General features: G+C 42.8%; 6 protein-coding genes across 6 annotated transcripts; 2 read left to right on the top strand and 4 right to left on the bottom strand.

Annotated features, from left to right (window-relative positions):
• Positions 1-32,041: 32,041 nt before the first annotated feature.
• Positions 32,042-55,439, bottom strand: LOC142217008 (growth/differentiation factor 8-like). The gene is made up of 3 exons (XM_075285162.1): positions 54,967-55,439; positions 46,266-46,630; positions 32,042-33,684 (listed from the first exon to the last, which is right to left on the bottom strand). Exons 1-3 carry the CDS (start codon positions 55,328-55,330, stop codon positions 33,304-33,306), a joined length of 1,110 nt encoding a protein of 369 aa, XP_075141263.1. The 5' UTR covers positions 55,331-55,439; the 3' UTR covers positions 32,042-33,303.
• A 24,693-nt stretch (positions 55,440-80,132) lies between these two features.
• On the bottom strand, positions 80,133-91,917 carry MSTN (myostatin). Its single transcript, XM_075286104.1, has 3 exons — positions 91,553-91,917; positions 83,469-83,836; positions 80,133-81,970 (listed from the first exon to the last, which is right to left on the bottom strand). The coding sequence occupies exons 1-3, from the start codon at positions 91,914-91,916 to the stop codon at positions 81,590-81,592; spliced, it is 1,113 nt and encodes a 370-aa protein (XP_075142205.1). The 5' UTR covers position 91,917; the 3' UTR covers positions 80,133-81,589.
• Positions 91,918-151,683: 59,766 nt separating this feature from the next.
• On the bottom strand, positions 151,684-437,024 carry HIBCH (3-hydroxyisobutyryl-CoA hydrolase). Its single transcript, XM_075285159.1, has 15 exons — positions 437,016-437,024; positions 264,298-264,358; positions 249,847-249,889; positions 231,797-231,937; positions 223,149-223,233; positions 219,982-220,062; positions 218,174-218,226; positions 200,237-200,315; positions 189,706-189,851; positions 186,444-186,530; positions 175,168-175,223; positions 172,104-172,185; positions 169,992-170,111; positions 165,008-165,041; positions 151,684-151,826 (listed from the first exon to the last, which is right to left on the bottom strand). The coding sequence occupies exons 2-15, from the start codon at positions 264,315-264,317 to the stop codon at positions 151,711-151,713; spliced, it is 1,143 nt and encodes a 380-aa protein (XP_075141260.1). The 5' UTR covers positions 264,318-264,358; positions 437,016-437,024; the 3' UTR covers positions 151,684-151,710.
• Positions 283,164-305,274, top strand: INPP1 (inositol polyphosphate-1-phosphatase). The gene is made up of 6 exons (XM_075285158.1): positions 283,164-283,358; positions 291,902-292,126; positions 294,274-294,334; positions 295,368-295,568; positions 303,069-303,243; positions 303,929-305,274. The coding sequence occupies exons 2-6, from the start codon at positions 291,923-291,925 to the stop codon at positions 304,485-304,487; spliced, it is 1,200 nt and encodes a 399-aa protein (XP_075141259.1). The 5' UTR covers positions 283,164-283,358; positions 291,902-291,922; the 3' UTR covers positions 304,488-305,274.
• Positions 317,931-378,970, top strand: MFSD6 (major facilitator superfamily domain containing 6). Its single transcript, XM_075285129.1, has 7 exons — positions 317,931-318,157; positions 327,580-329,151; positions 348,473-348,570; positions 362,874-363,035; positions 374,694-374,792; positions 376,030-376,310; positions 378,156-378,970. Exons 2-7 carry the CDS (start codon positions 327,632-327,634, stop codon positions 378,354-378,356), a joined length of 2,361 nt encoding a protein of 786 aa, XP_075141230.1. The 5' UTR covers positions 317,931-318,157; positions 327,580-327,631; the 3' UTR covers positions 378,357-378,970.
• Positions 400,162-436,253, bottom strand: NEMP2 (nuclear envelope integral membrane protein 2). Its single transcript, XM_075285157.1, has 9 exons — positions 436,049-436,253; positions 430,308-430,417; positions 428,579-428,801; positions 424,601-424,670; positions 420,428-420,521; positions 412,883-412,997; positions 411,410-411,635; positions 401,079-401,243; positions 400,162-400,464 (listed from the first exon to the last, which is right to left on the bottom strand). The coding sequence occupies exons 1-9, from the start codon at positions 436,137-436,139 to the stop codon at positions 400,257-400,259; spliced, it is 1,302 nt and encodes a 433-aa protein (XP_075141258.1). The 5' UTR covers positions 436,140-436,253; the 3' UTR covers positions 400,162-400,256.
• Positions 437,025-499,550: the final 62,526 nt, after the last annotated feature.

Raw genomic sequence — 499,550 nt, 5'->3', positions numbered from 1 at the left:
CCTTAATACTGTAATAAAGGTGCTTCAAACTTCAGTAGAATATTAAATACAGGATCTATTTATCTAGAGAGAAAATCTACACTACGAAACTTCACACAGATTTCTGGCTATTTAAAAGTAAATAGCCAATCCAATCTTTATTATGTAGATTGTGAGCCCCACATAGAGCACACAATGTACATTTTGTCCCTATCAGTATGTCAATTTTTAGAATACGGGATGGAAATCCATGCAAACACGGAGAGAACATACAAACTCCTTGCAGATGTTTTTTGCCATTGGCGGGATTTGAACACCAGGACTCCAGTGCTGCAAGGCTGAGCCAATCTTAACCCTGCCCAGAAGACAAAGAAAAAAAAAATCTCAAACTATGGGAGGAAGCAGAAGAAGAAAGACACCGTGTCTCTAAAGAGATGCCTCAGAAAAATACCACCCCACACATGCCCACAAAGCTGGTCCATCAACACAGCTGGCACAGGAGCACCGAAAGAGAGAGTCCCTCCCACTTCTGACTCACCTAATGCACTGAAAGTATGGTAAATCCCTTATCCCAAGTGACACGCTGAAAGCATAATATTGGTGTGTGCACATGTGTGAGACTCTACAACAAAGAAGACTGACCCTGAACAGCCAAGACAAACACCTTTGCAAGATAAAGAGGGATGCAAGCCTCTGGGCTGTGAACCCACTGTGCTTGAAGGGGTTAACTCCCCCTCCCTACCCCTGGCAGTTCCCTATCCTGTTGGAATGGGTCCGAAGGGGCGGACATGGGGGATATACACTTGGTGATATCTTTTTTCTCTTGGATACAACCCAGCACCAAGGCAACATGGAATCTTCATCATGGAGAACTCGAGGTTGCTCTCCCTACTCCAGGGAAAAAATGCTGGTTTGGTGACATATCTTCTTCCTGAAGCGGAACGTCAACTGTGGTGCCTTCTTTCCCACAGCTTCCGGCTGCCTTTTCCCACCCAACCCACTGGCTAGGCTGTCCCCATCAATGTCAGAGCACGCTTGGAGGACATTTCCGGTGTGCATCCATTCTAGTTTGGGTGCCTGTGGCCCAATGGTAGCGAGCACATTCTTTTTTTTCTTTTTTTTTTTTTAAATGTAGATTGTGTGCCCCACATAGAGCTCACAATGTACTTTTTTCCCTATCAGTATATCTTTGGTATGTGGGATGCAAATCCATGCAAACACGGGGAGAACATACAGATAGTTTTATGCCCTTGGTGGGATTTGAACCCCAGGATTCCAGCGCTGCAAGGCTGCAGTGCTAACCACTGAGCCACCGTGTGGCCCCCTAGCGGTGGTAGGGGTGGTGACTATTGCTTTGGCACCCCCACCTCCCTACTTCCTGGCCCTTCAGTGGTTTTCTTGTCCTCCCCTTCCAGCATAGCAGCTGGTAGCACAGTGATAAGTGCACCTGCTGCACCAGATGTGATGAACCCTCTCGATCTAGTGCATCGGATCAGGTTCCTGTGTAGGCCCTGGCCTCTGGCAAGTATTCCAAATGATTCAGCCAGTCTGTGGTGAGACCCCTTGCTGGCCATCAGACTCCGCTGGGTCTGCAGTGGTCGCTACGATCACAGAATGTAGTTAAGGAGAGCATTGAGGATTTTTTAAAATTAGATTATGTTGGTGGCATGGTCACAGTAATTGTTTGTCCTTGTGACAGCGGTGTTCATGCAATTGCCCTGGCGCCAGGAGTAACCGCAGCCATAGTTCACATTTGGGGTTACCTCTAGAGATGAGAGTTGATGCCGATGTCGCGCACCCCCTCCACTTTGTCTGGTCCATATTATCGATGCAATGGGATGTCACATGAGGATAGTCATCTCGGAGGCGGAGCAACAGAAGTCCACCCGAGGTCACACAGGAAGTCTCAGCGTGCCTGGACCAGCGCCACTGCCTCCACCCACATCTGCATCCATGCAACCTGTCCTTATATCTTCGACGAGTTGACTTGTGTATAAGCTTGGTCTTTTACTCTGGCTAACATTGGTGGTGATGTTTTGAATGTGTTAAATGCCATGTTGGAGAGGATAGAAGGTAGAGTTCATCCTCCTAATCCCTCCAGGGTGGTCTACAGACCAAGCAGGTGGGCACAAACCCTTGTGGATTTATGGTTCTTAAAGAGGACCTTTCATCAGATTGGGCACAGGCAGTTCTATATACTGCTGGAAAGCTTTCCCGATCTGTGCCTCGGGTAAAGCGCTATTGGTCCCAGTACCGTAGCGCTTTATAGTCAGAAGGGCGTTTCTGACAGTTAGCCAGGGACGCCCTTCTGCCCAGCAGCGCCTATCGCGCTGTACTGTGGAGCGGGGAGGAACGCCCCCTCCCTCTGCTCACAGTTCTCGTCCATACATGAGTATTATCAGGAGGGGAGGGGGCGTTCCTCCCCGCTCCACAGTACAGCGCGATAGGCCTGCTGGACAGAAGGGTGTCCATGGCTAACTGTCAAAAACGCCCTTCTGACTGTAAAGCGCTACGGGACCGGGACCGATAGCGCTTTACCCAGGGCACAGATCGGGAAAGCCGATAGTGCGCTGAATTCAGCGCACTGTCAGCTTTCCAGCAGTATATAGAACTGCCTGTGCCCAATCTGATGAAAGGTCCTCTTTAATATCAGTGGACCATGTCACTGTGGATAAGGAGTGGCCTTTTGAAAAAGCAGATGATAAAAAACCTAAGATGAAGACCTTTGCAAATTAGCTTCAGTTCTTTGCCGCTATGGCTTGCATCATTTGCCAACAGAAACTGGATAAATCATCTGAACTTTTCATTTATCTTGAGACTATTTTTATGCACACAAATTGTATGGCAGTTCTGCTTGGTGAAGCTATGAGGAAAAGTTTAGACATGGGCCAGCGCTTAGGCCCAAAGTGTGTTTGTCCTCCAAAACCACAGATTAGAGTCGTAGAGTAAGGTCACAGACCAGGAGCCTATTAGTTGTTTAACGAAGGGCATTGTTGCTTTTTTGCCTCATGTCATTTTAAATACTAGTGCTCTGTCAGTGAGGGATCCCATTCCGAACTCTGGTGTTCTAAAAGGAGAAGACTTCCAAAACAAGTATCTGGTAAGCCTGAGGACACCATTGTGTATGCAAACAATGCCACCATGACTAGTCTGCTAATTGCTGGGTTTTGAAACGGTTTTGACATTCCCCATGGTGGCATTTCAGAAGTTACCTTTGTTTGGAATTTGTGGTAATTCATGTTTGGTTCAGGAGAAGGTCAAGATATGGGACGTACGGGGTCTTCTGGAAGGCAGAAGGGGAAGCAGAGACGACTGTGAACAGGAGGGGGGTTCGGTGAGTATGTCCACGGGTCTGTGGCAAGGTTATTTGTTTACTTGGTGGACCGAATATGTCTTAACTGATATCATTATACTCAGGAGTCTCTTCAGAAGAGGAGTCATGCTGGATCCCAGGATAGGTGAGTAACACTGGTTTTTAAGCTTGTCACCTTCCCTGGGCCTCCGATCATTATACTCTGTGGTCTGAAAGGAATAATAGTTGGTGTGGGGTGTAAAAACATGACATTTTTGCAATATCTATAACAAGCACAGTAGAGGCCACTATGGGACATTATACTGTGTGGAGGGGCTGCAATGGTACATTATACTTCATGGAGGGGCCATTATGGGACATTATACTGTGTGGAGAGCCACTATGGGACATTATACTCTGTGGAGGGGCTGCTATGGAACATCATACAGTGTGGAGGGGCCACTATTTGGACATTATACTGTGTGAAGAAGCCGCTATGGGACGTTATATTTTGTGGAGGGGCCCCTATGGGATACTATTTGTAATAGTATGAGTCAATGTGGTTTGATACCATGTGGAGGCTGGTAGGCTGTGTGGAGGCTGGGGAAAGGGGGGCGCTAAATTGTGTGTGTGGGCACTGTTTAATATGGGGCCCAATCTTTGCAAGTTACACCCCTGGCTGCAACAAACCTTGTGTGGCTTACATCAGCCGCATCCAGAGGCTGATATTCTTGTGGTCCCTATTCAAGTTCGTATGTACCACTTTTCTCTGATGAAACTGTTCGTTGTACCACAAACAATTCCACCATAATCCTGTGATGCCTTGGCAATCAAATCCAGGTAACAAAAGAGAGCAAAATAATGCTCCATCCCCTTTTCCACAATAATAGCAAAAACTTTCAACCAGTTAGCAAAAGTGGGGGGAATAAGGCAAGACCGCCATCTCTCCTCCTCCTTTTTAAACTCATGCCAATACTCATGGTTCAAGTTAAACCATTCTAGAGAGAGCATGGAAAATACCTTGACATACTACTCATCACACCAGATCTTTTCCTGTATCTCTGCTTTAAATGCAAGCCGAGCTGACCCCCAAAACGCACATACATCTCTCCCCATGCAGTGTTCGATAGATGAACACCATCACCTTCCTTGTCACACTGTGCCCCATGGCATTTACCACAGGGCCCATTTATTCCAGGGCCTGTCTCTCCTACAACCAACAATTCATGTATACAGAGCAAACTGGGTAACCAGTAAATTCATACATTCAGGTGCACTAATGCTAAACACAACAGGGATAGAGGAGACAGGTAGAAATGCATTGAACATAGAGGCACACTCACCAGGGGGACCCTGAACAGCCGCTAGTCCTGTGACTCGTAGGTGCACTTGTGGAAGTGGCACTGCAGCTGAGGCTCTGCCCACCAAAATGCCACTCAGGACCACAGGTGAGGAAAAAGTCAGGCCTCCAGGTCTCCAAGCAGCTCCTCGTCTATTGGGTTTAGCCTCCCTGCTGGTGCTGCCAATGCCAAGAGTAGGCACAGCTGCCACAGCCAAATTTTCCTCAGCCTTGGGCATGCAGAGCTGTCTCCCAGTGAGCTGCCCAATGAGCTGGAGCATCACCAAGCAAGGCAGTTGAATATCTCTGTCCCATGGATGCAGCAAGAGGAGCGGTGCAGCCTGTTGTACTACAATCATTGTTACAATTCCTCCTAGACCAAGAGGCAGGAGCAGAAGGCTTACCTGACCCTGGCAGCAGGCCCCTGCTGGGCCCTGCACAGGGGTGGGGGTCCTTCCTCTTTCAGCATGACCTTCCACACTTACTTTAAATCTTTATATACGGACGGAACAAACCATGATGATCAAAATCTAGGACTATTATGACAATAACAAACAGAAGGGATAGAGGGAGGGAGAGGGAAAAGAAGGAGAAAGAGAGAGGGGAGGATCTCAGAACTCCAGCCCCCGCAGTTGACCCACCGTCCATCAGAAAACCTCAACCAACCACGTCTCTGTATGACTGGGTACCCTGAAAAGGAGCCAAGGCATCCAGGCATCCATATAGGCCACATGTGCGTCAAGAAGAGAAGTGGTGAGTAGAGATGAGCGAACAGTGTTCTATCGAACTCATGTTCGATCGAATATTAGGCTGTTCGGCATGTTCGAATCGAATTGAACACCGCGTGGTAAAGTGCGCCATTACTCGATTCCCCTCCCACCTTCCCTGGCGCCTTTTTTGCTCCAATAACAGCGCAGGGTAGGTGGGACAGGAACTACGACACAGGTGACGTTGAAAAAAGTAGGAAAAACCCATTGGCTGCCGAAAACATGTGACCTCTAATTTAAAAGAACAGCGCCGCCCAGGTTCGCGTCATTCTGAGCTTGCAATTCACCGGGGACGGAGGTTTCCGTCCAGTTAGCTCAGGCTTAGATTCTGGGTAGGCAGGGACAGGCTAGGATAGGAAAGAGAAGACAACCAACAGCTCTTGTAAGAGCTAAATTCCAGGAAGAAGCTTGTCAGTGTAACGTGGCACTGACGGGCTCAATCGCCGCAACCCAGCTTTCCGCGGATCCTGAATGGAATACACTGACAGTGTATTCCCATATACCCTATATATACACCCCCGATCCCCGTTCCAACGGTGTGCCCCCCCACCTTCACCCCAGAAATACCCAGCAAGTCCCCTAGCAATAGAATTGGGGCTATATACACCCACTATTTTTGCTACTGCCATATAGTGCCATTGTCTGACTGGGAATTCAAAGAATATATTGGGGTTACATATAACTTCAATTCCAGGGAGAAGCTTGTCAGTGTAACGTGGCACTGACGGGCTCAATCGCCGCAACCCAGCTTTCCCAGGATCCTGAATGGAATACACTGACAGTGTATTCCCGTATACCCTATATATACACCCCCGATCCCCGTTCCAACGGTGTGCCCCCCCACCTTCACCCCAGAAATACCCAGCAAGTCCCCTAGCAATAGAATTGGGGCTATATACACCCACTATTTTTGCTACTGCCATATAGTGCCATTGTCTGACTGGGAATTCAAAGAATATATTGGGGTTACAAATACCTTCAAGTCCTGCCACTGCCATATAGTGCCATTGTCTGACTGGGAATGCAAAGAATATATTGGGGTTACAAATACCTTCAAGTCCTGCCACTGCCATATAGTGCCATTGTCTGACTGGGAATGCAAAGAATATATTGGGGTTACAAATACCTTCAAGTCCTGCCACTGCCATATAGTGCCATTGTCTGACTGGGAATGCAAAGAATATATTGGGGTTACAAATACCTTCAAGTCCTGCCACTGCCATATAGTGCCATTGTCTGACTGGGAATTCAAAGAATATATTGGGGTTACAAATACCTTCAAGTCCTGCCACTGCCATATAGTGCCATTGTCTGACTGGGAATGCAAAGAATATATTGGGGTTACAAATACCTTCAAGTCCTGCCACTGCCATATAGTGCCATTGTCTGACTGGGAATGCAAAGAATATATTGGGGTTACAAATACCTTCAAGTCCTGCCACTGCCATATAGTGCCATTGTCTGACTGGGAATGCAAAGAATATATTGGGGTTACAAATACCTTCAAGTCCTGCCACTGCCATATAGTGCCAGTTTCTCACTGGGAATTCAAAGAATATATTGGGGTTACAAATACCTTCAAGTCCTGCCACTGCCATATAGTGCCAGTTTCTCACTGGGAATTCAAAGAATATATTGGGGTTACAAATACCTTCAAGTCCTGCCACTGCCATATAGTGCCATTGTCTGACTGGGAATGCAAAGAATATATTGGGGTTACAAATACCTTCAAGTCCTGCCACTGCCATATAGTGCCAGTTTCTCACTGGGAATTCAAAGAATATATTGGGGTTACAAATACCTTCAAGTCCTGCCACTGCCATATAGTGCCATTGTCTGACTGGGAATGCAAAGAATATATTGGGGTTACAAATACCTTCAAGTCCTGCCACTGCCATATAGTGCCATTGTCTGACTGGGAATGCAAAGAATATATTGGGGTTACAAATACCTTCAAGTCCTGCCACTGCCATATAGTGCCAGTTTCTCACTGGGAATGCAAAGAATATATTGGGGTTACAAATACCTTCAAGTCCTGCCACTGCCATATAGTGCCATTGTCTGACTGGGAATGCAAAGAATATATTGGGGTTACAAATACCTTCAAGTCCTGCCACTGCCATATAGTGCCAGTTTCTCACTGGGAATTCAAAGAATATATTGAGGTTACAAATACACTCAAGTCCTGCCACTGACATATAGTGCCAGTTTCTGACTGGGAATACCTGGCCGACACCAGCTCTGCCCTCTCCGATCCCTCTGTGCTCTACAGCCTACACTTATTTTCTCATCTTTTTTTCTGCACTGCACATCTCTTGCCTACTTCCTTTGGGATCTCAGAAGTGGTGGTCTCAGTGCTGAGAAACACATCTGAGTCCCCCATGCAATATGCATTAAGAGAACCCTGGAGCCTACCATAGCATCGAGCCTGGCTAAATGCAGAGAAAGATTTTGGACCACTTCCAGAGATGGTAATTTCAGCGCTGCAGTTGGCAATGGATGGTGTAATGGGATTAGCTGAGGGATTGCTGTCTTGACCACTTTTTGGCACAAAATGAAAGTCCAATCCAGCCAAGTATGGTGCAAGGATATGATGCAAGGACACCTACATATCCGTCTGTGACACATTGGGGAGTTCACCCTCATCCGCCCTTTTGGCCTGCACCATAATGCGCCTCTTCCCAGCTAAGCTAAGCACTGAATTTAGGGACCGCCTCATGTTTGGGGGAAAGTGCTGGTGTGGATGGCACAGTGAGGTGGCGCAGTAGACACTCTGCCCAAAAAGGGCAGAGTGTCCCCCAGCCGGGACTCCAACATCTCCTGGGCCAGATTTTTGGAGATGAGGCCGTTGAAGCCTTGGGCATGTGGGTGGGTTGCGCTGTACTTTAGCATGAAATGAAAGGCCTGGGAGATGGGGAGTTGCTGGGAAGAGGCGCATGATGGCTCGGGCAAAAGGAGAAGTGGCAGGAAAAGGGGAGGATGAGGGAGAATTCAACAAAGTGGCGGAGGCAGATGAAGTGATGTCCTGGCTCGTCCTCTGGAGTGCATCGCCAGCACTGTGAGCAGAGGCAGTGGCATGAACGGCAGGCGACGTTTGTCCTGCCGTTGCTGCCTGCCACTGATTCCAGTGCTTGGATTCCAAATGACGGTGCATTGAAGTAGTGGACAGGTTGCTCTTCTCAGGGCCCCTACTCGATTTCGAGAGGCAAATTGTGTAGACGACACTATATCTGTCCTCGGCGCATTCCTTGTAAAAACTCTACACCTTCGAGAAACGTGCCCTCGATGGGGGAGTTTTTCTGGGCTGGGTACAAAAGGGAACATCTTCGGACATTCCGGGTCTGGCCTGGCTTCGGCAAAGCAGCTGACCTCTGCCTCTGGACATGTCTCTGCCTCTAGCTACCCTTTTTGGTGCTGCATCTGCCTCAACATCCACACTACTTTCCCAGCTTGATATCCGCCTTGTCCAGGTGGGGTCGGTGTCCTCGTCGTCCACCACCTCCTCTTCCAACTCCTGTCTCGCCTCCTCCTCCTGCACAATGCGCATGTCAACTGGCTGCCCTGACAGCAACTGCGTCTCATCGTCGTCGATGAGGGTGGGTTGCTGGTCATCCGCCACCAAATCGACCGGAGATGGAGGAGACTCTAGTGTTTGAGCATCTGGACACAGATACTCGTCTGTTAGGTCCGTGGAATCGCGAAATGGAGGGGCAGGTTGCGGTACAGTCAAAGGAAGGGAGAACAGCTCTGGGGAGCAGGGACAGTTGGGGTTATTGTTTTGGGAATTTTGGGTGGAAGGAGGACAAGACTGTTGGGTAAGAGGAGGTAGAGGCTGACTGGCTGGTGGACAATGTGCTTTAAGCGTTATCCGACAGCCATTGCAAGACCTGTTCCTGGTTCTCGGGCCTACTAAGGTTTGTACCATTCAGCCTAGTTAATGTGGAACTTTTGTGCAAAGCGCAGAACTTAGGGCCCGCCTGATGTTAAGGGACACACGCTGGTACAAGGCTCAACTCACCCTAAGTGCCAAAAACACTGCTGGTGCAAGGCTCTACTCATGCCAAGGGCCTCAATCTCTGCTGGTAGCTCAGCTTAAGGTCCTGTAACTTTGTTTGGAAGGGCTCATGTTAAGGGCTAGAAAAGTGAATTTTGGAAGGTCTTACCACATCACAAACACACACACACACACACACACACACTCAAAATGACAGTTAAGGGTGAGGGCTTTTGGATTTCCCATTGTCTATTCCATCCGTGGTTGTCATGGGGAACGTCATTTAAAGGGGTGGTTGTTACTGTTTGTTGAGCTTAAATTGGGGTTTGTGTCCATCCATTTGGGGAGTAAAGAAGGTTTCCAGGTATTTTCCCACTTTGATAGAGGTTTTTTTGAATGTGTAAAGTGTGTAGTTGTTAGGCTGTGATGTTGGGGTAATAGAGGGTCTTTGGTGTGTTAGATGCCCCCAGACATGCTTCCCCTGCTGTCCCAGTGTCATTCCAGAGGTGTTGGCATCATTTCCTGGGGTGTCATAGTGGACTTGGTGACCCTCCAGACACGGATTTGGGTTTCCCCCTTAACGAGTATATGTTCCCCATAGACTATAATGGGGTTCGAAACCCGTTCGAACACGCGAACAGTGAGCGGCTGTTCGATTCGAATTTCGAACCTCGAACATTTTAGTGTTCGCTCATCTCTAGTGGTGAGGTCTTCCATGGCCTTACTATCCTCCACTATAGGAATATATTTATATCCTGTTTTTGTTTCCCCAGTTATGTCTCCCTCTGGCTTCCAGTGCCCGACAATCGCCCCTTTATTATTATTATTATTATTATTGTTTATTTATATAGCACCATTAATTCCATGGTGCTTTACATTTGGGGGTTACATACAATACACAAAATATACAGGTAGATGACTAACAATGACCGACTGGCACAGTGGGGTAGAGGGCCCTGCCCGCGAGGGCTTACAATCTATGACAATACAATATGATAATGATATTAAAAGACATGCAGTGACATATTTGCTCCTCTTTATGCTCCTCTGAATTTCATGCTCCTGGTTCCCCAACATCCCCGTCCTCTGCTTCATGTGTGTACAAATAAATGACACATATATGTGTGTTTGTGTTCTAGCAAACCTAAGCTTCTCAGCATCTCCTCCACAACCTCCTCTTGTAGTGTTGCTGCCTAAAAGATGCTTCACTGGTCTTTCATGGTTGAGGGGATATCGTCACTCCATAGGGAGAGAACCACCATTTATGTGAGTGGAGTCTTATTAAGCCATGAGTGCTCCACTGTACAAAGGAACATGGGAAGAATATGCAAATCTGACTTCCATGATGGGAAGCCCCCTCTATTGGTTTGCTTGACCGATACTCTGTCTTCCTAATTACATCATGGAAGATAGACTTGCACATAATCAGTGAGCGCCCTCTATTGGTGTGGATTCTTGAGGCACTGGCTTCCTAATTACATCATGGAAGTCAGATTTGCATATTCTTCCCATGGTCTTTCATGTTGACTCAGTGTTGGGTCAGATACTGGCTTATCCTGGAAGTGTTGTCGTCTTGTTTTTCCACAAGGTAAATACATTGTCTACAAGTCTATAAAGAATAACCTGCAGGACTGCAGATAAGAAAATATTAATAAACTTGTTATGGCTCTTCTCAGCCTCTACAGACTGCCCCACTCCCAATTTTCAGGTCTGGCCACCCATCCGTATTTGTCTTTTGGCATGAACACACCAATTTTATAGTGCATACTTCTGATTACCTTGTCTAAAATACACTTTTTCTTGCTGTAGAATGAGGATAAGGTCCATGGTGCCATCATAGTTATATTTCTCTAAAATGTGCTGCATTTCCTTCATTTTCACTTTTTAGCTCTCCTATATGTAAGGTGCAGTCTTACGAGGGATTTATAGAGGGGCAAGATTACATTGGAATATCAAGTTTTTATCTCTCTATTTATACAGCTTAAGATCTTATTTGCTTTTGCAGCTGCTGCTTGACATTGAATACTAATGCTTAGCTTACATGTAACCATAATACCAAAGTCCTTTTCTTGTTCTGTTATATCCAGTGTTATTTCATCTAATGTATAGAAATATAGTCATATTAGAGAACAGTCATACTATTACAGTGCCCTAGGTGCATTACTTTATACTTGTCAACCTTAAAAGTCATTGGGTATGGTCTTGCCCATGCTGATGGCTTATTAAGATGTTTCTGGTAATATTGTACAGTCCAGCTGAGTTTTAAGTTTCACAAAATTCTGCATTAGCAAAGACTGACACTTTACTTTTTATTTAATCCACACCACAAGATCATTAACCCCTTTCTGACATGTGCCGTACTGTTACGCAGAATGTCATGTGTTTAAATATGATGGCCTCTCAGGAGCTTTGTGGCCACCATAGTTGCCGGGTCTCTGCTGTACAGTTTTGAACATAACATGTAGCTTATGAGTAGAGATGAGCAAATTGATTCTGTAGAAATGGAATTCGATCCGAATTTCAGGAGATCTTCGATCCGCCAACAATCCAGATTTCTTCACGCTTTGATGTATTGAATTACATTTTTAATTAAAATGTCCACTGCACATGTTAGAAGAAAGGGCAGGGAACTCTGGAGAACGCGGGATAAGCCACAAAATAAGTTTTTCTGCAGCTAATCAATCAGCAGCCAGCCTGTTCTGACCTGGTCTTCGCTATCTCAGCCTGCTAGGTTAAAGGGGTTGTCCCATTACAAGGATCCTATCTATACTGCTTGTTAATGTGGATTTAAGACTTTTCCTAAATACACTGCTTCAGTAAAACTGCTTTGTTTGTCCACTATCTTAATTTCTTCACTTCATTGTTGACACTGCGTTTCTATGGCCCTTGGGGTTATCTGCTCAAATGTCAAGTGACGTAGCTGCTTGCTCTCAGGGGGGAGGGAAGGGGGGCTAAGTGCACAGGAGCGAGTCTGTGTCTATAGCTGTTCCTGTGTCTGTGTCCTATGACCTAGCTTCCTGCTCTCAGATAAAAGAGGGGGGAAATGAGTGCTGCTTTCTTATATAGAGCAGGCTAAAAGCTAGTGAGCAGAAGGACCTGGTCCATTAGCCCACTAGGATTTAGCCAACTCTATATAGAACAAGCTAAATCCAAGTGTTATAGGACCTTTGATGACAACTTTAGCAGAGAGTTTGTGGTCCAGATGGACGCATCAGATGTAGGGCTGGGAGCTGTCCTGTCTCAGGAGGTGAATGGAGAAGAGCATCCAGTCACCTACCTGACTAAGTGGTTCTTGTCACTTCAGAACTTTAGGTTCACAGTGGAGCACAGAGCCGGGAAACTGCAAGGCAATGTGGCTGCCTTGTCCCGGGCTTATTGTTTGGTGTCTGGTGTTCGCCCCGAGGGGTCAGAACTGAGTAGGGCGGGTATGGGAGAGAGTGAAGGGTGGGGTCTGGGAAGACAGGTATGTCCCAGCCAAGCAGCTAAAGGGTGTTTGGTAAAGGCCTACACCAGGGAGGTCAGCTGACTAATCAAGGCCTGATATTAGTCTATGTGAGGACTAGGAGTGTGGTACCACACTGACAGAGCTGATCTGTCCAGACCAAATCTACAGAGCAGGTACAGTGCCACCTGTTGTTGTTGTCAAGGTGGGAGACTGGTAGCCAGTCTCCTGTATAGTCACGGAAAATTTTCCTTATGTTTAAGTTAGTTCTCAGCCGAGAAGGATTTTGTTTTGGTTATTTGTGCCTTTGCATAGGAAGTGAATGCACTACAAGTGAATAAAGCCTGAACTTGTGTGCAATCCAGTGTCTGTGTCCCTTTTTCCTGCACTGCTACAAGCATCTACCTGAGCGATTCCCCACAACGCATAAAAGGTCCAATCACTTGAAATTCACAACTACATAAAATATGCAGAAAAATATTCACAGTAATATTAAAAACATTTTTGTATCACATCAAATTAACAATAAAACATCAATGAGAGGCTATATCGAACACATCTATCAATTCCCAAAAAACTATTTGCAGTCATCATAATTAAGGACAGCTTCATCCCATAGCACACCAAAAACATAAATTCATATGAATTTCATATGAAAATATGAATTTATGTTTTTGGTGTGCTATGGGATGAAGTTATCCTTAATTATTATGTCTGCAAATAGTTTTTTGGGCATTGATAGATGTGTTCGATATAGCCTCTCATTGATGTTTTATTGTTAATTTGATGTGATACAAAAAAATTTTTAATATTACTGTGCATATTTTTGTGCATATTTTTATGTAGTTGTGAATTTCTGCTCACAGTACTCGTCCATAGACGAGTATTATCAGGAGAGGGAGGGGGAGTTCCTCCCCGCTCCACAGTACAGCGCAATAGGCGCTGCTGGGCAGAAGGGCGTCCCTGGCTAACTGTCAGAAATGCCCTTCTGACTGTAAAGCGCTACAGTACCGGGACCGCTTTAGCACTTTACCCGCGGCATAGATCGGGAAAGTCGACAGTGCGCTGAATTCAGCACACAGTCAGCTTTCCAGCAGTATATAGAACTTCCTGTGCCCAATCTGATGAAAGGTCCTCTTTAAGGTCTAATCGTGTTCTACATTGTGCATCACTTGAAAAAGGGGATATCAACCCCGAAACGCTTGAACAAGTGTCGTGCGTTTTAAACCAGTCTCCAATAAAGTGTTTTATAACTGGAGTTTTATGGGTTAAGCGCGTTTTTTTTTAGTTTGGGTTCACTTTTACATTTAAGGAGACCCTATTGGTCTGATATAAGCCGTATACCTCCCAGTTGGGGTGAGAGAAGATCTGCTAGTGCTGCAGTCACTCCCTTTCCAATTGGTGGACTCTGCATCTTTCAGAGAACTGATGGCTTGTGCCGGGCCGAGGTGGAAAGTCCCAAACAGTTATTTCTTTGCCAAGAAGGCAGTACCAGCCCTGCACGAATATGTAGAACAGCAGGTGGGCCAGTCCTTGAGCCTGTCTGTGTCTGCCAAAGTGCACGGCAGCTCCGACTTGTGTAGCTGTAACTTTGGTCAAGGACAAGATATATCATTTACGGCCCTTAGGATTAATATGACACACCAGCAACTTGGACAGGTGACAAAGCTTCTGCCTCCACGTTCTCACATTGTTGATTCTTACACACACATTGTGTGTGTAAGGCTAGCTGTTCCTGAAATCTAGCAGCAGCTCAGCCAAAGCTAATGCTGAGATCCTGATACAAATTAAAGATACGGACTCTAGCAGACTTAAAACAACTCAAATACATAGCTCATGGGATCTGAGCTTTACAATTAGCTTTGGCTGAACTGCTGCTAGATTTTAGGAACAGCTAGACTTACACACACACAATGGGTTTGAGCTAACCAGTACTGCTACATTACAGTGACAGCTATCCCATATACACCTATGAGCTGTAGATTGGAGCTCTTTTCTGCTTTTTTTCATTACGCCACTGCGCCCCATGTGTCCGCTGGGGCCTGCTCACAGGCCTCAGGCCTCATGACAGAAGATCGCCTGAGAGATGAGCATGTCTATTTATTATTTTAATTCACCTCCCCGGGCTAGAATCTATTGAAAAGGGGCCCAGCGACATACCGGGGCCCCTTTTTATTTACAATATGTATAGTGGTCGGGGAACCAGGCTTTCCCCAACCACTGTCACAGTGGTATCGGGGCCTGGCCATCTCCCTTTGACCACGATTGTTACGTCCCTGTTTGTGCACTTTCTAGTGGTGCAGGGAATATCAAGACTGGCATTGAAATCTCCTTTCTTCATAAATCTGCCCCATTAGGTTTTATGCAATACTGTGAACGCCGCTGCCACTCAACAGTTAAAATGAATCAATAAAGCTACAAAAGCTTCAGTTTAGCGTCAAATAGGAGTGCTGGTGGCTGTGGTAACCGGACGCTGGTCCAGAGGGAAGCGGTAGAGCAACATAAGGGGAGAAAAGTGAGCGGGTGTAGGAGCTAGAAGAGGTGAGTAGCACTTTCATTCAGTTTCACAGCTGACTTCTTCTCCATGACACATTAACTTGCTCAATATCTGTTTCTAAAATTACTCCCATGAACTCTACTTGACTTTAGGTCTAAATAGAACATAACAAACAACTTCACAGAGTACTCAGTGCTTGGAATTAAAACTCAAAGTGACACATGGGCACTTATTAAAACAAATCCTTTCCTATTGAAGAAGCATTTATTCCATTTAAATTGCTAAATTGGTTAAAAAGGTTGTCAGAGAATGGTAAAATTACACCATGTCATGTGATCAGAGGCAGGGCACTCCCCAAGTTATTCTTACCCATCCTCCCTTGATCTCACAGGCTGGCTTTACTACTAGCTTTAAGTAATTAATTACCTGTGAGATCAAGGAAGGAGGGGCTGAATAGATTTTGAAGACTGAATGCTGACTCAGATCACAAAATGCCGCCAGAGCCCCTGTGGCCATCATCTGCTAATCCCAGGACCAGGTAAGTATTTACTACTCCCCAGATGACCCCTTTAATTTGCTTTCAAGGTTGAGTGAACTTTCATCTTAACCTCTTCACCAAGATCTGCCATAATAGTATGGTGGATGTTAGCTTTCTATATATGGTGCCCACTCAGAAACTGGTCAGACACTATAACTATCTCCTCTGAGTAAAACTTTATTGTTCACAGGAATTAAACCTTTATGTGTGGCTTGTTTCCTCCCTTCCCCCTAAAATTGTCTTAGTTGCCCATATCAACCAATCACAATGCGGCTTTCATTTTTGAATAACTAAGACAGTTTTGGTTTTAGAACATTTTAATAAATGTACTTTACAGCAATTTTGCCATAGACTCCAACAGTTGTACACTACCGTTCAAAAGTTTGGGGTCACCCAGACAATTTTGTGTTTTCCATGGAAACTCACACTTTTATTTATCAAATGAGTTGCAAAATAAATAGAAAATATAGTCAAGACATTGACAAGGTTAGAAATAATGAATTTTATTTGAAATAATAATTTTCTCCTTCCAAACTTTGCTTTCGTCACAGAATGCTTCTTTTGCAGCAATTCCAGCCTTGCAGACCTTTGGCATTCTAGCTGTTAATTTGTGAGGTAATCTGAAGAAATTTCACCCCATGCTTCCAGAAGCCCCTTCCACATGTTGGATTGGCTTGATGGGCACTTTTTTCGTACCATACGGGCAAGCTGCTCCCATAACAGCTCAATGGGGTTGAAATCTGGTGACTGCGCTGGCCACTCCATTACAGATAGAATACCAGCTGCCTGCTTCCTCCCTAAATAGTTCTTGCATAATGTGGAGGTGTGTTTTGGGTCAGTGTCCTGTTACAGGATGAAACTGGCTCCAATCAAGCACTGTCCACAGGGTATGGCATGGCAAAATGGAGTGATAGCCTTCTTTATTCAAAATCCCTTTTACTTTGTACAAATCAAACCAAAGCCACCCCAGACCATCACATTACCTCCACCATGCTTGATAGATGGCGTCAGGCTCTTCCAGCATCTTTTCAGTTGTTCTGCGTCTCACAAATGTTCTTCTGTTTGATCCAAACACCTCAAACTTCGATTCGTCTGTACATAACACTTTTTTCCAATCTTCCTCTGTAGAATGTCTGTGTTCTTTTGCTCATATTAATCTTTTCCTTTTATTAGCCAATCTCAGATATGGCTTTTTCTTTGTCACTTTGCCCTGAAGGCCAGCATCCCGGAGTCGCCTCTTCACTGTAGACATTGCACTGGTATTTTGCGGGTACTATTTAATGAAGCTGCCAGTTAAGGACCTGTGAGGCGTCGATTTCTCAAACTAGAGACGCTAATGTACTTGTCTTGTTGCTCAGTTGTGCAGCGGAGACTCCCACTTCTCTTTCTACTCTGGTTAGAGTCTATTTGTGCTGTCCTCTGAAGGGAGTAGTACTCACCATTGTAGGAAATCTTCAGTTTCTTGTCAATTTCTCGCCTGAATGGCTTTCATTTCTAAGAACAAGAATAGATTGTCGAGTTTCAAATGAAAGTTCTCTTTTTCTGACCATTTTGAGAATTTAACCCCATAGCGACCGCTGACGTAGACGTACTATTACGTCATGGGCGCAATGTAGTTCGCGTACCATGAAGTAATACTACGTCATGGCCCGCCAGTTTCCAAAATGGGGTCAAATTTTGGAGGTTTCCACTGTTTCGGCACCTTGGGGGCTCTGCAAACGGGACATGGTGCCTACAGTCTATTTTAGCAAAATCTGGCCTACAAAATCCAATTAGCGCTCCATCCGTTCTGAGAGCAACCGTGTGCCCATATATTAGGGTACCAGAACATATGGGGTATTGTCATGTTCGGGAGAAATTGTGTAACAAAATGTGGGGTGCAGTTTCTCATTTAACCCTTAGTAAATGTGTAAATTCTAGGGCTAAATGAATATATTAGTGACAGAAATTGAAAAATGTAAATTTGACCTCCATTTTGTTTTAATTGCTGTGAAATGCTGAAAGGGTTAAGAGTCTTTCTAACTGCTGTTTTGGATTCTTTCAGGAGTGCCGTTTTTAGAATTGGGTGACTTATGGGGAGTTTTATTAGAGAGGCCTTTCAAGTTCCCTTCAGAACTGAACTGGTCCCTTGAAAAATGTGTTTTGGAAATTTTCTTGAAAATTTGGAAAATTACTGCTTGATTTGTAAGCCTTATAATATCTGAAAAAAAAAGGATGATAAAATTTGACTTCTACATAAATCAGAGACATTTGTCACAGAGTAAATTTAAAACATAACTTTTAATGTTATAAGATAAAACAACAAAGAAAAAAGCCCCAATGTGCGCTAAAAATTGAGAAATATTACACACTATACGGAATGATGGTGTCCGTGTGCGTTAATAAATTCCTCAATACATAACTGCAGTCACTGTATAGAAGGATAGTGACCCAATTAGGAGAATGTAGATAGGAGAGCAATGAACAACTGCCCCTCAGTCATCCATATATACAGTCCTATGAAAAAGTTTGGGCACCCCTATTAATCTTAATCATTTTTTGTTCTAAATATTTTGGTGTTTGCAACAGCCATTTCAGTTTGATATATCTAATAACTGATGGATACAGTAATATTTCAGGATTGAAATGAGGTTTATTGTACTAACAGAAAATGTGCAATATGCATTAAACCAAAATTTGACCGGTGCAAAAGTATGGGCACCCTTATCATTTTATTGATTTGAATTCCCCTAACTACTTTTTACTGACTTACTGAAGCACAAAATTGGTTTTGTAACCTCAGTGAGCTTTGAACTTCATAGCCAGATGTATCCAATCATAAGAAAAGGTATTTAAGGTGGCCAATTGCAAGTTGATCTCCTATTTGAATCTCCTCTGAAGAGTGGCATCATGGGCTACTCAAAACAACTCTCAAATGATCTGAAAACAAAGATTGTTCAACATAGTTGTTCAGGGGAAGGATACAAAAAGTTGTCTCAGAGATTTAACCTGTCAGTTTCCACTGTGAGGAACATAGTAAGGAAATGGAAGACCACAGGGACAGTTCTTGTTAAGCCCAGAAGTGGCAGGCCAAGAAAAATATCAGAAAGGCAGAGAAGAAGAATGGTGAGAACAGTCAAGGACAATCCACAGACCACCTCCAAAGAGCTGCAGCATCATCTTGCTGCAGATGGTGTCACTGTGCATCGGTCAACTATACAGCGCACTTTGCACAAATAGAAGCTGTATGAGAGAGTGATGAGAAAGAAGCCGTTTCTGCACGTACGCCACAAATAGAGTTGCCTGAGGTATGAAAAAGCACATTTGGACAAGGCAGCTTCATTTTGGAAACAAAAATTGAGTTGTTTGGTTATAAAAAAAGGCGTTATGCATGGCGTCCAAAAAGAAACAACATTCCAAGAAAAACACATGCTACCCACTGTAAAATTTGGTGGAGGTTCCATCATGCTTTGGGGCTGTGTGGCCAATGCCGGCATCGGGAATCTTGTTAAAGTTGAGAGTCGCATGGATTCCACTCAGTATCAGCAGATTCTTGAGAATAATGTTCAAGAATCAGTGACGAAGTTGAAGTTACGCCGGGGATGGATATTTCAGCAAGACAATGATCCAAAACACCGCTCCAAACCCTCAGGCATTCATGCAGAGGAACAATTACAATGTTCTGGAATGGCCATCCCAGTCCCCAGACCTGAATATCATTGAACATCTGTGGGATGATTTGAAGCGGGCTGTCCATGCTCGGCGACCATCTAACTTAACTGAACTTGAATTGTTTGTCCAAAATACCTTTATCCAGGATCCAGGAACTGATTAAAAGCTACAGGAAGCGACTAGAGGCTGTTATCTTTGCAAAAGGAGGATCTACTAAATATTAATGTCACTTTTCTGTTGAGGTGCCCATACTTTTGCACCGGTCAAATTTTGGTTTAATGCATATTGCACATTTTCTGTTAGTACAATAAACCTCATTTCAATCCTGAAATATTACTGTGTCCATCAGTTATTAGATATATCAAACTGAAATGGCTGTTATAAACACCAAAATATTTAGAACTAAAAATGATTAAGATTAATAGGGGTGCCCAAACTTTTTCATAGGACTGTATATATATATATATATATATATATATATATATATATATATATATATATATAGTACCCTAACCTGTACTGGTTATAACAGTCACTCTAAACCCCTGTTATTATATTAAACACTTGGGGAAGGAAAGGGTATATGGATTTGGCATAAAATAGATATTACTGCTCTCCTATTCTGACCTAATGTGGGCTATGTACTCCTCAACTGTCATTGTGGATGTGTGTGTGATGTGGTAAGACCTTCCAAAATTCACTTTTCTTGCCCTTAACGTGAGCCCTTCCAAATTAAGTTAGAGGCCCTTAAGCTGAGCTACCAGCAGAGTTTTAGGCCCTTTAACTTAGTTCAGCCTTGCACCAGCTGAGTTTTTTGCCCTTCGGATGAGTTGAGCCTTGTACCAGCAGAGTGTTAGCCCCATTAAAATTGTTAGCCCCTAAAACGGTGGTTCCAAAACCATCACTCTCATTGCGTGGGATTGATGCAGTGGATTGGACTGAGGACCCAGACATTGACCTTGATTTTGATTGGGAAACTGATAACATTTTGGCATCAAGTCCTGGGTTAACTTTTATTTAGAGGACCGCAAAGGTGGAGAATTGGCTGCAACCTCTACTACCGGTAATGGTCCTCTAATATCGGACTCTACATTACCTATACAGGGTTCTGATCAGGTGTTAATAGTCCAAACAACATGCTCCAGTACTTTAGATGTAGATCAGAAACCACTTTCCCTTCTGACACCAAATTTAACCAAGCTTCATCATCATCATCATCATCATTATCATCATCATCCTGCTGAGATGGAGCCAATAAAGGAAACCTTGCCTTCCAAGGCATGTTCTGGAGCTGTGACAGAGCCAAATCAAAACACAGAGTCCTTTGGAACTGAATAAAATTCACCAGCTGTGTTTTTGGCCCTTGGGAGCGAATCACATTGAAAGCAATAGGGAAAAAAGCCTCCCATTGATTTCAATGGGTAGCACACGTATGCCGGCACCCATAGAAATCAATGGGAGCTGGTTTTTACGTGCTCATTCTGAACGAATTTTACATTCAGTATGAGCGGAGCGTAACTCCGTGTGCAGGCTCCCTAAATCCTCTGTCACTCCCACCCAGGTGGAAATGGTTTACCAGATTAATTGCTCTTTTTTTTTAATGGAAAAGCTACCTCAATTACAGCCCATTCACATGGAGAAAAATGGTGAGGAATTTGCTGTGGAATTTTCCACGCTGAAAAAAAAAAAGCCTCCCATTTTTTTTCCGCTAGCGGGTAGCCGCGACTGAAAGCCGATGCACTGCACTGGCATCCAAAAAAATGCCTTGGGAAACACCTCAGAAAAAACGCTAGCAGTTTTTCTGCCTCCCATTGACTTGCATTGAATTTTTCAGGCGTAAAGCGCCTGAAGAATGGACATGTTGCTTCCTTTTTCTGCTTTTGCTTTCTTGCTTCCTTTTTCTGCTTCTGCTTTTTTCCACTAGCGGAAGGTATGTAGTCTTTGCATCTCCAAAATTGGTGGGGTGAAGGGCTGGAGCCAATGGGCTAGTAAACATCTCATGCCAAAAATATAAAACACCTATATAAATTTAGGGAACTCTATGGGTCAAGTCTATATGGGGTTGTCCAATTTAAGGACAGGCTACCAAATGATCTAGGAGAATTTGTTTGTTAAAACCATAGATAGCTCTGCTCAAGATCTTGTAATTAGTTTCCCTACAGCCGTACTAATGATCAGACAGTGAATACAGTTCCAGCACTGCACAATGAGCAAAGGCAACCCAGTGTCCTGAAACTTCACGCAACCACCTAATAACCTAATAAAGATATTTTTCCTTTTCTTGCAATGAAAATGATTTGTGCTGTACTTCTACATGCCAGAAAAGCTGTTGCAGGGGGTCCTAGGATTCACACCTTCACCCATCATACATTTATGACCACCTATTCTAAGTGTTTGCTAAACTTCTGTACAATGTTACGTGAACATTATTCATATTTTATTCATATGCAATCTAAATGTGCTATTTAAACTAGAAGAGTAAATATGTCATCAATGGATTCAGAAGCATTAGTTTACATATGTTTCCATTGACACCCTCTACAATTCTGCTTATGTTAGACTTTTCCAAACATATGTATTTTAACCATCTGCAAATATTAGTATCCTGTCTTCTGAGAATGCTAACAGTAATTTAAACCTAAGGCATGCAGATCCTGTAGGATCCCAGCTGCGTAGCTCATTTCCATCTACAGTAGAAGTTAATAGTATTGAGCTTCTTATTCTGTATTTGATCCTATGCTTTCCACACTTTCTATATAGATAGTTTATTCCAATTATAGGTGTTAACCGAGCAACACATAGACCCCAAGTGCCCCCTACCACTTTAATGAATCACATAAAATATAATCTATATACAAACATTTAATTAGAAAATATTTTGTTGATTTTTCTAATCTCAGAATTGTAATAAGGAAAGGGTGATAGTAGTTTTAATATTTTTTTCACAGTTTTTTTCTTGCATTTATTAGACCCCCTAGGTCTGATCATTATTGTAATGCTTTACAATGCTGATGCTTTGCAATGCATTGCAAAATATCTGCATTTGTAGGACAGGTTGCATAAAGCAGTCTGTCATACAAATGAATCGCAGACAAGCCTGGGAGCCTTCAATAGGCTCTCGGCTGTCATGCCAATGGGACGCCAGGCCCGGATCTTGCTCCGGATGCCAGCAATCCCCAGCAAAATGGTGCCTTAGAAGTTAATGCTCGCGAACAGGCACTGACTGTGGACATTAGCACCAGGTCTCTGCAGTATAATGGAGGCTATTCAGCTTCAGACATATGTTAGCTTTTCTGGTGGACGATTTTACATGTCCATCAAAAAATGGACAAGCTCTGTCTTTGATAGATAAAAAAATAGACATGTGAATACACCCATAGACTTCATGGGCCATCACATGGCATTCCTTGTGAACGTCATGTGAATGAGGCCAAAAATGGACATTGGATATGATACTTAGCTTATGTTTGGCGATGTATGGGTTGCAAGCATTTAGTCGGCCATGTTATCCCATATCAATAATCTCCTGGCACTTAGGAATATGTGTGGAACTCTGCAGTTGCAGAGACATCAATCTGGGAGAGCCCTTCACAGGGCGATTGGCAAACGCCAGATCCCCACAAAGGTGAAAATGACACTTAAAGGGATGTTGCTATTATTAAAGTGGATAGCTACATATTTGAATTCCATATACAAATAGTAGACCCCAAATAAATTAAACAATCGCTCCAGTTTTATTTATGCCATTTAGTGATCATGTTAAAAATAGTTTTAATTTTATTGTATTTATTATGTAGCATGTCTTTAGTTTTTGGATTAAATAAATGCATTTTTAATATGAAACTGTTGTCCTGATGCTGGAATGCCGCTACATTTTTTTTTTATTTCAGTACCAGCACTAAATTAGGGCTGGGCAATTAAAGGTAAAATAACTGAAAATCAGCTCACTTCATGGATTAATGGTCAGTACGGTGGCTCAGTGGTTAGCACTGCAGCCTTGCAGAGCTGGAGTCTTGAGTTCAACTCTTGCCAAGGACAAAACCTACAAGGCGTTTGTATATTCTCCCTGTGTGTGTGTGTGTTTCCTTCCACACTACAAAGGTGTTCTTAAAGGGAATTTAGATTGTGAGCCTTATATGGGACAGTGACTGACTGTCTGTAAGGCGCTGCAGAATATGATGGTGCTATATAAGTAAGAAAATAACTAAAATGCATGTAAATCAATTATTTAAAGTATTTTGCGTCCATGTAAACCTGTCTCAATTGGTTAAAGCATATGCTACAAACTGTACAGGATACCACACTGTATAACTGATACCAGAATTCACTGGTATGATGTGGCATATAAATAAAGATTGTGGCATGTAAAATGGGGAATATCCTAAACTAATGCACCAAGATGGAGTTATTGGAATTGTAACTTTATGTGTGTATATATATATATATATATATATATATATATATATATATATATATTATGTAGATTGTGGGCCCCATATAGGGCTCACAGTCTACATTTTTTCCCTATCAGTATGTCTTTGGAGTATGGGAAGAAATCCACACAAACATGGAGAAAACATACAAACTCTTTGCAGATGTTATCCTTGGCAGGATTCTAGTGCTGTAGTGCTGCATGCTGACCACTGAGCCACCTTTTTCCCCCATTCACACTTTATATGAAAGTAATGATGATCGATGTAAGTAACAGGAATAATTTAAATGGGGAAAAGTGCGCAATTCAAAAGAGACTCTAGTATTCTATTTAACCAACTGGGCCTATAGAACTTTCACAGTCATAGGTTGGTGAACCTGGTGTACCTACTGGTATCATAAATGCTGAATGGACAATAAATCTGGTGACTAAGTAAGCCAAAGAACTGTTGACAGGTCCATAATAAATGGTGTCATGTGTGTCTAGATGGTGGACAAGGAAATTGTCGGAGCTGCTCCTGCTTGTTGGCAGATCAAACTCTCTGCTGGTGGTCTGTTTGGGTCATCCAAAAACTCTTTGCCATGTGTGTGTGCCCTCACGTAACCACTGCTCCCAATACTTTCTATTAATTCAAATTCTGAATGGCCTAGAAAGTGGGCAGTTCATTGAAACAATCTTCCTGCTTCTCCCAGTTCAGTAATGCACACCCTCTCAAAATCTGTCAACTGGGTACAATGTCTTTGAGTATAGTGAAAGCTCTCTACCTGAAATTAGCCTGTGAGAGCATTTTTAAGGGAAGCACTTTCACGCTCTCTTGTGGCAAGACACAGGGTCCAAGCAGTCCACACCTGGAATCATGTATATAACTGCAAGCTGAGTTTTGCAGCAATTCAACATTTCTATCTGGATCTGTTATTTTTTGGGGCATACATAAGATAGCAGATGTCAGTATTAGTATACTCTGCACTGTTATAGTGCTTCTGCTTCTGGGTCTGTACACTGATCGATGAGAATAGCTGATCAATACAGTGGCCCCCTGTATCAATAGGTCATCATTAAAAGTTATGATTTCTGAGGGAATTATGCATGGTGATAAGACAAACTCTTATACCTAATATTTAAGGATTCTGTAATGACTCGGTTTGTTCCACATGACTAGCACATAGCAAATGTGGTGCAAATATTCCAAACGGGGTATAAAAGTGAGCCTGGAAACTACAGGTGAGTAAGTTTGACTTCTTTGGTGGGTTAGCTATTTGAAGACTTTCTAAAAGATACTATCCTGGAGTATCTCAATGTAAGTACCGTATTTTTCGGACTATAAGACGCACTTTTTTTCCCCAAAATTTTGGGGGAAAAGAAGGGTGCGTCTTATAGTCTGAAGGTGGCGCCTGGCATCCGCTGTAATAGAGAGGCGGAAGCCGGCAAGTGATAGACGCCATTACAGGTGCCGGGGCCTGCGACATCGCTGCGCTCCTCTGCCATGCATGAAGCCAGCAGCGGCAGGGGCTCCTCCGTGCCCCCGCCGCTGGCTTCATGCAGGGCAGAGGATCGTAGCGATGTCTCAGGCCCCGGCGTCTATCCCTCCCCGGCATCCGCCTCTCTAGTACAGCGGATGCCGGGTCAGTATCCGTGGCCCCTTCTCCCCCGGGGCCGGTCCCCACCGGCCCCGTACCTGTAAAGTTGCAGGCCGGCTCCTGCGCGGCGATATCGCAGGAGCCGACCTGTTCGGGTGACAGCCGGGAGCCTAATGAGGCTCCCCGGCCTGTCACGGCTATATTAGTATTGCGGCTGGTCTCTATGACCAGCCGTAATACTAATAGACAGAATGTCCCATAGACGGCAATACAGTTGTATTGCCGTCTATGGGACTTGCGATCAAGTGACCGCAGGTTCAAGCCCCCGGGGGGGAATAAAATAGTAAAAAAAAAAAAAAAAGCTTTAAAAATATGAAATAAATAAAAGTTCTAAATCACCTCCTGTTTTTTTTTCAATACAAGGTGATCTAAGCAATAGATATCCCCCAAAATGGTATAACTAAAAATTACAGCTGGCCCCGCAAAAAAAACGCTCTATGCATCCCCGTACAGCTGCAGGGTCACCTGTCAATGTGGCCTTGCAGCTGTTGCAAAACTACAACTCCCATATATTAAATATTTTACCAGTTTTTGCTTCAAATTTTTTTTTCCCTATTTTCCCTATCTTATAACACCCAATCAGCATGGTTTTTCATTTTTTGTTTTTGACTCCCCCTGCTCCTTCCAAAGTCCATAACTTGTTATTTCTCCGCTCTCAGAGGCATATGAGCTTAATGTTTGCTTGACAATTTTTTCTTCATGATGCTACAATTTATTATTCTGTATAATGTACTAGAAAGATGGAAAAAAATTCAGAATGGGGTGAATTTGAAGAAAAAGTGCATTTGTACAACTTTCTTACGGGCTTCATTTTTATAGTGTCCAAAATGACATGTCATCTGTATTCTATGTTTTGGTATGATTCTGTGGATATGGTTTTATTTATATTTTACATATTATATGGTTTTATTTATATTTTAACCCCTTAACAAAAATCCAAAACTGTGGCAATTTTTTTTTCTAAAAGTCCCCATATTCTGATACCTGCAACTTTTTTACACTTCTGTGTACAGGGATGTATAGGGCGACCTTTTTTGCAAAAATCCAGCATTTCTATTACAGGCTACATAGAGTAGCCTGCACTAGAAAATATAGAATGACAGGCCTGGGAACCTTTACAAAGCTCCCGGTTGCCATAGCAACCGGAAGCCAGCCCTGGAGTTTGCTCTCGTTGCTGACGATTACCGATAAAATGCTGCCTCATTCAGTTTTGGTGGGCACCAATTGTGGGCATTAGAACCGGGTGTCTGCTGCATAAAACAGCAGACAACCGACAGCTACAGTGGCCGCCATCTTTAAACACCCAGCTTCCCAGGAAGACGGGGAAGGGTTAAGTTAGTGGGTAATTCCGGGTGGCATTAAAAGAAGAAAATTAATGCAGCTAATTTCTATATAAATATAAATTGCTGATTTTCTCAGCTTCAAGATTGCACTTTGACATAAAAAGGTACATTCACTATAACACTTAAAGGGGTTTTCTGAGCAAAAATGACTGTTAGTGCTATTAATGGGTTAATAAATGCACCCAAATACCTTTAGCAGTATTTTCAGTGATTTCTGGGTGTCTCTGGGAGCTCTTGGTATGTTCTGCATTTGTTTACCTGGTACAGCTTCCTGCTATTTAGCTTCCACACTAGCTCCCTCTCATCTCACTCTTCCCTTCCTTTCTCCCTCCCTCCCACACAGTCCCTTCCTGTCTCTCTAGCTATCTCACCCACTATTAGCTCTTCCCAGCTAACTCAGCCCAACCCCCGACCACGTTATACTTAACTGTCTTCCTTCCAGTCTCCCTCCTGCAGGTTGGCCCCTCCTCTTTTCTGATTCTGCTGGCGCGCGCAGTAGTCCCATTGCTGCTCTGATCCATCTCTACTGTGCATATGGGTAAATATACATTTATGATAAATTATATTATTTAGAAAGTAGGTGGGGGGAGGGTGTTTAAATTAGTGTAGGGATTTAATTTTAATCGGTCTTCTGAAACTATATGTGGTTTAAAACTGATTTTGGCATCTGGGGCAAATGCCCAGGATTTCTGTGAAGTGTCCTGCGAGTGACACTTTCATTAGGAGGTGGATACGGTTGAAATCTGTGATATGACATTTTATGTCTCTCTACTACAGGATACCAAGTCGTGGCGCAGGACAGCAGCAACCTCAAGCCAAGTGTGTGATGATATCACAGCATTGCACTGCCAGCTTTCTTTACAGGCTATAAAAGAATTTAGCCACCCTGTTTAACGTGGGATCAGAGTAAGATGAATTTTGTGTTATTACGTATCAGGGTTATTGTGTATAGTGATGTTTGTATTCATTTACAGTCCTATGAAAAAGTTTGGGCACCCCTATTAATCTTAATCATTTTTAGTTCTAAATATTTTGGTATTTGCAACAGCCATTTCAGTTTGATATATCTAATAACTGATGGACACAGTAATATTTCAGGATTGAAATTAGGTTTATTGTACTAACAGAAAATGTGCAATATGCATTAAACCAAAATTTGACCGGTGCAAAAGTATGGGCACCTCAACAGAAAAGTGACATTAATATTTAGTACATCCTCCTTTTGCAAAGATAACAGCCTCTAGTCGCTTCCTGTAGCTTTTAATCAGTTCCTGGATCCTGGATAAAGGTATTTTGGACAAACAATTCAAGTTCAGTTAAGTTAGATGGTCGCCGAGCATGGACAGCCCGCTTCAAATCATCCCACAGATGTTCAATGATATTCAGGTCTGGGGACTGGGATGGCCATTCCAGAACATTGTAATTGTTCCTCTGCATGAATGCCTGAGGATTTGGAGCGGTGTTTTGGATCATTGTCTTGCTGAAATATCCATCCCCGGCGTAACTTCAACTTTGTCACTGATTCTTGAACATTATTCTCAAGAATCTGCTGATACTGAGTGGAATCCATGCGACTCTCAACTTTAACAAGATTCCCGATGCCGGCATTGGCCACACAGCCCCAAAGCGTGATGGAACCTCCACCAAATTTTACAGTGGGTAGCATGTGTTTTTCTTGGAATGCTGTTTCTTTTTGGACGCCATGCATAACGCCTTTTTTTATAACCAAACAACTCAATTTTTGTTTCCAAAATGAAGCTGCCTTGTCCAAATGTGCTTTTTCATACCTCAGGCAACTCTATTTGTGGCGTACGTGCAGAAACGGCTTCTTTCTCATCACTCTCCCATACAGCTTCTCCTTGTGCAAAGTGCGCTGTATAGTTGACCGATGCACAGTGACACCATCTGCAGCAAGATGATGCTGCAGCTCTTTGGAGGTGGTCTGTGGATTGTCCTTGACTGTTCTCACCATTCTTCTTCTCTGCCTTTCTGATATTTTTCTTGGCCTGTCACTTCTGGGCTTAACAAGAACTGTCCCTGTGGTCTTCCATTTCCTTACTATGTTCCTCACAGTGGAAACTGACAGGTTAAATCTCTGAGACGTTTTGCATCCTTCCCCTGAACAACTATGTTGAACAATCTTTGTTTTCAGATCATTTGAGAGCGGGCTGTCCATGTTCGGTGACCATCAAACTTAACTGAACTTGAATTGTTTTGTAGAAAGAAATGGTCCAAAATACCTTCATCCAGGATCCAGGAACTGATTAAAAGCTACAGGAAGCGACTAGAGGCTGTTATCTTTGCAAAAGGAGGATGTACTAAATATTAATGTCACTTTTCTGTTGAGCTGCCCATATTTTTGCACCGGTCAAATTTTGGTTTAATGCATATTGCGCATTTTCTGTTAGTACAATAAACCTCATTTCAATCCTGAAATATTACTGTGTCCATCAGTTATTAGATATATCAAACTGAAATGGCTGTTGCAAACACCAAAATATTTAGAACTAAAAATGATTAAGATTAATAGGGGTGCCCAAACTTTTTCATAGGACTGTATATGGCATTTTTATGTCCATTGTTCTGAGGCTCAGAACAACAAACCTAAAGTTTGAAAGATAGTTGTGTTAAGCAGTCTATGAGTAATGACCACATGCAGTGCCCATATAAACATGATAAAGACATGGTACTGTTCAGTGTCCATATACACAGAATCAGATGCTATCATAAAATGCTTCATGAATTTCTTATATGTACCCACAACGGTCAACCACCTTTCCCAGGATTTTACCCCGAATAACTTGCCGATGTCAAAAGTAGGGGAGGGTCATAATAATGCGCACTGGAGGCTTGAAAAAGCACTCAGAGGAGCGCAAAACAGCTGTTTAGAGATGAGCGAACAGTAAAATGTTCGAGATTCGATATTCGTTTTGAGTAGCCCCTCAATATTTGACTACTCGAATCGAATATCGAATCCTATTATAGTCTGTGGGGGGAAAATGCTCATTTCAGGGGTAGGCAACATTCGATCAAATTATACTTACCAAGTCCACGAGTGAGGGTCGGGCTGGATCCTCCGAGAAGTCTTCTCCGTACAGCGTCCCCACGGCGTCTTCCGGCTCTGAATGCACTCTGTCAGGCATCGGGCCTGGGTATAGCCGACTGCGCATGCCCACACTACAAGCGGGCATGCGCAGTCGGCTCTGCCCAGGCCCGATGCCTGGCAGAGTGAATTCAGAGCCGGAAGACGCCGTGGGGACGCTGCACGGAGAAGACTTCTAAAGGTAGGAGAAGAACCAGCGTTGATTGGCCAACTGTATAGCATTCGGCCAATCAATGCTGGTTCTGCATCGTACTTTTCCATTCAAATAGCGAGTGGTACTCAATCGAGTATGAGTATTTCGAATACCGTAGTATTCGATCGAATACCTACTCGATCGAATACTATTCGCTCATCTCTACAGCTGTTGCCTTTTCCTGCCGCCACACATGCTGTCTTTCCCTCCCAGAAGGTTGCTTTTTATTGTACTTGTTTACCCTAATAAAGGATGTTTTTTAGGAGAAAATCTTCAACGGGTGAGTGCCCTTCCTATTTGCTCCTCATTTTTGTTCATTCTTCACAAAATTCTTTTGGGTGTTGAGCACCCCCAGGACTTCTAAATTTAGTCATCTCTTCATGGACTCGTTTTCTAACATAACCGCATAAATATATTATTATGCAAATAGAATCAGCAGTGCCATCCTAATCTCTTCTTCTATTACATATTTTTCGGTCATAATAATGTGACTTTACTGTGTGGATAGATAGATAGATAGATAGATAGATAGATAGATAGATAGATAGATAGATAGATAGATAGATAGATGCACACAGTAGACATGTAATACTCCTGTCTGAAAAGGGTACCTTTCTTGTAGTCCAGTGGACAGAGGAAGGGTATCAATTAAAATGGAAGATGCTTTAAATTACTGTCAGTGATTGACAACAGTACAGAGCATGGAAACTGCACAGATCAATTGCAGTACTGATATTAGGAGAGACTAGCAAAAGAAAGGAACAAGTATCTGCTGCTAGGCCTGTAGGAGCTTTAAAAGATAAGCTGACTTTTTCTTATTCCGTACTACTACCAGTATTTACATCAAATTGGAAACATTTTAAATTGTTTATGCAAAACTTTTCCATTGTTGAACAATACTTGATCCTGGGCATCGCCTATTGTGCAATAGGTCTCTCCCCATGCTCATTTAGGCTTTTCATGTAATTAAAGATGCCAAACACCAATGTTGAACAAAAGGACCGGCACAGAGATTAGTTCGTGAGTCCGGTTTGAAGGAACTGCGCTCCCACCATGACCCAGCGGCGGAGAACTATTACACAGGAAGGGCGATTTATAACGCCCAAAATGCGTTGTGTTCAAGTTTTTCTGCTAATGAAGCCGTTAACTCAACTTTCATGGTGGGAGCGCAGTTCCTTCAAAGCAGACTCACGAACTAATCTCTGTGCCGGTCCTTTTGTTCATGCTGTCTACATCCGAGAGGTGTTTGAAGCTCTGCAGCTTGACCCCATCCAAGGAAAGGGACCCTCTGACCAATTTGGTCCCCATTTCTAGTGAGGAGTTGTGACCATTTTCACAACCCCACAAGTTGAGAGCCTCTCTTTTTTTTTTCTTCAGCATTTTTTCTATCCTACCCTATGGGACGCTCGGTGACCTCTTTTTGTTTTTGAGCATACACTAATGTTGGTAAGATGAGTCACAATGCGACCCCACAAAGATGTGGTCAAAGTTTTTATAGTTTTTGTGTGCGCACATGGTGTGCTTGTAACTTTCTATTGTTCAGCTTAGGCAGCAGAGATGCTAGATTCAACCATAGTCCCAATCTGTTACAAGATTTATGCAGGAAACTATAAAAAAAAATAGATGCAATACTAACACTCCCTTGGTAACTCGGTTGAGCCTCTGGTTGACAGCTTCTCTTCATCTACGTTGATTTTATTTGCATTGGAAATTTTTATAGGCTACTTTACCCATGTGCTGTTCACTTACTTTTTACCACTTGATATGCAATAAATGCCACACACTACTGATTTGAAGAAAACATATTTTTTTAAGTTTCCAAGCACATTTATTACTTATTACATACACATATATAAACTGCAGTGAAAAAAAGATAGAAAACAGAAAACATTTATTTACAAAATTTTGAGAAGTATATGCATGCAGCATGTTGGTAATTTTGCTCTTACAGTACAAAACAGAGACAAAATATTGCTTTATATTAAATGAATGATGTCATAATGAATGATGTCATAATGTTAACATAACGCAGTGAGTTCTTGATTTCTGATTCAGTAAACATAAAGATAAAAATCAGAAAATTCAGAAATAAATACATCTACATTTTTATATTGCTATACAAATAAAATTTGCAACATCAATAATGGTGCCAGCTCATGAGCTTATGCTGATCTAATCTTCTGCCATGTCTAGTTGCCATAACTGCAGACTTTTAATGCCACTACTGGAATTCTGTCCTCATGAAATTGGTTACTATAAATCTTCATATTGTATTAACAATGAATAATGAGGAATGACCACCCGGCCTAATTAATGTCTGGTTATCCTGGCTGAGCATTTCTATTTGACCTTTAGTTTAGCATACCATAGAAGAAGAAGAAAAATGTCAATGTAACATTGGTATGACTAATGCAAAATAGAGGATGATGAATAAATGATGCCATCCCTTGAAGGAAATATAATGATACATGTACAAGCATAAAAAAAACAAGTTCCACCAAATGTAAACATCCATAAACTACGCAACTTGATTAATACACACAAAGAACTTACACAAAGAACATACACTACATGACTATATAGAGTCAGAGCAGAATTTATCTTTAATATTTTGATGGCATGTGATTTATTCATTATATTGAATCTCCTCCAAATTTTATTCTATTTATTGCCAATGTCTATTTCTATTTCTCAGCACCATCTGATAAAAAAATTATACCACTCTATAAGCATCTGTATGCCCATCTTTCCAAATGATTTATGTTAAATATTCAAGTTTTGTATCGTTTCACTTTATTTTCTATGAATGAATTCATTTTTTCTAACATGAAAATTCTAACAAACCTTCCTTTGCTTATAAGATTAAACCAATTAACTATTGCTCATGAATGTTTTTTCACAAACTGTTGAAATTATTTCACATTTTAGGTTACAATCTATTGCTTACTTGCATTTCAATCGAGCATCATTGAACTTTTGTGTCAATATTGCTTTTATTATATGAGACCAGTTGTGTTTTACTGTATATGGACAATATAACCTTAGCTATAGCTGTCCAGTTGCCAAGATGCTATCATAAAATGCTTCATGAATTTCTTATATGCACCCACAACGGTCAACCACCATTCCCGGAATTTTACCCTGAATAACTTCTGCCTCTTCATTAAAATAAAGCATATTAATAGAAGACAGTTTAGTTGGGGCACAACATGGTCCCGTATTACCCTTTTGGTTTGCCTGATTAACAACATGGCTGTGGGGATATTTTTGCAGAAATTCTAGTCCACATTCTCCAATACAGTGGTTTGCTTTATATTTCTTGGGTGCAATAACCCAGTCCCATCCAAAGGCATCAAAGTCTACTATTAATGGGTAACGGCAGCACATAGTTGCAGTTGAATGCTCGTCACAGTCAATGCCAGCTTCTCTTCTCAACCGTTTGGGTGTGTCTATCACCTTCACTTCAATAAATGGTGTCTGTTGAAAAAAGGGAATGCAAAACAGATGAGGCAATATATTTTGTTAGTTGCATAAAAAACACATTACCTATAATTAGAATATAGTGTTTTCTGTGGCTTTGACGTTATTTAAGCACAGTTTTGTTCAGTTGCATTTATTATTTTCCTTGCCTTAAATCTGGTGATTTTAATGAAAAACAAACTATTTGATACAATCCTCTCTTTTAGTTTTACTTTGTAGTCAAACATTTTATACACTGCTACAAGTAAACTAGGAAAGATGGAAGTTTCTGAAAACAGCTGAAGGGGACAATGTACTATACAACCAAAAAATATTTATGACAAGAATACTATATGAGACAACTCATGTAGCAAATATATATTGATTTTATTTGTATAAAATACATAGATTATCAATAAATAATACAATACATACCAAAATCATCACAAGAGAGTATACATACAAAAACACTGCAATAGACAGCATCCATGATGCCAATAACTCACTCCTCCTGAAGAGAAATGCACAAAAACCCACTCCAAAAATCACTAGCTATAGCATATATAGTAAAGTAAATGCGTATAATGCAATAAAACAGTCCGATATAACAGTCCAATAAGAAAATGGTATATAGATGAACAGATATCAAGTGTGTATGATGGCAATAGACCTCAAAACAGCAATATGAAATTACACAAGCCCCATAAGAAAGAATCAAAAATAGTTATTCCAATTACAAATGAGTGACTTAAAGCAGAAATAAGCAAATGCTGTAGAGCCCATATCAGTCAGTCATATTCATTGCTAAGGGCAATGATCACATAAGATCATCTAAGTTCCTAAAAATAGCCGGAGGTCAAATATATGGCCAAATGAAAAGTATCGCCAACACAATTATATACCTGATACCATGATGGTCTAAAGCAGTTGTTCTCAACCTTACTAATTCCGCGACCCTTTATACAGTTCCTCATACAGATCCCCAGCCATAAAATTATTTTTGTTGCTACGTCGTTTCTCCATTATAAATAATATCCCCCTTATATATGTTTACCCCTTATAACAGCCCCATTATATATAATTCCCCCCCTTATATATGTTTCCCCCTTATATATGTCTCCCCATTATAACAGCCCACTTATATATAATTGTTCCCCCTTATGACAGCCCAGATCTATTTAATAGCCACCCTTATATATACCATAAATAAATATATAAATAATTCCACTCTTATAATAGTGCCACTTATGTATAAGGGCTAGTGTGGCAATGAGGCAGATTTTGACAGCAGATTTCGCCTCAAAATCTGCCTCCATATAATGGTGGTCTATGGAGACTGCTAGCTTTTTTTTTTCTGCTAGCAATTTTTTTGCTGATAGCAGAAAAAAGAAGCAACATGACCTTTCTTCAGGTGGATTCCACCTGAGGAAAGCAATAGAAGTGAATGGGAGCGAAAAATAGAAATATGTCCTTCATGGAAGAGGCATCAGACGAAAACCTCTCCTGGATACTCACCATAAAATTCAGCATCAGGAGTTTGCATAAGAACATATAAACAAGCCTAATGCATTCTGGAAACAAGTTCTGTGGACTGAGGAGGTTAAATAGACCCCTTTGGCCACAATGATCAAAGGTATGTTTGGAGAAAAAAGGGCACAGAATTTCAAGAAAAGAACATATACCCAACCATAAAGATTGGGCGTGGATCAAACATGCTTTGGGGTTGTGTTGCAACCAATGGCATGGGCCAGTCCACTCTGAAGGTCAAGGGCATGCAGCAGAGAAGCAGAGTCAAAAGAAACCAAGGGTCATACATGGAAGAACAGCAGATAAGAAATCAAAAACGGAGTCAAGTATGAAACTGAAGTAAAAAAAAAAAAAAAAAGAGATCAAACAAGAATAAACAGGAAACCGCCACAGGAACTGGAATCCAAGGAACTTGTTGTTCTGGCACAGTCCAGAGTGCTGAGCAGGTTTAAATACACATGAACTGCTTAGGATTGGTTAGGCAGGGCTCACATGTGTATTCATTAACTCTTAGGTTGCTGAGAGGAAGAGAGTGCCTGCCTTATGGGCTGAACTAGAAGCAGCAACAGGAGAGTTAGGAATCACACAATATAAACTGCAGCTGGTTGAGTATGCTGAAAGAGATGGTATAATGGGCAGCACAGAGCACAGGAGTCACCTAAACATCTACCAAACTGCAGACTGGCACAAAGTAATGGGCAACCCTGGCTAGGAAGGTGGAGAAAAGGAAGTCAGAAGAGCATGTCTAGTTGTACTGTACAGAGCTAGTAGATTGAATGTCATTAATGACTAGCTCTGTGGTCAGTCATGTATGTCTGTGTGTATGCATTTAAGCATATTATATCTACATGCATGTGTCTAATGTAAGGAGGGGTTTGATATCTTGGGAAAAAAGGTTAATGAGGGGCCTCCCTCTCTGTCACGCAGTGTCAAAATAATACCATCATAAAAAGCACTTAAAGGGGCTCTATCAGCAAAATCATGCTGATAGAGCCCCACATATGCGTGCATAGCCTTTAAAAAGGCTATTCAGGCACCAGTAAAGTTATATTAAACTACCCCCCCCCCCCGTTTTAAAATAATAACCTAAAAAAGAATGTGCTCTACTTACGGATCGTGCACGCTGGGCGGGCATTCAGGGTGTGTCTTCATCAGCCTCTAATTCCTCCGATGTCCTCCGGTCCCGTCCTCCTCCGGCGCCTGCTCGCGGACACTGATATAAAAAAACGGCCTGGGCGCATGCGCAGTAGCATGTGGCTTCTACTACAGCTACTGCGCATGCGCCCAGGCTATCACTGTCCGTTCGCGAGCGCTGGAGGTAGACGGGACCGGAGGACATCGGAGGAAGAAGAGGCATGGAAGAAGATGAAGACACACGCAGAATGCCCGCCCAGCGTGCACGATCCGTAAGTAGAGCACATTCTTTTTTAGGTTATTATTTTAAAACGGGGGGGTAGTTCAATATAACATTTACGGTGCCTGAGGTTTTCATCTATGCGATTGAAATAGGTAAAAATTGCAAAAAGAATTGTCCTGCTCTGAAATATGTACCATAGTGCCCAGGCGTTAGTAGTTTCAATGTAACGTCTTAGCACTCAACCTGACTTGTGAATTTCATTTTTTACAGTACTTATCTATTCTGGATATTACAGATGATGTGCACATTGACAGATGTATACATAAATCATCCATCCCATGTTATCTACAATGTGGTTGTATAGAGGAGGCCAACTATGCTACCAACAACCTAGCTAAATGACTGCTAAATAGACACATCAGTTGTAAGAAGTGTGTGGAAAGTAGCTCGGTAACAGGAAAGACAGGGACACGAAATATGCAGCAAAAAGGATTATTTAGAAAAAAAACCCAGGAAAATAAATAAACCTTAACTTTAGGCACAAAAATGAGAAAAACAAAATATAGCCTTAACTTTAAAACAAAAACAAAACAAAATTCTGCTCGCTTGAGCGAGTAATTCAAGAGAAATGATAGCCTAACTATATGTGTGGCTTACTACCAGCCACACGAACAAAACAAGCACAATATTGTCTCACCAGACTCAGGGTTACAGGACAGACCCAGATGCCTCCTCTCACTCCCTGGATCTGCACTGGAATGCAGGATCTGCAGCTTTTTTCTGGTCCAGTAATGAGCCAAGGACTCACACCTGTAGCTGAGGCCTACTCAAGACCTGGTGGAAGATATAGTGTGATTCCAGCACTCTGTCTGTCACCTTCTCACATACCCCCCTCTTTGGGGTAGACATAGGGGTGGACACTTTTGAACCACATACAATAGGTCCTGGATAGGGCATCAGCATTCCCCTGCAGCTTTCCTGCCCTTTGTTCCTCAGTGAATTTAAAATTTTGTAGAGTCAGAAACCACCTTATGACTCTGGCGTTTCTCTCCTTGGCATGGCATATCCATGTCAAAGGAGAGTGATCAGTGTCAGATGTGACCAAAACTGGCTGTTTGACTGATTGACTTTAACTCCTGGAATGCCCCCTCAGCATCTTCACTCATTTAACCATGACAGAATTAGTGCCCTTAGTTAGGTCCGTCAGCGGGGATGTAATAGTTGCAAAATTGGGGTTAATCCTGCGATAGCAGTCAACAATTCACAGGAAAGCTGTTACTTGCTTTTTTATTTAAAGGCCGGGGCCAAGTTTGAATGACTTCCACTTTATTAACCTGGAGTTTTATCACCCCTCTTCCTATTACATACCCCAAGTATCGCAGGCTTCTTCAAGACCCAAAGCACACTTTTTTGGGTTGGCCTAAACCGGGTGGCCAGAAGGAACTTTTGGTAAGTGACTTTCCCAGTCCGTACTAAAGATGTCAATGTCATCAAAATAAGCTGAGCGTACCATTGATGGGACTTAAGGACTCTGTCCATCAATCGCTGAAATGTTGCTGGAACTCCATATAAGATAAGATAAGATAATCCTTTAATAGTCCCACAGTGGGGAAATTTCAGCATGTTACAGCAGCATAGTAATACAGATACAGGATAATACACAGTAATATATTACAGACATAGGCACACATGTGTTGAGAAGAGAAGATATACTAGGAGTCCATAGCAGCTAAGGAACAGAAGAAGAAAGAAGGAAGACTTTTTTAATCACTACACAGTGTGGAGTCCAAAAATTGAAGCACATGAGCCTCAGTCATATGAGTGACCTCTCCCCAAGGAAGCATAGGCCTTAAAATAAGCTTTTTTCAGTAGCGTGGAGTCCAAAAATTGAAGCATATAAGCCTCATAAAAATTGTAACCTATACAAAAAAAGAAAAAATTATGTGCAGGAGGAACTACAGAAAATCGTTCAGACATTTTGTAACAACATCGTTATCTTTATAATGCTTTTTCTGCCAACCTTGTAGGAAAACTCTCTGGCGCTACGGCGGCTGACTAGGCCCTGCCTGAGGGTGTTGGTCAGCTATATCCAAGCTAAGCTTGGCCCAAACAACTTCTGACTCTCTAAACGCGAAGACCTAAGAGACAGGTGGGGAGAGAACTGTAAGAGGTTAGGGAATGGGATGCTAAAGGCGGTCACCCCTAATGAAAGCATAGGTCCAGCTACAAACAGAAACAATCAGGATGGGACGTGCTGGAAAACAAACAGATGCAGCACAGCCATAAACACACAACAGGAGTTTGAGGAAAGGAACAGTGGAGTAGTGAGGAAAGGTTATCACAGGACCGGGGCAAAATAAACCTGAAGCCCTAAACAAAATCTCACTAATACCAAGACAGTGTCAGGCAACAGAAAATCAGGACGGGGTTGAGTAGAAATGTTGAGGGTTAAACAGACTCTCACACAAGGCAACACTCACACCACTTTCAAATCAGCTCCCGAGACCGTGCAACTTCCATAAAACTCTCCTCCTAAACTGGGCCAAGAATCCTAGTTGGTAGCAACTGAAGCCAGCCGTGAGTCTTTTACAGACCCCAGAACTACTTGATTGGTTGATGACAATGTCAAACACCTGAAGCTCGCATCTACTGAGACACCCAGCCAGCTCAAGTATATACTAAGGCAGATACCCAAACCCTGACTCCACAGCTCAATGGCAAAGAAAACGACCAGAGCACCACAGGACACCAGCTCAAATCCCCAGACAAACACCACCAGCAAACACACAACAATTTTACTAACAACTCAGGTCCTGACAAAGTCGTTCTGAAAAGAACTTATTACTTCATATTTAGAAGCATCTTATTCTGGAATTCCTCCTCATATTCCACTGAGCAAAGCTTTGGGTCATTTACTGTGCAAAATGTTCAATGGGGATCCAGTTCACCCCCTTCTAAATTAAACTGTCACACAAATTTGAAGGAAGCTGAGGAATCTGCTGCATTATTCATTGTTCAGAAGAGCCAGTGGATGATGCCTATGTTGACAAAACTTGGTCTCCACGTCAAGAGGATCAGGGAACTACTTCTGATGATGAGGTTCATGTTGTTTGCCAGTGCCACCAAAACGTCATCCAATTAATGCACAAATCCCAGTTATAACACACAGACCAGTAAACACTACTCCCGCCAGTATTGTGCAACCCAATGTGCCTAAAAGTGCTAATACAAAAAAGAAAGGCTCCAAACAAACTGTGTGGTTATATTTCACAAAAGATAAAAATGACCCAATGAGGGTGATATGTAAGACTTGCAAGCAGTCACTTAGCCAAGGCGAGGACACTAGGCACCTCAATACAAATGCTATGCCTAGGCAGTTGAAATCTGTACACCCAGCACTTAAAATATTTAAACAAGAAGAAAGTAAAGACAGGGATGTGCCTGTGAACGTTGATCCACCATGAGCTTTGGCTAGTTCTTCCACCTACTTTTCCAATGCCAGTGCCACGTACACACCAACTTCATGTGTGCTAGGCAGCAGTGCTGGACAGCAGTCAAGTAATTGGCATAAAAGAATTACAGGAACCACTGGCCACAAAGCCACTTCTGAATTTCACATGCCAATTGCTTCAACATGTTCCTCTGTTTCTGGCTCTAGTATTCAGCCCACCTTCCAGCAAGTAATGGAAAGGAAAAAATCCTATCCAGCCACACATGAGCGTGCTAAGCTGCTTACCTCCAGCATTTCAAAACTACTGGCCTTGGAAATGGTCCCTTTCCTCTTTGTGGAACCAAAGGCTTTTCGCTCCCTGATAACCCATATTGTGCCCCAATATGTTGTACCCAGCCGCCATTACTTTTCATGAAAGGCGGTCCCTGACTTGCAGGAGCATGTCAAGCAACAGATCAATCTTGTAGTGGATGTGTGCATTTAACAACGGACACATGGACTAGCCAGCATGGGCACTGCCACTACCTATCTCTGACCAACATTTTTGACCATTGTCAGAATGTGAACAGCAGTTTGTTGTCTGTTCTTCCAACAGCAAAGAGGGTCGTTCATAAGTTATTGGGGGTTCCAACTTCCCCTTCAACAAATTCGGAAACTTCATTTCCTGAGAGGTCCGGGGACGGAATGAGTTCCACACCAGAACCTCCACCAAATCATGGGGCTGGAAATGCACCTCATTTATATCAGCGTGCTAGTGGGCGAAGGCAGCAAGCAGTACTCAAATTAATTAGTTTTGGGGAACTGAGTCACAGTGCCGAAAACATTAACCCTAGAATGCGTGACGTCAGAAATATACACCTTTACGTAACAAAGCAAATCATATGGAGAAACTCTCATAAATAACTTTTACAAGTATACTTCAAAATTGCTAACTAAAATATGAATAATACACAACCTTTTAATTATAAGTTTTTATAGAAGACATTAAAAACCATTTTGTTTCCAAATTAAAAACAAAGATATGAAAAACACACAAAGGTAAATAAATCAAAAGTAAACTAGCTGCAGCTACTTTTCTTTTCTAATTTTTTCTTTTCAATGTTGTTGGTCTTCCACCAATAATCGATCTTTTGATGACAAGAGGGGCCCAACGTACAAAAGTTTCCCCGGTAAACCTCCATCCATGGCTGTGGAGTGGACACAGCTGCATGACGTCTGGTTGTTCAGTGTCTGGAATACTGCGCAAAAGTGGACACTGGGCATCTTTAAGTTTTGATACCTTTTACAACTAAACTGTCTGATAATGATAAAAGCCGAGTGTCATAAGGAAAAATAGTTTTAGTTGCCCATAGCATCCAATCCCAGCACAGCTTCCATTTTTCAGAGGCACTATAAAATAGAGGCCGTGCTGTAATTGGTTGCTATGGGCAACTAAAACCAATTTTCTTTATGACAGTTTTCATAAATTAGTCATAGTGAGTCTGTGCAAACTGGCTGATGATCGGTCAAAAGCAACTGATCATGACAAGTAGTGATATTTATGGTCAATTGTTGACCAAAAATTCCCAATTGTTTTTTAGGCAAAATCTGCTATTGCTCATTATGACTCATGAACGAAGATTAATAATATTTTAATGGTTGATTGACTGCTGAAATTAGCCATTTCATCTGATCATCTAATGTGAATAACCAGCTTTAGGCTGAGGCCCCATGTTGCAGAAATTCAGCGTTTTTTTGTTACAGATTTCGCTGCGGGTTTTTTTTTTAACCAAATTTAGGAGTGGCATGAAAAGGATTGGAAAACATAAAGGATGTTTTTAGACGTTTTCCTTCTGTTTAATCCACTCCTGACTTTGGCTCATAAAAATTCAAGAAAATCTTCAACAAAACAATGTGGCACCTTAGGAATATGGTAAAGTGGCTCTCCAGGACCTGAAGAAAATGGTTACTAATGTCCCACTCAGATCAACTGTTTCAGCTGCCTGAAGCTGTATATGAGGTATATGGTTGGAGGCAGCTTGACTCTCATTAAAGTTATCGGGAGCTGCAGTTCTCCAGTGCTATCATTACAATGTACGGAGTCGTAAGATGTGTACAGGTTGCGGGTCCATACCCAGTATTGATGGCTACTTGGAACTGCAGCTTTGCTCCCATTCACTTGACTAGGAGCCTAGTTACTACTTAGATGTATACCTTGTATCCAGCTTCAGGCAGCTGAAACAGCCAATCGGTGTGGGGTCCCGATGTCAGACACCCACTGATAAGATACTGATGACCTATCCTGTGGATAGATCATCAGTATCCATTACCTTCAGGTACCCTTTAAGATGTTTTAAGTGCAGGGGACATAACATTGCAATTATTATTTAAAGAGAATCTTTCACCATCTGGGGCACATGCAGTTTAATACACTGCTAGAAAGCCGACAGTACACTGAATTCAGTGCACTATCGGCTTTCCCTTTCTGTGCCCCCGGTGAAGAGCTATCGGTGCCAGTACCGTAGCTCTACATTGTCAGAAGGGCATTTCTGACAGTCAGTCATGAACGCTCTTCCTCACAGTAGCGTCTATTGCGCTGTACTGTGAGAGGGGGCGATGCTTACCGCCCAGCGATGATGCTGAGCAGTGGGGAACGTCACCTCCAGTAGACGTCTATGGACTCTACTATCAGAAGAGGAGGGAGGCATGCCTCACTGCTCTCACAGTACAACGCTATAGTGTAATAGTATAGCGCTGAACCCTTCTGACAGTGAAGAGCTACAGTACTGGAACCGATAGCTCTTCACTGGGGGCACAGAAAGGGAAAGCTTTCTAGCAGAATATAACTCTGCATGTGCCCTAGGAGGTGAAAGGTCCTTTTTAAAGGGTTTTTAGTCATCTTCTATACATAGTATAGGGGATAACTTGCAGGTCAGTGGGGATCTGACCCTCACTGATCAGGAGAATGCTGCATGGAGTGATGGTAGCATGTTCACCGCTCCATTCACTTCAATGAGAGTGCTGGCAAAAGCTGAAGTACAGTGCTATCTTTGGCACTCCCATTAAAATGAATGAAGCTGCATGTGCTGCCCAGAATCATTGCTCCATTCAGTGATCCCCACTGACCTGCAAGTTATCCCCTATTCTATGTATAAAGGATAACTTGCTTTAGGGGGAAAACCCCTTTATCTGTTACTGACAACACCTAGCTGCAGTAAACTGACCTGTATTCGCTGGCTGTACACCTTGTAGCTGCCATTTCAAGTTGTTCACTTGTTACACTGCACAAGAAGAGAGCACACAGCCAGTGTCTCCTGTCTCAGTATAAGTACGTAATCTGCAGGTCCGGACTGCTCCTGCGCCCCCTGCTGGGCTGGAGGCGGGGCTACAAATAACACAGCCAGGAAGCCCCTCCCCCGAGTCTCTGCCCGGCAACTGAGCTGCTATCCTCAAACTAAAAGTAAATAAAGGCTTATCAGTACTCCATAGCTGCCGGCCTAGCTCTGTGACCGTCTGTTCTGATTGTCAATCTGACAGTCCGGACCATGCCTGGCTCAGCTAATGGTGATGACGTGCTGAAGACTGGGGTCCCCTTAAGCTATCGGGGCCCTGGGCAATTGCCCAGTTTGCCCCCCCCCCAACCCCAGCCCTGCTTACAGGACAGACCCAGATGCCTCATCTCACTCCCTGGATCTGCACTGGAATGCAGGATCTGTAGCGTTTTTCTGGCCTAGTAATGATCCTAAGACCCACACCTGGAGCTGAGGTCTACTCAAGACCTGCCCTGGACCACACATAAGTTAAAAACCTAGGGTAGATATAACGTGATTCCAGCACTCTGCCTGTCACCTTCTCACAGTAACAACAACCAAAAACACCAGTGAACAAGAATGAAGACAATAAAATGGTACACTTCTGGGACCTCAGAAGCAAAATTGCCCTGTTATTGTTGAATGATGAAAACAGCCATTCTTGCAAATCAATTATGGCATTGCATGTTACCATATATACTCGAGTATAAGCCGAATTTTTCAGCACAGTTTTTGTGCTGAAAAAGCCTCCATCGGCTTATACTCAAGTCAAGCAAAAAAAAAAATATATATTTTTTTTTTTGGGAGGAGGGTCTATGACCAGCCGCAATAGGCATGTATAGAATCTCCCATAAAATAGTGGGGGAAAAAAAAGAAGCTTTAAAAAAAATATAATAAAAAATAAAGTAAATAAAAGTTCTACATAACTCCTTTCCCTAGAATACATATAAATGTAGAAGACTACTGTGAAACACATACATGTTAGGTATCCCTGTGTCTGAAAGTGCCTGGTCTACTGAATATAGGGTATCTGCAGTGCTTCTGTTTTGTCGGGAAGGGGTTAATAGGAGCACTGCAGATACCCTATATTCAGCCAGCCTGAATTCCAAGTGAGGGAAAAAAACCTCAGTCCTTAAGCTCAGGGAAGGGGCAGAGAGAGAATCAAAACACCCCCTCCCCTTCCCCAGCAACTACTGCACCTCAAAACTCTGACCATTTTCATTTTTGACATTTTTCAGTAGCTGCTGCATTCCCCCCTGGCTTATACTCGAGTCAATAAGTTTTCCCAGTTTTTTTGTGGTAAAATTAGGGGCCTCGGCTTATATAGCATATAAGATTATGTCATTACAGCCACTTATAAATTTTAGATTGCCCCCAAGTGATAAGGGGAATAAAGTGTTCAGTGGTTTCACATCCCCGTTGTGATTTTTTTGGCCTCCTTCTTCTCATCCCTGCATGTTAAAGGGTTTTCAAGTTTAACAGCAATTTTCCAAATTTATAGTAAAATTTCCTATGCACATTTTTGAGACCACTTCAGCTCTGAATGAAATGTTAAAAGCCTATATATTAGAAACCCTCAAGATCTCCCAATTTCCAAAACTGTGCACATCAAATAATTCAAAACCATATTTGGGTCTTTTAACCCTTTAAACATTTCATGGGAATTAAAACAAAAAGGAGATTGTACACTTAGCCCTAAAATTGACACATTCACATGAAGTTAAAGGAGAACATGTATCCCACAATTTGTTATTCAAATTTTTTAAAGAGTACGCCTAACGTGCGGTGTTTCAGCAGTGCCAAGGGGAAGGAGTGCCACTGGGTTTTTGAAGGGCAGAATTTGCTGGAATAACTTTCAAGCACCATGATGCATTGGTAAAGCTGCTGACATACCAGAACAGTGGGAACCCCCATTAAATAAGCCAATTTTAGACACTAAACCCATCAAGGAATGAATAGTGAGGCCTCCGCCTCAGAATCCAGTTAAAAAAAACTCCCGTGTGAACCCAGCCTTGCTGTTGGCATGACATAGGACTTGGTGGTGGTGGTGGGTGGTCATTCAGCACTATGTAGTGTTTAAAGATGAAGACAAAAATGGCAGTAAACCACTTCTATCCACTCCCCATGGTCTCTGGCTGTCTCCAACAGCTGGAAACTCAATCTTCTTCTGCTATATTGCAGGAACAGGTAAGTTCCTGCAGATTTAGGACCTCATGACATGTAAAGTCAGCAGACTAAACAGTTTAATTACTGGCATCAACAAATATCTAGCACTACAATTGCTTGTAGTCTGCACTTCCACCAGAACCACACTGCTGCCACATTGATGCTGTGCCACGCAATAAAAAAAAATGTAATTGTCATGAAGTGAAAATATTCAATATTAATTATACTTCCTGATTTCATCACAGATAAGAGAAGTAGTGAAATAATTTGCTCATCTTGAGAGTAGGGGAGCTTAAATTAAAGAAGCATATTTAGTTAAAGAGAAGGTTGCTCTTGGACAACTCTGGAACTGGACCTGGTTTGTCCAATGTACATGACGCCATATACAGGAGCACTGGAATCTAGAAATTTCATTTTATTATAGTTATATATGAAGCAAAATAATTTTGCTTGGATAAATAAGATCATCTAACTTTCACTAATATAACATTGCACAAGAACACAAAGATACTATGCTTACGCTTTGGCTACACAAATTTGATGATATAGAGACACACAAATACATATTGTTATTCTGGTTGCCTAGTTGTCCGAGCATAATGATTACAAATGAACAGAATTTACAATTTGGAATGAATAAATGTACCTTTCTTGCAGAATAGAATACTCTCTGTGCATATTAATAAAGTTTATCATTGGCTATTCAGTAAATATTATGCAATTACTAATCAAATTTGTATAAGTAAATTAAGATAATATCAATTATTAGTACATATTTAAAATCAACTAATTGAAATTCCACACTTACCAGCCCATTTTCATTGTTGGTTACTGCAAGGTCTTCTCCATTTTCATCAAATGCTTTAATTTCAATGCCTAGATTGGATTCAGGATGTCTCAGCCAATTTTGAAGGACAGTTTTCACATCTATACTTTGCCAAGATCCAGGTCCTGGATTCATCTCAAGTTTTAATGCTCGGATTCCAATGTGTCTTGAACCATCTTTCAAAGGCTTAATGAGTCGTAAGATTTGCACCATAACAGTTGTAGGCCTTTGGACAGGTTTTAGATGAAGCCATAATTGTGCCTTTGATATTTTATTTAGCTGAATTTTGGAGCTCACTTTAAAATAACAACATTTTGGGTTTTCAGTCAAATCAGAGGCAAATTCATCTGTAAAGCAAAGAGAATAAAAATCACATTTATGCCTCATGCTATGTTTTCAGGATGGGGATTATTATATTTTTTATTATTTTTATTAAAATTTATACTTTATACTATGACCTTAAAGAGAGTCTACCACCACCAAATCACTTCTAAACCACTTATAGGCTGTTTATAGACAGCAACTGACAGAGCACCCATTTTTTTTAAAGTGGTTATCACCCAGCTCCCACTTCCTCCCATGATACAGACTGAGAAGTCCTAATTTTCAATGAGCCAAAAATAAAATGAGTGCTCCAGTGGACATGGTCAAGAAGTGATTTAATCTATTCCCTATATACCATAATTTACATTATTTATAATATTGGATTGAACATTGAAGATTGGTAAAGATTTTGTAATGACATAAATAAATGCAACAAATAGCGTTCAGCTTTAAACCCAAGAAGGCCTCTAAGTGCTTGGAACCAGAGACAGTATTCACTTGAGACATTGTTTGGGGATTTAAACATAATTTACAAAGTATCTTTAGGTCGAGGTTATACTCGTCAAGTTATATAAAGTTTTAACATGCATTTGCTAAAAACAAGAGTGAAACCTAAAGAAATTACTGATTTCTTTTCTGAGTCTATTCTTGGCATTGGGTAATAAAAATATCATGTAAAAATTTAAAAGTCCACATTGTTAGAAATATCTAAAATTGCGCTATAATAAGTTATAATGATTTCTGAACTATTTATTTATTTATTTAATTAAATGTAGATTGTGAGCCCCATATAGAAATCACAATGTACATTTTTTTTTGCCTATCAGTATGTCTTTGTAGAATGGGAGGAAATCCAGGCAAACATGGGGAGAACATGCAAACTCCTTGCAAATGTTGTTCCTGGCGAGATTTGAACCCAGGACTCCAGGGCTGCAAGGCTGCAGTGCTAACCACTGAGCCACTGTCTTGCCCCCGATTTCTGAACTATTTATGGTATGGTTGCTTGATACATGTTACCAGAATTTAATTATAAGGTTATTAAAAATTATTATAATATTATAAATAATAATTAAAACAATAGCAATGGTGCACAAGTAATGCACAAATGCATAAACAGATCTTCCATAGGCCAACATAATAAGAATGATCACTTCTAGAGATGAGCGAACAGTGTTCTATCGAACACATGTTCGATCGGATATCAGGGTGTTCGCCATGTTCGAATCGAATCGAACACCACGTGGTAAAGTGCGCCAAAATTCGATTCCCCTCCCACCTTCCCTGGCGCCTTTTTTGCACCAATAACAGCGCAGGGGAGGTGGGACAGGAACTACGACACCGGGGGCATTGAAAAAAATTGGAAAAAGTCATTGGCTGCCGAAATCAGGTGACCTCCATTTTAGACGAATAGTGGATTTCAAATCCGGGTCATATGAGAATGTGAACTTTGTGACTATGAGACAGGGATAGCTGTACAGGCAGGGATAGCTAGGGATAACCTTTATTTAGGGGGGAATGTTATTAAAAATAACTTTTTGGGGCTCTATCGGGTGTGTAATTGTGATTTTTGTGAGATAAACTTTTTCCCATAGGGATGCATTGGCCAGCGCTGATTGGCCGAATTCCGTACTCTGGCCAATCAGTGCTGGCCAATGCATTCTATTAGCTTGATGAAGCAGAGTGTGCACAAGGGTTCAAGCGCACCCTCGGCTCTGATGTAGCAGAGCCGAGGCTGCACAAGGGTTCAAGCGCACCCTCGGCTCTGATGTAGGAGAGCCGAGGGTGCACTTGAACCCTTGTGCACCATCAGCTCTGCTACATCAGAGCCGAGGGTGCGCTTAAACCCTTGTGCACACTCTGCTTCATCAAGCTAATAGAATGCATTGGCCAGCGCTGATTGGCCAGAGTACGGAATTCGGCCAATCAGCGCTGGCTCTGCTGGAGGAGGCGGAGTCTAAGATCGCTCCACACCAGTCTCCATTCAGGTCCGACCTTAGACTCCGCCTCCTCCGGCAGAGCCAGCGCTGATTGGCCGAAGGCTGGCCAATGCATTCCTATGCGAATGCAGACTTAGCAGTGCTGAGTCAGTTTTGCTCAACTACACATCTGATGCACACTCGGCACTGCTACATCAGATGTAGCAATCTGATGTAGCAGAGCCGAGGGTGCACTAGAACCCCTGTGCAAACTCAGTTCACGCTAATAGAATGCATTGGCCAGCGCTGATTGGCCAATGCATTCTATTAGCCCGATGAAGTAGAGCTGAATGTGTGTGCTAAGCACACACATTCAGCACTGCTTCATCACGCCAATACAATGCATTAGCCAGTGCTGATTGGCCAGAGTACGGAATTCGGCCAATCAGCGCTGGCTCTGCTGGAGGAGGCGGAGTCTAATGTCGGACCTGAATGGAGACTGGTGTGGAGCGATCTTAGACTCCGCCTCCTCCAGCAGAGCCAGCGCTGATTGGTCGAGTTCCGTACTCTGGCCAATCAGCGCTGGCCAATGCATTCTATTAGCCCGATGAAGTAGAGCTGAATGTGTGTGCTTAGCACACACATTCAGCTCTACTTCATCAGGCTAATAGAATACATTGGCCAATCAGCGCTGGCCAATGCATTCTATTAGCTTGATGAAGCAGAGTGTGCACAAGGGTTCAAGCGCACCCTCGGCTCTGATGTAGCAGAGCTGAGGGTGCACAAGGGTTCAAGTGCACCCTCGGCTCTCCTACATCAGAGCCGAGGGTGCGCTTGAACCCTTGTGCAGCCTCAGCTCTGCTACATCAGAGCCGAGGGTGCGCTTGAACCCTTGTGCACACTCTGCTTCATCAAGCTAATAGAATGCATTGGCCAGCGCTGATTGGCCAGAGTACGGAATTCGGCCAATCAGCGCTGGCTCTGCTGGAGGAGGCGGAGTCTAAGATCGCTCCACACCAGTCTCCATTCAGGTCCGACCTTAGACTCCGCCTCCTCCAGCAGAGCCAGCGCTGATTGGCCGAATTCCGTACTCTGGCCAATCAGCACTGGCTAATGCATTGTATTGGCGTGATGAAGCAGTGCTGAATGTGTGTGCTTAGCACACACATTCAGCTCTACTTCATCGGGCTAATAGAATGCATTGGCCAATCAGCGCTGGCCAATGCATTCTATTAGCGTGAACTGAGTTTGCACAGGGGTTCTAGTGCACCCTCGGCTCTGCTACATCAGATTGCTACATCTGATGTAGCAGTGCCGAGTGTGCATCAGATGTGTAGTTGAGCAAAACTGACTCAGCACTGCTAAGTCTGCATTCGCATAGGAATGCATTGGCCAGCCTTCGGCCAATCAGCGCTGGCTCTGCCGGAGGAGGCGGAGTCTAAGGTCGGACCTGAATGGAGACTGGTGTGGAGCGATCTTAGACTCCGCCTCCTCCAGCAGAGCCAGCGCTGATTGGCCGAATTCCGTACTCTGGCCAATCAGCGCTGGCCAATGCATTCTATTAGCTTGATGAAGCAGAGTGTGCACAAGGGTTCAAGCGCACCCTCGGCTCTGATGTAGCAGAGCTGAGGCTGCACAAGGGTTCAAGCGCACCCTCGGCTCTGATGTAGGAGAGCCGAGGGTGCACTTGAACCCTTGTGCACCCTCAGCTCTGCTACATCAGAGCCGAGGGTGCGCTTGAACCCTTGTGCACACTCTGCTTCATCAAGCTAATAGAATGCATTGGCCAGCGCTGATTGGCCAATGTATTCTATTAGCCTGATGAAGTAGAGCTGAATGTGTGTGCTAAGCACACACATTCAGCTCTACTTCATCGGGCTAATAGAATGCATTGGCCAATCAGCGCTGGCCAATGCATTCTATTAGCGTGAACTGAGTTTGCACAGGGGTTCTAGTGCACCCTCGGCTCTGCTACATCAGATTGCTACATCTGATGTAGCAGTGCCGAGTGTGCATCAGATGTGTAGTTGAGCAAAACTGACTCAGCACTGCTAAGTCTGCATTCGCATAGGAATGCATTGGCCAGCCTTCGGCCAATCAGCGCTGGCTCTGCCGGAGGAGGCGGAGTCTAAGGTCGGACCTGAATGGAGACTGGTGTGGAGCGATCTTAGACTCCGCCTCCTCCAGCAGAGCCAGCGCTGATTGGCCGAATTCCGTACTCTGGCCAATCAGCACTGGCTAATGCATTGTATTGGCGTGATGAAGCAGTGCTGAATGTGTGTGCTTAGCACACACATTCAGCTCTACTTCATCGGGCTAATAGAATGCATTGGCCAGCGCTGATTGGCCGAATTCCGTACTCTGGCCAATCAGCACTGGCTAATGCATTGTATTGGCGTGATGAAGCAGTGCTGAATGAGTGTGCTTAGCACACACATTCAGCTCTACTTCATCGGGCTAATAGAATGCATTGGCCAATCAGCGCTGGCCAATGCATTCTATTAGCGTGAACTGAGTTTGCACAGGGGTTCTAGTGCACCCTCGGCTCTGCTACATCAGATTGCTACATCTGATGTAGCAGTGCCGAGTGTGCATCAGATGTGTAGTTGAGCAAAACTGACTCAGCACTGCTAAGTCTGCATTCGCATAGGAATGCATTGGCCAGCCTTCGGCCAATCAGCGCTGGCTCTGCCGGAGGAGGCGGAGTCTAAGGTCGGACCTGAATGGAGACTGGTGTGGAGCTATCTTAGACTCCGCCTCCTCCAGCAGAGCCAGCGCTGATTGGTCGAGTTCCGTACTCTGGCCAATCAGCACTGGCCAATGCATTTCTATGGGGAAAAGTTAGCTTGCGAAAATCGCAAACTGACAGGGATTTCCATGAAATAAAGTGACTTTTATGCCCCCAGACATGCTTCCCCTGCTGTCCCAGTGTCATTCCAGGGTGTTGGTATCATTTCCTGGGGTGTCATAGTGGACTTGGTGACCCTCCAGACACGAATTTGGGTTTCCCCCTTAACGAGTTTATGTTCCCCATAGACTATAATGGGGTTCGAAACCCATTCGAACACTCGAACAGTGAGCGGCTGTTCGAATCGAATTTCGAACCTCGAACATTTTAGTGTTCGCTCATCTCTAATCACTTCATAATAATACAGTTTTTTCCTTCAAATTTACGTATCTTCATTTTTTTCATCCCATGTATATGTTGCATTCTACAAACATAAAAGCATATTATGTTATGCAGCATTCTCAAGAATGAATTTGTGGGACTTCTTAGATACTCCTGTGCAATAATGACCACCAAAAATAAATCATCTATGTACTTATCTACATATTGGCATGCGTCTTTCTGTCACAACTTTCATAAAATATTTTCTCAGGTCTATAATTGGTAGTGAAATTGAGAAGGCACGGAGCACTGGATCACTTACATTGCTGGCTCGTACATCTAGTTACCTGTTTCTAAGAACCACACATAGTTCTGTTCGCTAAGAACCAGAGTTTGAGCACACACATTCTTTTTATAGCCCCTGCCACTGCCTATCCTATCTGCAAAATCATAAAAAGAATTACGACCATAAAGTTATGCAAATTAAAAATTGCTGAAGCATACTCTGCTACAGGATTACTATGTTTTAGATGCTTTGGATGGAAAAGCATTATCACTTACACTTGTATTATATATAAGCAGCTACTTCTCCTGCCAAGATAACAGTTACATTCCATTTGTAAGACTGTTACCTAACAAGACATGATTTAAGGCTACTTCCCTTTTAACATTTCTTAAGGCTCTGATAGCATAGTCAGATGTTCAAATAATCTGCACCAAGACAGACAGGTAATACATTTATAATATTCGTATTTATTATTTCATTTTTCTGTTGCACCGTACATTTGTCTATATCATCATGCATTTTGTGTTCCTTAGTGTATTGAATATAGTAAAAAGCATTTTCACCAAAAATATAGAAATAGGCATATGTTAGTAGAGGTCACAGTGCTTTTTTCTTTTACAGATTTAATTGTTACTCAGCAACTAAAGATCAGTGGTCACTTTCTTCAAAATGTATTCTCAGCACCTTATTTCTGGTTTAAAAAAGTGCAGATATTAGTAGTAGGGATAATGTGACTACAACTTTACAGTATCTGCAAAGTGGTGGATGGGATTCTGACTAATTCCATCCACAGATTGCAAAAAAAAAAAAAAAACTTCAGTGGAAATACTGCAATTTCAACAACCGTCGCGTTTTTGTAAATCGCACCATGTCAATTATACCTATGGAAACACTAGCACTTTCTGTATAGGTATAATAGAGGCGAAACTCTGCAGGAAAATGCATTTCAGCCTCATTTTTTCCACAACACTTTTTGCTACATGGGGCTTTAGCCTAAATTGGAACTATATAAGACCCAATAAGATTCTTTATTGTAGAACAACAAAGTCATCATATATATTCTTATTGACCAACAAACTAAATATTTAAAGGTGTTATCCAGGGAGTTAAATTTACCTGACTACCTGACTTCCTCCTTTGGTTTCTTAATTCTCGACCTGGGGGTTTTAGGCTGATTCTGACCCCGGGTTACATTATCAGAACTGTCCCTCAACTCCGGGTCTCTCCACCCCTTCCTCCTGATTTTCCAGGTAATTACTTGTACTATGGGTGCTGGTGGCCTATAGTAAGGGCAGCTAAGTTTAATTCCCTGAACATACCCTTTAGGGTCCATTCACAAAGAGTTTTTTGGTGAGGATTTTAGCGCTAAATCTGTGTCAGAATCCACGTGGAAAAAACTCCTCCCCATAGGTATTTATATGTTTCGCTAGCTTAATTCTTCCGCTAGTGGAAAAAAAAGCTTCCTTCAGGCGGATTCTGCCTGCAAAAACCAACTCAGTCATTGGGAGGTGGAAAATCCATGTGGTATTGGCAAAAACCAAAGGAAAAAAACATTTCCTAATTCCTGAAGCGGATTTTTTCCTCACCAAAATCCTCGCCAAAAAACTCAGTGTGAATGGACCCTTACAGCTAAATCGCAGCTTTTTTTGTTGCAGATTTTCCTGTGATTTTTAGCCAAAGCCAGATGTGGATTGCGCAAAAGACAGACATGTAAGTACTTCCTATATATTTCCCATTCCTTTTACAACGGTATTGGAAATCGCAGTATGTCTGCTTTGTGTATTTTACTGCAATGTGTGCAAGTCTGCAAGTGCAAAGTCCCACTTTGCAGGGACTGTACAACGCTGCATTTACTCCATGTGAGGCCACGGCCAAAAAGTGTATAAATAAAATAATTTCAACAATTAGTCTTTCTAGTAAGCATTGACTACAGTCAGTCAAACAAAGAAGTGGATCCAAAAGGAAAGGAAATAGAAGCTTATTCTGTAGTTTTCTTTCCTTTTCATGAACTTTTGTTTGGCACTATGGACAAAACCTGCAATTCTGAATCACACTTAGGCTAAGGTCCCACGTTGCAGAAAAGCTGTTTTTTGTGGTGCAGATATTTTCTGCAAAAGGTAGAAGTATAAGTGCGTTCTATATATTTCCCATTTCAGTTAAGGCCAGTCTTGGCTTTGGCTCAAAAAAACACAGCAAACAAGCATCTTTTCCACAACATGAGGCTTCAGTCTAAGACTCATTTTACAGATAGTCTCTTTGGAGTGTTTTTGCAATATTTAATGGTTTCTATTATTTATTTTTCATCTTACTATATGTCAGATGTTGCTTTGTACTACAGACAAGGTTTTTTTTCTTACTTGCAGCATGGTCTAGATTTGGAATTTTTCCTTTTGCTTTTCCCATATGATTCTCTGTAGAACTTGAACAACCCATGACATGGCATACTTATAGTGTTACATCACAAAAATGTTGTTAAACATGCAGCGTTCCACAAAATGCAGTGAAAACATTCAGTAGAAGGACACAAGTTAAGGGTTTTTTTATGAAGTTTTTGAAACCAAAACCAGGAGTGGATTGTAAAAAGAGGCGTAGCACATGTTCTCTCCCTTTACGATCAGGACTTTATTACTTCAAAAGCTGCATCAGAAACCCTTACAAAACTGTAAAAATCGCATGGTGTTTATAACTAGCAAATAAGTGCAAAAAAATTCCATGTCATAAAAAGCCTTAAAAGTTTTATACAGTGTGTTTAAACAATTTATTGTTTGAAAAGTGTATGAGTAATAAAAATTGTATATACACATTTTATAACATATTGGAGAATGGAAAAGAATAATCCCAATATGTTCAGGGATATCCTTCTATTTAGAACAGTATAGTGTAGTATATTGTAAATTTGTATCAAAATGGAAATCATGATAATATTACTACATATTTATTTTTATAAATGTTGGTGCTTTATTATATTTTTTAGGTCAGGAGCTGTGTTATATATAGTATAGATATAATGAAATAACAGGTCATAATTCAAAAGAATATTTTACTTACATTCAGTTGGCATAATGATGACTGTTTCAGTGGTGGCATGGTAATCATCATCTTCTAGTGAGCCATCGCTGCTAGAATCTCTTTGAATATCATATTGGTCTATTATATCTTGCAATGGCGGAGCTTTTGGCAAAATGTATTTTATGGCATTCTTGCTGATGTTAGGTGCCTGCTCAAGTCGAAGTTTACTAAGTATCTGAAGTTTTATCGCTTCTAATCTTGACAGTTTGGTGCTTTCCCTCCAGGAACATGCAGTGCATGAAGTGTCCTTATTGTCTGCATGGTTGCTGTTGCTCAGATCCACCAAGGGAAATGCTACTAAAATACACAGGTAAATATAAATGCAGACACATACCTTTGTCATCTTCTCATTTAGTTACACTGAAATATTTTGTCTATATGTCTCAAGGTGTAAAACAGAAATAAAATCTTAGGCCCTCTCAACTGAAATTTATCTCAAGAGGAGTTGAGGAAGCTGTCATACTAATACAACACATTAAGGCAACCAGTACTTTTATACTGCAACTTAAGTTTCACTTGCATCATCACAACCAATGATTGCTTGCCACATAAACAATGAATTCAGCTGGCAGAGAAATTCAAGTTGTGTTAATATGATGGCAGTTTGTTGGAAGCTACAAATTAGTTATTTTTTCTTGTACTCTGACAGATTATTACCCTTATATAAGGTATTAGTAGTGGTCATAGTCAAGCTTTCATGCTTTCATAGAACCAAATAGTTAAAATTAATATAATATCCATTGTCTATTCCACATTGCAGTAGATAGTACAATTTAATAATATTTCTAAGAAGTGTAAGAAACATAATTGTAATATCCAAAAATGATCGACTTTTCAGTTTGTAAAGTGAAGCTACAGACCCCTCATTATTATGTCTTTTCATAAATCAATGCATACCTTGAATTACACGGTTGTAAAAGTCACCCTTATGCCTCATGCACAAGGTCATATTCAGGATCCATATCACATAGGACTGAAATACTCATAACCTGCTATTGACACTGTTTCATCATGAGCCTTTTTTTTGTGGATGTATGCTGTGAGAAAAAATATAGTGGCATGCAAACACATACCACATTATAGAGATGTTCTCCCTTTCAGGAATACAGTGCCTTGGGGAGATACCACCTGGTACGCAGCGGCACACTATATATCAAAACATGACACTATTTTGACACTTTCACCAATAAATAAGCTCTTTGCGTATCTTTTTTCCAAAAAGATTTATTTAAATTGTAAATATTCTAAATATCCTCTATTATAATACTATTTTCTTAAAAAAAAAAAAAACAAACATTACAGCAAACCAAAATATTATACTAGTACATTTTTAGTGTTTTATGCAAAAGCTAATATTATTAAAAGGAGGGGAATAATATTGTACATTTGGTTGACTTTTCGATTTTTCATTATTTAGTGTGTATTCTTTACTTTCATGTTTATATCTGTCTTCATTGTACAGCGGATACTTCCTTAATAGAGTACATCTAAGACCTGCTAAAACCCAAGTCGAGAACAGATAGGATATTTTGGGATAATAATTTGTAACTATATACTGCAACTATTTTTTGCAACCATAACTAAAGTAAGTAACCCAGTGACTCTGAGAAGAGGGAAGCACATTTGGCAGGAGCTACGGTGAGAAATACTGTTGACATTGCAAAAATGTGTATAGCACTTAGAGTAAAGCTATCAACAGCTAGGAAATACCAAAATCAACTGTGGATGAAACACACATTCTGTAAGGGGAGCTGAAGCACAGTTTGAAATAATATAAAAACCCATAAGAAACTTTAGAAAAATTAATTTCTTTATTGTTTTTCATGCAACTAAAAATAATAATCAGAAAAATGACAATAATAATTATTTAGAAGTAATAATAATATTAATTAGCCAATTTGAATAGCACCAACATTCTACTAGGCGCTATACAGTTCAAAGCCTAAATGTGCAAAGACAATCAGGCAGTATATAGTGAAATTACATTTCATATTATGAAATCAAAGAAAAGTAGTACTCTTGTAACTGCAGAGGAAATAGTGGTGGCATAAGTGTTCCATGTACTTTGCACAAATCTGGGGAAGACATATAGTGCACCATGAACTAGTCACCCACACAGTACATGTATAGAAACAGTGAGAGGGTGTAGCTAAAAGCTCAAGGACCCTGGTGTAAAAGTATAGCTTGGACACATTCTCTTCACCAGTATCTGACAAATGTGTTGACATTAAGCAAAAATATATATTGGAAATAACATATCTATAACCCCTTATTCACATTTGCATTTGTATTCCATTCGGGGGAGTCCGCATGGGGACCCCCCCCCCCCAAACGGACTACCAAACACATTTGCAAGCGGTGTGCAGTGAAAGCACACGAATCCCAATAGACTGTAATGGGGTCCGTGTGCTTACCGCCACATCTCCGCAGGGAACATGCGGACAGGAAAGTAGTTCACTATCTACTTTTCTGTCTGCATGATTCATGCGGGCAGCGTGCGGCAAGCACACGGACCCCATTATAGTCTATGGGGTCCATGTTCTTTCACTGCACACTGCTTGCAAAAGCATTTGGTAGTCTGTTCAGGGGGTCCGCATGCGGACTCCCTGAACGAATTACCAAACACAGATGTGAACGAGGGGTAAGAAATGTTTTGTAGCTCTATAATGCTATGGAGATGTCTCTCGGTTGCAACTTTTCTTTGCACATTAATTTCCCATCATTCCCATCCCCTCTCAGTTCCTCCACCCTATAAATTGGGCTCACTTTTTGCCTTAGCCTCCTTTCACAATCTCTTTAAAGATCCAGGAGAAACTTTTTTGTTATGTTAGGGAAGATGAAAATAATTGCTTGCAGTGATATAACTAGCACAGACACCCCCCCCCCAGCAAACTTTTGACTTGGGCCCCCTCCCACGGCATAGCACTCCCCCTCTGACTTCATATATGCCACATACCTTATACCTTATACACGTCTGTAACTAAGGACGAATTAGATATGCCCATTGATGTTCTTAAGAAAGGTTAAGCCTTGGCCCTGATGGCTGATGATCTACTATATAAAAAAAAAAAAGCTTAAATCCTTTTTTCCACCACACCTCCTGCAAATGTTTAATCATATTTTTAAAGGCAGTAAATTCCCCCAAGATATGCTCAGTGCATCCATAACGGTGATCCCCAAACCAGGCAGAGATACTACTATCCCTGCTAACTATAGACTTATTTCACTTTTAAATTTGGATATTAAGCTTTCTTCCTCTATTGTAGCCTCCAGGTTAAATGGTCTGCTCCCATTCTTGACACACTCCCTGTGTTTAACAATCCCCTCTTCTAACCTGGCCTATTTTCTGCTGTGCACACTTGGTGGAGGCACACTAGGTTCAGGCTCTTCAACAGCTTCCTCTGTGACCAACAGGTGCTCACCAAGGAATACTTCATTCGTATACACGCCGCGCCTCTTTCAGAGCCCTTTAGCGCTAATCTGGTCTTCCACTTTTTACATTTACTCACTATACATCACCCTACAATCACTTATACTAGCTTTGAAAGACTGTGCCTCTATAGGACAACTGATAGATGTTCCCTTTCTTGTATATATGATTTATTTAATGCCCCACTCTTTGACCTCAAGATTGATTTTATGGCGGCCAGGGAATAGCACTTGGAGACCACCCCAACCCCAGCTCAATGAACCAAGTGAGGTACTTCATTAGTATTCGTTAGCGGAAGCAACATGCAAGGCACGCTTCTGGAGCCTTCCTTATGTTTTTACCCCCTTAGGGTATTTTCACGCAACAGAAAATGAAGAGGAATTCCTCTTCATTATCCGCCCCCAAATCCACAGCAAATTCCTCTGTGTGAACACAGCCTTACCAGGGACAACTCCATCCTCTCATCCCTGACCCTTGTGATTTAGCACAGTTCATTTCTTTCTTTTTTTTTCTCCCCTTTATATTTTATTTATATCCTCCTATTGAATCTCTTAATTTTTATAAAAAGTTAACATTTATATGCAATGCTTTGTATGCAGTATTCTCACCTTAGGCGGTTTGGCATATAACTGTTCTGAATTGCTGTCTTTCTGTTGTTGTCATTCAATAAATACTTTTGAAACTAAAGGTAGTCTGTCACCACCATAACCCAGCATATCAACCCAGCCTGCAGATATATAGGTTAGGGTCCCCTTGTAACTTGGTGCCTCCGTTGCTGATGCAACACTGGTTTTGTGATTATGCAAATTATCACTTTTGAGCCACAAGGGCATTGCCATTGCTCAAAATATCAACATCTGTGACGGCTCCTGCTGACTGTAGGGATCTTTCTAGACCTTTTCCACTCCACCATGAACAAAAGGAAGCAGCCATATTATCATTGACCTAGTGTATACAACATTCTGTCAGCACCTGACATACATAGTGACACATACTGTAGGATTAAATATTTATGTAGCACACAGTACATAGTTACACATACAGTATTGTACATATGCATTGCTTTACTTTTACTTTTTGGTAGAGTTGGGAGGGACCTCAAGGGCCATCGGGTCCAACCCCCTGCGAGTGCAGGTTTTCCTAAATCATCCCAGCTATATGTTTATCCAGATTCCGCTTGAAGATTTCCATTGATGGAGCGCCCACCACCTCCCATGGCAGCCTATTCCACTCTCTCACTACCCTCACTGTCAGAAAGTTTTTCCTAATGTCTAATCTGTATCTCTTTCCCTTTAGTTTCATCCCATTGCTTCTTGTACTTCCTTGTGCTAATGAGAATAGGGTAGATCCCTCTGCACTGTGACTACCTTTCAGATATTTGTAGACTGCTAGAGATTGGGTGAACCAATTTGGCAAAAACTGGGTTTGACCTGAAAATTCTGAATTGTTCAGTTTTTATTTATTTATTTTGCTTATTTTTATAGTGCCATCACATTTTGCAGTGCTTTACAGATATTGTTAGTCACTGTCCCATATGAAACTCACAATTTACATTCTCTATTAGTATACCATTAGAGTGTGGGAGGAAACCAGGGTACCCGGAGAAAACCCTTGCAAACACTCAGGAGAGCATACACATTCGTTGCAGATGTTGTCCTTTGCAAAATTCAAATCCAAGATTTCTGCACTGCAAGGCTGTAGTGAAAACCACTCAACTACCGTGCTGAAATCAATGCCATTTTACCTAAAATGGATGCCACTACGACACTTGTCTTGTGACTCACTGTAACTTTCTGACGTCATTCTGATGCCTTTCAGCCAATAGTCAGTGGTAGGTGTTGCATTGTTGATGTGATATACACTATAAGGTTGTGTGGGCTGGAACACGAGGCATATCAGTGATGATGGAAGTTGGAGATGGATGTGTTATTCATCATTTCATAATTCAGAGTAGTGAGTGCCTGGTGTTAGGAGTATTTTGTGTTGTGGGTATTGGTGCACACCTTCTGACTTGCACGCGCGCACTGCTGGTAGGCAGCTTGATTTCCTGGTTGATTAGTCTGTCCTCCCATTTGCACCTGGGAGGAGTGGTCTCTACTCTGTATTTAAACCCATGCCTCCCATGGTTCTGTGCTGAGTGTCGCTTTTACAGAGCTAGGCCTTAGCAGGAGGAGTAGGTGGTTATCTTGGATAGAGGAAGTTACGTGGTTGGTTTTTGGGAGGTTTGGGTGAACAAGTTGGTGTGTGTGTTTTCCCTTCTGTGTTCACCAATCCTCCCTCTGTGTATAATTGACTGTGTGAGTGAATTGCCTTATCCTTTGATTTCTACTCAGTTTCCCTGTGTTTGTTTCCTAGTGTAAGGTTCCTTCCCATATTGGTTTGGGGAATCCTTTCCCACATTTTTCCTGTGTGCTGCTTGTGTTGTTAGTCAGCGCACACCCTTGTCAGTCCCTGTCAGTAGCAGCTTCACTTGTCCGTTAGGAGTGACCCCTTTTAGTCTCCAGTCCCTAGAGATCTTATAGGGCATTCCTTCTCCCACTTCCCTCTAGGCCTACGGTGTCAGTGAGAGAGGAGCTGTCGGGGTCAGGCTTAGCCTGAGAACAGCCGACCTACACCCGTGAGGCAGGGACCGGGATAGCTAGTGGGAGTAGTGCAGGGCGAGATTTCCTACTGCTATTCCTTAGCCCCGTTGCAGCTACCTGGACTGACATAACAGTACACTCAGCCGAAAAAAAAAAAAAAAAAAAAAAAAAAAGGAAAGGTTCGTTTGCATTATGACGGACCTGAAACAGTTGTACCAGGCGGTGCAGCAGATCTCCACTGAGATGGAGGGGATCAAGCTACGAATGGATGCCATCCAAGCTTCTGACGTATCTCAGTTACAGCAGTTGGCTCAACACACAGCCTCTCAAGTGGAGGGCATACAGAGGCAGGTGAGTAGCGCCCCTGTGGGTCGGCCTCTGGAGCCAAAAGTCAGCTTACCTGAACCCTTCCGAGGTAAGAGGTCAGATTTTTTCCGATTTCAAAAGGACTGTCTTTTGTATTTCCGGCTACGGCCGTTTTCCTCCGGTTCTGAGGTACAGAGAGTTGGGATTATTATTACTTTATTGAGAGATGATCCCCTCATCTGGGCACATTCGTTACCAGCCGATTCAGCTTGCTTACTAACTGTAGAGGCGTTTTTCTCCACAATGGGGTTACTGTATGACGACCCAGACAGGGTATGCACGGCTGAGTATAACCTACGACGTTTGGTGCAAGGGGATCACGCTATAGAGAAGTATTGCACAGAGTTTCGTAGGTGGGCAGCAGAAGTACACTGGAATGACCCCGCTCTACTTAGTCAGTTTGAGACAGGGCTCTCAGACCAGGTTAAAGACCATCTAGTTTCTCACCCTGTTCCGGGAGATCTAGATGAGGCCATGCAGCTGGCAATTAGAGTTGGACGGCGCCTCCGGGAGCGTGGAGACAAGAGTCCTGGGGGAGTTAGCCCTCCTCAATTCTCTGTTTTTGGAGAGGACCCGGGGGACCAACCCATGCAGATTGGGGCCACTGTGCGAAGTGCTAGACCCAAGAGTGAAGGGTCCCGCACAGTATGCTGTTTTGTGTGTGGAGGGATGGGACATGTAGCAAGGGTATGCCCCTCCAGAGAATGGTTCGCCAAGGAGGGTAATAACCCCAGGTCTATTGAGGGTAAAGGGAGAAAACCTACTAAGGAGGGAGGTGTGTATGTTTCCTGTACTCAGACTGCCGGGTTGACCCTTGATGGATGGGTAAATGGGCAGAAGTGCCGGATTTTGGTTGATTGTGGTTTGGCAGTCAACCTTATTGACTCAGAGTTTTGCGAGCAACTAAGGGTGAGTCCTTTGGTCTTGAAGTCTCAGATACCAGTGTGGGCTATTGATAAGACCCCTCTACAGCAATCTGTCATCTCCAAACAGGTGGAGGGTCTGGAGTTTATTGTGGGTGGCCACAGGGAAGAGATTAACTTGTTCTTGTTGTCTAAGTTACCAGCACAAGTAGTGTTGGGGTGGCCCTGGCTGAAGCAGCATAACCCTATTATCAACTGGGAGACCAAGACAGTAGTTTCTTGGGGGCAGGGGTGTAATGGTCGATGTCTGCCCATATCCGTTATGTCTTTGTCTATAGACAATTTGCCTCAAGAAATATGTGAGTTCAGGGAGGTCTTTGAGGAAAAGGCAGCCAAGACATTACCACCACATCGCACCTATGATTGCTCAATTAAATTTATACCAAATGCAGTGTTACCCAAGACAAGGTTGTACAATCTCACTATTCCGGAGAGGGAGGCGCTCAAAGAGTATATTGAGGGGAGTCTAGAGGTGGGGCATATTCGCCCATCTAAGTCCCCAGTAGCAGTGGGGTTTTTCTTTGTAAAGAAGAAAGATGGAGGGTTGCGCCCTTGTTTGGATTTTAGGGAGATTAATAAAATCACTGTGCGGAATCCCTATCCCATCCCGTTGATCTCGGATCTATTCAGCCAGATTACGGGAGCTCGCTGGTTTAGTAAAATAGATTTACGTGGGGCGTATAACTTGCTGAGAATCAAGAAGGGGGATGAGTGAAAAACAGCGTTTAACACACCCCTAGGACACTTTGAGAGTCTGGTGATGCCTTTTGGTCTAACCAATGCGCCCGCGTTTTTTCAGAATTTTATTAATGATGTACTAAGTGCCGTCATAGGGAGGGGGGTTGTGGTCTATCTGGACGATATACTCATTTACACCCCGGATTTGGAGACTCATTGGGAGAGAGTCAGAGAGGTTTTAGATCTCCTGAGGGTTAACCAATTAAGTGCTAAGCTGGAGAAATGTGTGTTCGCGGTCAATAAATTATGTTTCCTTGGCTATATCCTATCGGACAAGGGGTTCGAGATGGACCCTGAGAAGGTCAGGGCAGTCTTGGAGTGGCCGTGACCTGAGAACCTAAAGGCGGTCCAACGGTTCTTGGGATTCTCCAACTATTATCGCCAGTTTATTAAGGGATTTTCTGAGGTTGTGAAACCCATCTCGGACTTGACTAAGAAGGGGGCTGACTGTGCTAAGTGGTCGCCAGAGGTGCTAGCCGCGTTTGAAGAATTGAAGAAGCGATTCTCGTCCGCTCCCATTTTGAGACAGCCGGATGAGAGGTTGGCCTTCCGAGTGGAGGTGGATGCCTCCTCGGTGGGGGTGGGAGCAGTACTTTCTCAGGAGTTCGAGGAGGGTACGCATCCCTGTGCCTTCTTTTCTAAGAAATTCTCTGCTTCTGAACGGAATTATGACATCGGAGATAGGGAACTACTGGCAATAAAACTAGCGTTCGAACATTGGCGTCATTTCCTGGAGGGGGCCAGAAGGCCAGTCCAGGTATTTACTGATCACAAGAATTTGGTTTATCTTGGGTCGGCGAAGAGATTAAATGCACGGCAGGCCAGATGGACTCTATTTTTTGCGCGGTTCCACTTTACCGTGACTTATGTGCCGGGTTCGAAGAATGTTAAGGCTGATGCTTTATCCCGGTATATGTCGACCGAGGAGGAACGAGAGGCGCCTGCCACTATTCTTGGGGATGGAGTGGTGGTAGCAGTATTGGGCGCGAAATTGGAGAAGGCCTTGATCGAAGCGCAACACGCTGCACCTTGCAAGATACCTAGAAACAAGCTGTTTGTCCCAACTACTCTCCGACAAAGTCTCCTGAGGGAGTGTCACGAGTCGGTTCTTGCTGGTCACCTGGGGGTTTCAGAGACCATGAGATTGGTGTCTAGGAATTTTTGGTGGCCAGGGTGGAGTAAGGATGTCTTGCAGTTTGTTCAAAATTGTTCGGTCTGTGCAAGAGCCAAGGCGTCGCATACCCGTCCCCACGGTCTTCTACATCCATTGGAACCTCCTAGGGCACCTTGGACTCATCTGTCTATGGATTTCATCACGGGCCTTCCAGTGTCTAAGGGTTTCACGGTCATTTGGGTAGTCGTTGACCGCTTCACGAAAATGTGCCATTTGATCCCGTTTTCCAGGCTGCCATGTGCCAAGACACTATCAGAGGCATTTATTAAAGAAATTGTAAGGTTGCATGGTCTTCCTGAGGAGATCGTTTCGGACAGGGGTCCGCAATTTGTGGCTAAATTCTGGCGGGCTTTTTGCAGCAGGTTGGGAGTTACACTGTCGTTTTCCTCCGGGTTTCACCCGGAGTCTAACGGGCAAACAGAGAGGAAGAATCAGGATGTGGAACAGTTTTTGAGGTGTTTTGTTCGAGAGAATCAGAATAATTGGGTTGACTTTCTTCCCCTGGCAGAATTTTCCTAAACAACCATGATTCCAACGCCACAGGTACCACACCTTTTTTTTGCTCCGGTGGTAGACATCCTGTTTTTGGAGTATTTTCTTCCATTTCTTCCCCAGTTCCGGAGGAGGAGCTATTTTCTAAAAAGCTGCAAGGGGTATGGTCCCGTATCCGAGAGAATCTGGTGCGGGCGTCGCACCAGGCTAAGGTCCAGGCGGATAGGAAGAGAGGAGAGTTGCAGTTCTTCCCTGGTGAGATGGTTTGGTTGTCCACCAAGAATATCAGGTTGAAGGTTCCTAGCAAGAAGCTGGGTCCCAGGTTTGTGGGTACTTTTAAGATCATCAAGATGGTAAATGAAGTGGCGGCGCAGCTGCAACTACCTAAAAGGTGGAAGATAAACCGGGTGTTCCATGTCTCCTTGTTAAAGAAGGCCAAGAAGGGAACGTCTCCAGTTAAGGTTCCACCAGTTTCTGAGTCCGGGGAGTATGAGATATCCCGAGTTCTGGATAGCAAATATGTTCGGGGGAAGCTACGGTATCTGGTGGCATGGAAGGGATACGGTCCTGAGGATAATTCTTGGGTTCTGGAGTCGGATATGTCAGCCCCCAGACTCGTGGAGAAATTCCACAAGGAGTTCCCGAAGAAGGATGCTCCTAGAGAATCCGGAGTCTTCTCCTTGAGGGGAGGATCCTGTTAGGAGTATTTTGTGTCGTGGGTATTGGTGCACACCTTCTGACTTGCACGCGCGCACTGCTGGTAGGCAGCTTGATTTCCTGGTTGATTAGTCTGTCCTCCCATTTGCACCTGGGAGGAGTGGTCTCTACTCTGTATTTAAACCCATGCCTCCCATGGTTCTGTGCTGAGTGTCGCTTTTACAGAGCTAGGCCTTAGCAGGAGGAGTAGGTGGTTATCTTGGATAGAGGAAGTTCCGTGGTTGGTTTTTGGGAGGTTTGGGTGAACAAGTTGGTGTGTGTGTTTTCCCTTCTGTGTTCACCAATCCTCCCTCTGTGTATAATTGACTGTGTGAGTGAATTGCCTTATCCTTTGATTTCTACTCAGTTTCCCTGTGTTTGTTTCCTAGTGTAAGGTTCCTTCCCATATTGGTTTGGGGAATCCTTTCCCACATTTTTCCTGTGTGCTGCTTGTGTTGTTAGTCAGCACACACCCTTGTCAGTCCCTGTCAGTAGCAGCTTCACTTGTCCGTTAGGGGTGACCCCCTTTTAGTCTCCAGTCCCTAGAGATCTTATAGGGCATTCCTTCTCCCACTTCCCTCTAGGCCTACGGTGTCAGTGAGAGAGGAGCTGTCGGGGTCAGGCTTAGCCTGAGAACAGCCGACCTACACCCGTGAGGCAGGGACCGGGATAGTTAGTGGGAGTAGTGCAGGGCGAGATTTCCTACTGCTATTCCTTAGCCCCGTTGCAGCTACCTGGACTGACATAACACCTGGTGTATCATCCCACCACAGGCATTTTTCGATTTTCGTTTTCATTTGACTCCCCCCCTTCTTCCAAAGCCTATATCTTTTAAAATTTTCCGCTCTCAAAGCCATATGAGGTCTTAGGCTAAGGCCCCACACATCGATACGCTACGATATGATAGTGCTATAGTGCTGTGGGAAACACTGCAGCGGGAACGCATCACGGTTCTTCCTGCAGCGCTTTGAGCAGAAAGTTCACAGAGTTTTCTTTCTCTTACCATTATATCTACAAGAAAGCTGACATTTCCATGGTTTGAAGCGCAAAGTGGGCATGGGATTCGCCTGAATCCCATCCACTTTGCAGATACTGTAAAATGCTGCAATTTTTCCCGCAGCGTTTCCGCCGTGGGCAAATTGCAGCAATTCTGGCCCGTGGGGACCCGACCTTAACATTTTTAAAATAAAACTCATGAAATAGGCCTGGACAGAAGTGATGGTTCCCTGAAAATAATGTGACCAAAGGGCCTTGTTACATCTAGGTGTGTCCACTAATTAGCATCACAGGTGTCTACAATCTTGTAATCAATCAGTGGGCCTGTATATAGGGGTACAGATACTCTCTGTGCTGTTTGATGACATGGTGTGTACCACATTCAACATGAACCATAGGAAGCGAAGGAAAGAGTTGTCTCAGGAGCTTAGAAAGAAAATTATAGACAAACATGTTAAAGGTAAAGGCTATAAGATGATCTCCAAGCAGTTTGATGTTCCTGTGACTACAGTTGCACATATTATTCAGAAATTTAAGATCCATGGGACTGTAGCCAACCTCGCTGGATGTGGCAGCAGGAGGAAAATTGATGACAAATTAAAGAGCCGGATAATACGAATGGTAACAAAAGAACTCGGAAAAACTTCTAAAGAGATTAAAGGTGAACTTCGTTGTTTGAACCAAAGTGGACTTCATGGGAGACGACCAAGGAGGACACCATTGTTGAAAACAAATCATAAAAAAGCCAGACTGGAATTTGCCAAACTACATGTTGACAAGCCACAAAGTTTCTGGGAGAATGTCCTATGGACAGATGAGACAAAAATGGAACTTTTTGGCAAGGCACATCGGCTCTATGTGCACAGATGGAAAAATGCAGCATATCTTAAAAAGAACACTGTCTCTACTGTGAAACATGGAGGAGGTTCTGTTATGTTCTGGGGATGCTCTGCTGCATCTGGCACAGGGTGTCTTGAATCTGTGCAGGGTACAAAGAAATTTCAAGACTATCAAGAGAGAAATGTGCTGCCTAGTGTCAGAAAGCTTGGTCTCTGTCGCAGGTCATGGGTCTTCCAACAGAATAATGACCCAAAACACACAGTTAAAAACACTCAAGAATAGCTAAGAGGAAAACATTGGACTATTCAAAAGTGGCCTTCTATGAGCCCTGCCCTAAATCCTATTGAGCATCTTTGGAAGGAACTGAAACATGCCGTCTGAAAAAGACACACTTCAAACCCGAGACATCTGGAGCAGTATGCTCATGAGGCGTGCGCCAAAATACCTCTTGAGAGGTGGAGAAGTCTCATTGACAGTTACAGGAATCATTTGATTGCAGAGATTGCCTCAAAAGATGAAAAAAGGTCCACATCACGCCGAATCTTCTAAAATGTAATTCTTTAATTCATCCTCATTAAAAGATAGTTTCTAAACAAAAACGTGACAGTAGGAAAAAACACACATAATAAGTGAGGAGAAAACTTTTGTGAAACTAAATATTAAGTTAAGGGAACCATCATTTCTGTTGAAACCAAAAGCAATGTCTGATTTTTATTTCTTCATTTTCCTATCATTTTTATTATTACTTTTGTAAGATTCAAGTTATTTCGATGACCATTGTGAGGTTTTCTTTCATTAAATGAGGGGTACCAGCAATTTTGTCCACATGTGTATCCACTGCTTATCATCCGTTTTCCATACACATACATGTCACTTCACTTTGACATAAGATTGTCTGTTTTTGCCTCTAAGCAGCAAGAATTTGGATAAATAAGTTCCTAAGAGTCCTGACAGTAAACCAATTTAAGCTGTGGTTTGCTCCAAAATTGTTCGATCCGAAACAAATCTTGTTCCCAAACCACCTGAACGCGAAATTAATATTGAGAAGTTCGTCCATCTCTAACATTGACATATTCCTACATGATAATTGTGTCTGCAATCCTAGACATTTTGGGGACGTGGAGGAGAGGTAAAAGTGGTCAGTCCTTGGGACATTTCCTTTATGAAGGTGGAGTTTATGTCTGTTTGAATTGCCACGGAGAAACCTGTCAGGCCACCTTCACAGCAGCAGCCATTACCTCGAAGAAGTAAGGGAATGGAAGAGAAAAGAAATCTGGTGACAACTGTTGTAAGGGCCTCATTGACTTTAAAAGAATACTGCTCGCTGTGTTTCTGGAAACCTGGTACGGCCACACATATTGTGCACAATTTTGGGCCCCAACACACAAGAAAGACATAAGTGAACTTGATAAAGTGCAAAGACGGGAGACCAAAATGATTGAGGGAATGGGTGGACTGGAGTACAATGATAGATTAACAAACTAGGGGTTATTCAGTTTAGAGAAAAGACGTCTACGGGGAGATCTAATAACAATGTACAAATACATGAAGGGACAATACAAAGAACTTTCTAACGATCTTTTTACTCCTAGGCCAGTGACAAGGGGACATCCTCTACATCTTGACGAGAGAAAGTTTCACCAACAACATAGAAGGGGATTCTTCACAGTAAGAACAGCAAGGCTCTGGAACTCTCTGCCCCAGGAAGTGGTAATGGTAGATTCATTAAATAAGTTCAAAGAGGGCCTGGATGCCTTTCTTGAAAATAAAAATATTACAGGTTAAGGACTCGAGATTTTAAGGACACATTGATCCAGGGTTTTATACTGACTGCCAGATTTGGAGTCGGGAAGGAATTTTTTCCCATGAAATAGGGCAATTGGCATGAGCCTCATGGGGTTTTTGCCTTCCCCTGGTAGGGTATTTTAGGGTTATAGGTTGGACTGATGTCTTCATCCAACGTCATCTGCTATCTAACATGTAAACCTAACTGCTGGGGAAGAGGATAATAGTCCACTGTGGACACCAGCCCATCTCACATTTGCCAGGTCCTGTACTCATCTATAATGCTGCTCAACTATTGTGAAAATAATTTTATTATTTTCTCATTTTTCATTTAATACCAGTATGTCTATCAGGTATTACTGTTGTCCTGACCTTCATAAATATTATTATATACTACAGTGGTAGAGAGTATGGTATGAACACTCTTCTAGCCTCAACACACGAACATACTTGACAGCTAGCATACTAGCATCATAACCCATATATTGTAATGACTCCATACACCCTCTTGTATATTATCATAGAGCCATGTGCTCAGGGTACAACTCAGGACAGACTCCATACAGGAACGGATATCATTCATGTGCTTTCCCTGCTATTTCACCATAGACATGGTACATGGCATGTCACCTAAAAGAAAGCTGCCTGTTGTCTATAGCACTCTTACAAATTAAAGATGGGCTACAAATGGCTGCTATTGGCAACAAAGACAACTTTTATTTTAGACGTACTCCTGCATCAAACACTGTCTTGTATCCCAAGTTTTGTAAGATACAAAATATTTTTTTCAATTTTCTTACCAGGGATGAGTGAGACATTTTTGATTTGACTGCAGAACCGATCCTTTTCAGGGCATCAGTAGAAAGGCACCTGTGTGACAACTTGTCAATTTGAATTGTCAGTCAATAGTCGTCCTTTAAATCATATGACACTTGGCACAGGCTCAAGCAAATAGTCAGTGCATAGCTATTCAGGAGTCATTTTCACCCTGAGCCGAGCTACCAGTGTGTTAATGTTACTGTAACATTAGTTAGTTTGCTATACCTTACTGATACTTGTTTTTGGTTTGGAATTTGGGTATCAACTTAACAGTATTCAAAGGAGGAAAGCAACAACTATTATATCATTCTCTTTCCTTCTTTCCTCCTCTATTTCTTTTTTATGTCCCACATGTAATGGTGATGGTATACTTGGCACTACTGGAGAAACGCAGCATTTTTTTGTTGCAGATTTTGCAACAAAAGATTTTTTAACCTGTTTTTTTTTTTTTTTTACTTTTAGACTTTTACACATACAGTGTGTATGGAAAGTATCTAGACCCCTTTAAATTTTTCACTCTGTGTTTCATTGCAGCCATTTTCTAAAATCAAAAAAGTTCATTTGATTTCTCATTAATGTACACTCAGCACCTTATCTTGACAGAACCCCCCACCCCAGAAATGTATATATTTTTGGGAAAAAACACATGAAGGACTCCCAGACTATAAGAAATAAGATTCTCTGGTCTGGTGAGAGGTGGATTGAACTTTTTGACGTTAATTCTAAGCAGAGAAATGTGGAGAAAACCAGGCACTGCTCATCATCTGCCCAATACAATCCCAACAATGAAACATGGTGGTAGCAGAATCATGCTATGGGGTGTTTTTCAGTTGCAGGGACAGGAGGACTGGTTGCAATTGAAGGAAAGATAAGTGTGGCCAAGTACAGAGATATCCTTGAGGAAAACGTCTTTGCTCTGGACCTCAGACTGGGCCGAAGGTTCACTTTCCAACAAGACAATGACCCTAAGAACAAAGGAGTGGCTTCAGAACAACTGTGACCATTCTTGACTGGTCCAGCCAGAGCCCTGAACTAAACCTAATTGAGCATATCTGGAGAGACCTGAAAATGGCTGTCCACCAACATTCACCTTCCAACCTGACGGAACTGGAGAGGATCTGCAAGGAAGAATGGCAAAGGATCCCCAAATCCAGATGTGAAAAACTGTTGCATCATTCCCAAGAAGACTCAAGGCTGTACTAGCTCAGAAGGGTGCTTCTACTCAATACTGCGCAAAGGGTCTGAATACTTATGACCATGTGATATTTCAGTTTTTCTTTTTGTAATAAATTTGCAAAAATATCTACATTTCGGGGGGGGGGGGGTCCATCAAGATGAGGTGCTGAGTATACATTAAGGAGAAATAAAATAAACTTTTTTGATTTTAGGAAATGGCTGCAATTAAACAAAGAGTGAAAAATTTAAAGGGGTCTGAATACTTTCCGTACCCACTGCATATTGCACAGGAAAAGTACAGAAGAGACTTGTGCCTTGTGAGTCACTGTGATGTTCAGCTGACAGCCTCTCAACCAATAGTCAGTTGTGGATGGACACCTTCCAGTGCTGATGTCATATACACAGTGCTATAATCATGAACATAAAGGATTTGTAGTGATGGTGCATGTAGTGATGGATCTGTGATTAATCTCACTGCATGATACAGTGCTAGAGAATCTTTGGAATCTTTGGAATTTGGAATAGGAGAGTTTAGTCAAGTACATGCAAATCAGTGGTAGAAATCAGATGGAACAAGGGAGAATATCGGTGCTGCTGTTGTGAGTCTGATAGCAGCAGTCTGCACTTGTAAATACAGTTAACTAGAGATGAGCGAACAGTGTTCTATCGAACACATGTTCGATCGGATATCAGGGTGTTCGCCATGTTCGAATCGAATCGAACACCACGTGGTAAAGTGCGCCAAAATTCGATTCCCCTCCCACCTTCCCTGGCGCCTTTTTTGCACCAATAACAACGCAGGGGAGGTGGGACAGGAACTACGACACTGGGGGCATTGAAAAAAATTGGAAAAAGTCATTGGCTGCCGAAATCAGGTGACCTCCATTTTAGACGAATAGTGGATTTCAAATCCGGGTCATATGAGAATGTGAACTTTGTGACTATGAGACAGGGATAGCTGTACAGGCAGGGATAGCTAGGGATAACCTTTATTTAGGGGGGAATGTTATTAAAAATAACTTTTTGGGGCTCTATCGGGTGTGTAATTGTGATTTTTGTGAGATAAACTTTTTCCCATAGGGATGCATTGGCCAGCGCTGATTGGCCGAATTCCGTACTCTGGCCAATCAGTGCTGGCCAATGCATTCTATTAGCTTGATGAAGCAGAGTGTGCACAAGGGTTCAAGCGCACCCTCGGCTCTGATGTAGCAGAGCCGAGGCTGCACAAGGGTTCAAGCGCACCCTCGGCTCTGATGTAGGAGAGCCGAGGGTGCACTTGAACCCTTGTGCACCCTCAGCTCTGCTACATCAGAGCCGAGGGTGCGCTTGAACCCTTGTGCACACTCTGCTTCATCAAGCTAATAGAATGCATTGGCCAGCGCTGATTGGCCAATGTATTCTATTAGCCTGATGAAGTAGAGCTGAATGTGTGTGCTAAGCACACACATTCAGCTCTACTTCATCGGGCTAATAGAATGCATTGGCCAGCGCTGATTGGCCAGAGTACGGAACTCGACCAATCAGCGCTGGCTCTGCTGGAGGAGGCGGAGTCTAAGATCGCTCCACACCAGTCTCCATTCAGGTCCGACCTTAGACTCCGCCTCCTCCGGCAGAGCCAGCGCTGATTGGCCGAAGGCTGGCCAATGCATTCCTATGCGAATGCAGAGACTTAGCAGTGCTGAGTCAGTTTTGCTCAACTACACATCTGATGCACACTCGGCACTGCTACATCAGATGTAGCAATCTGATGTAGCAGAGCCGAGGGTGCACTAGAACCCCTGTGCAAACTCAGTTCACGCTAATAGAATGCATTGGCCAGCGCTGATTGGCCAATGCATTCTATTAGCCCGATGAAGTAGAGCTGAATGTGTGTGCTAAGCACACACATTCAGCACTGCTTCATCACGCCAATACAATGCATTAGCCAGTGCTGATTGGCCAGAGTACGGAATTCGGCCAATCAGCGCTGGCTCTGCTGGAGGAGGCGGAGTCTAAGGTCGGACCTGAATGGAGACTGGTGTGGAGCGATCTTAGACTCCGCCTCCTCCAGCAGAGCCAGCGCTGATTGGTCGAGTTCCGTACTCTGGCCAATCAGCGCTGGCCAATGCATTCTATTAGCCCGATGAAGTAGAGCTGAATGTGTGTGCTTAGCACACACATTCAGCTCTACTTCATCAGGCTAATAGAATACATTGGCCAATCAGCGCTGGCCAATGCATTCTATTAGCTTGATGAAGCAGAGTGTGCACAAGGGTTCAAGCGCACCCTCGGCTCTGATGTAGCAGAGCCGAGGCTGCACAAGGGTTCAAGTGCACCCTCGGCTCTCCTACATCAGAGCCGAGGGTGCGCTTGAACCCTTGTGCAGCCTCGGCTCTGCTACATCAGAGCCGAGGGTGCGCTTGAACCCTTGTGCACACTCTGCTTCATCAAGCTAATAGAATGCATTGGCCAGCACTGATTGGCCAGAGTACGGAATTCGGCCAATCAGCGCTGGCCAATGCATTCTATTAGCCCGATGAAGTAGAGCTGAATGTGTGTGCTAAGCACACACATTCAGCACTGCTTCATCACGCCAATACAATGCATTAGCCAGTGCTGATTGGCCAGAGTACGGAATTCGGCCAATCAGCGCTGGCTCTGCTGGAGGAGGCGGAGTCTAAGATCGCTCCACACCAGTCTCCATTCAGGTCCGACCTTAGACTCCGCCTCCTCCAGCAGAGCCAGCGCTGATTGGCCGAATTCCGTACTCTGGCCAATCAGCACTGGCTAATGCATTGTATTGGCTTGATGAAGCAGTGCTGAATGTGTGTGCTTAGCACACACATTCAGCTCTACTTCATCGGGCTAATAGAATGCATTGGCCAGCGCTGATTGGCCGAATTCCGTACTCTGGCCAATCAGCACTGGCTAATGCATTGTATTGGCTTGATGAAGCAGTGCTGAATGTGTGTGCTTAGCACACACATTCAGCTCTACTTCATCGGGCTAATAGAATGCATTGGCCAATCAGCGCTGGCCAATGCATTCTATTAGCGTGAACTGAGTTTGCACAGGGGTTCTAGTGCACCCTCGGCTCTGCTACATCAGATTGCTACATCTGATGTAGCAGTGCCGAGTGTGCATCAGATGTGTAGTTGAGCAAAACTGACTCAGCACTGCTAAGTCTGCATTCGCATAGGAATGCATTGGCCAGCCTTCGGCCAATCAGCGCTGGCTCTGCCGGAGGAGGCGGAGTCTAAGGTCGGACCTGAATGGAGACTGGTGTGGAGCGATCTTAGACTCCGCCTCCTCCAGCAGAGCCAGCGCTGATTGGCCGAATTCCGTACTCTGGCCAATCAGCACTGGCTAATGCATTGTATTGGCTTGATGAAGCAGTGCTGAATGTGTGTGCTTAGCACACACATTCAGCTCTACTTCATCGGGCTAATAGAATGCATTGGCCAGCGCTGATTGGCCGAATTCCGTACTCTGGCCAATCAGCACTGGCTAATGCATTGTATTGGCTTGATGAAGCAGTGCTGAATGTGTGTGCTTAGCACACACATTCAGCTCTACTTCATCGGGCTAATAGAATGCATTGGCCAATAAGCGCTGGCCAATGCATTCTATTAGCGTGAACTGAGTTTGCACAGGGGTTCTAGTGCACCCTCGGCTCTGCTACATCAGATTGCTACATCTGATGTAGCAGTGCCGAGTGTGCATCAGATGTGTAGTTGAGCAAAACTGACTCAGCACTGCTAAGTCTGCATTCGCATAGGAATGCATTGGCCAGCCTTCGGCCAATCAGCGCTGGCTCTGCCGGAGGAGGCGGAGTCTAAGGTCGGACCTGAATGGAGACTGGTGTGGAGCTATCTTAGACTCCGCCTCCTCCAGCAGAGCCAGCGCTGATTGGTCGAGTTCCGTACTCTGGCCAATCAGCACTGGCCAATGCATTTCTATGGGGAAAAGTTAGCTTGCGAAAATCGCAAACTGACAGGGATTTCCATGAAATAAAGTGACTTTTATGCCCCCAGACATGCTTCCCCTGCTGTCCCAGTGTCATTCCAGGGTGTTGGTATCATTTCCTGGGGTGTCATAGTGGACTTGGTGACCCTCCAGACACGAATTTGGGTTTCCCCCTTAACGAGTTTATGTTCCCCATAGACTATAATGGGGTTCGAAACCCATTCGAACACTCGAACAGTGAGCGGCTGTTCGAATCGAATTTCGAACCTCGAACATTTTAGTGTTCGCTCATCTCTACAGTTAACCCCTTCATTATCAATAATCTACAGCAGTTTCATCTGTTTACAAAGTGTTTTTTTTTCTCATTAAATACACAGAAACTGCAAATGTGCCAGAAAAACGATGATTCTGTCTTCAGTAATCTTAAAAACAATATCCTAATGGGGGGTTGTGCTCAATAAACAAATAATGTGACAGAGCTTGCTGTTGCTTGTTGTGCCAGTAAATTCTGGTTCTCTAACTTCTCTCTGTCTGCTCTGTATGCACTCTGGATGGCCCTGTCAGTCCTATGGTACAACAGGGTCTCTTCTCTAAAGCCTTGTGGACAACCCCTGACTCTCTCCACAAATAGCACTAGTATCTTCAAAATAGTGCTAGTTTTTTTTAGATGGCAGAGGGACCTTCAAATATCCAATGAGTTCCATAGCCTGAACTCAACTACTACTGCTGCACCCTCTATAACTACTCCCCTGGTTACATATAAAAAAAAATAAATACAAAATTATGTACAAGTAACACTTAACACAGTAAATGCAAATGGCATATCACAGCAAGTGTTTAGTAGTCTCCTCTGGGATACTGCACAATTACTGCACACATAACCCTGTATTGTGGGTTTTTAACAAGCTACATGTGAATTATTGCTTCACGTTCCCTCCCACCTATCAGCCCTTGCAATATAAAGATTGTGAAGACTCCAACACAGTGAGGGATATTTATAAAAATTTTTGAAAGAAAAACAGTCTGTCATAGCAGCTTAAAAAAACAGCTGTAAAGTGGGTAGGCAACTTTTAGATAAGTATAGATATGTTAGACATTTGTAGAACATGGTCTAACACTCCCTTTACATTCCCATCCACAGTATAACATCCCATTTACTGGCCCCACATGGTATAATGCAAATGAGATTCTGGGTAATACCATCCATACATTGCAGAAAAAAAAACATAGCATGTCAATGTTACCTGCGGAAACACAAGCATTTTTCCTACATATTTAATAAGGGTAGAAAATCCACAGAGAAAAAATGCTGCAAAAAATCAAATGAAAAACTCTGCAGGGAAAAAAAATGCAATTGTGTTTATGCTGTGTTTGTTATAGGTGCAGTTTGCTACATCTTTACATTAGTGTGCCTTTTTACAAAAGTGACTTGCGATGTGGGAGTGGTTTAGATGGCGCTTCTATGCTCAGCTAATATATATATATATATATATATATATATATATATATATATATATATATATATATATATTTGGAAGTACATTATATTTCTGACTTAGTTTAAAATATACCAAAAATATCTATTGAACTCTGGTGCCCTACCCCTAGAGAATTACATCAAATTTATGAGGCAGAATGAAACATTTTGATCAATTTGTCAGAAAGAAGAATTAAAAATGGTCCCAAGATAAATCAACCCCAAAATGCTTTCCACTGTCACTGATTGTTTCATGTTATACTTGTGATAACAGGCATGAAAATGTGCCAAAATACTGTACATCCAAGATACAAGATTGAATTGAAATTGCAAATACAATACAATAATACTATTGTAGCATTACTTATTTTATTTACAAAAGTAAGCAAACAATAAGATGAGTTTTGCAGTGTGAGATCAGTAACATTGTACGTTTGCCATTTTTATATCTGGTTTTATTTCTATTCTCTATACATTGCTTAATAGTCTCCATGTTTAGGCTCCTTGTGGCGTAAACACTGTAATTTGCCCAAGGTGGAAACAGCGCAAAAAAATCTATGTATTTTACAGTCAGATCAAAGTGGATGAGATTCTAGTGAATCCCATGCCCACTTCGTGGTAAAAAATCACGGTTTTGGAAATTGCAACATGTCAATTATACTAGTATCGAGGGAAGGGGAAAGGGGAAAAGTATGTCAATTATACGCCAGCGGTTTCCCCATAAGTATAATTGCAACAGAAAGTCCACAGAGGAAACCTATACGAACTTTCTATCTAAAGCGCTGTGGCAAGAACCATGATGCAATGCTGCCATGTTTCTTCCCACAGCCCTTTTTTGCTGCGAGACACCATGTGGGGCCTTAGCCTTAAGGTATATGTTAGAAAGACTTTCAAGTTATTGGACTTCATTTTATGTGACAGTCACTTATAGATGTCAGTAGAGACACAGATTTTCTTTTTTGCATATTTTGCCAAGGAAGCATTACTGAATTTTGCTAAATCTTTACAAATAAGATTTAAATTCCCTGTAAGGCCTGGTTCACATCTGCGTTCAGTATTCCATTTAGGGAGTTTGCTTGGGGATCCCCGAACGGAATACTGAACGCATTGACAAGCGGTGAGCTTATGAAAGCACATGGACCCCATAGACTATAATGGGGTCCGTGTGCTTTCCATGCGGTGTCCGCACGAATCATGCAGAGAAGAAAGTAGTTCATGAACTACTTTTCTGTCGGCATGTTCTGTGTGGTGTCCGTGGGGTCCATGGGCTTTCATAAGCTCACCGCTTGTCAATACATTTGGTATTCCGTTCGGGGGTTCCCAAGCGGACTCCCCGAATGGAATACCAAACGCAGATGTGAACCAGGCCTAAGGCTGACAACATAAATATACATCTCTTAAACACAAATGTCATCTTGCATGTGAGATCTTAGGTGCACTACCAACTATCTGTTCAGCTCACTCTATATTCACCAATTTTCTCCTTCGTTTTTAACTTTTTCATCTAGAAATTTCTACCTACAGAACAAATAGGATATGGAATTTGTTACCAAGAAGGATGGCTTCTTCATGACGGAAACCACGATAAGGGAAGTTTTAGCTACTTTTAATATTTGCAGTTTGCCAAATATCCAACTCCACTGAAAAAGACACTTTTTTCTATCCATGCACCCATTGTCAGATTGTCTGTCATATTCCAGGCTTTTTTTTTCATGTATATTGCACTCCTATCCTTTCATCCAGATTCTCGTTATTTTCTGATCACCATCTTGGCTTTTACACTAAGTTGACGCCAAGGGCTAGTTCACACATCATAATCCGCCCCCCTCACAATGGTGATCTATGGAGACCGCTAGCGTTCTTTTTTTCGCTAGCGTCATGTTACCGCTAGCAGAAAAAAGATGCCAGCAGAAGAAACTGCCCTTTCTTCAGGTGGAACCCGCGACTCAACCTCCAACAACTTCCAGCAACCTCTGGCAACCTCGGTGGCGCAGCCTCGCGGCAGCAACCTCCGGAGTCGGCCCATTCATTTGAGCCTACTCGCAGCGACTGTCGTGGCAGGCGGATTTTGGCTTGAGAGTGACGTGGCTCCCCACATCACTCTCGGTGCCAAAATCCACCATTACGCTCCCCATGTGAACTAACCCTAACATTTCAGTCTCTGTACAAGACTCCATCCTGAATTCCACTTAAAATTGTTGGAGAGAAAAAATCCTACAAAGAGGACTTTTCTCTCCTCCTTTTTCAGCGGAAACTGGTGGGCCCAATTATAGTCTATGGGGTCCAAGTGTACATCTCAGGTATATAGCAGAGTTCAGCGCACAATGGGAGCTGACTTTTTCCCATAGAAATGCATTGACCGTACTCTTGCATGTATCTCGGGCTAGCAAGGAAGGTATATAGAGCCCCAAAGAGCTGTTTGAGTAAGATTCCTACCTAAGTAAAGCTAATTCCTAGCTAACCCTGCCAGTACATCTATCCCTGTCTAGTTCACAGTCTCATAGGAACCAAATCTGAAAAACACTATTCATATAAAGTGGAGGTCACCTGATTTAGTCAGCCAATTACTTTTTCCGATTTTTTTTTATGCCTACGTTTTCCTACTTCCTATCCCACCTGCCCTGCACAGTTATTGGTGCAAAAAAGCACCAGGAAAGGTGGGATGGGATACAAATTTTTACTGCGTTTTCCGCATGGTATTCGATTGGAATCGAATACCTCGAACAGCCTGATATTCGATCGAATACCAATTTGATCGAACGCCGTTCACTCATCTCTAGTCACATTCCTTAGGATAGGTGGCATGTGCACACATCACATTTTATCATAATCTCCTTTAGGCTGGGGCCCCACGGAAACACTGCAGGAAAAATTGCGGTGTTATACAGCAACAGCAAAGTGGATGGGATTCATGCGAATCCCATGCCCACTTTGCAGTAAAATCCACAGCGCGAACACACTGCAATTTCCAAAAATGGCACGGTTTGGGAAATCGCAACATGTCAATTATATCTATGGAAACGCCGGTGGCTTTTTCCATAGGTATAATTGTAACAGTAATTCGGCGGAGGAAAACTCTTTGAAATTTCTATTTAAAGTGTTCCAGCTGTGGCTTTCCCGCAGCGCTTTAGTGCTGTGGATCGTCTCGTGGGGCCTTAGCCTTAAAGGGGTTATCTGAGATAAGAAAAAGTGCACCTAAAACCACTGAGAATAACAACAGTCCAGTCCGAATTAACAAAACTTGCTAAAACCAGGTCATTATTTAATGTAAAGACAGAGGTAAATTAAAGAAAACAAAGGCTATCTCTATGGATTTTTTAAAAAAATTTAAATTCAAGAGTTATATATTTTAGGCTATGTACACAGGCCTTGGAGTAGTACAACTATGTGTCTAGAAAGCATAAAACAACTCCATGTACAGTGTTCACATCACACTATTGTGCATGAACACATTCATCATGTATTCAATGGAGGCGTCCCTTTGGCCTAAGATGGGGTGGAATTCACCAGCCTACCTTTATTTTACTCTATGGGATGTGAAGCAGAGTGTGCTTTGCTATACAGGGGTACTGCATAAAATATTCTTTTAATATTGTGGCCAATGACCAACAATTACAACTACAGGGCTTTTCACCAAACATAAGTTGTGACATATAGGCATAATATTATGTGAACAAAACTCGTAGAAAGTATACTAATAGAAAAAAATGTATCTCTGCAAGGCAAGTCATTTATCATTCTGAAAACATTGTTAGCAACAGTCTATGTATGTGAGAATGAATTTTATTTTTATATTTTGTACATTTTTGTATTTTATATTTTGTAATCTATAGAGAGTCCTCCATATGACATTAGCATCCAATGAACCATAGATTGCTCTGACCAAAGATGGATCGGTAGTGCACGTTTCCTACCAGAATTTGATCGCTACTGTACCAGCTGACTGCTCAGAAGGTCATACAACTGGTTATGATGCAATGAGTCCTATGCACACTGCCAAGTTCCGTCTGGGACATACAGCTCACACACAGACTGTTTTCCATGGATGGGACTAGTGTGCATGGGGCCTTAATTTTGAATAACTGTGTTGTCTTGTAATTCACCACACATTTACAGATAGAAGAGATTTATCACAGACTGCTAAATAAAGTGGAATGCTATTTTTCCAATGATCTCTGATATCTAGCAGAAGAAATCATGAGCAAATACACAAGGGGGTATTTTCATGGTTAAAACCGCTCTCTTGCTGACGTTGGCAGCCGTCATTCTGCTAAATGATGATTATCAGGAGAGTGGTGGCACATTGGTTAATGGCGGGGTCTAGGGGATGAGTGTTGAGTATGCTTCTCGGTACGCTTAGGTTGCCTTGCTTCTTTTCTGTGTCAGGCATTGCTGTTATGTAGTATGTGCTAATGCCATGAGAAGAGAAAGAACAGGGAGTTTTCATAGTGGTGAGTGCTGAGGGCAAACTCTTTGCTAACTCCCAAGGCCACGTACTGAGTGGAGGATAGGGAATTATGCATGGGGACTAGGGGCATTACAGTGTATGGAAACTGGGGGAATGATACTGTATGAGGGCTGAACTGGAATATTATATTATTCAAGTCCACTGAGGGGGCAATATAATGTGTCGGGACATCAAGGGAACACAAAACGGTGTTAAGGAGAATATTATACTGTGTGTGAGCACATATGGGGTATTATATTGTATATGGGTGGATTCCACCCCCCAGCTCATGCTCCACATGTAATCTTCTGTTTCACACTAAATGCAGAGCACTATCTGGATAAACTGTATGGACACCATTGCTGATACAATGATGTGAATATAATGTCTCAAACAGTTTGATTGCCCATATTATCCTAACAGCCACTAGTATGAGTACTATAGATGAAAATACATTAATATGGCTGGTACTATTATATGGTCACTATGTTACAGTACTATCATACAGTATATCACTGCTGATATATATATAATTGAGATGATTTTAGTCAATGGATTCAGAAAGGTATAATTATGATGGGGTAAAGACTCCCCCCACCCCCACCTATAGTCTGAATCCTTTACTGTCCCTGACTTAATTTACAAATTGCTTAAAAAATTATGGAATTTTAACAAATATAAAATAGGCCCCTTCATGTAATAGATCAATAAAATACTCATGAACAACCACATCGATCTACCACCATTGCAGGAATTTTCCCATAGATAATTTGCTCATTTTCATTGAAATACAACATGTTGATTGGGGACATTTTTGTTGGCGTACAGCAGGGGCCTGCAGAACCCCTAGGGTTTGCTTGCTGGACCAGATGAGTATGAGGATATTTTTGCAAAAACACAACTCCACATTCCCCAGAGCAGTAATTAGCTTTATATCTTTTCGGTGCAATAATCCAGTCCCATCCAAATGCTTCAAAATCTACAGTCAGGGGATATCGACAGCACCGAGACTCTGTAGAGTGCTCATCACAGTCTAGGCCAAAATCTCTCCGGGATCTTTTTGGAGTGTCCATAACCTTCACTTCTATGAATGGATTCTGATGGCAAAAAAAAAAAAATTGTTAAAAATAGTATACACCATCAAAATTATTTTATATATATATCTATAGCTATATCTATATATATATGTTGTAAAAAAAAAACTACATAGAAATCATGCTTGATTAGGTCACACATACATTACAATATACATTACAATACACTTATAAATAAAATGTATAAATATATATTGTGTTGTATAACATGTAAAATAACTCTCTGAAATTCTTCGATGTTTTACCACTGTTTTACATCATGGGCCTTGCTATTTCGTAAATGTAAAGACCACCATAATTTTAGCTTTCTTTTATCCTTCTCCTTCTTTGGGATACGTTCCATTTTCAACTACTGCCTATTAGGCACTAGGTCAGGGGTAGGGAACGTACGGCTCTCCAGCTGTTGCAAAACTACAACTCCCAGCATGCATACCTGCTCTGCTGTTCTTGGAACTCCCATGGAAGTGAATGGAGCATGTTGGGAGTTGTAGTTTCACAGCAGCTGGAGAGCCGAAGGTTCCCTACCCCTGCACTAGGTGAATTATTCAATTACTCCACACAACTTTGCCAAGGCAAAAACATTTACTCTATTCCATCCTAATACTCATTAAAAGTTAACTTTTATTAAGTAGACAATTATAGATACACAAATGAAATGACTTATTATGCTGATTCATTATATGTCTGTTCGTAGTAGTGCATTCTTCGTCATGCATATTAGAACATTACTATGCTGTCAAGTGAATATACGCTACTGCAAAAAGAAGAATATCTACATCTTCAGAAATGTCTATATGCCACACTTACTGAATCCCATTGGTATGACTGCAGTTTTCACCAATGCAGTAGTGTAGCTATGTACTCTGTGGTTGTATTATATTCACCAATTAAAAATCAAATAGGTTGCCCCTCTGATCTGTTTTGCCGATACAACAGTATTGTTAGGGGCAATGTCTGATTACCTAGGAGTACAACTTTTGTGCTAGATTATTGTGTTATCAAGTAATATTTTATTGTGAACAAACACATAATGAAGAATGGACTACTATGTATACATGTGCAATGAATCGGTGCAATTGATAATTGTGGGTTCAAGGGAGTCTGTCGGCAGGAAAATCTGTATCAAACTAAGGACAGTACCTTGTAAGGCAGCTTCTACACATTTCATTTCTGCATTGCAGTTTAATTTTCATAGCAAATCAGCATTTTATTCTTATGCAAATTAAATGAAAAGGGCAATAGGGGCATTTATTTTCCTGCTGGGGCTTTGGTCTCTGCTCTAGATAACCAACCTAACCAGCTCTACCGCCCATTGCTTGAGTGATCTTTTTCACTTTGTCTGCAATTAAGGGCACTTTTTAGAGGGATCATTTCATAGCACATGAACCTGAACAAGGCCCTATGCTTATCTGTTTGGCTTTATCTACTTCTATGTTAAAATTATACTATTATATATTCTGGTTTCCATACATTACACAAATTTTATTTCACTTTAACCTACCAGCCCATCTTCATTAGAACCACGATGCCCAACTGGGATATCTCTTCCATTTTCATCAGTAGCTTTGATTTCAATGCCAATATTGGATTCAAGTTGCTTAAGCCAATTTTGAAGAGCAGTTTTCACATCAATGCTTTTCCAAATTCCAGGCCCAGGGTTCATTTCAAGCTTTAGTGGTCTGATTCCGGTAGACCGTATATTATCATTCAAATATCTGGGTAACCTGAAGGTCTGTAGAAAAACTGTTGTACGTTTTTGGACAGGTTTCAAATATAGCCATAGCTGAGCCTTTGCTATTTTATTGTATTGAATGATAGAACTGAACTTGAAGTAGCAGCATTTTTGCTTTTCATGTGTCAAAAAATCAGCTGTAAAACACGAAAGAAACAAATGTTCACCAAAACCCATCCACTATAGTATAAAAGCATGTAGTTATTACCAGTAATATATCAGCTCCCTTGTTCTTACATTACAGGTTTATATACGTACACAATATAGATTCAAAAAAGTATGCATATGCAAGTAAAAGAGACGTATTTGAAAAAAAAAAAAATTAACATTGGCCATTAAAATACAATAGTATGCTGCAAACTAAGAATGCTTTCAAAAAGAGAAGTGTTAATTCAAAACAAGCATCAATCCTTCTATGTACACCTGAACACAATTTGTTATAGGAATACAGCAGAATGTTCCGAATATCTTTGAGTACTAAGCACAGATCTTCTGTTTATGTAGGCTGGCTCAGTTTATTCTGTCTGTTCATGTAATCTCAGGCAGACTCGATGATGTTGAGATCAGGGCTCTGTAGAAACCTCATCATCACTTTTAGGATTTTTCCTCAAAAAGGGTGATCGCACCCAATACTGATTTGATTTAGATTTCGCTTTTGCTCATTCACTTAAATTTGTTTACAGACAAAAATAAACTATTAACACTTTTATTTTTGAAAGCATAAAAGTCTTGCATAGTGCTGTGCATTAAACTTATAACATTTTTCTTATATCTTAATATAACTTCACAGGTACAAAGAGAGATTGTGTTGACAAGATGGACTTTTCTGTAAGGCCCGGCTCACATCTGCACATGGGGTTTCCATTCAGGGAGTCCACTTGGGGACCCCCGAATGGAAATCTAATCTGTATAAAAAAGTGGTTACCTAAGGAAACTCGCGGACCCCATAGACTATAATCAGTCCGTGTAGTTTCCGCACAAAAAATGTGGAGAGAAAAATGCTGCTTGCAGCGGAGAAGGGAACAGAATGGCCCGAACACAGATGTGAACCGTTCCTAAGGTGTAGTTTTGTCGCAGACTTTGTGCGATATCTTCTTATTTTTTATCTTCAGGACTACTAGTTGTCTGTGTAAATATTATGGCAATTTAGATCCACGCATAATTTTCATTACAACACTGCACCTAACAGGAATCATAATAAGAAAAGTTATCACTGATGCTTTGCAGCCCTGGAATCCTGGGTTCGAATCCAGTAAAGGACAACATCTACAAGGAGTTTGTATGTTCTCCCAATGTTTCCTCTGAGCATTCCAAAGACGTACTAATAGGGAATTTAGATTGTGAGCCCTGCTTAAGACAGTGTTGACAAAAACATTTATTAAAGCCAGGTTGTGAAATATATCACATTTTTCTAAGCAGTTTTTATTTTTAATCATGTGGGCAGCCATCTCTGAAATATGGCCCTAGCTATTCCTCTGCTAGTTTCAGCTATGATTAACACTGCGCTGTCAGAGTAGCTGGGCTCACAGATCAGTGTCACAACTCGGCGGTGAGGAACGCCCCTAACGGTATACTTCTATGGACTTTGTACTGTGAAGGAGGGCATTCTGATGTAGCGATATTGGTAGCCAACAAATTTTAGACAAAAAAAATAAAACCTGTATAAAACCCAAGTATTCCAAACTTCTCGCCATGTCAGGTAGTACTTAGTACTTTAGCATTAATGTTGGCCTTCCAACCCCTACCCATGGCTTTTTTCTTAGTTCTTGAGGTGTCATAATATGAAGTCACTATTGTTTTATTGCTTCTGTGGTTTATTCTTTCATACAAATCTCTTTAATAAGCTCAATGTTGCTCTACGTTTGGAGAGTCCATCTCCAAAATCCGCTTGAAAAATCCGAGCAGGACATTTCTTTCTATATTTTTTAGGCGGAAACCGGACGTAAACTTGGTGGACCCCATTATAGTCAATGGGGTCCATGAGTTTCCTGGGTAACTGCTTTTTAAGCAGTTAGGGCTTCTGTTTTTTGGGTCTCCAAGCAGACCCAAAGAACAGAAACCGAGCACAGGTATGAACCTAGAGTAAGATTATCTTGATATTACTTTTTACACACAGCAGCAACATAACATTGAATCCTGTTGAAATGTAAAAGTTGATTTTGGAAAAGATTTCTTGGCATTTACAGTCAATCACATAAAAAAGACACACGTAGCTGTCCTCCCTTTGAGTTGTGTCAATGGAAGAAGCAGTTGTAAGGCTGGGTTCACCCAGGGATTCTTGGACCAGATTTTGACACAGAATCCGCCTCAGAATCTGGTCAAAAAAAATGCCTCACATTGACTTCAATGGGAGCCATTCACTTATTTCTCCGCTAGCGATTTTGTGCCACTTGTGGAAAAAATACCGACCTGCCCTTTCTTGCTGTGGATTCCATGGCGCGACACCTCCTTATCGACTAGGCCCATTCATTTGGGCCTAATCCAGAGCGGAATGCACTGCACCGGTATCCAGTCATGGCTAGCCGTTTTCTAGACCAGATTCTGAGGTGGCTTCCGTGTCAAAATCTGGTCCAAAAATCCCTATGTGAACCCAGCCTTAGACTCCTCAGATGGAAGAAACTTCAGGCATTCGGCTTGTAGCAATTGGAATACCATGCCAGACAAAAGACCAGTTGGTAGCCTCTATTGGTGAGGTTCTCTCTGATTTTTCTTCCTATATCATTAGAAGTGCAGTTCATGTAAAATTACTATTTTACATAGCTTCCTATGGGACCGATTAGCCCTTCTCACTTTTTCATTTTACTAAGTTCTACAAGCCCACCACACAGAGGAAAATAACGAAAAGTAACCAATGTGATGACCATCACTTTCCTGCCAAGTAAATCTGGTTCATATCAATATTTGTGCTTCTTTATTTAGCTGCAACTTTGAACACTCTACTTGAATGAGTCTACATTGATTTATGGTATTATTACAAAAACACTGCTGTTATGAGTCATTAGACATAAAAAATCTACTTTTTTCAAAACATTTCCACCATTTTGGCTACTAATGTATATAGCAAAGGGTTCTATACATTTAGAGTAATGAAACTATGGAATTCCCTACCCCAAGAAATGGTAATAAATACCATATCAGCATTACAGTACACCACCCACTCAGCAACTCAGTATTCAGCATTTATGGCACGTGCTCAGCTGCTGAGTGAGTGGTGTACTATAATGGTGAATGATGGGAAGGGGTTAAAATGCTGATATGGTATTTGCTATTACCATTTCTTGGGGTAGGGCATTCCATAGTTTCATGGCATGTGCTCAGCTGCTGAGTAGACGGTGTACTATAATGGTTCATTGCTCCCTCCGATTGTGGGCATTAAGAAGTGCTATGGCCTCTGATTTCTCTTTTGACCCCCCCCCCCCTTTCTCATGTGCCATCCCCATCCCTCTGCTTGCTTTGAGATTCATTTGGTTGTTGTAGGATCTCAGAAGCCATCTTTTTTCTATAACAGTCAGGAAGGTTTGCAGGCCTGTCATAGGAATATACTGTAACTGCTGAACCTTACCTCTGGCAAGCTTCAATAGCGATACAGTGATTTTCTCTTAGATTGCAATACAGTTGTATTTCAGTCTATGGTACAAGCAATCCAACTAGGGGGGGGCTAAAAAAAAAGTTTGAGGCTAAAGCCCCACGTTGCGGAAACGCAGCTTTTTTTTGTTGCAGATTTTGCTGTGATTTTTTGAGCCAAAGCCAGGAGTGGATTGAGCAATAAGGAAGAAGAAGAATAACTTCTTATATATTCCCCATTTCCTTTTTAGCCATTCTTGGCTTTTGCTAAAAAAAAACCCCAAAAAACAGCAAAATCTGCAACAACAAAAAACTGTGTTTCTGCAATGTGGGGCCTCAGCCTAAAAAAAGTTTCACTTTTATATTTTTTTAAATAATAAGTTCAAATCACGCTTCTTTTCCTGAAACACATACAGATCATCCACATGTTGCAAATAAAAGCAGCACCGAGTTCAGTGCAGATTTTCAGCTTCACACATTTCACACTTATACTATAAAGTCATAATATTGCAGAGTTAACCCACATTCACACAACTGAGTTTAACCCATGTGTTGGCCGGATCTACTGGTCTGAATAATATGCAGGGAGAGAGAGTCCTGGCATTACAGTATCCCACTGACATACTGTCCTGTACTTTAGTTAGTATGGAACAGTATGTCGCTGGAGGCAGTAACTCCGAGCAGCATAGATAACTAGAATGATAGAAGGATCTCTCCCAGAATAATGTTCAAGCTGGTAAATCTGGCCAACAGACGGGCCAAGCTCACAGGTCATGTGAATGGGGAATTAGAAGCTGTCACATATCTACAGCACCTGAGTTGATCATGTCTGTTTTCATACAGTATGCCACCAATATAACACACAAAGACATGTCAACATAGGCTGTAGGACAACTTTAGCTATCCCGAATAAGACAGGATGCTTTTACTTCTTGTATAGTAGAAACAGTATTTCAGTGCTAAAGTTACACTGTAAGAAAGTATTTTACTTTAAGTTTATCTTACAAAGGTTTATAAATGCCCTAAATATACTACAGACTGTTTCCATATCTTTCTGTTGAAAATGAATTAGAAATGGATAAGAAACTAATTGCTATATGTGGCATAATCTCTTTCCCATCTGCTCCAGTGCAATTCAATAGGGCCCATTAAATGATGGCTGGGCTAAACTGGATCAGAAAGTGAATCGTTTTGAGACCCATCCCCCAATGGAAAAAGGATCCGTATGTCATTTTTGCGGACATTATTTTAACACAGAAGTATAATTGTATATACATAGTATATACATAGAAGTAAAATGACCCCAAATTTGTTAGTATGTTATGAAAAAGCCTTTGATAAATATATTTTTTATCGAATTATATAAAAAAATGTATTTTACATGAATTTGTAAGCAACATTTTGCAACTTCATTCATGACTTTCCTTTGCTGCTTTATACAATGGACAAGTTAAAACACAAGTACAGAAAATATGATGGGAAATTAAGACAATAGCAAAAGCCATTCCAAATACATACTGTATCTTTTTTTTAGTGTTTTTTTTTTATAGTACAGGTATATAACAGTGGGAATGCTACTGAAATTATAACGAGTAGGAGGGCCTGGATAAACGTTTAGGGTTAGCAAACTTCTGCACCCAAGCTATTGTGAAGCTACAACTCCCAGCATGCATACTCGCTATACTTGGTCTGCTGTTCTTGAAACTCTCACAGAAGTGAATGCAGCATGCTGGGACATGTAGTTTGACAGTTGGATTGTGTAAGGCTGCTGCCCCGTTCTACAAGGTATCTTAAAAACATTAGTATATTAAAGCAATTTCTAAAAATATGTCATATGAAGTAAACCATGAAAATTGTTGGATAGAAAAGTCTACAGTTGAAAATAGGACAAAAAGGGTTATATGAATGGGCAAATACATAATAGAGTGCCAGAAAGTAACAGGTCACTCTGTTAATTTTTCCATTAAGTCATGTATACTGCACTTGGAATCCGCATTGCATTGTAAACAGGGCATTCTAAAATACAGTGGCCATACATACATTCAGTGCTCATAGATACATACAGTGGTCATACATATATACAGTGGTCATACATATATACAGTGCCCATACATACATTCAGTGGTCATAGATACATACAGTGGTCATACATACATTCAGTGGTCATAGATACATACAGTGGTCATACATATATACAGTGGCCATACATACATTCAGTGGTCATAGATACATACAGTGGTCATACATACATTCAGTGGTCATAGATACATACAGTGGTCATTCATGCATACAGTGGTCATACATACATTCAGTGGTCATTCATGCATACAGAGGTCATACATACATACAGAGGTCATACATACATACATACATACATACAGTGGTCATAGATACATACAGTGGTCATTCATGCATACAGTGATCATAGATACATGCAGTGGTCATACACACATACATACAGTGGTCATACATACATACATACACCGGCCATACATACATACATACACTGGTCATACATACTTTCAGTGGTCATACATACATACAGTGGTCATACATACATGCAGTGTTCATGGATGCTATCTAAAAATACTGCAAAATAAGTGTTACAGCTCATTTTAGGCTCTTATATTAGCTTCAGTACAGTATGTGTAGACATTGAACATACAAATTGATTCACTATTGATCTGATACTAATTTTGCTTTTCAATACAACTAAAAAAGACACTCCAAGGTATACAGCACAAACTGCTTACATCTGGCCGATAGAATCCATTGACACTATGGGCTCCTACATCAGGACATTTTCTTGTGTAGTCACTGCACATAGAGACCAGCAGTGTTGTGAATCATTGTCGGTTTTATAGGACAAACAATGTTTACACTGAAAGGAGTTTTCCCATGAACATAACTATATTTACATTTTTAAACAATTAAAAGTTACACACATTGCAAATATAATTAGAAATTTTGCCTGGTTTTAAAGATTTTCTCTAACCAAGGTGGTTTGCCAATGGATATGGTCGATAAGGATAAGGTCGGTTACCAATGGGTATGGTCATGAATGCAGGAACATTCTATGGTCTGGCACTTGTCAGAAACCCAACCATGATATGCAAGAAGCTAACCAGGCCACAATAAGGAAATCGTCTGAGGGTTTCAGAGTATAGTTCCTGTATTCATGCTCCATTAGCAATCAATCAAGGCAATAAATTATTAAAACTTTCATTTTCTATTATTTATAATTTCAAAAATGTATAACTTTTAATTGTCAACAAATCTAAATGTTACTTTGTTCGTGGGAATACCCCTTTAAGTACTACAGCTAATATTTAACAATACATATCCGAGCAATGAGCACCACACACACCACTATATATCAGCAGTGTGACTAAATACAGTGACAGTGATCATTGAATAGCATAGTTAATATTTTCTATCAAAATATTCTACGTGATCTATGTCAAAATAAACATTACATTAGGTGTCCAATTTCCCCCCAAACATGTAGGGAAAATTATTTTTACCTACAATTATTAAATGATGTTTTTTTTCCACCATTGCCTGTTTTCTGAAGAAACAGATTATTTCTTTAAGAAGGCATTTTCTTTTTAACAAATTTACATATATATATATATATATATATATATATATATATACAGAACTGTCACTTTAGTATATTTCCATTTAAAATAATTTTATTTTTACTGGCATTAGGCCAAGAGGAGCTGTCATTTAGTGCTATCTATGGTGAATCATTGTACAATATAGTGTATTGAGCACCCATCTGAAATAAATGCTATTGTGGTATTTCCAGTAGTCTATTTGCATTCATAACACAATCCATGAATACTAACACATTAATTTCACAAGCTAAACAGAATTCAGGCTGTACTTGAAAATAAATGTCATTAATCTAAGTCTGGAAATGTGTCATTAGAAGGCTTGGAAGCCTGTAATACCAACAACTTATAGGAGGATAACGGTACAAGATAGTCTTTTCTCCTAAAAGAGCCAGCTGCTCCAACTCCTGTAACTAGAAATAGTCTGCTGCTTGTGTATCACATCCTCTGACTACTAAACATTTTCCCATGTGATTTCAGTGATTTCACATGGGCATTTAGAGCATGTTGCACATATGTAATACAATCCACAAAAATGTATTGCTTTCTTAACACTGTGAAGTATTAGGAAAGATGTGTATACATTACAGAAAAGACAGCATTTCCCTGGTCTAATGAATGAAAGAACTGAACATTTTCTTGTAAGAGTTACTGGCATTCTTTACTTACGCTCTGTGGGCATGGTGATAATGGTCTCAGTGGTGGCATGATAATCATCTTCTTCCAAAGATCCTTCACTGCTGTCATCACTTTGGACATCATACTGATCAATAAGCTCTTCTAATGGTGGAGCTTTAGGCAAAAGATGTTTTATTGCATCCTTACTGATATTAGGTGCTTGCTCCAGTCGCAGTTTGCTTAGTATCTGTATTTTTATAGCTTCTATTCTTGAAGATTTGCTGTTCTGCCTCCAGTTACAAGAACTACAAATGGTGTCCTTTTCTGTTGCTTGATTGATGCTGCTCAGATCCACTGGAGTAAGTACTACCAGAATACAGAAGTAGATAGAACTACAAGCACGTGCCTTTAACATGTTTCCTTTAAACCAAATGTTATTTTATTATTCTTCTGTATGTATAGTTAATAAGTATATATAGAAAGAGCGAGATTTAAAAAAAAAAAACTGAAAAAAACAAAAACAAGGTCCTTAGAAAATCAATTCAGCAAAATAAAAAAAAAAATCTGCAAAGTTAAATCATGTATTTCTTAGGTGTACTTTTATACTCCAAGTTGGGCTATGATTTTGCCATCACAGTCAGTGATTGGTTGCTCCCCACACAATGAATCTCACTGGCAGGAGTTAGATTCTTGCTGTCAGAGGATGGATATTCAATACAGCATAAAATGATTTCATCATACTGAATGTAAAACACAGAGCTTTTCATGGAAGGTTATATGCTTTTATATGAGCTAAGAATGCAAAGGATTATTGAAATAAACTCTCTTTACTCTGTCTTATTATAGCAACGCTATATTTACATTTTACTAGGCTTAATTTTTTTTAATCTTGAGTAATCATTTATTATTATCATGTAAATGACTAAGAAAACCTTTCACATGCTGCAGATCTTATTATAGAAACTATATCAGGTCCTTTAGAAACAAAAAATGATCTATTAAACCCTTAAATTATAAATCCCTTGATATATGATACAGGGAAAACGCTAATGCCAAATGCCCATCTCTTTTATTAATAAAAATGTGTTCGAATAAACAGTTCAAAAAACATACAAAGGACACTTTCACACAACAGTACTTTGGTTGGTATTTGGCGTCAGTTTTTGCCAGACAAATCACAGAGTGGATTCAGAAGACAAATCTTTCCATGATATTTTTTCTCTGGGATTAGGTTTTAAAATACTGATGGAAAATACTGACCAAATACTGTGAATGTATGAATGAAATTGTCCCTAGATTGTGAGCCCCATTGGGGACAGGGACTGGTGTGTAACTAATGTCTAATAGATCCATATATTTATGGATTCAGTGATAGTGCAGGTAATGCTGGAAGCATTTTTTTTAAACTTCAGTTGTGATACATTAACTCTGAAACTTCAGGTTTATGGATAGATTTTAACTAGCTGTTCTATATAAGACTTGCATATGTTGGATGTCTCTTCCATGTCAATATTAACTATTATTATTATTATCTATATAGCACCATTAATTCCATGATGCTTTACATTTGAGGGTTTGCATACAGTGTACAAAATAATTACAATATTAACAATGACTGACTGGCACTGTGCAATAGAGGGCCCTGCCCACAAGAGCTTACAGTCTATGAGGGAAGAGGGATAGAGACAGAAGGTGAGGGGCAAGGCTGTTCAGATGGTGGTGTGATGGCAGTAATTTATGGCACAATTATGCTTTCTTTATCATCCACTAACACTTTTTACATGTTCTCATGAAGAAAAGCCCTTTGGATATGCCTTCTTAAGGCAAATGGATATTTTTGAAATTTTGGTAGCAAGCTTTTATTATATCATTGTCCCTGGTTTGGTTAAAGACTCCAATTACTTATCAGAATAAAACCAAATCTCCAAAAATCAAGCTTGTAGATTATTAGATCTAGCCCTTTATTAAATGATGATCTGGTATCTGCCAGTATTAGCTCATGGGTTTGGGCATTCCATAGTTAGATCACTGACTTTAAAGAACCTAAACCACCTCTCCTCAACATATAAAGAATATCTCCTTCAGTATACTTCTTGGAGAGAATAAATCAGAGGTCAGTCCTTTGTACTGACCAGGTGTATATTTATACAATCAGTTCACAACTACATGATAATCCTAATGATTTCATCTCTAGAAGTATACCTTCTAAAATATTATTCAATATATTATTCAAGAAGACTACCAGATCTGTACAAACAAGAATAGTAGTGTAGTGTAATATTTCAAATGGGTATCCTTTGGGGCCATTCACATGGAGGAATTTGCAACTGATTTTGATAAAGATTCAGCATCAAAAGCAACTTCAAATTCCAGAAGGAATCTGCCTCCTATTCTTTTCCATGGCAGGCATTGATGGACTTTTTTTCCCCAAACATTGAAAAAAGAAGCATCCTACTTGCTCTTTTCATGGATTCTGCCGCTAATTCAGGTGCAGAACCCACAATGTAAGACCACGGATTGTCCCCACTGTTTGTGAACAAAGCCATGATCGATAGCTGAATCTCTGGTTTGATTTTGCTCCATGGGATACACAGAGCTGGAATTTGGAGAGCCATGCAAAATGAAATACCATCTTTAATTTCTCTCCATATTCCATCATATGAACATACCATTAGTGTCAGTCTGCTGTAACTAAGAATTTCTGTGAAAAAAGAATTACTTTATACAATAAATCTCACATAATCTTGTTGCCACAACACCCAAGGATTAGAGGTGGACAAAGTGAGTCGTTACAAGTGGCATTTGTCCTGAATATTTTAACTTGTTCCTTTTATCACAAAACCAAATACTTTGCGATTCATCTCGGGCAAACTAAAATGGCACTGCAACACTGCAATAGAAGTACATAATAAGAGGAGAAGGACAAGTGCAAGAAAGTTTAGTTAGATTTAATTAATTATAGGCAGATAATCAGAGAAATCATAGGAGTGGAGGCAGGAAAAATTTCTGCACTGTGCTATGAGCCTGACTGCTGCAGTATGAATAGAATCCTACAGACACTGGAAAATTAACCATTACATTGCCAATAATCTAATTTTGTTGGGTCTTTACAGCAGATTGTACATCTGCTCTCATGAAGGGATAATTTTTGACAGCTTTATGTTTTGAAAAGCCACTTCTTCATCTTTTTTCAACTAGGCACACAACCACAAACATTTGTCTAAAATAACTAGCCACTAACACTTACAAATCATTAAAACGGGCTAATTTTCTATAGTACCATTGCTTTTTGTTGTGTAACCTACATGTGCATATGAAAGAACCACAGACAAGAACTCCCCCGCCCCAAATTGTTTTTTTTTAAGAGCATTTTAAATGTTATAATGCATATATGCAAGTGACAATGTAAGGTATGGTTAAACTAGGATTTTGTATCCACTACTTACAATCCATTTTCCCATAGAGATACATGTCACTTTCATTCTGACATAAATTTGGCCGTGTTTGTCTTAGAGATCTAGAAATTGGCTAGATAGAGTCCATAGGGCCCTGACAGCATCACACAAGTTTTAAGCCAATTAAAGCTCTGGTTTTTGCCACACTTATTCAACCCAGAACAAATCTTTGTACTAAACTATCCAAATCTAAAAGTAATCTTTGCCCAACTCTACCTAGGTTGAGGAATAGTTGTTGATAATGCCAATGCCATTGGAAAATAACTACAACGCGTTCTCTACAGGTAAGCTAAAATCAGCCAAATGAACTTCAGTTTCTAATCCAAATAAACATTCTTACTGGATACAGACATGTAAAGTATCATATAACATATGTACTGTATATATACTGTATGTCTATCCAACCGATGTATTCTATCAGCAATGAACACCACTGTATCCTTTTTTTCAGCAGAAAACCAATTCTTCTTTTTACAATGTTACATTGCATTGATGGACACTTGTGTGCTCTACAAACTATTTTTTTTAAAACCATATCTAATCATTAAAAGTGACTTTTATTTGATTTTTATGTAACAATGTCTACATGACCACTAGGTCCGGACTTCTGATCAGATATCGCACAAAATACCTCTACACCATGCTTTATCCAATATTTCAATTCTCTAGGCACTGTAGTCAACAAAGACTGACAATGAAGAAGAATATGATACATTTCTCTGTTATCTATAAAAAAAAACAATGGGGAGAATTTTTGAAGACTGTTTTTTCCAGTCTTAGTAAAGTCCCTGATCAGCATGAGATGTACCTTAAGGTTTCATCCTCTTAATAAATTAGGTGCACTGGAGATTTCATGTATAGCTCAATCCAGTAATAATAAATTTGTCAGGCCGAGACATCTCTGGCCCTCCTTGCCCTCTCTCCGCCTTTGTTAATCATTGCACATGGGAGAATTTTGCTGTACATATAATGGGTGGAGGGGGCTCTAATACTTTGATATCATTTTTGGAACAGTTTTATATATGAACATTGCCACCACTAGAATGAGATCATCCTAAACTGAAGTATTATTGAGTTTAATGGTAGCTGTATATATTTTTACACAGTGAATGCCCTCTAGTGGTAGCTGCAGGCAAAGAGAATTTTAATGTGTCACTCTATGGCTCTGTGAAGGGAAGCTGCTGATTTAAAGGGATTCTATCATTAAAACTCAATTTTTTGTCCAACACGTAGGTTTAAATCCCGATTTTCGTCGGTATGCAAATGTGTTCTCTTGCAGCACTAGGGTGGGTCTCAGCGCTCAAACAGCACTGGGGGCGTCCCCAATGCTGCGAGAGAACTCTCCAGTGCCGCCTCCATCTTCTTCAGGAACGGGCTCTCTTCGCGTCTTCAGTACTGTGTAAGAAGCTATTTTGTGCAGTCGGCTTTTCCCTAGGTCTGAGACCTAGAAGTTTAAAGCCAGCCTCCGGAAGAAGACGCGAAGAGAGCCCCTTCCTGAAGAAGATGGAGGCGTCGCTGGAGAGTTCTCTCGCAGCACTGGGGACGCCCCAGTGCTGCGAGAGAACTCATTTGCATACCGATGAAAACTGGTATTTCTACCGAACAGAGAAGACATCTAAAGGTAGGAGAAGAATAGCCTTTGTTAAGGCTATTCTATGTGTTAGGGACAAAAAATTGAGTTTTAATGATAGGTTCCCTTTAAAGTATGCCTCAACCTAAAAAACATTTTTTTTCATGAAGAAATATAATTTATTATTATATTATAATGTGAATATAAGTAAGATTGTAATTTATTTTTTTTTGTTAAGATATGAGATTAAGCTGCTCCCTTATGCTGCTCTGCTTATCTTCATTCAAACTGTTTGTTTACATGGAGTCTGAACCCAATCCAGTATACAAAGAGAACTCTATGGAGAGGGAGGGGGGAAAAGGAGGCTGATAACTGATTTATTGCTTTATTCTATGCAGTGGTCTTATCTTTAAGATACATCACTGTCAGAAGAGTATAACAGCTGCAAATATTAGTGTACTTATATCAGCATCCTCCACCTCCACCCTGGTCTATATATACTAATATGTAAAAAGTCACTCAGCTTGATAAATAGAGAAGGAAACATATATCTTAAAGATGACCTTTCATACAAACAGCAGTTCTTTGCAACCCTCAATAGATGAGGTGGTCTCTGCTCCAGCCAAGGCCCATCCACCTAACCGTATACAACTTACTTGGCAAATTTGGTGCTGAAAATAACAGCAACAAATGTTCATGAAATTCCAATTGCACTGAAATAAATGGAGTCTATTGGAAAATGTAAAGAGTTGGATTTAGTAGAATTTCCTTTTTATATTCACTTGTACTATTCATTCTTAAAAAGCTGTTTTATATTGGAGGTGTGCTTTAAAGGTCATCACCAATAAAGAAATTTGGATCTATTTAGAATGAATAAAATTTTACTGTATTGTTACTAATCTGCCGGAGGCAACCACCATTTACTTCTTCATTGTTTTAAGCAATACAATAACCAAATACGGTAGTTATTTTATGATATAATTGAAATAAGAAGATTGTACCAAGCAGACAAGATGATCAGCTTCAATAGTAAATGCATGTCCATGTTACACCCTTTGACTGAGGATCACATGGTCAATAACAGTGTCAATGAACTGAGGTACTAAAATGTATGGTCATTTAATTTTAGCACCATAGACTTTTATGGCATGCTATCTGGATATGCCATAGAGCTTTAATAAGTGTGGATTCCTCCTCTGGGCTTCTTAGTTGTCTTGTAGATATGCAGTTAATGGGATTTTCCAGGTTCCCCTTCCTGCAAAGGCTTAAAGTTAAAGCATTAGCATACTCATCTCTCTATTCAGATGGAGAATGTGTAGAGAGTCCCCATTTGATCCCTAATGTTTGTTGCTCTTCAGTCCAAAACTTTCACAGACAGCATTACTGCTCAGCCGATTGACTACATCAGGGGTAGGCAACCTTTTTTGTTCAGCGTGCCGATTTAAATTAAAAAATCAAAGATGAGGTCCTTGGAATGCCGCGCAATAATTGTAAGGCTGATGTCCCATATACTAAAGTCATACAGCACAAACCGTAACATAGAGGTGGTGCTGCCATACTGCGCTCCCAGCCACATGTGTTTACCACTGTTTGCCTGGATACACCTGTACTTTTCCATTAGAAGCAATGTAAGTACATATGTAATCCGCAGTTAGTAATAATGTATGTGACTGGTAGCAGAGTGAGGTAACATCTGTAGGGGGTCACACCCTATGTACCCGGATGCTGCATTTAGTCCCTGGACGCCAGTACCTTCACTTTTCTGTAAGTGAAACACAGATTAATTTCAGCCACATTTAATTCCTTGCAGTACGGTAACAGGAATTAATGGGTTTTACACTTATACCAAGGTGTCAGCACTGTTGCCTGGGGACTAGATTTGGCTATAGTCGCATCTGGGTACACAGTGTGTCACTTCCTGAAAAGAAACACCCTAAAGCTGAGGCCCCACATTGCGGAAACGCAGCTTCCTTTGCTGCAGATTTTGTTGCGGTTTTTTGAGCCAAAACCAGGAGTGGACTAAGCAGAAGGGAGAAGTATAAGAACGTCTTGTATATTTCCCATTACTTGTGTGGCCTAAGGCTGACGCCCCACATTGCAGAAATGCAGCTTTTTTTGTTGCAGATTTTGCTGTGTTTTTTTTGTGCCAAAGGTGGTTCCTAAATGTTTCCCATTCCTTTTGTAGCCATTCTTGGCTTTGGCTCAAAAAATTGCAGCAAAATCTGCAAGAAAACGCTCCCCTTAGGGGAGCAGCACATGACCAGTGACATACTGTCCCATATTGTAAATTATAGAAGAATGTCACTGGGAGGCAGGGACTTCTAGTATCATGACTATACTGCTAGGAGTCCAGCACGTTCAAGCCAGTAAATCTGGCTGACATACGGACCAGATTTCACATGTGAAACACGGTCATGTGCTGCTCCCCTTAGGCCTCCCGCACACAAACGGCCCGGATGTGGTTTTCACTGACCTATACATTAAAAATGAATTGACAGCGCTGCAAATGGTAACACATATAGGACCTGCTCCATAATGTCCAGCTCTTCAATTTTGGCTCAGGCACACAGCCGTAAAAACAACGGCTGTGTGTACAGGACCATTAAAATATAATAGTCCATAATCTTATCCCTAATTGTGAATAAAAGATCTGGTCATGTGCATTACAAGTTAGTAATTCCATGTTGCCTCATATTAATAGCAGTTAACCCCATTATCCCCAGTAACTTCATTATTAGTCCTTCCATATATCTCACATATTAGCAACCCTTATATGAGGCACACAGGGGTTAATATGAGGGACATGATGGGGTTAACTGCTATTAATGTGAGGCACATTGGTGGACAGAGGGCAGCCAAAGAAGGGGGAGCGTCCTGAGAGCAGTGAAGGGACGCTGCCTCACAATTCATGCAGGTTTTGTCGTACCAGCGAGATATGCCACGCGTGCCAAGTGTGGCATGCGTGCCATGGGTTGCCGACCCCTGGACTACATCATATATGGGAGAGCCAATAGTCATACAGACTGGGGACCCACACAAAGATTCTGCACTGGATCCCCAGCTAAACAAGATTAATTGGAATGCCCCTTTAAGATACGATAAGATAATCCTTTAACAGTCCCACCATGGGAAAATTCAATGTGTTACAGCAGCATAGATAGTACAGTAATAATACAAAATACAAATGCTCCTCAGTAGACGCATTACAGTGACACTAGGTAGATAAAGATAGAGGTAAAAAAATAGTAAAAGGGATATTACAACCTCAGGATCTTTCAGTTCTCTGTATGGAATGATCTCCACTTAGCTTGGTGTTGGTTGTACAGCCTAACCGCAGCGGGGAGGAAAGACTTCCGATAGCGCTTCTTCTCACACAGGGTGAAGCAGTTGGTCATTGACAGTACTGCCCAGTGCTGTCACCGTGTCATACATGGGATGGGAGGGGGCTCCTCAGGACAGGGCTGGCCCTTCTAATCAGCCTGACTACTCTATTTCTATCCCTGGCTGGAATGCTACTTCCCCAGCAGGCCACTCCGAAGAAGTTGAAAAGGGCCCTAAGAAGTGTCCCCTGGATTGCAAAGGCCCTCAGCCTCCTGAGCAGGTAGAGCCTACTGTGGCCCTTTCCGTAACGGTTTGAGGTGCCTTTTCCAGAGCAATAGTTATGTAGTGTGTCATTAAACAAAACAAAATGTAAAATTTATATGTCCTATGCGCAAAGAGTGTAGCGAGAGAGGCAAATACAAAAAAAATTCAGCAGGGTATGTAAAGATAGCTTTTACCTACGACAGTGGTCGCTACGAAACATTTAACTATTACTACTTTAGCCATACCTCCCAACTTTTGAAGAACCGAAAAAGGGACAAAACGTGCGGCGCGCTACGCGCGCCGCGGCAAATTTAGCCCCACCCACTTTTGTGTTGACTCCGCCCACTCGTTAATTTTTCATGTGCCCGCACACAGTATAATCCTCCTACAGTCACCCGTAAATTATATGTCCCCCCTCTATCTCTCCCTCAGTTTCATATACACCCTTCATCTGCCCCCAGTTTCATGTCCCTCTTCCATCTCTGCCCCCAGATTCATGTCCTCTCCATCCCTGCCCCCAGATTCATGTCCCCTCCATCTCTGCCCTCAGTTTCATGTCCCCTCCATTTCTGCCCCCAGATTCATGTCCCCTCCATCTCTGCCCCCAGATTCATGTCCCTCCATCTCTGCCCCCAGATTCATGTCCCTCCATCTCTGCCCCCAGATTCATGTCCCTCCATCTCTGCCCCCAGATTCATGTCCCCTCCATCTCTGCCCCCAGATTCATGTCCCCCATCTCTGCCCCCAGATTCATGTCCCTCCATCTCTGCCCCCCCATTCAAATCCCCTCCATCTCTGCCCCCAGATTCATGTCCTCTCCATCTATGCCCTCAGATTCATGTCCCCCCATCTCTGCCCCCAGATTCATGTCCCACATCTCTGCCCCCAGATTCATGTCCCTCCATCTCTGCCCCCAGATTCATGTCACCTCCATCTCTGCCCCCAGATTCATGTCCTCTCCATCTCTGCCCCCAGATTCATGTCCCCCCATCTCTGCCCCCAGATTCATGTCCCACATCTCTGCCCCCAGATTCATGTCCCACATCTCTGCCCCCAGATTCCTGTCCCTCCATCTCTGCCCCCAGATTCATGTCCCCCATCTCTGCCCCCAGATTCATGTTCCTCCATCTCTGCCCCCAGATTCATGTCCCCACATCTCTGCCCCCAGATTCATGTCCCACATCTCTGCCCCCAGATTCCTGTCCCTCCATCTCTGCCCCCAGATTCATGTCCCCACATCTCTGCCCCCAGATTCATGTCCCACATCTCTGCCCCCAGATTCCTGTCCCTCCATCTCTGCCCCCAGATTCATGTCCCTCCATCTCTGCCCCCAGATTCATGTCCTCTCCATCTCTGCCCCCAAATTCATGTCCCCACATCTCTGCCCCCCAGATTCATGTCCCACATCTCTGCCCCCAGATTCATGTCCCACATCTCTGCCCCCAGATTAATGTCCCTCCATCTCTGCCCCCAAATTCATGTCCCCTCCATCTCTGCCCTCAGTTTCATGTCCCCTCCATTTCTGCCCCCAGATTCATGTCCCCTCCATCTCTGCCCCCAGATTCATGTCCCTCCATCTCTGCCCCCAGATTCATGTCCCTCCATCTCTGCCCCCAGATTCATGTCCCTCCATCTCTGCCCCCAGATTCATGTCCCCTCCATCTCTGTCCCCAGATTCATGTCCCCCATCTCTGCCCCCAGATTCATGTCCCTCCATCTCTGCCCCCAGATTCATGTCCCCTCCATCTCTGCCCCCAGATTCATGTCCTCTCCATCTATGCCCTCAGATTCATGTCCCCCCATCTCTGCCCCCAGATTCATGTCCCACATCTCTGCCCCCAGATTCATGTCCCTCCATCTCTGCCCCCAGATTCATGTCCCCTCCATCTCTGCCCCCAGATTCATGTCCTCTCCATCTCTGCCCCCAGATTCATGTCCCCCCATCTCTGCCCCCAGATTCATGTCCCACATCTCTGCCCCCAGATTCATGTCCCACATCTCTGCCCCAGATTCATGTCCCTCCATCTCTGCCCCCAGATTCATGTCCCTCCATCTCTGCCCCCAGATTCATGTCCCCTCCATCTCTGCCCCCAGATTCATGTCCCCCATCTCTGCCCCCAGATTCATGTCCCTCCATCTCTGCCCCCAGATTCATGTCCCCTCCATCTCTGCCCCCAGATTCATGTCCTCTCCATCTATGCCCTCAGATTCATGTTCCCCCATCTCTGCCCCCAGATTCATGTCCCACATCTCTGCCCCCAGATTCATGTCCCTCCATCTCTGCCCCCAGATTCATGTCCCCTCCATCTCTGCCCCCAGATTCATGTCCTCTCCATCTCTGCCCCCAGATTCATGTCCCCCCATCTCTGCCCCCAGATTCATGTCCCACATCTCTGCCCCCAGATTCATGTCCCACATCTCTGCCCCCAGATTCCTGTCCCTCCATCTCTGCCCCCAGATTCATGTCCCTCCATCTCTGCCCCCAGATTCATGTCCTCTCCATCTCTGCCCCCAAATTCATGTCCCCACATCTCTGCCCCCCAGATTCATGTCCCACATCTCTGCCCCCAGATTCATGTCCCACATCTCTGCCCCCAGATTAATGTCCCTCCATCTCTGCCCCCAAATTCATGTCCCCTCCATCTCTGCCCTCAGTTTCATGTCCCCTCCATTTCTGCCCCCAGATTCATGTCCCCTCCATCTCTGCCCCCAGATTCATGTCCTCTCCATCTATGCCCTCAGATTCATGTCCCCCCATCTCTGCCCCCAGATTCATGTCCCACATCTCTGCCCCCAGATTCATGTCCCTCCATCTCTGCCCCCAGATTCATGTCCCCTCCATCTCTGCCCCCAGATTCATGTCCTCTCCATCTCTGCCCCCAGATTCATGTCCCCCCATCTCTGCCCCCAGATTCATGTCCCACATCTCTGCCCCCAGATTCATGTCCCACATCTCTGCCCCAGATTCATGTCCCTCCATCTCTGCCCCCAGATTCATGTCCCTCCATCTCTGCCCCCAGATTCATGTCCCCTCCATCTCTGCCCCCAGATTCATGTCCCCCATCTCTGCCCCCAGATTCATGTCCCTCCATCTCTGCCCCCAGATTCATGTCCCCTCCATCTCTGCCCCCAGATTCATGTCCTCTCCATCTATGCCCTCAGATTCATGTCCCCCCATCTCTGCCCCCAGATTCATGTCCCACATCTCTGCCCCCAGATTCATGTCCCTCCATCTCTGCCCCCAGATTCATGTCCCCTCCATCTCTGCCCCAGATTCATGTCCTCTCCATCTCTGCCCCCAGATTCATGTCCCCCCATCTCTGCCCCCAGATTCATGTCCCACATCTCTGCCCCCAGATTCATGTCCCACATCTCTGCCCCCAGATTCCTGTCCCTCCATCTCTGCCCCCAGATTCATGTCCCCCATCTCTGCCCCCAGATTCATGTTCCTCCATCTCTGCCCCCAGATTCATGTCCCCACATCTCTGCCCCCAGATTCATGTCCCACATCTCTGCCCCCAGATTCCTGTCCCTCCATCTCTGCCCCCAGATTCATGTCCCCACATCTCTGCCCCCAGATTCATGTCCCACATCTCTGCCCCCAGATTCCTGTCCCTCCATCTCTGCCCCCAGATTCATGTCCCTCCATCTCTGCCCCCAGATTCATGTCCTCTCCATCTCTGCCCCCAAATTCATGTCCCCACATCTCTGCCCCCCAGATTCATGTCCCACATCTCTGCCCCCAGATTCATGTCCCACATCTCTGCCCCCAGATTAATGTCCCTCCATCTCTGCCCCCAAATTCATGTCCCCTCCATCTCTGCCCTCAGTTTCATGTCCCCTCCATTTCTGCCCCCAGATTCATGTCCCCTCCATCTCTGCCCCCAGATTCATGTCCCTCCATCTCTGCCCCCAGATTCATGTCCCTCCATCTCTGCCCCCAGATTCATGTCCCTCCATCTCTGCCCCCAGATTCATGTCCCCTCCATCTCTGCCCCCAGATTCATGTCCCCTCCATCTCTGCCCCCAGATTCATGTCCCCCATCTCTGCCCCCAGATTCATGTCCCTCCATCTCTGCCCCCAGATTCATGTCCTCTCCATCTATGCCCTCAGATTCATGTCCCCCCATCTCTGCCCCCAGATTCATGTCCCACATCTCTGCCCCCAGATTCATGTCCCTCCATCTCTGCCCCCAGATTCATGTCCCCTCCATCTCTGCCCCCAGATTCATGTCCTCTCCATCTCTGCCCCCAGATTCATGTCCCCCCATCTCTGCCCCCAGATTCATGTCCCACATCTCTGCCCCCAGATTCATGTCCCACATCTCTGCCCCCAGATTCATGTCCCTCCATCTCTGCCCCCAGATTCATGTCCCTCCATCTCTGCCCCCAGATTCATGTCCCCTCCATCTCTGCCCCCAGATTCATGTCCCCCATCTCTGCCCCCAGATTCATGTCCCCTCCATCTCTGCCCCCAGCTTCATGTCCTCTCCATCTATGCCCTCAGATTCATGTCCCCCCATCTCTGCCCCCAGATTCATGTCCCACATCTCTGCCCCCAGATTCATATCCCTCCATCTCTGCCCCCAGATTCATGTCCCCTCCATCTCTGCCCCCAGATTCATGTCCTCTCCATCTCTGCCCCCAGATTCATGTCCCCCCATCTCTGCCCCCAGATTCATGTCCCACATCTCTGCCCCCAGATTCATGTCCCACATCTCTGCCCCCAGATTCCTGTCCCTCCATCTCTGCCCCCAGATTCATGTCCCCCATCTCTGCCCCCAGATTCATGTTCCTCCATCTCTGCCCCCAGATTCATGTCCCCACATCTCTGCCCCCAGATTCATGTCCCACATCTCTGCCCCCAGATTCCTGTCCCTCCATCTCTGCCCCCAGATTCATGTCCCCACATCTCTGCCCCCAGATTCATGTCCCACATCTCTGCCCCCAGATTCCTGTCCCTCCATCTCTGCCCCCAGATTCATGTCCCTCCATCTCTGCCCCCAGATTCATGTCCTCTCCATCTCTGCCCCCAAATTCATGTCCCCACATCTCTGCCCCCCAGATTCATGTCCCACATCTCTGCCCCCAGATTCATGTCCCACATCTCTGCCCCCAGATTAATGTCCCTCCATCTCTGCCCCCAAATTCATGTCCCCTCCATCTCTGCCCTCAGTTTCATGTCCCCTCCATTTCTGCCCCCAGATTCATGTCCCCTCCATCTCTGCCCCCAGATTCATGTCCCTCCATCTCTGCCCCCAGATTCATGTCCCTCCATCTCTGCCCCCAGATTCATGTCCCTCCATCTCTGCCCCCAGATTCATGTCCCCTCCATCTCTGCCCCCAGATTCATGTCCCCCATCTCTGCCCCCAGATTCATGTCCCCCCATCTCTGCCCCCAGATTCATGTCCCACATCTCTGCCCCCAGATTCATGTCCCTCCATCTCTGCCCCCAGATTCATGTCCCCTCCATCTCTGCCCCCAGATTCATGTCCTCTCCATCTCTGCCCCCAGATTCATGTCCCCCCATCTCTGCCCCCAGATTCATGTCCCACATCTCTGCCCCCAGATTCCTGTCCCTCCATCTCTGCCCCCAGATTCATGTCCCCACATCTCTGCCCCCAGATTCATGTCCCACATCTCTGCCCCCAGATTCCTGTCCCTCCATCTCTGCCCCCAGATTCATGTCCCTCCATCTCTGCCCCCAGATTCATGTCCTCTCCATCTCTGCCCCCAAATTCATGTCCCCACATCTCTGCCCCCAGATTCATGTCCCACATCTCTGCCCCCAGATTCATGTCCCACATCTCTGCCCCCAGATTAATGTCCCTCCATCTCTGCCCCCAAATTCATGTCCTCTCCATCTCTGCCCCCAGATTCATGTCCCCCATCTCTGCCCTCAGATTCATGTCCTCTCCATCTCTGCCCCCAGATTCATGTCCCCCATCTCTGCCCCAATGTCATGCCGTCCTCTCCTTCATCTGCCCCCAGATTCACGTTCCACCTCCACATTAAACTTACCTTCTCCTCCGCTCCCTCGCCGCCTCTCTCGCTGACACATGCGGCTGAAGGAAGGAGCTGACACAGGTCAGCTCCTCGCTTCGCCGCTGCCCGCCTCTCTCCCTGACAGACGCGGCTGAAGCTGCTCGCGTGCTCGCTTCGCCGCTGCGTCTCTCTCTCTCGCTGACACATGCGGCTGAAGCGAGGAGCTGACCTGTGTCAGCTCCTCGCTTCGCTGCTGCCGCCGGCTCCTGGCGTGTACATCGCGTCTACAAGCCAGGAAATCGGGACATACCTCCCTCCAACCGGGACCGCGGGACATGTCACCCAAATCGGGACTGTCCCGCGGAAATCGGGACGGTTGGGAGGTATGCTTTAGCTACTGTGACAAAAATGTAGACTTTTATAATGTGATGAATCTTTTTATACTGTATTTAAGTATGTTTAAAATGTCAGTGTACTTTAGTTAAAAAACAATTGCTAAATTTTATTTTCTTTCCTAACATCATGGTTTGTAAGTATTCCCTCACTGTTTCTTCCCAAACCTGTATGACGTTTTAAAGAAATGTTTAGCGTAGTCTACATGCCCTCTGCTGACATGTGTTAGAACTGCAACTGCAAAAATATCATGTATTTTACTGTACACACTGCAAACACATTATCATAATTCACTGCATGTTTTAGGTGGAAGTGGCATGCCATGAAGTTCTATTCTGTATTTCTGTTTCTGCTTTCATTCAACTATAAGTGAAAAGTAAAAATAATCCAGAATATTTTTCAACTACATAAAATGAAAATGTGGCCCTCTCAAAAGTCAACTATAAGGTTCACCAACCAGGGAAAAGGAAGCCTTTTCAAATCTACCATGTGAATTTGATTAAGCCCTGGAACCAGAGGGAAACCTTGGTGGCCTCAAATACAGAGGTGGGTAATTCGTTGCCACCAATCCCTCCAGTCTGTGTTAATGAGACCCTCTCAGTGCCCCAGCAACAGAAGGCAAGAGAGTTCCTGCAGAAGAATAGACGCAAGTTCTCCGATCTACCAGGGCATACACACCTAATAGAGCACCATGTAGAGACAGAACCTGGGAGGAAAGTAAACCTCAAACCCTACAGAATACCAGAGGCATGTAGGGAGGTAGTGTCAGCTGAGGTTAAACGTATGCTGGAGTTAGGTGTAATTGAGGAATCCAAAAGTGAGTGGTCTATCTCAATTGTATTGATACCAAAGCCCAATGGTACTTGGAGGTTTTGCAATGATTTTAGAAAATTGAATGAGATTTCAAAGTTTGACGCTTATCCCATGCCCAGGTTTGATGAACTTATTGAAAAGTTGGGTAATGCCAGGTACATAACTACACTGGATCTTACAAAAGGTTACTGGCAAATTCCTTTGTCTAAGGAAGCCAAAAGAGAAAACTGCCTTTGTTGTTCCAGGAGGGCTGTTCCAGTACACGGTTATGCCATTTGGACTGCATGGAGCTTCTGCTACCTTTCAGAGGTTGATGGACCAGATCTTGCGGCCACATCATGACTACGCAGCGGCTTACCTGGACGATGTGGTCATTCATAGCCCAGACTCGGGAAGTCACCTCTGTAAGGTGCAGGCAGTAATGGACTCCATAAGTGAGGCAACCCTGAGAAATGTGCTTTAGGGCTGGAGGAAGCCAAGTACCTGAGCTATGTCATTGGCAAAGGGGTAATAAAGCCCCAAATGAATAAAGTGGAGGCAATACAGAACTGGCCAAGACCGCTAACCAAGAAGCAAGTCAGGGCATTTCTTGGCATTGTGGGCTACTATCAGAGGTTTGTGCTAAACTTTGCCTCTATTGCAGCTCCTCTCAGTGACCTGACGAAAGGTGGGAAGTCAGTGATGATCCACTGGACACCAGAGGCAGAGGAGGCGTTCCAGAAGCTCTTTGCCAGCAGCCAGTGCTGATAGCCCCTGACTTTAAGAAAGAGTTCTTGGTGCAGACAAATGCAGGTTTAGGAGCGGTGCTGTCCCAGGTGGTAAATGGTGAGGAGTATCCAGTAATGTACCTGAGTAGGAAGCTGTCCCCTGCAGAGAAAGGGTCCCATTGTGGAAAGGGAATGTTTGGCCATTAAGTGGGCACTGGATGCCCTGAGGTGTATATATATATATATATATATATATATATATATATATACTGTAATAATCTATATGTGTGAGTATATATGGTATACGTATAAGGCCTGGTTCACATCTGTAATCCGAACTACCGAAAGCATTACCAAGCAATGAGCAGTGAATGCATGCGGTCTCCACACGAGTCATGCGGACAGGAAAGTAGATCATGAAGTACTTTTCTGTCCACATGGACACATGGCACACGGACCCCATTATAGTCTATAGCTTTCACTGCACACCGCTTGCTAATGCGTTCAGTAGTTCGTATTACTGAACGCAGATGCGAACCAGACCTGAGTGTGTAGGTATATAATTTGTGCAATCCCATCCACACATGGCAGAAAAATACACACTGTAGACACACTGCAATTTCCAAAATTGTTGTGGTTTTGGAAATCGCAGCATGTCACTTATACCTACAGACACACTGGTTTCCCTATGGGTATAAATGAAGCAGAAAGTCCTCAGAGGAAACCTCTGTGGAGTTTCAGCAATAAGCGCTGTGGGAAAAACTGATGTGTTGCCGCCGGGGGTTTTCCTGCAGCGCTTTTTGCTGGGGCTTGCTACATGGGGCCTCAGCCTTATATTGTGATGCTGTTAGAATGGGGTCCCGCAGGTTTTCCTTCTGGCGCACAGCGCCACCTGCGGGTCGATCCAGCTCTCACCCTCGGCGTCAGATGGTGAGGTTTGTGAAGTCTAAGTCCAGCGTTTGGCCTATTGAGCATGCTCGGACTTTTTGGAGACGCTCTGAGGCTAAGTCCCATTCTCTCCCAACTGAGCATGCTCAGACATTTAGGAGGCGCTCAGAGGCTAAGTCCCATTCGGCTCATACTGAGCATGCCCAGTGAGGTTATGGCCACTGCCCTGTGGGCAGGGACTTGCCTTTATATGGCGCCCGCCGGGTGCTCACACTTTGACTATTAACTTTGAGACAGGAGGTCAGGGCTAGGTTCCTGTGAAAGGCAGGTTGTCAGTTCAGGGATTCTACAGTCATGGCCAAAAGTTTTGAGAATAATACAAATATTAATTTTTACAAAGTCTACTGCTTCAGTTTTTCTAATGGCAATTTGCATATACTCCAGAATGTTGTAAAGGGTCCGACCCTGATCATCTCTACCAGTAAGGAAAAGGTTGGAGGATTTATGGATGATTATGTAGATAATCTGTTTTCCCTTAATCCCAACAGCGGCACAATACGGGGTATTTTCTGCCCCTGTGTGCTGGTAGGACAGGCAGAATTTTTAATTAGCCAAATAAATTACACATGACTGGCCCCTATAAGAGGGCACCGAGACCCTCCCCCCGTGTGTTAGTACAAGAGTATAATATATAGACAATTTTATATACAAATATACATATTTGTTAAAAAAGTTTTTTTTTTTTTTCACAATAGTCATTGAAAAAATAGGGTGGGAAGCCTTGTGCCACTGTTGGGACTAAGGGAAAACAGATTATCTACATAATCATCCATTCCCTGTCGTCCCACCAGCGGCACAATACGGGGAGATATCAAGTAATCCTCTAGGGTTTTGTCGCTCAACCGAGCTTAGTACCGCATGCCCGAAGGCGGAGGCTTCTGCAGAAGTGTAAAACATCCAGCACATCCCAATAAGTTAAAATATAACTTTTACTTCACATATTTAAAAAAGCAAAAAAAGCAAAAAGTCTTTTTCTTACAGCATGGATCCAAGAATAAAAGCACGGAAGCGGCTTCCGTGCTTTTATTCTTGGATCCATGCTGTAAGAAAAAGACTTTTTGCTTTTTTTTCTTTTTTAAATATGTGAAGTAAAAGTTATATTTTAACTTATTGGGATGTGCTGGATGTTTTACAATCTTTCACTATCGTATTCACCTCTTGGTCGGAGGTTCCGTGCACCCAGCTATTACAATACCATTCAGACTGCATTGTAGGGTTGAGCGTTTTTTTTTTTTGTTTTTTTTTCTGCTTCTGCAGAACGGCTACATAATCTGTAGTGTTTGGTGAAAGTGGAGTCTGAGGACCATGCAGCAGCGGCACAGATTTGCTCTAGAGGCAAAGCCCGCTTCGCGGCCCATGAGTTCGCCACCGACTTTGTAGAATGTGCTCTCAGGAAGGCAGGTGGAGGCAGATACCTGAGCTAAAAGAGCAGTTTTAATAGCCTCCTTCACCCACCTGGATATGGTGGGTTTAGACGCCGTGAGGCCCCTCTATCTTCCTACGAAGTTGACAAGGAGGTTTTCCGCTTTCCTGAAGGGGTGAGTGCGCTCTATATAAATCCTCAGATATCTGGATAAATCCAAGGTATGGTATCTGATTTCATCCGCTGAAGACGGAGACAGGTGGAATACCGGTAACGTAACCAACTGCTCCATGTTGGAAATAGAAGGTACCTTAGCCCTAAATCCAGGGAAGTACCTGAGCTGGACTCTATCCTCGAAGAAGATGGTGTAAAGTTCTTCAGAGGAGAATGCCTGCAACTCACCTACCCTCTTGGCCGATGTTATGGCCAGGAGGAAAGCTGTTTTAAAGGTGAGGAACTTCAGCTCTGCGTCTTCTAGAGGCTCAAAAGGGTCTTCACATAGTGCTGTCTGGACCGTACTGAGGTCCCATTTGTGGACGGGAGCAGTGACCGCTGATCTCAACCTTCCAGCACCCTTTAAAAAGGTGCTTATTAGAGAGTATTGAGATAGACATCTCCCCAGATAGGCGGACAAAGCGGCTATGTGTACCTTCAGGGTGGCATCAGAGAGCCATTTGTCTAGCCCGTCCTGAAGGAAGTCCAGGATCGCCTCGACTGGGAGATCCAAGGAGTCCACCTCACGTTCCCGGCACCAGGAATTAAATATATTACTGATCCTGCAGTAATTTTTGTTAGTTGATTCCGCCCGGGCACATGTAAGAGTCATCAGGATGGCTCTCAAGAGTCTGCTATTCCTTAATAGGGACTGGTCAACCTCCAGGCTGTCAGGTTGAATCTCCTTAGATCCTGGCAGGTCAGCTCTCCTTAAGTTACCAGGTCTGGGAGGGGGGGAAGCCTCCAGTAAATGCCATGACTCATCCTCATGAGCTGGGCAAACCAAGTCCTTTTCGGCCAGAATGGGATTATGGCGATTCCCGAGACTTATCTTCATCAATACCCTGGGTATGATGGGAACTGGAGGGAAAATATATACCAGCCTGAACCTCCATGGGATGGACAGGGCATCCACTGCCAAGGGATTGTCCTCCTGGTACAGAGAGCAGAAGGTTTCCACCTTGGCGTTGAATAGGGTCGCCATAAGATCGACCTCTGGGAGACCCCATCTTTGGACGATCTGTTGAAACAAGTCTGGATGTAGAGACCATTCTCGGGATACGGTAATACCCTGACTCAACTGATCCGCTACTACGTTCAGGGAGCCCTTGATGTGAACAGCGGATAGATGGGACAGGTTTTTTCTCTGTCCAAGAGAAGATTAAGTTTGTGGTTCTCAAGAGGGGTGGAGATCTGGTGCCCCCTTGCTTGTTGATGTATATCACCATGGTCATATTGTCCGACCGGACTTTGACCACCCTTCCCTGAGGAGAGGGGCGAAGTGACACAAGGCAAGGTACACTGCTTGTAGCTCCTTCAGATTGGAGGTTCCTTCTTCTGGTCATTTTCTACGTCCCTGTATGGTCTTGTCATACAAATGGGCTCCCCATCCCCACTGGGATGCATCTGTAATCAGCAGGATCCATTCTGGTGGAACCGTGGACCTTCCGTCTTTCAGGTGTATCCACCATCTGAGGGAAAGATGGGTACTAGGAGAAAGGCAGATCTTCTCTTGCAATCCCCATGGAGACCTGTTCCAGGCGCTCAACACTTCCATCTGGAGGGGACACAAATGCCATAAAGCCCAAGGAACCGCCCTGACCGAGGATGACATCAGGCCAAGAACCCTCATGGCGGACTGGATGGTAACGCGCCGAGTTTTGAGGAGGAAACGGGTGGCAGCCTCTATCTTCAATCTCCTTCACTCTATTACAGTGGTTCAACTACAGAAAAGATATTTCAACACCCTTTTATTAATGGGAGAGTTCAATCATGTTTGCAAATCGGTCTTACTCCTTAAGTTCTACCAATATGTTAAGTGCAAAACTAGAGATGACAAAACAATTAAATTTCTATCCTAAATCTCCCTCTCTCACTAGCTTTGCTTGCTGTCTCTTCCTCGCTAACTGTATTCTTCAATAATCTGGTGGGCAGGCTTTGACTGATGGACAGGAGACTATGAAGTATCTCAATAGATATAGACATTACCTTTAAAGGGATTCTACCATTAAAACCCTTTTTTTGTAGATAAGACGTCAGAATAGCCTTTAGAAAGGCTATTCGTCTCTTACCTTTAGATGTGATCTCCGCCGCGCCGTTCCTTAGAAATACCGTTTTTTACCGGTATGCAAATTAGTTCTCTTGCAGCGAAGGGGGTGAGCTCCAGCGTTGGAAATGCGATGGGGACGTCCCCACTACTGCTCGAAAACAGGCTCCAGCGACGCCTCTATCTTCTGCTGGATCCTCCCCTTCTTTCTTCGTCTTTCTTTGGCGTTAGGAAAGTATTGGCGAAGGTGAGAGTTGGCTGCGTTTTCACTTTAATCACTGTTGTTCTCCCAATCCTTTTAAAAACACTTTTCCACCCTCCAATCTCCAACTGGCTGTTATATATATATATATATATATATATATATATATATATATATGGCAGTATAACAGAGGTACTGTCTCCCTATTTACATCTTGGGAGAAAGATTTGCATATTCCTCCCATGATCCCTTACATTAGAGCAACTATGGCTGTATAAGTCTCCACACACCTAATAGGTGATCTCTCCTTAAGGATTGACATTATCCCCATAATCTGGTCTCTCATCCTCTCACTTCTACCAAGTCAGTTCTCTGCGCTGACGAGGTCCAATCAGACCGAAACGGCCATCCGTAGCTGAGAAACTGACTTGGTAAAAATCCCACATTATGCAGTAAAGGCTTCTGGGAAATTCGGGCACAATGTTCAGGGTGCTTCCTATGCATAACATTTGCATATTCCTCCCTGTTTCTCCACCATCACTGATGAAAAACTTTCCTCCCTAAACTCCAAATCCCACGTCATCTCCTGCGCGCTTGATCAGATACAGTCACATCTCATCCCCAAACTCACTAAAGTCATTACTCCGGCCCTAACCCATCTCTTCAACCTATCCCTAGCCAATGGATCCTTCCCCTATGCCTTCAAACACGCCACCGTCACACCCATACTTAAGAAACCATCCCTTGACCCGTGCTCTCCAGCCAACTACCATCCCATCTCCCTACTCCCGTACGCCTCAAAACTGCTCGAGCAACACGTCCACTGTTAAATATCTTGTATTTGCCGGTGAGACTTGTGTCCACTGTTAAATATCCGGACCTGGCCTTGTCCACAATAGGAAGAAGTCAGCTTGTTATAAATCAGTGTAGAGGTTTATTAATATCTTGAAGGAAAACACAGGAACAGGGAAAATGTCCAAATAACACAAATATCAGTCAATTGTCAATAGCTTACATCTTCAGAGAAGTTAAATCATCTGGATATCTTGTAGTTACAGCTTTGTTCATGCTTGTCATCTGGTTGGTGGACTTGGGTTGGTTACGACGTCCATGGATGTCCATCTGCCTGGACCACCCACCCTGGTGTTCCCAAAGACAGACCTCCTGGTCTTCCCCTGGTCTTCCCAAAGACAGACCCAGACATGTGTATTTCTTACTCATTTATATTCATGAGAGTGGGTGTTACCTTCCATCTTGTAGCTATGTAAGGAGATTTCTAAAATGGTCTACTCTAACCGCACCCATGTTCCCAGAATATAAGTGTATGATGTCAGTAGAGTGTTAACCCCATGTCTGCTAGAGAATATTGTAAATATATAATATTTAACATCCACTCAGAACTCTCCTCCTATCTCTCGTCCAACCTGCTCTTTGACAGACTACAGTCAGGCTTCAGACCCCGTCACTCCACTGAAACTGCCCTAACCAAAGTCGCTAATGACCTTCTAACCGCCAAAGCCAAGCACCATTACTTTGTCCTCCTCCTCCTTGACCTCTCCTCTGCCTTTGACACAGTCGACCACTCCCTATTGTTAGAAATTCTCTCATCCCTTGGTATCTCAGACCTGGCCCTTTCCTGGATCTCCTCATACCTCACCAACCGCACATTCAGCGTCTCCCACTCGCACACCACCTCCTCACCACGCCCTCTCTATGTAGGTGTCCCCCAAGGCTCCGTCCTAGGAACCCTCCTGTTCTCCATCTACACCCTTGGCCTGGGCCAACTCATAGAATCTCATGGTTTTCAGTACCATTGCTATGCCGATGACACCCAAATATACATCTCTGGACCAGACATTACCTCCCTGCTGGCCAGAGTTCCAGATTGTTTAGCAGCTGTAGCCTCCTTCCTCTCCTCCCGCTTTCTCAAACTCAACATGGAGAAAACGGAGGTCATCATCTTCGTACCCACCCCATATGGCCCCTCCACCTGACCCATCTATCAAAGTTAATGGAACCACACTTACCCCTGTCCTATGGGCCCGTTGCCTTGGGATAACACTGGACCCCGACCTATCCTTCAAGTCACACATTCAAACCCTCAGCATTTCCTGCCGCCTCCAATTCAAGAACAACCATTGAATCCGCTCCTTCCTCACCCTTGAAGCCACTAAGATGCTCGTCCAGGCCCTCATAATCTCCCACTTAGACTACTGCAATAACCTTCTCCATAGACTCCCAGCAAACACCCTCGTCCCCCTCCAGTTCACCTTAAACTGCACTGCTCGCTTAATTCACCTCACCCCCGATCTTCATCGGCTGCTCCCCTCTGCCAGTCCCTCCACTGGCTACCCATAGCCCAGCGAATTGAGTTCAAGCTACTAGTGTTAACATACAAAGCAATCCACAACCTGTCCCCTCCATAAATCTCCGAACTAATCTCCCGTTACCGGCCTACACGTAACCTCAGATCCTCCAATGACCTCTACTCCGCTCTGCTCTCATCCGTTCCTCACACAACTGTCTCCAAGATTTCTCCCGTGCATCCCCCATACTCTGGAACTCCTTACTGACCCACACAATCACAGGCTTCAAGAAGGCCCTGAAGACTCACCTATTCAGGAAAGCCTAAAACCTCCAATAACACTATCACCACTGAACAGTCTCCCCCTCTCCTTCTATCTCTACCCCCTTCCCCCATAGATTGTAAGCCCTCGTGGGCAGGGCCCTCTATCCCACTGTGCCAGTCGGTCACTGTTAGTATTATATCTACCTGTATATTTTAAGTATTGTATGTAAACCCCCAAATGTAAAGCACCATGGAATTAATGCTGCTATATAAATAAACAATAATAATAATAATAATAATAATAATAATAATAATAAAATAGCGAAAATCCAGTGATAGAGCCCCTTTAAGGGAATGTAGCCTCATTCCTCATTTGCTTGCTTTTTGGATACTGAAATTGGAGTTGAGGATGCTCTCATTCAGTAATTGCACAGAGTGTATTCGCACCCAAAGAGTCAAGGGTCTAGTATTCTGATTGTCTTCTTTAATATTAGCTTAATTTTTAACACTATTAGGCCTGGGCTACTAACAGAGAAACTATGTAAGGGTATGTTCACACTGTGGAAAAGATCACAGAAACCTTTTCCACCATGTGAACAATTCGCACGGCTAGCCGTGACAGGATACCAATGCAGCATCGGCATTATGTCACGGGATACTGCTCTGATTAGGCCCAAATGAATGGGCCTAAAGGGGGGAGTAGACTGGTATTTCTCCATAAATTGTGGTGCATAAGGAGCTACTAGAAATCTTCTACCAATTGGTGGTTGCGGGGGCCTGTTCCATGCAGCTCTTGCATGGGGGGTAATTCTAGGCCAAGAGAAAAATTGTTACGTTGATCAAGAGGGCTGGAGCAGTGGCTGGGCAGCAGCTTGATAAGTGGGAGCCTAAGGGAACTAAAGATAATCAAGGGGAACTCCAAACCTCCATCAGGTCCTCCTGGGACAACAAAGAACCTCTATTGGAAGGCTCATTTAACTCCACTGTGGCAAGATAGTTTTCCAAGGTCCTTCATTCCCTGTGCAATCTCTTTCTTCTACATTGTCAACAACTTGGCAACTGTGTAATTCATGAGGGCTGTTCAATTTGACACTAAGCAACCGGCACCCTCATGATGGTTCTCTACAATGCTGTATGGGCTCTTTATATCTTCTGTTCTCTTCTTGTAGGATGTTGGATCATATTGACATTGCATGCAGGGCTGCATTAACCACAGGGCCAACGGTCCACTTCCACTGGGGCTTATGGTAGTGGAGGCCCCTTGGGACAGCAGGACAGTCTAGGCTGCCCCAGCTTCAACTCCTCTGGATGTTAATGAGTTACAGACAATGATGAAGCAGGGAGCTGTTCGCTGGCTGCTGTCTCCGCTCCTTGTGTCACTGACATCTTTTACATTGAAGAGAACAGAGGAATGGGGAAAGGAGAGTATTATGCTTTTTTTTTTCTTTTGTTTGAAATATGCAGTGGGTGGCATAAAACTGTGGGGGCAACCAAGTGGGTGTATGAAACTGTGGAAGCAACCTGGATGGTGACAAGAATCTATGGGGGCAACCTGGGGGGGGGGGGCATGAAACTATGGGGGACAACCTGGAGGGGCAGCATGAAACTGTGGGGACAACCTGTAGGGGGACATGAAACTGTGGGGGCAACCTGGAAGGGGAAATGAAAATGTAGGGGCAAGTGGAGGAGGACATCAAAATGTAGGGGCAAGTGGAGGAGGACATCAAAATGTATGGGGCAAGTGGAGGAGGACATCAAAATGTAGGGGCAAGTGGAGGAGGACATCAAAATGTAGGGGCAAGTGGAGGGGGACATTATAATTTAATGTCTGAGGGGCCACTTGGGGTGACATGTTAATGTCTAAAGGGCCACGTGGGGGACACTTAAAATTTAATGCATACCGAGGTACTGTGTGATGGGCTACTGAGGGGCATTATATTGTATGGGGCTACTAGGAAGGCTGTATACTATGTGAGGTACAATAGGGGGCAATATACTATGTGAGGGGGCCATCAAGGGGATATTATATTTGGTGAGGGGGGGGGATCTTATGAAATCTTTGCACTAGGCGACCAATATGTTAATCTGTGCTAAATAGAGTTATTGGAAATATTAATTTCCTCAAGGGGATTGATTAATTATGTTTATTCTATTCCTTACAGGACTATTTCTCCTCTTTTGTCTTTGAAGCAAATTACTACTAGTCACATCTATATTTTCTTTTACAACTCTCAAAGGTCTTCTCTTGCTCCATGTTAGATTTTACCTTTTGGCATATAGATTTTTATGGTAATCTTTAGTGACTAAATCTAGAAATATTTCAACAAAATTGGATGTGTGACAGATTTCTACTTTCTACTTCACTTAGACAGTACGTAGATTGACAAGTGGCAACTCAGAGGAGGTAAACTGCTGAAACAGGGAGATGGGAAACCCCTTTAATGGTGGCCACTTATCCCCTGGAATCAGCCGGAGTCTCTAGGGAAATAAGGTCTCGATTTCCATTACCATGTAGCATTTCATTCTGGTAATTTCAAGTTAATTCTAGTCCTTATACAGTAATGTTTAAATGTTCTATGAAGTATCTATAGCCTCATAGGGTATAAGTATTTGAAACACACATTTCAGGGATGTTCATTATGTATTCTATGTTAAATACAATGTCATGTTAAATACATCAAACATATTTCAGAAAGTTAAAAAGCTGAAGTCAGTAACTGGTAAACTGCATTAACTGCTGTGTCCAGGAGGTGGCCCCATTATGTCATGTATAACCACAACATAGCACAACCCTGACAGTTTGTATTTTTTTTTATACTGTGCCTTGCTTACAAGATGCAGCTTTTCAGTCAAAATAAATCAGTCAGCTGACTCAGTTTTCGCCAGGGAGCCGGCCAGAAGCATTGGGTTATTGTTCTAGAGGTAAGCTAGTAGGCACAAGTATTGTTTGCTAGCCATGCCGAACTGAATTTCTATGAAAACAATAAACAAGGCACAGGTGCAGAAACAGGAAGAAGTCTTGCAGAAAGCCAAACACCTGGCTCCTCAGCTTCACCCCTAACACTCCACCTCTTCTGCTCCGCCATAAAGATAACTGGACATGTGCAGCTTTAACTTGAATAACTGAACCACTAGTATTCCTGACACTCCTCTGTTTCACTGGAATATGCATACCGGTTTGGATGGCATTATGGTCACTCAATCTACAGTAATCCTAAAAAATTAGGTGCCTTGGCTTGGACCGTGTACAGTGAACTCAACCGAATTATTTCTTCAGGTAAGATTTTTCCATTGACTGGAGAGGATTGTTTTGTTCTCTAGTAAAATCTCCTGTATGTGTATTATTAACTATGCCTTAACCAAATAGTGTAAAGTATCGTATGCTCTTCCCTGGCTGAAATTGCAAGATTATATATTATATATGAGATGAGATTTACAGGTTTTTATACTCCTAACAGCTGTATAGGCAGTGTCTATGCCTCCTATATATAGCAAGGCTAGATTCACAAGAAAGCAGGCCCAATACCTCTCACTTTAGGGATACAAGATGTCTAATAACTCAGTATACTTTAAAATCTCTTCTTGTGCTGCATGAAATAGATCTGTTAAATATTATAAAATCCTCAGCACCCCTTAACCAGGGTTAGTGCTCGCTCTGGAATTCCATCAGAACAAGGCGCATCATTAAACAAATTGCAAAGAAATGAGGAATGAGTTAAAAGTCTGGAAAGAGAGCTCAGAAACTATATTTAGGATCTTCAGGGACTTTATCACATACGGCTTTAAAAAAAAAGACAATTTGGAGCTGAAATATTACCTTTAATTTCAATTTCCCTAAATTTTTTTTTTTTTTTTTAAATGTAGATTGTGTGCCCCATATAGGGATCACAATGCACATTGGTTTTTTTTTTTCCTATCAGTATGTCTTTTTGTAGAATGGGAGGAAAGCCATGCAAACACGGGGAGAACATACAAACTCCTTGCAGATGTTGTTCCTGGCGGGATTCGACTCCAGGACTCCAGCACTGCAGGGCTACAGTGCTAACCACTGAGCCACCGTGTTGCCCCCAATTTCCCTAAAATTAATATCTGTATCGTACTCCACTTTCTGATACATATGTAAAAACCACACTGTCTCTTCTGGGATTTGTTAGGTGTATGGGTTCCTAGGAACATGTTCACCATATACACTGGAAGTTTTCACTTTCATAAGTCAAAAGTACACTGCAAACTCAGTGTGATATACACATATATATATATATATATATATATATATATATATATATATACTGTATATATATATCATGGTCTAATCTGGCTCAAAATTTCTAGGCCCAAATACTTGTTTCAACATCTTGAAGTGTCTTTGGAGTTAGAATTCACTATCCTCAGGGAAGAATATGCAAATGTATTTCCCAGGATGTAAATAGGGAAACAGTGGAGCGATAATGGCTTTATAAGACTCCACACACCTCTAAGGAGTGACAATATCCCCATAATCTAGCCTCAGGGAGTCTACCTCCTTCCGGATATTGGTTTTAGGTGGATGACTTTTTTACGTCTTTACCCAGGATTATCCTGTGTAACTCTTGTGTATATTTATCTCTGTTTTGTGTGTCCTGTTTTGTATGATCTGCATTGTATTGTAGCTTGCGAGTCTCCCTGTTTGATAATATATTAATTAAAAAAAACTTATTGAAGAAAATATATGCAAACACATTTTAATCTTAAAGTACATTCAGTGACCTGTAAATGTCTTTCTTAAAGAGAGTCTGTCAGCAGGAAAATTGGTATCAAACTAATGACAGTACCTTGAAGGGCAGATTCTACACTTTCCAAAAGATACCTTTCTTATTGCAGCTCCATTTTCATGATAATCAGCATTTCATTATTATGCAAATCAGCTGAAGGACTTAATTAGTGTTTCTTCACCTGTCAGGGCTTCACTCTCCGCTCCACATAACCGCCTCTAACTGCTGACAAAGTGTGACAAATTCAATGATATCACTTAAAGAGGACCTTTCATCAGATCGGGCACATGCAGTTTTATATACTGCTGGAAAGCTGACAGTGCGCTGAATTCAGCGCACTATCGGCTTTCCCGATCTGTGCCCCGGGTAAAGCGCTATCGGTCCCGGTACCGTAGCACTTTACAGTCAGAAGGGCGTTTCTGATACTTAGCCAGGGACGCCCTTTTGCCCAGCAGCACCTATCACGCTGTGCTGTGTGAGCAGGGAGGAACTCCCCCCTCCTGCTTCTGATAATACTCATCTATGGACGAGCACTGTGAGCAGAGGGAGGGGGTGTTCCTCCCCGCTTCACAGCACAGCGCGATAGGCGCCGCGAGGCAGAAGGGCATCCCTGGCTAAGTGTCAGAAGGGCGTTTCTGACACTAAAGCGCTACGGTCCCGGGACTGATAGCGCTTTACACCGGGCACAGATCGGGAAAGCCGACAGTGTGCTAAATTCAGCGCACTGTCAGCTTTCCAGCAGTATATAAAACTGCATGTGCCCGATCTGATGAAAGGTCCTCTTTAAGCAATGGAGAGTGAATTTGGCGGCAGTTAGGAGGTCATCTGGAGAAGAGAGTAAAGCTTGGTGATAGACTCTCTTTAGACAGCCCAAAAAGTTGTAAAATATATATAGTATATGCGGGTGTCCTTTTTACAGCGGTCGACATACCCACGCAGTAGTCTAACGACTTGTAATCACTCCAGGCAGGGAAACTCTCATATAAATGGGAGGTTTTCCTGCACCTTTGGGTCGTGAATGCTTCCACTCCACAAATCATATGATCTTCATCCTGATGATAAACTTCCTTAAGGATGGTTATATAATCCTTTTGTTCCAGAAAGACTGGCCTTGAAGGATTATATTAAGAGAGCCTTCACAAAGGCCATATACACTCTTCTACATCTCCAATGGGAATCGGATTTTTCTTTGTAAAAAAAAATAGAGACTTGAGACCTTGTATTAATTATTGTAATTTAAATAAAATGTTGGTTAAAAACCACTCTTCCACTCATCTCACCATGTGGGGAGCATGGTGGCTCAGTGGCACTGCAGCCTTGCAGCACTGAAGTCCTGGGTTCAAATCCTGGCAAAGGACAACACCTGCAAGGAGTTTGTATGTTCTCGCCGTGTTTGTGTGGGTTTCCTCTGGGTACTCCGCTTTCCTCCCATACTCCAAAAACATACTGATAGGGAATGTAGATTGTGAGCCCTATATGGGACAGTGACTGTCAATGTCTGTAAATTGCTGCAGAATATGATATATAATAAATAAATTATAATAAATCCCCAACTTACTAAATCATAGATTTTAACCCCTTAAGCATTTTTCGGTTTCGCATTTTCATTTTTTCCTCCTCACATTTCAAGAGCCATAACTCTTTAATTTTTCACTTCACAGAGTCACATGATGGCTTATTCTTTGTGGGACAAATTGTATTTTGTAATGGCACCATTCAATATGCTGCACAATATACTGGGAGGCTGGAAAAAAATTCAGAATAAGGAGCTATTGGAGAAAAATTGCATTTGCGCCAATTTCATATGCGTTTAATTTTTACAACGTTCACTGTTTGATAAAAATGACATGGTACCTGTATTCTGAGTGTCAATACAAACACGGTGATACCAAATTTATTTAGTATTTGTAATGTTTTGATACCTTTTAAAAAATTAAAAACTTTGCAAAATAGAAAAAAAAATTTGTGTTGCCATGTTGTGACACCTGTAACTTTTTTGTAGTTAGATGTATGGAACTGGGTATGGTGTCTTTATGCGGGACAAGATAATTTTTTTAGTTATACCATTTGGGGAAAGATCTGATGGTTTGATCACTCTTTATAAAAATTTTATAGATGGCAAAGTGTTGTAAAAAATGTTATTTGGCTATTCTATTTTTTTTTTTTTTTTGCCGCTACACCGTTCACAGTATGGGATAAATATTTTAATATTTCAGGCATTTTGGAGCACGGGGGCACCTAATACGTTTACTTTTCTTTATTTACTTTTATATCTGATCTAGGGAAAGGGGGGGATTTGAACTATTGCATTTTTTATTTTATACTTTTAAAAACTTTTTTTTCCCCTTCTTTTACATTTATGATCAGACCCCCTAGTTACCTTGAAACCTAGGGAGTCTGATCGCTCATACTATTCACTTCAATACTACTTTATTGCAATGAGTAGCAAAATGACAGCAGTTCTATTATACGCTGCCTCTGGCAGCTTTCAATAGAACTAATGCAATGACAAGCTTGGGAGTCTTCAATAGGCTTCTGGCTGTCATAGCAACCAATCGCCACCCTCTAGTGACGTTCAGGAGGGCAACGGCATCGGCGAAAAATGGCGGCGCCCATGCCGCCTGCACAATCTAGATGCTACGGTCCTGTTTGACTGCAGCATCTAAAGGGTTAACAGCCGCAATCAGTGCGGGAACCAACCACTGCTCTTAGCGGCGGGTGCTTGCTGTATTATACAGCTGGCATCCGCCCTGTATGGAGAGAGCTCAGCTCCTGAGCTCTCTCCATACATCCCCATGCAACCCAGGATGTAGTATTACGTTTTGGGTCGCTAAGGGGTTAATAACACAAAATGTTATTATGAATATTTGGTCATGCCATTTGTAGTGCTCCTGCTGTTTTTCAAAATTTAGTTAATGATATTTTTCAAAATTTTATAGGGCGTTTTGTGAGTGTCTTTCTTGACAACATACTTGTATTCCGATTAGTCCTCTCATGTTGAACACATAAGATCGGTTTTCTTGGAACTCAGAGAAAACTACCCATATGCTAAGACTGAAAAGTTTATTTTTGTTGTATAAGAGCTTTGTTGAGCATATCCTGTCTCCTTGTGCGGACCACATGGATCCTGTCAGGTTTGAAGCTATTGTAAATTGGTATGCCCTACCTCTCTTAAAGCCAAGCAGAGATTTTTTTTTTCTTCATTATAGGAAATTTATTCATAATTTTTCTAACATAGCAAACTTTTTACAAACAGGGGGCTGACTTAATTTATTGGAACCCAGATGCTACCTTGTCCTTTGAGTCTTTTAAGCCTAGTTTTATGGAAGCTTCTTCATTCTTGCTTTAACCTGACCTTTCACAGCCCTTTGTAGTTAACGTTGAAGCCTCAGAATTAGGAATAGGGGCAGTATTATCTCAGGTTCCGTCTCTATGTCCAACTTGAATCTTTGTGCCTTTTTTTTCTTGCAAATTCTCTCCTGCTGAGAAGAATTATGATATAGACAATTGGGAACTTCTAGCTATTAAATGGATCTTTGAAGAATGGCATCACTTTTAGAGGGAGCTAGACTTAGAAACCAGTTCTTATTCATCATAAAGAACCTCACTTTTTTTTAGAATCCCCCAAGACTATCATTCCCAGACAGGCTAGGTGAACATTATTTCTTTTTTACAGGTTTGATTTTGTGGTAACCTATAAACCCAGGTCTAAAAATGTAAAGGCGGATGTCTTCAGCGTTTTATTCCTCCTAAAACTGCTAATACTGAGCCTGTATCAGTTCTCTCTGAGGGGAACAGAATTTCTACCCTTTGTTCTGATCTCGCTTCTAAAATGTCGGGGAATCAGCAAATAGCCCATTAGATTTTCCTTGTTGGTAAATTAACTCTACTTCTTCAATTAAGACTGAAGCTGGGTTCACATCGGCGGAGACTCTGACGAAAATTGGCAGAGAAAAAAGAACTATACAGAGGCCAGTTTCAGTATAAAATTTGCAGAAACCCAACAAATATTGGTGCACCCCGTAATAGTGTATGGGGTCCACAGGTAACTGCTGTTTTAGCGGATGGTATACCCAAACAACGTAGAGCCTGGAACAAGTGCGAACCTAGCCTTAGATTACTGATAGAATTACATGTGGTCATTTGGGAATTTCTGATAGTAAAAGACCTATCTCTCATCTCTACTTTAGGCAAACTGTGTCTTGTGATAAAGCCTATATCACCACGTGTGATACTTATGCCTGGAACAAGACCCCTTGGGTCCATGGGCAAACTTCTTCCATAGCCAAGACCATGGATCCATCTGAGGGGAAATTTGTTATCTGGGTAGTTGTTGACTGTTTCAGTTAAATGTGTTATTTTATTGTATTAGCTCAACTGAATGCCAAAATTCAGTCCAGTGTATTTATTAATTATATTGCTCATTGCATGATATTCCTCATAATATAGTCTCTGATAGAGGTGCTCAGTTTGTCCCTAAATTTTTGAAAGTCTTTTGCACTAAATTTGGGATACAAACTTTTTCCTCTGCATTTCTTCCTGAGACCAATGGTCTGAACATTTTAACCAAACACTTGAACAATTCCTTAGGTGTTATATTTCTGATAATCAGATTGAGTGGGTAACCTATCTTTCTCATGTTTCAACCTTTCTTTTTCATGTTTCTCTGAATACTTTGCCATTTTTCTGTAATTATGGGTTTCAGCCTCAATTCAGTTTGTTTTCCTCTAGTACAGAGAGTCCTAAAATAGAAGTATAGTCAGATAAACAGAGCACAGTATGAACTCAGGTTCTATTAATTTCTAAGAGACATGCTGATAAAAGACAATTCAGCTGGTCTTGTATTAATGTAGGGAAAAGCTGTGGCTCTCTACTGAAAAGTTATGTCTTCAGATTCTGTCTCATAAGTTGAGTCAGAGGTTTATTGGTCTTTACGAAATTCTTGAAGTTATCAATCCTGTGTTTTTTCATTTATGTCTTCTTCTGTCCTATACATAATGTATAATACACAATACGCTGACGAGAAAAAGGGTAATAATTTTTTAACTTTTGACTAGTATGACTGGTATTATTTTATCTGTCATGACACTCACATGATGCAGTTTGGCAAATTTCTTGGCCGAGAGACCACAATCGATGAGCTGGATGATGCTGGTTTTTTTTGTTTTTTTTTTGGGGGGGGGGAATCTTCTTCATCGCTGATCCTCAACTTCATGATTTTAAGTCTCTCCTAAAGAAATATTTGCCACCGGTTACCACGCCCAATTATCCCCCTTCCCCTGTGCAAGAAGAAGATCTAGAGTTTGAATTTCAAAAAATTGTTGACTTGTGTAGGGGTAGAAATGAACTCCAATATTTAGTAGATTGGAAGAGTTATGGACCAGAAAAACAAACTTGAGTACCAACTCGTTTAGCTCGGCCGCTCATAACGGGGAGGTACTGTTACAAATCTCAGTGTGCAGCACTGTTCACTGTTTTCACCTTAAAGGGGTTGGCCACTTTCAGACCAATATTGACAAACAAATGTACAATAAAAAGATATACAATTTTCCAATATACCTTCTGTATCAATTCCTCACGGTTTTCTAGATCTCTGCTTGCTGTTATTCATTCTGTTACTTCTAGAGGATAAAACTCTGACCATGGTCATGTGATTTACGGTCCATGGTCATGTGATGAGCACACAGGTGCTGCTTGTTACAGTCACAGCACAGTAATCAGACATCTGCCTGGTAATCAGTTGTACTCCTGTGCGCTCATCACATGACCATGGACCGTAAATCACATGACCATGGTCAGAGTTTTATCCTCTAGAAGTAACAGAATGAATGACAGCAAGCCAAAATATAGAAAACCGTGAGGAATTGATATAGGAAGTATATTGGAAAATTGTATATCTTTTTATTGTACATTTGTTTGTCAATATTGGTCTGAAAGTGGCCAACCCCTTTAAGGTTGTCATCCTGACATAAGAAGCATTCTGCAGCTCTTGGAGATTTGAGTCACTGAACCTAATAGCAGATGAGGAGAAATATTTAAAGACTGTTTTAATTCCCCATGTGCCTGTTATTAGTTGTCACTTACTAGTGAGACTCCTGTGCTTTGATTGTTTCTGTTGGCTCGCTGTATTTCTGACTTCAGCTTGTGCACTTGATATTAAATTGATTGCTGATTTGGCTTTGACAGTTCTATCAGATTTGACCTCGGTTTGGACATTGTTTATTCCTTTGATTCCACTCTCCTGGTTTAGCTCATTAACAGTTGACTCCTGTGTTACTAGGGAAGCAAGTGCCTACCAATGTGGACAGAGATGAGTGGGAGGGGGGTTTCTCTCATACTGCACATGCTCTCTTTGTCAGAGTCCATCTAGAAGCGCCACACTCCAGCTTCAGGAGTGTAATAGTTCTGGGTGGTCTCTGACGTATACGTGCATGTGCAGTACTCTTAATACTACACTTGCCAAACCCCAAAAGATACTCCTGAAACTGGAGTGTGGCTCTTCCAGGTGGAAACTGATGTATTGAGCATGTTCATTGTGCTGGGACAGACCTCATCCGCAGTAAGGGGTGGTAATCTGCAGCACTGACAAAAGCCCAAGCTGCAGGTTACATGCCCCTAAAGCCCTTTTCACTCAATTTGCATTGAACGATTTTATCAGCAATGGAGCAGCAGTCAGAAATAAGAAAAGCATATTTGCAAACTATGCCAGAAACCTTACAAGGTACAGTGATTAGATGAAAATCATATTTCATGCTGACAGACACCCTTTAACTAGTTTTTCCCATAATTAACATCACTGTAAGTATAAGTCTGGTCCTTCTATTAAATTATTCCCTTCCTTGGTTGTAGCAAATCTATTTAAAAGTTCTTTTTGGTTGTGCCATCGATATGAATATATTCAAGATATATGATAATGAAGTTATTGATATATGCAGATATACCATAATACATAATTATACTGTTGCTGGTTATAACTGCTTAACCAGCTTCTGCCTAATAATATTCCAATTGCCTCTTCTGTTTTTCTTGCAAATTGATCTAATTATATGAACGGTTTATTTATTGTTACAGGCATTTTGATGCTGTTGTCATGATCCTTTACTTACATAGCTGCTGGGAAGGGTTTTCCTGTGTTCTTAAAGAAAGGCTGTTGCTGCTATGTATTTTAGAATTGACAAAGAACTTTCTACAGTTCAAAATGAGTCACTGCCACAGAGGTGCACATGCTGCTATGCTCTATGTAACAGCTTGCAATATTGGAATTTAAGAACTTACATAAAGATTTCATAGTTTCAATATGCAGTGCCAGATCCCTATTTTAATGAGGATTTGGGTGAGCACTTCACTTTGTGGTTTCTTGTCTTAATAAAATGTAGACAATATGTTAAAGCGAACCCAATATTATGACAATGAAAGTGCATCTCATCTGGCAAAAACAAAACAAAAAAAAATTCAGCTCAACCGTAAATTTGTCACATCCTTCAGGACAAAACTATATACATCAGAAGGTATAATCTGTTGAGAGAGTAAATTAGAGTACACCCCGTGATCTAGTAAATAAATGGCTTAACAAATGGCTATAATAGCTTATGCGAAAGAACCCCACGGACCACCCTGGGCGTTCCTCAGAGCCTCCGAACACCCCCTCATGTCATACCTTTCATCCTGCCTCGCTACTACTCGTGCTCCATCTGCCCTCCACCTCCCCGGATATTCTGCCGCCCACATTGCGCTCTTGCTGTTCAAATCTTGTGCATGCGCAATTCTGTTCTGTTCAGAGTGGTACTGCGCATATAAGAGTGCCATTTTAGTGTAGTTCGCCGGAGAACTGAGCAGATATTTTTTTTCTGTTTGGCAGAAAGAAATCCATCACAGAAGTAAGCAAGAAGATGGTTACTATAGTGTTAAAGGGTCATAGCAACAGTTTAATAGGTCAAAATTTACTGACCTGTTCCACTTAAACTGCATGAGCTTAGCCTTTAATGGGTAAATCTTTCATCTTACAGCACGATATTAGTAGGTCCTTTGCATCCACATAATATAGTGCCCCGTGGAATATATACTGCTCTAATTAAATTTCAACTCCATTTAGACCCTTTCAACCATCTTGACAAAGGTAACTCCAGTGAAATATTGTGCAAAAGGAGTTGTCATAATCGACTGTAATTTTAAACTAGAGAAAAGGGGAGCTGAAGATAGAAGACCAGTAATGTTCTCAAGGACCTGTATGGCTTTCGCTTTATGAACATGCAAAACTCTATAATCTCTCTTGCTTTTCAAATAGTGTTTAAATGCAAGTTTCAAAGCACACAAATTAATTTGGATCAAATTGTATAGGAAAATTCGGTGAAGCTGCAAATCAAATTTTTTCAAAATTTGCTTATCTCTAAGTCGTAACTTGCACCATAAATCCAGTGGTCTTCTATCTTCATCTTTACTCCCACACGATTTCTTTGGAGTCAGGAAGCTGTATGTACTGTCATTAGCTGATATGTAATAGTACAAACTATGCCGCCTCATGTACATAATAAACTCATTGTTTTGTTTTGTTTTCTATTGAAGGTAAATCAAATAAAAGAAGTCTTGAAAAGCAACTCTTTTGAAGAGCGCACATTAATCTAATCGGTATGAAACTCAACTGGGTCTGCATTGTATTTTTTCATTTAGTGTGCTATTATGGGGTGCATGAAGTCCAAAACTGATTACAATGTACAGAACACCAGCCACCTGAAAAAAAATCATGGCAATGAAGTGAAGTATGGTGAAGAAAACATAGCTTTAGTCAAAGATGTTCAGGAAAGTAAAGAAGAATTCATGCCGGCTAATCCAATTCTTTTGGAATATGCTCATCGACTGTCAGAAGAAATTGTGAATAAAGCAGTAAAACAATGGGCAGAAGTGGACAGTAAATACAGTGACATCCCATATATTGAGAGCGATATTCCTTAACATTAGACGACTCTGCATGCTGTTCTCGATGTAACAGCTTTGTAGCACTCTTACTATGGTAACAATGCATAATCAAGTATATTTTTCTAATATAAATCCAAAGATGTTTGCTTCCCATTACTGTAAGAATCAAAGATTACTTAGAATTTTTGTCTCAGTCTTCTATTTCTACTGAAGTCCAAAAGAGAATATTTACACTCATTGACAAAAAATACAACGTACCTAGGAGTTGTTAGAATCAAATGAAACGTGATATGTGTGAATGTAAGGATATATGTAAGTGATTACAATACAAGGATACATTTACTTAGGGAAACCTGTACAAGTGGGCTCAGGTACCCTGTTGCTTGATTATGATACCTCTGCAAATGAAGGCGATGGTAGCTGACTGTCAATGGCTGGAAACTATTGGAAACTGCGACACCAAATTTTCTTCTGCCATGCACCTAGAAATGGTGTATAATGAATGAGCCATCTTTATCTGGATGGCGAACAAGGAAACTGTGGGAGCTGCTCATGCTTGTTGGTGAATCAAATAATCCTCTCTACTGCTGGTCTGTGTGACCTAGCTGACTGGCAAATCATTTAGATAAGATAATCCTTTAATAGTCCCACAATGGGGAAATTTCAGTGATACAGTTTCATAGATGGTACAGTAGTATATAAAAACAGAGAAAAACACATACAAGCTCATGGCAGATAGAGAAATCCTAGGAATCATAGCAACTAAAAAGAAAGAAACACAGACACACTGCAGGATCATTTAGTTCTCTGTGTGAAGTGATGTTAATAATACAGCCTGACCGTGGTTGGAGGACATGAGGAGGGGGGTCACAGCATGTAGATATAACAGGCAAAAAACGTTTTTTTTTTTTTGCAGAGGTGGGGGACATATGCAGCTATCATGATAACATGTGGTAGTTCCTTTGGTAGGTGGTGAGATCTCCTGCTCACAGCTGATAGTTCGGTATGTTGCATCAGCACTATTGTCCATTAACCACAAAAAATGCCCCAAATATCCTTCATCACAAGCCCTCCTCTTCCTTTCTTCTTACCACTGTGTTCTACTGCACAGAGAGGTCTGAAGCCATCCAGGTAGACAGGGTGCTGCTCTCTTGCCAAGCTTCCATAAACACATGGGTAAGTGGGTGGTGGTAGTTTCCCAGGTTGTAACAGAGTCCCACGTGTCCACAGTAAAAGAAAGAAATACCAGTCAGCCGAGGGCATCTTCACACATCAGCAATAGACTCCAAAAATCATCTCCTTGAAAAGAAGATGTCCACACTTCCATGTAGGTTTCTCCTCCATGCCATATGGTGTCCATGCTGTCCTTAGCTCCTGGGGAGATGGTAACAAGCACATGTGCACAGGAAAAACTCCGGGTCTTGAGTCATTGTCCATGCTTGACAACAGAAACAAAAGGAACAAAATACTCCACAGGATCTTCCATTCGATTTATAGTTGCTAATTCATAGTGCTAGTTTGCTTGGTTACAGGATTCTTGAAGATACAGAGAAAAAAAGTGAAAAAGGAAAGATAAATGTTGCTCCCAGCTTGGAGCACTGTATCAGGCAGCCACACACAAGGCGGCGCCAGGAAGTAAATAATAAGGAAGTAAAATTTAAATAACTATCTTGCTTCTCTCGGTCCAGTTATGTATCCCCTCTCAACGCCTGTCAGCTGATCAAAATATTTTTGAGTAGATCTAGCAATCAATAAGGTACACTACCCAAAAGTTGCCTCTTGAGAGCTTTTTTTCTATTTATTTTTTTTTTATTTATAGGGCAGAGGGGGAAGTAATTTTACACCCTCTCATGCCATGACCCAGTATATAATCAAACAACATCTATAAACTTTAATATGTCTGTCTGAGACATAACTGAATGCTGAGTTTTGCAGCACATTTCTATCTGGCTGCGGGTTTTTTTTGTCAATGGGTGTATATGTCAGAATCAACAGAAAAAAATAGTCTCTGCGCTTGTAAGCACAGACACAGCTTATGTGTGCATCTGAATTAATAATGTGTCACAATTATATTTGTCAATGGCAACTTTACTTTATATCCCATTTCCAATAATTTTCATGTCTTTATCCAACCTCATCTACTATGTAACTATGTACTACACTGTATTTTGTACTTATTTGACAAAAATGATGCTGCACAGTCTTCAAGGGCAGAAAATAAACCTATATTAATTATATAAGAAACATACATTTTATCAATCCAACCAAACAAATTTTACAGCAGTATTCTCATCTTAAACATGTAAGGCATATTCTCTTTTATGGGAGTTGCAAAAAGAGTTGAGCATGCTTTCTCGACCAACTTCCTTAGACGTGAATGGCGAGAGCAAAGCCATCTTTCATTCTCCATCTGGAGACAGGGTACAGTATTTGCATCATCAAGTGGGAAGGTGGATATTGATCTTCATTCTGGTCATACATGTAGTCTTAGAGTTGGCACCAGCATATCAGAAATGTGTGGCAAATGCCACATATGTTCTTGCTGGGGTCATGACTTTCCAGGCTGGTTACAGAATCTAATATGATGCAACATTACCTGTAATGACTATTGTCAGGTACATTGCCAGTCCTATGGCATCTTTTTTTTTCCCCTCATTTTCTTATAAGGTTGTCTTCACCAAAGTAAGTTTTTGTGTCACACGTGAAGGAGGTTATCTGTGCATCAGATGCACTGTAGTCATGTGATGCCTATGGTTATATCATGGCAGACAGGGCTTCCCAAAGGCCAGAAGCATGGTCTAATAGATTATCAGTTTTTGATTGACAATAATGCTACCAAGTACTGTATATACTCGAGTATAAGTCGACCTGAATATAAGCCGAGACCCCTAATTTTACCACAAAAAACTGGGAAAACTTATTGATTCGAGTATAAGCCGAGGGGGGGAAATCCACCATTACAGATAAAAAGTCTGGTCATGTGCATTACAGCTTAGTAACTCCATTGGGATCATAGTAATAGCAGGTAACCCCATCATGTCCCTCACATTAACCCCCTGTGTGCCTCACATAAGAGTTACTGATATGTGGGACAGTTTTCTGTGCTCAGTGGACCCTGACTCGTGTATAAGCCGAGGAGAGCTCTTTCAGCATGAAAAATGTGCTGAATAAGTCGGCTTATACTCAAGCATATACGGTATATCAAAGTATTGTATTAGTGATTAAATAATAGCACTTTGTTCCTTAGAGGACCTGAATTTTTTTTTTTACATAAAGTGAAATCAATTTCCTTTAAAAAAAAATAAAATAAATTATATATATATATTGCAATGACAAAAATGAAGCCATTTTTATCCATAATGAAATGCTAATTGTTCAGAAATTTATATAATATACAACACCCCAAACAATATAGTTAACATGAAACTTGTTCAACAAAAACCCCAACCTTCACACACTACTAGAAAAAAATAAGTTATGGGTCTTGGAAGGGAATGATCAAAATGATGAAAAAAATGCTTATAGGTTATAAAAATTCTGGTCCTACACAGGTTAAGAGGTTTACCAAATTTTAACAAAAAAAAGTCTAATCACTGTAAATGAGACATTTGCATTCCACATAATTCTTAAGACATGTAGTTGTTATAGATGAATAAAAACTGTTTACATTTTAGCTTACAAGAGTCTAAAAGAAAACGGGCGCTCTCTTGTTCAGGGCCTCACTATAGGTAATTATTGATAAACCAAATGAGCCATACCCCGGATATAATCAGGGTTATGCAGTCAAAGCTGGGCCGGTATGATTCCATTTATTCATATACTGTAGCGGTATTCTGCTCAGTATTATTAATATACCCCTACGATCCACTCCATTGTTACAGGTTTGCTGCATCTCAATATAAGCAATGTACACCACTGATTGTGAAGCAATCCCAAAAAACATCAAGGTATCCACAATCCCTTAATGCATCTTGAGATATCTAAAGAAGCGATTCTTGGAGTTTGCTTCAAAACCTTTATTTGTTAGATCAATGGTAACATGTTACAGAGTAAACAGTCCTTCATCAGCCGATATTGACATCAGTATGACCTGTTTTACACTGAAATGCATCACCATTGATCTGACAAATCAAGGTTTGAAAGCTTACCCCAAGACTAGCTCCTTTATATATCTCAAGATCCACCAAGGGAGCACAGATGCCTTGATGTTTTTTTGGGATTGCTTCTCAACCTGTGGTGTATATTGTTTTTATTCAAATGCTGTAAACCTGGAGTGGGCACAATGGGTAGGTTAATATACTGTAACAGTATTCTGTAGGTTAATATACTGTTACAGTATTCTGCACAGTATTATGAATAAATATTTTTAGGCCAAATCCAGGAATGGAATTTACAGAAAGTATAGTGGAAAGGGTTGTGCAACTGTGCTTTGACTTTATTTGACTCTCTACTCTTGGTTTTCTTTACAAATACTGATGCTATTGTATTCGTATATGTATTTTTCCACCATAAAGAAGTATAGCAGAAAGCAACTGAAATAAATGCCACACCTTCAGTATACTGCAATGTTGGAAAAAAGTCAAGGAAGAAAGAAAAAAAAAAAAAAAAGCAGGACTACAAGATCCACAAGGTTTTGGGTGTTGTATTAAATCTTACTGACTATCTAGATATAATGTAGTTTACCTTTTGTAGTGTGCACTTCTTCCTCACTGCACCTATACACTGTAAGGGGGCATTCACACGGAGTAACGCCGGGCGTGTATTACAGCCGTACACGCCAGCGTTACGGCAGACTGCCGAACACTTCCCATTCACTTCAAGGGAGTGCTCGTAACAGCGGCGTTTACGAACGCTCCCATTGAAGTGAATGGGAAGTGTACGGCAGTCTGCCGTAGCGCCTGCGTGTACGGCTGTAATACACGCCCGGCGTTACTCCGTGTGAATGCCCCCTAAGATCTTCCCCTCTGTTTTTGCTAGCATTCATCTCAGGGTTCTCTCAGCCACAGCAACTCCAAGAATGCTGCTACCTCTCCTTACTCCCAGCTGTACACTAAGTGTCTGTGCTCTGGAAGACCTGTAACCAAATGGTCACGCTCAAGCTCCAGTCACAATAAGTGGTCCATGCACACAGAGTTTTCTAGCGTGGATTCTGACACGGAATCTTCATCAGAATCCACGTGGGGAAAAAAAGCTTCCCATTGGCTTCAATGGTTTCTGTGAGGAACCCATTGAAGTCAATGGGAGGCTTTTTTTTCTGTGTGGATTCTGACGCGGATTCCGCGTCAGAAAACTCCATGTGCATGGACCCTTAGTGTCCATATTTATCTTTTATTTACTTTTTTCAATTTGTTTAAGAGACTTGACCATGTATTAGTTTTATTGCTCATGTAAGACGCTGTGATCCTGCACTTATGTGTTTAAAGGGATTCTATTATTGGGAAAACTCATTTGTAACTAAGCATATATTTGCATAGCCTTTAGAAAGGCTTTGAATTAGCCCGCTTTTATTGATATGCTATTTAGCCATCTTGGAGCACTGGAAGTTCACTGAGCATTGTGTGATATGTGTACACAGGGGGAGGTGAGAGCAGGGAGGCTGCTGCTGACGACTCATCAGCCTTCCGTGCTCTCACCTCCCCCTGTTTACACACAGCACAGAAGCAGTGCTCAGTTAACTTCCGGTGCTCCGTGCTGGTTAATTAGCATATCAATAAAAGTGGGCTAATTCAAAAATGGCTGAGAGGATTAATAAATTAAAGGTATGTCTGGAATAGCCTTTCTAAAGGCTATGCAAATATATGCTTAATTAAAGTTTTCCCAATGATAGACTCCCTTAAATATTTGGCTACAATAATAGCCCTAATTCCCTCCAATACAATTGTGCATTATAATATATGAACTCAACCTTGAAAATTAAAAGTAAACTAAAATATGACCTTTATTAAATAAATAGATGAAATTATATTATATATTATAATATATGAGTAATAAAGCTTACGTGTCCTATGGCAGACTGGGAGCCATTGGAAGCCCCTCCCTCTGTCTAATCACTTGGATGCCACAGTCACTATTGACAGATTGTCAGCTGTAACATACCCACTGTACATGTATGGCAGGTTATGGGAGCCCCTTGACAGTATCCATATATATTTATGGCACATATCATTCCGGGGGTTAAAGAGGTTGCCCCATAATGGTCATTTTTGTTTTTTTCTCCCCTCCTTTCAAAAGCCATAATTAGTTTTATTCTTCCATTCCCAGAGCTACATGATGGCTTATTTTTTTGCTGAACAATTGGCAGCTAGAATAAAAATCAGAAAGCAGTGAAATTAGGAAAAATGTGCCAATTTTTATGGACTTTGTTTCTTTAGCTTTCCCCGTGAAGTAAAAAATTCATGGTAGTTGTATTCTGAGGGTCAGTATGATCATGGTGATACCAAACTTATATCCATTTTTTATTTTTTATTTTAATGTTTTAATAAAAAAATAAAAAAAATGCAAAAAATGTTTGCTGTGCCCTACTGTGACACTTTTTTTGCCATGTTGTGGAATATGTAATGTATAGATCACTTTTTATTACAATACTATTGTATTGCAGTCTATGGTAAAATCTCTGTATTGCCATTGAAGACTGCCATAGTCTTCAGAACAACTGCCGTAATGTTTTTATCTCACAATTGGCATTTGATAAGCAAAACTAAAGTACTCTGAACCCTTCGAATGCAGTGGTGGAATCTGGCATATGAGGGATTGGGCCCACTCTGAGGGTAAGTTCACACAGAGTTTTTTGGTCAGGATTTTGAGGCTGTATCCGCCTTAAAATCCTGACCAAAAAGACGGCTCCCATTGATTTCAATGGTTTGTGACTTGCCTTGCAAATCGGCCTGAAGACACTCCTGACTAGGCCCATTCATTGGGCCTAATCTGGGCAGAGTGTCGCGGCTACCTGGTTTTTGGTCCAAAAAACCCCATCTGAACTTACCATTAGTGGGCACAATATTTAAATACCCCACATCCAGCATACATGTATGTGCCCTGCCACTTCATGTGGAGTCTATGGGGCTGATGGAAATATATTTGAAGAGATAATAAACTTGCCTGAATATTTTGATAAAGCAAATATTTGCTACCACAGCTCCAGTTATGTTATCTCAAAGAAGAGCACTGAGGTATATAACAGCTGCTTTACAGAAAGTGGAAGTTACATACAAGAGGGGATTTCTATTCTAATTATCTTTCCAAATAGGAGATCACAAATATGTCACAGTCTAGTGAGGTGGAATAAACCTTTGTGAGAAACAAGTGTAAGAAGATCGGGAAAACAAGAGGCAATCCGGTCATTTTCTTTTATTTTATTATGTACCTATCCACTAATAAATATAATACCTTTTGCCTTAGTTGTTGCTTTCCATAGAAAAATTCATGGAATACTTCCGTTCATCTGGGTTATGTTATGACAAGATAACTCCCTGAGAATAACATGCTTCTCTGTTCTGTTAAGGAGGTCAAGCAGTAAGCACCGATCATCTTGTATGACACAGGCTCTCCATAGGGAGTACACAAATTTCTGTCACTCACTAGTTCTAAGAAGACATCTTAGAACAGATTGACACACAGATATAATGAAGATGACAGCTCAGCCTCCCTGACTGTATATTTATGAATAGTCATTAGAGAGACGTATAATCACAGTGTCCCCCCAGCAAGCAAAGATGGCACCGTCTCTACCTGGTCATGTGATGCTGAGCGAAGACATTATGGGATTTAAAGCATAACATAGAGAATTTGACATGTAAAATTTGCAATCTGATGATTTTTTTTTATTCATTGTGTACCTATTACCCCTACGTACATAATGCAGTCAGTATTTCCAGATTTAGTTACTCCTTTCTATCAGAGTGCTTCTCTTCCGTAATATCATGTAACACTCACTTCGACCAGATAAAATGTAAAGGAGTTAAAAAAGCAATGCCTTGTTTCCTGTATGATCGACTGTACCACAGAGGAAGACAGAAACTTCTATCACTACCTACTAATAAGTAGGCACTTCCAGTCACACAATGAGCTCCCAGGTCAGCCTCCCCACCTATAGTTATGGACAGAAAGCGGATCTCATCTCTGCCCATCTTCTTTACCTCCCTTGGATACCCTACCATTTCTGCCCAGCATCGGTGCGTCTTTCTCCACTGGCTTCACATTTTTTGTCCATGTGGGATGGGGTCTGCAATTCTTCCTCATTGGCCAGAGTCCCTAGTCCCCTGAGCCCCCTCTTTGGGAATCCCATGTTTCCTCTAGGCCTCTCCGCACAACGTTTCCTGGGGTGGTCTGCCTCTGATATTAGACTGGGTTCTTTGTCTGGCTCCTCATCTTCTATCCCCTCTTTCAGTCAGCTGATTGCTGCCAGCCCTGGCTCCCCCCTTTCCTGGCTGGAGTATCATCAGCTAACTGCTTTCTGGCACAAGTTTTCCTTACAGTCCCTTCTTTCTTCCTCCTCTTTTTTTGTAGAGACCATTCTACTACAGCCCAAAACCCCTCCTCATGTCCACTCCCTCCTCTAGGATACCCTGTTGGATGCTGCTACCCTGAGACTCCCCCCCCCCCCTACACCAGATCCTGGGAGGCTGACCTAGGTGTTCATCTTTCTTCTGTTGATTGGGCCCGCTGCTTTCTCCTGTCTCACAAGCTGTCACTACCCTGTAGTTCTCAGGAGAAACATTTTAAAATACTGACCCGCTGGTATCACTGCCCAACCCTCCTTCATATGTTCTACCCTACGGTTTTGGATCTCTACTGGCGCTGTGGTTCTGTGGAAGGCTCCTTCTTTCACATTTGGTGGGACTGTGGGCGGGATCCAGTCCTTCTGGATCTCTGTGTTTGTTCTTTACAGGAGGGTCAGTGACCGCTCCTTAGCTCCATCTCCCTAGGTAGCTCTTCTATCCCTTATTCCGGGCAAGCTCTCGAAGATAAAGGGGGGATCTCCTGCGTCATTTCCTTACGGCCACCAGGACGGTTATTCCCCGGCACTGGTGGAGCTCTACAACCCCCTCATTGCTGGAGTGGCTCCAAGAATTCCTCCTTATTAGAAGGATGGAAGCTCTGCTCGTGGAGGATTCCCCCGACCTGACTAAGTTTGAAGCTCTCTGGCGTCTGTGGGTTGTGTTTCAGGAGTCTTTGGAGTTTTCTTCCCTGTTTAATTGAGCCCTTACTCTCCTGGCTGCTTTGCCCTTGCAGCTCGGGGGTTCTGTTTTTCCTCTCCCTCCTTGCCAGCAAACCCTTCTTCCCCCTTAGTGACTTGTTTGTTGTGTCTTCCCCCGCCTGTCGTGTCTTATGTGCTCTCTGCGTTTTTGCCCTTCCTTCTTCCCCTTTTGTTTTTGTCTGCTGTCCTGTCCTCAATCACGGTTCTTCTTCTTTGCTTTATTTGCCTCAATCTCTGTCCAGGGGCTCCCCCCTGGCGTATGTTATATCTATTGGCCCTGCATGGCCCTGATGTATGAGGTTTGGGCATATTGCCTCTTTATTCGTTATTAGAGATGAGCGAACACTAAAATGTTCGAGGTTCGAAATTCGATTCGAACAGCCGCTCACTGTTCGAGTGTTCGAATGGGTTTCGAACCCCATTATAGTCTATGGGGAACATAAACTCGTTAAGGGGGAAACCCAAATTCGTGTCTGGAGGGTCACCAAGTCCACTATGACACCCCAGGAAATGATACCAACACCCTGGAATGACACTGGGACAGCAGGGGAAGCATGTCTGGGGGCATAAAAGTCACTTTATTTCATGGAAATCCCTGTCAGTTTGCGATTTTCGCAAGCTAACTTTTCCCCATAGAAATGCATTGGCCAGTGCTGATTGGCCAGAGTACGGAACTCGACCAATCAGCGCTGGCTCTGCTGGAGGAGGCGGAGTCTAAGATAGCTCCACACCAGTCTCCACTCAGGTCCGACCTTAGACTCCGCCTCCTCCGGCAGAGCCAGCGCTGATTGGCCGAAGGCTGGCCAATGCATTCCTATGCGAATGCAGACTTAGCAGTGCTGAGTCAGTTTTGCTCAACTACACATCTGATGCACACTCGGCACTGCTACATCAGATGTAGCAATCTGATGTAGCAGAGCCGAGGGTGCACTAGAACCCCTGTGCAAACTCAGTTCACGCTAATAGAATGCATTGGCCAGCGCTGATTGGCCAATGCATTCTATTAGCCCGATGAAGTAGAGCTGAATGTGTGTGCTAAGCACACACATTCAGCACTGCTTCATCAAGCCAATACAATGCATTAGCCAGTGCTGATTGGCCAGAGTACGGAATTCGGCCAATCAGCGCTGGCTCTGCTGGAGGAGGCGGAGTCTAAGATCGCTCCACACCAGTCTCCATTCAGGTCCGACCTTAGACTCCGCCTCCTCCGGCAGAGCCAGCGCTGATTGGCCGAAGGCTGGCCAATGCATTCCTATGCGAATGCAGACTTAGCAGTGCTGAGTCAGTTTTGCTCAACTACACATCTGATGCACACTCGGCACTGCTACATCAGATGTAGCAATCTGATGTAGCAGAGCCGAGGGTGCACTAGAACCCCTGTGCAAACTCAGTTCACGCTAATAGAATGCATTGGCCAGCGCTGATTGGCCAATGCATTCTATTAGCCCGATGAAGTAGAGCTGAATGTGTGTGCTAAGCACACACATTCAGCACTGCTTCATCAAGCCAATACAATGCATTAGCCAGTGCTGATTGGCCAGAGTACGGAATTCGGCCAATCAGCGCTGGCCAATGCATTCTATTAGCCCGATGAAGTAGAGCTGAATGTGTGTGCTAAGCACACACATTCAGCACTGCTTCATCAAGCCAATACAATGCATTAGCCAGTGCTGATTGGCCAGAGTACGGAATTCGGCCAATCAGCGCTGGCTCTGCTGGAGGAGGCGGAGTCTAAGGTCGGACCTGAATGGAGACTGGTGTGGAGCGATCTTAGACTCCGCCTCCTCCAGCAGAGCCAGCGCTGATTGGCCGAATTCCGTACTCTGGCCAATCAGCACTGGCTAATGCATTGTATTGGCGTGATGAAGCAGTGCTGAATGTGTGTGCTTAGCACACACATTCAGCTCTACTTCATCGGGCTAATAGAATGCATTGGCCAATCAGCGCTGGCCAATGCATTCTATTAGCGTGAACTGAGTTTGCACAGGGGTTCTAGTGCACCCTCGGCTCTGCTACATCAGATTGCTACATCTGATGTAGCAGTGCCGAGTGTGCATCAGATGTGTAGTTGAGCAAAACTGACTCAGCACTGCTAAGTCTCTGCATTCGCATAGGAATGCATTGGCCAGCCTTCGGCCAATCAGCGCTGGCTCTGCCGGAGGAGGCGGAGTCTAAGGTCGGACCTGAATGGAGACTGGTGTGGAGCGATCTTAGACTCCGCCTCCTCCAGCAGAGCCAGCGCTGATTGGTCGAGTTCCGTACTCTGGCCAATCAGCGCTGGCCAATGCATTCTATTAGCCCGATGAAGTAGAGCTGAATGTGTGTGCTTAGCACACACATTCAGCTCTACTTCATCAGGCTAATAGAATACATTGGCCAATCAGCGCTGGCCAATGCATTCTATTAGCTTGATGAAGCAGAGTGTGCACAAGGGTTCAAGCGCACCCTCGGCTCTGATGTAGCAGAGCTGAGGGTGCACAAGGGTTCAAGTGCACCCTCGGCTCTCCTACATCAGAGCCGAGGGTGCGCTTGAACCCTTGTGCACACTCTGCTTCATCAAGCTAATAGAATGCATTGGCCAGCACTGATTGGCCAGAGTACGGAATTCGGCCAATCAGCGCTGGCCAATGCATCCCTATGGGAAAAAGTTTATCTCACAAAAATCACAATTACACACCCGATAGAGCCCCAAAAAGTTATTTTTAATAACATTCCCCCCTAAATAAAGGTTATCCCTAGCTATCCCTGCCTGTACAGCTATCCCTGTCTCATAGTCACAAAGTTCACATTCTCATATGACCCGGATTTGAAATCCACTATTCGTCTAAAATGGAGGTCACCTGATTTCGGCAGCCAATGACTTTTTCCAATTTTTTTCAATGCCCCCAGTGTCGTAGTTCCTGTCCCACCTCCCCTGCGCTGTTATTGGTGCAAAAAAGGCGCCAGGGAAGGTGGGAGGGGAATCGAATTTTGGCGCACTTTACCACGTGGTGTTCGATTCGATTCGAACATGGCGAACACCCTGATATCCGATCGAACATGTGTTCGATAGAACACTGTTCGCTCATCTCTATTCGTTATGTTTTGTTCTCTTTTCTTGTAGTCCTATAAAAACTCATTAGACCTATAGTTATGGAGATTACAGTCATGGCCTGCTTAACCACTGGTTGTTACCACAAGAAGGCATGAAGTGCTTCATCTGCTATTAAAGGATATTATTGGATAGTGTAGTACTTGGTTAAAGATCTTTTCAATTCATTTGCCCACCATCTATGTCATTCTGATCTAGCTGTTAAGAGTTGTTGGGGACAGTGCTTTTGTGTGTACCCACACATAAGCAGGAACCACAATTTGCCTTGTGCACCATCTAGATAAAGAGGTAATTTCATTACACACCACTGTCTCTGCACTGACCATTTCCAGGAGCTTAGCAGAAGGAAATTCGGTGCCATGTGTGCAGCTATTGACAGTCAGGGATTGAGAAACTTAGACTACTACGGACTGCAACTAAAAATTTATTTAGTGATTAATCAAGGTTCAGTTTGGGATATTAAGATGATCTGATTGAAGTATAGAGGCCTTGTGGTAAGCACTTCACTACTACCTTTGCTCTGGAACAATGCACTGCCCTAACTGAAGATTTGAGAAACCATGGCATATGCCAGTTGGTTACCCTTTGTAGTGAGAACGTAGCTTGCAAAAGTATTCATACCCCTTGAACTTTTTTACATTTTGCACCTCACAACCACAAACTTAAATGCATTTTGTTGAGATTTTTAAGTGATAGATCAACACAAAGCAGCAGATTATTGTGAAGTGGAATGAAAATGATACATGGTTATCAAAATTTTAAATCAAATAAAAATCAGAAAATTACAGCTGTAATTCTTTTTGGGGAATGTCTCTACCAGCTTTGCGCATATAGAGACTAAGATTTTTGCTAAATATCTGAAGCTCAGCCAGATTGGATGATCTGTGAACAGCAATTTTCATGTCTTGCCCCAGATGCTCAATGAGGTCTGGACTTTGACTGGACCATTTTTACACATGAATATTCTTCGATCTAAACCGCTTCTGCTTGATGCCAAAGAATAGTTTTGCCATTGCTGACAGGAAAGAGTGACAGCCAGCTAGAAAGCCACATCACAAATTTAAGGTAAAACACACAAATTATATTTTCTCCCCCATTAGAAAGGCAAATGATGTAAAGTAGTGCAGGCAATCCTCTTGCCACTGACTGTTTGTGACTTATCCACTCTTTTCTGGTCCATCTATGTCATGTGACCAGCAATAAGACTCTCCAACTGACTGACAGCTTCTTATGTGTGGACAGTAGATCTGCTTTTCCATTAAATCCCATGAGAGCCTTGATGTACAACTAATAGGAATGAATGGAGAAACAGTCTTCTTGTCCACACATGTTACGTTGTTGGAGAATCTCATTGCTGGTCACATAACACAAAAAAAGGATAGCTAACATTCAGCCATCATTAAGAAGATTACCTCCACTACAATTTACATCATGGTCCTGGGGATTTCTACTTTCATATCTGGGCATGCTAGTATGTCTTCTTACATCGGGAGGAGCCAATACCTCAAACTGTTTGCAACCAGACACAAAGATATAGATATCTGGATTACGGCAGCTCCTATATAAGGCATTATTGAGTTGCTGAATTTGACACCTGAACCATCTTCAGTGCACAACATCTTCCTTTATAATTCAGTTATAGTACATCCACTTTGGAATGAACCTCCACACATGAACATTTCCTTTTGTCAATGAAAGCAATAGCCTTGAATCTTGTAATATGGAAACTTTTGTCATGTTTTCAGTGTTTTTTTTTTATTGCAAACGAATGGAATATGAGCAATAGCTCAGATATGCATTCCATACCATAAGAATGCAATTGTGGGTCCTTATGCAGATATAGCAGCACAAATTCAATACTGTATTAAAACAAGTCAACATGGCAAAAGGAAAAAAAATAGGAGGCATTATCAAAATGGTTTTTAAAGGGATCCTATCATTAAAACACAATTTTTTCTGGTTGACAGATAGGAATAGCCTTAAGAAAGGCTATTCTTTTCCTACCTTTAGGCTGGAAGCTGTGGTTCAGAGGCCACTAGGCTGGAAGCTGTAGTGAAGAGGCCACTAGGCTGGAAGCTGCGGTGAACAGGCCACTAGGCTGGAAGCTGTAGTGCAGAGGCCACTAGGCTGGAAGCTGTAGTGAAGAGGCCACTAAGATGGAAGCTGTAGTGAAGAGGCCACTAGGCTGGAAGCTGTAGTGAAGAGGCCACTAAGATGGAAGCTGTAGTGAAGAGGTCACTAGGCTGGAAGCTGTAGTGCAGAAGCTACTAGGCTGGAAGCTGCAGTGAACAGGCCACTAGGCTGGAAGCTGTAGTGCAGAGGCCACGAAGCTGGAAGCTGTAGTGCAGAGGCCACTAGGCTCGAAGATGTGGTTCAGAGGCCACTAGGCTGGAAGCTGTAGTGAAGAGGCCACTAGGCTGGAAGGTATAGCGTGAAGGCCACTTGATTCATTTGTAATAGTAAAGTACCAGGACAAAAACCAGACTTGAACTGACTTGCCTTGACAACTTGAAATAGCAGTAGACATGCAGGACTAAACATGGCAAACATTGACAAACAGGCACAGAGTGAATACTTATATCAGAATTGGATTAATACTTCAACAGCAGCCTGGCAGCTTAAACACAAACACAGGAAAGAGATTAACCATTGTATTCACATCATCTCAGTAAAAATGATATGAAGAAGGCAGACTGGAGTAAGCCAAATATGGCAGTTGATTTTATCCTCATGTTGGTCATGGTGGGTTTAACACATAAACTTCCTGCTGGTCCTAGTATGGCACAGTGATAAGAATGAAGCACCAATGCAGATCCTGATGGAGATAGTTCAGTTACAGCACTCCCTAGCGTGGGTCTCCTGCCATAGCAATCAATGCACATAGGTATTAAAGTGCAGACCCAGTCCCACCCTACAGTGCCCTGGAAACACTCTTATGAAGGTTTTTTTTTCCCCCCATTTAGTAATTTTTTCTCAAAACCAGTCATACATCTTTATTTAGCACCAGAAATTTTTTATACTGTATTTTATCTGCCATGTATCTACTGGTATGACTACTACTACTACTATCTATCTACTTCGTCCAAACTACACTCACCGGCCACTTTATTAGGTACACCATGCTAGTAACGGGTTGGACCCCCTTTTGCCTTCAGAACTGCCTCAATTCTTCGTGGAATAGATTCAACAAGGTGCTGGAAGCATTCCTCAGAGATTTTGGTCCATATTGACATGATGGCATCACACAGTTGCCGCAGATTTGTCGGCTGCACATCCATGATGCGAATCTCCCGTTCCACCACATCCCAAAGATGCTCTATTGGATTGAGATCTGGTGACTGTGGAGGCCATTGGAGTACAGTGAACTCATTGTCATGTTCAAGAAACCAGTCTGAGATGATTCCAGTTTTATGACATGGCGCATTATCCTGCTGAAAGTAGCCATCAGATGTTGGGTACATTGTGGTCATAAAGGGATGGACATGGTCAGCAACAATACTCAGGTAGGCTTTGGCGTTGCAACGATGCTCAATTGGTACCAAGGGGCCCAAAGAGTGCCAAGAAAATATTCCCCACACCATGACACCACCACCACCAGCCTGAACCGTTGATACAAGGCAGGATGGATCCATGCTTTCATGTTGTTGACGCCAAATTCTGACCCTACCATCCGAATGTCGCAGCAGAAATCGAGACTTATCAGACCAGGCAACGTTTTTCCAATCTTCAATTGTCCAATTTCGATGAGCTTGTGCAAATTGTAGCCTCAATTTCCTGTTCTTAGCTGAAAGGAGTGGCACCCGGTGTGGTCTTCTGCTGCTGTAGCCCATCTGCCTCAAAGTTCGACGTACTGTGCGTTCAGAGATGCTCTTCTGGCTACCTTGGTTGTAACGGGTGGCTATTTGAGTCACTGTTGCCTTTCTATCAGCTGGAACCAGTCTGGCCATTCTCCTCTGACCTCTGGCATCAACAACGCATTTTCGCCCACAGAACTGCCGCTCACTGGATGTTTTTTCTTTTTCGGACCATTCTCTGTAAACCCTAGAGATGGTTGTGCGTGAAAATCCCAGTAGATCAGCAGTTTCTGAAATACTCAGACCAGCCCTTCTGGCACCAACAACCATGCCACGTTCAAAGGCACTCAAATCACCTTTCTTCCCCATACTGATGCTCGGTTTGAACTGCAGGAGATTGTCTTGACCATGTCTACATGCCTAAATGCACTGAGTTGCCGCCATGTGATTGGCTGATTAGAAATTAAGTGTTAACGAGCAGTTGGACAGGTGTACCTAATAAAGTGGCTGGTGAGTGTACATGCCAGTCCTTTTGCATGGCCATATAGACATCTTATTTTCACTTACTGTGTACATGTCAGAATGCTATAGTGCAGACAGATATGCACACATAATTCACATTTTATTTAAAATGAGTATTTAAGCTAGGTTCAAATCTGCACCGGTGTCTCAGTTGGAAACTCCCCCACAGTAACCTCTGAAAATCGTTGGAGAGAAAAGTACTGCACAGAAGATTTTTTTCTATGCCGGTTCCAGTATAAAAAACGGTAGACCCCCGACGGACCCCATTACATTCTATAGGGTCCACTAAGTAACTGCTGATTTTGTAGTCTGAATGCACGTTGCTCGGGTCCCCTTGGCAAACCCACCTAAACCACAGAGACCTGTGCGCAGATATGAACCTAAACTTAATATAACATGACCTACAAATGAAAAGTTTGACTAAGTTATTTTTATATACTGAAAACCAATAATAAATATTCTCTCCATTGGAAATTATGGTTGCCACTGTGTTTTGATACAATACAAAATTGCTCTTTGTAAATTGATGTGCCTGGCAAACTTGAACAAATGGCCACTGGCATTCCCACGAGACAATAATTTAGTGTTTTGAAGTCATTAAATCTAACTGCAATATTTTCACTTCCTCTTTTCCCAGCTACTTTCTTATCATGCAGTAATATAACAGATGAAATACAAGCAATAGATAAATGTATGTATGCCAAATATGACAGTTTCACAGCACCTGCCGCTATACTGTATGTCATAAATGTAGTCAATAACTAACAGAATATAAAGCTAGTACAAATTGTACCTTTGAAATAGAACTATAAAAGGGAAAGATGTATTGTTGACTGAAGGACACAAGGCCAATAGTGAGCTGTGGTTCTAAGCATTCATGTAAACATTGTAGCACCACATGGACAAAGTGTATTATTAATGGAATCCTTACAATTACATGTTGCTAACAGCTTTTTACTTACAAGGACTGCCGAGATATCACTTAATCTGAAGTATATTGGTTTCATCTTTTGTTACATTTTCTTAGTTCTTAGATCACTTTTCTTCATGGCTTCCCATCTTCATATCCCGTGAAATTCCTACTCGCATTATGGTTGACAAACATTCCCATTAACACCTCTATCTCCCCTTCTGCCTCTCGCTTTCTATCACTAACCGTCTCTCTTGTTCTCTCACAGCTTAGGGCGGGTTCACACCTGGGTCCGAACTCCGTTATGCAGGTTTCCATTTCCTGCCCGAGAAACATTTGAATGGGTTTGAAAAGTGTCCGATTGTGAGCGCCGGTGGGTGAACGTTTTGCGCTCTCCACGGCGAAACGTTTTTTTTTTGTTTTTTTTGTTGTTTTTTTCTTTTTTTTTAATGTAGATTGTGAGCCCCACACAGAGCTCACAATGTACATTTTTCCCTATCAGTATGTCTTTTGGAATATGGGATGGAAACCCATGCAAACACGGGGAGAACATACAAACTCCTTGCAGATGGTTTTATGCCCTTGGCGGGATTTGAACACCAGGACTCCAGCGCTGCAAGGCTGCAGTGCTAGCCACTGAGCCACCGTGTGGCCCCTGTTTTTTTTTTTTTTTTTTAACTGGACACAAAGTCGGACATGCAGGACTTTGTGTCCGATTAAAAACAAACTGGTGTCGCTGTGGAGAGCACAAAACGCTCACGGGCGCGCAGTGAATGCAGGTTTCCGTCTTCTGCTGGCAGAAAACGGAAACCTGAATAATGGAGTTCGGGTACAGGTGTGAACCCGCCCTTACTTCTTCTACCACCCACACACAGATGGTAATATCCTTGATCTGGTCTTCTCACGGCTCTGTTTTTTTTCTGACTTTACTAACGCTCGCCTACCAATTTCTGATGATAACCTTCTTTCTTTACCATTAAAGGCTCTTTTCTTTGCAAAACACTCTTGTACTATGGTACTGCTGCAGATCATCCCAGGCCTCAGTGGTGACCTCTTCACAAACAGCCTGTAACTGCTGTGATGAACTGTTTGTGAGGAGATCACTGAGGCCTGGGATTGGCTGGAGCAGTCACACACAGCTGGGGCATTTTATATACTGGAGTGGACCCATGGCTGCCGGAAATGGTGGCCCAGAAAGGTAAGTGTAAAGGTTTCTTATGTTTATGGGATCCTCCTAAATAATAAAAATATAAGTCAAAACATCCCTTTAAGATCGGCAAAATCTGAAATATTTTTATTTGTAAACATGTTTAATTTGTGGTGGTGACTGGGAGTGAACAGTGCTGCCATTTACTCTAAAGCAGCATAACAAGCCCAACTAACCACCCCTCCAGGACTCTTCTCAGTTGGTATGAGGTATATTTGTGCTGATATATAGTACAAAAGGTAGAAAAATGCTCCTAAGAAAGAATACTTTTAAAAATACTAGTGTTAGTAGATTATAATGAAATGCAACGTGAATGACATAAAAGAGACATCTTAATCAAATCAGTGTTTGGTGTGATCACTAGAGATGAGCGAACACCAAAATGTTCGAAGTTCGAAATCCGATTCGAACAGTAGCTCACTGTTCGACTGTTCGAACGGGTTTCGAACCCCATTATAGTCTATGGGGAACATATACTCGTTAAGGGGGAAACCCAAATCCGTGTCTGGAGGGTCACCAAGTCCACTATGACACCCCAGGAAATGATGCCAAAACCCTGGAATGACGCTGGGACAGCAGGGGAAGCATGTCTGGGGGCATATAAGTCACTTTATTACATGGAAATCCCTGTCAGCTTGCGATTTTCGCAAGCTAACTTTTTCCAATAGGAATGCATTGGCCAGCGCTGATTGGCCAGTTTACAGAATTCGGCCAATCAGCGCTGGCTCTGCCGAAGGAGGCGGAGTCTAAGATCGCTCCACACCAGTCTCCATTCAGGTCCGACCTTAGACTCCGCCTCCTCCGACAGAGCCAGCGTTGATTGGCCGAATTCTGTAAACTGGCCAATCAGCGCTGGCCAATGCATTCTATTGGCGTGATGAAGTAGAGCTGAATGTGTGTGCTGAGCTCAACTACGCCGGTGGTGTAGCCGGGAGTTCAGTGCACGGCCAGCTCTGCTATGCCGGAGATTGAACTCTCAACTACACCGGTGGTGTAGCCAAGAGTTCAGTGCACGGCCAGCTCTGCTATGCCGGAGATTGAGCAGAGTTGGCCGTGAGCTCCGGTGGTGTAGCAGAGCCGAGGGTGCAGAAGGGTTTAAGTGCACTGTCGGCTCTGATGTAGCAGAGCTGTGTGTGCACAAGGGTTAGAGCGCACACTCCGTCCGGAGATGTAGCCGTGCTGATGCTGTCAACACTGCTACATCTGATATCAGAACACAATGGAGACTGCTGCTACATCAGAGCCGAGGGTGCGCTTGAATCCTTCTGCACCCTCGGCTCTGCTACATCAGAGCCGAGGGTGCGCTTGAATCCTTCTGCACCCTTGGCTCTGCTACATCAGAGCCGAGGGTGCGCTTGAATCCTTCTGCACCCTCGCGCTGCTACATCAGAGCCGAGGGTGCGCTTGAATCCTTCTGCACCCTCGGCGCTGCTACATCAGAGCCGAGGGTGCGCTTGAATCCTTCTGCACCCTCGGCTCTGCTACATCAGAGCCGAGTGTGCGCTTGAATCCTTCTGCACCCTCGGCTCTGCTACACCACCGGAGCGCACGGCCATCTCTGCTCAATCTCCGGCATAGCAGAACTGGCCGTGCACTGAACTCTCGGCTACGCCAGGCGTAGTTGAGAGTTCAATCTCCGGCATAGCAGAGCTGGCTGTGCACTGAACTCTTGGCTACGCCACCGGCGTAGTTGAGCTCAGCACACACATTCAGCTCTGCTTTATCACGCCAATAGAATGCATTGGCCAGCACTGATTGGCCAGAGTACATAATTCGGCCAATCAGCGCTGGCTCTGCTGGAGGAGGAGGAGTCTAAGGTCGGACCAGAATGGAGACTGGTGTGGAGCGATCTTAGACTCCGCCTCCTCCAGCAGAGCCAGCGCTGATTGGCCGAATTATGAACTCTGGCCAATCAGCGCTGGCCAATGCATTCCTAAGGGAAAAAGTTTAATCTCACAAAAATCACAATTACACACCCGATAGAGCCCCAAAAAGTTATTTTTAATAACATTCCCACATAAATAAAGGTTATCCCTAGCTATCCCTGCCTGTACAGCTATCCCTGTCTCATAGTCACAAAGTTCACAGTCTCATATGACCCGGATCTGAAATCCACTATTCGTCTAAAATGGAGGTCACCTGATTTCGGCAGCCAATGACTTTTTTCCGATTTTTTTCAATGCCTCTGGTGTCGTAGTTCCTGTCCCACCTCCCCTGCGCTGTTATTGGTGCAAAAAAAGCGCCAGGGAAGGTGGGAGGGGAATCAAATTTTTTTGGAGTTTGCCACGTGATGTTCGATTCGAATCGAACACCGAACAGCGTGATATCCGATCGAACATGTGTTCGATAGAACACTGTTCGCTCATCTCTAGTGATCACCTTTTGCCTTCAAAGCAGTATCAATTCTTCTAGGTACACTTGCATGCAGTTTTTGAAGAAACTTGATGTAGAGATATTTGGATCTTAGAGAACTAACCTCAGATTTTGTGTGGATGTAGGCTTGCTGAAACCCTGATTCTTCAAGTAATTCCAGACAGACTCAGACTATAGAAAAAAATCTGAAGCCAATTAGATGCCTCCCTGATGATACTGCAAGTTGGATAACTGTCTGCCTGTATTGCTGGGCATTCAGGAGACATTTATCCTGCCCAAATTTCTTGTTTTTTCTTCAAATTTGACTTCAAATTGGCTCCATATTCATTCTGCAGCAGGCCAATCATCAGAGGGCAATGAAGAAATAGTCCTGGAAGCAATTATATGGCACCCACAGACCCCAGATCTTAAAATCATCAAGTATGTCTGGGATTACATGAAGAGACAGAAGGTGGTGAACAAACCTACATCCTCACAAAACTTGCGGTTAGTTCTCCAACATGGAGTTGGAGTTTGGAGTTACCTTTCTGCCGAGTTCCTTCAAAATCCATGTTTAACCCCTTCTTGCCATGAGCATTTTTCAATTTTCATTTTTGACTGCCCTCCCCCCTCCCTTCCGAGGCCCATAACTTTCCTATTTTCCTTCTCTTAGATCCATATGAGGTCTTAATGTTTGTGGGACAATTTTTTCTTCATGATGCTATCATTTACTATTCTGTACAAGGAAAATGTTTGTTTTGGTACCGTGTTAGCCAGTGGTTATGAAATATGAAAGAAAACAAAAAAACTTTTTAAGTCTTCAGTAGGTGATACCTTTTTTTTAATGGCTAACTCATAATGATGACAGAATATGACGTTTCGAAGCTTCCTCTGAGCTTCTTCTTCAGTCATATCTGAAGAAGCTCAGAGGAAGCTTCGAAACGTCATATTCTGTCATCATTATGAGTTAGCCATTAAAAAAAAGGTATCACCTACTGAAGACTTAAAAAGTTTTTTTGTTTTTTTTTCATATTCTGTACAATGCACTGGGAAGCTGGGAAAAATACAGAATGGGGTGGATTTTAAAAAAATTGCATGTGTGCGACTTTCTTTTGGGCTTTGTTTTTACGGTGTTCACTGTGCAGCCAAAATGACTTGTCACCTGTATTCTATATTTTGGTATGATTCTGCGGATATCAAATTTATATGTTTTTATTTACATTTTAACCCCTTAACAATAATCCAAAACCGTGACAAGATTTTTTTTTCTCTAAAAGTCGCCATTCTGACACCCGTAACTTTTTTATACTTATAGGGCATAGGCATCTTTTTTTGCAGGGCCGGGTGTACTTTTCAGTTATACCATTTTAGGGAATTGCTACTGCTTTGATCACATTTTAATAAATTTTTTATCCAGTATCTAGTACACCTAGTATTAATGGCCATCAATATTATCAAGTGGATACTTTAAGGGTCTGAGACTTTTCCCATATCTTACATCTTCGCCTTCCAAAATGTATAACTCAGATTTTTTTCTTATGACAGTCTGTGTAATGCAGAACAAAAATAACAATAGTCTTGTTATAATATTGTATTATTAAAAGTTTATTGTCTTATTTACATTACAATGTTAGGTCACTGTTGCCAAGTGATGAAAAGCAGCTGTCCAGGTATTCATCGGTCACATCTTCTAACCGTTCTGGCTTCCATTTTGGATTTTGATCTCTGTCAATCAGCACTGTCAAGTTAAACACAACAAATAGAATTTTACATGATTAAAATGTTATAGTATTATTAGAACTTCTATACTTCGATTCGCTTTATTTAATATTAAAAATGATAATGGTGTCAAACTGTATTTCTACCTTTTCTTTACATTTTATGAAACATTTCCATTCCATTTATGATGGTTTGTATAACATGTAAGAATAGAATTCATAAAATAGTGAACGGTCAACAACAGTTTGTAATTGCATACAGAAAATAACAGTAGAGTAAATGGGATTTGTTGAACAGTCTGTCAGAGACTGACTGGACTATTGACAATCAGTCAATCAAACAGCCTCAAACAGAAAAACAAAAATTCTCATCTTCTCATAAAAAAAAAAGAAAACAATTTGAATCAAATGAGATTCAGGTACTGCTCAACCAAATCTTCAATGAGGATCAGGCGTCCATATATCTCCCAAAATGAGAGCTTCAAGATCCTAGTGTGTGGGGATTCATGTTTTTATCTTAGTTTTTTTTTTTAATCCATTTATTTTCCTTTTTTCATTTGTGTTGCTTTATTGTTTTATGGCCTCTGACTCCAGTGAATTTCTGGTCCCTGCTCTCAATCACATTTAGCAGATATATCCCTCTGAGGATTGAGAGAATTATCAAGAAATATTAGGTGTCTAGACTCAAGAGGTGTCAGTTTTCCATTTTATCCTATATGCCTTCAGTAAACAGTTAAGAATTAGAGATGAGCGAACACTGTTCGGATCAGCCGATCCGAACAGCACGCACCCATAGAAATGAATGGAAGCACCTGTGCCGCCGGCCGGCCGCCGGCAAAGTCAGCGTCACAGGTACTTCCATTCATTTCTATGGGTGCGTGCTGTTCGGATCGGCTGATCCGAACAGTGTTCGCTCATCTCTATTAAGAATCAACATGTGGAGAGGAAACTGTTAAAATATGCATTTTTCTCATTTTAACTTTACACTCCAGGGGGCTTTTAATGCCTAAAAAATTTAAAGGGGATTTTCCATAACCATATTTAGATTTGTAGACAAGTAAAAGTTAAACATTTTTGAAAATATAAATAATTAAAAATTTTGCAGAGTTTTGAAGATTTTCTCACTCTGTTGACTTGATTGCCAATGAATGGGATTCACACTACCATTATTTAATGTCCGTTGTTCTTAACCATCAAGTGTCTGCATTCACCTCAATGTAAAGAATATGATGAACGCTTCTTTATGCCGAAAGCTTTTTTACTTTTCTGCTGGAAGACAAGCCATGAATGCAGGAATTTTTCTTCCGTTACAAAAGTAAAGAAACGTGACTGATGACAGTGGGGACAGTCTGTGGTTCCTTACTCTGCAACAGCTAATGTCCATTGTTATCATACTATGACAGATGACAGCAAAAGAAATTAACAACGGTAATGTGAACATAGCCTTGCTTCTACACCTTTACACAGAGGAGAATTGGTTGAAACAAAGAGTTACTGTTTTTTTTTCATGTATAACTATATCACAAAGCAATTACAGAAAACTATAAATGTTAAAGGCATTGTCCAGTACTTTTTACTGAACATTGGGTCGTCAATAAAAGATCAATGGAGCCTAGGGACCTCATGTTGATCAGCTGTAGAATAGACCACGGCTCTCATGTGTCTGCCACGGCCCCTTCACTGTTTACATCACATCATTCACTACTATGAGATGAGACTGTTCATTGCACAGCAACCATTAAACAGATGGTGCGTCATGTAAACCGTGAAAGTGTTACAATGCTCACATGAGCACCGTGGCCCCCTTCAAATAGCTGATCAGCGGAACTCCCAGGTGTGGGTCCCCCAATGATGTTTTATTGATGACCTATACTGATATAGATCATAAAAACAAAGAACTAGAAAAGCCCTTTCAATATGAAACAGTCACTTTCAACCATTAGTGAATGACTGAAACCTATAAAGGAGCACCAAGAAATTCTGGGCAAAATCCCCAGAATCTCTCCATACCCAGGTACCAAGGTGACATTGATGCTTCTATCAGTGTCCCACTGCAGGGCTTGCAAATTGCTGTTGACTGCAGACCCTCACCGGTTGGACCTCTGAGGAGGTCACAGTGTGTAAATTGTGCTTTTTTTTTTTTTTTTTTTTTAACTCTTACACCACTGAGTGTCATTTTAGAGTTGACAGTGCTGTCCAGAGTTGTATTAAAGTGGTTTTCCCATCTGGGGAAGTTATGGGAATGTCAGAGAGAGCCATAGTACAGTGCTTAGTTATCTGTTGTGCTCCTATAGAAATGAATGGAGTAGTGCATGTGTTTCCGATAGGGGGAAAAATTCCCTATTATTTTGAATGATGGGGACTGATTGGTCAGATGGGAAAACCATTTTAGGCTAAGGCCCCATGTAGGTGCCTGCAGTAAAAAAAAAAGTGCTGCGGGGAAAACTGCGGCAACACATTGCAGTTTTTCCTGCATTGCTTTATACAGATAGATCACAAAGGTTTCCTCTGTGGACTTTCTGCTTCAATTAAACCTTTAGCGAAATTGCTGGCGTTTCTGTAGGTATAATTAACATGCTGCAATTTACAAAACTGCGACGGCTTTGGTAATTGCAGCCCGCCCGATATGCATATTTCACTGTGTTGAATCTGATCCACTTTGCAGGGATTGTAAAACTCAGTGGTTTTTGCCTAAATGGAGAGGTAAAGTTTTCATGTTTTGGTTTACAACGCCAGGGCTACACACCTTTCTGGGAGGATTGCTCAATGGTAGCTTAATCATAAAACCTTGCTGGTTATTGGTCCCAGCATATGATGCCTACGCTATTTTGCTTTCCCTCTCTACTTTCTCAAACAGACAATAAATACATGAAATAGATGCTCAAAAAGATACCAGTTACTACAACAAAACCTGGCACCAGATGGTGTGCAGTGAGAATAGTAGAGTGAGGGGGCATTCACACGAAATAAAGTGGTGCCGATTATGCCACAATAACTCGCAGCAGATTCAACGCTGATAAAAAAAGACTCCCATTGACTTCAATGGGTTCCACGCGTTAAACGGAACCCATTGAAGTCAATAGGAGTCTTTTAATCAGCGCTGATTCTGCCACGATAACGTGGCAGAATCAGTGCAACTTTGTTTTTTGGTTTTTTTACCTCGTTTTATTGAAAATGATATAACAAAGCAAATAATGCATTCAGGAAAAGTACATTCACAAAAGAGCATAAAGTAAAGTAAAGTAAAAATCTCAAACAAACAAAGATATGCCACATCGCCATCCCATCTCGGCCCAAACACACCCACCACATCAAAAAGCGCAATAATGAACAAAGTATCACAGCGTCAGTAATCACATGTTATATTGATACAAGGGGCCATTGATCTATCCAGTAGATGTCCCTTCTCAAGACGTAAAGGCGTCCAGCGCTGAACACATTGAGGAGGCAGAGTATTGGGTTGCGGGGGCATCACACCATGCTCCCCATACCATATTAAATTTCTGGGGACAGCCCCTCCCTTTATATATAATTTGGTTAAATGGAAGAATCGAATTAACCAGCTTCCGCCATTGAGATACCGATGGAGACTGTGGGGCCATCCACTGTAAAGCAATAGCCTTATTGGTGTAAAATAAACACTCCCAAAGAGAAATTCGGGTATGATGCTGCCACACCTCCTCCTCCAGCACGCCAAACAGGCAGACTTCAGGAGAAAATGGAACAGGGCGATTCAGGACGCCTGCCAAGAGGTCTACCACCCCCCTCCAGAAGGTTTGTATAATTGGACAACTCCACACCATGTGCCAGAAATCCGCGCGAGGACATGGACACCTAAGTCAATTCGGCCAGGCAAACGACCCATCTTGTGTAAACGGGCCGGGGTTAAGTAGCACTGATGCAAGATAAAAATTTGAATTAGTTTATTATTGGCCGAGGGTGAAACGTATAGAGGAGATTCTAAAATATCCTGGAACGTCTCATCCTCCAACTCCGGAATATTGGTGCGCCAGTGCGTCAGAGCCGGGGCTGAATCAGAGCAACTTTACTCTGTGTAAATGCCCCAAGTGAGTCTTTTTCTACAATCCCACCACATCACTATGTAGGATAGGCTGGAAGATCAAATTGGAAAAGCCAATGTTGACAACATCATTCAAGAGCCACCACATAAGGGTTAGAAGATTAGAGAGATACCTCAAAGATCATGATTCAACATAAGATACTAATGATGATGATGATAAGAGAGGATAAATGAAAAATCCAGCACTCTGAGATCCATCACCGATGGGGAATAAAACTTGACTTTTATTTCAGGGGAGTTATACTCCAAATAAAATCCCTAATGGTCCAAGTGCAGAGGTGGATTAACAACTATCCTACATGTTTCAAGGCATAAAGCCTCTTAACCATGGCCACTGAAAAAAAATAAAGATCATGAAACCTTATTTAATGAACACCTTTCAGCAAGAAAAGAAGAAAAATAGAACTCCAAAAATAAGGAAGAAATGTGAAGCAGGACTTTTTGACCTCTTGGCCAGTCACCCCTTGGATGTAAACTCACTGTTGCAAAGTCAAAGACAAAATTGAGTGATCCTTAGTACATGGCTGTAGAAAGCTCATCAGGCAGGCAGGAGCTTCTGAAGGAGTATTGAGAAGACAGTAAAATATATACCAAAGAAAGAGAAGGAACTGGAAAGAAAAGATGGAAGGCCAGCTTACATGAGCTAGAGTGAGACGTTTGTAAGTTGCGACCTGAGCAAACTAACAGGGAACTGGAATAGAACAAGCATGAGGAAGTAATTCAGTGTATGGAGTGTCCCATCCACATAGAAACCAGTAATTCACAGAGGAGATGAGAAAAAAAAAAAAAAAAATATTAACTTTTATTAATATCTAGCAAAAGCCAAAAATGGGCCCAAGGCTCAATCATAAGAGGTCATCAGTGAAAAGATGATAAGCACAGATCACAGCATGTAAAAGAATGCACATATAAGCCTTTGGAAGGTCTCAGAACCTACTGCCAGCATCACTCTAAACACCACTATGCAAACCACATAGGAGGCTCTGATATTTGGTGTATTTAGAGAAACCTGTGTTGCTAAATATAAGTATCCCCCATTGATATCTTTATGGGAGAACCACTAAGCAGTGAAAATGGAGGACCAGTACTTACTAATTACCCATTTGTTTGTAGGGCAAATATAAAACAGAGGCGTTGGCGTAGTAGTGCGATTCCCCAATGTGTCCATAAATAGGACAAAAACAGCTGATTTGTGTCTCTTCTCATCAAATTAACCCCCTAGTCAGCGCTTTACAAGTACTGGAGCTCACCAACAGGGCTCCAGGAACTGCGGTTGTTACTGCAATATCGGAGCCATAGATAGATAGACCATCTATCTACCTGTATTTAGGCTTATCAATCTCTCTGAGGAACCAATTCATTTGGGGGAAACATGCTGAGGAATAATTGAGCTTATATTTGTTTCAGAGTAGGTAACATATAGGAATACATTGGTCTGTTTATTTGAACAAATTTTATTACCAGTGGATTTGGGTTTATTGACTTACTATATACTATTGATTGCCTCCGTACTATCTTGAAGGGGTTAATCTGATAGTGAATGGACATACACTGTTTTTATTCATTGGCAGTATGATATTCCCTTGCTGATGAACAGAATTGCTTCCTTGGATTGACAACATATTCCATAGCACTTTACAGACCAGAGGAGACATAACTATAGCAGACATTATAGTGTAAGAAATTATTAAGTCTTAGAAAAGATCATCGATGGGAGTCTGGTTCCCTGCTGGAAAGGGAAATAAAAGGAAAAAAAAAAAAAATTGTGAAGATTTCGGAAAACTGCAGGATGAATCATATTCTATCACTTTGACATTAACATGAAAAGAGGTAAAGAACATAATTAAAGATGATCCTCGCTTCATGACAGAATATAACATTTCGAAGCTCTCGGCTTCTTCTTCAGATATATATCTAAAAACACTTTCTAAAGGCTGCATATTTATATACAACAGGACACATAGGGATAGGATTTCAGAAGGGAGGGGGAAGAGGTTTATTACTAGATAAAGGTGCAAAACCTGCCCTCACATACTGATCAATGACAGGATAGAGATACCAAACTCTAACAGGGAATATAAAATCCCAGGTACGTTCACCTGTAACACACCTAAGGTAGTGTATTTAATAATTTGCGCCAAATGTTCCAACGAAAATCTGTATGTTGGAGAGACTGGCCAGAAGCTCAGAATGAGAATTAATTCACATCGCCATACAATTAAACAACAAAGAATGGACCTTCCCGCGCCAAAACATTTCTGCCAGAAAGATCATAATATCACCGATGACATGAAAATTTAGATTTTGAGAGGGAATTTTAAATCCAGGAAACAGGGATGGATTTATGAATACAGGTGCATGAGTTTTAATGATAGGATCCCTTTAAAGCCTCTTTTTTCAAAACTGACATGTGTCACTTTAAATGGCAATAACTTTGAGACACTAACTTACACAAGTCATTTTGAGATTGTTTTTTCGTAACACATTATACTTCATGTTAGTGGTAAACACTAATCAATATTTTTGTATTTATTTATAAAAAAATAGGAAATTTGATGGAAATTTGGAAAAAATTGCAATTTTCAAAATGTAAAATTCTCTGCTTTTCAGGCAGATAGTCATGCCACCCAAATACATGACTAAATATTATCTACCATATCTCTGCTTTGTATTGGCCTCATTACAAGGCTTACAAGTGTAAGGGTGCATGCACACTACGTAACGCCGGGCGTGTATGAGAGCCGTACACGCCGGCGTTACAGCAGGGCTGCCGAACACTTCCCATTCACTTCAATGGGAGCGCTCGTAAACGCCGCTGTTACGAGCGCTCCCATTGAAGTGAATGGGAAGTGTTCGGCAGTCTGCTGTAATGCCGGCGTGTACGGCTCTCATACACGCCCGGCGTTACGTAGTGTGCATGCACCCTAACAGCGATTTACAAGAAAATTCCCCAAACCAATTTTTTAGGGACCGCTTCAGTTCTGAAAGGAATTATAAAGGCCTATATAATAGAAACCCCCATAAATCACCCCATTTTCAAAACTGCACCCCTCAAATAATTCAAAACAGCATTTGGGATGTTTGTTAACCCTTTAAGCATTTCATAAGAATAAAAAAAATATGGAGGTGAAATTTAGGCTTTTTTTTTTCTCCAATACATTCATTTAGACCACAAATTAACACGTTCACAAAGGGTTAAAGGAGAAAATGCAGACAGTTTATCATGCAATTTCTTCCAAAGAAATATCCCATATGTGGGTGTAAACTGATTATTGGGCACACGGCACCGCATGGAAGGGAATGAGCGACACTGGGCTTTTGAACAGCAGATTTTGTAGGGATAATTTTCAGGTGCCAAGTCTCATTTGCAGAGCCCCTAAAAGTACCAAAACAATGGAAACCCCCTAAAAGTGACCCCATTTTAGAAACTACACCCCTCACAGAATTCATCAAGGAGCATACTGAGCATTTTGACCCTACAGCTGTTTCACAGACTTTACTAACATTGGGATGTGTAAATTAAAAATGACTAAAATGTCACTTTATCCCAAAAGTTTTCATTTTCACAAGGGGTTAAAGGAGAAAAAGCCCCCCAAAGTTTGTTAAACAATTTCTCCTGAACACGGCGATACCCCATATGTGGTCATAATCTGCTGTATGGGAACATGGTGGGGCTCAGAATGAAGAGTGCTATTTGGCTTTTGGAGGGAAGATGTGGCTGGAATAGTTTTCAGGTGCCATGTCGCATTTGCTGAGCCCCTAAAGTATCTATACAATGGAAACAAAAGTGACCCCATTTTAGAAACTACACCCAACAAGGAATGTATCAAGAGGTATTATCATTTTAAGACTAAAACTGCTTCCCAAAAATTAACATACAAAATGAAAATTTAAATTTTTAAAGAAATCTGCCATTTCAGTGCCCAATACATTGTACCCACTTTGTATGGTCAGAGACCTGCACTCCTAAAACAATTAAGTGGGCCATCCTGGGGGTCAAAAAATTATATATGTGATTATAAACTGCTGCTTGGGCACACAGCAGGGCTCAGAAGGGAAGGAACACTTCACTTTTTAGCTTTTAGGGTACAGATTTAGAGGTACTTTCTGGGCGCCATGTTGTTTTTGCAGAGCCCTGAAGGTGACAGTAAACTGGAATTCCCCAAGAAGTGACTTCATTTTGTAGGAGCAATTTTAAGGTCTCTGCAAAAGTGTGATGGTATCCAAAAACCAAACCATCAAGTCTGTGCTCCAAAAACGAAATGACCCTTCTTCCCATCTGTGTACAGCTATACCATAATATCAGTTTATACCCACATATGACATTATGTACGTTATCCTGGTATATTAGTGTCATACATGTGGCATAAACTGCAGTTTGGGCACACAGCAGGGCGCAGAAGGGAAGGAGCGCTATGCGGCTTTTGGAGTACAGATTCAGATGTTTGGTATCTGGACGCCATGTCATGTTTGTAGAGCCTGTAAAGTAACAGAAAAGTGGATTCCCCAAAGGAGTGACCTCATTTTGAAAACTGCACCCCTCAAAGAATATATCAGGGGGTGTAGTGAGTATTAGTATGACATGACTGCACTGTGGATGGTGAAGAGGGAATATGTACGCGGTGCAGAGTACATTACAAACAACAAACTCCCTACTATGTCCCAGTAGCTCCTATGATTGGGGGAGTCACTCTGGGGGTCACTTCTGGTGTATTTTCCCTCATAAGCTCTAAATCTGGGGTGTGCCCTCATATACGCTCACACAGTTTATATATTCCTTTCCTGCTGCAGTCAGTTGTGTTCTAATGATTTGGTGATTTTTTTGGGTTTTTGTCGTCACATTGTTAGATGCTATTTTTTCTTTATTTTTCCGGTGACGTGGCCATATAATTTTGCGGGATTAGATGCATTTTGTAATGACACCATTTTTGGGTGGCTACTACTTATTGAATACATTTTATTAACTCTTTTTTTTGCTAGATTTAAAAAAAAAAAAAAAAAAATCAATACTGGCATTGCATTTTACCTTTTAATTTTTTTACATTTACAGTATAAGTAACATGTTTCCTTTATTCTGAGGGTCGGTACGATTATGGTGATACCTCATTTATATTATTTTTTTCTGAGATACTAATTCTGCAGAATAAAAAGACATTTGGGGACATAAAATCAATAATTTTGAATTTACTATTGAAAAGAATGTTTTTGATTTTTCTATTGAAAAGAATGGAGAGGTGCACGTACTGCCTGACTACCATTTCATTGAGAACGAGGGACAAAAGTTTACGGTTTTCCTGATCAGTTGGGGACCACTGTAGCTAAATATGAAAAAAATTTACATTTACATTAAGTTACAAATAATGTCATCTATATAATAAGTCCATAGTCCCAAGCACTCAATATGAGGAAAATAATTTTTCACTGAACACTAGTTTCTCCTTCCAATAACCCAGGAGCAAGTTAACAGAAGAAGACATATAAAGATTGCGCATGGCATTGCCCAAGCTTTGTAGAACTTTCCATTTAAGTGAAACACAAATCCTTGTGAGAGAATATATGTGCAGTGACCAGCTAGGTGGCATTATTACGCACATGTACAATATGAGTATAAAGCTGGGAGTGGTACCTTGACTGTGGAAAACATCTTGCGTGGTACCAGTCCCAAAGAAACCCAACCCGATGGGCTACAATGACTACCGACCTGTAGCACTGACATCCCACCTGATGAAGGTCCTAGAGAGACTGGTCCTGACACATCTACGCTCCCTAGTGAGCTCCGCTCTGGACCCCCTCCAGTTTGCCTACTGGCCGGGCATTGGGGTAGATGACGCCATCATCCACCTTCTTCATAGAGCTGTTTCTCACCTAGAGAAACCCGGGAACACTGTGAGAATAATGTTCTTTGATTTCTCCAGTGCGTTCAACACCATTCAGCCAGGGCTACTGAGGGAGAAGCTGAACCTTGGTGGTGTGGACCACCACCTGTCCAACTGGATACTAGACTACCTGACAAACCGCCCTCAGTATGTGAGAGCCCAAGACGGTGTGTCTGACACTGTGATCTGTAGTACGGGGGCACCACAAGTTACAGTTCTTGCCCCATTTCTCTTCACACTGTACACTGCTGACTTTAGGCACAACTCATCCAGCTGATACTTACAGAAGTACTCCGATGACTCTGCTATAGTAGGCCTTATCACTGATGGCGACGATAGGGAATACAGAAACTTAAACTGGGATTTTGTTGGATGGTGCCAGCAGAACCACCTCAGGATTAATGCTGGGAAGACCAAGGAGATGGTGGTGGACTTTAGTAAATGGAGAGGTGCTCCGACCCCAGTGGAGATCCAAGGAACATGTATTGAGATAGTCAGGACCTATAAGTACCTGGGCGTGATCCTCAACAATAAACTAGACTGGGCTGATCACCTGGAGGCGCTGCACAGAAAGGGCCACAGCAGACTCTACCTGCTCAGGAGGCTGAGGGCCTTCGGAGTCCAGGGGACACTTCTTAGGGCCTTCTTCAACTCTGTGGTTGCCTCAGCCATCTTTTTCAGTGTGGCCTGCTGGGGGAGCAGTATATCAACCAGGGACAGAAATAGACTTGACAGGCTGATCAGGAGGGCCAGCTCTGTCCTGGGGAGCCCCTTGGACCCAGTACAGGTGGTGGGTGACAGAAGGATACTGTCTGTGGTGACCTACATGCGGGAGAACAAATCCCACCCCATGTATGGGACCCTGATGGGACTTGGCAGCACTGTAAGTGACCGTCTGCTTCACCCCAAGTGTGAGAAGGAGCGCTATCGCAGGTCCTTCCTTCCAACCACGACCAGGCTGTATAACCTACATCAAACCAAGCGAAGATCATTCCGCACAGAGAACTAATGATTAGGACGATGACCATGAGGTCTTCCTTCTTTCTCTTCCGTTTTTCCTTAGCTGCTATGGACTCTTCTCAGCTTATGTGTGTCTACGTCTGTAATATATTACTGTGTATTATCCTGTACCTGTATTACTATGCTGCTGTAACATGCTGAAATTTCCCCAATGTGGGACTATTAAAGGATTATCTTATCTTATCTCTTATCTTATAAGTATTTATGTTCTTTATTCACAAGCTCACATTCTTCAACTGTCCCACTGCCCGCATCCCACTACAGCAGTGATTTCCAACTGCGGTGCTGATAGGAATATGGCTGCATGACTTAGGATGCCAAATCAATTGAATAGAAAAGAGCAGCAAGACTTTAGCTTCCTGCATGACTGCTCAGACGAAGACCTGCTGCATCAATCTGCAGAGGACGATGATCACAGAGCTTTGGGGACAGAGGGTGGGCAAGTAGTGTTTTTTTATTTTTATTTATATAGCACAACTACAGTGTGGGTCCACTGGGGGACATGGTTAGGTGTCAGGGGGCCACTGGCGGACATTATGACTTGCCTGAGGGCCTCTAGGGAGTTTTACTACTTGCCTGGGGTCCACTGGTGAGCATTATGAGGACCACTGAGGACATTATTACTTGTCTGAGGGTCACATGGGACATTACCACTCGCCTGGGGGGTAATGAAGAACATTACTACGTGCCTTGGAGCCACTGGGGAATATTACTACTTGTCTAAGAGCCACTGTGGAGCATTATTAGTCGTCTGCGTACCAGTGGGGAGCATCATTAGGTTCTGGGAACCACTGGGGAGCATTATTTGGTGTCTGGGATCATGTACTGCATGGTGTTGGAGAGAAAGATACTATGCGGGGCCATGACGGGAGCCTGTTGATAGTAAAAGGTGAATTTTTGTATGTACTGGGTGGAATGTATAGGATGATGTACCTCTGAAGATGCAGTCCCATGGTGCACTTGTGATGCAGTTATAATTGCATCAAAACTACAACCGAAAAACGCATGCAGTTTTGATATGGTACAGCTGGAATTTCAAAAACTGTGCTAAAAAAACCCAGAATAGTTTGAATCCTGCCAGGAACATCATCTGCAAGGAGTTTGTATGTTCTCCCCATGTTTGCGTTGATTTCCTCCCTTTCTACAAATACATACTGATAGGAAAATAAAAAATGTACGCTGTGATCCCTATATGGGGCGCACAATCTACATAAAAAAAAAAAGAACAGATTAAAGTTGTAGGTTTTTTTTTTGTTTTGTTTTTTTTTTTTTTTATCTTTTGGTAAAATAATTTGGTAAGGGTGCCTTGAGGATTTTTTTTTCCCAGGAATGCCCATGGTTCGAAAAAGTTGGGAACCACTACAGTAGAATGTGAAGTTGTTTACTAGTATGCATAAACATTAATTCTCAACTAGTAAGGTCTCCTGATATGGTCACCCCCCGTCAGTTTTATCTCTGACATAAGGTAAGCAAGGTCTAAAATGGTTTAAAGACTTTGTTCAGACATATTCCTATATTCTACATTTAGAAGAAAAAAAAGCTATACTCGTATTGCCATATCTGCTATGACCCAAAGGATAAAATTAACGTATCAGTAATCCCACAAGGTGAAGAATGTTAATATAAGTAATGCAAAAATTGTAACCTGAAAATGTTAAATAAAACGTGATGATAATCTAGTATATTACCCTGAAATTGTACTGTAGACAATTCAGAATTGTTGTGCAAAATAAATATATAAGCTATTTTACTGTTTATTATTTTTTTCTGCCAGAAACATAATAATATTATGGGTCCTGAGATGCAACTACACAAAGTTTTTTTAAAAAAGTTTTACTGTGCAACAGACAGAAAGATATTATCATGGTGAATGCTATAAAAAGCAAAAATACAATGTGAAATTACTATTGTTTTCCTCTACAATATTGTTATTCTGAACAATTTTCAGTATCCAATGATGATCATTTTGGCTATGGTACAAAAAAAACAGTCAGTGCTGACTGATCTTCAGTAATGGCTGGAACACTTACTATTGAAAAAGTTATTACCGTCTCAAAGTAATTGCATACAGCTTTAATATGGGCAATATGCCATTACATTATCACATTTAATACTGTCAACTTTTCTTGTTGATTAATGGCAAGCAAAACAATAGACAAACAAAAAACACAACACAAATTCTTTACATCTACAGTTAGCTTTATTTGGTAAACTAGCAACTTACCTGCTCTTACACCTTCATAAAAATCATGTCCTCTCTGAAAAAAACAACAACACTTTTTTTGTTTTATTTGAAACACTGTGACTGCCATAAGAATGCTTTTTCGCGGTTTTCATTTTCATTTTAAAAATTTTCTACAGGCCCTGGAATATATTATGAAAGCTTCACAATGGATCTTTTTGGCATCTTTTTAGTACTTCTCTGGATTATTTTCACAATCCAAACCCATACTTATACTTTAGTCCTTATGCAAACATGAAAGATACAGAAATTTGATACCAAGATGATAAAAGTAAATACAATTTCTTTATTTTAATTTCTCTGTTTATTAAAGTGTAAGGCCCAATTCACATCTGTGTTCGAGCCATTCCGTTCCCTTATCTGCATGAAATATTCGGAGAGAAAAGTCCTGGAAGCAGCACTTTTTTCTCCGTATTTCTCGTGTGGAAACTGAGCCTAAACACACGGACCCCATTATAGTCTATGGGGTTCACGAGTTTCCTTACGTAACCACTTTTGTATGTGGATAGATTTCCGTTCAGGGGGGTCCCCAGCGGACACCCCGAACGTAGATGTGAACCGGACCTAACAGTAATATAAACAAGAATATAATATGCTTTCAGATAAAGCCAAAAACAGTTCGACACATGAAAATATAAGTTCAGTATATGCTCAATGAACTGAGCAAAATCTCAAGACTGATGGGTATCTTATATGTAAAAGGTCAACTTTGTTGTGCAAATGGCTGTAAGCAAGTTGGAAATTCAAACTCCATCATAACTACACAATGTGAATTAAAGGGCAAAGGAACATGAACTTGTGCCTGCAGCCTGTTAGTTTACATGGTGAATGTGATGGTTTATGCATGCTCAAGTACAATCCTGTACTATGAAAAGAAGCTCGGATGATCAGCTCCCTTTTACAAAAATAAAACTGTACACTGCTCTCATATTAAAGGGAGTCTTCCAACTCCACTATGACCATTCAACTACCATGAATAGTCTACCATATACATAACAAAGGTGTGTTGTTTACCAATGTAATGTGCTCTGTAACATGGTGGAATGCTTAGTAGAGGTGGTAGACTCCCTTTAAGTGTTGTGCTCCTCAATGCAAAAGTGCTGCTTCTGTTGCACAGGTTATCCATGGTGTTTATTTAACCCCTCGTAACACATGACAGGATAGTTATGCTTGGCAATGCACTGCCACAACTTGATGTACTATCAGGTCATGCATTTTTCTTAAAACGCGGTGACGGATCAGAGATGGCTGCTGTCTATGAAAACAGATCATCTCGGCACACAACCCCCCTCCTAAATTCACGATACTGTGATTGTTCGGTCAATTATGACCAAACAATCACGGCTTAACAAGGCCAAAAAACGTTCATGGCACAGTGGAGGGTAATGATTGGTGTTCAAATCGTTTGAAATAGTACCAGCGCAGCCTCACGGAAAGTAAAAACTCCTCTTTATTGTATCCACAACTGTAAATCTTCACACGCAGGTTACAAACATGGAAACTGCGCGAGACTGACGCGTTTCGGATAAAATAGCTTCCTTTCTCAAAGTCTTTGAGAAAGGAAGCTATTTTATCCGAAACGCGTCAGTCTGGCGCAGTTTCCATGTTTGTAACCTGCGTGTGAAGATTTACAGTTGTGGATACAATAAAGAGGAGTTTTTACTTTCCGTGAGGCTGCGCTGGTACTATTTCAAACGATTTGCATGCTACACAGCTCCGAGCCGAGGGAGACAGTTCCGTGCGACGGCTGTTTATATAGGAAAGTGAAGGTGGTGAAAGGATATCGTGGAACATTTAACACTGCTACTGGTGGCTGAGTATTCCTCCCTTTTCTTCCCCGATTGATTGTAATGATTGGTGTTGCCCAAGATAACACTGATCATCATTTTGCCTACAGTATGACATTTGATATGGTCCAACCCTTTCCATGGTTGTAACTGGTTGATCTGACCAATCACAGCCATGTTTCCCAGTTTAAAGTAACAATCGCCACTCTGTTTGCGTCATTCTGTTCAAGAAGTGCAACAGATATGTGGTAAATGCTGTCCCTCTGATCAGGAAATTGTATCTGTTATTGCCATGCTCGGGAGAAATTGCAGTACAGACAACTTTGATGACTTTTTGGTCAATTGTTTTTTTGTGAGGCAAGATGACCATAAATCAATTCTGTGCAGGTTAAATAATTTTATAATGCTATAATGGTTATTGCTTTACATGAGGAACAGAAAAATGTTTGAGAAAGCAGGGTGGAATAGAAAAGTCTCTGGAAAATGGGTTGTTAATGAGATTATTTAGCAGCAAGGTTGCTATAAGTAAGGTGTCAACCCTTCCCATAATGGCTGCTGTCTGGCTGTGCCAGGGCCTGGGGTGCCAGAACTATGCAAGTTGGTGACAACATCTGCGTTTGTGTAGATACTGGATAGTATGCCCAGGGTCTCATAGGGCAGCTGAGGATTTAATATTTATTTTACATATCTTTGAACTTTCTACTTTTTTTTCTTTACTTAAACAAGCAATCACCTAATTACTTGTTCATATACACTGCAACACACATTTATAACAGCTGTCAACCCTGACTAATTAATGCAGGGATGAAGAAGGCAGACCTGGGATCACTAATCAGAAACTAGGCTGCCATAGGAACAACATGGACCCCTGAGGTTATCGCGGGGTCTCAATCAAATTAGACTGACTGTAGCATCTAAGTACAAACTAAAATATCTGATCACAAGGTAATACATGAGTATTACAGCTATATGTTGCAGCTAATACCCACTGTCAGCTGTGGATGCTGATTCTGTACTTTTATGGCATGGTACAGCAAGTATACAAACAAAAAGATTGTTCAATGCAAGCTGTATACTCTGAGAAAAGGTTGAAAAAACACAAACGTAATCTGAAAGATAAACCTACAGAAGGTTTACTAAAAAATAAGATTTAGAGAATGCATTGCAAAATAAACTGGTATATTAGAAATAAAGTACTTTGATACATTTCATAGCAGTCCAACTTGAGAAAGAAAAGTTGTAGAAGAACCAACTAACAGTCTCCCTCCGACAGATAACCTAACTTTTAACGAGGACCTTTCATCAGATTGGGCACATGCAGTTCTATATACTGATGGAAAGCTGACAGTGCGCTGAATTGAGCACACCGTCGGCTTTCCCGATCTGTGCCCCAGGTAAAGCGCTATCGGTCCCGGTACCGTATCGCTTTACAGTCAGAAGGCCGTATCTGACAATTAGCCGGGGACACCCTTCTGCCCAGCAGCGTCTATCGCGCTGTACAGTGTGAGCGGGGAGGAACGCCCCTCCCTCTGCTCACACAGTTTGTCCATAGATGAGTATTATCAGGAGAGGGAGGAGGTGTTCCTCCCCGCTCCACAGTACAGCGCGATAGGCCTGCTGGACAGAAGGGTGTCCATGGCTAACTGTCAGAAACGCCCTTCTGACTATAAAGCAATACGGTACCGGGACCGATAGCGCTTTACCCAGGGCACAGATCGGGAAAGCCGACAGTGCGCTGAATTCAGCGCACTGTCAGCTTTCCAGCAGTATATAGAACTGCCTGTGCCCCAAACCATGAAAGGTCTTCTTTAAGGATCTCTCTCAAATTTATATTCTTATTCTACTTGAAATGGATTTGAAATTTCCCATTTAATATTAACCCCTTCCCGTCATGCGCCGTAATAGTACGGCGCATGTCGGGTCTGTAACTATGGCGACCGCCCGGGAGCCGGGCGGCCGCCATAGCCGCCGGGTGTCTACTGCTTTAAGCAGTAGACAACCGGCTCTCATGCCTCCGTTCGGTCCCCGGACCGATCGGAGTCATTAAACCCTCCGGCGCCGCGGTCAAAGGCGCCGGAGGCGCCATTTTCCCAGCGGCGCATAGGCGCCGCCATTTTGGCCGGGATCGCCGGCTCCTGGAGCATGCTCCAGGGCTGACGTCCCGTTGCCATGACAGCCGGGAGCCTTGTACAGGCTCCCAGGCTTGTCTGCAAATCCTCTATGTCTGCAAATCCTCTATGCAGCCTGCAAAAGAAAGGATGCTTTTTTGCAATGCATTAGCATTGTAATGCATTGCATTAGTGATCAGACCCCCTGGGGTTCAACACCCCTAGGGTGTCTAATAAATGCAAAAAAAAATTTAAAAAAAAAAGTTAAAAAAAATATAAAAAAATATAAAAAGAATTAAAAGTTCAAATCACCCCCCTTTCCCTAGAACACATATAAAAGTAGTTAAAAACTGTGAAACATATACATGTTAGGTATCTCCGCGTCCGAAATCGCCCGCTCTACAAATCTATAAAAATATTTTTCCTGTTTGGTGAACGCCATAGCGGGAAAAATAGTCGAAAGTGCCAAACCGCCGTTTTTTCACTGTTTTGATTCTGATAAAAATTTGAATAAAAAGTGATCAAAGCAATAACATTTCCCGAAAATGGTAGAACTAAAAAGTGCACCCGGCCCCGCAAAAAAAGACGCCCTATGCATCCCCGTACACTTACGTATAAAAAAGTTACGGCCGTCGGAATATGGCGACTTTTAGAAAAAAAATTTTTTAACACAGTTTTGGAATTTTTTTTAGGGGTCAAAATGTAAATAAAACCATATAAATTTGGTATCCCTGGAACCGTACCGAAACACAGAATACAGGGGACATGTCATTTTGGCTGCACAGTGAACGCTGTAAAACCAAAGCCCGTAAGAAAGTCGCAGAAATGCATTTTTTCTTCAAATCCACCCCATTCTGAATTTTTTTCCTGCTTCCCAGTACATTATATAGAATAATTAATGGTAGCATCATGAAGAAAAATTTGTCCCGCAAAAATTAAGACCTCATATGGCTCTGGGAGCGGAGAAATAAAAAAGTTATGGGGTTTAGAAGGAGGGGAGTCAAAAACGAAAATCAAAAAATGCCATCGGCGGGAAGGGGTTAATGTTTGTTCCAATATGTACTTTCTTACCATGCATGCCTGGCTTAATCTGTATTCCATAGTTAGAACCTCTTGTAGTGTTAATGAAGATCCATTATGCAGCTGTCTAAATGTGATTTTCAGAGATGTAGGAGACATTTTTGAAAGTATCTGTTAGAATAAAAATACCATGAAATATGTAAATGTATATTAAATGCAATACTGATTTCATGACAACACAAAACATTGAATATTTGAGAATAAACATCAAAATCCAAACAACAGAAAAGCTCTTAAAAAATGAATCTCTAATGAACATGTTTTTCAGCAATGCCTTTTTATCCCATGGGAGAAAATGGGATGAAGACATAAATGAACTAGCCTTTGTATTGCACAAAATCATCATCTGTAATGACAAACCACAAAATTTATGTTCAGAACAAATCACTATGTTTTATCCACTAGAGTGTACCTCAAATAAAACCCAAATAAAAATAAAAAAAATACACAAAACTTCAGAATAAAAAAAATAGTACTAAGAGCTAAAGATGAGCGAATATACTCGATTGAAAACCTCGGCCGCATAGCTCCTGCTGCAAAAACACTTCCGGGGCTTGGAATTTTTACTGCCCCTCCCACCTTCCCTGCTGCCGGGAGCTATGCGGCCGAGGTATTCGATCGAGTATATTCGTTCATCTCTACTAAGAGCTTAAACAGGACCTTTCACCACTCCCACCAATTCAAGTTCTTAACTCCTTCCTGACACAGGCACTTTCAATTTTCGTTTTTGGCAAAATATTTTTATATGTTTGTAGACTGGGCATTTTCAGGCATGGGGATGTATAATATGTTTATGGTTTTTTTATTTACTTTTATTTCAAAACTTTTTTTAATTTTTAATTTTAAAAACCTTTTTACTTATTTATTTTTTTAACTAATTTCATTAGCCGCTTCTAGAGGTTTTGAGCTTGTAATCGTTTGATTGCATGCCCCATAGACTGCAATACAATACAATACAATACAATACAATTTCTGTGTCCCTACCATTTCTTTTTAAACTGCTTTATTTCTTTATGCTAATTAAACCCATGGAGCACCCTGGGCATTCCCAAAGGCCTCAGAGGACCCCACCAGGTCATACCTTTAATAACGCCCTTCCACTATTTGTGCTCCATCTGCCCCGCTCCTCCCCGGATACTACTCCTCCTCCCTAGGTCACGGCTATATTAGTATTGCGGCTGGGTCTATGACCCAGCCGGTTTTTGGAGTCGTTTTTAGTTTTGGTTTTTTTCCTCCAGCACAGTGTATGGACCTTTAAAAAACTGCTAGCTGTTTTGGAAGCATTTCTTTTTTTTGCCAAAAACCGCATCCAAAACCGTTAGGGCTAGTTCACACGTGAACTGCCCGCGCGGGTTTTGACACAGAGAGAGACGCGGCGAGCCGCGTCTCTCTCTTGTCAAAACCCGCCCGCCGCGACCATCGCTGTCGCGGCTTAACCCTCTGCTGTCGGCTCAAATGAATGAGCCGACATAGGAGGGAGCTGCGGGGGGCGGAAGCCGCGCGACTGAGACAGCGCGGCTTCCGCCTGAAGAAAGGACATGTCCTTTCTTTTCTCCGCTAGCAGCAGCTCGCCGCTAGCGGAGAACAGAAGCCCGGCGGTCTCCATAGACCACCATTATAAGGGGAGGTTTTGGACGCGAAATCCGCTGTCAAAAACCTCCCCTATTACTCACGTGTGAACTAGCCCTTAGCGGTTTTTCCGCCTCCCATTAACTCCCGTTGCTTTTTGCAGTCGGAATCCGCCTCAAGAAAGGTCATGTTGCTTCTTTTTTTGCTAGTGGAAAAAACGCTAATGGATAAAAGGACGCTATTGGTTTACATAGGACTTTATTGTGAGGAAGTGGATTTTGAGGCGAATTCCACATCAAATTCCGTGCCATTTTGCTCCGTGTGAACTAGCCCTAAGAAAATATGATCCAAAAGGAGCACAATGAACAGATATCAGTGATAGATCAAGACAAATACAATGGTTCATACAAAAGGTGTTCAATTAAAAAAAAAATTTTTCTTTCCTAAACACAAAGACTTATCTGAGTGATGAAGTTTGTTTTCATTTAACACTCTTCTTTTAGGTGTGAATATTCATTTACTTCACAGATTTACCTTGAGCTGGTTATGTGCAAATGATGAATCATCTTGTTTTAAGTTCTCTATGATTTCTTCCACACTGTTTCCTGAAAACAAACTGTTGAAATATGGAATAGAAATAGATCATTTCCACATAAGTCTGTAAAAGTACATTATACAATTACAATTAACAGCACGGAAGTCCAAGTTGAGTTCAGTAGACAAACAAATTGTGGGTTGGTCATACAGATCACTGCACAGCAGGATAACCCTGATTTATGACAAGGTCTAGGCTTCGTCATAAATAAGGCGCTGTGCACCTAACTCAAATCTCTTCAGTTCCCAGCTGGTGGAAATTTTAGGCATGATTTATGGCAGAAATCTGGCTGCACCCACAGAACATCCATTTGCATACATGCCATAAATTTATCATGTTCCATGTTGATGGTAGTATTTGCCAAAACATCAGACTATTACTATACTTATTATATTGTCAAAAAGCATTAGAGTCCTTCAATGGTATGAGATGTTTTGAAAACAAAGGGGGTCATTCTCTTTAAAGAGGACATTTCATGGGTTTGGGCACAGGCAGTTCTATATACTGCTGGAAAGCAGACAGTACGCTGAATTCAGCGCACTGTCAGCTTTCCCGATCGATCTGTGCCCCGGATAAAGAGCTATTGGTCCCAGTACCGTAGCTCTTTACAGTCAGAAGGGCGTTCCTGACACTCTGTCAGGAAAGTTCCCCACAGCAGCGCCTATCGCGCTGTACAGTGTGAGCAGGGAGGAACGCCCCCTCCCTCTGCTCACAGTGCGGTATCCTCGCCAAAAGAAGGGACCTTACATATGGTGCCTGCTTACTGCACACAATACATTTACTTTCAATGATTCCCTAATGTGCTTAATAAAGGGACTTGCTTTTCCTGCATCACAAAGAAGAATATGTAACCTGTATGACTTACACAAAAATACATTTTTGTAAAATACGCCATACTGTGGTCTACAGTACATGTAGTTACACACTAACCAGCTTGGTCAATTTTCTAGAACAAGGTTCGCACACCGCTCTAACCCTGTTTACTGTCTCTTGTGAAGTCTTTAGGCAGCCTGGACCCATTACATAAGCACCTAGTGGGTTCCAATTGCTTAACCAAATGCAAAATGCAATTTCTAGGTGAAACTCATTTACCAAATTTATTCTTAAAGTTTCACTGTATTGTCACAACAGATCCCATTACAAACCCCAGTTGATCCAGGTGAAGGGTAAAACAATCAATTACCAATCATCATTAAGTGGAAAAACATTCTTCCTGAACCCTGTTGGCAAACGGATGGATACCTGGATCAACATTCTGCAGTAATACCATCAGCCCTGTGTGCTGGGGTTTGCAAGGAAAATAATTAGGGTTTTTTTTTTTTTTTTTTTTTAGCTTGCCAAACTCTTATCATTACCAAATTGTGTGGGGTTACATTCAGTAATGCTACCACTTGGACAGGCATACATCCAAACTTTGTGGAGAAACTTTACTACTTTTACCCAATAAGTACTGACCCTGTTTTATGGCTGGTCCACAGAACAGAATTTATTGTACTGAGTTTTATCAGGTAGAGTTTCATGTGGACGAGTTATCTCCTATCCCATAGGGTAACAAGTCCTTGGTCAGTGGGACTCCAGACAATAAGGAAAATAAGCAATTATAATACTATAAACGCTTTAACCCTTGAGGCGAACACATGCTATGTTCTCTTCTCTTTGTAATGTGCATCTTTTGCTTGTTCACATCCCATATAAAACGGATTAAAGGGATTCTACCATTAAAATACTTTTTTTTTTCTAGTTAACACGTCAGAATAGTCTTAAGAAAGGCTATTCGTCTCCTACCTTTATCAGTTGACTCTGGGCCGCCGTTCGGTAGAAATTCCGGTGTGCAAATGAGTTCTCTTGCAGCACTGGGGGCGGGCCCCAGCGCTCAAACAGCACTGGGGGAGTCCCCAATGCTGCCAGAGGACTCTCACCAGCGAAATACATTGCACGGCTGATATGAATCAGATACAAAGCAATAAAAACAATTCCCGGATGTTGTACCCCCACTGATCCTAAGGGTAGGTCATCAATACAAATCAATTAGACAATCCCTTTAAGTAAACTGATTTGATTTGATTAAGTGATTGGTTTTAATGTAGTGGTAAGAACATGAAAGTGGAATTTATATCACTACATATCATAACCTTCAGCTAAAATATGTTTACAGCATTTATTAGAGATTGATTTTTTATGCTTTTAAGGGAGAGGGTAGCTGTAAAGCAGAAACCAACAGAAAAATTTGATATTTGTTATCCCCAGTAGACATTTTGTTATCAAAAGAGTCATCTCTGCACACATGCTTCACAAAGCAGAACATTTAGTTACAATGCAAAACATCTCGTTCAATATATTCTGCTGTGCATGGCTGCTGAGTTTGTTATCTTGCAACCTTTTATTTTTAAACATTCAAGTTTTATTTTTATATATATATATATATATATATATATATATATATATATATATATTTTTTTTCTTTTTTTTTTCTTTAATCCTATTAAAAATACCATAAGTTGAGCACCTGCGCTCAGCATATGACTAGGACAGCATTTTATTCCCTTGAAACTAACACTGAAGATTTTCTTATCACATTTCTCCAAACAGAAGTCTTGCATGGAATTGAGAAAAAATATATATTGAAAAGTTATCTTTGCATTACACTATACAAAGAATAACCTTTATTTGCTAAAGAAGGAATAACCATTTAATAGCCAAAGGATAAACTCTGATAATGAAAATTGGTTCGTAGGTTTCTACATTTTACTGTGTACAGTGTAATGTCTGTGTTTAGCTCCTAATCTGAGCTCTATGCACAGACTATATACAATAGTTATTGCAACAGTAAAAACTAACTGCCAAAGCTGAGGTTGGCATGAATAGATCTGAAGTACTTGGTTTTCATAACCAACAAAGTTTTCATATCATGAAATCATATTTTTATATATTATATTTTTACTATCTATCTATCTATCTATCTATCTATCTATCTATCTATCTATCTATCTATCTATGTGTTACCTGTTTATTTTATCCAAATGCTCATCAAGAATAAATGGATGATCATCAGCAGCAGTCTGTGAAAAAACAGATATGTTAGATTTATACAAAGATAATTTCTTAAAAGTTCAACAATTTTTATAGTTCATCGTCTAAGTGGCGTACTAAACTAAACCTAATAAATGTATGTGCTATAAACTGCATGTGCTGAATGTATTTTTCACTATCTACCAAATAATACTAAACAAATAAACCAAATTGGCTTTTAATTTTTAAAACATGAGCCTCAGGTATCAAAACCCCAAAATATGAGTAGACCTTTTCAGAGATCTCTTGTCATCTTTTGTACTGGAAAACTGAAATCTGCACCATGATTGGTGCTATGAGCAACAAGGCCAGTATCTACAGCCAGGGATGCCATCAGAAATTTTGGGTCCCCATACAAGCAAATTTTGTGGGTGCCCTATCAACTGTACATTTATTTATGGACGCAGATGTTTCTAAAAGATCCCCTAGCCCAATGGCTCTCAACATTTTCAAGTAAAGTAATGAGAGAACATTCCAATCACTTATAAATGTTAATAATATAAGGCTTCATTTGGAGCCTTCATTAGCAATTATGTAATGGCCCCCACATGTAGTATAACGGTCCTCACACTTTAATGCCCCACATGTAATATAAGGACATCCACATCTAATAAAATGGCTTCCACAGTGGCCCCATATATAATGGTCCCCATGTTCAGGAGACAGTGGTAAGCTGCATTCATTAGTTATAACCAGGGCGAATTAAGGGTACCATGGGCCTAATGTCCTATAGCAGCCCTCACACAGTATAATGTCCCTTAGCGACCCTCCAGCACACAGTATAATATTCCAGAGTGGACCCACACAATATAATTTTCCACTGTAGCACCTCCATACAGTATAATGTCCCCAAGTTGCCCCTACAATAATACAGTAAATGGATGGGTCGGCAGTAGACTTACTATTTTACTGGGGTAGAATACTTAAAGTGTACAGTGATAAAACACAGATAAAAGTACAGGAGGCCTAGCACAGACAGGCTGCTAAGTGACTGAGGATGGGTGGGCTCTGGACTTACACACACTAGACACATGACCGAGAGATGTGTGGCTAAAATGGATATTGGCACCCTCTCTGGGTACCTACACTCCTGTATTTCTGCCACAGAGACTTGAGGAAATAAGTGCAGTTAAATGTACAAGTAACAAACAGCAGAGCTGCTTGCTTCATTAGTATTCATTTCACTGACAACACTTACAGTGTATACTAATGAAGTAGGGCATTGAGAGAGGTTCTTAAAATAGACAGTAGCAAGTTTAACACACAGCAGATGATATTGGCAACAAAGCATGGCCTAAAGGTGTAGTCCAATCTCAAGGATCCCATCTATATTGGGAACTTATGTAAATTGAATACTTTTCCTAAATTTATATTGCTTTTACAATGTTGCTTTGTTTTCCTGCTATGTGAAATTATTCCTCCCGTTGTTTACACAACGTTTCCATAACGCCGAACTTGTGTGACATCACTCACTGCTGTCACTGTTCTCTACAACTCTGCAGGACAATCAGTTCAGCTAACTGCAGTTTTATGATGAAACCTTGTCTGTTATCTCTCTATGTAAACACACCAATAACACGGAGTCTGTTCTCTAGAAGCATGTGCATATTATTTGATCTGCATTTATATTAGATATTTAGCAATCATAAGTATTGTGATACTTCATAGTGTCCTGTTCAGCGACCTAGGAAGGGGGAAAAAATACAGGAAGTGAGAAGAGACAGCAGGCAAAGATGCTGAAACAAGGAGATGGGAAAACCACTTTCAGAGGGCCTTGCCTGGTCACAGATCTAAGGGAAAGGGTCAGAGAGAGCATGTATATATAGATATATCATGATTTAAATTATTGTTGCTGTCTACTTTCCCTTTCACTTCCCTTTACCATCAATACTGCTCTGATGATAGTGTTTACAGCGGTTCTTCACAAGTTCAGACTACATGTTGACAGGATTTCTGGTTCTGGAGACCCTGACCTACAAAAAGACATCTACAAAATGGAATGGGTGTGACTTTTGGTTCCAGCGCTAGTGAAGATCACTGCGTAGGTTTGAGCTCCATTTCACACACACCCCCCTACACATTTTTAGGGCTCATTCACACTACGTATACGGCAGCTTATTCTGAACGTAAAACAAGTTCAGAATAAGCGGCGTATAAAGCAGTTCCATTCATTTCTATGGGAGCCGGCATACGAGCGCTCCCCATAGAAATGAATGGGATTCTTCTTTCACTACGAGCAGTCCCATTGAAGTGAATGGAAAGTGCCTGCGTGTATGGCTAGCTCTGCTCATGCCGAGCCGTACACGCAACGCTTCCCATTCACTTCAATGGGACTGCTCGTAGTGAAAGAAGCATCCCATTCATTTCTATGGGGAGCACTCGTATGCCAGCTCCCATAGAAATGAATGGGAATTCCTTTATACGCCGCTTATTCTGAACGTGTTTTACGTTCAGAATAAGCTGCCGTATACGTAGTGTGAATGAGCCCTTATAGTGGAATTCACTCGGTTGCCTTCTGTCCCCAATTTACTTCAATGGGAGGTTCTATTCCAAAGTCAAGGAGCAGGACAGGACCTGTCCTATAATCACTGGCTTGAGGCCTTAATTCTATTAAAGAAGACTTAGCAAAACATAAACACAAGCAGTTGAAGTTCAGAATACTATTTTGGAGGAGAGGTTTTTTTTTTTCTTCTCTTCACACAGTGAATAACGAGGGAAGGCATTGATTCTTCTCACAGCCTGAACACACATACCAAAAACTGTTGCTCTATGCAAAGGACTGAAGATTCTCCAAATCTCACAGCTTATAATGTAAGAAAAGTCTACTTACGTACTTTTATCTACTTTTGGATGCTTGTCTGATTACAGATAGGATATTACTTATTGCCAGCAAGCAGTTTTCCTGACTGTGCTCGTAGTTTTTTTTTTTTTTTTTTTTTAATTTTGTGTTTTAGCTGCTTGGCAGCATATATTTGCCCTGAATTTACAATCCAGTTTTCCTGGATGTCCTTTAATATGGTCACTTGGGCTTTTCTTATGTATTTTTTGCTACTATATTGCCAGAATTATATATTGCCAGAATTGCAGATCAGTATTAATGAAGGATTTGGTGGGGGGAGGGGACAGATTGCTCTTTATTCTACACACCCTGATCATGAGAAACAAATTTAAAGGGGTTTGCCCATCGCCTTGTGTCGGCAGCTTTGCCTGCTGTCTCCTCACTTCCTGTATCCCCCCTCCCAGCTAGGTGGTTATGACAAACGTCAGCTGGGCGCTGTACATTCACATGGGGGTTTTTCTTTTCCTCTTCCATGTTTTTTAACTTTTTGTAAGATGTTTGATTAATTAAAAGTTACATTTTGTCATCTTTTAATGTCGAGGGCTTTAATGTTCCTGAAAAACGCTCACAAATCTTGTATGACGCGCACAAACGCAAAGTGCAGATTTTGTGTCTGCAGGAGACACACTTTTGTTTGATCATGTCCCTGCGGTCCAGAATCGGTACTTTCCACTATGGTTCCACAGTAGCAGCCGGCGAGGTAAAGTCCGTGGTGTAGCTGTCTTCTTTAACAAGAACCTGCCAGTTAAGGTTTTGGACTCTTTGTCTGATGGAGAAGCCAGGTATTTATTTTTGATATGTGAAATTTCTGGGGTAGTGTATACCATAGCTAATATATACGCTCCCAACTACGATCAGGTCCCATTTCTGCTGTCCACTCTTACGACCCTTCAGAACTTTGCCAAAGGTCATTTGATTGTGTGCGGGGATTTTAATCTCGCCCTCAATCCTTTATTAGATACTTCCACGGGTAAGTCTCATATTTCCTATGGTGCCATTAATAAAGTCAGGAGACTCCTGAACTCCATGCTTCTGTGTGACGCTTGGCGAATCCTCCACCCTCTCGACAGGGATTACTCCTTTTTCTCCCCTCTGCATAACTCGTATAGTAGGATTGACTATATTTTCCTTTCTCATGACCTCCTTTCCCTCGTGACTGTGACCAAGATTGATCTGGCCATGCCCGTCTATTGCTCTTTCCTTCCTCCAGTCCTAGCTCTAATACCTGGAGGCTGAACGAATCTCTGCTTCTTGATATTCAATGCTTGGCTGATCTGAAACTCTCCACCTCTCACTTTCTTCAGGATCACTTGAACGATGCTACTTCTCCTCCTATTCAATGGGAGGCCCTGAAGTGTGTGCTCCGTGGAGTCCTGATGAAGCATGGAGCACGCCTGAAGAGGGAGGCAGGTTTGAGACTTCGCTCGCTCTTATCTGATCTGAAGACCTTGGAAGCCCAGCACAAACAATCTCTTCAGCAGTCGACACTGGCCGCTTTGACAACCACACGACAGGAGATCAAGGCCTTGCTTGAGCACAAGCAGCAGAGATTACGACAATTGGGTCAGCGCTCCTTCTATGAATGGGGAAACAAGGCGGGGCGCCTTCTAGCGTGGGCGGTACGTGATTGTCGTGCGGCTTCTCACGTCTTGGCCGTCAAACAATCCTCAGGCTCTATTACACACATTACGACTGAGATCGCTTCTGCCTTCTCTGATTATTATAGCTCTCTCTATCATCTGCCTCCTCCCAGCTCGACCCGCCCACCTCCTCCTTCTGGTCTCACTTTCTCCCAATATGTCGCGGCGACAGCCTTGCCGGCCCTGTTACGTGATGATATAGCTCTTCTTGAGGCCCCGTTCTCGGATCAGGAATTGGAAGTAGGGATTTCATCCCTCCCGGGGGGTAAGAGCCCCGGTCCTGATGGTTACACGGCTCGGTTTTACAAAGTTCTTAAAGCCAAGCTGCTTCCACCACTCTTGCGGGCCTTTAATTCTATTTCTTTCAAAGTAGCTTTTCCCCCTTCATTTCCCCAGGCACACATTACGGTCCTTCCCAAGGAAGGCAAGGATCATACACTCTGTTCCAGCTATAGGCCGATTTCCCTCCTCAATACTGACGCTAAACTGTATGCCAAACTGATAGCCAATCGACTGAACCCGCACATGGGAGATCTTATCCATCCTGATCAGGTGGGCTTTGTCCCCTGCAGGGAGGCCCGTGACAATACCCTGAAGGCCTTCTCGGCTATCCATCATGTTCAACGTTCTTGTACACCGATGTTGCTCCTTTCCTTGGACGCGGAGAAGGCCTTCGATAGGGTTGATTGGAAGTTTTTAGAGGCCACATTGCTTCAAATTGGCCTTGGTCCAGCTATGCTCACCCGCATCCGGGCTCTTTATGATTTTCCCATGGCGCGGGTTAGGGTCAATGGTTCACTCTCCTCTCCCTTCTCCATATATAATGGCACCCGTCAGGGTTGTCCCCTATCCCCTCTGTTGTACGTCCTAGTTATGGAACATCTGTTGGTAGCGATCAGACAGAATCCTGATATAAGCGGTTTGAAAGTGGGCGACTTGCACTTAAAAGTTTCCGCGTTCGCAGTACCCCTTACGTCCCTTCCTTCTATCCTTAAGGAACTTGACACTTATAGTTTTTACAGCAATTATAAGATAAATCTGTCTAAAAGTTCTGCGACAGTCCTCAGCTCCCTGCGTGCCTCCTTTCCCTTTCAATGGTCCCATAAGTCCATTAGATACTTAGGGGTACAGCTTCCCAGTATGTTGGCGGACTCCTATGCATTGATCTTTCTCCCACTTTTACGTACACTACGATCTGATCTTGATCGCTGGGACGCTAGGGGTCTCTCCTGGCTGGGGCACATTAATCTCTCGAAAATGAACATTCTCCCTCGCTTACTATATCTTTTTCAGACGGTTCCCTGTATTCTCCCGGTGTCTTTTTTCAGCACGGTCAGACAGGCTTTTTGTAAATTTATTTGGTCGTCTAAACCCCCTCGCATTGCGCGGAGTACCCTGTCTCGGTCCAAGAGGAGGGGGGGGGGGCTAGCGGTCCCTGACTGTTCTAAATATTTCCTCGCGGCAGTCGCCACGCGTATTCTTGATTGGCACCATGCCTCCCTCTCCAAGCTCTGGGTCGCCCTGGAGGAGTCAGAGTCCAATCTCTCTCACGGCAATTCCCTGGCTCCACAAGAAATACTGGGTTGACTGTAAGCCCTATTTGCTTCCTTTTGTCGCTCGCCAAACTATGGGTGTATGTCGACTCTATGGTGACATGCGGAAACTCTTCTGAAACGATGGACCCCTGACTCCGATCTCGGGCAACCCAGACATTCCGGCGGCATTTGACTCCCCTTTCCTAGAACGTCCCCCTGTCCGTCCTCTCCTCCGATTTAAAGATGTTACATCTGCTGCTGCTCTCCTCCCTCGCTCGGACTTGTTATCCTGCGTATCCAGGCCAGACTCTGTGGCTGCGCATTGGCACTACTCCCAATTATCACACTTCTATTTGTCCTTGAAGCGCTCTCATGATGTTCATAGACCTCTTCTGCCATTGGAGCGTCTTTGTCTCTCTGTCTCCCCTCCGGGGCATACGGTCTCCCTTCTATACGCTTTTCTATTAGAGGATCTTGAGGATGACCTGCCACCTTTTGTGGGAGGGTGGGAGAGGGAGTTGGGGGTGACTTTCCCACCAGAGACTTGGTCTTTGGCCTTTGATATGTGCCATAAATTTTCCATCTCCTGTAAGGCTCAGGAAACTAATTACCAGATTCTCTCTAGATGGTACAGGGTCCCGACTCTGCTCCATAATATCTATCCCTCCACGTCTGATCGGTGTTGGAGGTGTCTCTCCGATCATGGCACGATGGCCCATGTCTGGTGGGGTTGCCCCCTCCTTCGTTGGTCTGGGGTGAGGCAGGTTATCTCACAGGTCACTGGAGTCGTACTAGAGGATGATCCGGCTCCTCTGCTTCTCTCTCTTTTCTCCCGTAAGTTCAGGAAATCTATCCGCAAACTTCTGGGGTTTATGTTAGTAGCGGCGAGGTCTGTTATCCCGAGGTTGTGGAAATCCCAGACTCCCCCCACAATTCTTTCCTGGCTTAAGGAGCTCCTTCATCTCCGTACGATGGAGGAAATGCTGGACCAGCTTCGTCCCGATGACAGACTTCACCACCAGACTTGGCTTTTGTGGAACATGTTCTATTACTCTTCAGATTTCCGCGCTCTCTTCCCCTCTGTACCACTGTGATGTCTATTTTGTTTTGCCTTTTGATATCTTTACTTGCTTCTCTTTCTCTAGCTTTCCAACAGTTTCTAGCTATGTTTTCGTGTTGCTGTTCACAGCTTCTATTACGTACTTCTTTTGAAAGTTCTTTTTGCCTTTTTACAATTATGTTTCCTTGACTCAAATTGCTACGTTTTGACTCTGCTGCGTCAGAGACTGCCATCTCCCGTTTTCCCCTCCCCGACCTCGTTTCTCCTCTTTTCATTCCCATTGTTTTCCCGAGGTTTTCCCGTCTTTCCCCTCCCCCCCCCTTTTTTTTTTGTTTGTACACCTTATTAAAAAATCTTAATAAACTTTAATGTTAAAAAAAAAAAGTTACGTCTTAATATCGGGAGCTGATCATTACTGGATTTCATTTTTCCTGTTGTCACTTCACCTCAAAGCCAATGGGGCATACAAGTCCGCGCATCAGTCACCCCGAATCAACGATGTTACTATGAATTACTAATGATACTGAAAATACCGCGAGTGGGCTGTGTTTTTCCCTTTCCCTATTGTTGGCTATACCCTCCAAAGAGGCTGAGATAAAATGCGTGACACCATCTCATGTTAGCATACCTGTATATAATTTTTTGTTTTAAATACACCAGGAAAGCCTTCACTGACCAATGCAGTTGGACACTATTTATTGTTCTTATTTCAGCATGATATACACTCACCGGCCACTTTATTAGGTACACCTGTCCAACTGCTCGTTAACACTTAATTTCTAATCAGCCAATCACATGGCGGCAACTCAGTGCATTTAGGCATGTAGACATGGTCAAGACAATCTCCTGCAGTTCAAACCGAGCATCAGTATGGGGAAGAAAGGTGATTTGAGTGCCTTTGAACGTGGCATGGTTGTTGGTACCAGAAGGGCTGGTCTGAGTATTTCAGAAACTGCTGATCTACTGGGATTTTCACGCACAACCATCTCTAGGGTTTACAGAGAATGGTCCGAAAAAAAAAAAACATCCAGTGAGCGGCAGTTCTGTGGGCGGAAATGCGTTGTTGATGCCAGAGGTCAGAGGAGAATGGCCAGACTGGTTCCAGCTGATAGAAAGGCAACAGTGACTCAAATAGCCACCCGTTACAACCAAGGTAGCCAGAAGAGCATCTCTGAATGCACAGTACGTCGAACTTTGAGGCAGATGGGCTACAGCAGCAGAAGACCACACCAGGTGCCACTCCTTTTAGCTAAGAACAGGAAACTGAGGCTACAATTTGCACAAGCTCATCGAAATTGGACAATTGAAGATTGGAAAAACGTTGCCTGGTCTGATGAGTCTCGATTTCTGCTGCGACATTCGGATGGTAGGGTCAGAATTTGGCGTCAACAACATGAAAGCATGGATCCATCCTGCCTTGTATCAACGGTTCAGGCTGGTGGTGGTGGTGTCATGGTGTGGGGAATATTTTCTTGGCACTCTTTGGGCCCCTTGGTACCAATTGAGCATCGTTGCAATGCCAAAGCCTACCTGAGTATTGTTGCTGACCATGTCCATCCCTTTATGACCACAATGTACCCAACATCTGATGGCTACTTTCAGCAGGATAATGTGCCATGTCATAAAGCTGGAATCATCTCAGACTGGTTTCTTGAACATGACAATGAGTTCACTGTACTCCAATGGCCTCCACAGTCACCAGATCTCAATCCAATAGAGCATCTTTGGGATGTGGTGGAACGGGAGATTCGCATCATGGATGTGCAGCCGACAAATCTGTGGCAACTGTGTGATGCCATCATGTCAATATGGACCAAAATCTCTGAGGAATGCTTCCAGCACCTTGTGGAATCTATGCCATGAAGAATTGAGGCAGTTCTGAAGGCAAAAGGGGGTCCAACCCGTTACTAGCATGGTGTACTTAATAAAGTGGCCGGTGAGCGTATAATTGGGAGGAACAGAGTAATAATATAGTGAATAAGTAATTCATACATTATATCTTATGTACATAATGGTTAATGGGACCACAACACACGAGAAGAAAAGAAGATCACTACTCTTAAATAGTTAATAGTTAAGGACCAATTCCAATCTTAATCTGTGACGGTGGGAAGATCAAGAATCGCGCTTCCACAGAAGGGTGAATAAACATTTTATTGGCGAAAAACAAAACGCGTTTCGGGCATGTACGCGCCCTTTTTAAAGTGTCAGTTTCTATAAAACAAAGCAGCACAAAAAAAACATATGCATGCATCTGATGCTGATAATTGCAATAGAAATGGGTTACTCACATAAAAACAGTCTGAGGTGTCTCAAAGTAACACCTAATTAAATGATAGGTACATGACAATAGTGCAAATTGTCATGTACCTATTATTTAATTAGGCGATAACACACCTAAGAAACGCGTTGTGTGTTTTTCGCCAATAAATTGTTTATTTCTTCACACTTCTGTGGAAGCGTGATTCTTGATCTTCCCATCTTCACAGATTAAGATTGGAATTGGTCCTTGACTGTTTTCTTCCCACACCTCAGGGTGTGAGAGAATCAACTGCATGCCACAAAGAGAGGAAACCCTCTTACAAATTGGTTCCAACGCTATCTACGGTATTGTGTTCCCTCACAACCCTTTAAGGTGAGAACTCTACCTATTTACCTTTCTTGTTCCACCATTAGAATTACGCTAGGGGGCGCTCGTTGTCCTCTTTCTCTTTATTTTAAGCCTTAAATAGTTAATGTCCTTTTATTAGCTGATTAGTTCTGAATTAGTTTGGTCATTTGTAGGATGGAATACATTGTTTCTCCACCCATGGTAGGTTTAAGGGTTTGGCCTTGGGGGGCTCTTTGAGGTATATACATATACTTCCAACACCCTACTGGCAATAGGAGTGACTTGCTACTATGTTCCTTTTGGGACAGTTCATTTGGGATCTATTTACTTACAATTTCCTCTCTGTATTGCTCTTCGGAGGCCTTGGTTGAGGGCCTGTTTGAGAAGTACCAGTCCCTCAACCAAGAAAATCACTATCAAGATTAATGGCAATACTTTATGTTCTTATGACAATTTTATTAATGTAAAATACATATATGTATATATTAGAATCTGTAGAAGAAAAAAGCGGGGGGCACTTACCCGATTGAAGATCTTTTTCTTAAAACTCTTTAAACTTTATTTGAAGCATATTGTTTAAAACAAAATCAGAAGGGAGAAGCGACATACAGTGGCATTGGCAACAGCAGTTTCGCACCAATACAGGTGCTTTCTCAAGCCTAGTATGGGGCTTGAGAAAGCACCTGTTTTGGTGTGAAACGTCTGTTGCCAACACCACTGTATGTTGCTTCTCCCTTCTGATTTTGTTTTAAACAATATGCTTCAAATAAAGTTTAAAGAGTTTTAAGAAAAAGATCTTCAATCGGGTGAACACCCCCCCCCCCCCCCCCCGATAGTGCCACTTTTTATTTTTCTTCAGGATCGTATATATACTGTATCACATACAGTTAGAATAATTAATGAGAGATTACAAAACAAATGTGCTGCAAAACAAAATGCTGATAAAACCGACTAGTATGTTTTGCTAGCAAGTATATATGGGTTGTTCTCTTGTTCTCACCATTTTTTCAATTACCTATATTTTTTGCTTATGGGACTTCAATTGCTATATTGATTAAAGAGAATGTTTTTTGGAAATTACAATACTTTGTAGGGCAGTTTCTACATTTTCCAAAGATATATGTCTTGTTCTGCAATGCAGATCCATTTTCATAAAAAATTGTGTTTTATGCTTATGAAAATTAGTTGAAAAGGGCTATAAGGGTGTTTTGTCTACTACTGGGTCTTCGCTCTCCACTCACGATAACTTGCCCTAAACTGCAGACAAAATGTGCCAAAGTGGAAGATGTCACGCTAGCAATGGGTGATGGAGCTAGGCAGCAGTTTGGCAGAGACTTAAGCCGCAGCAGGATAACAAATACTTATTTATGAAAATGGAGCTGCAATGCAGAATAAGAAGGGTCTCTTTGAAAAGTATAGTAACATAGTAGCAGCTCTACAATGTACAGTCAATAGCTGATACCAATTTTCCTGCTGACAGGCTTTAGCATTTTCTAGTATATTACTAAATAAACTAACCAGGTACCTCTTTGTGGTAAGCATCAAGTATACTTTTGATGTCTTCTCTAGATGGACTTTTCAAAGTGGAAAGGTCTTTTTCTAAGGAAGGGATCTTGAAACGAAAATAGATAAATAATAGTTATGTAAACCACATTGAAAATGAAAAGTGTGAATACATGCATGTTATAAACATATAAAGAAGAGAATGTTTGTTTTTGTACCGTGTTAGCCAGTCTCAGTAGATGATACTTTTTTAATGGCTAACTAATAATGATGACAGAATATGACGTTTTGAACCTCTTTGGCTTCTTATATCTGAAGAAGAAGCAAAAGAGCTTTGAAACGTTATATTTTGTCATCATTATATGAGTATATGGCTAAGATATGCTTGGTGTATGAGAGCCAGATTACTGGAGAGTATTCACGTGCATTATATGTTTTATGACTCTCGCAGTGTGCTATGTTCATGTTATATTCAAGAGAGATGAAAGCCCGGGAGGCGGCAGGTCCCTGCTCCTGTGTCTGCATCGAGGAGAGCTCATACAGTAAAGTGAAAGTAAAACACAAAGGTACATGCTGGGGGTTACAATTCCTATTAATATCAGGCATTTGGGGTTATTAATTTAGTTTTAGTAACTCCATGTGCCTCACATTAATAGCAGATAACCCCATCATGTTCCTCACATTAACACCTGTGTGCCCCATATAAGGGTTACTAATATGAGAGACATATGGATGTAATAATAAAGTACCTTAATAATGTTTAATGTAATAATTATTACCTCCATATGTTCCACATATCAGTAACTCTTATGTGAGGCACACAGGGGGATAATGTGAGGGACATGATGGGGTTAACTGATATTAAAATGAGGTACATGGAGTTGCTAAACTGTAATACACATGACCAGACTTTTTATCTGCAATGATGGATAAAATTCTGGACTATTACATTTCAATGGGCCTGTACACATAGATGCCGTCACTTTTGCAGCTGTGTGTCCGGGCCAAATTGAAGAGCTGCAACTTATGGAGCAGGTCCTATATGTGTCCTATACCTTTCCTAATGTAAAGACCGGTGATCAGTTAACGTAATTTTATTGGTATCTATTTTAGTTTTTGAAATTTTCCAGTAGCTGCTGCATTCCCCCCCCCCCCACACACACACTTCTATGCTGAATCTGCCCATTCATCCATTTTTCCATGTGCCCCCTCAAAAGTATAATGCTCCTACAGTTACACTAACATTATATGACCCAACTTTATAATGTTCCCTGAGTTAAAAGACCTTTGATGATATTTAGGTAAAAAAAAAAAAAAAAAGTCCCGTGGCTACCGCCCCTTCCAAAAGTGCCGCCTGTGGCCGCCACCTCACCTTGCCTTATTAGAGGTGCGGCCCTGGCCCCATATGTAAACTTTTTAGGCAGGTGTGGGGGAAAAAAAGGCAGGATGGAAAGAAAGCTTCCAAAATAGAAATTTCAATAGTTTATTTTTGTCAAGTAACAACATACTTAAATAAAAATAGAAATCGGAATCAAATCAATATTTAGTGTGATTACAGTTTGCCCTAGAAACAGTATTGATTCTGCTAGGCACATCAACACAGTTTTTGAATAACTAGGCACAGATTTTCCATGGATGTAGGCTTGCTCAGATCTTGCTCTCTTAATGTAAACCCTAACAGACTCTGTTCATGATGTTGGCTCTAGGCCATATCATCACTTCCAGGTCTCTTCCTCCAAAAGGGCAGTCACACCAAATACTGATGTGGTTTTCTATTTTGTTTATTTAATTAATTTTGTTAATTCATTTTTAAAGGTTTATTTTTTTTAATGTATTGCTTTGCAGCATTTTTTTCCACCTCTGCCTAAAACTTATTGTATATCATACAATAACAATATGGTCAATAAGGCAACATTCACACTACTGTAATTTATGTCCATTGCTCTGATCCATCATAGGATGACAGCAATGGACATTCACTGTAGCAGAGAAACAGACAGAGCCTCCTCTATCTATGTGCGTTCTCATTGACTCTAAGGTAACAACAACGATGGTTACTGTTTTTTCATCAGATTCGTTAACTTATGTAACAGAAGAAATTCCAGCATGCATGGCAATTTCTTCTGCCAGAAAAGAAAAGAAAACATGACTGATAAAATCTTCTGACATGTTTTTACATTTGGGGTGAATGCAATCAGACAACCCAAGAGAGGGGAGCTTCATTTGTATCTGTCATTTAATTTCCTTTGTTCTCATCTTGTGATGGATGAGAGCAACAGACATTAAAACCTTAAGGATGGCCAATTATCGTTTTTGAATTTGCACAACTTTTTTTTTTTGTTCACAGAGCCATATTAGGGCTTAATGTTTGCGTGACAAATTGTTCTTCATAACAATACACCTTATTATTCTTTCTAATGTACTTTGAAGCTGGAAAAATTTTCAGAATGGGGTGGATTTGTCGAGAAAGGGTTAATAGGCACCTCTGCACTGATTTGACACAGATAGTATTGTTACTTTAGCCCCCATTTTTCAAAGTTTGTTATCGACTGGGTGCTCCTGGAACACAGCAGACAAGAGGAAGAGATCCTGAGCTCTCGCACTGTCAAAGCCTCCCCTTTGCCTACTCCTGTCTGTCACCACCCATTTGACTGTGTAGAGTCCAATTATATACAGGCACCAAAACTAACTCCACTGATTGCTTGGTTGCGGCTACAACAAAAGTTCTCATGGAGCCAGAATCAGTGGAGCAGCATCTCTTAACCACTTCAGGATAGGGCCATTTTCCCCGATTCAGGATCGAACAGTTTTCTTTTTTTTTTTAATAATAATAATTTAATTTAATTAAAATTTAAGAGTAGTCCTTTTGGGGGCATTTTGATGCAACCTTCTAACCTGCACTGCATAGCTCAGCTCTATGACTGCTGTGTATACCAATGATCGAGAAAGCAGAGACGATAATAAATAAATAATTTAAGTCCCTGCCTTTTCTACAGGATGCCCAGCTAATGTGACAGTCTACTCCTTGGTTCTACAGCTCATCAGCTATCAGCTTATGTCTCCAACGACATATAGGTAAGTCCTTGTAGAGATAAATGACAGCTGCCCAGATGTGTATATTCAATGGGTGATCGGTATCAGGTTAATGGATGCAAATAAACTAGAGTTGTATTGCGTAGCTAGCTATTCATATTAGCTAAGGCTTCCACAATTTTCGTTCTATAAAACATGGTTTTATAAATGGAGAAAAACAATACAGTTTTAAAAGAAGATATAAAGCCAACCTTTTGTGAATCAACAAAATGAGTAGCAATTCCAGCCTTTTGCACATCCCTTCCCTTTAGTCTAAATCCAGTTAGGGCAATAAATAAGCCGATCTTTCCTGGGAGGCGCGGTAAAAAGTATCCCCCTCCAACATCAGGAAATAGTCCTGCAATTAAAAAACAAACAAACCATTAGATTTCAAGAGCATGTTAGAACATAAAAAACTAAAGTGTACAGTGATCAAAAATACCTTTACAGCAACTTTTTATGTAAACAATATGGTTTATCCTTAGAGATGAGTGAACATTGTCTGACTTTGTAGCAATAAGGTTCTCTAATCATGAATCTAATGACACGATTCAAGCTAAGCCAACTACAAAACACTAAAGCAGCAGAGAGGGTCACATGGGGACAATTGGAAAAGCTAAAGTAGGAATTCCTCAGCCAGCAGGTTATCTGTCAAGTAAAATGAACGTTTATGTTTGCTAATAAGGGGAAGCATGTAAGAATCTGAGCACAAACTCGTAATGTAAGCGCTTCTAATGTAAATTTGTGTTATTAATAAATGTTGTAATATACCTTATTAATAAATTTTGACTACACTTTAAGGCTAAGACCCCCACGTAGTAGGCCGAAGCAAAAAAAAAAAAAAAGTGCTGCGACAGCACTTACCACAGAATCCGCAAGATTTTCCTCTGTGGGCTTTCTGCTTCAATTATACCTATACTGAAACCACCAGTGTAACCAAAAAACCAACAGTCTCGACTGTGGGTATTTTACTGCAGTGTGTTGATAGAATTCGCTAAAAGAGGGATTTTAAAACGTCTGTTTTTGTTGCAGTGTTTACGCCACCTGGGGCTTCAGCCTAAAGTAGTTCTCCCATCTTAGGGATTTAACCTTCCCTGCTGTCTCCTCTCCCACCAATTCCTGTTTTAATTGAAAATTTGATGGTGGACTTTTGGCTTGTTTGGTGAGCTGATTATTTGATGACCAGCCTTCAAAAGAGAAGCACTGCCAGCCGGGGAGCCTTTACATGAGCTCCGAGGGGAATTCCCGGCAAGAGCTCTGTAGGGAATCCCCAGCCAGAGTTCTGAAGGGAATTCCCAGCCGGCCGGACCTGAAGGAGAACTGCAGCTGGCCGGCGGCAGGAGCGCTGAGGGGAATTCCCAGCAGAAGCGCTTCTGCCGGCCGCAGTTCCTAGGATCGCCCGCTCCCGCCTCCCTCCCTTGTACCGGGACATCGTAGAGCATCTCCGCTGTAACACTTACAGCGGAGATGTTCTAGCTCCCAAAGTCTGCAATCTCTGATTGCAGGCATGATTGCAGGGAGCTCCGAGGTGCCGGTTGGTATGGTGACCGCTCTCAAGCAGAGCGGCGCCATTATAGTTACAGACCCGGCATCTGGACCCGGCATACAGTCCGCGGGGGGAGGGGGGGTGCCGGGCCGCAGCATCGCCACGCTCATAGCAGGAGTGTAGCAATGCTGTCAATTTCAAACTGCAGAAGTACTTATGGTACTTCTGCTAGCAGGGCCGGAATGCAGATACACGACAGGTGCGGGCCTGAGCTTACGTGGCCACGTCACCCGGCGTGTGATGGAGTGGGGGGGCCGGGGTCTGTATTCCGGTCCTGCTAGCAGAAGTACCATAAGTACTTCTGCAGTTTGAAATGAGCAGCATCGCTACGCTCCTGCTATGAGCGTGGCAATGCTGCGGCCCGGCACCCATCCCGGTGTCTGTATGCCGGGTCTGCAACTATGATATTGCTAAATTACCGTAATGACCCAAGTATAAGCCAAGGCGGACTTTTTCAGCACAAAAACTGTGCTGAAAAACTCGGCTTATACTCGAGTATATACGGTAGTGCACAAAACCAGACTTTCTTTTGTAACCATACAATGCAATATTTAGACACTTTAGAAGTATTTTAACCCCTTAACGCTCTGGTCAGTAATAGTACGTCCTGGCAAGTAGCACATTCGCGCTCAGGTCAGTACTATTACTGACCAGTAATGGCGCGGGCACAGAAGCTGTGCCTGCGCCATTACACCCGGCACTCGGCTGCATTACACATTCGAGGGCCAGGACGAACTGCCCTGGTGAATTGCCGGTCGGAGCTCTGCTCCAATCGGTGGTATTAACCCTCCCGATGCCGCTGACACATGTTTGCGACATCGAGAGAGTTGCGGTACATGTGGACCCCCCTGAGCACCCCCCACGGAGAGATTGGGGGGTGCCCTGATGAATTTTATGTAGCCCGGGGTCTAGTTAGTGACCCTGGGCTGCTAGGACCCCTGCTTACCTGCTTGGATCCTTGCTGCAGGAAGTGAATCTATGCGTCTGCATAGATTCACTTCCTCTATAGTCTGCAATACATGTGTATTGCAGGCTATAGTACTGGACCAGCAATCAGAGTATTGCTGGTTCAAGTACACTAATAGGAGAAATAAAAAATGTGAAAAAAGTGTAAAAAAAAAAAAAGTTAATACAGTGTGTGAAATAAATAAATAAATTAATAAAGCCCCCAAATTCCCTTTTTCTATATCAAATGAGTTAAATAAAAAAAACCACCTAAAAAAATAATAAAAACAATGCATATTTGGTATCGCCGCGTCCGTAACAACCTGTACCATAAAACTAAAACATTATTTCACCTATATGGTAAATGTGAAGAAAAAAACGGAAAAAAAACGCCGGAAATAATGATTTTTTTGCAATCTCACGTTAAAAAATATGTTATAAAAAGTGATCAAAAAGTCGTATGTACACCAAAATAGTACCAATGAAAAGAACAGGTTGTCTCGCAAAAAATAAGCCCTCAATCAACTCTGTCAATCGAAAATAAAAATTTTACGCATCTCAGAAGATGGCGATGCAAAAAACATTGATTTATGTCCCCAAATGGGTTTTTGTTCGGCAAAATTACTAAAGCATAAAAAAACCTATAAATGAGGTATCGGCCGTAACCGTACCGACCCGCAGAATGAAGTTCACATGATACTTATGCTGTACACCATGTGGAAAAACATTTAAAAAGTAAAATGCAATGCCAGAATTGATTTTTTTTTTTATTCAGCAAATAAAAGTTAATAAAAAATAGTCAAGTTATAGGCACCCAAAAATGGTGTCATTACAAAATGCATCATATCCCGGAAAAATACAAGCACTCATATGGCCACATCAACACAAAAATAAAAAAATATAGCTTGAATAATGTGAAGACAAAAAAAAAACAAAATCGCCAAATGCGTCAGGAGGGGAATATATAAGCGGTGCGAGCGTATGTCAGGGTACGAACCAGTTTTGCAGCTTACAAGAGAAAAAACAATAGAAGAGACCCCCAAAACGACCCCCCCAATCATAGGAGCTATTTTGACATAGTAGGGAATTTGTTGCTCCCAATGTCCTCCGCACCGCTTACATATTCCCTCTTCACCATCCGCTGTGCATTCACGTCTGGGATACTAATACTCACTACACCCCCTGATAAATTCTTTGAGGGGTGCAGTTTCCAAAATGGGGTCACTTTTGGAGGTTTCCCACTATTGTGGTACTTCTAGGGCTCTGTAAATGCAACATGGTATCTAAAAACCATCCTAATGAAATTGCTGCCCGAAATCCCTAAAGGTGCTCTTTAATTTCTGAGGACACGTATTGAGTCGCGTTGCACAGAAGGGCCACATATGGGATATTTCTACAAACTGCAGAATCAGAGAAATAAATATTATGGTATGTTTTGCTGTTAACCCCTTCTTTGTTACAGAAAAATGTGGTTTGAAATGGAAAATGTGCATAAAAAAGTGACATTTGGAAATTTCACCTTCATTCTGCATTAATTCCTGTGGAACACCTAAAGGGTTAATAAAGTTCCTATATACAATTTTGAATAGTTTGAAGACTACCGTTTCAAAAATGGGGTCATTTATTGGTCTTTTCTATTATATAGGCCCCTCAAAGTCACTTCACAACTAAATAGGTCCCTAGAATACAAAATCTTGAAATTTTCTTGAAAATCTGACAATTTGCTACTAAAGTTACAAGCCTTCTAACTTCCTAGGAAAGTAATAGGACATTGAAGAAACAATGCCAATATAAAGTAGACATATGGGAAATGTTAATTAGGAAGAATTTTGTGTGTTATGACTGTGTTTTCATGAGAATAACAGAAACTTTCAAAATTGATAATTTTATGAAAATTTCAGTACATTGTCCTTTTTTTAACAAACAAACGTAAAGTATAATGACCAAAATTTATCACCAACATAAAGTACAATGTGTCCCGAAAAAAACAATCTTGGAATCACCTGGATAGGTAAATGCATTATGAAGCTATCCTCACAAAGTAAAAGAAGTCATATTTGAAAAACAGGGTCTGAGCCTTAAGGCCCAAAGTACCTGAGTCCTTAAGGGGTTAAAGAAAATCTGTCACCAGGACCGTCCCTACTGAATAATAAGCACAGTCAGATTCCCAGGGTTTACAGAAATAGAATGCAATTTTTCTGTTTCCAACTCAGTGTCTCTGTTGCTGAAAGATTAGGTTATTTTTCTGAATGTTAATGAGCTGTTTGGTGGAACTGCTGCTCTCATCTCACCATACAGCTATCTTACTGGTATAACTGACAGACCCAGGCAATAAAGCTCAGTGGTGGGATGGCAGCTATAGTGATGCCCCTTAATACAGCAAACATTTCATTAAACGGGTTGACTGGGATAAAGTGATCTTTGTAATCTCAGCTACCCACCACCTACCTACCTTCTAAATTAAATGACCAAAAATCTATATTTACCTAAATGGCCGGGGTGGTCATTTTCCAATTACGTTGCGTTTCCAAATGGGGGAGACAAACCGTCACCTTAACTAACCAAACCCATCATATTTACCTGTTACAGGTCTGGATTTTCTGGGTAAGGGACAACACTTCTTCTGGGCACTTCGACTCTATTACCCAGAAGAAGTGACATCTCATGCCCAGAAGGTCCAGATCGGAAGACAAGTAACTATGATTGAGTGGAGTTGAGGTAGTTAGGAAGTGCTAGTACTGGGAGTGATAGTTAAAGAAACAGGGAGGTGTAAGTGAGAAAGGGAGGTGGTGTGAGTCAGCTCTGAGTGGCCCAGGGCATCATGGTAGTTGTAGGAAAACACAGAACAGAAAGATGCCCAAGTAAACAAATGCAGAAGATGTCAGGAGCTCACAGATAAACACAAAAATCACTAAAAACACTGCTAAAAGGTATGTGGTTGCACTTATTAAACTATTAGCAACACTAAAGAGACATTTTTGGAAAAATTATTTTTTTGCCTGGAATACCATAACTATAACCAAACATATAAGGAAAAAAAAGCAACAGCTATGTCGTGAGGAGAGACCACTACGTCTGGAGGAGAGAAAGTTTAATCAGAAACATATAGACTGGTATTCTTCACGGTAAAGAAGAGCGAGGCTCTGGAACTCTCTGCCCCAAGAAGTGGTGATTGTGGATTCATTTAACAAGTTCAAAGTGGGCCTGGATGCCTTTCTTGAGGAGAACAATAATATGGGTTATCGGTTCCAGATTTTAAGGACACGTTGATCCAGGGTTTTTATACTGACTGCCAGACTGGAGTCGGGAAGGATTTTTTTTCCCCTGAAATGGGGCAATTGGCATAATCCTCATGTTTTTGGTTTGGTTTGCCTTCCCCTGGATCAACACTGTAGGGATTGTAGGGTTATAGGTTGAACTTGATGGACTGATGTCTTCATTCAACCTCATCTACAATGTAATTGAGTAGGAAGCAGAAAAAAAAGCATTTCATTCACATAAGCTCCAGCTATCTGACTCTTCTTAGATTTCAATAGAGACTGTTCTGGTGACAGATCCCCTTTAAATTATGATGTAAACCTGTTGTCTTCAGAATCCTTTGTAAGCATGAATATACTGTATATGCATATAGAAATAGTGCAGCGTTCTCATGCTGAAGGCGCAGGAGCTGTACTTCAGCATGGCTTCTGGGTTGCGGCTGTATTACATAACCTCAACCCATGAACAGATGCCTAAGTCAGAAAATATTTAGACTTTTTGGGGCTTAACCCCTCAGATGCCATGACCAATAGTAATCAATGTCTATAGGTGGTTATCCCTATGAATTCCCTGCAATGATATTGCAGAGTCTGAGGGGTTGATTGGCCTCCTGGATGCATTTCCCTCCTGCACACAGGGAGTGTATGTGTGACATTTTACAATACAAAAGTACTGGAGTTCATTGCTCTTGAGAACAAGACATCCCAGCTTCCAGCCCCCTTGTGTGACAGTAAAAATAAGTCAAGTGGCAAAGAAAAACTGATGCCAAACACAATTAAAAGTTCCGAGGTTTTATTCATTCATAGATCAGAAGCTATTTGGTTATTCAGAACAGAATACTGCTGCTGTTGAGTAGACTTACCCAGTAAAACCTGATGCCTGCCACTGCTTGACAGTTACTGTGCCTCAGTATTTAAAGATGATGAGTGGTTTGGGTGGCACTACCTCTCCAGGAGCCTCAGAACTTGGGCATTCACTGGGGCAGCACGGTGGCTCAATGGTTAGCACTGCAGCCTTGCAGCGCTGGAGTCCTAGGTTCAAATCCTGCCAAGGGCAACATCTGCAAGGAGGTTGTATGTTCTCCCCGTGTTTGCGTGGGTTTCCTCCGGGTACTCCGGTTTCCTCCCACACGCCAAAGACATACTGATAGGGAATGTAGATTGTGAGCCCTATATGGGACAGTGACTGACAATATCTGTAAAGCGCTGCAGAATATGATGGCGCTATATAAGTAAGCATAATAAATAAATAAATAAATAAAATCTGCCACTTGTAGAGCAGTGGTTCCCAGCCATGGCACATACTCCTTGAGACTGCGCAGCTTACTTTCTCAGGTACACATACCCAGGTTCAGAACCACTGACACAGAAGAACTAACAATCAGTTACTACTCAGATATAGTAGGGTTATGACTGATCTTTGTAAACTGTAGAGTGTCAGAGAGCTCACAGAGTGGCATCCACTTGCTGCGACCATCCACCTGACTATTGATAGAGTAATTAGCATATCAGTCACCATTGTTATTGCCTGGAAATGGTGGCAGCCAGACAAAAATCATTCTAACTGTGCAAGAATTAGCGTGATGGTGCCTATGAAAAGACGCAAAGAGCTGGAGTTGGTGAATACTGTGAAAGGTCCTCTTTAAGCCACTTTTGGCAGCAAATTATTTATCCAATTTGTAAGGACACCTTAAGGGTGTGTGTGTCCAATGCAGTCTGTTTACAGCAGTAAAGCTGTTATAGGTAACCTACTGTATTACTGAGATAGGCGTCACAAGGTAGTAGTGTACTCAAGATTTCACGATAATTATCCATAATCACACATGATTGCTGACATATGTGTGTTTTTATATTGAGTAACTTGATGGTCAGGAAAGTGCAACCACTACACAAACCAGTCATTGTGAAAGTATAATTGGAAAAGAATGCTCAGAAACTGAAGATTACCATCAAAAATATTTTCTTATTCACAGATAAGCAATTATCATGAAAACAGTAAGATCTGGAACATGAATCCGTAAAAATCCTACAAATGTGAAAAACTTTGCCTTTTCACCAATTGGCAAATCCAGCATCCGGTAATTAAATGAGGGCTCTAATATTTTAAAATGTCTTCCTAAGGCTACTACAAGAGATTATGCAATATAATGTGAAATTTCTTCAAAATATGTAAAAATCCTTTAAGATATAGACAGGCTATGCATAGAGGATCGCTTTTTCTGCTTTAGGTCTAAATCCTTCAGGGATTGCAGCTTGAGAGATATGTGTGACACAGATTTTTCAAAAATTACACTACAGCCTCTGATATGTTGAACTGCTGAACGTGACCTAATTATTTTTTGTTCTTCCTAAGCCTCTGTGACATCAATGACTAGAGTATAGATTTTGAGCTGTAAAGCCTTACATAATGTACAATCTATGTTGTGTGTAATTAGTACACACACATATATATATTTATGTATGTGTGTAGATATATATATATATATATATATATATATATATATATATATATATATTTTTTTTTTTTTTGTTTTGTTTTTTTGTTTATTTATTTATTTTTTTAAACACACACACACACACACACATATGCATACACACACACTTATTTCTGGAGTCAAAGGGCACACTATATCAGGCCACCGACACAACACATGTTTAAAGCTTAACTAAACTTTCAGCCAAGTTCTGATTATCTGGCAGTATTTGTATCATTAATACATTTTGTAACAAATTTTGTAATATACTTTATCAAAGGGAGTCTATAATTTGATTTAGTCAAACTTCCCTTAATGACATGTTGGAATAGCCTTTAGAAAAGCTAATCTAACCCTACCTTTCTTTATATCTTCTTCAACTGCTTTTACTTTTTTCTTATATGCAAATGCTCCGAGCACAGCACCAGCATCCCTAGTATACCAACTCCTTCTGCTTTGTTACACGCCCCTTCTTTGCTAAGGCATCCCTTTCTTCTTATTTTTCACTGCATCACCAGCAGCAATCCTCAGATGCAAGATGCAAATGCATGGGATGTACGCTAGGCCCAGATTTGTATTGCACATCGGAGGATTGCTGCTGGTGACACAGAAAAGAAAAAGAAGGGGATGCCTTAACAAAGAAGGGGCATGTAACAAAGCAGGAGGCGGTGGAATCCCGGGGATGATGGTGCTGTGCTCAGAGCACAGGGGAACGTCCTATCTGCTCAGTGCACAGCATTTGCATATAAGAAAAAAAGTATTGCCATGAGTAAGGGACGGACGTCCTGAAATGCGTAGGCTTGTCTGCTCAACTAAACATGCATATTTTTATGGAACAGATTATGTAAGTTCTTTTTGTTTCCTATATCTGGTGCCTATTTTTATGCTTTCTTAATAAAAGCTAAGTTTTATTATAAGACCCTTTGTGCTGAAAATTTCTCCAATTTGGTTTCTGTGTTGTTTTGCCCCAGCCTGGGGTGTACTTTTTCGTGCACTTGAGGTTCAGCTGACTCACATTAATGCCGGCGAGCTGTGGACTATGTTTTTTCCTCTACATAAGAAATAAAGTGTTTCATTCAAAAACGCATTTAAAGAAGAGATGAACAAAGGTGGGACTAGAATAGCCATTCTAAAGGCTATTTCAACATCTCATTAGTGAAATTTGTCTAAATCAAACAACAGACTTCCTTTTAACAAACTTTGTCCTTTCTGTGAAATCTTCCCTTTTTTTTTGTCTCATTCGGTTGTTTCTATAATTAGAACTGTTTCCGCCTCTCATTGAATGTTATTGTGGCGGAGGTTGGGAAAGGGTTACTCCAGGATATCACTTCTTATAAATCCTCCAAACCAGTTGCGTAATTACTGGGGTAGCAGCTGCCACAGGGCCTGGGGACATTAGGGGTTGGGGACATTAGGGGCCTGGGACATGAGGGGCTCGGCGACAGCCGCTACCTCTGCATTTGTTTTCTTTTCTTGATAGGCCGTTACCGGCTGGAGTAATGGGCCCTATTTACTTTTCGATCCTGGCAGTGGCCGGGATCGGTGATGCCTCAGGCCCCACAAACATCATTATTATACTCAGGGGTCTTTTCAGACCCCTGAGTATAATGATCTTAGGTCCAGGGGAGGTAAGATAACATAAAAAAAACATGTTACTTATCTCTCCGGGCAGGCTTCGGCCTACTTCTGTGATTCTCACTGACGTCACTGGACTGGGGCCTGCGTCCCGGGTCATATGACGTCCCGGGAAGATGGCCGACACCACCGAGGACTGTAGCGGAGCCGGACATAGGTAAGTAACATTGTTTTTTATGTTGGTACCCCCCTTCGGTCTCCGATTATTATACTCCGTGGTCTGAAAAGACCACAAAGTATAATAATTGTTTATGGGTGTCCACAGTGGGACATAATACTGTGTGCAGGGGCAACTATGGGGCATAATACTGTGTGCAGGGGCCACTATGGGGCATAATAGTGTGTGCAGGGGTCACTATGGGGCATAGTGTGTGCAGGGGCCACAATGGGGCATAATAGTGTGTGCAGGGGTCACGATGGGACATAATAGAGCGCACAGGAATCCATGGGGGGGAAGTCGGTCAGGGTCTCCAGCGTGTGTCAGTCGGGGGGAGGGGGGCATGCCAAAAGTTCACCACGCGGCCCTGCCGTACCTAGTTACGTCACTGCTCCAAACAATTTACCCACAACAGAGATTAAGCTAAACAGAGGTCTATAGCTTCAGGGCGCACTTTTTGACTCCTTTTTCAATATTGACACCACACTTGTTACTTGCCAATCCTGCGACACGGGTCTTTATAGAATCAATAAATAGTAGAAGAAAAAAAAAAGTGTATTCTGGAACTTATTACTCATAGGACTAGAGTGTATAACATCTGGTCCCAGTGATCTATATATCAAGAAGTCCCAGAGGTCCCAGTGATCTATATATCAAGAAGTATATACAATTAGTATATACAATTTTGTGGGCAGTACAAGGCAGTAATATAGTAAACAGTAAACTTACCAATTGCTGTCTCTGGCATTGCAAATAGAGTCTTATCAGAAGCTACTCTGAAATGACCATGAACAGATAGTCCAACACCCTGAAAAAAAGAAAACAAAAGGTGAGAATGATTCGGTTAATGGAAATATATTAATAGGAGCAGAGATAAACCTTTGTGACCACAAACCAATGAGATATTTCTCTTTTTATGGATATGCCAATTAGCCTATGAATCTGCAGGGTGTCATGCATTTTGTCATGCAATCATTTTTTTCATAAAGACCTACAAAAAGCCAAGCATAAAAGGAACCAGATTTACTCATATAAAAATAATAATAATAATAATAAAAAAAAAATGTTAAATAATCACAGAGAGTTAATAGTCAAACCTGCCAACAAGTGACAGAACACATTTGTGTCGAACATCTACAGGATGTAAAGGGAATTACAGAAGCAACACATTTTGCTTTTCTGTTTTATTGAGCATCACAGTTTGCTTTTCACTGGAAACCATGTGTCAATGTGCTAAAAGCACGAGGCGATATGCAAATCAATAACAAATACTTGTGAATAATGTATGAAAAGATTACCATCACTTTCCAAGAAGAACATTTACCAAGTCTTTTTAAGTCGATCAATTCCCATAAACCCTTACTGAAACCGCATATCCATTTGGAAAGAACTATTTTTTTTTATGAGGCATTTTAGTGCATCCATCCTTACCAATGAATGAATTCTCAAGAATCAGATGGGAATGATCACAGACACTTTACCTCAACCCTGCACGATCCATTTGCGAAACTGGAACATATCTAAGAGTACTATTAACCTCTATATTGCCATCACAAGAAATAGATCTGGACTATATTTTTTTTTAATGTAGATTGTGAGACCCATACAGGGCTCACAATGTACATTTTTCCCAATCAGTATTTCATTGAAGTATGGGAGGAAATCCAGGCAAACATGGGGAGAACATACAAACTCCTTGCAGATGTTGTCCTTGGCAGGATTTGAAACAAGGACGCCAGCGCTGCAAGGCAACAGTACTAACCACTGAGACACCGTGTTGCCCCATGACCATATTTTTTTCATAAATTTTTCAATATTGTAAGGAAATAATACAGAATAATGGGAATAATTCGCACAGAATACATGGTCACACTGCAATGGAAATAAGAGAGATGGGCGTTTGCAGTAGTTTCGTCTAATACACTTTTATGGCAAGTTTACATGAGCACACACAAAGAACTATTCAGCTTCAAGTACAAAGGTAATGTTTCCACGTCTGGTAGGGTCCCTTCTCCAGTTCAAGGTCAAAAAACCCTGGCTAGCACTACTCCTGCCATTGACTGACAGTACAGTGTTTAGTATAGGACTTCATCTCCAGTCCAAGATGTCTGGCAAGATATCAGAAGCTATGCCCTCTCCATACCCGGTAGGTGCAAGCTATATTATACAGCAGCCAACTGCCACTAAGAGCGGCAACTGATGCTTGTTGCAATCGGAGCCGTTATCCTTTTAGATGCCTCTGTGAATTGTGAACAAGGCATCTAAATATCAGTGGTGCCCATAGTTTTGTGACTGGAGGGCCACAATTGGTTGTTATGTCAGCGGGAAGCCTATCAAAGGCAAGGACACTTTAACCATTGGGCAAACGGTGCAGCTGCACCAGGCCTTGTGGCAGCTGGGGCACCCTTGGGACAATTCATCATTTACAGTGCTGACCTAGTGTTCTGGGTAGGGGGTCTGCTCTATCCTAATTGCAGGACTATTCTCTGAGCTTATCTTAGTTGGAATCTGAGGAGACCCCAACACAGATATGAACCTAGTCTTACAGACATCTATCCCTCCACCTGAGCATTCTCTTGTTATGTAGCAACCTTTTGCATGGTATACTACCAAATGCTATTAAAAAAAAAAAAAAAAGTATATAATGACCAGTTAAGAAAATTTGCATAACAATAAAACACCATTTTTATAAAAATGGAACTGTAACGAAGAATAAGAAAGATCTCATTGGAAAGTGTAGAAGCTGCCCTACAATGTACTGTCATTAGTTTAATACCTATTTACTTGCTGACAAACGTTTAACCCCTTCCTGCTGCAGTCATTTTCGATTTTTGTTTTCACAGTAGTATGAGGACTCACTTTTTGATTCCTTTTTCATTATTGACACCACATTTGCTACATGTCAATTCTCTGACACAGACCTTTATAGAATTACTGATTAGAAGTAAAAAAAAAGGTGTCTATTACAGAACGCATTTCTTATAGGATGAGAGTATAACATCTGGTCCCAGTACCTCTGCAGTTTTCCTTGCTTAAACCGGAGATATATAATGTACAGTTCACTTTGTCACTCTGTATTTCATCTAACATTGTGTGTTTCTTTGGGAATAAAGACGAGAAAAAAAAAGATTAAGTAAATCTTTTTTTCCCTTTTCACCCTCCACTTTCGCCCTTATTACATTATTATATTATGTTCACTATTACCTAGTTGCTCCCCAATCTCTAATTTACTATTCTGTCAGTTCTGCTTGTTAATATTAAAGCTCAAACGGCCTGATTAATTGTGGTTTTGATTTGGGTCATTAAAAAAAAAAAGTTGATTCTTGGGAAGACATCAGACACGGAGACACCAGTTTCCAGTGCACATTCATGAACTAGACTTTCACTATCACTTCTTTCCCTAATGAAAAAATATGAAAATCTGTCTCCCATGATGTTAATATAGGGAGACAGTGCCTCAGTCATGCAGCCCACTAGGGGGTGCTCCCTTTAACATCATGCCCAACCTTCCTAGAGGCCTTTGCTGCAACGATGTGGGATTTTACCAAGTCAGTCTCTGAGCCGAGGACAGCTGTTTCGATCTGATTGGATCTGCCCGGCACAGAGAAGACTAACTTCGCCGAGGTGAGAGGCTTCAGACCAGGTTAAGGAGATATTGTCACTCCTTAGGGAGAGACCACCATATAGGTGTGTGGAGACTTATCAAGTCATTTGCGCTCCACTGTGAGGGATCATGGGAAGAATATGCAAATCTGTCTCCTATGATGTTAATATAGGGAAACCGTATCTTAACCTGGTCACCATCACCAAGTTAGTCTTCTCTGCGCTGGGCTGAAGAGATCCAATCAGATCAAAACACCTGTCCTCGGCTAAGAGACTGACTTGGTAAAATCCCACATCACCGCAGTGAAGGCCTCTGGGAAGGTCGGGCATGATGTTAAAGGGAGCGCCCCCTAGTGGGCTGCATGACTGAGGCACTGTCTCCCTATATCAACATCATAGGAGACAGATTTGCATATTTTTCCCATGATCCCTCACAGTGGAGCGCAAATGGCTTGATAAGTCTCCACACACCTATATGGTGGTCTCTCCCTAAGGTGTAACAATAATACCTTTTTTCCCCCTAACTACAACTCTAAATAGGTTATTTATCTGTAGGAGTGTCCATGTAAATAATATGAGGAAGGTACCACACAGCCTCACCATAAACCCATGAAGAACCAGCATTCAAATGTCAATGAGGGATTCCCGAAACACTGCTCTCAGACATACGTGAAACTTTAACTTTATCAGAATTATGCCGATCCCACCCTCCATACAAAACTGGTATACAAGATGGTTTTAATCCTGTCACACACTTACAAAAGGGTCTGTCCTGCGAAGTAAACTCAGCAGAACCTTTATCCCACTCCATAGTTAATCTTAGCACAGCCAGGCTGAATGTGGGTGGAACTAGCAATGATCTGTGCTCCCATTTACTTCAATAGGGGCGGAGAGTGCTGTACTATCTCCAGTGCTCCCACTAAAGTGAAGTGAATGGGAGCACTGACCGTAACCAGTCCCGAACACCTGATCAGGTTGTATGTGAACATTAGAAACACCCTGCAGACTTCACTTAGTGGGACAACCCCTTTAAGATGAAAATACCTTAGGATGAAAACACACTGTATTTTTTAATTACCTTTCAAAGTTGTTTTGAAGTGGTAGAAGAATGATTGTCCACAGAAGAAAAGATGGGCGCTACACAAAGTAATGTGTCATGCCAACAGTAATGCATACTCAGACCACTCACATATGGGATTGTTTTTCATCCAAGGTAGTGGGCTCACTCACAATTTGCCCAAGAACATTGCCATGAATATAGAATGGTATCTAAACATCCTCCAAACTAAATTATTCCCAATAATCCAGGAGCAATCTCCTGTAACATTAAAATTTTGGGTGCGTTCTCCCATTGAGAACCGGTGGGCAATCCTCAAAAAGAGGGTGAAAAAAACCCCAACAAAAACTAAACCCAAATCGTGGTACATTACAAGAACTGATTAGGTAAGAATTGGTTCATTCAGGATTTTGCACAGAGGCCGATATACAGCACAAAAAGCAGAACTATTGAAAACTAAAGACGAAAGTGTAAAAATCGAGTCTTTCTATAAACTTGATGTATTTGTTAATAAAAATGTAAAAAATAATAAAACGCATATAACTCTATGTCAGTATACCATAGAAACATCTAACACACTGAAGCAGAAAACTTTGTGAATAGCAAGATTTGTATCAGTCTCAAAACTTCTAGTCACGACTGTATGTGTATGGCTTCTATTAAAAAGGTTTTTAAAGAAAGATACTATTGTCACACATGCTAAAATAAGGTCAGTCCACAGAGAGCTGTATGAGCAGGCATTTGCATATTTAAAAGGCAGCAGATAATGCATAAATCTGACTGATCAAGGGGCTTAGAGACGCAGTTTAGCCATGCATGAGAACACTGAATTATCCTGTGATCAAATCAAGGGTCCCATAGATGATGCCGGTCATACATGCCATCAACAACCATAGTAACTAATGGTCTTCTGTCTTAAGCTGAAGGATCTTTATAAAGACGGATCAAAAGGCAGTTGACAGATTAGCAATAAAATAAAGGAAAGACGTGTTCATTCACAATATCCACTGTGTTTTTTGATTTAATAAGACATTGACATTAACTACGATGCTTGTTTTGTTTACAAGCCTCAAATCTGAATGAAGCCAATGACATATGGGACTGTTGGCATTATAGTGTCTTAATGTGTAGGAAAGCAGCAGTGTACATTAAGAGGAGACAGATGGAAATCCCTGCCTGCGCCTTCCGCACAGAAGCTCACAGTCATTAATTTTTGATCCCAGTCTAATGCCTGAACATCACATCTGGTTACATAATCATGAAGCAGAATCTCTGCCTGGAAGAACAAGTCTAGATCTACAGTAAATCGCTCCATTGAGTCAATACAAAAAATACAAGTTCATTTTGTCATATTCCGACGTATAACATGTTCAGGCCTTATGTTTTCTTTATTTAGGATTTATCTAACAATTTAGGCAAAGTTCAGCTTCCTTTTCTTCAGTTGCTCTGATCAGTCATAGGCTCGGAACAATGGACAAAAAAGCAATGATCGTGGGCACTGCCGCCAGATCTCTGCGGTACTGTACAGCATCAACTAATAAGGTGGATGTCGGGATAGGTTTAGTGCTAGTTCACACGGGGCCAAAGGGGCGGATTTTGACAGCGGAATCCACGTCATAATCTGCCCCTTTACAATGGTGGTCTATGGAGACCACTAGCGTTCTTTTTTTCCACTATTGGCAACTGCCGATAGCGGAAAAAAAAGAAGCGAGCTGCCCTTTCTTCAGGCGGCTTCCGCCTGGCAGCCACAGCCTCCGGCATCGGCCCATTCATTTGAGCAGACTCCAGGGTGGGGGAAGCCGTGACCTCGTGGCAGGCAGGTTTTTACCATATTTTGACTTGGCTCCCAGAGTCAAAATATGGTTAAAACCCGCCCCACCGCCCCCCGTGTGAACGAGCCCTTAAACCTTTCACATTGCCTTATAGTTCTCAGATGTGTGAGCACAGTGCTATCATTTTTTTTAAATAAAATAGATGCTTGATTTTGACAAAAAAAATCTACTTATAATTCCTATGCAAATGAGGTAAGCGTGTATCAGAGGAATGTTCTGGGGTGGCTGAGCATCACAGCAAGATCTTCCTCTTGCTCAATACCCCCCCACCCCTGCCAGCAACATAGAAGTAAACAAGTTTAGACACTTTTATTATATACTTTTTTGGCAAAATTAACCCAATCTACAAACAAACTACAGCATTGTACTCACAGCTCTGAGGTATCCAACACAATGTTGGGAATAGTTTCACTGAAAATCAAATAGTGCTAAAACTTTTCATGTAGAAATTCACAAAAAACAACATTTGGGGAGGGACACGTTTTATTTTATATTTTCCAGTGATCATAAATCTCCCCCAGCATGTCATTTTTACTGCACATTGAATGCAGTAAAAACAAAACACATGAAGAAATGGTCCAACTGTGTTTTTTTTCCTCCAATTCCACCACATTGAGAATTTTTTTCCAGCTTCTCAGTTCATTGTACAGAATATTAAACTGTCCCATTACAAAGTAAAATTTATCCTGCAATCTACAAGCCCTCATACACTTCTGAGAATAAAAAAAATAGTGGCTTTTGGAAAGTGAGGAGTAAAAAAATTAAATGCAAAAACAAAAAATGGCTATGGATGAGCAAGGTTTTAAGTTTTTCAGATTTTGACTTATGTTCTTTTCAAGCAAATCTCCTTAAAAGGGAAAATGTCACATTGAACTCACATTCTGATCTGCTAGCACCATGGTACAGGGAAGAAAAGTAGAGTCCGAAAGGGTCCCACCACTACCATAGGGCCCAATGCAAGTGCATTGTTGGACCTATGGTTAAGATGAGCCTGCGATCAGAAAAACTCCAGGAGATTGGGGTCCAAAAGTCCCCCTAAAGCCTCCTTGTGCATGGAGAACTAGTGTGCTTGCATGACTGGCATTCTCCATTCAATGCTGCCAGGACTGTAATCTCAAGCAGCCCCACAGAAGTGAATGGAGCTCCAGTCACACAAGTACACTGATGCTCCATTCACAAGGAGGCTTATATGCACAGTAAATGTATATTATATTACACAGGTTTCTATAGAACACTTAGTTATGCTTGTAGAGAGAACAGACTCAGATATATCTTTGTGTTTAAACAGAGAGAAAACAGATTAGAGTCCTGGAGCCTCTATCAGCAAATTGCAAATAGCTGAACTGCACAGAGCTCTACATAATAGTGTACCCCCCTTATCAGATACAGGACATGCACCATGTCAATGGTGTGTATACAACAGGAGAAATAAACAAGTGCAGAAGATGCCAGGAGCTCCCAGAGAAACACAGAAATCATTCAAAACACTGCTAAAAAGTATTTGAGTGCACTTATTAACCCACTAATAGACCTTTAATTAAAAAATATTTTTTGCCAGGAAACCCCCTTTAATTATCTGTTATTTTGCTTATCTCTGATTTTGTAACTTTATTTTCTTTGATTAGGGAACTTTTAATTAAATTTTTTATTTCATAATTCTGTATTCCGATGCAGTATCATCTGTCATTATTGTCTGGCAACCACACATGGCAGTCATGAGCGTCTTCTTTAGGCCCTTAGCTGTCATATTTATCTTTCGTTATCTAGGATCATACCAGGGGTTGTTGCTAGGACAATATAGATATCTTAGAAGTTTAGGATGTCGTGAAGGTATCTTAGAAGTCTAGATCACTATTAAGTCATAAGTTCAGTGGGCAAAACTGAAGTTCTCTCTAGTTTCCGCTGTTGTTGTTGGAGGCTGACTTTCAAAGCCATTCTATACAGCAACTTTTGAGCCTTGGTCATCTCTGTGTAATGCATTTATGGTGTGTTCCTCATTCTCAGCAGCCATAAATGTCTAAAATTGGTACCAAATTTAAAAATATATTCTGCAACACATGTCCATAATGGGGTCTCCCAAGCTCTGTCCATACTAGAGAGTTGTCCAGCAGCAGCCGCATGCTGGTGGGAATGAATAGTAGCCATCTTATCACATAAGACAGGATCAGGGAAAACTCATTATGGAGATAAATGCAGAACCCTGAGGTGATGGGAATACCCCTTTAAAATGAACTGTCACTACATCTTACAGGAAGGAAGCTATAAAGATACACATATGCAGCTAGACACAGAAGCATTTTTCTTGTATTTTTGCACTTAAAACCTTTTATGTTTTGAGCAAATAGAGAAATTTTCTATTTATTATAAATATAATTTTTAGAGGACAGAGTATAAAATAAATTTTTGGTGTTTATAATTAATATAGTATTGACCTTTTAATATTGATAGGCCACAAATATCAGAGAGTCCCCAAGCCTTTTAAATACTGAGTACAGCACTAGCGAAGCAATCGCATTAGATATTTATTACAACAATTGTTAAATTCAATAGTTAATAAAGATTGTCTTCTAAACTACAAGTGTGTAAATGCATCAAGTACCCTATAGCAGAAGTGATAATCTGCCATCTGCTGGTTAGTTTAACAAAGTACTCTGTGTAAAATGGTCATTTGGCTTTCTCCATTTCTCATACAACTGCTATATAGAACAGGGGTCAGCAAACCCTGGCATTGTGCTAAGAATGGCATGTAAGCCTGGCATGGATTCTTCCTCTTATTTGGTGTTTACTTGACAACTGATAATTGTGACTCCTGCATTTTGTGAACCTCTGGCACCTGCGCACATTGGTTCAGTCCACAGATGGACGGCGGGAGAGGACCACGTGACTGTACTTGTCAATAGTAGTGCAGACGCAATGGGGGAAGCTAAGTGATGGGTACCATCACAATTTTTACTAAATAGGTGTTTACAGCGCATCATAGCCCCCATTCATGAATGAAGGACTGGGCAATATAGTAATGAAACAGCCCCCAACACAAACCTCCGCAGAGACAGAGGGGTACTCTAGTGTAAAGTGCTGTAGTCTGTTAGTGTATGGAGAGCAACCTGCCTGATAGCAATTCCCCATTAACATCAATGATATTACTCTACTCTACATGTTTCGCTTCAGCCCTAAGCTCATCAGGAGAATATCCCATTTAGAACTAAACACACTAATGAAATTGCGGTGAAAAAAAATTAGAAACAACATATTCAAAACGTTTACATTTTTCCAGTATCAAGTCTGACACAATTTGGAGAAATAAATGAAACTTTACATATGTCTCAAATAGATTAAGCTAAAATACATTTTTTTTTTACCAAAATATAAAAACACATAACGGACGAAAACAAAAACTACACGTGTGAGATGCCGCCTAGATCATGTTATTATACTCACTTATTTTGCAGCAGGTTGTGTTTACAGCCAACCCCTAAGGGAAATAATTAAAGGGATCCTATCATAGAAATCCTTTTTTTTTTTTTTTTTTTTTTTTTTTATGAGTAACATGTCTGAATAGCCTTAACCCCTTAGAGACACAGCCCAAAAGTGCGTTAAGTACCAGGCCTCTTTTCTCAAAACCGACGTGTCACTTTAAATGGCAATAACTTTGAGACGCTTTAACTTACACAAGTGATTTTGAGATTGTTTTCTCGTAACACATTATACTTCATGTTAGTGGTAAACACTAATCAATATTTTTGTATTTATTTATAAAATAAAATAAAATAGGAAATTTGATGGAAATTTGGAAAAAATTGCAATTTTCAAAATGTGAAATTCTCTGCTTTTCAGGCAGATAGTCATACCACCCAAATACATGAATAAGTATTATCTACCATATCTCTTCTTTATATCGGCATCATCTTTTGATTGTCTTTTAATTTATTTTGGACATTACAAGGCTTACAAGTGTAACAGCGATTTTCCAGATTTCCTAGAAAATTCCCCAAACTAATTCTTTAGGGACCACTTCAGTTCTGAAAGGAATTGTAAAGGCCTATATAATACAATATGTGGTCATAATCTGCTGTATGGGAACATGGTGGCGCTCAGAACGGAAAGAGCGCTATTTGGCTTTTGGAGGTCAGATAGTTTTCTGTTGCCATGTCACATTTGCTGAGCCCCTAAAGTATCAATACAATGGAAACTCCTCAAAAGTGACGCCATTTTAGAAACTTCACCCGTCAAGGAATGTATCAAGTGGTATTATGATTTTGATTCTAAAAATGTTTCCCAAAAATTGAAAATTGAAATTTTTAAAGAAATGTGCCATTTCGGTGCCCAACATGTTGCACCCACTTTGTGTTGTCAGAGACCTGCACTCCTAAAACTATTAAGGAGCCATCCCGAGGGGCAAAAAATTATATATGTGGGTATAAACTGCTGCTTGGGCACACAGCAAGGCTCAGAAGGGAAGGAACACTGCGCTTTTTAGCTTTTGGGGTACAGATTTAAAGGGACTTTCTGGGTGCCATGTTGTTTTTGCAGAGCCCTGGAGGTGCCAGTAGATTGGAATTCCCCAAGAAGTGACCCCATTTTGTAAGGGCAATTTTAGGGTCTCTGCAAAAGTGTCATGGTATCCAAAAACCAAACCATCTAAGTCTGTACTCCAAAAACCAAATAAGCCTTCTTTCCTTCTGTATCTGGCTGTGCCCCAATATCAGTTTATACCAACATATGACATTACATACATTATCCTGGGTACACCAGTATCATACATGTGGCATAAACTGCAGTTTGGGCGTACAGCAGGGCGCAGAAGGGAAGGAGCGCGATGCAGCTTTTGGAGTACAGATTCAGATGTTTGGTATCTGAAGACCATGTCATGTTTGTAGAGCCTGTAAAGTAACAGAAAAGTGGATTCCCCAAAGGAGTGACCTGATTTTGAAAACTGCACCCCTCAAAGAATTTATCAGGGGGTGTAGTAAATATTAGTATCCCAGACGTGACTGCACAGCGGATGGTGAAGAGGGAATATATAAGCGGTGCGGAGGACATTGCAAACACCACATTCCCTACTATGTCCCAGTAGCTCCTATGATTGGGGGAGTCACTCTGGGGGTCACTTCTGGTGACTTTTCCCTTGTAAGCTGTAAATCTGGGGTGTCCCCTGATATTCGCTCGCACAGCTTATATATTCCCTACCTGACGCAGCCAGTTGTGTTCTAATAATTTGGCGATTTGGGTTTTTTTCTCTTCACATTGCTAGATGCTATATTTTCTTTATTTTTCTGGTGACGTGGCCATATAAGGGCTTGTTGTTTGCAGGATGAGATGCATTTTGTAATGACACCATTTTTGGGTGCCTACAATTCATTGAATACATTTTAGTAACTCTTTTTTGCTGGATTAAAAAAAATAAATAAAATTCTGGCAATGTTTTTCCTTTTAAATTTTTCGCCATGCAGCGTACAGTATAAGTAACATGTGACCTTTATTCTGCGGGTTGGTACGGTTACAGCGATACCTCATTTAATTTCTTATGTGTTACTAGATCTGCAGAACAAAAACACATTTGGGGACATAAATCAATGTTTTTTCATCGCCATCTTCGGAGAGGTGTAACATTTTTATTTTTCGGTTGACAGTTTTGGTTGGGGGCTTATTTTTTGCGGGACAACTTATGCTTTTTATTGGTACGATTGTTGGGTACATATGACTTTTTGATCACTTTTTATAGCATATTTTGTAAGGCGAGATGGCGAAAAATCACTACTTCCGGCAGGTTTTTTCCATTTTTTTCCCCCGTCATTTACCGTGTACATTAAATATGGTTTCACACTTGGATCAGTGATGATTTAATCACTAATCCATAATGCTCTGTGAGACACAGCATGCACGTGTCTCACAGGGCATAACAGGAAGTGAGCTGGATATCCACGTCCTAGCCCACATCCCCTGCTGCTACTGTCGAGGGGCACTGCTGGCAGCCCTTCTCCAGTACCTGGACTGTGGACTGGATACCCAGCTGGATATCCACGTCCTCTGCTGCATGATTGGCAGGTTCACTGTATGTTTCTCACACTGAGAACAAGCTCTCCCTATCACTCCAAAACGAAAATGAGAAAAGATGGCCGACACTATTCTTATGAATCAGAGGTCACATATTTTGGGCAGCCAATGAGTTTCTCCAAATTTTTTTCAATGCCTACGTTGTTGTAGTTCCCGTCCCACCTCCCCTGCACAGTTATTGGTGCAAAAAAAAGCACCAGTGGAGGTGATAAGAATTTTTACTGCGTTTGCCGCATGTTATTCGATTGGAATCGAATATATTGAACAGCCTGATTTTCGATTGAATACCAATGCAATTGAACGCCGTTTGCTCATCTCTAGTCAATCTTTGCAGGACAAATTTTTCTTCATGATGCCGCCATTAATTATTCTGTACAATGTACTGGGAAGCTGGAAAAAAATTCTGAATGGAGGGGGGGGGGGGGGATTTGAACAAAATGTGCATTTCTGCGATTTTCTTATGGGATTCGTTTTTAAGGCCTTCACTGTGCAGCCAAAATGACATGTCAGCTGTATTCTATGTTTTGGTATGATTCCGGAGATACCTAATTTATATGGTTTTATTTATATTTTAACCCCTTCTTAGGTATATTTCCCATTTGCCCTGTTAATTTACTCAACCTGATTAGCAAGATGCCAGAGATCGTGTCCAAATGTCCAAGCCTAATTCCTCCCTGGAGGTAGCTTGGCTTATCTCTTTGTCTCAACCTGGGCACGGCCTTATCAGGATTGTGCTAACTTCGTTATTCTTAGCAGGGGGTGTCTGGGATCAGTGGACTGAGAGCCTTGCTATCACCTTTTAGCAGACAAGCTGACTCCATAGGAGACTTTCAAAGAGTTATGACCACATATAGTCATACTGGTACAAGGTGAGGGGGCAGAGCCGCCCACCTTGCTGACATCATCGTGGGAGGGGGCTGAATGGAGATAGCTGGTCACACATGACAAGACCCCAGCTTTTGTTGTTCTTCCTGGACTGCTGGGATGTGTCACGAAGTGCTGTGATGCTATGGAAGCTAATCCCTTGGACTAAGGTCTCAATTGCCTATGGAGATACCATGCAACCTGGCCTATTCTGCTAATGGGGTAGTCAAACCCTTACCACCTAAGGATTACTTATGGACTCTAACTACTTATTGACTAACTGCTTATGGACTCTAAAGGACTGTGCCCTGGATTTCATGAGGTGAACTCCGGAGACCCAACTGGATATTGTAATTCTGTTACTAATCATTTATTCTTTTTATCTTACTGCACTGTAGCATCCCTTTCTGTAACCATATAAGCTTGTATCCGCTAGCATATATCTCTATGTATGTTGGTTGTCTAGAATCGACCCTCTTGGGTTAATAAATATAAAACTTTAGAAGGCTCGTCTCATATTATCCTATACGACACGGTCCCTCTCTCAGGTTGAGAGCGGACGGCAAAGATAAGAAGGTGATCGCAGTTTTGCCCGTGGCAAGGCCAGGTAGGCCAGAGGCTGGATCAAAGTGGCTTTGGTGAGGCGAGATCCTTCACACCCCTAACAAAAATCCAAAACTGTGCCAATTTATTTTTTTTCTAAAAGTCGCCATATTCTGACAGCCGTAACTTTTTTATACTTCCGTGCATGGGGATGTAAAGGGCGGCTTTTTTTGCAGGGCCGGGTGTACTTTTTAGTTATACCATTTTGGGGAATTGCTTTTGCTTTGATCATTTTTTATTCAAATTTCTATCAGAGGCAAAAGAGTGAAAAAATGGCGCTTTGGCACTTTTGACTTTTTTTCCCGCTACGGCGTTTACCGTACAGGAAAAATATTTTTATAGATTTGTAGAGCAGGTGTTTTCGGACACAGGGATACCTAACATGTATGTGTTTCACGGTATTTAACTACTTTTATATGTGTTCTAGGGAAAGGGGGGGGTGATTTGAATTTTTAGTACTTAAAAAAAAAAAAAAAAAAATTATATATTTAAATTTTTTTTTTTTTTTTTTTTTTTTGCATTTATTAGAGCCCCTAGGGATCTTGAACCCCAGGGGGTCTGATCACCAATGCAATGCATTACAATAAATTGCAAAAAATCATCATTTCTTTTGCAGGCTGCATAGAGCAGCCTGCAAAAGAAAGTGAATGCAGACAGTCCGGGGAGCCTTTACAAGGCTCCCGGCTGTCATGCCAACGTGACGTCGGCCCTGGAGCATGCTCCAGGTGCTGGTGATCACCGCAAAAATATGTTGGGCACCGACTGGGGGCATTAGTGCTGGTTGTCTTCTGTGTAAAACAGTAGATGCCCAGCGGCTATGGCAGCCGCCATAGTAACACCCGGGATGCGCCGTACTAGTATAGCAGGCGTCAGCAAGGGGTTAAAGTACTGATGCCATTTATCCCTATAAGAATTACGCCCACTCAGATATCGTAGCAAACACTATAACATGCGCTTTCACAAGAGTGTTTAATGAGACACACTCAGTTCCTGACCGCTAATATCCTAATTCTGTTCTACCAGATTATTAGCTTCTAGGTAAATTGTGTAGGCTATCTCCTATCATAGTGCTATTCCCCTCCCTACATGTTTCCCTAGCATATCGCTGGTTCTTCAGGGGGTAATGGGGTAAAACAAAAAAGCAGCAGCCTCATGGGCTGAAAATCATATGGTAATGTTGGGGGGAGAATAGCAGTATGATAGGAGATAGCTGCATCAGAGTTTTAGTGTTTATAGTGTCCTTTGGAGCCTTAATTCTCTGAGTGTATAATTGATTCCTTTGATTTACCTTGGATAAGTAGACTTTGAGAGTGGTGGAGTGAGGTCAATGGAAAACCTATAGCTGGCCCTATCCCCCAGAGTTCTCTAATGTTATTTTTATGGTATTTGAAGACATTGGATATCAACAATACAAAATAATATTGCCCATCGAAATAGGTTGGCAAAGAACCCCCATGCTCCCTTTGTTTCTCTCCTACCTAACCGTTCCCTTTACAGGTTTTCTCTTACCCTTACTGACTGCGAAATACCTCAGTGTGCTGATTGATGAACATTAAATGTTTCCTTCGAAATTCAATTGTTAATGTCTAACGACAATATTGTCTCTATTAATGCGGTCTTTTCTGTGACTTTTGTTATGCTTGTTATTCTGGAAAATTCAATAAAAACTATTGAAAAGAAAACCTATAGCTGGATGTCTGGTTTATAGTCTAATGTCATGCAAGTGTCTTCTGATGGTTTGTGTCAACACTGTTTGCTGCGATATACTTGAAATGTGAGGTCCAAGTTCACTTAGAGTACGGAATGGATCAGTATGTGACATACTTCCAATCAGAAGATCCGCCCGTTTAGAATTTCGCCTCCATGTACCTCTTGCTGTCATTCCAGTTTATCATATTGCTCTACCAACCACCTGACAAGCAACGTTGTACAGTGCTGACATCTCAGCCTTGGAACACAGCGATCTGCCAAAGTGCCTCTCACTTCAAGGATTCTGTCCCTCTTAGTATTCAACAAGTGGAGATAAATGCCATGCAGACAAACATGATTTTTGAGGATTCACGTAGTGGAAGGCGGGGGAAAAAAAAAAAAAAAAAGAAGCTTTTTGCATAAGCTACACATAAAAAAAAAAAAAAAAAAAAAAAAAGTTGCAGAGGGTTATAATATATAATATGGCAACTCAAATTTTAAATGCAACTTCAAGAAAAGTATGTAAAAGCAATTTCAAGAATTTTTTTTTCAAAGTTTTAGATTTTTTTAAGGTAAGTCGTAAAAAAATAAATAAAAAAAACTATAGAAATTGAAACTATTGAAATTGGGTATCTGGTACCGAGACCTAGAATACAGGTGATATTTGACTTTGGCTGGCTTGAATATATGTATAACATATTCTTTGTCCAATAAAAACAGTTACATGTTAACTACAGGGAGTTGGTTCGTGGTGTTAAATCATAGCAAAGCTACGCGTTTCAGAACAGGATATGTTCCTTCCTCATGGCATACCATACCATAACATACCATGCCATGAGGAAGGAAGATATCCTGTTCTGAAATGCGTAGCTTTGTTATGATTTAACACCACGAACCAACTCCCTGCAGTTACCATGTAACTGTTTTTATTGGACAAAGAATAAAAGTTATATTTTATTGAAACATCGCCTGGTTGACGCTGGATTTTACCAATTTTACCCCGCTTACCCTGTACAGCGCAATAGGCGCTGCTGTGGAGAAGGACGTACCTGACAGACTGCCAGAAACGCCCTTCTGACTGTAAAGAGCTATGGTACCGGGACTGATAGCGCTTTACCCGGGGCACAGATCGGGAAAGCCGATAATCTGCTGAATTCAGCGCACTGTCAGCTTTCCAGCAGTATATAGAACTGCCTGTGCCCAAATCGGTAAAAGGTCCTCTTTAATGTGCAAAAATCAGGCATAGAAGGGGTATGAGTATCAAATGAAGATATCCAGCACTAAAAAGGACAATAAAATATATTGTCTTTATAACAATTTATAACTGATTCTTCAAACACCACTGCCTCTTTGTTACACTGATAGATGGGAGTACAGTGGGATAGACCACCACTGCCTATCCCATTAAACCCCTATCAACATGTATTGGACGGTTTTCCCAAGAATAGGTTATTAATCTTTAAAGGGGCTCTATCAGCAAAATCATGCTGATAGAGCCCCACATATGCGTGCATAGCCTTTAAAAAGGCTATTCAGGCACTGTAAAAGTTAAATTAAACTACCCCCCCTGTTTTAAAAAAATAACTTAAAAAAGAATGTTCTCTACTTACGGAACGTGCACCCTGGGCGGGCATTCAGGGTGCGCCGTCTTCTTCTTCCCCACCTCTTCTTCCTCTGACGTCTTCGGGTCCCGTCCTCCTCCGGCTAGAGAACATTCTTTTTTAAGTTATTATTTTAAAATGGGGGGTAGTTTAATTAAACTTTTACAGTGCCTGAATAGCCTTTTTAAAGGCTATGCACGCATATGTGGGGCTCTATCAGCATGATTTTGCTGATAGAGCCCCTTTAATATACAAACTGTGCTAGAAACAGCATGTTAAGTGATTTGGCTTTCTATACATTCGTCCATTTCACATCCCTGGTTGTACCAACAAGACTGCAGCGGCACTCTCCATTAACCCTTTTACTGCCAGGGATCTCCAAATATTTTGCAACACTGGCTGCCGGGGCAATTTTCACAGATTTGATAAAAACCTAAATTGCAACTTTAAAAATTATACTAACCCCCACTTCCACATAACTATATATTTTCTGAATGTAGATGCCTGCAGCATTGTCAAAATTCCACTTGGCACAACATGCGAAGAGGCACCTTCATGCAATTTTGATTTAAAGTGTATGTATTATGAAAAGTGGAAATCAAACAAAAAGTTGTATGCACCAAACTACAAAAAAAAAAAAAAAAAAATTTCAATATGTGCAGAGTTCATTCATATCACTAAGGCCTACACCTGCATGCACATGTCTTCAGATAATCACTGGAAGGAACAAAAATTTGCTTTGATGCTGGAAATGTTAAATAAAAATCCTATAAAAAGTTGGGATTACACACAGTGGAAAAATAAAGCGCACCCCTAAATCTTATATATTTTTTGAAAGTAGACAGCCTGAAGATTACTTGTGTCTCAGTGAGTTGGTTATCAATAGCCATGTCCACTTTCGTGTAACTTTGTGACAAACACAAAATTTATGAAAAAAAAAAAAAATGCCCTAAAACATATATTTGAACCTAAAACTCATACTCAAAACAAATAAAAAAAAATTAAACAAAAGATCAAGATATGTACTGTTTCTTTGATAAATGTGGGTAGTATGCATAATATCCAGGTATTATACATAAAAAACAATAAAGGTGGTTAATGTAATAAATACTTTTTATTTTAAAGAATTAATCACATTAACATGTTATTATGATTTATATCTAGCACCCACCAGGTAGTATGATAAATGTCACACTTATGCATGTTTGATCCTGTCTGAATAGAAGTTTCCAAATGACAACACTTCCACAACACACACACAAATTCAACTTGTTTTTTTTTCCCCCAAGATGGGGAAGAGAAGAGGAAATCAAAAGTCACACATTAAGACTTGGCTCTAAATGACAGAAAATAATTTACTTACACCGCCCATTGTAATTCCATCAATGAGAGCTACATATGTTTTTTTGTAAGTACCTGGGAAAGTAAAAAAACAAAACACTATAATAAGAATAATCATCAACTATGTCTGACATTTTTAAGAAATAAAATTATAGGGGACCTGTTATCAGGAAACTGTAGTGCAATAAGCAGGCATTGTGATATAGAGAAAGAGCAGCTGAGCACACGGATACATAGTTAAGTGCGAGTGTTCTCAACCTGCGGGACGTGTACCCCTGGGAGTATGGGCCACTGTGAGAGTCCCCTTACATAATACCATACACGATCTACTATTATACTCTCTTCAGACTCTCATAGTATAATTAGTGGAGGCCCACGCAAAATGTTATTCACCTACCCTGGGCTCCAGTATGGCTCTTCATGTTTTATGGACCTCTTCCAGCCTTCAGAGTGATGTCAGAGACTAATGAGGCCCAACCATATCGGTCATGTAGCATGACGACACATAGCGTCATTACGCCATCTGACCCGATAACAGGCCTCGGCAAGAAGAATAGAAGAAGCCGAAAATGCATGGGGAGCCACGCCAGAGCCAAAGGGATGTGAGTAAAACTGTTTGTAACATTTAATCACGCCCCCTAGTTACTGTATACTCTGAGGGCCTGAAAAGACCATAGAATAGAATAGTAGTTCATGGGTGGTACACCACCAAAAATTTCAGGATATAATGTAGAGTATTTTAATTTTATTAGTGTAGGGGATCACTCTGAGACATTATACTGTACGGGGACTCCAAAAGAAGCCCAAAAACTATCAACATAAGTGATTGCTATTTTGAGGTTACTCTCTTGGGATGTCTTCTTACTGGGGGTACTTCGGTTGAAAAATATTGGTCTTCCTGGGAACTGTTCATTAATATTTCTGCGCTTTTTTTTGCTATAAAGTCAAAGGGAGGTACTATCAGTGAGTGTAGCTAATTCTGTATGCACAGTAATAGATGGGAGGCTCATAATGTGCATGAGAACATATTTATATAAACTATCAAACCTCTTATGCAAAAAAAAAAAAATATTTCAGTTTCTAGAATCAGGAGGCACATGTAAGCTTGCGTACGTATACAATATACATTTATTCCATCCTTGTACTGACATCGTACACGTGCTCAGAACAGCTTTCATGTAATTAATATTGTTTGGTATTAACGGTTGGTTTAGTATCCAATTGCTTTTGCTTTGTGATTGGTTCTATTCACTCTAACATAACCTACCGGTAACTTGCTGTATTTCCAAAAAGTCATCTACCATACCTACCCAAAGTTTTAAATATATAATTTTTTTTTCTTACTTTCCTCATTCTGGTGCTTTAGGTTAGAAGCTATGCAGTTTTGTCATAAATCCACAGTAGATGTTGAAATATAACCTGCTATTAGTGACTTCATTAAAGGTAGTGGTTGAACCCCAACTGATGGGATGCAACCAATGGTTAGTGCATGGTGAACTCCAAGAATTTAAACTTCTTCCGAACAAGAACTTTTTGGAAAGTACATAAAGAAAGCCGTATGGACCACTATAGGACATAGTGTGGAGGGGTCAACTATATGACATCATACTTTCAACAAAGGGGCCATTATAAGGCATTACAATGTTTGGAGGGGCCACTATGGGACATTATTCTTAAAGAAGTTGCGCAGGAATTGGTTAAAAATATTTTATTACTATTTGCCTCTTCTAAAAAAGGAAAAAGGGTATCCCATAGCAAAAAAAATGCAGGGTTTGTATATATATATAATTTTTTTATATATATTTTTAAAGTAAAACAGGAGGTGCTTACCAATAGCATTGTTAAGAATGTATTCTTGCCTGAAGAAATCTTGGGCAAGTGGGGCTCCAGCTTTTCCAGCCTGTGTCACAGCTGATAAACCATAAATTAGAGAATAATGCATATTTAAAGTTAAAAGTGAATACAGATTTCTCAAAAACAAACAAACCCAAAACTGTGGAACAAACAAAATAAATTTGGTTTAAAATTTTTATTTCTTTATAATATATCTACATCTATAGATAGATATTTACATTTTCACAAATAAAACAGATACAATAAAACAGATACAACAAAACAGTAGGAAAATAATTCTCACAGAACAGGTGTCAGAGGCATAAGGTCCCCCAAACCAGTATAAGGATAACAACAAATAAGCCCTCAAGGGATTTTTAGCATATAACTTGGATTAAAATTTCAAACAGGACCGTTCACTATCCACACAAACTCCAGTTCCTTGCTTCCTTTAATAGGCACAGCTTCACTGATTTGAGGACAGTTAGAATTTTTCTCTAGGTCCCACCATTCAATCTCTGCAGCTAGTTATGATGCCCAATATGCTAAGCACTCTAATGTCAAGCTGTTGATCCCAGGCTGGAGCACCCAGTTAACACCACCCACCTAAAAGTAGATAGCAAGATATTGTTCCAATGTAGCATTTCTCCTAATAGTAGATAGTTTAACCCCATTTTTTGTTTGTTTTGGATTCCCCACTTTCCAAACCCCATAACTTTTTTTTTTCTGTTCACAGAGCCTTATGAGCGCTTAAAGGGGTTGTCCCGTCACAAGGATCCTATCTATAATGCTTGTAAATGTGAATGTAAGACTTTTCCTAAATACATTGCTTCAGCAGAACTCCTTTGTTTGTTCACTATATTATTTTATTCATTTTTTTGTGGCCACAGCCCTGACTTAGCTGCTCCTGAGTCAAGTGATGCGTCTGCCTGCTCTGAGGGGGGAGGGAGGAGGGGCTAAGTGCACGTGAGCGAGCCTGGAAGGGGGGGGGGGTAGTTTACCCTTTGGGGGAAGGGGCCGCCAATACACTGTTAGACGCCGGCACAGGTGAAGCCAGCAACATCTCTATGCTTCTGCTCTGCATGAAGCAAGCAGCGGCAGAGGCGATGCTGTTATTCCGGGCGGAGGAGCGGAATAACAGCATCGCTTCTGCCGCTGCTTGCTTCATGCAGGGCAGAAGCATAGCGATGTTGCTGGCTGCACCTGTGCCGATGTCTAACACTCCCCAGCATCCGCTGTAATAGAAGCTGTAATAGGCGGATGCTGGGGACTGTTAGACGCCGGCACAGGCACATCGCTATGCTTCTGCCCTGCATGAAGCAAGCAGCGGCAGAAGCGATGCTGTTATTCCGCTCCGGGGTCACATATGCAAAGCCAAGCGACGAGATGCTGCCGGCCCTGCGTGCACGCTCATACACCAGTCTAGCCTTCACAATGCAGACCCGGCACCCTGTCGGGTCTGTATTTGCATTGTGAAGGCTAGACGGTCTATGAGCGCGCACGCAGGGCCGGCGGCATCTCGCAGTTTGGCTTTGCATATGTGACCCCGCCCACCAATGACGAGACAAAGCCGGAAGACAGAAGATTTTAGAGAAACGAAGACGGGTAAGTATGCGACGTGGGAATACCCCTTTAATATTTATAGGAAAATTGTTCTTTATAATGGTACAATATACTGAGAAGCTAGAAAAACATTTATAATGGGGTGGAATTGGAGAAAATCTGTATTTGTGCGACTTCCTTACAGGCTTTGTTTTTGCGGTGTCCACTGTGCTGCCAAAATAATACATCACCTGTATTCTATATGTATTCTAAATTTATATATTTATTTATTTACATTTTAAGCCCTTAAAAAAATTAATTGTATCTTTACCAATTAAGGAAAAGTCTATTGTTTTGATCAATTAAATTTTTACAGGAGGCAAAACAGAGAAAAGATTAAAAACACCGGTTTGGATCTTCCGATTAGAGCAGCCTGTAATACAAATGAATGCCAGAAAAGCCTGGGAGCCTTCAATTGGTTCCCACCTGTCATGTCAATGGATCTAGCCCAGGGGTAGGGAACCTTTGGCTCTCCAGCTGCTGTGAAACTACAACTCCCAGCATGCTCCATTCACTTCCATGGGAGTTCCCAGAACAGCAGAGCCAGTATGCATGCTGGGAGTTGTAGTTTTGCAACAGCTGGAAAGCCGTACGTTCCCTACCCCTAATCTAGGCACATGGGACGTCAGGAAAATTGCCCCTTAGTCAGCTCTAACTGAGCCGCCCTTAATGTTCGTGATCAGGATAGAGACTAGAAAAAAAATTCCAACTGGGCTGGAATCAGAGGAACTGTACCTATAAAAGAATGCAAAGAACTGGAGTTGGTGGGTGTGGAAAAACTACTCTTTAAATAATATGTTTGCATTAATAGTAAATTCGGCAATACTGCTATGCCGGTTAGGCAAGAGCAAGTTCCCCCTTTTCCACCATGAAAGACTTATTACTACTTTCCCAGAATTCTTAGCAATAAATCCTTATACACTGCAAGGTAGCCTCAGAGATATATCACCCACTCTGACACACAAAGATAATGAATGTCATCTTCCCAGAGAGTATAGTTTAAAGGGGCTCTATCGTTGGGAAAAGTGATTTTTAGCTAAGCACATACTTGCATAGACTTTAGTATGTAAATTTTCTCAGTAGTTTTTTTTAATAAGTCTGTTTTTATTCATATGCTAATTAGCCTTCTCTGTGCACTCCAGAAGTCTCTGTGTTCACCCTCTGCTATTCTCTATGTGTATGAGAGCAGAGAGGCTGCTGTGCTGATGACTCATCTTCCTGCTCTCATACACATAGAGAATAGCAGAGGTTGCACAAAGACACTTCCGGAGTGCACGGAGAAGGCTAATTAGCATATGAATAAAAATGGACTTATTCAAGAACTACTGAGGTGATTTACATACAAAAGGTACATGTGAAATAGTCCTTCTAAAGGCTATGCAAGTGTGTGCTTAGCTAAAAATTACTTTTCCCAATGATCGAGTCTCTTTAAGCTAGATTCATTAAAAGTGAAATAAGGCCAGTCTTGTCTTAGACAATATCATATGACACAATGTACCAAAAGAGATGAGAGTAATCCAAATATTTCCCCCACCACCTGAAGAACATATTTAAGCCCTCACCAATTATGTCTCCTCCAGCACAGAAAGCTTTGCCTCCAGTACCCTTAATTATCACTAGAAAGGTTTCAGGGTCCTCTTCCCAAAGCTATAAAAAAAAAAAAAAAAAAAAAAATACATTAATCATTTGCAAACATATCACAGGGGTTAAATTTTTAAGATAATTGGAACATTGTGTCTACTATATTAGGCGACCATGTTGCTGATTAGTGGGAGTTGAGGAGCCCAACTACTCAATAGTATAAGGAAATCTGTCCAACTGTGCTTTGCAGAGGAGCAGAAAGGGCAGCAAAAGCTGCTGTCCCATGTCTGACTTCTATCTACATTCTAGAAGCTGCATTTGAGGTGGGAGTGGGATATAGCAAGCACAGGAATGAGACTACTGCGAGACTCCTACATGAAATCTAATTCAGCTATAGAGCCAATCGGCAACTGACAATGTGTCAGCCTCTCTGTGTCCACCATCACAAAGTGTAGAGGTGCTATATATATATATATATACACATACATGTTTTGCATATATGTGTTTAGAAAACAAAACATGGGCCTTTTGCAAAAAAAATATGTATTTTTGCTTCTTTAAAGAGTTTTTCTTTTTGCGATTGCGCCGTGATGTTCATTACGGACACCCGCTTACTACTCACTTTTCTGTCTGTAGAGTAAGTAACAGTTGAGCGAATACACCAGCAATCAGTGGCGTAACTACCGCCGTAGAAGCAGAGGCAGCTGCCACAGGGCCCGAGACTTACCTCTCCAGGCTCCAGCCTACTTGCGTGACGTCATGTGACCCGCGACGCAGGGCCCTGGTCACATGACGTGACAGAAGATGGCTGACAGCAACGGAGAATGCAGGGGAGTCGGCAGATAGGTAAGTAACAGTAGTTTGTTGTTTGTATGCCCCTGGGTTTCTGATTATTATACTCTGGAGTTTGAAAAGACCCCAGAGTATAATAATTGTTCATGAGTGTCCACAATGGGACATAATATTGTGTACTGGGGCCAGTATGGGGACATAATACTGCCTACTGGGGCCAGTATGTGGACATAATACTGCGTACTGGGGCCAGTATGGGGAAATAATGCTGTGTACTGGAGCCAGTATGGGGACATAATACTGTGTGCAGGGGCCAATATAGGATATTGGCAAAAGTTCGCCACGGGGCCCTGTCATTCCTAGTTACGCCACAGCCGGTAATGAAAGTACTTGCACAATACAGAGCCAGGAAAGTATTCAGAAAGCTCTCTGACTGGCCCTGGCATTCTCCAACAACACCATGACCAATGAATATAAAGGTGCATGAGCAGCTTGAAGCGTCAGAGACGCCCTTGGTGCTCCAGCACGGCTCATTTGCATAATGACTTTTACAAAGATTTGGGAATGGAGGACTGAATTTAGAAAAGGAAAGCAATCCTATTAATATTATAAAGGTGAAAGTTTGTGAGTTTGGATGTTTGTGGGTTTGTGTGTTTGGATGTTTGTTACTCAATCACGCAAAACCCGCTCGACTGATTTGGCTGAAATTTTTCACAAACATAGTCACTACACTCGATTGCACAATAGGCTACTTTTCGTCACAACAGCGCACATACGTTTTTCCCAGGACCCCCCACAAAACCTAAACTCACATCACTATCTCTGCAATCTCACACACTTTGGACCATAGCAAGCCACAAAATTCATATTACCCTCTACAGCAGAGGTCAGCAACCCCTGGCACACGTGCCAAGAGTGGCACTCCTGCCATATTTCACTGGCACACCAGCAGCACAGGACCTGCAAGAGTTAAATAAAGTCCGAGTTTCTTCAGTGGGCTGCTAGAGCTGAGGCATAAGAGAGGGGTGCAGGAAACCCAGAGGGTGGAGCTTAATCGCTCAGATCTGTGCCTGCTATAGTGGTCTGCATCCTGCAAACATTCCCCGAGGAGGAGAGGAAGCTGCTAGCAAAGTGAAACTGAAAAACACACAGGTACATAGGATTACTGTTCTCATTAATGTCAGGCATTTGGGGTTATTAGTTTAGTCTTAGTAACTCCATGTGCCTCACATTAACCCCTGTGTGCCTCACATTAATAGGAATAAACCCCATCATGTCCCTCATATTAACCCCTGTGTGCCTCATATTAATAGAAATAAACCCCATCATGTCCCTCATATTAACCCCTGTGTGCCTCATATTAATAGGAATAAACCCCATCATATCCCTCATATTAACCTGTGTGCCTCATATTAATAGGAATAAACCCCATCATGTCCCTCATATTAACCCCTGTGTGCCTCATATAAAGGTTACTAATATGTGAGACATATGGAGGTAATAATAAAAGACCTCAGTAATGAAGATACTGTTAGAGTCAAATCCTCCATCTTTGTATTTTGTCAGTCATCTTGTAACCTTTCACACATAAACTGTGTAAGTAAGTCGCAGCTGGCTATTTGTATATCTTATCTTCATGGTATATGGAGGTCACTGAGACTCATTTAGCACCAACATGACATCTTATCTCTGTTTCCATGATATATGCATATAGACATAGTGTGAGCTGCTAGTTCACACATAAGTGTTTTTGAAGCTTTCTTTGTTTAAGGACAAAGTACAAAGTCCATTAAGCTGTAATGATATGCAAAATACATAAGGCCTCAGCCAATAGTCATGTGCCAGGTTTATCTTATAACCAATTATTTTATGCCAACTATGTTAGAATAGTCCAACCTGCTCTTGTCTGTATTGTATTTAAACCACCTTTGTGCACCATTAAATTAGAACTCACTTGATACACCATCAGTTGTGTGTGTGTGGCTTCTCCAGACCTGATAATGGGCGTAATTACTTCAGGCCTGATATTTAATTTGGAACTCAGCAACATACTCTATCATGGGGACCCCTTAATGTCCTTAACAGAACCTGACGCCCATCGTGGGGAATCGATAATCGTTTAATGTGCAGCCGATAGTGTACTGATCCACTCACCAACCGATTTGGAGACGGGCCCGGAGGACCTCAGATGAATAAAACAGCGCTGTAACGGTAAGTCCTTTTCTTGCCAAATAACTAATCTGAGTTCCTACGTGTACCGGATCCTGTGTGTCGGTGAGTGAAGATTAGTGCTGCATATGTTATAACAATCGATGCCATATTATATAGTGTGCAAGAACCTGAATAGTATGTTGTCTGTAGTGGGGTGGGAAATGTTATACCTCATTCTTTGTCTACTGTCCATGCTGTCATTTGGTTGCTACATCTGTTATAGAGTGTAAAAAGCGGTGCAGAAGAGAGAGTTATTCTTCATCCTTAATCCCTAGAGTTGCGAGAGTGGAAGTACTGAGTGATTGAAAAGTCCTTGTTTTGGACACTAAGGACTGAGTAGAATCTGAGTAAGTACATGCAATGATTCAGGGGTGTTCGATAGAGGGACACAGACAAAGTGGAGTCTGTGGAAACCAAATGAGGGTTTTGCCCTGAGCACTACGCCAGAACATGCACATTAGAGATTAGTTCAATGAAAACAGAGTGACTGTTTGGGAGGTCCCACTAGGTGAGTCAAAAGTGACCCTCTATTGTCTTAATTGCCCTAGAGGAGTGGGATGCTCACGGCTGACTGGCCATCAGCTATTATGGGGGAGGGACCCTCTGAGGTAGGGTATACCCCCATATGAACTAATAGGAATGGGAGAGAGAGAAGAAGATGCCGCTCAAGAAAAAAAAAAAAAAAAAAGAGCAGGAGTTACCAATGGAGAATAGGCAGGACAGATACAGGGATAGAGGGTAACCAGGAAGTGTTTTAATTGTGGAAACCAGGGACACTTGGCTAGAGATTGCTGGTGTCCTAAGCGAAGGACAAAGGCTTTGAGTGTAAGGAAATGTATAGTGAGCATCCATTGACAGTCCAGCTAAAGGGTTAATGTGCTTGGCACTTAGCATTGTGTTGTTAGTTTGTTGGTTAGTGGAAAGTGGAAACATGATATGTTTTGTGGTGAGGATACTGCAGGTTAAGTGTAGGTATGTGTATACACATATGTGTGTATATAGGCTTGGGGGTGGACATTAAGTTATTTCTAGAATGTCTATAGTGTCCTTTTATTCAGGAAAGGTTTCCCATTTTGAGAATGCTCCCCTCATGGTAATGTTTTTAAAATTGGATAAATGGCATAAATATGAGATCAACATTATTATGTTTATTTTATAGTAATATGCAAATTGGTAAGAAGATGAAGGCAACTATTTACATGTTTTGGTTTGTTTTCTCCTCAATATTTAGCTGTGCGGGAATTATAACTAACTCTGTGCCTATTTGTAGGAATAAGATTTGGCGGTCCCAAGAGAATAAGTGATATCACGGTACAAAATATATGAAAATTTTTATTTTAGTTCAGACAAGTTTTTTTTGATTTAATTGACATTTGTTTTGTTCTGTCTGGAGCTCCAGTGTGACGTTGCATGTTTGTATGGAAGGTTCAGAAAAGTGAATGGGCCCATATATGTGTGTCAGTTATATGTACATGTTACATGTGTCTGCTATGTGTACATGTTCTGTTTGTCCATGTCTGTATTGTTACATTTTCAGTCTCCACAGCGAGCAGATATTGAATGCTGATAACCACAGAGGGTGGTGACAAGTAGATATGAAAGGGAGGCATAAAAGTTTTTTCCATTGTTGAATATATAGGTGTGTTCTGGTGTAAATGAGATGTACTTGATATACCATGTACATGTATTATGTACTCAGTGTGTATTGGTGCGTATGTGTATCAAATGTATCACATGGGCTTTACACTTGTAACATAAATATTTGTTATGGGTTTATACTATAATTCCAAGAATGTTAACAATCGGGATTTATTGTGTGAAAAAGTTATTCAGATGTTCCTTCTGATATGGGATTAGGCCCCATAGGGGTAGGCAATACATGTGAACTATCTTGCCACAAGGGGCACAGAACGCCCCTAATATGTACATGCAGGTAAAGATAAATTGCAGTTCTACAAAGTTAAAGTGGTGTTTCTGGGTCATTGTTTGCTACAAGGTGTTAGGTAGCTGTGTAAGTAGATCAGAAGTCACTCGCATATCTGCTCTGTAATTTAAGGCTTCCGCCTTCTCTGCTGATATATGTTGAGTATTTACTTACCTTAATGAATTTTTGGAGTGTTTAGAAGTTTTAGAGAACTGAATTTACTTGGGATTGTATAAATAAGTCTGCTGGGATATGTAGTACTACAGCTATGACAAGTGTGGGGAGAGCCAGCGCAGCTGCTTCCATGATAAGACAAGGGGTAATAAATCTTGTATTGGAAACAAAGATGACAATGGCTGGATATCTCAGGCTGCAGTGTGTCTTATCTATGTCTTCTAAATGTAAGCTTTGCATTCTGTGCTGCACTACAAGTCCCTTCTAACCTGTTAACAATAGTTTCAGGGGAGGAGTAAGGAGAGTCAGATAACTTAAAATTAATTTTACTTTTGCTGATTTGGTTATGTAAATGATGAATCTATTGTTAACTCTGATGAGAATTCTTTTATTTTAGATGATTCTCGATTTGGGAATGATGGTGGATTCTGCACCAGATATGTCATGGTCACTGAATATGAGGTAAACCAAGGGTAAAACCAAGCACAAAGTAGAACCATTATGGAACTGTATGGGTCTCAGCTCATGAAGCTGAACTAGAAGCCATCACTGAGACAGGGTACAATGTCTGAGGGTAGGTGTTTGATATAGTGGGACTATGGTCCAATCTGGAAAGCGAGAGCTTTCTGTAGGGTCAATGTTAAGCCTAAAAGGATTTCCAGGCTGTTCAGGTAGTGATGCTGCCACCTCCACACAGGTGGGTATAGTCAAAAGTCAGGACACACACTAAGGCTGATACGAAGGAAAGTAGAGGTAACTTGTGGGCAGACACTGCCACTAACCCAGTTGCAGAGGCCTAGGGGATATGCCTTACTGATAATTGGTCATTATACTCGACCCAAACCCCCCTTTTAGCTCTCTTTTCAGGTTTTACAACACTGAGGCACCAAAAATGGTCCAGGACTACAGTAAAAGAGGATGTACAAGTCCTGATCTCCGGTGGTAAGAGAATATATTTACTGAGTGCATTGTCCCCACTGATGGCATAAAGCAGTGTTTAGAAGTAGCCATGTGTGACCTGGTGAGCAGAGGATGGGTGGCTGCAGGATTTAACATCACTACAGACACTGCATGGCATGTGTTAAATGCAAAGTAGGCCAAAAAGTGAAAAGTTTCTCAGAGCCAGGCCCAGAGCCCTTGTACCTGTTCCAGAGATTGCAGGTTAACTATATGCAGTTACTAAAGGTGAGACGGTATAAGTACGTGCTTGTGTGTATAGTTATCTATCTTCAGAAAAGTCTGAGGCATATCTGGTGAAGAAAGCCATCACAAACGGGGCTGCAGATAGACGGCTACTGAAGATGTAGTGTGTCACTTGTATTGGTATTTTCTGTAAGGTACCCTCCTGACAGAAGAATTGGCTTTAGCCCATGTCAAACTTTCTTTAGGTCAGCCCCTAGGTTAGGGTTGTATTCTTGGCAACTCCTACAGGTGTGGTATGGTGTACTGACTGACTATGTGATGTATTGGCAAAAACATTTGACTAATGTATGGCTTTGAGTTTTCTCTCCTTCTCAGATTTTAAGTTAGTGGGCGGGACCTATTCATTTGAACCAAGAGATTGATGGTGATAAAGAGACACGTGAGAAAAACCTTGGAGCCAAGAGTTGATGTTCCTTCCAAATGCTGCTGATAACCAGTCCTTCTGTGATATTTGAAGGAGAGCCTAATTGTATCCATGCTTCATATTGCAAGAAAGTATCTACACACAAAGCGATGAAGATTCTCCTGATAATGCTGTTACAGATGGTCCTGACGATAAGCCTGCATAGAACATTTAACAATGAAGTGGGACAATAAGTTTCTTAAACATCATATGATTTTGATCGAAGATCTGAATGTGTCAGATTGTAGGATATGTCCTCATAACCCCATATTAGCCTAAGTCATGTCATATATAGCTGTTTCTTTGACGCAACAGGAAATGTTTGAAGTATATAGTTAAGAAGATACCACCTCATATTTTAGGAACAATACATAGTATAAACAAGTAAATATCAGCAAGTTGTAGTAAAAATCTTATGTTCATTTTGTTTGTTTAATACAAAACATATACAAAAGGATGAGCAGACCAAGATATAAAAGGCCAGAACTATGATTGAGATTAGGTTAGAATACAGGAACATATGAGGGGAATCTGGTAAAGTCCGGCAGTAGACATTAGGTCACTGAAGTACCTAAATATGAATTCCTGTATTCAGCCATCTCAAAATGGGGGAATGTTAGAGTCAAATCCTCCATCTTTGTATTTTGTCAGTCATCTTGTAACCTTTCACACATAAACTGTGTAAGTAAGTCGCAGCTGGCTATTTGTATATCTTATCTTCATGGTATATGGAGGTCACTGAGACTCATTTAGCACCAACATGACATCTTATCTCTGTTTCCATGATATATGCATATAGACATAGTGTGAGCTGCTAGTTCACACATAAGTGTTTTTGAAGCTTTCTTTGTTTAAGGACAAAGTACAAAGTCCATTAAGCTGTAATGATATGCAAAATACATAAGGCCTCAGCCAATAGTCATGTGCCAGGTTTATCTTATAACCAATTATTTTATGCCAACTATGTTAGAATAGTCCAACCTGCTCTTGTCTGTATTGTATTTAAACCACCTTTGTGCACCATTAAATTAGAACTCACTTGATACACCATCAGTTGTGTGTGTGTGGCTTCTCCAGACCTGATAATGGGCGTAATTACTTCAGGCCTGATATTTAATTTGGAACTCAGCAACATACTCTATCATGGGGACCCCTTAATGTCCCCAACAGAACTTAATTGTTACCTCCAAGTCTCTCACATATCAGTAACTCTTACACAAGGGTTAATGTGAGGGACATGATGGGGTTAATTGCTATTAATAAGAGGCGCATGGAGTTACTAAACTGTCATGCACAGGGACAGACTTTATGTTGCTTGCTCAAGAGTATCCTGTGCCCAAAATGTACATGTACTGGCGGAAAATAAATCATACAATGTCGTATATCGAAGTACAGTATATTCACTTGAAATACCTCTGTCCCAAAGACACTATGTACAGTTTATAACAACACCGTATAGCAGCTGAAATACAAATTACATTCATCACAAAAGTCTCACGTATTCTCAGAATTACAGCAAAAACAAGATACAAACTTACATTTCATATCCCATACCTTATACACAGTACGAAAACCTTACCCGCGCCTGTTTACCCACTTCCACAATCATCGCAGACGAAGTCGCGGGTACCAGCTAGTACTAAATTATGTTGACCCTATGGTATTCTACTAATTGTTTAATATGACCTTTCCTTGTGACAGACTCCCTTTAAAATAGCATTTGTTTTGCATCTTACCTGCATTTCAAATGGCAATAAAAACATAAATGGACGGTAGTTTTTCTCTATGTACATTGAAATATTGGTAATAGACACTATGAAGGATTGGCATCATAAGACGTGCATCATTATTGTAAATACAGCTACTGCACATGTAATTCTGCTAAATATACCACATGCCATTCAGCATGTCCACTTACTTACTTTAAGCTGATTGTAGATGAGTCGGGACATATTAAGATTTAGTGCATTCAGAGCCTTTGGCCTATTCAGAGTGATCACTCCTGAACAGCCATTTTTTGCCAGCAGAACCTCTGCATCTGAGGCCGTGTGACTGGCCATACGCTGTAAAAAAAGATAAAAAATAATTCATTGAAATTAAAATAAGGATAACAAAATGTTAATCCACAAATTTATACAACAGCATCATATTGTTTGGCACATAACTGTCAATATGTAGAGATAGAATCATGCGCTATAAACAATGTAGCAAATTGAGGTAATTCATTTTTCTTTGGCAGTCTTCATAAATCTTTTTAAAAGCAAGTACAGATATGGACTATCATATAGTGCTCAGGGCAAATATCAGAAAGGGCACTGGTGCAAGTGAAAAGTCCTCAGGGAAACAGGGTAGCCACCTTAACAAAGGCGCAATGTATGGCTTTAAAGGCTTTTTTCTCGTTGACACACCGGAATAGCCTTAAAAAAGGCTATTCTTCTCCTACCTTTAGATGTCTTCTTCGCCCCACCGTTCGGTTACAATTCCGTTTTTTGGCGGTATGCAAATGAATTCTCTCACAGCACTGGGAGCGGGCCCCAGCGCTCAAACAGCACTGGGGGCGTCCCCAATGCTGCAAGAGAACTCTCTCCAGTGCTGCCTTCATCTTCTTCTGGAACATTCTCTTCATGCGTCTTCTTCCAGCACTGGGGTCACACTGTGGGGCCTGCACAGCCGACTTTGCCATTGGGCCGCAGGCAGAGCCGAATGCACATGCCGGCAGCCATGTTTTTGTGGCCGCTTACGCAAGCATGCGCACTGTACAGAGTACGCTCTGTACTCCGTTGAACTACAGAAGCGTACTGCGCTTACTCGCATAAACAGCCACAAAAACATGGCCGCCGGCATGTGCGTTCGGCTCTGTCTGAGGCCCGATGGCAGAGTCGACTGCGCAGGAGTACAAGTGTGACCCCAGTGCCAGAAGAAGATGCATGAAGAAGACGTTCCAGAAGAAGATGGAGGCGGCGCTGGAGAGAGTTCTCTCGCAGCACTGGGTACACCCCCAGTGCGGTTTGAGCGCTGGGACCCGCCCCCAGTGCTCCGAGAGAATTCATTTGCATACTGATGAGAAACGGAATTGTAACTGAATGGCGGGGCAAAGAAGACATCTAAAAGTAGGAGAAGAATAGCCTTTCTTAAGGCTATTTCGACATGTCATTGTAGTTGCTCTTAGATGATGCTTTTCACCATATCTGGTTTAAAAGGCTCATTAGGTAAATTAAGGACTGTTAAATTAGAGTTAACTATGGTGACACTGTAAGGTCAATGTTAGGGTTAGGATAAGCACTAAATTTGTGGTTTTACTTTAATATATGCTCACACAGCTTATACATTTCTTTCTAGCTGCAGGCAGTTTTGTCCTACTGATTTGGGTTGGGGGCGGGGTGTTCGTCTTCACATTGTGCAAGCTATATATATTTATTTATTTTTTTTTTTTTACTATTTATACTCAGGCAATGTAGCCATAAGATGCTTTATTTTTGCATGGTGAGATGTAGTTTTTAATGTCATAATTTTGAGGTGCCTATACCTTATCGACTAAATTTTATTAACTCTTTCTGGATAGGATGTAGGTCTTATTTTACAGGCACTGTGGCGAATCGGAATCTTTTCTGATTCGCTCTTAACCAATCTTTTAAAGTAGTTAAGAGTTGGTAACCCTAACTTGTAGTGGAGTGACTGCGTCTGTGGGAATGAGAATGGGTGGCATCATGTAGGTAGTCAAGCCCACAGCATAGTATCTGCCAGGAGGTGGGACTCAGGAGGCGGCCCTCGGAAGGCAGACTTGGGAGGCAGGAGGTGGGACTCTGAAGCAGAACTTAGGAGCGGGTAAGTAGGTTTTGCCCTGCTGTTGCAGTAGGTAGCGGCACACTTGTCCAGAATGAAGTTCAAAAAGACACCCGCCCGGTGTCAAAACGCGTAGCTGTTTTAAGCTGTAGTTCATGTCCTTATCCTCATGAGCAATAAAACAGAACCAATTCATCTTAACCTTGCACACCGTTACTTTTATTTTCAAGTTTATTACGGATTTTGCTGACATTAGCGCTATGTCAGTTCCCGGTTTTTCTATATATCGTGTCCACTTGTCCAGAATGGTTGGGAGCTATGGTATGCCTATGCTCCATCTCTGAGTCAATGACGTCACGTGAGATGGCCTAGCGCTGAAGACGCTGACAGTAACTAGGGCTTATTTTTGGAGAAACGGGGTAAAACCAATGTAAATATGGAATCATCGTAATGACCTGCCAGACAGAGCTGCCAAGTAATTTTTAATGCAGAATCAAAATACAAAACATGATAGAATTGTTGGGGGGGGGGGGGGGAAGGTTTCCACATGGACCTCTAAAAATCATTAATAAAAGCTAAATGAAAGTGCCAAATGAAAGCACAACTCGTCACGCAAAGAATAAGCTTTCATATAGCTATTTCAACAGAAAAAAAAAAAAATATGTATGAATTTTGAAAGGCAGGGAAAGAAAATATGGAAAAAAAAAAAAAAAAAATCAACGAGCATTAAAGTACAAACTATCCTTAAAGGGTTAATATTTGTACTGATTGAGAAGACCAGGTTATTTTTAGGTCAAAGGCCCATAGATATTTTGTCTGGTACTGTATAGGGAACCTGGAAATCTTCTATTGGCATCATATCCCTGAGAGCTTTCAGTATAAGGAAAATGTTCGTTCTTGTACCTGATTGAGAGCTTTCAGTTAACTCTCCATTATCCTTGAAGGAGAAAAAATATTTTTTATCAAGATCTCTAAATTTTGCAAAGGAGTTCGAGAAATCTTTGCCACAAAGACTCCCTTCTCCTCCTCATATTCCTAGAAAGAAATCTACTACTTCAACTCTAGGATTTGAACGAGACTGAGATCTGGTGAGAGTAGCAGCAAAATCTATATGTCAAAATTTGCACGTGCAGGTTGAAAATCTGTACCAAGGTCCCTGCCAGTTGGTGCAGATTTTCCACACAGAGTTCTGTTCATATACATGTGGATTTCAGTGTGGAATTTGTGCATATAAGGGTTCACACTACGTTGGATTCAGTTATGAAGGTGTCCGTTTGAAAAAAACAAAACAAAAAACGGACACCTATCATAATGGACACAAATGGACAGTAACTGATGGCTATCGGTTAGTGTCCTTTGCCCATAGACTTTATTGTTAAAAAAAAAATAGACATTTGCCACTCGTTTTTTCTAACGAACAGAAAAGTCCTGCATGTAGGATTTATTTTGTCCGGGTGCGGATTTTGACACTCTATTGGACACAGAATTTGGATAAGTGGAAAATTCAGAAATTTTTGTCCTTACTTACAATAAAATACCATCAACACTTATCGAAGTTTTAACGCTATATTTACCATCACTTCCTCACAAGAAAGAATGATCCAATCTGCTCTCAACACATCACAATGCAAAAACATGAATAAAATAAATTTCATCTTTATTAAACACATTTTCAAATAAAATACAAATAAAAGTCATTAAGACTAAAATGTGGACCCAGACAATGGCTCGGCATATTGGTTTATCTATCGTGATCATTAATGGACAATTCCAATGAAATTAGTAAGGGTAAAGGTAAGGTATATATAGTGTCCAGCAGCAGGTAGTATAATGTATATACATAGTGACACCAAGTGGTACAATTGAAGAAATGACACAGTAATCCAATATTAGTATCCACCAGAGACCAGAATATTTAGGTCAAAATACAGTTTAACCAAATGAAACTGTGGTCAAGATATTTATTCTGATGTATTAAGATTGATCAAAAATTATAATTAGAAACATTTTTGTCCCCCTCTTGGGAGATCAGAGAGGGTTTAAAAAAAAAAGGAAAAAAGTACAAAATAAGGTTTGCAATGCAAACAGGTGACCAATAGAGATGAGCGAACACTAAAATGTTCGAGGTTCGAAATTCGATTCGAACAGCCGCTCAATGTTCGTGTGTTCGAACGGGTTTCGAACCCCATTATAGTCTATGGGGAACAGATACTCGTTAAGGGGGAAACCCAAATCCGTGTCTGGAGGGTCACCAAGTCCACTATGACACCCCAGGAAATGATGCCAACACCTCTGGAATGACACTGGGACAGCAGGGGAAGCATGTCTGGGGGCATCTAACACACCAAAGACCCTCTATTACCCCAACATCACAGCCTAACAACTACACACTTTACACACTCAATACCACCTCTCTGACAGTAGGAAAACACCTTGAAACATGTGTATTTGGCACTTGCAGTGAGGAGAGCTTGTCACCAGCAGTGAATTTGGCCCTTGTAGTAAGTTGAGGTTGGCACCAACATTTGTTTTGAAAATCAGGGTGGATTGAGCCTCTAACCAGCAGAGTTTGGGCAAATTCATGGTGGAGGGAGCCTCTAAAAACCCCAGTTTGGACCAATTCATGGTGGAGGGAGACTCTAAAAACCCCAGTTTGGACCAATTCATGGTGGAGGGAGACTCTAAAAACCCCAGTTTGGACCAATTCATGGTGGAGGGAGCCTCTAAAAACCCCAGTTTGGACCAATTCATGGTGGAGGGAGCCTCTAACCAGCCCAGTTTGGACCAATTAATGGTGGAGGGAGCCTCTAAACAGCCAAGTTTTGGGAAATTCATGGTGGAGGGAGCCTCTAACCAGCCCAGTTTGGACCAATTCATGGTGGAGGGAGCCTCTAAACAGCCCAGTTTGGGCAAATTCATGGTGGAGGGAGCCTCTAACCAGCCCAGTTTGGACCAATTAATGGTGGAGGGAGCCTCTAAACAGCCCAGTTTGGACCAATTAATGGTGGAGGGAGCCTCTAACCAGCCCAGTTTGGACCAATTAATGGTGGAGGGAGCCTCTAACCAGCCCAGTTTGGACCAATTAATGGTGGAGGGAGCCTCTAACCAGCCCAGTTTGGACCAATTAATGGTGGAGGGAGCCTCTAAACAGCCAAGTTTTGGGAAATTCATGGTGGAGGGAGCCTCTAACCAGCCCAGTTTGGACCAATTCATGGTGGAGGGAGCCTCTAAACAGCCCAGTTTGGGCAAATTCATGGTGGAGGGAGCCTCTAAAAAACCCAGTTTGGACCAATTCATGGTGGAGGGAGCCTCTAATTAGCCCAGTTTGGACCAATTAATTGTGGAGGGAGCCTCTAACCAGCCCAGTTTGGACCAATTAATGGTGGAGGGAGCCTCTAACCACCCCAGTTTGGGCAAATTCATGGTGGAGGGAGCCTCTAACCAGCCCAGTTTGGACCAATTAATGGTGGAGGGAGCCTCTAACCAGCCCAGTTTGGACCAATTAATGGTGGAGGGAGCCTCTAATTAGCCCAGTTTGGACCAATTAATTGTGGAGGGAGCCTCTAACCAGCCCAGTTTGGACCAATTCATGGTGGAGGGAGCCTCTAATTAGCCCAGTTTGGACCAATTAATTGTGGAGGGAGCCTCTAACCAGCCCAGTTTGGACCAATTAATGGTGGAGGGAGCCTCTAAAAAACCCAGTTTGGACCAATTCATGGTGGAGGGAGCCTCTAATTAGCCCAGTTTGGACCAATTAATTGTGGAGGGAGCCTCTAACCAGCCCAGTTTGGACCAATTAATGGTGGAGGGAGCCTCTAAAAAACCCAGTTTGGACCAATTCATGGTGGAGGGAGCCTCTAATTAGCCCAGTTTGGACCAATTAATTGTGGAGGGAGCCTCTAACCAGCCCAGTTTGGACCAATTAATGGTGGAGGGAGCCTCTAACCACCCCAGTTTGGACCAATTCATGGTGGAGGGAGCCTCTAACCACCCCAGTTTGGACCAATTCATGGTGGAGGGAGCCTCTAAACAGCCCAGTTTGGGCAAATTCATGGTGGAGGGAGCCTCTAACCAGCAGAGTTGGGGGAAATCAGGGTGGAGGGAGCCTAGTATTAGCAGAATTGTGCAACGCTTATGGTGGATGAGTATGAGGATGCGGAGGAATTGGAGAGGTTGAGTACAGACATGGAGTTTCATGTTGGGGTGCTTTACACAGGTGGGCACAAAAATGACGGCTCTACCCAGTGGTGGTTCATTTTTATCAAAGTGAGCCGGTCGGCACTCTCAGCTGACAGACGGGTGCGCTTGTCAGTGATGATGCCACCGGCTGCACTGAACACCCTCTCAGATAGGACGCTGGCGGCAGGACAGGACAGCACCTCCAAGGCATATAGGGCAAGTTCAAGCCACAGGTCCAACTTCGACACCCAATACGTGTAGGGCGCAGAGGGGTCGGAGAGGACAGGGCTGTGGTCGGAAAGGTATTCCCGCAACATGCGCCTATACTTCTCACGCCTGGTGACACTAGGACCCTCCGTGGCGGCACTTTGGCGAGGGGGTGCCATCAAGGTGTCCCAGACCTTAGACAGTGTGCCCCTCGTTTGTGTGGACCGGTGAGAACTTGGTTGCCTACTGGAGGAACTGCCCTCCCTGCCGCCAACGTCACATGCTGGAAACATCTCCATCATATTCTGCACCAATTGCCTGTGGCAAGCATTGATGCGATTGGCCCTCCCCTCTACCGGAATAAAAGACGAGATGTTGTTTTTATACCGGGGGTCAAGGATAGCAAAGATCCAGTACTGGTTGTCCTCCATGATTTTGACAATACGCTTGTCGGTTGTAAAGCACCCCAACATGAACTCAGCCATGTCTGCCACAGTGTTAGTTGGCATGACTCCTCTGGCCCCACCGGAAAGTTCAATCTCCATTTCCTCCTCATCCTCCATGTCTACCCATCCGCGCTGCAACAATGGGACGATTCGAAGTTGCCCGGAAGCCTCCTGTATCACCATCACATCATCGGACAACTCTTCTTCCTCCTCCTCCTCCTCCTCCTCCTCCATTAAACGCAGTGAAGCGGACAGATGTGTGGACCTACTCTCCAGCTGTGACGGATCGGATGCTATCCCTAACTCCTCTGTGTGATCTGAGTTATCCCTGATGTCAATCAGGGATTCTCTCAGAACACACAAGAGCGGGATTGTAAGGCTCACCATCGCATCCTCAGAGCTCACCCTCCTTGTGGACTCCTCAAAGACCCGTAGGATGTCACAAAGGTCTCTCATCCATGGCCACTCATGGATGTGAAACTGAGGCAGCTGACTTTGTGGCACCCTAGGGTTTTGTAGCTGGTATTCCATCAAAGGTCTCTGCTGCTCAACCACTCTATTCAACATCTGAAACGTTGAGTTCCAGCGTGTGGGGACGTCGCACAAAAGCCGGTGTTGTGGCACATGCAGGCGTTGCTGGAGAGATTTTAAGCTAGCAGCGGCTACTGTCGACTTGCGAAAGTGGGCGCACATGCGCCGCACTTTCACCAGTAGCTCTGGAACATTGGGGTAGCTCTTTAGGAAACGTTGCACCACTAGGTTGAAGACGTGGGCCAGGCATGGAACATGTTGGAGTCCGGCAAGCTCCAGAGCTGCTACCAGGTTCCGGCCGTTATCACAAACGACCATGCCTGGGCCCAGGTGCAGCGGCTCAAACCATATTGCCGTCTCATCGAGGAGGGCATCCCTCACCTCGGAGGCAGTGTGCTGTCTGTCCCCCAAGCTGATCAGCTTCAGCACAGCCTGCTGACGTCTACCAACGCCAGTGCTGCAACGTTTCCAACTCGTAGCTGGGGTCAATCTAACAGCGGAGGAGGAGGCGGTGGCGGAGGAGGAGGCGGTGGCGGAGGAGGAGGCGGTAGAGGAGGAGGAGGAGGAGGGGGGTGTTCTTCTCGTGTCCCTGCCAGGAATGTTAGGCGGGGAGACGAGGTACACCGGGCCAGTTTGGGAAGCAGTCCCAGCCTCAACTACATTCACCCAGTGTGCCGTCAGTGAAATGTAGCGTCCCTGTCCGCATGCACTTGTCCACGCGTCGGTGGTCAAGTGGACCTTTGTGCAAAGCGCGGAACTAAGGGCCCGCCTGATGTTGAGTGACACGTGCTGGTGCAAGGCGGGGACGGCACACCGGGAGAAGTAGTGACGGCTAGGGACGGCATAGCGAGGTGCCGCAGTTGCCATCAGGTCCAGGAAGGCGGGAGTTTCAACAAGCCGGAACGCCAACATCTCCTGGGCCAGCAGTTTAGCGATGTTGGCGTTCAAGGCTTGCGCGTGTGGGTGGTTAGCAGTGTATTTCTGCCGCCGCTCCAATGTCTGAGAGATGGTGGGTTGTTGTAAAGAAACGCCTGATGGTGCCTTTGATGGTGCAGGAGAAGGAGATAAGACAGGACCAGGGGAGGATGAGGTAGAAGTCAACAAAGTGGCGGAGGCAGATGAAGTGGTGTCCTGGCTCGTCCTCTGGAGTGCATCGCCAGCACAGTCAGCAGTGGCAGTGGCAGAGGCAGAGGCAGAGGCAGTGGCAGTGGCGTGAACGGCAGTCGGCCTTTGTCCTGCCGTTGCTGCCTGCCACTGATTCCAGTGCTTGGATTCCAAATGACGGCGCATTGAAGTGGTGGACAGGTTGCTCTTCTCAGAGCCCCTAATCAATTTCGAGAGGCAAATTGTGCAGACAACACTATATCTGTCCTCGGCGCATTCCTTGAAAAAACTCCACACCTTCGAGAAACGTGCCCTCGAGGTGGGAGTTTTTCGGGGCTGGGTACGAACTGGAACATCTTGGGAGATTCCGGGTGTGGCCTGGCTTCGCCTAAGCTGCTGACCTCTGCCTCTGCCTCTAGCTACCCTTTTTGGTGCTGCACCTGCCTCAACATCCACACTACTTTCCCCGCTTGACATCCCCCCTGTCCAGGTCGGGTCAGTGTCCTCATCATCCACCACTTCCTCTTCCAACTCCTGTCTCATCTCCTCCTCCCGCACAATGCGCCGGTCAACTGGATGCCCTGACGGCAACTGCGTCACATCATCGTCGATGAGGGTGGGTTGCTGGTCATCCACCACCAAATCGAACGGAGATGGAGGAGACTCTAGTGTTTGAGCATCTGGATACAGATGCTCCTCTGTTAGGTTCGTGGAATCGTGACGTGGAGAGGCAGGTTGAGGGACAATGAAAGGAGCGGAGAACAGCTCTGGGGAGCAGGGACAGTTTGGGTTATTGTTCTGTAAAGCTTCGGAATTTTGGGAGGAAGGAAGACAAGACTGTTGGGTAATAGGAGGAGAGGAGGCAGAGTCTGACTGGCTGCTGGACAATGTGCTGTAAGCGTTCTCTGACAGCCATTGCAAGACCTGTTCCTGGTTCTCGGGCCTACTAAGGTTTGTACCCTGCAGTTTAGTTAATGTGGCAAGCAACCCTGGCACTGTGGAGTGGCGCAATGCTTGCTGCCCCACAGGAGTAGGCACGGGACGCCCTGTGGCTTCACTGCTACCTTGCTCCCCAGAACCATTCCCCCGACCTCGCCCACGGCCTCGTCCACGTCCCTTTCCGGGAGCCTTGCGCATTTTGAATTCCTAGTTAGAAATTGGCACTGTATACCAGTAGTAAAAATTGTGGGTGCACGTAACCCCAATATATTCTTTGAATTCCCAGTCAGAAACTGGCACTATATGGCAGTAGCAAGAAATGAGGGTATTTGTATTCCCAATATACTCTTTGAATTCCCAGTCAGACAATGGCACTGTATACCAGTAGTAAAAATTGTGGGTGCACGTAACCCCAATATATTCTTTGAATTCCCAGTCAGACACTGGCACTATATGGCAGTAGCAAGAAATGAGGGTATTTGTATTCCCAATATATTCTTTGAATTCCCAGTCAGACAATGGCACTGTATACCAGTAGTAAAAATTGTGGGTGCACGTAACCCCAATATATTCTTTGAATTACCAGTCAGAAACTGGCACTATATGGCAGTAGCAAGAAATGAGGGTATTTATAACCCCAATATATTCTTTGAATTCCCAGTCAGACAATGGCACTGTATACCAGTAGTAAAAATTGTGGGTGCACGTAACCCCAATATATTCTTTGAATTCCCAGTCAGAAACTGGCACTATATGGCAGTAGCAAGAAATGAGGGTATTTATAACCCCAATATATTCTTTGAATTCCCAGTCAGACAATGGCACTGTATACCAGTAGTAAAAATTGTGGGTGCACGTAACCCCAATATATTCTTTGAATTCCCAGTCAGAAACTGGCACTATATGGCAGTAGCAAGAAATGAGGGTATTTGTATTCCCAATATACTCTTTGAATTCCCAGTCAGACAATGGCACTGTATACCAGTAGTAAAAATTGTGGGTGCACGTAACCCCAATATATTCTTTGAATTCCCAGTCAGACACTGGCACTATATGGCAGTAGCAAGAAATGAGGGTATTTGTATTCCCAATATACTCTTTGAATTCCCAGTCAGACAATGGCACTGTATACCAGTAGTAAAAATTGTGGGTGCACGTAACCCCAATATATTCTTTGAATTCCCAGTCAGAAACTGGCACTATATGGCAGTAGCAAGAAATGAGGGTATTTGTATTCCCAATATACTCTTTGAATTCCCAGTCAGACAATGGCACTGTATACCAGTAGTAAAAATTGTGGGTGCACGTAACCCCAATATATTCTTTGAATTCCCAGTCAGACACTGGCACTATATGGCAGTAGCAAGAAATGAGGGTATTTGTATTCCCAATATACTCTTTGAATTCCCAGTCAGACAATGGCACTGTATACCAGTAGTAAAAATTGTGGGTGCACGTAACCCCAATATATTCTTTGAATTCCCAGTCAGACACTGGCACTATATGGCAGTAGCAAGAAATGAGGGTATTTGTATTCCCAATATACTCTTTGAATTCCCAGTCAGACAATGGCACTGTATACCAGTAGTAAAAATTGTGGGTGCACGTAACCCCAATATATTCTTTGAATTACCAGTCAGAAACTGGCACTATATGGCAGTAGCAAGAAATGAGGGTATTTATAACCCCAATATATTCTTTGAATTCCCAGTCAGACAATGGCACTGTATACCAGTAGTAAAAATTGTGGGTGCACGTAACCCCAATATATTCTTTGAATTCCCAGTCAGAAACTGGCACTATATGGCAGTAGCAAGAAATGAGGGTATTTATAACCCCAATATATTCTTTGAATTCCCAGTCAGACAATGGCACTGTATACCAGTAGTAAAAATTGTGGGTGCACGTAACCCCAATATATTCTTTGAATTCCCAGTCAGAAACTGGCACTATATGGCAGTAGCAAGAAATGAGGGTATTTGTATTCCCAATATACTCTTTGAATTCCCAGTCAGACAATGGCACTGTATACCAGTAGTAAAAATTGTGGGTGCACGTAACCCCAATATATTCTTTGAATTCCCAGTCAGACACTGGCACTATATGGCAGTAGCAAGAAATGAGGGTATTTGTATTCCCAATATACTCTTTGAATTCCCAGTCAGACAATGGCACTGTATACCAGTAGTAAAAATTGTGGGTGCACGTAACCCCAATATATTCTTTGAATTACCAGTCAGAAACTGGCACTATATGGCAGTAGCAAGAAATGAGGGTATTTGTATTCCCAATATACTCTTTGAATTCCCAGTCAGACAATGGCACTGTATACCAGTAGTAAAAATTGTGGGTGCACGTAACCCCAATATATTCTTTGAATTACCAGTCAGAAACTGGCACTATATGGCAGTAGCAAGAAATGAGGGTATTTATAACCCCAATATATTCTTTGAATTCCCAGTCAGACAATGGCACTGTATACCAGTAGTAAAAATTGTGGGTGCACGTAACCCCAATATATTCTTTGAATTCCCAGTCAGAAACTGGCACTATATGGCAGTAGCAAGAAATGAGGGTATTTGTATTCCCAATATACTCTTTGAATTCCCAGTCAGACAATGGCACTGTATACCAGTAGTAAAAATTGTGGGTGCACGTAACCCCAATATATTCTTTGAATTCCCAGTCAGAAACTGGCACTATATGGCAGTAGCAAGAAATGAGGGTATTTGTATTCCCAATATACTCTTTGAATTCCCAGTCAGACAATGGCACTGTATACCAGTAGTAAAAATTGTGGGTGCACGTAACCCCAATATATTCTTTGAATTCCCAGTCAGACACTGGCACTATATGGCAGTAGCAAGAAATGAGGGTATTTGTATTCCCAATATACTCTTTGAATTCCCAGTCAGACAATGGCACTGTATACCAGTAGTAAAAATTGTGGGTGCACGTAACCCCAATATATTCTTTGAATTACCAGTCAGAAACTGGCACTATATGGCAGTAGCAAGAAATGAGGGTATTTATAACCCCAATATATTCTTTGAATTCCCAGTCAGACAATGGCACTGTATACCAGTAGTAAAAATTGTGGGTGCACGTAACCCCAATATATTCTTTGAATTCCCAGTCAGAAACTGGCACTATATGGCAGTAGCAAGAAATGAGGGTATTTGTATTCCCAATATACTCTTTGAATTCCCAGTCAGACAATGGCACTGTATACCAGTAGTAAAAATTGTGGGTGCACGTAACCCCAATATATTCTTTGAATTCCCAGTCAGACACTGGCACTATATGGCAGTAGCAAGAAATGAGGGTATTTGTATTCCCAATATACTCTTTGAATTCCCAGTCAGACAATGGCACTGTATACCAGTAGTAAAAATTGTGGGTGCACGTAACCCCAATATATTCTTTGAATTACCAGTCAGAAACTGGCACTATATGGCAGTAGCAAGAAATGAGGGTATTTATAACCCCAATATATTCTTTGAATTCCCAGTCAGACAATGGCACTGTATACCAGTAGTAAAAATTGTGGGTGCACGTAACCCCAATATATTCTTTGAATTCCCAGTCAGAAACTGGCACTATATGGCAGTAGCAAGAAATGAGGGTATTTGTATTCCCAATATACTCTTTGAATTCCCAGTCAGACAATGGCACTGTATACCAGTAGTAAAAATTGTGGGTGCACGTAACCCCAATATATTCTTTGAATTCCCAGTCAGACACTGGCACTATATGGCAGTAGCAAGAAATGAGGGTATTTATATTCCCAATATATTCTTTGAATTCCCAGTCAGACAATGGCACTGTATACCAGTAGTAAAAATTGTGGGTGCACGTAACCCCAATATATTCTTTGAATTACCAGTCAGAAACTGGCACTATATGGCAGTAGCAAGAAATGAGGGTATTTGTATTCCCAATATATTCTTTGAATTCCCAGTCAGACAATGGCACTGTATACCAGTAGTAAAAATTGTGGGTGTATATAGCCCCAATTCTATTGCTAGGGGACTTGCAGGGTATTTCTGGGGTGAAGGTGGGGGGGCACACCGTTGGAACGGGTATCGGGGTATATATCGGGTATACGGGAATACACTGACAGTGTATTCCATTCAGGATCCTGGGAAAGCTGGGTTGCGGCGATTGAGCCCGTCAGTGCCACGTTACACTGACAAGCTTCTCCCTGGAATTTAGCTCTTACAAGAGCTGTTGGTTGTCTTCTCCTTCCTATCCTAGCCTGTCCCTGCCTACCCAGAATCTAAGCCCTAGCTAGCTGGACGGAAACCTCCGTCCTCGGTGAATTGCAAGCTCAGAATGACGCGAAGCTGGGCGTCGCTGTTCTTTTAAATTAGAGGTCACATGTTTTCGGCAGCCAATGGGTTTTGCCTACTTTTTTCAACGTCACCGGTGTCGTAGTTCCTGTCCCACCTACCCAGCGCTGTTATTGGAGCAAAAAAGGCGCCAGGGAAGGTGGGAGGGGAATCGAGTAATGGCGCACTTTACCACGCGGTGTTCGATTCGATTCGAACATGCCGAACAGCCTAATATCCGATCGAACATGAGTTCGATAGAACACTGTTCGCTCATCTCTAGTGACCAAAAGTAACCTTTCATTAGTAAAATAAAATAAACAAGATTGTATGAAATGCCAAACCTGCAGTTTGTGCACACCAACGTAGCAACTCTCCCCCAGCAACATTGGGGTTGAGGCCCTGATCCTTCGAAGGAATAAACTGTTTTATATCCTGTATCCCCTGGGCAAAATTAAAAGCAGACCCCAAATGCTGATATACCTACAATGCCATCTTATTTACAGTGACAGCCCCTTTAACAAAGCCCCCTTTCTACCCCCAAATCAGTAACAACCACCCCTCCTTATGCCCACACACAATTCAAATAGATTTTTGTACCCACTCATCAGTTGTTATAGCGCCTTCTTATAAATAATAGTCCTTTATAAACAGTGCCCGATATCAGTAATAGTTTCCCCTTATCAGTAATAGCCCCCCTCATAAATAGTGCTCCAATATAAATAGTCCTCCTTATAAATTATAGCCCTCTCATAAATAATACACTCACCGGCCACTTTATTAGGTACACCATGCTAGTAACGGGTTGGACCCCCTTTTGCCTTCAGAACTGCCTCAATTCTTCGTGGCATAGATTCAACAAGGTGCTGGAAGCATTCCTCAGAGATTTTGGTCCATATTGACATGATGGCATCACACAGTTGCCGCAAATTTGTCGGCTGCACATCCATGATGCGAATCTCCCGTTCCACCACATCCCAAAGATGCTCTATTGGATTGAGATCTGGTGACTGTGGAGGCCATTGGAGTACAGTGAACTCATTGTCATGTTCAAGAAACCAGTCTGAGATGATTCCAGCTTTATGACATGGCGCATTATCCTGCTGAAAGTAGCCATCAGATGTTGGGTACATTGTGGTCATAAAGGGATGGACATGGTCAGCAACAATACTCAGGTAGGCTTTGGCGTTGCAATGATGCTCAATTGGTACCAAGGGGCCCAAAGAGTGCCAAGAAAATATTCCCCACACCATGACACCACCACCACCAGCCTGAACCGTTGATACAAGGCAGGATGGATCCATGCTTTCATGTTGTTGACGCCAAATTCTGACCCTACCATCCGAATGTCGCAGCAGAAATCGAGACTCATCAGACCAGGCAACGTTTTTCCAATCTTCAATTGTCCAATTTCGATGAGCTTGTGCAAATTGTAGCCTCAGTTTCCTGTTCTTAGCTGAAAGGAGTGGCACCCGGTGTGGTCTTCTGCTGCTGTAGCCCATCTGCCTCAAGGTTCGACGTACTGTGCGTTCAGAGATGCTCTTCTGGCTACCTTGGTTGTAACGGGTGGCTATTTGAGTCACTGTTGCCTTTCTATCAGCTCGAACCAGTCTGGCCATTCTCCTCTGACCTCTGGCATCAACAATGCATTTCCGCCCACAGAACTGCCGCTCACTGGATGTTTTTTCTTTTTCGGACAATTCTCTGTAAACCCTAGAGATGGTTGTGCGTGAAAATCCCAGTAGATCAGCAGTTTCTGAAATACTCAGACCAGCCCTTCTGGCACCAACAACCATGCCACGTTCAAAGGCATTCAAATCACCTTTATTCCCCATACTGATGCTCGGTTTGAACTGCAGGAGATTGTCTTGACCATGTCTACATGCCTAAATGCACTGAGTTGCCGCCATGTGATTGGCTGATTAGAAATTAAGTGTTAATGAGCAGTTGGACAGGTGTACCTAATAAAGTGGCCGGTGAGTGTAGTTCACCTTATAAATAATAGTCCACATTATCAATGTTAGCTCTCTTATAAATACCGTATATACTCGAGTATAAGCCGACCCGAATATAAGCCGACCCCCCTAATTTTACCACAAAAAACTGGGAAAACTTATTGACTCGAGTATAAGCCTAGGGGGGAAAATGCAGCAGCTACTGGAAAATTTCAAAAATTAAAATGGTCGGAGTTTTTGGGTGCAGTAGGTGCTGAGGAAGGGGAGGGGGTGTTTTGGTTGTGTTTGTCCCTTCCCTTCCTTTTTTTTCCCCCACTTGGAATTCAGCCTGGCTGAACATAGGGTATCTGCAGTGCTCCTATTAACCCCTTCTTGATGGAACAGGAGCACTGCAGATCCCCTATATTCAGTAGACCGGGCACTTTCAGACACAGGGATACCTAATATGTATGTGTCTCACAGTCATTTTTTACTTTTCTATGTATTCTAAAGAAAGGAGCAATTTAGAACATTTTTTTTTTATTTGTTTTTGCACTTTAATATTGTGGCTGGTCATAGACCCACCCTCCTAAAAAAAAAAAATTTTTTTTTTTTTTTTTTGCTGACTCGAGTATAAGCCGAGGGGGGCTTTTTCAGCACAAAAACTGGGCTGAAAAATTCGGCTTATACTCGAGTATATACGGTAATACTCCACTTAACAATAACCCCACTTATAATATAATAGCCCTCTTACAAATAACAGACTCTAAAACAATACCCTCCTTATAAAGTTTCCCTCTTATAAATAAAATCGACCACATTATAATAGCCGCCTCCATATTTATATATATTTCGCCCCTTATAATAGGCCGATTATTTATAGTTATTCTCTTATAAATAATAGCCCGCCTTATGTTTCCCCCTTCTAATAACCTCCATTATATATAATTTCCTCTTATAATAGCCCCCTTATATTTAGATTTAGTCCCTTATACATAATAGCCCCCCTATATATAACAGTCTTCCCCTTATAACAATCCACCTTATATATAATAGTTCTTCTCCTATAGCCTCCTTATAGATAATAATTCCTCTGCTACAATAGCCCCCTTATATATAACAGTTCCCCCCTTATAATCGCCTCCTTATATAAAATACTCCCTTCTTACATACAGTTTGTCATCTCTTATAATAGCCCCCTTATTTATAATAGTTGAAACCTTATAATAGCCTCACTTTTGTAATAGTTCTACCCTTTTCAGCTCCCTGTTCCGTCACTGTATCGGCATGCACAGCATGCCATCAGGCTAATATCCTGATGCTCTGGATCTCGGGGGCCCCTTTGAGGACATGGGCCCTTTGCAACTGCCCAGTTTGCTATCTCCCCTCCCCCAACGCCAGCCTTGCTTGGATACCACCCTTGTCAGGGTGGAAGTTAATTTTTAAGGAATTAGAGTGACTGTAGTGTGAGATAGCTACTCACCTCCTCTTTTGGAACCAGAGGATCATATCAATTAATTGGCTTGCAGGTAAGATTGTTCCCTTTGGAAATCTGTCTGTCCTTTTCTATGTGTAGTGAGGTACATATACCAACATATGGAGGCTACTATGCCCTCTGCCTCAGGGTTGTGTTTGACGCAGACCTTTCCTCCACCCCCATATCCAAATCACTCACACGCTCATGTCATCTCCACCTTAAAAACATCTCCAGAATATGCCCTTTCCTTACCAGAGATACAGTAACCCTTTCCCGACATCCGCCGTACTAGTATGGTGCATGCCGGGTGTGTAATTATGGCGACTACCCGGGAGCCGGCGGCCACCATAGCCACTGAGTGTCTACTGCTTTACGCAGTAGACAACCGGCGCTAATGTTCCCGGACCGATCGGAGGCATTAACTCTTCCGGCACCTCAGTCAAAGCTGACCAAGGCGCCATTTTCCTGCCATTGTCTGACCACTCTATAAGCAAAGCCACCCCTGCTACCTCTTGTGTCACCACCTCTACCTCATAGATTGTAAGTTCTTGCGAGCAGGACCCTCAGTCCCATTGTGTGAAGTGACTATTTCTTTGTAATGTGTCTTTTTGTCTGTACTTGAACCCTACAAATTGAACAGTGCGTAAAATGTTGGAGCTATATAAATGTATTATTATTATCATAACCTCAGCATTTTAGGGTTTAGACAGCATTCTCCTTTTTCACGTATTGTAGGTTACAACCCTTGAGAATTGGTAGTTTCAAGTTTTTGTATGTGGTGCACTAGTTTAAAGGGACATAATTTTTGAATATTATGAATATTTTTTTAAGTTAAGCTTTATAATTATTTCACATTCATTTAGTTAACAGGAGTTTAATATTCGCCAGAATACACCAAATATAAGAAGAATGTCTGAAGAATATCAGAATGAGAGCATGGTAATACATTGCTATAATCACATTTACAGTACATAAACCAAGTGTACTCTGATGATAAATATAAATGTTATCTACGTAAGATGTAGATGTAAATGTACTTACCATATGCTGAAAAATTATTTGCAATCTGTTACTGGTAATCAACCTAAAAAAACAAATCTAATTAGGTATTCTGTAATAGAAGAAATAAATATTAAAGGGGAGCTTTCTTTCACCACCCCAAGCCTGTGCAGTTTTCTGCAGCATGGTATAGGCGCTGCTGCACAGACTCTGGGGCACTTTGAATTTTCTCTCTAGCCCCCCTCGTTGTGGAGTTCTGAGCCCCGTTATTTCTAGCGTCCTGTATGTTAATGAAGCTCTTCACTGTCAGAAGGGCGTTTCTGACAGTGAAGGGAGCAGCGACGTCATTCTGACACTGTCCATTTAACAAAGGACAGAGTCAGAGCAGCGTCAGCAGCGTTCTCGCGAGATCACGCACTCCTCTCTTCACAGGACTGCAAAGAAGACCCGGAGGAGCGATCTAGGGAGAGTTCTAAAGCGAACGACAGAGAACTTCAGTGACATCTCTACTGGCAAGTATAGAAACCCCTAAGCAATGAGCATAACTGCCCAGTTAGACCCTGGGGACCTAGGTCTAGCCCCTATACAACGACCATTATCCCTAGGAAACGAGCATTAACCCCTAATAGCCCCTAGGCAACGAGCAGTAGCTCCTATCAACGAGCATTAACCCCTGTTAGACCCTAGCAACGAGCAGTACCCACTTGTTGCTAAGGGCTAACAGGGGTTAATGTTCATTTCCTAGGGGCTATTAGGGGTTAATGGGAGGCTTTTTTTTTTTTCAGCGCTGAAATTCCACACCAAATGCCTCACCATTTTCCTCCATGTGAATGTACCCAAAATGTGACAAAGAGGGAGATGTCACTCAAACAAAGGGGGAGGGGGGGAAATGACTGGGCAACTATTAGGGGTGATTAACCCCTTAGCGACCCTTGACGTAACTGTACGTCATGGGTCGCATGGGGATGTATGGAGCGAGCTCACACGCTGAGCTCGCTCCATACACGGCAGATGCCGGCTGTATAATACAGCCAGGACCTGCCACTAACAGCAGCGGTCGGTGCCCGAGCCGATCGCTGCTGTTAACCCTTTACACACTGCGGTCAAACGTGACCGCAGTGTGTAAACGGCGCCGGCGGCACGGGCGCCATGTTTCGCCGATCGCCGCCCTCCTGAACGTCACAGGAGGGCAGTGATCGGTTGCTATGACAGCCGGAAGCCTATTGAAGGCTTCCAGGCTTGTCTCTGCACTAGATCTATTAGACGATGCCAGAGGCATCGTCTAATAGAAGTGCTGCGATTTTGCTATTCACTGCAATACTGTAGTATTGCAGTGAATAGTATGAGCGATCAGACCCCCTAGGTTTCAAGGTATCTAAGGGGTCTGATCATAAATGTAACAGAAGAAAAAAAAAAAGTTTTTAAAAGTATTAAAAAAAATAAAAAAAAAATATAAAAGTTCAAATCACCCCCCTTTCCCTAGATTAGCTATAAAAGTAATTAAAGAACATTAAACATAAACATATTAGGTATCCCCGCGCTCCAAAATGCCCGAACTATTAGAATATTAAAACATTTATCCCGTACTGCGAACGGCGTAGCGGCAAAAAAAATAAAAACAGCCAAAAAGCGTTTTTTTTCAACACTTTGCCTCTTATAAAAAATTGAATAAAAAGTGATCAAACCATCAGATCTTTCCCCAAATGGTATCAATAGAAACGTCATCTTGTCCCGCATAAAAAGACACCACAACCAGCTCCATACATGGAAATATGAAAAAGTTACAGGTGTTAGAACATGATGACAATTTTTTTTTCTATTTTGCAAAGTTTATCATTTTTTTAAAAGTATCAAAACATTTCAAATACTATATAAATTTGGTATCACCGCGTTCGTACTGACACGTAGAACACAGGTAACATGTCATTTGTACCAAACAGTGAACGCTGTAAAAATTAAACCCATAAGAAATTGGCGCTAATGCATTTTTTCTCCAATTGCACCTCATTCTGAATTTTTTTTCCAGCTTCCCAGTACATTGCACAGCATATTGAATGGTGCCATTACAAAGTACAATTTGTCCCGCAAACAATAAGCCATCATGTGACTCTGTGAACTGAAAAATGAAAAAGTTATGGCTCTTGAAATGTGAGGAGGGAAAAACGAAAATGCGAAACCAAAAAATGGCCTGGTCCTTAAGGGGTTAACTAGAGCAGAGAATGAAGCCCACACAGCAGAAAAGAAATGCCCAAAAGGCCTTTTCAGCTAATTTGCATAAGAATAAGAAGCTGATTTTGACGAAAATGCTGCAATACAAAATGAAAAAAAAAAAAAAAAAAAAAAAAAAAAAAAAAACATCTGTGGAAAGTGTAGAAGCAGTTCTACAATGTACTAGTCATTAGTTTGATACCAATTTTCCTGCTGACAAACTCACTTTAATACATCACAAAACCAGACAAAAGACCCCAATCTTTTGCAGAGGATTCCCTCCTGCACCATCATAAATTTTCAGCTCCACTCAGCCTGAGATCCTCCACTTGTTGACAAAGCCAAAATGCACCAACAGCTCCTCTAGACACGTGAACATTGATGGATGCCAAGGTGTTAGAACAATGTCAGGCAGTGGTATTCCACAGCTAGACATCATACAGGCCAAGAATTTTGGGCCTGTATGCTACTGCACCTCCACCACCTCATCAGCGCAGTATAAGCTGTATGAGTAGCCCTAGTTCTCCCAGTTCAAGACTATTTATATGGGTTTTGGCCAATTCTATACAGGTAGTCCTCGGGTTACGATGGTCTCGGGTTAAGACGTTTCGTGGTTACGACTAGAGATGAGCTAAAAAGTAAAGCTCCCTCGTAACAGAAAACTGCCAGCACTCCCGACTAGCACAGATGAGCCTGCGGCAAATCAACGCTGGTTCTGCAGCAGGCTCATCCTGTTACAAGGGAGCTTACGTTTTCTCATAGGAATGAATTGACCAGCAATGATTGGCCACTGTACAGCATTCGGCCAATCAATGCTGGTTCTGCCGGAGGCTCGTCTGTGAGGAGGCAGAGCCTAAGATCGGACCACAGCAGTCTCCAATGCATTCCTATGAGAAAAAGTAAGCTCCCGCATAAATGCAAGCTGCCAGCTGTCCCTGTACAGTACGTGATTTAGTGTGCAGCGGCTCGGAACCAAGGACGACTGTACTGTACTGTATATGGTACAGTCTTCCTCAGTTCCGAGCCGCTGCACACTAAATCACGTTGATCGGTTCCTACTCATAAGAACGGATCAACATCATAAGTTGAGGGACTACCTGTACTGGGGGGGAAGGGGGGGGTCACTATACTGGGTTCCAATACCCTCAGCAAGGACTGATGTCAGAGCATGGGGAGGGTAGCAGTGGAGTCCCACCTAGTTCTGGCCCTTTCGCCCAAGAATCTTTTGACTTTTATGGTTATTATTAAGTGTAATTGTGTTAGATTTCCATTTTAATATACATTGATAGAATTTTGATTTTTTTTTTAGAGTTTTGATAAGAGTTTTTTATGTTTGTGGTTAGTGTATGTGTGAAGGGAGAATGCATATAATGTACATTGTACATGTGCTAATGACAGTGAGGTCCACTGTCATTAACATTCCTTGTTTTCGGTCTGAAAAAAAAACAATTGTAGGCATGTAGCCAGTATGCATGAGCCAGGCCCATGGTTGAATAGTACATAGATGATGTCTCTGTGCCACCTCTGCCTGTGACGGGTCTGTAGCTGGGCATGCGCAGTTGAATCAGGCGCATTGGTGGCTTGTATAGTAGCAATAAGAATATGGACTCTATTTACACCATAGGGAGGATTAAGTACCTTTTAAGGTTTGTATTCAAACCTGGTAGAGTTGAAACGTCAAGTCAAATGTGGCTTGGACAAGTCCTGAGACTGGGGCTACAAGGCAATTTTGGCTGCAATTCATATTGCAAAACCAAAGATCGTGATATCACCCTGCGACTACCTCACTAATTTTGTTGACTGTGGCTTCTAGTTGCAAAAAAAAAAAAAAAAAGTCAAGCAGTGCTGAATCTTTTTGTAACCACAGCATCTGGGAGGTCGCAATGCGACTGCGTTCACTTAAACTGGAGGAGTTGCAGAGCACCATAGTGATCTTTGGTCCTGCAAAGGGAGACATGGCTAAAATCCCTGTGTAGTCCCATCCTTATACGACTAAGCAATAAATGAACGTCGATGGAACAAAGCAAAAATATATATTTAAAGATGTATATATGTAAAAATGTATGCATATATGTAAAAATGCGTATTTGCTTGCCTTCAGCAGGTAAAATCATATGGCAGACGTTAGACCAATAAACAGTTTCCTCTTCGTACCAGTGGCTTAGCAGCAGGTTTGTCCTGTGTGACCTCAGAAAATGTAATTGAAATTATTAATGTGAGCAAAGAAAACAGGAAGGCTGGCTAAATGGATTCATGTGGTTTACACCAAAATCTGACCTGACTACCTGGATGTTAATCTGACCAGGGAGTGTTTTTCCGCTCTATGCCTGCCCATTGTTTGTTCCCATTATAATCTCATTGTCGTTTTATCGCATAGCAGTGGAATACAGTGCTCATACATTGTGCAGATATGCTTTATAAATATTCAGAATGTCGTGCAAAAGAAAAAAAACGTCTTCTACCAGCCAGGTCTATGGACTAAATAAATATTGTCAAGGCCATTCGGAGCTAAAGCCCTTAGTGGATCATGGAGGATTCTACTTCTCTTCTCTCCTATACACTACTGGCCTTGGCTTTAAAAAATTGTCATATTTTTTTACATTACAGTATATGTAAACAGAGGACGATGGCGGGGCTCCTATAACAGCTGAGAGTGACAGACTTTATTGACGGTCATGTGAACCTAACCTTATAATGTTGCTGATCTTTGCCTAAACTATTTGTTTGCAAAGTTTGTTAAAAGGTTATTGACCAAACATTGCAATGACACTTGAAAAGGCATTTTTATGCACTGAAAAAAATTCTCATGAGTATTATTACACGAGATGTGTTTCAACATGGTAAGTACTGCATGGATCCATCAAAAAAGACTATTATTGTATGCATCGTGTAGCCATTGGTGTCCGTTTTTTGGGTTGTTTTTTTTTTTTTACAGGAAAATACCAGGCACAGATGTGAACATAGCTTTTAATCGATTACAGAATCTGTTACGCTGGGTTCACACCTGCGTCTGGGGTCTCCGTTCTATGGTTTCCGTCTTCTGCATGGCAGAAGACGGAAACCATAGACCGGGTCCGGCCGTGCGCGGCGGTGAGCGTTTTGCGCTCTCCGCCGCGAACCCGGATTTTTTTACCCGGACACAGAGTACTGCATGTCCGACTCTGTGTCCGGATTATAAAACCCGGTTTCGCGGCGGAGAGCGCAAAACGCTCACCGCCGCGCACGGCCGGACAGCTTTCTCACCCATTCAAATGAATGGGTGAGAAAGTCTCCTGCAGGTTTCCGTATCCTGCCTGTGTTTTAGGCAGGAAACGGAAACCTAAGTACGGAGACCGGGCCGCAGATGTGAACGAGCCCTTAAACTGTTCTCTGCCGTTGGGGAGGAACGTATCATCAGGGTCTGTAATCCATCCTTGCCCTTACAGTGTTGCTCTAAAGAAGGGCAAAAAAAAAACAACCCATAAGGCTGATGCCAAATGCCCCATACCAGAGGAAAAAATTCCTTCCTAACCTCAACAACAAAAAAAACCTGTTGATCGATCTAACTTCTGTCATATGATTTTACCTGCTGAAGGCAAGCAAATAAGCATTCTTACATATATGCATACATTGTTACATATTGTGGGGAATTTCTCAGGTAGATGCTTGTAGCAGTGCAGGAAACAGAGACACAGACACTGGGTTGCACACAAGTTCAGGCTTTATTCACTTGTAGTGTATTCACTGCCTTTGCAAAGGCACAAATAACCAAAACAAAACCCTTCTCGGCTGAGAACTAACTTAAACATAAGGAAACTTTTCCCTGACTATATAGGAGACTGGCTACCAGACTCCCACTTTGGCAACAACGGGTGGCACAGTACCTGCTCTGTAGGTTTGGTAAGGAGAGGTCAGCTCTGTCAGTGTGGTGCCAAGACCTGGTCTTCACACACAAACTATTATCAGTCATCTGACCTCCCTGGTGTGGGCCTTTACCAAACACCCTTTAGCTGGCTGGCTGGGACATACCTGTCTTCTTAGATCACTCCCTTCACTCTCTCCCAATATATACATCTTTAAATATACATTTTTACTTTGTTCCATCTTTATTTATTAAATGACACATGCAAAGCCCCCTCCATTGGATGTAAATCTGCAGTCATCCCAGTGTGAAAAACCTGATGGAAGGTTTCTTCTATCTTATATATGCAGACCTTTTTCTTCCATTACAAGAGTAAATAAACATGAGAGAGAAAAGCGTTTCATGTTTTTACATAATTTTTCTATATATACATGGAAGACAGTTATAGTGAATTAACATTATTGTCCCTTCACATCATTTATTTCCCTTACTGCAGGGGTCTCAAACTCAACTCAGCATGTGGGCCGCAGAGCAAGATCCCAGCCAGTCGGCGGGCCGCACCGCTGCAAATTTAGCTCCACCCACTTTTATGTTGACTCCGCCCATTCATTTTTCATGTGCCCCCACACTGTATAATCCTCCTACAGTCACCCATAAACTATATGTCCCCCCTCCATCTTTCCCCCAGTTACATACACTCACCGGCCACTTTATTAGGTACACCATGCTAGTAACGGGTTGGACCCCCTTTTGCCTTCAGAACTGCCTCAATTCTTCGTGGCATAGATTCAACAAGGTGCTGGAAGCATTCCTCAGAGATTTTGGTCCATATTGACATGATGGCATCACACAGTTGCCGCAGATTTGTCGGCTGCACATCCATGATGCGAATCTCCCGTTCCACCACATCCCAAAGATGCTCTATTGGATTGAGATCTGGTGACTGTGGAGGCCATTGGAGTACAGTGAACTCATTGTCATGTTCAAGAAACCAGTCTGAGATGATTCCAGCTTTATGACATGGCGCATTATCCTGCTGAAAGTAGCCATCAGATGTTGGGTACATTGTGGTCATAAAGGGATGGACATGGTCAGCAACAATACTCAGGTAGGCTTTGGCGTTGCAACAATGCTCAATTGGTACCAAGGGGCCCAAAGAGTGCCAAGAAAATATTCCCCACACCATGACACCACCACCACCAGCCTGAACCGTTGATACAAGGCAGGATGGATCCATGCTTTCATGTTGTTGACGCCAAATTCTGACCCTACCATCCGAATGTCGCAGCAGAAATCGAGACTCATCAGACCAGGCAACGTTTTTCCAATCTTCAATTGTCCAATTTCGATGAGCTTGTGCAAATTGTAGCCTCAGTTTCCTGTTCTTAGCTGAAAGGAGTGGCACCCGGTGTGGTCTTCTGCTGCTGTAGCCCATCTGCCTCAAAGTTCGACGTACTGTGCGTTCAGAGATGCTCTTCTGGCTACCTTGGTTGTAACGGGTGGCTATTTGAGTCACTGTTGCCTTTCTATCAGCTCGAACCAGTCTGGCCATTCTCCTCTGACCTCTGGCATCAACAACGCATTTCCGCCCACAGAACTGCCGCTCACTGGATGTTTTTTCTTTTTCGGACCATTCTCTGTAAACCCTAGAGATGGTTGTGCGTGAAAATCCCAGTAGATCAGCAGTTTCTGAAATACTCAGACCAGCCCTTCTGGCACCAACAACCATGCCACGTTCAAAGGCACTCAAATCACCTTTCTTCCCCATGCTGATGCTTGGTTAGAACTGCAGGAGATTGTCTTGACCATGTCTACATGCCTAAATGCACTGAGTTGCCGCCATATGATTGGCTGATTAGAAATTAAGTGTTAACGAGCAGTTGGACAGGTGTACCTAATAAAGTGGCCGGTGAGTGTATACACCCTTCATCTGCCCCCAGATTCATGTCCCCCCATCTCTGCCCCCAGATTCATGTCCCCCCATCTCTGCCCCCAGATTCATGTCCCCCCATCTCTGCCCCCAGATTCATGTCCCCCCATCTCTGCCCCCAGATTCATGTCCCTCCATTTCTGCCACCAGATTCATGTCCCTCCATTTCTGCCCCCAGATTCATGTCCCTCCATTTCTGCCCCAGTGTCATGCCGTTCTCCTCCCTCCCTTCGTCTGCCCCCAGTGTCATGAGCCCCTTCATTCCACCTCAATGTTTAAAGAGGACCTTCCACCATTTTGCCCACAGGCAGTTCTATATACTGCCGGAAAGCTGACAGTGCGCTGAGTTCAGCACACTGTCGGCTTTCCCGATGTGGGCCCAGTGTGAAGAGCTTACGGTCCGGTACCGTAGCTCTTCTATGGTCAGAAGAGCATCTCTGACACTCAGTCAGAGACGTCCTTCTTCACAGCACAGCCAATCGCGCTGTGCTGTGAGAGCTGGGAGGAACGCCCCCCTCCCTCCCTGATAATGCTCGTCTATGGACGAGTACTGCGAGCAGAGGGAGGGGGCGTTCCTCCCGGCTCTCACAGCACAGCGCGATTGGCTGTGCTGTGAAGAAGGACGTCTCTGACTGAGTGTCAGAGATGCTCTTCTGACCATAGAAGAGCTACGGTACCGGACCGTAAGCTCTTCACACTGGGCCCACATCGGGAAAGCCGACAGTGTGCTGAACTCAGCGCACTGTCAGCTTTCCGGCAGTATATAAAACTGCCTGTGGGCAAAATGGTGAAACGTCCGGATTCAACTTGGATCCGGCGTCCCTAGGCTTGTGCGGGCCGCACAAAATTGTTCGGGGGGCCGAATGCGGCCCGCGAGTTTGAGACCCCTGCCTTACTGAGAACTACGTACTCCTACATGGTTAAAAGGATCCTATCATACAAACCATTTTTTTCTGAGTAACACAACAGAATAGCCTTAAGAAAGGCTATTCTTCTCCTACCTTTCGTTGTCTTCTCCGCTGCGCCGTTCCGTAGGAATCCCGGTTCTTGTCGGCATGCAAATACATTATCTGGAAGCACTGGGGGCGCTCCCAATGCTGCGAGAGAACTCTCTCCAGTGCTGCCTCCATCTTCGTCAGCAACGTCCTTTTCATCCGGCGCAGGTTTCAGACTTCTAGGCCTCGGGCAGAGCAGACTGCTCATGCCCACAAGCCACAAGAAAATGGCCACTTGCAATACTGCACTGCACTGGCATTCTGTCATGGGAATCCCATAGCCAAATTTCAGGGTTTTTTCTTTTTCTGTTTAAGGACTTTTTCTTCTGTTTTAAAAGTATACAAATACGAAGGAAGAAAGTATCATTTGCCATGTTTTTTTTTGCATTGTAGTCAATGGGAATGGACATAGACAGAGGGTGTTCCATCCGTGTCCATTGCTCTACTACAATTTCTGGGGGGGGAAAAGTTGTTGTTTAAAAAAAAAAAAAAAAAATCTGTTAGTGCTACTAAGATAAGATAAGATAATCCTTTAATAGTCCTACAGTGGGGAAATTTCAGAATGGGTTAATAAATGCATCCTTATACCTTTTAGTGTGTTTTGAGTGATTTGTGGGTGTCTGTGGGAGCTCCTGGTTTCTCCTGCTTTTGTTTACATGCTTCAGCTTCCTGCTATATAATTTCCTCACTAACCCCACTCACCTTACTCCCCCCTCCCTCCCATTCACCCCCTCGCTGTCTCTCTAGCTATCCCGCCCTTCCATACCTACTCAGCCTAACCCCTAACCTATATTATATACTTATAAACCTGCAAATACTCAACACTAGTTGAGTAGAGTTGAATTAACGGCAGTGGCGCGCACAGTCAGACTCATTACAGGAGCATGAGCCTTCTTGCTGGAAGAAGCCTGGATGGTAAGTATAATGGAGTGGAATTGGATGGTAAGTATATGGAGTAGTAGTGACAATCCATTTCTGGAAATGAGGAAACGGATCATCACCGGATAATAAGAAAATGTCCCTGGGGCGGTGATATGGTAACTATGCATTTCTGATAAATTATATTATTTAGAAAGTGGGAGGGGAGAATGTTTAGACTAGTGCAGGGATTTTTAGTTATCCCGGACAACCCCTTTAATGTCAGTTGCTGTCACCTTACGACTGATAAGAGCAAGAACTGTAACAATAGAAGTGAGAACATACTCTTTAATGCTTTACTATTAAAATTCATTTCTAATCTGAGGGTACATTCACATGTAGGAATTTGCCGTCCTTAATTTTCATCCTATTGTTTTCAAAGGGAGGCAGAATTCACAGCAGGACACAAAGAAAAAAAAAAACAGCATCCTGCTTGATTCAGCCTTGGATTCCATTGGAATGTCAATGCCCATTCCGTGGCGATTAAACTGTGGCCGAATACAGCTGTGTTATATGAAGAGGAGGGGGGGGGGGGTTGGGGGGGCACAGAACGTGAAAGCCAATAGTGCACTTAAAGAGGACCTTTCACCACTTTTGGGCACATGCAGTGTTATATACAGTCCTATGAAAAAGTTTGGGCAACCCTATTAATCTTAATCATTTTTAGTTCTAAATATTTTGGTGTTTGCAACAGCCATTTCAGTTTGATATATCTAATAACTGATGGACACAGTAATATTTCAGGATTGAAATGAGGTTTATTGTACTAACAGAAAATGTGCAATATGCATTAATCCAAAATTTGACCGGTGCAAAAGTATGGGCACCTCAACAGAAAAGTGACATTAATATTTAGTAGATCCTCCTTTTGCAAAGATAACAGCCTCTAGTCGCTTCCTGTAGCTTTTCATCAGTTCCTGGATCCTGGATGAAGGTATTTTGGACCATTCCTCTTTACAAAACAATTCAAGTTTAGTTAAGTTTGATGGTCGCCGAGCATGGACAGCCCGCTTCAAATCATCCCACAGATGTTCAATGATATTCAGGTCTGGGGACTGGGATGGCCATTCCAGAACATTGTAATTGTTCCTCTGCATGAATGCAGAGTCGATTTGGAGCGGTGTTTTGGATCATTGTCTTGCTGAAATATCCATCCCCGGCGTAACTTCAACTTCGTCACTGATTTTTGAACATTATTCTCAAGAATCTGCTGATACTGAGTGGAATCCATGCGACCCTCAACTTTAACAAGAGTCCTGGTGCCGGCATTGGCCACACAACCCCAAAGCATGATGGAACCTCCACCAAATTTTACAGTGGGTAGCAAGTGTTTTTCTTGGAATGCTGTTTTTTTTGGACACCATGCATAACGCCTTTTTGTATGACCAAACAACTCAATCTTTGTTTCATCAGTCCACAGGACCTTCTTCCAAAATGAAGCTGGCTTGTCCAAATGTGCTTTTGCATACCTCAGGCGACTGTTTGTGGCATGCTTGCAGAAACGGCTTCTTTCTCATCACTCTCCCATACAGCTTCTCCTTGTGCAAAGTGCGCTGTATTGTTGACTGATGCACAGTGACACCATCTGCAGCAAGATGATGCTGCAGCTCTTTGGAGGTGGTCTGTGGATTGTCCTTGACTGTTCTCACCATTCTTCTTCTCTGCCTTTCTGATATTTTTCTTGGCCTGCCACTTCTGGGCTTAACAAGAACTGTCCCTTTGGTCTTCCATTTCCTTACTATGTTCCTCACAGTGGAAACTGACAGGTTAAATCTCTGAGACAACTTTTTGTCTCCTTCCCCTGAACAACTATGTGGAACAATCTTTATTTTCAGATCATTTGAGAGCGGGCTGTCCCTGCTCGGCGACCATCAAACTTAACTGAACTTGAATTGTTTTGTAAAGAGGAATGGTCCAAAATACCTTCATCCAGGATCCAGGAACTGATGAAAAGCTACAGGAAGCGACTAGAGGCTGTTATCTTTGTAAAAGGAGGATCTACTAAATATTAATGTCACTTTTCTGTTGAGGTGCCCATACTTTTGCACCGGTCAAATTTTGGATTAATGCATATTGTACATTTTCTGTTAGTACAATAAACCTCATTTCAATCCTGAAATATTACTATGTCCATCAGTTATTAGATATATCAAACTGAAATGGCTGTTGCAAACACCAAAATGTTTAGAACTAAAAATTATTAAGATTAATAGGGGTGCCCAAACTTTTTCATAGGAGTGTACTGCCGACAGTGCGCTGAATTCAGTTTTCTGGCAGTATATAACACTGCATGTGCCCAAAAGTGGTGAAAGGTCCTCTTTAATTCAGCACACTGTCGGCTTTCTAGAGGTGTATAAGGACTAGTTCACACGGAGTTACATTCTCGCATGTATACACATGTCAGAGTGTGAGCGCTCAAAACAGATCACATTCATTTCAATGCGTCGTTACGGGCGTATAACACGCATAATTTTGCGACCGCAGAATTACGCACGTTATACGCCCTTAACGACACGTCATCTGTTTTGAGCACTCACACTCCGAAACGTGTTTATGTGCTAGAATGCACGCACGTTAACTCTGTGTGAACTAGCCCTTACACTGCATGTGCCCTAGGAGGTGAATGGTCCTTTTTAAAGAGGACCTTTCATCAGATCGGGCACATGCAGTTCTATATACTGCTGGAAAGCTGACAGTGCACTGAATTCAGCGCACTGTCGGCTTTCCCGATCTGTGCCCGCTGTACAGAGCTTACAGTGCCGGTACCGTAGTGCTCTATGGTCAGAAGGGCGTTTCTGACCATTAGCCAGGAACGTCCTTCTGCCTCGCGGCGCCAATCGCGCTGTACTGTGGAGCCGGGAGGAACGCCCCCTCCCTCTGCTCACACAGCTCGTCCATAGACGAGCATTATCAGGAGAGGGAGGGGGCGTTCCTCCCGGCTCCACAGCACAGCGCGATAGGCGGCGCGAGGCAGAAGGACGTTCCTGGCTAATGGTCAGAAACGCCCTTCTGACCATAGAGCACTACGGTACCGGCACCGTAAGCTCTGTACAGCGGGCACAGATCGGGAAAGCCGACAGTGCGCTGAATTCAGTTTTCTGGCAGTATATAACACTGCATGTGCCCAAAAGTGGTGAAAGGTCCTCTTTAATTCAGCACACTGTCGGCTTTCTAGAGGTGTATAAGGACTAGTTCACACGGAGTTACATTCTCGCATGTATACACATGTCAGAGTGTGAGCGCTCAAAACAGATCACATTCATTTCAATGCGTCGTTACGGGCGTATAACACGCATAATTTTGCGACCGCAGAATTACGCACGTTATACGCCCTTAACGACACGTCATCTGTTTTGAGCACTCACACTCCGAAACGTGTTTATGTGCTAGAATGCACGCACGTTAACTCTGTGTGAACTAGCCCTTACACTGCATGTGCCCTAGGAGGTGAATGGTCCTTTTTAAAGAGGACCTTTCATCAGATCGGGCACATGCAGTTCTATATACTGCTGGAAAGCTGACAGTGCACTGAATTCAACGCACTGTCGGCTTTCCCGATCTGTGCCCGGTGTAAAGCGCTACCGGTCCCGTTACTGTAGCGCTTTAGTGTCAGAAGGGCGTTTCTGACAGATAGCCAGGGACGCCCTTCTGCCCAGCAGCGCCTATCGCGCTGTACTGTGGAGCGGGGAGGAACGCCCCCTCCCTCTGCTCACACAGCTCGTCCATAGACGAGTATTATCAGGAGGGGAGGGGGGAGTTCCTCCCCGCTCCACAGTACAGCGCAATAGGCGCTGCTGGGTAGAAGGGCGTCCCTGGCTAAGTGTCAGAAACGCCCTTCTGACTGTAAAGTGCTACGGTACCGGGACCGATAGCGCTTTACCCGGGGAACAGATCGGGAAAGCCGACAGTGCGCTGAATTCAGCGCACTGTCAGCTTTCCAGCAGTATATAAAACTGCATGTGCCCCAGGAGATGAAAGGTCCTCTTTAAGACCGATCAAAGGGGTGGTCCTGCAAAGAAAAAATATTTAACAAAAAACAGAAAAGTGTACAAAAATAAAAAAAGGAAACACAATTGATACTGCTTCACTCTCCAGTGTAGCGATGAAGTCCCGAACATCACCACAGAACCCAGGTCATCAGATGTTGCAGGTCACTGCTGTGGCCAAAAACGCACTACAGCAGAAACATACCTGCAGCCAGAAGTAGAGACCATTGCAATGGGAGAGGGGCAGCAGAGGGGTGAATGACTTTTTGGTCTGGTGGTCTGTAATTTTTTGGACTGCATTTAGTACAATCTATATTCTAGGTCAGGGATCTATCAGTGTCACACTGAGGGGGCTGTCGTGTTGTAATGTGTACAGTTACAAAGGCACTGGTGTAGGAGCTCAGGTGCCCAGTGAATACAATGAAAGGACACCCGGGAATCCTATGTACAACACAACTTCTCCCTAGGGATTTGCAGTCACCTAGAGGAAAGCTGTTATTTTACTCTTACGTTGTGTTCACTTGGCATTCCTCAGAGCAGGTTGAAGCTGCCAGTCCGTCCACATCAGCATCAATAGAAATGACACAACACGCAATGCCAATATCTGCAGCCTACCTTAGCTGGGACCTCAGCATTGCAGCACCGGAACAGGAGACACTACTGACAGCAGCCACAACTACTCTGACATTGAATGAAACCAGAGGCTTGGAACGCACGGCAAAGGTTACAGGACCTGTAGTGATGTCCTGATCATGTGATCAGTCACATGGATGGAAGGAGCTGGGGGCGGTGCTGCTTGCACCCTGGAGGATGTGCTGTGCATATACACTGCTACTTTGTAGAGCAAACACGTTGCTTTATAGCAGGGGTGAGCAACCTTCAGCACTCCAGCTGCTATGAAACTACAACTCCCAACATGCTCCATTCACTTCCATGGGAGTTCCAAGAAAAGCAGAGCAAGTAAGCATGCTGGGAGTTGTAGTTTTACAACAGCTAGTGTGCCGAAGGTTGCCTACCCCTGCTTTATAGTAACTTGCAGAAAATATGTTCATGCTTTTAAATAATTCAATTATAAGTAATCAGTGAGAAGCGAGAATTAGGGATGGGCAATGGTACTCATGAGTACTAAGGCATGTACACACCACTGCAATGTATCTTCCTTCCAGAGAGGGCTATTCTTCTGGTAATTGGGTCTGGCCATTGGAACCCCGGCAGATCCTGAGAACAGGGGTGCTTCGTGTACTGCTGCTCAATTCCTCCCTATGGGACTGCAGGAGACAGCTGAAGTACAGTGCTCTATTATGTCTTTTTTTTAACTAGTTTTTATTAAATTTTTTCACAAAGGGAAATAGGTACAGGCAAATAAACAAGTAAAACATCGAACAACAAACAGATTAGTAGCTAAATATAACAAATTACGAGCCCCTTCACACGGAGTTTACGCTCCGTGTATTCTGTCCATTTTAAGGCCCCTTCACACGGAGTATATGATCGCTGATTCTGAACATGTGACACGTTCCGAATCAGTGGCGTTAAAACAGATTCCATTGCTTTCTATGGGAGCTGGCATACGTGCGCTCCCCATAGAAATGAACGGGCTGATTTTTTCACTATTACTTTCAATGTGATACGCTGATTCGGAACGTGTTACACGTTCAGAATCAGCGAGCGTCTACTCCGTGTGAAGGCACCCTTACACGTGTATAAATACACATGTAAAATGTAGTTAGCCATTGAGTTCAATGGTTTGTTCATATAACGCACGTCTTTTTGTGCACGCATCTACGTGCATGCAAAAAGACGCGCGTTATACGAACAAGCCATTGAACTCAATTGCTAACTACATTTTACACGTGTATTTTTACACGTGTAAGATGGACAGAATACACGTAGGGTAAACTCCGTGTGAAGGGGCCCTAAGGAGGGGAGGGATGGAGTCACAGGCCGCAAAGAGTACAATAAGAGTCCCAAGATGACCACACTGCCTGGAAGGCATCCAAGGTGTGGTTAAGGGAGGCCTCAGATATTCCATAGCCAGTGTTCGGGAGTATTTAAAATACAAGTAATTAAAATAGTATTAAAAATACTTGTCAGTTATTTGTATTTTGTAATTAAAAAACTTTTTTTATTCAGTATTTTGTATTTGTAATTAAAATACTTTTAGGAAGTATTTTACATATTTTAATTACTGTCTATATTGAAAACAAATGTTGCAATTTAAATAACCCGCCTTACCGCACTTAAAAAAAAAAACAGCGCGAGTCACGCCATCCCTCTCATTTCTCTTATCTCTTGCGAAGTGCGACGAGAGGAGGGAAAATTCCAGCGCGTTCCAGCAACGCAAGTCCACCTTGTAGTGAAGCGTGATTCATTTTTAGTTTTTAATCATCCCGATCGCGTAATCCATTCCCTAAAATTACTTTAAAAATGGAGGAAAATTGTAATACCAGTGAAGGGGATGCAACCGACAATGATTCAGATCTCAAAGACCCACAGCTCCCTGAAATTTTGGACAGAACTTTTTTCAAAATTAACAAGACTAAATCCGAAGCGGCAGGGGCAGGACAAAAAGTGTATGCTCACTGCAAGGCCTATCCAAACAAGTTAATCACGGGTCAAATAAACTCAAAGTCCAACATCCTTAAACACTTCAGGGTAAGTTATTTAATTACATCATGATTTGTTTTTTATTTTACAATCCCCACCCCCGAAGCAAATTTTTAAACGTACGGTTTAGGGGTGCATGAGTTGAAAGTGATAAAAGCCTTTTTGTAACATCTCTGCCTGTTCAGGTCACTACGCCACCCTCTGCTCGCATGAGGCGGTGCAGGAGGCGTGTGCAGTTTAGGTCCTTGCTTGGAGTTTTTGGTTGCACTGTGTGAACACGACTCTAGTTCTTTAATTGAATTTGCACCACACCCGTCTTCTGCCCTTGTCTGCCTCTGTCCATGAAAGAGTTAATTTGGTCTTGCCCTGTGATTGACAGCCTGCCTTCCTGTCAGGTCCAGGGCGGGTTCATCCTCCCCTATTTAGTCTTGGCTCACTTTCACACTGGTGCCTGTTATTGCCTCGGTCTTGCTGGCTTTTCTTGCTGTTCTGTTACTTGTATTCTTAATCCTGACCTTGGCTTTTCCTATTGACTATTCTTTTAGACTTCGATTTGGCACTGCATTGCTCGACTGTTACTGAACCCTGGCTAGCTGACCTCCCTTTGTTGTTGTTTGTCTTGTCTGCGTTTTGTGTGTCACATTTATAGTAAGGGATCATCTCCAAGTTGCCGCCCACTACATAGGATAGGTCCTGGCAAGAGGAAGGGACAGTGGGGGACTTCAGCTTAGGGCTCACTGTCTCTTGTGCCCCTTCCTCCAGGGTTCTCCAGCAGCTACTAGGGAGTTGTCATCTTAGCAATTCCCTAACACTTTTCCTTTTTTTTTTTCTTTTTTTTTTTTTGGACAATTTATTTTTTACCACACTATTAAAAATTAAAATAAAAAGCCTATTCCAAATAAAAATTATATATAATTATATAAAATATAAACAAAATTAATATCCTTTTTTTAAAAACAAGTAAAATACGTTCAAAGAATTTTCTCACGTGTCCCGAGATTCACGGGAATTGATGAGAATCTCGCCCACGCTGCGTTAACTTGTTATCGCAGCAAATCAGCAAGGATCAAGCGGAACACTGCAGCAGTCCCAGAAAACATGACATAAGGAGCCAATGACGGTCTGACAGCGCCAGAACAGAGGGGAGATACTGGGTTTAAGGGAGTGAAGTAGGCTAGGGATATAGTACCAGGGCATAAGCAGCTTGAACTGGGTCTCATGTAATGAAATACAAGTAGATGACTTGGTTGCACGGGACCAAATAACCTGCCACTGGTTGGGTGAGATCTGCCTACCCAGGGTTTCAGCCCATTTAACCATAGACCGGTGGGAAACCGGAGACCGCCCCCCAGGAGAGGAGAGAAGTCTATAGATAGTTGAAATGAGACCTGCCGTAGAGGTGCCTGCTCGACAAACCTTCTCACAGGTGGTAGGCGTTGAGACCCTGAGAGAGCCAAACTGGGAGGAAACAAAATGCACAATCTGCTGATAATGAAACCACTCCGTGGATGGCAAATGCAGGGTAGATGTAAAATAGTCAAAGGGCCTGAGCTCCAAAGTCATCAGATCGACCAAATCAGCTATGCGAAAAAGGCCCAGTGCACTCCAGAGCCTCACCATAGAAGCTGTCAGCCTCCCAGGGAGGGTTATATAGGAAGGAAATCATGGTGGAGCAAGGGGAGGCTAGAAAGAAGAGCTTGGAGCACTCAAGCCAAATCGCATGTGTAAAGCGAATGGGGCCTAGGAGAGGGACTAAAGGAGAAGGGGGGGAGCGGGACCACAAAAATGAATTGGGGTGAATCGGTGCTAACCAGAGCTTCTCGATTTTGACCCATTTCATGTAGGCCTTTGAAGCAGCCCAAAATGGAATGTGTAGGTGAGAGGCCCAGTAGTAGTGCAGGATGTGTGGGACCGCCAGCCCCCCCCCCTCCTTTCTCCCCGACAGCATCACTGAACGATGGATACGATGGCGCTTCTTGTTCCAAATAAACTTAAAGATTGCTTTTTGAAGAGTGCGCAGTTCCGAGCACGGGACAGCTACTGGAAGGGTTTCGAAGAAATAAAGACGTTTCGGGAGGAGGGTCATCTTTACAGCGTTAATACAACCGATGAGAAAAATATTAAGGGGACGCCATTTGTCCAGGAGAGCACGCAAATCACTGAACAGCTGGGGGTAATTAACTGAGTAGAGGGTAGAGTAAGAAGGGGATATGTGAACCCCCAGGTAACGAAGAGATTTATTACGTCACTGAAAGTCATAATTAGACTTCAGGAGCTGGAGGGCCAAATCAGGAATGTTGAGGGGGAGGGCTTCTGTTTTAGTGGGGTTGATCTTGTACCCGGAGAGAGCACTATATGCGTTTAGTTCACGGAAAAGGCTAGGGAGGGAGATGTGAGGGTTGGTGAGGGTCAACAGGACAACGTCAGCAAAGAGGCTAATTTTAAAGTCTCTGTCTTTGATCTAAACTCCTGTAATATCGGGACTGGAACGGATCCAGGAGGCCAAGGGCTCTATGCATAGGGCAAATATAAGCGGTGATATAAGTATAGGGCCCCAATAGCCGTGAGAAAAGCCCCAGACAGCCCGAATTGCTGGAGAGTAGCTGTCATGAATGACCAGTCGAGATGGTCAAAGGCCTTCTCTGTATCAAGGCTCAAGAGGAGTGAGGGGGTAACTGAGCGATTGACCACATCTAAGTCCACAATCCTAACCCACTTGGTCCTTGTGGATCAAAGACGGAAGCCAAGCGTTAAAGGGATTCTACCACTAAAACACATTTTTTTCTAGTTAACACGTCGGAATAGCCTTTAGAAAGGCTATTCGTCTCCTACCTTTAGAAGTGCTCTCCGCCGCGCCGTTCGTTCAAAATACCGGCTTGTACCGGTATGCTAATGAGTTCTCTCGCAGCGATGGAGGCGTTCCCCATCGCAGGAGCAGCGATGGGGGCGTCCCTATTGCAGCTCGAAAACCGACCGCAGCGCCGCCTCTATGGTCTTGGGTATCCTCCCCTTGCTTCTTCAGCGTCCTGTTGGAGGCCTACGCAGTACGCTCTGTTCGGCGAAGATTGCCGAACGTACCACGCATGCGTTCGGCAATCTTCACCGAATAGAGCATACTGCGCAGGCCTCCGACAGGACGCTGAAGGGGAGGATACCCAAGACCATAGAGGCGGCGCTGCGGTCGGTTTTCGAGCTGTAATGGGGACGCCCCCATCGCTGCTCCTGCGATGGGGACGCCCCCATCGCTGCGAGAGAACTCATTAGCATACCGGTAGAAACCAGTATTTTGAACGAACGGCGTGGCGGAGAGCCCATCCAAAGGTAGGAGACGAATAGCCTTTCTAAAGGCTATTCCGACGTGTTAACTAGAAAAAAATTTGTTTTAGTGGTAGAATCCCTTTAAGTCTATTAGCCAAAATCTCAGTAAAAAGCTTCAGTATTTAACAGCGCAATAGGGCGGAAATTGGAGCACTCCTGGTGATCCTTGTGAGGCTTGGGGACTAGGGTAATGTGGGAATGGAGCATGGACGAGTGGATGGGGAACCATCAAGGAAGGAGTTAAAGAGTCGGTGTAAATGGGGGAGAAGTTCAGGGGAGAATGTCTTATAATAGAGATAAGCAAAGCCGTCCGGGCCTGGGGCTTTGCCATTCGTCAGCTCCTTAAGGGTGGTGCTGAGCTCGTCCTCCGATATAGGGACATTAAGGGATGAGAGTGCAGAGGCAAGAGCTTAGGGAGGGCGCAAGAGGCGAGGTAGGAGTGGAGAGCGGCATCACGAGACAGTGGGTCAGATCTAGCCTCGGATATTAGATTGTACAGTTTGGTATAATAATCTTGAAATAGGGAGGCAATAGCATCAGGGTGGTGCTGCAGGACACCATGGGGATTGCGAATAGCGTGGGGGACACAATAACGTTGGCGACTGTAAAGAAAGAGGTGCCGTATGTTCTGGGTAGCTAAATCACTAAGGTCTGCTCTGGCTGCCACCAACTGGCCAAGAATGGAAATCGAAGGTGAGGCAGCCAAATGGGCTGAGAGGGTTTGTACTCGAGTAGTCAAGGCAGCCTCCCTTGCCTTCTTGTCCTTCTTTAGCCGGGTAGCTAGGGCTATGCAATGACCTCGCATGACAGCCTTATGGGCTCCCCAAAGGGTAGAGGTCAAGGAGACTGAATCTAAGTTAAGTGAAAAATAGTCCCAAAGATGAGAGCGCAAAGGTAGGGGAGAGAAGGAGGGACTCATTCAGTCTCCAGTGGCAGCGTTTGGTGGGAACAGAGGCAGGTGACAGGGACAAAAGAACGGGAGCGTGGTCCGACCATGAAATAGGGCCAATGTCCACGTCCGCTAGAAGCCGTTGAGTCAGAGTATTACCAAAAAAGTAATCAATTCTGGAATGTGTTTTGTGGGGATGAGAGTAAAAGGTATAGGACCAGCCAGTGGGGTTATGCACTCGCCAAAGATCATAGAGGGAGAAGGATCGAATCAAGTGCCGAAAGTATCTGACCAGGCAAAGCTGTGGGGCAGTGGGAGCCTTTCCAGACAGTGTCAATTTATCTGAGTGTTCAGAGAAAACCATATTGAAGTCGCCTCCTAACAGCAAAGCCGAGCCAGAGGGGGATAGAAGGTGGCGGAGCAACTGTTTAACGGCCACCAGAGGGAGCGTGTAGGTCAAGAGACTCCAAATCTGAGGAAAAAAAAAGGGAAGGGGGGGAGGGGAATAAACCTGAAAAACAACAAACCATACATATAGAGTAAACTTTATCATGGATAGGACTAACTCTCTTGGCCGGGGGCAATTAATGATCAGAAAATCAAATACTGTACTACAGCGGCAACCAAAAAGGCCCAGACATAGGACCCACAGCGGGGATAAGCCCCAAATGAGGGAGAACGTGGAGGGACCATCCGCAATCAATCAATATATTAATATTAGAAACCACGGGTCAGATAAAGGGGGTGGTGAGGGAGCTAAAAGCTCCCATCCCGCCCGCAGTAAAATGCAAAAAAAAAACACAACAGATGAAGGACCTGCTTAAGGAAAGAAAACACACATGGGTTAAGTGACAACAATCAGTTTTCATAAAATGAAGGGCACCACATCCCAATAGGGAGACCCTGGGAATGGAAGAGTCAGAGCGGTGCAGGCAGGCAGCAGGGGCAGGTAGCGATCTGTTCTTCGATTTTGGTTGCGACCACACCATAGGCAGAGGTGGGGGAGGAGCAGAGAGTTCCCAGTCAGTTATATCTGGGAGGGGAGCAATGTTCATAGCCGAACAAAACTGTGGGAGATACGTATGAGAACGCAGGGTAGCAGTGCAGACATTATGCCTAGCCGTTAAAGCAAAGGGGAAACCCCATCGGTATGGAATCCGACGGCCCTGCAGCAGACGGAGAAGAGGGCGAAGATGTCACCGTTTTTGCAAGGTGATCCATGACAAGTCCTGATAGAGTTGTATCTTAGCCCCATCAAAGTCAATGTCCTTCATGGCTCTTGCTTTGATCAAGCTCCTTCAATGTAAAATCATGTACACAACAGGTAATGTCCCTTGGGGTGGGACCAGAGCCCTTAGGATGCAGAGCTCTATGCGCACGGTCAAGTCTAATCTTGTGAGAGGGGGGCTCTTATAACACGGAGTTGAAAATAGCCTCCAGGGTAGCGGGTAAGTCCTCATCATGTGTCGCCTCAGGGAGGCCTTTAACGCATATCTTATTCCTTCTGCCTCTATTATCCAAGTCCTCCACATGGCGATGAAGGCCAAGTGATAAATGAAACTGGGACAAGACTGAGTCCTGAAGGTGGGAGATATAGGTGTGGGTCTGGTCATGGTCATCCTCCAGGGTCTCCACACGGGAGGCAATGTGGTGAAGGTCTTGCCGGAGTGCTGAAATTTCAGACCGAATCTGAGTGCGAATTTCCTTGCGGCAAGCCGCAGTGACTTCGGCAACCAGAGAATGAGTGAGAAACTGTAGCCACTGTGGCGGAGGAGAGGAGGATGAGGAGGCCATCATGTCCACGTGTTGATGCTGGGAGGATGGGGAGGGGAGAATGAGGGGAGGATACAGCATTAGGAGACATAGCAGAGGTAGCCCCAATATCCATATCAGGATCCACATCTGGAGCCCAGGAAGGTGCAGGGGAAGGGGCCCCTTGTTGCAAACAGTGTAACCCTTGCTGCAAGTGTCGTACCTGTGGAGGAGGAGAGGTTGTTGCAGGCGCAGGAGCTGGGTCAAAGTCCACAATGATGGAGCAGGCTGCAGGCTCAGGCAGAGTTCAAGAGCACCAGTAATCTGGAGTGCAGGGATGGATGTTTGGGCAGGAGGTGGAAGGAGGCTAGGAGGCAGTGTGGAGACACCAGTAGTGCTTCCCTGCAACACTAGAGGAGCAGCAGGGTGGGGGGCCTCGGCCGGCGCCATCTTGGGAGGCAAGGCTCCAGCAGGGAAGAGCTCGCTGGACATTATCCCTGGGTCCAGGAGCTGAGATCTGGGGGGCACTGCAGGACCCTGGAGATGGCTGTGGAGCTGCGGCGGGCGGCCGAGATGGTGGTGAGGCCTGCAAAGATGGCTGCCGCCTCACAGAGAGCCGCGTGGAGGTATCCAGGGGGAACCAAATAGGACGAGATCCCTGGCTGTTTCTGAGCAGCCCCGGAGGCAGCAGGTCCTGAGGAAGGCAGCCCAGTCGTTTTCTTCCCCATGTGGATCGCAGGTGAGCTTTTTTAGGCCCTTAAACAGCGAGCAGGACGGGAGCAGAGCGATAAAGCGTGGATGGAGGATAAAGCAGAGATGGAGGGGGGGCATGAAATTAGGGGTAGATGCAGTGGCGTAACTAGGAATGGCGGGGCCCCGTGGCGAACCTTTGACATGGAGCCCCCATTCCCCCCCCCCCCCGGCTGACGTCGAAAACCCCGATCGACGTCGAAAACCCCGACTGACCCTACTCCCCGCATTCCTGCACACACTATTACGCCCCATAGTGGCCCCTGCACACATTATTACACCCCATAGTGGCCCCTGCACACATTATTACACCCCATAGTGGCCCCTGCACACAGTATTACGCACCATAGTGGCCCCTGCACACATTATTACACCCCATAGTGGCCCCTGCACACAATATTACACCCCATAGTGGCCCCTGCACACATTATTACACCCCATAGTGGCCCCTGCACACATTATTACACCCCATAGTGGCCCCTGCACACATTATTACACCCCATAGTGGCCCCTGCACACATTATTACACCCCATAGTGGCCCCTGCACACATTATTACACCCCATAGTGGCCCCTGCACACAGTATTACGCACCATAGTGGCCCCTGCACACATTATTACACCCCATAGTGGCCCCTTCACACATTATTACACCCCATAGTGGCCCCTGCACACATTATTACACCCCATAGTGGCCCCTGCACACAGTATTACACCCCATAGTGGCCCCTGCACACAGTATTACACCCCATAGTGGCCCCTGCACACAGTATTACACCCCATAGTGGCCCCTGCACACAGCATTACACCCCATAGTGGCCCCTGCACACATTATTACGCCCCATAGTGGCCCCTGTACACAGTATTATGTCCCATAGTGGCCCCTGCACCCAGTATTATGTCCCGTTGTGGACACTCATTAACAATTATTATACTCTGGAGTCTTTTCAGACCCCAGAGTATAATAATCGGAGACCCAGGGGAAGAACAACATAAAAAAAAAAAACCCACTGTAACTTACCTGTCTCCCGACTCCCCGCTGGCGGCCACCTTCAATGACGTCAGGGACGTCATGTGACCGGGAGCCTGCGTCGCGACGCACAAGGACGCAGGCCCCGATCATGTGACGTCTGAGACGTCACACAAGTAGGCCGAAGCCTGCGCGGAGCCTGGAGAGGTAAGTATATGGGGCCCGTTAGCGGCTGGAGTAACTCCAGCCGGTAACGGCCTATTAAAAAAAAAACAAAAAAACGCAGCGGTAGCGGCTGTCACCGGGCCCCTAATGTCCTGGGCCCTGTGGCAGCTGCTACTGCTGCTACCATGGTAGTTACGCCACTGGGTAGATGAAGGAGGCACTTAAACTGGGGGGGATATTAAGTGGGACATTAAACCAAGGGCAGCTGGAGGGGGACATTAAACCGTGGGAGTAGCTGGAGGGGGACCTGTCTGCCTCTAGTTGCCCCCAGTTTAATGTCACCCTCCAGCTACTCCTATGGTTTACTGTCCCCTTCCAGCTACCGAGTTTAATGCCCCCCTCTAGTTGCCCCCAGTTTAATGTCCCACTTCAGCTGCCATTAATTTATTGTCCCCCTCCAACTACCACTACTGTTTAATGTCCCCTCCAGCTGCCCCAGTTTCATGTTTCCCTCTAGTTTCCCCCTGTTTAAACTGGAGTACCTAGGAGAGGGACTTAATACGGTGGGGTAGCTGGAAGGGAACATTATAATGTGGGAGCATATAATGTTAGGGTGCTGTAGGAGCATTATACTGTGTGGGGGGCACATGAAAAATGAATGAGAATGGGCAGAGTCAATGTAAAAGTGGGCGGCACATATAGCACATTTTGTCCCTCTTTCTGTTCTTTGAAAGTTTGGAGGTATGCAAACATAAAAAAACAATGTTACTTACCTCTACCTCTCTGGCACACTCGCCACTAATGTCGGCCATTTTCAATTATGGAAGAGACTTCACTTGAGCCAGGACTTGGATTGCAACGCATAAGGTCACAAGACCAGGCCACATAATGTCTGGGATGTCACATAAATAGGCATACCTCCCAACCGTCCCGATTTCCGCGGGACAGTCACGATTTGGGTGACATGTCCCGCGGTCCCGGTTGGAGGGAGGTATGTCCCGATTTCAACTCAGATCTGCGTCCAGAGGACGCAGATCTGAGTTGAACACATATGCGGCTGAAGCAAGGAGCTGACCTGTGTCAGCTCCTCGCTTCGCCGCTGCCCGCCTCTCTCCCTGACACATGCGGCTGAAGGAAGGAGCTGACACAGGCCAGCTCCTCGCTTCGCCGCTGCATGTCTCTCTTGACACATGCGGCTGAAGCGAGGAGCTGACCTGTGTCAGCTCCTCGCTTCGCTGCTGCCACCGGCTCCTGGCTTGTAGACGCGATGTGACACATGTGCTGTGACACATTGCGTCTACAAGCCAGGAGCCAGCGGCAGCAGCGAAGCGAGGAGCTGACACAGGTCAGCTCCTTGCTTCAGCCGCATGTGTCAGCGAGAGAGACACGCAGCGGCGAAGCGAGGAGCTGACCTGTGTCAGCTCCTTCCTTCAGCCGCATGTGTCAGGGAGAGAGGCGGGCAGCGGCGAAGCAAGGAGCTGACCTGTGTCAGCTCCTTCCTTCAGCCGCATGTGTCAGCGAGAGAGGCGGGCAGATAGCGGCGAGGGAGCGGAGGAGAAGGTAAGTTTAATGTGGAGGTGGAACGTGAATCTGGGGGCAGATGAAGGAGAGGACGGCATGACACTGGGGGCAGAGATGGAGAGGACGGCATGACACTGGGGGCAGAGATGTGGGGACATGAATCTGGGGGCAGAGATGGAGGGGACATGAATCTGGGGGCAGAGATGGATGGGACATGAATCTGGGGGCAGAGATGTGGGGACATGAATCTGGGGGCAGAGATGGAGGGGACATGAATCTGGGGGCAGAGATGGAGGGGACATGAATCTGGGGGCAGAGATGGAGGGAACATGAATCTGGGGGCAGAGATGGAGGGACCTGAATCTGGGGGCAGAGATGGGGGGACATGAATCTGGGGGCAGAGATGGAGGGACATGAGTCTGGGGGCAGAGATGGAGGGGACATGAATCTGGGGGCAGAGATAGGGGACATGAATCTGGGGGCAAAGATGGAGGGGACCTGAATCTGGGGGCAAAGATGGAGGGGACCTGAATCTGGGGGCAGAGATGGGGGGACCTGAATCTGGGGGCAGAGATGGGGGGACATGAATCTGGGGGCAGAGATGGAGGGACCTGAATCTGGGGGCAGAGATGGAGGGACATGAATCTGGGGGCAGAGATGGAGGGACATGAATCTGGGGGCAGAGATGGAAGAGGGACATGAAACTGGGGGCAGAGATGGAAGAGGGACATGAAACTGGGGGCAGATGAAGGGTGTATATGAAACTGGGGGAGAGATAGAGGGGGGACATATAATTTATGGGTGACTGTAGGAGGATTATACTGTGTGCGGGCACATGAAAAATTAACGAGTGGGCGGAGTCAACACAAAAGTGGGCGTGGCTAAATTTGCCGCGGCGCGCCGCACATTTTGTCCCTCTTTCAGTTCTTCAAAAGTTGGGAGGTATGAAATAGGCCTGAAGCCTTCTGGAGCCAGGAAAGGTGAGTTTTTTATGTTCCCTCACCTCTTCCAGCCCTCCGATCATTGTACTCAGGGGTCTGAGTATAATGATAGTGTTTGTGGGGCTTGCAGGCCCACAGCCTCACTTACTATTCCCGACTCCTGCTCACGGCAGCCTCCATAGAAGGGGAAGCGCCGGGGGCCATGACCAGGAGCCAGGATTGGTAAGTAAATAGGGCCCGTTACCTGCTGGAGTTACTTCAGCAGATAATGGCCTATTAATTAAAAAAAAAAAAAAAAATCTGCAGCGGTAACGGCTGCTGTCAGGCCCCCTAATGTCCCAGACCCTGTGGCAGCTGCTACCACTGCTATCCTAGTAGTTACATCCCCTGTATATATGGTAGAGGAGGAAGCCAATGGCTTCCTACTCTACAATGCTTAACTTGTACACATGATACAGAAAGTATGCGGGCTCATATTTCTATTTGGAGGAGGGGGCACTATTACAGATACAGTGCCCCCCACAGGTGTTAGCCACCTACACATAAGTGATTAAGTAATAGTATTACTTGTGTGTATGGGGGGAGGGGGGAATTACGGTACAATACCCGTGGGAGAGCGCTGTTAGTGTAATGGTGCCTCCCAGGTAACAGTCTCCTCCCTCATAGGTAATAGTGACCCCAGGTAATAGCTACCCTCCACATTATGTACAGATGACCATTACCTGTGGGGGATTGGGCTAATACCTGGAGGAGAACTAAGTGGAATTCAGTGCACTACTGGTATCTGCCTTAGTTGCACTGTCAGCAACTTTGTGGCCTCAGAACTTGTCCACAAAGATCATCGCTGGACAGTGAGGAGTGCCGCCCTTACAGTACAAGACTATGGAAACATGCTGTCAGGAACTATTCCCTACCAGAACGATGCAATTGTACTGTAAGACCAGCAAACTGACTGGATTGAGGACATGAAAGAGCCTCTTTAAAGGGTTTTCTCGGAATTTTAAAAAAATGTATGCAGGCAGCTGTGTAGTGTAAAGACAGCAATGCATATATACTTACCTGTATACTTCCCTGTACTAGGCCACCTGTCTCCTCCACTACTCTATTTGTATACAGAGCGACTGCAACAGTTTCATCACACCAACAGGATTGCTGCAGCCAATCAGCACAGTATACAGCTGAGAGTAGGGAATGGATGCAGCAGGCCTGTTAATATGACATCACTGGTGTAAACACTTTGTATTACAAAACATTTAATATAAGAAGGACTTAAGCGTATTTATGCATGGGGGTATACAGTGACTTGCAAAAGTATTCATTCCCCTTTAACTTTTTCACATTTTGTCACCATATAACCACCAGGGCAGGCGTTCGGAGGGGGCAAACTGAGCAAAAGCCAAGGGCCCCCGTCCCCGGGATCTGCAGCACCATATGTTGGCACTTGAATCTAGATCAAGAGAGGTCATTATTCCGCTGTACTCTTCCCTGGTCAGACCACACCTGGAATACTGTGTGCAGTTCTGGGCGCCTCAATTCAAGAAAGACATCGATATATTGGAGCAAGTCCAGAGAAGAGCAACCAAAATGGTGGAAGGTCTGCAAACCATGTCCTATGAGGAGCGGCTAAAAGAACTGGGATTGTTTAGTTTGCAGAAGAGAAGGCTGAGGGGAGATTTAATAGCAGTCTACAAATATCTGAAAGGTAGTCACAGTGCAGAGGGATCTACCCTATTCTCATTAGCACAAGGAAGTACAAGAAGCAATGGGATGAAACTAAAGGGAAAGAGATACAGATTAGACATTAGGAAAAACTTTCTGACAGTGAGGGGAGTGAGAGAGTGGAATAGGCTGCCACGGGAGGTGGTGGGCGCTCCATCAATGGAAATCTTCAAGCGGAATCTGGATAAACATATAGCTGGGATGATTTAGGAAAACCTGCACTCACAGGGGGTTGGACCCGATGGCCCTTGAGGTCCCTTCCAACTCTACCAAAAGAAAAAAAAAAAAAAAAAGTTTGGTCTGATGAACTGGATCGGGGCAGCCTTAAAGGGGTATTCCCACGTCGCATACTCACCAGTCTTCACTGATGAAAAATCTTTCTTCCTGGTTTCTTGTGTCATTTGGTGGGCGGAGTTTCACAAGCAACCTGCTGTTTAGCTCCACCCATAAATTAGCATGTAGCTCCGCCCACCGCATAGCGTGATCCTATGGGGCGGCTGAAGGGCCTGTGATGTCATCAAAGGTCCTCAAACAACACTATATGCACAATATTGGACCATGAAGTACAGGCAGGAGCAACTCCATTCTGTGTTACATACAGACACTGCCTGTCTCTGCCATAATGAACACAATTGAATTAGCTAGCCTGATAACTGGGAGAACAGAATAAATGAAAGCAGCTCCTCTCCCCTATCTGACAGCAGGAAGCTAGGTCACGTGGTGTAGACACAGGAATAACTAGAAACACAGGCTCGCTCCCGTGCACTTAGCCCCTCTTCCCTCCACCCTGAGAGCAGCAGATACATCACTTGACTTTTGAGCAGATAAGTCAGGGCTGTGTCAACAATGAATTGAATAAAGTAAGATAGTGGACAAACAAAGCAGTTTTGCTGAAGCAATGTATTTAGGAAAAGTATTAAATCCACATTAACAAGCAGTATAGATAGGATCCTTGTGATGGGACAACCCCTTTAATAACAAGTGTATCGGCGTGCAATGCACGCTGATATTATGGGCATCTATGCCAGAGCAAGGAGCAGCAAAGTCCCTGCTCTGACATAGATGAGTATGTCACTACAACGTGCCCAATGTGACGAACCCTGTGCAGGATTCCACTAGCAGGGAGAGACCTCATCCTCAGGACTCAGCGGGGGAGCGTGGTAAGGTGAGTAAAAACTTTATTATTTTATGAGAAATAAAACAATAATAATAAATGTTATTTAGATAGCGCCAACATATTCTGCACCACTGTACAATTTGTAGGGTTCAAGTATAGACAAAAAGATACATTACAAAGAAATAGTTACTTCACACAATGGAACTGAGGGCCCTGCTCGCAAGAACTCACAATCTAGGAGGTAGAGGGGGTGACACAAGAGGTAGCAGGGGCAGCATCGAGGTAACATTGCTTATACAGTGGTCAGAGAATTTTGTAATAGAGGTTACTGTCATTACACAAACATAAAAGTGTATGAACCATCACCAGTCGTGCAGATATCGTGTGGGGTTACATGGGAACGTGAACAGAAAAGGGTTAATTTTAGGGTTTTTAATTACGGTACAGAAGGGTTTACATTAGGAATTATGATAGGCCTGTCTGAAAAGATGTGTCTTTAGTTTGCGCTTGAAGCTGTAGAAATTGGGAGTTAATCTGATTGTCCAGGATTAGAGATGAGCGAGTACTATTCGAAACTCCCGTTTTGAATAGCACGCACCCATAGGAATGAATGGACACAGCTGGCACACAGGGGGTTAAGCGGCCATTGCGTGCTATTTGAAACGGCCGTTTTGAATAGTACTCGCTGATCTCTATCCAGGATATAATATTCCAGAGAAGTGGTGCAACTCGGGAAAAGTATTGTATACGATTGTAAATATAAGTATTGTATGTACATTTTTGAGTTAGGTAAGTTAGTTAGAAGATAGGTGGGGGATGGTGTTTAGTTTAGTATTACCGGTAAATTAAAATTTTATCCTGGACATCTCCTTTAAATAGGAGTGAATGAGAATACCTCTTTAGGTTCTATTTCTCTTAAGAAAATGTGAATGTGCAATACTGTCTTTCACAGACTGATCTTGTGCAGTGCTCTGGGAGAAAAATGGGTGGAGTGGGGGATGATATAAAAACAAAAATAGTTGTGGTTTCTAATGCTAGATCTATTCTGGTCAGGTGAAATTTCATGTTATTCATCCCTTGATGGTGGCAAACTACATAGATACAGCACTAGAACTAAGCTCAGTAATTACAGATGGTGCCTAAACCAAGTTTAGCACAAAGACACAGTGCAGTATTCACTGTCAATAAAATAAATATGATAGCAGTACATTTTGGACATGAGAAACCCCTATTGTTCTAAGGCTCGGTTCACATGCGCTTGCCACTTCTTATGGGGATTCCATTCCCCTCTCCGTAAGGAGTGCTTTCTCTCTGCATTTTTTCCCCCTTTTGGGCGGAAGCTGAACGGAAACCACATGGACTCCATGGGCTCCACGGGTTTCCTAAGGTAGCCACTTTTTTATGCGGATTATACGGTTTCTGTTCGGGGAGTCTGCTTGGGGAAACCCATGCGTAGGTGTGAACCAAGCCTAATATAATCAGGATAAATAATTATATCCAGTGCCTCACAGGTGACATCTGTTTTGAATTTTATTCTTTAGTCTATCATTGGTGTCAGTGGTTTAAAGATGTGAGATAAAAACATCTCCAAACTACTTCTACCTTTTCTTTTAGATTCTCCCAGCCGTTCCTTTGTAATCCGGTTAATTAGTTTATGCAAATGACCCTACAGAACGCCGTGGGCGTTCCCCAGGGCCTTCCAGCAGCCCCCTGCGTCATACCTTTCATTCCTCCTCTTCCAGTGCTTGTGCTCCATCTGCCCTCCTCCTCCCCACATCCTGTGCTGCCCTCTTTTCTCCAATCTCGCTCTGGCAGTTCAAATCTCAGGCATACACAAAAATGGCTGTCGGACATGCGCTACTGCACGTGTCCAAAAGCCATTTTGGACATGCGCTGGTGTAGTTTGCTGGAGAACTGAGCATACTGCTCAGTATGCCCAAGATATGAACTGCCAGACCAAGACTGGAGAAAAGAGGGCGCCACAGTATGGGGGGGGGGGGGGGGGAGGAGGGCAGACAGAGCACAAGCACTGGAGGGGGAAGAATAAAAGGTATGACGCAGGGGGGGTGCTTGAAGGACCAGGGGAATGTCCATTTGCATAAACTAATTAACCGGATTACAAAGGAGCCGCGGGGAGAATCTAAAAAGAGAAGGAAGTGGTAGAATAGCCTTTTTAAAGGTTATTCAGGCATGTTGTTATCTCAAAACCACTGGCACCAATGAAGATGCCATGGACACTTTTCGTGGCTCTGTCACCTAGTGGGAGGAGGGCAAAAGGAACTGTGAGGCACCTGGCAGGAGAACACTTAGGGTAAGTTCACACAGGGTTTTTTAGATTGGAACCTGAAGTGGAGGCCCCGCCTCAGGTTCCGATCCAAAAACCGGGTAGCCGCAACTGAAAGCCGATGCACTGCACTGGCATCCAGCCGTGCACTCTGCTCCGGATTAGGCCCAATGAATGGGCCTAGTCCGGGGGAGGGTGTGTCTTCAGGCTGAATCGCGAGGTGACTCGGTCTGAAGAATGAGCATCTACGTGGAAAAAAAGCCTCACCTTGACTTCAATGGGTTCCTATTTCCACTAGCAGAAAAAGGAACCCATTGAAGTCAATAGGAAGCTTTTTTTTCAGCGCTGAAATTCCACACCAAATTCCTTACCATTTTCCTCCGTGTGAATGGACCCTTAAAATGATTGACCGGTCAACCTCTATTATTTTTAAAGTAGGCTGGGAGATGTGAAAAAAATCATGCTCACCTATATCTGACGCTCCAGTGTCCTCCCAGGTCCAGTCCTGCTGCTCTGGTGTCTTCTAGAAGTGAAACTCCTCTTGATAGGCCTCAGCAGCTTCAGGAAGTGACCCCGGGACGTCACAGGTAGTGACTTCAAGTGTCCTTCACTGAGGCCGCTGATTTCCCTCAGTAGTCACGTACAGCAAGATTTTACTTTTTGAAAAAGAATAGACATTACCACAGAGCCCACTCTTTCTTTTCCACAAAAGTAAAACCATAGGGGCCTACTCCCCATTACTTATATAGGAGTGGTGGCTATTACCTATAGGGATCCATACCTATTATGAATAAATAAAATTTATAGTCATAAGTTAAAAAAAAAAAAAATAGAAAAAAAGTTGTCGTCCCTACCCCCTCCCCAAGCAGTACAAGTCTATGGAAGAGTACTGTCAAGGGGGGTGTTCAATATGGCCGTGTTCATCAATCTGCTCCTGTATGTTTTAGTTGTTTTGTAATATATTGAAAAATGCAAAAATAAATACCTTCATATAAAAAAAAAAACTAAAGGTCTTTGTGCTGACACTAATAATTGGTGTGTGAATACGTCCGATTCGGCTATTTTTTCCCACGTGTTTAGACTAAACACCAGAATTACTTTTGATCACAGGTATGGGAATATTGGGCTTTTGATGGAAACTGGTGACTACATTGATAAATCTGCGCATGGTTCTCGCAGGCGGCTGTACTGAGCAGTCATATTCTATTTCTGCATCCAGAATTCTACAAACCCTGTATTTTGTAGGGCCTCCTCCCAGACACGGAGTTATTTTAGGTAGACACTATTTGCTATCTGTGGAAACTTGGCAGAGGTAACGTTAGAAACTAGAAATGCTGGTTTCCATGATTCCCAGCGGTCACTTCCACCATGTCATTTCTGGGCTGCTGACGGGGGGAGGAGACCGCGGAGCCGCACCTCTACATGCGCACTGAGGGAGGGAGGGACACATAGAAGCTCTGCTGCCCGCCCGGATGGGAACCGGAGCCGCCCATTCATCAGCAAAGCCACAGCTGAGCTGAGGGGGCGGGACTCTTATAAACCGAAATGTCAGAGCAAGAGCTGAGGAAGAAGTGCCCGGGCCCCGAGACAACGTGACTTCAGCTTGCTGCTGCCATTTCCGCTACTATCAGTCACCCGTCTTAGGTGAGTGGCGCCACCGTACAGCTGGGCAATCACTGGCGGACACCTTCACTGTGTAGCGGAGCACAGGCAGCAGCAGAGGAAGGGCTCCCTGATTTCAATAGCAGGAAATCTGCGCTTTTACACAGGAAGCTGTCATTGGTACGGCCGGGGCGAGCTCTGGGTTCTGAGGTAGTGCTGGGAATGTGCGCATATTAGACAGACCGGCCACACATAGGACTAGTGACCTGCCGGTATTACTAGTGACAGACCGCCCAGCCACACAGAGCTAGCGACCTGCAGGCATCAGTGAGCGTGATTGCTGTGTGACGTCACTGGAGTGCGCTGCTACTCACTGTAGTCAGTTGTGTGGGTGAATGAGTTTTTTCCATGACTGGGGTGTGACGTCACTGCAGAGCGTTTCTAATAAGTGTGCCTGGTTCACTCTTTAAACACTTTCTCCTATTGGCAATACTGTTGCTCACTGGTGCTCACAGCCGGACACTTTTCAAACCCATTCAAATGAATGGGTTTGAAAGATGCCAGCAAGTTTCTGTCTCCTGCCCAGTTTTGGGCAGGAAATGGAAACCTGCAGAACGGACTCCCAGGTGCAGATGTGAACGAGCCCAGTGAGGCTAAACCTAGTGTAGATCTACAGCAGTGCAAACTGTGAATGTGTACAGATCTAAGTGTCAGCTGATGGGAGAACACTGTACATTTAAGTATGTCAGTAACTGGATTGTCTCCAGCTAGATTCTCTCAATTATTAATCTGTTGGGTTACTGTCAGTGTAGCTGGAAACTTGGTATGTGCTGAACAACTATCATGGGGAAGGCTACGTAAGATGATTCGTCTCTGCGTCTACAGCTTTATTTGTAAAGCTCCTTGCACACGGCCTGTCTACAGGTCAGTAAAAACCGCAATAGATGACATGCCGACTAGTATCCGTGTGTCATCTGTGGCCTTCGTTGACTCATACATAGAAATTAACTTAACAGTCACAAGTACAGACTTGTATAGGGCCTGACCTAAATTTTTTGGCTCTTTAATTCAGCCTGGAGACACGGTAGACATGGACCCGTTGACATGTATGGGTTTGTACTTTGATCTGCAACTGCGGATAGAAAGTACAGTCATGTGTAAGAGGCCTAACCATTTACCCCACTTATAAGCCAGAAGAGTAACAGTAATGGGGTTTGGAAGACTGAGTGAAAAACTAAAATTAAAAATTGAAAAATACCTGCGGCATGAAGGGGTTAAAGTACAACTGCAGCAAACAAAAATCAGTGTGTTTATGGAAAGCAACGCAAATGAGAGGTTATGTATGTTGTAGTGATTTGACTGACTTAGATGTAGCGTATTCAGGACTACATGTTGCTTAAAGTCCTTAATTGTACAAGTAAAGGCCAGTTTACCTAATCAAATTATTTTTTAGTGTTTTTTTATTTTTGTAATATTGAAAACTGAGAATTATTAAAATGCCAATTCCACAGAGCATCAGGATCCAACACACCGGCAGTGACTAAGAGAATGTGGTCAGTCATCAGGGAACTGACTGAAGTATGGCCAATCACTGATGGGGCTCTTCTGAAATACTACCTGCACTTTAATTTCACATCTATTGCACATGTGATAACACTCCAGTTATACTGTCTGAGGATTATACCACTGGCACACTTCACATGTTTTGTGTATGAATACTTGAAACTTCAGTTAAATCTTTTACTTTCTCCACTTACACTAGTTCACATCTGCATTTGTTTGTCAGTTCTTTGGGTCTGCTTGGGGGAGCTGAGGAATGGAAACCAAGTGGTTGCTGTAGAAACCCGCGGACCTCCATAGACTATAAGGGAGAACTGGCAGAACAACCCCCCCCCCTCTTGTTAGGGAGGCTGATTTCCCCTGCAACTGAGGACCCAGCAGCTCTTGTAAGACTGACACCAGCAGATCACGTGACCACCGGGTCAGAGGGTGGCACCCATAGCCATTTATACAGTGCTCATTGAGCGCTGTATACACAAAGATTGAGAAGGCAGGGAAGGGAATAAACTTTCCCTGCCATCTCTCTGGGAGCGCTGGCTGAAGTTACATCCAGCTTCAGCAGCTGCACGATTTTGTGCAGCTGCTGTGTTCTAACTGGACGTACCGGCATGTCCTGTCAGAACTAGGCAACCACTTCCCGGACACTTATAGTTTATGGGCGGTCCGCAAGTGGTTAAAGGGATCCTATCATTAAATTAAGGCTATCACTAACATGTGAATAGCCTTAAAGGCTATTCGTCTCCTACCTTTAGATGTCTTCTCCGCGCCGCTGGTCCGTAGAAATCCTGGTTTTTGCCAGTATGCAAATGAGTTCTCTCGCAGCACTGGTGGTATCCCCAATGCTGCAAGAGAACTCTCCGCTGCCGCCTCAATCTTCTTCAGGAATGGGTCTTCCGGGGGGTGGCTTCAAACTTCTAGGCCTCGGGCAGCTGACTGCGCATGCTTGCCGGCCACAAGAAAATGGCCGCTTATAATACTGTTTAAGCGGCCATTTTCTTGTGGCTGGTGGGCATGCGCAGTCTGCTTTGCTCTAGGCCCGAGCCCTAGAAGTTTGAAGCCACCCCACAAAAGACCTGTTCCTGAAGAAGATGGAGGCGGTGGTGGAGAGTTCTCTTGCAGCATTAGGGACGCCCCCAGTGCTGGGAAAGAACTCCTTTGCATACCGGCAAAAAACAGGATTTCTACAGATCGGCGGTGCGGAGAAGACCTCTAACTGTAGGAGACGAATAGCCTTTCTTAAGGCTTTTCCTACGTGTTGGGGACTATATATATATATATATATATATATATATATATATATATATATATATATATATAAATATATTTTTTTTTTTTTGGGGGGGGGGGGTAGCTCACACCTCTGACAGGCTAGTTTCACATTTCTGTTGGAGTCTTCTCTGCAGATTCCACTTAAAATCAGCACAGAAAAAAACCTAATCCACTTAAAGTGGCTGCCTACGGACCCACCCTAAACTATAATGCGGTCTGTCCATTCAAGCGGAATGGGGGATGGAATCCCCGAATGATCACCCAACGTAGGTGTTGCTGTAGCCTGAGAAACTCACCTGACATGTGAATTCTGATTCGGATGAGTCAGAAATCGCATACAATTGTGGAAATTAAGTAAAGTTCACCATAATTCTGGTATAATTTTTCTCCAAATAAACTCTAATATGTTGTACGCCATATTAGTCAAGCGTATTAAATGCTTCTGACTTGTACAAAAAAGGGGTGTGGACTCACAGTGAGGGGGTAGGGGGGATGGTGACTTACAACTCTTTCTCCAAAATGCCCCAAGGTGTTGTGTGTTTGTTTTTTTTGGTTTTTTTTCCCAACTAATCACTGGTGTAATATTAGACTTCATAGTCTAAGGCTAGGTTCATTTGCACACTTGTCACTATTGTTTGGGTCTCCTGGTGAGCCGGACTTCTCAAACCTACAAGGCCCATTGATTATAATGGGGTCTGCTATTTTTATACTGAAAGCGGCGCAGAGAAAAGTCCTCTGTGCAGGATTCTTCTCTCTGCCAACTTGTCAGTTGCAGTTGTAAACCTAGACTAACAATACACACTTATCAAACTGTTTAATTTGGGGCAACTTCATGACTCACACTGTATTATATTGCTGAAGCCAGTAATAGTACAGCATGGCGATTACCAATTACTGTGTTGGGAGGATTGGTGCTACACACGCCGACAGGTAAGCCAGCATCCAACACTACTGTTGCTGATCGGGGGGCATAGAATGGCACCTCCACCACTGATCGCTGCAATTGGTACTTCTGGACCGACTAATTACAGTGGGCAGTTGTTCAGATTAGCAGTAATTGCCCTGCTCACATCATTCCCTCTGGGAATAGCAAGCAGGACAGCTACTGTGTTGTTACTGTGAACCTCTGGTAGCGCCTCTTTAAACGCCGCAATAAACTAGACTTCTGTTGGGCCTCCTGGTCCCATCTAATTCCTCCAGCCCTGCTTCCACCACTGTGTGTGTAAAATGTATATCTCACACACTAGCCTCTGCCTGCGACTTCGTCTGCGTCTTGTTGATGATCCCCCTATATTCAGTAAATTGCTGCCGTCAATGGTTCACTTGTTTTGGCAGTTCTCAAGCTGTCCTGCTGCTGAACTTGTTCCTTGCGCTGTTCCTGTGATTGTTCCAGTATCTCGGCAGCTGGGATGCCATATAATGAGCATGGTGTTGGTGTCGCTGATCCGGCGTTTTGGTAGCTCTCATGTTGCTGCTGAATTTGTTCCTCGCATTGTGCTTGTTCTGGCAGCTTGCTGGGATGCCATGTAATGAGCATGTTGTTAGTGTCGATGATTCAGCTGCTCTAAGAGCCGCTTGACTGCTAGCTTGCTCAGTCCTCCTGAGCTGTGCTTGAGAAGTATGTGACATCTGGCTACCTTCATAGTTCTAATGGTTTTAGAATTTTGCGACAAATTAGATTTTCTTTTTTCCCGTGCATGTTTCAAATTGGCAAACTGCCAATCTGCATTAAAGATGTTTTCCCACCCAGTGTCTCGACACTGGAGCAGATACGCAAATAATTGTTCACAATGGATTTGGGATTCTGTGTTTAGATAGAGAGATGACCGACCAGGCTTTATCAGCAACCTCGGATAAGCTGCTGGCAAAAGCAGTATAATATAGTATATGAACATAAATTCATAATTCGTGAAGCGATGTCATTTACCAGAATAAAAAGTAGCCTATGTTTTAATCGAGGTTACAAAGTGTGCCAAATTTTATCCAAATCAGTTCAGCTGTTTTTGCATGAGAGTAACAAACCCACAAACGTTCACATTTATAATAGGATTTAATTTTTTATTTTTTATTTTTTTTTTTTAACTCATGGTTTTTGTGCATCCTTGTTACTGCGGCTGCCAGTGCAATCACTTTTGGGTGCTAGCTTTACCTGCCGTTACTATGTAAGGGCCCCTTCACATGGAGTATACACTGGCTGATTCTGAACGTGTAAACGTTCCGAATCGGCGGCGTTTTACCCCCTTCCGACATCTGCCGTAATAGTACGGCGCATGCTGGGTGTGTAACTATGGCAACCGCCCGGGAGCCAGGCGGCCACCATAGCCGCCAAGTGTCTACTGCTTTAAGCCGGGGACCGATGGGAGGCAATAACCCCACCGGCCGGTGATCGCCGGCGCCTGGAGTAAGCTCCAGGGCCGACGTCACATTGCCATGACAGCCGGGAGCCTTGTTAAAGGATCCTGGGCGGTCTGCAGTCTCTTTTGTAGGCTAGTCTATGCAGCAACATTTTTCCTTCAAATCCACCCCATTCTGAATCTCTTTCCAGCTTCCCAGTACATTATACAGAATAATTAATGGTGGCATCATGAAAAAAAAATTGTCCCGCAAAGATTAAGACCTCATATGGCTCTGGGAGCGGAGAAATAAAAAAGTTATGGGGTTTAGAAGGAGGGGAGTTAAAAATAAATAAATAAATGCCATCGGCGGGAAGGGTTTAAAACAGACCCCATTGCTTTCTATGGGAGCCGGCATACGTGTGCTCCCCACAGAAATGAATGGAAAAAAGCAGCCCATTCATTTCTATGGGGAGCGCACGTATGCTGGCTCCCATAGAAAGCAATGGGATCTGTTTTAGAGGACCTTTCACCGATTGGGGCACAGGCAGTTCTATATACTGCTGGAAAGCTGACAGTGCGCTGAATTCAGCGCACTGTCCGCTTTCCCGATCTGTGCCCTGGGTAAAGCGCCATCGGTCCCGATACCGTAGCGCTTTACAGTCAAAAGGGCGTTTCTGACAGTTAGCCAGGGACGCCCTTCTGCCCAGCAGTGCCTATCGCGTTGTGCTGTGTGCGCGGGGAGGTTCCTCCCTGCTCCACATTACAGTGCGATAGGCGCTACTGGGCAGAAGGGCGTCCCTGGCTAACTGTCAGAAACGCCCTTTTGACTGTAAAGCGCTACGGTACCGGGACCGCTTTAGCGCTTTACCCGGGGCACAGATCGGGAAAGCGGACAGTGCGCTGAATTCAGCGCACTGTCAGCTTTCCAGCAGTATATAGAACTGCCTGTGAAAGGTCCTCTTTAAACGCCGCTGATTCGGAACGTTTACATGTTCAGAATCAGCCAGCATATACTGTGAAGGCGCCCTTATTTTACATTACACCAGTGATTAGTTGAATTAAGTTCTTTGGATTTTTGGGAGGTGAGCTCAGTGTTGTAGGTCATACCTCTTTGCTGTGAACCCACACTCCTTTTTGCACAATCATAAAAGTATTTAAAACGCTTGGTTTTTGTTTTTTTGTGTGTGGCGCACAACATGTTTGAGGGACACTAGCAGCAGAAAATCTGATAGAACACCATGTATGAAGGTTTCTATAGCCATAGAACAGATTGCCCACCAAGACCCTACAGATATTTCAACTTTCCGTGGAAACTCGGGCACTCTTGGTTCTGCAACTTTTGTATATACCTTTAGAAGTTGACCTGTGTGTATCTCGTCTATTTTTATATTAATAATTAAGGGAAAATACTGTATGAGATTCACAGAATTAAAAGAAAAAGTAGGAAAGTTTATTATACTTGGCTTCTGTGAAGAAAATGGTTTAAATCAGTCTGGGGAGCCCTGTCCACCTTCTTGTGGCCCAGAAATAGGAAATTGGCAATCTCTGGACACAACCATAGGGTATCCGTTCTGTTCCAGTTTTGAGCTCATATCTCACCTTCATGCCAGCATCTTTATACCCACCTTTACCTGGGAAAGGGCAGCAGTCTGACTGGACAACTGGTTTCATCTCTCATTAGCCAAACAAAATAAGACTCCACATGAAGGAACCCTGAGACAGTTACACCTGATCCAAAGGCATGCAAATTAACACTTGAGTAGGGCAATAACCCTGAGACTGTCCCCAAAACAAAAGGTGAAACATGGGAAGATAAGAATGAGCAAACCTAATGATCAGGAAATGCTCACATTCCCCCCCCACACACACACAGTAACAAAGATTATAGGGATATGGTTAATTTTATTTGTGTATATACTTGAATACATGCATAAAACTAAATGTGTTTATAAGCCATATTACACTAAAATGAGACATAAAACTTGAATCCCTCTTATATTCTCGAAGGAAGGTTATCTTGCGCTAGGTTGGCACTTGTTTTCGATCTCTGGTCCCCAAGTGGACCCGAAAAATAAAAGCCCAGAGAAGAGTTCTATTGGCAGGACTTTTCTCTCTGCATGGAGAACAGAGTCCTTGATCGGTAACTCAACAAGAGTGTGACCCATAGCCTTACACTGTATATCCACAGTAGGGTTGAAGCAGCCAGTGGAAAACAAGACACATAATTGCTTTCTGCAAGCTCAGCTTCCTGGTGGTGATTCACTAAAAAACAATTCCTGACAACTTTAAGGATCTTTGTTTAAGCATGAAAATGAGTCTATTCTCATTCACTGTCGCTAGACTTAATAACTTGTACATAGAAGTGGATACAACTCTGACACCTGATAAGTTGTTTCAATTGCCATTGGCTTTGTTTTACCAAGGCAATTCATTGAAGGTACTATGTATAGGAAAGCTTGGACAGCAATACGAAGTCTCCCTGGCTAGAAGTTTCTTGTATAGCAGAGTATCTGAGTATTCTTCAAGCTTGGCATTTATTAAATTGGTTAGCTTCAGCTCCTACATCCATTTCCAAATTCAATACTAAAATAGTGACCTTATCCACATGGCAAGTGATATTTACATGAAAAAAGATCCTGTATAGATACCCTGGGACTTCAAGAATAACAGAATTGTCAAATGACTACCTGTCTTCAAGTTGGCTTATGTCTGACTGTCCTAACCAGGCCTATGTACTAGTGGCAAGTGGTGTCTCCTTGTGTAAATATAGTGCTGAGGTCTGCTTTGTGAACTGTCTTAAATGATTGGCACCCTATGAGATGGAGAGAGGAAAAAAAATATATGTATAAATTTTTTTTATTTATTTTCCTGTCTTGGGTTCAATGTTACTCGCTGCAGGTGAGATGGAGACATGACTCCGTGTCGTAGGTACAGTACTACATTTCAACTGTGTGGGGTGTTTTTTTTTTTTTTTTTTTTTTTTTTCTTCCCCCTTTCTTTCCAAAATAGGACTCAAGTCCAACCCCACGGTCCTGATTTTTAGGATAGGTGATTAATGCCAAATCGGAGGAGTCCAACTCCTGACACCCCTACTGATCAGCTATTTGCCACAACTATACAGCCCTGTACACTCTGTAACATCTAGGAAAGATTCAGGAAGATCAGTCCTATTGACGTCAAAGTGAAAATAGATACTGAAGATATGCAAATTTCATAAAGCTACACAGAAAACATCCTTATAATAAAAGGCCCTGTCTTTGCTTGCATCCGACTTCACCACCAAACCTCTAAAACTTTAGAAATATGCTAGTGAATTGTCTAGAGATTCCACTGTTATGCAGGCAAAGCTGTAGTATATGTAACAAGCTATCTCTTGCAGTGAATGCTTATCTTGTAAGTAACAACTCTTTATTTGGACAGTGTATGGGACAATCCTGAAAGATGTCTGAAATCCTCCAAGAGTTGTTGCGTGTTTCGGAGAAGGCAGCATGTATTGCTCGAGCTTGTCGGCAGGAGGAGACTCTATTTCAGCTTTTAATTGAAGAGAAAAAAGAAGACGAGAAAAATAAGAAGTTTCTTACAGACTTTAAAACCTTGGCTGATGTCTTAGTCCAGGAAGTCATTAAACATGACCTTGGCAAAAAGGTAAGAAGCCTGCATACATGATATACTTCAGCTGTCACATTGTTTATAGTGTAGTTAAAAGGTAACCACTGTTTCAATTTCTAATGAATAATTTGAGTATAATAAATGTAATATCTTATAAGAGGAAACTGCTTCTATCTGCTGTTATTGGCTCTCTCCTGCTTGCTAAATTGCTCAGTTTACTGCTTGGGTTTGTCTTCAGTGAGTACAAGCTGGTACTCGCACACAGATCCTGATACTGAACCTCCAGTGTATTCTTTGAGATACAGTTTCACAAACTGGAGACAAGCTGAAGCACAGAGTACAGGATAGGTTTGTCACGGAGACTCCACCCAATCTTTCTGGCAATCCAAAGATGAAAATGTAGGCTGCATTAGGGAAGGAGAACCCACGATGGCACACTACTAATGAATGGCACATCAAACGAAACAATTTGCTTAAGGCATACATAATGGCGTCAACATTGTTCTTTAATATGAAATGTATGTTGCATTATGGAGTGCTTGTTAAAAGATAATATACTTGCTATCTGCCTTGTTACCACCAGATTTGGAGCATAGCCTTATCATTGAATCTAAAGGATTAGTCTATTAGAAAATACCTGATGAGATGGGAATAATTACTCCTTGTCCTGACCCACTACAGCTGGAATTTATGGGATCAGTGCTGTTCTATACTACCACAGAGGAGAATGGGAATGACAAACGGTGAAGCACAGCTGAGTAACACTGTTTCTAAATCTTCAGGGTTACAGAAAGTGTAGCTAGATGTTTTATGCTGTCTCCATAGCTTCCATTCTATCTTATTGGAATTACTGGAACAGCATAGATCAGTACCACTTGGTGGTTCCCGTAAGTCCAGCCCTTGGGGCCATGACTTGGAGCAGTGATTCCCATCTCGCCAGTGATTTGGCAAGATAATACATTTTATTTATAAAGCATCAACATATTCCACAGCGCTGTACGAAATGTAGGGTACAGAAAAAGATAATTACAGAGAAAGTCGAGTCACACAATGGGACTGAGGGCCCTGCTCGCAAGGGCTTACAATCTGAGGTAGAGGGGGTGACTCAGGAGGTAGCAGGGGTAACCTAGGAGGTAGCATTGCTTATACAGTGGTCAGCCATTTTTGTGATTATAGGTTACATTCAGTAAATGCATATATAATGTAAATAACTGTATAAAGCTGTATGAGCACTCACCGGTCATGTCCTTTACTGTGCAGATGGTGCCTGGACATATAAATTTACAGTCTGATACGGCATCATATCTTGTGGGGTAATGCAGGCGCATGAACAGAGGAGGATACGTTTTAGGCATTCTAACTGCATTAGGGTTTACTCTGTGATGGGCCTGTCTGAAAAGATGTATCTTTAGTTTGCACTTGAAGCTGTAGGAACACTGGGTGTTAATCTGCCTGGGGTAGAGTATTCCAGAGAAGTGGTGCAACTTGGGCAAAGTCTTGGATACAGGAGTGGGAGGGTCTGATAATAGAAGATGTCAGTCTTAGGTCACTGAGTGAGCGGAGAGCACAGGTTGGGCATAGACAGAGATTAGGGAGGTGCAGCATTATGGAGAGCCTTTTGGATGAGGGCAACAAATTTAGGCTGCATTCACACAGAGTAACGCCAGGCGTCATTTGTGTGTAATTTGTGTGTCTTTTACGGCCGTCATAAAACGTTTACATAGAGTTCTATAGGAAAAGACGTCCGTAAATTTACGGCCGTCATTACAATGACGGCCGTAAATGACGGCTGTAAATGACGGCCGTCTTTTCCTATAGAACTCTATGTAAACGTTTTATGACGGCCGTAAAAGACACACAAATTACACACAAATGACGCCTGGCGTTACTCCGTGTGAATGCAGCCTTATATTGTATTCTGTATTGAATAGGTAGCCAGTGTAGTGACTGATACAGACCGGAAGCATCGCTGTAGTGTCTAGATGGAGTCTGGCTGCTGCATTCAGAATTGTAGAGGGGAGAGTTTAGTAAGGGGAAGACTGAATAGTAGGGAGTTACAGTAGTCAAGATGAGTGAATCAGGGTAACAAGTGTCTTTAATGTATTATGAGATACTGGAGTTTTTTTTTTTTTTTGTTTTTCCCCCCCCCCCCCCCCTCCTCTTCTGACTGGAAGTGTTTTTAGTTTCCAGGTTTAGAGAAGAATGTAAAGGGAGAGGAATCCAATGAATTTACAAATGAACTTGGTAAGTAATGATTACTTCCTATTAACTATTTGGACAGTCAAACCCCAGAGTATAAGTAGTGGAGACCCAGGTCGGGTGAGGAAAAATAAACTTATACTCTCCTCTTCTGGGTTCCCTTACTGTGTCCTTTGATCACCCGGCATCATATGCAGGCCTCTGCTCACATCACACACCCTAAGTGTACTGCTGAGGCCTTTGACGGGGCGTGTTGACACTATGATGCTTTGACCCGCAAGGTCACATGACATCAGTCAGGGGCCAGAAGAGACCTGAACAAGACACCAGGATATTGCCGGATGCCCAGGAGAGGTGAGTCTAACAGTATGTTATCTGCTTTCCTTGGTTCCCACTGTTGAAGACTATACAGTGCTCTGTTGCTGATCAGCCTTGTCAGGACTGTAATGCAGTATTATATATCCTGATTACCACTGATGGGTCACAACTGACTTCCCCTTTCCCCACAGTTTGGGAGCCACTGGTTTGTGAAAACAAAATATAGTTCATGTGCATTTTATGTTTAAAAGGGGCTCTATCACTGCAGCTCCCTATGTCTATCATAGGTCTCCATGTGCACAGTAGATCTATGCTATAATAGACACAGGGAGCTGCAGCCCCTGCTCTGCATAGATCACTACTTAGAAGACGACGAAGGACCTTGTAGTGATGTCATCACAGGTCCTTTTCCACTTGTCTGGGAGGAGACAGTTGGAGCTGGTGACTCAAAAGCAGGAGGAGGGATTTGCATAAAAGGACCAAGAGGAGGTTGTGAACAGAGTATGACGTGAGGGGCTTATGGCAGGGCTCATTTACATATACATTTAAAAGGTAATTCATTAAAGTGGTGGGGGCGGTCTTTTAACAAATGATTAGCAGGACTTGAATAGCCTTTTTAAAGGCCATTCGGGCATATGTTTATCTAAAATAGCGAAAACCCAGTGTTGGGCGGGGGGGGGGGGGCCTTTAATCAGCATTTGTTCTGAAAAGATTTGACAGTGAGAAGAAACCCTTTATCTCATTTGTTCTTTACTTGTAGGAGAGAAAATTATTGTTAAAGTCTGCCCTACAGAGGAGGAAACAGCCAGTCTACTGCAGAAGGTACTCGATAACAACGAGGCTGCAGCCAAGACCTTAGCAAAGGCTGTTCACCAGGAAGTGACTGTGACTGATGAGGCTATAAATGCTGTTAATGTGAGCATTCCTATCGATAATATTGCAGTTTGGGTGGACCCTATTGGTGAGTTAAAAAGTATGCTTTGACCTTGCATACAGGGACCTGTGAAGTTTTTTTTTTTTCTTGTAGCTGCATGTGTGTAGCATATTATATTAGAAAAAAATCTTGAGTTTTTTTTAACAGTTATCTTCATTCATAGACTCCCTTTAAGCAAATTATCTGTCTCATTAGGGCTCTTCATTTTTGAAAATCAGTACATGTTCGAATAGCTGTTAGGCTACTCTAGTGCTAACTTCTGTTCTGGTCTGAGGTTCACCTCCTTTTGAAAATGAATCCTCTTCGCTGTGTTTTCTTCATGAGTGTACTGCGTAGTATGGCTTGTAAAGTTTTAAGCAGCGCTGAGCAGCTTCTTGGAACTACACAAGCATACTGCACTTGCGCTGTAGCTTGTTCATTAAAGTGCAGTGGAGAGGATTCATTTTCAAAGGGGGAGGAGCATACCTTAGACAAGGCGAAATGCAGGCATTTTATTCATAAACGGTGGCCAGGAATAGAAGAGGTTGTTCTAGTGTAGTCTTTTTAAATATGTTCACTAAAGGGTACAAATTCCCAAAATAGGAAGTAGATATAATAAAACTTCACCTTTAATGTCTGATTAAAAAATGAAAAAGATTAAACGTTGATTCAAACCATCTTGCATCACTTAATCGTACAAAAATGTGTATACGATATTGATACACCTGAGTGAAGGACTGGATGCTATATGGACAATATCCCTCGTCTGTTAAACCCTCACTCTCTACACATCAATAACATACCAAGGTGTAAACCATGTACAGAGTCCTTAGCCCAGTAGATGAGAGGCAGTATCCTTCCCTGAGGCTACTGGCCTACTGCCACACCAACAGGAAATAAGGTTCAGGTAGAAACTGCCCTGGGTAGAAGACGCTCTGTTCAAAGCACCAGGTATGAATAACTCTTAACCACTCCCTATGCGTTTCATCTCTGATAGAGAATCTTCAGGGGCACAATTTCCAGGTATTTCCTATTACCAGCAGCAATAGCTGCTTAAACCATTCGTAAGACGGTAAGTGGTCTGACCGCCGGCAGGACCGCTCCACACACAGCGGTGAAGTGTATTGCCACTATACGGCTATTTAAGACCCAAGCCACACCTCCTACAATCAATTCGAGCCTATTACGCTCGGTATATACACCAAGCCTTCTCCGCAATCAGAAGCGTACTCTCCGATTGGTCAGATAAGCCAGTGCCCTTCCGTGTCATGTGGTAACTAAGACTACGGAAGACTCTATTCAGTGAGCATGCGCACTACCCTGCTTAGCGAAAAGAAATGCTTAACATCCCGCATTACATACAGCGCAAGCGCAGACTTATTCTCTGAATGAAAGTGAGTATAACATAAATAACCCATGCTCCGCACTGAATCAATAAAGGAGTGGTTCTGCAGGAGGGGACCACAGACCACATCTTGGTACCAATGCTTTCTGGCTGATGTTTTGAACACTTTTAACCCCTTAACGACCGGCCCATAGTAAAATTACGTCGGCACTGACAGGTCCTTCCTGACTGCCCTATAGTAAAATTACGTCGGGCAGTCAGGGAAGGATTCCCTGTCAGTGCCGACGTAAATGGAGCGGATCTTAGCTGTACCTGACAGCTAAGACCCTGCTCCATTACCCCCCATCGGAGGGGTCTCCGATCGGGGGGTTTCAACCCCTTCAGTTCCATGATCAAACATGATCACGGAACTGAAGCGGTTCCGTGATGCTGCCGGTATGATCGGCACCCCCCGCGGCGAGATCGGGGGCTGCCGATATGAAACATGCAGTCTGGGGTCTGGCCAGTGACCCCAGACTGCTAAAGACCCCAATACCTGGTTGATCCTGCCCGGGGTAAGAGGAAGTCAGACGCAGGCAGCCCCTGCGACTGACTTCCTCTAGACGCTGCAAGACACTGACAGCTGTGTCCTGCAGCGTCTAATAGAGAATTAGTGATGCTTTTATCAAAGCATCACTAATCCAAGTGTCCTAAAGGGACACATGAAAAAGTAAGAGAAAAAAAGTGAAAAATAAATAAAGTTTTTATAATAAAAGTGAATAAAGTTATAAAGCCCCAAAAATGCCCTTTTTTATAGAAAATGAATTATATTAAAAAAAAACAACAATGCATATTTGGTATCACCGCGTCCGTAACAATCTGTACAATAAAACTGAAGCAACATTTAATGTACACGGTGCACGTCGGAAAAAAAAAGGAAAAAACCCGCCGAAAGTAGTGATTTTTCGAATCTTACCTTACAAAATATGCTATAAAAAGTGATCAAAAAGTCATATGCACCCCACAACAGTACCAATAAAAAGCGCAGGTTGTCCCGCAAAAAATAAACCCCCAACCAACACTGTCAACTGAAAAATAAAAATGTTACGCCTCTCAGAAGATGGCGATGCAAAAATCACTGATTTATGTCCCCAAATGTGTTTTTATTCTACAGAATTAGTATCACATAAAAAAATAATACAAATGAGGTATCGCCATAACCGTACCGACCCGCAGAATAAAGGTCACATGTTACTTATACTGTACGCTGCATGGCGCAAAATTAAAAAGGTAAAATGCAATGCCAGAATTGATTTTTTTCTTTTTTAAATCCAGCAAAAAAGGGTTAATAAAATGTATTCAATAAGTTGTAGGCACCCAAAAATGGTGTCATTACAAAATGCATCTCATCCCGCAAACAGCAAGCCCTTATATGGCCATGTCACCATAAAAATAAAGAAAATATAGCATCTAGCAATGTGAAGGCAAAAAAAACCCAAAATCGCCAAATTATTAGAACACGACTGGCTGCATTAGGAAGGGAATATATAAACTGTGCGAGCGGATATCAGGGGATACCCCAGATTTACAGCTTATGAGCGAAAAGACACCAGAAGTGACCCCCAGAGTGACTCCACCAATCATAGGAGCTACTGGGACATAGTAGGCAATTTGGTGTCTGCAATGTCCTCCGCACCGCTTACATATTCCCTCTTCGCCATCCGCTGTGCAGTCACGTCTGGGATACTAATACTCACTACACCCCCTGAGAAATTCTTTGAGGGGTGCAGTTTTCAAAATGGGGTCACTCCTTTGGGGAATCCACTTTTCTGGTACCTTACAGGCTCTACAAACATGACATGGCGTCCAGATACCAAACATCTGAATCTGTGCTCCAAAAGCCGCATCGTGCTCCTTCCCTTCTGCGCCCTGCTGTGCGCCCAAACTGCAGTTTATGCCACATGTATGACACATGTATGACACTGGTGTATCCGGGATAACGGGCGTAATGTCATATGTGGGTATAAACTGATATTAGGGCACAGCTGGACACAGAAGGGTTATTGGGTTTTTGGAGCGCAGACGGTTTGGTTTTTGGATGCCATGACACTTTTGCAGAGCTGAAACACCAGTAAAGTGGAATCCCCTGATATGTGACCTTATTTTGGAAACTACACCCCTGAAGGATTTATCCAGGGGTACAGAGCATTTTTAACCCCCAAGTGTTGCTATAACTTATTATCCATAAATGAATACGAAGCTGATTGTGAGAGGTGAAAATGACAATTTTTCCAGGAATCCGTCCTTTCAGTGCGTAATATATTGTGCCCGACTTGTATCAGAGATGAACGCTCTGAAAGCTGTTGTGCCCGGGATACCCACTTACCAGTTTTTGGAGTGTCTATCTCTGCTGACATAAGTTGGGCACAACATACCGGGCACTCAAATGGCGAATCTCTGGAAAAATTTCATTTTTAACTTCTCATCAGCTACGATTTCATTTCTGGAAACTAAATAAATGCAACACTCAAGGGTTAAAAACGCTCGCTACGCCACTTGATAAATCCCATCAGTGGGCTAGTGTCCAAAATGGGGTGACATGTCTGCGGATTCTACTTTATTGGCACTTCAGGGGCTTTGCAAAAGTGACGTCCAAAAACCAAACTGTGCGCCAAAAACCAAAATGGCGCTCCTTCCCTTCTGTGCGCGGCTGTACCCAAATAGCCATTTCTACCCACATATGGCATTAAGTCCGTTATCCGGGGTACACCAGTGTCATACATGTGGGCATACACTGCCATTTGGGTACCCAGCAGGGAGCAGATGTGAAGGAGCGATATGTGCTTTTGGAGTTCAGATTTAGATTCTTCGTTTTTGGACACCATGTCACATTTGGGAAGACCCTAAAATTGCCCCTACAAAATGGGGTCACTTCTTGGGGAATTCCAGTTTACTGTCACCTCCAGGGCTCTGCAAAAATGTCATGGCGCCCAGAGGGTCCCTCTAACTCTGTACCCCAAAATCTAAAATGTGCAATGCACCTTCCCTTCTGAGCCCTGCTGTGTGCCCAAGCAGCAGTTTACACCCACATATATAACTTTTTTCTACCCGGGATGGCCCACTTAATAGTTTTAGGAGTGCAGGTCTCTGACAACACAAAGTGGGGGCAACGTATTGGGCACCGAAATGGCATATTTCTTTCAAAATTTAAATTTTCATTTTGTACATTAATTTTTTGGAAGAATTTTTAGGCTCAAAGTGATAATACGCCTTGATACATTCTTTGAAGGGTGTAGTTTATAAAATGGGGTCACTTTTGAGGGGTTTCCATTGTATTGGTACTTTAGGGGCTCAGCAAATGCGACATGGCACCTGAAAACTATTCCAGCAACATCTGCCCTCCAAAAGCCAAATAGCGCTCTTCCCCTTCTGAGCCCCATCATGTACCCATACAGCAGATTATGGCCACATATGGGGTATTGCCGTGTTCAGGAGAAATTGTGTAACAAACTGTGGGGGGCTTTTTCTCTTTTAACCCCTTGTGAAAATGAAAACTTTGGGGATAAAGGGACATTTTAGTAATTTTTAACCTACACATCCCAAGGTTAGTAATATCTGTGAAACGGCTATAGGGTCAAAATACTCACTATACTCCTCAATTAATACCTTAAGGGGTCTAGTTTATAAAATAGGGTCATTTATTGGGGTTTTAAATTATTTTGGTAACGCAAATCTTGTTTGAATGTGCAATGGGCCTGAAACATTTGGAAGCAAAATTTGTGTTCTGAAATCCAGTTGGTGCTCCCTTCTTTTTGGGGCCTACCGTGCGTCCGTACATAGGATTAAGGCTACAAAGTGTACATTTTTTAACACGGGAGAAGTGGGGTGATATATTTTGGGGTGTGTTTCTTCTTTTTGATGTGTTGTGTGCAAAAAAACTGGCTTTAAAATGACACATTTGAAGAAAATGAAAATTTTATTTTTTTCATCATTTGTAATAATTCTTGCCAAACAATATTTGTTTGCTCAAAATGCTCACTAAACCCCTCAAAGAATACCTGAAGGGGTCTAGTTTTACAAATTGGGTCATTTAATGGGGGTTTCTGTCATTATGCCACCTATTCCTGTCTGCAAACATCGCTTGGTACAGGAAAAAATCACAAACTCAAAATTTCCAAATTTTGCTTATAAACTTGATAAACTTCTAAATTGTCTAAATTACTCAAATATGTTAAAATTATTTCAAATATGCTTGAAACACAAAAGGAATATTTAGAAATATATAACTACTAACTTTTTTGCCCTGTATTGTGCATATGTGATATATCGCAGCTGAAAATGGAAAACATTGAAAAATTTTAAAAATTTTCCGCATTTGCGAGTTTTTTAATAAATTTACGCAAGTTATATCAGTCTAATTGTACCTTCTCAGTAAAGTACAACATGTCACGAAAAACAATATCAGAATCGCTTGGATGCGCTATACTGTTACAGAATTATTCACTGATAAAGTCACACAGGGCAGATTTCCAAAATGTGGCTTGGTCATTAAGGTCCAAAACAGGCTGGTCACTAAGGGGTTAATGTTAGTTGTGCTTTCACACTCGTGATAGCATGAGACGGATTCTACAACCCACACAAGTGGCTCAGATAGTGCCGCTCATCCTGGGTTGCACATCAATGCGAGCTGTGGCAAGGTTTGCTGTGTCTGTCAGCATAGTGTCCAGAGCCTGGAGGCGCTACCAGTAGATGTGGAGGGGGTCGTAGGAGAGCAACTACCCAGCAGCAGGGCTACCTCCGCCATTGTGCAAGGAGGAACAGGAAGAGCACTACCAGAGGACTTTATATCAAAGTGTGTGTGTGTCCCCTTCCACACACACACACACTTTCATTTTGGGAGTGACTTCAAATCCAGGCCTCCATCGGTTAATAAATTTGACTTCCATTGACTTGTTTGATTTTGTTGTAAACAGACAAAGTATTCAATGAGCATTTCATTATTTATTTTGAGCAGTTTATAATTCAATATAATTTTTAGAGACTCGGCGTTCTCAGCTTTGTCCTGTTTGGGATTGGGGCTGTAGAGTTCGAGTCAGAGCCAGTTTTGAGTAGAGTAGGAAAATTTAAAATATCAAACATTATATTGTACAATTATTAGTGTGTTTTTAAAGGGTATTGTTTGGACTCTTTTGGTCTCAGGTGCAATGAACTTAAACATGTGGCACAATGGTGCATTAAAGGGGCTCTATCAGCAAAATTATGCTAATAGAGCCACACGTGTGAATAGCCTTTAATATAACTTAAGCGGTGCCTGAATAGCTTTTTTTTTTTTTTTTTTTTTTTTTTTTTTTTTTAAATTGCCATAATAAAATAAAACTCTAAAAAAGAATGTTAATCTTGTATATTGTGGGTGGGCATTCAGGGGTCAGATGTCATCTTCAGCCACGCCTCTTCTTCCAGCGATGTCCCATCTTCCTCCGGCGCTCGCAAACTGCCATTGATTTAAAAAAAAAAAAAAAAAGTATGTCCATACACACAAGTCCAGATTCTTTAGTCCAAAACAAAAGAGTTTTATTTTCACTCACAAAAGGTAGTACAGCAACAAAGGAATCAATACAAAAATAAATGCCTGGCTAGGCTCCAACTAAACATAGAATGGGTTACCTCACTTAGAGGAACAGAATTCAGAAGCCAGTAGAATCATTCAGGACACCGCCCCAAAAATATGACCTCTGTTTGCTCTCCAGCCAAGCTCTGCCAAAGTGTTGCTGCTTGAGCAACTTCTTAAGCCTCCTTGATGAGGAGACTCTCTGCAGCTGAGTTGCTGCCGGATCATCCCCAAAGTGTGGACTGGGGGGGGGGGGGGTGGAATGACAGGTCCCACTACCAACCTACTGAAAAATCCAGCCCTTTACTGAGCATTTACCAAAATGCTCAGCAGTCGAAAGTTGTCTGCTGAGAACAAACATTCCTGGAGTTTTCTCTTCTCACCCACCTGAGTAGTCTGGGTGAGATGTACACCCCCTCCATTACCTGACCAGCCATCGGCTTACTATAGCATAATGTGTGTGTGTGTGTGTGTGTGTGTGTGTGTATACAATATTTCTGTTTTTAGCATCTGACTTTTTAATACAGCAGTGTTTTTTTTTTTTTTGTTTGTTTTCTTTTTTTGTCTGGCTCGTGGTGAATGTTAACAATGACCTTTATACTTGTACTGATTTCAGACTCTACCTACCAATACATTCAAGGGTCAGGAGATATTACACCAAAGATGGGGGTCTATCCTAAAGGTCTTCAGTGTGTAACTGTACTTATAGGAGTTTTTCTTATGGACACAGGACATCCAATAATGGGAGTGATTAATCAACCTTTTGCAGTAAAGGACCCTGTAACTCTCAGGTAAGGAAAACATTATAGTTTTTATTAACCTCACCCATTTAATTTACACTTGTGCAGCCTATAGACTACTTTCCTATTGCAGTAACTCCTCTAATCACTGACAGACTAATTTAGTTGAGTGTGAAAGTTTACAGTCTTAAAAAATGTCTCCTAAAGATATCAGGAAACAGGAATAAAACCAGTATTGCCTATTAGAGATGAGCGTGTACTATTCAAAACGTCCGTTTCGAATAGCACACACCCATAGGAATGAACGGAAGTGGCTGGCCGCTTAACCACCTGCATGCCGGCTGCGTCCAGTCATTTGTATGGGTGTGTGTGCTATTCGAAATGGGAGTTTCGAATAGAGCTCTATTGCCTAACTTTTTTGTTTCTAGTCAATGCTCACAAGAGAACATACTCTTAAAGCTGGGTTCACCTCTACATCTGGTCTGTCAGCGCAAAAATATATAAATTTTTTTTTTTTTTTTTTTTTTTTTTCCCGGAGGTGAATGTTTCTCACCCCAGTCCTTTCTTTAGAGTTGTATAGTCACGGTCTGTGTGGCACAGGTCTTGGGGAATCAAGACATCTGTATGCTGCTGAGGTGACACAAGCTGTGGACAATGGAGTACCAGGGACAATTGGAGTATGATTGAAATATAAGCCCTACCCTGAAAATATGCCTTTGTTTTTTCTTCAATTTAGATGGACAGGCCAGTGGTACTGGGGTTTGTCATACATGGGATCCAATATCTGTTCTCTATCTGCCGATAATGGAAAACCTAACAGCAAAGTAGTGGATGACTCACAGCAGAGTGTTGCTCCTGGAAATAACTATTCTGCAGTGACAAGCTCAGCTGAAGCAAAAGATGTTCTTAGAGCCCTGTCAGTGGTGTGTGGTGAAAATCTGCATTTTGCTGCTGGAGCAGGTTACAAATGTCTTTGTGTAATTCAAGATCTTGTGGATTTCTATGTATTTTCTGAAGATACCACATTTAAGTGGGATAGCTGTGCTCCTCATGCCATTCTTAAGTCTCTAGGAGGTGGAATGTTGGACCTTTCAGAATGTATCAAGTCTGCAAACCAGAATAATGACCCATGTGTCAGGCCACATCTCCTGTACAATGCTGAAGTGGAAGGAGCTAAAGGAGCAGATCGATGGGCTAATAAAGGAGGACTTATTGCTTACAGATCAGAACAACGTTTAGAGTGCTTTATGAAACACTTCCTTAGCAATTTGTATTTGCCAAAAGAACATCATTAAAAAAAAAACTTTGGTTAATGTTATATTTAAAAATAAATAAAAACTGTATTGCATGTACTGTGTACCTTATCATTTTTATCCCACACATCTAATCTAATAAAACATACTATGTATAATATAATTGCTGCTATTGACAAGGAGCAGTGCTTATACAAGCTGTGCCAATTTTACAGCTTAAGCGGACTGTCTCATAAAGAAAACCCCCGCCTATAGGTTTTATAAGGACCTGTGGGCACTACCTATATGCTCAGAGCAAAGCAAAATAATCCATTGTCCTCTAACAAGTGCTTTCTTCTATGATTTTCCATTAGCCAAGATTCCCTGCCTGAAGTAGCCATATGGCCCTGGAAGCTTAGTTGTTGTTCAGAAAGTTGTACTTTTAGTTTTGGATCCTAAGAGCAACTTGGTTTTTGTGCCACCAGACAACCACTTTACTATAAAATCCATATGCAGTAGGCTTATTCTTTAGCTGGCTGCAGGCTACCAGAAATTTATCACCTCACTGTAGTATCACAAGGTGGTCATTCAGATGTATGGCCATTCTTGTAATATAAGGATGGCTCAGGCCCAACAGAATGGAAGCCACTTGGATGCCCCTCTTCATGAAAGTAAGTGTGTGGGTCTTGGTGCAACCAAAAGATTTCCTTTCAATCTATCATGCTCTTCTCTCTCCCCAAACCTGAGATCGTGGTTATGGATCACCGGATGATTTTCTGTTTAGGGCCTGAGGTCCATTGTGCTGAGCTGTATTTCTGGAACTACTTTAAAAATATTCATGCTTTTATTTTACAAAACCATTGTGCTTATATAAAAAAAATGACTTACACTTGGGGTCCAGTCACACTTTTTTTTTTTTTTTTTTTTTTTTTTTTTTTCTGTAGCTGTTTTTTTTCAATAATGACTTGGTGACTTAAGGCTATAGTTTATTTAAATTTTCAATAAAAATTATTTGCTCTATAAATTGTAAGTATTGTTGCATCATTTCTATATCACATGGACATCAATGAATGTTATTTTGATAAAGGTACACTATCTAGAGCTGATACATGCACAATACTGTGTGTAGCACTTTTATGGAAAAGTGTGGAAAATACAGAAGTCCTACTTTTAAGGTTTGGTTCACACATGCTGATGTGTTCCGTCCGTAATGGTCCACATGAAGACCCCTACGGACGGAACACAAGCGCTGTGCGGTTCAATTACATGGGCCCCATAGACTACAACAAGGTCCGTGTGCTTGCTGCGCACCTCCCGCACGAATCGTTTGTGCTGGCAGTGCGCAGCATGCGCACGGACCCCATTATAGTCTATGGGGCCCGTGCACTTGAACTGCACAGCGCTTGTGTTCAGTCCGTAGGGTTCCTCATGCGGACCATTACGGACGGAACACATCAGCATGTGTGAACCAGGCATAAGACTGTTCCCTCCCCATTGCTACCATGCCTGATGAAATGCTGAGTGCATGAAACGGTCATTGCTTGATATGTTACCATCTCTCCCCTGATGTATTGAAGATTTTTAAGAAGCATGCAATAAAGGATTATTTGTAAATGCACTATTCTGATTATTCTGAAATATTATAATATAATGGCACAATAGTATGAAAAATCTCAGTTTAAGGGGTTTTGTTGGTAACCAGTACATACAAAGACAAAAAAAAAATGACTGCAGTGTCTTCCCGTTTAATATTCACAAATCAAGTCACCCTTGTTGGGCTTTGCTATTTTTCTTGAAATGGTTATTTGCATTAAAAAAAACAAAACACAAGATAGACATACATGCAGCGTTAGAACTATTTCCAATCACTATGATATAAGCAGTGTTCAGTGAAATGACAGAGTGCAGTGAAATCAGTGGCCAAAACTAACAGCACTGATATCTCTCCAATACAAAACTGAAAATGCGCTGAATTCATATATCTTAGAGGCATTAAATTTATTGATCCCTACCATTGAGGGAAATTTTAGACTCTCTATTGTTTCCTTGCCCTTAGTTTAATTTAACATTTTTTGTTGGTGTAGGGTTGTATCCTCCTCAACCACCTCTCTCCCTGGCTTTATCTCTTTTGGAGAGGTGTCGTACTCTCTGCCACCCCCCCCCCCCCCCTTTTCTTTCTGTAAAAAAAAAAAAAAAAAAAAAAATCCTGTTTCACAGTCATTTTCACATCTCTATTTTTCTTTTCGGAATTCTCTTATCTTTGCTGTTTGTATCCCTCTGGTTGCACATCCTTACCCTTCCCTATGTCAATGGCCTTTTTGGTATTGCATTTCTTATCATGTTTACCTTTTATTTATATTCTTACCCTTCCTCTTGCCAAAACCCCCTTTTTCCACGGTAAACTTCTCATATCTCGGTGTACTAGGTTGCATAATTGGTTCTCTGAGGATTGCAACTCTATTATATGAAGGTAGTTCAGCATTTCCAATGTTCTGGATATGCTGCTTCTCTATTTATCAACATTTATTTTCATGACTGGAAAATTCTAAGGGAATTTCACTGACCACACATCTTAGTTTCCTCTATTGTGCAACGTGTGCCATTGGCATACACACTGATTCCATGACCTTCACTGTGCTCCCTCTGTTTCTCTTGTGGGCATATGGTACATTATCTGTTCTAAACTTAGGGTCCGTTAACATGGAGTAAACGCGTGTGTATTTTGGCAAAATACACGTGTAAAAGTAAGACTCCCATTGACTTCAATGACATTTTTTTTTTTACAAGTGTAAAAAAAAAAAGTCAAAATACACATGTAAAATGTCATTGAAGTCAATGGGAGTCTTACTTTTACACATGTATTTTGCCAAAATACACATGTATTTACTCCGTGTGAACGGGCCCTTATTCTGTTTTTATTTAATTTCCTCTTCCTTCAACCTCACTTCATGTAACACTCTTTGTGGAAATCTACTTACTAGTTAAAACTTAAAGTTAAACTAGTAAACTTGAACGTATTTTTTGGAACAGCAATTCATTCCAGTGAATTCCTACTCCTTAATCCCCCTTCTCCGATGGGGGGGTGGAGTGGGGTTAACCCCTTGGATGCCGGCGTCATGCATCCAAAGAGTTCCGTTATTTTGCTGCCGGAACCCCTGCAGCGAGATTGGGAGGGTGCTGGCATCTATAAATTGCAGCCTGGGGTCTGGCCAGTGACCCCCAGGCTGCTAAGACCCCCTGTTACCTGGTTGATCCTGCCGGGATGAGAGGAAGCTAGTCTATGCGTCTGCATAGCTAACTTCCTCTATAGACTGCAATACACATGTATTGCAAGTCTATAGTTAGTTTAGAACCAGCGATCCTCTCTGATCGCTGGTTCTAGTGTCCTTATAGGACAAATAAAAAAATGTAAAAAGAAAAAAGAGTAAAAAAAAAGTTATAAAACCCCACAAACCCTTTTTCTATACAAAATGAATTACATAAAAAAAAAAAAACACCCAAATATTAATAAAAACAATACATATTTGGTATTGCCATGTCTATAACAACCTGTACAATAAAAGTTAAACAATATTTGCTCGGTGAATGTCAGGGGAAAAAAAATGATCAAAAAGTCATACATCCCCTAAAACAGTACCAATGGAAAGCACAGGTTCTTCCGCAAAAAAATAAGCCCTGAACCATCTGTCAACCGAAAAATAAAAACATTACACATCTCAGAAGATGGGGATGCAAAAATCATTGATTTATATCTCCAAATGTGTTTTTGTTCTGCAGAATTATTAATGCATAAAAATATAATATAAATAAGGTATCGCCGTAATCGTACCAACCCACAGAATATAGATAACATGTTACTTATACTGTATGCTGCATGGCGAAAAAAAAAAGAAAAAGTAAAAAGCTGTGCCAGGGGAGCGTGGCTTGCGCTTGAAGATGACCGGCCGCATGTAGCTGGAGCTCCGTGCTGGGCCTTCATTAATCCTGCTATCCAGCCTGCTTGCCTCAGACCCTGGGTCACTACCACTGCGGTACACATCCCCTAGCCGGTCCTCTCTTCCCCGATCCCTCGTGGCGGCGTTCTAGAAGCTGGGAGAGCCGAAAGCAGCTGCGGCCTGCTCCCGAAACGTGTGGCCGGCAGCCATCTTCCGGCCCCTGGGCGGTGGCGCTGTGCTTCCATCTGGCCTGCGGCTCCTGGTGGAGCGGACCCCCTGTGTTCTGCAGACACCCAGCCCTCCGCTTCTGCTCACTCCTAGGGCCTCCTCTGCTGTATCTACATTCTGGTGAGTGGAGCTCCGTTGGGGACTTGGCCTGTCTGAGATCCGTCCCCCTCCCCCCCCCCTCCACGTGAATGGTCGCCATTTTCCAGCCCCTACCTCTGGCTTGTGAGAGAGGGCTGTGACGGTTTGCCTTCATCTTTATTGTTCCTACTGGCATCCTGGTGCGAAGTGGACTTTGTTTCTTTTCAAATACAAGAGCTTCCTGCCCTGCCTTGGCTACACGGTGTTCCTTTTCCATAGCTCTGGGACTGTTATAACCTGCCTCAAAGTATTCTCCATCATATATTTGCGGCCTATGTTGCCTTGTATCTCTTTACTCTGTACCCGTGACTGTTGTTACTAATTCTCGTGTGTTTGGACTTCCTGTTCGCCACCATACCTACTCTCACGGCACGCAGGAAGGGTGGCGGCGGGCTCTCTAAAATGAGTCGCCCACAGTCGAGTTCCGCAGCAGACCGCCTGCGTGGCTTTGCCAGATCTTCTACACCCCCGCCTCCCACCTCTCCTGCGGCTTCACCCTGTGCTGTATCTATGGACGATGCTGAACCCACCTTAAAGCAGGTGACTGCACAATTGTTGGAAGCGATCCAGGCTGGTACCTCTTCCCTAACTGGCAAAATAGAGGAGGTTAAAATTGACCTTGGCCTACTTCGTCAGGACTTTCAAACTTTATGGGGTAGGGTGGGCGAAGTGGAGGAGCATGTTTCTCAAGTGGAGGACTATGTTCAACCCATCCCTGCCAAAATTCAAGAGCTGGAACGGACGGCGGCCTTGTGGACTCAAAGGGCTGACGATCTGGAGAATCAGTTGCGTCGCAACAACCTTCACATTCTGGGCTTTCCGGAGCGGGTGGAAGGTGATGATCCCCGGTCCTTCATAGAGAAATGGCTGCGAGATACTCTGCCGGATGCTCACTTCTCTCCCATATTTGCCATTGAAAGAGCTCACAGGGTTCCTGCTAAACCACCTCCTCAGCCCCCCTCCCGCGTCCCCTGCTGGCCCGTCTTCTTAATAGCATAGATCGTGATACTGCAGTGCGAGCTGCGCGACTGGCTGGTGAGATCAAGTTCAATGGAGCTACGGTGGCACTATTTCCTGACTTCTCTGCTGCTCTCCAGAAAACCCGAGCATCCTTTGTGGCGGTTAAGAGGAAGCTCCGTGACAAAGCGATACAGTATTCTATGGTTTACCCAGCCCGGCTCCGTGTCATCCATGGCGACCATACCCAACGTTGATATTTGATCCTGGTGGTGAGGGGTCCAGTTGGACCGTATGTCTGGACTTGTCACATTTTCTACTGTTGTACTGTATTCTTTACCTTGTTTATTACACTTATTGTCTATTGACCCGGGGTCTTATGGTGTGTTCACTGTCCTGGTTCTACACCTTTTGGCCTTATTGAATGCATATACTTTGTGTTTCTGCGCAAAACTTTTTCTGAGAGAGTGCCCAATAACCCATCTGTATTAGGTGCACTTTCTCCCCCATTGACTGTAGCTACGAGACTGTACTGTTTGGTGTCTGCTTAATGCTTTCACGGCTGTTTGCACCCTCCGTGGGTGTACTGTTTTACTATGTTCATATTTTTGTTTGGTTATTGTTATGCCACACATTGATTTGCCTATTTGTCCCGGGACCCCAATTGTTGCCTTGTGCCCTCTGCCCGTGGTTCATACTTTGTAGCTATAGGTTTAAATACTGCTATGGCGTCACTTAATGTTCTTTCCTGGAATGTGAGGGGTATGGCTAGCCCACGTAAACGTTTCTCTATTTTTTCCCAGACTAGGCGGGTACATCCTCATATTGTTTGTCTCCAGGAGACACACCTGGTTTCGAAGACTGTTAGTTGGCTTCAGGAGCCGTGGGTCCAGTGGGCTGCTCACTCTATGCACACCTCTTTTTCTAGGGGGGTGTCTGTTCTGGTACATCGCAATGTTAGGTGGGAGCTGGGGGCGGTTGAGTGGGACCATGAGGGGCGTTATGTATTTGTTCAGGCATGGATAGACTCGACCCTCTATGTGATTTTGGATGTATACTTACCTCCTGCATCGGACCTGTCTGTACTTCAAGGTGCGGAGCTATTTGTAGATAAATTTCCTGGGGCGGTGGTTTTGTGCCTGGGTGATTTTAATCGGGTGATGGATAATGCCTTGGATAGATTCCATGCTGGCGCGGACCCTCTGCCGTCTTCTCATCCCACCCCTATGGCCAAGTTGGTTCGGGAGTTGGGATGGCAGGACTTGTGGAGGACTGTGTTCCCTGATTCTCGGGTTTTCTCCTGCCATTCTGCCCATAGACATGCGCTGTCCCATATTGATTATGCCTTTGGGAATGTTAAGGCTTGTTCTATTTTGCATTCTGTAGCCTATCTGCCTAGGGCGGTCTCTGATCACTCCCCTTTGCTAGTTACACTGAGTCATGGGGACACGGTTAGGTCGGGTCAGAGTTGCTGTATACATCCGTTCTGGCTTAAATTGTTTGCACCCAATGATAGCATCCCTGATAGGGTTGAGCGATCGTGTTCAGAAAAGATCGGATTCCGATCGGCGATCGAGAAAATTTCACGATCGCGATCGGAATTTCGAATACGATCTTTTTAGGTGGGATCGAGATCGGTACTATTTCCCACAATGCTTTGCTTAGCCTTCACACTGAGTATACGCTCCGCTCATTCTGAGTGGAGTGTATACTCAGTGTGAAGGCTCCGCTGCGGTTCCATAGGAATGAATGGAAGCAGCCAGGCACACAGCCTTAACCCCCTGCGCGCCGGCTGCCTCCATTCATTCTAATGGGAGACTAAACTAACATCTCTAGTAGCTACTTACCTCCAGAGATGGCTGCTCCGGTGCCCTCCTTCTTCTTCACCTCGCTGTCGCTCCACGCTGCTCTTCTCGCCTCGCTGCCGCCTCCCAGGTTAGTGTTTAAAGCGCTAGGAAGGCGGGGCTTGTGGCTTAGGAGAGTGTGGGCGGCCACACTCTCCTAATCTGGGAGGCAGGGGGCAGCAAGGCGAGAAGAGCAGCGTGGAGCGGCAGCGAGGCGAAGAAGGGCACCGGAGCAGCCATCTCTGCAGGTAAGTGGACACCAGGGGGGACTAAGTAGCCAGAGGATTAAAAAAAAATCCTCTGGCTACTTAGTGATTCACTACACAGCATGGATTTTAACAATTAAAGCATTCAATTGTTAGATTCCATGCTGTGTAGTGAATAGGATTGCTTTTAAAATCCGATCTCCGATTAATAAAAAAAATCCCATTGACTTGCATTGGGATCGGAATTGGGATTGAGATCAGGTTCGAATGAAAAATGATCGGAAATCGGATTTTAAAATCGATCCTGAAAAGTCAAGAGCAGCTCAACCCTAATCCTTGATCAACTTCAGGTTTTTCTAACTGTTAATACCCCTGACACCCCCCCGTCCCTCCTTTGGGAAACCACCAAGGCGTATCTCCGAGGATGTATCCGTTCCTCTATTTCCTTTATCAAGCTGGAGTCCTCGTTGCTGGAGACGTCCCTGGCGGCCCAGTGTACCTCTCTGGAAGCTGCTTATGTTGCCAACCCTACAGACGAATCTAGATCCCGGTGGCTGCAAGTGGGCAGACAATATTTACATGCTCTTCATGACAATGCCCGCAGGTCTTTATTCTATAGTAAGCAGAAATTTTATGAGCTTGGGAATCAGTCTAGCAGCTTGTTGGCCCATTTGGTACACCAAAACATGGCTTCCCCGGCTATTCTCCGTATACGCTCTGAGATGGGTGAAACCCTCACTAGCGGCAGTGACATCCGGATTAGATTCCACCAGTATTATAGTGACCTGTATGGTTCCAAACTCGGGGTTAATGACCAGGACCTGGCTACTTAGATTCCATTCCCTTCCCCACTCTGTCTGAGGACCAGTGTGCTTTTTTGGACTCCCCATTTACTTTGGAGGAGTTGACGGAGGCGCTGGCAATCAGAAGACAATCAAAAGATGATGCCAATATAAAGCAGAGATATGGTAGATAATATTTATTCATGTATTTGGGTGAAAAGCAGAGAATTTCGCATTTTGAAAATTGCTATTTTTTCCAAATTTCCATAAATTTACTATTATTTTTTTTTTTATAAGTAAATACAAAAATATTGATTAGTGTTTACCACTAACATGAAGTGCGATTGTGTTCCTATCACATGACCATGGAAGGACCCTCTGTAGTATTTCAATAGTCTATCTTATTTGGATTATGAGTAGAGATGAGCGAATAGTATTCGAAACTCTAGTTTTGAAACACTCGCTCCATAGGAATGAATGGAAGCGGCCGGCGCCGACCCCCTTGGTGTTCGGCCACTTCCATTCGTTCCTATGGGAGCGAGGTATTTGAAACTAGAGCTTTGAATACTATTCGCTCATCTCTAATTATGAGTCATAGCGCCCTGATGCATTTCATGTGTTTCATTATTTTGAGTATAACTGGATATGGAAATGCTGATATTCACATATACAGTAAATAAAAAAAAACCCACAAAAATGTAGTAATATATAAATTTTTATGATGATACGTTGACTTTAATTAGGGAGAACTCAATGTCACAAGATAAAATGGCAAAGTGACAATCTAAATGCAGTCTGTCTAAAATTTAGTTTAGAAGTACGGTTTGCAGAGGGTTAAAGACTGAACTGTTTGGATGCAGACAGGCCATTGTTACAGAGCTACAGACATGATGGTAATAAAACCAGACATTCATTGTGCCGAGCAGCCTATTAGGCCCCTCTAGCTTTGACATTGAGCTTTAGAAGAACTTGGACTGATTCCCAGATGAGCAAGACGTCATCAAAATATTATTAATTTACGAAAGCCGTCATCTATGGATACCCTGGAAAAATTGTCTATTCATATATGTACGGTCATGGCCAAAAGGTTTGAGAATGACACAAATGTTAGTTTTCATTGTTTGCTACTGTAGTGTTTTTAGATCTTTTAGCCAGGTGGTTCTGTGTTATATTTAAGTACAATTATAAACATTTCATAGATTTTATTGACAAATACATCAAGTTTATGTAAAGACTCAATAAGTTACAGTGTTGACCTAATGGACAATCATTCTTCAAGAAACCACTTATCTCTAAGCAAATCATCAAGGACAGACAGACATTCTGCAGGAAGTACAGGAATTGGAGCTGCAGAGGCAGTGGGGTAATGATCGGAGGAGTTACGGGGATCCGCGGCCAGCTGGAAATGCCTAGTTCTCCGACTGCGATATTTTTAATGAAATGCCATCCCTGGGAAGGTGAATTAAAATTAAAATACTTATACCCACCTCTCCTGGGCTCAGCATCTTCTCTGGGGCTCTTCTTGCCTGTGACTGAGGTCATGCGCCCTCGACATCACTGCTTGGGGCCTGATATTGAGCCCTAACAGTCACATGGCCCAATCACAGGCCCTAGCAGGAACGTCAACACATGACTTCAGTCGCTAGGCAGAAGAGGACCAAGGAGGATGCTGAGGAGAGGGGAGTATAAGTGTTTATTTACTTAATAAACAAAACAAAAAAAAAAGGCAGAAGCCCCATGTTGTGGAAATACCCTGTTTCCCCGAAAATAAGACAGTTTCTTATATTAAATTATCTAACGAAATATATGACCTTTCTTATTTTCGGGGGATGTCTTATGCAGCGGCTGGAGCGGGGAACAATCGGCAGTCATGCTGATGCTTCCTTAGCGGAGCGCCGGCATGACTGCTGGTTGTATGTGATCCAGAAGGTGAAGGGGGTGTGTCTTATTTTCGGAGAAACAGGGTACCTATTTTTGTAGAAGATTTTTCAGCGTTTTGTTTTAGCCAAAGTCAAAAGTGGATTTAACAGACGGTAAAATGTTTCAGTGCTTCCTTTATATTTTCCATACTTTAAGCCACTCCTGACTTTGGCTCAAAATCTGCATAAAATAATACAGTGATTTCCCCCTTAGCCTGTAGGGGATTTTAAAGACCTATATATTAGAACCTCCCCCACAGGGCCGTTTTAACACATTGGTGGGCCCAGTGCAAAGGTTTCATAAGTACCCCCACATCACTAACCACTTAGCAATACCTGACCTGCACAAATTATAATGCCCCCTTAGTGGCCCTCACAGAGTATAATGCCTCCCTAGTAGCTCCATATAATATAACGTCCCTCTCCACAGTTTAATGTCCCAATCCATCTGCCTGTACACCATAATGTCCCTGTCCATCTGCCATCAAAGCATATTGTCCCCCTTCAGCTGCCCCCACAGTTTAATGGCCCCATCCAGCTGCCCCCACTGTTTAAAATCCCTGTGCAATTTCCCAGTTTAATGTCCCCCTCCAGCTGCCCCAAAGTTGAAAGTCCCCCTGCAGTTGCCCTCTGTTTAATGTCCCCCTCCAGCTGTAAACACAGTTTAAAGAGGACCTTTCACCATTTTGCCCACAGGCAGTTCTATATACTGCTGGAAAGCTGACAGTGCGCTGAGTTCAGCGCACTGTTGGCTTTCCCGATGTGGGCCCGGTGTGAAGAGCTTACAGTCCGGTACCGTAGCTCTTCTATGGTCAGCGCACTGTCAGCTTTCCAGCAGTATATAGAACTGCCTGTGGGCAAAATGGTGAAAGGTCCTCTTTAAAGTCTCCCTCTTACCAAACAAAATTAAAAAACACTAGGCTCTATTCACACAGAGTAACGCCAGGCGTCATTTGTGTGTAATTTGTGTGTCTTTTACGGCCGTCATAAAACGTTTACATAGAGTTCTATAGGAAAAGACGTCAGTAATTTATGGCCGTCATTTACGGCCGTCATTGTTAGGGTGCATTCACACTGAGTAAACGCTAGCTTATTCTGAACGTAAAACACGTTCAGAATAAGCGGCGTCTAAAGCAGCTCCATTCATTTCTATGGGAGCGGGGATACGAGCGCTCCCCATAGAAATGAATGGGCTGCTTCTTTCACTCCGTGCAGTCCCATTGAAGTGAATGGGGAGTGCCGGCGTATACGGCAAGCTCTGCTCATGCCGGAGCGTACACGCCGGCACTCCCCATTCACTTCAATGGGACTGCACGGAGTGAAAGAAGCAGCCCATTCATTTCTATGGGGAGCGCTCGTATCCCCGCTCCCATAGAAATGAATGGGAACTGCTTTAGACGCCGCTTATTCTGAACGTGTTTTACGTTCAGAATAAGCTAGCGTTTACTCAGTGTGAATTCACCCTTATACTGACCTCTCCTCAATCCCCTGCTGTTCTGGTCAGGAATCTTCAAGTAGCTGCAGGACTGATGTAAGTGAAGTCATCACATCATACATGCAGCTCCCAGGGAGGAGAAGGGAGGAATGGTGAAACATGGAGCTGACGGCCCCTGCTTCATTATTGTATGCAACGTTGATGAGCTGAAGTTGGGGCAGCCTGGAAAGGTGGCACAGCAAATGTAAGACTATCCCGCTGTCCCAAGGGGGCTATCTGCTACCTTAGGGCCCATTGCAGGTGCACCATTAGCCCTATGGTTATAGAGGCTCTGCTCCCCCATAAATCATCCTTTTTTATCACAACTGCACCAATCAAATCATTAAAATCAGCATTTAAGATGTTTGTTAAAGAGATTGTCCAGGCTAAAAATTATTTTCTAATTAGGCCAGGGGAAGTGAAATAAAAAAAACAAAAAAACCATACCGTATATACTCGAGTATAAGCCGAATTGTTCAGCACAGTTTTTGTGCTGAAAAAGCCCCCCTCGGCTTTTTTTGGGGGGGGAGGGGGGTCTATGACCAGCCGCAATAGTAATGTATAGAATCTCCCATAAAATAGTGAAGAAGAAAAAAAAAAAGCTTTAAAAAAATATAATAAAAAAATAAAGTAAATAAAAGTTCTAAATCACTCCTTTCCCTAGAATACATATAAAAGTAGAAAATGACTGTGAAACACATTATACACATTAGGTATCCCTGTGTCTGAAAGTGCCCGGTCTACTGAATATAGGGGATCTGCAGTGCTCCTGTTCCGTCGGGAAGGGGTTAATAGGAGAACTGCAGATACCCTATAGTCAGCCAGGCTGAATTCCAAGTGGGGGAAGAAAAAAAAAACCCAATCCTCAAGCTCAGGGAAGGGGCAGACAGACAACCAAAACACCCCCTCCCCTTCCCCAGCACCCAAAAACGCCGACCATTTAAATTTTTTAAATTTTTCAGTAGCTGCTGCATTTCCCCCCTAGGCTTATACTCAAGTCAATAAGTTTTCCATTTTTTTGTGGTAAAATGAGGGGCCTCGGCTTATATTCGGGTCGGCTTATACTCGAGTACATACAGTACTTACCTGTCCCTGATGCTTCAGTGTCTTCCCAGGGCGGTCCGGTCAGCTGCCTTCTTTGTTCATGAATTTCTCACCAGCCATGATATTTTTAGCAGTCACATGACTTCAGAAAGGAAACTGCGGACGTCACAGGTAGTGACATCACCGGTTCCCTTTTTGAGGCCACCGATTGGGTCAGCTTTCACGTGAGACGGGTAACTTCCACAGGAGGACACCAATGTAGCTGCAGGACTGGGTCATGCGGGGAGGCCCCGGAGCACAAGGGACAGGTGAGTATGGTTTTTATTTTATTTTTTTCTCACCTTCCCCCGCCTAATTAATGAATAAAATTTTATGCTGGACAACCCTGTTTTACAGAAATGAGAACAAAATGTAGATGACAATTAGAAAGTTTGTTTTTTCCAATAATAAGTTCTTTTAGCCTTAAAATGTACATTCACACGGTATTAACCATATTGTGCCATGCCCACTAGTGGTATGGCGGGTCAGTCACCACATATAACATTTATTTGTCCTGTGTTTAGGGAAGGGGTATTGACATTTTGGGACATATCTATCACCCCTATTTATTTTAGACCCTACCTACCCCCTGCTACCCCTGCAGGCTCTGGTGCCCTTATATAAGGACTTTCCAGCACTGAGGCAGCAGTCACATACACTGCACACTGTATCAGGAGCCTTCATCTGAGGTCATACCTATTTCGCCCTCTAGGGGCAGTGGCAGGCTATCGTCGCATTACTTAATGTAAAAGTTTCTTCCGTCCCCTTAGTTTCATATTGGTTTTCTGTGAGGTAACCTCAATAACTGCACTACTAGTAACCTGACGCCAGACATGTCGGGCTCTCCCATCCTCACCGCTTCCAGGCTAATGGGCGTCTTCTGTATATTGCTATGAGGGAGAGGCGGTGAGGGGGAGGAGGAAGAGGCGGGGTAGAGTCGCAGGATGGGCAGCCGTTCACCTGCTGCTTTACTGGGCTCTAATTCTACAGGGTGTTGACTACTGCTATGAAACTGGTCCAACCAGTCATGTCGTGTGTGGGATTGCAGGTATGACCGGCCTGTCTGCTGCTCTGCTCCACATCACCGGCGGATCGTCATCTGTACATAGGGCTGCGATCATGAATCAGCAAGGGACACACTAGCGGTGGCTGTCGGCAGATGTGAGGGTGAGTGCGGGCACAGTGACGGGGTGAGGCTCGGTATACGGAGAGATGGGATATACATGAATATTTGATGCGTCTGATGTCTGTCAGTGCGCCACTCCTGCTGCGACTTCCGCAAACGTAAAGCCAACTCCGGCTGACAAGTCAGTGAGCAGCGCCAGAGTATATAGTACTGTCTGTATGCCCAGTGTATATAGTACTGTATGTATGCCCAGTGTATATAGCACTGTATGTATACCCAGTGTATATAGCACTGTCTGTATGCCCAGTGTATATAGCACTGTCTGTATACCCAGTGTATATAGCACTGTATGTATACCCAGTGTATATAGCACTGTCTGTATACCCAGTGTATATAGCACTGTCTGTATACCCAGTGTATATAGCACTGTCTGTATACCCAGTGTATATAGCACTGTCTGTATACCCAGTGTATATAGCACTGTCTGTATACCCAGTGTATATAGCACTGTCTGTATACCCAGTGTATATAGCACTGTCTGTATACCCAGTGTATATAGCACTGTCTGTATACCCAGTGTATATAGCACTGTCTGTATACCCAGTGTATATAGCACTGTCTGTATACCCAGTGTATATAGCACTGTCTGTATACCCAGTGTATATAGCACTGTCTGTATACCCAGTGTATATAGCACTGTCTGTATACCCAGTGTATATAACACTGTCTGTATACCCAGTGTATATAGCACTGTCTGTATACCCAGAGTATATAGTACTGTCTGTATACCCTGCTGATGTGCTCTGCCTGGATAGTGACCACTGTGTGCAGGACCTGCGGATATTACTGCTGTGGTAACACTTGTGGTTTCCATGCAGGAAGCGAGACTGGCAGTGGAGGGGCTGCCCAAAGCAATGAAAGTCTGACATAACAAGGCAAGCCTGTAAGAGGGCAAATCCATGTTATTCTTTCTGTAACAAGTTACTGGCGTTGTTTATTTACTTCAGGCCATGGTCATGTGATAGACACAGCTCAAAGAGTGACAGCAAGCAGAGATCTAGAAAACCTGTGAGGAATTACTACAGAAACTATACTGGACAGTTATGAATCTTCATTATACAAACAATGACATTTGTTTTCTGAAATTGGACTACCCCTTTAAGGCGCACATCTGTGTAAGAGTCTCTGTTGGAGATTCCGTCAGAGAGATTGCCGAAAATCGTCATAAACGACTGGCCCTCCTCGTGTATGTTTCATATTGTTTTTTCATCCACATAATATGCCATCCGTATCTGAATTGTGGGTGCCTGAAAACAAGACCCCGCACAAGTTAGGCTAAGTTCAGACAGGGTTTTTTGGTCAGGATTTTGACGTGGAAAAAGCGTCAAAATCCTTACCAAAGGCCTCCTATTGAAATCAATGGGAGCCAGTCATTTCTTTTTAACGCGAGTGGAAACAAACTGCAAACAAAGAAGTGACATGCTTTTTCTTCAGGCGGATTCCGCGGGCGGATGTCCGCCTGAAGACACTCCCTCCCGACTAGGCCAATTCATTTGGGCCTAATCCGGAGTGGAATGCCGCGACTCCGGCATCCAGTCGCGGCTACCTGTTTTTTGGTCTGGAATCTGAGGTGACCCCTGCGTCAAATTCCGGACCAAAAAACCCAGTCTGAACCTGGCCTTAGCTGTTCCAGCTCCAGGAACTACTGCAGTGGACCTGGAGCGGAAACGGCTCTGCTTCTGTTCATATAGTAGGATCAGGATATAGTAGGATCAGGGATGCAGTTCCCCAATATGACTGCTATACAGTGGACAGGGCTGCAGCGCCGCTTCAATTGCTTCCACACCACTTCCTCTAGTTTCTTACTTCATAACTTTTCCTATTTCCTAATTTTTTTTATACTCTCATATTAAAGGGATTCTATCATTATTTAAAGACTCTTAATTTTATGTAATTTTTTATTGATGTTTTATTGAGAAAATGGAGATAACAGGGGAGTATATTTTTCACAATTTTTGTGCCACTAAAATAGTTTTCAAATTTGTGGGTGTTTTTATATACAGAATTTTTTTTTTTTTGATGTTGGAGTTTGCTACTTTGGAAAAGGTTTTTATTTATTTTTCTGCGTGTGGGGATGAGAGTAACATCTTATTCACTTTGCTGGGTCTGTAAAATGTAGCATTCTGTGCTCTTTTTGTTTGAATTTTTTAAACCCATGTATGTTTTTATTATTGATCAGTGTTTGTCATTTTCATTGGTGTTGGGGGAAAAAAAAAGCAATACTTGTAATTGGACCCTTCCATGTAGCTACTTCCTAAGGCCTTGTTCACATGTCAATGATTTTGTACCAAAACCAGGAACGAGGTAAAACACAGAGCACCTGCAGATCTTTGTATTCTACATTACACCTCCAGCAAAGAAGTGTCAAATCCAGTCTGCCTGTGCAGTTATTGCTGTTGCCACATGGCCTGTATGAGAAAAAGCCTGTAATTAAAGGGGTTGTCCAGTTTCAGCAAATAAATGTTATTGTTTGTATAATAGAAAGTATATTGGAAATTTTATAACATATATGTTTCTCACATTTTTCCAGATTCCAGATCTTTCTATTTCATTCATTCTGCTTATAGGGGTTGTCCAGGCAAAAATGGACAACCCTTTTAAACTTTAAATAAGCTCCTCCCTGGCCTCCCTCCCCTCCTGATAATACTCGTCTATGGACGAGTACTGTGAGCAGAGGGAGGGGTCGTTCCTTCCCGTCTCACGGTACAGCGCGATAGGCGCTGCTGTGCAGAAGGACGTTCCTGACAGAGTGTCAGAAACGCCCTTCTGACTGTGAAGAGCTACGGTACCGGCACCGCTAGCTCTTCACGTGGGGCACAGATCGGGGAAGCTGATAGTGCACTGAATTCAGCGCACTGTCGGCTTTCCAGTGGTATATAACACCGTATGTGCCCAAATCCATGAAAGGTCCTCTTTTAAGGATGTTGTCGAGGAATTAGAAATGTATCAGCTATTCTTAGGATAGGCCATAAATATCTGATCAACAGGTAGCCCACACATAGATTAGCTGCACTGGGCTCCTTCCAGCGCCCGTACTGTACACAATATGGGGCCAGAAGTAGTCAACTGTGTGCCCTGTATTGTAGCTGGGCGCCAATACTGCAGCTCAGATCCCATTGAAGTCAAGACATTGTAACATATGGAAATTTGTTCTAAAACAAAAGGCTGATCTTTTTTTCACAGGTGTGAAAAAAACAAAGTTCAACCATGTACAAAACATGTCCATAAAATCGGAAGGACCAAGACAATTTTTTATTAGGTGATTTTTATTGAATTTGTGTTGGTCAGGTTATGAGCATGTTATGGTTTACTTATTTCTCAGATACTATGTAATGGTCTGCAGGTCTGTCTATAGTCGTAGAGTGATATAGTGAAGCTAATGATTACCTCAGTGTACTGAAGGTGTGGTGAAGAAAAGAATTCATTGAATGACATCATACTGCTTTTCAATTACTCATTGGAAATAATGAAGCCAAACTTCCCGGTCACAAAAATTTCATCTCCACACGGACATCTGTTGCGATTTGTTGTGGTTGAACTGCAGATTTCTTTGCAGTCTTCCCCCTGTGACTTTCAACCATAGCATAGGTAAAACCCACAGCAATAATTGACTTACCACAGGTTTAAAGCTTGTAGTACAAGTCACATGCTGCTCGAGGTTATTTATACAGAATGTAGATCCATCCACTATGTGAGAAATATAATATGATGTGGGCTAGCCTCCAGTGAATTACACTATATGTACCACCAGCCTAAGAGGATTGTATTGTTCCTATTACCCCTGCTATATATTCAATTCGTAAGGCTAGGTTCATATATGCACTGGGCTCACTATCATTCGGGTCCGCCAGGGGACCCAAGAAACGGAAAGCCCATTAAAGGGATTCTACCACTAAAACACATTTTTTTCTAGTTAACACGTCGGAATAACCTTTAAAAAGGCTATTCGTCTCTTACCTTTGGAAGTGCTCTCCGCCGCGCCGTTCGTTCAAAATACCGGTTTGTACCGGTATGCTAATTAGTTATCTCGCAGCGATGGGGGCGTCCCCATCGCTGGAGCAGCGATGGGGGCGTCCCCATTGCAGCTCGAAAACCGACCGCAGCGCCGCCTCTATGGTCTTCTGTATCCTCCCCTTGCTTCTTCAGCGTCTCTGTCGGACGCCTGCGCAGTACGCTCTGTTCGGCGAAGATTGCCGAACGTACTGCGCATGCGCGAAATTGCGGTGCTCGCACTATGGCTGGGACCGCAATTTCGCGCATGCGCAGTACATTCGGCAATCTTCGCCGAACAAAGCGTACTGCGCAGGCGTCCGACAGAGACGCTGAAGAAGCAAGGGGAGGATACAGAAGACCATAGAGGCGGCGCTGCGGTCGGTTTTCGAGCTGCAATGGGGATCGCTGCGAGAGAACTCATTAGCATACCGGTACAAACCGGTATTTTGAACGAATGGCGCGGCGGAGAGCACTTCCAAAGGTAAGAGACGAATAGCCTTTTTAAAGGCTATTCCGACGTGTTAACTAGAAAAAAATGTGTTTTAGTGGTAGAATCCCTTTAACGAAAACAGCGGTTACCCATGAACTCCATAGACTATAATGGGGTTCACTGGGTGGTTTTTTTGGGGTTTCTACAGTTTTTATGCTGAAAGTTCTCCACGGTTTTCAAAATCGCAGCATGTCGATTATACCTGCGGAAGCATTTTTCGTATAGGTATAATAACTCGGCAGTGGAAAACTCTGTCAAAATGCAATGAAAACGCTGCAGGAAAAACTGTGATTCATTTCCGTTGTGGTTTTTTTCGCTATGTGGGGCCAAACCAGTCAAAACCAAAAATCCAAAATTGCTTGGGGGGCGGAGGGTTAAAAGCATACAATTTTCAAATTGTGCTTGAGATATGGCTTTTGTGTACCATATTGACTCTGGTTTTCAGATTTGCTTAATGTAGAAAATGTGGGTTTAAAAAAAAAAAAATGCAAGGCATTCACTGTCTGCATCTAGCACATACTCTAACTTATATTTATTTATTTATTTTGGACACATCTGTGACTGAAAGCCTGTACTTTGTGAGGCCTTACTGCTATAATACATGTGTAATTTTTCCAGTGTAGGTCAGGATCTCATTGATCATTCGGGCATGATGTCTCAGAAGGCCGATTACGTCTACAAGGCAATGTGACCTTTGAATCTTTTTTGAGTTAGTTTAATATTTAATGAATTTTCTACATGTTTGCCAGCAGACTTTGGAATACTGTATTGTATTTTAACATTAGAATAACTGTTATTACTTATCTGAAAGATTTCTTTGGACATTGGGTAGGCCTGGTCTGTATATGTAGACAGTCTAGCCTGAAGTTTTCACATAAATGATACAGAATGAAAGAAATCACTCTAAACATGAAAAATACAAAGTCCGTACTATACTTTAAGACCTGTTAAGCAATGGTTGTTTGTGTAAGAAGCTATTCAATGGGGTAGATTTACCAAATGTCATGTAAGGTGTGATATTTACTCAGAAGTCGTCATAAGTTATCTTTTATGTTTGTAGTACAGTAAAGTTATCCTGAACCACAAACTGATATGAACTGTTCAGTACACTTTATCTGTATGCTTATTGTACTTTACGGGGGTTTTTTTTTTTAAAGAGTAACTGTCATTGTAGCTTTTTATAGGCGGATAAGAAACTTTGTAATGTGATCTACACTTAACACAGGTTGCAGTTCATAGAAATCTATGGATAGGGAAGGGGGAAGAAGAGGAAGAGTAGTGAATGAGAAGCAGAGAGAAATGGAGCAGATGGCAGTAATATGTCTCTCACCAGAGCTTTATTCACAACTATACTGCTTAGACTTGTGATGTAAGACCTGAAAAACTGCTATAAAGTGTTAGAAATCTCATTTGTTTTCTATAGTAACTGTGTGTGGGTGTCCACCTGACTGGAATCTTGGCCCCCTCACCTGCACCTTTCTGACAGTGCTCACCTAATATTACAGAGTCTATATTATCAGGCACCAAAACTAACTGCATTGTTTGCCTGGGAATGGTGGGAGCTACAGAAAAATTCCAGCTGTTCTGACATCACTGTACCCATATTAGGACTAGTTGACACGGCGGAAACTTTTTCTGCTGTGTGATTTCTCTGTGCAGCTAGCTGCAATAGGATGCCGATGCAGTGCATCGGCTAGTCGTGATGGGTTACTGATGCAGTGCATCGGCATCCCGCTTCTGATTAGGCGCAAATGAATGGGCCTAATCGGGAGTGAGTCTCGCATTGTGGACACCGCAGCTGAGTCAGCCGTGGAATCTGCGGGTAGATAGGGCAAGTTGCTTCTCTTTCCTGCTAGCTGAAAAAAAAATTGCTAGCGGGGAAAAAAAAGCAAGTGGCTCCCATTGAAGTAAATCGGAGCCTTTTTGCAGGCAGATTTTTGAGGCGGATTCTGTGTCAAAATCCGCCTGCAAAAAATTCAGTGTGAACAAACCCTTATAGCTGCTGACTTTGAGTCTTACCACAGATCTCATCTCATCATCCAGGCTTATAATGTTGTTAGTCTGGGCAATCAGACCTATGGCTGTGTCATTGTATAGCTGCAAGTAAAAAACCTATGTCATATTTGTGTACAAAGATGGACACTCACTCATAAATGACTAACAGCCATAGTCAGATAGCCGCAGGTAATGTTCCTCTAATTCAGGAAATGGGTAGTGATTATGTTAACGCAAGAAAGGAGCAGACCACAAAAAAATGTTCAGTGCCCTCTGAAGCAGAACCGTTATGAACCTCAGATGACACCAGACAAAATCAGAGCAGGAAGAGATAGAAGTTTCTTATGAAAATCTTCAATGTGGCCCATAAGAAGAACGCACTGGAATAAATGGTTGTCTGGATATGCTTTTTTATAGGGGGCCTTAGGTTCATAGAACACAATATATGAGTAACATTTAGGCCCGCTTCACATCAGCATTCAGAGTCCACTTGGGGCCCCCTCCCCGAATGGAAACCTATACGCATTAAAAATCAGTTACCTAAGAAACCACATGGACTCTATAGAATATAATGAGGTCCGTGTGGTTTCCACTCGGTTTCTGCACGAAACAAGCGGAGAGAAAAGTGCTGTTTGCAGGTCCGTGTGGTTTCTTAGGTAACCACTTTTTAATGCGTATAGGATTCCGTTCGGGGGATCCCCAAACAGACTCCCTGAACAGAAAACCGAACACTGATGTGAACAGCGCCTCATAAACTTTCCTGAAATCCTATGAAAGTTAATCTGTAACAAGCTATGCCTGTAAGTAGATACCAATAAATGTAAAATGTAATGATCAGAGGGCACCATACACTTTTTCCAGCAGAGTAAAAATACTTCTCATCATTTTTGAAGAATATTTTTAGCCATGCAGGAGACTGTATCGCAGTAATGGAAATAAATGATATTTAGACATAATAATGTGAAGGGGTTGCTATTTAAAGTGCAAGTCCCATTTGTTTAGTTATTTTCTTGCTATTATGTTGGGATGTGTGTGTGTGGGGGGTTGTAGGTTAATTAAGTATGTTATAAAAATCTTCACCAATTTAATTCAAAACTGGTCTGTTTTAAACTCCACAACACTATCAAGGATGTCATTGAAACCGCAGTATTAGCTATAAAAATAACCTAAGATATCACTAGTTAAAAACAGTCGGTAAATTTATGTTTATATGCAAAATATGTCTCCGCTTTTATTATAGCTATACAGCCATTTGAAGTGGACATCCCCTTTGGCAAAGACTACAACGTTACATACTCCATTGTGTACTGGTGTACAAGACAGACTCTCCCTGGTATTGCTAGTAGGAGCGTTACAGCCTGTTTTCTAATAAGAGGAAGTTAGTTTGGTTAACATTTTTGTAATATACTTAAATAAACTAACACCTTCCAACACAATATCAGAAAAAAAAATATGATGTGAATTAAACTTTAAACAGGAAAACAATTCCTTATGACTGTCTTCCACATATAAATAGCGAATTTAGAGTTTTGTTTTTACAATATTTAGGGCAGTAAAATATGTTCTTTATATTCTTGCCATAGGCAAGCCTCAATAGTTTTTTACATATGACAGGCCTGGGAACCATCATAAGGCTCCTGGGTGTGATGGACACTGGATGGAAATATGATCTTGCTGCATGGGAACAAGTATTAGAGTTAACATATAGCAGAAGACAGGGGCTCCAACTGGAGGGGTTTAAGGGGGGGGGGGGGAATGGAGGCCTCACGTGTAGTATATTCTTGTGATCAGACAGTACTCTGATCGTGGGGAGTAGAGACTCAGCAGTTATGGTGCCCACTCTGTCTGTGAGCAGTCGCCATATCTAAAGTGCCATCATCCGCCATAATAATACTGCTGATGTCGGCAAATGCTTTTAAGTGCTGGGGAAAAGCTGAAATGAGTAACTTTTTTCCAATTTCATTCAAAACTGTTCTGAATCGAACTCTAGACCCCGCCACTATCAGGGATGTCATTGAGAGTGCTGCGGCCTCTTCACTCTAGGAGTCGTGGTCAATAGGTGATTGTATACAGGAAGGAGAATGTGTTGGATAAATTTTGTCTGTAAAAAAAGCCTTTGTGGCCGTTGATAGGGTTAGACTTGCAAAGGAAAAACCTTTTTTTTTTTTTTTTTTTTCCCTCTCTAAATGAAAATGAGCAGCCAAGAACCCAGCAAGAGTCCCAAAACGTGGCAAGAGCTGTGGCTCTTCTCACTGACCCCTCCACAATTCCTGCTCCGTGGTGGTGACTGACAAGTCAGGCCTTCTGTGTTATGATGTGTACATTACATGACGACATAGCACAACTTGTGAGCAATCCATTGACACTTGCTTGAACCCTGAAACCTCAGTTGTAAAGAATAAAGTCAGCTTAAAGGCACATGTAAATAGCATATGTGCATTGCCCTTTTCTAAATGAATGGGACAACACTGCAATATATTACAAATAGTAGAGGGTGAAGGGGCTGTAATGGTTATATAAGTGCCATGGCAATTTCAAATAGTTAATTGGTGAGGTGTCTGGCTCCAACCAAAAGGACTTACTCAATTTTTAAACATTGATAGCCTACCACTAGGTAGGCTATCAATGTTTAAAAATTGAGTAAGTCCTTTAAATGCATACACTTTTTTTTTTTTTTTTTTTTTGGTCCTTCCTTACAATTAGACCGTATGGATGCCTCTGTATGTCCCAGTGCATGAAGCAGAGTGCAGATTGTGCTGCATTTTCATCTATGTGACAACCAATATGAGCTCAACCACAGCTTTTATACGGTCAGTCAATCAGCATAGCAGACTCCCGAGTAATAGCAATGCACACATTTCCTGTACTCTAATACTGTATTGTACGTCATAGTTGTTTCACATTTCACTCTTTTGTTCCTTGCAGGGCAGCTGCACAATTACACTTGAGTCTTACTGCAAATAACTACTGAAAGGCCATGGCTACTGGAGACAAAGTTGCCATACTGTCTGAGGATGAGGAGGAACAAAAGAGGAAATATGTCCTTGCTGATCCTTTCAATGGTATTGCTACAGAGCAGAATGTTCCTAGTGGAAATACTGGAGGTGCAGATAATTTATCTACAGAAGATCAGGACATGGACTGGTTGGAAAAACACTGCATCAAGATTAACAATGACCTGCTGATATCTAAAGTGTTCTACTTCTTTTTTTACTCTGCATATGGCTCACTTTATCCACTATTACCAGTCTACTATAAACAGTTAGGGATGTCTCCCACACAGAGTGGATTATTAGTAGGCATTAGATATTTTATTGAATTTTGCAGTGCCCCTTTCTGGGGGGTAATAGCTGACAGGTTTAGAAAGGGAAAGATAGTTTTGCTGTTTTCTGTACTTTGCTGGGTATTATTTAATTTGGGAATTGGTTTTGTAAAACCAGCAGCTTTACTTTGTGTGCCTGATATACCAGTGAAACCTACTAACTCCAGTTTATCTAGCACAACGCCTTTGCCTCTTACTTCTATATTAACCCAGTCACCTAAGGAAAGTAATACATCAGCCAGAAACAGATTTAAGAGGGATTTTCAGGATGACTATCCTGTCTGGGAAGGCCCTAATTTTGAAAAAATATTTGACACAAAATCTTCCATCTCGTTACATCGAATTATTAGGGACGTTGCAAATGGCACTAATGCACCACCAGCGTCTGTTCCTGGTGGAAACATTACAACCACCACCACCATAAAACCCACCACAACCACAAAGAGTCCTAATGCCATGTTGCAGTATAACCAGGAAGATGTTGAAACCATATTCTTGTTAATTTTATTAGTGGTTATTATTGGAGAATTTTTTAGTGCTCCAGCAGTCACTATTGTAGATACAGTAACTCTCCAATATTTAGGCAAACACAGGGATCGCTATGGATTGCAGAGAATGTGGGGATCACTTGGCTGGGGATTAGCCATGTTGTCTATAGGAATAGGTATAGATCATACTCATATTAGTGTGATTATTGACGGAGATGGCTGTACTGAACCGGATTATAAAAACTACCGTATTGCCTTTATCGTCTTTGGCGTCCTGATGTCTGTAGCACTTATTGTGTCGACGCAATTTCATTTTCATTACCACCACTTGAAACCAAGTGAAGAACGCAGAGAAGATTTGGAGATCTCACCTGTGGAAACAAATTCCCAACCAGAATCTCCAGCACAACATCAAATTGAAGGAAGAAACCAGGAAGAGACAGTCCAGCACTTCAGATTTTGGGATCTGGTGAAGATAATTTGCACAGTACAATATGGATCTGTTCTCTTTGTAGCTTGGTTCATGGGATTTGGTTATGGATACGTTTTCACCTTTCTTTTCTGGCATCTTGAGGACCTTAAAGGAACCACAACATTGTTCGGTGTCTGCTCTGTCCTGAGCCACATATCTGAGTTGACGGCTTACTTTTTCAGCCACAAGTTGATTGAATTAGTTGGTCACATAAGGTAAGTGCTTAAACAATATTATATTGTAGCCATATAATTCTGTTGCTTGTGTAGGTTGTTGTTATACATTTCAAGAGAAAACCATGTTCAGATCTCACTTTTGAATGCTTTTATCTCAGCTCCACTAAGCAGAATTGTGATCTGTGACCGCACTTTAGTTGGAGGTAGTCTGAAACACTCCCCTGTCACATCATGGGCCCAGGGAGGACCAATGACAATTGAACCTACCTCAACTTCCTGTAGGGACTGAAGCCAAACTATAGTAACAGATCACACCCCTGCCTTAATAGAGCAAAGCTAAGAAAAAAACGCAACAACAAGAAAACAACTCAACAATCTGAGGAAATTAAATGGCATACCGTGTAGGTACAGACTTGTGCTTCACACTTGCAACTGGTATCCGTCTGACGTGAATCTGCCTTAAGATCAGAAAAACTGTTTGGAAATGGTTTGTTTAAAAACCCATTAATTTCAATGGGTTTTTAAAACAATCCGCAGGTATAAATTTTGAGCCTTTCCGCCATATATCCGCTCTTTTGAACAAAGACCAAAATCAGAGTTGTAGGACTTTTTGTCAGAACAAAAACTAAAGATACACAACAGACCGCCTCAAAACCGTTTTTTTAAACATTAAGTTCTATGGAAGATGGATTACAATGGATAGTCACCTGCTTGTGTCCATTTTGCAATCTGTTTTTCCATCTGCGCATGCTCAGAATGAAGAAGATTAAAAAAACCAAAACGGATTGGTCAAAAACAGAAACAAATTGATGCCTCGGTCACAATTGTGCTTGCTGTCTGTGAAATTGCAGAAAAACAGATTGGGAATAATTTGCAAATGGTCAGTTTAAAAACCCATTCACTTCAATGGGTTTTTAAAGCAATCCACAGGTGCAGCTTCTCTGCCATTAGGGAGCCTTCACACAGAGTTACACTGCACTCATTCTGAACGTAAAAACATGTTCAGAATGAGCGCGTAAAAAGCAGCTCCCATTGACTTGAATGTAAGCTGGCATACGTGCGCTCCCCATTGAAATCAATTGGAGGCTTTTTTCCCTTTCAATGTATTATGGGCGTAATACATTGAAAGCATAGGGATAAAAGCCTCCCATTGATTTTCAATGGGGAGCGCACGTATGCCAGCTCACATTCAAGTCAATGGGAGCTGCTTTTTACGCGCTCATTCTGAGCGTGTTTTTACAATCAGAATGAGCACAGCGTTACATCGTATGAAGGCTCCCTTATTTGTTGCAAATTTTGTTGTGTTTCTTTGAGCCAAGGCCAAAAATGGCTACAAAAGGAATGGGAAGCATATAGGAAGCTCTTATACTTCTACCCTCTTCTCAATCTACTCCTGGCTTTGGCTCAAAAAACCGCAGCAAAATCTGCAACATAAAAAGCTGCGTTTCCGCAACGTGGGGCTTTAGCCTAAAGAAGGTTTTGACATTGAAAAGTTGATAATATTGAGCAGCTTGAACCCTCAAGTGGTTTGTTGACATTTTTACCTAATCTCTTGTCTGGTGCCAAAATGTGTATTTGATGACATTTTGAAACTTATTTATGTGAACAACAGTATCTGAGAGGTCTTTTGGAATCCGGCGTAAACCATAAGTGTATTGGAGAAGTTTAAAAAAAAAAAAAAAAAAAAAAAAAAAAAAAAAAAAAAAGTGGATCAACAGGAAGTTCTAGCACTCTGATCAAACAACACAAAAACAAGCAGTTACAGAATTTTTTTCTAACCGCCTTAGTGTTGACAGGCTTTTGTCATGATTTGTTGTTGATGGATACGATCATGAATGCAATGAATTTTTATAAACTGAAACCCAGCCATAATTTCCTTTTCCCTGGATTATCTTCACATACAGTACTTCTGATGTTCCTGCCTGATAACCTGTCCATAATAAGGAAATCATGGCTGGGTTTCTGACAAGTCCCAGACCATAGAAAGTTCCTGCATGCAATGTCCTATACGCTGTCAACCAAACAAGACAACAGACTATCACCACTTGGAGGGTTAGAGAAAAATCTTTAAAATTCTGCAAAATTTTTAGTTATTTATTTTTGCAAAAATGTTGTGGGGAAGTTAGCTCGGTAGAAGCAGTGGTGCGGCCCAAACTGTCAAGACAAGGACACAAAAATGTGCAGCAAATAGGTTTATTTACAAAAAACAGGAAAAATAAATAAACCTTCACTTCAGGCACAAATAAGCAAAACAAAATACAGCCGTATGTTCACACAGCGAAAAATGGATTCTGTGTGTGAACATACCACGTGCCTAGCCACAACGGAATGCCGCTGCTGTGCAAAAGTTAATGGGAGCCAGTTTTGGCAGTGGATTTTGAGGCAGATTCCACTTCAAAATCCGCTGCCAAAAACTGTGTGAACAAGCCCTTAAAGGGTTTGTCCACTTTCAAACCAGTATTGAGAGGCAATCTTATTGTCTGTATAATTAAAAGTTCTACAATTTTCCAATATACTTTCTGTATCAATTCCTCATGGCTTTCTAGTGAAATACATAAGACAAAAAGGGACACCGAGCGCTAATATAGTGTAGCAGATGGTGGATGTTTAGATAAATTAATGGCTGACGATTAGCTTCTTACCTTCTGTGGTTGTGAATATGTCACGACACACAGTAGCGTGTATATTAGTGATTCTTGGTATACGGCAGCAGCCTTTCCCCGTTCACTATTGATAGCGTGGATAACCAAGTAGAGATTCCCTCAAAGCGAACCAAGCAGGAAAGGAGGGGAAGGGGGTGGGCGTGCACAACCAAATACTTCTGAAAAATTCCTTTAACAGTTTTATTACACACAATGCGTTTCGGGCACTGACTTTTTTCTCAAGTGCAATACAAACTGAGCTGGAGTCTAACCTGAAAGTAGTCAACTCCTTTAACTTCATTCAAAACTAAAACAAATTCCTGCTTGTCCAAGTGACCAAACCTAAGTTATAACCTAACTATGTGTGTGGCTTACTACTAGCCACATGAAAAAACACAAGCATAAATTGGTCTCATCAGTCTCAGGGTTACAGGCAGACCCAGTCACTTCCTCTCCTCCTGGAATCTACCCTGGCTGTCGGGTTCACACGGGGTTTTTTATTGGTCCGGAACCTGAAGCGGAAGCCGCCTCAGTTTTCGGTCCAAAATACTGGTAGCTGTGACTGGATGCTGATGCAGTGCACCAGCGTCCAGTTGCGCACTCCGCTCCGAAGTAGGCCCAAATGAATGGGCCTAGTCGGGAGGAGGGAGTCGCAAGGCAACTCCGCCTGAAGAATGAGTATGTCCGTTCATTTTTCCGGGAAATGGAAGAAACCACTCACGGCTTGATTTCAATGGGAGCCATCTTTTTGGTCTGGATTTTGAGGCGGATACGGCCTCAAAATCCTGACCAAAATACCCCATGTGAACCTGGCCGAAGTATAGGCTCTGCACCCTTTTATGGCCCAGTAATGAGCCTATGACACACTATGACTCACACCTGGGCTGCAGCTTATTCAAGATCCGCCCTGGACCGCAAATATGTCAGGAATCTGGGGCTAATATTTCTGGACTCCAGCGCTCTGCCTGTCACCTTCTCCAGTGCTCTGCCTGTCACCTTCTCACACTCTTAATTGTCTACAATTTTAAGTACAATTATGCTAATGGGAAAAACACAGGCCTACTTTATTATTCTTATATCTTTTACATCTTTTATCCTTTTTGTTTAAAACTTCAAAAACAAAATGTACAGCAATGGAGACAGATTTAGCTTGCAGTACCCACTTCACCTGCATACAACTACTCTGTGCCCTTCCTGCTTAAAGGGGTTCTATCAGTAAAATCATGCTGATAGAGCCCCACATATGCGTGAATAGCCTTTAAAAAGGCTATTCAGGCACCGTAAATGTTATATCAAATCCCGTTCCCGTTTTTAAATAAAAGCATTAAAACATATATGCAAAACTTACCGAACGTGCACGATGTGACGTCATCTTCGGGCACGCCTGCCTCTTCTGTCTTCTTGTAGTAACACCCTCTGGTTCCGTGTCTTCTTCCGACTTTTTCTCTTCAAATCCCGTGCCTGCGTAGTAGCGCTTCCCTCGGAAGCGCTACTGCGCAGGCTCACTCGCGAACTGCCATTAAGGGAAGCGCTACTACGCAGGCGCGGGATTTGAAGAGAAGAAGCCGGAAGACACGGAACCAGAGGGTGTTACTCCAAGAAGACAGAAGAGGCAGGCGTGCCCGAAGCTGACGTTGCATCGTTTATATGTATACATTGTTTATATGTATATATGTTTTAATGTTTTTATTTAAAAATGGGACCGGGATTTACTATAACATTTACGGTGCCTGAATAGCCTTTTTAAAGGCTATTCACGCATATGTGGGGCTCTATTAGCATAATTTTGCTGATTAAACCCCTTTAACCACCTTCTCTGCCATTACGGATGAAAAACTTTCTTTTTCCTATTTTCAACTCACACTTGACAACCTGTTGTGTGTGTGACCAATCCCAGTACACCTGATCTCCAACCTTACCACTGTGTTTATCCCAACCGTAACCCACCTCTTCTTCAAACTATTACTAACCACTGGAACCGTGTCTCTCTTCCTTTCAAACCTGCAACTGTCATACACATTGTTAAAGGGGTTGTCTGGGATAAATTAATAATTAACCACTAACCTAAATCCCCTCCCCCTGCCTAACATGTAATTTACTTAGCTAAAAAAAAAATCTATATCTGTATCTCTTACTTACACAGAATTGATTTTTTTTTTTTTTACAGTCAATCAATATCTTTGGAGCATTACTCTTCTCCATCTATACCTTGGGCCTAAGACATCTCATAAAATCCCATGCCTTTCAACAACAGTTATGTTGATGACTTTCAAATACAGTCCTATGAAAAAGTTTGGGCACCCCTATTAATCTTAATCATTTTTAGTTCTAAATATTTTGGTGTTTGCAACAGCCATTTCAGTTTGATATATCTAATAACTGATGGACACAGTAATATTTCAGGATTGAAATGAGGTTTATTGTACTAACAGAAAATGCGCAATATGCATTAAACCAAAATTTGACCGGTGCAAAAGTATGGGCACCCTTATCATTTTATTGATTTGAATACTCCTAACTACTTTTTACTGACTTACTGAAGCACAAAATTGGTTTTGTAACCTCAGTGAGCTTTGCACTTCATAGCCAGGTGTATCCAATCATGAGAAAAGGTATTTAAGGTGGCCAATTGCAAGTTGTTCTACTATTTGAATCTCCTCTGAAGAGTGGCATCATGGGCTACTCAAAACAACTCTCAAATGATCTGAAAACAAAGATTGTTCAACATAGTTGTTCAGCGGAAGGATACAAAAAGCTGTCTCAGAGATTTAACCTGTCAGTTTCCACTGTGAGGAACATAGTAAGGAAGTGGAAGACCACAGGGACAGTTCTTGTTAAGCCCAGAAGTAGCAGGCCAAGAAAAATATCAGAAAGGCAGAGAAGAAGAATGGTGAGAACAGTCAAGGACAATCCACAGACCACCTCCAAAGAGCTGCAGCATCATCTTGCTGCAGATGGTGTCACTGTGCATCGGTCAACTATACAGCGCACTTTGCACAAGGAGAAGCTGTATGGGAGAGTGATGAGAAAGAAGCCGTTTCTGCACGTACGCCACAAATAGAGTTGCCTGAGGTATGAAAAAGCACATTTGGACAAGGCAGCTTCATTTTGGAAACAAAAATTGAGTTGTTTGGTTATAAAAAAAGGCGTTATGCATGGCGTCCAAAAAGAAACAGCATTCCAAGAAAAACACATGCTACCCACTGTAAAATTTGGTGGAGGTTCCATCATGCTTTGGGGCTGTGTGGCCAATGCCGGCATCGGGAATCTTGTTAAAGTTGAGGGTCGCATGGATTCCACTCAGTATCAGCAGATTCTTGAGAATAATGTTCAAGAATCAGTGACGAAGTTGAAGTTACGCCGGGGATGGATATTTCAGCAAGACAATGATCCAAAACACCGCTCCAAATCCTCAGGCATTCATGCAGAGGAACAATTACAATGTTCTGGAATGGCCATCCCAGTCCCCAGACCTGAATATCATTGAACATCTGTGGGATGATTTGAAGCGGGCTGTCCATGCTCGGCGACCATCTAACTTAACTGTACTTGAATTGTTTGTCCAAAATACCTTTATCCAGGATCCAGGAACTGATTAAAAGCTACAGGAAGCGACTAGAGGCTGTTATCTTTGCAAAAGGAGGATGTACTAAATATTAATGTCACTTTTCTGTTGAGGTGCCCATACTTTTGCACCGGTCAAATTTTGGTTTAATGCATATTGCGCATTTTCTGTTAGTACAATAAACCTCATTTCAATCCTGAAATATTACTGTGTCCATCAGTTATTAGATATATCAAACTGAAATGGCTGTTGCAAATACCAAAATATTTAGAACTAAAAATGATTAAGATTAATAGGGGTGCCCAAACTTTTTCATAGGACTGTACACTCACCGGCCACTTTATTAGGTACACCATGCTAGTAACGGGTTGGACCCCCTTTTGCCTTCAGAACTGCCTCAATTCTTCGTGGCATAGATTCACAAGGTGCTGGAAGCATTCCTCAGAGATTTTGGTCCATATTGACATGATGGCATCACACAGTTGTCGCAGATTTGTCGGCTGCACATCCATGATGCGAATCTCCCGTTCCACCACATCCCAAAGATGCTCTATTGGATTGAGATCTGGTGACTGTGGAGGCCATTGGAGTACAGTGAACTCATTGTCATGTTCAAGAAACCAGTCTGAGATGATTCCAGCTTTATGACATGGCGCATTATCCTGCTGAAAGTAGCCATCAGATGTTGGGTACATTGTGGTCATAAAGGGATGGACATGGTCAGCAACAATACTCAGGTAGGCTTTGGCGTTGCAACGATGCTCAATTGGTACCAAGGGGCCCAAAGAGTGCCAAGAAAATATTCCCCACAGCATGACACCACCACCACCAGCCTGAACCGTTGATACAAGGCAGGATGGATCCATGCTTTCATGTTGTTGACGCCAAATTCTGACCCTACCATCCGAATGTCGCAGCAGAAATCGAGACTCATCAGACCAGGCAACGTTTTTCCAATCTTCAATTGTCCAATTTCGATGAGCTTGTGCAAATTGTAGCCTCAGTTTCCTGTTCTTAGTTGAAAGGAGTGGCACCCGGTGTGGTCTTCTGCTGCTGTAGCCCATCTGCCTCAAAGTTCGACGTACTGTGCGTTCAGAGATGCTCTTCTGGCTACCTTGGTTGTAACGGGTGGCTATTTGAGTCACTGTTGCCTTTCTATCAGCTCGAACCAGTCTGGCCATTCTCCTCTGACCTCTGGCATCAACAACGCATTTCCGCCCACAGAACTGCCGCTCACTGGATGTTTTTTCTTTTTCGGACCATTCTCTGTAAACCCTAGAGATGGTTGTGCGTGAAAATCCCAGTAGATCAGCAGTTTCTGAAATACTCAGACCAGCCCTTCTGGCACCAACAACCATGCCACGTTCAAAGGCACTCAAATCACCTTTCTTCCCCATACTGATGCTCGGTTTGAACTGCAGGAGATTGTCTTGACCATGTCTACATGCCTAAATGCACTGAGTTGCCGCCATGTGATTGGCTGATTAGAAATTAAGTGTTAACAAGCATTTGGACAGGTGTACCTAATAAAGTGGCCGGTGAGTGTATATTTGTCTGTCCCATACATTACCTCTCTGCTATCTAGATTCAGCTATAACCTCCTTTTCCTCCTGTTCCTTAAAACCCAACCTGAATAAAACAGAATTCATAATCTTCTCCCCATCTCCCCCCTACATGACCTATCAATCGCAGTCGATGATTCCACACTCACTAGTCTCCAGGCCTGATGTTTTGAGGTAACCATTCATTGTTGCCCTGTTTTGTTTTTTGTTTTTTTTAAAGCCACACATCCAAACTCTTACTACTTGCCGCTTATACCTCAAAAACATCTGTCACATCTGCTCCCATACTCTGCAAGAATTCTAGTCCATGCCTATATTATTGCCCTCATCACCTGGATTCCAGAAAGATTATTCTCTGTGATGTCTCAGCTAACATTCTTGCTCCTGTCCAATTTATCCTTAACTTCAAGAGGACCTTTCATCAGATTGGGCACAGGCAGTTTTATATACTGCTGGAAAGCTGACAGTGCGCTGAATTCAGCGCACTATCGGCTTTCCCGATCTGTGCCCGGTGTAAAGCGCTATCTGTCCCGGGACCGTAGTGCTTTAGTGTCGGAAGGGCGTTTCTGACAGTTAGCCAGGGACGCCCTTCTGCCCAGCAGCGCCTATCGCGCTGTACTGTGGAGCGGAGAGGAACGCCCCCTCCCTCTGCTCACACAGCTTGTCCATAGACGAGTATTATCAGGAGCGGGAGGGGGGCGTTCCTCCCCGCTCACACTGTACAGCACGATAGGCGCTGCTGGGCAGAAGGGTGTCCCTGGCTAACTGTCAGAAACGCCCTTCTGACTGCAAAGCGCTACGGTACCGGGACCGATAGCGCTTTACACCGGGCACAGATCGGGAAAGCCGATAGTGCGCTGAATTCAGCGCACTGTCAGCTTTCCAGCAGTATATAAAACTGCCTGTGCCCAATCTGATGAAAGGTCCTCTTTCACTGCCTGGTTAATCTACTCTACCCCTCCCCCCCTTGTTATTCATCTGCCAATCCCCTCACTGTTACGACCCGATCTTTGCGCTCTCGGCCTGTTAGGTTCAGGTGTGGAGTGTTCGGACGACATTCAGTGCATGAATCACCTGATGCGCTGCAGGGGAGTGTTCACTAGGCATGTGGTTTCTGCAGTAGCTCTCATGCATGGATCACATGATGGGTTGCCTTGTGGATCAGTGCCTGGTGTGTCTTGGCCTCTGAAGGGGTTAGGTCCTCTGTTGTGCTGAGGGCTATTACAGGCTGTGGGCGCTTCTGAGACCTGCTCTTCCTATTTATATCTGCTGGGCATGTTGTCTGATGCCAGTCTTAAATCTTCAGTGCCTGGTCCCAGACATGGTCTGTCTGCCTGAAGCCTGCAATATCACCTGCATCTGAGCCCTGGCCCTTTCAGTGCTTGCTGCCTGTTCACACTATCCAGATTTGGCTGAGTATTGAGTTCCATCTCCAAACATAGTGTTCGGGGTGCAGTGAACCCTAGGTTATTTTTGCTGTTTGGAGGTTTGGATTTTTCGTTTAGTTTTTTTGTGCGTGATACTATTTGAACCCTACAAATTGTACAGCGCTGCGGAATATGTTGGCACTATATAAATAAAATTTATTATTATTATATTATTATTACTGATGCTAGGTTCACACCTGCGTTCAGGGTCTCCGTTCTACGGTATCCGTCTTCTGCATGCCAGAAGACGGAAACCATAGACCGGGTCCGGCCGTGAGCGGCGGTGAGCGTTTTAGGCTCTCCGCCGCGAAACCGGTTTTTTTTTTATCCGGACACAGAGTGCTGCATGTCCGACTCTGTGTCCGGATTCTAAAACCCGGTTTCGCGGCAGAGAGCATAAAACGCTCACCGCCGCTCACGGCCGGACAGCTTTCTCACCCATTCAAATGAATGGGTGTGAGAGACTCCTGCAGGTTTCCGTCTCCTGCTCTGTTTTATGCAGGAAATGGAAACCTGAAGTACGGAGTGTCGGCGCAGATGTGAACGAGCCCTAAGTTCTGTTTATCCTATCCCTTTGCTTTAGTTCAGTTTTTCCTGTGTTTCACATTTATTTGCTACACTGTACTTTGTGTTCCCTCATATTCACCATGTCCAGTCGGACCACTGTGGGGGCTTTTTCTGTATCAGCTTCTCCTTCATAAATGTGAAACTAGTCAGGGGTTTCTGTTTCACTATTAAGTTAGTTATCTCTCTGGCTGTGTCCGTGCCCATTCAGGCTAGTTAGTCGGGCCCACGGCTACTTCTAGTTGTCAAGGCAGGGTATAGGAGTATCCACACTAGTGTTCCAAACTGCTCATACTTCTGCTTATTGTATGTTTTTTTTCTTTAAGGGAGCGTTCGCACTACCATCAGTGTCCGACAGGTAGCGTCCGCTTCTAATGTCCGTTCAAAATCTTGCACAAACATTAGCAGCGGACACTAGCTGTGCCCGTGACATTTTTCATTCATTTAAATGGAGATCGGGTGCGTTGTTTTACACTCCGTGGGTGTCCTTAAGTGTCCGTAACTAAAGATGTCCGACTTTGCAAGCGGACAGAAAAAACCTACATGTCGGGTTTTTCTGTCCGCTTGTAAAGTCGGACATCTTTAGGAACGGACAATTAAGGACAGGCACGGAGTGTAAAACAACGCACCCGATCTCCATTTAAATGAATGAAAAATGTCACGGGCACAGCTAGTGTCCGCTCCTAATGTCTGTGCAAGATTTTGAACGGACATTAGCAGCGGACACTACCTGTCGGACACTGACGGTAGTGTGAACGCTCCCTTACCTGACTGAGACGTCATCAGTCAGGGGCCAGTCTATGGTCAGAGATCCCCAGACCATAACACTCACTGGCTGCCTGTTGCCCAATAAATTGAAGTCAATATATTAGTTTGTGCACTGTTTTGTACATGTAACTGTTATGATTGTTGGCGCTGTTTTTTGGTGTGCCTTGTGATCTATGTAAATCTCGATACATTCTGGTATGCTTTGTCATTTGTACCATAAATATATACTGAATCTTATTGCAAGTCAGCTCTGCTGTAATATAGTAAAATCCTTATCTGTAAATCCACCACAGCCTTGTGGTCTTATACAGTTAGGAGCAAGCATTGAATGAAACATGTATAGTGTACTCTTTGTAATGGGTGTGTTGTGTTGACATGGTCACAATACACCATGTTTGCAGGAAACTCTTAGGACACACCTAGTCTGTTGGAAAGTTTGATTAACATTTCAAGTAAGGCAGGATTTCTTTTACATTTAAGTAAATTTTTGTAAAGCAGAAATACAACTAAAGCTGAATAATACAGGTAGACTGAAAAAACTGAATTAAACCCCTTCCTGCTGATGTCATCTATCACTTATTCCCACTGCCTCACCCAACTTTTACAACTTGAAAAAAATTAAATAAAAAAAGTTTTTGTTTTTTAAATTCAGCACCATGAAGACTTATGTTGAATAAAATATAACTTTTAATTCATTTGTAAATGTCCATAATAAGAATATGAAATAATGTCACAAAAAAACCTTAGAGACATCAGCGTGGCAAATGCAATAATGTGATGCACCAGAGTTGAAATAAGCCTACGCGTTTCGAGGTGAACGCCTTTTACTCATGGCGATGTTGAACTCCTGTATAACACTGAAGTATATAAAATATAAAGATTGAGAGTTCTCAGTAGCTGATACCTTTTTTAATGGCTAACAAAAAATGATGACATATTGCGAGCTTTCGGAATAACTTGATTCCTTCATCAGGCTGGTATAAAACAATATCTGAAGGCAAGCACATTTATACAGGAATACAGTGTTTGATGCAGCATTGATGGAAAGCAGTACATGCAAATAAACCCATAAGTCCAAAGAAATGTCAGTTCACAGGAAGGGTCTCTGAATTTTATGATTCCCTTGATCAGTGACTCGGGGTCTACTTGTTTTAAAACAACGTAAAACCCTGTGACTGGTTTAACCCCCCCTTCCAGCGTGTCAAAGGTCATCATTAGCTTGTATTCACACACACGCAGATCTTTTTTGTTTCTGAAATTTCCTCTTAAAACCAGGATCTTCATACCATTGATGATATTATGATTTTGATTGCAGAAGTGTTTTGGCAAAGGGAGGTCAATTCTCTGCTCTCTAATCGTATGTCGGTGTGAGTTCATCCTCATCCTAAGGGCTAGTTCATACGTAAAAACCTCCTGGCTTATTTTGGTCCTGAAAAAAAAGCTTCTTAATTAGCAAGCGGTTTTTTGACCTTGAGGCGTTTTTTGGAGCTTTTTCTGGAGCAGTTTTTGGTAAAAACTGCTTCAGAAAATGCCAGGCGGTTTTCCCCTCCCCTAAAGTGAATTGACTGTAAATTAAAAAAAAAAAAAAAAAAAAAAAGCTAGACGTTTTCAGTCGCTGTTTTTCGCCTCCCATTCACTTCTATTGCTTTCCTCAGACGGAATCCGCCTGAAGAAAGGTCATGTTGCTTCTTTTTTCTGCTAGCAGAAAAAAACTGCTACCAGAAAAAAAAAAGCTAGCAGTCTCCATAGACCACCATAGACTTTCTTTTTTCTTTTGTGGATTACTTGCCTAGACCGGGAGGTTATTCAAGCACATGAAGTCTAGCTGATTTGATTAATATTGAGCTGTGGACTGTGTTTGTTTTTCTTGTTTGAAAAAATTATGGCAAAGCTGACATTTTTTGCCATCCCACTAAGAAAAACTATGTCTATGTTGACAATAAAATGAAAAAGTTATGGCTTTTAACCCCTTAGCGACCTTTGACGTACTATTACATCATGGACGCGAGGTACTTCGCGCACCATGAAGTAATATTACGTCATGGTGATTCCGCCCGCTCACTAGCTGAGCGGGCGGAATCGGAACTGAGTGATAGCTGTTACTGACAGCTATCACCCTTTTCCATAACCTCCGGTCGGTACTTTTACCGATCGGAGGTTTTAACCCTTTGATTGCGATGGTCAAACATGACCACCGCAAACAAAGGGTGCCGCGATCTCCCCCCCCCCCCCCCCCCCCGCCGGCACCCCCCGGACCGAGATCGGGGGGTGCCGGTATCTGTAATACGTAGTCTGGGGTCTGGTTAGTGACCCCAGACAGCCCTGAGCACTCACTTACCTGGTGATGCTCCCGGCGTCTTCTGGAAGTGAGCTGTCTCGTCCGCACAGCTCACTTCCTGTGTCTAGAGTGAGACACGTGCAGGCTGTCACTGCAGCCTGTGTCTCAGTCTAGAGTAGAGAATCAGTGATGCAATCTTCACTGATCCATGTGTCCCATAGGGACACAAGAACAAGTAAAAAAAAAAGTGTAAAAAAAAAAATAAAGTATTTGAAAACAATTAATAAAGTTATAAAGTCCCAAAAATCCCTTTTTTCTATAAAAAATGAATTATGTAAAAAAAAACACAAAAAATTAATAAAAACAATACATATTTGGTATTGTCGCGTCCGTAACAACCTGTACAACAAAACTGAAACAATATTTAATGTACACAGTGAACGGCGGTAAAAAATAACGGAAAAAACCCGCCGGAAGTAGTGATTTTTCGCCATCTCACCTTACAAAATGTGCTATAAAAAGTGATCAAAAAGTCATATGCACCCCAAAATAGTACCAATAAAATGCACAGGTTGTCCCGCAAAAAATAAGCCCTCAACCAACACTGTCAAGCGAAAAATAAAAATGTTACGCCTCTCAGAAGATGGCAATGCAAAAATCACTGATTTATGTCCCCAAATGTGTTTTTGTTCTGCAGACTTAGTATCGCATAAAAAAATAACATAAATGAGGTATCGCCGTAACCATACCAACCCGCAGAATAAAGGTCACATGTTACTTATACTGTACGCTGCATGGCGAAAAATGTAAAAGGTAAAACTCAATACCAGAATTGATTTTTTCTCTTTTAAATCCAGCAAAAAAAGAGTTAATAAAATGTAATCAGTAAGTTTTAGGCACCCCAAGATGGTGTCATTACAAAATACATCGCATCCCGCAAACAACAAGCCCTTATATGGCCACGTCAGCAGAAAAATAAAGAAAATATAGCCTCTACCAATGTGAAGACAAAATCACGCAAAATCGTCAAATCATTAGAACACAACTGGGTGCGGCAGGCAGGGAATGTATAAGCTGTGCAAGCGAATATCAGGGGACACCCTATATTTACAGCTTATGAGGGAAAATATACCAGAAGTGACCCCCAAAGTGACCCCAGTGTGACTCCCCCAATCATAGGAGCTACTGGGGGTACAGTAGGGAATTTAGTGTCTGCAATGTCCTCCGCACCGCTTATATATTCCCTCTTCGCCATCCGCTGTGCAGTCACGTCCGGGATACTAATACTACACTACACCCCCTGATAAATTCTTTTAGGGGTGCAGTTTTCAAACTGCGGTCACTCCTTTGGGGAATCCACTCTTCTGGTACCTTACAGGCTCTACAAACATGACATGGCGTCTAGATACCAAACATCTGAATCTGTACTCCAAAAGCCGCATCGCGCTCCTTCCCTTCTGCCCCCTGCTGTGCGCCCAAACTGCAGTTTATGCCACATGTATGACACTGGTGTAACCGGGGTAATGTCATATGTGAGTATAAACTGATATTAGGGCACATATATGACACTGGCGTACCCCGGATAACGTACGTAATGTCATATGTGGGTATAAACTGATATTAGGGCCCAGCCAGACACAGAAGGGAAGAAGGTTATTTGGTTTTTGGAGCACAGACTTAGACGGTTTGGTTTTTGGATGCCATGGCACTTTTGCAGAGACTCTAAAATTTCCCCTACAAAATGGGGTCACTTCTTGGGGAATTTCAGTTTACTGGCACCTCCAGGGCTCTGCAAAAACAACATGGCGCCCAGGAAGTCCCTCTAAATCTGTACCCCAAAAGCTAAAAAGCGCAGTGCTCCTTCCCTTCTGAGCCCTGCTGTGCGCCCAAGCAGCAGTTTATACCCACATATATAATTTTTTTGCCCCTCGGGAAGGCCCACTTAATAGTTTTAGGAGTGCAGGTCTCTGACAACACAAAGTGGGTGCAATGCATTGGATACCAAAATGGCATATTTCTTTAAAAATTTCAATTTTTGGGAAGCATTTTTAGTCTCAAAATCATAATACCACTTGATACATTCCTTGACGGGTGTAGTTTCTAAAATGGGGTCACTTTTGAGGGGTTTCTATTGTATTGATACTTTAGGGGCTCAGCAAATGCGACATGGCACCTCAAAACTATTCCAGCAATATATGCCCTCCAAAATCCAAATAGCGCTCTTTCCATTCTGAGCCCCAACATGTACCCATACAGCAGATTATGATCCCATATGGGGTATTGCCGTGTTCAGGGGAAATTGTGTAACAAACTGTGGGGGGCTCTTAATTCTCTAACTACTTGCAAAAATTAAAAATATGGCGCTAAATGGACGATTTATTGGAAAAAAAAGTAATTTTTCATTTTCACATCTCAATGGTAAAAAAATCTGTGAAACACCTGTAGGGTCCAAGTGCTCACTAAACCCCTTGATAAATTCCTTGAGGGGTCTAGTTTTCAAAATGGGGTCGTTTTTTTTTTTGGGGGGGGGGGGGTTTCCACTGTTCTAGCACTTCAGGGGCTCTCCAAATGCAACATGGTGCCTGAAACAGATTTCAGCTAAATTTGCCCTCCAAAATCCCAACAGCGATCCTTCAGCTCTGGACTTTACAGTGTGCCCATACATCACTTTACATCCACATGTGGGGCATTTCTGTAGTTGGGGCAAAGTGCTTGACAATTTGTGGGGTGCATTTTCTCTTTTATCCCCTTGTGGAAATGCATAATTTGGGGTTAAAGCTACATTTTATAGCAAAAAATGTCACTTTTCCTTTTGTTGGGCCAATTCTGTTACACTCCTGTAGGGTCAAAGGGCTCACTAAACCCCTTGGTAAATTCCTTGAGGGGTATAGTTTCCAAAATGGGGTGACATTTTGGGGGTTTCCACTGTTTTGGCACATTGGGGGCTCTGCAAAAGGGACATGGTGCCTGAAAAGTATTCTAGTAAAATCTGGCCTACAAAATCCAATTAGCGCTCCATCCGTTCTGAGAGCGACCGTGTGCCCGTACATTAGGGTACCAGCACATATGAGGTATTGTCGTGTTCGGGAGAAATTGTGTAACAAAATGTGGGGTGCAGTTTCTCCTTTAACCCTTTGTGAAGATGAAAAATTTGGGGCTACAGTGACATTTTATTATAAAAAAAAGTAATTTTTCATTTTCACATCTCAATGGTAAAAAAATCTGTGAAACACCTGTAGGGTCCAAGTGCTCACTATACCCCTTGATAAATTCCTTGAGGGGTCTAGTTTCCAAAATGGGGTGACATTTTGGGGGTTTCCACTGTTTTGGCACATTGGGGGCTCTGCAAAAGGGACATGGTGCCTGAAAAGTATTCTAGCAAAATCTGGCCTACAAAATCCAATTAGTGCTCCATCCGCTCTGAGAGTGACCGTGTGCCCGTACATTAGGGTACCAGCACATATGGGGTATTGTCGTGTTCGGGAGAAATTGTGTAACAAAATGTGGGGTGCAGTTTCTCCTTTAAACCTTAGTAAATGTGTAAATTCTAGGGCTAAATGAATATATTAGTGACAGAAATTGAAAAATGTAAATTTGACCTCCATTTTGTTTTAATTGTTGTGAAATGCTGAAAGGGTTAAGAAACTTTCTAACTGCTGTTTTAGATTCTTTCAGGAGTGCAGTTTTTAGAATGGGGTGACTTTTGGGGGGGTTTATTAGAGAGGCCTTTCAAGTTCCCTTCAGAACTGAACTGGTCCCTTGAAAAATGTGTTTTGGAAATTTTCTTGAAAATTTGGAAAATTACTGCTTGACTTGTAAGCCTTATAATATCTGAAAAAAATGAAAGGGTGCTTAAAATTTGATTGCTACATAAATCAGAGACATGGTTAATTATATTTATGAAAAAATTCGGGTAGTATGACTTTCTATTTGAAAGGCTTGCAATTTCAAAGTTTGAAAACTGCATTTTTTTCAAAATTTTCACCAAATTTCCTATTTTTTCATAATTAAAGACAAAACATATCAACGAAAATTTACTACTGACATGAAGTACAATGTGTTACGAAAAAAACAATCTCAGAATCACTTGTGTAAGTTAAAGCGTCTCAAAGTTATCGCCATTTAAAGTGACACATGTCAGATTTGAAAAAAGAGGCCTGGTCCTTAAGTCACTTTTGGGCTGTGTCTCTAAGGGGTTAAAGGGTGATAAAAGGAAAAACTAAAAATTACTACATCCTTAAAGGGGTTAAGATGGTGTCCTATTGTTGAGGGCCCAACCTCTAGGTCTCCTAGTGATTAGAAGTATTGGGGTGTAGAAAGTTTCCCTAAAGTCTCCTCTAGGGGAATGACCACAGCTCCATTCACAAGAAGGTTTTAGGAGGTCTTTTGAGCCCCCAGAGATTGGACACTTGTCCCCTGTCCTGTGAAAAGTGCACCATCCCTTTCAGTTTCAAACAAGGCTGAGGGGTGTGCTGTCGATCATTCATAGAACTGAATAACTGGGGCAACATGGTGGCTCAGTGGTTTGCCTTGCAGTGCTTGAGTCCTGGGTTCGAATCCCCTCAGGAGCAACATCTGCAAGAAGTTTGTATGTACTCCCCGTGTTTGCGTGTGTTTCCTCCCATTCTACAAAGACATACTTAAATGAAAAAAGATAAAAAAATAAATAAATAACTGAATAACTGTGAAAAGGCTGGTAAAAACTAGCGCTGACCAACGAATTGTCACCAATCACAACTCATGTCTCTCAGTAACTGTGCGGTTATTGTAATTGACTTTGTAGGTTGACTTTTGGAGTGTTTAGTCCCATTTATGATGTCACAAGTACATATTCCAAAAAGTTAAAATGAAATTCCATGATGGCAAATCATTGGGAATGTTTTCTGTACCAGCAGAAGTCAGCTCATAACCAGTGAATTACTTGTAGCTGCCTTCATCAGGGAATGTACAGAGGTAGCCAAGGGCTTTACAGTTTAACATTTTTAAAGGGATTGGTTTTATTGAGCACTTTTCCTGCCTCTCATTGAATATTACTGAGTACAGGAGTATGGGCAGTGTAGTAGAGAAAATGAGAGTAGGGGAGGGTCACCTCAAACAGATATATCTCGAACATTATAAATTTTTTTGGGATTAGGATATTTATATGCAGCTGTATCAGAAGTTGTCAAAGTTTAATTACTTTAAGGCTCCGTTCTCCCCCAGTGCAAGCCCCTGTCTCTTACTATATGCTTGCCAAAACCGATCTTGTGCAGTGAAATTTTTTAACCCGCCCAGTGTGTATAACAGCCAGTAACCTTGTAAAAGCTCTTAGGCCTGTGATAGAAATTTAAGTAGGGAGGCTTTCCTGTGGCAGGCCTCAATAGTTACACAGTTATGCCTTCCCGACATAAAAAACCCACCTATGGTGGCCGCAATAGTCACCGGGTGTCTACTGTTTTATACAGTAGATACCCAGCGCTACTGCGTAGGATCGGTGCCTGCCCTGATCGCACACATTAACCCTTCCCCACCTCGGTTAAAGCTGACCAAAGCGCCATTTTCCCTGTGATCGCTGGCACCCGGAGTAAGCTCCCAAAGGCTCCCCAGCCTGTTATTCTATTTCTTCTATTGCAGGCTATACTAGGTAGCCTGCAATAGAAAAGCCTGTATTTTGCAATGCATTAGTATTGTCATGCATTGTATTAGTGATCAGACCCCCTGGGGTTCAAAACCCCAAGGGAGTCTAACAAATACAAAAAAAAAGTTTAAAAAAAAAAGTAAAGATTTTTTAAAATAAGTTCAAATCACCCCCTTTCCCTAGAACACATATAAAGGTACTTAAAGAGGACCTTTCACCATTTGGGGCACATGCGATTTAATACACCGCTAGAAAGCAGACAGTGCACTGAATTCAGGTAAATTAGGTATCCCCAGAAGCGTCCTGAAACACAGAATACAGGTGACATGTCATTTTGGCTGCATTTTGACTAAGCCTGTAAGAAACGAAGCCTGTTTGAAGTTTTCTTCAAATCCACCCCATTCTGAATTGTTTTTCCAGCTTCCCAGTACATTGTACAGAATAATTAGTGTAGCATCATGAAGTAAAATTTGTCCTGCAAACATTAAGACCTCATATGGCTCTGAGAGCGGAGCAATAAAAAGTTATGGGCTTTGGAAGGAGGGGAGTCATCCTTGTGGGATAATCTACATATCAAAGGTATAATTGGAATTGTCTTTGCAGCGGATACATTACTATAACATTAGTTTATCTTGGCTAGTGTAGGTGATAAATCCCTTAGAAACTGGAAGGGCCGATTAAAGAGAGTCTATCAGCCACTGTATGTGATATCTGTTGATCGCTAAATGTGTGGACTGGGTTGGAGGTTTTTTTTGAATATTTGCATTTATAGGGCCTAGAGGAACAGTGAGGTTAGTTTTTGTTTTATTTTTTTTCAATAGAATATTTTAAATCTGTGAAAAACATAAAGAATCACTAAATTTATGAATTCTTTTGTGAATAAATAATTTCATGCATTTATAAATGTTAACAAGAGATCTCCTCTGTTTTATCATAGGGTGCTTTACATTGGCCTCGCTTGTAATACTGCACGTTATCTGTATATTTCATATATGGAAAATGCTTGGACAGTACTCCCCATGGAAGTATTGCAGGGTAAGAAAACTTTTGCGTTCTGTATTATGCATTAGACAAATCTCTTAAAATATGTGATGCGCTGCATTTTGTATATTCTGTGCTATATATTAAAATGTCATGTTTCAATGTGCTTTGTTAGGGAAATTAATCAGTAAAACTTCTGTTTCAAATGTGGAAATAACATCAAGACATTTGTCTAGTACAGCTTTAACATAATAATATCCAGGTCAATTTCCGTATTCGTAAGATATTTATACATATGCTTCTTTTTTATTTAACTTTATATTGACCCATTTTTATGTTTACGTGATACAAATGTTTAAAGGGATTCTATCATGAAAATGACATTTAAAACTTGTTTTAGGTAGAACATAATTTGCAAACTTTTTTTAAAAAAAACTGTTTCTGATTTTTGCCTGTCACCTGTATGTTTTTAGGGCAATCACTAAGAGGCCCTAAGGCCACTATACAATGTAAGAAAACACCTGTTAAAGGGGCTCTGTCAGCAAAATTATGCTGTATGAGCCCCACATATGCCTGAATAGCCTTTAAAAAGGCCATTCAGGCACTGCTAATCTTATTTTAACCCCCCCCCCCTACCTGTTTTAAAATAATACCCTAAAAATTATTATTCAAATGATATTTACCCATGCATGGACGGCAGTCGCGCACTGGTGGATGTCATCTTGCTGTCACGCCTTCCTCTTCTTTCATCCTCCAGCGACGTCCTCGCTCTTCCACGCCTTGATCTTCTTTTCTTCCAGAATGTAGAAGTTCATATGCAGTATGCTCGCGTAGTTCTAAGGGGTACTAAGGGGTACTTAGAACTACAACAAAAATAGTGCCAGAGCGTGCGCAGTAGCGCTCTGGAGGGAGCGTAACTGCGCACGCACAGGATTTGAACACAACCTGCAGGAGGACAGGAGGGCGTCGCTGGAAGAAGAAAGAAGAGGAAGGCGTGACAGTAAGCTAACGTCCGACAGTGCATGAACTGCCCACTGTGCACGGTAAGTATAATTTGAGTAATCGTTTTTAGGGTATTATTTTAAAACGGTGGTGGGGGGTGGGTTTAAAATAAGATTAGCGGTGCCTTTTTTTTTTTTTCCCAAGCTGCCATATCTAGAGTGCTTTGGCAAGTGGCAGCCTATAACTTGTGTGCTTCTCTTCTAATTTCTGCTTCATATATGCTTGCAGTATGTGCAGCAAATATACTCCCTATCATTGGAGCATCCTCTGGAGAATGACAGGGTATGGATAGTGCATGGTTTATACCACATATGAGCAGAGTGCCAATAGTATGCAATATGGGATTATAAAATCCGAAACGCCTCTTCAATCGGCATGGATTAGGAATAAGAAAATATATTCAGTCTCAATCAACTTCTTAATTTATATACTGAATATTATTAAATATAGATAATAACATGGAAAATAAAAACACCAAAAATGATTTACCAACATGAAAAAAATCTATTAAAATTGGGTCTTTCTGGTGACACATTACCTTTAAGCACAGATAATGCTGCTATACAGTACCATATGTTTCATATTTATAGGGAGTCTGTCAGCAAAAAAAAAATGAACATCACAGGTGATAAGATGATGGTACTTTGGCTGCGTCTACACCTTCCAAAGATGTCTTTTTTTATTCTGCATTACAGCTCCATTTTCATCAGCATGTTATTTGTATGCAAATAAGCTGAAAAGGGCTTTATGGGCGGTTCTTCTGCTGGGGCTTTTCTCTTTGCCTAATTGGTGCCCAGCTCCCTACCCCCCTTCATTGCTTGAGTGACATCTACCACTTTGCTCCAGATAACTGCCCCTAACTTCAGGCAAAGTGGGAGATGCCACTCAAACAATGTGCCCAGCTCCTCTCCACAGTTAGGGGTGATTTATCTAGAGCAGAGAGAAAAGAATGGTTCTAAAGCACATATATGTGATAAACTGATACCAATTATAGGAAAAATCGGAAAAAAAAATGTAGTGAAATAGTCACTCATTAGTGAGGGTACCTAAAACCAGATTTTATTGGAACCATTAAAATACTACACTCATAATACTAAAACCACACTTGGCCACATAAAAAAATTCTCTAATAAGGATAACAATATCTCTAAGTCAATAACCCTATTAAAGAAAATAACTGGTTTGCACCAATTGTAGTGCAAACACTAGGGCGAAGGGACATGAGCTGAATTTGGTAGGCTAAAGCACATTTCTGCTAATTTACATGTGGATTACATACTGCTTTTCATGAAAATGGAGTTGCAATGCAGAGCAACCTGTTTGGAAAGTGTAGAAACTACAAGGTACTGTCATTAATTGGCTGCCAGTTTTCCTGCTGACAGACTCCCTTGCAGGGATAGCTTACTGTACAAGAGAGAGCTGGCCACCACCTTCATAGTCAGTGCTGCTGATGATCTGATGTCGGAAATGCACTATTTTTGTCAAGTATTAGTAAAAGTAGAGTTGATAGGTCTGAGATCAGTGCTGAAAGCAGCTGATGGGCGCACTATTGCTTAATGCAAATACTTTACTAAGTGCTATATCTATTTATTTTAAACCCACATAAAGCTATGGGGGTGGGCTGGAAAAGCTATTTAATAGTCAGTCTCATACAGAATGCAGACAAATAGATATAGCACATAGCTGATACAGTGCCTTCATGACTCCATTATATTGTATTGTATGGCTGACTCCCCTCCTGACTCTGCGTTGATAAGAATAAATGGTTTAGTCTTGTGTTAGTGACATTTGATTATCTACATGGAGATAGCAGAAGCATGTGACCAGATTAAAAGTCATAAAGTGCTCTCCATCTTTCACTTGTATTGATACTTGTACTTCACTTGTATGGTTACACAATATTGAAGCTGCCTGCTCTGTGTTACCCAGTTGTTGCTTTCTTTGGATTTATCATGTTTGTCCATTTTATCTGTTTATTTCATGTGTAATGTTCAGCCTTCTGTTAACCATCTGTTAATTGTATGGTAGACATGGCTCATGTTATCCAGTATCTCTTGTGTAAATTAGTTACATCAACACACGATTAGATGCGTTAATGTAATTCTAGATCTAGGTCTGTCTTGGCACAGGCTGTACTTGTTTGTATAATAAATAATAATTTCATTTATATAGTACCAACATATTACAAAGCACTTTACAAATAATATGGTGCATGAACAATATTTATATGTAGATAGAAGTTTGTGTTATATGTTCTGTTTTTGGGTAAATATGGTTCAGGATTTATGGGGGAAAAGATTAGTTCAGAAGAGTTGTAGGCTGGCCCATACACATGTAAATTTTGCCTAAATTCTGTTTTTGAAGACAAAACCAGGAGTGGATATACAAAAAGAGAAGTAATATTTACCTTATATAATTTATGATCCATACTTGGTTTTGGCATTAAAACTGCTTATAAAAATGGAATAAAATCTGTGTTTGTGTGGGAAGCTTAGCTTCTGCATTGTATAGCTTCTGCATTGTAGTTGTTCAACACTTTCCTGACATCTGCCATACTATTATTGGACTTGGAAGCCACTCAGGAGCTGAACGACTGCCATAGCCACTGGGTCTCTGCTGTATTTTACAGGGAAGACCCAGTGGCAGTACCCTTGATCAGTGTCTGTACTGATTGTGGGCATTAATCCTTCTGATGCCTTGGTCAAACCTGATCGAGGAACCATTCTCCCAGCGGCACATGGGCACCAACGTTTTACCTGTGATCAACTGGAACAAGAGCCAAGAGTAGCTATCAGTTGCTATGGAAAGTTCTAGGCTAGAAAGCTACAAAGGATATATAATAACAAACTACACCCCAAACGTGATTCAAATTGACAATAGGAGTATATTTACCAGAGATAAGGCAAAAATTGCTTCCTATATCCTGGATGGGAAGGACCAGAAGAGAAACAGGAAAGGGCTGCCCATTTGTGATATCTCAGGGCTATGTAAATTAAGAGAAATCTGCCAAAAGTGGGGGGCCACAAAAAGTTAAAGTCCTGATTTTCAACCACACATGAATAAATTCAAAGTTGAGTGTTAAAGTGAAATAAAGGAGCATTTATCATAATAATAAATATAAAGAGACCCTAGGTAAAAATAAAAGGGTACACTGATAAAAAATGACATGGAACTAATCCGTCAACTTATTATGCAAATCCCATTCTCTAAATATTAGATGTAAGAGTAGGGCAGATGTATAACCTGATAAGAAAGAGCAGTTTGCAGGCTGTGACCCACACCTGGGCAGACTTAAAAGAGTGGCAAAAAGTCTATTTGAATTACTCAGTCAAAAATTATTGCCCATGTATAGAAACGAGATCCTGAGGCAGGTAAGAAAAAAATGTTTTTAAAATAAAGCAGTCCCAGCATTGTGACTATGATGGAAGGAAAGAAGTGATGGAAGCTGACTTCTGGGTGCTGTGTGTCATCATCAGACATGCACAGTAAAGATAGAGAAGTGTGGAGCTTTTCACCACTTGAAGCGAGTGTATCTACTTCTTACTAGCTGCTTGCATTATTACTGATTGGATACTAGTCATAGACTGTAAGCAGCTTTCCTTATTGTGCTTGAATCTCTTTTTTTTTGCATCTGGAATCATTTTCGCTGCATCATAATCTAGATCTGCAGTCCAGTGTCCTAGGATCTCCTATATTATATGTACTTGGGCTTTTCTCAGCTATTTGTTTGCTATGGGCGGGTTCACACCCTGCGCCCGGTCTCCGTTTTGCAGGTTTCCGCCCAAGAAACTGGATTGCCGGGTTTCCGTCTCCTGTCCAGTTTCTCGTGCAGAAGACAGAAACCTGCAAAGCGGAGATCGGGCGCAGGTGTGAACCCGCCCTATTTTGCATTTACACATGTCAGAATTACGTGTACAGAAAACAGTAACAGTAATAGATGGGGAAGGGGGTAGACTTCTAATTATTCTGCACACCCCCTGACTCAAGGAGAGATATAAAATGTGCTGCAGCCATAATGAGGCTATTAGCAGCAGAGAATCTGTGTTGTATGATTTCTTCTAGAGCCAGAGAACAGATTGCTCAGCAAGCATATAAAAAGTTTTGGTGCCACCCCCCACATCAGGCACCAAAACTAACTGACCTTGTTGCTCGGGAGCTGTGGAAACTAGAGAGAAAACTTTCCAACTGTGCTGATATTGGTGGAGCGATGCCCTATAACAACAGATGCGAAGAACATTGAATTGGTAAAAAGTCCTCTTTAAGTGAAAGCAGACCTAGTGTGAACAAGTAAGTGGTTAAGTGTTGTTCACTTAGTATTTTACTTGGAAACCAGAAGAACAATTGACCTTACTAAAAGAGCTGAAGATCATCCCACTGTTTACCCAAGCAATCACTTTCAGTAAAGCTGTGGAACTGTTTGATCTTGGTTACGGGACAGCTGTAGAATTCTGATGCGCTTGTTGGTTTTTCAGAGAGGCTAAAAAACCGGTTAACCTTTTATAGTTTGTAAGTTGTTGGTTTACAAAGCATTCTTTAACTATTTGGCTGTGACTGACATTTAGCTTCATTTATCTGAATGTGGTGGTTTTAACAACAGCAGGAAACATTTGTAATTCAGTTTCCTCACAATAGACTCAAAGCGCAGTCCGATACTAAACGGTATTTTGCAGTATTCTATGTATATCGAAGGTGTTATTTGACCTCAGACTGAATAGATGTGTTTTAAGTCTTGATTTAGAACTGTTCAAGGAGGTCTCGCTGATCCATTGGGGTAATGCATTCCGGAGAGGGGTCTCTGGTTCCAAATTGTTTAAGGTGGATCCTGGGATGGACCGTTTGTGCCTTCTGCTGTGAGAGGTCGGCAAGGATTATGGGACTTAAGAAGTTTTTAAGTAGTCAGGGCCCAAGTTGTTTATGGATTTGAAGGTCTTCAAGCAGAGGTTTTTCTCCATTTTATAGACAGAGTGTGGAGGATAAAGGTTACGGAACTGATTTTTAGCTTCTGCAACACAATCCACCACATGTGAAGCCACCCTTAGGGCCCATTTAAATGTCAGAAAGTGAAGAGGAATTTGATTTGGACTTACGTGTCAGATTCCTTTTTTTTTTTTTTATACTCCTTTCATGGTATACCAAACCAAAGAAACAACCAGCTAAGGTAATAAAACCATCATTTTATTAATGTCATTAAAAATAAGACAAAGAATAAACACATGAAGACATTCACAATAGATAAGGTGGAAGAACAACTAATACCCAAACCCTATGCATTGGAAATATAGGCTGGTAAAAATTTACATATTATACCATGATTTCAATATAAACTAACCTGCATATGCTCAAATGGTAAATAAATGAATGTGAACTATACAATAGTTTCTATGTAAAGTGCATGTACATGAAATCTCATCAGCATATCAAACTAAGAATACAAATCTGAAGCCATGATGAAAAGCACAAACAATTGCCTATATTACCAGAGACATAGGGACCTGCGACCGCCCGACGTACGTTTTGCCCAGAAATGGGCTTTGTCATGTTATTTACCATTTGAGCATATGCAGGTTAGTTTATATTAAAATCATGGTATAATATGTAATTCTTACCAGCTTATATTTCCAATGCATAGGGTTTGGGTATTAGTTGTTCTTCCCCCTTATCTATTGTGAATGTCTTCATGTGTTTATTCTTTGTCTTATTTTTAATGACATTAATAAAATAATGGTTTTATTACCTTAGCTAGTTGTTTCTTTGGTTGGTATACTTAGTGTACACCAGCACATAAATATCTTGTTTTGTGTTATACTCTTTTCATGGTGTTGGATTGAAGAAGCAGACATCAGAAGAACCCAGGATGACTCCTTGTGTATTCTGGCAAACAAGTTGCTGTCAGCAGTCCTAGTGAATCACACTGTATACATAAGGCGGTGGTTGTCCTACAATTAACACTGCTCTGAGCATGTCCGGTACTTCCTGCTATGACCATGCTATATAGTGAAACAGAAAAATAGTTGAAAATGTATCCAAAAAGAATGGTAGGTTTCCTATTTTTGAAGACCTAATTTCTGTAAGGGCCAAAATATGCTTGTCCGTAAAGGGTTAAATGCAGTGAACCTTTTAATTAAAAGTATACAAAAAAAAATCTGTCAATAATCTTGCTCATAGACTCGCACGTGCATATATATATGTATAATACTAGCAGGAGGACCCGGCTTCGTACGTGTATATTTCACTTTTTGTTTGTGAAGCGGCCCCTTAAGAATTGTCCAGTTTTTGCATTGGTGTATTTTGTATATAGTTTGCATGTGTATCCATAAGCATCATGTGTATCTCATTTTGGATATCAATGAAAAACCTGCGATCGGTTGTTATGGAGTCCTGGAGTAAAGCTGTGTGTATGCAGTGGTGAACTTAGCCACTCTGCTGCCTGAGGCGGTCGATCAAAAGATGCCCCCCCCCCCGGACTGAAGACCGGGGGGAAGGGGAGGTATGGGGGGCGGCGCGATTTAGGTTTTTCTCTTGATCGTCCGCATCAGGTAGCGGGGGGAAGGTGTGCGTTTATATATATATATATATATATATATATATATATATATATATTGTTTCCCACAATGGCCCCCTAAAACCTCTATTATGCCCCACAGTTGCCCACCCAACTCTATTGTGCTCCATAGCCGCTGTGGGGCATAATAATGGTTGCAGAGGGAATCTGCTATTTTTTTTTTTTTTTTTTTTTAAAGGACCCCCCTCCCCTGTTTTTATAACATACCAGTAAAACTGAAATGTAAATAAGCCTGTCTGTGCACCCTGGGCGTTCCTCCAAGCCACCGTGCACCCCCCTGTGTCATACCTTGAAACTGGCCCCTCTTTAGCTTGCACGCCAAAAATTCCTCCTCCTCTCCCCCTGTAACTGCTTCCAGCGTCTCTCATCTCACTCCTGTATGTTGAAATCTCGGGCATGCGCAGTAACACTCCCTTCTGAGCGCTACTGCACGTGCCCGAGCGCCATTTTCTTGTGGACAATCAAAGAAAGCACGCAGCAAATGGTGAAGAGAGACGCTGGAGGCGGTTACAGGGAGAGAGAGAGGAATTTTCTGCAACCAAGACTGGGCGGTTTGAAGGTATGACGCTAGGGGGTGCGTATAGGTTTCTGTTTGGGGAGTGTCCAAGCAGACTCCCCGAATAGAAACCAGAATGCAGATGTGAAACGGGCCTAAGCATCACATTATAAAATATAATTTTAGTATGTATAATGGTAGACTTGTATAGAAGCAAATATAGATAGATAGCTAAGAGATAGATAGATAGATAGATAGATAGGAGATTGAGAGTTAGTTGTATATACTTGCACATATACCCATCTACTCACACACGTACAGTCATATACAACATAAACACCTATCTACATACTTACAGGACTCACACAGTATATAAGACACATAATGTAAACACATACACATATTTTACCCAAGAATATATACTTACTTTTGGCTGAATTGCTGGGTGCACAGGACATGGAGGAAACTCCTGTGCAGCTCTGCCTGGCAGTGGAGTAAGCCGTGACATTGCAAGAGACTTCTCCCCTCACACTCCGATGCTGAGGGGGAGGGGCGGCACAGCAAGCTAATGTGTGTAGGGAAAGTTTTACAGATAGCGATAGGCGTGTGATACTGTGTGCTGACCTGTGTATCTAATCCTTCTGCATGTGGTACATTGAGCAGACGCGCATATGTAATCCTCTGGCTTGTGGAACTGTGTGCAGACGCGTGTATCTAATCCCCTGGCATGTGATGCTGGGTGCTTACCTGTGTATCTAATCCTCTGATGTGTATATATCAGTTTGGATATCAGTGTTGGATTGTACATGTGGAGTGACCATGTATATTGCAGTTGGAATATGAGTGAAAGACTTGCAGGTTTGTATTGGCTAAAGGGGGGGGGGGGTCAGGGTGTTGGGAAAGCTGTATCTCCGGAACAGTACGTCTGAGTGAGTTGAGGCCTCGTCTTAAACCTTCCCAGACACCTGAAGTATCTGTGTGTTCCAAATTTGGTGAAGATCAGTCCAGTCGTTTGGTCGCGCATAGAGGACAGACAGACAGTCAAGAATTTATTTTTATAAAATATATATATATATATATATATATATATATATATATATATATATATATATATTTATTTATTTACACATGCATGGTTGTTTGTCTATGCATTATCCAAAAGTTCTTTTAAGACAAGATCTTCGAGTAGGGGGGCGTGGCCTAGCAAGACAAGCGTGTAGCAGCATAGTCCTTCAGCTCCTAGGCCCCAAGTAGCTTTAAAGTACCTTTTTTGGGTCTTAATCCACTACCAACCTCTTCTGACGATGGTACGTTGTCTGGGGCGCAAGGCAACGTCCTCTTCCTAGGTGGAACCACAGCTGGCCCACTTCCTGATGTCGGCGGCCTCCTCTCCTACTCCTGCCCGCTCCAGTGGCTCCAAAATGGCGCCGGCGCGTGCCTCTGCAGCTGCATCGAAGCTGCTCTCCTCTGTGCCGGCAGTCCTGCTCTGCCCCAGCTCCCTCCTCCATGGCTTCTCCGGTGCTGTTCCCTCAAGCCTCCAGGGGACCTGGACCTGCACTTCCCGGACAGACACCGGTGATGCATCCTCCGGCCCTGCAAGATGGCAGCCGCCGTGAGTCCACTCCCACCCCCGCTCCTCCGGCTCTGGCACAAGATCCTGTGGTGCCCCTGTCTCCTGCAGCTCTCCCTGCACCTCGGCCTGGTGCTCTGACCTCCACACCTTGACCCTCCTCCTCCAAGATTTCCTCAGCAGCCTCCCCCCTTCAGATGTTGGGGCTCCCCCAGTTTATGGTCCTCTCAGCCCACAGCCTCTTATGGAGAACCTGCCTGCAGGGGATACTGGTGGCTCTCCTGCTGCCCTGCCTCCCCTTGCTGGACCTTTTTCTGCGTACCCCAGGGACTTGGACACCATATCTCATGCTGCAGGCACCTTGATGTCCCAGGGGTCACCCCAGAGCCACCCACAAGCTGCCCCTGCTTTAGCTGATGTTACCTCCGCTGGCCCTGTCCCGGATTACTCCTCTACCCCAGCTGCGCTGCGTTCCACACTCGCTTCGGACCATTCTGATTCCTCACAACAGGACGCCTCCACGCAGTCACACCGCGCTAATCGTCCTAAATTGACCAGCATATGGCATCTTCTCCTTGCTCTGCCTACTAAAATGGACTTAGAAGCCATGGTCCGCAGGGTTGAGGAGCAGCAGGAAAAAATTGTTGCAGAATTTAAATCTGAAATCCAGTCTCTGTCGACGCAAGTTACCGCTCAACAGCAGATGACAGCCACCCTAGACCAACGTCTCACTGCAGTGGAGCATTCCTTGTTCTCTCAACGTTTGTTTAATCGCCACGTTTTACTACAGGTGGATGATCAAGAGAATAGAGGCCACCGAAATAATATTAAGCTGAGGGGCATACCTGACTCTGTCCCGACTGCCGAGCTCCGTGAAATTGCCACTTCCGTCTTTTAACACCGTCCTGTCACGCCCTCTGGATATGGAGATTAATATTGACAGAATCCACTGGATGCTGGGCGTTCGACAGTCGGCCTCGGCGGAGCCGAGAGACGTCCTCTGTAGGGTGCACTTTTACCGAGAGAAGGAGAACATTTTGCAAGCTGCCTGGCATCATGGTCCGGTTTCCTTCCAGGATAATCCGATACATCTCCTCCCTGATGTTTCTCATCGCACCCTGGCCATGCGGTGTCTCCTCAAGCCTGTCTTGCGATTGATACTGGATTCTGGAGCCACTTACAGATGGGGCCACCCCTTCCACCTTCAGGTTCGCCGCAACGGTGCCGTTTTTGCTCTCGATTCTCCATACCAGGCTGCTGCCCTGGCTCACTTTCTGGACTTGCCCAACTTGCATCTCCCGGATTGGCTGGACTACCCTTTACCGACCACTCTGCCTGCTGACCACCCTCCCTCCTTCTCCTTGCCCCGTCGGCAGCGCCGGGCCACTGACACCTTCCGGGCTCCACCGTAGAGTCTCTTAGTGATGGCTGATCTCTTTCGGGACTTGTTTCTACCTCTGGTTTCTCCCAGTGTCCTATGTTCACTTTGCTCTGTTTTGCTCTTTACCTGTGATTTGTGACCTAAATGCCCTGCCCCGCTGGTGAGCGCTGTAGGCTTCCACCTGCGGTGACCTCTGACTGTGTATGCCGCCCCCCCCCCCCCCCTCCTCCTTTCTGGTCAGGAGCTCATTGTGGTCGGCTGCCATCTACTCCTCCCCTCCTCTACATCGGTTTTTAGCCGGGTCTGGGGAGTGGTTCTCAGGTTGTGGTCCTTCTCTCTTTTTCCCTTTTTTTTGGCTTGCCGGCCGCAGTGGGATCCGCCTGGTAATTGCGGAGGGCTCTGACATGCTGATGACCGTTCGGTTTGGTTTGAAATTTTTAGCTTTGACCCCATTGTTCTTCTTTGCCTTTCACCTTTTAGGCATTTGATTTTACTGCTTGGGATATGGGTAGCGTTCTATTGTGTCCGGCCTCTCCCCCAACTAGTTTAACTTGGAGGCTCTCTGGAGGCATACTGCAGTGTGCCCCCGAGACCTGCGTTAGTGGGTTTCTTCCCACTGTTTTGTGTTTGCCCGCTCCGGATTAGCTTGGAGCGGTTTGCTTATTTATCTCTTTTTCCTTTTTTCTTTTTTGTGGTCTGACTGATTCTGTTTTTTTGTTTTTTTTTTAAGCTTATTTTCTTGATTTTATTTCCTCTTTCCCCCTCCCTTCCCCCCTCCCTTCTGGGCCCCAGCTCCCAGCCATGGACTACATCGCTTTGGCCTCCGTTAATGTCAACTGCTTCGCCGTTCTGTAGGGACGATCCTCCCTGCTTCGCCTGCTTTGGGGTAAGAGAATCCAGGTGGCCTTTACTCAGGAGACACTCTTATGTGAGGGCGTGGCCCCCGTTCTCTCGTCCCCTATGTACACTGATTCGTATCATGGTTGCTTCTCTGAGTCCAATCTAAAGCATTCATGTTAGTTGCTCTATCCCATGGAAGTTTCTCACCGCGTCTCCTCGGGACGCGAGGGAGGCCTACATGGAAACCTGGAACCTGTGGATTCTCTTTCAGGGTACCCAAATGCACAAGGGCCTGATTGGCTTGCAGGCTGGTGGTCGGAGCTCGGGATTGAAACCCCCCCCCCCCTTTTTTTTTTCTCTTTTTCTTTTCCTCCTCTTCTTCTTCTTCTTCTTCTTCTTCTTCTTCTTCTTCTTCTTCTTCCTCTTCCTCTTCCTCTTCCTCTTCCTCTTCCTCCTCTTCCTCCTCTTCCTCCTCTTCCTCCTCTTCCTCCTCTTCCTCCTCTTCCTCCTCTTCTTCCTCTTCTTCCTCTTCCTCCTCTTCCTCCTCTTCCTCCTCCTCTTCCTCCTCCTCTTCCTCCTCCTCTTCCTCCTCCTCTTCCTCCTCCTCTTCCTCCTCCTCTTCCTCCTCCTCTTCCTCCTCCTCTTCCTCCTCCTCTTCCTCCTCCTCTTCCTCCTCCTCCTTCTCTTCCTTCTTCTTCTTCTTCCTCCTCCTCTTCCTTCTTCTTCTTCTTCCTCCTCCTCTTCCTTCTTCTTCTTCTTCCTCCTCCTCTTCCTTCTTCTTCTTCTTCCTCCTCCTCTTCCTTCTTCTTCTTCTTCCTCCTCCTCTTCCTGGCGCCCTTAGTGGCTGCCTCGATACAGAGCTCCAAGCTGGGAGCAACCTTATCTTTCCTTTCTCACTCTTTTCTCTGTGTCTTCAAAAATCCTGTAACTAAGAATCTAGCACTATGAATTAGCAGCTATAAATCGAATGGAAGACCCTGTGGAGTTTTTTGTTTCTATTGTAAAGCATGGACTCAAGACCTGGTTCAACTGGTTTCCTGTGTCTACACATGTGCCTGTTACCATCCCCCCAGGACAGCATGGCTCACCATGCGGCATGGAGGAAAGCTACATGGAAGTGTGGACTTCTTCATTCAAGGAGATGATTTTTGGCGTCTATTGCTGATGTGTGAAGATGCTACAGCTGACTGGTATTTCTTTCTTCTACTGTGGACACGTGGGACTCTGTTACAGCCTGGAAACCTACCATCACCCACCTACCCCAGGAGTTATGGAAGCTTGGCAAGAGAACAGCACCCTGTATACCTGGATGGCTTCAGACTTCTTTGGGGAAGTAGAGCACAGTGGTAAGAAGGAAGGAGGAGGAGGAGGGCTTGTGATGAAGGACATTTGGGGCATTTTTTTTGTGGTTAATGGACAATAGTGCTGATGCAAGATACTGAACTATCAGCTGTGAGCAGGAGATCTCACCACCTACCAAAGGGACTGCCACATGTTATCATGATAGCTGCATATGTCCCCCACCTCTGCAAAAATGTTTTTCTGCCTATTATATCTACATGCTGTGACCCCTCCTCGTGTCCTCCAACCACATTCGGCTGTATTATTAACATCACTCCGCACAGAGAACTAAATGATCCTGCAGTGTGTCTGTGTTTCTTTCGTTTTAGTTGCTATGATTCCTAGGATTTCTCTATCTGCCATGAGCTTCTATGTGTTTCTCTCTTGTTATATACTACTGTACCATCTATGAAACTGTATCACTGAAATTTCCCCATTGTGGGACTATTAAAGGAATATCTTATCTTATCTTCTCTCTTCCTCTCTTTCTATTATGTTCCTGGGTAGGATGTCAATTGTCAATTCCTAATTATTCTAATTGTTTTGATTCCTTTTGTCATGCTTTGTTTCCTCTATTTTAGACGCGCTTATTTGTGTGATCTGCTTTTGCAGGTTCAGTTTTCCGGCCCAGTTTTGTTTTGCTGTGCTTCTTTATATACGGTTTATAAATAAAGAGTTTATAAAAAAAAATAAAAATATTCCAGAGTATTGCACAGTTGCTATTGAATTGTTAACCCACACAGGATGGCTCATGGGATTCACAAGACTTTGTTCCTCTGCAGTTGTTGCCAATGTCCTGTTTCTCCTCTTGTCAAGAAGCCAGGAATAATTTATTCCTGTAACTCTAAAAACCCTCTGTGGCAATAATGGAGGTCAGGAGTCCTCCGCAGATGCTGATCGTACCTTCGGGACCCACACTTATCAGGCACTTATATAAAAATGCTAAGGATGGCAATAAGAAGCCCTAATGGACTAATTCAGTATATCAGTCTTAAGTATCTTGAAAGATTTCTAATATAAATAAATATATGTATTAACACTATAAAATGTATTTGAAGAAAAATACTGCAAACAAGTCACTTTCATGAACAGCCTACGTTATGAATAAGCTACCACTGAATGATTATGAATGTATTTTTTTTTTTTTTTTTTTTGCTCTTTACAGGAGTGACCCATGCAGCCATATGGGCAGCTTGCATTTCCTATCTGAGTGCCGCAGTTCCACCAGCATTACGGACCTCTGCTCAGGGAATTCTTCAGGGTCTTCATCTTGGACTTGGTAGAGGATGTGGTGCCATGATTGGAGGAGTTTTGGTCAATTTCTTCGGTATGTTTTGAATTTAAGACACGCTCATGTTTTTTATTTTGTTTTTTGTTTAATCGCTGACTATTGAGGCTACATTCTTTCAGTTCTTTTCCAGTACCGCTTCCTACAGTGGCTAGAGTAGGGATCCAAAAGCTACCAACCAAACCTGTTAGAGTATCCACCCCCCCCCCCCTTCCCCTTCCCCAACAGAAGTATATAACATGTGAAAGTTTAGAATCATTAACCAATGGCGTTTTTAAATAGAAAACGGTTTTAACTTAATTTCCACTTGTTATTTTGTTTTTATTCATAACATTAAAGTTTGTGTTCATTAAATGTTCCTTAATTTTCTATTCTAGTTGTGACATGAAAATATATGGCAGTATAAGTGTATAGGATTGGCGATGTATGATGTGGAAGTTGAATATATATGAATGACAGAACTGGAGGGTAATTTTCAAGAGAACCTTTCACCACTTGCACCAACTCCAGTTCTTAGCTTTTGCAAATAGGCGCTGCTACACTGATTCCAGTTATATATTTTTTTTTCTCTAGTTCTCACTGTTACCAAGCAATAGGTGCAATTAGTTTTGGTGCCTGATATGTGACTTAAGTACTGTCAGGTGGGCCATGTCAGGCAGGATTAGACAAGGGGTGATTCAGAGCTCTAATAAGAAGTTCACAGTGTCTACCTGACAAAACCTACCTGAAGCACCATGTGGCAGCACCTTTATTGTAGTGACACACTATGTATCTGGATGCGGCTATAGCTGGATCTCGTCCTAGGCCACTGGTACTTTTAATTTGATGTAAAGCTGCGTTTACATGGTGTGTTTTTGCACAAAAATGCATGTGTTTTTATTGGAAAACTGCCTCTGTTTTTTTTTGTGGAAAAACAGTGTCTTATAATATAATGTTCCATAGTGGCCTCTCTACACAGTATAGTATCCCAACAAATTTTCCAGAAATTTTGGGTTCAACCAAACCTGAAATTTTTGGGGTTCGCCACTCTCTAGCCATTATACTGTGAAGTCTCTGCAGAGGCCCAGGAAGTTTTGTTTTGGCTGTTTGGTCCAAACAAAACTGCTGGGCAAGTCCCCCCGCCCCCTCAAGGACTCTAGCTTGACCATGTAAGTTAGAGTGGGGTCACAAGCTGCTGCATTGCATACTGCATAAAAATCACAGCTAAGCATTGATCTCGGAACCTCAGAGCCCAACATAAAGCTGTTAAACAGATAAGATTATGGGATCTGAAGGGTTGCCATAATAGCCAGGAGGCTGTGCAACAGCCTCCCAATTGCTTATGCTCAGTTCCCATAGGGAACCTATCTGCGATGTATTCCAATATATTGCAATACACTGCATTTGGGGATTTGAGATCCCAGGTTCAAGGACATGTAAAAAGTTAAGTTGTTAAAAAAAAAAAAAAAAAAAAAACCCGAGACAAAACACAAAGTCAACCAAAAAAAATTAACAAAACTGTTGGGTGTCCAAAAATAGCGTTGTTTATCCTGAATGGTGCACACCATAGAAAAGAAAATACAGCAATGCACGAATAAACATTGTTGCTATTTTCTGGGGAAAGTGAAATGACCAAAATATAAGTGATCAAACATTGGTACCAATAAAAGGACGAGTTGTCCCATAAATAAAGAGCCCTTACATATCTCCATCAACAAAACAGTAAAAAAGTTTTATTCATTAGACTACAGTGACCACTAAGAAAATTGTTCATTCTCAAAAAGTGACATTTTATTTGTAAAAGTGGTAAAATATAATAAAAGTAATATAAATATGGTATCGCCATAATCATAATGACCTGCCAGACAAAGCTGCCATGTCATCTAAAATGCAAAAAATGATGATAGAATTATGGGGGATTTTAACATGGAACCCCAGAAAGCGTTATTAAAAACTGATTAACACATATGTACCCCAAAATAGTGCGAGAACAGTACAAGTTGCCATACAAGGAATAAGCCCTCACTTGGCTATGTCAACAGAAATATATATAAAAAATAATTTAATTTTGGAAGGCGGGGAGGGAAAATATGAAAAAAGTTGCCAAGTATTAGCATACAAACTACCCTGTGTTCTCAAAGAGTTAATGGGCTCTGCTTCTCTAATTTTGGCACATTTGGAATTATTTTTTCTTTTTATCATGCTCACCATTCCTGAGCAATCAGTGCCGTTAGTTTTGGTGACTGATATATGCAATTTAGGCTCTGTAGTGTCAGGAGGGCATTGTCAGGCAGACTCTGACACTGGTTGCCTCTGATTGTAGTTTTGTATCACGACCCACCCCCAGCCTCACATTTTTCCTTTCCCCCACCTGACATTGCACTTTACACATTACACAGCTTAAATAGAACCTCAGGCTCCAAAACCAACTGCACTTGTTGCTCAAGAATGCTAGAGAGAGGACTTTAAAATCTGGGCCAAGCTGCTTGCCTTAAGAATGAAGCCATTAGTCCCCGTTTTGGTTGATCCTGAGCAGTCCGGTTTTGTAGCAGGAAGAGAGGGCAGGGACAACACGAGGCACTTACTTCCGCTGATACATAAGGCCAGAAAAGACAACCTCCCCCTCATACTCCTGGGCATAGATGCGGAAAAGGCCTTTGACAGGGTCTCCTGGGCCTTCATGAAAGAGACGCTGCTCCGATTCCAGTTTCCGCCGCCCTTTGTTGATGCGATTTTGACTCTCTATAAGTCTCCTTATGCCAGACTCAAGGTCAACGGGACAGTATCGGAAGCATTCCAGATTCGCAACGGGACCAGAGAGGGATGCCCACTCTCACCGACCTTATTCATTCTGGTCCTCGAAACACTCCTTCAGAGAGTTCGCCAAGACTCGTCTGTTTTGGGTATCCGAACTGGAGAGGTCACCACCTCAGCAACAGCTTTTGCAGATGATGTCTTATTTGTCATCTCTAATCCGGAAGAAGCCTTGCCACGCATCATGGAGATCTTACTGGTCTATGGGAGAGTCTCGGGATACAAAGCCAACCTAGAGAAATCTGAGATTTTAAACGTCTCGCTCCCGAAGCACCGTGCATCCCTCCTTCAAGCTAGCACACCATTTCAATGGACCACCACTTCGATCAAATACTTAGGCATTCGTCTCACTCCAGCCATCGAAGATTTATTTGCGGCGAACTTCCAGCCTCTCCTTAAATCTCTCAAAGCTGACTTGGACTCCTACCAGCACCTGCCACTCTCCTGGTTTGGCAGGAAAGCACTCATACAGACTTATCTTCTGCCGAAAATCGTCTACAAGCTGTCCATGCTCCCCATCTACGTCCCGAAAGACTTCTTTGCTGCAGTCCGCTCCATGTTCACTAAGTTCATCTGGCGTCGCAAGGCGCCTAGAATAGCATGGTCGTTGTTGGTGAAGCCTAAAACGCAAGGCGGGATAGGTCTTCCGGATGTCAGCCTTTACTATAAAGCGATCCAACTCGGATGGTGGTCACATCTGCTGTTCCCGATCTCCACTAGCACAGCCTGTCTTCCTCCTTCACTGATCAGTTTTCAATGAAATGGAAAGACGGCGCTCTCAGGTCACAACAGGATTTTATTCAAAAAGACAATGATGCACAACGCTAAAAAATCGCCGCGTTTCGGGCACACCTGCCCTTTCTCAAGTGCGTAACTAATTAGAAAATAGATAAAACAAGTATTCATAGAGAGTCTTACCTTCACACAAAGCTCGGTCAGTCTGGAAGATGTATACAAATTGTATGCCGTGTGCTCCTAGGTTTAAATATAGTGGAGCTCGTTTGGCTCCCTACATTCCTTGGAGTGTTGCCAGATGGTGCGATTCAGGTTGGAGAACATATATGTCCGCGCAAAATATTAAAGCTACACAACAATGTGCTCTAAGTTGTAGCGCATATGTGACTCACGCGTGCGTGGTATATTTAGCATTACTAAGCGCATAGCTAAGTGCTCATACGTGATATGCATATTCGTGGTATGATTACCATTACGGAGCACGTGACTGAGTGCTCATACATAATTCGCGCATGTGTGGTGTATTTAACATCGCGGGACACATGACTAAGCGCTCATATGGTAAATAAAAGGTATTGATGTTTTTTCGGATTTCTCCCTAATATTACAAATGAATTGGAGCAACTCATAATGAAAACAATTGTTCCAAAAAACAACAGATATAGTAAGAAAAAATATATATACATACATACATATAAACACATATATACATACACACACACATATATATATATATATATATATATATATATATATATATATACATACATACATACATACATACATACATACATACATACATACACACACATACACACATGCTACAGACTGGGACTTATATATTTTCAGCACATATATAATGATTAAACAATGTAGACCTTATTACTATGTGATTACATTTGGGTAAGAAGTATTGATGGTCTTTGAAAGTGCAAAAGTAATAAAGAGCTAAACCTCCAACTATATTTTTGAATACATATTTGGAATAGGAGTAGATAAACTCTTTAGGTATTTGGAGGGAAAATACATTAAATACCTAAAATCAAACACATAGGGGACAAAAAGTAAGATATGGAGTTAGATTAAAGATTGGATTACATACATTTATTTATTAACGTCTTCTGAAGCTATATTAAGACCAAAAGGATGTAATGTATTAAACTTAAATAACCAAAACATTTCTCTCTTATTTAATGTACCATGCCTATCTGTAATTCCAGGAGGGATCCAATCGATGGGTGTTACAGTGAAACCACTAAAGCTTTTGTTATGATGTTCAGCTGCGTGTCGTGAAACGCTATGTTTAGTATATCCGTTTAGAACATTCGAGCGATGTTTATTGAGACGTTCACTCAACTGTCGAGTAGTTCTACCAATATACTGGAGGCCACAAGGGCACTCCAGTAAATAAATAACAAAGGTAGATGTACAATCCAAATGATGTCTCAATTTAAAGACTTCGTTTGTGGTAAAGCTGCTAACTTCACCAATTCCATTCTTAATGGATTTACAGCATTTACACCTATTACGATTGCAGCAAAAGCTTCCTTTAGGCAATGTGTTTGTCGTCAGGACAGTTGGTTTTGAAGAACGTAGTTTACTAGGGGCTATTAAACTTTTCAAAGTTCTTGCCCTTCTAAATGTAAAACCTGGTTTTGCGGGAAGAACTTTCTTAAGAAAGGGATCGTTAGATAAGACTGGCCAATATTTACTAATTATATCCTTTATATGTTGCTGGGACGAGCTAAAAGCTGTAATAAAATTTATGTCATAGTTCTTAGGGGTTGAGGTACATTTTGGAACTAGACATTCTGTTTGTTTTAATTGACTGGCTCTAGAGCAAGCTGCTTTGATCAGTTTATTAGGGTAGCCTTTTTCTCTAAACCTATCAGAGAGAACCATACTCTGAGTCTGAAAATCTGCATCATTAGTACAATTCCGTCTGATGCGGCGGAATTGTCCAAAAGGAACATTTTCTTTCCACCTCCTATAATGGAGGCTACGAAAATCTAGCAGACTGTTACAGTCGACAGTTTTAAAAAAAAGTTTTTGTGCAAATTTTTCCATGGTCATTAGTTAATATAAGATCTAGATATTCAATCGAGATGGGATCTGATTTTCCAGTCAAATGAATCCCCCAGGTGTTAGAGTTAAGATAATCTGTAAAAAGTTCAAAAGATGCTGCTGGTCCGTCCCAAATAAAAATTAAATCGTCAATGTACCGTCTAAAATAAATAAGGTGATTGGCCCATTGATGATTCTCATAAATCCATAACTTTTCAAACTGGCCCATGAAGAGATTGGCATAACTCGGGGCCATCCTGGTCCCCATTGCCGTTCCCTTATTCTGGATAAAAAGTTGGTCATTGAATTCAAAAATATTATGTTTTAAAATAAATTCAATACTTCTAAGGATAAATTCCCTTTGTGCTGGCGGACGTTTGTTATCAGATTTCAAAGTAGTTTCAATTGCCATAAGCCCTAAATCATGGGATATGTTGCTGTATAGGCTAGTGACGTCTAACACTGCCCATCTATATGAACTCTTCCATTCAAGAGGGAGTAGTTCACGTATTAGCATTGCTGAATCTTTTAGATAGGATGGCAGATTTACTACATATTTTTGTAGCAATACATCCACATAGTGTGAAAGATTACGAGTTAGGGCATTGAGACCTGATATGATAGGCCGCCCTGGTGGATTATCTCTGTTCTTATGCACCTTGGGGAGGTGATAGAAGAGTGCAGCTGTCGGATTCTTTATATCCAAAAAAGCTTTTTCTTTGTCTGTTAGTATACCTTGTGTATGTGCTTTCTGAATGAGAGATTTATACTCTTCATAATGTAATGTAGAAGGATCATAGGGGAGGGGGGAGTAGTACTCTTTGTCAGACAGGATATGACCTGCTTCATTCAAGTACGTTTGGCGGTCTTGTACTACTATTCCTCCTCCCTTGTCCGCTGAGCGAATGACTATTTCATTATTTTCCATCAGGCTTCTACAGGCTTGTCTTTCTGCAAATGTCAGATTATTTCGAGAGGGCTGATCTCTTTTATTGAGTTCCCTAAACTCCGATGCAACAAGTGAATAGAATGTTTCTATATTATTTCCACGATGGTGGATTGGATGAAATTTGGATTTAGGTTTTAGATTGGTATGGATGGCAGACAATTTTATGTCATTAGTAGATAGGGTTGAATGTAATTCCTCAGTGTTTTTATTCAAATGGGTTATATCTGGACCTTCAGATCTCCCCATATTCACTATCGAGAAATGTCTCTTTAAGGTAAGTTTGCGAGTAAAAGCATTGAGGTACAGAAACAAATCCACTTCATTTGGGTTATGTGTAGGGCAAAAGGAAAGGCCTTTGGAGAGAAAGTCTATTTCTGCACTACTGAGGATATGTTTGGAGAGGTTAAATATACAGCTAGGGAGCCTTTGTTCTTTTTTCTGCTGGGGCTGATCAAATTGGGTTCTGATGTGCTTACACTTCCCTCTGGTTCCCCGTCTACTTTTCTTTCTAGTGGTGGTGAATCGTTGCTGTTCGTTAACTTTCGTTTCTGTTGTGTAGGTGTGAAAAAATCCGATATCTTTGTTAGAAGAGGTTTCTCTTGTACATGATAAGAGGTTAGCGGAACAGTTGGAGTGAGTTCCCGAGGTAGGGCTAAAAAAGAGACCTTAGTAAGGGTGTGATTATGGATAGTGTTATTATGGGAAATATCTTGGATGGTGTTATTATAAGATATCTCTTGGATATTTGTTTCTGAAGTGGTAGGCATGGGACTATCATGAACAGAAACAAGTGAATCTTCTAATTCCAAGGGGGTAGAGGTATGACTGTTATCAAGAGGTGGGGAGATTTTGAGGAGATGCGTAGGTGAATTATGAGTAACAGACACATAACTAGATGACGGATATTCAGCTGGTGTGTGAAAGAGGTTAGGAGAACTAGGTTTGGGAGATTGAAAGGTGGTAGCTGGAAGTGACAGGGATGTGGATTCCCTTGCTTCCGGAAATTTAAATTTTATTAGATTTTTTGAGGTATTTTTACTGGAATTTTTTCTTACTATATCTGTTGTTTTTTGGAACAATTGTTTTCATTATGAGTTGCTCCAATTCATTTGTAATATTAGGGAGAAATCCGAAAAAACATCAATACCTTTTATTTACCATATGAGCACTTAGTCATGTGTCCCGCGATGTTAAATACACCACGCATGCGCGAATTATGTATGAGCACTCAGTCACGTGCTCCGTAATGGTAATCATACCACGAATATGCATATCACGTATGAGCACTTAGCTATGCGCTTAGTAATGCTAAATATACCACGCACGCGTGAGTCACATATGCGCTACAACTTAGAGCACATTGTTGTGTAGCTTTAATATTTTGCGCGGACATATATGTTCTCCAACCTGAATCGCACCATCTGGCAACACTCCAAGGAATGTAGGGAGCCAAACGAGCTCCACTATATTTAAACCTAGGAGCACACGGCATACAATTTGTATACATCTTCCAGACTGACCGAGCTTTGTGTGAAGGTAAGACTCTCTATGCTCCCCCTTTTTTTGCTGTAGTTGTAAACTAGGGATTATTGGTAGCCACATTGATATAAATAACAACACAATGATGCATGCTAACGATCAGTGTTTGATATGCAATGGCTTTCAATCATGAGATTGAGATGATTTGGCACATTTACTTGTTATTATGTATATATAGATTTTTTTTTATATTTTAAATGATAAGGTTGGTATATGAGATTTGTTTTACTATTGTTTTATAAATCATGTATTATTATTTTTTGAATTCATTGTATATTTTAACTTAGGCCTAAGTGCTTCTCTGGCCAAAAAAACGTTGAAGTGAATACTTGTTTTATCTATTTTCTAATTAGTTATGCACTTGAGAAAGGGCAGGTGTGCCCGAAACGCGGCGATTTTTTAGCGTTGTGCATCATTGTCTTTTTGAATAAAATCCTGTTGTGACCTGAGAGCGCCGTCTTTCCATTTCATTGAAAACTCTATCTTCCCTGGCCTTGGCCGGTGTCCATCAGACGTGCTGCCTCCTCCACCTGACGGTAAACCCCAAACGTAGTTGTGAGCGATTGTCACAACCTCATCAGGTGAGAGGCCATTTGGTCCTTTTAAATCTTCTGGTTATTTCCACCAAAATTTATCAGACATTCTACACTATATAGTGTGCTCGGTGTCTCTTTTGTTTTTCCTTCACTGATCAGAGACCTGTGGCTACCCCACACGAGGAAACCGCACCCGGACTCCCTTAATCCACTTTTTAAGGGAGCTGTTGAAACTTGGCGTACCCTTGGGCCAGAACTAGCCCCGGGCCCTTCGCCATTACTACCAGTCACCCTCCTCCCAGCCTTATTCGGTGATCCTGTAAGACAGTACGCCTCGGCATGGACTACCCTTCGAGATCTTCGACTGAGGGATTTATGGGATGACGAAGCAAAGGAGCTGATTACTGACCCGGCACGCTTCCCGCAATTGTCACGATTGTTTTTTCTCCACAAGGAGCACATCAGATTTTTTCTCTCACAGCTGAAAGATACCCCGGACCTGAGAATACACCTGTCCGCTTTTGAGAAAGTCTTAGTCTCACGAACTAGGATGTTACGAAAGGTCTCTTCCATGCTTCACAGATTTGTCTCACCCCCCCGCAAATTATAAGCCGGCCTACATCACTTCCTGGGAGATGGACTTTGACATGAAGTTTTCACCTGAAGAAATCGCGCTTATCTTGAAGTTCACACACGGCACGTCCACGTGCGTCCGCATGCAAGAAAATCATTTCAAGATCCTCTCGAGGTGGTACAAAACACCTGAATGGATGGCTAGGCGTGGACTAAGCGATAATCCCCATTGCTGGAGGTGCTCCCAACAGGTCGGCACGTATCTACACTTGTGGTGGACTTGCCCCGCTATCGCGGATTATTGGTCAGATGTAACTGACCGCATTAGAACTGTCATTGAGGCACCCTTTGACCTTACGCCTGCGACACTGTTCTTGGCTCACCCGAACCCTACCTATAAACCTAAAGCTCGTCACGCTACTGCTTGATGCGGCCAAACTCCTGATTCCAAGGTACTGGCGGCAAACCGCGACACCTCCCTTGTCGCTTTGGGAAAACACTGTCAACGAGATCTCGAGGTTGGAAGAACTGCTCAGCTGGTCTCGAAGGACACATGACAAATATGTCAAGGTTTGGAAGCCATGGCACAATTACTGGAAAACAACACACCCCATCTGCGGTTGATATACCCTGAAATGACTGGAATTTTAGGTTTGTCCACAAATCTGACCCCTTTTGATTTCGGCACCTCCCTCTCCCTCCTCCCCCTCCTCTCCTCCTACTCTCCCTCTTTACTTCGCATGGGCGCTTACACAGTAGGACTATCTAGACTGAATATCCTTAGGTTTACAGTTGATAGTTATGTATCTTAGGTTTGCTTTACTTAGCTTTTCACATGTTGCCGTACACAATGTATGTCATATGCGCCTTGCATGTGTTGTTAGCTATTGATGTTGCACCCTGTTCCCCTTCCCCTTTTCTTTTTTCTGTATCCCCATAAAACTTTTGAAAAAACCAATAAAACTTGTTGAATTAAAAAAAAAAAAAAAGAATGCTAGAGAGAAAATTCCACGTGTGCTGGAATGAGTGGAGAAGCGCTTGCTGGAAGAACTTGAATTAGAGGTGGTGAAAGGTCCTCTGTAAAGTTTCTGTGCAGGAACCTCGAAAAGATCGTCAAGCACTAAGTGCTTCTCAGGAACAATTTATTTAACCAAGTCAAGTGTATCTTGGCTATAGTGATTGGAAGAAGCCCAAATGCCCTGGGGCCTAGACCAGTCTGTTCTCAATCTTGGCAGTCTGAGGCTTGGAAAACTGTTTCATCTTGGTCGTGTTTACCCAGAATGAAACTTTAGAAATGGCAACAAAACAGCAAACATCAAAAAGGAGATTTTAGTCGTGTGTATATTAAAGTGATAAATGTGTAGTTTCTTCTAGAAATTTCTTAGAGATTCCAGAATCTAGGCTGGTGTGTAGATGTTATACTGTTCCTCTTTACCATATTGCATCTTTACCTATCGCTGCTACAGCTCCAGTGGTGCTTGTCCTTTCACCTACTGTTTGAGGCAGATCACAATTGCAGGCAATCGAGTTTTAGCATTGGCCAATGTCCTCCAGCCGCTAAGGCAACAGCACTGCAGGAGTGACCTCAGCAATTGAGTGGCTGGCATGGGGGCGAGGGGGGCAGTATTTTTGATGAGATGGCCAATCCCTTTTAAAGTTAGTAACATCATTGGATATATATATTACTATACATGGATTGTGTTTGTAACTGTATGTATGTAATTGATTTACCACGTTCCCTAATAGTAAAAAAAAAAAAAAAAAAAAAAAATACAAAGACCGTACCAAGGAACACCAAGCCCCAAAGACTCTGTTTTACATCTTCACCTTGGTTTCCATTTACAATTGAACCCATATCACTCTTGTGTGGCATATAACCCTAGCACAGGATAGGGGATAAATGTCTTTAAAGGGGTTGTCCCATCTCAAGGATCCTATCTATACTGCTAGTTTATGTGGATTTAGGACTTTTCCTAAATACATTGCCTTATCAAAACTGCTTTGGTTGGCCGCTATCTTAATTTATTTACTTCATTGTTTACACTGCGTTTCCATAACCAGGAGTGCTCCAAAGCAGCTTGTATTTCTGAGCTGTTTATCTCTCTGCACCTCACAAGTGACACAGCTCCCTGCTCTCAGATAGGCGAGGGGGGAGGTGATTGCTCGTGCTTGTATTTCTGAGCTGTTTATCTCCGGCTCTCATTCCAGCCCTGTTACATCATCTTCATATTGCACATCTTCCAGTGATACTGTGGTAATTTATGTACAATCAATCCCTCATTACTGACTGCAAACATGTACTGCTAGGAGAGCAAGTGAAACCCCGCCCACCAATGTACCGAGAGAACCAGGAAGTGAATAGAGCACACAGCATGCGGGTTGCTGAACAAGCCAGTTGGGAATAGCCCTTTAATGGGGCACCCCTTTAAATAACCATTTAAAACTGTTGTAAGTGGATCGTACTAACAGACAAAACCACATCTACATTGTATGTTTTTGCTTTTCCAGGTGCTGCAGAAACATTTAGGGGGATTGGTATGGCTTCTTTGGTCATTCTACTTCTTTTTGCTCTGATTCAGTGGGTAGCAGTTCCTCAGAAAGAAGAAGGTAGGCTATGACCCATTACTTCCTTGTATCGCTCTATTTTTTATTTTTTTTTTCTTGCTAGGAAATCACACAACACGTAGCGTTAGCAAAAATTTTTTATTTCTATTATCACTGTTGTAAATTCATACATTGCATCACTAAGATGATGCTAAGACTAGATTTGCCAGTTTTTAAGACAATTTTTTAAGACTTGCCAATATTAGCCTGGGGAACACGAGAAGTGAATGCCGCAATTTGCGGTGGAAACGCTGTGGGAAAAATTGCAGCAATTTATAGTAAGGGCAAAGTGGATGGGATTCTAGTGAATCCCATGCCCACTTTGCAAAAAAAAAAAACCCCGTGGTGCGGACACGCCGCGATTTCCAAAACTGGCGTAGTTTTGGAAATCTCAGCATGTCAATTATACCTACGGAAACCCTGGCGGTTTTCCCATAGGTGTAATTATCACAGAAAGTCTGCAGCGGAAAACTCTGCGAACTTTGTCTAAAGCGCTGTGGAAAGAACTGTGATGCGTTGCCGCTGTGGTTTTTCCCACTGTGCTTTTTGCTGCGGGATGTCCCATGGGGCCTTAGCCTTAAAGAGGACCTTTCATGTACTTATCAATGTGCGGTTTTATATACCACTAGAGAGGCGACAGTGCACTGACTCTTTAATGGGAGTCTATCACGTCCCCCAAGCATGTTCCACTGCTACCACAGCATTACAGAGCATATTACAGTGATAAATAACATACATCTGTCTTGTATGGAGACCGGCCGTCAACTCTCAGATCACTCGTTTTGTTTTCTCCAAATCTATAAAAGTGACCTATATAAGAAAGGTATGTTATTTATTACTGTAATGTGATGGTGAGCGTGGGATGTGCTCGGTGGAGGTGGTAGACGAAGGAATTCTCCTCGGACTTAAATGGTTACAATGTAATAAGACTTAATTACATTACACAAGATTCTGCCTTCTCTCTCTCTCCTCACTGTAGCATCTTATGAGGATGTGACAATAGTTCTAGAATAGTTTTGGAATATCTAAATAAATACAACGCTAATATAAAAAGTTGTTCATAGACTGTCTGTCAGTTTTTGGTGCAGTCACAGTAGTTCACATACTGCAGTCAGCTCTGTAGTAATAGGCAATATTTCATTGTGGTTTTTATGCTGCTGATTTAGAGCAACTTCATGTATTACCTTACTGATTTTCCTATGGTGTATTGTAATATTCCATCACTATGCTTTTACTGCAGATGCATCTATGCTGGCAGAAAGAATCCCCGTTCCCTCCAGCCCAGTTCCTATAGCAACTATTGATCTTGTACCACAGCACTCGGAGAACATCATGCCGACTATTCAAGCCAAACTTCCACCTAAAAAGACAAGGCACCAAGAGGAACAAGAGGATGTCAACAGACCGGCCTGGGGAATAAGCTCTTCTCCTTGGGTCACCCTTGCTTATGCCCTTTATCAGATTAAGGAAATGTTGGCACTGGCTAAAACTAGCCCTGTCTCAGAAGCTCAGCCACTGCAGGTATGTCATATGTGAGCGGAATACCTTTTATGTGTTATGTGAACTCCGTCTTACCTGCTAAACAGTTCACATTGTGAAAAGCAGAGAACTTGAGAAGTTTGGTGCCCAGCTTTTAAAGCTTAACTAAAGTTTTGGACAACTTTTGATTTTAGTATTTGTGTCATAAATAAATTTAGTAATATACTTTATTAACTGTTAGCAGCAGTTTCTGCCTCTCGCTGAATGTTATTGTGTAAGGAGTAGGGGGCTGTGTAAGAGGTAGAGAAAATAAGGGCGTGGGGAAGGTCATTTCAAACAGTTATATCTCGGACATCAGAAAACATACAAGCTTGCTTTGTGTCACATGAGAGTGTTTGACGAGACCCTCCATTATACTCCTTTCCTATACATATTACACAGCCCTCCTACAGTACTCCTGTACACATTAACATTCATTGAGAGGCAGAACAGGTCTTAATATAGAAATAATTGAAAGTAAAAAAATTTTTGGATTTCACAGAAAGGATCCAAAATTTGTAAAATACTGCCAGAAACTCAACAGTTGTCCGAAAGTTTAGTTATGCTTGTCAGGATGATCAGTACCCCAGTCTGTAATTTTTTTTTTTTTTTTTTTTTTTTTTTTTTATCATGTTAGAAAACAATGATTTTCTTCCAAAAATGGCACCACTTTTGTCATTCGCAATGTTTTGTGTTGCAGCTCCGCCTATGGATGTAACTAGCACTATGGTTTTTGTCTGTTTCTGTTTGCATATCCATAAGCTATTGCTCCCCTAGAGTAGCATTAATGGTTTTAGTGTACAAAACCTTATACACGTGTGTGTGTGTGTGTGTGTGTGTGTGTGTGTGTGTGTGTGTGTGTGTTAGTATTGACATTGTTTCAGATATTGGAGAGAAGTGTTTTAAAGTTTTGTTTTTCCATTGCTGCTTATGGAATAACAGTTAGGAACCAAGAACTGAAGGTAAGGTCATCCCATTTTTCTGAATTATCCATTGGTTTGTACCAGTTGGTGTCCAGTACAGTGACCTGCAGGAGTCTCTGTTTATGGACCATCTTTTCTTATCGTACCTCGCTGCTTTACTGCCTCAAGAACACCCACCCGTGTCTAACACAAAGAGGCTTTGACACTTAAAAAGACCAGGCAACTGCATTGAAACTTTTTTTTTTTTTTTTGTCTAGTAGTAGTGCAGTGTAACATATATACCAACATGGCCTTTGTTGAAATCTATAGAAGCAGTTGTTTTTTTGATTTCAGGTGGTCAATAAATTGTCTGATCCAGTAGACACGGTTATTGATAGTAGTTATTACAGTAGACACTTTGGTTCCCATCATGTTTCTCTCCGAGGAGACTATTTTGTGCCATGATAGTGTTTGGTAAAGTCTTTCCCAATTAAAGTGTAAAAAGGCTCTGAAAAGCACCGTCTCTCCTTCATTACAACAACTGTGTGCAAAAACTTTCCACATATCAGAACATGACCAAAGACAAACCATGCACAGTGATGCTTCCAACACCAACACGATTCCAACTGTTTTCATAAATATTAAAGCTAGGACATGTATTTACCCTCTTCTCACTTTTCCATTATTGTTTATACAATTTATATGGGCAGTCTTAAGGCCTTGCCGGTATATTGATGTGATTTTCCCCTCCTTACTGAACATGTCACGCAGAGCAGTATATATATATTTTTGCATTCCTGTATTTTCAGTTCATCTGTTTTATTTTTACGTTTTCATCATCACAATGGTATCAGTATCCACATGTTTAAGCTTAAACAATCTTCTTGTCATGACGAAGTCTAAGTACAGTATATATGACATTGTGTTTTTGTTTTTTTCCTTCTAGAATAACACTGCTTCAAGATCTCCACAGCTTGCTAGGAGTGAAGATGCTCCAGCTGAGGCAGCAGCTGCTGTAACTCCTGATATTCAGGGCAGTTCTGCTGCTACTCCAGAAATGAATGACCACACACAAGGAAATGACTCTGTCCCTTCACAGGATAACTCTGAGGGTCCCCACTCTCTGTTAGAAGATATAGAGAATTAATGTGGTTATTGTGTGTTTGAGAACTACGACTTACACATTGAAATTGGCTGTAAAGAGGAACATTAAGAAGTCAAGTGTCTTGTTTTATAGCTAGCTAGGAGTAAGAACGACACAATTCTTGCTATTTTATAAAAACATTTCCAGTCATATTGGTTGCAAAAAAACTGCAGAATTATATTGCTTAATATGTACTGTAAGTGTGTGCAGCCGGATGTGCTTAGTGAAACTCCACCAGCGATCATAATGTAACTGCATGAACTATATGAGCAGTTATTGTGAAAGGCAGCGCAATGGTTATCTATGGGCATTCCTCATACTGTACAATATATGTACTGTACACTGCGTAGTATGTGTTACACTCTGCAGAATTAGTTAAATGGAGCCTGTCAGGAAATCTGTTTTCTCTGAACCACGGGCAGCGCTAACTACTAACAGGCTCCATTGTTACAAAAATACTTGTTTGTTTACAGGGAGAAGTGTCTTCTGGGCAGCTCCTAACCTGACTGTGCTAGGTTGATGGGTCTTTCCTATTTGTGTGTAGTGAAAACCTTGTCAACCAAGCCCAGCTGGGCAAGGAGAAGCCAGCAGGAAGCTGCTTTTGAGGCTAAGACTGCACGGGATGATACGCAGCGCTAAGGCGCTGCGTGAAAAACCACAGTGGGAATGCATTGTGTTCTTCCCACAGCGCTTTAAACAGAAAGTTCTCGGAGTTTTCCTCTGCAGACTTTTTGCTACAATTATATCTATGGGGAAGCCTCCGGTATTTCCATAAATATAATTGGCATGCTGTGAATTCCAAAACCACACCGGCTTTGGAAATCGCAGTGTGTCCGCGCTGCGGATTTTCCCACAAAGTGGGCATGAGATTCCAACTCATGGAGCCCCGGCCCAAAGGGGTTTTCTGGGCAGATTTTTTATTTTTTTTTGTAATAAAGGTCTGTTAGTGCTAGTGTTGGAATAATAAGTACACCCATATACCTTTAGCAGTTATGCGAGTGATTTCTGGTTGTCTCTGGTTGCTCCTGCATCCTCTGAATTGTTTACATGCTGTTAGCTTCCAGGCTGTGCACACTTCCTATATAAGCTGCTGCACTAATTCCCTTTCACTCAGCCCCCCCCTCCCCCTCCTCCTCTCTCAATCCATTACACTAAGCCTAGCCCCTCCCACCCTCACTGACTAGCGATCCTGACCATTACTAGCCCCTCCCTTCCCATCTCCCTGGCTCACCCATTCCACCCACTGCTAGAAGACAGGAAGAAGGGATGGACTGGGTACAGGAAGGCTTGGTAAGTATTGCAGGGGATAGGGGAGGGGAAAGAGTGGTGGACAAGTTTGGTTTCAGAAGCAGTGAAATGGAACATCACCGGATTATCAGAAAGTGTCCCTGGGGTGGTCACATGACCGCTCCAAAAATATGGGTAATTATACATTATTTTAAATTATTTTTTTTTTAATTGAAATAAATTAGAAGTTAGGTGGGGGGAGGGGAGTTTATTTTAGAAGACAATTATCAGTTTATCCTGGACAACCCCTTTAAGACACTTCTTCCCGTACAATTTTTTTTCTCTGAAATGTCACACTGCTGGTGGTTTGGGCACCACAAATCTTCTATTTGTCTTCTATAGTCCATTACAACTGGGAGAGTCCTTCCTCAAATATGTAGCTTCAAAATTTAACATGGTGGCTTAACAAAATAAGCCAAGAATAAATGATTTTTTTCATATTGACTGATTTACTGTAGATATATACTATATACCATATTTTTTTTATTGTTCCTTCAGGGAAATTTCCACCTTTTTAGCTATTGTGCACGCTGTTTGGAGTTCTGGAAATGTATTGCTACTGCATCGAAAACTTTTTTTTTTTTTTATTAATGTCCGGTAGTAACGCACTGTCTTATTTATATCATACCAACATGGCCTCTGCGGAAGTCTATGGGAGCAATTATTTTTTGCCTTGAGCTGGACAGTATATTGGGTCCATTGTCTGATCCAATAGACACAGTTATTGATTGTAGTTATTACATATACTGTCCAGACTGAAATTGCACATTTTGGCAACCTGACTTCTGACTCGTCCAGCTTTAATATATTTATTACTCTATGATTTGGATCTATGTTGGTTTTTTTTTTTTTTTTAAAGTATTTAATACTTTTGAAAAAAATTGGTGTAATATTTTATTAAAGTTTCTAAATGAAATTTCACAATTAATTGACTAAGTGGGAAGATTACAGTTATTTTCTTTTGATAATTAGAATTTTTGAGAACATATAAAAACAAATAAGTCTATGTACACATTTGTATAGTGGCTTTTGTTCATAAATAAATCTACAATGTCCTGCCAGATGAGCTGCATGACGAACTCCATTGACTTTTATATAGGTGTTCAATGAATTCTGAAGAGTTTTCTCTATTTTAATGGGACAATAAGTACCGTATGCAGTAGTATTTTTTCCCTTATCATATAGAACAGAATCTAAAAGAAGTCTCTGACACTAGGTTCACACCAACATTCAGGTTTCCATTCGAGTGGCTTGCTTCAAATGGAAACCAAATCCGCTTAGCACCTTCCCGACATCCACCATACTAGTACGGCGGTTGCCGGGTGTTTAAACATGGCGGCCGCCATAGACGCTGGGTGTCTATTGTTTTATACAGTCAACACCTAGTGCTAATGCCCACGGTCGGTCCCCGCATGGGCATTAACCCCTCTGGCGCCTCGGTCAAAGCTGACTGATGTGCTATTTTCCCAGGCGCGCGTGGGCGCTGGTATTTTCCTGGTGATCACCGGCACCTGGAGCAAGCTTCGGGTCCGGGATCCCATTGTCATGTCAGCGGGGGAGCCTTGTGAATGGATTAGCCTGCAATAGAAGAGATGGTTTTTTGAAATTCATTAGTGATCAGCCCCCCTAAGGGATCTAACAAATGCATATTTTTTTATTTTTTTTTATTTTTATTTTTTTTTAAAGTAAATATATATAGCCAGTACAGACCAAAAGTTTGGACACACCTTCTCATTCAAAGAGTTTTCTGTATTTTCATGACTAGGAAAATTGTAGATTCGCACTGAAGGCATCAAAACTAGGAATTATCACATGTGGAATTATATACTTAACAAAAAAGTGTGAAACAACTGAAAATCTGTCTTATATTCTAGGTTCTTCAAAGTAGCCACAAAGCCCATAAGAGTGTCGCAGAAATGCACTTTTTCTTTAAATCCACCACATTCTGAATTTTTTTCCCAGCTTACCAGCAGATTGTATAGACTAATAAATGGTAGCATCATGAAGAAAAATGTGTCTCGCAAATATTAAAGGGGCTCTATCAGCAAAATCATGCTGCTAGAGCCCCACATATGCGTGAATAGCCTTTAAAAAGGCTATTCAGGCACCGATAAAGTTATATTAAACTACCCCCCCCCCCCCCCCCCCCCCGTTTTAAAATAATAACCTAAAAAAGAATGTGCTCTACTTACCGAACGTGCACGCTGGGCAGGCATTCAGGGTGTGTCTTCATCTTCATCCACGCCTCTTCTTCCTCCGGTCCCGTCCTCCTCCGGCGCTTGCGAATGGACTTTGATTAAAAAAAAATGACCTGGGCGCATGCGCAGTAGCCGTAGTAGAAGCCGCATGCTACTGCGCATGCGCCCAGGTCATTTTTTTTTTTCAAAGTCCGTTCGCAAGCGCCGGAGGAGGACGGGACTGGAGGAAGAAGAGGCGTGGATGAAGATGAAGAGGCAGTGGATGAAGCCATGCAGCCTGCAAAAGAAAGGATGCTTTTTTGCAATGCATTAGCATTGTAATGCATTGCATTAGTGATCAGACCCCCTGGGGTTCAACACCCCTAGGGGGTCTAATAAATGCAAAAAAAAAATAAAAAAAAGTTAAAAAAAATATAAAAAAATATAAAAAGAATTAAAAGTTCAAATCACCCCCCTTTCCCTAGAACACATATAAAAGTAGTTAAAAACTGTGAAACATATACATGTTAGGTATCCCCGCGTCCGAAATCGCCCGCTCTACAAATCTATAAAAATATTTTTCCTGTTCGGTAAACGCCGTAGCGGGAAAAATAGTCGAAAGTGCCAAACCGCCGTTTTTTCACTGTTTTGATTCTGATAAAAATTTGAATAAAAAGTGATCAAAGTAATAACATTTCCTGAAAATGGTAGAACTAAAAAGTACACCCGGCCCCGCAAAAAAAGACGCCCTATGCATCCCCGTACACTTACGTATAAAAAAGTTACGGCTGTCGGAATATGGCGACTTTTAGGGTGCATTCACACTGAGTAAACGCTAGCTTATTTTGTAGAGTAAAATTACACTTGTAAATTTTGCTATCCCATTGACTTCAATGATATTTTTTTACAAGTGTAAAAATACGCCAGTAAAAAATACGCCTGTAAAAAATACGCCTGTAAAAATACGCCTGTAAAATGTCATTGAAGTCAATGGGATAGCAAAATTTACAAGTGTAATTTTACTCTACAAAATAAGCCAGCGTTTACTCAGTGTGAATGCACCCTTAGAAAAAAAATTTTTTAACACAGTTTTGGAATTTTTTTAAGGGGTCAAAATGTAAATAAAACCATATAAATTTGGTATCCCTGGAACTGTACCGAAACACAGAATATAGGGGACATGTCATTTTGGCTGCACAGTGAACGCCGTAAAACCAAAGCCCGTAAGAAAGTCGCAGAAATACATTTTTTCTTCAAATCCACCCCATTCTGAATTTTTTTCCTGCTTCCCAGTACATTATATAGAATAATTAATGGTAGCATCATGAAGAAAAATTTGTCCTGCAAAAATTAAGACCTCATATGGCTCTGGGAGCGGAGAAATAAAAAAGTTATGGGGTTTAGAAGGAGGGGAGTCAAAAACGAAAATCAAAAAATGCCATCGGCGGGAAGGGGTTAAGACCTCATATGGCTCTGATAGCAGAAAAATAAAAAGGTGGTGGTGTGGGGGGAGAGTCGGAAATGAAAATAAAAAATGCCTGCAGGGGGAAGGGGTTAAAAAAGCTATGACGTCTGAAACCCACAAACCTCATAGACTTTAATGGGGTCCACTGGGTTTCTGCCAGAAAAGGGCAAAAAATGCGGAGAGAAAAGTGCTTTATCAAGCAGAATTGGGAACGAATTTCCCAGGCGGAATGCAGGCACAGGTATAAACTTAGCCTTACGTCAGTGTGCCGGATAACTTCTTTAAGGGCTCGTACACACGGAGTAAACGCGCGCTCATTTTTGCATAATACACATGTAAAGAATACACGTGTAAAAAAATGTCATTGAAGTCAATGGGAGTCTGATTTTTACACGTGTATTCTTTACACGTGTATTATGCAAAAATGAGCGCGCGTTTACTCCGTGTGCACGGGCCCTAAGGCTGAATATAAAGTCCCACTCCACAATCAACCTGAGAGCAACCAGGCTGAATGGGTGGGAATAAGGTGGTCAGTGCTTTTTTTCTCTTCAATGGGACTGGCAGAGATCGCTAAAGTACATCGCCAACTGCCACCAGTTCTGCCCGCATTCAGCCTGCCTGTGCTTAAGGCTAAGGCCCCACGGGCCGTATCTGAAGCACTAAAGCGCAGCGGGAAGAACCGCTGCGTGAACGCATTGCAGTTCTTTCCGCAGTGCTTTTAAGAGAAATTTCAAAGAGTTTTCCTCTGCGGACTTTCTCTTAACATTATATCTACTGGAAAACCGCCGATGTTTCTGTAGATATAATTGACATACTGCAATTTGCAAAGACTTTGCAAATCGCAGCGTGTTCGCGCTGCGATCTTTTCCGCAAAGTGGGGATGGGATTCCCATGAATCCCATCCACTTTGCCTGCACTGTACAACGCCGCGATTTTTCCCATAGCTTCTCCGCTGCGGGGAAATCGCGGCGTTTCCGGTCTGTGGGGCCCTGGCCTAAAGGGTTTTCTGTTTTTTGTTTTTTTTTATGGCTGTTAATGCTACTAATGGGTCAATAAATGCACCCATATGCACCCATATATCTTTATCCATGTTTTGAGTGATTTGTGTGTGCCTCTGGGAGCTCCTGGTATTTCCTGCTTTTGTTGACTTGCCTCATCTTCCTGCTATGTAACTTCCTCACTAAGTCCTCTCACCTTACCCCTCCCTCCTTCCTCACTCTCCCCTTCCCATACACCCCCTCCCTGTCTCTAGCTATCCCACCCTTCCCTACCTACTCAGCCCAACCTATGTTATATACTTACCCTCCAAGCTTCTTCCTGTGAGATGGCCTCTCCTCTTCCTGTACTGATTCATACAGAGCTTTTCTTCTTCAGCGATGATCCACCTCTACTGTGCATAGATCTCTGCGTAGATTCGAAGTAAAGGTGAATTACCAGCAGCTGCGTGCACAGTGGAGAAGAGCGTGGATTCTACAGAATCATTACAGAGGGAGGAGCCGTCTCACTGGAAGAAGCCTGAAGGGTAAGTATAATGGGTTGGATGGGGAGAACTAGTAATGATGATCTGTTTCCGGAAATGGGATCATCAGAAAATGTCCCTGACCACATCAGGGATATGGGTAACTATCCATTTTTGATAAATTGTTAATTAGAAAGTAGGAGGGTTTTAGATTAGAGTAGGGATTTCTAATTATCCCAGACAACCCCTTTAAGTTAAATTTAGAGTGGAAGAAAGGTCCTGCGGTCTTTACTTTGTGGGACAAGATTTAGTCAGTGTGGTGTTCTTTATGCTCATGTACAAATATATTCCTATAGGCCAGTGATGGCGAACCTATGGCACGCATGCCAGAGAGGGCAGGCAGAGCCGTCTGTGCTGGCACACGTGCGGTTGCCCGAATCGCTCACTAACGAGGAATCCGGGACATGAGTACAAAGTACTAAATGCAGAGACCTTTACGTTTCAGTACATAGTTGTTTGTATTATTGAAAGCACAGTATTAAGTTTAAATTGCCGTGTTGGCCCTTTGCGATAATTTAGTGGGTTTTGGGTTGCAGTTTGGGTACTCGGTCTCTAAAAGGTTTGCCATCACTGCTATAGGCAATGCATTCAAATTGCTTAAAATGGGGAACTTTTTTTCCCCCCCTACTTCAGACATTAGATCGTTCTAGGCAAGATCTGCCAACAGTTGATGGGCTGTCATTCATTCTTGGGCATCACTTCTTGAGGTGTAATACAGTAGACTGCTTGGACTGGCTTTACCCCATAATTTGTACTGGCAAATAGTCTTTTACTGTTAGCTTTCATATTGAAATCATATTTTATTGCTGTAACTGAGAATATTTTACTTATTTACTGCTGTTGTTTCCATTGGGTTTCATATAAAGATAATATAAAAACTGATACCCCCCCAACCAAGCATCAGCCATCTTCCAAGCCAAACCCCCCAACATGCCCTGAACAAGGCTCAAAAAAAGGAGTCATTGAGAGAGACAAAGAGCGGTACATCGAGGAATGGAGAAGCGCAATAAATAACTCCAAGAAACTCACCGTGTACCAGTCACTGCAAAGAGACTACACCATGGCCACCTACCTGAAGAGAACACAGACAGACCCTGAGCCGGTACAGACTGAGCGCCCACAACCTTGAGATGGAGACGGGGCGACACAGGCAGACGTACAAGCCACGGGAGAACAGACTGTGCCAGAACTGTGACCAGGGGGCCCTAGAAGACGAGGCCCATTTCCTGCTACACTGCACCAAATACTCAGCTGTGAGGGCCGTCTACTACAAAAGACTCTCTGCCCACATCCCAGACTTCATATCTGCAGACGAGAAGAGGAAACTCTACATCCTACTGGGAGAAGAAGAGGCCACTGTGGAGATCGCTGCCCAATATGTGTCCAGCTGTCACCAATCAAGAGGAAGATGAGACTCCACGGACTGTTATACCCCAAATCAGCCACCCCCCCCCACACACTCTCCCCCTCGACTCCAACTCCCTCCTCCCCCCAAACACTCTCCCCCTCGACTCCAACTCTTCCCCCCCCCCCCCACACACACACACACTTTACTAGCTTTGGCAATGCCAAATATCCATTTAGACGTGCCAATAAAGACTGATTTGATTTAATATAAATATATTGTGTGTATGTATGTATATATACACTATATATATATATATATATATATATATATATATATATACACACACACACACACATAAATTGCATGGCAGAAAACCCTCTCCAGGCAAAAGGGTTTGCAATAAAAAAAAAAAAATCTGGTCTGCCATCAACTTGTTTGGATGGAAAAATGTCCTTATATTGGAAAAAGCAGTACACCACATATCTGATACGTGGTGTACTTTTTTTTTTTCCAATAAAAGGAAATATTTCCATCCATACAAGCTGCTGGCTGACCAGATTTTATATATATATATATATATATATATATATATATATATATATATATATATATATATATACACAGTGGGGCAAAAAAGTATTTAGTCAGTCACCAATAGTGCAAGTTCCACCACTTAAAAAGATGAGAGGCGTCTGTAATTTACATCATAGGTAGACCTCAACTATGAGAGACAAAATGAGAAAACAAATCCAGAAAATTACATTGTCTGATTTTGTAAGAATTTATTTGCAAATTATGGTGGAAAATAAGTATTTGGTCAGTAACAAAATTTCATCTCAATACTTTGTTATATATCCTTTGTTGGCAATGACAGAGGTCAAACGTTTTCTGTAAGTCTTCACAAGGTTGGCACACACTGTTGTTGGTATGTTGGCCCATTCCTCCATGCAGATCTCCTCTAGAGCAGTGATGTTTTGGGGCTGTCGCTTGGCAACACGGGCTTTCAACTCCCTCCAAAGGTTTTCTATAGGGTTGAGATCTGGAGACTGGCTAGGCCACTCCAGGACCTTGAAATGCTTCTTACAAAGCCACTCCTTCGTTGCCCTGGCGGTGTGCTTTGGATCATTGTCATGTTGAAAGACCCAGCCACGTTTCATCTTCAATGCCCTTGCTGATGGAAGGAGGTTTGCACTCAAAATCTCACGATACATGGCCCCATTCATTCTTTCATGTACCCGGATCAGTCGTCCTGGCCCCTTTTGCAGAGAAACAGCCCCAAAGCATGATGTTTCCACCTCCATGCTTTACAGTAGGTATGGTGTTTGATGGATGCAACTCAGTATTCTTTTTCCTCCAAACACGAAAAGTTGTGTTTCTACCAAACAGTTCCAGTTTGGTTTCATCAGACCATAGGACATTCTCCCAATACTCTTCTGGATCATCCAAATGCTTTCTAGCAAACTTCAGACGGGCCCGGACATGTACTGGCTTAAGCAGTGGGACACGTCTGGCACTGCAGGATCTGAGTCCCTGGCAGCGTAGTGTGTTACTGATGGTAGGCTTTGTTACATTGGTCCCAGCTCTCTGCAGTTCATTCACTAGGTCCCCCCGCGTGGTTCTGGGATTTTTGCTCACCGTTCTTGTGATCATTTTGACCCCACGGGGTGAAATTTTGCGTGGAGCCCCAGATCGAGGGAGATTATCAGTGGTCTTGTATGTCTTCCATTTTCTAATTATTGCTCCCACAGTTGATTTCTTCAATCCAAGCTGGTCGCCTATTGCAGATTCAATCTTCCCAGCCTGGTGCAGGGCTACAATTTTGTTTCTGGTGTCCTTTGACAGCTCTTTGGTCTTCACCATAGTGGAGTTTGGAGTCTGACTGTTTGAGGGTGTGCACAGGTGTCTTTTTATACTGATAAGTTTAAACAGGTGCCATTACTACAGGTAATGAGTGGAGGAAAGAGGAGACTCTTAAAGAAGAAGTTACAGGTCTGTGAAAGCCAGAAATCTTGATTGTTTGTAGGTGACCAAATACTTATTTTCCACCATAATTTGCAAATCAATTCTTACAAAATCAGACAATGTGATTTTCTGGATTTGTTTTCTCATTTTGTCTCTCATAGTTGAGGTCTACCTATGATGTAAATTACAGACGCCTCTCATCTTTTTAAGTGGTGGAACTTGCACTATTGGTGACTGACTAAATACTTTTTTGCCCCACTGTATACAGTCCTATGAAAAAGTTTGGGCACCCCTATTAATCTTAATCATTTTTAGTTATAAATATTTTGGTATTTGCAGCAGCCATTTCAGTTTGATATATCTAATAACTGATGGACACAGTAATATTTCAGGATTGAAATGAGGTTTATTGTACTAACAGAAAATGTGCAATATGCATTAAACCAAAATTTGACCGGTGCAAAAGTATGGGCACCTCAACAGAAAAGTGACATTAATATTTAGTAGATCCTCCTTTTGCAAAGATAACAGCCTCTAGTCGCTTCCTGTAGCTTTTAATCAGTTCCTGGATCCTGGATAAAGGTATTTTGGACAAACAATTCAAGTTCAGTTAAGTTAGATGGCCGCCGAGCATGGACAGCTCGCTTCAAATCATCCCACAGATGTTCAATGATATTCAGGTCTGGGGACTGGGATGGCCATTCCAGAACATTGTAATTGTTCCTCTGCATGAATGCCTGAGGATTTGGAGCGGTGTTTTGGATCATTGTCTTGCTGAAATATCCATCCCCGGCGTAACTTCAACTTCGTCACTGATTCTTGAACATTATTCTCAAGAATCTGCTGATACTGAGTGGAATCCATGCGACCCTCAACTTTAACAAGATTCCCGATGCCGGCATTGGCCACACAGCCCCAAAGCATGATGGAACCTCCACCAAATTTTACAGTGGGTAGCATGTGTTTTTCTTGGAATGCTGTTTCTTTTTGGACGCCATGCATAACGCCTTTTTTTATAACCAAACAACTCAATTTTTGTTTCCAAAATGAAGCTGGCTTGTCCAAATGTGCTTTTTCATACCTCAGGCAACTCTATTTGTGGCGTACGTGCAGAAACGGCTTCTTTCTCATCACTCTCCCATACAGCTTCTATTTGTGCAAAGTGCGCTGTATAGTTGACCGATGCACAGTGACACCATCTGCAGCAAGATGATGCTGCAGCTCTTTGGAGGTGGTCTGTGGATTGTCCTTGACTGTTCTCACCATTCTTCTTCTCTGCCTTTCTGATATTTTTCTTGGCCTGCCACTTCTGGGCTTAACAAGAACTGTCCCTGTGGTCTTCCATTTCCTTACTATGTTCCTCACAGTGGAAACTGACAGGTTAAATCTCTGAGACAACTTTTTGTATCCTTCCCCTGAACAACTATGTTGAACAATCTTTGTTTTCAGATCATTTGAGAGTTGTTTTGAGTAGCCCATGATGCCACTCTTCAGAGGAGATTCAAATAGTAGAACAACTTGCAATTGGCCACCTTAAATACCTTTTCTCATGATTGGATACACCTGGCTATGAAGGTCAAAGCTCACTGAGGTTACAAAACCAATTTTGTGCTTCAGTAAGTCAGTAAAAAGTAGTTAGGAGTATTCAAATCAATAAAATGATAAGGGTGCCCATACTTTTGCACCGGTCAAATTTTGGTTTAATGCATATTGCGCATTTTCTGTTAGTACAATAAACCTCATTTCAATCCTGAAATATTACTGTGTCCATCAGTTATTAGATATATCAAACTGAAATGGCTGTTGCAAACACCAAAATATTTAGAACTAAAAATGATTAAGATTAATAGGGGTGCCCAAACTTTTTCATAGGACTGTATATATATACACACACATACACACACACACACACACACACACACACACACACAGTCCTATGAAAATGTTTGATTAAGACAATAATCGTAACTCTGCTCCAGTGACGTCTGATCTGAGCCAAACAAGATGCGCGATCGCAGGAAAGTAAGTAAAGTATAAATGATTAAAAAAAATAAAATAAATTTAAAGACAATCAGGTGGCGAGTGCTATGATTGGAAGCTAAGTTTACGCTTTAGGTTTCTTAAGGAATTTGTCAGGTAAAATAGTTTTATAATTCTCATTCTACTGAAGAAAGACTTAACTGATAAAGAGTATGTTAATGTCCATGTCTAAGACATTTTCATTAAAAGGACTGACCTGAGGTTTTACATATTGCTATATACTTGAAGTATGTATACGGTTTTCTGTTTTTTGTTTTTTTTTTCTTTTATTCGACACTATTCTATACATTATTATTATTATTATTATTTATATAGCACCATTAATTCCATGGTGCTTTACATTTGGGGGTTATATACAATACACAGAATGTACAGGTAGATATAATGCTAACAATGACCGACTGGCACAGTGGGGTAGAGGGCCCTGCCCGCGAGGGCTTACAATCTATGAGGGTAGGGGGGTAGAGACAGAAGGAGAGGGAGAGACTGTACAGATGGTGGTGCGGTGATAGTGTTATTGGAGGTTGTAGGCCTTCCTGAATAGGTGAGTCTTCAGGGCCTTCTTGAAGCCTGTGATTGTGGGGGTCAGTCTTATGTGTCTTGGTAAGGAGTTCCAGAGTATGGGGGATAGAATGTATTTATTAAATGTACATAGAATGTATGTAGATAAACATATATAAAATAATTTTTAGTTCTCTTTTCCATTATCTTTAATACTTGGATCAGATGCTGTTTCTGTACCCTGTGTATTGAAGTACAGGAAGATAAAAACCAGGGACATTCCATATGCAAATGAACTTTAAGGACTTGCTCAGATTGGCAATACAGAGATGGTTCTATTATTCAGATTTTTTATCAGTTCATAAGAAAAAAAAAATTGTGTAGCTGGACGTGGCACTTTATAAACTAGATTCTCAAACTACATACACGTTGTGAAATTTCAGGTACAGTATCCACAAAGTACTGTGTAAGTGAATACGGTGAACATAAACCTACCTACTGCAATGCAGTGAGTGGTCAATGCCAAGTGCAACAAATCTAGATTTTCACAGGTTTGTCACTTAGTCTAATGTAGGTCTGACCCTAGGTACCATGAAAACTTCAATGGGGTTAAGATAAAGTATGAGGCACAGCTAGATAGGTTATCATTTGAGAATAGGTTAAGTGTCTGACACCTGGGACTCCTGTGGATCAGCAGTTTGAAGTGGCAGCAGCGATCTCAGCCACTATGGGGCATAATACTGTGTGCAGGAAGGAAGGGATAGTTAATTACCATGCCTGCCTTCCTGATAACTTGGGAAGAATATGCAAATCTGTCTCCCAAGATGTAGGGTCAGGGGACAATTGTACACATCAGGGAGAGTGTTTGCCTACATAAGCAGTACGGAGACTTACAAGTCATTCCTGCTCCGCTAGGGATTCTGGGTAAAAAATATGCAAATCTATTCTCCAGGATGTAATTAGGAGAACAGTGCACTCTGTACACCACCCTATAGAGGGCAGCAGCCATAGCTGGGAATCTGTTCCTTTTGGGACAGAAATACTGATTTGGCAATTAAATCCACATTATGATTAAAAAGACTTTATAACTGAGTCGTTCATGATGTTAAGGATGCTGCCCTCTATAGGGTGGTGTACAGAGTGCACTGTTCTCCTAATTACATCCTGGAGAATAGATTTGCATATTTTTTTCCCAAGATGTAAACAGGGAGACAGTGCCTGTGTTATGCTGCCCTCTATGGGAAGCACCCTGAACATCATGCCCGACTTTCCCAGAAGTCTTTACTGCATAATGCGGGGTTATAACCAAATCAATTTCTCAGCTACGGACAGCACCGTTTTTGTCTGGTTGGACTTCATCAGCGCAGCCTAGAGAGAACTGATTTGGTAGAAGTGAGAGCCTTGCAGTGGAGCAACTATGGCTGTATAAGTCTCCACACACCTGAAAAGGTGGTCTCTCCCTAAGGATGGACGTTATTCCTTATAACTGTGTACTTGATCCGGCAGTCATGTGACTGCTGGAGGCTGGGAACTGTATCCACCCCAGTGACAGGAGAATTCAGCCAAAAAAAAAAAAAGTTAAAATATTCTCCTATTATGACTTTATGGGGGAGCACAATGTGTATTAAAAAAAAAAAAAAAAGCCACTACCAAGCACAGTTTCTATTTTTCCCCCCAAAGACACAACAAAACTATTTTAAAGTAACAAAATAAATTGTAGGACGATATTGGGTAAGTCCGTCTCAAACCAAAATAAAATATAACCTTTATTATTACAATTAAAACCTATAAATCAGAGTGAAAAGTGTAACACGGGATGTACATTATTTTACATATTACATTAGGAAACCTAATAGGGGTGAGGAGCATAATTTATTCAATTTAAACTTCATTAAATTTATATTCATAAAATTTTCTTATTGCATATACTTGATATAAAGGTATATTTTTCTATTAATTGCTCTAATTATTTTCTTAGAGAGAAACAAAGTGTGTGTTTTGGCAAAGTACACACATGAAATTTCCCTTCTGTGAACATACCTTACAAGTCACAGTTTGCTATATGAAAAAGTGAAAAAATGCGAACAGCCACACTACAGTTAGATATAGAGTACTGGTATAAAGGAAATAAAAAATAAAATAATTCTGAGGTCCCATGTTTTTGTGAAAAAATCTTGTAGTGGAAATACCTGATGTGTTAATCGGATCCAAGTCATGGGGTGCATGGATAATCCCTTCCGGCTTGGGACGAACAGCGAGTAGAAAAAATATAAACAAATCCAGCGCCCAGGCATCCGATATGGTTTAAAAATAAAACGTAGCTTTTATTTCATGGGAGACATGCTCCAAGTAAAAAATAAGCATTAAGTCCAGAGTGCAGGATGGTACTATCGCATTGCCTACGAGTTTCGGAGCGTAAAAAGCCCCTTAGTCATGGCATAAGAACGGAACATACATATCATGCCTATATATATATATATATATATATATATATATATATATATATATATATATAAACAAGCTGACGCTAGGTTCACACCTGCGTTCTACTCTCCGTTCTGTGCTTTCCGTCTTCTGCATGCCAGAAGACGCAAAGCACAGACCGGGTCCGGCCGTGAGCGGCGGTGAGTGTTTTATGCTCTCCGCCGCGAAACCGGATTTTTTAATCCAGACACAGAGTACTGCATGTCCGACTCTGTGTCCGGATTAAAAAACCCGGTTTGGCGGCGGAGAGCGCAAAACGCTCACCGCCGCTCACGGCCGTAGCTTCAAATGAATGGGTGAGAGAGACTCCTGCAGGTTTCCGTCTCCTGCTCTGTTTTATGCAGGAAACGGAAACCTGCACAGCGGAGAGGAGTAAGCAGATGTGAACGAGCCCTGAACAGAAAAAGACCCCTCCCATATGCACTCAGGATGAAAGTCCTACCTAACTGCAAATTATGCACCACCTGTGTAGGAACTTTCACATGCACTATGTATGTCAAAGGATTCTTTCATTTGAGAAAACGAATATATATATATATATATATATATATATATATATATATATATATATATACGCACATGTAAAAAAAAGGAAAAGTAATACATTGTAACTAAGTTTGATGTCCGATGTTACAACAGTACAAACTTGTATCAGGACTCTCTTATATTGAAACACCATTATCTGTATCATCCGGGAAGAAAAAGAACATTGTAATGGAAACATCTATGAGGATCTATATGTGTCATGATTATATTTGTGAGGTTGTACCGATGAATGAGACAAAATAAATAAAAAGGTAAAATAGGGAAACCCTGCAGTACTGCCCTTATGAAATATGGTTAACCCCTTCCCGACATGCGCCGTAATAGTACGGCGCTGCCGGGAAGGGCTTCCCGCAAACCGCCGTACTATTACTACGGCTGCATGGTGCGCACACAGAACCTGTGTGCGCACCATGCGCTGCGGGTAACAGCCATATGTTACGGCTGACAATGCCCCGTAACACCCGCGGTCGGAACCGGGTCCGATCGCGGGTGTTAGCCCCTGATATGCCGGCGGTCAACATGACCACCGGCATCTCCGGGGTGTCGCTTTAACATGGTGCCGATCGGCACCCCCCGGTTTCGGGGGGTGCCGGTGTTCGTAGGGGGCAGCCCGGGGTCTGATCAGTGCCCCCGGGTCTGCCCCATGCCGTCGCCGTCCCTGGTTGATCCTGCTGTAAAGGAAGCTGTCAGCCTGTGCGTCCACACAGGCTGACAGCTTCCTATACTCTGCAATACACGTGTATTCCAGTGTATATGTAGTGAAGCGGTGATCAGCCGATCACTGCTTCAATCCCCCATGGGGACAGAAAAAAAAAAAGTTGGAAAAAAGTAAAAATAAAAAAGTTTAAATAAGTTTAAAATAAAATAGAAGTAAATAAAGCCCCAAAAATCCCTTTTTCCCCATATGAAATGTTTTATTATGTAAAATAAAGAAAAAAAACTTATATTTGGTATCGCCGCGTCCGTAATAACCTGAACAATAAAGTTAAAACATTATTTAACCTGAACGGCGAACGGTGTAAAAAAAAACCCCACAGAAAACCGCACAAAATAATGATTATTCACCACCTTTCCCTTACAAAATGTTCAAAAAAAGTAATCAAATGGTCAGATGAAAACCAAAATGGTACCAATAAAAAGCAGAGGTCTTCCCGCAAAAAATAAGCCCTCAACCAGCTCTGTCTAGTGAAAAATAAAAACGTTATGCCTTTCAGAAGATGGCGATGCAAAAATAATTGATTTATTTCCCTAAATTGAATTTTATTCTGCACAAATAGCAAAGCATTAAAAAATAATATAAATGAGGTATCGCCGTAACCGTACCGGTTCAGAATACCGTACAGAATAAAGGTAACACGTTACTTATAATGTACGCTGCACTGTACTAAAAAGCAATGTCAGAATTGATGTTTCCTTTTACATCCCACCCAGAAAGAGTTAATAAAATGTAGTCAATAAGTTACAGGCCCCAAAATGGCGGCATTGAAAAGCACATCTAATACCGCAAACACCAAGCCCTCATATGGCCACATTGCCAGAACATAAAAATAAAAATCTAGCTTGTACAATATGAAGACAAAAACCCCAAAAGTTGCCAAATCATTAGGACATAAGTGGCTGCAACTACAAGGAAATGTATAATCTGTGCGAGCATTTTCAGGGGACCCCCCATATTTAGAGGTTATGAGATTATACACCAGCGCTGACCCCCCAGAATGCCCCTGTTCCCCGTCCGTGTCATAGGAGCTAGTGGGAAAATAGAATGGGATTTGGTGTACCCAATTTACTCCGCACAGCTTACACATTCACTTCGGGGTTACTAATGCTCACTACATCACTTGATAAATTCTTTGAGGGGTGCTGTTTTCAAAATGGGGTCACTTTCTAGAGGTTTCCACTCTTTTGACACCTCAAGGGCTTTGTAAATGCAACATGGTTCCTGAAACTGATCACAGCCAGATCTGCCCTCTAAAAGCTCTTTGGCGCGCCTTCCCTCCTGCGTCTCGCTGTGCGTCCATATATTAGTTTACACCCACAAGTGGGGTACTATGGTAGTCGGGAGAACTTGCCTAACAAATTGTGGGATGCGTTTTCTCCTTTAACCCCTTGTGAATGTGCAAATTCTAGGGTTAAACGAAAATATTAGTAAAATAAAATCAAATTTGAAAATTTCACCTCCATTTTGTCTTAATTCCTGTTAAGCACTTATAGGGTTAAATTACTAGGTATATGTTGTTTTGGCTTATTTAAGGGGTGCAGTTTTGAAAATGGGGTGATTTATTGGGGGCTTTAATACAAGGGTCTTTCAAAACCCCTTCATAACTGGATTAGTCCCTTAAAAAATGGGTTTTGGAAATTTCTTGAAAATTTTGAATATTGTTGTTTCAGTTGTAAACCTTAAAATGTCTGTAAAAAATAAAAGGGTGACTAAAGTTTGATGCCGACATGAAGCAAAGATCTGGGCATGAGATTTATGATATAATTTTGGCGGTCTGACTATCTGTATGCAATGCACATCATTTCAAACTTTATAAAATGCATATTTTTCTAAATTTCCACCAAATTTCCTATTGTTTAATAATTAAACACAAAACATATCAACCAAAATTTACTAGTAACATGAAGTACAATGTGTTATGAAAAAACAATCTCAAAATAACTTTGGTAAGTTAAAGCGTTCCAAAGTTATTGCCACATAAAGTGACACATGTCAGTTTTGAAAAATCGAGCTTGGTCAGGAAGTCAAAAAGTGCCATCGGCGGGAAGGGGTTAAAGAGGATTCCTGAGCATGCTCAGTGTGGGTTTCCATTATTAAAAATGGCTGTTTATAGTAGGAACGCACGTGTTCAATGCACTCACTAGGCATGGCTGAACAGGACTCATGCACAGACTCAGTGTGTATTGCCAGTACTTGGGATGTATCTTCCAAATACAGGCATGCGCAAAGATCTTTCAAAGTGTGGCTGCGGGATGGGAATGCTAGTGCTCCTAGGAAGAGTGAAAACCACCAGTGTTACAACCAAGGTAAGTATATTTCAGAAAATTTAAATTAATATAGAGCAAAAAGGGGGCAATTTTGACTGCAGATTATTTATTTATTTTAATAAAAATATGCCAAATCTGTTCTCAAATTCATGCCACGAGGGTATCTTGTATCCAAAGTATGGATCCAATATGCCTCTCTTTTGAACAGTTTATGTTGCCAATTACCACCACGTTGAGGCTTATACTCTATGGCATGAAAGTGAAAACAGCATACATTGCCATGGTGTTCTTCAAAGAAATGTCTCTACGGAGAATGTCTCTGTTGGTACAACCTCATAAATGTTCCGCTATTCTTGTTTTAAGAGGTCTGGATGTACATCCAACATATTTAAGGTTGCAGATACTGCATATAATTAAATATATGACGTGATCTGAATCACAGTTAAGGAAGGATTTGATGTGATATATGTGTGGACCGGACGTTCCCATGAACATTGTTTTCGTGACATATTTACACATATTACATCTTCCATTTCCACATCTGAAAAACCTTGTGTATGAGGATGTATACGTTTAAGTTGTTGAGATGTGTAATAGCTCGGGGACAGTATGTTTCCAAGGTCTTGCCTCTTTTTGCTACGAACTGGCAACCTTTGTCCAGTATTTGTTTTGTAGTGTCATCTTGCCATTGTATTGGTAGATTTTATTTGATAATCCTAACAATGCTGTTGTAATCTGTACTGTACGGTGTAGAAAAATAAACAGTATCATCACTGTCAGATGTTTTTTTGAAAATCTGCCACAGATCAGCCCGTTTTTTTGCTGTGCTATTTTTCTGGCTCTATTTAAATTCCATCTTGGATATCCTCTGGCAGTTAATCTTCTGACTATGGTGTCAGCCTCTGCATTATAATCTTTGTTCTCTGAGCATATTCTTTTGGCTCTAATCAACTCCCCTACGGGGATGACTTTAATTGTATGATGGGGATGATGGCTACTGGCATGTAACGTGGTGTTGCCCGCTTGTGGCTTGCGATATAGCTTGGTTATAACCCTGTTATTATGGATGTCGGCGATAAGCCTGACATCCAAAAAATCTGTGCTAATGGCCCTGCACTGAGAAATAAATTTTAAATTGTAGACATTGCTGTTGATGTGGTCGGTGAAGGCGGAAGTTGACATCTCTTCCCCCGACCACACCATCAGCACGTCATCAATGTATCTACCATAGTACACAATGTTGTGCAAAAATGGATTGTGAGGTGCGAAAATAGCCAACTCCTCCCAGTAGGCCATCGTCAAATTAGCAAGCGAGGGGGAAAATTTCGCCCCCATGGGCACACTGCACAGTTGGGGGGGAGAGATATTTTTGTGGATTTTTGGTAGTCTGTGGTAGTGGGATGTTGTACGTGTAAATATTCAACTTCTCTTTCCGTAAGAAAACCCTGGTTAACTCCTGGTCTTAATATTTCATAAAGTGTAAGTGAGAATGTGTATGTGGGGGTCATCTTTAAGTTTTTTTTATATGTAGTGGCGTCTCCCAAGATTTTCAATACACTATCTCGGTAATCCCCACTATTTAGTACTAGAGATGAGCGAACACTGTTCGGAACAGTCGTTCCGAACAGCACGCTCCCATAGAAATGAATGGAAGCGGCCGGCACGCGGGGGGTTAAGTGGCCGGCTGCCAGCAAAGTCTGCGTGTGTTACGGTTCTGTGTAAATATTTAAAAATAATATTTTTTTAAACGACAGACCCACTAGTCTGTAAGGCCCTGCAGTGAGGTCCACAGGCCCAGATGGGCGGCTGTATGTCAGAACAGTACACTACCAGTTAAAATGCACTGGCAGTGATGTGGTGCAGTACTTAATGTGAACAGGCTGTGATAAAACCCGGCCAGTTAACCTCACTGGTAAGGTGGACCTATACAATTGAAACAGCAAGGCTGCCTAGGGTTAACTGTCACCCCAGGTCAGCAACATAACATGCTCCTGCTACAGCTAGGAGAAACAAAGGAGGTATTGACATTTAAAGGGAATACCTCGGGGACCACACCTGCTGACAGCACCTCAGGCTGGAACAGAGTCCACTGCTCCTAGCCTTAGTGTAGGGCTGTCAGTTCAGGATTTACTGGTTCTAAACTAAGTACAGACAGAGGCCTATTCTACAACCTGCCTCAATGCTGGAGCCTAGCCCTGAACTACTGTCAATAGCGAATTTTGTCAAAGTGTGAGCACCCGGCGGGTGTCTGCTCACACTATATAAAGGGAAGTGCCCGCCCAGCAGGGGCGGTGGCCATGACATCACTGGTCATGCCCAGTACGGCCAAAATGGGACTTAGTCTGTGCACGGCTCCAAAATGTCTGAGCATGCTCAGTTGGGGAGAAATGGCACAGTCTGTGAGCGGCTCCAAAATGTCCGAGCATGCTCAGAAGGGAAAAACTGTACTTATACTCTAGTCGCCTCACTGCATGAGGCCGAGGGTCGGATTGACCCGCAGGTGGCGCTGTGCGCCGTGATGGAACCCTGAGAGACCCGATCCTAACAGCGTGCCAGGTGCTTCCATTCATTTCTATGGGAGCGTGCTGTTTGGATCAACTGATCCGAATAGTGTTCGCTCATCTCTATTTAGTACCACTATTTTTCCCCCCTTGTCTAATGACTATCTCCTGATTAGATTCTAGCCATTTGAGACATCTTCTTTCATTCTGTGTCAGGTTGTGATTAAATGTACTGCGTGATGCATGCAGCCTAGTAAGATCTTTTTCCACTTTTACGCTCCGAAACGCGTAGGCAATGTGATAGTACCATCCTGCACTCTGGACTTAATGCTTATTTTTACTTGGAGCATGTCTCCCATGAAATAAAAGCTACGTTTTATTTTTAAACCATATCGGATGCCTTACTATAAACTGAAGACCCTACTATACGCCCTGCTTTTTTTTTTCCAAAAAGGTTCAAATGTTCTGCCCTTCATATCAATAACATAAGCAGCTTTTCTCATGTAACTAAAATTTGGTATGAGCAATATAGTGATGAAAGATACATAAAATATCCAACAATACAACCCTCAGTATTTCTTCACAGTTCTTTTATTCGCAGTCCTTTTATTTAGACTGAGGATATAATTGTGTGTGAAGTCCTCTGCAAAATCATTTTCAATTTGACTCAGTGTCACCTGCAAGACAGGTTCTACTTTCATGTCTTGGACAACAAGTTCTTCTAGAAACAGGCTCAAGTAGCGCATCTCCTCCTCCACAAAGGGTGAGCTATTTAGACTGAGGATATAATTGACTGTGCAAGTCCTCTGCATAGTCTTCTTCAATTTGACCTGCAGGATGGGTTCTACTGCCATGCCTTGGAAAACAAGTCCTTCTAGAAACAGCCTCAGAAAAAACATCCCCTCCTTCAGCATTGTTAAGCTACAGTATCTGGACTGAGGATATAATTGAATGTGCAAATTCTCTGCATAGTTATTTTCATTTTGACCTACAATCACCTGCAGGTTAGGTTCTACTTCCATGTCTTGGACAACAAGTTCTTCTAGAAACAGCTTCAGAAAGCACATCCCCTCCTCCACCAGTGTTGGCTATTTAGACTGAGGATATAATTGAATATCCAAGTTCTCTGCATAGTCATTTTCATTTTGACCTACAGTCACCTGCAGGTTAGGTTCTACTTCCATGTCTTGAACAACAAGTTCTTCTAGAAACAGGCTTCCAAGTCCATACTGTTGCTCATGTGCAGTGACCTCTTCGGAAGACACATGGTTAGATCCCAAAACAAACTCTGCAAACCTTTTAATGACAAAAACATGGAACAGTTTTTATATGTATATGTTACAACTGTACTAACAGTAAATAGTCAGTATTCGTTAATTTAGGTACAAATAAAGATCACAGTGACACTCAGAGGCAAAAATATTTATCCTTTATTTTCACATATATCCAAAAAACAAAACCCTAGGCCCAGAGTAGGAGATCATGCAAAACGGCTGTCACCTAGTCTCTAACTAGTCACTTTAATTCTTTACATGCACATAAGTAATCTATTCTATATGGAGAGTACCACTGGGTAAAGCCTCGCCGGGGTCCCATGTATCTAATAAACAGTACTGACATTAGTGTATCAGGTTTAGGCTAGGGCTGTATGCCTGCCACCAAGTGCAGTATCGCTTGTAACAATTGTGAATGTGGGCACATTATTACATGTGTCTTGAAGCAACTGTGACACCAGAGTTACAAAAAGTGGCTAGACATTTACTTTAAGGTGAGTCCATTCATAACTCTGAACACTTTTGCATTTAAATGGAAAAAGTGGACAAAAAAAATTCTACAGAAATGCCAAATCCTCCCTTGTTTACAACTATTGTTAACGTCACAAGTTGTTTAAGAATGTTAAAACTATATACCTCTTAGGTGAAGAAAGTCTGGATATTGTAAGCCACGAATTGAAGTCCGGATTACGGCAGAAGTCACGCAGCTCTTTTAAAGCTTCAAGTGTCTCAACTTCACACTGCTCATTGTATTCCTCTTCTGTAAGAAACCGAATAATTGGCTTTTTCTGTCTCATTTTTCTAAAGGAACATGTGAAATTATTAGTGATTTTCAACTTATCTTTTGATACCGAGTAAACATAGCTATACAGGTCTAGAGTCTACTATCATTTTTCACAGGATATTATAGGACTACCAATAGGTTCTATACCCAGAGCTGGGACCTACACCTGTGCCGCAAATGGGTTTCTCTGGTTTCTCTGACTCCCATCCCACATAATGAGATGCTGCATGCAGGCAAAGAAATGATGGAGAGATGGCCAACTTGGCTGTTTTTGCGAGTCCCATAGAACAGAATGGAAACATGTGCATATGTCCTGCCACCTTTCCATTCTTTCTCCACCTGAATGAGGCGGCTATGTTAAAAGACAAGGTGAAAACTGAGGGTCACACGATTTAAGCAAACACTATATCCACAAAAGTATTACGACTCTTAATTGGTGAATTTAGGTGTTTTATTCAGTCCAATTGCCACATGTGTATTAACCCTTAGGTGCACCAGGATGTACAGTAACATCCTGATGCGCGGAAAATATATGGCGGCTGTTATGAAACAGAGCGGCTGCACTAGCTACCGGGTCTGCAGTGCTTCATACAGCAGGGATCCGGTAGCATCACCCGTGATCAGAGAAGACTAATCAGGGGCATTTAACCACTCAGATGCTGGCATCTGAGTGGTTACTTTCACTTTCTGTTTGATGAAAGTAACGGGATGGCCCCCCGCAGCCCCCTCCTCGTGGGAGGTGTCCGTTACTATGGCCGCCTGGAGCCCTGTGAAGGCTCTCAGCTCTGCCATAGTATTGTAACTACTGAAGCCTGCTGCATGCATGCTTCAATAGTTACATAGCGAATCTGCCATAGTAGTGCAGTCTATGGCACAGGTGATCTAAAGATGACAAGCCCCTGGGGGGACATAAAAAAAAAAAAAAGAAAAGTTTTTCACCTCCATTTCCATTAATCACAATTATAAATAAATAAATAAATGTAAACAAGTCAGAAAACGCCCAAATTATTAAAATATAAAAACATTTGTCCCGTATGGTAAATGGCGTAGCCGGAAAAAAAAAAAGTCAAAATGGCTGATTTGGCGTTTTTTTTCTCCAAATTACCTCCCTAAAACAATGGAATAAAAAATGATCAAAACAACATACATTCCCCATCATTTTTCCAATAAAAAAAAGATGCCTTACACAGCCCTGTACACTGAAATATAAAAAAAAAAGTTACAGGGGTCAGAATATTGTGTTTCAAAGTATTTTTTTTTTTACTTCAAAATTTTTAATATAGTAAAAAAAAACTATATAAATTTGGTATGGCCGTGATTGTACCGACCTGAAGAATAAAGTTAAAATAGCATTTCTCGCATATTTCACTGGGGGACACAGCACCTTTGGTATAGACCGGGTCACTAGGAGGCGGAGTCTAGAAAACAAAGGCAGTTGGCTCTGCCCACACAAGCTATACCCTCTCACTAGTAGCACGCTCAGGCAGTTTTTTTCCTAGTGTCATAAGAGGCAGTCACGACCTGTGTCAGGTCTTTTCTGTCTTACATCGTTTTTATTTTCTTTTTCAGGGGCAGGGGGTTGTCAGTGTATATGCCACACTAGTCATACTCCCTGCGGGCGCAAGCGCTCTGTTACAGAGCGCCCCACAGTCACCCAGTCCCCTGTTTTTCTGTTGCTGCATCGGCGGTTGGAGATTCCAGTGACCCCACTTTTATGTGCGAGGTATCACCGAGGGGGTGAGTCTGTGGCGCCTGAAGACGCCGGACTGGTTAGTATTAAGGAACAGAGGTAAGTATCCTTTACTTTTTCTTCTATCTGTTCGCTCTGCAGCTCCACTCAGCCCCCCCAGGAGCCTCTTGGTCCTTCCCCCTCCCTGGATTGGGCAGTTTCCCTGTCCTATGGGTAACTTGGCCAGACTTATAGCACCAATGACATAAAAATTTTGGTTATAAGAGGGAATTTTAAATCCAGGAAAGAGAGACGGATTTATGAGTACAATTTTATGACCTTGCATCAAACATTGCAGAAAGGGATGAATCTGTCACATGGGTTCATGGCATCCTACAGAAATCACTGAACTGAGACAGCAAGCCATAAAGACACTCTGTGAACTGATAAGAACATTGAAAACTGATGAATTGTTTATTTGTATGTAACAATAACCTTCTTTCACCCTCCCTCCTAGAAATCTATTCTTATGTGTCCCTCTGTACATAAATATGCAGCCTTCAAATATTGTTTTTAGATATACCTGAAGAAGCAGCCGAGAGCTTTGAAACGTTGTAATGTCATCATTATTAGTTAGCTATTAAAAAAGGTATCAACTACTGAAGACTCAAGTTTTTTGTTTTATATTGGCCAGACTTAATCAGTCTATGGAGGTATCTTTGGAGCGGCTGCCTGCCCAGATTACGGCTCAGTCTGCGGCAGTGGTTGAAGCATTAAAGGGTCTCTCACGTTCCAGTCCTAGTGGCCATCCGCGACTGACTAGGAAATCCTTCTATAGATCACGATCTTCCTTTCCCTCCCCTGGGTGTTCTCCAGACAGAGGGTCTGTGCACGGCTCCTCCAGGACAGGTGGATCTAGGTCTTCATTTTACAAAAAGAGTGAGGTGGCACTACTTAATGCAGATTTGAAGTAACAAGGTAGGATAAGGGGAATACACTGTTGAATAATCCTATGGTGGTGCTCTCAGTAAACAACATAGTCCATACAAAATATAAAGAAGCAGAAAAAGACTGGGCACTCACCATCAAGAGGATACAGTAAAACTTTACAACTTTATTTTCAAAAATCCATTAAAAGTATACACGGGAGGAGGCACGCCTGAGAAGAGGGAGCGACAGCCGTTTTGTGCTGTTTTAGCACTTTTTCAAGCTCAATGTAACTCTTCTAGGCGTGCCAGCATCTATTTGTAGTGGAACAAAACAGGGTCAGCTTGAATCAATCGATAGTTAACTATCTCATAATGACAAGTTTAAAATAAAAGACACACCTCCATAAAAACAATCCTATATATGATCAAAATATGAAAATAGTATTCATGTATTCATAATCCTCATTTGTAGGCTATTTCAGTATGAACAGAGAGCCTTTAATGTCTCAGAAAGAAAGAGTCGCAGGGCTTTTATACGCAAATCAGTGCGTTTATATTTAAACTATCACTAATTTTTCCTAATTAGGATAAAGCTGTTTTGCAAATACATAGTATATAGGTTAACAGCAGAGTTGCAAAAGAAAAAAAAAAAAAAAAAACGCAAAAAAACACATGGTGTGTACTATGTCAAACAATAACTGAATATATACAATTATATTATTAAATATTAAAGGGGTATTCCCACGTCGCATACTCACCACTCTTGGCTGCTGGAAAATCTTCTCTTTCTTCCTGCTTTGTTGCGTCATTGGTGGGCGGGGTTACATATGCAAAGCCAGCAGCTTTCTATGCCGCTGGCTCTGCGTGCGTGCTCCCGATGCAGCATTGTGAAGACCAGTCAGTTCCCCAGCCTTCACAATGCCAATACAGACCCGGCATCCGCTGTAATAGAAAGGCGGAAGCTGGATGGTTAGATGCCGGCACATCGCTACGCTCCTGCCCTGCATGAAGCCAGCAGCGGCAAGAGCGATGCTGCTATTCCGCTCCTCCGCCCCCCCCTTCCCCCGGAATAGCGGCATCCGCCTTTCTATTACAGCAGATGTCGGGTCTGTATTGTCGGCCCCTTCCCCCCCAAGGTGTATAATACACCCCCCAGGGCCAGTCCCCACCGACCCCATACCTGTACAGTTGCAGGCCGGCTCCTGCGCGGCGATATCACAGGACTAATAAAATAGAGAGACACAGGCACGCTCCCGTGAACTTAGCCCCTCCTCCCTCCCCCCTCACAGCAGGCAGCTATGTCACTGGACTTTTGACCAGATAAGTCAAGGGATGTGTAAACAATAATTAAATAAAGTAAGATAGTGGACAAACAAAGCAGTTTTGCTGAAGCAGTGTATTTAGTAAAAGTCTTACATTCACATTAACAAGCAGTATAGATAGGATCCTTGTGATGGGACAACCCCTTTAAGGGTATAAACAGAATATACAATAACAAAGACCATACGGAAAAGGGGTTGTTATAAGAAAACGCTCATATCTAACTTATCGTTAAGACCTAAAGGTCCGGTAGCTCCTGTAGATATAATATAACCTAGCTACTTGCTGCAGGAGAAAACGATTAGTATCACCTCCTCTAGGGGAGGTTTCTACTTTCAATAAGCCAGCTAAGGTGAGACAGTTAAGGTCTCCATTATGTACATCATTGGACCCTTTCCTGGTTTGTATAGATTTGAAATGCTCCCTAATCCTTATAAAGAGACTCCTTTTAGTTTTTCCTATGTAGAAAAAGCCGCAAGTGCAGAAAATGGCATACACTATATATTTACTACAACAATTAATAAACTGTTTCACTTGAATCTCTTGTCCTCCTAGTTTACAATATTTGACTTCTGAATTGTATTTACAAAAGGAGCAGTGCTGGCATTTAAAGTTGCCCTTCGGGAGATTTTTATACAGCCAGTTTTTATCCTGGGGAGTATACATGCTGGATATTAGGTGATCACCTATGGTTCTATACTTCTTAAAGCTTATAATAGGATGGCTCTCACCTATCTCTTGAAGTGGCGGGTCATTTTGGATCAAATGCCAATTTTTCCGGATTGCAGTTTTTATGGCAATGGCCATAGAACTGTACTGGAAAGAAAAACTAAAGTGACTGCTGATTGTCTCCTTTTTCTTATTAGATAATAAGGTGCTTCTTTCGAGAGATTTTGCTCTTTCATAAGCCTCATTTATGGTCTTGTCAGGATATTTTCTATTTTTAAAACGTGCTTTAAGATTGAGAGCTTGCATCTCTTAAGCTGCATCTCTTAAGATGCAGAAACTGGCCATATGGGAGGGCAGATTTTACATGTGGTGGTTGATAACTATCATGATGCAATAGTGTGTTCCTGGCAGTGGGTTTCCTAAACATTTCAGTCTGGATACCGGTCTGGTTAATACGTAGAAGTACATCTAGGAACTCCAGTCTTTCATCGCTGATTTTTGAAGTAAACGTCTTGTTAAAGTCATTCTGATTAAGATATTTTACAAACTTATTAAATTCAGTAGTGGTGTCTGACCATATAATGAACACATCGTCTATGTAACGATAATAAGTCTGAATATGTCCGAAAAAAGGGTTTGGATTAAACACAAATTTTTCTTCAAAAACTGTCAAAAAAAATGTTCGCAAAGGAAGAAGAGAAAGGGGTCCCCATAGCGGTTCCAATTATCTGGCTGTACCATTGGTTGTTAAACGTGAAGGCATTATTAGCAAGAACTAGATCTAAACCTTCTAAAATAAAAATCGATAAGATTTTGATCCTTGTTGGCATATTCCAATACTTTCCTTATCGCTGATATTCCTATCTCGTGCGGTATACAGGAATACAATGACTCTACGTCAATTGATGCTAACTTATAGCCTTTATCCCATTTGATGTTATTAATAATAGAGAGGAAATCTTTAGTATCTTTGATATATGAAGGAATATTGGGGAGTAGGGGTCTGAGCAGCCAGTCTAGATACCGGGAAAGTGGTTCGGTAGCGCAATTTATGCCAACAATTGTAGGACGACTGGGTGGATTTATTAATGATTTATGGGTCTTAGGTAAGAAATACCAAGTAGGTTTTTTTGGGTATTCAATGAATAATTTTTCTGCCAATCTCCTAGATATGACTTTTCTCTCGACGTATTTACGGAGAAATGACCTAACTTTGTTATTAATCTGAAAAACAGGGGATTTATCTAATTTACTCTTGACTCTTTCTTTCTGAGACATTAAAGGCTCTCTGTTCGTACTGAAATAGCCTACAAATGAGGATTATGAATACAGGAATACTATTTTCATATTTTGATCATATATAGGATTGTTTTTATGGAGGTGTGTCTTCTATTTTAAACTTGTCAGTTTGCATAAAGCTATGAAATAGTTAACTATTGATTCAAGCTGACCCTGTTTTGTTCCACTACAAATAGGTGCTGGCACGCCTAGAAGAGTTACATTGAGCTTGAAAAAGTGCTAAAACAGCACGAAACGGATGTAGCTCCCTCTTCTCAGGCGTGCCTCATCCCGTGTATACTTTTAATGGATTTTTGAAAATAAAGTTGTAAAGTTTTACTGTATCCTCTTGATGATGAGTGCCCAGTCTTTTTCTTCTTCTTTATATTTTGTATGGATCTAGGTCTTCTCCTGTTTCTTCTGGGGATGCCTCTGACTCTAATACGGAGTTTCAGTCAGGCACAACGGTAGCAGCTGCTACGCAGGAGCTTGTCCGTGCTGTTCTTGATACATTGCAAATAACAGAGGACTCTGGGTCTGGTGTTCAGGAGGATCTCTCTTTCCGCCATAGTCGCCGTACGCCTTTAGTTTTTCCTAACCACTTTTAACCATATTTTGCAGGAACAGTGGCTTCATCCGGACCGGCCCCTGTCTTCTACCAGGAGGTCAGATGTTCTTTTTCCTTTCCCTGAACAGTGCATTTCTAAGTGGAGCGAATCTCCTGCAGTTGATCTGGCTATTGCCAGACTCTCTAAAGCTACCTTTTTGCTGATAGGAGGCTGGACTCCTTAGCTAAATCGGGCTTTGTTGCGGCTGGTTTTTGCTGCGTCCTGGGTTAGTAAGGCTTGGTTCACACATCAGTATGCTATCCATCCGTTTGAATTCAGTTTGAGAGTTTAAAATGGACTGATACACATACTGATTGTATACGGACATCTTTTTATACTGATAGCAAACGCTGTCCCCTAGAAGACAGATAAGGGGATTAAAAGTAGAAAATTGTAAAGAGAGTAGAGATAAGGACATTTATTATATGTCCTTATCTCTACTCTCTTTACAATTGCTACTTTTAATCCCTTATCTGTCCTCTACGGGCTTGCTATCAGTATAAAAAGGTGTCAGTATACAATCAGTATGTGTATCAGTCTGTTTTTAGTCTCAAACTGAATTCAAACAACGGATAGCATACTGATGAGTGAACCAAGCATAAGGCTTGTATTGCCTGGGGCAAACAGCTGAGGGCTGGTCTTGCTGATGAGTCAGCTCTGCAGGAAAACAAGCTCCTGGTGGAGCAGATAATTAATGCTTCTAAGTACTTATGTGATGCTTCCCTTGAACCGGCTCGCGGCTCGGCCAAGGCTGCTGGTAATGTTATGGCTAGGCGTCATACAGTTTGGATCCGTTCCTGGAACGCTGAACCTGCTTCTAAAAAGGTGGTGGTTGCTCTACCTTTTTCTCATGGTGAGCTGGACCATCTTTTTGGGAAAGGCTTGGAGAAGCTCATTTCTGAGGCTACTGGGGGTAAAAGCTCCTTGCTTCCTCAGAAGCGTTACCCTGCCTCTTCCTCTGACCGTTCCCAGCGGTTTCGTTTTTTTCAGGGCTCTTTATCCCGCTTCAGAGGGCAATCTCCTAGGGAGTCGCGCTCCAAGAAGCCCTCCTTCAAGTCCAGGCCTGCCTGGCATCCCCGCTCTAAGCCTTCTAGTCCCGGGGTTGCCAAGCCCCCTTCTGCATGAAGGCACCCTCTAGGACGGACAACCTCTCCAGCTTAGCATGGACCTTCTTTGGCGGTTCGGCTGGCTCATCAACATGGAAAAGTCCTGTCTGGTGCCATCTCAGCGCATGGAGTTTCTGGGGATGATTTTGGATTTTAAGGTTCTTCTTCCAGAATCCAAGATTCAGAATCTTCGGTCCAGTGTGTCGTGTCTGCAGAAGAGGTCCCTGTGTTCCATCTGGTTCTGCAAGCGAGTCCTAAGCCTGATGGTCTCTTCTTTCGAAGCCATCCCCTTTCCCCAGTTCCACTCGCGACTTGTTCAGCTAGCGTTTCTGGCACGTTGGGACCGGTGCCAGTTCAGCCTGGGTCCAGACTGTTCAGGGCCGGTGGTCTCTGGAGGAAACCTCGCTCCAGATCAATATGTTGGAATTGAGGGCCATCTTTCGGGCCCTGTGCCATTGGACCCCCCCTCCTCCAGGGCAGGCCGGCCCGCATTCCGTCCGACAATTTCACAGCCATTGCTTACCTGAACAACCAGGGCCACCCTTACATCAGCTGCGTTTAACGGCGTGGCTGTTGAAGCCGAGGTTTTGAGGCGCCGGGTTTTTTTCTCAGCTGGTTATTCAGACTATGCTCAGGGCCAGGAAACCTCAATTGGCAAAGATATACTATCGCACCTGGAAGTCTTATATCCGTTGGTGTGAAGCAGAAGATTGTCATCCTCTTGTTTTTTTTCTTTGCCTAGGGTCCTGGTGTTTCTTCAGTCCGGGCTGGATCAGGGTCTTGGTCTCTCTACCCTGAGGGGTCAGATCTCGGCGCTTTCCATTCTTTTTCAGAAGACTCTGGCTTTCCTGCCTCAAGTAAAGACCTTTCTTCAGAGTGTGGCTCATTGTGTCCCTCCTTACCAGCCTCCGATTGATCCTTGGGATATCAACCTCATTCTTGAAGTTTTCCAGGCTCCCCCTTTTGAGCCTCTAAGGGAAATCTCTATTCGCCTCCTTTCTTGGAAGGTGGAGTTTTTGTTCACAATCACTTCTATTCATAGGGTCTCTGAGCTGGTGCCTATGTCATGCCAGTCCCCCTTTTTGGTTATACACTAGAACAAGGTTGTGCTTTGTCCTCCTCCATCCTTTCTTCCCAAGGTGGTGTTCTCTTTTCCCAAGGTGCTGTGTCCCCCCAGTGAAATATGTGAGAAAAAAGGGATTTCTGTGGACTCTCCTGTAAAATCCTTTTCTCATTGTTTCACTGGGGGACACAGGTCCCACCTGTGTTAATTTTTTTGCATGAAGTTTGTGGTTTTTACTCCTTCACGAGTTTAGGTTTTTGGTGGTTATTGGTTCCGTATATATTTTTTCGTTTGGGACTCTCTCCTACTGCTGTGGTACAAAACTGCATGAGCATGCTACCAGTGAGAGTGTATAGCCTGTGTGGACAGAGCCAACTGCCTTAGTTTCCTAGTGTCCTCCTCCTAGTGACCAGGTCTATACCCAAGGTGCTGTGTCCCCCAGTGAAACAACGAGAAAAGGATTTTACAGGTGAGTACACAAAAATCCCTTTTTTTACCGCAGAGTGGAAGCCGTAAAAAAAAAAGAAAAAAAAGAAAAGTCAGCACTTCATTTTTAAATCAGTTCCACCCTCACTCTGAATTATTTTCCTGCTTCCCAGAACATTGCACAAAATAATAAATGGTACCATTTTAAAGTACAACTTGTCACGCAAAAATCAAGCCCTCATCGACTATGTAGACAGAAAAATTAAAAAGTTATGGCTTTTGGAAGGGGAGTAAAAACCAAAAACACAAAAACGAAAAATGTGCGTTTCCTAGGAGTTAACTAAAGCAGTGTACTTTGGGAGCTATATCACATGGGTTTCCATGGCCAAGCAGTTGCATGCAAGCCTTATAATCACCAAGCACAATGACAAGCACACGATGGAGTGGGGTAGAACATGCTGTCACTCTGGAGCAACGCAAACATGTTCTGCAGAGCAACAAATCACACTTCTCAATCTAACAGTCTAATGGAGGAGTCTGGGTTTGGGAAAATTTTGGCAAAGGAGGAATAATGCTATGGGTTATTTCACATAGGTTGCCCTAGACCTCATATTTCCACTGAAGAGGAGAAATTTTAGTACTTAGCACATGAAGACATTTTGGACAATTTTACATTTCTAACTTTGTGGGAAAAATTTAGGAAAGGTTCTTTTATGTTCTGGCATAACTGTGCAAAAAGGTAGGTCAAGAAAAACCATGCTGGGTGTGTTTGATGATGAAGATATTGACTGGAGAGGCCTGACCTCAAACCCATCCGGGATGAACCCGAACAGAGATTGCGAGCTAAACTCTCGTCCTTCATCAGTGTCTGACCTCACAAATGCTCTTAAGAGGCAAAAAGCCTTTGCAGAATAGTGGAAGCTGTTCTATCTACATAAGGAGAGCCAACTCCACATTCATGGATTGGATGGATTTAGAATGGGATGTCATAAAAGCTTCAATAGGTGTTCCAAAACTTTTGACCATATAGTTTTAGTGTGGGTCCTAAAGGTGCACATACAGCATTTGCTTTAAAGTATCTTTATAGTCATTATTAGAAGTAAAAACATACAAACCTGTATATGTAATTCATAGCCCAGAAGAGATAGGGGAGCCCCTTACATAGCAGAAGGACAGCAATGACTGCAGCGCCAATGTCATAAACAGGGTGACCAAAGTAAATCAAGATGCAGCCGATAACTTGGAGCGTCCAAGAAAAAAGATTAATACTGAATTCACTGTGTAACGGGCCATGACTGTAGCAAGCTGCAAAACTGAGCAACCCCAGTGTTAGAAAGTAACCTGTAAATTACATAACAATTTAATCATACAATGATTCATAAAAGCTATTTAAATAAAAATTGTTTTAAAAATGCATCCATACTACATCTAGGAGAGATGTATGAACAGTATCTGATATAATGAACTTTTCATAAATCAGTACTATAAGCATGGATAAGAAAAGTATAATATGTTATTAAAGAAAAATGCCTCTTTCTCCACCTCCCTCCCTCACGTGCCTGCCTCATGAACTGTTCACGTAGTTTGAATTCACTAATAGGATCCACATTTACAGCATAGATCAGGAATTAGAAAGAAACTGCGCCATGTTCTTATAGGTTTTCCGTTTACAGTTTTCGATGTGCAGCCAAAATAACACGTTGCCTAAATTCTGCAGATATGGTCACAGCAATACCAAATTCATATTGTTTTTGTTCTTTTCTAATACAAAATTTGATACATGACACAACACCCATAACTTTTATATTTTAGTGTACGGAACTGTGTAAGGTGTCATTTTTTGTGGGACAAGTTGTAGTTTTTGATACCATTTTTGGAGATGGGTGGGCACCATCGCTATTTTCTTTGTCCATTTGAGGTGGGCATGGTGTAAAAATGGTCATGGCCTAAAATAAATTCTCCACTAATCATTATCAAGGTGAAATGCCCAATTAATCGACATTTTGATTTAGATCATCATTGCCCAGTCCTAATTTATAGGTAATTTTTTTGGATTGATTGCTTTTTATTCAATTTATTGAGCGAGGTGAATCATCCAAACCCTCTGCCGCGCAAAACCCCCCAGTAGTTTCAGCCATTTTGATTTTTTTCCCCCCACACCACCAATATTTTGTATGTGTTTATAATTCATATATATTTGCATGCTAGGATACCTAATATTTTTGAAATTGGAAATTTAATTTTTTTTCTGATCACCAGTGCAATATACTGTAATAATAATGTACTACAGTATATTCAAAATTACACTACTATTATAGAAACCCTATGGCAGCTTGCAGGATACGATTGACAGGTCTGGGAGTTTTCAATACATTTCCGCCTGTCATTCCCCATACTCTTTCTTCCCAGTCTCTTTTGTGCATTACATGCACTGCTAAATACCACATGTACAATGCATACTTCAGACAGAAACCTACACAACTCTTTTGTGGTCTTTCTGTAAATTCATAAATTGGCTGCCAAACCTGCGCGTATACACATAATACATACACATAATAGATATAAATTGCAAAGCAGAATCTTCTCACCTATCACATAGGGCTTCTTTTCAGTCCATATCCAAGTTACATTCTCATTCAAAAACTGCACAACATATGCAGTTAAAAAGCAACACATGCTTGTTAAAAGCCAAAACGTGCTGGTCTGTAATTAGAATATGGAAAGAGATTAGTACACATATCTGGGTGAAATTTCACATCTGTGACACATAGCCTATACTTGTTGCATCACTTGCTTCTGAGTGATGACTGAAATCTATGGTAAGGAATACCTCATGGTTAGAGATGAGCGACTACTGTTCGATCGAGTAGGTATTCGAGCGAATATTACGGTATTCGAGATATTCGATTCCGATCGAATACCACGCGGTAAACGCAGTAAAAATTTGTATCCCCTCCCACCTCCCCTGTCGCTTTTTTTGTACCAATAACTGGGCAGGGAAGATGGGACAAGAAGCAAGAAAGTGTAGGCTTAAAAAAAAATAAAAAAATAGGAAAAAGTCATTGGCTGACGAAATCAAATAGTGTCAGCCATATTCGTGTCAGATGCGGTTTGGAGTTAGATAGGGAGAGATGTTGTGCTGAGGGCTAGAGAGGATTTAGGTTTGGATAGGCAGGAAAAATTAAAACCAACAGCTCTTTTCAGAGCTAAACTACTTCGACAGTGTATATACACCACTAGTATATACACTAATCTCCAGAAATTTCAAAAAAGCCCTTTTTAAGGCTCAAATTCTCCACCACTGGTATACTCTATATACCTGTCCCATAGGGGGTGAGAAGAAAGCTGTATACGGTCATCCGGTATATACGGCAGTATTTACGCCCAATATATCTATCCTCTGTGTATACAGAAAAAAAAAATTGTATACTCAGTTTATGAACTCACACACACAAAAAAAAAAAATTAACACTTGTATACATGTCAAAATGCGCAAGGATAGCGAAAGGGACTTGGACAAGGCCGGGAGTGTCGAAATGAAGCTGGGGAGTCAAGCTACAGGGCATCCAATGGCTACTGGTGAGGGGCAGCCAGCCTCGCTTCTCCACCATCTCTGGCTTGATGGCTACATTAAGCAGGGTGCAGGGTACAACATTGACCAGGCCCGAGCACCAGTAACAGGTGTTGCAGTGGGTTGCAGTGACTAGCGGATAACGATAAACCATCAGCTTTTCCACCAGTCAGTTATCCACTACCTCCAGTCGTCTTCCTAGCCAAGAGTCTGCCCCTCCTTCCTCCCAACATGCCCAATCTTCCCACCTTTGCCCCCTCCCAGAATCTGTTTTCGGGTCCTTTTACCATCTCGCACTCTGTTCAACCATTTCCCAAATCCCAGGAGCTAACAGACGACTTTCTGTGTTCTGATGTCCAAACACTGGAGCATCTGCCATCTCCTGACGATTTTGTGGTTGTGGACCCGCAACCCGTCATCAGTGATGATGACGAGACACAGTTGCCATCAGGGCAGGCTGTTGTCATGTGCCGTGTGCAGGAGGAGGAGCAGATTGAGGAATTGGAAGAGGAGGTGGTGGACGACGAGGCGACCGACACGACCTGGGCAGGGGAAAGCAGTGTAGATCTGGAAGCAAGCGCAGCACCAAAGAAGGTGGCTAGAGGCATGTACAGAGGCAGAGGACAGCTGCTTCACAGAAGTGAGGGCAGACCCAGCAAGGACCAAGATGTTCCCTGTCCTAGCCATTGAGAAAAACTCCTCCATCCAGGCCACGTTCCTCGATGGTGTGGAGATTTTTCAATGTATGCGCGGAGGACAAGTTTAGTGTGGTTTGAACACTGTGCAACTCAAAACTGAGTAGGAACTCTGAAAACAGCAACCTTACCATCTCAGGCATGCAGGAAGGCAAGCACTGGGCTCAGTGGGAGAGAGCAAACGCAAGACAATCCTCGTCTGGCATTGCCGCCACTAGCTCTTCTACTGTTTCCAGTGCTGGCGCTGCAGCCCAGACCACCAGCCAGGTCACCTCCACATCTGCCTCTGTCACTTTGGGGATTTCACCCTCATCCTCCCCTTTTTTTGCCTCCAATCCTTCTCCTACACCATCATGCGCCTCTTCCCAGCAACCCACCATCTCCCAGGTGTTTCAGCGCAGGCAAAAATATAGCACAACCCACCCATATGCCCAAGCCTTAAACGGGCACATCTCCAAACTGCTGGCCCTGGAGATGTTGCCGTTCAAGCTTGTGGACACTCAGGCCTTCCGTGACCTGATGGCAGCTGTGGCACCTCGCTATGCTATCCCTAGCCGGTAGTACTTTTCCCGGTGTGCCGTCCCCGCCTAGCACCAGCACGTGTTGCGGAACATCTGGCGTGCCCTTAGTTCCGCACTTTGCACTAAGGTCCACTTGACCACCGACGCATTGACAAGTGCACGCGGACAGGGACACTACATATCACTCACGGCACACTGAGTGAATGTAGTGGAGGCTGGGACCAAGTCGCAAAGTGAGGTGGCCTACCTCCTCTCCCCGCCTAAGATTCCTGGCAGGAGTTCTGAACCACCCTCCCCCTCCTCCGCCGTAACATCAACCCCAGCTGCGAGCTGGAAACGCTGCAGCACTGGCATGGGGAGACATCAGCAGGCTGGGCTAAAGCTCATCAGCTTGGGGGACAGATAGCACACTGCCTCCGAGGTGAGGGATGCCATCCTCGATGAGATGGCAATGTAGTTTGCGCCGCTGCACCTGGGCCCAGGCATGGTCGTGTGCGATAACGGCCGGAACCTGGTAGCGGCTCTGGAGCTTGCCAGCCTCCAACACGTTCCATGCCTGGCCCATGTTTTCAACTTAGTGGTGCAACGGTTTTTAAAAACATACTCCAAAGTTCATGAGCTACTGGTGAAAGTGCGCGCTTGTGCGCCCACTTTCGTAAGTCGAAAGTAGCCGCTGCTAGCCTCCGAGCCCTCCAGCAACGCCTACATCTGCCCGAACACCGGCTGTTGTGCGACCTCCCCACACGCTGGAACTCGACGTACCACATGTTGGTGTGTGAGCAGCAGAGACCCTTGATAGAGTACCATCTCCAAAACCCAAGGGTTCCTCAAAATCAACTCCCACAGTTTCTGCACCATGAGTGGCCATGGATGGCAGACTTATGCGAGATACTACGTGTCTTTGAGGAGTCCACCAAGAGGGTCGTCTTTCATTCCGGTAGAGGGAAGGGCCAATCGCATTCATGATTGCGACAAGCAACTTGTGCAAAATATGATGGAAATGTTTCTATCAACTGTTGTTGGCGGCAGAGAGGACAGTTCCTCCAAGAGGCTAACAACTGCCATCCGGTCCATACCCAGCAGGGGCACACTCTCCAAAGTCTGGGACACCTTAATGGCACCCCCTCGCCAAACTACCACCACTGAGGAGCCTAGTGTCACCAGGAGGGACAAGTATAGGCGCATGTTGCGGGAATACCTGGCCGACCACAGCCCTGTCCTCTCTGATCCCTCTGCGTCCTACAGTTATTGGGTGTCAAAGTTGGACTTGTGGCTGGAACTTGCGCTTTATGCCTTGGAGGTGCTGTCCTGCCCTGCCGCCAGCGTTCTATCGGAAAGGGTCTTCAGCGCAGCCGGTAGCATCATCACCGATAAGCGCAGCTGTCTGTCAGCTGACAGTGCTGACTGGCTGAAGCTGATCAAAATGAACTGCCACTGGATTGACCCGTCATTTGCATGTCCACCAGTGTCAAGCACCCCAACAAAGTTCCATGTGTGTGCTTCAGCTCTCCAGTTGCTCCTCCTCTTCCACCATCACAGTTGAAAAACAAAATTTAAAATCACCCCATTAAGGCTCACCTCAAGGGCCTAATATGATCCAACAAGGCTCTATTCATCCAAAGAGTATAATATTATCCTCCTACAATCCTCAACTCATCCAAAGAGCCAAAAACTAAAACTCTGCTGCTACAAGACTCAATTCACCCAAAGGGCCAAAAACACTGCTGGTGCAAGGCTCGACTCTCCCAAAGGGCCAAAAACTAAAACTCTGTTGGCTAAAGGCTCAACTCACCCAAAGGGCCAAAAACTCTGCTGGTAAAAGGCTCAACTCACCTCAACGGCCAAAACACTGCTGGTAAAAAGGCTGCTGGTAAAAGACTCAACTCATCCAAAGGGCCAAAAACTAAAACTCTGCTGGTAAAAGGCTCAACTCACCACAAGGGCGAAAAACACTGCTGGTGCAAAGCTCAACTCACCCAAAGGGCCAAAACATTTCTGGTAAAAAGGCTGCTGGTTAAAGGCTCAACTCAACCAAAGGGCCAAAAACTAAAACTCTGCTGGTAAAAGGCTCAGCTCACTCAAAGAGCCAAAAACATTGATGGTAAAAGGCTCAACTCACCTCAAGGGCCAAAAACTAAAACTCTGCTGGTTAAAGGCTCAACTCACCTCAAGGGCTAAAAACACTGCTGATAAAAGGCTCAACTCACCCAAAGGGCCAAAAACTAAAACTGCTGGTTAAAGGCTCAACTAACCCAAAGGCCCCAAAACACTGCTGGTGCAAAGCTCAACTCACCCAAAGAGCCAAAAACTAAAACTATGCTGGTAAAAGGCTCAACTCACCCAAAGGGCCAAAAACATTGCTGGTAAAAAGGCTGCTGGTAAAAGGCTCAACTTACCTAAAGAGCCAAAAACTAAAACTGCTCGTTAAAGGCTCAACTCACCCAAAGGGCCAAAAACTAAAACTCTGCTGGTTAAAGGCTCAACTCAACCAAAGGGCCAAAAACTAAAACTCTGCTGGTAAAAGGCTCAACTCACCACAAGGGCCAAAAACACTGCTGGTGCAAAGCTCAACTCACCCAAAGGGCCAAAAACATTGCTGGTAAAAAGACTGCTGGTAAAAGGCTCAACTTACCTAAAGGGCCAAAAACTAAAACTGCTCATTAAAGGCTCAACTCACCCAAAGGGACAAAAACTAAAACTCTGCTGGTTAAAGGCTCAACTCAACCAAAGGGTCAAAAACTAAAACTCTGCTGGTAAAAGGCTCAACTCACCCAAAGAGCCAAAAACCTTGATGGTAAAAGGCTCAACTCAGCACAAGGGCCAAAAACACTGCTGGTGCAAAGCTCAACTCACCCAAAGGGCCAAAAACATTGCTGGTAAAAAGGCTGCTGGTAAAAAGCTCAACTCACCCAAAGGGCCAAAAACTAAAACTGCTGGTTAAAGGCTCAACTCACCCAAAGGCCCCAAAACACTGCTGGTGCAAAGCTCAACTCACCCAAAGGGCCAAAACCTAAAACTCTGCTGGTAAAAGGCTCAACTCACCCAAAGAGCCAAAAACTAAAACTATGCTGGTTAAAGGCTCAACTCACCGCAAGGGCCAAAAACACTGCTGGTTAAAGGCTCAACTCACCCAAAGAGCCAAAACCTAAAACTCTGCTGGTAAAAGGCTCAACTCACCCAAAGAGCCAAAAAATGAAAACTCTGCTGGTAAAAGGCTCAACTCACCTCAACGGCCAAAAACACTGTTGGTGCAAGGCTCAATTCACTGAAAGGGCCAAAAACTAAAACTCTGCTGGTTAAAGGCTCAACTCACTTCAAGGGCTTAATACTTTGCCAGTACAAGGCTCAACTCACCTCAAGGGCCTGAAGCTAAGTTTGGGAGGGCTCACCCCAAGGGCCTGAAAAGTAAATTTTTGTTTGGCTCTGCTTAAGGGCCTCTAACTTAATTTGGAAGCGCTCACGTGAAGGGCCAGAAAAGTAATTTTTGGAGGTCTCACCACATCACACACATAAGCAATGACAGTTAAGGGTGGGGGCTGTTAGCTTTCCCATTTCCTATGCCATCTGTGGTTGTCATGGGCAACGTGATTTAAAGGGGTTCATGCTAATGTTTTTTTTAGCTTAAAATTTGTGTTTCTGTCCATACTAATGTAGAGGAAAGAAGGTTTCCAAGTATTTTTCCACTTTCCATATTGAGTTTGTAGTGTCTAGTTGATAGGCTGTGATAGTGGGGTAATCCTGGGACTTGGGAGGGTTAGCTGCACCCAGGCATCCCCTGCTGTCCCAGTTGCATGCCAGAGGTGTTGGCATCATTTCCTGAGGTGTCACTGTGGACTTTGTGACTCTCCTTAGTCGAATTTCGGTTTCCCCTGAAACGAGAATTTTTCCCCCATAGACTATAATGGGATTCGATATTCGGTCGAATAGTCGAATATTGAGGGGCTACTTGAAACGAATATTGAATATTTCACTACTCGCTCATCTCTACTCAGTGTAAGAGCATGTTCCCCTTTTCCAACAATCACCTATTGGAAGATAGCTCCCTATAGATTCATGACTAGTTTTGAAAGAAACCTAAAAGCATAATCTGGTAACAATAGCCAATTGACAATAACTCCTCCAAAAGTAAGAAGGCCCCATCCACAGACAGCTGTTCCAAGGTTGTTGACTTCATCAGTGCAGAGAAGGGAACTAGTTGGCTGTGGGAGAGGTCTTGATGTGGGTCAGTAGGGGTAACGTCTCTCATTAGGGAGAAAAGGTACAGGGACTTATTGGAATCTGCAAGAATTCAGAATAAGGCTAACAGACGCGTTTTTGACTTTGTTGTAAAATGTAAAATTCAATAAAAATTGAATCACAAAAAGAAAAAAAAAGAAAAATTCTAGGTAAGGAATATGGAAACAAGACCTCATTGCTCCTAACACCACCTTTTGGAAAGTAGCTCCCTAATACATCAGCCTATGGCAAGCATAGATTTCAATTCTGCCACATGGGACCTCTTAAGGGTATGTTCACACAGTGGAAACCTCCGTGTGACTTTTACATGTGGCTAGCTGCAACGGGATGCTGATGCAGTGCACCCCGCTCCTGACTAGGCCCGAGTGAATGGACTTAAGTAGGTGTGTGTCTCAAGCTGTGGACGCTGCAGCTGACACAGCCCCAAAATCCGTGATGTTTTTGCAGGCGGATTTCGCGTCAAAATCCGCCTGCAAAAAACTCTGTGTGAACATACCCTAAGATGCAGTAAGATTAGATGGCTGGAGCCTTTTAATAATTGTGGTGCATTTCATGCCAGTGAGGAAATGGATTAAGAATGATGTAGTCAGTCTTAATAACCTCCCATTATATAAAACAGGTTGCAAACTGATGACATAGCTACTCCTCATGCTGATCTTGTGGGTACTGGTACTGTAACACATAGCTGAACCCTGCTCATGGCACAGACAAATGTTATTGTTTGTATAATGAAAGTTATACAGTTTTCCAATATACTTTGAGCCGTGCATCTGTGTGTCCATCACATGATCATTTACTATCCATGGTCTGATTTTTATCCACTGGAAGAGATCTAGAAAACCATGAGGCATTGATACAGAAAGTTTGGAAAATTTTATAACTCAATATATATATAAAAAAAAACATTTGTATACACTAACGTAGTATTATATAGATACAGCATTGCGGGACTTTTTTTTCATGCAGTTGCTTACATACATGATTTTTTTTTTGTGAGTGACTAGTGTGGTTTTCACATGTCAGATTAGTAAATGCTGCTTCTTCCAAATTTTTAGTCGAGGACTTTTTTTAAATCGTTACTTTGAAAATAGGAGTAGACCTATACGGTACCTTAGAGATAAACCGTCTCAGTACTATTAAAAGAAAAAGTACGGAAACCGTCATTCCGAGCAGTGTCCCAGTTGTATAAAAAAATATCGAGGACCTAGAGAAAAACCCAAAAAACAGTCAGTTAAAATATGCATAAATATATGATCACTGTATCATGAAGACAATAAAGAATTAGACGTGTGTGTATGTAAAAGTGGTGGCAATTCAGTCAATTTCCATGTTACAAAGTTACAAACTGCATGTATCATTTATAACATTTCCATCAGCTTTACATAAATAACACTTACATGGAATCCCCAAGAAAACCGTATGAAGACAGTACAGTAAATATAATACGCTTCTGTATATTGACTTCCTGGTAAGCCAGCGATAAACTTGTGTTAACGCACAGCAAGAGACAAAGCAGCAGTCTGAGCATATGATGAGACTACCTCAGACTCCCTGGAGGCACTGCAGCTATACTGTAGTCACGGCCTACAGCTGTGCCCAGATGGAAACAAGCTAAAAAGCAGCCAGCACCAAGAGCTCTAAAATAAACTGCAGAAATATTAGATTTCTGAGTGTGAATGAGAAAATATCCATCCAGAGGCTGCAAACAATACATAATCACTGCTGGTCTCAGCTGAGAAGTAGATACAACTAGATCCTTGACCACCCAACTCTTTCCGCTAGTTTGCTACATTTTCTACTGCAGTTTGGGCTGTTTTTCTTAGGTTTCATGCACATAACCATGCAGTCTGTGGGTCAGCAAAAACCGCACAGATTGGTATCCGTGTGTCATCCGTGGTCATACATTCAAATGAATTGACAGGTATAGGACCTGCTACATAATTTGTGGCTCTTCATTTAGGCCCGGACACACAGTCGCAAAAAGCCACAGCTGCCTTTTTGGGCCCACTGAAATATATGGGTTCGTACTTTTATCTGCAACTGCTAACCTGCAATTGCGGATATAAATATATTCATGTACATGAGGCCTAAACATCCACTTTTCCAATAAATATTGAATTTGTGCCAAATGTATCATCCAGTGTGAGTTACTGTGATACATTTGGAGAATCTAGTTTAGTTCTAAGTGGCCTAAATTTAAAGTGCACCTCCAACTGCAAAACAACTTTTTATAAATGAACAGTACATCCTACTAATATTCTGAATGTGAAAGTTTGTATGTTTGTGACTCAATCACGCAAAAACTGCTGAACAGATTTAGATGAAATATAAATATTTTGTAACCTCGATTAACACATATACTACTTTTTATCCCAGTAAATGACATGGCTTCATGATTCATGCATTTATGTTCATATACTATAGTAAACTGCTCTTGCTGCCAGGAGAATTAGCTAATCTGCAGCTAGCTGATAACACCTGGCCTGTTATCTCTTAGGGAGCATTCACACTACCGTCGGTGTCCGATAGCTAGTGTCCGCGAAAAATCTTGTGCGGACATTAGCAGCGGACACTAGCTGTGTCCGTGACATTTTTCATTGATTTAAATGGAGATCGGGTACGTTCTTTTACAGTCTGTGCCTGTCCTTAACTGTCCGTTCCCAAAGATGTCCGACTTTTCAAGCGGACAGCAAAACTCGACATGTAGGTTTTTGCTGTCCACTTGAAAATTGACTCGACTGTATTGACTTGGCTGCAGCGGGCCTCCGCTCTAGTCCCGGCCACCTCCCTCGGCTACATCACATGCCGGGTGACGTGGCCCCATGTCGATAACATCTTACTGCGTCGCAGCACAGGCGGTGTCATCACACCCCCTACACTCAAGACTCAGGAGCAGCCGTGGGAGAAGATGAGCAACCATGGGAGAAGATGAGCAGTGGCGGCAGAAGACGAGCAGCGGTGGGAGAAGCAACGCGAGGTCGGTAAGTATGAGAACTTAATGTTTGTTTGTTTTATAATAGGCCGCTACCTGGAGTATTCCCAGCAGCTATCGGCCTATTTACCAACCTCCCCGGACCTGCTCACTGCCGCCCCGCTTCACCTTATTCTATAGGCCGCGGAGGCCAGCAGTGAGTAGGCCCGAGCCCCGGCCGCGATCCCATTGCCGCTATCATTATACTCGGGGGTCTTTTCAGACCCCCGAGCATGATAATTGGAGCCCCAGGGGAGGTGAGAGAAAATAATAAACAGTTTTACTCACATCTCCGGGATCCAATGTTAATCCTAGCCGACTTCGGGCTCATATGGTAATATCCCAGACGTCACGTGGTCTGGGATATTACCATATAGGCCTAAAGCCTGTGGTAGTAGTTATAGCCTGTTACTGCTAGCACAGGCTTTGAGCCTGTATGGAAAAAGGCTGCTACTGCTACCATAAGGCTTTGGGCCTGTATGATAATGTCCCAGACGTCTGGGGCATTATCATACAGGCCCAAAGCCTTATGGTAGCAGTAGCAGCCTGTTGCCATACAGGCCCAAAGCCTGTGCTAGCAGTAACATGCTATTACTACTGCCACAGGCTTTGGGCCTATATGGTAATATGCCTGACCATGTGATGTCTGGGATATTACCATATAGGCCTGAAGTCGGCTAGGATTAACATGAGCACAAACAGAATGTTATGCATTTTTCCCACTTGGCTTATACTCAAGTCAATAAGTTTTCCCCAGTATTCGAGTATAAGCCGACTTTTTCAGCACAGTTTTGTGCTGAAAAAGCTCCCCTCGGCTTATACTCGAGTTAAGCGGCACGTGCATTAAATTTTTTTTATTTATTTATTTTTTTTAATTAGTGTCTTTATCCCACAGAGCGCCGCAGCAACAGTCAGCAAGACACCTGTGGGCGGTCGCTGGAGCAGCGTTACTGCTGATAGGCGAGTGGCGAAGCAGCGCTGTCTCCAGAGCGTCTTCTCTGTTGAAGGCAGCGGCGCACTAAGAAGATGTAGACAAGCTACTTTCGTGCAGGAGGTGTTCACGATCACACTGCCTTCAGAGCCGTGTCTCTGCCGACTGTGCCCGCAAGTCATGACTTCCAACAACAGATGAGAAGCGCTGCTTTATGTAATGTGGATTGAATAAGAGCTATAGAAACAGTTACAGAAACAGTGTAGATTAGCAGTGCTATGCATTTCCATAGAACCCATTCACCTCTATGACAGTTAGAGAAACAGTGTAGCACAGTGCTACTTGCCTATTTCTACAAGCTCTGTCGAGGTGGTCATAACCTTGTAAAGTTATTCCTGCCTCAGCAGCTATTTGATGGGAATAACATAATATCATTGGAACTTCTTGTACAGACTAATAACTGCAATTTCATTAAAAGACATTGGTCCACGTTTACGGAAATAACAGCACTAGAATTCTAGAACAAGCTGCACCTTCTTTTTGCCAAGTATCAGTTAAAACAAATGAAGAGCTCAACGGAAAAATGGCCTAAGTCCACATTTTGTCATATTTCAAATTATTACCTAGAAAGCTTCTTTGTACCTCGTTCTATGCATTGGGTTTACAAGGTACCTAGGATTAATGACCTAAGTCCATATATTTCAATGCAGAAGAATTTACACTCAATGGAATAATGGGCTAAGTCCAATACAAACTTACTTGCTTCACTCTCGTTGGTCATTTTTTCATTGAAATCGTGACTTCCGGTCTGTTGTTTATATTAGTGTAAAAACTTTGTCTTATTGTTTAAAAGGCTCTAAATCGACTTTTGCACATATTTAGCGCCGAAAAGGGAGGCAGGTAATTATTATTCTTCATCGTTTAATAATAGTAGTAATTAATTAATAATATTAAATAAATAATATTTATAAATGAAGCTGCAATTTTTTTAATAAATAATACAATTTATGATTAGGATTAACGGTGTTCATTAGCTGATTACATTGGATAGATATATTCCACAATAATGCCCGTTTGCTTTAGGCTAAAACTTTAAATTTCGTTTTTCTCACAATATTGATTTTTGGACTTAGGCCATTTTTCCGTTGAGCTCTTCAAATGTATTATTCATTTACACCAAAAGGACCATAACTTGCAAAATTATGGAGCAAAGAGAGTGATCTAAAGTAAGCCAACGTCCGGTAAGATGCAACAAATCTGTGACATCTTGGGCTACAGTAATGAATTTGGTGCATCTTGAGACTACACTGTCTAATCAATAGATAGCATTGCTAAATGAGGGCAAATTAACACTCATTGATTATTATCTATTGGTACATACCTACTCAGTTTATCAGCTATGCAGAACAGCAAAATGCCAATTAAGACAGCAAAGATTTGGAGATTAAACCCTAGTGGAAAAATGATAGTCAAGAACACATCAGTTAAACAGAAAATATGAATCATAACTCAATAATAAAATACTTCAGTCAAAAGGTAAAAACATTTAAAAATTACTATCCGTTTGGACAGGAATTTTGGGTATGATAGTCGTCTTCAATAGACTTTTGTTTGCTACCAATAGTCACAGCAACTTCTACCAAGGGGCAGTATTGGGAAAATAGTTTGGTTTCATTCAAACACCAAGTATTTGTATTGGTACGTTGAGAATTTTTACATTGTACTAGGGAACCAGAGAGACTGGCCAAACATTTTTGGAAAATTTTTATTTTCTAGAGAACTAGGTAAAGATAAGATCCAGTGTTTAAGATACCATAAAGGGGAAATACGGAAGGGCTTAAAGAGGACTCTTCAAAGGGGCCACACGGTGGCTCAGTGGTTAGCACTGCAGAATTGCAGCACTGGAGTCCTGGTGTTCAAATCCCGCCAGGGGCAAAAAACCATCTGCAAGGAGTTTGTATGTTCTCTCCGTGTGTGCATGGATTTCCATCCCATATTCCAAAGACATACTGATAGGGAAAAATGTGGGGCTCACAATCTACATGAAAAAAAAAAAAAGGACTTTTCACCAACTCCAGTTCTTAGCATCTGTGGATGGGTACAACCCAACTGATTCTGGCAAAGTTGGAATTTTTTCTCTAGCCCCCACCATTACTGAGCAATATGTGCTGTTAGGTCTGGTGCCTGATATGTTACTTATTCAGTACTGTCAAGTGGGAAGTGTTTGTCAGAAGCAGGCAAGGAGTATGATGAGGAGTTCCTACACTATCCACTACTGATTGAGATCTGACTATCTTAGGGATATGTCATCATTATCATAATCCCCAATATCTAATAATAATAATAATAAAAAATCATCTAATAATAATAATACTTCAACAGGGTTTTTTAGCTCTGTTTTGTTCATACAATGATTATTTCCAGTTCATTAAAAAAAAAAACAAAAAAAAAAAACAGAGGAAAGTCATCCTAATCCACCGATTTGTATTTGCATTAACCAAATATTTCTTGTTATGGTGGTGTCCTAATTCTTTTTCAGTGGTGGATATGGGTGGAAGATGGATTGCTCATGTTGGATTTCAATATTCCTAATTCTCCGTTTTCACACAAGAGGAGAGCTGCTTATACTCCTCTCCCTATTGCAAAAACATACTGTACACATGCAGACAAGACTGTATTTTTATGGGAGATTCTAGTAGAACTTGAGCATTACCAAATCCCTTAAAAGCTACAAGTACAAGAAATACAAATTTAATGTTTGTGTACATATAATGAGCACTAATAAACATAAGCTATTGCATACATCTGCTCCAGAATGCTTCAATTGTGAAAATGATTTTTGACAAAAGATATAAAAACAAAGCTACCCACATAGTGATCAAACATCTGCTACTTCTTGATGTGGATGACAAAAATGGATTTTTATACTCACCGTTAAATCCTTTTCTCATTGTACTCATTGGGGTGACATATCCCCATGGGTATAGACCTGGCCACTAGAAGGCTGTCACTAGGAATAACAAAAGAATTTAGCTATGCCTCTGGGCTATACCCTCTCCACAGACCCTATGCTAGCCAGTTTGTACCATAGCAGTAGGAGAGTCAAACAATAAACTACACAGAACACAGAGACAACAACGACCAACATGAACCCAAAAACTAACCAAAAAAAAGCCTGGGGCAGGAAAAACAAGAAACAAGGGTGGGGTTTGTGTCTCCCAATGAATATAACCAGAATGGGATCTTATGTAGCGTACAAAAATCTATTTTTTCTCACTTATTCAGCACCATGGGATGTCCTAAAGCAGTCCTAGAGGGAAACAATCTTAGGCAGGAAAGACAGTGGCGGACAGATCTCGTGCAAAGGCTCGAAGGGGTGAACCTGAAGTGCCTCAAGGACGATAATAAGGTACCACAGTTCCATGAGAGGACGGCAGGGAAGAGCACAGTGCACTACTCCCTGTAGGAAAATCTTCACCTAATGCTGGATGGCCAGGATCTTCTGAAAGAAAAAATGGAAAGGGCAGACACTTATTCTTTAAGAGAAGAAAGACCAAGTACCTGTTCCAGACAAGGTTGGAGAAAAGCCCAAGATCCTGGGAAGAGAAAAGGAGAGAAGATGCAAGTCATTACGCTAAGACCACTGCACTTAGGCCTTCCACATGCGATGATAGATCTTAGCAGACTGGGGTTTTCAGACCTTGAGCATGGTCTGGATAACAGGCACCGAAAAACCACGACGCCTCAAGACCTCGGCTCCAACAGCCACACCGTTAAATGCAGCTCAGGTAAGGTGGGGTGGAACACTTTCAGAGGAAGAGGTCAAGAAGTGTCCGCCAGCAGGAACACGAGAGCCACGTACCAAATTCGGCAGGGCCAATCTGAAGCCATCAGGAAGGTGGAACCTGAGTGAGAAGAGGAATGAAGGGAACAGGTACAAGTCTGACCAGGGAATCATGAGAATGGTGGCCTGTAATCCTGGCATCGTAGCGCGGGAGCTTGTGGTTCAGGTGAAAGGCAAAGAAATAGATGTGCAGTGTGCCCCATCGGGAGAACAACTGGAGAAAGATCAGTTGCGGCTGGATGGAGACTTGTCCCAGTGGGCCAGAATTGCCAATTGCAGAGGACGCGAGTGGAACTGAGCATAAATAACAACCTCGAACATAGACACCATTGTGCTCAGGAACTGTATGCAGAACCAAATAGAACATGGCGAGTGCCTTAGAAGGTGGGACACACTGGATTGGACTTTGGGAGGAAAATTTTGCCCAGGTGTGTTTCTAGGCTAATACCCAGGAATTCCAACTTCCTAGTGGAATTAATAGGAATTACCAGTGACATTTTTCAAGATATGGTCAAACGCTCCATGATTGGTCGGCGACAGTGGCAGAAGGAGATGTCCTTTTGGGAAGTAGGATCCTCTAAGATACGAATGGTATCTCTAACCAGATAAGCTCCTGCTTGGCAGCAGATATGGATGTGTCTAGCTGACGCTCCAAGCTGGAGTCAGAGGCAGTCCCAGGAGAAACAGACCGTGCAGGGGGAGATGAGCTGTGGCCCTATCTGGAGAATGTCCACAGGAAGGGGAGAAGGACAATGACCTGTAGGAAGATTTTCTAACCCTTTGAGAGTACGGCTACTAGAGCTGGAACGGGACCACCAATAAGGGTGCCTGTGGAGGGGCCTAGAAGATGCAATTGTGCAGAAATCTGGGAAGGCAGACTCTAAGTCTGACAAGGTCGTCTATGGCCAGGGTGTAAGGGAAGCCGCAAAGCGCAAAGGAGGATCTGCCGGAGATGGTTTAGGCAGAAGACAGTGTGAGCAGATGGGCTCAGGTTGACTGCATGATAACTTTTTATTACAGTGGGTGCACACATAAAACACGGCAGCACCGGGAGGGAACAAGGGGCTAGATGGCTCATCATGACGTGTGAGCTCTTGAGATACTCACCTGATCCTCCACCTTTGGGCGCCACAAGGTCACCCCTTGGCAAGTCTCGCATGTGGAAGTGAGATTACCAGCATTCCGGACGCCGATACAACAGTGGGGACTGGGTGACTGGTGAGGTGCTCCTTTAACAAACTACTGCATCCACAGGGGGTGCGACTAGAGTGATGGACACACTAAACACCACCCTGCATCTGAAAAGGAAAGAGAAAATAAAAACAGAAGACCTGATACATGCTAAAGCTGGCTAGCACATTGTATGTGGAGATAGCCTAGAGGCGAGCCGATATCTTTTGTTATTCCTTGTGTCAGCCTCCTAGTCATAAGATATATACGAATGTTGCCGTATTCAACAATGAAATAATCGAGAAATGTGATTTTTCTTGTCATTTACCTTATTGCAAAACTCACCAATTTTCCTCACCGTTACAGTATAAGCTGTTGGAGTATTGCTAGCATTTAAATGAAAGCAGAAGTCTTTATCCAGTCGATCTACATCTATGAGCACATCTTTAGTTTCTCTTGGTTTCCAGTCACTGTGTAGCCAGCAAGAAATATAAGCATGCATATCCATCGGGTCAGTGCAGTTAAGCTGGAGTAAGACCGAAACTCTTTCTGTACTCTGTAAATGAATCTAGAACAGAAATGGGTTATTGAGCATAATCTGCTATTAGATGTAATGTAAAGAACATTAACAGACTAGTCTTTCCACAATATCATAACACCATCTACACAAAATCAAAATTTCCTGTTTTCCTTTAACACAATCATTGCAAAGAATCTGTCACTTATGTAAACGGCATCTGTAACATACCTGTGGGAATGCACATTCCTATTTGGAACACTGTCATAGCAATACCATAGGGTGGTAAAACAGTCATAAACATGAACACATGCTGCCTCTCAGCCAATACTAGCCCAATGTGCCGCTGCATAGACATTCTTAAAGGAGTTGTCCAGAAATTGGAAAATTATGACCTATTCTTAGGATCAGATATATGGAGCCGCTTCCAGTGTCCATACTATACACAGAATGGTGCTGGAAGCAGTTGTCTCCGTGCCCTGTACAGTGGTCGTGTGCTGGTACTGTGCCCGGTCACTATCGAGGGCATGAAGCTAACTGCTTTTTAGCAGATTTTACGTGTCTACACCAGGGGTGCTCACACTTTTTGAGCATATGAGCTACTTTAGAAACTGACCAAGGGATAAGATCTACTACCCACTTCTTGCGGGCGGGGGTGGGGCGGAGTGTGAGAGCAGGAGACAGCTCTCCGGTGTCTGCTTGTTGACAGCGCAGGCTAAGAATCCGGACACTGGCAGGCGGGGCCGCCGCAGCCCTGACTGCGAACGAGTGCAAGGCCCCGGCCTGCCAGTGTCCAGAGATGATTCTCAGCCTGCGCTGTCAACAAGCAGAGACCGATCCCACGATCGACCCATACGTCCTTTGCGATCGACCGGTAGATCGCGATCGACGTATTGGGCACCCCTGGTCTACACGCTGTGTCAGGGCCGGTAGGTGGAGAGGAACTGCTACAATATCTGCCATAGACAGCACAGTGAAGGTAGCAGAGAATTAGCTCCATAACTCTTTCAGACGCACTACAACAGTTTCATATAGATAGGTACTGACCTGTATTAATGTAACTAAGAACACTAGGGTGAGATAGAAAAGTTCATGTTTAGATGCTTGCAGTCTCTTCTATGCCTCTATCTCATCACCCTCTATAGACATCTGAGCTGTAACATGACACCTCTGATAAGATATATTAAAAAGTTTTTTATTAGTTCATGCTACTGATTTAAGTAAAATTTGTTGAAAAGGGGCGTTTACAGTTGTGCCCGTGTCCTGCATGTCCAACTTTGTGCCTGTACAAAAAAAAAAAATGGTTTCCCTGCGGAGAGGCTGCACACGGGCACCACCGGTTTGCTTTAAAAACCCATTCAAATGAATGTGTTTTAAAACTGACCCCTGGGAAGCCATCCCCTATCCAGTGTCCCTGGGCGGACACGGAAGCAAGTGTGAACGCCCATTCAGTGGTCATTTGATGGCCAACTCAGACTTCATTTTCTGTTTAGCATGTCTTACCAGAAAATTTGCACAGTTCCATGTCTAATCATTGCTTCATGTTATATACATTACCTGAGCAGCTGACCACACAATGTCTGGACTCCATTTTGGTTTATAACAGAAGCAGTGATTCTCGGTTTTACGAACTGGATGACCCTCATTTAAAGGAGTACATTCATTATCTGCAATGTCAGAAAAATCCAGGTGTAAAATATTCATAATACATATATAGTGCTTCTTGGTATTCATCTAATATTAATGTCACCACATAATTGTATACAAAGGTCAATATACAGATATACCGTATATACTCGAGTATAAGCCGACCCAAATATAAGCCGACCCCCCTAATTTTACCACAAAAAACTGGGAAAACTTATTGACTCGAGTATAAGCCTAGGGAGGAAATGCAGAAGCTACTGGGAAATTTAAAAAATTTAAATGGTCGGAGTTTTGGGGTGCAGTAGATGTTGGATGCTGGGAAAGGGGAGGAGGTGTTTTGGTTGTCTGTCTGCCCCTTCCCTGAGCTTGTGGACTGTTTTTCTTCCCGCACTTGGAATTCAGTCTGGCTGAATATATGGTATCTGCAGTGCTCCTATTAACCCCTTCTCAACGGAACAGGAGCACTGCAGATCCCCTATATTCAGTAGACCAGGCACTTTCAGACACAGGGATTCCTAATGTGTATGATGTGTTTCACAGTCATTTTTTTTTTTTACTTTTGTATGTATTCTAGGGAAAGGAGTGATTTAGAACTTTTTTTTTTTTTTTAATCTTTTTTTTTTTTTTTTGCACTATTTTATGGGAGATTCTATACATTAATATTGTGGCTGGTCATAGACCCCCCCTCCTAAAAAAAAAAAAAAATAAAAAAATAATATTTTTTTTTTTTTTTTTTTGCTGACTCGAGTATAAGCCGAGGGGGGCTTTTTCAACACAAAAACTGGGCTGAAAAATTCGGCTTATACTCGAGTATATACGGTATGTGTCTGATATTGGTCTAAGCCATGGTGTGAACAGCATGCAAGACCAAGGCACATGGGATCAAACACCACTACATTTGCACTTGCATCCAACGAACATGGCTAATATATGACACCAAGTAGCCAAGCAAGATTGTACTGGAGCGCATTGATGGAGTCTGGGCCTTAAAGGGGCTAAACCCTAAAATTATGCTGATAGAGCCCCACATATGCGTGAATAGCCTTTAAAAAGGCTAGTCAGGCACCACAAATTATATTAAACTACCCCCCAGTTTTAAAATAAAACCCTAAAACAGAATATGATCAACTTACCGAACGTGCACGGGGGGTGGGCATTCAGGGTCTGACGTCATCTTCAGCCATGCCTCCTCTTCCAGCGATGCCCTCGGGTCCCGTCTAACTCACATTGATAAAAAATGGCGCGGGCACATGCGCAGTAGCCGAAGTAGAAGCAGCATGCTACTGCGCATGCACCCGCGCCATTTTTTAACAATGTCAGCTAGTTAGAGTGTAACCATCTGCTCCTCTGTGTGATGCGAGAATCTCTCATTGCAAATAAAAAAATTTTTGAGAAGTCTTCAGTAGTTGATACCTTTATTAATCGCTAAATATTGCGAGCTTTCAGGAACTACTAGAATGGTCCCTTCATCAGGTTGGTATCATCATTTTTTTTAAGTTAGCCATTAATAAAAGGTATCAACTACTGAAGACTTCTCAAAAAAATTTTTATTTCATATCCACTGGCTAACACGGTACAAAGATATTTTTCCTTTCTCAATCAGGGATAAAGTATTGCACACGGAGGAGTCAGGGATAGGAGCAGACCCATCACAGCTAGATACTCAGAGCACACTCCTGTCAGCTTCTCAGCGTGGAATGACAGAGGAAGAGGAGGATGAAGTGGCAGATCAGTTCAGTGCGTCCCATTGCTTCAGCGCAGATGGGGCGAAGGGGAGGAAGAAATGGAGAGTGAACCTTCCGGTGGAGGCAGCGAAGTCATGCCGATTCACACTCTGGCACACATGGCTGACCTTGTGTTGGGCTGCTTTTCCCAGGGACAAACGCATTGTACATATCATGGAGAGCAACCAATACTGAATTTTTGCAATCCTTGACCCCCGGTATAAAAATAACATCTCGTCTTTCATTCCGATAGAGGGGAGGACCAATCACATAAATGATTGCCACAAGCAACTGGTGCAGAAATATGATGGAAATGTTTCAGTCAACCCTCGCTGGCGGCAGAGAGGAGATTTCCTCAATGAGGCTAACAAATGCCATCCGGTCCACACCCACCAGGTGAATACTCTCCAAGGTGTGGGACATGTTAATGGTACCCCCTCTCCAAACTACCGCCACTGAGGGGCCTAGTGTTACCAGGAGGGAAAAGTATAGGTGAATGTTGCATGAGTACCTAGCCGACCACAGCCCTGTCCTCTCCGATCCCTCTGCACCCTACACGTATTGGGTGTTGAAGTTGGACCTGTGGCTGGAACTGGCGCTTTACGCCTTGGAGGTGCTGTCCTGCCCTGCCGCTAGCACTTTATCTGAAAGGGTCTTCAGCGCAGCCGGAGGCATCATCACCGATGAGCACAGTCGTCTGTCAGCTGACAGTGCTGACCAGCTGACGCTGATCAAAATGAACAGCCAATGGATTGGCCCAGGATTTGCATCTCCACCAGTGTCAAGCACCCCAACATGAAGTTAAAACCACCCCATTAAGGCTCACCTGAAAGGCCTAATATTATGCTACGACAAGGCTCTATTCATCCATAGAGGATAATATTAGGCTCCTACAATCCTCAATTCATCCCAAGAGCCTAATACTCTACTACTACAAAGCTTAATTCACATTAAGAGCCTAATACTCTGCTACTACAAGGCTCAATTCACCTTAAGGGCCTCAATATCTACTGGTACAAGGCTCGACTCACCTCAAGGGCCTAAAATTCTGCTGGTGAAAGGCTCAACTCACCTCAAGGGCCTGAAGCCAAGTTTGGGAGGGCTCACCCCAAGGGCCTGAAAAGTAATTTTTGTATGGCTCAGCTTAAGGGCCTCTGACTTAATTTGGAAGGGCTCACCTCAAGGGCCACAGAAGTAATTTTTGGAGGTCTCACCACATCACACACACATACATACACAATGACAATTAAGGGTGGGTGCTGTTTGATTTCCCCCTTGTCTATGCCATTTGTGGTTGTCATGGGCAACATGATTTAAAGGTGTGCTTGCTAATGTTTCTTTAGTTTAAAATTTGTTTTTCTGTCCATACTAATGTAGAGGAAAGAAGGTTTCCAAGTATTTTTCCACTTTCCATAGAGGTTATATTGAGTTTGGAGTGTGTAGTTGATAGGCTGTGATAGTGGGGTAATACTAGGACTTGGGCGTGTTAGATGCCCCCAGACATGCTTCCCCTACTGTCCCAGTTGCATTCCAGAGGTGTTGGCATCATTTCCTGTGGTGTCATAGTGGACTTGGTGACTCCAATTGGTCGAATTTTGATTTCCCTGAAACAAGCATTTTTTTCCCATAGACTATAATGGGATTCGATATTCGATCGAATAGTCGAATACTGAGGTCTACTCGAATCAAATATTTCACTACTTGCTCATCTCTAGTTTTAACGGCACCGATGACTGCCCACTGTCAGAAGGGCGTTCCTGAAAGTCTAGCTGGGCTGTGAGGAACGCCCCCTTGACTGCATTTGTCCATAGCCCTTTACTTTCAGAGGGGGTGTTCCTTACCGCCCAGTGATGACGCTAAGCTGTGAGGAAAGTCCTCCCCAACTGTACTTGCCCATGTTCTGCCTCATTGCTGGGCAGTAAGTAACGTCCCCTCTGACAGTACAGGACTATGGACGAGTACTCTCGGGGGGGGGGGGGTCCTCACAGCCCAGCTAGAATGTCAGGAACACCCTTCTGACAGTAGGCAAACATCGGTAACAGCACTACTATCTCCAGCCCCAAGACATATAACGGGAAAGCCTTGTGCTTGAGGACATGAAAGGTCCTCTTTAAAGGGGTTGTCCAGGAATTTTTTAACTTAGGGAGGAGGCCAGGGAAGGTGAACATTCTAAAAAGACAAAACAAAAAACACCCGCCTATCCTCTGTGCTACTGTCTGGTCCAGCATGCATTGCATCACAATGGGCAACATTGGATGACCACGACAAGGCAATCATAAAAAAAACACAGACTTAAAGAGGTTGTCCAGGATAAAAAAAAGAAAATGTTTTTTTTTTTTTTTTTGTTTTAATAAGGCTGAGAATGAGAAATTTAAAAAAAAAAAAAAAAAACTCAACAACCTATTTTCACCTGCCTCTGGTGTTCCAGTGTCATTCAGGCGTGGTTCAGTCCTACTGCTTGGCTCTTTTTTTTTTTACCAGAAGTCATTGCCGTCTGTGACATCCCGTGTCTCTTCCCCTGAATGACCTCAGTGCCCATGCTGAGGAAAGGACCCAGGGACATCGCAGGTACGGACGTCCAATGTCCTTCACTGAGGGCGCTGATTGGCCTAAACAGTCACGTGTAGCAGGGCAACGGAGTTGCAGGACCCGACTGCACTGGGAGACACCGCAGTACCAGATAGATGAATATGTTTGGTTTTGGAAAAATCGCAGTGTTTTACAGTACAGGCAAAGTGGATGAGCTCTAGCGAATCCCAGACCCATTTTGTGGTATATTAAGAGAAAAAAAAAAAAAAAATAAAATAAAAAAAAAAAAAAAAAAAAAATAAAAATCGCTGTGCGGACACGTCGCGATTTGGAAATCTCAGCATGTTAATTATACCTAAGGAAACGTCGTCGGTTTCCCCAATAGGCATAATTGCAACACAAAGTCCATGGAGGAAAACTCTTGTGAATTTTCTGTTTAACGCGATGCGGGAAGAATGGAGATGCGTTCCCGCTGTGCTTTATTGCTGCAGGATGTCCCGTGGGGCCTTAGCCTTATAGGGATCCTATCACTCAAGACACAATTTTTTCTAGGTACCACATCGGAATTCTACCTTTCGTCGTCTTCTCCGCACTGCCGTTCGCCTACAATCCCGCTTTTTCTCATTATGCAAATTAGCTCTCTCGCAGCACTGGGGGCGGGCCCCTGCGCTTAAACAGCACTGAGGACGTCCACAATGCAATGAGAGAACGCTCTCCAGTGCCGCCTCCATCTTCGTCAGCGGTGTCCTCTTCTTCCGGCGGTGGCTTGTAACTTCTAGGCCTCGGGCACAGCAGACCGCACATGCCCACAGGCCACAAGAAAATGACCTCTTGCACAGTATTGTAAGTGGCCATTTTCCCATGGCCTGTGGGCATGCGCAGTCTGCTCTGCCCAAGGCCTAGAAGTTATAAGCCACCGCTGGAGGAAGAGGACGCCGCTGACGAAGATGGAGGCGGCGCTGGAGAGAGTTCTCTTGCAGCATTGGGGACGCCTCCAATTCTGTTTGAGCACTGAGGCCCGCCCCCAGTGCTGTGAGAGCGCTAATTTGCATACCGAGCAAAACCAGGATTGTAGGCGAATGGCGGCACGGAGAAGACGACAAAAGGTAGGAGACGAATAGCCTTTCTTAGGGCTATTCCGACGTGGTACCTAGAAAAAATAGTGTCTGAGTGATAGGATCCCTTTAAGCAGGTGTGAGCGTCAAGCTCTAAAGAGGTCGCACAAAGATGGCAGAGGTGCAGCCCTGTTCTCATACAGCTTGGTTAGACTGCATGAACATGAAGCATTAGCCTTCACCATTTACATCTATTGAGCTTGTCCTAACAGAGGCCCCAACAATCACAAGCCAAATAACGCTGAGACAGAAAGCTGCCGCATTACACCCACATAGCCCTTACCTTGCTGCGTTAGCGCAGTGGCCCTTACTACACTATACACACTGATATACAGCGACATGGCCGTTATTATAGAAGACACAGTCACTTCCATCTTGATTGTCAGATTTGAACTGCCGCTTCTGGAATCCGTGTAGATCAGACTGAATGAGCCGAGTGCCGATCGTTACTAGTGCGCCCGGCAAACCTGTTCTCACCGCCCTGGTGCAATCTTATACCGCGGCATTCCGCTGCATCTCCCGAGCATGGATAGCGGGGCTGCAGCCGTGTACAGCCGCAGTGAGCTCATGACAATCGGCTTCGTTGTTGCTGCAGACTCCGAGCTCAGCTGGATGCGCTGAGGGAGCGGCTGCGGCAGATAGTGATTAGTCAGGGCTGCCTTCTAAGGAAACGGTTTCGTGTAGAATGGAGTTGCCCCTGGTAGGTCCTCCCTCCAGCAACTCCATTCCAGACAGTTCATGACAGGTGACTAGATTGGAGTTACTGGAGGGAGGACCTAATAGAACCAACTCCAATGTAGACAATGTAGACTGTTCGTTCCTGGAATGACTAGATTGGAGTTGCTTACAGGAGCTGCCGCCAGAAACTCCAATTAGTCACCTCACTACAGGGGCAGCTAGAGTGGAGTGTCTATAGGATATGAGCATATCATCTATGAGTACCATATGTATATCTACCTTACACCAGAGCAGCTCTGAGACATTGTGCAGATATGGGCTCAATACAGCGGTAACACCACGGCCTTAACTTGTTTCTTATAACTCACGCCACTTTCTTGTTGTAAGTGATAATGGAAATATATGGCAATTCATAACTAACATAGAACTAAATTCTGACGTATCGCTGTGCGCCTGATTTATCAGTATATAGTTATTGCAGGTAGGTTCATGGTCTGGGTATATTCTGTAGTTACTATAGGTAGGTCCTCCTTACAGCAACTCCATTCTAGCTGTCTCACTACAGAATTGACTAGAATGGAGTTGCTGCAGGTAGGTTTATGGTCAGTGGCGTAACTAGGAATGGCGCCCCCCCCCACTGACGACCTCTACTGACCCCCTCCTCAGCATCCTTGCGCGCTCTATTATGTCTCTTAGCGGCCTCTGCACACAGTATTATGTCCCTTAGTCGCCCTGCACACAGCATTATGTCCAGTGGCGTAACTAGGAATGGCGGGGCCCCGTGGCGAACTTTTGACATGGCCCCCCCCCCTCCCGACGCTGGAGACCTCGACCAACTGACCCCTACCACCGCCGCCAACCCCCCGCGCATTTCTGCACACACTATATTGGCCCCTGCACACAGTATTGTGTCCCCATAGTGGCCCCTGCACACAGTATTATGTCCCCATAGTGGCCCCTGCACACAGTATTATGTCCCATAGTGGCCCCTGCACACGGTATTATGTCCCCATAGTGGCCCCTGCACACAGTATTATGTCCCATAGTGGCCCCTGCACACGGTATTATGTCCCCATAGTGGCCCCTGCACACGGTATTATGTCCCCATAGTGGCCCCTGCACACAGTATTATGTCCCCATAGTGGCCCCTGCACACAGTATTATGTCCCATAGTGGCCCCTGCACACGGTATTATGTCCCCATAGTGGCCCCTGCACACGGTATTATGTCCCCATAGTGGCCCCTGCACACAGTATTATGTCTCCATAGTGGCCCCTGCACACAGTATTATGTCCCCATAGTGGCCCCTGCACACAGTATTATGTCCCCATAGTGGCCCCTGCACACAGTATTATGTCCCCATAGTGGCCCCTGCACACAGTATTATGTCCCCATAGTGGCCCCTGCACACAGTATTATGCCCCATAGTGGCCCCTGCACACAGTATTATGTCCCTATAGTGGACACCCATGAACAATTATTATACTCTGGGGTCTTTTCAGACCCCAGAGTATAATAGTCGGAGACCCAAGGGGGGGATACAAACATAAAAAACTCTCTTACTTACCTTTCTCCCGACTCCCCTCCTCTCCGTCGGCCATTTTCCGGGACGTCATGTAACAGGGCCCTGCGTCTCGGGTCATATGACGTCACGCAAGTAGGCCGAAGCCTGCGCAGAGCCTGGAGAGGTAAGTAACAGTGTTTTATATGTTTCTTACCTCTCTGGGCCTCCGATCGTTATAATCGAGGGTCCGAAAAGACCCCCGAGTATAACAGTGCTTGTGGGGCCCGCAGTGTCACTTACTGATCCCGGCCCCCTGCCAGGATCGGTAAGTATATGGGGCCCGTTACCGGCTGGAGTAATTCCAGCCGGTAACGGCCTATTAAAAAAAACAAAAAATGCAGCGGTAGCGGATGTCACCGGGCCCCCTAATGTCCCGGGCCCTGTGGCAGCTGCTACTGCTGCTACCACGGTAGTTACGCCACTGATTATGTCCCTTAGTCGCCCTGCACACAGTATTATGCCCCTTAGTGGCCTCTGCACACACTATTATGCCTCTTAATGGCCCCTGCACACACTATTATGTCCCATAGTGGCCCCTGCACACAGTATTATGTCCCTTAGTCGCCCCTGCACACAGTATTATGTCCCTTAGTGGCCTCTGCACACACTATTATGTCCCTTAGTGGCCCCTGCACACACTATTATGCCTCTTAATGGCCCCTGCACACACTATTATGTCCCTTAGTGTCCCCTGCGCACAGTATTATGTCCCTTAGTCGCCCCTGCACACACTATTATGCCCCTTAGTGGCCCCTGCACATACTATTATGTCCCTTAGTGGCCCCTGCACACAGTATTATGTCCCATAGTGGCCCCTGCACACAGTATTATGTCCCTTAGTCGCCCCTGCACACAGTATTATGTCCCTTAGTGGCTCCTGCACACATTATTATGTCCCTTAGTGGCCCCTGCACACACTATTATGTCCCACTGTGGACACCCATAAACAATTATTATACTCTGGGGTTTTTTCATACCCCAGAGTATAATAATCGGAGACCCGGGGGGAAATAACGACATAAAAAACTACTGTTTCCTACCTGTCCCCCGACTCCTACGCTGTTGGCCTCCGCTGCCGTCCTTCTTCAATGATGTTGGACGTCACATGACCCCGGACGCAGGCCGGGTTCATATGACGTCAGAGATGTCAAACAACTAGGAAGGAGGCCTGGCAAGATCGTGGATAGGTAAGTAAGGGTGCATTCACACTGAGTAAACGCTAGCTTATTTTGTAGAGTAAAATTACACTTGTAAATTTTGCTATCCCATTGACTTCAATGATATTTTTTTACAAGTGTAAAAATACGCCTGTAAAAAATACGCCTGTAAAAATACGCCTGTAAAAATACGCCTGTAAAATGTCATTGAAGTCAATGGGATAGCAAAATTTACAAGTGTAATTTTACTTTACAAAATAAGCTAGCGTTTACTCAGTGTGAATGCACCCTAACAGTGTTTTTTATGTTTCTTACCTCTCCCGGGCCTCCTATCATTATACTCGGGGGTCTGCAAAGTATAATGAGTACAATGATAGTGTTTGTGGGGCCCGCGGTGTCACTTACCGATCCCGGCCCAGCCAGGATCAGTAAGTAAATAGGGCCCGTAACGGCCTATAAAAAAAAACAAAAACCCCAAATGCAGCGGTAGCGACTGTCACCAGGCCCCCTAATGTTCCGGGCCCTGTGGCAGCTGCCTCTGCTGCTATGGCGGTAGTTACGCCACTGTTTATGGTCTCAGTGTACAGTGTAGTTACTTTAGGTAGGTTCATGGCCTTGGTGTATTCTGTAGTTGCTATAGGTAGATCCTCCTTACAGCAACTCCATTCTAGCTGTCTTTCCACAGAATTTACTAGAATGGGTTTGCTGCAGGTAGGTTCATGGTCTCGATGTATTCTGTAGTTACTATAGGTAGGTTCATGGTCTCTGTGTATTCTACAGTTGCTATCGGTAGGTCCTCTTTACAGTAACTCCACTATAGCTGTCTCACTACAGAATTGACTAGAATGGAGTTGCTGCCGGTATGTTCATGGTCTTGGTGTATTCTGTACAGGTTAGTCAGTATAAGGCCTATATCTAACAATCAGCTCCGCCTACAGTAATATTACTAAAACAAACATACATTTTAAAAATATATATTTTATTGAATTAAAACCATCCACACATTATTAATCATTTTATTTATTTATTTTTTTTTTAAAAAACAACCCCATCTTCACTGGTTATCAATGTAGTCTATCAACACCCCCCCCACACACACATTCACTTACCTGTCCCAGTCTAGTGTTACCCGCTCTCATGGAATAAACCAACCAATGGCGTTTCATATGAATGGGTTACTAGAGTAAATCTAGGATCACATGTGCACAAGGCTGTATGTTATTTAGGTCCGTCAGGGGACCCGAATGATAAAGAGCTAAACCGCTAAAACACTGGTTACTCATGAACACCGGCGGACTGACTATAATTGGATCAGCCATTTCCATAGTGAAAGGGGCAGAGAGAAAAGTCCTCCATGCACGACTTTTTGTCAATTTCTGTAGCCAATGCAAACCTAGCCATAAATTAAGTCTACTGACCCCTTTTTTTAATTTTAGAACCAGAATGTGAGAATCCTCCTACTGAAAGGATAGTAACTCAGGATAGGCCATCAATACTTTTTTCCACATTTTTTGTACACTGTAGATTTCCTCACATGGAAGCTCATGGGCAATGTGTGACTATATCATGGTATGGCAGCAGGACATAGCTCCAATGTACAAGAATACAGTGTGAAGTGATCCTAATACGTAACTTTCCGATGTCTTGGGGTGAAAAAATGACAGTGAAATGACCATATTTCAGTGGCATTCATATATTTTTATAATGGTAGATTTCACACACTTAATTCATTGGAGGTCACAGCCCAAAAACAAGTGAATTATTTTATTGTGGAGTCCCATCTAAGGTGACACGCGATTGGCACAGGGCTGACATCCATGTGCCGCACATGCTTCCATGGTCCCATTCATTGAGGCCTGTGAGCATGGTCTGCAAAACAGTCAGGAATAGGACAAGTCCTGAGTTTTGCTCACTGCCTTATGCAACGTACTGTAAAAATACCCGGCCGTATATATGGGGTCAAAGAAATGAATGGGTAAGTGTGTTAGCTGTGATGAACATGACTAGAACACTAACTGTGCACAGGGTTGTGTGCATGAGGCCTTAGGCTAAGGCTCCACGTTACAGAAAAAGCTGTTTTTTTTGTTGCAGATTTATGAGCCAAAGTCAGGAGTGGCTCGAAAAGAAATAGGGAATGTTAAGGAAACACTTATACTTTTCCCTTCTGCTAAATGCACTTAAAGGGGTTGTCCAGGCAACAATGGACAACCCTTTTAATGTTTAAATCAGCTTGGGGCAGTGAAAAACAAACAAACATACCCACCTATCCCTGTCGCTCCAGTGTCCTCCTGCGACTCTCAGTTCATCTGCTCCGGCAAGTCTCTTCCGGAGTTGCACTGAAGCTGCTAATTGGCCTCAGCGGTTACATGACCACTGAGGCCAATCAGCGGCTTCAGCACAACTCCAGAAGAGACCTGGGTGAGCAGGAGAACGAGGAGGTGTGGGAGAGCACCGGAGCAACAGGGACAGGTGAGTATGTTTTTTTTTTTCACTAACCCCAGCTGACATTTTCTGCAGTGTTTATATGCAATTTTCTAGAATCCCATTCACTTTCCAGGTACTGTAAACACTGGGAAAAACTCACAGTGTGGGCTACAGCCTAAGACCAGGGCCCCACATGGCGTAAACGCTGCGGTGTGCCCGTGGTGGAAACTCTGCATAAAAAATGCAGCATTTTACAGTTCCTTCAAAGTGGATGGGATTCTAGCAAATGCAATCCCCACATTGTGGGAAAATCCACTCATTGGCCACTCTGGGATTTCCAAAATTCCGAATAGCATTTTCAACAGTGAGTTGCTCCGTATCTGTAAGGGTTATAATAAAGATCTTGGTATCATTTTAAAGATGAGATTCCCATCTTTAAAATGAATCCAAGATCTTATTCATAGACCTAACAGATCCTTATAGACGTAAGGATCTGTTAGGTCTATGAATACATATTAACCCTTTCAAAATATCAAAAAAATAAATTCCTGGAGTCTCTTTATTTTGACACTTGTAACTTTTTTATATTTACGTGTATTGGGATGCATCTGGCATCTTTTTTGTATATTCTATTTATACTATTTGGGAGAATTGCTTTGATCACTTTTCATTAGGGTTGAGCGATCGGGATCGGAAAAGATCGGATTAAAATCGGCGATCGAGTAAATTTCACGATCGCGATTGGAATTCCGACCCGATCTTTTCCAGCGGGATCGAGATCGGAGGTCATCTCAACCCTAACAGTGACTTTTCCCATAGAGAAGTATTTACTAGGGTTGAGGATCGGGATCGGAAAAGATCGAATTCCGATCGGCGATCGAGCAAATTTCACGATCGAGATCGGCTGGAAAATGATCAGAAATTGGATTTAAAAATCAATCTTGAAATCTCAAGATCGGCTCAACCCTACCTTTCATTCAAATTTGTAAGAGAGGCGAAACAGCGAAAAATGTTGTAGACTAGGCATTTTTGGATAAAAAGATACCTAATTAGTGATTGGCGAATCAGTTCGTAACAAAGCATATTCGAGCAGAGTATTCCACATTGTTTGGTTTTTAACAAAACAGTTTGGGATTCATCTCGGACGAACTAAAATGGCTGCTGCAATGGATGATAGCGGAACCACTGCCACCATTATCAGGGGTAGACCAGCTATAACAGAAGAGCGATTGAAGTCAATAGCGGCAGTGTCTTGCTTACATCCTTTTTTCTATTAAAAGGAAGTCGGATGGATTAATAAAGTAAGATACGAAGGAGGCCAATAATCAAAGCACATGTGGGGAAAATACTGAAATGTAAACCACACAGAACCCCCCCCCCCCAACTATAAAATAAATGCTGTGATAAAGTGAAGGGTGTAGTGTGGAAGAACAGGTATCTTTCAGTCAGGCAGTTAAAGGGTGTGTGGTAGAAGCCCACAGTAGGGAGGTCAGGTGGCAAGTTAAGGTCTGATATAGGCCGTGTGTCAGAACTAGGAAGTGTGGCACTACAATGAGAAAACTGACCTGTGTTGTCTGAACCTGCAAACAAGGTAACTGTGTGTCACGCGTTTCAATAACCAGAGCAGGAGTCGGGCAGCCAGGCTCTTGTAATTTGTTGTAGTAGGTAGTTCTCAGCAGAGAAGGTTTTGTTTTTGTCTGTGCCTTGTAAAGGCAAACTGTTCTGTCCTTACAGGTGACTAAATACCAAACTTGAGTGCGATCCAGCCACAGAGTCCCTGTTTCTTGCACTGCTACCAAGTATCTACCTGAGCGGTTCCCCACAATACAAATTTATTAATATCCAATAAAAAAACATACATGAATACAAAGACGACATTCAATAATGTATAAATGGGGTGAATTGGAGGGTCTAGACAAGTACCAGGAATACCTAAAGAGTGGTAGTCAAGGTTAAGGAGTAGAGATGAGCGAACACTAAAATGTTCGAGGTTCGAAATTCGATTCGAACAGCCGCTCACTGTTCGAGTGTTCGAATGGGTTTCGAACCCCATTATAGTCTATGGGGAACATAAACTCGTTAAGGGGGAAACCCAAATTCGTGTCTGGAGGGTCACCAAGTCCACTATGACACCCCAGGAAATGATACCAACACCCTGGAATGACACTGGGACAGCAGGGGAAGCATGTCTGGGGGCATAAAAGTCACTTTATTTCATGGAAATCCCTGTCAGTTTGCGATTTTCGCAAGCTAACTTTTCCCCATAGAAATGCATTGGCCAGTGCTGATTGGCCAGAGTACGGAACTCGACCAATCAGCGCTGGCTCTGCTGGAGGAGGCGGAGTCTAAGATCGCTCCACACCAGTCTCCATTCAGGTCTGACCTTAGACTCCGCCTCCTCCGGCAGAGCCAGCGCTGATTGGCCGAAGGCTGGCCAATGCATTCCTATGTGAATGCAGAGACTTAGCAGTGCTGAGTCAGTTTTGCTCAACTACACATCTGATGCACACTCGGCACTGCTACATCAGATGTAGCAATCTGATGTAGCAGAGCCGAGGGTGCACTAGAACCCCTGTGCAAACTCAGTTCACGCTAATAGAATGCATTGGCCAGCGCTGATTGGCCAATGCATTCTATTAGCCCGATGAAGTAGAGCTGAATGTGTGTGCTAAGCACACACATTCAGCACTGCTTCATCACGCCAATACAATGCATTAGCCAGTGCTGATTGGCCAGAGTACGGAATTCGGCCAATCAGTGCTGGCTCTGCTGGAGGAGGCGGAGTCTAAGGTCGGACCTGAATGGAGACTGGTGTGGAGCGATCTTAGACTCCGCCTCCTCCAGCAGAGCCAGCGCTGATTGGCCGAATTCCGTACTCTGGCCAATCAGCGCTGGCCAATGCATTCTATTAGCCCGATGAAGTAGAGCTGAATGTGTGTGCTAAGCACACACATTCAGCACTGCTTCATCACGCCAATACAATGCATTAGCCAGTGCTGATTGGCCAGAGTACGGAATTCGGCCAATCAGCGCTGGCTCTGCTGGAGGAGGCGGAGTCTAAGGTCGGACCTGAATGGAGACTGGTGTGGAGCGATCTTAGACTCCGCCTCCTCCAGCAGAGCCAGCGCTGATTGGCCGAATTCCGTACTCTGGTCAATCAGAGCTGGCCAATGCATTCTATTAGCCCGATGAAGTAGAGCTGAATGTGTGTGCTTAGCACACACATTCAGCTCTACTTCATCGGGCTAATAGAATGCATTGGCCAATCAGCGCTGGCCAATGCATTCTATTAGCTTGATGAAGAAGAGTGTGCACAAGGGTTCAAGCGCACCCTCGGCTCTGATGTAGCAGAGCCGAGGGTGCACAAGGGTTCAAGTGCACCCTCGGCTCTCCTACATCAGAGCCGAGGGTGCGCTTGAACCCTTGTGCAGCCTCGGCTCTGCTACATCAGAGCCGAGGGTGCGCTTGAACCCTTGTGCACACTCTGCTTCATCAAGCTAATAGAATGCATTGGCCAGCACTGATTGGCCAGAGTACGGAATTCGGCCAATCAGCGCTGGCCAATGCATCCCTATGGGAAAAAGTTTATCTCACAAAAATCACAATTACACACCCGATAGAGCCCCAAAAAGTTATTTTTAATAACATTCCCCCCTAAATAAAGGTTATCCCTAGCTATCCCTGCCTGTACAGCTATCCCTGTCTCATAGTCACAAAGTTCACATTCTCATATGACCCAGATTTGAAATCCACTATTCGTCTAAAATGGAGGTCACCTGATTTCGGCAGCCAATGACTTTTTCCAATTTTTTTCAATGCCCCCGGTGTCGTAGTTCCTGTCCCACCTCCCCTGCGCTGTTATTGGTGCAAAAAAGGCGCCAGGGAAGGTGGGAGGGGAATCGAATTTTGGCGCACTTTACCACGCGGTGTTCGATTCGATTCGAACATGGCAAACACCCTGATATCCGATCGAACATGTGTTCGATAGAACACTGTTCGCTCATCTCTATTAAGGAGTAACTACTGAGATACACAGCAATCATGTAGGAAATGGAAATATAAATGACCATCAGGGGTGTAGAAGTAAGAAATGGAACAAACGGTTACCATATAGGAAAGAAAGTATACCAAGGTCATGACAGTCAATATCAACCGCACAGAGTCAAAGAACTGACAACCAGGGACACATCACATCAGGGGCGGATCCAGGGCCAGCGCGGCCTGGACCTAACAAAATGGTCCTGGTAGGCATGTCGCCGATGAGCTGAATACATAGGCGTTTAACCCCTTACCGACATGCGCCGTAATAGTACGGCGCATGTCGGGTCTGTAACTATGGCGACCGCCCGGGAGCCGGGCGGCCGCCATAGCCGCCGGGTGTCTACTGCTTTAAGCAATAGACAACCGGCTCTAATGCCTCCGATCGGTCCCCGGACCGATCGGAGGCATTAACCCCTCCGGCGCCGCGGTCAAAGGCACCGGAGGCGCCATTTTCCTGGCGGCGCATGGGCGCCGCCATTTTGCCCGGGATCGCCGGCTCCTGGAGCATGCTCCAGGGCCGACGTCCCATTGCCATGACAGCCGGGAGCCTGTAAAAGGCTCCCAGGCTTGTCTGCAAATCCTCTCTTTTGCAGGCTGGTCTATGCAGCCTGCAAATGAAAGGATGATTTTTTGCAATGCATTGCAATGCATTAGCATTGTAATGCATTGCATTAGTGATCAGACCCGCTGGGGTTCAACACCCCTAGGGGGTCTAATAAATGCAAAAAAAAAATAAAAAAAAAGGTGAAAAAAAATATAAAAAAATATAAAAAGTATTAACAGTTCAAATCACCCCCCTTTCCCTAGAACACATATAAAAGTAGTTAAAAACTGTGAAACATATACATGTTAGGTATCCCCGCATCCGAAATCGCCCGTTCTACAAATCTATAAAAATATTTTTCCTGTTCGGTAAACGCCGTAGCAGGAAAAATAGTCGAAAGTGCCAAACTGCCGTTTTTTCACTGTTTTGATTCTGATAAAAATTTGAATAAAAAGTGATCAAAGCTATAACATTTCCCGAAAATTGTAGAACTAAAAAGTACACCCAGCCCCGCAAAAAAAAGACGCCCTATGCATCCCCGTACACTTACGTATAAAAAAGTTACGGCCGTCGGAATATGGCGACTTTTAGAAAAAAATTTTTTTAACACAGTTTTGGAATTTTTTTTAGGGGTCAAAATGTAAATAAAACCATATAAATTTGGTATCTCTGGAACCGTACCGAAACACAGAATATAGGGGACATGTCATTTTGGCTGCATAGTGAACACCGTAAAACCAAAGCCCGTAAGAAAGTCGCAGAAATGCATTTTTTCTTCAAATCCACCCCATTCTATATTTTTTTCCTGCTTCCCAGTACATTATATAGAATAATTAATGGTAGCATCATGAAGAAAAATTTGTCCTGCAAAAATTAAGACCTCATATGGCTCTGGGAGCAGAGAAATAAAAAAGTTATGGGGTTTAGAAGGAGGGGAGTCAAAAACGAAAAACGAAAATCAAAAAATGCCATCAGCGGGAAGGGGTTAAAGCAATAGCTGACAGCTCCTGCTTTAACTCTGAGCTCCGGCATTTGTAGCCTACAATATGTGTATGAGGGAGAGAGCTGCGGGGGAGCGAGGGAAGGTGAGTGTGTTTTTTTTTTTTTGTATGTTAAACATTTAGGTGGAAAATAATGTAGGGGGCCCATGAAACTGGGGGCAGATGAGGGGGGGGGGAGAGAACGGCAGGGCACTGGGGCAGATGGAGGGGGGGAGAACAGCATGACACTGGGGCAGATGGAGGGGGGGAGAACAGCATGGCACTGGGGCAGATGTAGGGGGGGAGAACAGCATGGCACTGGGGCAGATGAAGGAGGGAGAGAACAGCATGACACTGGGGCAAATGAAGGGGAGGGAGAAAGGCATGACACTGGGGCAAATGAAGGGGGAGAGAACAGCATGACACTGGGGCAGATGGAGGGGGGAGAATGGCATGACACTGGGGCAGATGGAGGGGGGAGAACGGCATGACACTGGGGCAGATGAAGGGGGGAGAATGGCATGACACTGGGGCAAATGAAGGGGGAGAGAACGGCATGACACTGGGGCAAATGAAGGGGGGGAACAGCATGACACTGAGGCAGATGGAGGGGGGAGAATGGCATGATACTGGGGCAGAGACAGGGGGGACATGAAACTGTGGGCAGATAAAGGGGGAGAATGGCATGTAACTGGGGACAGAGACAGAGGGGGGACATGAAACTAGGGGTAGATGAAGGGTGTATATGAAAATGGGGGAGAGATGGAGGGGGACATATAAATTACGGGTGACTGTAGGAGGATTATACTGTGTGGAATCACATGAAAAATGAATGAGAATGGGGGGAGTCAACATAAAAGTGGGTGGGGCCTAATTTGCCACCGCGCACTGTGCGCGCCGCACATTTTATTCCCTCTTTCTAGTCTTCAACAGTTGGGAGGTACAGGTTAGAAGTGCGAGACCCCCCGGTAAGTAGGGCCCCACCAAAGTCAATTGCCCAGGGCCCTGCAAAACCTGGATCCGCCACTGCATCACATAATGCATAAATGTAGATAACACATACTCATAATACTACGCAGCACGTTTTTCCCATCCTGTAAGCTTCGTCCCTAGTTACATTTCTGCATCATTTGATGTGTCCCTGGTTGTCAGTTCTTTGACTCTGTGCGGTTGATATTGATTGTCATGACCTTGGTATACTTTCTCTCCTATATGGTAATTGTTTGTTCATTATTGAACATTATTAAAGAGGACCTTTCACCATCTGGGGCACATGCAGTTTAAGACACCGCTAGACAGCCGACAGTGCGCTGAATTCAGCATAAATAAATGTGTTGCGGCATGATAAATGTGTTGTGGAAACTCCGCACAAATGCTTCGGAAAAGCATCAAAATCTGCAGACAAAAACTCACTGTTTTCTTGGTTGAGACTAAGACCCGATGGGCCGGAACCGCCACGCTAAAGTGGGAACAACTGCATCGTGAATGCATTGCGGTTCTTCCCGCAGCGCTTTGAACAGGAAGTTCACAGAGTTTTCCTCCGCTGACTTTCTGTTACAATTATATCTATGGTAAAGCCACCGGCATTTCCGTAGATATAATTGACATGCTGCGATTTTTAAAACCGCAACGGTCCACGCGATTTTTTCCACAAAGTGGGCATGGGATTCGCATGAATCCCATCCACTTTGCAAGTACTGTAAAATGCCGCAATTTTCCCGTGGTGTTTCCATGCGGCCAAATTGCGGCGCTTCCGGTTTATGGGGCTCCGGCCATAATTCCTTAGGATTTTCAACATAGCCTTTCAATTACCTTTATTGCACATGAGAAATTTGAGTAAAAACGCGATGGAAAAACTCAACAGAAAACTCATATGAGTTTCCGCAGCACAAAACTGAAAAACTGGCTATTAATGGGAGTTGTGGCCAAAATCGTAGTGTAGCCCTGTGCTGACTGCAGAAGGGGAAAAACCAATGTCATGTAAGCCAGGCTGCTGGCTCCTAAGCTTGGTAAAGATTTCTCTAGACTTGCCATACAGTATTAAAATATATTATCATAGACTTCCAGGAGGCGCCAATTTCTTACCCAGCTTTCCCAGGCCACCACACACCCTGATTATGACCCCTTCACCTGCCAGATAAGTTGTGGTCCAGTAAATCCTGGACTGGCTCTCCTCATCCCATTTCCCCTTACGTACGGTTGGTCCCTCTCCCATTGCCTCACAACCACCTGTGGCTGCATCATCAGTGTTAGGATCCATAGTAGTACCTGCAGAAGTCAGTATTTCACTTTCTACATCATACAGCTGTATTTCTTTGTTCGGCCACAAGGTGGCACTGTTATACCACCTTTATAGACTGTTTTACTTTATGTGATTTTTTTTTTTGATTCCCTAACTTCTGGTGACTTTTCTTTTGCCTACAAGATCACTCTAATGGCTTAATAAAGTAAAGGGGTGCCGAAGAAAACCAAACAGGCTTTATCTTCACTGGACACTAATCCTCTAATATATTAATGCTGGCCATTAACTCCAAATTGGTGGCCTTTCAATCCTTGATAGAAAATTGTTGCTGAGGTCACTGACCATAGTAACCGGATGTGGAACAATGGGTTCCTGATTTTTACATTTTTAACTCCTTCCCAACATCAGCTGTAATAGTACGGCAGATGTCGGGTATTTAAATATGGCAGCTTCTTAGGAACTGAGCGGGCACTAATCACAGGCAAATAATAAACATAACGTCAAAGGAATAAAACGGTTAAAAAAAATACCTAATTCCTTCTGTATGGGTCACAGAGTAACATATGCATACCTAATTCAGAACTAGGCATAGAACTAAACAACAAACAAAGCTGAAAGGTAACAATTAAAATACCGTATATTCTCGAGTATAAGCCGAGTTTTTCAGCACAGTTCTTGTGCTGAAAAAGTGCTCCTTGGCTTATGTTCGGGTCATTATGGTAATTTTCTGCTAGCAGGCCAGGATAGCAGATCCCGCTCCCCCCCACCGCTCCATCACATGCTGGGTGACGTGGCCACGTAAGCTCAGGCCCGCACCCGGCGTGTGGCTGCTTCCTGGCCAGCTAGCAGAAGTACCGTAAGTACTTCTGCAGTTTTTAATGTACAGCATCGCCATGCTCCTGGCAGGAGCGTGGTGATGCTGTGGGCCCCGGCACCCGCCCCAGTGTCTGGATGCCGGGTCCGGATGCCGGGTCTGTAAACGTAATGGCGCCGCTCTGCAGAGCGGTCACCATAGAAACTGGCACCTCCGCTGTAATGCTTACAGCAGAGATGCTGAAGCTTATGCCTGCGATCTCTGATTGTAGGCATAAGCTTTGGCATCTCCGTTGTAAGTGTTACAGCGGAGGTGCCCTCCGGAGATGTCCTCCCCCCTCCGGAGATGTCCTCCCCCCTTCTGGCTGCCCCATACCTTTAAAGATGCAGGCCGGCTCCTGCGCAGCGAGCTCGCAGGAGCCGACCTGTTCCGACGACAGCCGGGAGCCAAATGAGGGCTCCCAGGCCTGTCATCGCTACATTACTATTACGGTTGGTCTATGACCAGCCGTAATAGTAATGTAGAGACTCTCCCATAGACGGCAATACACTTGTATTGCCGTCTATGGGACTTGCAATCAAATGACTGCAGGTTCAAATCCCCCAGAGGGGGCTAAAAAAATTGTAAAAAAAAAGTTGAAAAAAATATATATAATAAAAATAAATAAAAGTTCTAAATCACTCCTTTCCCTAGAATACATATAAAGGTGGGTTAACAGCACCTGATCTCAGTTATGCAGGTTTCGTTTTCTGTCGGCAGAGGACAGAAACCGACATTCTGTGTCTGTCGGTGAGCGTCTTCTGCTGCCCATGGCGAAACCGTTATGCATAACGGAGATTGGGCGCTAGTGTGAACCTGCCCTCAAAGTAGAAAATGACTGTGACACACATACACATTAGATATCCCTGTGTCTGAAAGTGCCCGGTCTACTGACTATAGGGTACCTGCAGTGCTTTTATTCCGTCGGGAAGGGGTTAATAGGAGCACTGCAGATACCCTATATACAGCCAGGCTGAATTCCAACTGGGGGTAAAAAAAACAGTCCTCAAGCTCAGGGAAGGGGCAGACAGACAACCAAAACACCCCCTCCCCTTCCCCAGCATCTACTGCACCCAAGAACTCGGCCATTTTAATTTTTGAAATTTTCCAGTAGCTGCTGCATTTCCCCCTAGGCTTATACTCGAGTCAATAAGTTTTCCCAGTTTTTTGTGGTAAAATTAGGGGGGTCGGCTTATATTCGGGTCGGCTTATACTCGAGTATATATGGTACAATATCTTTATTGAGAAACAGTATATAAAAATATATATGGGAAGGTATCTACCAACAGACAAGAAGGGGATCCTATACAGATAATAGTCCAATATATAGAATGTAATTTACGTAAATATCCAATAAAATGGAAGACAGTAACTAAATAAGCAGCACTAGAGATAGGTAGTAAATAAGCCCTATAGCAAACTACTGCTAGCATATGTAAACCACAAAGATGCAATAAATTGATTGGTTATACAAGTAAATTAACAATATAAGACAATCACTAAGTCTAACTATAGTATAACTAGGAAGTAGGCATATGTATAAATCACTAGGTAACATGCAGCTAGTGGCTGCATAGGTAAAGTATCACAGACAATGCATATAAGGCAAATCACATAAGGCAAGTAGACCAATAGTAATTATGCCAAAGATAGTCACAATAAAAGTAAATACGCCCTATAGAGAACTACTGCTAGCATATGCAAACCACAAAGATGCAATAAATTGATTAGTGATGCAGGTGAATCAATAATATAAGACAAAGTACTTTGTGACTATTTTGGCATAACTAGTATTGGCGCACTGTCAGCTTTCCAGAGGTATATAGAACTGCCTGTGCCCAAATTGGTGAAAGGTCCTCTTTAAAGCATCTTAAAGGGTACCTTAAGGTAATTTTATAGTGCCATTGAAAAATGGAAGCTGTGCTGGGATTGGATGCTATGGGCAACTAAGACTATTTTTCCTTATGACACTGCGCTTTTATCATTATCAGACAGTTTAGTTGTAAAAGGTATCAAAACTTAAAGATGCCCAGTGTCCTCTGAGATGAGTCCTTTGATGGACTCTGGCACACAATCTCTGTGTGCAGTGAAGCTTAGGTCTACCTGTGCCCAAAGTGTAAAGCACGTGCAGTAAAGTAGGATGTACTGACCTTGGCTTTACTGCATGAAATGTGCAGCTTCCATAGTCCTTCAGTGGACTCATTTTAGCGGAAACCCAGCATCTTCAACCTTTGATTCCTAAAGCCCGGCTCACATCTGCGTTCGGTATTCTGTTCCAGGAGTCCACTTGGGGACACTCCCCCGCCCCCCGAAAGGAAACCTATACGCATTAAAAAGTGGTTACCTAAGGAAACCACACGAACCCCATAGACTATAAAGGGATCCGTGTGTTTTCCGTGTGGTGTGCGCACAAATCATGTGGAGAGAAAAGTACTGTATAGTATTCCACTCCTTAGAATTTAGGGCCCCACTTTGTCTAAAACTGGCCCTGATGTCAGGTTATGGTTTTTGGAAGGCGATGAGTCAAAAAGAAAATCAAAAAATGCCTGCGACAGAACTACTTGCCATCAACACAACTCTATCTAGAGAAATGGAATTTATCACAGAAACTTCTGCTACAGATATGCCATATATCAATTTACCAAAAAGCCACAGACTACAAGGTTGTCTGTTTACCGGTGGAAAAAAAGATACATAAATGATACATTTTTCAGTATTGTTACTAAAAAATGAACAATTGCAATAAAACACATTTTTGTGATATACTTTATTACATAAGTATCACAAAGCAGTAAATAAAATATATATCTGCTATCCCCATAAATGAGGCCTGGTTCACATCTGTGTTCGGTATTCCATTCGGGGTGTCTGCCTGGGGACTCCCCTAATGGATATCTATGCGCATTAAAAAGCATTTAGCTAAGAAACCACATGGACCCCATAGACTATAATGGGGTCTGTGTGTTTTCCGCATGAATTATGCGGAGAGAGAAGTACTGAAAGCAGTACTTTTCTCTCTGCATTGTTCGTGCGGACACCGAGTGGAAAGCAAAAGGGCCCTATTATAGTGTATGGGATCCGTGTGGTTTCTTAGCTAACCACTTTTTAATGCGTATAGGTTTCCATTCAGGGGTCCCCAAGTGGACTCCCCGAATGGAATACTGAGCGCAGATGTGAACCAGACCTGAAACAAATTGAACAGTACAATGAATACATTATTTATGGTGATTACTTTATTTTATGGCTTGACAACCCCTTCAATAGAAATTAAACCTTTTCTCTTAAACTTTCATTTATGTTGAAGCTTCTTGCCACTACACAGATAAAGGAGAATATTCTATTTTATGAAGACTGTGAATTGAGAGTTGTTCAGACTTGTAATACACTGCTTTTATCTGCCTTAGGAAATAACATGGAATGTGAATCATATAATCTGTTTGCCACGTCAAACTGTAATAAGCTATAGATGTAAACACCAAATGCACACAACGGCCTCTCTAAGACGGCAGTCATATGGCAGGATATACATGCCTCTTTCAGCACTATTTCTTCCATTAAAACCCCCTGACTGACACACATTACTATATTTGTTAGTGTTACCCTGTCAGTGGGATTTAGCTAGCGTTGTTTTAGAGCAGCTGTTGGAGCATATGTTTATCTTGTAACTTTTACTTAATGCTGTTACAGAGCATTTCCATCAACATCTTGGTTCAACAAGCAAAGGCATAGCCAGGATCCCAGAATGCAACTAAAAACTGCCACACGGGTGCTATCTGTGCTGGAGGATGTCAACTATCTTATGGTTCAACGCATGGCAATAACTGTGTGAAATATGAATTATGTTACCTGCATAAACTTGGAAGAATGAAACAAACACTGCAGAACTTATTGCCCATGAAATATAGTCCACACTTTACCTGCTGCAAAGTCTACCTCTGTGTGCAACTCATTTTACAGGGGTTCACAGGTTTTACAAAATTCATAGATTCTGTGGGAATCCACAAGGGAAAAAAATTCAGTTGCACACAGAGGGCTTATAAATCCATGGAGAATCATTAGGATAACCTTTGGGGGCCAACTACAATATAAAATAATAATTGGGAGTGGGTGGAGGCAATGGAAAAAAAAACCAACAATTCCACTATTGTTTTTGATTTTTGGGGCTTTGTTTATACAACATTTACTATACTTTACAGCAGGGGTCCTCAAACTACGGCCCGCGGGCCACATATGGCCCACCGAGGACATTTATCCGGCCCGCCGCATGTGGCCCGCGCCGCCGCCGGGATCGTTCTCTAACAGGGAATACGATTCCCTGTTAGTGAGCGGACCGCTGTTTTCAGTTCTATGTGCAAACTGAAAGCTGTCAGTGTAGGCCGACGCAGGCGCGATGACGTCATCGCACCTGCAGTCTGAAGGAGGAGGACGCGCGGCAGTGGCTCTTTATGGGTAAGCTATATGAAGTGTTTGTTGTACTGAGGAGTATATAATGCAGTGAAGGGGGTACTGAGGAGTATATAATGCAGTGAAGGGGGTACTGAGGAGTATATAATGCAGTGAAGGGGGTACTGAGGAGTATATAATGCAGTGAAAGGGGTACTGAGGAGTATATAACACAGTGAGGGGGGTACTGAGGAGTATATAATACAGTGAGGGGGTACTGAGGAGTATATAACATATAATGCAGTGAAGGGGGTACTGAGGAGTATATAATACAGTGGGGGGGTACTGAGGAGTATATAATTAAGTAGGTAGTACTGTGAGCATATAATACAGTGGGCTGGGGGGCGTACTGAGGAGCGCATAATACAGTGTGTGTGTGGTCGTACTGAGGAATATATAATACAGTGGGGTGGGGGGACATACTGAGGAGCGTATAATACAGTGTGTGTGTGGTCGTACTGAGGAATATATAATACAGTGGGGTGGGGGGACATACTGAGGAGCGTATAATACAGTGGGGTGGGGGGGCGTACTGAGGAACATATAATACAGTGGGGGGCATATTGAGGAGCGTGTAATTCAGTGGGGGCATGCTGAGGAGCGTATAATTCAGTGGGGGGGTGTACTGAGGAGCGTATAATACAGTGGGGTGTGGAGGTGTACTGAAGAGCAGATAATACTATGTGTGTGTGTGGGGGGGGGCATACTGTGGAGCATATAATACTTCTGTGGAGCATATAATCTTAGGGTTTTTTTAAACTATATTTTTCGGCCCTCCAGTGGTTTAAGGGACAGTGAACTGGCCCCCTGTTCGAAAAGTTTGAGGATCCCTGCATTACAGTATAAATCTTTAATCTGTAGGTCATTACAAATTCTGGCAATACAAAATGCATATAGTTTTTTTGTGATGCTGCATTCCAAGATTTAAAGATTTTTATTGCTGTAGCTGGAGAGCTTATTTTTGGTGGGATTAACTTTTGTTTTCATTGGTTCCAAGAACTCCAGTGGACTTCTTCTGTAAATCCACTTGAGTGCCACTGTTGCTATAAACCGCTAAAAGGTTAACTAGCTAGGATTGGCTACAAGGCCCCCTTTCCCTTCAGGGTCCATTCACACAGAGTAAACGCGTGCTCATTTTGGCAAAATACACGTGTAAAAGTAAGACTCCCATTGACTTCAATGCCATTCTTTTACACGTGTAAAAAAACACGTCAAAAGACACGTGTAAAATGTCATTGAAGTCAATGGGAGTCTTATTGTTACATGTGTATTCTTTACACGTGTATTCTGCCAAAATGAGCGCGTGTTTACTCCGTGTGAATGGACCCTCATAGTATTGCTTTTAGGTCTATTTGGGAGTCTAAATTAACCACAAGTCCATATGAACTGGTGGTTTGGTATCTCAATTATCCCTATCCTACTACTGTCCGTGGCCGCAATAAAAACAAAAAAACAACCTTTCTACCTTCCAGGCAGGTCAAGCGATGCCAGTGTTTACTACTAAAGGGATAGACAAGACACATGATCATTTGGCAAGACAAGGCTGTGCTTAAGTTAATACAGTGTAACACACAAAATGTATAAACATAGGGCATATAATAGGGTAGACTAATGATAAACTACTTGTTCTTTTGCCAACAAAAAGGCAAGACAACCACAATGAATATTAAAAATCTGTCCAAACTTTATTAACAAAAATGTTAAAACACAAATATCCAATAGAAAAAAGAAGAGAAGGAAAAAACACATACAAATGGACCAACATACAGGTAAGTATGGTATATAATAACAATTCACAGCAATAGGGGCAATACAAATAGGGGCAATATACAGTAAATGCAATGACTGGTATTTTAAATGTGGAAAGCCACTACCATAATGAACCGGGACCGCGGGACATGTCACCGGAATCATGAATGTCCCGCGGAAATCGGGACGGTTGGGAGGTATGGTTAATATCTTTCTCCAGCTCTCCACACAGTTTAATGCCCCCCCTCCAGCTACTCTTACAGTTTAATGCCCCCCTTCAGCTACTCCTACAGTTTAATGCCCCCCTCCAGCTTTCCCCATAGTTTAATATCTCTCTCCAGCTCTCCCCACAGTTTAATACCCCCCTCCAGCTACTCCTACAGTTTAATGCCCCCCCTCCAGCTTTCTCCACAGTTTAATATCTCCCTCTAGCTCTCCCCACAGTTTAATGCCCCCCTCCAGCTACTCCTACAGTTTAATTCCCCCCTCCAGCTTCCCCCATAGTTTAATATCTCTCTCCAGATCTCCTCACAGTTTAATGCCCCCCCTCCAGCTACTCTTACAGTTTAATGCCCCCCTTCAGCTACTCCTACAGTTTAATGCCCCCCCTCCAGCTTTCCCCATAGTTTAATATCTCTCTCCAGCTCTCCCCACAGTTTAATACCCCCCTCCAGCTACTCCTACAGTTTAATGCCCCCCCTCCAGCTTTCTCCACAGTTTAATATCTCCCTCTAGCTCTCCCCACAGTTTAATGCCCCCCTCCAGCTACTCCTACAGTTTAATTCCCCCCTCCAGCTTCCCCCATAGTTTAATATCTCTCTCCAGATCTCCTCACAGTTTAATGCCCCCCCTCCAGCTACTCTTACAGTTTAATGCCCCCTCCAGCTTCCCCCATAGTTCCCCCCCCCTCCAGCTTCCCCCACAGTTTAATATCTCTCTCCAGCTCTCCCCATAGTTTAATGTCACCCTCCAGCTACTACAATTTAACATCCTTCCTCCAGCTGCCCCACATATGCTCCTTCATATCCTGTACTATATTTTGGGGGTATTCATGTCTAAGTACTGTAGGAGAGAATATGGAATCGGTGGAGGCCCTTTCACATAGTTTCAGAAAGTGACTAGAAAATAAAATTGCAAACAACAAACTCTAGATGGCTGTATTGTTACACGCAGATCTTTCCTGCCATTCAGTTCTCAAGTTTCCTTGGCTTCTTCATCTGAACACTGTTTGTATGACCTTTTTCAGTGATATAAACCAGCTGGAAATGTGAAGATTGTGTAAACACTTTTCCCAACACCCCACCAGTGCAGACTCAAGAAAAAAAAAAGCCTCTGTAATCTCACTATAAACTTGCATTAAACTTATTTTTCTTTTGTCTTGTAGTCGGCCAAGCAGTGATTACATTTATTACATTACGTTACATATCTGCATTCTTACTCACTTTAATTCTAACATTCTTGAACGTACACACGTATTTTGCATTTTTCATAAATTTTAGTCATTTCATTGGAGTGGAAAAAAAGCACATTTCTAACACAGGCTGGGGCCCCACGTGGCATAAATATCATGGTTTGGCCACGGCAGAAATGCAATAGCAAAAACTGCCACATTTTACAGTCACTGCAAAGTGGATTACATTTTAGCGAATGCCATCCACGCGTTGCAGTAAAATATGTGCAACGAAAATGCTGGAGGTCTCCCTAAGGGTGCATTCACACTGAAGAAAATGGCGCTGAATTTGACGTGGATTCCGCGTCAGATTCAGCACTGAAAAAAAGCCTCCCAGCAGAAAAAGGAACCCATTGAAGTCAATGGGAGGCTTTTTTTTCAGCGCTGAATCTGATGCGGATTCCACATGAAATTCAGCACCATTTTCCTCTGTGTGAATGCACCCTAAAGGTATAATAGAAGCAGAAAGTCCACAGAGCAAAAATCCTGCGGGGAAAAAGCTTGAAGCGTTACAGCTGTGGTTTTTCCTTCAGTGCATTTTTGCTGTGGCCCACTATCTGGGCCCTTAGCTTTAGGCTGGTCTTACACGACCGTAGTTTTAGACAGCAAATGGTCCGTAATTGCGCGTTTTAAATTGCGAACCATTTACGGACCCATTGTTTTCTATGCGGCCTCTTACACCACCGTAGATTTTGTCCGTGGTGTGGTGCACCGAAACTGTGGTCTGGACAGTATAAGGCATGGCCGTAATGGCCGTGCTTTTACGGCACAGATGGTCCCATAGAAGTCTATGGTCACGTGCAGTTTTGCGGATACACACAACACATGTTCAGTGTATATCCTTAATTGCGGATGTAAACACTGCCACACTGCTTGAACTACGGAGAGAAAAGAAGATGACAGCCGAGGAGTCATTAGCTGCCACACGTCACACAGGAGAAGATGTCCCAACAATATGTCAAACAGCTCCTGACCACGGTGCAGGTATGGTCTGAATGGCTTATGGGATTTGGTGCCTGCTTGGGAATGACTATTGGCAATTGGGGGGGGTTAGTAATTGCCTACTAGGGAATGACTATTGGCAGTGTGCGTGTGTGTGTGTGTGTGTGTGTGGGGGGGGGGGGGTTAGAAATTGCTTACTAAGGAAAGACTATTGGCAGTGTGTATGTGTGCGTGTGTGTGTGTGTGTGTGGGGGGGGGGGTAGTAATTGCCTACTAGGGAATGACTATTGCCAGTGGGTGGGGAGGGGGTTAGTTATTGCCTACTAGGGAATGACTATTGGCAGTGTGTGTGTGTGGGGTTAGTTACTGCCTACTAGGGAATGACTATTGCTAGTAGGGGGAGTTATTGCCTACTAGGGAATGACTATTGGCAATGGGGAGGGGTTAGTTACTTCCTACTAGGGAATGACTATTGGCAGTGGGAGGGAGTAGTAATTGCCTAGTAGGGAATGGGGGCGGTTAGTGATTGGTGCCACAATCTTGTTATCACTTTTGAGCCACTGGGTAACACAATACTCTTATAGTACATACGTTTTTATTGGTCATAATCCAAAACATTTACAATATGTACAATATTTTACAGGAACGCCAATTGCTATGGGACAAATGGTGTGAGGATTACCTAGACAAATTCGGTAAAGACAGAGCCTGGGAGAACATAGTCAAAGCACTTCACGCTGATGAATGGGATAATGCAACTGTGAAATGTAAAAAATTACGTAAGTATGAAAGGAATAACACTACAAAATCAACAATCTATTTACATTGTCATAAAAGGTGATGAAATATAATTTTTTAAAATTTTTTATTCCAGTTCATGAGGTCAAGACTCGGTGGAACACATGCCGAGACCAGTTTCGGCGTGAGTTAACTGCAAAGGGGAAGAGTGGTGCCGGTCACCGGGCTAAGAACCTGTACATGTATACCCAACAATTGATGTTTATGAAAGAAGTTATGGAAATTGGAGAGTAAGTATACAGTGGGGCAAAAAAGTATTTAGTCAGTCACCAATAGTGCAAGTTCCACCACTTAAAAAGATGAGAGGCGTCTGTAATTTACATCATAGGTAGACCTCAACTATGAGAGACAAAATGAGAAAACAAATCCAGAAAATCACATTGTCTGATTTTGTAAGAATTTATTTGCAAATTATGGTGGAAAATAAGTATTTGGTCAGTAACAAAATTTCATCTCAATACTTTGTTATATATCCTTTGTTGGCAATGACAGAGGTCAAAGGTTTTCTGTAAGTCTTCACAAGGTTGGCACACACTGTTGTTGGTATGTTGGCCCATTCCTCCATGCAGATCTCCTCTAGAGCAGTGATGTTTTGGGGCTGTCGCTTGGCAGTGGCGGATCCAGGGTTTGCGGGGCCCTGGGCAATTGACTTTGGCGGGGCCCTACTTACTGGGGGTCTCGCACTTCTTACCTGTACTTCCCAACTGTTGAAGACTAGAAAGAGGGAACAAAACGTGCGGCGCGCGCAGCGCGCCGCAGCAAATTAGGCCCCGCCCACTTTTATGTTGACTCCACCCATTCTCATTCAATTTTCATGTGATTCCACACAGTATAATCCTCCTACAGTCACCCGTAAATTATATCTCCCCCCATTTTCATATACACCCTTCATCTACCACTAGTTTCATGTCCCCCCCTCTATCTCTGTCCCCAGTTTCATGCCATTCTCCCCCTTTATCTGCCCACAGTTTCATTTCCCCCCCCGTCTCTGCCCCAGTGTCATGCCGTTCTCCCCCCTTCATCTGCCCCAGTGTCATGCCATTCTCCCCCCTTCATCTGCCCCAATGTCATGCCATTCCCCCCCTTCATCTGCCCCAGTGTCATGCCGTTCTCCCCCTCCATCTGCCCCAGTGTCATGCTGTTCTCCCCCCCTCCATCTGCCCCAGTGTCATGCAGTTCTCCCCCCTCCATCTACCCCAGTGTCATGCCATTCTCCCCCCTCCATCTGCCCCAGTGTCATGCAGTTCTCCCCCCTCCATCTACCCCAGTGTCATGCCATTCTCCCCCCTCCATCTACCCCAGTGTCATGCCGTTCTCCCCCCTCCATCTGCCCCAGCGTCATGCCGTTCTCCCCCTCCATCTGCCCCAGTGTCATGCTGTTCTCTCCCCCTCTATCTGCCCCAGTGTCATGCCATTCTCCCCCCTCCATCTGCCCCAGTGTCATGCCATTCTCCCCCCTCCATCTGCCCCAGTGTCATGCCATTCTCACCCTCCATCTGCCCCAGTGTCATGCCATCTCCCCCCTCCATCTGCCCCAATGTCATGCCATTCCCCCCTCTTCATCTGCCCCAGTGTCATGCCGTTCTCCCCCTCCATCTGCCCCAGTGTCATGCTGTTCTCCCCCCTCCATCTGCCCCAGTGTCATGCAGTTCTCCCCCCCTCCATCTACCCCAGTGTCATGCCATTCTCCCCCCTTCATCTGCCCCAGTGTCATGCCGTTCTCCCCCCTCCATCTGCCCCAGTGTCATGCTGTTCTCTCCCCCTCTATCTGCCCCAGTGTCATGCCATTCTCCCCCCTCCATCTGCCCTAGTGTCATGCCATTCTCCCCCCTCCATCTGCCCCAGTGTCATGCCATTCTCCCCCCTTCATCTGCCCCAGTGCCATGCCATTCTCCCCCCTCCATCTGCCCCAGTGTCATGCCATTCTCCCCCCTTCATCTGCCCCAGTGCCATGCCATTCTCCCCCCTCCATCTGCCCCAGTGTCATGCTGTTCTTCCCCCCTTCATCTGCCCCAGTGCCATGCCATTCTCCCCCCTCCATCTGCCCCAGTGTCATGCCATTCTCCCCCCTTCATCTGCCCCAGTGCCATGCCATTCTCCCCCCTCCATCTGCCCCAGTGTCATGCTGTTCTTCCCCCCTTCATCTGCCCCAGTGTCATGCCATTCTCCCCCCTCCATCTGCCCTAGTGTCATGCAGTTCTCCCCCCTCCATCTGCGCCAGTGTCATGCCATTCTCCCCCCTCCATCTGCCCTAGTGTCATGCCGTTCTCCCCCTCTTCATCTGCCCCAGTGTCATGCCATTCTCCCCCTTCATCTTCCCCAGTGTCATGCCGTTCTTCCCCTCCATCTGCCCCAGTGCCATGCCGTTCTCCCTCCTCTATCTGCCCCAGTGTCATGCCGTTCTCACTCACACACACTCACCATTCCTCGTTCCCCCGCAGCTCTCTCCCTCATACACATATTGTAGCCGCGATGTGATGACGTCATCACATCGCGGCTACAAATGCCGGAGCTCAGCGTTAAAGCAGGAGCTGAGCTGTGACAGCTCCGGCTTTAAACGCCTATGCATTCAGCTCATCGGCGTCCTAGGAGCTGTCAGCTCCTGCTTTAACGCTGAGTTCAGTTGGACTTGGGACATGCCGACCGGGACCATTTTGTTAGGTCCCGGCCGCGCCGCGGGGCCCCGCTAAGCGCGGGGCCCCGGGTGGTTGCCCGGCTCGCCCGGCCCTGGATCCACCCCTGTCGCTTGGCAACACGGACTTTCAACTCCCTCCAAAGGTTTTCTATAGGGTTGAGATCTGGAGACTGGCTAGGCCACTCCAGGACCTTGAAATGCTTCTTCCAAAGTCACTCCTTCGTTGCCCTGGCGGTGTGCTTTGGATCATTGTCATGTTGAAAGACCCAGCCACGTTTCATCTTCAATGCCTTTGCTGATGGAAGGAGGTTTGCACTCAAAATCTCACGATACATGGCCCCATTCATTCTTTCATGTACCCGGATCAGTCGTCCTGGCCCCTTTGCAGAGAAACAGGCCCAAAGCATGATGTTTCCACCCCCATGCTTTACAGTAGGTATGGTGTTTGATGGATGCAACTCAGTATTCTTTTTCCTCCAAACACAAAAAGTTGTGTTTCTACCAAACAGTTCCAGTTTGGTTTCATCAGACCATAGGACATTCTCCCAATACTCTTCTGGATCATCCAAATGCTCTCTAGCAAACTTCAGACGGGCCCGGACATGTACTGGCTTAAGCAGTGGGACATGTCTGGCACTGCAGGATCTGAGTCCCTGGCGGCGTAGTGTGTTATTGATGGTAGGCTTTGTTACATTGGTCCCAGCTCTCTGCATTTCATTCACTAGGTCCCCCCGCGTGGTTCTGGGATTTTTGCTCACCGTTCTTGTGATCATTTTGACCCCACGGGGTGAGATTTTGCGTGGAGCCCCAGATCGAGGGAGATTATCAGTGGTCTTGTATGTCTTCCATTTTCTAATTATTGCTCCCACAGTTGATTTCTTCAATCCAAGCTGGTTGCCTATTGCAGATTCAGTCTTCCCAGCCTGGTGCAGGGCTACAATTTTGTTTCTGGTGTCCTTTGACAGCTCTTTGGTCTTCACCATAGTGGAGTTTGGAGTCTGACTGTTTGAGGGTGTGCACAGGTGTCTTTTTATACTGATAACAAGTTTAAACAGGTGCCATTACTACAGGTAATGAGTGGAGGAAAGAGGAGACTCTTAAAGAAGAAGTTACAGGTCTGTGAAAGCCAGAAATCTTGATTGTTTGTAGGTGACCAAATACTTATTTTCCACCATAATTTGCAAATAAATTCTTACAAAATCAGACAATGTGATTTTCTGGATTTGTTTTCTCATTTTGTCTCTCATAGTTGAGGTCTACCTATGATGTAAATTACAGACGCCTCTCATCTTTTTAAGTGGTGGAACTTGCACTATTGGTGACTGACTAAATACTTTTTTGCCCCACTGTATATTCGATATACTGTATTGTGAAATTGTGTACAGCAGTACAACATCAAAATGTCTGTAACTTAAAAATTGTTAATGTTTTTCAGAACTGTTGACAATCTGGAAGGTGGTGTTGAGGAGTCTGAGGACCAAGGTGCACTAAAATCTTCTCAAGTTTCTTCACCATCGCAAACCCCTTCATCGCTAAGTTTGCTAGAGCCCCCAAGTCCAACAAGAATAACTGGTCGTGGCAAGAAAAGAAAACACCCTAGAGGGACAGGCATGGATTCACGTGTCATGCTGGATGCACAAGTCCTTTCATTCATACAAAGACGCAGTGAATGGAGTGCCAATGAACATTTCGGGCTAACGGTGGCAAGGCACATGGAGTAGGTCCTTCCTGAGCGGCAGCTCTTGTGCCAGTCCACAATCATAAGCATTCTTAACCAGTTCCAGGGTGAGCAGGATCCTAAACATCTTGCTAGTTTAATAGTGTCTGGTCCCATGCCACCCCAACAACAGTTTAGGCCATTTAAACCATCACAGTAACAGTATTCCAGGAAGGTGGGTTGTATTGCAGTCAGGGTCAATTTCAACAGCAAGGGGTACAGTACCAGCCTTCTCATCAGGGGCAAGGACATGTTAGGCAACAAGTTGACACTTGGGCATTCACTAGTCATACAACAGGCTCCTATAACTGTTCACCTTGTAAAATTTTATATATTTGAAAAAAGGTTTTATCATTGTATTATACTAAAAAAATATTTTATATAAATAATATGTTATATCAGTTATTTAAAAAAGTGAGTTATTTTACCACGTTGGGTTTTTTGTTAATAAAAAAACTAGATAAACCAAGTCATGAGTCCTCAATGTCTTTTACACACACAAATGTGTTTGCCAAATAAGTGCACCCTCGCAGTTTAGAAAATGTCCAAATTCGTGGAAGCCATCAGCCATCCATATCCAATCCTCAGATTTATTTGGCTCGGTTCACACTGTAGGTCACCAACCATGCAAGATGTAAGCAAGTGTGTCTCATGAACAGTGAAATTGTACAGTCTGGCAGTACAACATCAAAACGGAGAGAACCTGTTGCAAGAAATATGAAAAAAAAAAAACAAAGAAAAAGATTTCAGAAATTACTCCAACGGTCTGAGGGACACTGAACTGGCCCCTCATCTATGCTATATTGGATGACATGGCAATAGACCCAACTGTGTACAGTGTGGGCAAGAATGATAAGGTGATACACAGTATTGGGTACCATAAACATACACCAGGGGTCCTCAAACTTTTCAAACACGGGGCCAGTTCACTGTCCCTCAAAACACTGGAGGGCCGAAATATTTCGCCTCAGGCGGCAAAAAGGCTAGGTTCACCCCTGCTCCTCAGTATGCCCCCACCCCACAGTATTATATGCTCCTCAGTACCCCCCACTGTATTATATACTCCTCAGTACCCCCCCCACTGTATTGTATACTCCTCAGTACCCCCCAATGTATTATATATTCCTCAGTAACCCCCCCTCCCCACTGTATTATATACTCCTCAGTAACCCCCCCCCTACTGTATTATATGCTCATCGGTATCCCCCCACCCCACTGTATTATATGCTCATCAGTACCCTCCCCCCACTGTATTATATGCTCATCAGTACCCTCCTCTCACTGTATTATATGCTCATCAGTACCCTCCTCTCACTGCATTATATGCTCATCAGTACCCTCCTCTCACTGTATTATATGCTCATCAGTACCCTCCCCCCACTGTATTATATGCTCATCAGTACCCTCCCCCCACTGTATTATATGCTCATCAGTACCCTCCCCCCACTGTATTATATGCTCATCAGTACCCTCCCCCCACTGTATTATATGCTCATCAGTACCCTCCCCCCATTGTATTATATGCTCATCAGTACCCCCCCCCCGTATTATATGCTCATCAGTACCCTCCCCCCACTGTATCATATGCTCATCAGTACCCCCCCCCCCCGTATTATATGCTCATCAGTATCCTCCCCCCACTGTATTATATGCTCATCAGTACCCCCTCCTTCCCTGTATTATATACTCCTCAGTACCCTCCTCTCACTGTATTATATGCTCATCAGTACCCCCCCCCACTGTATTATATGCTCATCAGTACCCCCCCCCCCCACTGTATCATATGCTCATCAGTACCCCCCCGGTATTATATGCTCATCAGTACCCCCCCCCCATATTATATGCTCATCAGTATCCTCCCCCCACTGTATTATATGCTCATCAGTACCCCCTCCTTCCCTGTATTATATACTCCTCAGTACCCTCCCCCCATTGTATTATATGCTCATCAGTACCCTCCCCCCACTGTATTATATGCTCATCAGTACCCTCCTCTCACTGTATTATATGCTCATCAGTACCCTCCTCTCACTGTATTATATGCTCATCAGTACCCTCCTCTCACTGTATTATATGCTCATCAGTACCCCCCCGTATTATATGCTCATCAGTACCCTCCCCCCACTGTATTATATGCTCATCAGTACCCCCCCCCATATTATATGCTCATCAGTACCCCCCCCGTATTATATGCTCATCAGTACCCTCCCCCCACTGTATCATATGCTCATCAGTACCCCCCCCCCTGTATTATATGCTCATCAGTACCCCCCCCCCCCGTATTATATGCTCATCAGTATCCTCCCCCCACTGTATTATATGCTCATCAGTACCCCCTCCTTCCCTGTATTATATACTCCTCAGTACCCTCCCCCCATTGTATTTTATGCTCATCAGTACCCTCCTCTCACTGTATTATATTCTCATCAGCATACAGTCCTATGAAAAAGTTTGGGCACCCCTATTAATCTTAATCATTTTTAGTTCTAAATATTTTGGTGTTTGCAACAGCCATTTCAGTTTGATATATCTAATAACTGATGGACACAGTAATATTTCAGGATTGAAATGAGGTTTATTGTACTAACAGAAAATGCGCAATATGCATTAAACCAAAATTTGACCGGTGCAAAAATATGGGCACCTCAACAGAAAAGTGACATTAATATTTAGTACATCCTCCTTTTGCAAAGATAACAGCCTCTAGTCGCTTCCTGTAGCTTTTAATCAGTTCCTGGATCCTGGATGAAGGTATTTTGGACCATTTCTTTCTACAAAACAATTCAAGTTCAGTTAAGTTAGATGGTCACCGAACATGGACAGCCCGCTCTCAAATGATCTGAAAACAAAGATTGTTCAACATAGTTGTTCAGGGGAAGGATACAAAACGTTGTCTCAGAGATTTAACCTGTCAGTTTCCACTGTGAGGAACATAGTAAGGAAATGGAAGACCACAGGGACAGTTCTTGTTAAGCCCAGAAGTGGCAGACCAAGAAAAATATCAGAAAGGCAGAGAAGAAGAATGGTGAGAACAGTCAAGGACAATCCACAGACCACCTCCAAAGAGCTGCAGCATCATCTTGCTGCAGATGGTGTCACTGTGCATCAGTCAGCAATACAGCGCACTTTGCACAAAGAGAAGCTGTATGGGAGAGTGATGAGAAAGAAGCCGTTTCTGCACGTACGCCACAAATAGAGTTGCCTGAGGTATGCAAAAGCACATTTGGAGAAGCCAACTTCATTTTGGAAACAAAGATTGAGTTGTTTGGTTATAAAAAAAAAGGCGTTATGCATGGCGTCCAAAAAGAAACAGCATTCCAAGAAAAACACATGCTACCCACTGTAAAATTTGGTGGAGGTTCCATCATGCTTTGGGGCTGTGTGGCCAATGCCGGCACCGGGAATCTTGTTAAAGTTGAGGGTCGCATGGATTCCACTCAGTATCAGCAGATTCTTGAGAATAATGTTCAAGAATCAGTGACGAAGATGAAGTTACGCCGGGGATGGATATTTCAGCAAGACAATGATCCAAAACACTGCTCCAAATCAACTCAGGCATTCATGCAGAGGAACAATTACAATGTTCTGGAATGGCCATCCCAGTCCCCAGACCTGAATATCATTGAACATCTGTGGGATGATTTGAAGTGGACTGTCCATGCTCGGCAACCATCAAACTTAACTGAACTTGAATTGTTTGTCCAAAATACCTTTATCCAGGATCCAGGAACTGATTAAAAGCTACAGGAAGCGACTAGAGGCTGTTATCTTTGCAAAAGGAGGATCTACTAAATATTAATGTCACTTTTCTGTTGAGGTGCCCATACTTTTGCACCGGTCAAATTTTGGTTTAATGCATATTGCACATTTTCTGTTAGTACAATAAACCTCATTTCAATCCTGAAATATTACTGTGTCCATCAGTTATTAGATATATCAAACTGAAATGGCTGTTGCAAATACCAAAATATTTAGAACTAAAAATGATTAAGATTAATAGGGGTGCCCAAACTTTTTCATAGGACTGTATAATACAGTGGGGGGAGGGTACTGAGGAGTATATAATACAGTGGGGGGAGGGTACTGAGGAGTATATAATACAGTGGGGGGAGGGTACTGATGAGCATATAATACAGGGGGGGAGAGTACTGATGAGCATATAATGAAGGGGGAGAGGGTACTGATGAGCATATAATACAGGGGGGGAGAGTACTGATGAGCATATAATGCAGGGGGAGAGGGTACTGATGAGCATATAATGCAGGGGGAGAGGGTACTGATGAGCATATAATACAGGGGGGGGGGAGAGTACTGATGAGCATATAATGCAGGGGGAGAGGGTACTGATGAGCATATAATGCAGGGGGAGAGGGTACTGATGAGCATATAATACAGTGGGGGGAGGGTACTGATGAGCATATAATACAGTGGGGGGAGTACCCTCCCCCCTCATCAGTACCCTCCCTCCACTATATTATATGCTCATCTGTACAATCACACCCACACTGTCATACTTACCCATGAAGAGCCACCGTGGTGCGTCCTCCTCCTTCAGACTGCAGGAGCGATGACGTCATCGCGCCTGCGTCAGTGGCAGAGGTCACTCTCTGTAGTCAGTGTAGGCCGCGGTCGGGCGGCCCGTGACAGCTTTCAGTTGTATATGCAAATGCACATACAACTGAAAGCAGCGATCCGCTCACTAACGGAGAATCGAATTCCCCGTTAGTGAGCGATCCAGGCGACAGCGCGGGCCACATGCGGCGGGCCGGATAAATGTCCTTGGTGGGCCGCATGTGGCCCGCGGGCCATAGTTTGAGGACCGCTGACATACACCTATGATAGTATGGTTAAAATGTCAAAGTACATGCAAATACATAACATATCGATACAAGCTATGGCATATGGGTTGAAAATGATGACACATGAAAATGGGGACAAAACAAAGGTACCTTTGTAAATGTATATTTACCCAGTTTCCTGAGACATGCAAACAAATGCTGAAGATGCCAGGAGCTCCCGGAGACACCCATAAATCACTCTAGCTACTGCTAAAGATATTTGGGTGCATTTATTAACCCATTGCTAGCACTAGCAGACCTTTTAAAAAAAAATTCCCAAAAAACCCCTTTAATCTTTAAGTGGTTTAAAGCTTCTATTAGTATTAAAAGGAATTGTGTCAGAATAATAAAAAAACATGCCTGCTGTCTCCTATAAACAGCACAACATCCAGTAGCAAAGGCCCCATAGCAAACTTTTGACTGGGTCCCCCTTTATTGGAACCCACACAATGTAAAGCTTGCTTTACTGGTCCCCACATAGAATAACTCTCCCTTTTCTGTCCCCCCACACAATATAATGCCCACTATACTGGCCCCCCGCAAGGTATAATGCCCTATTTACTGGCCCTACGCAAGGTACAATGCACCCTCTACTAGACCCCACATGGTGTAACTCCCAATAAACACTTATTGATACTGCCCACTTAGCCTTAGGTTTCCTTAATGATAGTGTCAGTGGAGGGATCCTCAGTGGATAGTGTTAGCTTACTCTTCGTCTACTGAGGATCCCTCCTCTGACAACATCTTAAGAGAAACTAAATACAAAAGATAAGCAGATGCAAAGGTGACTATAAATGATCTCTTTAAATAGTGTCAAGGGAGTCTTCCTCAGTGTATCAAGTGTTAACATACACAGAAATGGAGCACTCGGCATGCTGAGGAATAGTCTCTCATTTTCAGTTCATTCTGGACTATAAACTTTAAGACTTTTACAGTACTTTTAACTTTCCTAAAAAAATAAATAAAAGGCAAATGAATCCAAACCCTGCCATCCTGCCAGTCCTCCCAATCTGCATTGGACAGCAAATGTTGATCTTGGGCCTGATGAGTCCAGACCATGTAATTCAGACTCCAGTTCCTTGGTGTCATTCGGAATCGGTTCTCTTGTCAGTAGAGGTACAGGCTTTCACCACGTCTGTACCAGCTTCTGGGTTCAGCTGGATTGCAGTGTTTAAAATACGCCATTTTGAAGTGAGGATCCCAAACGCACATTCCATAAGTTGGCTGGCTTTTGTCAGTCTGTAATTGAAGATACGTTTCTGATGAGTTTGGTTTAAGAAGGTTTCCGCACATCTGGAAGGCCTCATCACCAACAATTCAAAAAGGCATAGGAGGTTCATCATTTCAAATCTAAAAATTTCAGAATGTAGTCTGTCTCATTGCAGAGTCCTTGAAAATTCAGGAGTCGTTGGTATGCCCCAATGTCCTCAGCCACAATTCAATATATATATGTATATATTATACACTCACCGAAGGGTCACTATCAAGTGCTCCTCTGGTGATATACTTCTGCGCAAGTGGGTTTCTAGACACACTGATCAAAATGGTTAATACGGTGCTGAGTGCCCAGCACCCCCTGGGCTACACCAACTCCAACCCCACAGTGGTATTCACCAGAGCCCCAGATCGTGGCGATCGACTCGGCGGCACTGCTAGGCAGAGTGGTACAGGTCGGGAACCGCCAGACACACCGTGCACCACAAATCACAGCAGAACCAGAAACTGGGAATTCTTACCACCGAATCTTCAGGGTGCAGGTCCAAAGAACCAGAAGGCAGTGATCAGCAGGTGGCAGCAGAGAGTCAAAGCGTAGTTGTACAGTCTGACGTACAGTACATCAACATGAGGGCAACACAGTACAGAGGGTAATCCAAAGGGAAGGTTAGGCAGGCCGGGTCGGTAACGGGCGAGGCAGAGCAGTACAAAAACGGTGTTCAGGAAGCAGAGGTCTAAAGGTCATAAACAGGAGCAGGCATAGTACACAAATCAGGAGACAAAAGGCAGAGTCAGAGGTCAAGGCAAGGGGTCAAAAACACAGGCAATCAGATACAGGAGAAACACTTACTATCAGGAACACAGGAGGAAACACTGAATAGCCAGCGGTGGTCCGGATCAAGAGCCCATCCTTAAATAGGCTCTGGCCTGCCACTAGGCCTAACAACTGGAAGTCCCCATCTGGCTCAGGAGGAGACCGGTAACCCACCCACACATCATGGTGGAGGTTCAGGCCTGCCACCCCAGACCTAGAAGCAGGAACTCAGGAGCACAGAGAGGAGAGGGTCAGCAACTCCGCACAGTGATGCAGAGGCTCCGGCCCTATTCCTGACAGAGGAGTCTTTAACCACATGAGGACCGCCGTACGTAAATTTACGGCCTCATGTGCTGGTACCTAAAGACCGGACTATTGCCGAAATACGTCCGGCCTTTAGGTACCTTTCTGGCGGGGGGAGGGGTGCGGGGGGGACAGGGGTTAGATGTTACTAACACCTAACCCCTTCCTCCATAACGTCCAGTCGGAACTGAGTCCGACTGGACGTGTTAACCGCGCCGCGATGTTTGACGGCGCGATCGAAAGGGATCCGCCGACAAGTTAACCAGATCGGCACCCCCCGCGGCGAGATCGGGGGGTGCCGATGTCAGTACAAGGTAGTCTGGGGTCTGGCCAGTGACCCCAGACTACCGGAGCCCCCACATACCTGGTGATCCTGCCAGGCGGTGGAGGAAGTGAGCGATGTGTCTCACTTCCTCTGCAGCTTACAGGACACGAGCAGGCTCATGTCCTGCTCGTGTCCTGTCTGCTACTGTGTAGAATCAGCTGATGCTTTCATCAAAGCATCAACTGATTCAAGTGTCCTAAAGGGACACATGAAAAAGTTAAAAAAAAGTTAAAAAAAAATAAATAAAGTGTATGAAAAAAGTAATAAAGTTCTAAAGTCCAAAAATCCCTTTTTTCTATACAAAATGAATTATATAAAAAAAAGCACTAAAAATTAAAAAAAGCAATGCATATTTGGTACCGCCGCGTCCGTAACAACCTGTACAATAAAACTGAAATAATATTTAATGTACACGGTGAACGTCGGAAAAAAAAAACGGAAAAAACTCGCCGGAAATAATGATTTTTTGCCATCTCATCCTACAAAATATGCTATAAAAAGTGATCAAAAAGTCATATTCACCCCACAACAGTGCCAATAAAAAGCGCACATTTTCCCGCAAAAAATAAGCCCTCAACCAACACTGTCAACCGAAAAATAAAAATGTTACGCCTCTCAGAAGATGGCGATGCAAAAATCACTGATTTATGTCCCCAAATGTGTTTTTGTTCTGCAGAATTAGTATCGCATAAAAAAATAACATAAATGAGGTATCGCCGTAACCGTACCGACCCGCAGAATAAAGGACACATGTTACTTATGCTGTACGCTGCATGGCGAAAAATTTAAAATGTAAAACTCAATGCAGGATTGATTTTTTTTTTTTTTAATCCAGCAAGAAAGAGTTAATAAAATGTAATCAGTAAGTTGTAGGCACCCAAAGATGGTGCCATTACAAAATGCATCTCATCCTGCAAACAACAAGCCCTTATATGGCCATGTCACCAGAAAAATAAAGAAAATATAGCATCTAGCAATGTCAAGGCAAAACCCCCCAAAAATCGCCAAATTATTAGAACACAACTGGCTGCGGCAGATAGGGAATATATAAGCTGTGCGAGCGAATATCAGGGGACACCTCAGATTTACAGCTTATGAGCGAAAAAACACCAGAAGTGACCCCCAAAGTGACCCCCAGAGTGACTCCCCCAATCATAGGAGCTACTGGGACATAGTAGGGAATTTGGTGTCTGCAATGTTCTCCGCACAGCTTATATATTCCCTCTTCGCCATCCGCTGTGCAGTCACGTCCGGATACTAATACTCACTACACCCCCTGATAAATTCTTTGAGGGGTGCAGTTTTCAAAATGGGGTCACTCCTTTGGGGAATCCACTTTTCTGGTACCTTACAGGCTCTACAAACATGACATGGCATCCAGATACCAAACATCAAAATCTGTACTCCAAAAGCCGCATCGCGCTCCTTCGCTTCTGCGCCCTGCTGTGCGCCCAAACTGCAGTTTATGACACATGTATGACACTGGTGTACCCGTTATATCGGACGTAATGTCATATGTGAGTATAAACTGATATTAGGGCACAGCTGGACGCAAAAGGGAAGAAGGGTTATTGGGTTTTTGGAGCACAGACGGTTTGGTTTTTGGATGCCATGACACTTTTGTAGATCTGAAACGCCAGTAAAGTGGAATCCCCTGATATGAGACCTTATTTTGGAAACTACACCCCTGAAGGATTTCTCCAGGGGTACAGAGAGCATTTTTAACCCCCAAGTGTTGCTATAACTTATTATCCATAAATGAATACGAAGCTGATTGTGAAAGGTGAAAATGACCATTTTTCCAGGAATACGTCATTTCAGTGCGTAATATGTTGTGCCCGCCTTGTATCAGAGATGAACGCTCTAAAAGCTGTTGTGCCCGGGATACCCGCTTACCAGTTTTTGGAGTGTCTCTGCTGACATAAGTTGGGCACAACATATCGGGCACTAAAATGGCGAATCTCTGGAAATTTTTCATTTTTAACTTCTCATTATCAGCTGTGATTTCATTTCTGGAAACTAAATAAATGCAACACTCAGGGGTTAAAAATGCTCGCTACACCACTTGATAAATCCCATGAGTGGGCTAGTGTCCAAAATGGGGTGACATGTCTGCGGATTCCACTTTATTGGCAATTCAGGGGCTTTGCAAAAGTGGCATGGTGTCCTAAAACCAAACTGTGCTCCAAAAACCAAAATAGCGCTCCTTCCCTTCTGTGCCCGGCTGTGCCCAAACAGCCATTTATACCCACATATGGCATTAAGTCCGTTATCCGGGGTACACCAGTGTCATACATGTGGGCATACACCGCTATTTGGGTACCCAGCAGGGCGCAGATGTGAAGGAGCAATATGTGCTTTTGGAGTGCAGATTTATATTCTTTGTTTTTGGACACCACATCACATTTGCAGAGGCCCTAAAATTGTCCCTACAAAATGGGGTCACTTCTTGGTGAATTCCAGTTTACTGTCACCTGTGTAGTTTCTAAAATGGGGTCACAATGGGGGGTTTCCATTGTATTGATACTTTAGGGGCTCAGCTAATGCGACATGGCACCTGAGAACTATTCCAGCCACATCTGCTTTCTAAAAGCCAAATAACGCTCTTTCCATTCTGAGCCCCACCGTATACCCATACAGCAGATTATGGCCACATATGGGGTATTGCCGTGTTAAGAAGAAATTGTGTAACAAACTCTGGGGGGCTTTTAATTCTTCAGCTACTTGCAAAATTAAAAATATGGCGCTAAATGGACGATTAATTGGAAAAAAAAGTAATTTTTCATTTTTACGTCCCATTGTTAATAAAATCTGTGAATCAGCTGTGAGGCCAAAATGCTCACCAAACCCCTAGATAAATTCTATGAGGGGTGTAGTTTCCAAAATGGGGTCACTTTTAGGGGGTTTCCACTTTATTGGTACACTAGGGGCTCTGCAAATGCGACATGGCACCTGAAAAATATTCCAGCAGAATCTGCCCTTCAAAAGCCAAATAGCGCTCTTTCCATTCTGAGCCCCGCCATGTTCCCATACAGTAGATTATTACCACATATGGGGCATTTCTGTGTTCAGGAGAAATTGTGTAACGAACTTTAGGGAGCTTTTTTTCCTTTATCCTCTTGTGAAAATGAAAAATTTGGGGCTAAATTGACAGTTTGTTGGAAAAAAAGTAAATTTTCATTTTCATGTCCCAATGTTAATAAAATCTGTGAAACAGCTGTAGGGTCAAAATGCTCACTCTACCCTTTGATATGTTTTGTGGGGGGTGTAGTTTCCAAAATGGGGTCACTTTTAGGGGGTTTCCACTGTATTGGTACTCTAGGGGCTCTGCTAATGCGACATGGCACCTAAAAATTATTCCAGCAAAATCTGCCATCCAAAAGCAAAATAGCGCTCCTTCCATTCTGAGCCCCGCCATGTTCCCATACAGCAGAATATGGCCACATATGGGGTATTGCCGTGTTCAGGATAAATTGTTTAACAAACTTTGGGGGGCTTTTACTCCTTTAACCCCTTGTGAAAATGAAAACTTTGGGGATAAAGTGACATTTTAGTAATTTTTCTTTTACACATTCCAATGTTAGTAAAATCTGTGAAACAACTGTACGGTCTAAATGCTCACTATACCCCTTGATGAATTCCGTGAGGGGTGTAGATTCTAAAATGGGGTCACTTTTGGGGGGTTTCCATTGTTTTGGTACGCTAAGGGCTCTGCAAATGTGACATGGTGCCTGAAAATTATTCCAGCAAAATATGCTGTTCAAACACCCAGTGTCACTCCTTCCCTTTCGTGCACTGCCGTGTGCCCAAAAATCAGTTTACACCCACATGTGGGGTATTTCTGTGCACGGGAGAAATTGCATAACAAAATGTGAGATGCATTTTCTCCTTTAACCCTTTGTGAATGTGTTAATTTTAGGTCTAAATGAATGTATTAGTGAAAAAAAATGAAATGTCTAAATTTGACCTCCATATTATTTTTATTCTTATGAAATGCTTAAAGGGTTAACAAACATCCCAAATGCTGTTTTGAATAATTTGAGGGGTGTAGTTTTGAAAATGGGGTGATTTATGGGGGTTTCTATTATATAGGCCTTTATAATTCCTTTCAGAACTGAAGTGGTCCCTAAAAAATTAGTTTGAGGAATTTTCTTGTAAATCTGGAAAATTGCTGTTACACTTGTAAGCCTTGTAACATCCAAAATGAATTAAAAGACGATCAAAAGATGATGCCGATATAAAGCAGAGATATGGGAGATAATATTTATTCATGTATTTGGATGGTATGACTATCTGCCTGAAAAGCAGAGAATTTCACATTTTGAAAATTGCAATTTTTTCCAAATTTCCATCAAATTTGCTAGTTTTTTTATAAATAAATACAAAAATATTGATTAGTGTTTACCACTAACATGAAGTATAATGTGTTACGAAAAAACAATTTCAAAATCACTTGTGTAAGTTAAAGCGTCTCAAAGTTATTGCCATTTAAAGTGACACATGTCAGTTTTGAAAAAAGAGGCCCGGTCCTTAATGTACTTCTGGGCCTGGTCCTTAACCGGTTAACTTTATTCAACTAAGTAACAAAACATACTAAAACTCCCACTCTGTAAAGACATAAAAACAGTAAATATGGAAAATGGTACCATTATGAAACTATTAAACTATTAAAAACTGCTATCATTTTGTGAGAATTTTGTTGGATGGAGACATGTGATGTTAGGGTACACCTACCTTGCTGCTGAATTTCAGACATGGAATTTCAGTTGCTGGTTTATCTGAAAGCTGGTACATCTGCCTGAAATTGGGTGTTTGTAGCAGAACAGTTCCTGTGGTAAGCACAGAGATTCTTCTGGTGCTTTCAACTTTTTCTTTGTTGTGGGTCGCCCTCAGTATAAATTGGCATGCTGTGGGTTGAAGACCACTGCTTGGTCAGTTTTTGCTGCAGGTATTAGTTGCAGCATCTGCTCAGCATCTGCTCAGAGTCCAGATATCTTGAATATTCTAGCTGCTTGCAATTTTAAATCTGAAAACACTCTTGTGCATGGTAGAAAATGGAGTAATTTGTGATCAGAAATTCTCTTTTATATGGTAAACCTGAGGTGATTCCGTCCTGTATCAGACACTCTACAGACTTTTTCTCTACATTACCTCATAGTAATTTGTCTTCTATTTTCTGGCTTCTTCTCCAATAAGGTTTGGTAATATGATACTTGCTACTTAGGTTGTAATTTGATGGTCGCTGGGCTTGACCATGTGAAATACTGAAATTACAATTGCTGTCACCACTGTCTGTTACATCTTGTACTTTCCATTCTGATATCTGGAAAGACTGACTAAAACTTTCCTTCCAACCAAAAATAATTCTACTGTTAGAAAATCTGTAACAATGGTAGAATTATGGGAAGATGATTTGTTATAAGTTTGTATATGCACTAAAGTATAAGTGAACTGCTCAATACAATCAAGAGCTCATTCACACGTCTGAGTTTCTTGGCCATGTGGTGTCCTTGATCTCTGAAAAAATATCACATGCGCAATATTTTCACATATTGGACTATTGAAATGCACCCAGAATCTATTTTAACTTACAGTATGAAGAACACATCCTAGAGCTGAGAGGACCACAAAGACGTGAATGTTTACAACATAATAAATTCAGAATAAAAACCAGCAGAGAGCAGCTGATAAATTCTGACTGGCAAAAGGGAATGACTGTTGTATGTAACACTGTTTGCACAATTTGTCCACTTTCATGACTGCTTGTGGATGGAGAAGAAGGGAGAAGCATGAGTACTTCCTATATGTTTCCCATTCCTCTGTAGCCATTCCTGGCTTTGGCTCAAAAAAAGTCCAGAAACGGCCGGAATTAACTTACCTATCTCCACTCCTGCTCACAGCCTCCTCTTCAGCTTCCAGGAGGCCCCCATGTTCTACACATTACATCATTGCAGACATGATGTGTAGTGCACAGAGCCTACTGAAGGCTGAAGAGGGAAGAGGAGTATAACATCCTTGCCCGTTCCAACTTTGGCAACATCCTCCGACCGCATGCTATGGCGCATGAGGCATGTGATTCTTTGCTTTAGGTTCTTGTTGCACTATTTGAATACTGTTCTATTCCCTCTTTTCTGTAATTGATTTTCCATCACACTCATCTCTTACACTTTTGTTTCCTTCTGCTCCTCAAATGGTTAACCTCAGCTGTACTTGTGTGATTGATACTGTTCCTTCCAATCAAGTCTGGGGTAGGTTTTTTCTTCCTATATATTGTTTCCCCACCCTCACCTTAGAGCTTGCTATTTGTTTTTCTGTGTGTGCTGTCTCTGTGCTGTTAATGTTTGTATTTACATTTCTGACCTTTGGCTTTTCTTGTGACTACTCTCTTGGATTTTCATTCTGTACTGTGCTGCTCGACTGGTTCCAACCCCTTGGCTAGCTGACCTACCGCTTGTTGTTGTTTGTCTTGTCTGTGTTATCACTTATATTATAAAAAGGGACTTCCAACCTGCTGCCTTGGCAGCCAGGAAAGTAGGCCGGGACAGCTTAGGACTCACTGTCTTGCTCTTCCCTTCCTCCCAGGGTTCACCAGCAGCTACTGGGGAATTGCTGTTCTAGTAACTCCCTTACAAGTGTTAGGAGTAAGGCCGGAGCCTCCACAATACTGGCAGAAGTTGCTGGCCCTCTCCTCCCTGCGCTTCCGAGTCCCCTGCTTCCTAGTCTCATGAGGCAGGCTGGAACCTCCACAGCAATGTGCGGGGGTTCATGGTCTCCTCCTGAGTCAGACTAGGGACTTTCATTTTATCCGGCCTTGCGGCGGGCTGGAGCTTATTTAAGGATGGATCTGGCTCTGGACTACCTCTAGCTATTCAGTGGTTCCTCCTGTGTTCCTGATAGATGGTAATTATTTCTACTGTTCTGATTGCCCATGTTTCTGATCCTTTCCTTGACCTCTGACTCTGCCTTTGTCTCCTGATTTATGTATTGTGCCTGCTCCTGTTTATGGTGCTGGCTTGCCTTTAGACCTTTGCTTCCTGAACCCGTTTTTGTACTGCTCTGCCACTCCTGTTACTAACTCAGCCTGCCTGACCTTCCCTCTGGATTACTCTCTGTACAGTGCTGCCCTCTTGTTGACAACTCGGACTGTAACCCTATACTTTGACTCTCTGTTGCCACCTGCTGACCTCCATCCGCCGCTGCCTTCTGGTTTCTTGGGCCTGTGGAGTCATATATTTTCTGGTGGGTCAGAAAAAGGAGGTAATTTACCGTGTGAGGGGAAAAAAAGTGGCATTATACTAAGTTGGGGCCAAATATGGGGAATTTTTTAATCAGTAAATGGAGGGAGGGGGGCATGTCCTACAATTAGGCGTTAAATTGGGGGGCTGCAATTAGGGGGGCCCCATCATTCAACTAAAGATAGCTGGTTTGGGTATCTTTTTTTTGTTGGGGGGGGGGGGGGCGCCTTACTGTAGTTTGACTTAGACAGAGAGGCTAGGTTCACCTGTGCATACATCAGCTTAAAACTTCTGTTCTCCGTCATTTTCAGATCTCAGATTTCACTGAAACACCATTGTGATTTTGTAATAAACAGCAGATGTCACTGTTGACCTTTTGCTGTATGATCACTTTGTTTGGCAAAATGTCATAACAATAATAATAATAATTATATTAATAATAAACTTTGAAAAGAATCAAATTTTCCTCATATTATTTATCCTTAACTCTGAATCTTAGATATCATCTCCTGTCACAATTGACTTTTCAGTCCCGGATTTGTGTTCTGTTTTCTACAAGTGAAACAGTCACCAGAAAGTAGCATGAAGTGGCTTCTTGTTTGGAGATTCTACCCACACTCTGGAATTGTGAATGCTGAATGTCAGGCATAAATATAAGTAACTACTATTTGCATCAGCACCATAGCTCAAAACTTTATCTTATTATAATGGTGGATAAACAATGCATAGAAAGGTGGGGGGCCCACAAATCATTTTCTGAAAACCCCAGCGTTCTTGTAATACAAAATGCAAGCAAAAACCCAAACAAATATGAAAATGCTAAAAATTAAAAAAGTTAACTTTTGAACAAGTTTTGATTTTCTGGTAGTATTTGTGCTATTAATGAATAAGAGAAATTCTGCACTATTTTTATTTTTTCTCTGGTTTCTGTACTCTGCTTTCGCTAGGTGTACTGGTGTACAAGCTCTTGTATAATGTAATGAAGCTGGGCAGGCATTTCAAATGGTTATATCTCAGGCATTATAAAACCTAGGAAGGTGCTTTTTCTGCAGTCCTGGAATCTTATGATAGAGGACACCAAAAGCACTGTTCTAAGGGGGCATTCACACAGAGTAACGCCGGGCGTGTATCACAGCCGTACACACCGGCGTTACGGCAGACTGCCGAACACTTCCCATTCACTTCAATGGGAGCACTCATAACAGCGGCGTTTACGAGCGCTCCCATTGAAGTGAATGGGAAATTTTCGGCAGTCTGCCGTAACACCGGCGTGTACGGCTGTGATACACGCCCGGCGTTACTCCGTGTGAATGCCCCCTTAAATTTTAAAAATCTGTAGTAACTTCCTCCCAGTCTGCGCCTCCCTGCATTACATAAGAGCCAATCTAGTGACAGCAATGCACAGGTTTCAGGTCTCATTAGATAAATAAGGAGAAGAATAAAGAAGCAAGAATTTCACTGAAAATTTTGTTTATAACATATGTTACAAAATCTTATGGCACAAATGCTGCCAGAAAATTAGAAGTTGTTTTGTGACTTACTTTAATGATAATTTGTGACAACTGTACTACATGATTATATAAAATGAACAATACAAATTGTGAGGAGGTGACGCTGGGTTCACACCAGCGTTCGATCTCCGTTTTCAGGTTTCAGAAACCTGTCATGCCGAGTCTGGCCATGAGCGCCGGTGAGCGTTTTATGCTCTCTGCCGCGAAACCGTTTTTTTTTAAACCGGACACAGAGTACTGTATGTCTGACTCTGTGTCCGATTAAAAAAAACCGTTTCGCCGGTTCCACTTCAGGAGGGTGTGGAACTTGGTATACTTACTGACAAGGCGGTGGAGTTTCTACATGTACAAAATCCGGTAACACCTATTTTTCACAGTTTACCGAAAGTGCACAAAGGCATTTCCACTCTCAACTCAGGCTCCCACTCTCTCATTAAGCAAGCCTATCCCTGAGATGATCGGTCTAAGGGGACTTAGACCGATAGGCTCGCTTAATGAGCGAGTGGGAGCCTGAGTCGATACCCTATTACAGCCCCTAGTGTCCAGAACTGGGTTTATTAGAGATACAAAAGACCTTTTACGCATGTTTGAAAATTTCACCTGGACTTCAGCACACAAATGGTTAACATATGATATAAAACCCTTGTACTCTTCTATCCCCCACCAAGTAGCTATTGAGGCACCATCTTTATATGCACTCTAAATACTCTGAAGAATTTAATGAGTTTATCATTACCATAGTTAAATATCTCATAAATTTTAAGTATTTCATGTTCGATGGAAGTTACTATTTACAAAAACATGGAATGCCAATGGGGGCCAGGTTCTCCCCATCTTTAGCCAATTTGGTTATGAGCTGGTGGGAACATCTTTATATTTTCAAAATATACTTTAAAAAATCTGTTTATAAATGACATTTCGTATTACGGGAGATACATCGACATCATCATTATATGGTCAGGGGAAGAGATGTCATCTTCCACCTTCACTGACTATATTAATGATAATCCATACAAACTCTCTTTTACGTCTGAATTTAACTCTTCAACTACAAACTTTCTGGATGTAACTCTTACTGGTGATGTTATCAACAATAAAGTAATCACAAAATTGTTCAGAAAACAAGCAGTAAATACAGTTTTACATGCAAGCATCTTGCACCCATCCCATACAATCAAGTCCATACCAGTGGGCGAGCTAACGCGAATTAAAAGGATCTACTCAGAAGACACTGATTTTAATAAATGCTCACAAGCAACATGCAAAAGATTAACATCACTAATATCATTAAAAATAATCTTCCTATATTACATCAAGATAGTATTTTAGCTCGTATCCTTCAAGATGGTTGCCAATTCATAGCACAACGTGGTAAAACACTCGGTAATTGGCTTTCTCCTAGTTTCTTTTCTTCAGATATGCATTCATATACATGGTTAAATGTTAAAGGATTCTTTGAATGTGGCCACTCAAGATGCAAACAATTTAAATATACAACACAAACATGCATATTCGCTGATAGAATGTGCAAAAATACTTACAACATCGGATCTTACATGAACTGCCGCTCGGAGTATGTAGTTTATATGATTGTTTACACCCAGTGTAATTTACAATACATAGGGTGCACAACAAGAATACCACGGGTGTAGCCAAACATTTTCAGAACATCCATAAAGGGGATACTAGGACATCTAGATTTTTTAGATTAGAAAAAAAGACCAAACCCCCTAGAGGAGGAGATTGGCAATATAAGCTTTTAAAGAGGGAAGAATTTTGGATCTTTAAATTGGGAACTAGGTTCCTATCGGGAATGAATTTCAAATCTGATCTCTCTTTTTTCTATTGATATATATATATCTCCTTCCTTTTGTGTTACTTACACTCATTTCTAGTATTTCATGCGTTAGCTAGTATAACTACATCTATGTGGACCTCACTACGCATGCTCATGGTTCTGATTGCACCATTTTTGTTAAGGGAATTCCCGTCTAGAGAGATACCTCGTCACGCATGCTCAGTTCATCTTCTAGACGCGATCTTTAATAGGGGCATCATGCTCTATTTTGGCTGCCCTTATCTTTCATGTTCACTGACACATTTACTATTAATTATCAAACATCAATAAAACACAATCCACATGTCGTATTTACAATTTTTATTAATCTTGTCAGTTAGACATACACTCTTCACATTATAGCAATTCTTACATTGCAACAGGAGTTACGTTCCTTCCGTCTTCTCCTTTTGTGTCTAGCACACATCTGTTTTGCATTGTTACTTGATTATGATGTCCGTCCATACGCAGACGGAAGTGCCTTCCCGTTGCTATGTTTTAGTTTGGTATATGAACCTTTTGTTTTTAACCTCTCACTAGCCATGATTAAGGGGCCATATTCGACCCGAAACGCATAGGTCTTGTCTCTGGGATCACTTGTCATCTACATGGACGTTTTTACTAAGATGTAATCATTGTCAGAGTCTGGGGTTGCTAGGTGGGATGGTATAGACACAAAAGTCAAGATTCTTTAGTCCAAAACAAAGGTAGAGTTTATTTTTTACTCAAAAAGCTAGTGCAGCAACAAAAGGAAACAATACAAAAATAAATACCTGCCCGGCTAGGCTCTAACTAAACATAGAATAGGTTACCTCACCTAGAATAAGATAAGATAATCCTTTAATAGTCCCACAGTGGGGAAATTTCAGCATGTTACAGCAGCATAGTAATACAGATACAGGATAATACACAGTAATATATTACAGACGTAGGCACACATATGCTGAGAAGAGAAGAAATACTAGGAGTCCATAGCAGCTAAGGAACAGAAGGAGAAAGAAGGAAGACTTCATAATTATAATCATTAGTTTTCTGTGCGGAGTGATCTTCGCTTGGACTGATGTAGATTATACAGCCTGGTCATGGTTGGAAGGAAGGACTTGCGATAGCGCTTCCTCACACTTGGGGTGGAGCAGACGGTCACTTACAGTACTGCCAAGTTCCATCAAGGTCCCATACATGGGGTGGGATTTGTTCTCCCGCATGGAGGTCATCACAGACAGTATCCTTCTGTCACCCACCACCTGTACTGGGTTCAGGGGGCTCCCCAGGACAGAGCTGGCCCTTCTGATCAGCCTGTCAAGTCTATTTCTTTCCCTGGTTGATATACTGCTCCCCAAGCAGGCCACACCGAAAAAGATGGCTGAAGCAACCACATAGTTGAAGAAAGCCCTAAGAAGTGGCCCTTGGACTCCGAAGGCCCTCAGCCTCCTGAGCAGGTAGAGTCTGCTGTGGCCCTTTCTGTGCAGCGCCTCTAGGTGATCAGCCCAGTCTAGTTTATTGTTGAGGAGCACACCCAGATACTTATAAGTCCTGACTATCTCAATACATGTCTCTTGGACCTCCACCGGGGTTGGAGCACTTCTCCGTTTACTAATGTCCACCACCATCTCCTTGGTCTTCCCAGCATTAATCCTGAGGTGGTTCTGCTGGCACCATTCAACAAAATCCTGGTTTAAGTCTCTGTATTCCCTATCGTCGCCATCAGTGATAAGGCCTACTATAGCAGAGTCATCAGAGCACTTCTGTAAGTAACAGCTGGATGAGTTGTGCCTAAAGTCAGCAGTGTACAGTGTGAAGAGAAATGGGGCAAGAACTGTACCTTGTGGTGCCCACGAACAACAGATCACAGTGTCAGACACACAGTCCCGGGCTATCACATACTGAGGGTGGTTAGTCAGGTAGTCTAGGATCCAGTTGGACAGGTGATGGTCCACACCACCAAGGTTCAGCTTCTCCCTCAGTAGCCCTGGCTGAATGGTGTTGAAAGCACAGGAGAAGTCAAAGAACATTATTCTCACAGTGTTCCTGGGTTTCTCTAGGTGAGAGAGAGCTCTATGAAGAAAGTGGATGGTGGCGTCATCTACCCCAATGCCCGGCCGATAGTCAAACTGGAGGGGGTCCAGAGCGGAGCTCACTAGGTGGGATGTCAGTGCTACAGGTCGGTAGTCATTGTAGCCCATCGGGTTGTTTTTTTTTGGGACTGGTACCACACAAGATGTTTTCCACAGTTGAGGTACCACTACTATCTTTAGACTCATATTGTACATGTGCGTAATAATATCACCCAGCTGGTCACTGAACATTTTAAGAGCTGCACATTTTAAGAACAGGAATCAAAAGCTAGTAGAATCATTCAGGACACAGCTCCAAAAATATGACCTCTTGCTTGGCTCTCCAGCCAAGTTCTGCCAAAGTGTTGCTGCTGGAGCAACTTCTTAAGCCTTCTTGACAAGGAGACTCTCTACAGCTGAGTCGCTGCCGGAACATCCCCAAACTGTGTACTGGAGGAGGGTGGAATGACAGGTCCCACTACCAACCTACCTGTCATTTCTAAAAATCCAGCCCAGTACTGAGCATTTACCAAAATGCTCAGCAGACGAAAGTTGTCTGCTTAGAACAAACTTTCCTGAAGTTCTCTCATCTCACCCACCTGAGTAGTCTGGGCGAGATGTACACCCCCTCCATTACCTGACCAGCCATCGGCTTACATCATCTACAATAAAAGTTACGTTTTATTAATTGACACATTGCTGTGATTCCTGCTTTTTGTATGCTATTGTTGGGGTCATAATAGCCCCAGAGCTTATGTTGTTGTAGTTTCAATTTAAATAACAGGCCAAGATCGGCTAAAGCCATCCTTTGGCCTGGAGAACCACAAGACACAGATGGTATTGTATCAAAATGGATTCTGATTTATTGTTACAGAAAGTTAGCATTTATACAGACAAAAGCAGGTTGGACTTTGACATGATTGGTTATAACATAAGCTGTGGCACATGACTATTGGATAAGGTCTGCATCTCATTATTACACTCCAACCTGGGATGACCTTTCTCATGACATACAGAAGAATCTATGATATTTATGTGTAAACCAACATCTTACACTAATTCTAGATGTATATATCACAGCACGAGAGATAATGATCACATGCTATCTGACCAGTCCGGTTTGTGGCTAAGGATCACCACAAACAGATAAGGAGTTATAACCCAACCATCAACATTCCACACGCCTTATCCCCTAAAGGGATCTCTTAGACTCTAAACTGACATCCTTATGAAGCTTATATAAGAAAAAGGTTACAAGATAGCTGACAAAAATACAAGATGGAGGATGTGATCCTAACAATTCCCCCATTTTGAGATAATTGGATACAGGAATTCATATTTAGGTACTTCAGTCACTTAACGTCTACTGCTAGACCTTTCCAGATTCCCCTTGTATATTCCTGTATTCCAAATTAATTTCAATCATAGTTCTGGCCTGTTATTTTCAGTCTGCTTTGTATTTCTCAAACAAAATAACATAAGCTTATTACTGCAACTTTACTGACATTCACTTGCTTATACTATGTATCATTACTTCAAACATTTCCTGTTGTGTTATGAAAACAGCTATATATAACATGACTGAGGCTAATATGGGGCTATGAGGACATATCCTACAGTCTGACACATTCAGATCTTCGTTCAAGATCATATGATGTTTAAAGAAAAAAAACTTATTGTCCCACTCATTGTCAAATGTTCTATGCAGGCTTATCGCCAGAATAATCTGTAACAGTAACATCAGGAGAATCTTCATCGCTGTGTGTAGAGACTTCCTTGCAATGTGAAGCATGGATACAATTAGGCTTTCCGTCAAGTTTCATAGAAGTATTAGTAGTTAGCAGCACTTGGAGCGAATCATCAAATCTTGGTTCAAGAAGATTTCTCATGTGTCATCAATCTCTTGGCTTAAATGAATAGGTCCCGTCCACTTAACGTAAAATCTGAGAGTGAGGAGAAAACTCAAAACTATACATTAGTCAGATGTTTTTGCCAAGACATCACATAGTCAGTCAGTACACCATAATACAACCCTAACCTAGGGGCTGACCCGAAGAAAGTTTGCTATGGGCTAAAACCAATTCTTCTATCAGGAAGATACCTTACAGAAAATACAAATACAAGTGACACACTACATCTTTCAATAGCCGTTTATCTGCAGCCCACTTGTGATGGCTTTCTTCACCAGATATGCCCCAGGCCATCCTGAAGAGAAATAACTATACACACAAGCACGTACTTATACCGTCTCACCTTTAGTAGTTACTAAAGTTATAGTTATAGCATATGGTTAACCTGCAATCCCTGGAACAGGTACAAGGGCTCTGGGCATGGCTAAAAGACACTTTTCACTTTTTGGCCTACTTTGCACTTACGACATGCCATGCAGGCTTACATATATATCTGTCAGTAGTGATACTAAATCCTGCAGCCGCCCATCCTCCACTTACCAGGTCACACATGGCTACTACTAAACAGTGCACTTAGAAATGAGCTGCATATGCCATCAGTGGGGACAAATGCTATCAGTAAAAATACTCTCTTACCACCGGAGATCAGGACTTATACATCCTCTTTCAGTCCTGGACCATTTTTGGTGCTTCAGTGTTGTAAAACCTGAAAAGAGAGCTAAAAGGGGTTTTTGGGCCTAGTATAGTGACCAATTATCAGTAAAGCATATCCCCTAGGCCTCTGCAGCTGGGTTAGTGGCAGTGTCTTCCCACATGTTACCTCTACTTTCTTTCATATCAGCCTTGGTGTGTGCCTTAACTTCTGACTATACCCACCTGTGTGGGGGCAGCAGCAGGGTTCATCACTATCTGAACAGCCTGGAAATCCTTTTAGGCTTAACATTAACCCTACAGAAAGCTCTCACTCTCCAGATTGGACCATAGTCCCACTATATCAAACACCTACCCTCAGACATTGTACCCTGTCTCAGTGATGGCTTCTAGTTCAGCTCCATGAGCTGAGACCCATACAGTTCCATAATGGTTCTACTTGTGCTTGGTTTTACCCTCATATTCAGTGACCATGACATATCTGGTGCAGAATCCACCATCATTCCTAAATCGAGAATCATCTAAAATGAAAGAACTCTCATCAGAGTTAACAATAGATTCATCATTTACATAACCAAATTAGCAAAAATAAAATTAATTTTAAGTTATCTGACTTTTTCCTCCCCTGAAACTATTGTTAACAGGTTTAGATGGGACTTGTAGTGCAGCACAGAATGCAAAGCTTACATTAGAAGACATAAATAAGACACACTGCAGTCTGAGATTGTTATCTTTGTTTCCACTGCAAGCAACCCTTGTGTCTTATCATGGAAGCAGCTGAGCTGGCTTTTCCCAAACTTGTTATACCTGTAGTACTACATATCCCAGCAGCTTGTTTATACAATCCCAAGTAAATTCAGTTCTCTAAAACTTCTAAACACTCCAGAATTACAACTAATTCATTAATTAGATAAAACTTTTTCACAAAATAATTCCCGATTGTTAACATTCATGGATTTACAGTATAAACCCATAAACAATAAACACTGATTACCTAGTACATAGTACATGTTATATCAAGTACATCTCATATTCACCAGAAGACATATATATATATATTCAACGATGGAAAGGAACTCATATCTACTTGTCACCACCCTCTATGGGGTTATCAATATCTTCATCTGCTCCCTGTGGAGACTGAAAATGTAACAATACAGACATAGGCAAACAGAGCATGTGCATATAGCAAATACATGTAACACATATGGTCCCATTCACTTCCTTCCATACATACATGCAAACGTCACACTGGAGCTCCAGACAACACACATCCATTAAATCATAGAGAACTTGTCAATTTTCATATATTTTGTACAGTGATATATCACTTATTGTCTCAGGATGGACAATCTTATTTTCCTACAAATAATCACAGAGTTAGTTATAATTCCTGCACAGCTGAATATTGAGGAAAAAAATAAACAAAACAAATCATTAGATGGCTTCGTCTTCTCATCAATGTGTATCACTGAAAAATAAACATAATAATGATTATCTAACATTTATGCCATTAATCCAACTCTAAAGACATTAAATATGATTTAAACAGCCAATACTGCATTACATATTAATATCTTTTCTTTTCTTTCGACATACCATCTATATGACCACCTTACCCTATACAGTTACAAATTATTAAACCATACATTCATAATTGTCCATACATTATACCAGTGGTGTTACAATGTTACAATCTCACTTATAGCTGACAACTTAGCCACCTGCTGTCTCCCCTTCCTTTCCCCCCTCCCCCTTCTTGCTGATGTCTACCAAACCTGTATACCATGATACCTCTGCTGTGGATATACAGAGGACAATAGGAGGTGGGGGAGGAGCCTGACATTCATTGTGAATTATCCTGACCTCACTTAGAGACACACAGGAGCTTCTGATCTTTCCAGACATTTTTTTTTTTCCCTTGCATAAATGCTTCAACAATCATGGTGTTTTTCAAAGCATTATAGACCTGATTTCACCCAGAATCTACTACCTTGGTGAGTGGTCTGCCACAATATACTTCAGCAGACTCTCCCTATATCTTTATCTAGTCACTCATATATAGTGCTAACATCACAATGCAGACCACATTTAACCCTTTAGCTGGACTGTGAGTGGGTGCTCACTATACAGTCCCTTATACTAAGGAAAATATACAAACACTTAATACCTTATTTCTGTAACCATTCCTTACTTAATTTTTATCCAACATCTTATCAGCAGTTTATCACCTCCTTTTCTAACTGCTCTTTCTTTAAACTATCTCTTGGGTTGATTTCCATACTGGCTGACTATGCACTCCCCCCATTCTGTTCTTCAATTAGAGCATATTCCTCTTTGTAACTTATGCTCCTGTATCTATCCTGCATGATCTAATCTCCATTGGTTCCCAAAATTTCCTATCTCTTAAAAATTTTCATTTTTACTTTTGGGCGGCAACTTACGTTTTCCACAATTCTAGGGCCACACAGACCTCTCGCAGATTTTTCTAGGGCCACACAGACCTTTCCACGGCCACACAGACCATTCTACAGCCACACAGACCTTTATTTCTCTAGGGCCACACAGACCTCTATTTCTCTTTCCACGGCCACACAGACCGTTCTACAATTCTAGGGCCACACAGACCTCTGATCTTTCCACGGCCACACAGACCGTTCTACACTTCTAGGGCCACACAGACCTCTGATCTTTCCACGGCCACACAGACCGTTCTACAATTCTAGGGCCACACAGACCTCTGATCTTTCCACGGCCACACAGACCGTTCTGCAATTCTAGGGCCACACAGACCTCTACACAATTCTATGGATTAAGGATAGAGACTGACTCTCCCTCCTGTACCGCCTTATACACTTTATAACAGATGTATCAATCAAATCACAGCATGGACAGTATACAAAGAATGAGATATAACATTCCCACCCTGTTACAACAACATAAACTATCTCTTTTAGGTTCTTTGCAAAAAGCTTGAGCTATCTATATAAGGAACATATGTGTTTACCTCACATTCGGACAGGAATACAAAAGTTCTTAGAAACACAGATCAAACTGGTAAGATTAAAGTTCTTACCTTGCAGCGCTGACTTTGTTGGATCTGTATTTCCAGGCACTCCTGTAATCTGGTCGTCCGGGGGATCAGCAAACCGTCTCCTCATCTCTCAAGCCCCACGTTGGGCGCCAATTTCTGTTGGGGTCATAATAGCCCCAGAGCTTATGTTGTTGTAGTTTCAATTTAAATAACAGGCCAAGATCGGCTAAAGTCATCCTTTGGCCTGGGGAACCACAAGACACAGATGGTATTGTATTAAAATGGATTCTGATTTATTGTTACAGAAAGTTAGCATTTATACAGACAAAAGCAGGTTGGACTTTGACATGATTGGTTATAACATAAGCTGTGGCACATGACTATTGGATAAGGTCTGCATCTCATTATTACACTCCAACCTGGGATGACCTTTCTCATGACATACAGAAGAATCTATGATATTTATGTGTAAACCAACATCTTACACTAATTCTAGATGTATATATCACAGCACGAGAGATAATGATCACATGCTATCTGACCAGTCCGGTTTGTGGCTAAGGATCACCACAAACAGATAAGGAGTTATAACCCAACCATCAACATTCCACACGCCTTATCCCCTAAAGGGGTCTCTTAGACTCTAAACTGACATCCTTATGAAGCTTATATAAGAAAAAGGTTACAAGATGGCTGACAAAAATACAAGATGGAGGATGTGATCCTAACACTATTGCCCCCTTCTATCGAGGGAAGCCTCCTGTGCATTACGTGGACCTCACTGGCAACATATTTACTAGAGATGAGCGAACACTAAAATGTTCGAGGTTCGAAATTCGATTCGAACAGCCGCTCACTGTTCGAGTGTTCGAATGGGTTTCGAACCCCATTATAGTCTATGGGGAACATAAACTCGTTAAGGGGGAAACCCAAATTCGTGTCTGGAGGGTCACCAAGTCCACTATGACACCCCAGGAAATGATACCAACACCCTGGAATGACACTGGGACAGCAGCGGAAGCATGTCTGGGGGCATAAAAGTCACTTTATTTCATGGAAATCCCTGTCAGTTTGCGATTTTCGCAAGCTAACTTTTCCCCATAGAAATGCATTGGCCAGTGCTGATTGGCCAGAGTACGGAACTCGACCAATCAGCGCTGGCTCTGCTGGAGGAGGCGGAGTCTAAGATAGCTCCACACCAGTCTCCATTCAGGTCCGACCTTAGACTCCGCCTCCTCCGGCAGAGCCAGCGCTGATTGGCCGAAGGCTGGCCAATGCATTCCTATGCGAATGCAGACTTAGCAGTGCTGAGTCAGTTTTGCTCAACTACACATCTGATGCACACTCGGCACTGCTACATCAGATGTAGCAATCTGATGTAGCAGAGCCGAGGGTGCACTAGAACCCCTGTGCAAACTCAGTTCACGCTAATAGAATGCATTGGCCAGCGCTGATTGGCCAATGCATTCTATTAGCCCGATGAAGTAGAGCTGAATGTGTGTGCTAAGCACACACATTCAGCACTGCTTCATCAAGCCAATACAATGCATTAGCCAGTGCTGATTGGCCAGAGTACGGAATTCGGCCAATCAGCGCTGGCTCTGCTGGAGGAGGCGGAGTCTAAGATCGCTCCACACCAGTCTCCATTCAGGTCCGACCTTAGACTCCGCCTCCTCCGGCAGAGCCAGCGCTGATTGGCCGAAGGCTGGCCAATGCATTCCTATGCGAATGCAGACTTAGCAGTGCTGAGTCAGTTTTGCTCAACTACACATCTGATGCACACTCGGCACTGCTACATCAGATGTAGCAATCTGATGTAGCAGAGCCGAGGGTGCACTAGAACCCCTGTGCAAACTCAGTTCACGCTAATAGAATGCATTGGCCAGCGCTGATTGGCCAATGCATTCTATTAGCCCGATGAAGTAGAGCTGAATGTGTGTGCTAAGCACACACATTCAGCACTGCTTCATCAAGCCAATACAATGCATTAGCCAGTGCTGATTGGCCAGAGTACGGAATTCGGCCAATCAGCGCTGGCTCTGCTGGAGGAGGCGGAGTCTAAGATCGCTCCACACCAGTCTCCATTCAGGTCCGACCTTAGACTCCGCCTCCTCCGGCAGAGCCAGCGCTGATTGGCCGAAGGCTGGCCAATGCATTCCTATGCGAATGCAGACTTAGCAGTGCTGAGTCAGTTTTGCTCAACTACACATCTGATGCACACTCGGCACTGCTACATCAGATGTAGCAATCTGATGTAGCAGAGCCGAGGGTGCACTAGAACCCCTGTGCAAACTCAGTTCACGCTAATAGAATGCATTGGCCAGCGCTGATTGGCCAATGCATTCTATTAGCCCGATGAAGTAGAGCTGAATGTGTGTGCTAAGCACACACATTCAGCACTGCTTCATCAAGCCAATACAATGCATTAGCCAGTGCTGATTGGCCAGAGTACGGAATTCGGCCAATCAGCGCTGGCTCTGCTGGAGGAGGCGGAGTCTAAGATCGCTCCACACCAGTCTCCATTCAGGTCCGACCTTAGACTCCGCCTCCTCCGGCAGAGCCAGCGCTGATTGGCCGAAGGCTGGCCAATGCATTCCTATGCGAATGCAGACTTAGCAGTGCTGAGTCAGTTTTGCTCAACTACACATCTGATGCACACTCGGCACTGCTACATCAGATGTAGCAATCTGATGTAGCAGAGCCGAGGGTGCACTAGAACCCCTGTGCAAACTCAGTTCACGCTAATAGAATGCATTGGCCAGCGCTGATTGGCCAATGCATTCTATTAGCCCGATGAAGTAGAGCTGAATGTGTGTGCTAAGCACACACATTCAGCACTGCTTCATCAAGCCAATACAATGCATTAGCCAGTGCTGATTGGCCAGAGTACGGAATTCGGCCAATCAGCGCTGGCCAATGCATTCTATTAGCCCGATGAAGTAGAGCTGAATGTGTGTGCTAAGCACACACATTCAGCACTGCTTCATCAAGCCAATACAATGCATTAGCCAGTGCTGATTGGCCAGAGTACGGAATTCGGCCAATCAGCGCTGGCTCTGCCGGAGGAGGCGGAGTCTAAGGTCGGACCTGAATGGAGACTGGTGTGGAGCGATCTTAGACTCCGCCTCCTCCAGCAGAGCCAGCGCTGATTGGTCGAGTTCCGTACTCTGGCCAATCAGCGCTGGCCAATGCATTCTATTAGCCCGATGAAGTAGAGCTGAATGTGTGTGCTTAGCACACACATTCAGCTCTACTTCATCAGGCTAATAGAATACATTGGCCAATCAGCGCTGGCCAATGCATTCTATTAGCTTGATGAAGCAGAGTGTGCACAAGGGTTCAAGCGCACCCTCGGCTCTGATGTAGCAGAGCTGAGGGTGCACAAGGGTTCAAGTGCACCCTCGGCTCTCCTACATCAGAGCCGAGGGTGCGCTTGAACCCTTGTGCAGCCTCGGCTCTGCTACATCAGAGCCGAGGGTGCGCTTGAACCCTTGTGCACACTCTGCTTCATCAAGCTAATAGAATGCATTGGCCAGCACTGATTGGCCAGAGTACGGAATTCGGCCAATCAGCGCTGGCCAATGCATCCCTATGGGAAAAAGTTTATCTCACAAAAATCACAATTACACACCCGATAGAGCCCCAAAAAGTTATTTTTAATAACATTCCCCCCTAAATAAAGGTTATCCCTAGCTATCCCTGCCTGTACAGCTATCCCTGTCTCATAGTCACAAAGTTCACATTCTCATATGACCCGGATTTGAAATCCACTATTCGTCTAAAATGGAGGTCACCTGATTTCGGCAGCCAATGACTTTTTCCAATTTTTTTCAATGCCCCCAGTGTCGTAGTTCCTGTCCCACCTCCCCTGCGCTGTTATTGGTGCAAAAAAGGCGCCAGGGAAGGTGGGAGGGGAATCGAATTTTGGCGCACTTTACCACGTGGTGTTCGATTCGATTCGAACATGGCGAACACCCTGATATCCGATCGAACATGTGTTCGATAGAACACTGTTCGCTCATCTCTAATATTTACCTCATCTCTACAACGGTCTGCTTCGGAGTAAGTGTTTTTTACTTTCATATTCTACGTAATTTTTGTATTGTATCCCATTTGGGGCTGTTTGCTTCTTTTTTTGCATTTGGTCAAATTGCAGAGACCCTGTCTAAGGCACAGAGACAGGATTCAAAAGAGTTGGCACAGAAAAATAAGGATTTGTTTTCTAAGTTGCCTGGACGCACCCATGTGATAGAGCATGACATTGTTAATCTAAAAACATATCGGGCACCTGAAGCTCGTAGACAAGCCATATTTAAGGGGGTCAAAGATATGTTGGCACTTGGGGGGTAATTGAGCAATCTAAGAGTTCAATTCCATTGAATGGTCCAATCCCATTGTTTTGATTCTTAAGCCAGATGGTGCTGCAATGATTTCTGTAAGCTGAATGAAGTTTCAAAATTTGATGCCTACCCAATGCCAAGAGTCAATGAGATAATCAAGAGGTTTGGCCAGGTATTTCTCCACCCTCGACTTAACCAAAGGGTACTGGTAGGTGCCGCTCACTAAAGAGGCCAGAGAAAAAACTGCATTTGTCACCCCAGATGATTTATTTCAATATGTGACAATGCCATTTGGGTTAGATGGGGCTCCAGCAACATTTCAGAGATTGATGGACAGAGTCCTTAAGCTCCATCAAGGGTATGCTTCAGTAAATAGCTCAAGGGATGAGGGATGAGACATCAGGAGGTCTCCTGATGAAGCCATTTCGGCGAAACGCGCGTCAGGCACTGAGATTTTTGTCTCGCTTTCGGTGTGCAGTGGTCTTCCCCCATTTGGCGTCCTATTACTTTCACCATGTCTGTGGGTATGTACTATTAGGGCTCATTCCCACGATGTAGTGCGCCGTGCACTCAGACATATATACACGTGTCAAAGTGTGAGCGCTCAAAACAGATGCCATTCATTTCAATGTGTGCTGGTTCACGTGTGCTACACATTGAAAAAGCCTCCCATTGATTTCAATGTCTAGCGTGCATGAGCCGGCACACATTGAAATGAATGGCATCTGTTTTGAGCGCTCACACTCTGACACGTGTATACGTGTCTGAATGCATGGCGCATTACATCGTGGGAACAAGCCCTTAGTTTGTATTTTTGATACTTTATATATTTGCTTATTAATTTATTAAAATTTTGGTTTAGTTTATTTGCTACTTCCCATATATTAGTGTGGATTTAGCCTGGGGGGGATAGCCTGCTCATTCGTTAGTGAGAGGGTTTTGGTATTTGTTTGCTACTATGTGGTGAACCTTCTTGTGTCAGTTTCCCTGTGTCTTGTATGTCTTTTTATATTTTGTTGATATTCAATAAATTAGTTTTCTATTTTTACATTATTACTTGTGTTGTCTCAATTGTTTTGGTTATTATTTAGTTTTGGTTTTTTGAGATTTATCTTGATTTATTTAGAGGGTACCTTGTTTTGCACTATATTCAATGTATGGAGTTGTACTTAGTGTTGTGTGAAGAGTCCAAACCGCACTTCCAAACACTACTCAATTCAAACAGCTGATGTGGGGCACACATGTCTCATCCCTTTAATCTTCAATTGGTAAACTATCCTACCATGGTAGGATCAGTAATCTAGTAATATAGCTGATCAGTAGCTAAGTGTACTCAGTACTTAGCGCTTATGTAATTTACTAAACTCTGCTTTGTCTAACTACAGCTGATCTTTCCTAGTATACTAAACTCTGTTTTTAAAATATCCCATTTAAGTCGCTCCTTGCTGAGAGCTTTAAACATCTTTTGAGATCTCCAACTATTACTTATTCTGTGAACTTGATCTTTAAAACTAGTAAATCCATGTAAATCAAATTCTCGCTGTTTGAAGGGAAGGACCTCCATAGTTGTATTTTTTGGAATACTGCCTGTGCTATGTTCTACACAGGAAAGGCAGCAGAAGCTTAAAGAGTTAAATGCATGGCTGAGGTCTTGGTGCAGGAAAGAAGGGTTTGGGTTCCTGGAACACTGGGCTGACTTTTCATTGGAGTACAAGCTGTTTTCCACAGATAACTTGTACCTGAATTTTAGAGAGAATTCTGGGAGGGGTGGCAGATCATTAAAACTAAGAACAAGGGAAGAGGGCCATGCAGACATTACAGTAATAGGTAAGAGATGGGACAGGCTATAGGAGTAGTTGGAGGAAGTGGATTATGGTTGGGGGATTAGAACGTTGATGGGGAGATCCATTTGGGACAATTTGTAGACAAATCTGGCCATAAAACTTCAAATGCACATGTGCATTTCTGGAAATTAATGTTTGAACTTGGATATCAAGTTAAAGTGTGTGTTCACAAATGCCAGAAGCCTAGCAAACAGACTGGGGGCAGTATAAGGCCCTGGTCCAAGAGGAAAACATTGATATAGTTGGTGTGGTTCAGGCATGACTAGATTCCTTACACGATTGAGCTCTCAACCTCACATTCAGGGTTTCACAATCTTTTGCAAAGACAGGGTGAAACATCTCTACCTGTTCAGGTATCTGCACCATCCTCCGCTCGCATGTTGCGGTGCAGGAGGCATGTTCAGTTTGATCTTTTGCTTAGAGATGTCATGTTTTCTATCCGCCTGAAGAAGTCTGAAGCCATCCAGGGAGACAGGGTGCCGATTATTCCTCCATACTATCTGCCTCTCTTGCCATACTACTCTGCTTTACAATTTTGTACTGCTTTATCTGGCTTTGACCATCTGCTTCCTGCCTCCTCTTCTGTGGTTTGTCTTGTCTTGTTTTGTGTACACTTATTGAGAAAAGGAATCATCGCCAAGTTGCTCCTGTCACTAGAACAGTGTGGCAAGTAAGTAGGGACAGGGGCTGGGTCAAGTTTAAGGCTCACTGTCTTTTCTTCCATTGTTCTAGCAACAACATTAGGGAATTGCCCAACTAGCAATTCCCTTACATGGGGTTAAAAGAAAGGGAGGTGGATTGTGTATGTATGTTAGAAGTAGCATGAAAGTGAGTGAGAAATTGGTAAATGATGGTGAAGATTGTGAGGATCTGGAATCCTTATGGGTGGAATTGCTTAAGGATGATAAAATACTTTTTGGTATAATTTATAGACACCCCCTACATAACTGAGGAGTTAGAGGATCAATTGTATAAGCAAATTGAGTGGGCAACACAGGCATATACAGTGGTCTTGATGGGAGATTTTAACGATCAGTTACTGACTAGGGTCATGGTAGTGCCCCATCTGCAAAGGGGAGGGAATTAATTAATTTATTCCAGGACAATTTTATTGTCCAGCTTCTAGAAGAACGAGTTAGAGGCTCTGCTGGATCTGATCATCTCTAGTAATACAGGACTTGATGGAAATGTCACTGGTGGCGAAAACCTTGGTTATAGTGACCATAATCTAATAGTATTCCACCTATATTATAAAAAAAACAAGAAAAGATTGGGAGGGCAAAATCCATCAATTTTAAAAAGTCCAATATTCCCAGGTTAAGAACTGCCCTTTAGGATATAGACTGGGAGCAGATATTGTCAAATAGTGATACAAAGGTTAAGTAAGAGACCTGATTTCATACTGTCTCTCATGGACATTTAATAGGTAAAATCAAGTCCATTTGTTTGCAAAATATAGCTTGTAATTGAATTGAATACTGGTTAAAGGATGATATCCAGAGAGTTGTGAACAATGACTGCAGCTCGGACTAGTCCTCTGTTATAAGTAGAGTACCGCAGGGTTCAGTGCTGGGTTTGCTCAGTGCCGCTTTAACCATAAGGCGTATAGTGCACTTACAGCTGGGAGCAGGAGATGCGATGTAGTGACGTAACTTACATTGCACCTGTTATTACTTAAAGACTCAGGTACCAGAGAGAGGAGTGAACTGGGCAACGGGAGGAAAGGTGAGTAATAAGGTTTGTTTTTTTTCTTTGATACATACAGTGGGGGAATGACATGATACTGTGGGAGCAACCTGGTGGGACGGGACATGAAACTGTGTGGGCAACCTGGGGTGAGGACATGATACTGTGAGGGCAACCTGAAGGGGGAAGGTTAGTATGGTGGGACATGATGCTGTGACAACCTAGGGTGAGGACATGATACGGGGGGGGGGGGGGGGGGGGGGGTTGGGGGGGTTCAGCATGACGCTATGGAGGCAACCATGGGAGTGGGGGGATATGATACTGTGTGGGCAACTTGGGGTGAGAACATAATACAGCGGGAGCAACCTGAGTGGGACATGTCAGTGTGGGGGGAACATGATACTGTGGGGGCAACCTGAGAGGGGCATGACACTATAAGGGCATCTTGTGTGCAGTGGCGTAACTACCGCCATAGCAGCAGAGGCAGCTGCCACAGGGTCCTGGACATTAGGGGCCCGGTGACAGCCACTACCGCTGCTATCATTATACTCGGGGACTTTTCAGACCCCGAGTATAACGATTGATGGACCGAGAGAGGTATCCTACTGTGTGTAGGGGCCACTATGGGGGATAATAGTGTGTGCAGGGGCCACTATGGGGGATAATACTGTGTGCAGGGGCCACTATGGGGGATAATACTGTGTGCAAGGGCCACTATGGGGGATAATACTGTGCGGAGGGGCCACTGAGGAACATAATAGTGTTCGCAAGGGCCACTATGGGGCATAATGCTGTGTGCAGGGGCCACTATGGAGCATAATAGAGTGCGCAGGAATGCGTAGGAGGGGGTCGGTTGAGGTCATCGGTGTCGGTCGGTCGGGGGGACCCATGTCAAAAGTTCGTCACGGGGCCCCGCCATTCCTAGTTATGCCACTGCTTGTGTGTGTGTGTGTGTGTGTGTGGGGTCAGCCAGGGGGGTGGGGGGGACATGAATATGGACTGGGATATTATAAGGGGAATATTGTTTGGGACCACTAGGGAGCTATTATTCGGTGTGAGAGCCACTATGGGGCATTATGCTATGTGGAGGCCATTAAGTGAGCATTAAAGTGCAGGTCAGGTATTTCTAGGTGGTGGTGATGCTGGAGTAAGGGGCCCTTTTTACTTACCTATCCCTACTCCTGCTCACAGTTGTCTGTGCTTCCCCTTCTGTGGAAGCGGAGGCAGCTGTGAGCAGGAGTGGGGATCGGTAAGTGAAGCTTCGAGCCCGCGAACCTCAACAAACACTGCTATTATTATACTCTGGGTTCTATTCAGAGTAGATGGTAGAAGGTTTTTCATCGAAACGCACGTTGGGGTGGCATCAGCGGACGGCTGAACATTTCACCATATTGACCATACATATGGGTATGTCTACTTTCTTATTGCCATAATGGACTAGTGTATGTTATAGCATTTATAACACTTTCTGTGATGCTGCCATTCAAAGGCTACATACCACTGTGTATTTGAATACCCATCATGTGATGGAGATCTATTTATGATGTACATATAGCCAGGCTGCATCAACAGACGCTATATGAGAAAGTCTTTAACTCTTTAGTGACTGTTATTACTTAAAGACTCAGGTACCAGAGAGAGGAGTGAACTGGGCAACGGGAGGAAAGGTGAGTAATAAGGTTTGTTTTTTTTCTTTGATACATACAGTGGGGGAATGACATGATACTGTGGGAGCAACCTGGTGGGACGGGACATGAAACTGTGTGGGCAACCTGGGGTGAGGACATGATACTGTGAGGGCAACCTGAAGGGGGAAGGTTAGTATGGTGGGACATGATGCTGTGGAGACAACCTAGGGTGAGGACATGATACGGGGGGGGGGGGGGGGGGGGTTCAGCATGACGCTATGGAGGCAACCATGGGAGTGGGGGGATATGATACTGTGTGGGCAACTTGGGGTGAGAACATAAT

Source organism: Leptodactylus fuscus, chromosome 8, assembly GCF_031893055.1.
Source record: "Leptodactylus fuscus isolate aLepFus1 chromosome 8, aLepFus1.hap2, whole genome shotgun sequence".
Classification (NCBI taxonomy): Eukaryota; Metazoa; Chordata; class Amphibia; order Anura; family Leptodactylidae; genus Leptodactylus; species Leptodactylus fuscus.
Note: the sequence above shows the minus strand (reverse complement) of the source record. Positions and strands in the feature narration are given on the sequence as shown.

What these genes read in the sequence shown, in the direction of transcription:
- MSTN (XM_075286104.1), bottom strand. Translation starts at nt 91,916, where the DNA reads ATGTTAAAGGCACGTGCTTGTAGTTCTATCTACTTCTGTATTCTGGTA. An exon ending in TATCACCATGCCCACAGAGC is followed by an intron (nt 83,837 to 91,552) that starts GTAAGTAAAGAA and finishes CGTGTTTTACAG; the next exon opens with CTGATTTTTTGACACATGAA. An exon ending in GTTCTAATGAAGATGGGCTG is followed by an intron (nt 81,971 to 83,468) that starts GTAGGTTAAAGT and finishes TTTTGCCATCAG; the next exon opens with AATCCATTCATAGAAGTGAA.
- MFSD6 (XM_075285129.1), top strand. Translation starts at nt 327,632, where the DNA reads ATGGCTACTGGAGACAAAGTTGCCATACTGTCTGAGGATGAGGAGGAA. An exon ending in AGTTCCTCAGAAAGAAGAAG is followed by an intron (nt 374,793 to 376,029) that starts GTAGGCTATGAC and finishes CTTTTACTGCAG; the next exon opens with ATGCATCTATGCTGGCAGAA. An exon ending in CAGAAGCTCAGCCACTGCAG is followed by an intron (nt 376,311 to 378,155) that starts GTATGTCATATG and finishes TTTTCCTTCTAG; the next exon opens with AATAACACTGCTTCAAGATC.
- HIBCH (XM_075285159.1), bottom strand. Translation starts at nt 264,317, where the DNA reads ATGCTGAGGTCCCAGCTAAG. An exon ending in ATGCTGAGGTCCCAGCTAAG is followed by an intron (nt 249,890 to 264,297) that starts GTAGGCTGCAGA and finishes TTGTTTTTTTAG; the next exon opens with GTTGATTACCAGTAACAGAT. An exon ending in TTGATGCTTACCACAAAGAG is followed by an intron (nt 175,224 to 186,443) that starts GTACCTGGTTAG and finishes GTTTTTTCACAG; the next exon opens with ACTGCTGCTGATGATCATCC.
- LOC142217008 (XM_075285162.1), bottom strand. Translation starts at nt 55,330, where the DNA reads ATGACAAAGGTATGTGTCTGCATTTATATTTACCTGTGTATTTTAGTA. An exon ending in CATCATTATGCCAACTGAAT is followed by an intron (nt 46,631 to 54,966) that starts GTAAGTAAAATA and finishes TTTGCTTTACAG; the next exon opens with ATGAATTTGCCTCTGATTTG. An exon ending in CCAACAATGAAAATGGGCTG is followed by an intron (nt 33,685 to 46,265) that starts GTAAGTGTGGAA and finishes TTTTTTCAACAG; the next exon opens with ACACCATTTATTGAAGTGAA.
- NEMP2 (XM_075285157.1), bottom strand. Translation starts at nt 436,139, where the DNA reads ATGGAAGTGACTGTGTCTTCTATAATAACGGCCATGTCGCTGTATATC. An exon ending in TTGTGTGGTCAGCTGCTCAG is followed by an intron (nt 428,802 to 430,307) that starts GTAATGTATATA and finishes TTTCTGTTCTAG; the next exon opens with ATTCATTTACAGAGTACAGA. An exon ending in TGTAACGGTGAGGAAAATTG is followed by an intron (nt 424,671 to 428,578) that starts GTGAGTTTTGCA and finishes TTTTTCCACTAG; the next exon opens with GGTTTAATCTCCAAATCTTT.
- INPP1 (XM_075285158.1), top strand. Translation starts at nt 291,923, where the DNA reads ATGTCTGAAATCCTCCAAGAGTTGTTGCGTGTTTCGGAGAAGGCAGCA. An exon ending in AACATGACCTTGGCAAAAAG is followed by an intron (nt 292,127 to 294,273) that starts GTAAGAAGCCTG and finishes AAGTGTTTTTAG; the next exon opens with TTTCCAGGTTTAGAGAAGAA. An exon ending in TGAATTTACAAATGAACTTG is followed by an intron (nt 294,335 to 295,367) that starts GTAAGTAATGAT and finishes CTTTACTTGTAG; the next exon opens with GAGAGAAAATTATTGTTAAA.